Here is a 444,558-nt window from a genome sequence, read left to right on the forward strand (position 1 = left end):
ATTTAGAAGTTGATGATTCAAAAATATATAACCGCAGTGTACATCGCTCTGAATTATTGTATTTTACTGTATCAGGATACAATAATTATCTCATTTGCCCTATATTTTACTGTACGGTTTATTATATTCTTAGTAATTAGTAAACCAAAAATAAAAGCGAGAGAGCTTGTCGTTGTCGAGATATTCGACTTTAAAATATCGCATTTAATATGGTGTTTTGGTTACCTCAGTACCCTCAGACCTTATCACATGATCAAAAATTCTGCCGGATTTTTGGCGCACTAAACCTAATCGGGTAGCACGCTGATCTAAGGTCTGAGCACTGAAATTGCACTTTGCGTGCATTTTTCGATAGCTCCATACCAACTTGACCATTTTAACCAGGTAAGTCTTCGTATGATTGATATTGGCATATATAATGATTAATATTAATATTCTGTCATTAGTTTTCTAATTACTGGCTGTCATGTCTCGAAAACGCGTGTGCGAGTCACCCCCTAAGGCCCCTACGGCGACGCGTTCCCGACAGCCACCCAGGGAGGTATTCAACGAGCAGACCTATATTCCTGGATTGTCAGAACGGCAAAGAGTCGATATGATACTTAAGCATATGCATGAACAGCATCGTTGGACTCTCAAATCCTTCATATATCACCTAGTGATGGCACAGCCGGAAGAGAAAAATGCCCGGTCGGCCGCTTACCGGACACAGAAGCTATCTGAGGCAATATACGAACAGAAGGAAGTGGTCACTGAGTTGCACAAAATTCCTGAGACTGAAACCACTGAGTCCGTGAGAACGTCACAGCTGGTCGCTCACATTCGGTCCGAACTGTCTCAATTTGGCAATCCCGCCATCGGGCTCGCTCAATTTGATACAGAAGAGTCGGTGGATCAATTGGATATACCTGGGATTGCTTCACGTGTACAAGTTGCTGCTCCTCGTCTGTGGGCATTACTTGTCAGTATTATGGCACAGCAGCATCCTAGCGCTCGCGATACATCCAAGGATTTTCAAGGCAGCGTATTCATGATCTGTGTCATCTTGGCATCGGCCTTTGCTCCTCGAACGTGCAACAAGTTTCCAGTGTTGCTCGGCCTGCATTTACATTCCATGGGGGTGAAACGCCGTACTATTAATCTCCTCTATGGCTTGGGCGTTATTGCAAACTATATGACCATTATGCGCCGCCGTGACGAACTTGTCAATTTAGGAAAGGTTGCACAATAAACCTACCCTGTGTCGTTACGAAATCACCCTTGATTGCTAATAGGAGTACAGGGGCAACTCAAGGAAGCTGCCCAGTCTTCTCATGGCAATTTTATCATATGTTGGGACAATTTCGACTACAATCAAAACGTCCGGCATCAAACCCTTCGGGAGCAGTCTCGACATATTTCTGCTACCACTGGCAAGCTCTGCATTGGTCAGTCCATTCCAGCCGGAGGGTTACGGAGATCAATGCTCCATCCAGATATCCCACTCAGTCGTCATGGGATTTATGATGCCCCAGGCCCAGATGATCAAGATGGTGTCATTCGACAATGTCAAATTCATTTTATCGCAGAGGCAATTCGTGAAACCCATCGGGAGGCAGTGGAGGCACTTTTCATGGATCAGCCGCCTAAGCAAACTGGATCAATGAAACCTCGAATTCAACTAGTTGATTGGCCAGAGTTCCCAGCAGTTGAGCGTCTTCTCCCTCGCAAAACTCCCAATTATGGTCTTGGTCCTATTACGGAGAATGAAGGAACCATTGACGGCACATATGCAGTCATTCGCAACATCTTTGTTGATCAACTTGGGTACAATCCAGACACAGATTTTGATGGATCATTGCGACTCGTATATGGGGATCAAAAGACAGTCTCTTTGATTCAGGTTGTCAAGAAGGAGCAGGCGGAAGCCACATTGCCGTATGATAGATGCAATTGGCTGCTTCCTATCCCTGGTCTCTTCCACTGGCGAACCAACTACATGGACATGATCCATGAGCTCTACTCTGGCACGGAGGCAGCCGCAGATGAAACAACTCTACACCACAACAAGAATTTTCTAGGCTGTGTGCAGGGCCACAAAAGTCCATTTCACCACAAGGAGGAAGTGGCTACACGTGCTTTTGACGCCCGTGTGACTGCTAAATTCTACCTGCTGCTGAGATCTTTTGCAAATGAGAAGGATAAAGATATTCAACTATCAACTGACGAGGAGATTAATCATTACATCAAAAATATGACACGCGCGTCCTTTCACCGCATCATCGAGAATATCCGAGACGAGTTGTTTACTATGGCGGAGCAGCAGTCTGAAAATATGGCAAAACTGTTCCCAGATCGTCCAATCGACTTCCCATTCTCCACGCATGCGAAAGTTCTTCAACAGATCGCCATCTACAAGATAATGAAGAAGGCCATCAAATATGCTGACATTGGGATCCTTCGGCGTATATTTGCGCTGTGCTGTTTCCTTTTCCACGGCTCAAAGAAGTCTAAATATGCCTTTCTCTCCTTGTACATGACATGGCTCACACAGACTCCGGCTGCAAGCCCAGAGCTCCAAAAGGCTATATTGGCTAATGGGCTGGTCAACATTCGCGGCGCAGAGGATTCCTGGTTCGAGATAGACCGACTGAATGAGTTTTTCAACCTCCAGATGAAGTCCCTGATGACCACACGACGTACCTCTACCGTCGAAGTCACGCCCATGTTCCAACGAATGGCATTGACAGCCAGTTATTGTACAGAATTGAAGGCGAAGTTGGAGGCAGAATTTGGCGAGTATAGCAATGGAAGGCACCAGATTAAGGACGCCAGCATGGATGTCCGCAATCTTGCACATGAGATTGCTCAATCGGATTCTATCCAGAAGCATCTAAATGGTCGAGATTCTTGGTTTAAACCTCCGGATATCTTGTCTCGAGGATCTAGTGAAGCATTAGCTAAAGGGGTTGAGAAATTCAATCAACAGCGGCTTCATGGAGGGTGCCAGGGAGGAGAGGAGCCGAGCCACCTTACTTCAACACCTATTGCTGCTCTTGATAAATTTGTGACTATAGCAGATGATGAAGATGAAATCTGACATCTCACTTCTTGTTCACACCTTCCGGGCATCTTCGTGGACGCCTATTTCCTGATACCCCACTTAAGGCTCTGCGTTTGCGAACTGGAGTTGCCGAAGCAGGTGTCGAATCCATATAATCTTGGGACGGTATATCAGTATCAATCCACGGAGGCACAAAGATATTGTCAGAAGGTGTCGGTTGTCTGATACTGTCTGGCGTAGGTGCAGAAGACCATGTGAGATTACTGTATTCGCTGAATTGGCTAGGGTCGTCCAATATGCGCATCGTCTTTGCTGGTGTTTGCATTTTGACTGTTAACACTGCGTGGTGAACATATCTGTCCCAAGAATACGAAATTCTTAACCATGTATACTGACCAAGTTGTTCTGCAGGTGTTTGAGAACTACTCTCATGAGTGCAGTATGCCTTCCGCAGTTCTTCAAAGAGACTTTGATCGAACCGACCGCACCAGTGCCATAATCCTAGTCTGTCGAAGAGATCGTCTTTCGTCAATGTCTGATGGGCATACCGTGCCAGTTCAACTCGTTGGTCTTTGGTTAGGATATTGCAGGCATCTAGTATGAGCCCATCCTTGCGCAGAACTTCATGAGATTTACACCAGGCCCACTTCTCCAGGTCATCTGCAATCAGCTTTCGCTTTTTGGTGTAAGAAGGCCCTTTCTCACTGTATAGATAATACTGATCAAGGTCCTCTATAGTAAAGTCTGGGTTGCAATAGCTGCAACAGCGCTCCTTCCGAGTTGGGTTATCACCGTCCTTGGATTCCTCAAAGAAATCCAAGAATTCTTGCCGTATACAAGTGCTAGCATTGATGAGATTATACCAAAATGCTGGTAGTCTCTCCCGGCGTTCCTTGTCAGATGAACAGATTGCTGACTGTTCCTGCTCGGGAGTTTCTTCATCATGCAACTCCTCTGCAGAGCCTCTATTGAGCTCTTCAGTAACACCCATGGCACAAGTCTCCTGTCTTAATCCTTGGGCCTTGGACTGGCGTGCATACCTTTGAGCAGCGGCTTCATCACGGGGGCCAAATGCCCATTCGTCCACTAGCAAGATGGTTTCCCCATCCTGCCCATCTCGACTTCCTCGACCACCGCGCTGCCAAGGAACTGCTGGGTGGTGTCCCCGAGGGATCCCATATAGGACAACGCGTCGAATATCGGGAAGATTTACCCCTATCCCCAATGCTTCCGTCGCAAAGATAACCCGGACTGATGACTCCAAGGCCAAATGCCGAAATTCTGCAACAATTCTCTCCTTGTCATGCTGTGGCGTGTTGCGATGAAAGACCCGAATAGTAGACTGAGCCTGCTGAGATGTATACTGGTGCTTGTCACTCATTTCTAGCCATTCACGACATTTCATCAGTGCCGAAGATGTTTCATCTTTAGTGTCGAAGAACACAACAGTCTTGGGGATGTTTAAATGCGCAGTGTCGCGAGCAGCATGCAGAACCTCTCCTTGCTTGAATAGGAAACGTAAGGCGGAATATGCTCGACGTTTGTTCCTTGGTATCTTGCCCAAACGGAGAACCAGCTCTGGTCGGTTGATGGAGGTTCGCTGAACTTTGACATCTGATAAGAAACCACACCCATGCTTCACAGTCTCCAAAGTGGCTTGGTCCAACGTTGCTGAGCATGAAAACCAAGGAACTTTCCTTCCTAGCAATGCACGCAATTGATGCATTCGTGCATATTCTGTCCGGAAAGCACGACCCCAATGCGCAACCAAATGTGCCTCATCAACTGCAACAAGACGAAGGCGTTCACGGAACCGTGGATGGGTAGCCACAGCGTGAAATTTATCCCCAATTGCAAGTTCGGGACTAAGCAGAACATGGGTATATTTAGCTGCCTTTACTGCTTCGAGCAGCTCTGCAGATATGGTATCGACATTGAGGAAACAGGGTCTGCCTCCAAGATTTCTGATATACTCTGTTTGCTCAATACCAATCTGGTTCAGTGGGAGCACAATGAGTGTGATTGCCTTCTCAAGGAGAAGGGATACTGCTTGTAAGAGCATGCTCTTACCGAATGATGTCTTGGCTATAAGAATCATGTCTTTGCGGAGAAAAACAAGGTGGCGGAGTGCCTCTCGCTGACCATCCCATGGAGAAAATGTATAGATTCCTTCAATGGCCGCAATGATGGCAGCGTTCTGTTCCTTCTCCCCCTTCTCTTCGGCTTCTCGGATGATCTTTTGTGCCTTTACCACTGATGCTGAGTGATGTGTTGTATTGCCTGAATTCAACCATTTGTCCAACGATGCCTGCTCATGGCATGGTCCTGCAGTGCTAGAAGGGGACTTGCGACAGGCCCGTGCTTGGAAGGAAGGAGGCTTTCGTGCTTTTGGACGAGCCATTGGTGTATTCCTCCAATTTCCACTTAATTAGTGGTCAAAGCCAAGTATTAGCATGATTAGGACTAGAAAACTGTGCGATAAGGTGTTGTTTTGTCTGCTGGGAAAAAGGAGTAGTATGCGTTGGGTACAATTATTGTACCTTTAATTTTGGAAATTTGGAACAATTCCACCACGAGAAGATAGAGGGCCTCAATATCTAGAGGACATCGTCGCCCAATTTTTGATAACTGTATTTGCTGTCGAGAAAATGTAGAATAACCGATTTTCGTCGCGCAAAAATTCCGAAGTAATTTTGGTGGGGAAACCATAGAAAATATCGAGCTAGTGCTACAAGCGACAAATTCTGTGCTCAGACGGCCCCAAAAAAAGGCTGAGTCAGCTTGTCTAACCTATAATCAGCAGGCGGTAGATTGCAAAAGTTACCGCTTTTCGGGGCCGGCTGAGGTAACTGAGGTAAGGCGGGGTGGGAGGGAGTCTGCTATGGTAACTGTCTTCTGTTGTAATTCAAAGGAAGATTGCTTGTTTTTCTTCTGGACAGAAAACTTGAGGGTTTATATACACAGGCGACCTCCAGATTGATTTCCAATCAAAGCTGGTAATTCCGTGGGGTTAGGAATTGATTCCGTTACGATACGACATATCACAACATCTTCAAGCAAAAATCTCGCTCTATACAGGCCCACTCTAGGGACCCGGAGGGTAATCATTCTTATTTTCTTGAAATTACGGCTCCTGGATTCCCATGCCTAGGAATATCTCTCTTCGATTTGGGCAATCCCTCAGCGGATGGTTGAGAACAAAGCGAGCCACTCCCACAGGCGATGGTTCGCATGAGCCAACAGTACTCCTCCTTAGGCTGCGGAGGTACTTGACAAGGCCCCACTGCGGCGCTAAGCTGATTGCTGGACTGGTACCCCACCACACGGCTACAGTCCTCTCTGGGAACCCCCACCACAATCCAAAAATCTCAACGGCCCTGTGCCCGCATGCGAGATGATCGCTAGTGACATAAACTCGAGCTCTTCTACCAACTGTTCACTTCCTGGGATATGTGTAGGTAGATCAAGCGTTTTTCGGAGAAGCTCCAGTGCGTCAGAGCTTTCAATCTGGTTGACTTGACGAGATCTTCATGATTCTACCATCTTGAGTGCTACCTCTTTGCTCCGACTCAGGTCGATAGAGGGCTAGTTCATGACAGTCGTCGAATAGAGACGGAGGTACGGAAGCTAGAGATCCTGTGGATTGTGGAATGGAGCAGTATCGTTGAACTAGAGCTTATTCCCGATCTCGAAGGGCACGGCGCCTCCCTGACGGCTAATCACGTCCCAGGAAGCTTTCAGCGGTCCAAACAGAAGTCGTGGATCGGGGACTGCATTCAGCGTTTGTTTGGACTCGGTCGACAGCTGAACTTTGGCTTCAATTCTGGAGGGGTGCAAGCCTCGGCGAGTTCGGACAGCACAGGCACAGCTCAGCAGCAATTGGGGTTGGATGAGATGGGAGGATTCGATGTACGAGCTTGAGGCGTCCCAACGCGTCCCGATACTAACGACTCGCGGATTTTGCAAATGAGGATCTACTGTCCTGATGCTCCCAGGAGGCCCAGGAGTGATTTCCCCAACCAAGGCACATTCAGTCGCTGTTTGAATTCATGGCTTCTAGTTACTGAGGATTGCCAGGATCGCGCGATGGGTGCCGCCTAACATCACAAACGGCAAATCGGCGGCGACAGGCCTTATCAGGTGAAGCTCAAGTTTTACCGCTCAGGAAGTTTGGTACAATCTCCGTGGAACATAAAAGCATGTATTTAAGCAATAGTTGTAGCCTGTATATCGCCGTTGAGGCGAGGCGTCAGGGTAAATGAATCATCATCATCATCATGCGGTAAGGGGATCACTATGTGGAAAGATTCCAACACTGAGTGTCAGGATGTCGGATACGTGTATCATCTAGTATCGAGGGACGGCCAATTGATGCATGAGATGGATTAACGAGAGTGTGTCTGTGTGTTCCGATCTGTTGAAAATGATCCAGGGGCTATAAACTGCGTATTACATCACAGTTCTTCCGAGAATGACCCGAATTACCATACAATTACTATTGCAATGTGGGTGGATGCTGAATAACCAAGAGCAGTGGAGAATCCACAGTATTTTACCTCTCTCAGAGTTGACATTATCAAGGGAAAGTGGTCAAGGTAAATATATTACTGTTTACATTCCTCCCAATCTGTGGCTTCAATGAACTACACATTTGCAAGTACAGTGCTCAACTTTTCGCATGCCCCAGCCAGCTGATCCCGATATTCTCCTGACGGAACTCCTTGACGAATTGCAGAAGCGTCCGACTCCTCAGGTGGACGCTTGAGATTCTCTATCGTTAACTCGTCATTCAAAGCGTGAACAATATCGTCCAACCTGTCCTTTGGAAACTTTCGAGGTGGTGTAACTTGGGTTGGCTCAAGGTCGTCTTTGGTCTGCGTCGAGAAGATCTTTTGCCAGCCTCTGAATTGGATAGAGATACTCGTATTTATCAGAAATGGCTCACCGCCATGCTTAAGGGCAAGTCCCAAATTCCAGATTGCTCTGTGATCAATCTGTTCTGTAATTTTCGCTTCCGCTATTCTCCAGGCAATGCGCCTGTAAAGTCTGTCTTCGTCGTCTGGAATTCGTTCACCATGTACTTGCCATCGGTACATATAGGTCTGGCTGGTTGCCCTCTCGAATTCGCCGAGCTTGGCTGACATACCGCCGCCCCCGCCCTCTGGTGCTGCTTTCGCCCTTTTCTGAACGTCCTTGTATACGGGTCTGCCGAACCCAATTACGGGTCCATAGTGCTTTGTAACGTCGAGGCAGGAGGTATTCAGCTTCGTAGTGCCTCTAAAACGAAGCTCCAGCTTCGCCTCTTGGACTTCGATGTCGTTGGGCTGGCTGATTTGGAGCTCCGCAAGGAGGATCCATGCCGGGGTATTCCCCAACATGCCCCATCTCGATGATGATAAATAGCGGCAGTCGATTGTCACATTGTGAGCCTCTCTGTAACCGAGGGATTGATCCCGATTCTGATTAAGAACATGGTAGTAATCGGGGTATCTCCCAACCATATTGTGTAGTCAAGTGTTGCTATACAACTGATCAGACAAAGCTCAAGGAAGATGAGAGGAAGATTAGACAAAGAACAACGCAATAATACCAAGTATAGGTAGGAATGTGGTGATGTAAGTGGATAATTGGCTGGTCATAGATGGCGGCGTGGCAAATAATGATTTTACTGTTATCATGCCACCAACCATATTATCTGGAAGAAACCCATACAAACGTAGAACTCGAGAATACCATGGCTTTGATTGCGCAGACCACATAGAATTCAGGCTAGGCAAAGGTCTCAGGTCCGGTTGCGGAATACATCGTAGTTACATATCTGAGTGCTGACATCATCACTCGAGCTCACATGCGCAATCGGAAAACTCCCCATTTGCAGTGGTTTCCACCGGAGGTGGGATGACCTAGGAGCTTCTTTGAGCAGCTAGTAACAGGGACCTTGGACTCGTCAATTCACATAATACTGATGATGTTCAGCACCCGACCAACTTCGTCACATTCTGTGCAAGACTCTTGTCAAATCGAAACCTATAGCCATATACCTAGTTACAACATATGTGCTGGGGATCGCCCTCTTGGTTTGCAATTAGCTGCGCTCCTTTCTAGAATCACGGGAAAAAGAAGACTTCACCACTCATTCAGATGAACACGACACAGAAGGATTACCAAGCTTCTGATTCACAATGTACGTTTACCATACAGTCTACGATGGGCGAAACCAATACCATCCATTTGAAGGTGGAGGAAGACGTCCCTGCGGAGCTTGAAGCCTTTGTCCGTCTATCACACTTTGCACTTTTCGACCAGGCCAGAGAGTGGTTTGACGGGTGCCTCCGTGATCATTTGGCTGAGTTCCCTGTCGCACTTGAGTATGCGGATATGCTCCTACGGCAAGGTTCATACCGGGAGGTCGAGGTCCTCGATCTTCACAGTCCGGACACTGCAGGTCTTCCAGAGCACAATGACATAGACCGACTTTGGGGGCTGCTTGAACAGCTTGCCATCATGCATTTGCAAGGACCGACATCCGATGCCTTGGAAGACGCCATGGCATGCTTCGACTACCTACGTTACAGACGGGTAGGTGGGGATGCACGCCCGAGCGCTCTCGTGATACATATGCTGGAGGTGTACCTACAGATTGTTGTGGGTGCTCACGGGACCTCCATGTGGCCTGAGGGGAAAGAGCTATATACAAATCCTCCTTGGTGTCAGTCCGATTTACCGGCATGGAGGGGCTTTGGCGCGTGGTACGCTGACTTGAGGGAGTGTAACCATTTTTGGGAAGCACAGAGAATCTTGACTATCCTTCTGCCTGTCCTCCCATTTAAGGACGCGATCGATATGTTTATGAAGCCGGATCAGTTTGGGCTCGTGGTGGAGAACATCGACCAAGGATCCTTTGATGAAACTCTAGTTTTATCAGACTTGATGTCTGCCAACAACATCTGCAACTACGTTCTGGAGTATTCTGAAGGGCTCCTATCCCATGAACTCCCGCGAGAGCATCTATTCGAGCTTGCTGGAGCTTACTTGGAAAGTTCTCGGTCTTTGGCTGTTATCTTATCTTGCTTGAGCAAGACAGACAAGAATGAGGAGCTTCCGCCTGTCTTACAGGTTGAGATGTTGGAGAAAAGGCTCGGGCAACTCAAAGAAGGGCCACTATCAACTCAAATTCATTCCGACGAACTTCAGCCAAGGATGCCTACTTTTACCAAGGCAAGTAAGATCACTGCTGCGACCTCTCAGGTCGACTATACCCAGGGGACGCATGAGTCTAGGGCTCCAGAACCTTTGAGAACTCTTCATCCCGATCAAGCCAATCCCGCCTGGCTTCATGCTCTGCAACAATCCTTAGCCAGCCCCACTGCTGCCGCTCCTACGCGGTACACGTGTGCATCAGAAAACGTCATTCCCGGTAACCTCGGACATACCGGACCTATTGCTCTTCAAGTTGGCCTCGCACCCGTTATACCACGGTGGGCGAGGTCTCAAACGGTCAATTTTGCCGCACTAGCGAACGGGTATCCACGTTCGGAACTCGCTCTCCTCGCTGCAAACGCCCTACGAGACGCTGCAGAGGAGTGGAACCAGCTTGACCTAGGCGTAAAGTTCCAATGGGTGGAGAAGATACAGGATGCCTCATTCATCCTTTGCTATGGAGGAGACCGGGGTGAGGCACTCGCGCAGGCCTTCTTTCCCACTGAAAAGCAGCTGAGCACTCTTGACGTTTACTCGGCTTCATTCCGACCCGGCACAGTGCAGTATCTGAAAAATATATTCTTGCATGAGCTCGGCCACGTCTTGGGATTCAGACACGCTTTCGCGCCGAACTTTGATGTGGACGAAGAGACCATCGAGTTCGGACCGAGAAGTCCGACTTCGGTCATGGGCTATGAGTTCCCGCCACAGATCCAGGCTACTGACAGGGAAAGCGCGGTGGCCTTCTATAGTTTTCCTGGACCCTCCCTACGCGTGAAGGACAGCCAGGTGTCAATTAGGGATTATAGCGCAAGATAAGTGGACCCGTTCAGCGTAGAAAAGTTTTTATTCGTCTTGTTCTCACCTTGAGTTTATAATACTTATGTAAAGAATGTAACTTAATCTTAACCCATCTTTTTGCTCCTTAGTCGGAAGCAAGTGCCTTTATATACGATAGTCAGAACATCATCATTCACCTTACGCATAGACAGCACGTCAACGCTTTCTCGGACAGATATAATAGTGTGAGTAATTAAGACGACCGGCTCGTTTACAACGAGCATCTCAGCTAATAAAGTCAGGCGGTATGGGTGAAGCCAAAGTCGTAAATTCTACTGGACCTCCTTCTCTGAGATTAGGATCTTATTTATCTTGGGGTGTTCTGTGCTTGGATAGTGACCCGGACGCGGATGAATACTATGGCCCGACGGGACAATTTCAGATCCCGTGCCAAGTTGTCTGTCGATCTGATAGCGGCCAAATACCGCTAGTACGTTTCAGGATATGATTATTCAGCGTGTACGCGATCCACCCCCTATTTGTATGGTAAACACAAGGGATTTTAACTCTTTGTCAGGATGTCGGATACGTGTATCATCTAGTATCGAGGGACGGCCAATTGATGCATGAGATGGATTAACGAGAGTGTGTCTGTGTGTTCCGATCTGTTGAAAAATGATCCAGGGGCTATAAACTGCGTATTACATCACAGTTCTTCCGAGAATGACCCGAATTACCATACAATTACTATTGCAATGTGGGTGGATGCTGAATAACCAAGAGCAGTGGAGAATCCACAGTATTTTACCTCTCTCAGAGTTGACTTATTGTAGTGGGGAGACCCCCTCCCCCTACTACATGGGTGCCATCCAGACTATGTGACATAGCCGGCAGTATACAGTGGCCGGATAGCTAGTTCTAGAATACACCTTCTTACACCTCCCCGAGCTGACCCCTACATTTGGGCTTCTCGCTGTTTCCTGACGCTACGCGTGTGTTTTGTGGTGGTTTTTCTGTTGAATCGACCCGCACGTCTCAGCGCGTGCAGCCATCGAGCGTTCCCCTCTTCAATATCTAGCTCCTACTCCGAGAGTGACTTCTGCAAGTCGACACTGGAGTCACGTATATTTCTCTTAAGAGATTAATAATTAGTGAATCCGATCAGGTGTGGCCTGAGAATTGTCAGGAATTAAGGTATAGCCTCATGCACCTGGCAAACTTGGGTATGATATAGGTACCTGCGTGTGAATATATATATTACTGCCTCCTGTTTACGCCTAGCACAACAGACAGAACCCCGGTCAGTATAGGGAATGGCACGTGACTAGTCTGGGTTTTCGTCCGAGTTTCTATTGGCTGAGAGTATTTCATCTTTCCTGCCACCAATTTTCAATAATATGTAAAAAGAGAAATGGCTTTAGAGTCTGGCGGATGCGGGCTTTCTAATCATAGTAAAATAATCTCCATCCGTGCGTTGTGGTGTTGTGGTCACCTGCCACAATTTGCCTGTTGGAATCCGTTTTCGAAACCCCTTGTACAGCTTTATATGTGACCGTAGGCTTCTACAGTATCCAGTTTCGTAGCGGATAATCTGAAAACTGCTTATGGTGTTTGCCACGTTCTCATCTAGCTGATAGGAAAAGGTTAGTTAACCTAGGGTAGAGGAGGGGAATTAATTAACCCGGCTATAGCTGGTTTGTGGCAAGATAGAGTGACCTAGAGCTTCAGGAGCCTAGCCAGGAATACGTAAGGCCCAACATGACACCTTGTTTGACGATCCTTGCCCAAAAAGTCCGTATACTCAATCAAATTGCTAGTGAAAAGGGTTTCGGCAGAATATTACGTACATCGGCTTGAGAGTCATGATTAGGGGAATGGAGAGGCTTCCTGATGCTTCAATTTCCTGAGTCCTCTCCTTCTTCGGTGATATTAGAGAAACTGTAGAGCACCTTGGTACAATTTCATGGCTTCAACTTTTGTCTCAACAGATAAGAGGCTTCGACTTTTTTCTCAACATAAATCTTATCTGTCAGGTGGTAGTAGTACAAGCCAGGTCGCTTGATGTACAAATTTTTGTAACGCTCTTGAATGTGATGGGCTTGGGTAGGTTCGAACCGGTAATCGAAACATCAACAAATGAAACGGGACCCACGATCCGCGCCTCCTGGTTCCCAGTGCATTGGAGAGTAGCCGAAACTGCGTCCGACAGAATGCAAATAGGGACGCAACCAGTGTCTGTGGGAGAAATAGTTGCATCGATATCCACCATACCCGATTTCTTCTTGGGTACGCCTTGAACCGGGTTACCCGATTGGGTGAAGCATTGTTGATTACTGAGTGCAGTAGCAGAACCAGCAAAAGTAGCGGTTTCTCCAGCACCGCAATATTGACCAGTGATCAAAAGTTGGTTTGTGTCGGCATCGACACATGCCGATGGTCGCTTGACGGTGGCAGCCAGCGCAAGACCGCTGCTAGTGAGGTAAGAAAGAAGCGTAGAAACTTTCATAGTTTCAATGATCGAAGGAGTAGTGTCTCTCAAATTAAGTGACGGATGTGTAAAAATTGGGAATATGATTATATTAGGACAGTGCCTACTGGAAAGTTCTAGGGTAAGCTACAGCACCTTATATATCCAACATTGTTCTAGTCTCGCTATATGAGGTCAACTGGTGGCCAGGCCCAGCCCACCAAATACGGCGGCACTTGAAATGGGTCTAGCACTGTCTAGGCGTTGTCTAGCCGCTGTCTGGACGTTGTCTTGACGTGCTCTAGATGTGCTATAATAAGATGAGCACGCCTTCATAGGAGTACGACAAAACCCTTTGCTACCAAATTTTACTAACGTAGGGGTCCGCCACCAAACTCAATATCAGCCACCCAAAAGACATCGCAATTTTTGCATACTCAACAGGTTTTTTACCACCAGGACCACCAATTCCACGTGATATAGTATGGCGCTTGGGGTAGCCAGGTTGGCCGCGGATTACATTAGTAGTTTTTCGCAAAGTCAACCCTCTTCTTCACCCATCACCTTAACGGGAGCAAAGAAAGGCTCTGGTTCTAGACCCTTTTGTTGTATTTATACAAAAACGTAACCAAACATGTAAGTTACTTAAAATCCTTTTAGGTTTAGCGTATCATGTGATTAAGGTTTTAAAGTTTATCTCTGTTACTGGCATGAATGGCAATAACGGTCGCCACTTTAGGAGCCGGCCTTATAATTCGCTCCTCATATACTAACCTTTCGGCTAAGATTTCATTTCACTGATCAAAACATCACCAGCAATACATCGCTGATTAAAATGCAAGGCACACTTGGTCCTAATCTTTGTCTCTGTAGCTTGGCGTGACTGCGTGTTCATTTGCATATGCAGATATACATCGGGAAGTCGCTTAACAAGCAGATCTTGCATGGTCGAATCAGGTGGAAACGACAATGGTGAGTCGAATCCCTAAAATATCATCTTCCACGTTTGCTTTTTCAGTCTCAAGCGCCAAACTGTGGTTGCTGCTGGTCCAGAGAGTACTGAAGGGTCCTTGTTTGAGATTGAGACCACGAGTTCTTAGATCTTCTGTAGATACCTGCTTAGCTAGGTTGAAGATATCTAAAAAGAGTAATGACCTTAACGCACTAACCATTTAACTCTGAAATCACTAAGCAGTCGTTCATCAGGCATGACGACACTGACTGGCCGCCGTCGAACCCCCAAAGTCTTCTGGCATTGCATGAATGACCCAATTTTGAATGGTCTGCTGGATCGCGGCATCCTGAGATATCAGTATATACTGTAATGAGATCGAGGTCTAGACTGAGTTGGTATGTAATGATTCACCTCCGGTGTGCCATCTTAATATGGCAAATATGGCAGTAACGAATCCAAATGCACTTCCCTAGCCTCGGGTATATTATAAGAAGGGAATGTCGTCGTTCTTCTACCATGGATGCCACAATACTCTCCCATTGAATCAAGCAAAGGCAGCTCTCAAAAAGAAACATGGTACGGAGTAGTAAATCTGACACAGGTTGTAAGTCAGAATATTTCCAGATATTGGTGTGGCCGTCCTCTTTGAGATAGGACTCTCTTAGCTTCCGGTCTCAGTGCGCGTATGGGAAGGCCCCACAGAATACCATAGCATACCATTGCAGACCATTGCAGACCATTGCAGACCACAGCATTACGAATCCACTGTCCCAACAACCTGGCGAGGGCCGCTGCTCAGTGCGAGCTCACTGAGGGCGGCTACAGTACTGTATCATATCTTCAAATTTTCGTTTGTTTTTCTTTTAGAAAGCACCGTTATCGATAGTTACAACCATTCATCTCTGTTTCGGGTGCTTAGATACGAATGCCAAAACTGCATGCACAAAGCCAGTAGGGTTCTCTTCCGCAATGTAATGGCCAGAATCTTCTACCACCGCAACCTGAATATCACCACCATAAACCTCAGTCACCATATCCCGGGCCTCGGAAGCATGCCGACTTTCCGAAGTCTAATCCAAGTAAAAATGATCTTAAGTAAAATGTGCAATTGATCGCGAAGAACTAAATACATGTGCGTGAAGGACTGTCCTTATATATCTAGCCCTCCCTACTTCTGAGTGTATCTGAGTGTGACCCTTCGGGGTCGCTATCAGTGTCAGGTATACTCCGTTTACTTCCAGGAGTTCACTTCTCGAGTCACGGTCATGTGACTTGTCGTAATGCGGTTCAAGGTTACGCTGGCTTCCACGTAGCTTCACGTGACTTGTAGCTGTGCATGATTCCTGGAAATGGTTGGCTCTCGGTGGCCCATCTGTAAGCTGCGACCCCTCGTGTGGCAGGGTCCGTTACAGTCCCCTCTTCATATAGTAAGAATAATTTTGTCGCAGGAACACGTCCTGTCATCTTTTCCAAACTTTTTCCCTCTGAATTCAATCCAGATATGTTATTTCTCCTTGTACCCCAGAGCGAAGGAACTAAAATAAAACAAAGTCGCGCTGTCGGCAATATTAGAGAAACTATTCTCAGTACGAGACTTTTAACTTGAACTCACAATTAAGATTAACATTGACAAGTGACTGGGCCGCATCGGTATTGGGCTTCGTCGCAAGCCGGATGACCGGGCACTCTGCATTCTGGATCTGGCTTTGTAGGGCAGTCGCAAGGACCACAATCTTCATCACAACTTATAGTCTCTGTGGTGGATACTGGGTCCCCACAAGTAAAGAGGGCTCTCACACTTGCGACACAACCAGGGTTGTATCTCGGGTTACTTGAGTCTGGCGTGGGTTTAAAGGTGCAAGTGCAAATGCAATCTTTCGTGCAATGTTCCTCCTCGACGAGCGTGCAATCAGCCGCCATAGCAGTAGTAGCAGCTGCAAGGACAATCGCAATAGTATTGAATCGCATCTTCAATTGTGCCGGGGACAGCAGATCAAAGGTTAGGTTATAATTGAGAAGATTGTGAAGAGTCTTTTGGTTGAGATGTCTGTGAATAGGAAACTTTCCCACAAGAGAGAGTAAGAGGAGAAATGTTATGCCCCTTTATAGGAACGATATCATCAATAGCGTTGTCCCGTAAGGTATGATGCGATTATGACACAGTAGACTTCCACACGCATAGGATAGAGACATGCAGATTTTCTTAACTTCTATCAAGTCATGCTACATGGGAGGTGGAGGAATAAGATTCGGAAGGGTCTTGGTGCTGTACTATGGAATCAAACTGCTACTGGAGGTTAGAGAGTCTAGATTGGTCTCCGAGGAAGCGATCCAGCTCAGCTTAAATTCAATCAGCGAATCAAATTTATCGTCTGATGTAACCAGGTTTTCCCAACAGTGAAAGGTAAGTTGCCGCAGATGAAGGCGGTTGACTCTTCTATGGTACGAACTAACTTTATCTTTGAATCTAGTACTCCAGCACGTAAAGTGAAACTTGCTGATCTAGAATCTAGAAATGCAGTATGCCGTGTGATCTTAGCTGATCCTTAAATAACAAAGTTACAGTTAAAGTTGGCCGTTTAGCAGGTAATATCCGGTAGTAGTGACGTATTAATAGTTCACGGGCTGTCGGGGTCCTTGCCACACACAAATCCAACTGTGTGTTGGATTATGCAAACCACATAAATCTGGACCCCTTTCAGGTTATAATGGCAAGTTCTATTAATAGATAAAGGCGTACCATACAAGAATCCAACGCTAAAGAGAGAATAACGTAAGGGAAGAAGCAGAAAACCGAAATTCTGTGTTTCGGAACAAAGCTGTTCCATTCCGTACATGGCATACATGTAACGTAATCCACGGGCGAGCCGCGCACACAGGCGAGTCGCGCACCCCAAAACACATAGTAAATGCGATAAATTACAACTTCATATCTCACCAACAACAAGATATTCCAGAGCCTTGTTGAAGATGACTATTCCCAGGCGTATATATAGCATGCTAACGAGGTTGATAAATAAGTAGATGATGTACAAAATAGAGTTACCAAAAAATACATATTTTCATTGCACTGAATATGTATTTTTTGGTAACCTGATGTACTATTTATCAGGTGAGCTCCAGGCTAACACATATTAGCTGTACCACTAATAGGCATCTATAAACCAAAAATCAGATGGTATATTGGTTGAGATATGAAGTTGTAATTTGTCGCATTTACTACGTGTTTTGGGGTGCGCGACTCGCCCGTGTGCGCGGCTCGCCGTGGATTACGTTAGTTAACTAAGTTAACTAACTACAGTAGTTACCGTCAGCGTTCATTAGTAACTAGTGTAGTGGCGGATCCAGTGGCATTCAGTGGGATCCAGTGGGATCCGGTGGGATCCGGTGGGATCTGGTGACACCTTGACAGTTTTTTTTGGGTCTCTCGATTAGTTTGCACTGTTTGCCTTGAAGGATTTTAGCGGAAATCCCTGTCTTTTATGGAAAATGTCGGTACCGCTTTAGACCCAATCACCTGGACGAATCATAGATGCCTTGTCATCTGCATTGGTTATGTTCATTCTCTCACAAATTTGTATGCGACCGAGCACGACTAAAAACTCTTGGCTAAGTTACAACGATACAATCTGACCATCCCTTACAATACTGATTCTCCACTGATACCGACAGAAAATGTACAGTAGTTCAGACATTACCGAACACACACTACCCATTCTACTATTAACTGCCTATTCAAATTCATGGAGAGGATTCTATAAATCTGAGATTCTTACTTTGCCTGTCAATCACGTTAAGCTGAGGTATCCTGATAGCTGGCAGCTTTGCTGTTGGTGGTCTTGTTTTGTCTACTATATTCGCTCGTGCCTCGACCTGTCCGTGCCGACCGGACTGCCTTATGCTCCCCCTCTTTACTATTTATTTGGAACATGCTAGTTACACGCCCAGTACTGGCCGTACTACAATGGATGAGTCATCGTTATAATACAGTAATGCCCCATAAAATCACGTAGCATCGCTTGGTACGGAGTACGTACTTGTGACGGTCTGGCAAGATCGCATGCCTGCTCCCCCAGCGACTTTGAGCAGTGGCGACGTAAGGTGTCTGGAGCGCCAAGCTGATACGACGAGTGCTGCGATGAGCCCCTTCCTTGAGTTTGGAATTGACTGAAAGAATGTTTGCGGGTAGATGGACAATTGTTTGATTGGTGCACTGCATGTTGGGTAGTTTTCCCGCTTATCCCGTTTTTCTTTATCCCTCCTTCATTCTTTCCATGTGTGTCGCAGCCTTCGTCTACGCTCGCCAGTCATAATACAGAAGGCTGTGCTCATTCCATAGAGAGTTAATCCTCGTAGGTAAAGATGCTTCTCTATGTCCATGGCTAGAGTTACCTGTTGCGAGTTTCATTCGTTCTCATGCTCCATCGAAGGCCAGCTCTCCCAATAAGCTAACTCGGGTAATACAAGGATCGTGATTGCTTTTTAAAGATATCTCAGAGCTCGTACCACATCGACTACATATCTCTATCTGTGGAGCATAAACAATAAAATCATAACTCGCAATACGCTGTAACTCCTGGCGACTTTGGCAACCATACGCCGCGAGATGCGTTGACCCCGACCACAGTTGCAAGCATAAGGCGAGAGAAGAGCATGCTGTCCGATATTAAGAATCGAATAGTATTCGATAGTTACACATCGTGGGAGATATGCCACGTACATCCACTAGACATACTTTTTTATTTCCCTATCCTGGAACGACACGAATGGCCCAGTCTGGAGCTTTGAGCGAAGCGTCCCTAAGGCAACGGGAACATGTGACATGCTTCATAGTTTGGTGATTCATGGCTATCTGAACCAGCAACAGAAACCCCCCCCTTCTAACGACATTGATGAGTAATCTATGGCTAATGCAAATCAGGTTAGCTCATAGGATCTTTCATCCAATTGCCTTTGCGACGTATGATAGTCCGTCATATCTATTGGTCGATGTCCGCCCTGGTTCCGCCACATCTGTTCCAAAGCGGAAGGATTCAGGAAGGCATCAGCTCCGCGATTCGACTGACGCGCGACAGCATGGTTCGCATGCGCAACGCACCGAACCAGTGTTTATCTGATTCTGGTCTACGGTCCTGTGGATCTAGATCTGGCCATCTAAAACAAACTTCGAACTTGATCTAGAGTCAACGAGGTTTGGACATAATTGTTGGGTGGCTCCGTTATATTACGTTTCAGCATTAACCATGGATTAACTGTCATCTTTAAGTCAGCTTGAATTCAAGAGAACTAGACTGATCATCAAGGAGGGTTGTGATTTCCGCCTGTGGTTCTGAAATATGGTCTCGTTGAGAAATCAATCTAAACTCACAAGGTTTGAACATGGTCGTTGGGCGTATATTTAGTTTCAGTATTAACCTTGGGTTGACTATTATCGTTACTGTAGCCGGAAATGGGATGGTCATCCTGACCTAGAACCTTACCTGCGTAACATGCTAGCGCACAGTCACGTGCGCACCCAATTCTCCACGGCCGCCGGGCCCATGACAAGAAATACTTCAACCTGCTCATTGAGCAAACGGTGAGCAAGGGTGGGCACTAAACGCATCTGGAAAGGGGACGCGATTTCCGGCCACAAATTTACCGTCAGCGACATTACGTCCAAAGACCCGTTCTTGGCGGGTAGGTTAGGGTCGATTCGGGTCATTCCGAGGGTTAAATGCCGTACCATCATTAAGAGCTGGATCTAGACTCAACAAGCTTCGGATACGATCGATGGGCGGCTCCGTTACATTAAGTTTCAGCCCTAGTCTTGTATTGACAGTCGATCTTAAATCAACTTATGTTCACCAGAACTATAGACTAAGCTTGATCATCAAGGAGTGATGCCTGTGACCCGAATGTGGCGAGGAATATGGTCGAATCCTGAATATTTAAATACTGTCAAACATCCATGACTGCGACACTCTGTCCAGCGCCACTACGCCACTACTTATTCTGACATCCGGCCACTTACATCAGCTTCCGGTTATAAGTGACGTTAGCAGACAGTCCCAGAGATCTAGAATACCATGTGCTCCTCCTGATAAGTCCATAATCTCTTCTGGTGTAATAATTTCCTTGGGTTTCCGCTGTCTGACAATCTGAATAAGGCCTGTTGATATTTAGGACTTGATCTAGATTCCACATTACGTTCCCATGTCGTCAAGACGTTGGACCAAGACCGCAGCAGCATCATATAGAAGGGTAGCGAGTGGGCTCTTATGATGAATATAAAGGCTTGGCAGTTCTTGGTGTGCCCTTGCACTCTCATTCACACCTACTGAAAATAGACCAGAGTCACTGATATCTTGAAACTTCCCACACTCAACCATACTCCCAATCTAGCAAAATGAAGTTTTATTACCTCCTCGGTATGTCTTACATACACTGCTACTGTTAACGTAATCCACAACCGAGTCGGCACCACAACCGAGTCGGCACTTTCTCCGTCATCACTAGAATATTAAAGCATTTCAACCACCAACGCCATTAAATTAGACTATATAAAAGATAAAATAAATAGCTACTTACTAGGACAACTTCTTATGGTATGTCCAACAGTCCCGCAACTACTGCAGCGTGCTGGAGCTCGCTGGCGAGGCCTGGATGCCTGCTCCTCAACCTGCTCCTCAACATGCGTATCAAGCTGCTGGGGACGATTTTGACCTTCCTGTACAAATATAATAAGGTCATTACCTAGAGTAGCACGCCTCCTTGCCTTCTTTTTCATTTTCCGTTCATTCTCAGCCCGTAGAACCTTGATTTCTTGTTGAAGAAGTAGGTTCGTATTCATTGCCATCTGCGCGACCCTCTCAAGATGTTGAATATGAGACATTGGACTGCTAGAATGTTTCCTTTTTTGAATGCTTCTCTGCATTCTGCGGATCTTATGATCAAGCTGGCGAGGATTCTGAGGTGTTTGAAAAGCAGAGGAGATTGAACTTTCAACTTCAACAAGAGGTGGTGTTGGCGTACGAAGCTGGAAAGTAATCTTTTCAAGAACTCGGTCTTTATCAAGTGGCTTAAGACCAGCACCTGCAAAGACATTGCATATATTCCCTCGAGTAAAGACCCTCTCGCGCGCGGATGGATGTAGGTGGAGGAAGTCTTCCTTATCAATAGGGTTATTGCCGGCAGCCATCATCTCCTCAGTCAATTTCCCGTACGCGCGTTTAAGCGCCCAAAAACACCAACATCCAGTGGTTGAAGAAGATGAGAAGTATGGGGAGGCATGCAGAGGCAGATTATTGCATTCTCTTTGCAAAAATCATCAAATTCTGCAGTCAGATGACTAGAATGGCCATCAAGAATAAGCAATCTCTTCGCACCAGTTAAATGATGTTTTGATTGTGGTTCAAACATCTCTTTTAGCCAGCGAAGGCCAATCTCATCTGTCGTCCATCCATTCTGGCTTCTTGCGATAGCGTAGCCCTTATTGAAGAGAGCAGATTCTTGATACCAAGCAGCCTGGTGTTCTTTTGCTTTCAAGATGATCCACGGGGGTATACGGATCCCTTTCGAGCTCACGCATTCAATAATTGTGACCCATTCTCGATTCCCCTGGATAACTCTTCGAGGTCTTTCACTACGCTCCACCGCAGTGATGACCTTGGAGGTTGAACAGAGTCCCATTGCAAAGCCAGTTTCGTCAAAATTCCAGATGTCATCCTCATGGATACCATGTTCCTGAATAGCCTCATGCACAGTCTCAAACCACTGTTTTATAACCATCGGATTCTCCTGCTTTGCACGCTGGTATGTAATCCTCCGATTATATCGTGTACGTAGCGCTGGATGGCGTTTAACAAAGTTGTATGCCCAGTTAACACCAATGGTTGTGGTAGGATCCTGGGTACGCTCACGAAGTAAGATCTGCGCCATTCCACGCAGAAACTCAGGTCGAATCGATAAGCCTCGTTTATCTGCGTCTAGAAGGTGCTTGATCAAGATTTCTTCTTCATGAGCTGTTAATTTATGGCAATTGGCACGCGTTTCCGACCGTGATTTCATTCCCTTGAGCCGATCTTGAAGGGTTGACCTTGGTACGCCAAATACTCCAGCAGCTTTTGATTGATATTGGATTTGCTTGCTTTTGTACGCGTGTATGGCCATTTTCATTCGATTTTCTTGAGATAGAGGCATTCTGAATAGTGGTGGTGGAATAAAGTCGCGTTGAATAGTGCTTGATGGTGGTGCTAGGGAAAACTGCCCACTCGGTTGTGGTGCCGACTCGGTTGTGGATTACGTTACAAAGCTTACGAAGTTTACATTATATAGCACTGCTCTGCACAGCATATACAGCTGCTCAGACATGCACCCCTCCTGGAAAGACATGCTCATCATTTTTCACTAGTGCTAATGCCTGTCTCTCAAACTGTGGCCCTCCAAGGTCCGGATCACCAAGGGCAGTGCGTTGCAGAGAGTGTTGTACCGATGCTCTGAATAGCTGTGTGACTCCGCCTCACCAAGTACAAAAGTGCGCCGACAAATTCGCTGAATGCGACTAGGGTAACGACATTTACTCCCGTTGGTAATATGAACAGAGATAAGCATGATACGATGGGGATCCCTTCTTCGGGATATATGAATTATGCTATCAAGGATATTGAAAATTACAGGAGTTAGTGAAAAGTGCAGTAGTTTTTTTTGTTGTATACTATGCTATTTTCTGTGCTGAAATTGACCAGTATTTTATGATTGCGGATACCTGTGGCAGCTAGCTGATACAGTATGGCATTGTATGCAAGAATGGGGCTAATCTACCAAGGGGAACCAATCCAAAAAGATAGGATGAATTAATTGAAGAAAAGAAGAAAAGAGCGCATGCTGCGAGGACACGTTAGAGTGTCCTTGCTTACATGAGTAGGGTGAGGGGTTGAACCTCCCGATCTCGGAGTGTCGAGAATCCCTTAGTACAAATGAAGATATCACGACACAAACGGAACTAAACTATTTCGGGTGCTACCCCCACTATCCTCGACAAAATACAACAAAGCCAGTATTTTGGCGACATCTTAAGTTTTAGAGAAAATTTAACCCTCTATTCAGGACGTGACAAAAAAGTCATCCAAACGACTGCCGATCACCTCGCTGAGACTCGCTGAGATTTCCTATGGGGTTCCTCACACGGTCCATGTGCAAACCACGACGTTGAGTCCCCCACTGACAGTATAGAAGGCCTGGGAATTTAGTGTACTGTCTCATAGTCTGAAACTCATCCCAGAGGAAGACAGCCATCTCATCTAAGTAGGGACCGGGCTTCTCAGACAGGTGGCCGCAAGGGCTTCTTAAAATCGGTACTCTGTTCACTTCCAGATTATTAGGGTCTGAAGCGCATAGATGCTCCCAAATTGCCGTATGTCTCTGTGAATATTAATGGTCGTAAGCTTGCTACATTCAGCTTGTTTGGCCATCTGAGACGTGGTAAAGGACTGTTCTCTATCATATCACGGATGAGATAGAGCTTTGATACAGGGAGCCTTGCAGCCATGTCGTTTGGAACGATCTCGGCTCCTGTACTGTAACTTTAGAGGACAAGAGTGATAGGGGATCACGGCGGTAGCATGTGTATAGCAGTTTCGTGTAAAGTACATTTTTCGGGGTATCGCAGGTGTATTGTAAAATACAGGGACTCTTCTAGGAAGTCGTTTGAAAAGGTGGGGCGTGCCATCATAGCCTATCAGGACTTGCATATTTCGGATTTATTTTCCGGCAATTAAGTCTAAAGTGTGGAGGTATAACTGAATTCGAAAACTACTGTACAAGTCTGGGCCGGCGACGACTCTCACCTCCCCGTGGTGCCGGCTGGGAACCTGTGAATACCATGCCTGGATGGTATTTGCAGAGCTAAGAAGAGTCACCACCGGCCAGCACTGTCCGCTGGCTAGGGCCATGGCTAGAGCGAGAGCTCAGGGGTCAGGGGCCCTGACCCCACGCACAGGCGACAAGGGAACGATTTGAAAACCACCCGACACACGACCGCGAAACCGATCCTACAATCAGTGAACACTAGGGTCGTGGGATAGGACACCCTTGGGGTGCTCTCGGGCTGCTCTGCTGAAAGGAGGATATCGCTGGGTCTGAGGATACAGAAACGACAGAGTCAAACACAAAAACGCAAACAACACAGCACGACCCAGCATGCTTGAACCCACACAGAGAACGACGAGGTACTTTGGTTAGTAGGAGGGACAACACTGTGTTGCTTGGCTGTTCTGGGTACAGAGAGGATACAACTGGACGAACTCCTGCGAGACACGGTCGGCCTTGTTAGAGCGATCTTGCAAGGTAGCGCGAAACAGATTTGACAACCTGTGGGGCGCAGCATATAATGGAAGCGACGGAAGACTGGGTGGGCGGACTGCAGTTACGACACTTTCTATATGGCTCGAGAGGACGGACGCGCGTGTCGGTCTACTGAGAGAATAGGATACTGAAGATGGCCATCGAGGATGGAGTCTTTAGGGCTGCTATAGAAGTAGGCTTAAGGTGCAAACTGGTATTGACTTGCTGAACTGGCTGTGCCCCGTGAAGGATGCGGAAAAGGATCGAAGGTGACGCAAGGTGGAGGGTCTATGTAGGTAGACATGCTGCCACCTCTACAATGTATTATCTGGCTTGCTTAGCTTAGGAATACAAATCAGTACTTGACACCCGGCAGCTGTATGACCGATTATCGTGGAAAGAAGCGAGCGTGCTGGCTCAACTCCGAACCGGCATGGCAAGACTCAATGGATATCTTTATCGAATCAAAGTAGCAGACACGGACCAGTGTGCGTGTGGACAAGCGAGAGAGAACGTGGAGCACTTCCTCTTTCGATGTCAAAAGTGGACGGTGCACCGGACGGAACTACTACAATGTACCAACACTCACCGAGGAAATATATCCTTCTTCCTAGGTGGAAAGTCGCCTTCCGATGATCAGAAGTGGACGCCGAACTTAGAGGCGGTACGGGCCTCAATACGATTCGCCATCGCCACGGGCCGACTCGAGGCCACCTAACCATGCCGACGAACGTAAACCACCGCCCTTTCGCCAATCTAACTCACCAACCACCTCGTGCTACAGATGGTAGACGCGCTTCAACTGCCGAAGATAGGATGTTGAACACTTGACGAAGCGCCTTCAAGCCAGTCTATCGACGAAATTACTAACCCACGAGGACCTGCTACGACACTGACAGCTGAGATGACATATACTGAGAGTAACCAGACATGGGCTCCGAGGAGACAAGGCATATATATTTGGACATGTATTAGTAGATCAGTGGTAGTTGCCCTTTCGGCTTAGCCGCCGGGCGTTAATAAACTCTGTGTGTGTGTGCGTGTGTGTGTGTGTGTGTGTGTGTGTGTGTGTGTGTGTGTACAAGTGCGATGATTTAATTCACACTATACATGAGGATTGTCAGGAAAATGGTGATCGACACTGTATTGACTCAAACGGTACCTCTTGAGATTTCCGAAGATATGGTATTCAGTATGGGGATTACGCGTACTTTTCGCCACCCTTCGCAACCTCGGGAATGTAACCACCGAGTCACAGGTATTCTTGAGGGTATATTAACCCCCCTCAACCCCCAGCAGGTTCAGGGAACAAGAATCAACACTCTTTTGCATCTTTTGGTATTTTCCCCTTTTTGATTCCGTTGCCTTTCGCTGGCCAGTAAATCCAGTGTATTTCCCTAGCTATACAGGGAATTCCTGATAAGGATAAACCAGCTACTATGTTCGCACAGATTACTTCTCTGCTGCCTAGCGGAAATAGATATCCACTCTTACAGGTCTACAAATTTCTCCTTGACCGCTCGATCCCACTTCGAAAGGGTGTTTACTGTAGAGGAGCCGGCAAGAATGCTTAAGACGGTGCGGGCCACTGAAGGCGAGTTTGGATGCTTCGCTTCCCCCGACTTGTCTGTCGAGATCGCTCTTGAACACGAATGACGGCATAAGTAAACGCTTTCTCTTTGTTGATCGATGATGACTAGACCTCGGAACAGCCCATGCTTGGGTGAGTAGTAACAGTCCAAGGTCCATATCCAAGGGCCCATGGGCTTTTTTCATAAGCTACTGCCCAACCCGCCCAAGTACTGCATATTTTCCCAATTAGGATTAGAGTGTAGAAATCGTGGACCCATGGGAAGGAGGTCTGTCACGGATACACATGAAGCAAACACGATCAGCGGAGGATATACGGAGTGACGGACCCACATAGCTTATCTGGGTTCCGCTGAACGCGAGGAAGCTCCTTTCTTTTGCTTCCTCGCGCTACGTCTTGTATCTAGAGTCGACTATAGCTGTTCCTAATACTGATCCTCCATCTCGAGATGCTATCCACCTCTACGCATACGTGAGAACCTCACATGATTTCTATACCACCATGGATTATCCTAAAAGCCGAATCTCACCAAGCTGCTTAGTATCAGGAGCCTTATCTTTTTAATAAGGGATATGCCCTTTTTAAAAGCCAGAATGGCTGGACAACGGATGAAATTGGCTTTCGCTGCTAAAGGAGATGTTCGAACCATATTCTAAACGCCACCCAACTGGCGGAAAGTGTTTGCTTATATGATGATAATGATGGATTCATTTGCCCGACGTAGCTTGCTCTAAATATATGCTATGTGGGAGTGCTGTCAGGCCTGCTGACAGCTTGAAGGTGGTCGCCAGCCCATTGAACGATTGTTTCCATGGGTTGCAACGCAAGCCCCTGATTGGTCGCCCGAGAATGTATGCAAATATGACAAAATAGACAAAATAAACAAAGAAATCCAAACGAACGTCGCCTCCCCTCTACCCACTCTCCTTTCCACATCTACTTCATCCTCCACCGCCTTCATCTGCGCAGCCCTCTGGGCCGTCGGCTGCCGCTCCTGCGCTCGCTTGCGTCAAGGGAGTGCAGTGGACCTGGCACTGCACCCCTAACGGGCACCGTCCTTCTCCTTCCGTCACACTGTCCTGAGGGGTCATCCTTTTTCGTCGCCTTCTTCCGTGCCGAGAGCCAATGGGTCGACTGCTTGAAACTAGTTTAAGGGACCTGTCTGGACCATGAATTCGGCCACAATTATGCGAGCCTCTGGCCCCGTCAGGAGCTCGTCGCGTCGCAGAGCAACTCCGCGGTCGGACAGAGCGTTTCTCATCCAGTTGCGCCCGTCTTGGAGTAGCGGGCATTCAAGCAAGATATGATTGACCGTCTGGTTCCCCAGATCGCAACCACATCTCGCTGACTCGCGCCGATTGATGCGAGTCAAGTAGGCAGCAAGGCCAATTCGTCCAGTACGAAGCTGCATCAGAATGGACGCTGTCGCTTTCCGCAGGTCGGACCAGTATTCCAGGGTCTTCTTTGTTGGTCGTTCGACTAAGCGTTTCGTCGGTCGACCTGTTCTCTCTATAGACCATGACCTTTCCCACTCGATTTTTGCCTCGCGGCGAATGCGGCTTTTGGCTGCAGCTGCGAGGCCAATATAAAGATTGTTTGGGGTTTGGGGTCCTTCTGGATCCTGGGCCGCCTCCTTTGCGTGTCGGTCGGCACGTTCATTGCCGGCCACTCCTTGATGAGCAGGTATCCACCTGAGGTGGATTCGGAGGGAGATATACCATTGATCTAATGGTTAGTTTTAACTCAAAATTGTTTTAAAAATAGGTTATCGTATAAATCTATCGAGGAAATACGAATCAAATCCGCATTTTTGCTGGAGTTTACGGCATGAGTACCGACCTTTGACCCCTTGCTGTATAGCCGGCACTAGGCTCCGTCCAGTAGAAGCGTATATTATCATTATTAAGGGTCGGATACTTCATCATTCCTAAGCGCCCTAGAAAGGCGTATACGGAAGAGTGGCACTAGTCTTGGCGTCCTGCCTTGTTAGGACCGAAAGTATGTAGGAACGAGGGGTCCGATCCGCTTCCAATTTGACATTCAGGACATACTTCACTCGCATTCCGCATTACTAGGGAACTGCGCCCTAGTATCGAATCCCCTAAGGTTGAACTCTAGGAATCACAATTTTTTTTTCTAGCGATGCTAAGAACTTGGCTGCGGCAGTATCCATTGTATCCAGGGATATCCATATCCATATCCATATCCATATAGATATCCATGGATAATAACAGGACAAATACGCCAAGAATTCGTGATTTTCGTGTTTTAACGCGTGAAGATCGCGTTAATTAAAGGGTAGGACTCCAGGGACCCCCCCCTCTAGCTAGAGAGACCCCCCTTTTACTCCTCGGACTCCCCCAGGGCTAGGGGGACCCCCCCATGCCTGAATTATAAGACAGACATTCCTATTTCGGTTTAGCGTAAGGCAGTAAGGTATGTATCACATGATACATAACCCCTCAAAAAATTCTTGGAGGTTTTCTGCCAGATCTCTAGTCACATGACTAATTATTCTGCCGCTTTCTGCCATTCTGGTCTCTACAGCCTACCATTCTGGTTCAGCCAATCAGACGCCACCATTTCTCACTCGTACAAGTTGCTTAAATTCGTCAATCTACAGCTATCTAATGCATGATTCTTTGGCCGTGATTCAGGCGCTTGATGCATTAGACGCCTCAGATACGTCAGATATAGCTGCCTGGCTGCCACGGGCTCGGCCACGCCCACGAGGTCCTCCGTTTTTAGGCGGTGACGAGGTTGTGGAAGCGGTGTGAGGACAGTGAAGGCGGAGAAGGTGGGGGGGTCTCTCTAGTAAATTTTTGCCTAGGGATTTTTGCCTCACTGCCTTACGCTAAACCGAAATAGGAATGTCTGTCTTATAATTCAGGCATGGGGGGTCCCCCTAGCCCTGGGGGAGTCCGAGGAGTAAAGGGGGGGTCTCTCTAGCTAGAGGGGGGGGTCCCTGGAGTCCTACCCTAATTAAATTACACGTAAAATAACTCTTATAACTCTTGTTTTACTAAATTCTTATGAGTAATTTCGGTTTCTAGTGAGTAATTAATTAATAAGATAGCTATATTTACTATATAATTGATTAGAATATTTATATAGCCTAATTTTAATATTGTCTATTTTTTGGGGTTTGGGGGCGAAAATTGTATAGTACCCACCCACAGAAATACATATCTTTACCATATCATTTCAAAAAAAGTTCTAATTCAATAACCACCAGTCTAAATAGTCTATAATTTTAAATATAACCTATATACACAGTGTCCTATATTGTATAATATTTATACAAAAAGTACCAGAAACTGAATAAAATATAAGAGTAATACTAAGTAAAAACCAATACACCTATCCAAAATAGGCCTAGTAAATGGATAATTTATGGATATGCCGCAGCCTACTAAGAACCCTCTCTCCTTGGATAGGCACTGTCGGTATTTAACGTAGTTCCCAAGCGAGCCGGCCACCCAAGCGAGCCGGCCACCCCAAAACACGTAGTAAATGCGATAAATTACCACGACCTATCTGAACAAAAACGTCGATTTAGGATATCATATTTGGACATGATGGCCTAGATAGCGTCACCAGCCCACTGGCGTAATTTTGACATATAAAACTAATAGGAAGAGAGACATACTTATATTTATGTATAGAATACAAAGATTACAGTGTATTTTATTGTAACATTGTAAGGCGATCATCTAAAATATTTAAAACGAGGATATATTAATCCCTATGCTAAGTAAATACTATCTTGCAATATTAAAGTAAAGTTAGTCCATGGTTGTTGAGATATGTCGTGGTAATTTATCGCATTTACTATGTGTTTTGGGGTGGCCGGCTCGCTTGGGAACTACGTTAGGGTCTATGACTTCGCTTAGTCATATACAGGACTCCAAATGGGATGAAAGATAAGATGGTGAGAACAGATGCTATTGAGAGGAAACTGTCTGTCTGTCTCAGGAAGAATCTGTCTGTCTAACTAATCACGGGATCGTTCTCGTATAAATAGACCGAAATGGAAACAAACTGGATAAACATGGTGAGGAAGAAAGCGGGGTAAAGCAGGGAAAATCACTAATGAGAATTGAGAAGGTCGCCTTTCCTCTCATCCGGGGGCCGACCCGCCCCTCCGATGAATCTCGAGCCCTAGCTAATTGATCAGGTGAATTTGATCGCAGCTTTAGAAGTTAGGTGTTGAACCGGGTTAACTTCCAACACTATCGCTTATTTTGGTTAGTAATATAATCGGGTCGTCGAAATTACACCGTTCTTAGGACTTTCATTTTCACTAAACGGAGGCTGCTGTAAGATTAAAGGGAGGAGTTTTATTGGGGTTGCCTCACGTTGCCCACGCTGTCTCACGTGACATCTACACCGACATTACGGAGGACTCCTTCCTCCTTCAACTGCCTCTGAAGAGTCAGTTGCTTGCCTCTGGTGGTATCTTGTCGTCTCTCACGCAGTCAAGACTCGATTTTGTCCCTCCCACCTCCCCTTATAGAAACCAGCATTGCAATATACAGACACATTGCCTCCCTACGAGGGAGCGCGGACGGGCCTTCTTTGACGCTACAGTCTAATGCGTTTACGCATAAGACCGCAGCGACAGGTGACCCGTTACGGCCAATTGTACACGTTTCTGACCCTTCTTGACTGCGAGAGTTCACCAATAAATAAGAATTAGGATATACTATGATGTTCTTGATAGAATAAAACTCACTATCTCTTCCTAATTCGCACCTCGTATCTCTCACACTCGATAGCAATTTAATAAGGGGTTAGGAATGGAGGTTTAAAAACACTGAAGTCTCGAGTAGACCTCGCCAAAATCGCGGGTTGGGTTTCGACCCTTGACCCAAAACCCGCCAAGAAATCTGATTTGAATACAGGTAATATATACCATATTACACATATTTATATGCGTTACAGGTAGTATTACAACTGTCATTCCGTAATATACGGGCTGATGGGTTCTTGGTGGGTTCGCGGGTACCCGTAGGGTACCCAAAAAAGCAATATTGCGAGGTCTAGTCTCGAGATTCCCTTAGGACACGACGGCTACGCCAGGAGCACGCACGGGCGACCAATCAGACCCCACATGACTCGTTCTGATTGCCGGAACATTTTGCCGGAATTCGCGCGCATACAATAAACCCCTAACTTCCACATTATCGTTCGTGTAGAAAAAATGTGTGTTATTCACATTGTAGGAAACATATCCAAGCGTTTTATTTGTGATAACAAAACTTTAATGACCGTGAGCACACTATATATAATTCCCTCCGCTGAGAGGATAGGGCAAATTTTTTTTTGTACGACGAGCAGTACGACAGGTTCAAACCGATATTCTTATTCGCACCAAATTTTTTATCCGCCTTTGCAAAAATGCTTTTCGCTCTTCTTACCCTTGTGTGCTGTGCTTTTGTCACCGCTCTCCCCGGAGAACACGGTCCTGAAAAGTGGGGTGAGCCTAAGGGTGGGAATGGGAATGGGAATAAGATTATTAACGGTGGCGATGGTGGTGGGATTGATATTGGGATTGGGGGTGGGGGTGGTGGTGGTGGCGGTTGCGACCCAGTCGCTTGTGACATCAAGGTAGGATACGTCCATGGATGGCGTAAGAGGTTACATTAATACTAACATACTGATTCATTAAAGTGTCGAAAATTGGGTGACCAATCCGGTTACTGCGACGATAGTGATAGATCTACCGGTTTACTTGGACTTGATATCCTTGGACAAACTATGCCGTTAGTCTTTTTCTCCATCTTCTTGGGATTGTACAGCCACTAAAAGCTAATGTGAAATAGAGGCTGCATTTGTGTACCAACAACCACGACAGATTGTACTACAACTGCTACAGCCACGACCACGACCACGACCACGGCCACAACCACAACCACCGCTACTGCTTGCCCTACTGTCGCATGCTTCTGCTGCACCCAACAAACTCAACTGGGTAACGATTTCCTTACCGGTACATGCGACATTATTCCAAACTCTGGAACCTGCCCAGTGGGCAATCCACAAGGTAGACGCTGGAAAGTCTGCTGCGACGGTGCTGGAAATTGCGAGCAGCAACTCCAGTAGGCCAAGCACAATGTAGATGCTTCAAAGTCTGCTGCAACGGTGCTGGAAATTGCCAGCAGGAACCTTAACCGTATTGGACGTATTACTTTTCCCAAGTTTTGACTGTTCTAACTTCCGCTTGTTCCGTTCCCTTCATTCGGGTTTCTACCCCCAATTACTAATGACTTGAAGGCTTTATCCTCGCAAGTGATTAGTTAGTTTTTTATTTGTCGAGGGCCTTGTGCGTATTAAAATTTAATTATCAACTTCAGCAAAACGTCCTGTCTCTCCTGCTTGTTTTGTTATCTTGTCTTGTTATGTCTTCTGTAACGGGCTGAAGCCCAGGATATGGCCCGGGCTATGCCCGTGCGCCACGTAGACATCTTCAGGACCCACCAGTGGGCCTAACCGTTGGGCCCAAAGCCCGACCCCTAGGCCCACGCCGGCCCCGCGATGGGCCCCCGACAAAAGCCCATCTTGCATAATTATTATTATTATTATTATTATTATCTTGCATAAAAGTAGGGTCATGGCATTCATAAAGGCGCTTAATAATCTAAATAAAATACTGTATTTTACCTCTGTTCTGGTTCTTCCTATAAAAATGCTGCAAGTGATCACCTAAAAGTTGGAAAATTTAGGAAATCTTTCTGAAATTAAAACAAAGATCCCTCGTTCTTTATTATTTACCAAGGGGAAAAAATGAACTTCCTAGAGTTTTGGGCGCTTTTTGTTAGTGGGGGGACCAATCTTGCATTACGTAGAAGATATATTTTACATATGGACGCCCACTAATAACCTTCTACACAACAGACGTCCTTCTAACCCTGATTAGAGCCGAATTCCCTTTATTAAATTATTTCGCTTCATCTGCAGCCGACGGCCCAGAGGGCTGCGCAGATGAAGGCGGTGGGGGATGAAGTAGATCAGAGAATGAAGTCTGATTGTGGAAAGGAGAGTGGGTAGAGGGGAAGCGACGTTCGTTTTGGATTTCTTTTGTTTATTTTGTCTATTTTGTCATGCTTGCATACATTCTCGGGCGACCATTAAAGGGCTTGCGTTGCAACCCATGGAAACAATCGTTCAATGGGCTGGCGACCACCTTCAAGCTGTCGGCAGGCCTGACAGCACTCCCGCATAGCAGCATATATCAGAGCAAGCTACATCGGGCAAATGAATTCATCATCATCATCATCATGTGCGACCGAATTAAATCTATTATAACTATGACGATTTGAACGTAACGTAATCAGTAAGCGAGTGAGACATGTAAGCGAGTGAGACAGAAAACCAGCTACTACTATTTCAAACCAATTTATTAAACCACCAACGCCATTGATTTCAAATTTCTATCTATTAGACCTATCTGGGCATGTCTCTCTTCTATGTCCTGGGAGCCTGCATATCCCACATCCCCGCTGGCCCCGTGTACGTGGCTGCGAAGCTGACGATTCTGGTTCCGCGGGGGTAGTATTAGGAGCTTCATGAGCCTGGTTCATCGACTCCCTGGCTTCTTGGCCCGTGAAACCCTCCGTATGAGCTACGCGCTTAGCCGTTCTATTGCGTTTTTGCTTTTGTGTCTCGTTTTCAGTCCGTAAATCGCGGACTTCCTTTAGAAGGATTGCATTAGAATGCAATGATTGCTGATAGCCCTTGAGGAGCTGATCAATAGCTTTATTCGTAGGCGTCGGAGGGCTTTGCGAACGTTTCTTAAGCAGTGTCTTGATTGAAGAGCCCTGTCGATTCAATTGTTTGAGATTTGCTGGCGTTTTAGGGCTCCACGCGCTCGATTGGCTTCCTGGTCGACTGCCTAGGGGGGTAGGTGTCCGAAGTTGAACATCAAGCTTTGAAATGACCTGATTGGGATCATATGGTACTAAACCAGCTGCGGCGAATGCATTTTGAATAGTCTCTGGTTTAAAGGCTTCTTTGCGAGCTTGTGGGAATGCCGCGAGGAAATCAAGCTTGTCGATATGATTGAACCCCAACCGTGCTTTGCGTTCAATCAAACTCCCATATGCGCGTTTTAGAGGGGCAAAACAGCCTATATCCAAAGGCTGTAGTAGATGAGATGAATGCGGAGGCATGCAGATCGGAATAATATCGTTTTGCTCGCACAATCGACCAAAATGGGGGGTTAAATGACTGCCATGGCCATCGAGAACTAGTACTCGATATTTACCCCTAGTACGACTAGTAGTCGCAGGGATAAATAGCTTTTCTAGCCATCGAAGCCCAATTTCGTCTGTAGTCCAGCCATTCTCACTGATTTCGATTCTCTGATCGTCGGGTAGGTCATCAAACCATGCATATTGTTGGTACTTTGACGATTTGAAGATAATGCATGGTGGGAGTACAAAGCCCGTTGAATTCACACATTCAACCGATGTGACCCATTCGCGATTCCCTGGCTGTAGAACTGACCTCCGACCGTAGTAATCAGCTCCTGTGATCACTTTAGCAGTAGCTATAAGCCCCATTGCAAAGCCAGTTTCATCAAAATTATAGATATCCTCAGGTTGGATACCATTCTCGTCAATTGTGCGTCGTACAAGCTCAAAACATGGCTGAATAATACGAGGATCTTCGCATTTTGCCCTCTGGTGATTATACCGTCGAGAATATCGCGATTTGAGCTCTTCGTGGCGAGTGGTATAGTTGTAAACCCATTTAGTTCCAACAGTCTGACCACCACGCTCTGCTAACAGAATATTGGCCATATCCCTCACCATACTAGGTCGGGGAGCTGATCCACGCGTATCCATAGAAAGAATCCACTGTAGAAGCGATTGCTCTTCGTTAGGAGTCAATTTATATTTGTTGGCGCGGGTATCGGAGCGAAAGGTTTGGCCATTGTATCGACGATGAAGAGTTGCGTGAGGTACTTGGAATCGGCGCGCAGCCTCGCGAATTGTAGGAATTTCTTTATTCTGATAGGCTTGTATGGCGAGCTGGATCCTACCCTCCTGCTCGATAGAGTTTCGTGAATTTTGACTGCGAATTGGGGGCATGGTGGGTATTTGAAATGATCATGTTGACGCGTTGGGGCGCGATCGCGTTTCTGTCTCACTCGCTTACATGTCTCACTCGCTTACCGATTACGTTAATCTACGAACTAGAACTCATTAGGTTGGGGGGTAGAGCAGATATGATCACAGACAAACCCGACATAAAAGAGGGCCTATGTGTGACGATCTGGATGGAGGTGTTATGTTGGCCCTTGAACTTAGGCCCTGCGTCCTGGGTTGAAACTTTTTAAAGGTCTTCTTAGGCCGAATGGCTGGGAATGGTTTTGGGAATGGACTGGGAATGGGTCTTGGTGGGCTATTTGTGGACTATATATGGGTTATTATGGGCTTTGATGGGGCGCGTTGGGTCCGATCGAAGAAAAGCTTATGTTCTTTACAACGAGATGTGTCATAACGAGTATGTTGAGTGGTGGCTACAAACGGACTATGGAACAAAAAGCAAGATAAACTGGGACTCAAACCATCTCTCTGATATTTGGAAGTACTTTGATCAGGTTGCACATAGTGTAGATGGTGCACCAAAGGTTATGTGCAGACGATGCTGCCAGGTCCTTGAGCATCCTTATTCCAAAAGAAGGACCGCAAGGGAAGGGATACAGGCCACGGCTTATCAACAATGGCAAGGCATCTGAAGACTGCTAGCTGCTTACGATCGGATGGCCGGCAAACGGGAGAGATATCTAAGCTTCTACAAAAAGGGGTACGTGTTGAAATAATAATAAATTTAAGATATTAATATTAAATATTACATAACAGGATACTGCCTCGACCGATATTCCGTTCTCTCAACAAGGTTGTAAAGGAAAGATCTTATCCTTTCTTTCGATTAATCGCCTTCTATTCACCCTGATTGAGCACCCAACATTCATCAGCTTAATCAAAATGGCCCGGTCCGCAACATCCTGTCCTTCCGTCCCGTCTGCCATCACAGTTCGCCGCCGTGTAAAGACACTAGTACAGGATCGACAGCAAGACATCCTTCGAATGCTACCATCACAATCCAAGATTTCAATTGCACTTGATAGATGAGCATCACCACTTACCCAAGCTTTTATGGCTATTACTGGCTATTTTATTGATGCAGACTGGGTTTACCGGGAAGCTCTTCTTGGATTTAAGCCGCTCCGTGGTGCACATACTGGTTCGAATATGAGCAGTGTTCTTTTAGAGACACTTATAGAGCATAAGATTCAAGATCGAGTCTTCGGGCTAACAACTGATAACGCATCAAACAACAAGACACTTCAGCAAGTTTTATCTGATGATGTGAATCTTATCCGAACACCCTGTCTTGCTCATGTCATCCAGCTCATTCTGAATCAGCTTCTGGACTGTCTAAATGCAGTTCCGCTCAATGATAATGCGGAAACTAAATCGGCCAATTGGCAGTCGTCAGCAGCAAAGGCTACGCACGACACCAAAAATATGAGATTTCGTCTACTTTAAAGAAAGCCCGGTTTCTTGCGATTTACGTCAACGCAAGCCCTCAGCGTCGAGAGGCGTTTAACAATCTCCAACTAGATGAACCAAAGCTAGTTACAATCCAAGATGTTAGGACTCGGTGGAATTCGACCTTTCTGATGCTTCGCCGAGCCAAGCGACTTCGGCCTGTTTTTGCTCCCTTTCGCGCAGGTTATTATTGCGAAGAGATGCTGCTAAGTGATGAAGAATGGCGTCAAATTGACTATCTTCTTTGTATCACTGAGCCATTCTTTATACGACTGAGCTTTCAAAGACTCGCGATGTGACATCACATCTAGTTTTTAAGATTTACAGTGTGCTTTTTGACCATCTTGAAAAGTCTATAAGCCAGCTCCAGCGAAAGTGAGTTCTATGGAAGATGCAGATGTTAGAGCCCCTTAAGGCTGGTCGACGGAAGCTTGATGAATACTACTCGGAGACAAATAGTGCCCGTAGATATGTCTACGCGATCAGTACAATGCTTGCCCCAGACATCAAGTTCCAGTTCTTTTTAACTGATGACTGGGACAAAAAATGGCGGTATACTTACCGGAATTCCTTCCAAGAAGCTTTGGCTCCCTACCAGCAACGCCTAGCTGATGCCCAAGGTCCCTCTAATCTTCACACAACAACAAGACCAAGCTCAAGGCTGAGCAAGGTATTTAAAGGACACAAGCAACAAGCAAAACCAGTCGTGGATGAAATGACTCAGTATCTAGATAGTGGTATGTTGATAATCCTTTAATCTTTATTTGATACTAAGCTTTTACTAGATATAATTGATATGGAGCCTCTTCCTTCCTGGAGGGACAACCAAGCCCGTTTCCCTACGATTGCATTACTTGCACGAGATATTCTTTCAGATCCGGCAACAAGTGTAGGCGTTGAGAAATTTTTTAATACTGCCCGGGATCTCTGCCATTATCGTCGCGGTCGGATGAAGTCTGAGACAGTTGAAGAAACTATGATGCTTCTTTGTACGTCAAGATTCGACCTGGAACAGCAAGAGGCGGAGTATCTAAAGGAATATTCTACTCGCGATGAGATTGAAATGCGGAGGGAAGAGAAAGATGAGGGATTTAGTATCAGGCCAACAGTCGCTCCGAACACTCAGCTAAGATTTGAACACTCCGTTTCTACGCGCTGCAACAAGACTTATGTCGTATTGGCGCTTGGAGAAGTCAGCCATGTCACTACTAAGCGCCCAGAGGACGGTCAGGCTGAATGTGTTCTGCCCCTCTACACTGCATGACCATCGTCCCCGTTCGCTCAACCACAATCCCTCTCACTGGACATCCAAGCGTTGAGGGTCCATGAAAACCACGATATGTCCATCGATAGGCCAACATCCACCAAGGAAGGACTGTCTCTTTCCATTATGATCAAACCAGAAGACATATTTTTCTCGGAGAGCGAGCCAGGGCGATTTTGGATCCACAGAGAACCCACTCATATAAGCCGAATGCCACGTCTGGGTTTGGGACTAACTGAGATCAATCAAAATGAAAGGAACCGCTCGAATTCTACCACCAGACAAGGTTTCTGAGATCTCAGTTCATGAGACACTCGCTGATGTCCTTTTACCGGCGGTCGATTCAATGACTGTCGATGATGTTGGGCAACTTCCTTGAGACTTGACAGTCCCGGAGGAAGATAGCACGTCTTGGGTTGCCTCAATTCCTGTTTTACTTTTCCCATCACTTCACTATTGCCCTACAGACTATTTCTCTCAATTAAAGGAGCTTGTCGGCTTGGACCAGGTGTCAATCTCTTGTCATATGATGATAAGCAGGCTGCTTCCAAATTGAATCCTCTAAAATTGCCGCGTAGATTGCAAATGTTCTGGTAGGAGATAAATTTGCTAAGCAAGATTCCACAATACCTGAACATTGTGCCATTTGATAGCATTGTTCTGGAAGTCACAGAGTCCCGAGTTATTGGATTTATAACAAAATATATCCCGGACGTTACACTAGGGGATACTGGGACACTGGAGACTGCCAATCCAAAAAGGCCTTTTCGATTTGAATGGCTCAAGCAGTTCGCAAAGCTGGTCGACTTCCTCAACTTGAAATTAGGGATTGTGCACCAAAACATTGCACCACGCAACCTGCTTGTCGATCCCGAAACAGACAATATCCTTCTCTTTGATTTCGATTGGGCTGCCAATGGAACGGAAGACCTACTTGATGGCCGAGACGATGTTTCAAGTGTCTCATTTACTCTTCGCAACATAATAACATGGCACACATTTTAAAAAGTTTCCTCACTGGAAACGAAACATCGACATGGTTCAGAATATTGAGTGGCCCTGTCGCAGCGGGCTAGACGCCGACGTGTCGGTGTTCCGCGACTTCTTGAATAAATGAATAGCAAATTGAGCCGAAAATGGCATGGAACAGTATTTAAATGGGCCCAGGCGGCCTACGACGCCGTGTCGCCCAACCACTCCGGATTACAGCGTACCATATGCATGAACATGGTAGGACTGGTTAAATGAGTGAGCTAGCCAGTGAACAGTGAAAAAGACCATTCAAACTATCTGGGCTAGCTAGGCAGAAGGAAGGAAGAGAAGAAGGCCGAGTGGGTGGAGAAGCGAGTGGAGTGGGCGGTGGTGGGACCCATCGCCTGGACACACCACTGCCTGCCATTTTCTCAAGTAAGGACAAAGCAAGGAGGAGCTTGCTGGCAAACGGGCCCGTGATTGGGACGAATGTCCTATGGAAGGGAAATTACTTCCTTCGGGAAAGGCCGCTACAAGGTAGGCTGTTGAAAAAGACCGAAAATGGTGTATGATAGTTTACGGCTGAAAGACCCGAGCAGCTCGAATCCGACATACTCCGTCTTGGGATCGCCGAATGTGCAAATTCGGGTGTGAGTCAATGTTTTGCGACTCTTTTCCATAAAGCGTTATCTGATCTGCCGTGTTGATCTTGGTCCAAGCCACTGCTGCATTCCATACTCGCGCAATCTCCTGCTCATCAATTTCTGGATATGATTGCTTGCACCTCGTTACTACCACCATCCGCCGAAAAGCCTAGAAGGGGATCATTCGATTATTGTTTCTAGAACCCCATGAAAGTTTGAACACACGAAGCTTTGAAATCCTTGCTTTCCATATATGCAGTGTAACCTACTCTCTCACAGGTTCCCTATATAATTTGATCTCACACAGTGATTCGTCGAGCTTTGAGATACTCGTAATCAGACATGGAGTCACGAACACATCTCTCTATCAGGGTGCCAACGTCTTCTCCAAACTCGCCTCTCCATTTGGCTGCCTCCGCGGCGATGTCAATTGTTTCGGGGGCCTTGTCCTTGATGATGCCCGCAGAACTCTCAAGCGTCGAAAGCATAACACCCGCAGCCTGTTGATGCAGCTTTACTTCATCGGGATCAGCATTCGAGTTGTGGCAAGCCCAGTGAAGAGATTTCTTCTCGCTCTTGTCCGCCCACTCAAACTGCACGACACTTTTATCAAGTCCAGTCTGCTCGCAAAGTTGGAGAACGATTTCAGGATGGTGGATCAAATCGTGAGCATCGACCACGGGTGCAGAAACTGGCACATCCAGTTGCTCGAGGCACCAGTCATGGAGAAGTCGGGTCCAGTGGAAAGTCATGTTTGCGACCGATGCACCTTTCACGCCATCTTCGTCTATCACTCCTGATTCCCCAAGCTTCAACATGGCACGGTACATAGATGGCCACGCCAGTGCTGGGTGGCGAATGATGAAGACCATTTGCCATGAGCGGAGATATTCATCTGAGAACATGGTTTCGTTGGATCGCGAGTACTTTTTGGGTCCATACTTTTCAGGGGTGTTTACCCGAAATGCTTCGAAGAACTTATCGTCATGAAGGCCAGTGATGAACTTTCGTCGAGTAGCAGGGCTAAACATCCAATATGCGTGCTCTTTAGTGAACATCAATTGGTTGTTTTGTGCCGCGCGCGATGAATACTCTTCTAAGCTGTCGAGACACGCCTGACTGGAAGTCTTCACCGCATTTATGTCTTCAGCGGTCCATTGGTCCGCAGGCTTGTCCACGAGACTCCCATTTTGGGTGGATTCGATGAATGCGGGGTAGAAGAAGTAGCCTCCCTTGGGAGTGGTGTGCAAATTTGGCTGTTTCGGGATATTTACGATCCTGAGAAGAAGATTCGAGGCGGTGCGGGGCACTGAGATAAACAGCAGTCTGCGCCCGGCGGGAGTGCCGTTTGATTCGTTCGTAACAGTCATCGGAGCAAGAAGAAAAAATAGAAACTCTGGCTCAAATAAGCTTAACTGGGAGTGAGGCAATGAAAGTGAAGGGAAATGGCTACATTCTGGAGGCAGATGGCGTGATTAAATATTCGGTCCCCCGCCAAATATTTTATGCATTTTAGCTTGGAAAAAAGTATTCGCACAGCACACTGTGTCCTGCTATTGAGGCCGTTCTGTCCGGCGTCCTGTCAGATGTGCGATTGGAGCGCCTCGGAATACAACGGTCCACAATCTCCCGTCAATGTTGACGTGGTGGGGTGCGGGTGTTCATCTCCCGGAATTCAACTGGATTTTTCTACATAGATCTGCACACTTAATAACTCTTCTCGGAAGAATGACAGGCTAGGGCAGAATGTCCCTCGGAGATTTTAGACCTCCGATTGGAGGTCCAGCCACCCTTATTCCAAAACAGTCCATGTCGCATCCTTGTGTCTATGCAACTAAAACCACCATCGAGTCGCTTAGAGGTGCGAGGGAGGGGCTGCCCTGCAGCCAAGGTGGGGTCTAATTCAATGAGCATTCAGCTGGCCTCTCAAGTGACAAGCGTATAAGCTGCGGGCAAGACATCCCAGTCCGCAATCGTAAGATACCTACTGAATGAGGGGATTCACTCGATGGCTCGCTCACGAGAGAGTACTCGGATGGCAGAGAGGACACACACACACACACACACACAATCACTTCCTTCCTACACTACGCTCGTGTAGACCTGCCAGACTGCGCTACTGGCGAGGATGGAGGATGGAGGACGGAAACGGATGATCGAGAGTGGGGAAATTAAATGTGACTGAGCAGATGGTTTTGATTTTAGTCTGTGTGAGTCGGGAGCATATATTGTAGTGGGGAGGCCCCGTCCCCCTACTACATGGGTGCCATCCAGGTAGTTACTCAACATTAGTAAGCAGGAATTTCCAGATTATTCGTATTCGAAATTCAATTATTTTCGAATATTCGACTATTCGATATTCAAAATCCACCCCTACAATGTATACTTAATAGCTGCCAGCTGATGCTCACTAGAGGAGTCTCAGGCTACCTGACTTGTTAAGATATGTGATTGTCTGATTGAATCTTATTGATTGACTTGAGGAGTGATCTATTACAGGGGCCGGATGCCTCTTATATATCTGTTCCCAATCCCTGCCATAAGGTTCAGCCACCGTGATACTCAACATGACTCGACACAAAGTGCGGCTAGTTTGATACGTGGTAGGTTTATATGATTGGCCATGAGACACGACGCATAAGTGGTATGTCGTTGAATACAACATGCCGTACGCAGCTGCAACAGCATCGGTTCTTGCTACTGACACATGATGAAACCAGATGGCATATAATTGACCTCACAGCACCGTCGACCAGCAACCATCATGTTATAAACCCTGTGACACCATAGCTAGTTTTGGGGCCGCAACTCACTGATCGGCCACCAAGGGCCAACCATTCCTAGGAGCTATGCGTTAGCTCCAAGTCATGTGTGCATTCAGTTCGTCAGACAGAAAAGAGCGGAAAACGACTTCCTTCGAACCGTCGCAACTTATACTTATGTGGAAAAGTGGAGACAGTGCCCATATGAATTTCCAGTTTAGACGCTATGTAGCTTATTTTTTTGGGTGACAGCCCTAGCCCGAATTTGGTCAAGTATAAAGGCAATTTCAATCGATGGTCGAATTCAATAACGTAATCGGTAAGCGAGCGCCGCATGCAAGCGAACGCCACACCCAACCAAAAACGCGTCACTTCCGCGCACCTACTATATTCAACCACCCACAATGCCACCAAAACGTTCTGATTCGGTTAGAGAATCTCTTGAACAAGAGGGCAGGGTCCTATTAGCTATCGAAGCTATCAAAAAGCAACAAATCAGCTCTATTCGTGAAGCTGCACGTGTTTTGTGTGTTTCGGATTGAACGCTCCGCCGTCACTTTACAGGCCATCAAAATCGCGTCGATACGCGCGCCAATGGCCATAAATTATCCCAAATCGAAGAGGAATCTCTTAATCAATGGATTACCTCTATGTATTTACGTGGAGCAACGCCTAGGCTTAATTCCGTACGAGAGATGACGAACTCGCGAATCGCGGTTCATCAAATATATAGAGAATCGGTCAAAAAAGGGTATTTAACTATACCCAACGCAACCCAGAGCTTGATTCACGTTTCTGCGCAGACATGACTATCAGTGTGCTAAATGCGAGGATCCAGAGATTATCCGCGACTGGTTTAACTGCGTTCAGCGTGTTATTCTTCAATATGGTGTCCTATACGAGGATATCTTTAACTTCGACGACAGGTTCGCGATGGGTCTTACATCAAGTGCAAAAGTTATCACACGAGGTGAATACTATGGCAAAAGAGCAGTTCTACGGCCAGGGAATCGTGAGTGGATGACAGTGATCGAGTCGATCAACGCATCTGGGTGGACGCTTCCACCTTGTGTGATCAAGCGTTTTTTCCCCAAAAACATCAAAAGCCACAACCCAACTACATCGACAAGCATCCTCGATCAAAGCTTTACTAAAACAACGTTCAAAAAGCCCACTGAGTCCTTTAAATTAGCAGATCGACCAAGTTATCAAAGCCTGCGAGATCCAGATGCCTCGACAGCACTCCTGAGGTTAGAAATCCAAAAATTTCGCGCCGCAAATGAGAAACAGAAGCAAAAGCGCACTCAATCAACAAGTAGAATAGCTAATAAGGGTGACCTAACTGTCCAAGAGGCCCAAGAGCTGATTCAGCGGCCAAATCAGCCAAATCAGCCTATTCAACCACCGCCCGAGCAGCTAGTTCTGACCGCTCAGTCAGCTCCAGACCGCGCTACACGCAGCCAACCAAGATGCAGTGGGTGCAGAGAATATGTGCATAGGATCAATCAATGTAAAAATAGCTATATTTGAATATATCAAGGCGTTATGGTTGATAAAATAGTTATAATATAGTAGGGTAATGGTTAGATGCGGCGCTCGCTTACCGATTACGTTACACGCCCAATTAGGGTTGTGTTGGATTCCCTGTACTGATAGTACTGTCCTGTCAACCTGATACGCACTACTCATGCATTAGGATTAGGGTTAGACCTGTACCTGTATCAATAGAACCGGGTCCGAGACCCACAGATCCACACTCAATACAACCATCTTATACAAATGCTATACAAGAGGTTGATATATGAATAGTTGCCGGGGTTTGAAACGGCCGGTTCTTTTTTTTTTTTTTTTTTTTTTTTTTTGATAGGGTGCACATCATCCGCCTACCGTAATCCATCTCGCAGTAAGTAGGAGGGTTTCAGACTATGCAGGAATCAATCAATTAGTCACATTCCACTTCAGAAGAGAGGGTCAGTGCGCGAGTGTCGCATGACGGAGGGTGATTCTCACCTGGTCTCACCCCATTCTCTCCCTATTTATTGGGCACTCACCCTTCTCACCCCTGGTCGCGCGACGCTAAAGCGGCGCTCACTCTCCCCTCACCTGGGCGGCACCCACCCCCCTACTGGCCGCGCTTTAGCCACACGTCAAATACCAATGCATGCCAATCATTCCGTCTAACCCAGTGGAGAGACAGCTGATCGCCGCTTGACGGTCGCGCGGCTCAGGGTGAATGGAGGATGAGTGTCGTTTAGAGAGGGCAGTGCTTGTTGGTATCACTCGGGTCGCGCGATCACGTTCAGCATGGTCCAGGATATTGCCATTGGAATGGATTGAGATGATTCTGGTTGTCATCACGTGTGAGGGGTAGCATCTGGGCAGCTATTCATGACTGTCCGCGCCGTCCGCGAGGAATACTTGGACACATTCTCGGTGACTTGTACAATAGACGAAGCAGTTTTTATCGGTGTTATTGCTCCGAAGTTCAATAGAGCAAGCTTCAACCAAGTTTTTTCCTAGGCCGGGGTTCGAACCGAAGAATTCAAAGGCTAATGGAGTCCCACCTGTAATACGGTGGTTCGCTCCAAGTGACGACGCAATCCGGGCGGTTTCGGGCTCTCCAGGTACTCACTTGACTTCTGCTTTAATAGGGGTCCTGTTGAAAGTCCTGTTCAAAGCCCTGCAGCCAGCATTGGTCCCGCAAACTTACTATGAATTTATTGTTCTGTTGCGAGCCCTTGACATCCTCACTAGCCCAGCTGAACGATAAATTGATCTTCCTTAGGCCTGGAGGTGCTAACCTCAGAGGAACTCCAGATCACCTCATCGTTCTTCCAAATACTTCTTCCATTGCGCAGCTTCAAGCCGTAGTCCCAAATTGGCGAAATTTGACATTTTTTGAGTCCTCGTTGCCTCATCGCGGTCGCATATAACAATCAGGGAAACTATACTACTGACGTTGCATCCGGTGCGCAGTTCAATTATGCCTTACTTTTCTATTTTATTTGCAATCGTTCTCCAATTCATGTGTATTGAACGAGGTAATATGGCTGAAACTTGCCGCGTACATCTGCTCCGCTGGATGTTTGCATTCTTTATATTTTCTCAGAGGCCGTAATCATCGCGACGGATAATGCGTAGGCAAATCTACAATTTCGTTGAATTTGCTTAGAAACATTCCTGTGATAGCCGGATACGCTATTACCCTGGTAGATGTCTTCTTCCCGCTCCTTTTCTGGCGCCCCAAAGGATCCATGTAGAGTTTACCGCTCGTTGAGTTCTTCGTTCTAGCCCTTGTGCTGGGGTTGTCGTTAGCCTTTTCATTGAGCCTTCTGTCATCAAGGACCAGTCGATCGGAGAGCATTTTAAGGGTTATCTACATACGTCGTCTGTTATTCAATCTGAAGGGTGAGTGGGAGAGATTGTCAAAGATGTCAGGATGTCGGATACGTGTATCATCTAGTATCGAGGGACGGCCAATTGATGCATGAGATGGATTAACGAGAGTGTGTCTGTGTGTTCCGATCTGTTGAAAATGATCCAGGGGCTATAAACTGCGTATTACATCACAGTTCTTCCGAGAATGACCCGAATTACCATACAATTACTATTGCAATGTGGGTGGATGCTGAATAACCAAGAGCAGTGGAGAATCCACAGTATTTTACCTCTCTCAGAGTTGACAAAAGACCATATCCAACTGTTTACTGTGATCTATAGTCCCTAAACAGCTGTGGGTACTCTCGGTGCGACCGTAATGCCACACTTCCTCTTCCTTGGTAGCGCCGTAGTCCAGTCTGGACCGAAAGACTTCGATGTGTGATTGGGGTCCGTCAAGTCCACATTGCCTTTGGGAAGCAGTGAAGGGGAAATTGAGTATGGCCAGTCGATTCACGTCGTGACTGCATGACGTATTTAATAATCAATTCGGCCCTTTCACACTCCACATTGCTCTTTTTGTCAACAGAGTCATCCTCGTTGTGGCTGGTGCATCTCTCTATCTTCCCAGGTGGTGCTGATGCTGATGTCTTTGGAATCCTGTCGAGGATAGTGGGGCAGCACCCGAAATAGCTTAGTTCCGTTTGTGTCGTGATATCTTCATTTGTACTAAGGGATTCTCGACACTCCGAGATCGGGAGGTTCAACCCCTCACCCTACTCATGTAAGCAAGGACACCCTAACGTGTCCTCGCAGCATGCGCTCTTTTCTTCTTTTCTTCAATTAATTCATCCTATCTTTTTGGATTGGTTCCCCTTGGTAGATTTGCCCCATTCTTGCATACAATGCCATACTGTATCAGCTAGCTGCGACAAATCCGCAAGCTGCTTGTCTCCTCCATTTGTCCAGTTGCTGGTCATATGCTTGCTTTGGCCCCTGTTCTGTCCGGTATCTCTGCTGGCATTGTCTGCATTATGGCAGACCAAATGGTGAGCGAAGCCATGCTGAAATGGAGTATCACACCTTGGCTTCGGCGTCTTATCATATGTTCCATCACTTATTCCCAGTATAAGTATTGCGGCTTCTGTGGGCAAGAAGGGCTTGACAAGACTCTCGCTGCCGATCAGGTCGTTCTTAACGTCATCCTGTCATTGGCCTTAGCGCGCCCACCCCCCCTTAATCTGGTTTGCATGCCTCGATTATACATGACTGTCTTTGTCGAACAGACGAGTGAAGGTCACTATGGAGCGGAAGCTGGGCCCTCCGCTTTGCCGCAGTCCTTATGCTACTGACTGTGATGATGAGCGTGGCACTGCTTGCTTTGCTAGGGATAGGAAAAGCATCCTAATTCTGAAAGTTACTAGGTCATTCTTGCTTAGCATATCACGGCAATCACTACAAGGACGTATCGATTTGGACTTGCATCATGGGACCAATGAGTCTGCGCTTCGTAGCGAACCTTTGATATGGGATGCTGGCCATACCGTACCTTACGAGAGCCGCCAATCAAATCGGAAGGAATTGAATAATATTGCTCAACGGGTTAAACACGAAGTGGTGATTACAAACTCTTATGAGAAGATTATCAGATATTTTTGATACATCTGAGTTTCGAGGCAGATGATTTTAACTGAGTGTCAAAGGTCTGCTCGGACATGAGGCTATTCACAGTCTCTTCACTCGGTAGACACAAGCGCCGCTTGGATGTTCACTTCTCGTAGTATTTCTAGAAATAACAACTCTGTGCATTGCCGGAAGCAGATGAAATAAGTAAATGCCATCATCGTCAAAAGTTCAGATCTCATTATGTGACGGAAGCATGGGCATATTGCTCATATGACGAGATTGATCCTGTCAAGCCAAGAAGGGGTCTCGACCTACACACTTCTTAGGCGATTCGGACAAGTTAGCAAATTGTTGGTGCCATATTTGTATCTCCGCATGAGAAATCAGATCTTAATCGGACACTTGTGTCTGCACTACCGCATCCACTATTTTGATGACCAATACATGTAGAGGCGCCTTCTGCCGTTTAATTGATGCAGATTTTAAGTAGTGAAACTTTAATAAAGATTGCGTGCGAGTTACTACCATCCAAATAGGCATATGGAGAACGAAATGAATTTAGTTCAGCCTTTGTTAAGGGGTTCTATTCTACTGAAGCAGAGTAACAACAACCTACACGGCATATCGTACAGCACACAACTGACAAGAGAAACTTGATCACTGATCTAGAACACAATATGGTATTCCATCGAATGGGCTCCATGCCGTATGTATGGTTCTCAATATTAGAACTTCGTGAGCCAGCTATAAGTTGCAGGCCCAAAGTAAAATTTGGGAAAAATTGAGGCATGATTTCAGGGGCAGCCGAAACAACTGGGGGTTTTAAATCAGAGCTCCCAGCGCCACACAGGGAAGACCGAGTCCGATAAGATCGCCGTTCTGTTGAATATCAGTAAATGACTGAAGATAGGGTTTTCATAATACGTACCGCGCTGGAAGGCGAGTTCTGACAACAAGCGATGTTCTGTTGGCACTTCTTCTTGACCAAATCTTGGATCGGGATATTGATGATGATCGGAACTGCATCAAATTAGTACACATCAGATGAGCAGAAACAAAAGGTATCATACTTTGGACATCCAACTGGGAGCACTGATCAAAGAGACCAAGGCCGTCGGAGCCAGAGCCGCTAGCGATGAGGTTGCTAAGAACACCTCCGAGCATGCCCTTGTTAACGGTAGTGCTGTCGCCAGCATAAGTGGCCTTGTTGCAGCAGGATAGCTGGGCCTGGTCACCACACTTGGCCTGTGCCTGTTTGACAGTCATGTCGTCGGGGACAGGGAATCGGACGTGGGTGTTGCCCTTGTTGCCAACGCCATTGGCATTGCCAACACCCCCAGCGGATGGGCCGTCCGCGGGCAAGGCAGCGACGGAGGCAACGAAGGCCAAGCAGGTCACGAGAGAGAATTGCATTTTGCTGAAAAAATGGAAAATATAAATAAAAATATCCTTTTTCGGATTGGAACTTCTTGCGGAGTGTAACGAGCGTGCTGGATAGTAACGCTTAACGAGAGTGATACGCTGTGAAGAGAGGAGCTGGATCGTAAGAGAACAAGTACTTATATCTCGTCCTGGTGGCCCGTGACCACCTGCCAGGATGCCTTTGGAAGCCCGTTTACCCTGTAATGCAACCTCCTACGTTTCAATTTGATATTCAAAGAATCTGAAAAGTCAATCACTTCCTCCCTGAGCCCTCCTGGTATGGATATCCCTTGTACCGGACCTCCTTGGATGCGAATAAAGCAGTAGACCTGGCACTCCTGTGCCTTGCTAAGTGATTCTTCAGTCTCTGCAAGGCGTTCTCGTTCGGTCGTGACCGAACATTCCCCAGTAGAATTCCGCGGGTTACGACATTCCATCAGACCTAAATCCGAGTTCAGTGTTTGGAACCTAGGGGCTCCGAAAGGGACCAAAGGCATTTGGAGGGCTTGGCGGGTGGTAAATCGTGCAGCAAGGGATGACGACGGCTACCCAAATCAGCACCTCCGACCAGATAATGTCGCTTCCGAATGTCCTTCAATATTTCTTGCCCTTGGGCCATGAGTTAGCATAGAAATTTGAGAGTGTGAGATGTACGGGATGATGGTGAACGGGTGAGAAGAGGTGGTATTGGCTATCTGCTGCTATCTTAGAGAGAGAAGAGGAAGGAAGAGAGAGCGTAGGAAGAGAGAGAGGAGGTACAGAGTCAGGTGACTGTGGTGACTAAGTCAGTACCTGTCTCATTGGCCTCTGTCCTCAACCTGCTAGTGGGGTTTTCAGCGCACCGAGGCAATTCTGACCTGGTTCTGTTCCAAGCGATTGTTTAAGTGCCTTCAGTCCGCCGTTCTTATCAAGCAATCGTATGTCATGTTTCCAATAGCTATTTTGTGTTGCGGTCAAATAAAGCAAGCCTCTGCCCCTTATTGTGCCTGATAAAAATTCTGGCTTGGGAGGTGATGTCAATGCAAATGGCAATTCCTTGCTGTGCTGCGTTCGTTTGCAAAATTACTCGGCCTTATCACTCATTCGGTTAAATTGGAGGCAGTATTACATGCTCGGTGGACTCACCGATTCGCCACATCTACGTAGAGTTCATATCTACCAGAATTTGTTTCCTCTGCTAAATTCGATTTCCGTTCCCTTTCTAGCAACTAGTAACTTAAAAAACCTCTCATCACCGGCGCTTATCGCACCGAAGGGCAATAATGTAACAACAAGTTATAATGTAACAACAAGTTATAACTAGGCAAGCACCCACGCATTATATATTTGTAGATACACGTGTCAATGCATTCATATCATGGTGAAACAGTCCTGGTCATTCATACAGTCACATATATTCTGGACTTCCGCAGAGCCCACGAAAGCCCAGCCCAAAAATGGGGGCCCAAAGTCCGCTAAACACTGCAAACAGCCCGGTGTTCCGTGACTGTATAATTTGTGCAATTTCCAGCTGTAATATTGAGTATTCACTTGTCTCTGTATCGTCATTAAGTGGAACAGCTTTTAAACGCTCAAGAAGCTTGTTGAGACGGTGTTGGATAACATGAGCGAGACAAGGCGTTCGGATAATATGAACATCGTTAGGCAAAGCTGATTGGAGTGAGTCTCCTAATGTCTTATTGTTTGATGCATTGTCGGTAGTTAGTCTAAAGATTCGATCCTGGATCTGATAATGAACCAGTGTTTCTAGAAGAACACTGCTCAGATATGTACCAGTGTGTGGGCTATGAAGTGGCTTAAATCTGAGAAGAACTTCACGATAAACCTAATTAACGTCGATAAAGTAGCCAGTTATCACTATAAATACTTGCGAGAATGGGAAATCTAGTAATTAAGTGTAACTGAAATCTTTGAATCAACTAGTAGTAATCGAAGAACCTTATCTTGTCTTTCTTTAACGAATCTCGCTAGTCGATGATGGATTGTATTAGCAGAGGGAATAACTAGAGGTGTTAGGGCAGAGCGAGCATTATCGTTTAGACGTTAACTAGAAGGCCAGATGCTCAGTAAGATAAAATAGAAGCCGGTTAATAGTGATAGACTGTAAGATATCTGTTTCTCACTTTTCTTGCGAAAATAGACGATTAACAGAAGAAGGATTATTATCCTGGTAGAATTAGAGCTATTAATCTTTGTAGTATAATCACAAAATAAGAAATAGTATATCTTTGTTTTGAGGAATCTTAAGAGCTCATCCCTTTACGATTATTGCTTTTTAAATCTCAGATACGTGGTAGTCTTAAGATGTCTTAATGTAGTTGTTTTTCTATGTCGTCCCTCTTTCCTATCTTTCTTCTTAGGATAAGTATACTTAAAGAGCTAGTTGCACCTTTTATATATCACCTTTAGCGCACTATCTGACCTAGTTGTAGTGATTCTAGATATCTAAAAGATAGTTAGAATCCTATATAATCTTGCTTTTTGATCTATAGTCTATCTGTAGCCCCCAGTCTACCTATTCTATATAGTTTGTTATGGTATAGAGTACGTATACCTTTCTTTAATTAAGTCTAAATTAGTTAAGGAAAGGAGGAATCGTAAGGGGGATTACTATTCAGAGGAAAGAGGGATCGAAATCGAGTGTGTTCTAGCTAGTAAACAGTGTACTAAATGGATTTAAAGAAGCTAAATAATATAGAGGTTCACTAATATCTCTATTATAGAGATATTAGTAGGTCAGATTATTGACTCTGGGACATTTCACAGTAAGGAGTCTAGTGATATATAGAGAAGAGGGAGATTATAAGAGGAAATACCCTTAGTGATTATATTAATCTAGGAACTTTTAAAATAAGTTAAAAAATCAAAAGGAAGAAGATAAGTAGCTAAGAACTAAAGAGATCTAAGAAATTAGGTGGGTCAGGCCTAATAGATCCTAATAGGGCCTATAAAAGCCCACGACAGCCTATAAATAGCCCACGAAAACCCATAAATAGCCTATAGAAGCTTATAAAATCCTATAAATAGCCTGTTCTTAGCCCACTAGACACGAAAACCCCTTTAAAATATTTCACTCAGTCAGAGAAAGAGGCATATATGTCTATAATGATCAACTAAATCTTAATTAATTACTTGAATTTCTCTATATTAAAGATTAGAAAACTAGGATAGAGAAAATACACTTTTATTTAATATAGGCAAAGACATATTGACGTTAAAAAGGTAGTCTTTATTGTAGCCACACTTTTGTCTAAAATATGAATATAGTGATACATTAACTATCCAGGATATATTTTCGCAACTTCAATGCAATTCCTTCAACCATCAACCCAAAACCAACCTCAATAATAAAAAATTGACTTTTTCTATAGTAATTAATGCAAAACCAGACCAACTGACTCAGTCCAAATATGTATTTCAAAAGTTTCATTTGATTTGAAGATGGAATATAGAGAAATCCGCGGAGCTTTCAGAACGACAGCAGCGGAGGCACTAAACACAGAACTACACGTACCACCAATTGCGATCCATATGAACCGCCTTGTAAAAGAAACGACTTTACGGTTACGGACTGGACCAGTATTGGCTGTCCCACCAACAATGCTACGACGCCGACCGGTGGACGAGAGAGATTGGTCTGGGTGGACACCGATGGAGGCGCAAGCCTGGAAAACCAGCGGATGCCTTACGGCTTCCCCGGGAACTTTGGCGAGGGACTGGGAGAGTCGGAAGGCATTCGTCCAGGCACCATGGCAAGCGCCACCAGAAGTGTTCATCGAGGACAGAGAGATGGCAGTGAAAACTCACGACCACATTATACCCAAAGACCCGAGAGAAAGACCCTTGATTCTCTACACCGACGGGAGTGGGATCAAGGGAAAAATTGGAGCAGCAGTAGTCATTGATCTCGAGGATCACCACGGTCACAGCCAAATGGGCGGCGAAGACACGTCCACTGTATACGCTGCCGAGCTCCGTGCCATCGAAATGGCACTCAAATTAATCTTGGAGACCACGGAACCGTGGGCGGCACAGGCAAGAAACGGGTTTGTCATCTTTGCAGACAGCCAAGGGGCATTGAAGGCGCTCCGCCAACCACGTATGCCATCAGGACAGGTCTACCTGGAAGAATGCCTCCACCTGGTAAGGCAACACGCAGCCAATGGCCGTCAAATCCACCTCAGGTGGATACCTGCTCATCAAGGAGTGGCCGGCAATGAACGTGTCGACCGACACGCAAAGGAGGCGGCCCAGGAACCAGAAGGACCACAAAACCCGAACAATCGTTATATTCGCCTTGCAGCTGCAGCTAAAAGCCGCATTCGCCGCGAGGCAAAAATCGAGTGGGAAAGGTCATGGTCTATAGAGAGAACAGGTCGACCGACGAAACGCTTAGTCGAACGACCAACAAAGAAGACCCTGGAATACTGGTCCGACCTGCGGAAAGCGACAGCGTCCATTCTGATGCAGCTTCGTACTGGACGAATTGGCCTTGCTGCCTACTTGACTCGCATCAATCGGCGCGAGTCAGCGAGATGTGGTTGCAATCTGGGGAACCAGACCGTCGATCATATCTTGCTTGAATGCCCGCTACTCCAAGATGAGCGCAACTGGATGAGAAACGCTCTGTCCGACCGCGGAGTTGCTCTGCGACGCGACGAGCTCCTGACGGGGCCAGAGGCTCGCATAATTGTGGCCGAATTCATGGTCCAGACAGGTCTCTTAAACCAGTTTCAAGCAGTCGACCCATTGGCTCTCGGCACGGAAAAAGGCGACGAGAAAGGATGACCCCTCAGGACAGTGTGACGGAAGGAGAAGGATGGTGCCCGTTAGGAGTGCAGTGCCAGGTCCACTGTACTCCCTTGATGCAAGCGAGCGCAGGAGCGGCAGCCGACGGCCCAGAGGACTGCGCAGATGAAGGCGGTAGGGGATAAAGTAGATCAGAGAATGAAGTCTGATTGTGGAAAGGAGAGTGGGTAGAGGGGAAGCGACGTTCGCTTTGGATTTCTTTTGTTTATTTTGTCTATTTTGTCATGTTTGCATACATTCTCGGGCGACCAATCAGGGGCTTGCGTTGCAAGCCAGGGAAACAATCGTTCAGTGGGCTGGCGACCACCTTCAAGCTGTCGGCAGGCCTGACAGCACTCCCGCATAGCAGCATACATTTAGAGCAAGCTACATCGGACAAATGAATTCATCATCATCATCATCATCAAAGCACCGGTAATTACTATTACATTTGTTTTTTTTTTAAAGAACAACTACTGGAAAATTACTACCAAGTGTCCAAGTCATCAAAGATAGGGGCTTTAATAACCAGACATATCCTGTATGGACGGCGCTATCGTCAAAAGACGTTTCTAGCCAAAGTTCTTTCGACGATAGCTTTGGCCTGTGCTTCTGACCCTTGTTTGGCCTTGGCTCGTGCGCATGCCCAACAAGGGTTTGACATTTTTGTAGTGGGGCTTTGTGGAATGAGCAAGCCTTCAGCATTCCGGGAAGGACCGATGTTTACATTCCGGGAAGGATCGATGTTTACATTCCTGTTAGTAGCCTCCCAATATAATAATATATAAAGCAGCACCTAAGCACCGGTGTGCTAGCATCAGTAAATTTCGTTTATTTTTGACACACGCTGAATACAAGAGCAAATCATGCAGTTCTCCCTTGTCGCTTCTCTGGCCTTCGTTGCCTCCGTCGCTGCCTTGCCCCCGGTCGGCCCATCCGCTGGGGGTGTTGGCAATGCCAATGGCGTTGGCAACAAGGGCAACACCCACGTCCGATTCGATGTCCCCGATGACATGACTGTCAAACAGGCACAGGCCAAGTGTGGTGACCAGGCCCAGCTATCTTGCTGCAACAGGGCCACTTATGCTGGCGACAGCACTGCCGTTAACGGTGGCACACTGGGAGGTGTTCTTAGCAACCTCATCGCTAGCGGCTCTGGCTCCGATGGCCTTGGTATTTTCGATCAGTGCTCCTTCTTGGACGTACAAGGTACACTTGCATTCACCCTATCCCGACTTTGTGGCCATTCTAATAGATGCAGTCCCTATCCTCATTAATATCCCGATCCAAGATTTGGTCAAGAAGAAGTGCCAACAGAACATCGCTTGTTGTCAAAACTCGCCATCCAGCGCGGTACGTATTATGAAAGCCCTAACTTCAGTCATTTACTGACAATGAGCAGAACGGTGATCTTATTGGAGCCGGTCTACCCTGCGTGGCGCTGGGAGCTCTGCTCTAATGCAGGCAACGTGTTGTTCGCATCTGCTCATCCCAATTTTACTGCCCAACTTCATCTTCAAGGTTCTATGATCTTGTAATCGATCACAGAGCCTTCAATAATTATACCTAAATTTTAATATCACATAAGGTACCCACATAACAATACGTTCTTGTACCACTCCGGATTAGGTTTACCGTCTTCTGTTGCCCGACTGTCAGTAAGAAGGGCTTCGTAAGGAGCTCGGTCTCCGTGTAGCGTAGCATTGATTAACCCTTCTCCAGGAGTCACCGAAAAGGACATTCGTAAATCGATTGATCCATGCTTCAGAAGGACCACAACATGCAATCAGAAATCGAAAGTTCTTTAATATATGCACATTCTGCCACAGGTGAGGAGGCAGCCTGGGACGGGCTCCTTGCCACCTCAAGGCATCGCAAACGCTGAAGAATTTTGATGATACAGAGTGGACTTACGTTGCTCTGGATAGGGTTCGTAGATCATGAACTGATTTTCAATATTGGATATCTCGACTTTCATACGCACTGCTTAGGGAGGTAGTAATCAGTAACGCGATCGATTGTCAACGGCGAATATTTTCTCCCCCCGTGTCTTACTCTCGGGTTACGAGCATTCATACATCAATAATATAGCTTCGTAGAACAAGAAGGAATTAGTACATTAGAATCTGAGTGGCAAGAGCGCAACGGCTGTCATCTTGATCCATATTAAAATCAAAAGGTGTGTTGAAAGAGAATGGTGTAAAAATTGACACCCAACACAAAACTTTATTCGCCGTAGCAGAACGACATATATTTAAAGTATTATATAATTAACAACTCATGTTTTGCTATCTTCGGCACCGACGTCGCAGGAAAACAGCTGAGCCTGCTCAGCGCGCTTAAAAGTTGCGAACGGTCATTGTATGAAGATTTGGCTCATAGGCGCGGGAAATGCGCGACACAGGTACGAAGTGAGTCCAAGCGCGGTGACCAGGCTCAGCTGACTCCCGCATCAAGCATCAATTTGGGGATCTTCATTTCGGTCATGTGGTTACCTGGTATGTGAACTAGTAAGAGGAATAATAAATAGATCAGTATGCCAAATTCATCGTTGCGATTGATGGTAAATTGCGGATTTCATACCTAAATGGCTAGTGTTGCGGCATGTTCGAAATACGCAACACGAAATAGGGAACAGGGAAATTATCCGGCATGAACATCTTCAGAGATGCGATCGGACTAGTTATTGAAGAAGGGAACACTCGATGGCAGCACGCTGAGACGTGCGGGTCGATTCAGCAGAAAAACCACCACAAAATACACGCGTAGCTAACAGGGAATAGCGAGAAGCCCGAATGTAGGGGTCAGATCGGGGAGGTGTAGGAAGGTGCATAGAACTAGCTATCCGGCCACCGTATGCTGCCGGCTATGTCACATAGCATGGATGGTACCCATGTAGTAGGGGGAGGGAGTCTCCCCACTACATTATATAATTCTCCTCATCACAACGACAATGCAATATTCAGAAACCGGAGGCGCAAGGGATGATGGCTGCTGGCATTTTTCTTACGAAATAAACTCTAGGCTCACAGACCAGTCGAAGAAATGTTGTCTCTCCCTTCATTCACATCTCCTTACTCCTTTTGGCAGGGCCGTCGGTAGGTTTTCTAGTGAACAAAGGATGATATTCCAGGTTTGAGAGCGCGGCCCTTTGTCTTATCCGCTAAATCCTCTTTCTCTTCTTTCCTTCACCCCGTTGGTCTCTAACATGATCCATAGCCATGATATAAATTCCACCGTTCTTTTTTCTTTCCCTGAGCCCACCAGTATGATGCTCAATTGAATCAAAGGATTTCGCGGAGTTTCACATGCCACGTATTAATTTGCTCCTTGCCAGATTCTGATCGGGTCATCCATCGGTGAAGTGTCATCTCAGACATTCCACATTTTCAGACCCGTCTCATAGCAAATGAGTATTACCATAGTACTACAAGCGACTTGCACTTGCTGTATAGATTGTGCATAGTATATTTATAACTAAAGCAAAAAATAAAGATAAAAATAAATGAAATAAAATAAATGAAATAAAAAATTCCAACATCGGCGAATGATGGGAACTAAGGCAGGGAGGGACCTGAATTACTTTTCTGGTTCACAGATTGAACCACTATAGTCGGGACAGACTGTCATTAGCTTAGGCAGAAACGGTGGGGCATGTTAGGACGCAAATTTATTACGCTGCCTATGGGCGCGACCGACGAAATACCTCCACTATTGAAGCCCTTCTAGCAAAGAATATATCTGCTACTCTGTAATTTCTGTTTAATCACGTTCTTTTAAGAGCTATAAACGTCGCAAGTTCGGTCATTATCAGCTGATTGCCCAGAGACTGCCTGCCGTGAAGCAGCCAAAGATCCGTGCCTGCTCTGTCAACTGGAAGGGAGAGGATTAGGTGAGGAGAGCCGACCGTCTTAAAATATCGTCTCATCTGTCTGCCATATTGCCTTCGCAGAAAAGGATCGGATTCCTGATCGGTATCCTGCAGATCTAGCACTCACGAAGTGTAGATCGCAGCTTCATCCACACCGAGGAATATACAGTTGAATTCTCAATTTGCATTCATCTACACAGAGTCTCGTGTGTGTGTTCGTGAAGACAATTGTCGTTCTGTTAAGCAGGATGTTAGTGCGTCGTTTCAAAGTAAAGCTTAGACAATGACATTGTTGCTTTCGGCCTTGAATCAGCGGACATAATCTCATCATGTTCGGCAGAAATGCAGCTTCATTTGATTAAGATCAACGGATCTCGCATACCATTTGGGCGTGGAGAAGGCTACATGTTTCCCCTTTCGGTGTGTTCAGGATCACGCACAATGACTTCTCATTCTCATTCTCTTTTTCAATTCGTCCTAAATAGGCACATCATGAGTTCCCGCGATATTGGGTCTGAAGCTTCTTTTCGAGAAACGTAAAACTTAACGCCTCCAATTTCCACTATCAAGCTTAATGTGTTAGGCGGTCGCTCGGATCCTCAGTTGCATATCAGTCGGTGGCCAATTCGACATACGGATCACATGATAAAATTCAACTGTTGGAACAATGAAGAAGTGGATATATCCCACAACCAATGGGGTGGTAGAGGTCTGAATTGCTGTGAAGCCCCTGTTCTGGCAATTTATGGGGGCAAGCTGACTAACTTCAAAACAAGGCAATAAGGCATAAATCTAAACCCAATTAGGTCCTCCAGCACCTGGATTCCAACATCAACTTGATAAGATCACCTGATCTACACCCAATGGGGGTCAACAACCAGAGCATACTCTCTTCAACAAGATTAATATAAACATTATTGATTAAGTAATTAGTTTTACCCCTTATAAATTGTTAGCTCAGGGGTTGTAATCGAAATCAGACTTGTTCATCTACTTGCACTGGTAGCCATCACATACGCGGTCCACCAACTTCCAACTATATCTTAAAAAGACGGTCGGAACGTAGTGGGCGAACGCAAGGGTTGTTATACAAAGGAGCCTAGCGTTGGGAATCACGCCAAGGGTTAGTGACATGGAGTCAATTGATCGTAAAAGGAATGTTCTATCCGCGATGCTTCTGAAGTAGCCTAGTCACATGATAAGACCTTTTTAACGTCCACATTGCAGTGACCGGATTTCGGGTCGAAAAGCAGCGTGGGCCAATCAAATGAATGATATCTCTTTCGACGGCCTGAAAGATTGGCTTGATCTCTATGGAGGTAGAAAACGTGTACCCAGCGCGCTTGGGAAACTCGAGGCTTCTTCATTGAAGGGGAGGATCATACGCGACAATGTAACGCCAAACCACGCTTATGTTCTCAGAAGATCAGAAATCAGCTGCATGCAACTCCTTCCCTACCATTGAATGCAGTCCAATCCCGCTAATCTTTCCTGTCGCTGCGAATTCTCACGCAAGCAAAAGAAGATGATGGAACAGATTGTGTAAGATGACTGCCCGGAACTGTTCAGCTGACAAGACTACGGCTGGAGACGTTACCTTCGGACTTTGTATTCACCCAATTCTGGAGAACTTGTGCGACGCTTATTGGAAGCGTCTTGAGCAATACTACTCTCAAATGTGTCGGTTTCCTGAGCACAAAATCAGTCATAGCCGCTATCACTGTTCCTGCAGCTAGATGTCTAAGAAACTACCATCGCTACGAGCTCTACGGAGACACAGTACTGAAACGTTCAACATCTTCTTGGCTGTTTTTATCGAAGCCATACTGGAAAGAAGGACGCCTTTCCGCTGAAAGAGATGAGTATATTCGAAACAGCTATCTTGTAAGCGCTGCCAAGGGAACCGCAATCGGCATTTTCATTATCTTCGAAAACGCTTGCGGATGTGGCCGAGGCACTAATAGGTGCGGCTTATGAAGATGGTGGCCTACATAGAGCCGAAGTCTGTCTTCATAATTTCTTACCAACATTCTCGTTCTTTTGACCATGTTCATGTTATCTGGTTTTGGAGAGCCAATATAATGCCATGAAATGCCAGGTAAAATTATCAGTTAGCTGATAGGATAGGCTATACGTTCAATAAGCTGTCTCTCTTAGAAGAAACTGTGATACATCCTTCTTGCTGCACCTTGCATGACTGGAGAAGCTATCAAAGACTTGAATTTCTCGGCGATGCAGTTACTGATATGATAGTGATATCGGTCATTGCTGGGGAAAATTCCAAACGTTCGCCTGCCCATATGACAATGATAAAACAGACCGCCCTCAATACATTGTTGCTCGGTTTGTTTTGTCTGAAATTCTTTGCTTCTGTGGATTACTCTCGTACAGAAGCAGACAAGACGAAAAGGTGGAAACGCAGCCAGGATAAAGGATTTGTTTTTTTCAGAAATACTTCAAGCTGAAAGACGCATCCCTGATAAGTGACACCCCGGTGTGCTTTGAGAGGTTGGAAGGATGATATAAACGAATGCCTAAAATTATCCTCGGCATACCCATGGAGGGAGTTTGGAAGAAGGAATTTCCATGGAAGATTTCGTAGCTTGTCAATGCTGCACGGAAAGAATCGGGAATTACCAATCTTTGAGGCGGCTTCTGTAAAGAAATATTAATATCTCAAGGGCAAATGATGTCTAACATGCAATTGTCTTCGCTTTCTGCAGGTCATGACAATTGGGAATGTATGCTGTCGTAATAGGAAATACTCTTAACGTAGTAACGTGATCAAACCATGGCAATTTTGATATGCCTAAAAATATAGAATTATGGGCTAGGAACAAGACTCATGAGTATGTTTATTATATGTAATATCACCAAGACATTAGATTCCATGATTGTTCCAAGGACAGCCTTTGCTGATACTTCACGAGACCAAGAGGACTATGAACCAGTGTGTGGAATCCTGTGCGCGTGATTCCATGGGCAGTCGAAACGACTGGGCGTTTTACAGCAGAGCTCCCAGCGCCACGCAGGGAAGACCAAGCCCGATAAGATCGCCGTTCTGCTCATTGTCAGTAAATGACTGAAGTTAGGGTTTTCACAATACGTACCGCGCTGGATGGCGAGTTTTGACAACAAGCGATGTTCTGTTGGCACTTCTTCTTGACCAAATCTTGGATCGGGATATTGATGAGGATCGGAACTGCATCAAATTAGTATATATTTAGATCAGCATAAACAAGAAGTATCATACTTTGGAGATCCAACTGGGAGCACTGATCAAAGAGACCAAGGCCATCGGAGCCAGAGCCACTAGCGATGAGGTTGCTAAGAACACCTCCCAACATGCCGTCGTTAACGGCAGTGCTGTCGCCAGCATAAGTAGCCTTGTTGCAGCAAGATAGCTGGGCCTGGTCACCACACTTGGCCTGTGCCTGTTTGACAGTCATGTCGTCGGGGACAGGGAATCGGACGTGGGTGTTGCCCTTGTTGCCAACGCCATTGGCATTGCCAGCACCCCCAGCGGATGGGCCGACCGGGGGCAAGGCAGCGACGGAGGCAACGAATGCTAGAGAAGCGACAAGGGAGAACTGCATGGTGGCGGCGGTTCGGTCTCAAGCGGTCGGTCTTCCAATTCCTTGATTCTCTTGGCAATGAAGAGTTATGAATAATAGACTTTGAATCAGCATTGAACGAACACGCTTTTATATATCTATTCGGTGGTCCGTGAGCCTCACATTTTCTTTATTCGTAAGCTTGTTTGTTCCACTTTTTCCAAGAATGCGCCAGTGGAATGAGAAAGGGCGTTCCCCTTTATGGCATACCAGATATGGATCTACGTATTTCCCGAACCCCTTGTCGGCCACTAATGCAATAAGCTGTCGATCCTAATTGTTGCAGCATATTTCAAAGTTAGCAGTCCTTAGCAGCACAGGGGATGGTCTGCAGGTCGTGATTGGCATCGTGGCAGTCATCTGGGACGGCAATCCTTTCGCTTGCTCAAAGCATTCTTTGGCACGGTAGTTGCACGGTTCCTATCCCTGTTCGCCATATAGCGCTATTGTTATCATTCCTCTCGTGAAATTGTTCACATAAAACGTAGTTTTGGTATGAACTACCACGTGTTTCGTAATCTCCCATCTGCACTGGACCTCGGGTGAGGAATGTAACAGCCGCAAGCTTCAATAGGCAGTCAATCTTGTTCCGTTCACCTGTCGCTTCAGAGAAAACCCTTGCCTTTACACGAGAACATAATTCCAGAGTACTAGTTTCATCTGAATTTCCGGGATCCATGAGCATTACGCTGACGACATGCATTGGTTGACCTGGTCCTGGGCAGCCAAATGATCAAGTCACCTATTATCTTCCTAAGGTGACATTATGAAAGCAAAGGCAGGCGGCTCCCAAGGGTTTATATCAGTGGATTATATTGCTCATAATCGTTCCTGTACCGATCTATTTTCTTATGCTAATCAATGCTGGACACCGACTGACGAAGGCATACAAATCATGCGTCATCATATCTCCGGGACCCAACTAGTTACTTAAATTTACCATCCTCTGACCACAACATCTGAAACGATACGAATGTGCAGCTACTAGTTAGAACAGGTGCTAGCGACATTAAAAAGCCCTCGTTTTTGCCAATACACCACATTCTACATTCCAGATCAAAGCTTTCTATAGGAAGACGTCTCATTTTCGCCGTGTAGTAATCTTGCTGCTAGTATATATTGAGTGGGTTACCAGCTGGGCCGAAGACGCTTAGGCAAGCCATGTTGAAAGGGAGGATCTAAACCTTAGCACATAATGGGTAGTAGTTCTCAAACTCATGGTAGGTACGGCACTAAATTCAAAGCTGTCAAGGGTGAAATTCTAATTTCACCGATATTGCTTTCAGCATGGATGCTACGGACGATACGATAATACGATATCACCAAAGGGACGAAGTTCCTCAACTATCCAGGGTAATCTCGCTAACGGTAATAAGCTCCTAAGACCCCCCTTGACTCTGGCTAGGCCCCTGTTTTGTAGAGTAACTGTGTGCAGGTTCCAAGGACCCAAGCGTTTTAGATGGAGGCAAGGTGGCCAATAATCTACTTTCTGGTCTGGCTAAAAGGGGTCAGTGCGTCAGACACCGATTCTCACACTGTCTCACCCTGTCCTCACCCTGTCTGTTGAAATATCCCGGTTACTGGGATAATCATGGGGGGCTGGGATCACGTGCATGCCTATATACCTGTTCACCAGTCTACTTGTATCTTACAATCAATTCCACTCAACAACATGAACACTGTAGCATCACTTATAAATCAACACCGCCCATGGGTGTGCTGACTAAGACACAACCCAACCCGTGGGTCGGGTTTTCGTGGGCGGGTTTTGGCGAGGCCTAGCGCTCACCCTATTCTCACCCGGGCACACCCACCCGACTATTGACCGTATACTAGCCACACGCCGGCGGGTTAGTAGTATGGTGGGTGACCACATGCGAGTCCCTGCTGCTGTATGTTTTGTTTTGTGCTGTTTTGTCGTGGGTTCCTTTTTTTCTAAACTTTTGGTTACAAGGGGAGATTTTGCTGAACCGCAGCTGTGCTGTGATCCAGAAATCCCTTTCTTCCATTTCCTCCTTTCTCTACACACCTCTCCCTTTTCCTAGCCATCCCCTCAAATTCCTCCTCTTAGACTTTGGGAACATACAACCACCATAGCGGCCTATATGGAGCACTTCGCGGTGGTAAGTAGACCTCCCCCATGTTCTGATGTAACTTTTTTCTCATATCTCGTCTAGGACCCTGATTCCTACTCTTCCTACTCCTTTGGCAACTGGCGGAAGCACTGACCCGCAGGACTTTCAGTCTTGAATAGTCTGTGGCAACATCCTCAATATCCCTCGGTATCCACATATCCTCTGCAAATTGCGGATATGGTATATCACCCGATATCCTTAACCTTCAATTTTGTGGATACGTCATTCCACCCAACCTCCACTGGATATTTGAGGATATCCAGTGGATATGAAGCAGGCCAAATATGCGCAGCTTCGTGGCTTTTTGAGCGTGCATTTGTTACGCGCTACTGACTGGGCGCGGTGAACCTTTGTGTTCCTAGGTGAAAATTAAGTATCTGTAACTCCAAGCATGTCCGCACCGTACCGTTGCGATGCTACGCCTTATACGGACTTGGGTCTCTAGGATGCTTGCAGAGGTGCGGCTATCGAGTGCGCCAAGTAGGTCAGTCCGAAGAGCTTGGCTACTTGTAGGATGTTTGGCTGGGCCGAACAGTGTAGATGAATCAAAGGTATATCCAAGAAACAAAGTGTGATTGATCGCGAAGAATTAAATATATATCTGTAAAAGAGTGTCTTTATATATTGTAGTGGGGAGACCCCCTCCCCCTACTACATGGGTGCCATCCATGTTACGTGACATAGCCGGCAGTATACAGTGGCCGGATAGCTAGTTCTAGAATACACCTTCTTACACCTCCCCGACCTGACCCCTACATTTGGGGTTCTCGCTATTTCCTGATTGCTACGCGTGTGTTGTGTGGTGGTTTTTCTGCTGAATCGACACGCACGTCTCAGCGCGTGCGGCCATCGAGCGTTCCCCTCTTCAATATCTAGTCCTCCCTGATGGTATTCGTGGTAGATGGTATAGTGGTAGATGAGGCTTGGCATGATCTATCCATTGATCGTTATACCCATCTATCAGTGTTGGCTCTTGGTGGCTCGTCAGTAGGCTGCAACCCCTCGTGTTGCAGGGTCCGTAACAGCATTATTTTTGCAGATTTCCTTTGTATTTGCATCGGACAGTCTTCATGTCATCATTTCAGTCACAAGTGACATGTTATCCGTAATACCTAGCAAGTTCATCGCTGCCTAAACTCATTCGCATTTCCCCCTCGCACGTGGTTATACGGTCTTGTTTATCCTCTAGTTGGGTGCTATTCTTCCCCGAAGTATGGGTGAAACCGAATACAAGAAAATTCGTTTCTGTTTGTACAGCTTTTTTCTTGGTACAAATAAAGAACTCATATCCGTAAAGGAGAGGGCGGTTGCGATATTTCCCAGCGTCCATAGGTGCAGGGGGGGGGTGGGGGACTATTAGAAAATACATCATTTGTATTTCGACAAAAGATTTACTAGAAAGTATCCAAAGTTCGTCGCCATCAACATCCCCCATTATCAAGAACGAGCATCGCAAAATTTCTATGTAAAGGCGTTTCCCGATAGCTAATACGCATATAAATTTTTTCCTTGAAGAGATATCGCCGATTTGCAATTAAATGTGGCCATTGTCGGCCCAGCACTCAGATTGACCCTGAGCTAGGTTCTGATCCGGATCTTCCCTCGAATTTGCAGCTCTACGAAAAGTCTGATCGAGGCTGAGCATTTTTGCTCGATCCAGATCCACTATGGTCGGATTCTCGCGTCCTACAGCTTTGTGCAATACCTAGGCCCTCGATCAACAAGGACATCTATGAATATACCCCAGCACATTAACCCGTTCTGTGTACACTTGTATTCGCCGGTATCTCGTGATCAGCTATTACATCAGTTGATGCTTGGCGATTTTGTTCTGAAGGGCGCGTGCGTAATTCCTCCAGGTTCTAAATTTGGGTTGTGGGCCAATCCCTTGGCGTGTCCACCGAGTGGAGTCGCCGACGAAATCCCGCAAGCCCCGTCACTCAACCAGGCTTCAGCGTTGCAGACCGGGCATGGCGCTTTCTTGAAATTGAATTCATCAGTGAATCCTGCTCCACTGCAAATTGCCTTTGAGCCGCAGGGTACAGGGTCTCGTTGCAGTCCACGGATGCAGGTTCTTTGGCTCAAGAAACGATGGGCATAAACAAAGCCTAGTACCTTGTCCATACTACCTGGGCAGGGTATGAAAGCAAACACGTAATTACGGTCAAATAAACGCACAGCACTGATTAAACCAAATAAGAACTTAGTTTTATATACCACGAGTAGAGTCCAGCTTTTAAATACACGAAACATAAAACATCAAACAATGAGGGGATTAACATGATCACCAAGCCTCTAAACTCGCTTGCCCTCAAAGCCTTCAGCGGGCCAGCCCTGAAGAGTATCCCCATCCTCCACATGGTCACCGGACAGAACAAGAGTATGTTCCAAGAGGCAGGCATCCTGGCCCATCGAAGCACCGGACATCAGACGCGATCCAGCGCGCATGATACTTCGGTCGCCAACCTTCAAGGTGTGCAGCTCGAACTCGCCTCGGGAGTTCAAGTGGCAGACCAAACTGCAGTCGTCGACCGCAACGCGCTCACCAAGGGTGAGAAGGTCAGGCTCAGTGAAGTAGACGTTGGGCGTGCCGTTGGCGTGGATCGCGCAATCCTTTCCAATGTCGGCACCAAGGAGGCGGTAGTACCAGCTGAGGTAGGCTGAGCCGGTGATCATGGGCAGAAGACCAGCACCTCCATAGCAGTCCTTGATGATAGTCTCGCAGGAAAGCAGAAATTGCCAGCGCTGGTTGTAGCTGCTCTTGTCCCAGTGGAATTGGCCTTCCTTGCGACGGCCCATGACCATCCACTTGACGCCAATGACGACTCCAAGCGCGATGAATGACTGAACGCAGCTGATTCCGGATAGAATGGATGCGAGCACACCGTACAAAACGAAAGGGCGCCAGGGACCCTGCGTAAATCCGATGGCATCGCTGTGAGTCATCGCAGCACGGAGAGACAGAAGGGAGAACACGACAGTGAGAAGCCAGTAGATCGTAACAACCACAACAGAGAGAACCGAGTAGATGACGATCTGCCAAATGCGGAGAACATAATAGTTGGCCTCGTGACGATAGAACGCGCGACCGAAAGGCTTGCAGGTATCCTTCTCCGTGACTTGGGAGAACATGGCATTCTTGTCGCCAATGGGGGACTTCTTCTCGAAGTCTTTCTCTTCAAAACGCTTCTCGTCGTCACTGCCAGCGTTGGTGCTGCTACTACTGCTTCCGACGACAGTGGGAGCGGTCGAGGTGGGGATCGAAGAAGAAGTTGGGAATTGCACCGCATCACCACCCTTGCTACCAGTCCAGATGGTGTTGGATGGGTAATCGCCATTGCGACGAAGCAGAGCTCCAGAGCCGATCATGGCTTCGCGACCGATGGTGACACCAGGGAGGGCGACGATACGGTCACCTACCATAGTTCCATCACCGATCACAACACGGTCGCGACCATAGCCATCCGAAGTGATGATGCTCGAGCGAGAGCCAAAGACGACATCGTTGCCAACCTCGATCAGATCAAAATCGGGGAGTGCAGGACCGACACTGGGCCAGTAAATCCGCTTGCCGACCTTGCCGCCTAGAAGACGGATGGCCATCGACACAAGTTCGTAGTGACGACCAACCAGACGGGTGAGCTCGTGGATATCTCCATGGGGGAGAATCTCGGCCAAGACCGCCGTTCGCACCTTCTGAAGAGTAGTCTGCTTGGAAGCCGGACCTGGCTTTGGCTTGCCACAGATGATGTCCAAAAGCGTCTTGATGATCAGAACAGAAATGAACAGGACAATCGGACCGCCAATCGCACGGCAGATACGAGCAGCGATATGCAAACCAATTCGCTGACCGCTGGTATACCACTCGAGTGTCGCGAAAAACATGTCAGCGGACGGAGTGGGGAATTGACGGACCATCGGCACCAGACCACCCATCCAGGTGAGACGAGCAGCAACCCAGACCAGAATTCGGATGGGCTCGACAATAAGGAGGCTCCAGATCCAGTGTGGCTTGGGGATGCGCGAAGTGATCAAGTCACGGTTTGACTCATCGGCGTCCTGAAGCTCCCAGCTGGACGAGTTGGGCCCGATGCAGGTGTTCTCCGGAATGTCGGCACCGGGGGCGACGATGGATTTCAGACCAACAGACGAGTTCTTTCCAATCCGAATGCGCTTCAGGAGCATCGACGTGTTGCGCTCCACGGCGAACGGGCGGCATTGACAAGTATCCAGGATGACATCGTCACCAATCTCGATCAAATCGTACTCACCGAGCTTGGCGGATGGGGGCAGAGAGACATTCTTGCCAATCCTAGCACCGAGAAGTCGATAGAACAGCACACGAGACCAGTTGTAGTGGTTAAAGATACCCTTTCCGCACACCTGCAATGCTTTCTGGGTCAACCACCAGCGCGTATGGTATGGGCCCCACATGGGGAAAATGCCTTCCTTGTAGCGACCGATCACAAGCCATTTGAAGATGATACCGCAGAACGGAGACACAATATGGCTACTAATACGGGCCGACAGGACAGCCAGAACAATCAAGACCAGGCGACCGATCAACACATCACGAATGGGGAATCGGATCGAGCATTCCGCCATCACGTACGCAAAGATCAGCCATTGGAACGCCCGCTTCATGGGGAAGAAGAACGTGATCGGGAACAGGTGGAAAAACAGCACGATGGGGTTTGTGCTGCTATATGTCTTCTCGCAGCCAGGCAGCTCGACCTCCCCCTCGTCGCCCTTGGCAGCCTTCACTTTCAGGGCTGCATCGATCTGATGCTCCACCTCGCCGACAGAACTGTGATGGAAGAGAATATCTCCAGCCAGGAATATGCCAAATTCACGACGGAGCTGAGATACCAAACGGCCCGCGCTGAGACTATCACCGCCCACGGCGAAAAAGTCAGTTGACGACGAGATCTCCTCGGGTGCACAAGACAAGGCACCGGCGAAAGTCTCCCGCACGCAGCGCTGAGTAGGTGTCAGATCGCCATCCGAGTTGAGCGCCTTAATAGCTTCGTCAATGGCAGTCTGGTCGGGCTTCCCGTAGAAGTCCAGGGGCATGGAATCCCTGAGAGCAAAGATACGACTGGGAATCAGATACCCGTCCAGCTGGGTGTAGAGGTCGCTGGGGGCCGGTTGGTAGTCATCAGGTCTCTGTTCGAACAGCACCGCTTGCGCGAACCCATCGCGGGGGTTCCGTTGGACATGTACCTGGGACTTGTTTGTCATGCCTGACACGGTGGAGCGGATAATGTTGTCATCGATTTGGCAAGCGTTCTTCGAGATGGAAGCACTGAGCGGCGTGCCGTTGGGCGGGCAGATCGCCTCGTAATGACGATCGGCCAACGGTGTAGTGGGAGTCAGGGTCTCCAAGGACAGACGCTGAGCCAGCTTGATACGCTGGATCTTGTTGTTGGACTTGGGGACGCGATCCATGTAGACCACCAGGGCGGGCCACTTGGGCTGGTGGATGATCGGCTGTAGGGCTTCATGCAGCTGGCGGATATCCGGCCGGGTGGTTCCAGGGGGAGTGACAATCACGACACCGACGACCTCCTGCAAGACCTCGTCGGGGACCGAGAAGGCCAGAGTCTCGATGACACGGCCGTAGATAGGGGAGTCGGGGTTCTTGGCGGTGGTGAGCAGGGCATCTTCGACTTCTACTGGAGAAATAATTTCACCGCCGCGGTTGATGACTTCCTTGCTGCGTCCCGTGATGTACAGGTAGTTGTCCGCATCCAGATAGCCCAGATCACCGGTGTCAAACCAGCCCGACTCATTGAAGGCACTCTTGTCGATCCGGCCATCGGGGGTCAGATATCCCTCGAAGGCGGGCGAGCCACGAACACAGATATGTCCCAGCATCTCGAAGCGCGGGACAGGCTTGCCAGACTCGCTGAGGATGGCCACATCAGGTCCGACAATCCGACCAGATGTGCCGTGGCGATCGAGCGAGTAGTCCTTGGGCGGCGCAGCAATCGGCATGCATTCGGTCATACCATAACTGGGGAGAATGACACAGTGGAAAGTATCACGGAGTTGCATGGCAAGCGACGGTGGAAGACCGGCGCCAGCGTTGCAAATGAACTTGATGGCACTCTGCTTGATGGCGTCCGGTCGGTGCTGGGCTTCGCCAAGGATCATCTGGTGCATGGTGGGTGTGGCATAGTACCAGGTCGGGGTCATATGGGGGCTTTGGACTGCATCCCAGAACATGCTGGGGTCGAACGAAGGGCAGCAGATCGTGGCACCGCCAGCAAGAATAGGGGGAGAAAATACTGCGAATGATACCACCACTGCATCTTGTTAGCGTCCGTTGAGGATGACTCTGGGACAAGGAACCTACACATGGTTGAGCGGCATCATGTTGAGACATGTATCGTCCTCGGCAAGCTCGACAGACTCGATAGTGGCCATGGTACCAGCGATCAGATTGTAGCTCGTGATGGGAACGAGCTTTTTGTTTCCGCTAGTACCACTGGTAAAGAGAATGATGGCGATGTCATCCCCAGTGTTGGGAGGGATCTCGGATGAGCGAGAGGCATGTCGTGAAGAAACCACTCGGAATGTCAAGTCTTCGAGGTGTTCAATGCCAAATACAGGACGGCTGCCATCATCGAGCTTCAGCTTTTCCAAATCAGCATCCAGGGCCACGACTGCATCAGCCTGGACTTGCTCAATGTCCATGTGGAGTTGCTCTGGCACTGTGTTGGATGCCATTGGCACCATGGTGTACCGGCTGGCGAAGGCGAGCACTGCGACGGCCATCAACGGGCCGTTGGGCAGAATGACCGCAATACGCGGCTTGCCATGGCGAGAGTATCCAACTGGCAGGTTGAAGCCTTTCACAAATTGGCGAAGGGCATTATGTGTGATATTCCTTCCGGTGTTGGCATCGATGAAGCCGGCCCGAGAGTCAGTCCCGAGCAGCTCGCCGATGTCCGGTGTGGCGACTTTTACCTTGGCACGAAGAGCACCAATTGTGTCATCATCTGATACCTTCAATGCCTCTGGGAGAGCCTTATAAATGTCTTGGAAAGCGAGAACGAGTTGTCGGATAGGCCAGGGACCGTAATGTGATGATAGCAGCTCAGAGAGGTGGCGGGGCGAGTCCGGGTTTGATGCTTCACTGCGGAGGCGCAGAAGCTGTTCCGCAACACTTGAAAGAGAAAAGTCAGAGTTAGATTCAATAGTGTAAGCTAGTGGGAAAAGCCTTTGAAGAAAAAGGGGAGAGAGGGCCAGCATGGAAAGGAGCACCACAGAAGAACAAGAGGACCTGGACATATCAGCACTTACGGACTGCTTGTCAATCCCGCCATGGTGTCTGACTTGGGAATTGGCTCGACCTTTCGCCAGAAAAAGACACCAATTGCTTCTTGAGAAAAATCCCGATTCGAAAAGAGGCGTCCCGTCAGAACTTATAGCGTTGCCGCTGGAGCTCGCCGGTCCACCAGCATTGGGAAATTCACATCACAGACCCAATTGCGAATCTACTTCCTCCATACGAGGATCAACTGGGTCAAGGCCCATAGTGCCTTAGTGGGGACCCATCCAGGATCCTTCTCTTCAGCCTTGACCTGGTCCCGTAAAATTCCCTTGCTGGTCGAGTCTTGATACAACAACGTGGAGCGGAGACCCAGTGGAGAACCATAGATCATTCAGCTTGGCTCGATCTTCAGCTGTGGTGCTAGGCACCAGTCAACGCAAAGTTTATACAGGTCGTATATTATCTCAGCGCTGGCCGCGAGGAAAATCCTGAAACAGCGATAAGCATTGTTCGGACGACTCCTGCTGTCGCGAGTCGAATGAGGCTTTTTTTTCTTATGCACGTTGCGATGCTTTGGTCCTCTCCATTGGGCTTCAGAGTTCCTTAGCCGAGTTGGGTAGATACGCCGAATTGCGAATGGGGAGAGATGAGCTTCGCCACGCCACCTCCACCCTTTTCAATGTGAAAAGGCCTATGGGGGGATCCCACACTCTACACCTCGTAATATGTATACACGATACGCCGTCAAAAGGCCCATTGGGGGGATCCCACACTCTACACCTCGTATATGTATACTCTATACGCCTTTGCCATTGATTTTTCTTTGTCTAAACGCTTCCTCGGCGATATAATGTATTGCCTATCGTCTGATATCCGCAGTGCATTGTGATCTCGGCCCTTCCGGCTATCGTCACATGGGTATGGTTCTTCTATACTCGCCCAGTCTGTTCGGATCGACAGTGATCGGCGGGACCCACGAAGGCTGCAACGGAAACTCTTGGCATTTCCATTATTGGTATCCGTACCTGTTTCGTACCAGTCCTCCTTTATAGTCGGCCCCGCTGGTAAAGTCCGGGAAATCCCCCCGTCGATCATCGAACGCCTTGGCGGCGTCCAAGGTATCAGCGGCTGCCTATTCCCTTCTGCACCCACGGCCGCACCCTCCAATCACCTCTGCTAGCACGCCAGGCTGTCCATGATTCTCTTAACCCCAAAAACACGCGCCCCGCCGATCGTCAGGGCCGGGCTTGGCGGCTTGGCTGAGCTTCATCCCTCGGGGTCGGCTGCAGACGCCGAGGGATCGTATCACATACACCACCCGCGCGGAATTATCATTATCAACCAGGCCCTTGCCCGCACACATTGCGTGCTCGCATGCTCCCGTGGCGGATGTCGTAACCTCGAGGCACCCGAATGATATTCAGGGTGCAGACAACTCTCGGAAAATGAACCCACCGTGGCCGGCCGAACGCCTACGTCTGCACCGGCGGACCCCGAGATCCGCTTCGGATTCAATAGCTTTATACCTAACCCCCGATCAGGACTACACCGGGGCACCCTGTTGGCAGCCTCAACCTCCTGGGAGGCTGGACAGGAGATGCAGGCCGATGGACGAATGCTACAGTGAGTCGTGTTATCAGATCCGGCATGCCACTATGGCAAATGAGCTCGGAGCCTCAACTAGTCGGGTGTGGTAGCGGTGCGTGGCCAGCCCGTGGGCATGATCTCAGGTCGAACGATTTTAGCGAGAGATCTTCAAGTGTGCGCGACGGGTGTGGAAGGATCGGCGTCATAACACCATGCGGATCTGATCATCCATCTTATCAGATGGTGTGCAGCATGGCCCAAGGTGGGCGAACCACCAAAAAAGTCTGTCGGCAAATCACATTTTTTACTTCATCCACCGCCGTTACTCACCGGCGTCTCCAAGACAATGAATGGGAATGAATAGTATGATCTCATTCTCCCGCAATCTCTCTCCGCTTCGCTTATAGAGCTGGGGCAGATTGGGCCAAGACGCGCAACCTGCGGACCCGAAAGAATGGCCCAGGGAAGCCCGGCCGTTCTTCGATGCCAGTCGCTGTGGCCAATTGTCAGCCACCCGTCCCACTAAACGTCAAACCGAAAATAGTTACTATGAACGAAGGATGCGGTAGACGGAGGCTACGTGCATTAAGCTAATTTTCGTCGAATTAAAGCCCTATCGCCTTAGCCGCCCAGGACCAGATGGAGACCAGTGCGATTACGAGACGAATCGACCAGGGCCGTTTGCCCCTCTTCAGTCAGGACCTTGCAGCGTGCATTCAGGCAGCAGTCAGAGAGACACTGTGCATTCTTATCGCTTTGTGATTGATTACGACACTGCCGTTCTCTCCCCCCAAAGATCTTGATCAGATCATCCTCGTTGCTACATCCCGAAATCTACGTTGCCCTCGTTGCCATATATTCTACATCTTCTATTCCGCATCGTCTCGAATCTATGACTAATGCAAACTAGGATTTGCCGAGGCCATGATACTCTCCTCTGGATGCTGCACATTGTCGGCTCGCAGTAATACACTAGCTGAAAGGGGATGTCTGCAGATTTAAATGTGAGAATTGACAGATACGTTTCACGACAGGATAGCACGCTATCAAGTTGCTGCCAGCGGCCAAGCACTGCTCGGACCATTTGAAACACAAACCCAAGAGGCAGGCCCCTCTGTAAAGCTTATCCAAACTGACTGGTGCTTCCTATCTAGGCAATCTCCCTGCTTTAAGGTACTTCAGCCCTGGTAAACTTTACTATACGTGGTTATTTGGGGTGGAACCAGCCACCCACTCGCTCTGTCCTGTGGATTATCCTCTCCCGTCCTATCCTCTCAGTCTAGACGTTCCCGAGCTCATATGGAGCCTATGCGTATTCTCATCCAACTGATCACCACCAATCTATGATGGTGAGTTCAGCCAAGAAACTTGCGCGATGTTTTCTCATGTCGGTCACGTATCCACCACAAGATTGCTCCGGTTAGTTCCATGACCAAATACCACCCTGAGGCACGTCGCTGCGATGAGACTCCCGTATGGTTGTGATAAGTCTTCCAAGCACCCGCGGGGCTGGGCATACGTAGCCAAATGTGGAATCAACCGCATTCGTGGAAGCGTAGCCGATATGCTTATCGCAGGTGTACCTCGGACGGGATCACATAATATCGAGTTGTCAACAACCCTTACGGAGCTCGGCGCCATCCTGTCGTGCTTGCGCGGGCAATTACTTCCATTTTCCTCGGGTATTGCGTTTCCTGCTTCCCGAGGGCAACTCCCAAGGTTACCGCGTGGCGAACTCTGATATCTATGTGAAGACGCCCCCGGTCGTGGATGTTATCAGAATAGTAAGTGGAGTGTCGGCCGCTTCACCTGAAGGAGATTAGTCCTCGGTACCAGTCTTTCTCGACCACCTTTGTCCAAGCAATCAAAGTCAAAGTGCACAACAGTGGTTGTGGCCGCCGAGAGCACACGAGGAGTCGCATAACTCAATCCCAGGAAATGATCTTCACAAAATGCCCCTGTCAGTTCGCTCCGTGTCGGCCGGTCAGGGTCCCTTATCAGAGAAGGGAACGATCGCCTGCCAGGGCGGGCGAGCTAGGGGTTCAGGGATGCGAATGCCAAAAGCACGTAGATCATGTCGGTCCTACCTACTGGAATGGTCCGGCCGCCAGAGGAAGGGGTTGTGGCGGCTTGCCTGGATCCGAGAAACCCCCAGAACCCTGGTTGCGCAATCAGATCGTGCAGGCGTCACTCCAGAGAAGTCAGCCAGCGTGAACGGGGAAACGACTCCAACAGAAGTGGCCAGACCGGCGGAGTGCGCAGAAAGGGTGGGGCGGATGGATTGGCAACGATCGACAAGGAGGAGGCTTTCGGCGCCGGCGGAAGCATTCGGTTAAGGATAAGGCCCGAGGAACAGCCCGGCGCGCCCACGCTGTGCCTCTCCGGCCCTAGCGTCTTTCTGGAACCGCCGCCACATGCACAATTGAGTTCACTGCCCTATGAACCTGACGGAGGGTACCTAAGATACTCTGACCCTCCAGAGCTCGCCTTAGGGCTTGCTTCCTTGTTTTCCAGCGGGTCCAGCGCGTGGCCCGCATCCATTGGGTGTCGTTTGGCTCGGGGGTAACCTATCGGGCGACCGGCATCTGAACGTGGCAACGAATACCGTCTTCTCCATCCTCCACCCTCCTGTGAAGATGGTTCGGAGCGTGAACCGGAAGAATTGTGCAAAATCATTTTTTTCAGCAATCGACCAGCATCCAGCTGGCCATCTACGGTTGATCATGGTGCTCAGCCACCCAGTCTTTTAGCCAGTTTCAGCATTTGGAGAGGACAATTCAGGATTCCACTCGAAGACCATCAAGAGACGCACTGATGCAGGCGCAGACTGAGCTGAGGAGCTATTACCAACAGTTCGACTGGCCTTTATTGCGAGGCTTTCCCGACACGCCTGCGATATTATTCTGCGCCCGTCCTCGTGGGTATCGCTGATTAGAAGGGGCGCTGGGGAGCCGCTACGGTGTTTCAAAAATTAAAGGTTGAGGTATCGTGGCCAGCGCACGTTTCAGGATGAATCCTGTCTCTGCAGAATATTCTCGATGAACCCAGTCGCACTTTATCTTGGTTTTCTGGCACCGGCTAAACTCAATACCTTAGTTACAGACAGAGGCTTGCCTCATTTTTGAGATGATCAGCTCATTGACAGATTGTCAACCAGAATTTTCATTTTTTCTAGAAGGCAGGTCAGCATGGTCTCCCGCCAGGGGCCGCACTGGTTTCACGGACTTGCACTAAATCCAGCCTAGCACGCCGCTCCAACCTTGTTGCAGCGTTTTGTTCAGAGCCATGTTCCCATCACTCATTTCATTTTATCTTTTGGGGTTTTCTGAATGTTCCTTTTCTACCCCAGTAACAGTTTCCGACTCATCATCCCTGTTTCAATGCAGGTTTTTCGAGTTCATTTTTCCACAATGTCATTTTTTCGCATACAGGTCATCTGATCCTCATATCGCACAAGCGCGAGATTGGCCATGCTACAGAAGAATATGAATCATTTTGTAGTCACTTTCCGTATCTGATCACCTTGATCCGCCACAGAATCTGCTTGTATCAGGTAGGTACTAATACCCCGTCACTGGAAGATGTTAACGGCGAGCATGTGATGACGTCACCACTTGCAGTTCATCGCAATGCACGCCCGTAGGCATCTGAGCTTTCGCAAGCATGTATTGAAATCAGTTTTGAAAACCGAAGATCACATTTGAGGCACTGGAGCTCACCTAGTCATCTTGCGACAAGGCGACGGGTCCGTCTGCCTGGTTGCCCCTTGCCCAGGGCGCTCGGGTCATCTCAACTATGAACCACCTGCCCCAAAAACGTGAGAACCTGGAATCGATCAGCCTCGTCACGCAGATTCTTTGTTTCACTATTGTTTCGCCGCTTATTATTCTACGGCTGTTTGCAAAGTTCAAGTTGCATCACCCCTTCGGTGTAGAGGATGGTAAGTGACCCGTGCGACAAGGTGCAGCGATATATTTCTTCGACATCAACCAAAAGCTTTGAGCATGACTAATCAATGAGAATTTGATATTTGATGTGACAGCATCATGTTATTTGGCATGGGTTAGTATTAACAAGAAGACATGTTGCTTTGCTTGATGATCTAATAAATGTGATTTACCAGATTCTCTTCGTCGGGCATTCTATCTGCGCGCTTTTCTGTACGGAACCCCACTATGACCCACCAAGGCATGGGAATTAGAATCGTATTTCCTGACTGGCCATTAAACACAGACACCTTCACAGCCGGCAATGTTAATTCATACAGCACGGGCGATGAGATCAAGTTCAAAGTATGCTCATGACTATGCTAGTGTGCCTAGGGAAACGCATGCTAACGATTAAGATATTTTACATTGCGACCATGTTTTACGTTCCAATGGTTCTCTTGGTCAAGACATCCCTTATTTATACACTCATACGACTATGGAGCCCTTATCGGGCCAAGGTTGTCTCTCTCTACATCTTCTTGACTATTCTTTGCGGCTATTACACCATCATCTTTCTCGTCAAAGTCTTCACCTGCAACCCGATCCACTTGTTCTGGCAAACCGACAACCACGATGGGACATGTCTTAACCGGGCCGCGATCATCATCGCCGACTCTGTGATCAGCGTCGTCACTGATTTGGCGATCCTGATATTCCCCATTGCTCTGACTTGGACTTTGCACATGCCAGTGTCTAAGAAGGTGCACGTGATTGCTATTCTGGGAGCTGGCAGTTCTGCGATTGCTTTCAGTATTTATCGCTTGATTCTGGTAATTCGCGATAAAGATACTTCTCATCACGTTCAACTTTTCATGAGAGTCTTACTTTCAGAGTATGTGCTATTCTTGCGATCTCTGCTCTCCCTTCCATTCTTACCGTTCCAATCTCACACTTTTTAGTAATGCGGAGGGTGGTCTAGGACTTATATGCACATGTATTCCCGCAGTCAGTAAACTATCCAGCGAGATGAGCGGAAGATACAAGCGCAAACACCGGAAATGTGGCTTACCAAATTGCCTGTGGACATGCTCTCGTCCCGCTCGAGATCATGATGAAGAAGGCGTGGATGCGTTGACATAGAGTTTTGTTATGATCTTTAGGTATTATTCTTCCAGCATTTTCCTCATCAAATAGACCAATTAATCTCATCAATCGAGTAATGTGATCTCTGCGAATAATATACTGTGACATGGTATAAAACTTGGTCTTAAATTTCTTGTTCGATTTCACCATGACGATCTGCATCGGACCCAGACTTTCCGCCGCGCTTCCAGGACCGATGTTGTAGGAGGTTATAAGAAAAGAAGCCACCTGAGTAGGCCACCAAAATCTAGTGAAATATGTGCTGGAAGGATACAATGGATTCGAAGGATTATATAAGATGCAAACGCCGTTTAAGGGCCACTCTCCGGCTCTTCAAGGATGGTTGCGAACTTGTTGAGGACTTGCTTCAGCGCCGGTCGCCGAATTGGTTTACTACAGACATTAGCAACTCATTCAGTCAGATCATGGACTTTTACTGCTTACCTGATGAACATGTCCATGCCCGAGTCCATGCAGTCCTTGATATTGCTCTCTTCTGCAAAGGCACTCAATGCCACAATAGGCGCAGAGTAACCCATCTCACGAATGAGTCGAGTGCTCTGAAGACCATCTAAATTCGGCATCTAAGAATTTGTCAACCTCAGTCTGAAAGTTCATCATGTAACAATGTGGACGTACCTGTATGTCCATGAAAATGAGGTCGAAGACACTTCCTTTCTCCATGTTCGACTTTACGGTATCAAACGCTTCTTGACCGTCTTTGACCATGGTCACATCGTATACTTCTTCAAGCGCCAGCATCCTACAAACTTCAGTCTCGAATCCATCTTCAATAAATACTTATACTCACCGGCGGACAACTTCTTGGTTGACTGTATTGTCTTCAGCCACCAGCACCCGAACCTTTTTCGAACTCTCTTCCTGCTTCACCTCGGCTTGACTCGCTCTCGGTAGCTTGGATGCTGATGAAATGGGGCTTGTTGGTACAGTCGGGGTGAAGAATGGCTGGCTCAGACCAACCAATCTTGGCTGGATATCAGACTTGTCAAACCCAGGAGCTGCAGGTTCATTTTTAAATGAACCGTGGTTGGACGCTGTGCGAACAGTATTCGAGAACTCATCCAGTGAAAGTACACTGGGTGTGCGTGATACAGGCGCACTGGAGCTGTGGAAGCTTGGGGAAAGCTCTTTCACAAATTTCAGCGGGATACGAAGTGTGAATGTAGACCCTCGTCCCTCTTCACTGTCAAGAAGAATGACGCCATTCATAATGCGGGACAACTGCGAGCAGATGCTCAGACCAAGACCAGTACCTCCGTACTTGCGGTTCAGTCCCAGATCCCCTTGAACAAAAGGATCAAAGATACGTCGGTGGAGGTGAGCTGGGATACCTGGTCCATTGTCCTCCACGTCGAAGTGAAACACCAGCGATCGTAAATTCGACTGGTCGAGCGAATTCCGGTCCGTGGTGAAGTTTTCCACCGGATCTTCGGGATTATTGACTTGCGAGCTCGGTCGTTGGAAGGTCGATGATGAAGAGCCATGAATATCCGTGCCGAGGAAATCTCCAGTACACCGAATGCGGACATCCACCCTGCCTCTTTCTGGTGTAAACTTGAGACTGTTGCTGACCAGATTGATCAGAACCTGCAAAAGGCGGTGTTGGTCTCCCAAAAGCACCATATCCATGAGTTGCCCCGGAGGAGCCAACTCTGTGCCTCGCTCCTGGCACATGGAATACCAGCCTGATTGGCTTTTTCCACTCGCAATGCATTTCACACTGAAATCAATATCCTTCTCGTGCACCTGATTCTGAAAGATAATCGCCAGCTGCGATCTGATGTCAGAGAGCTTGAACTCCTTTTCTTCCAACTGAATAGCTTGCTCGATCTGATTCTTGCTGAACGTCAAAAGATCATTCAACAAGTGGAGGAGCAGGTCGCCGGATTGGTAGACCACTCGCAGGGACTTTTTAATTCGTGAAAGATCGTCTTCCCCCATGCAGACAGCACACATTCCGAGGATGCCATTCAGAGGGGTCTTCAGCTCGTGAGAAATGTTGGCGATGAACAGGGTCTTGCTTTCATTGGCAGTCTCCGCCGCCAGCTTTGCCTTCTCCAACTCTCGAGTTCGCTCAGATACTCGCTCCTCGAGGCGATTATATTGAATCGTGAGCTCGTCCGACATTTCGTTGAATGTTTTTGTCAGTTCCGTCAGCTCATCCGTCACACAGTGCCGTCGCTCTTTGACCCGGCCGGGGGTCTGGAAAAAATGTGACCTGTTCCGAGGCGTGATATTGTAGGTGCTGTTGAGTCTTTCGAAGGGGCTTCGAAGCCGTTTCACCCAGAGGGAAGTAGGGCCCTTTTCATTTTGGTCTCCAGTGGAATCCATTCCATCGGTAGGAGCCACAATGCCCTGGTGATCTCCCGGGCTGTGAGGGTCTTCGCGAGGAGGGGTTTGCGGCATGACTGATTTCTGCGCGGCCTCTCTGAGTCTCCGAATTGGAGCAACTGCCCAGTGCGTGAGGATCGGCACCATCACGATGATCGCACCCGCAGTTCCGAATACACAGGCGAGGATAATTTTGCGTAGACGGCTCACCGGAGCGAAAGCTTCAGCGTGGGTTTCCTCAACTATCAAGATCCATTGTACCAATGAGCTCTGAGGGCGAACCGCACCGACGGCGACGCTGGCTCCTGCTTCATTCGTGGTAGAGAGCCGACTGGTCGATGTGTTCTCGTTGTGATATGTCTCGCGCATTATCTCCAAAGCAATCGGATACCGTAACAACGGGAAAGAGGTGTTAGTCGAGACGCCACTATGCCGGCTTTTTTGCCCTGGAAGGGGTGTGGGCTCGAACACATAATGCACCGCCGCTTCGGAGAGCGCAGCCAAATCTGCGCCGGAGGTCGCAGTTGCTGGCTGAGCTGTCGATGCAAAGGTGTTTTCAGGTCTTGCTGGTCCAAGTAACAGCGCCTGTCCTGAATTCCCCAGCCCATCGCGGGAACTGATGACACTCTGTACATTTGTCGCGCTGGCAACAATCCTAGAGTCCAGTTAGCCTGTGTAATGAACACTTTCACAGAGCTTCCAACCCCAAAGACTACACGCACGTTATGAATCCAAGAAGATCGGTATCGGATGTGTTGTTGACAATGGGCAATGTCAACGAGACGAGGGAGAACGAATCGTTAATCTTCAGTGGGCCCAAAAGCAGGGAAGAGCCTAGTCCCAGTACATAGTCCGGAAATGCGCGGGCGGTCACGTCTCCGTCGCTTGAATTGGAATAAGTCAAGTTTGGATACAGCGTCAGTGGAAACCCGTTCTCCTGTGAGCCCAGTTTGACTGCGCTGCCGTTGGGATAGTTGTAGGGCAGGTTGATGTCTGGCACTGTATCACTCGTCACGTTCAGCAGACGTTCGCTCCCATTACCATCCTTTGAATACAGGATCGCCTGGTACAAGCTCAGGTAGCCTCGGCTCCCGAGTGCCGACTGAATATCCGTGTTGGCATAGAACCAGTTATTGGAGGTTCGGTTGCCTTGATTGTACCGACGGAGGGCCGATTGCACAAGAAGCCGCGTCGATATCGTCTTGCATGTTGTCTCGATGAGATCGAGATTCGACGCGATCTGACTGGCCTTGATCGTCGCGACGAGCTCGAGACCCTGGGATCTGTACGATCGAGTGAGAAAGCGACCAACGGCCCAGCACGACGAGTCACGTACCCTACTCCAACCACGAAGTTATATGTGGTGATCCACTATGACCACTATCAGCTCTGAAGCCCCGTTGGATGTCAATTGTTGCTGATGTCTTACTGTTGCGATCGCCAGCACCGCAATCCCCATCACCGTCGTCACCAGCACCAGCAGCGCAAGCTGCACAGCGATAGGAATGCGCATCCGACCGCGTTTGTGTCCACACAATTCATGAGGGTCATGTCGCCGCGTCTTTTTACCAGGACCTGAATGCCGCAATTGTCGAACTGGGGGATGGTGGGCTGAAGCGGTGCGAAACACTTCAAGAAGAGACGTGCCAGAAATTGCGAGAAGTAACCCGCCGGGGTCAGGTGCCGGTGGTACAGGGGCGAGGCCAGACAGCCCCTGCTTGAGACATGTGCCAGTAACATCCGGGGGGCGACGGGGCAGAGATTCTAGACGGGGCTAGATCCGACTTTCGATGCCGCCAGACGCCATCTCGGCTGCCGCTAAACTGGTCACACTAGCCGACCGTCGTTAATAGTTAACTACGCACATTCACCATGAAGTACATTAAAGTGACAGGCGTGCTACGAGGAACTGATATGACATGGTCTCACAAAAAAATAAACAATTAGGGCAATGTGCTCTAACTAAATTGACATCTCGAATTTGCTATCGCGAGGCGCAAAGAGACAAAACGGGAAGCCGCTAACCGAATCTAGTTAGGTGTATTCTTTGATGCCTCAGGCATCAAGCTCCCGTTTGGGCATCAGAGCATCGACAGGTCTACAGCAGCTGCCTGGGGGACAGACTCCATAGTAAGTGTGCGTGATTAAAATCATGTATAACTACCGAAACGAAGATGGAACACATCGGTTTCATCGCTGGTCTGCTCAATCCCCAAAACTTCCCCAGGCTCTTTTCTCTTAGAGTAACTATAGGGTCAGTCTTGGGCTGTTCTCCCGGTCTCGACATGTAAGATGATTATTTTTCCGACCCCATCTCGCAATATTGGGGATACAAGGTTCCAATTATTTCGTCGCGTATTCTCTTCGCCAGCCCGTGCAGCGGGTCGCCCTTGTATTCATCCACGAAGCTGGTGCACACGGTGTTAACCGGGGGATCGGGCGGCCCATATTCTCCAGCAAGAATCATGCCATTCTCTTGCATCACTCCAATTTCTTTCAGCAGATCTTGCATGTCTCGAAATAACGGCCAGGCGGGGAGCAATCGCATTTCAATCCAGTTCAAGCCGGTCAATCGGCACCCCGGAATCACGCCCAGGGTTGCATGGATAATGGCCGCGGTTCGAGACGGTTTGTTCAAGACTTCAGCTTTCGATATTTCCCCGTGCGCCTTTTCCTGTAGAGTCCGACCAATTCTAGTGGCAACAATTTCGGCAAGTGATGAATAGATCAACACCGCCAGAAAGCCCAGCTGCAGGTCACTGCGCATATTGACCATACAGGCGCAGGAAGCGATGCCCGACAACGTTCCCGTGAGGACCCAAAGCCAATGCAGACACTCCTTCTTCCAGGATGGCTTGTATTCCCAAGTTGATCGGGCCCACCGTTCCAGAGTCTCCTGGTATCCTTTGAAGATGACGGTGCCACCTTCCTCGCGCTCGTAGACCGCATACTTCCAGGTTTTGTCCTTTTTGATTTTTGGCTCATGTGTGTCAACCATAGCAAACAGCGATATTAAGACCGATGCGAGCCAATGGCAGATATAAATGACGAACAAAGTGAAGCCCCAGATATCGGCTGTCAGAACACTGAATACCATGCCGACCAACAACATGGACCCATTGATCAGGGAGAGCAGATCTAAAGACCATTTGCCAAACCGCCACCAGAAGCCGCCAATTCGTAGTTGGACTTCACTTTTCCTCTGCTCATCTGATTTGTCGTCTCCATCGACCAGAACGATGGCAAAGTCATGGGCTGGGTTCTCAGACGTGCGAAAGGCGACAACATCATTCAGCCAGAAGTTGTTCTGGTTCAACGGCAGCTGACTGAAGACGTTTCCCGACACGTCCGATCGTACCGCCAGAGGAGTCGTATCCTTTGCGCATGTCTTGATTGCCGGGTGGATATGTTTGAAGGTGGCGGTGAGGTGCTCAACCAGCATTTGCATCGGCGGCAGCGTCCCTCCCAGCATTGTGAAGTGGGGCCACAGGAAAAGACTGCGGCCATAGTGTGTATACAGTCGGACGGCGCTCTTGTCCGCGCGCGGGTTCCCGAGAACCGCGGCGACACCGAGTGGGTCGAAAGTGACTGTGTCGTCGTCGGTTTTGAGCTGTGCCCCTGCATCCTTCAGCGGTGTTGGGAATCTCGCTTGGACGCCGTCCACCAGCATCAAAAGATTGAGAGCGGAGGAGACCCATGAGGACTTGAGGCTATACATGGCTTGGGTGCGCAGCATGCGAGCTCAGCGCCGGAGGACGGAGCAGCTGGAGGGGTTGGCATCGATTCGATCCCATCGTCAGCAGAAGGCTAGGCGATTGTTTAGGGGCGGCAGCGCTAACAAGGCGGCCTTGCTATTTTCGGTATAGCGTGACGACACGTCGGGCTTTATTTGCGGTGAGATCGGGTCGCATCACGACGGATGAGAAATGAAACGAAAGATGAAAGGCACAATTTTTCGCGGTGCATTTGTTGATTACATTAGCGTAGATTCATTGATGCGAGATTCCCGCCCAGCTACTACCGTAGGGCAACTCGATACTCAGTACAAAGATAGCCAAAGAAAAAAGCATCACAAACCACCCGAAGCCGATCAAAGTAGGCATATCAACTTATTCAACGTCGCCCTGCTTAGGGTGCGATGTTGGTAGCCAGTCATAAAAATCTGTTTTTGATAAAGTTGTGGAATTCGGGAAGAGATCCGTGGTTGGAGCCACAATCAGATCCGCCGGTTAAATATGGAAGCTTCCCCGCATTCCCCGCTCAGCACGCCTCGATCAATCTCGCAAGATAAACCAAGTGCAATTCACACTGCAGCGACTCTCATCCTTAGTTGAATTTACTAGGGAGGGATCAGTCTAGTTTTCATGAAAATTGGTCTAGTACTACATACTCCTGTGGGAAACCAACATAAAGTCTGGTCGCAACGACCTATTCCTGCCAGTTTGTTTTCATCCAAGATGCCAGGCCCTGGTCAAACCGAGGTCCGATCCCGGTTCGGCGAACTCTGCGAGAGGAGCGCATTTCAATATCTTCTTACCCCACTTCGTAGCTGTGTTAAAGTAGGAACACTCCTCTGGGCCATCCTTTTCACAAATCCTCTACCGTTTGAGCTGTTACCAATTCTCTCCTAAAACTCGACGTGGAAACTTGGCTCCATAATGATTTTCAAGTCATTGAATCCAGATATCTCCGGTACGGGAGCAAATTCATGTACATATTCAAGGGGTGAAAGACTAACATAATGGTCACTCCGCAGTCCCGGAGGACTTGACACTGTGGGATTGGCTTTTCGAGTCATCCACATCTCCACTCCGTGGTCACGCTCCGTCCAAACTCGCCGGATTCACGAATGCCGCGACAAAAGAGCGGGTGAGGTACGACGAGGTGAAAAGCCACGCTACCCATATCTCGACTGCCTTGGTCCATAAATTCGGGTTATCTGCGGGGGACACGGTCGCCCTTTTCAGTCCAAACTCAGTATGGTATCCCATTGCCATGTTTGCGACCAATCGAATCGGTGAGCTTCCTCTCCTTGGCTCTTCAATAACATTCGTTATGGTTGACAGATTATGAAGGCGGAGTCATTTCGGGCGCATCGCCTGCATATAATGTCGAAGAGATGACATATGCGCTCAAGACCGCACAGGCAAAAGTTCTCATGACCGCAACTTCATCGCTGCCCGTCGCTGTTCCGGCCGCACAGAATGCAGGAATCTCAAAGGACCGCATAATCCTTCTGGAGGGACAAGCTGAGGGGTTTTCGACGATCAAAGATCTTCTTCGTCTGGGAAGGGAGGCTGGCACCAACCAGGTCGCCCCCTTCCGAATTCCTGTCGGCAAGACGAATAAAGATGTTTGTGGATTTCTGAGTTTCAGCAGTGGAACTACTGGTCTGCCCAAGGCTGTCAGTTATCAGGTATTCTGTCTCTTCGAGGCCAAAGACTAACCTGCTCCAGGTCATGATTGCTCATTCCAACGTGATCGCCCAATCACTTCAAGTCGCGCAAATCACATCTGAGGACCATACTAAAGTCTTGGCCGTTCTTCCACTTTTCCACAGTCAGACTTCTACAGCCTATTATACCAGTACTTGCTTGAACTCCTGCTAACCATCACAATCAGTCACCGGTCTCGTGCATCAGATGCATTTACCCGTCTTCCGCAACGCAGAAGTCTACATGCTTCCCGCATTCTCCATGAAGAGCATGCTCAGCACGATCGTCGAGTATCGAATCACCGAGATCCTTCTCGTACCTCCCATCCTGATCCGCCTCCTCCGTGACCCGATCGTGCAGAACTACGATCTGTCCCATGTACAGAAATTCTCTTCGGGCGCAGCACCATTATCGGCAGAGGTCATCCAAGCACTGAGTCGTCGTTTCCCTCGGACAGGCTTTAAACAGGGCTACGGCATGACCGAGTCATGCAGCTGCATCACTGCTCATCCTTTAGATAAAGCCACTTATGAATACGCCCATCGCGTCGGAACCATCGTCGCAAACACCGAGGTAAAGATCATCGACCCTGACACGGGCAAAGAACTCGGCTCCAACGAACAAGGAGAAATCCTCGCACGGGGCCCTCAAGTCGTGATGGGATATTTGAACAACGAAAAGGCCACGCGAGAAGCCTTCGACGCAGACAATTGGCTTCACACAGGAGACGTCGGGTTCATCGACGACGAAGGCTTCATCACCATCACGGACCGAATCAAAGAAATGATCAAAGTCAAGGGCATCGCCGTCGCCCCCGCCGAGCTCGAAGACCTTTTACTCGGGCACCCCATGGTGGAGGATGTGGCCGTGGGTGCAATTTCGGATGATTATACCGGCCAACGTCCGAAGGCGTACGTAGTGCTGAAGCCCAGCGCCCGACAGGGAAAGAGCAAGTCTCAGGTGTTGCCGTTGTTGGACGAGATCATTGAATATGTGCGTCAGAATAAGGTCCGTCACAAGTGGGTGACGGAAGTCGAAATGTTGGAGGAAATTCCCAAGAGTGCCAGCGGGAAAATACTCCGTCGGACGCTGCGCGAGCTGGAGAAGACGCCCCGCACCGAAGAGCGCTTCATCGCGACGCGTGAGGAAGTGCGCTCAAAGCTATAAATTTATGCCGTCGTGCCTACATTATTGTAGACAATGGTAATGGAATTTTTTTTTTCTTCAGCTAAACCCGATTCGTCAACTTTTCATGTTTGTTTCGCTGTTACGTATAGGTACGCAGTTTGATAACTTTTGATATGACGTCATGTGGATGGTCTAAGTAGCGACTACTCTGCAAAATACATTCATGGATGAAGTACAGCTCGGTCACTTTGAGAAGATGATAATACAATAATTGAATGTAGGATGCTCGGTTCATTGAACATATGCAAGGTATTCAGGTATTCTATAAATACATCCAACCGTGGACGGCGTAACTCGGAACTCCAGGCCCAAGACATAATGCTGATCGCGAAACTCATGCAATCGAAATCAAAGTGGCGTAACAATATAAACAGGCCACGTCTATACACAAAGGAAACTCAAACAAGAGCACAAAACCCTGCTTATGCGACCTCGGCATGCTGGTGACCACCCTGCTCCTTGCGGTTATACAGATTCTCATCCCCAGTCCATTCCTGGCGAGCGGGGAGCTCATAGGAGCTGCTCTTCCAGGGAGCGACCTTGTTGACGTACATCCAGTCGAGCTCCTCCAAGGTGCGGCCCTTACCCTCGATGACGAAGAAGTAGACGACCAGCACGGCCAGGAACAGGCAGCCCGCAAAGACATAACCGTAGGCAAAGTCGATCGAGTTGGTGATGAAGGTGGTGAAGAAACTGATCAGGAAGTTCCAGAGCCAGTTGGAGGCGGTGGCCAGAGCCATGCCCTTGGCACGGTACTTGGAGGGGAACAGCTCGGCGGCGATGGCCCAGATCATGGGGCCCCAGGTCATGGCGTAGGCGGCAATGAACAGACAGGCGACGACGATCATGCCCTTGCCGACATTGGGGGTGTTCTCGGGGGTGTTGATGTCGAGCATGAAGTGACCCAGCGACGAGAAGATCATGAACATGACGAACATCCAGCAGGCACCGAAGATCAGGGACTTGCGGCGACCGAAGTTCTCGACGATGTAGAGACCACCGAAGGTAGTGCCAAAGTTGACAGCACCCAGAATGACCTGGGTGATGAAGCTGTCGGAGATACCGGCACCCTGGAAGATGGTGGTACCGTAGTAGAAGAAGTAGTTGGCGCCAGTGAGCTGCTGGAGCGACTGCAGAACCATACCGAGGACAAGGCGGTAGAACATTCGGGGGGCGGTGATGAATTCACTCCACTTCTGACTCTGGGACTCGGCCTCGAACTGCTCGCGGATCTCATCCATCTCCTCGATGATGCGGTTGTGGTTCTCGGGGATACCATACAATTTGGCCAGGGTGCGCTGGGCACTCTCGGCCTTGCCGTGACGGAACTCGAAACGCGGGCTCTCGGGGAAGAAGACCATACCACCACCGAGGACCAGAGCGAACAGGAAGGTCAGACCCAGGGTGATGCGCCATTGGGCGGTGCCGTCGAGGGTGTGGGTACCCAGGTTGATGCAGTAGGCGAGGAAGATACCAAGGGTGACGAACAGCTGGTAGCAACTGATCATGGCACCACGGATATGACGAGGCGCGCTCTCACCCTGGTACATGGGCACCAGCAGCGAGCAGCCACCGACACCAAGACCAGTGACCCAACGACCGACAACCATCTGCCACCAGTGACCATCCGGAGAGGAAATCTGCACAATCAGACCAATGTTCAAGACCATACACCAGACGGTGATGGACCACTTGCGGCCGAGATAATCGGCGACGGGGGCGCCAGCGAGGGCACCGACCAGGGTACCAATGGAGAGCAGACCGACGATAAGTCCGGAACGAGTGTTGCTGAAGGCATATTCGCCCTTGTTGTTCAGCTGGCCATAGCGTTCCAGATAGTTCGACATCTCCTGGAAACCGGAGATCTGACCCGTATCATAACCGAACAACAGACCACCCATGGAAACGAATAGGGCCATGATGAGGGAACGCATGGTGATGCGCGGGATAGGGGTGTCGACGCCGGCGGGCTGGATGGGCTTCTGGACGGGGCTGTTCTGGTAGGAGGAGTCTGTGCTGGGCTGCAGCACGCCCTGAGCAGGGGTGATGGACTCCCCATGGTGGGAGGTGGACTCAATTCCCATGATGGAAAAGGGGGGGGGGGGGTTTGTCTCTGATGGTATGTATCGAGACAGGAAGTTGAGTATATACCAAAAGATCAATGGATGTGTATTCAATCGATCCGAGAAGCCCTGCAGGTAATAGAAAAGAAGGTCAGGGAGGGGAAATGCTCATGGGAAAAAGAAAAAAGAAAAGCAGCCTGGGGAGGGAGCAGCAGGGCCTTTTAATAATGGGGGGTGCCCGGAGAGGAAAACTCAACGTCCGTCATTTCGGCCACCCTTCTGCCCACAATGCCGCCCCGGGGGACACGGAGTGGAGACGTGGAGAGGCCACCACGCGCTGTGACGGCTCTGCCACGAGTGCCGGTTGCCTTGCCTCGCGGGACTCGCTGTTACGCCCGCCAAATGCCCGATGGGCCACGAAAAAGGCCGAGGCCGACTCGCACGGTCCCGAAACCCACCGGCTGTCGGCGGGCAGCCAGCCAGAAGGAGTTCCAGTGGACGATCGGAAGTGGTTCGCCAGTGAGACGGTTAGCCGAGAGCCCCGGCCGGTTGCGTTGGCGAGGGGAAGGATCGGGATGAAAGCGTGGCGAAACTCGGCGTCGGCACGGTGGCGTCACGGCATCTCTGGGGATCGCATGGCTTGGCTCGGCTCCCGACCCGAGCGGAGGCCGATTGAGATGCATCACAGTTGTGATAATCCCATCATCAGCGCAGCTGACCAGCAGAAGCACCGTTCACACGCCCTCAGGAGGACGGTATACTATGTCGTAGTACAGGGATATACTCGGGTAAGTAGTGGGCCATGCGACCGGGGCATCCCCATACCTCCAGGCCCTCCGGATGTTCGCCCACAACTCATTCCCGATGAGTCTCTCGGTGTGTCGCACCGCCCCAGACTGGCTATGCACCACCACGAAATCGAGGGGAAATGCGGAGTCTGGAGAACGTCACTTGGCAGCCAGGGTCTTGCATCATGCAAGATATCTTGCCCATCATGTCTGACGGAGCAGTGCCCGTCCTGAATATGTGCTGTGCGATGCCATGCCAAGATGTTTACTCCTCCCTAGATAGTACTAACCCGAAAGCAACATCATACTGTGTACCTTTGGGTAGATAATAGTGCACACCGTATCTTAGGCCTTACTAAGACCTGGGTGTACCTCAGCATACCCCCGTACTCAATCTTCCAGCAAGCTATGTTACGGCATCTGCCCGAACCCAGGCATGTCTGTGGCGCCGCCACAGCCGGACGGGCGCTTTGTACAGGTACGTCACTGAAGATTCTGCGCGCAAATAATAAAGATCGCCCCCCACCCGCGTGTCTGGCCATCCCGGCAACGGTGATAGGTGGTTGGCATTTCGCAGTTCCCTTTCGAGAAGGTCTTAAAATTATTCCCACTGCGTTCACTAGTGTGGCCATTATTAATCGCTCCCACCCCCATCGCGGAGCGGACGGCCAGGGTCGATTGGCACACATTTGCAGAGGGGCCATCAGAGTTTTCCCAGTGGAGACCCCCTGATGCACTTCTCCGTCTGGAGTAACTGGGTGCCTGCCAGTGAGGGCGAGGGATGAAATAAAATGTGGGCGTGGAGGGGACAGACCGGCAGTCAGCAATTGCCTGTGTCGTCGAGATGTCTGCCCAACGGATTAGTCATACCGGAGAAGTCCTTTGCCTGCGGAGCACTTAGTAACAGCAACTCACCAACAGAACGACTCCATTACTTTAGTAGTCGGCACAGACGAGCGCAGACACTCGGTTCACCCGATCTCAAGCGACTCCCGATCACGCCGAGAAGAATTCCTGCGCAGCACACTCGGCCTGAGATCCCGCCGCCATTATTGGCGGACGGCGCCTTCGCTACCAGCGATGGTTGCGATCTGGCTGATCTGACTGATCGGGCCGGACAAGCCACCTTTCGTCTGGTACATCGTCTAGGCGAGAGCTGGCCGGATGCAGTCAAATCGACCGAGTTTGGCCATGGCCATGGCCGTGACCATGGCAGACGTCGGGGACGCGTCTCGAATCATATAGAAGACGCGGCTACCACATCACGAACACTTTGCAGTAGAGAGCCGCCCTCATCGGAGCTCGCTCGATGTACCAGGAAATACTAACAGCCGGGATTTCGCTCCGACGTGGATGGAATGGAGTCTGGCTTGTTTTTCCCCCGGCTCACCACACCACGGCCACGCAGCCTTGTCAATTCGAGCGAGCGGGGCCTCCATCGCGAATTCCCCCGGTCGCCCCGTCCATCCACCACATGGCCGGAGGGCGGCCACGCCGTCGACCTCGCTAGGCAGAAGCAGTATGGCTCCATTCATTTAAACTATCTTCACGCTGGGAGCAAGCCACCCGCCAGGCGGTTCCCCCCTGCCTCCGCAATTAATCCGGCGCGCGCCTCCGGGCATTCCCACCTCTATGCCCCAAACAACACGGAGCATCACGACACCTATACTACTTGTCCTATGGCGCTCCGTTGCCAGCTCTGACCCCGGACATGCACGGCTACTGCCGCAAATTAGTCACCAAATGCATAACGGAGTCGTGTCCGCCATTGGCAATCGAATAGACGCCGATGCGGGAAGTAGCGTAGTCATAAATGGGAGGATATTCGCACCGTAATACTCGCCAGGTGCCGATCGACAAGCAGCACCCGCCATGAAGTCCCTCGCCATCTTTCTCCTGGCCAGTCTGGCTTCCGCAGCCGTGGCCCCCTACGGTCAATGTGGAGGCAGGGGTTATTCCGGTGACACAAGCTGCCAGTCGGGATGGGTCTGCCAGTATCAAAATTCCTACTATAGTCAATGTGTCGCGGGGTCTGGCACGACATCAACAACTACAACGGCCACGACGACTAGTAGCAGTACCACGACATCCAAGACTTCGACGACATTGGCCACTACGACCAAGACGACCACCACCTCCGTAGCAACATCCACCGTCTTCCCGGGCACCAGTGGACTCAACTTCACCATCGATGGAAAGGCTGGCTACTTCGCCGGTTCCAACTCCTACTGGATCGGTTTCTTGACCAACAATGACGATGTCGACCTAGTCCTGGACCACATGAACGAATCGGGCCTCCGCATCCTCCGCGTTTGGGGCTTCAACGACGTCAACACCGTCCCGTCCTCCGGCACAGTCTACTACCAGCTTCTCCAGAACGGTGTCGCGACCATCAACACCGGCGCCGACGGTCTACAGCGCCTCGACTACGTCGTCGCCTCCGCCGAAAAGCACAACGTGAAGCTGATCATCAACTTTGTCAACAACTGGTCCGACTATGGCGGCATGGCGGCCTACGTCACGGCTTTCGGCGGCTCCCAGACTAGTTGGTATACCAACGAGGCCGCTCAGGCCGCCTATCGCACGTACATAAAGACGGTTATTGCGCGCTACAGTAGTTCCTCGGCGATCTTTGCCTGGGAGCTGGCGAATGAGCCGCGCTGCAACGGCTGCAACCCGTCGGTGATCTACGACTGGGTCAAGTCGACGAGCGCGTATATCAAATCGCTGGATTCGAAGCACCTAGTTTGTATCGGCGATGGTCTGTTTCCGATTCTCATCACTCAAATGTACATTCTACTAACAACATCTAGAGGGATTCGGCCTCGACACACTCTCTGACGGCAGCTACCCCTACACCTACGGCGAGGGCCTGAACTTCACCATGAACCTAGCCATCGACGACATTGACTTCGGGACCTTCCACCTTTACCCCTCCAGCTGTAAGTTTTCTATCTGCTCTCACCTCCGTCGCCACCGCTAACCCATTCTTACACAGGGGGAACCACCAACGACTGGGGCAACGGCTGGGTCGAATCCCACGGCGCCGCCTGCGCTGCCGCGGGCAAGCCGTGCCTTTTCGAAGAATACGGAGTCACATCTGACCATTGCGCCGTCGAAGCACCCTGGCAGGCCACCGCGCTGAATACCAAGGGCGTGTCGGCTGATTTGTACTGGCAGTACGGGGATACCCTGAGTTATGGGCAGTCGCCAGATGATGGAAATACGTTTTACTATGGCACGGATGAGTTCACGTGTCTGGTGACTGATCATGTTGCTGCTATTGGTTATCTTGAAACAAGTGTCCACATCTCGTATGGACAATAGAATGATAATACAGTGTAGTCTGGGTAAATGTGCCAGGGCATCCGAGCATATTCTGTACAGATGGATATGTACCACGTGGCATTATCACAATTAGATTGATTCCATCTCACGTTGATTCATCCAAAATAAGTTATATATACCTCATCCAAAGCCATTGTAATTTATCGGGCAAAATTGCAAAATTAACCGATGCATTGTAGTCTGGGTGTACTGACTAGGGGATGTGCCATGTCGTAAACGCACTACGTGACGAGGCGTCGTTCGTATTGCCAGATTGAGAAAAGGACAAAACAACTTGAACTTAAGCCTCACATCAGACCATGTATCGATGCCTGCGATCGGCTGCATCACAAACACTAAACAGCCCCCCAAGCGAGGTGGCCGAAAAGTACAATGACCAGCCAGTCCGATTCATCTCAGCATCAAGCCCCACCGACATCCAGCTCCTCATGAACCAGACACACCTACCAGGCCTAAACAGCGCAGAATTACGAACACTGCGCAAGAAACAAATGCGACTCCAAAATTCAGTCGCACTCACCCAAGAAAGCGCCTGTGAAAATGGCCTCCAAGCGGTACACAGCCTCGCATCAACCCTGATCTTCGCCCAAGAAGAAGCCGGCACAGCAGTCTGTATCCACACGAAAGGCTGGATCCTCACTTGCGCGCATTGCTTCGGCGAAACAGTCGAAGAGTGGACAAGCCAGCGACAGAAATGGCTCCTGTACTACACCGGGAAAGCAGTCCAAGTCGAATGTCACGCACGCCTGGGACGCACGACGCGATCTCGCGCTGGCAAAGATCATCCGCCTCGAGGCCAACTATGCACCAGCAGACGACAAGACAACCCCAATCTTCACTTCCACCCCGCTGGCAACATCCCAAACCTCCACCACCCCCATTTTCTGCATCGCCAACCAGGTGCCGACGACCTGGAATCCGCCTCACGACGCAAAACCGCCTACGATCTCATCGAGGTGTCAGCGGGCCGACTCCGGGGCCAGATTCCCAGTGCCGATCCACACGACAACTCGGAGATCGGGGTCCTGAAACACAACGCCTGGACCTACTGGGGCCATTCGGGGGCGCCACTTTTGCGGGCGTCGGATGGGAATTTGCTTGGTTTGCATTCTTCGTGGGATGATGCTACGAGTATGAGGCATGGGGTGCCGCTGGTTGCAATTCGGGCGTTTTTGGAATACCTTCCACGCGACGACATGAAGTATGAAGTGCCGGGAGGATCCGGGGGTTGCATGATTGATGCTCCCCGAGTTGTCTCCGTAGGAACAGGTAGTACGCTGAGAGAACGCGAGATTATCGTAATTGACAGCTCGAACTGAGGCATGAGTAAAGTGAGCAATTGGTATCACATATAATAAGAAAAGGTATCTAAATATGCTTATGTACATCTAAACAGAAATCCGCGTGAGCTACCTCAAGCTACGACCCTGGCGGGACATTCGGGCTTCGGTGGCGCATCTGGTGACGGTGCACGGGTCGGGTTCGGGTCGGATCCAGTGGTGCGTGGGAGTAGTCGCCTGGGAGAGATCGAGTCGCAAGGTCCTAGGTAATGGGGAGAGCGCTGTGGAGATTTTTTTCAGGGCCGGGTCCGTGAGTCCGTAAAGATGGTGCCGTGGGATGTGGAAAAATATGGTGCAAGGGTGCTGATATGGCGCATTGGTGGTGCGTGGGAGCGATCGTCGGTTGGGGCGGTGGTGCGGTGGTAAAGGGCGAGGTAAATAGATGACAGGTGCAAATCGGTCAGTGGGCGTTATCATGGGCTCTTCACCTTGTCGACTTCTTCGGTTGCATCGGGGGCAGAGTCAGACAGGGAATGGTTGTCCACGGCATCCGTGGGGGGACCGCGGTAGTTGGCGTAACCCCAGACAATGTACCAGACGGCCGCGATGCAGACAAAGCCGAAGAACACCACGGAGGCATAGTTCATGCTATCCAAAGTTACCTCCTTCAAGGTCGGCATGCAGAACAGCGGGATGGCGAGAAGACTCCAGGCTGAGGGTGGCGGTTAGCAAACAAGGAACCTGAGGATAAACGAAGGCACCTACCGAGGGCGAATACGTTGGCAATCAGGCCAATCACTCCATAGTTGACGCTGCCGTTCTTGATATCCTCGCGACGACGGAAGACCAGCGAGACCGCGATGGGGCAGGCGTAACTCATGGTGAGGAAGATGACACCCACACCGGAGAAGGCATTGTAGGCGGCCTCGGAACCGAAGTAGATGGCACCGAGACAGATCTCGACGATCATGCCCAGAACCAATGAGTTGAAGGGAATATCCAGCTTCTTGTTGACGATCTTCCACCAGCCGGAACCAGGGATACCTCCATCACGAGCAAAGGCCCAGGTGCAGCGGGAGGTGGCCGTCACGCAGCCGACACCACAGATGATACCCAGCACCAGCAGGGGGATCATCAGGCAGAACGCACCGGCATTGTTCCCAATGGCATGCTTGAAAATGACGGGGGTGGGCTGATCGGAATTGACGAGGATGCTAATTTCCGGCATGACGAAGCAGAGCGGGATCAGGAAGAGCAGACCTGCGAGGAAGTTGATGACGATGGTGCCCACCATGGCCTTGGGGACCATGATGGCGGGCTCGCGGACCTCCTCGCACAGACTGATGATCATGCCGGTGGCCGAGGTGGCATACGCCGCCTGCAGCAGGCCGATGAAGAAGGACCAGCCGGCGGGCCAGCCGGCGTTGGGCTGGAAGCTGCCAAAGACCCAGGAGGCATTGTTGCGGCCTTCCTTGGCGATGGCCAGCAGGCAGACAACAATGCAAATCATACCGGCAATGGTCCAGAAGATCGCGAAGGTCTGCACCGTTGCAGTTAGCATGGAGCTTCATGCGGATAATTGGGAATGGAATAAACTCACCTCCAGATGTGGCAGCCACTTGTTGCCAAACGCCGAGATGGCATGGGTCAGGAGAGTGATGGCAAGGAAGATCAGGAAGGTCTGCCAGGCCTCAAAGTTCTCGACCAGGCCGTTTCCGTCGGCACCATCAAAGATGTTCAGACATCCAATGAACAGCAGAGTGGTTCCAAAGTTGACGGCCAGGGTGATGGTGATGTTGCCGGCCACATAGGACCAGCCGCAGATCCACGAGGCGACGCGACGACACCATAGCGGCGAGAGCACAAAGGTCTGATAGTAGACACCGCCGGCCGTGGGGTAGACGGAGGTGATCTCAGCGAGGGAGATGGCGACACAGAGAATGAGGAAGGAGACGACGACCCAGCCCCAGACGATGTTGGCGGGGCCACCGGCGGCGAGAGGATAGTAGAGGGTGGTGGAGAGACCGTAGGGGACAGAAGAGAGGATGAAGCACATGAACGTAACCTGCCAGACGGAGCGATTGCGGGCGAGCTCCGGGACGTATCCCATATCTTCGAGGGTACGGTCCGCATTGCCTGTATCCGCGCCACCGGTCTCCGCGCGAGCGACGGAGACTTTCGATGAGCGGCGCATTGCCTCCTCGATAGCCATTGTTAAGTGTGTATGTGATTTAGCGGAGGGCGGGGGGGGGGAGCATGCGGTAGGGGTAGAGATCGAGCTGTCGAGCAGAGAGCACCAAAATAAATAGAAAGAAAGGTTTTCATCCCGTCGAGGACGAAGTAGAAAGCAACCCAAAAAAAAAAAAAAGAGAAAAAAGCCACTGGCCCGAAGAAGCAGGTGGGGAGATCGTACCTTGGGCTTGCACCGCCTAACCTCCAATGGGAATGGCCTGTAGCAACATTCCTGTGAACTCGACGAATCATCGCGGTATGAGGTGACCCACTCTGGCCCTTCAAGAAACGGGTGGTGACGGGCCAATCAGCATGAAGCACAATTGGGTTTCATCTCCGTCGCAGAAAAGCCTGTTTCGGTTGGTGCCTGCTGGATTAGGCATTCACTCACGATTAGGGGGACTACCTTAAGAGTACTAGTAGTATCTAGGCTGGGTTAGTGTCTCAATGTCTTGGATGCTATCGTTTATCTCATTTCTGTATGAACTGACTGATCGGACATTATTATGCACCCGGTGATGTCAATGCGCCACCGAAGTCCCGCGGGTTCGCCGTATTGCCCGAGGTACGCAGATGCCTAGATGCACAAATAGCTCTGTTGCGAGCGTGAAGTCTTAACTACGCGAGGTTGCAACCAAGGATGCCGCCACCATCTCCATCCCCATTTGATTCCACCGTGGGCCCGCTGCCAGGCGGCCATTCCGCAAAATACCGAAGATTCTCCCGGTGGGGCGCAGATAGCAAGTCAGAATCCGGATTGCCAGCAGCGCGCGGCGTCGAAACGGCACACGCGACGAATAGAGCAGCTGTCTGGCCGATCCGTCGCGTGTCGATGGGGCCATCCAGCAGATATGGATCTAGCAGCCTCGTCTTACCGGGCACAGTTAATTTGACGAGGAGAAATCAATAGCCACTTTCAGTGCTTGGTGCTGCGCAGCCGTCTGGAAGGTGCTGTACGCTGTGACGCCTTCGCTGCAGGGGTAGTCTATAATCCGAACAGTCAGTCTATACATGTCCTCAGGATACTGCCGAAGCGGTAGGGCGCCTGACTGTGCGTGACCAACTTGCCAATCTCCAGCTCCCCCGACTCCATCAGCCTCAACAACCGCGGCGTCGTCGTCGCGTTCACCAGCGCCATGTGGATACCTACGAGCGGTTAGCCTCGCAGGTCGACCAGAAGACATAGGGGCTGCAAAACTCACTGATATTACGATCCCACAGTCGGTCCAGGTGCAAGTCCACTTTCGTCCCGTGCACGCCCACGTTTGCAATCCGTCCGCCCACCGCGACCAGCTCCTGGCACAGATCAAATGTCGCCGGAATCCCGACCGCTTCGATCACCGAGTCGAATCCCTGACCCTCCGTCAGGGCCAGCAGCCGCGCCCGCGCGTCCGCCACCCCCGAGTTGACCGTCGCGTGGGCCCCGAGCTGCCGGGCCGTCTCGAGGCGCGCCTCGTCCAGATCCACCATCACCACCAGCGACGGCGTGTACAGCCGCGCCGTCAGCAGCGCCGCCATGCCCACCGGGCCCGCGCCCACAATCACCACCGAGCCGCCGGGCTGGACGTTCGCGCTGAGCACGCCACACTCAAGACCTGTGGGGAAGGCATCGGAGACTGCCACGGCGGCCCGCGAGTCGATCGAGGCAGCGAGCGGGTGCAGCGAGAGGGTGGCATGAGGCACGCGTACATATTCCGCCTGGGTGCCGTCGACATGATGGCCCAGCACCCATCCGCCCGTCTCGCAGTGCGCGGAGATGCCCCGGCGACAGAACTTGCAGGCGCCGCACGCCGTCATGCACGAGATGAGCACCCGGTCGCCGACCCGGAGACTATGGACTGACTCGCCCAGCTCTTCGACCACGCCCACCCCTTCGTGTCCGAGGATCAGGCCCGGTTTGGCCGTCGGGACGTCACCCTTGAGGATGTGCAGGTCCGTCCCGCAGATGGAGGCGTGCAGCAGCCGGACCACGGCGTCGGTGGGCGCTTGAATGACCGGCCGAGGACGATCCAAAACTTCAATCATACCTGGGCCGGTATAGACGAGGGCTTTCATGGTGACAGGGGCAATGGAGTGGGGTTACAGTCTAATCGTAGTGTAGTTGTAGATGGCGCAGGTTTGACTACCATGTAAGACGTGGAAGCACCCCCTTATATACCTGGTCTTGTCATGGGACTCGTATCGAGGGCAAAAGACAGTCCTGTACTCGTTGCAAGCTGTGCAACGGGGTGGCGTGCGGGGGTGGAGAGATCGGATCCGCATCAGGTGGAGCCCGGCCACCTCGTCAATAGGCTATTCTAGCGTCAGGGACCTACAACTGTGACCTGAGCAGATTCTATCCTAATCCAGGTAGGCTGTCCGAAATATGCTTGTCAAATTTCTGTAGATCTGATGGATATTACCCTATTGCATGTGTCGAGATTCTTGCTACGGAACTATACAAAGCGATACAGTGCATAGATATATGATTCTGACAGAACGTCACAGTCTGGCAGAGACGAGAAGAAATGTGCTCACTACGAGGCTGAAATGAGTTTCATGATGCCCAGAGTCCGCCGACGAAAGCAGGATGACGACCTGATTGGGACGCGGCTCTGCGGTCCCTGGATCGCCGTCACAGACTACCTCGACTAGGCCTAGTATAGTCCGTATGGTTGCACCTCTTGAGAGCTTGCCCTTTTCATACGAGCAGAAGAGCGAGTCGAGACTAGTACAGATCTGAGATCACTCTTACTATGTCTTTTTCATTTGAAGTGAACGGCCGCCGTCCTCATCACCCAGGACATTGACCCCAACCGCTCCCGTTCTTCTTTCTTCCTTCACACAACTCTCCCACTCAACTTGAGTCTCACCACGTCATCCAAACACCATGCCAGTCAAATCAGCCATCGGCTACCTCCATGACCGGGTGGGCCACTTCAATCTCAAGGCCCACTCCCAAAGGCTCGAAGGCTGGCTCGCAGCCATGGCCGAGCAGCGCCGAATCGAAGCACAAACCACCTGGATCAAAAAGTACGAGCAGGAAACCCGAAACGGCCGCCGCATCGTTCAACGCGAGATGAACGTTAGCGCCGAGCTCTTTCACCTCGACACCGATGAAGAGACCAAGACCAAAGCGGGGACGATGGCACGCCAACACAAGATCGCCGAGCTTAACTGGAAATTGAAAGTCCTGGCTGACGACTTCATCCAACACACCAAGCGACTCGACACGCTCAAAAAGGAAAGACCCCGAGGCTCGATGGTCCGCGAGTACCTCAAAAAGCAAAAGAGCAAGCAGCCCCAGCCGCAGGCGCTGTGGAAACTCGAGCGATACCTCTGCCAGCTGCGAGGTGGCTGCTGCACGCGTGATTGCGGCTGCTGCGAGCTGTCGTGGCGGACGATTCGTGATCATAGTAAACGCATTCATTACCTGCACTGCAGGGGACAGTCTTGTGCATGCTGTGCGCGAAACCGTATGTCCCCGGAGATGTCATTGGAAGACGATGCTGCTGAGGATGTACAGGAACCGGCCGCTTCGGAGTCACTGGGCCTTGACGAGGTCGAGGTTGCCGAGTTCCACTCGGGAGAATGCATACTTGCTCTTGCCCAGGGGATGATTATGTACTAGTAGCGTGGATCAAGGGGATACGCATCGATGTTTTAGATTTTGACCCTTTTTGTTACTTGTTACAGGATAGCAGCATGTAAGAATACTGGATTTGCTTCTTTTGATAAATTGCACTTTGTATTTCTATGGTTGAATGGACATTTCTTTGATTGCCGAGTATGTTCGGTCATCCATGAGTTATTATCAATATATTAGTAGTGCTTGGGATAACAACCGGCAAGCTCGCTGGCACTGTCTTGCGCCCACCCTCCTGAGCGGTAATGAGATTTACCTCCTGGTGCATATCCCCGTAGCTTTAAGACAGATGATGGAATAGCTGAGGATGTCTCTCCCAAGAAAGTCATAGTTATAGATACTCACCAGGCTCCCCCCCCCCGGCTAGCAGTACCGTCCACGAACAATGTAAGTACTAAATACCTGAAACATGTCTTGGAGGTAGCGAAGGGGTATCCGGGGGCTCGTTTGGCCGTATACGCCCTCTCTCAGTGATGTGAGCTTCGCGTTCATCGATAATATCGATAATAGGAGAACACTCGGGGCTTCAGTCATGAAATCTGTGGATTTCGGCTGTGGCGACATGATGATCATGCTCAGAATGCCTTGAATTGTGGCTTGCAAACTTTTTTCATCGGTAGTTGTACTCTTGAACAAAGGATTTTCTAGTGACACTATGACTGAGACCGTGCCGTCGACTTTGATATGATGACAGTCAGCATCGACGGCGAGTCATGCAATGAAAGTGAGAGACATTTCGATGTAGTATACCATGCTTCATTATCGTAGAAATGATCTAATGGCAAGAAAAACCTATAAGTATCAGGTGTGTCTCTTAAACATCTTCAGGCACTCACACCCTCAACATCCTCCAACAGCTTCCATCACTCGATCCATCCAAGATGAAGTTAACATCCACCTCAGCTTTGCTATTTTTGATCACGGCGGCAATTGCAGCCCCCGCGCCTGTCAACGAACTTGTGGGTTTCATAGAAAATATTGCTGTTATAAGAGTACCTCGTTGACATGTTCGTAGGTTGAAAAAGATTGCAAACCGGGCGGACAGCTCTGCTCGAGCCACGCTGGTTGCTGTTCAGCCCGATGCATGGATCTGGGACCCGACACTCAGCGACAATGCGCGTATCAGCCTGGAAGAACGGGTTATATACCCAAGGTAGCCGCGGAACCTGGCAAATACTTGGCTGATTTGGGCATTTAATTTGGGGTGCTTTAATTCTTCTGTTGACAATTCAGACTGATTTCTGAGGCTTAGACCGGGACTGTCAGCAGAGAATCATCACATAAAGCACGTGAATGTAGTTGGCTTTCTCGCAATTCAGAACCCTCGAATCGAAGTGCGTATCTCTGGCCTGGGCCAGTCCATTCCATATCCGCACTAGCGTAGGGAACACTTCCTATTTGGGAATCGCCTGGACGCCTCGACCTCGTGTAGCTTCCCACCACAGCCTCTGATTGGCCCGACTGAATGTCGAAGTTGGCCCTGACTTGCATTGGGGCTAGCGTGATGCTCGCCTCCCGCTACGACAGCCAAACCCTCCCATCGCTTCGATCCCTGCATCCTCACTGCCAGCTGATAAGGGGAAAAGAATTGCTAGAGGCCGTCGCTTATCATGTCGGCTAGCAAGGCACTCTTAAGCCTGGGCATCGCCTGTGCCGGTCCGGCCACCGGTCCGGTGTGCTGACAGCTCTAACAGCAGCCAGGCTCTGGTATGGTGTATAGGGCTCGGGTATTCCGTCGCTTAACGCTGTGGCCAGATGCATCATTCCGGTCTGCCGGCAACTGCCGGTGTGGCTGGTTGTGAATGCTCGGAAAAAGTTGGCTGGCACGAGACTGAAGAGTATCTTGTTCATGCATGCAGGGTGCTGGGAAGGCCAGGCTCAGCATGGTTGATGAGAATAGTGAAAAGAAGAGTAGCCATCGTGAATCGACAATGGTGCGCTTGTGCTCATAATGTGCTAAACCGGTGAAATCGGCCAGTGAGGAACTCAAACATTGCATTTTCATGCAGTCGCATGTTGTGTCACAGGGCGGAATAATCAATGGCCTCAAATTAGCGAGTAAGAAAACCACTATCTCGATATTACCCCGGACTCTTTAGCGTGCTTGGATTCGGCTAGCTTATCACAGACCCCTCGCAGCTGGCGCATCGCACGGGATGCGGAGGGGGTTTCGAGAATCATTCAAGAATGTTCGTATTTCCATCCACGGCCAGCCTCAAGTGTTGAGTTTCAGCGCTCTCTGAAATACCACTCGCAGACTTGTATTTCGGCGACAGAAAGCTCCTTTCCAGAATTTCCCATTCGCATCTTCAACCTTTTTTTCTGTCATAAATCATTTTTGCATGGGCACGACCACACGATAGACAATGGCCGCAATCGAACCAGGACCACCGCCGGCGAGCGGATATGGTGAGCAGCCCATGACGGAAAAGGGCAGAGCGGTGCGAAATCTGGTCGAAGCCGATTTGCTCGATGATCGCTATGCGACTACCCAGCGTGGTCTGAAGAACCGACATGTGCAGCTGATGGCGCTGGGTGGCACGATTGGAACGGGTGAGGTTCAACCCACAACCACAAACAGACCCAATTCTGATCGATTATAGGTCTTTTCGTGTCTTCTGGTCAGTCGTTGGCCACGGGTGGCCCTGCATCTCTCTTGCTGGGATACCTTTTCATCTCCGCCATGGTGTATGCGCTCGTCACGGCCATCGCTGAGATCGGCGCCTACCTGCCTGTTCATGGCGGCACCATGAGTTACCACGGATTCAGATATGTCTCGCGCAGTCTCGGATTTGCCATGGGGTATCTCTACTGGTACTCACTGGGCATTCTCGTGCCCTACGAGATCACCGCCGCCGGCCTGGTCATCGGGTATTGGGATACCAACAGCACCATCAACATTGCCGTATGGATCACCATCATGATGGTCGTGATTATCGCGTTGAACTTCCTTCCTGTACGCTTCTACGGCGAGACCGAGTTTTGGTTCTCCGGTATCAAGATCATCACACTCATTGGCTTGCTGATGGTTTCCTTCATCCTCTTCTGGGGCGGCGGTCCGAATCGCCAGCGACTCGGGTTCCACTATTGGAAAGACCCCGGCTCATTCAACACGCATATCGTGGACGGAGACACTGGTCGCTTTGTCGGTCTGCTCAAGTGCACGGTCTCCAGTGCTATTGCTTTCATTTTCGCACCTGAGCTGATCATCATCAGCGGAGGCGAGATGGAAAATCCTCGTCGCAATGTGCCACGCGCCGCACGACGCTACATCTATCGTCTCATCTTCTTCTATATCTTCGGAGTACTCGCCATCGGCGTCATCTGTCCGTCTAACGCGGCTCGACTGACCAAGGGCGACGGTACGGTCAACTCCTCCCCGTTTGTGGTGGGCATCCAAAACGCCGGCATCCCAGTCTTGGACCACATCGTCAACGCCGCCGTGCTGACTTCAGCCTGGTCGGCAGGAAACTCTTTCCTGTACATGTCGTCGCGCTCACTGTACTCTCTGGCCATGTCGGGCAATGCGCCGAGTGTTTTCAAGTCATGTAACCGCTGGGGCGTGCCCTACTACGCGGTCGCTGTGTCGGCCTGCTTCTCATGCCTGGCCTATCTGTCGGTCGGCAACTCCAGCTCCATCGTGTTCAACTGGTTCGTCAACTTCACCAACACTTCCGGTTTCATCTCGTGGATTTGCTGTGTGGTGGTATATTTCCGCTTCCGCAAGGCCGTCCAGACACAGGGGATCGAGCAGCCGTACAAGTCCAAGATCCAGCCATACGGCGCGATCTTTGGAATCTTCGGTGCAACGCTGATGGCTCTGATCAACGGGTTCACCGTGTTCTTCCCGTCGCAGTGGTCAGTCAGCAACTTCTTTACCGCGTACATCGGTATTCCGGCGTTCCTCATGTTGTATTTCGGCCACCGGGCGCTATACTGGAACGACCCATGGGCTTGGCGACCAGAGGAGGTCGACATGCACACCGGACTGCAGGAGATCGTCGAAGCCGAGATGCCCGAAAGATCGCGCGGGCCGTGGTGGAAATTCTGGTAAAGTCATGTGGGACGCGATAGGGCAAGGGATTCCTGTGTGTTGTTTGTTATGTCATTGTGGCGATATCAGCCCTGGAGCTTCCAAGCTTCCAGGCGGCTACGCAGTCAGCGATCAAATCAGATCGAATAAAATCGAATAAAATCCCGCTCTGATGCCTGTGTCCGGGGCCGCGTTGGCTATTGATATGATATATTGAACCTCCACACCTTCCTAAGGGTTCATTCATTCGCAGTCCGCAGATCTTATCGAATCCTCCGCACTCACCCGCACTCATCCGCACCTGATAATCCTCGTAGCTCGACAAATTACCGACGCAATGTCGCTGAGGCTTGCTTATAAATTCGACATGCGCCGTGAACCGTGTCTTTCTCGGGTTCTGCGATTCGGACTCTTCGGCAGACGATATACTACTAGTACTGCACGCTTGGGCCCCAATTTTAAGCATAAAACCGTCCGAATTAGGCTACCCCAGCCGGAACACCCTCGCCGAGCAACCATGTCCGCCACGATGACCGTCACGATGCCGATCGCCCGACCGTTGCAGCCACCGGTCGGCTCGGATATTGACTTTGGCGCTCAGATTGACAATATTGATCTGGAGACGCTGACTGGTGAGTGCTGTTGATGCGATGCATGGCGGCAATGATGCTGATCAGATCCACAATAGATGAACAATTCGCCGCCATTCGCAAGACACTATACGAGAAACACGTCGTGGTGTTCAAGAATCAGCACAAACTCACCCCGAAAGCACAATATGAGCTCACGAAGCGCTTCGACCCAGTCTCCGAGAACTATGGCCACGGGAAAACCATCGACGCAAAACGCAGCATCCTGCATCCCGACCTGAAAACCGTCCCTCATCAACCTCAGGTGCAGATCATTGGAAACGGCTTCGTGCCTTCATACGAAGGGCTGAAGAATGTGCAGCTGAGACATCCCCACCACCGAACATTCCACAAAGACCACATCCCCGACGAGCAAGACTATGATTTCACCCGGTTCTACCGGTGGCACATCGATGCTGCATTGTACGATCTGTACCCACCACAGGTGACTACTCTGCTGGCCGTCAATGTGCCCAAAGGCCGTCGCCAGACACTTTTGTACGATGACGGTAGCAACGAGACCATGGATGTGCCCCTTGGAACCACCGCCTTCGTGAGTGGACAGCGAATGTATGAGCTGCTCTCGCCCGAAGACCAGGAGTTTGTGCGCACGAGCAAGATTGAATATGCTCCTCACCCGTAAGTTCTTCCCAGTATCAAAGTCTGCCAATCAAATCAGTATTAACCCTCTGCAGGTATATCTGGATGAGTCCCGCACGCTCTCGATCCACCGGGCTCGGCATGCACTCAGAAGGCCTCGAACTACCAGATTCCGAGCTGCCCGAGATCGACCAAAAGAAGATTATGGTCTTCCCAATGTGCTGGAAGAACCCAGAATCGGGGAAACTCGCCCTGCAGATCCACCCCTCTGCCGTACGCAAGATCCACTGTGCCGACGGGACAGTGATTGACGACTTGGAGCGTGTGCGTGATATTGTGTATAAGCTGCAGCGACCGGCCATCAGCCCTCAATATGTGTATCCACATGACTGGGAAGATGGCGACCTGGTCTTGTTTAATAACCGAGGCGTGTTGCATTCTGTGGTTGGCGCATTCAAGCCGGACGAGGTGCGCTTGTTCCGACAGTGTAACTTGGCTGCATCGGAGCCGCCTGTTGGGCCTTGATCTTCTTTATCAGAAAATAGCAATGTGCGAGCCGTCGCTGATAGCACCGGAATGTCATAAACGAATGCTTATGATACCTTTGCAATAATGATATTAAAGATTATAAGTCCAGTATATGCCTTGGGTAGCACGAAACTATAGTACAGGATTTCATCGGACGATGAAAAATCCATTGACAGCAACCTGTCGTTCCCGCCATTCGTCCATCACCGAACGCACTCCCAGTTTATGCAATGGGACTTGTTCCACCCATTTCTGTCCCTTGGCTCGGATAGTCGCGTACCCCTCCATGGTTCGGTCGACCCAGCCTAGGTTTTGCTTTTGCAACTCAAGGGGACTGAGTGTCTCAGGGGACCATGCCGGGTGCATCAATGTATTTTGCACGACGTCGGCATCGTAAGCATCAGCTAGAATGGCTGCTTCTGTAGCTGCAGCTTGAGCATCTGCGAGTTCCTGACTGTTGGTACCCCGGGGATGGGGCACTTCCGCTCGGAGAAAGCCCATGACACGAACTTGACTTTTGGTCGTTTGTAATGGTACCTCATCTAGCAAACGCAGTGTGACCACGTGCTTGGAGACCTGGGCCATATCGACTCGGGACGCTTGCAAGGGATCCAGTGAGCGCACGGCGAGAATCATGGGAGTCCAGGAGGTCGGTGATGAACTTTTGCTAGTGTTCATGTCGAACCGTGCCCAGCCAAAAAAGTATCCGCGTAACTGCTCGGAAACCCAGTCTGGAGTTCTGATGAGCGTGATTTTTGGTGTTTCTGTGGGGCTGCTAAAAGGCGTGGAATGACCAAACTGACAACGAGCTTTAAAAGTCATTGGAAATGGATCCTGAGGGCCCTCCTCAACAGGAGAACCACTGTGACCAGTAATCGGAGAAGGACATCCATCGACAGCGAAACCTTGACCCGGCGGAGCGGTCGAGGTAAAAAGTCCTGCCACGCGAGTCTCAACTCCACTCGCCGAATACACCTTTTGCACGGCAGCCTTCTTTACCCAAGATGGTTTATATGGATTCACCCGGGTCGCCACGGCCGCAGCTGCAGGATTCGCCACCGTCCTGGCCGCCGTTTGCGCATACAGACTGACCACCATGGCACCCACCTCCAACGGCAACGTGCTGAGACTCGCACCGCGGAGGGAGTGAGGATTCGCGGAGGTCGAAAGAACACGGAAGACGGGACTATTAGCCAGCGTCTTCTTTTTTGCGCCCTGACACAAGACGAGTTGGAAATACCCATCTCCTGCCTCTGCTGGGATACGCACGACGGCGGTTTCACGCAGTTCATGCTTATCGCGCGGACGCGGGGGCGCCTTCTTGTAGAACTTTTTGATATCGCGCTGCCAAGCGCGTTCATCGTCGGGGTTCACGGATTCCGCTCGCAATGGCATGACGGGCGTGACATCGAGCCAGCTGTCATTAAGTCGGAATAAGGCTTTGGTCCTCATGCCCGTCTTGCCAGACCAGCCCTTGCTCTGCAGCCATAAGGTGCGATCTTCGGGCAAAGGGCTGTCGGAGAAGATGGAGACCGCGACGGAGGTGGCATTACCACGGTAAAAGACGAGGCCATGCGAGTGACGCAAGATAGTAAAATGCCTGTTCGATTCTGTTGGATGGTTTATCAATCCACCCAGGAAGTGCCGAGCTTCCCCATATGCCTTCTGGACAGGGGTGGGAGGTGGCTGCGGAGACACCGGCGCAGATGACGATGCAGCACCCGCGGTCCGGGGCCTCGGAATTGGTTCCGGCCGACTTGGAGGTTTCTGCGGCGAAGGGCCATACAGATCCGTGTAGGATGGGGGCCGTGACAGTGGTGGCGGCACTAGAGCTAGGGAGCTCGCAGCCGCATGGAACGGGGGATCGACAGCAGCCCGCAGGTTGGGGTTGGAGACAGGCTTGCGTGGGATGCGAAAGGCATCGGACGGCCCACCAGGGCTCAGCATAGCCGAATCCATGTCGACATGACTCGACGGAGAATGATCCAACAGTACCCAGTTCTATCAGGAGGCCGTTGGCACGCGACGTTGGTTTGTTATGGCGACCGCTGGTAGCTTGGCGGTTGGCACGGCGGCCTGAGGCAGTAACAGACACCTGAGGCTTGGCGGGCAACCAACCAACTATGCCCTCAGGTACAACTCAGAACAATACGGAAATGACCTGGGGCTAAAGGGGGCAATGGAAGTGGAATTTTAATACATTAATGGTATCATGTCTATGTGTCATCAATCATTAAGCCGCTTTTCGCGGTTGTATACTCGCACGGTCCTATTACCGCGGTCTCTGGGCTGTCACATAGTCACTGTTGAACTCCAGTCAGTTTGGCAGAATGTAGAACGCGAGAGTGAGAGAGGCACTCACATTCTAGTATATACGTGTGCTTTGTTTGATCGCAGCTCTGCGCGTAATTGCGCGAGAAAGACCTGCACCTCGGCCGAGGTCCAGTTGCCAAAGCGGGTGAACAGCGCCAGGGAGTAGCTTTCGATGGCGCCATCGGCCAGCTGGGCGCGAAAATACCGCCCAATTTCCTTCAACTTGGGGTCTTTCGGCCAGGTTCCCACGGGGACACGCGAGCCAGTGACCTGTATATCCTCAAAGGCGGCATCTTGTAACAGACTCCTAATACGTGGCCCCAGGTCCCAGACTCGTCCTTGGATGGCGGTTATACGATGGAATTCGCTCTAGAATGACACCCGATTTAATACATCATCGATGAAATTGGGTCCATGGAGCCTTTCGGGTAAAAACTCACCTCCCATGTACGCAAGTGGCTATCAGCTGGCCAGGAGTCGTCATCGCATTCCAGATGCGGGTTGCATTCAGTTATTTCGATGCGCCCACCGGGTTTGAGATGACTAAAAGCCGTTTAGTAGTGAATCTCATATAGCGGAAACATGTCCAGTTGCTGCCTTGCACGTACTCATAGCACTGACGGAGAAATAAGGGCCAGTCGTCGATACTACCGGCCAGACTTCGCACGTGAATAAAGTCGAACGAGCCCTCCGCAAAGCTCCAGTCGGGCTGATTGATGTCTTCGATCACAAATCGCAGATTGGGCGGAACCCTTCAACCTCCGTCAATATGGCCAGTCCACTTGGATTGGGAGAAGTTAGGCTTACCAGCCAGGCTGAATGGGTGACAGATCCACTCCGATCACCTCTGCGGCAGGAAATTGGTCCGCCACTGTTCGAAGTTAGCCACACTGCGGGTGATCAAGGGAGGAGGGGGGGGGGGGGGGGGGTTTGCCCGACGGCTGGATTGTACCTTCGATTGCCCAGATCCCAGTCCCCGTCCCGATGTCGAGCACCCTGATTGGATTGTCGAGTTCTGTCTGGCAGAGTTCTCCGTTCAGAGTTAGACGGAAGACATGGTGGAGCACATCCATCCGGTCTATTGAGGCACTTGTTAGCATTCTCTTCAACTCATCCAGGCTGACCGTCTTGTCTGTATGATCATACCTTGCTCACGCTCGTCATTGGGAAGCACCTATCTTGTCAGCGGGCCTGCCACATCGTCCCTGGATAACCACATACATAAGATCCGGACCGGTACGCATGATAAGTCCGTCCATTCTCATACACGTAAGAGTACACCGATTCCGTCAGCGAGGTGAGATCGCTTCGGATACTCTCGTAGTCACTCAAGGACTATTTCAGATGTGAGCCGGGGTAACCCTTGAGTAGGGCATGCGGTGTACTCACATTGACATCGGAATCGACCTGAATATTGGATGTAGCGGCGGGGTCGGTCATGATGTTTGCCACAGCACACGAAACCGGCAGCGGAGAGCAAAGTCTGGCAGAGCTGGCACTCGCGGGGGAAGTATTCTAGAAGAACGCGAGTGCCCCTCCCGTCCCAGAAACCAAAAGAAAAACAAGAGGGGAAAGTCCGCGATGCCGACCCAGACGGTCGGGATGGAGAGCTGCTCCACCAGACCCAGCGTGTCGGGACTGCCCGGCCCTTTGGGAGAGTTGGCGGTTCTGGAAGCGGATGAGGTTGAGGTGCAGCGTGGGTCAATACGAATGTCCATCACCGCCTGAACCTCATTCACATTCCCTCCCGTCTTCTGCACTCGGCCATGACCACGCAGATCTCAATGTCCACCACAACTCCTTCTATTTTGGGCTTGAGAAATGTCCGGGACCTCCCCACTCGCTTCTGCAAGGCTAAAGCACAAATGGGCGGTCTGCGTCCACGTCGGGAAAGGCAAGCGTCCGCCACGAACCCACGACAGTGGTGCCGGTGGAGTCGCCCTTGGGAAAGCTCGCGATCCGCGCAAAGACTCCGTCTTAGTGTCGCAGGTATGCAGCCAGGGTTTCGGCTGGTCAGCGGGGAGGACGACTCCTCGTACCGCGTTGCTGGGAAGCTATCTGCAGGTGATGTATCACCTTGCCCTGCAAATCCCGGGGCTTTTTTTTTGCGGATCCGATCTGAGATGCTCGTCGATGCGTAAGCTCTTCCGCTACGTGCGTTACACTTCCCAAAGACCATGCCGACGGCCCTTTCTTCCTCTACAGAAGTGGTCCCTCCACTCTCTTGCGGCCCCAGTTGCTACCATGATTGCCCTGCAAACCCGGGCAAAATGCCAGATCAGCGTTGGACCAAACCCCTCCTACCCAACCCGACGGTAGCCAATGCGGCGACGCGAAGCAGGGATGCGCGGTGGGGATTGCGATGGGGTCCCGGCCCAACTCGCCTTCGTCGGCCCAAGTCTGGGTGGGCTGAGGCTGAGAGCGCAAGAAGGTTGGGGGCGATCAAACAGGCGGACGGAGCACCCAGGTGCGATCGACCGACCCGAAGGTACGTACCTGATTCCTCGTGCTCGTGACACTCTAATCCTACTGTAGGAAGAGTATCTACACAATGGCCAGCGTGGGTGTGCTGGGTCCTTGCGGATCATCCGAGTCGGGCCTTACCACGTCAACCAGTCTCCTGCATAACCCGAGGGAAGGGGTCGTCGACTCCACCACGACATGGCGTGTCTCGTCTGATCTCACCATCCCAGCAATGCAGTTTGCTTTTTACTCGAAAGGGCCAGAGGGCCCGAGGGTGTGGATTCTCATCTGCACTCAAAAGACCGCAATGGCATGAAGCAGATTGGTATCGGAGAAGCGCTTGGCCGTACCTAGAGTACACTTGCTGAGAGCATTACATTGGATAGCACTGAGCTGCCGATCCGAGACATCTGTAAATTGTCTTGTGGTCTTTTCTCCACGATATCTGCCTAACCTCCAGCGTGCCAACCGTTCAACAGCTTCAGAGACGCCCTCTCGCTCGTTGTGCGAGACGCAGATATTCATGAACTCGACCATCTCCGCCGCTGGTGGAGGGGTCAGCTCGTATCTCTACTTGCAGACCAGGGGAAGAGACTTACGCGTGATGCGAACATTATTCTCGTCGTCCTCGCGGCGACCATTCAGCCGGGTATAATGCAGCACCAGGTCAACTCGCGGGCGCCGTGCAGACTGATACAGCTCCAATCGCGCGGGGATCTCCCGCGCCAAAGTGCCGAGAGGGAGCAGGGTCGCGATGCTGACAGCGTCTTCAATCGCCATCGCGCCACCTTGACCCATATCTGCAAGGAACGTTAGTATCCGACCAACGCGGCCACTCGGTGAGGCGAGTTACATGGCTGAAACGGGTGTGCAGCGTCGCCCAGCAGCGCTGCATGTCCCTGGACCCAGGTGGCGAGGGGATCCATGTCGTACAGATCCCAGACCTTGAGTGTTTGATCGGCGTGGCCCACGATCCGCTCGACTGCGGGCGCAAAGCCCGAGAACCCCTGGATTATCGCCTGCTGGTCGCCGACGGTTTGCCAGTCTGAGACACGTGTCAGTTGGGAAGCTGTATACCCGTGCTTGATGTCGTGTCCGACTCACTGTCTTCGCCCGCGCCGGCCTTTCCCTCGCTAGAAGGAATGAAGGCACACAGGTTGAAAATGGTATTGTTCGAGCAGGGGTATGCCACGAGCCGCCGGTCTTTTGCACTCCACTCCAGAAACAATCCTGGGTCGGTCACATACGCCTGCGTGGCCTCATCTTTCTTCAACTCGTCCATCGACAGAAGCCAGCGGAAGCAGGACATGCCTACCGGATACGGCGACACCCCGGGCGCGATGACCGGCCGAACTTGGGACTAATCAGCTGTTAGAGAGTCTCATGCCCAACTCGCACGTAGCATATCTGCAAATACATACATGAAGGCCATCTGCGCCAAGTAGAAGATCAGCCTGGAACACGCGACCATCTTCCAGCGTCACAGACGGGCGAGGTGTGTCCAAGTCGATCTCGGAGATTTTGCATTTCAGGTGTAGCTCCGCCGTCTCGAGCGCGCGGAGCTTAAGGCTATTGTGCAGCTCGACTCGGTGGATCAAATACCATTCCTATTTCCGATGAGTATCACTCTGACTCAAAGTCTTGGACAAACGTACCGCTTGCCAATGCTGGCGAATCTCGGCGAAATCTTGCTTGAACTTCAGATTGCCGTCAAAGTCGTACCGATGAATCTAGCCGGCTGATCAGTCGCATCTCTGTTTCTATGTTGGGAGATCACACATACCTCTTCAAGAAGAGTGCCTCCAAATTCCTCGGGGTTGACACCCATCCATCGCAACAATGCGGTGCAGTTCGGCGGCAGGTGAATGGCCGCCCCGGTTTCTCTGAGAAAACTCGACTTCTCTAAGACCTGTGTGGTGATATCAATTATCGTGCCTCACAATCTGTGTGGATCTTGAATGCCTGCACTTACCACAACACGATAACCCTGCTTTCCCAGCGCAATCGCCGCCGAAAGACCGGCTATGCCGGCACCAATGATCAACACATCCAACACCTGGCTCTTTTCAGTCATGTTGAATTAATCTGAAGAATGAAAGCACACAGAATTGGCCGCGACAACAAACCTTCTTCATATACGAACTCCTCTTTTATAGATCTGCATCCTCCATGTGGCCTCGCCTCGGACGTTCAAAAAGAGACAATTCCGAAACTATGACCGACCGGGGTGGATTCTGTCATCGACCCATCTCTCCTTATGATTGGTCTGTTCTTCGTCGGTCAATATCAGCGACAAAATCATTTTCCGTAAAACCGCTGACAGCAGCAGTGGGTCGATCTTCATTCAATTGACAGCGCAGGGAATGGAATTGGAGGAGGCGGTGCCGAACTTCCGTCGGAATTGCGAACGACGAGACGACATACACGAAACACTATTTTGTGGTGAAAACCCTAACCCTCAACACGGATTCCGAATGAAGACTCCAATCTCTTCATTCATAATATGCGCATTCGTTGCATCCGCCAGCTTCCCGCCTTGTAAGAAATCTCTTCCATTATCGTCCGCGGAAGAGAACCCGAACTCCACTTGGCTTTACTTTCTCAACGACTACAGTAGAGGAACCTCTACGTCCTGATTTGAGTCCATTTCTTATATTAGCGCGCAAGTTATCATTAACGGTTGAGGGGCGGAAAAATTTGTAAGTTGTCGAGGTCGATCACTGGAGGTATTTTCGGCGTGACAGTTCTTGGCCCTCACGGAACACTTAAAGTCTTTAAGGCATGCTCTACGACAAAGCAAGAAACCGCAATACCTAGCTTCCTGTATATCAGCAATGAGGTACTTTTTAAATTGCTAATCACACACCATGACTTTGACAGACTTCATCGGCCCAACTGAAGTTCAAAACAGGCGACGCTCCGGATCCCGCAGAAGAATCTGACCTAGAGGAGTCTATAGGCGAGTTGAGAAATGGAGGCAAACAACATTCGACAAGATAGGTATATTTTGAGAGCTTCGCGATGCTTACTCGACTAGTGTGTTCACAATCTCACCACGTGTCGTTCTCCTGCTCTCCGCGCGACTGTCGAACACATTCAGGCCCCCCGCCGAGCACCGCCACGATTGTATAAATACGACTCGATTTCTCACATTGGATTGTCGACAGCACGTTCTGACTCGGGGAGATAATCATCTCATTTGGAAGGGATTTCCTCTGCACATAAAATTCGGCATATTACATCCTCCGCCATGGACCATGTTACTCAGTTTCTCGCGCAAAATACGCATATCCACCATGCGACCCCACAGTCGCAAGATTACGAAGACCTTCGGGAACAATTTATTATTCAGGAAACGCGAAGGCCAGCCATAATTATACGACCTCGCTCGATTGAAGACATTTCAGCACTGATTTCGCTCTTCAAGGCCCACGATCTCCCGTTCGGCGTGCGTGGGGGCGGGCACGACATGTTTGGGCGGACGCAGGTACAGGATGGTATCACCCTCGACATGCGCGACATCTCTCATGTCCACGTGGATAAGGAGTCCCAGACCGTCAGAATCGGCGGCGGGGTAATCAACATGGATTTGCACCGAGAGCTGCAAAAGCACAATGTGACAACGCCCCACGGCGTCACGCCGACCGTGGGGTTCACTGGGTGGGCGATTCACGGCGGATACGGGCTTCTGAGTTCACATTATGGCGTCGGCGCCGATAATATTGTGGGCGCTCGAGTCGTTGATGCACAGGGGCAGGTTCGTGATGCGGATGAGACGATGCTGACAGCGATTCGCGGGGGAGGAGGGTCGGTGGCGGTGGTTTACGAGCTCACTGTCAAGGTTTACCCATCTGACAAGGTCAGCTTCTTGTTTACCTGCACATGTTTTGTTTCACAATCCTATCTGACACGAGCAGATCCTCGCCGGATTCTACATCTACCAGTCGGATGACTTGGCTGCCACTATCCGTTTATACAACGAGAACTATCGCAAGCTCAAAGAAAATGATATCCCGCAAGCTTTGAGCATCTATCAAGCTGTGATGAATGGGCCCCAGGGCTTGGCTTTTGTCAGCTATCTAGTCTGGTCTTCCTCCGATCTTGAAGAAGGCCAGAAATGGGCCGAAAAGGTCGCAGCTTTGGCTCCCGTCACTGTCAACAATGTCGTTCCGACCACATTTCTGGAATTCAACGAACTGGCTGCCTCTTTTATTGAGAAGAAGACATGGGGTACAATCTTCTGCCCAGGGTTCTACGACTTGACTCCCGAGGTTGTCAACGTCATCGGCACCCACACTGAAAATCGGCCCAATAAGCCTGGTTTGGTCTTTGGAATACATGAACTCCGACGAGAGGCACCAAGAGAGAACAAGAACTCTGTTTTCAATGCTCGAGACCCGCACTTCTTGGTTGAGATTATTCCGATGGTCTCCGCGGAGGAAGGATGGGAGGAGTTGCTCGCATGGGGCCAACAGTTCTACGATGATCTGATGAAGACTGACCCGGCCAATATTCTTAGCACGCCATACCTTCCGTTGACCTCCAATGAAAGACTGACTTCCGAAGCTGTATTTGGAGATCGGCTTGAGGTCCTAAAGAAGGCGAAAGAACTGTATGACCCGCAAAATCTGTTCAAGCACACGATCGTGCAGCCTTGAATGGACCAGACAAATTGAGATGAGAGAGGACTTAGTCATCTGAGAACAAGTAGTTAACTAGTTATACTAGAAGCCAAATATGGCCAATTATAATTATATTCAACCCCTTTGTCTACCCCACCTCTATCGAGGAAAAATAACCAACGCCATCCCAAAGGCCGCGAGGCCGCAAGTCTAGACTATATACAGGTTGTCGGAAATACCAGATTTACTGGTATGACACGGTAAACTCGGTGTCACTCTCAATTTCGACATGGGCCAGAACCTTGCCGCCCTGCTGAATATCGAGGATGGTACCATCATTGACACCGTACTGGCTATCATCGGCCTCGGCCTGGGCACCAGTGAAAGAGATCTCGCCAAAGTTGGCCAGGGGCACAATTTGGGCGCCGCTGTTGAAATCCTCGACGATCCACTCGGCATTCTGTCCACCAAGGGTAGCGGAATTCGAAGGGGCCGAGAGGGTCTTGGTCACGCTCTTGCCGGAAGACTTGTTCTCAATGATGGCCACACCCTTGCTGGGGGAAGAGGACTCGACTTTGGCCACGATCACGTCGCCGGCAGAGAGGTCGATCTGGAAGTCCTCGGCCGGGTTGGGGTACCACTCAAACCAAGCACCGTAGGACTTCTCGCCGCCAGTGATGTAGGCATCGATACCGGTCTGGAGTATTGCCTTGGTGTAGGTGTCGCCATCGATACCGACCCAGGCCGAGGCAGCTTGCGTATCGCCGGAGTTATCAGTGGCCGTGGGATCGGGGACAGTGAAAGTTGCGGAAACAGCACTGTAAGTGCCGCTCGCAGGAGGCATCTCGCGGACGACACCGGCCCAGTTCTTGCTGTATTGCACGTTGGCCGAGTCGGATCCTTCCTTGAGCAGGATCCCGTCTTCCTCGGTGTTGTTGAACTTGTGAGCGGGATTCGACTGGCGGTTCAAGACTCCACGAGCCATTAGACGCTCCTCCAGACCGGGACGGGATGCTGCGAGAGCACTGCCTGCCAGCAGGGTGGTGGAGATAGTAGCAATGGTGAGCTTCATGATGGATAGCAAAGTGAGGGAGTGAGTTTCGGAAGAGGAAGAGACCGTAATGAGGAAGGAGGTGGCGGAGCAGTTCGATTATCGCCAGGACATAAGGCTGGGCCAACGAGTCTTATATCTTACCCCAGCGTAGTCCCATGAGAGTTGCATGCGGCACGCGAACCGCATGTGGAAGTAGAACTCGTGCTGCGGGTTCCATCACAACCTTGGAAGAATAAAGAAACGGCGCAAAACCCACCTGGATGCGGGGCGTGGACAGCAAGCCGCAGAACAGGGCAGTGTCAAGCCTGGAAGTGAGACTGATTCGCCTGTTCTTTTTTCCAGACTATGCTGATCTTCTGCCTTTTGCGCTGGGTGGCCGTCGTCGATGGGTCATGGGCGGTGCCAGCATGTTTGTCGGCGATCATCAGATGAGAAATCAGCAGATAGGCGGCTTGCGTGTTGGGATGACAGATACATTCCTGTCGGGATCTGGAAGTCTCATCTGGTTGACAGCGGCGCCACGACGGATCGGACGATGATCGACGGGCAGCCAGGCTCCGATCCGGAGATCTCAGCACCGTGAACATTAAAATGCAGTTCTATGTAGTCGGAACCATTGTTGTCACTGTCTTTTCCCTCGGATGTGGATCGGTGGGTTAGCCGACTCCATCTGGGGTAAGCGACCTCCATTCGGCAATGTTTATGAGGCAGTATAGCATGGTATCAGACGCGTGGTGCAAGACGTGAATATTGATCACGAGGCTACCAGACTCCGTTCGCGTTCCTGAATTTCTAGATTCAGATTAAGCCCTCATTTTGTTGGTTATGAGAGTAGATGACGTCGTATGACAGTATTGTTTAACCGCGAAGCCGTGTACTATAGAATCCTCGTTAAGTCGCATCTCACAGCAGCTAGAAGGGGGTTAGCACCACTCCCTTGACGGTAGATCAAAGCCTGGCAGACGAAAAACGCAGATCTCACGCAACTTGTGGGCATCAGCTCGTCACCCAAGCAGAAATGGACGGATTGTCCGGTGCGCATTCCAATCGCCACACTACGACGCCTTGACATTCCAAACACCTCCGAACGCCAACCCCATTGGCTCATCGCTAGAACACGTGTGACGAATGCGGTCAAGTATGTAGATCCATCTTGGTTCTTTAGAAACGGCGTGTCTCGGTTTCGATTCCTTGGCCAGCCGGAACAGAACACTGAGAGCGACTGTCCACGATTCCGGGATACTGATTATCGTGCAGTGATGCAAGTCTTCTTGGCATCGGCAGATAGTTTGAATTTTTCCGATGTTCTGTAAGCCAGATCGAAGCGAGATAGACTTCGGATCGCCTCCTCGTAGTACTGATTCATTGAACCGGCGATCAAAGGAAACGTCGGTGCTGACCTTGAATCTCAGTTCGTCATAAGAGGGCGGCCATGACCTGGGTGGCGCTCGATCAGAGCCAGGCTTGAGGTCAACAGGCAAAGAATCTGGTCGCAGGCATTTCAAGTGTTCGATTGCCGGGGGTGTATTCTGGATGATCATCGCGATGCCGCGACATCGCAACATGTCAGCGACGACTGGCCCTGCGCGTTCGGTTTCCACCTCGTCCTATTCAGCTCGATGTGAATTATTATTGTAAAGAAAACGCTCACAATTGGGGTCATGACAAAAAAAGGCTGAACGTAAATATACAAATCCGTAAGAAGCAAGCTGGGTACCTGCGGCGGCGCTTGATGCGACATCACATAGGGAGTCTGCGCATTTCCTCAACAGACCAATACTTGCGCATATTATCCGCCTTCAGTGTCTGAACCTCCTCATCTAAATGCTGCCACAGCACTTTGCCGAACCCCTCCATCAACCGCTTCACTTCTTCGCGACGCATATCCTCTTCACCAGTGCGACAGCTATCCAAGTATGCCTCGAGCTTTTCGAGACCCGCATGAATCTGCTTGTGCTGCTTGAGTAGATCCAGTTCTTTCCGAAACTCGGGCATTTTCTTAGCCAGCACGGGGAAAATATGTTGTTCCTCGATGGAGTGGTGGAAGTCGAGCTGGGAACAGAATTGCAGGCCCATCATGATCATCTGGCGGGCTGAAAGGCCGGCTGGCCGCTTGCCAGTGCCACTGCAAGCACCCCACAGTTGATTCCATGTCAACCGAAAATGGTTATGCTGAGCTAGAGTCAGCTAAATTCCTTGCGCCAGGTTGTGGGGTACTGATAAGAAAGGAAACTCACGAAGCCCTCCATCTGCTCAGACATACGATTGTATGTACGGAACTCACTCGCGGTGAGGGGGGGGCAGAGGCTCGCCCAGGTTCTTCGAGTTCGGAGACTTGTTTTTGCCAGCCATGGGGAAAGAATTTCTGGAGGATGTAGAGTACAAGCGGATGGGAGCCCGAAATGCTAAGGGGGAGGCGAGTCTTCGTAGGCCGCGCATGAGACGGCAGTTGGATCCGTGCCACTGCCGAGGATCGCTAGAACAATCGAAAGAGCACCGCACTGATGCAAGATTGGAGCGGGTATGCGTGGGGGAATTAAATGCAAAAAAGAATCGTTTATTGTGAACGAGGACGCGAAATCCGGGGTGCTGAGAAAGCAGAGATTTCTGATTCGGCGGGGTGGGACTGATTTGAAAGCATTTGCAATCAGCGCCATCAAATGCTAGTGCGAATGGGCGTAGTAAAAGAACAAACACGGAGATACATTATTGTACGTTTTAATCGGGACCTCGCATTTGGGGATTGCTCTTTCCATTTGCCAAGTACATTGTTCTGACCGGAAAGTGCAAGGTCTGACAATAAGCGTAAGGGTTGCTGTCCACGGGTGATCAAGATATATCTTCATCAGTAACCCACGCCCAACTTTATTATTATTTAGTCTTTCGAACAGGAAGATGCGACAAGGGTATATTGAAAGGTCATTTTAATTCAATTGTGAAAGAGTGTATACTTCTGATTCAATTCATGCTGCTTCGGTGCTACATTGTAATAATGATTTACGGTATGTCCCAGATCTTCAATGGATGTATGCCACCTCGGACGAACCGTAGGACACAAATCTAGTACTCACTGGTCAGAGACGTATCTCCATTTCAATTTCAGCACTTCTTCGGCACAACCGCGGCCATGAAAGGGCCGGATCGCAATTTGACATCCGTGCTAGCCCTGCGGGAGGGACGCAATCCTATTCGAGCAATCCATTTGGGGGACGAAGGTCAGTGGACGGGACGGGTGAAGAAAGTTGTAAATTATTATCAATACACATCGTGGCTGCGGTGGCGGCGCGTGGCAACGGGGGAATAATAAAACAAAGCCACCGGATGGGGAATCGAATATTAGCAGTTAAAAAGTCGTAACGCCGTAGATGTACAGGGCCAGGAGCCGATCAGAGTTCGTTCCGAATGGCGGACGCGGACGAGGCAGGCGGCCGGAAGTTGCCGCTCATGACTTCTTGGAAGGCGAGGTCGAACCGGGCACCCATCATCCAGGCAAAGAACATCATGGTACCGGCAACGAAGAGGACGATGCAGCCCATCAGTGCCATCATGAAATAGATATCGCTCTTGTTCTCGGCATCTTCCCTCTGGCGCTGGAGCTGTTCCTCGGAGAGAACGCCCTTGACCTTGCGGTTGGCTTCCTCAGCATTCTGGGTCGGGAAGATAGTCTCGATGAATTTTTCGATCTGTGCGGATTATTAGTAAGAGTGTATTTGAAGGACGAAGAAACGTGTCCAAATCATACCTGGCCACAGACAATGCTGATTTTGAGGAAATTGGGGTCCTTGGGGGTGTTCTTCTTGTGGATCTTGCGGGTCAGGTCGCGGAAGCGATCGCAAAGAACACGAAGATTCTGGGTTGAGGCGAACATCAGATCACAGGCATCGCCCTTGGTGATCTTGATGTTGCGCTCGAAAATGTCGTAGTTGCGGAAGCACAGCTCCAGCGTGGCAATGGCCATGGCCTGGGGGATGGCACAGAAGTTGAACACACTCTGCTCCCGGAGACCAGCCAGGTAGAAAAGGCACTCCTCGGCATGCTCCAGAGCATTGAGGATCATCTCGGAGTTGCAGTTGAGGGCAGCCTCCTTGTGCTCCGGCTTGAAGAGGTCCTCAAAGTCAGCCACATGCTTGGACCAGATCTCCTTGGGCCAGAAGCGACGGTTATCATCAAAGTCCTCTCGGATGTCTCGGATGATGTTGGTCTTCTGTAGGAAAAGACCCATTGACTTGTGAAGGTGGGGGCGCTGGATCAAGGCCGGATTGGCCAACTCGGCCTCAACAAACAGGCGGGTCAGACCCTCGCCGACCAGACCGGCAACGTAGAAGCAGTACAGGTCGTATTCCTCAACCGTCTTCACGCTGGCATCGGACTCCTCAGCCTTTCGGCAGTAGTCAGCCATACCGTTGCCCATCTTGTCGGTGATGTCCTTGATGATGGCCTGGTAGGCCGGCTTCATGTTCATGAACTCGGTGATGACACAGGGGAACTGAACCAGCAGCTCTCGGTCCTTCTCCTCCTTCCTGTTTCCAGTGAAGTTCCATCCATCCTTGGTCAAGATATCCTTGAATCCGCGAAGCAGTGGCTCCTTGGTCGCGAGCGGGATGGAGGTGTCGTCCTCGATGGTGTCCAGACCACGGAGGACGAGGTAGAAGACGCAGACGGGCAGCAAAAGCTCCGAGTGCAGCTCCTTGATGACAGCGCTGAAGCTTCGGCTCGTCAGGTCCAGGAACTTGAAACAGTCCTTCTGAGTCTGAGTCTCATTCGCGGGGTTGCGCTCATGAGGCGGGTTGTGCCAGACTTTCCTATGCGAGGGACCGATTAGCTTTAGTTCGTCTGTCGAAACCTCGCCACGTGGACACGCCTACCATTGGATAATGGACCTCAATTGGAGAGGGTGGAAGCTGTAGTAGATGGCATTGCCAACGAAACCCATGTTGGGCAGGGGACACGAGGTGTCCTGGGGAAGAAGAAGAAGAAGAAAAAAGAGGAGAGAAAAATGGGGAAGAGAAAGCGAGAAGAGAAGAGAAGAAGAAAGAAGGAAAAGGGGCGGGAGAGTCTTCGGCACGTGATGTGCTGACCGCCCAGCGCGGATGGCGGGGACTTTCGGGCAAAAAATAGCTGCCTTCTTGTTTTTAGACAGCTGACGTTCCTGTCACCTTCAAGTTGCTATCTCTGACTTTTTTTCCTCTTTCCTTTCCTGCTTCCGTTCTGTTGGATAACACAGCATATCTTCGCGCGCCACCATGGTCGCGGACACCACCTACTACGACGCCCTTGGCGTCCCGCCGACGGCTACCGAGCTTGAGATCAAGAAGGCGTACCGCAAGCTTGCGATCGTCACACACCCCGGTAAGGCCGCGGAAGCTCCGTTTGATTTAGACTAATTTCTCTGACATCTGTTTTCTCTATAGACAAGAATCCTGGCGATGAGACCGCCCACGAGCGATTCCAGGCGGTATGAGCACCCTACCACGTGCAAACATCCTCATTCATGATTCTGACATCATCTAGATCGGCGAAGCGTACCAGATTCTGAGCAATGAAGAGCTCCGCAAGCGATATGACAAGTTTGGCAAGGAGGAGGCTTTGCCCAGCGGCGGCTTCGGTAAGTCTGAGTCCCCTAGATGAAGGCAACACCACCTCCCCCCCCCCCTCTTCCCCCACACCAGAAGGAGTCCTCCCGGAAGCAGTTCCCCAAGTGGAAGGGTCGCCGGAAGAAGGACTACCCCGGGGACTATATGGCCATCAATCCCAATGAGCCCTTCTGGTGAGAAAGTGAGAACTTGTGATGAGAAAGTTAGCTAACATAAATACTCTTCAATTAAAGAGGACCCCTCTGAGTTCTTCAGCATGATCTTCGGTGGCGAGGCTTTTGTAGACCTTATTGGAGAGATTTCCCTCATGAAAGACCTGACTGCAACTATGGATATCACAATGGAGCAGATGGAGGAGGAGGAGCTGGCCCAGTCAGCCGAGGAGAAGCTCCACATTCACGACGAGGAGGTGAAGGCTGCTGGTGGCGAACACACTCACAAGGGTAGCGATCACGCCCCTCAGGCTCACGATGAGAAGGCCACCGCAACCGAGTCCACTACCGCCGCCGCTGCGGCCGAGAAGGCCTCGGAGGCAGGTTCTGGCACCAGCACCCCGCGCCGGAACTGGGGCCAGCAGGCCTTGATGGACAAGTCCGAAGAAGAGGCTCGTATGGAGGCAGCTGGTCTGTCCCAGGAGGAGAAGGAGCTGCGAAAGAAGGAGAAGAAGAAGGGTCTGTCCAAGGAGCAGCAGGAGCGCCTCGCTGCATTCGAAGAAGAGCGAAGAAAGGCCCGCGAGGAGCGAGTCAACACCCTTGCCAACAAGCTGGTGGATCGCCTCAGTGTATGGACCGAGACGGACAAGAACCGCGATGTCACCCACGCCTTTGAGGAGAAGATCCGCCTCGAGGTCGAGAACCTCAAGATGGAGTCGTTCGGCCTGGAGATCCTGCACGCCGTAGGAGCCACCTATGTGCAGAAGGGTACTTCATTCCTCAAGTCGCAGAAGTTCCTGGGTATCTCCGGGTTCTTCTCCCGCCTCAAGGACAAGGGCACCTTGGCGAAGGAGACCTGGACCACCATCTCCACTGCCATCGATGCACAAATGACGATGGAGGAGATGGCCAAGCTGGAAGAGCGTGGTGGTGAGGACTGGACAGACGAGAAGAAGGCCGAGTATGAGAAGAAGGTCACCGGCAAGATATTGGCCGCAGCCTGGCGAGGCAGCAAGTTCGAGATCCAGAGCGTGTTGCGCGAGGTCTGCGACCAGATTCTGGGCGACAAGAGCATCCGCCTGGAGAAGCGCGTGGAGCGTGCTCACGCACTGGTCCTGGCCGGTAACATCTACGCCAAGGTATGTATTTGCCTCGCTTTCCACATTCTAACATCATATACTAATCTATTTTGCACAGGCCGAGCGTGATCCCGAAGAAGAGGGCGACTACATGGCCTTTGAGCAGCTGATGGCCGAGGCCATGACCAAGAAGGGCAAGGACGAGAAGAAGAAAAAGAAGGAGAAGAAGCACGGCCACGAGGACGAGCCCGAGGGTGAGCACCCTGCCGTTTAATGCTTCTTTATCTTTTTGTTCCAGCCAGTTCTTTGAACATATCCCTTCCCACCTTTTTTTTATCATATTTCGGGTTGGAGTTAATACCACTCCTCATCCCAGTCTAGTGTTTACAGCGACGCGCCGGCGGTGCGCAGAGTTATAGTTACGATATAGATTGCCCTAACTACCTGGGGGCCACGCCGGAATGCAGAGATACCTCCACTCCATGTTGGACGTTACGCAGAGGGCAACAGTATATTCAAGCCAAATCACGAGTAGTCACAATCAAAAGCACACAAATGGCACCGACGGGGAATAGATTATCGGCACAACAAGATATTCAGAACAAACGGGGTATCCAACACAATTCAGATTTCATCTGCAACCCATTACACATTACCATTCTCATTTACCAAATGAACTTGTCATCGCCCCCATCCAAATTGCCGTTTTTACTTTGGCCGCATCGAAGTTAGGGAGCGTTTGTTAACGATGCCCCATCTGGTGATCATGGACGCTGCTCCCCCCATCGAGCTCCGCGCTGGTAACCGCCGACGGCGACGAGGTACTAAGAGATTGGCTGGGTGGCTGGTTATGCAGAGCCTCAGCATCACGCGTGGAGAGCTCGGAGGGGGCCGCAACAGGGGTCGTACTCATCGGCACTTGCTGCACGGGCGCCAGACCCGGATCCTGCGGCGCCGCGCGCTCCTTGCGCATGGATTGATGGCCAGCCCAGTCGGAGAAGAGGACTCCGACGACGGCGAGGATGCCGAGGATGAAGAGGGCGAGGTAGATGAGCCTGCACGATAGCCGTGGTTAGTTATCAATCAAGTCAACAGGCTACTGCGAGATGGCTGAGATGAGAGCGGACGAACCAGTTCAACACGGCAAATGCGATGAGGGCGTTATAGTAGTCGCTAGTATAGGCAGCGCCGTTGATGAGAGACGCGAGATCGGCGAAACAGGCCAGCCAGAAGACGGATGTGACAAAGTAAACGACGAGGAAGCCGATGCCGAGGATCGTGTTCAACTTCTTGGTTACCAGACCCTTACGGCCGTAGTGCCATGGCAGGACAGCCGCCGCGACCGTGAAGAGGATCGTCCAGATGGCCGTGAAGAGCAAAAAAGCCAGGATCCCGGGCACACTGGCGTTAACCGTTTTGTAGGTATAGCCCTCGTAGGGATCATAGGAGTAAGAGCGCGATTTGCCGCCCCAGAAGGTGGTGACATAGGCACTCAGGCCCAGTTCGACGATGGCAAAGACGAGGCCAGTGCCCAGGAGGGAGTAGAGGGCGATATGGAGGGCCAGCATGGTGATGGCGCAGCTGGCGTGGTAATCGCAGTCGCAATCACAGTACTAAGGTGGCGGGGTAGAGGGTTTGAGACAGATGATCACAACGACGGTCCAAAGGCGCAAGAAATAGACAATTCGACGATTCGCCAGGGCGCCAGGGGGGTTCCCTTGCGCTCTTTATTGCATCCTCCACGTGCATCGTATACCTCAGGATACCGCCGGTGGATACATCAAGCGGCTCTCCAGGATCGGCCCTAGCTCAGCGCGTTGGCCCCTTAGGCATCTTCATCGCCAACCAGACCAGCCGCACTTGGCTCCTTTTGGCTCGCAAAGGGTTCACGAGAGTGGGTTTATGGCGCCACCGAGAAAAAGCGTGCCAATGGTTGGCGCTGGATACGAGCACCACGTCGCGATGGCGCTCGCCCTGGGCCAAATCGGTGTAAGACAAGCGAGTCGTGTTTCGGGCCGGGCGTGTTCGGCGAGCTGAGCTTGTTTCCTCTTTGAGCCCTGCAGAACCGGCACAGTCATCTTGTTGAAGAGGAAGAGGAGACATGAGGTTTAGATATCGGGATCTCCTATCTCTCAGGGTAGACCACCCATCATCCCAGATGTGACCAGTCGAGTCCAGTACCCCTGGCAGCAGACCTCGTATCTCCATCGCATCGTCCCTGCACCACATAGGTGTGTAAGCCGGGGGATCGTATTAATACGAGCTGCGGAGCCCTGGCAGAAGCTGCGATTCATTCGACTATCCAGCCGCCCCTCGCATATCGGTGGCGCGAGCTCGGCGCCACTGAATTGGCTATTTATACGGGCACCGACCCTGCGTTGCTGCGAGTGGCATCCCGATGGGCAGGGTGTTTGCCATATTTGCGAGGTCTGGGGTTCGGGAAATTCGTGACGAGCTGGACCTGGACACACTGGAGGCTGTTGAGGGGCTGCTTATGGATCTCGTGTTGCGATCGACAGCGCGGTTGCTGCTTCGGGTATCGCCAGCCTGTGCTGTCCAAATCGGGGCGAGGCCATTACTGGATTTGGAAGTGTAGACTGAGGGAGACTGAGGGAGACATCGGGCGAGACAGAAGTAGTCGTGGACCGGGCCGGAGGATTATCACCGGCCCTGACGAACACAATGCCGACAATTAACCTATTTACCGCAATAGCAGGGTGGGAGTTGTAGTACTTGTATAGTCGGGGTCTGCTCGGCCTCGGCAGTCAACCGTCCTCCGACATTTCTTCTCTCCCCTCAACCCCTCAACCCGCACTACCTTATATTAAATTACAAGGTACACACTGCCAGTGGCAACCGCGGCAATTCGACACAGAATTGCCGAGCGACCACCGCAATGAGGTCATGCAGGTTCTCGACCGATATCTCGCAGCTTCGGGGCGAAATTAACCATGCAACGGTGTTGCCCGCTAACCCATTCCATGTCCAACATGGAAAAAGCAAGGATAAAGGCGAAAGATAACGGAGATAACCAGATCCATACCTGTGGCACTTGATCCGAACTGCTGTTTCAGTCCCTTCCAGTGCAAAACTTCTCTTCAACTCGACAGGAAAGGTAATACGTCGCGTGATGGCCTTCCTCTCTCTCATTAAGCAGGCTAAGCATTTCTCCACCGGGGCACATTGCGCCCGCCAGGACGCCGTGGGTGCCTCCGATGCCCCTGAGATATCCCCGGATCAGCAGTGGGGCTTGCCTTATAGCACCCAAGGGCCGGCCAGTCGCCGGCAATCGCAATCCCCAGCGTTACAACGGTGCACAGCATGCGGAAAACAGAGGCTCCTGCCGCCCTATCCAGGAATCCATAGGGCTGATCCTCCCCTCACTTGCCGCGGGTGCGGAGGACTGCCGTGCAGTATATAGCCATGCCTGCATGGCATCTTTTGACTCTAAGCAATAATTTTGATTGTATCGTGCAGCCTCCACACGATGGCAGCCCTTCCATCAATTGCCCTTGCGCTACTCGCTCTAGCGGGCGGCAATGCCGCCATGGCTCTGTCGAGTGCCAGCCCCAGTTCATTCATGCCCGCCGGGCCCACAGGCACCTCTTATCCATCGGGCTTTGACATGAAGAAGAGTTGGGGCAATCTCAGTCCCTACGACGACGCGGACCATTTCGGTGTGGATAAAGGATTCCCCACGGAATGCGAGCTCTCCCAGGTCCATGTGCTACATCGCCATGCGCAGCGATACCCCACCACCTGGGAGACCGATGGCGGGGGCATGGAAGCCTTTGCCTACAAAGTAGGAAACTACTCGAAGAAGAACCCGGATAAGAAAATCGGATCGGGGCCGCTGACGTTCCTCAATGGCTGGGAGTATATGCTGGGCGAACAGACCCTGCTTCCCACCGGCGCGGCCACCGAGGCGACCTCGGGAGCGCTGTTTTGGAGCGAGTATGGTCGACTGCTGTATCGTGCTGGCAAGGGAGAGGCGATCTATGACCCATCGATGAACACTTTCCCTAATGGGACATCCCGTCCAAAGCCCAGTTTCCGCACGACCTCTTATCCTCGTATTCTGGAGAGTGCACGCTGGTGGCTGAGTATGTGATGTTGAGCCCTGACCACGAGAAATTTGCATGACTGACTGGACTTAGGCGGCTTCTTCGGCAATGTCGGCGCAAACAGCTCGTACTCTTCGTACGACCTGGTGATCATCCCCGAAGAGGACAACTTTAACAACACCCTGTCGTCGACATCGACCTGCACCAATGGCTCATTGGCGGGGTAAGTGCAGCACTGCAGCACTAAATCGGAAAAATATTACAGAGAGACTAACAAGCAATAGTGATGTTTCCGTTGAGAAGTTTGCCCCCATCGTTACCAAGAACGCTTTGAACCGACTCAAAGAGTTCCTCCCGAGCGACTTTAACCTAACAACTCTGGACATTGTCTCCATGATGAACATGTGCCCTTACGAATACGCCACCCTCGGCCGGTCCTCCTTCTGCGCCCTCTTCACCGAACAAGAATGGAAAGATTTTGAATACATTACCGACCTCACCTTCTACGGTAACAACGGCTTTGGCGCAGCAAGCGGCCGCGCCCAGGGCATCGGCTATGTCCAAGAACTCGCAGCTCGTTTGCAATCCCGTCTCATCAACAGCAGCGACAGCAGCATCAACTACACATACGACGACAACACAAAGGATTTTCCCCTACACCAGCCCATGTACATGGACATGTCTCACGACGACATCATCGTCTCGGTCCTCACCGCTCTGGGCATGCAATACTTCAACTATGGACCCCACGGCCTTCCCGATTCAGTGCCACATGCGATTCCGCACAACTTTGACTTGAAGAAGATCACGCCATTCGGCGCACGACTGTTCTCCGAAATCTGGACTTGTCCCAAGGACGCTAAGCTGGACAACCTCCAGGAGATGATGTACAAGAACCCGGATTTGTCGTCGGACTCCAACACCACGGATTACATTCGCTTCGTGCTGAACAACGCACCCGTTTCGACCATGGGGATGGAGGCCTGTACGGGTGCCGTTAATGGATTCTGTCCTCTCAAGGATTTCGTCAAATCTGTGCCGAAACTGTCCGAGGAGGCGATGTACCAGGAGGCCTGCTTTGGCGATTATAACATTACTACTCAGGTTGGGAATGGTCAACCGATTCAATCTTAAGGCTTTGGTAGTATAGTGTAATTCCCTTCTTCATAATAGCCACATATCCCAATTCTACTTTTTAGTTCCCAGGGTCACGCTTAGAACCCAATCTTACTTTTCATCATTTCCATTTCAATAAATCGAGCCAGCCCTATAGTAGAGTGCTCTTTTCGATGCGGTGTATCATGAGCTACAAGAACGAGATTACAAGTAGTAACTACATCAAGTAACAGCACCACCAATCGAAATCGACCTGAGAAGTGTCGAGCAGACAACAACTCAGTTGTTTTGCTCTCTTTTCCTTGCCTCAGAGCGTTCCATATAGCGCCGCCACTGTCACAATTTAGCTCTCGCACAACACGACTCGTGGGATCTGAACTCACCGCAGGGTTGAAGAAATAAACCGGGATGCCCAACAGAAAAATGCCCGCACAGACACCAGCCAAGATTCCCATCGCAGCCGGATAACTATACCGCTCCACCATCGGATTCAACCCATAGCTGATCCCAAAAGAGATGATGTTCTTAGTTCCAACCACCGCCACAAGAGCCGGACCAGGATTCTTCTCCCAAGCCTCTGCAGCAAAGGCAGTAGACAGGATGAGCACCGAAACAAACGCAACCTGAAGCAGCGTCCATCCCATATATGGTCCACCCCAGGTAGATCCGGTGGTGGTAAAACCATACAGCAGCAGCGAGACAACAGTCAGGATCCCGGGGACGATAAGCAAAAGCAGACGGTGCTCGGGGGTATGAACACCACCAGATCGCTTGGCCATCCGCAGGATAAACCAGTCACCAAAGACACCCGCGTACAACATTCCTCCAAAGCCACCAAAGACACCACCAAGGTTAATCAGTCCGACATTCTTTGCGGGCCAGCCGTAGTTCTGTAGAACCGTGTCGTACGTCAAAGACATACCAACACTGGACCCTAGTACAACCGACGACAAAAGAGTGGCATACAGAATACCCGGCGAGCTAAATGCCTCGAACATACGAAACCACGCCATGAGAACAATCCGAAAAGGCTTCTCCGACGGTTTATCCCAAGGCCGGAGCATCTGACGATAGGTCTTCTTGCGCCGAGCCACATCCGGAATCTCAGAGTCACCATCCGTCTCGCGGGCATGCAAATACGTCTGAGCCTCCTCGCCGGAGAGCACGCGAGTGACGCCAAACTGATCCGTGACAACGACCTGACCGTTCAGAACTTGCGCACGACGCTGGTACTTCGTTTCGAAACAGCCGAAGATCACGATGAAAAGTCCGACGCCGACGGCAATCACGTACACCCAGTAGAACCAGCGCCAACCTAGTGCGTCGGCTTCGTAGGAGGACGCTAGGTTGAGACAGCTGGTCACGACATTCTGGGTTGCCCAGTAGACGCCGTAGATGAGGCCACGTTGGTGGACGAAGGTTACCTCTGAAAGCATCAGGGGCAGCAACTGGGACAGGAGTTATTAATTGCGCAGAAACTCAGAAGGAACGGGATACTCACAGACTCAGTGGCGCCAGTAGCCAGTCCCTGCAGGATTCGTAGACCGAGATGCTGCTCAAAAGTTTGCGACAAGGCACAGCCAATAGTCGCAGCGAGAAGAACCACAATTGAACTGATGGTTGCAGGACGACGACCGTAGACAAGGCCCAGCGGAAGAATAACATAGTTTCCTGACAGAAAAGTGTTAGCTTTGAATTTTCTCCATCCAAAAACGTAATGCACATACCAACACCAACAAACAATGACGGAAACGTCCCGAGCCAAACCACCTCGGTCGAAGTATGGCCCTGGGGAATATACATCGCGAAGAAGACGTTGAGAATTGCACCCAGACCTCCAACTACGGAAAGCGACATGATAGCTGTGCAACTCAATCAGCACGACTCCAACACACGAACACATCGATGTAAGGGATGTAAGGAGGTAAGAACACTCACAAAACCAACAACAACTAAAAATAACCCCCATCTTCTCCCACCTCGTATAATTCAACGGATCATTCGGATCCGCACTGGGCACAGGAAGCCGCTGAATCCCACCCTCCGCATCAACAAGCACTTCCCCATGACATGGCCCAGCACTCCCCGGGTCAACATCCTCAACAAACTCAATCCTCACCTTCTGATCGATAGAAGTCATGGATGCCAAAGCAGGGCTAAACAGCGAAGACACTACAGAAGGGTACTGGAAGATGTAGCGACTCCGGCGAAAAAAGTCTCCAACTAGGTGACCGGGGTGATGTTATATGGGCCTCAGCTACACGCCCATTGCGCGGGGATAGGTGGTCTCGGCACGGCTGGACAGAGCCATGGATGAAATAGGGACGATGCGGATTGGTGAATTTCTTTGTCGGTGCTGGGGTCGGCAGTGTTGACCCGGGGGGGGGGGGAGGGTGTTGAAGATTGCCGTGGCTCTCCCCCGTTTCGGCGTGACCTCGTGGGGATGCGAAGTCCCCCACATGCCGACGCTAGCGGGCATGACACGCGAGATCGAGATCGGAGGCTTACTCAAGGCATCAATTCAGAAATCTCTCGAATCTTGCGCTGGATTCCCAGTTTAGGCAGTGGAATAATTGAACATACCATATTGCACATTTCTTTAAAACTATTTCGTAACAATACGTAGAGGAATCCTAGATCACATCGCCTCCCTATCTATCCAGGGCCTGCCAACACCCGCTATATTACAACACACCATGAACCATGACTATGGAAGATTCCCCAGCTCCTCAATCAAAGAGCACAAATTCTGAATCATCGGCGGCAAAATATCATCCGGCAACGGCAACGGACAATTCCCCTCAAATACCTGCCTAGCAACAGCCATAACCGAACGAGGCTTACATAGCTCACAAAAAACCTTTGTATCACCCTCATTCGCACCACGAGGATGCAACATCGTCAAACCGGGCCTCCCAATCCCATGCCCCACAAAAGCCTTGACGGCGTGATCCTCAGGCCCATCCAGCGCAACAGCAGGTGCCGGCTCAGCATCACTAAGCGGCGTCTGAATTTCCAACCTTCTATTCTCGCCGCACTGGAGTAGTCCGTAGACCCATAAGACCAGGGCAGCATGGTAAATTGACAGGGAGTCGAAGCCACGGAATTGGTACGCCACGACCGCACGTGCTGCGCGAAGGACCTGTCCGGCATGCCAGAGGGCGGTGCGCGCTTCTTTTGTCTGGCTCCAATCTCGGAGGGCTGGATATGCGCGTCGGGCGTCGAGCTCGCCTAGTTTGCCGACGAAGCGCTGGATGCCGTCTATGTCGATGTGGAGGTACATCATGACGAATTCGTTGAGGAGAGTTGTGACTGCTGGTGCGTTTGGAGAGTCTTCTTTGATGCTTTTTAGAGTCGTGTATCTACCTCTTCTGTTAGCAGATGCAATACGATAAGGGGGAGTAGAAAGACTTGCAGATCTTCCTGTCTGCTCTGTAGCCACAACCGCATCGTAGCCTTTGGTGCATTTTGACAGCCTTGCGAGAGCAGCATCTGTTGGCGAAATTCCCAGGTCTGCACAGCTAGCCCCTGCAAAAGTGCCCTTCTCGCTACTTCGGCGTCAAGCTCGGGCGGGATGTGGTTGATGAGGGATGGGTCGGAGAGGAGATCACGCAGATTCAGGACGGATACCGCTGTGATGCGGTATCGACTGGTCCAAATATCCCTCCATGCCGCTGCTGTTGAGGCGAGCCATAAGTCTCGAGCAGCAGGGAAAGGGAGCGTGAGTTCTGTATAGGAGGTGATGGCAGGACGGTTCATGGATGTGGCGACTTCTACGTCGTGGCCGAAGAGGTGGTAAACGAGTCTAGCCCGTCAATATCAAGAGATACCGAGCCGAATGAGATGGCGAAGTATACCTTTTCAATGACTCCTGTCGTACCCAGCTGTACCATGCCCGCTGCAACGATACATCATCGTCCCCGAATGAGAAGGGTGTAATAGCTGAATGGGTTGAACGGTCGAACGCGGCCGAGCGTCGAAGAGCCTATATGCGTTAAAAATGCGCCTGATGTTTTAGATGTCTCACATACAGTGCAAAGCGGTTGAAGATAGCTCTCTGCGATTTGCATATTCCGCGTATAGCCACAAAACACGCCAATATCTAGCCACATCATCGAAGCTTGCAGGTACTGCAAATCCCGCAAGACACTGTTATCGTCCTCGACCTATGTCTGGTATCAGTAACTCGTTTCCAGTGGTTTGGAATAGATGTACCGACAAGCTGCGCCAGACCAACTCTCGTAATCTCTTGCAGAATAATCCCCGTCTTGCTGATAGAAGGCAGTCCACAACAGACACACCCTGCGGCCAGTAAAGCAGTCAACAGTTCAGGTCGTAATTGCTGGTAATCTGGATCATAAAAGGTGTATGGATGTATCCACGCATCCGTTTCTGTGCGCTTTCCAATCCCGACTTTGATCAGGGTGTCGAGGTATCCCGCTGACGGGAAGGCCGCGACTGACAGCCTCGATCCTCCTATCCGAATCACCAACTTGAAGATATCATCGCGCGCTAATGATGATAGACTTCCAGGGATCTTGAGAGATTCTAGTCGGTCTTGGTGTTTGATCGGGATGCTGTCGCTGTCGCGAAGTGGGATTCGCCTTTCTTCACTAAAGGCATGTTCATTCTTTTCGGGGACCCATAGCCTACTATTCTTAGAGACCTGATCGAAACCTCCACAAGAGGAGTATACATACCACAGTGATCGCTGAAAAGCCGCCGCCCTTCTACTCGCTGACTCTTGATCATCCAGCAAAGATTGCTGACTATTCTCAAACCCCGGAAATGGTGCCGATATATCCAGAATCCGATCCAGATCCGGAATAAAATCAGTCCCAAAAATATCCTGCTCAGCGAGGGTAAAATCAGTATCCTGCATGAAATCAAATACTCGCGGCTGCTGCGTTCCCGGCACAGACTCCTCCGCCCCCAGATTTGGGAGCATGACCTGCTCGAAAAATGCGGGGAAACTATTAAGATTCGAGTAGATATCGATGTCTCGCTGTGAGATGAACGGGTCGAGATCTAGATCGTTCTGTGATGCCATACTCGACTCGAAGACTTCATGGCTGCTCCCCGAGTACGAGGCCGAGGCTGGTGGGACGCTGAATTCCGAGGGGCCGGAATCGGGCGTTGCGGCGAAATTGGGAAGAGTTGGTGGATTTATTGATCCTTGACCGGTTGTATTTGGTTGAGGTGAGTATGACTGTAGCGAGATTGTGTATGCTGTGCGGTCTCTCAGTCGCCGTGAGCTTTTCGATACGCGGGCGACGCATTGGACTTGTTTTGTCTGGCATCGCTACGGACAGCATTAGCCGCAAGTATACATGTAGTAGTCGTCTCAATTTGATTCCTACCTTGCACGGTCGTTGATTATCACAGCTCACCTTCGCGTTCGCGCATGACTCGCAAGCCTCGGCCGCGCGCTCCCTCGCCGGCCGATGCGTCGTCTTACCTTCGCTAGCTTCTCGCTCGTGAACCGCCTGGTGTCGCCGCAGAACATCGCTAGAAATCCGTCAGCGCCATGCTTCCAACGTTGTTCCAGCCCAAATCCCACCGTCGATTAAATCCGCGCTGACAGATCGGACACTGAAACACGCGCTGGTTGCGATCTGCGTTCCTAGTCAACACTGCTCCCGAACGCCGTGAGCTGCGACTTACGAGACTCCAAGTGCCGCGCGAGGTGATCGGGCCGCTCATAGGCCTTGTCGCAGTGCGAACAGCGATGATGCGTGATCTTGCGCGACGACCGGCGCGGGGTGGAAGAACTGGCCAGCATGGCGGGCGCGAGTTGAAACGCCCGGTTTTGGGTGGGTATTGATAATTTATGGCTGTTTCCTCTCCTATGTAGGACTAGTCCACGACTAGACGTAGCGCAGGCCATCGGGAGACGGCGTGCAATGCGGGCCACTCAGCCGCGGGCATTTGCAAGCATAGCCCAGTGCCACACACGAGTAGTGCAGTGGGTCGACCACATTTTGCGGGGTTGGAGATATAGCCAGAAGTGTGGAGAGAAGAAAAGTTGGGATGGCATTCAGCGGGTTTGCAGCCGATCGGCAATCAATCGGCAATTCGCCGACAACCACCTTATCTATACTACGAAGGTACCACCTCAGTATTCTACACTACCTAGGTATTAATGTAGCTGTTTCTGGATGTTAATTCATGAGATATCTTCTTTTTCTACAATTCAATGACCTATGCAAATGCAGATACTTGCTGCTTCCATGCCCGCGCCCCCCGGTACATGCAGTTGTAGTCCATAAACTCGTCCGGTTTCCTGCATTTCATTCAAGTTAGTCGTGCAATTCTTGATCCAAGCACTCTTTTGGCTCACTTACATGGTCACCTTTCTGCTGTCATTCTCCGCAGTGGCCGGCCTGGCAGCCTGACGACTATACGCCTGGATCAGACTGGCTCGGGAGAATCGTGCTTGGAAGACATCCTAGGTGTGTTAGCCAACATCTCCTAGCGCTGTAATAGAAACATACTTCGAGGGTTCGAGCAATCTCCTCGGGGCTAGGTGCCTCGGTGACTCCCTCGAAGAACGAGCCTAATGCCTCGGCATCTTCTACTGCTTGGCTGGCGCCCTGTCCCTGCGTGGGCAACATGGCATGCGCGGCGTCTCCAATGAGAATGACACGTCCATGATGCCATCGTTCAAGAGGATCCTGTATTACATGATGTCAGGAGTGATCTCATAGGACACCTCTTGGAATAAGAAACAAACCAAATCCCGCAATTGCCAAAGACCAAGACTCGCAGAATGCCTAGAAGAGATTAGACGAGTCCGCTTATGGAAAGAAGGGGATGCCCACTTGAAAATACTAGTCACCCACGATGGATACTCCTTGAAAGTGGTCAGCATCTTTGCCAGGCCCCCCTCCGACACCCACGATTGTTTTGCATTGGGGTCCTCGTTCATTTGCTCTGAATTGGATCTTAGCATGCAGAAATTGTTGTCTTGAGGACAAACAGCTCACCATCCGGTACCAGCGCCACAATCCCATAGACCTCGCCCTCTCGCCCGGGGCCCATGACCAGTCGACAGTCGTGTGCTACCATCATGGACGTGAAGGGGTCGCGAGGGTTGATTTTGGAGCAGAACTCGGGTTCTTCCTTTTCTAAGACATCGGTGGGGATCTGCAATGGATCAGTTTACCACGGTTTAGTTTTTGAATGGACGTAAACGTACCATAAGGCGATATGCTGCGAGTCTCATTAGTACTGTTGATTAAAGTAGAATGTGCATGCTGGAAGTGTTCACTCACCAGAATGCCCTGACGGCATAGCCGATGGCTCATTGTGAAGAATGTGCTTGCGGAGAACGCTATGTCTGCCTTTTTTTTCAGCCCAACTGCGATAATCCAAGCTGCTTTTCATACATACATCCCATCTGCTCCAATAATCAAGTCGCCCTTCACCACCTCGCCCCCATCCAACATCACCGTCCCCTCCAGCGGATCACAGTCCACCACCTTCGACGCCGTTCGCACGCATACCGGATTTCCCGCGCGATCAGGCGAAACAGCTGCCTTCTTCAACATGTCATGTAGATCTCGCCGATGGAAGCACAGCCGGTCCGCACCGTACTCGGTCTTGGTCAGCAGTGGCAGCGATTTGACGAGGTGGCCCTCGGTGTTGTAGATGCGGAAGCCCTCGTCGACAATGGCCCGCGCCTCGCCATGCAGCTCCTTCTTCAGTGCCCACGTCGTCTCGACAATCCGCGATGCATTCGGTTGCAGTGAAATAAGGGCCCCAATTTCCTTGTTGAGACGAGATTGCTCCAGCACGATGATGCTGCGGTTTGGCGCTCGCAGGGCAATCGCCGCGGTAAGGCCAGCGATGCCACCTCCAACGATCACAATGCGAAACGGCATGTCAACGATAAACAATGCCTTCTCACTACTCGCATCAACTCGGATATTTCGGTCACTTTTTGGTATTTTTCTATCTCCATTTCCATCTGTCCCCACGTGATCAGTCCACCGGCCGAGCATCGCCCACCCGCCCACTTGCCGACCACAATGGAGTCATCCCAACAAGCCACCAGTCCGGTCCAGTCAAACCGGTAATGCGACTCGCGAGTGGCGACCGACGGTGGGCATTCCCTCGGGAAATGTTGTGGTGCGACTCCGATACAAAGACGACATAAAAACGTCGTCAATGCACTGGGCTATACGACTGAGCACAAGCTCTACAGCAAATTGAGCGAGAAGGTCATCAACAATAACAATCGTTACAAGACAAAATGTCTACCACTACCACTGTCACGCAAGCCACTACAACGAACCCGAACCTGCACGGATTTGGTCGCATGCGCGTCGACGGCACTGATCAACAATACGGTGATTTCCGCGACCAACTCACGCGCGATGGATATGCGGTAGTCAAGGGGGCCATTCCGCGCGAGAAGGCGTTGGAATACGCGGACCAGATGTACTCCTGGCTGGAGAACTTGTAGGCTATTCGACATCTCCCAAGTCATGTCCGGGCTAACAAGTAGGTAGCAACCTCGGCTTCGACCGCAATGACCCGTCCACGGTTCACAAGGACAAGCTTCCCTTGATCAACGAAAAGGGCATGTGTCTGCACTACGGTCTGCCGCACGAGAAGTTTGTGTGGGACATTCGCAGCGAGCCGGGCGTGATTGGGGCCTTTGAGAAGATCTACGATGACGAGGACCTGATCGTTTCCTTTGATGCCATCAACTTCCAGTTCCCCAAGTACGTTCCATACACCCACCACTCCACATCTCAACCACTCACAAATATCTAGTCGCACCGACATCGCCCCCAACAAACCCTGGCCACACCAAGACCAAGATCCCGAGAAACACGGTTTCCGCTGCATGCAAGGTCTCGTCAACCTCCTCCCGAACGGGCCCTCAGACGGTGGCCTCATCGTCTGTCCAGGCGGCCACCTCCTCTCGGAACAATTTCACCGCGAAATGGCAGATGAAGAACGCATTCCGGCCTGGACACCAGAATGGTACGGCTACACCGAGCGCGGTATGAAATGGCTCGCCGACCACGGGTGCACATGGAAGAAGATCTGCGCCGAGCCAGGCGACCTGCTACTGTGGGATTCGCGCACGCCGCACTACAACCTCAGCCCGAAGAATGAACAGGCGCGCTTCGCCATCTATACGTGCTACATGCCTGTGGCAGATGCGACGCAGGCGGACCTGGTGCGGAAGAAGGATGCGTTTGATCGGCGGGTTGGGACGACGCATTGGCCGAATGCGAAGCATACGGGGTCGAATGTGGCGCAGCGAGATGGAGTGGAGGATCCGCATAATCGCGATCGTCCGGTGACGGAGCCGGTGTTGAGTGAGCGGGCGTTCAAGTTGACGGGGATTCCGTATATTCAGGATCAGACGGCGGTTGTGAAGACTGTGACTGCTTGAGTGGGATAACTAGGATGCTGCTTAACCTGGATTTGTTGCGGTGGTTTGGGACTGTTTAGTGCTGTACAAGAATGGACTTCTATGTAGATTCATTCAATTTGATAAAGAATTCTGAAGTTGTGATGGTGCCTAGGCACTAGGGGCATCTTTTCACCATACGGTGCTGAAAATAGTTATATAAAGTTGCGCGATATTCAGCATATCTCACCCCAGGTATTTTGAATCTAGTCACCGAGCTGATGCAGCATCCAGTGTCATTTATGAGGTGAAGCTGGTTTCATGTTAACTTGTTTGTGCTGAAATCATAGTTTGGGTCGAAGTATATTTTGGGTCGAATAAGTTGGTGATTATCCGCCCTAGGAACATGCGACGACTCAAGTACCCGAGAATCCAGACTAAATCAATTCTGACAATTCAAATTAGCATACTAGATGCATTGATATCCTACTCTTGAGTACCCTCGATAGTGGTAGTCGAGTGACCTCACTGACATGTGAAGTGGGCTGGCCAACGAGCGCGCCAACAAATAATCTGATGTCGATCGCCCCGCTGATCCCTCACCTCCCCGCATGTCTCTGCAACTCCCGAGCTTCCACGCTGACAATATCATCGTACGATGCCGGAGGGGCTCAATTCCGACCAACTGCCCGAGTATGTCAGCCTTATGCAGGCACAACACCCGCATTCTGCACTGAGGACCGCTCGATCGCATCGTCATTCGCGCACGCGGTGAGCATTCAGGCCTGACCTCGGCTATGCGAACGCTCACGCCACTCTTTATTTCTACGACGTGGCGCTTCCGATGCATGTCGCCGAATAGAATGTGCCGTATTTGCAGAGTTATCGCTGATGATCGACGGCTTACCCGTTATGCACAGCAGGGTTGGGGATACGATGAATACAATGCTGCCCCGCGTTCTGCACTCCTCGGTCCGCGCCTCTGGGCTGCGTTAAGCAGCTGGTGATTCGGAGTTCGCAGATCCGTCCGACAGAAGCCCGTCTACTAATATTCTAGTTGGAACGCAGTAAATCACACGGGAGTGTATATAAGATAGGCTAGTCTCATCTCTATTCTGCTCGAATCAAAACGGCACTGTTGATCATCAGATCGTTTCATACTTCTCAGCATGGCGGCCGTCATGTCAAGTTTCACGAGCACAATGCTCAACACACTATTAAATACTTCCCTCCAGGAAGGCATACTCTACGGCCTTCTCGGGATAGCAGCATACCTCTTCCTAGCCTCCTCCCTCCGATTCCGACGGCGAGAAGGCCTCTATCAGAAATACCCCTACACAACCCGTGCATCGATGGCAACCATGTCCCACCACGATGCATGGGCCATTCAGAAAACAATCCTTCAAATGGAATTTCCCTTCATCGTACTCAAATCCCTCCAATTCGCGCTCTTCCGCGTAAGCCCTTCCTGTTTCACACTCCCTCCCCATTTGACGCTAATATCCATTAAAAAAAGACATACGGCATCCCCACAATCTCAACACTCCTCCTACAGACGTCCCAATTCTCCTCCAGCACTACTTCCTTCAAACGCTACGCCGACACAGGCGCCCTAATCGGCGAATTCATGGCCTTCGACCCGCACTCGACCCGCGCACAAACAGCAATCGCCCGCACAAAATTCCTACACAAAGGCTACCGCGCCAGCGGCAAGATCCTCGAGGACGACATGCTCTACACACTCAGCCTCTTCGCAACAGAACCAATCCGCTTCGCCTCGCTGTACGAGTGGCGCGAGATGACGGAGATGGAACGTGCGGCCGTGGGCACGTACTGGAAGAGCCTCGGTGATGCCCTCGATATCAGCTATGAGAAACTTCCGTCGGGGAAGACGGGGTTCCGCGATGGAATTCATTGGCTTGAGGAGATTAGCGAATGGAGTTATTATTATGAGGTGCGGCATATGAAGCCTCACCCGCGGAATAAGGAGATTGCTGATAAGACGATTGATGTGCTGGTTTATAATCTGCCGGGGTTTATGAGGCCGCTCGGAGTATATTTTGTTTCTTTTTTGATGGATGAGAGGTTGCGGGATGCAATGATGTATGCATACATTTCACCTAAAAAAAGTCGGAACTAACTTCTATGGCAGGATGAAACCCCCACCAGCATTCTTCAGCCTGCTCTTCGCATCCGCGTTTAAAATCCGTCAACTCGCCCTTCGTTATGTGGCGCTTCCACGACCGAATTTCCTCCGGCTTGATGTCTTCACTGAAGAGCCGAACCAGCATGGGCGGAACTTCGTGTTATTCTACGAAGGTGCGCCCTTCTACGTCCAACCCACTATTTGGAACCGCTGGGGCCCAGTCGCGTGGTTTAAATGGTCGCTTGGACAGCCATTGCCAGGTGATGAGGGCGACAAGTATTATCCGCAGGGCTATCGCACTGCCGATCTGGGGCCGAAGTACTTTGAAGGCAAGGGACGCAAGGAGGTGGAAGCTATTACAGCCTCGCTGCGGCAGCAACGCATGGGGCAATGTCCTTTTCCATGAGCTCAGGTTCAATAAATGACGTGATGCAAGTGATAACTATGTGTAGTTAGAAGTACTACGATGACGAAATGAAATGGTTCACGTGTTCCAAATGATTGCATGACGATCGTGGTATACTACCGTATCGGAAATATCATGAATGTATATAACAGGGTAGATTGTACAGCGGGTATCTATCACAGGATCGGGTGGAAAGAAGTGGCCGAATACTCTGATATAAGAAAAGATGAGATGGTCAGGTATAGAATGCACCTCCAGAGCATCAAACACAAAGAAAGAAAACCAGCCAGGGTATAGTGGTACTCAACCGAAAGAAAGTCTAGATATCAAGCGCACATAAATAAATAGCAAAGGTAAATGAAAGGGTATTGGGTATTGGGCAAGTGATACAACGAGGGGAAAGAATTAGAAGGTTAATCGCTCCCGCCGGGGGACGATGGCAGAGGGAGTGTAGCGGGGTCGGGGTCATAGAAGGTCTCGAAGGAGGTGTCGTTAGAAGGGAAGACGGCTGAGAACTCGGTCGATGGGCTGAGTAGCGCGCGGCCACTCTCGCCGATCTCGCCCAGTTCTTCAGGTGAGAGAACCCGCCCGCCCAGCTCGACATCTTGGACATGGACGCTATACTCGAGGGCTCGTTGGCCTTCTTTGATAAGCTCTTCCGTCCATCCAAGACACCGCTTGAGACTTTGATTCATCTTCTGGCTGTCGACCAGGAGTTCCTGGTGCTTGGCAAGGTCGAGCATGAACTTCTTCTCGTCATGAGCACGGTGCTTCGCATCATGTTCTGCGAGAGAGTCTGGGTCCATGACATTTTCATCTGCGACGGAGTCCTCATCGCTGAAATCGGACGTGTCATCCTGAGAACGGATGGAGGAAAATTCGCTAGTGCCCTCGTCTATTTCACTCGTGGTGGACAAGGCGGTGCCAGAGAACGAGCGCGTGGAGGGCGCCATGGAAAGACGGCCGGAGCGGCTGAGACGGCGGTATCTCCGCAGCTCCGCATTCTGTCTGCGCATCTCCCGTTCGAGGGTACGATTGATAGCGAGCAGAGAGGAGTTGCTAATTTCGAGATCCATGATCTTGCGCTCCGTCCGGGCATTCAGTACCTCACCACCAGGACTTTCTGATTTGCCCGGGCTCATGGGCATGGATAAGTGTGGGTTGTTCGGACTCATCGACATGGGAACATGTGGATCATTCGATACCGAAGAACAATTGCTGAAAACGCGGGGCCGCAAGGTGGGGATTTGGTCAGACATTGTAGGTGGGTTGGTTTCGGAATTGAAACTGCTGGACACTATGATAGGACTAGCCTTGAGTCCATCATGAGTGCCGTGAGTTGACGAGTCTATACTGGACGACTTTCTATGTCGTGGGAGCGCAAGGGAAGGGGAGTGTAATTGATCGGGGATGTTGTTTGGTGGGGAGCCAAAACGGTGCAGAACATTTTCAATCCCGGTTTCAACATGGGGACTGAATTGGACCTGCTTTTCTGGCAGCGGCGGAGAGGTGGTATCCGACGGTCTGGGGGATCGCAGCCGTGGTGATGGCGACGCCATAGGTCTCGCTGGGGGTGCGGGACGGGGAAGACTCCCTGGACCCCCTGAGCGGCGTTGTGCAGACGACACCGTACTATGGGTGTCCTCTGCGGGAGACGGTTTTTCTTGGTTGCCATTTGCGTAAATAAAGCTGGCGGCGGGAGACATCTTCCCACTGCCGGGTTTGGAGCGGGACGTATCGACCTCGGAGGAGGTTGTGGAACGCGCATCGGAGGCGTGAAAGAACCTGGGACCCCCGGCAGCCATGTCCGTGAAAGTGTTTGGCCGAGAGGCTTGCTGGCCCTCTGCCGTGAGAGTCTTTGCTCTCAAACTCCTTGACTGCTCGGGCTTCACCCCGCGAGCCGGGCTCCGTTCCGTGCGGCGAGGGGCTGCGAGCCCAAGGCCAACCGTCGGTTGCGCATACGGGGTTTGTGGCGACGGAGCGGTGGAGGAATTAGTCGGGGAGGGAAAGGTAGCATCGCGGCGAGTGGTACGTGAACCCGATCGCGGGGTGACGTTGGCACTGAGGAACGCTGGAGGGAGGGCGGGGGAGTCGTGATTGTCTTTGGAGGGGGTGGAATAGGTCTGGTCGGGCTGAGCAAGACGACGAGGCGGGTGCCCGGGACTCGGACTGGCGAGCTTCGGCGTCAGCGGCGCCTTGTTGGTGCGATGGAATGCTGCGGAGAGCGTGGGCGTGAACGGTTTGGCGAGATGGCCATTGTTTTGTTTATCGGAGGTCATGATGCATATGCAGCGGGCATGGCGAGGCTCGGGCCAGCGGGCATGGCGGCAGAGCGACGAGAAGTGAGCAGGAGGTGACGATCTAGAAGAAGTCTCGATTTCCGAGAATCACAGACTCAAGAGGCGAAGACTCGGTGTGGCCTGACGAGTGGAGAGGAAGGGGAGTTGCGAAAGCGAAAACATCCCGCCCCGAAGGGGTTTAGGGCGCCCCTTCACCGCAACGCGAGGAATGACTGCATCCAATGTACCCAGCGACTATTTAAACGTATAAATAATTTAGAGTAGGGAGGAAGTACTCTAAAGATCATTTATAGATCATGCTGCATTCTGAGCCCGTTGATCTACTCCCTAAACTGGATTCAGCTCATCTATGCGTATTGTTTTGTTCCTGCAGTGCTTGCTCCACATGCGACAGCCCCCGACGGATCAACAGCGGATCATGTAGAAGACGGTGAAGAATGTATAGTGCAGTCCAGCGAAGGGAGGCAATTTCCCCAAGGTAAAGTAGAAGCGGCCATGGACATGGAAATTCATTGTAGATTCTTGATATACATCTAAATACCTTAATACAAGGCAGCCATTTCTTCTTATCGGAAGAACAATCGCTTCTGTCGCGGATCCACGTCAGTGCTTGTGGCTGCATTGGGCGTCTTTCGCTTGCGACTGGTAGACATCGAAGAAGATGACTCCTCTTGTGGTGACTCCTGGGCGATTTCGCGGATTGTCTGGCGCGAGAGACAAAAGTCCACATGAACGTTGAACACCCGATCATCTGCAGCCTGCGGACGACCACAGATGGGACACTCCCACTGCGCAGGTGGTTCGACCACAGGAACATCTTCGGCGCTGTTTGACTCTGCGATCTCGGGGCTGGCAGCTTCCTGGCTCAGCTGTTCTAACTCATTCATCTCGTCTTGCACCTCCTGCCGGGCCGCCGATTCAAAAGCCTCCTCCGCATCGATTTCGTGTTCATTGTTGCGTTCCGGGGTCTCCGTAAGGGTGGATGGCTTTGGCTGAGCAGTAAACCCGAAAAAGTTCAGCCCCGTCTTTTTGGTGCTCACCAAATTCGAGCAACGTAGACCAAGCAATCGCAGCTTCATCCCAGGGATCTCCTTTTCCAACTTGACCAGCATAGGCAGCGCATATGTATAGATATCCTTGGCCTGAGAGACCGCCCGTGGGGGTGCCGTCTGGCGGGTCAACACTTCAAACGTGTGTAGTTTCACCTTAAGACACAATGTACGACTTTTAAATTGGGTCCGGGCCAGATCCTTCTCCATCTCCTCCGCCGCCCAGCGGAGCTTGGATCGCAGCTCTTCATTGTCGCCAATCTCGTGGAAGGTGGTCTCGGTACTCACGCTCTTCCGCTCATGAGTCCCAACCGGCTCGATCTTGGTTCGGCCCAAGCCAAGGTAGCACTGGCCCAAGAACTGGAATGCCTTCTCCCCGAACAGTTTGGTCAGAAACGCGCGGTAAGGGTAGATATCACCACAGGTCTTGATCCCAATTGATTCGAGCTCGCGCTCGAATACGCGGCCGATCCCATTGACCTTGCGGACCGGAAGATCACGCATGAACTCCATGACCGCAGTCCGCTCGTTAGACACGCGGAACTGGCCGTTCGGTTTGTTTTTGTTAGAACAGATCTTGGCAATCTTCGCATTTGGGGCGATTCCCGCTGACACCGATATATTGGTGTTTTCCAGGACCTCCGCACGCAAACGTTGGACGGCTTCTTCCGGGTCCATCTGGTTCTCATTGCAATACGCAGTGATGTTCAAATATGCTTCATCACAACTGGCACTTTCAAAAAGAGGATCGTACTGTGCCAGAATGGCTCGGATCTCCGTAGCTTTGGCCGTATACTTGTCGTAGTTGGAAGGGATGAGGACTAATTGCGGGCAGAGCTTTTTGGCCACAAACGAAGCCATGCCACTGCGTACGCCAAACTTCCGTGCCAAATAGTTGCAAGTCGTCAACACACCTTTGCCCACAGCCATGGGAACCGTCTTGAGTTCCGGGCGATCGAGCTCCTCAACGGCAGCGAAGAATGCATCGCAGTCCACATGGACCACGAACTGAGTCAGATCGCGCGTCAATTCGAGCTCTGCAAGATACTCGTCGGCACGCCGGAGGTCATGACTCAAGTCTAGTTTCTCTAGACGCGCTTTTTCTTTGCCAAGTCGCTCGATCTTGATCGTCTGGTTTCGATCGCGCTCCTGCTCATGATTGAAGAATTTGGATCCCTTAGAGGCATTGTAGATAATCTCTGACACCTAGACAAAGGATTTAGCGAGAATTTCCCATGTTCCTGCGGGCGATTCGCACCTTCTGCTGATCAACAGCATCCTGGCCCGCTTTGGTTAAAGAGGGACCCAGCAGCTGATACTTCAGCGTGTCATCCTCGCTCGGCTCTGCGTGGCCGTCTCCTTCGCCCGCCATCGGCCATCAATTCGTGTGAGCGCAGCAGATGAAGTGGAAAATCACAGCACCTCCCGAAGACTCCAGCAAGGAAGAGTCATCTGAAGTAAGAGCGATAGGCAGAACCGGGCAGATGCGGTCACGTGCTCACGCGTCGGGCCTTCACGTGCGCGGGCGGCACCGCTCGAATTCCGCAACGCCGCGACAGCGATGTGGACTCTCGAAGCGACGGGCGACTTCCTGAACGGTTAGTTGGGCTATTGGCGGTCTTCTTGATGGGAAATTATCGCTGACAAGTCGCAGGAAAGCGCGTGTGGCTGCGACCCGGCAAAAGGTATCTCTTCGGGCGAGCTAACGAGAGCGGCGGTACGTTTCCCAATTCATCAGAGAACGCCCAATGTTCGCAAAGAACTGACAGCCCTAGTTTGCCATGGCAGCGCGAGCCGATCAATCTCGCGGCAGCATATGTCCATCGAGGTGGCCTGCGTGAAATCTCACGATGGAGTATGGTCACCTTCCTCAATGCCCGCTACGTTCCACGGCTGACCATTCTTATAGACTCGAACACACGTCCGCACTCAGATTACCATCACCGACCTCGGATCTTCTAAAGGAACATTTGTGGATGGAGAAAGGATCACAGGAGAGCGCATTCTGGAGGGGCCGGAACACAGCATTGTCCTCGCAAAGGCGACGCATACTCTTCGCCTGAAATGGGAACCTGTGGTGCTCACGTTCTCATTCTCCTCAAAGGAGATGCGGGCAAATGACCCTCTCGCCAAAGTTCGTGCTCGTCTAGAAGAGCTGGATATCAAGACCATCATCCCATATCTGGTCGACCAGACCACGCATGTGGTACAAAGCAAACGAAATACGGCCAAGGGTCTTCAAGCGTTGATCAATGGCAAACACATCGTCAAGAACTCATTCCTCGACGCCATCGAATACGCCACAACCCCGACAGATCTCGGAACCCAGCAAGAGATCTCGCCGCTGGAATCTGACTTTGACGCTGCCTGGCCAGATCCGGCAGAACACCTGCCCCCGCCTGGGAATGAGCCGACCAGTCGTTCTGCCTCTGCTTTCGCTCCGAATTCGGACCGCATCAATGTCTTCGATAAATACACATTTGTCTTTGGGGATGCCAGCCAATTCGAAAACTTGCAGCCGGCAATCAACAATGGTCATGGGAAAGCCCTTTATTATGAGATCAAGGATGGTGAGACAACAGCAGCCGACATTGTGCAATTCATGAAAAAGGCCGGAGGCAGCCAGGGTGTGGGGGCCGAGCGAACTGGCCCAGGCGGTGTTGTGTTGGTGCGGTTCCGGTCTAAAGGCGATTACGAGAATTGGTCGGTTAAATTGGGAAACGAAGTAGCTCTCGCGATCGACCAGCGGTCCATCGAGCAGAGAGAGTTTCTGGATGCCATTTTGAACAACGATGCCAAACCACTATGCCGCCCACTGCCTCGCGAAGAAGTTTCCAGCCAGGTCTCCCCGACTCCAACGCCTGCAGTTGAACTACCACAACCAGCAGCTGTCTCAGAGGAGCCTTCTCCGTCTTTGACGCCCCACGAGCAGACTCAGCCGGCTCCATCACGAGCCAAGTCGTCTCGCGAGCGGAAGTACGTGAGCAAGATGAAAACCTTTGACGATGGTTTTGATATGGAGTCCATTCCTGTTTATGAGCCAGGGATGGATGAACCGGAGCAAAGTCAATCCATGGGACTTGATCCTATTGAACAACCCCAGCCCAACCAGACACTCCCTACTGTGGAGGAAGAAGAAGGAGGAGAAGGAGCGGAAGATGACGCCGTGTCTGATCTGCTTCCTGGGGCACAGGCCATGAAACGCCGGCGAGCTGCTCAGGGAGATGACGAGGCACGTACTGCTTCTAAGCGCGTGAAGACAGAAGTGGCTCCCAAACCTCGACGTCGCAAGATGGACGTCCTAGAAGAGGCACGCAAACATCGCGAAGAAGAGGAAAAACAGCACGAGGAGGAGCTACATCCATCACAGAATGTCGACATTGAAAAGCTTCGAAACCTTGCCATTGTTGAAGAGATGGATATCCCCGTCCGACAACCTCCAGTCCGGGAAAATGACCAGTCAAACCGATGGGATGAGCAATGGAATGGCCGCAAAAACTTTAAACGATTTCGCCGCAAAGGCGAGCCACGCCATGCTCGACAACGGGTACAAAGTGTGATTGTCCCTTTGGAGGAGGTCACCCGCAAGGACTACGGAATCGGCGACCACTATTGGAGCAGCAGCAGCAAACCATCTGAAAGGGAACAGCCCAGCCAGACATTAAAGCCATCAGCTTCTAGTCGTGATGAACTAGCGACGTCACAGTCTCAACTATCCGTGCCAGAGGCGTCTACGCCGAATCCCACGCCTGGCACTCAAAGCACACTCTCTCGCAGTCGCAGTCAGAAACGACCTCGCGAAGTGGCGGACGCAGAGAGTGAAGAAGAAGGTCGCTTCCGGTTCCGACGCAAGCGCTAGTATTTTTATCTTTCGTGTAACATTGTTGTATTATTAAATATCTTGCATATTGCTTATAGCGTGTCTCGAGCATTCAATGGATACCCTCATCAACACCCGATTCCAATCTTAGACCACAAGCGTCGATCTATCGTTATATCGTTCTAAAAAAGGTTCTCGATTCACCTCGCGATTTACAGCTGAGAGAAGTACCATGCATCAACCTTGTCACTTTACAGTATTCGGCGCATCATTCCTCTGTTCGAAAGGCTGTATATCAGGTGATGAGCTGGGGTGATAGAGCTAGGGCCCAAATGACGCATCCACTGCGGATGCAGCACTCAGCCGCAAACTATCAGTATCGAATTTGACAATATCGTCTCCCCGATCCATCTCAGCCACGCTCGGTATGATGCCAGGGAAAAATGAGCCGGATTCTAGACCTGATTTGAGATTCGAATTCGAGACCGATTTTCAGACCCCCTGCATCGAGACGGTGCCTACCTACCATGGATCGAACCCTACTTCGCGCCGGCCCCTGGTCGCCAGGTCAGAACGCTGGAAACGAGAAGGGAGGGCAGGTGGAGGTGCATTCTCAACGGTTTGGAGGGAGGATTGCGTCGAAGGCTCGAGTCTTCAGGTTCGAGCAGTGAAGCGGGCAGATCGAGACCAGAGGCCCGTACGAGCGGATCATTTTCAATCAGGAATTGGAGGTCATCGCGAAGTTCTCGCATGCGAAGGTTTGTGATGCAAGACAACTGACATGACTGGTTTTTGCATATTCAACATTTCTTGCTGATGTCAAAAGTACGAGCACTGCTTTGTCAAATCGTTTGGCTTAACTTCCAACATGAGACCAACATCACGATCATTGGTACTGACAGCTCTCGATTTAGTATGGTAAGAGCTATTAATCGCTAATTCTTAACAAGGTAGACGTCCTTGGCAAGTCATCGGCATCGGACTCGCGGGATCATATATGTTATTCTCTAGCTGCAAAGTCTTTAGTTCTGGCTCTGAGAAGCTTTGACCATCTCAATCTCAATTTGGAAGGAATTGGTACCTGTTCCAGTGACAGTGGCCCCATCGCATTACACCTGGGCCACTCGCTACTTTGTGCTCCACTGGGCCGACTCGATGCCCAGCAGAGACACTTATTTGGCAAAGTCTCTTTGCAGGAAATTCTTCATTCATTACGAGAAATGGGTGCACTGCAATTCACCAGACAGAGAGTTGAGCGCAAGAATTCAATTATAAGAATATTGTTCGAAATTATCGATTACTGTTGGTGATATAGAGGCTCCATGTCAGAATCAGTCTTCCCAGTGAACCTTCCTTGCCATGGCGATCGGATCCCCATTAAGCCCACCATCCTGGATGATGATGCCGAGGATCCAAATATTGACGGCAAAGAAAAACAAAGAAGCAAGGAACAGGCCCGGCACAAACGAGGAGAGGCCGAGGAATTCCAGATTGAAGCCCTGCCACAGCCAAAGGGCCTGTCCAACAACCCAGAGAATGGCAGCCAAGATGCCAAGCTTCGGCCTGCCCATCAGAGAAGAGGAGGGTAGATAAAATGGCAAGAGGATGAGGTACCATAGGAAATACTGTTGTTGAAGTCAGTGACATGTTGAAACAAAGAGATTGAATTAACTTACCTGGCTAGTGCACACTTTGTTGAATGTCACAAAGGCAAAAGTCTGCGCCAGCATGGTCGTCGCCAAGTTCTTCTTCGCAAGAACCAAGGGCAACGCAACCACGGAAAGCAGTAGCTGAGGCAGAAAGGCGAGTGCCTCAAAGTGATACCCGGTTTGCCCGGCCGAGGTGAGGTAAAGAAGAGTGCTGTAGGGCGAGAAATTGTGTCGATGGTCGATGCGCGTGAGATGGTGGAAGAAAGTGTGGTGTAGGAACGGCATACCATATTGGAGGTACATGATCCCATTTAGGGCAACAAAGGTAGCCAAAGCCGAGAGGGTGACTCGGACTCGAGAATGCGTCACGAACTCCATCGCCCTCGTAAATAGATCGGGCTGGCCAGCCGGAGGTGCACCGTCGCGCTGTGCGTCCCACCACCAGATGATGGAAGCGCCGTAAATAAAGGGGTAGATCTTGAAATGCACCGCAAGACCCAGGATCGCGCCAGCTAAGATGGCCTTTCTGGTCAAGGTAGCCCACAAGAGTGCAGCAACGAGAACGCCCAACAAACCCTCCGCACTGCCGCGGGTACTGATATTGGCGACCATGGGATTCCACAGCCAGACCGCGGCGACATATCGCAGTGCTTTAGCAGTCGACAGGCGGTAGACACGTCGAAGAAGCTGGAGTACCAGCCATCCGGCCACAACGTCGGCGGCGGCAAAGAGAACCTTGCCAAAGGCGAAAGCGAGAGTAGACCAAGGTTTTGGACCGTCCCAGGCCGTGGGAAGAAGCATCCATGCTAGGAGGGGGGTGTACCGATACGTATCCCGCGCATAGGGCGGCTCACCCTTTGCAACGTAGCGGGACGCATCAGTGAAGACCATGTAGTCAATATCGGTGTATTTTACCGCGGAGTTGGCATCCTGCCAGCCGCCGTAGACTAGGAAGACAACACGGAGGAGAATAGCGCCGACGAAGACGCGGGGGATCGTAAAGATCCTATAAGGCGCCATCGTGGATGCGAAACAAATGAAATATACCGAGGATAAAAGTTGAAGGGGGTAGACCCTAGGTAGAATAGCGAGTACAGGCCGATGGCGACATGCGATCTGCCAGTGCTGCCGGCGCCTCCCTTGTGTCGCGGCGATGGAAGCCGGCGGGATTGCTCGAGCGCAGGGATTCAGTCAAAGCAAAGGCGTCCCGGTTGCAAAAGCAGTTCAACTCAGTCCAAATGAAGGGCGTCCCAATTCGCCGCGTTGTCCATGTCACGCCTTCAATTGCGTTGCGGTGTTTACAGATTTCACAAGCACACGATTCGCCCGTTGCCGGTGATGAGTCAGCAGCCATCGAATCCCGAAACGGAAGGTGCTGTCGCTGCTGCAAGAAATTTGGTGCTGTTTTAAAAATTTCATCATTCGTGCCCTAAGGTGGTTTTATAATTTATGTACATCAAGAAGTGGATGCAGGAAAGATACATTGTGTATATAGCGCGGAAAGAGTCAATCCGATCAAGAAGAATATGCTGCGCTGAACAATTCCCATCTCACCCTCGCACCACCGATCGCCGATCCGACCAGTCAATAACCCCACGGGGCAAATAATATGACAATAAAGTTCTGATAGAATAAAATCAATAGTAAAGCGGCGCATTTGTGAAGTACGAGTCCGGCATTGGCTCGAAATACGGCTGTGTACCGAACTTTGGCCCTTTCTCATGGTCCGGCGTGAGCAGTGCCATGGCTTCGCTCCGAGTATCAAGGTCTGATAACCCCGGCCAGACATTGGTGTTATCACTCCAGCTGAGGTATTCCCACAAGTACTGGCCGCTGTCATCCATGAAAGGGGTGGCAAGTGGATCGGCGACGCCGCTCTCGCCAAACATCGCCATGCGCGCTGGCTCAGGTGGAGAGAACATCGAGCTCATCTCCCGACTGACCGGATAGAGGTTGCCCGGCAGGGAGCCAGACGCACTGCTCGCTGAAGCAAGATCCTGACCGCGTTTGCTGGCTTCGTAAATGCGAGAGACAGCATCGAGTGATCGCTTCGCGGTATGTCCAAAAGCCTGCATCCGAGCAAGGGTCGTCATGGCGGTTTCAACCTGTGCCTGACAAGACTCGATTGTGGCGCGATGATCATCAGCAGTGGGATCATTGAGGAAGAGGCCGACCAGCGGCACTAGAGAGGCCTGGAAGGTCCACCAGACAGCATTCCATCCGCAAAGCTGGTTAAGCTGTGCGGTGGCAGCAATGTTTTGGATTGAGAGCTCGGCAACTTCGCGGCATTTCTGGATAGCGGTGCGCTCTTCGGCGCGGAGGGCAATATATGGTACTCGACGCATCGCGTAGCTGAGTAGTGTTGGGCGATAGAGAAGCATGCGTTGGTTGTAGTAGCGCCAACGCATCACGGTTCGAACGGTACAAACAGATTCGGTGCAAGGTTCGTGGTCTTTCAAAACTGGTGGAAGATTCTCCCACCATTCTTGTAGTTGTGCATCGGCATGGGACATCTCCTGGTGTTTGACAAGAGGAGCAGCAGCCAGCGATTCCTGGACTTGAGTTGCGATCTTGGCGAAACGAATGTTTTCCACGAGAGGTAGAATCTCAAGAATATTTTCCTTCATGTTCGTTAGCTCAGCCATGTTGATGTGGTTTTGATTCATACCTTGTCTCTGCAGTTCGGTGGCTTCACGGTGATGTTCGGTCCAAAGCGGCCCATACTGGGTCGTCCAAGGGTCATACCTCCCCAAGTGTCCATCACAAAGAGTGACCACCATACGCGTCGCTTGAGGTCCATCGAGGCAAATTTGGATGGGCTGGGTGTCTGACGGCTCTCTGCAAACTCCTTGTGTAGACCCAGCCCAGCTGCCATGCGCAGGGCAGCACCCATAAGAGAATATGCGAGATTTGGTTGACTTATATAGTGACAGTACCAACCCCCAATCAGCCCCAGCGCCTGAATGGTTTCAATGTGAGAGCTGCCCAAAGAGCTCAGACTTAAATGGCCTTTGCAACGAAGGAAGTATGTTTGATGTGTAGGGTCGTCGGGCGTTGAGGCCGCTACACAGCCGAGGGCGAGCACAATGTTGAGTAGTGCGAGCCAATGATCGTCTTTACGACGACCAGACATATATGTTTCGCGGAAGTGTTGCTCATCGATCAATGGTGCGAAGGCGTGGAAGTACAGAAAATATGCATCAAGCATTTGCATTTCGGTAGGAGGTATCGACGGTTGAGGTGGGGTGACAGGCTGTTGATGTTGCCACACCTGCTGGATGTCATATTCCAGGCAAGTTTGGCCACGGGTTGGCGTTCGGGCAAAGTATGCCGCGCAGCCTGGATCCAGCCAGACTATGACTTTGAGGACGGCCTGAATGGAGGAGACTCCCAGGTAGGATGACGGCTGCCGGGCAGAGAGTGAAAGCGCATTCACATCATCAGATACACCCTCCACTAGATCGCTTGAACTAGTGTGGCGGCTATCGTCCAGCTCTTCTGGCATGCTTTGGAGAGATTCAAGGTTGTCGTCTTCGTTTGAGAGGGGGAGAGACGTGCGCCTCTGCTGAAACGGAAGTGGCGGGTGATTCGGGATGTGGTGCAGATGTGGTTTGGTTGGAAGGCATCGGCACAACGGACGAACAGGTCCCTGTCAACTCGAGCAACTTCTCTCGAGATAAATTGACCAGGGACTCGGGAGCAAGGTCAGGGAACAGCTTGCTTAGCACACTGCGATATTCATCGAGCGTGGTCGACAATTTCTCGACGTGTCTTTGGTAACTATGGAGTTATCATCCCGAGATCGCAAAAAAGGGTATTGCTACACTCACCTTCGTGATGGTCGAGGGTCCGAGTAATGACACTGGTCGGATTTCTTATACCATCGGCAGGCTTCGCATGGCTTCTCGCCGTCGCACTTGATCTTACGATGTCGACATGATGTACAGGCACGAAGCGTTGTTACTCGGCGACCGACAGACTCGCGTCGCTCAGTAGGTCGGTTTCGGGCAGGCGAGGCTGCTGTGGGATTCTCGAACCCCTCGAAGGTGTGGAACATGGTTGCGACAGATCACCCAAAATCAGCGATTTGAGTCACATAATTCAAGGATTCTGTTGTCAAAGAAGGGCAATCTGATGAATGTAAATCGTACGATCGAGCAATATAAAAGGCTGCTATGAAGATATCGAATGTTGCCAAGTCAAAACCCGAGTGCTGATACAGGTGGAGTGTGCAATGACGTCTCGTTGATCATGAAAAAAGGTCGCAGATCATGTCGTTACAGCAGTTATCGGTGGTATGAATGAGAGGGTCGGGGGAGAGTAATAAGAAAAGAAGAGGGCTGCCGGAAGAAGCCAGCGGGTCTCAGGGCAGCTAAAACCAAAAGGAATTAGTCCTGGAGAATAGCCTGATCCGTCTAAACCCCAACATCCCCGCATTTCCAAGGAACACATCTCGTTCGCGAGACCGGGGTTCCCAAGCCTCGCTTATGGTGTGTCGTGCATGAGCTTTGTATTGTCACTGCGCATAAAATGACGCATTTAATATCCCCAGGCACCCGGCAGGTGATGTGCGCAATTCCCAGCGCTAAAAGGGATCAACTGCGGACGAACTTTTGCATGGACAACCTCCACAAGAGACATATATGGTGTTTGATAGGGACCACCGCGTCATCGCCGTTGTGCTAAGACATAACCGGCGACCAGAATCGTGACGGCAATCTGGGGGCAAATCCGGAGGGCAGCGATGTTCCAGGAACTTAGAGATACATCCATCACCCACATCACTACATACGACTGGTGCTGACGGCCCGTGCCAGGCTGACCGGGGTCAGGGGATCGAAGCAAATTACGGGGTGCCGCATGCTCTCGCAAACGCCACAAAGCCGGCATTCGCACGCCGGATGTTATGCCACGATTTTTCCACGAGGGGCGCAATTTTCCCGGGAATTCTTGGGTACAAACTCGGTCCTGAGAGGAGTACTGCAGAGTGGGAACGAACCCTGCAGGGAGGACGATCGTCTGGGGAAGACGGTGCGAAAAACCTGCTGGTTCAGCGCCTGTTCGGGAGCCCACTCCATTGCCCAGATATCTTCCTTTTGTCCGATCACAGCAAGGCTCATTGTATGTTATCTACCATTCCTAATCTCAAGCACGGGCGTCAAGACATGCTAGGCATGCGTAGCATAGCATCGAACAACGGGCCGGGCCTCATGAAACTTGAGCCACCACAAGAAGAGCATCTAATCAAGCGGTATGAACAAGTCACTCTGGACAAGCGGGGCAGGACGTGCCACCTTATTTCCACTTGATTATGGTCACCGAGAAGGGGTGCACACCGAAGCCGAGACCTTGTCGGGCGCGATGCCTCTTTCGAGTCAAGGGCCCGAGCTGGACTGTAGATGCAACGGTAATCACTCAGCCCCCTTCTAATGCCGGCCAGCACGGCAGTGGAAATTGTATCCGGCCAGACTATGCAGAGTAGTGGAGAGAGTGAAAACGGAAAGACGGGAACTGCTCAAGACCCGATATCCGTCCTTCTCTCCACTGACTGCTGGGCATGGGTTGTGCATGATTCCATGATGGAAGTCACCAGCCAAATGCCAAGAGTGGAGCGTGTGTGTCCTTTCCAAGGCTACCGCAGACCTTTCCCGGAGTCCGGGGTTTGGTCTGGCCATTGGCTCGGTTAGGAACTGGCTGAATTAGCGTCAAGACTAGCGGCTTTGGTGGATTCGGCGGCTGTCGTCGATGCGAATGTCCAGATTTGCAGAAGGCTTCCATTCAGTTTAAGCAAAGCAGCGGGCAGAGCAGAGTCTATGCCGGTGAGAGAAGGGGGTTGAAAGTTGACTGTGACTGGAGTGTCTGCTGTTGGCTGGAGGTGTCCGCATATTGCAGAGTACCAGCAGCTGGGCGGGGTCAGGTCCGTGTCGAAAAGAGTAAAGCCTAGAATTCGCTGGCCTAGTGAGCGAAAGGCGCTCAGACGCTTGACGTTATTTCACTATGAAGACGGGGTAAAAGTAAGGGAGGAGAGCGCAACAATGTGAACAACCCTAAGAAGTCGCGGTCACTGTTGCTGCTCAGCACTGTTTATGCCATAATATTCAGGCCTCAATTTTGCCTTGTCGCCTGAATCAGATGACATGAAGTCACGCATTCGGGACCTCCGCGCCCAAACAGGAAGGCCCGTGGGGAAACGCTTATCGATAAGCAGCTGGTGCATTCGTCACGCAGCCAGAAGTTGCAATTTAAAAAGCTCCTTGTCCGACTTTCTGTGGGAAAAAGTCTCAAGCATCGTTTAAAATGGTTCTCAGTCGTCACTCTTTATCTGCAGGGTGGTCCTTCCGCGACCGCGATTCTGAAGAATGGCTACCCGTCCAGGCAGTCCCATCCGTGGTGCAACAGGATCTCATCGACAACAAAAAGTATGAACCCCACAGCTACAATTTCGAGCGCGTCTCACAATGCGGTGGCTACACAGGCTGAAAGACCCATTTATTGGACTCAACGAGATTGACGCCAACTGGGCAAACGAGAAATCCTGGGTCTACCGCAACACTTTCCAGAGACCAAGTGTCCCAGCAGGATCCACTATTGACCTAGTATTCGATGGCTTGGACACCTATGCCACCGTCAAACTTGATGGTACGACGATTTTGCTGAGTGATAACATGTTTCTGGCTCATCGTGTCAATGTGACCGAGGCACTGGCTGCCGAGGGCGAACATACACTCGAGATTGAATTCGACTGTGCTCTGATGAAGGCCCGTGAGATACGGAACCAGCACCCTAACCACAAATGGGTCGGGTTCAATGGAGATACATCCCGCTTGGCGTCTCGAAAGGCTCAATATCACTGGGGCTGGGACTGGGGCCCAGTCCTGATGACCGCTGGCATTTGGCGTCCAGTCCAGCTGGAGGTATACACTGCACGAATCGCTGATCTCTGGCCGCAGATCCAACTTGAAGCGGATCACCAGACAGCCGAAGTTTCGGTGTCTGTCACTATTGAGGCTCCTGCAGATGTCGATTATACCGCACGGTTCAACTTGAGCGTTAGCGGTACTGAAATCGCAAGTCAAGATATTCCGGTATCCCATGATCACAAAGCGAACGGTACTTTCTGCGTGAACCGACCTGAGCTTTGGTGGCCTCATGGATATGGAAAGCAGTCACTCTACCAGGTATCAGTATCGCTACTACGCGATGCAGATAGTCTAGACCAGAAGTCCAAGAAATTCGGCGTTCGGACAGCCGAGGTCATTCAACAGCCAGACAAGCACGGAAAATCATTCTTCTTTCGTGTTAACGGCATGGACATTTTCTGCGGCGGATCCTGCTGGATTCCAGCGGATAGTCTGCTTACCAACATTACTCCGAGCAGATATCGAGAATGGATCGAGCTGATGGTCGCAGGCCGACAAAATATGATTCGGTAAGAACGTCATGAGATACATGATATACAACATCTGCTGATCTTTTTCAGGGTCTGGGGTGGTGGTATTTATGAAGACGATGTCTTCTATGAATCTTGCGACGAGCTGGGTGTTATGGTATGGCAAGATTTCATGTTTGGCTGTGGAAACTACCCAACCTGGCCTGAGATTCTTGAGTCCATTCGCAAGGAGACAGTCTACAATGTTCAGCGCCTGAGACATCATCCGTCCATCGTGGTCTGGGTTGGGAATAATGAGGACTACCAAGTGCAGGAGTCTGAGGGATTAACCTACAATTATGAGGACAAAGACCCCGAGAGCTGGTTGAGAACTGATTTCCCAGCAAGATTTATTTATGAGAAGCTGCTACCAGAGGTTGTAAAGGAGCATTGCCCCGGCACATTCTATCATCCTGGCAGTCCCTGGGGTGACGGCAAGCTCTCGTTTGACCCGACAGTTGGTGATATGCATCAGTGGAATGGTAAGTGGTGCATTGTCTCAAATCAAGTTACAAATCGTCTGACTCTCTTCAGTCTGGCATGGTACCCAGGAAAAGTACCAGATCTTCGACACCCTCGGAGGCCGCTTCAACAGCGAGTTTGGCATGGAAGCCTTCCCGCACAAATCGACGATCGAATATTTCGTTCAGGATAAGAAAGACCTGTTCCCTCAGTCCCATGTGATCGATTTCCATAACAAAGCAGACGGTCATGAGAGAAGGCTGGCGACTTACCTAGTGGAGAATATCCGCACGCAAACAGATGATCTCGATGTATGATGTCGCATCCAGCTTCCAAAGTTGAAGATCCCACGGCTGATATATGCAGACATACATCTACCATACGCAAGTGGTTCAAGCGGAGACGATGATGTTTGGATACCGAGGTTGGCGCCGACAGTGGGGTGATGAACGACACTGTGGTGGTGCCCTCCTTTGGCAACTCAACGATTGTTGGCCGGGTATCTCCTGGGCTATCGCCGACTACTTCCTGAAGCCAAAGCCAGCGTACTACGCAGTGAAGCGGATTCTCAATCCCATCGCAGTTGGCGTCAGGCGCGAACACCATGACTGGAGTATTGCGCACGCGCAGCCTCCCAAGGCCAGCAAGTATGAGCTCTGGGTCGTCAGCAACAAACCACACGTCGTCCGTGGTTGTGTCGAGCTGCGATTTGTGTCCGTCGATACTGGCCGCGATATTCGACCTCCTATCGTTCACAATGATATTTCCATCAACGCAAATGGAACAACCAATGTCATCACCGATGGTGTCCTCGATCACATCGCAGAACCCCAGCAACACGTCCTGGCTGCACGACTGTGGGTCGACAGCAAAATTGTCGCGCGCGATGTTGACTGGCCCCAGCCTTTCAAGTATCTTGATCTCTCTAACAGAGGCCTCCAAGTTGAGCAAGAGCGCACTGAGACCGGGCCGTCGCGTATTGTCATCCGAGCGCACAAACCCATTAAGTGCCTGGTATTTGAAGAGCTAGCAGGAGTTAGACTGAGTGACAATGCTATAGATATCGTCCCTGGCGATGAGCAGGTGGTTACACTGGAGGGAAGCTGGAGCAAAATGTCTTATCGCTGTCTTGGCCAGACTAGCTCTGAGTCTATACAGTCCTCGCTGTAGATCCGCGAAGAGCACCGGACTCAGAATCATATTGAAAATATGCAGATACTCTAAAATTCTGAATTTCACTTTTCTTGGATCTTTTCAATTTTCAATTAGGTCTTTGGTGGCCTCCCGGGTATAGATCCTGCTGATCCATACTTATCCGAGGATCTCACGACTTGCCGCTTCGACGGCAACAAAACTCGGCAGTCTCTCCCGCCATCCAACATCGTCCGCCAACATGTTTCTATATTCACCAACGCCCGAAATATTGACACTACTACCTATATTCTCGCGCACACAACAAAATGCGAGCAGATATTCCACGCACCCAAAGAGCCGCTGTCGTGCAAAATCCCGGCAAAGACTACCGTATAGTCCTCCGCGATGACATCCCCGTTCCCGAGCCGGGACCAGGCGAGATATTGATCAAGCTGGAATGCACCGGACTTTGGTATTTCTCTTTCATTTCATAGTCTGGCGCAGACACTAACTCAGTAACACAGTCACTCCGAAGTCCGCGCTGTCTTGGCCTGGGGCACATACAACCCCATAATCGGACACGAAGGCGTGGGAAAAGTCGCTAAGGTCGGACCCGATGTAACGAACACATCGCTTGGTCAACGCGTAGGCCTTAAATGGCTCTACAATGCTTGTAAAACCTGCTCCGTCTGTCGACGTGGGTTTGCCCACCACTGTCCTAAACAGCTTAACACAAGTCGGCACGTTCCGGGGACTTTGCAACAATATGCCATCGCCGATGCACGCTTCATCACTCCGATCCCAGATGGATTGTCTTCCAACATTGCTGCGCCGCTTCTCTGTGCCGGTCTCACGATGTTAGGTGCATTGGCCCATCTAGACGATGAACTCTCGTCTGGAAACTGGATCGTGATATCTGGCGCAGGTGGAGGCCTCGGACATGTCGGTGTACAAATCGCAGCGAGGATCAAGAAGTATCGCGTTATTGCAATTGACAGTGGAGAACAGAAGAAAATGATCAGTCTCTCATCCGGCGCTGAAGACTTCATCGACTTCAAGACAGAAGATGTCTCTGCACGAGTCTCGAAAATCACCGGTGAAGGTGCCCATGCAACTATCGTTGTCCCTGGTACTAGGGAGGCATTTGCGACTGCACCTTCCATTGTTCGAAACATGGGTTTCATTGTTTGTGTCGGACTGCCGCCTAATGAGATGGATATTCCGCTTTCCATGACAGTTTGCGCTGCGCGAGGTGAGATTCGCCCTTCCAAATCTGTCCTTGACGACCAGCATGCTAATAATTTCAAGGCCTCACAATAAAAGGATCATCTGTTGGAACGGAGAAACAAATGGCTGAGCTGTTACAATATGCCGTGGATGGAGTCATTACCCCTTCGATCGAGGTGTTCAAGTTGGGGGAAGCACCGGGTTTGATCCAGGGCTTGATCAAGGACGATATTAATGGGCGGGCTGTTATTGAAATCCCTCACACTGATGACTGTAATTTAAATGTCGACATTGGTTTACAGTGTCCATAGCTCCGCCGCGATTGTGCATATCGAAATTGGAACCAACCTCAACTTCAAGGAATCAGGTCGCAGGCCACCTCAATTGTCAATATTCATAAATTATGTCCCGTAGCCCTCTCAAAAGATCAAATTTCTCTTCGGATACTTTCATGTCTGTCGCTGTTGCCGCCTTCAAATCAGAAACTAACGTAATTCACAAGCGAGCCCACTTCAACTAAAAATGCGTTCCGACGCGTACCTACCCTCTTCAACCACCCACCATGCCACCACCACCACCACCACCACCACCACCACCACCTGGTCAATCAAGCCAAGATTCGACTAATCGCGAGGGCAAACTCTTACTAGCCATCCAGACTATTCAGAATGACCAATTCAGATCAATACATGCTGCTGCAAAGCTATCTAATATCTCATACACTACACTATGCGCTCGCTACACTGGACGAACCTCAGTACTCCACACGTGCTAATAGTCATAAATTGACTAGATTTAAAAAATATTCACCTGTACAGTGGGTTCTTGTGATGCAGCTCCTAGGCTCTCTACTGTGAGAGATATGGCCAATATTCTACTTGCCGACCGTGGATACACACTCCTCACCACGGACTGTTGGGATCAATTGGGTAACTAAGAATATCAAACGCCGAGAATAACTACAATCCCGTTTTTCAAAGCGTTATGGCTATCGACGAGCTAAGAATGAGGACCCAAAGACCTTACGTGAATGGTTTATAACGATTAAATCCGTCATTAAGAAGAACGGCATCAAATCAGATAGAATATATAATTTCGGTGAGACTAGATTTGCGATAGGTCTTATATCAGCACAAAAAGGCGATTACTCGAGCTGAGTATTATGGTCGTCAGGCAATTCAATAGCCTAGAAATCGTGAATAGGTGACTATTATTGTCAATCAGGGCGGCTGGTTTTGCTCTCCCACTATACATAATCTTTAATGCCAGAAACCACATCACTAGTTAGCTTAATAGGCTTTTAAAAGATTAGTTAGCGAATTAAAGTCTCTCCAAATGGCTGGACTTCAGGTGAAATTAGCATCAGATGTCATCCCATTCACATTAGATCGGATGAAATGAAAATATTGCCTTCTGATTTTTGATGGCCATGGTAGCCATCTCACGCCTCAATTCGACCGAATATGTGCTGAAAACTCAAGATTACGTTACGTTAACTACATAGTTGGTGCCTCAGGCTGCTAATGTGAGCGTTCTTATCGCTTATCGCCAAATTCCAACTTGTCGCAGGGATTCCGTTCGAACTCCCCGCACGAATCGGAGCTCTCACCTCTTCACCTCCGACTTCATGGGCACCAAACGATCCTGGGAAGGCCAGCCAGTGGGACTGCATGTCAAGTCAGAAATGAATACCTCAGAGTCGGCCAATTCGATCCTGTCGATCTTCGAGAACTTCCGCAGTGAGCTCGACGAGCATCACGACCGCCGCGAGCGCATCATCAAGACCAGTCGCGACATTACCGCGCTGAGCAAGAAAATGTACGTTGCTTGACTCTCACTTCACCTTCGATGACCGCACATGTTAACGCCACTTTCCCAGCATCTTCGCGCTCCAACGCGTACGCGCCACCAATGCCCCCATCCCTCCCAAGATCGCGAAGGAAAACCAAACCCGTCTCGAACAAATCACCACCCTCTTCACGAATATCGTCCCCGATCTTCAGGGAATCAATGCCTGGCGCTACCGCTCAATCAGCAGCGGTATCCAAGAATACATCGAAGCCATCGCCTTCGAGCACTACCTCCGCACGCAAACCCTCATCACCCACGGAGAAGTATGTGCCCGAGTCCCCACCGGCATCCTGGTTACGGAAGAAGATTATCTGCTCGGTCTTTTTGACCTGACAGGCGAAATGATGCGATTTGCCGTCTTGGCTCTCAGCTCCGGTAATGCCAGCACCTCAACATCCACAGAAACACAGACTGCAGAGACGACGAAGCAATTGCCTCATCTCTCCGCTTCACAGGCTGGAATAGTGTTCGATCTGCGAGCTATGCGTGCTAGTTTTGAGGAGTTGACTGTACCCAGGAAACACAACATGCTTCGGGACTTACTGAAGAAGGTCGAGGTGATGCAGAATAGCGTGGAAAAGGTCGAACGAGCGGCATATGGTATTCTGGTGCGTGGTAGTGAACGACCAAGCGGGTGGACTCCGGATCTTTCTGTCCCTGTTGAGGTCGGAGTTGAATGAAGGAGCGCATCGACTTTGTCAGTGATCCACGCGAGGGCTATGCGTCTCCTTTCCAAATGTTCTCAAAATATCGACCTGGGAGTACATCTCATATGACCGAATTACGACCTCAATGATTTTCTTTGCTTATTCTAGGGTAGCTCCAGCAGGGTAACATATCTAGCCAAGCTGTATTTGTGTTCCTAGTCAGAAGGCTTGACCAGTACTGCAGTTCTTCGAAAATCCATTTTTCCTACTGGGACAACCATCGATCCTTATTCTGGGTGGACCAACAACTTTTCAATATCTGAGTCGGGGATTTATTTCGCTTGTGTCAGATTGCGTATCAAAAAAAATCAAAGTACCACCCTAGTTCTTGATTTGCCCTTGGCTCTCAAACAGCACACCAGATATTCACGTTTCTCTTGACAACATGTTGTAAATCAGTGTAGCTCGTTCACTCGGCATACCCCAAAGCGATGCGACACCATTAGTCTAATAAGAACCGACCTTCCTCGCTCAAGTGAGCAACAAATCCCCGCTGGGCTGAATCTTCCATGCAATCACACTGCTCCCAGAATTTCCGCAACTTCATCGAAATTCTGATCACACTCACACAGCTATTCAATTCCCATGGACTCCGCAGGTTCTGAGGGAAATGACGTGGTCTTGTTCTTGTCTCGTGCGAATGTCTCTCCGGCTCGAATGCTGTCCATCCATTTCGGTGGTCGACTGTAGAAATAGCAGACCAAGCCAATCTGCGCACACTTGCTTGCAGGGGCGCTTACCAACGCAGTGGGCATCGATGGAGCTTCCCAGACAAGGCACGCATGGTTTTATCTTTGGCCCTATCATGCCATGCAACGTGATCGAGAAAAGGGGTGGCGGAGAGGTACTCAGACTCGGTCAATATTGGAGGGGTGGCTTGTAGAAGCGAAGAAGGACTGAGAGCGGCACTGAAAGGGTTGCAACTATTTAAAGGTCAAACTCACGGCATGAGTGTGCCGAGAGACGTCCACGCCTGCACCCCTTCTCCAAAAAGGTCCCTACAAAATCAAAAGCAACTAGTATACATCCGTATTTACATTGACTATCCGCCTTATTTTTTTAGTGAAGGGAAATAATACTTCTCAAAAATGAATGATAGTCAGGCGTATGATGTTGTGGAGTGAACTTACAGATGCTGCATTGGTTGGGTGTTGTGATGTCCGGAGCCCAATCGTTCACTGCGTTAGCAAGTACTGGTAACCAAAGGCCCATTTCACGCACTAGTTTTTGCCTATCCTGTACCTGTCAACGTCTCTTTTTTATCGTCTCTGTTGAAGTATTTTTATCGGCATGACAATGAAAATATAGAGGGCATTAGTCTACCAGACTATATCGTATTACACGAGTGACGTGGGATATGGTGGCCGGCAAGTGGGGTGGCTGGTCGGCCTGATGGATGAAGCGTCCAATCGCCTCTCGGCCTTTTCAACGGCCATGAAGGGACCCTCGCGTCACGTGATGGGTTAGACATTGAAATTAATGATTATGAGTGACTCGGTAATTTTAAGGCCAATAAGTAGTAATACCGGAGTCCTTTATTTTGAAGGCCTGCATTGTCTCGAGTGACAATGGAGGTATCCAGTTGCGGTTTCCCAAGGATTGTGAAGCATAGAAATTGTTACCGCAACTGTCAGAAATATATATGAGCAACATCAGTGTGATTCCTTTGACCCCTCTCAGGACGTCTACGCGATCGAAAGTTACTAAAAAAATTCGACGAGACACAAACTCTTAGGGATTCCTGCATAGGATGTATATCTAGGCTATAAATAGTAGATACCGACCAAAAGATTATCTTCCGACCATTCATTGTGGTAATTTATGAACGTACGCTTTGGAGGCTTTGTGCCATTCTGTAACACGTTCTTATAATCGAGAATTGAAATACGTTACATCAACTGGGCTTGTGGTTTAGTGGTATAATACCCCCTTAGCATGGGGGTGGTCCGGGGTTCGATTCCCCGCGAGTCCATTTTTTGTAAATTACAGATTCTCCCAGTGGGGCGCTGGCCTTACCTCCTTTTTGCCGGGCCGCCTACTTCAGCATCACAGTTAAAACTTAGCTACTCCAGGCAAGATTATTGCTACGGAATGCTTCCATGGCAAGCAAGGCGCAGTCGAGTTATGCTGGAATCTCCCACGCTACGAGAGCAACGCGCCACATCAACATGATCCATTCCTTGCCTGTCAGACGAACTGCTGCACTTCACAGGTACTCGACCAACACCGAAAAAGCCCCCGTATCTCATACAATGGAAGCCGAAAGGGAATGGAATACTGGCATAGGCCATGTGCAAGCAAGTAGAATCCGGCTGTCGCAGACATTAAACCTAATACACCAGCGAGTCAATTCCGACTTGCTATGTGCGTACATGAATTGAGCAGTGCAATTGAAATTGAAGATGTAACACAGCTCCAAGGCTGCATAGACCACGATGTCCGGAATACGTCCTTTAGAATGTCAGAATGGCCGACAGCAGGGTCAGAGAGGGGCATACTGAAGTTGGGAGCGCGGCGAGCAGGAAAATCAAATTAAGAAACCACCAAACTAGACGTATTATCAGCAAAACAGCTGAATGTTACAATGCTTTTGCCTTATATCAGCTGGGTTGGTTCCTCATATGCCCTTATCCAGCTGCTGTTTTGCCACCATAAGCATCGACAACACCCCTGTACGGCATTAGCATGACCCCATAGCCGCCATAGTGGAAGCCTGATTCCCGCTATTAGTTTTCATCTTGAGTCATGAATGGATAGTTAGCTCACCGAATGCCAGGAGCACGGTATACCCGAAAGTAATACCCTTCACCATTTCCCATTGCGCCGATATAAGAAGGCAACACCAGCGAGGAAACAAAGGTTTGCAACGCATAACGTCTGATTTGAAACACCGCGGAAACCCATCATATAGAGGGAGAGGGTCATCAGAGTTGTCGCAAAACCGCCGAACCCTAAAGGACTCTGGGAGTCATTGTCAATATGGCCGTATTTGCCTTAGCGATGAGACCCACGTAGTGTTTGGGGATTTGATTACCGGATTGGCTAAGTGACCGTTAGCCATCGAAGAAAAGGTCATGGAAATTAGATTCGAAGAGAACAAAGTTGTCGCTGGGCGTGACACAAAACCTCTGATTTGAAAGACATTTCTCAAGTACCTCTCTCTTGATATACACATATTCCAATAAGCGAAGAAAAAGCATTATTCTTTAGATTTTATTTTGCGGTAGCGAATCTATACGAGTGACGCGTAGCGCGGATCTCAGGAAGTGAGCACCACTCTCGACAACTTCCCATACCGGCGATGGTAGCTTACCAACCACAATCCCCCGTATGTTCAATTTCCAACTGACCTGAAGTTTTTCTAAGAGTTAGTGCACCTGCCAAGGAGATCTCGCAATGAGATTTGTTTTGTCGTCCAAAGCTCATCATGGGATACTGTAACGTCCCGCTTGGCAAACCACGCATGTATTCTCCCTTGGGGGCCAAAATGCCCAAAATCTCAATTATGGGAAACGTATTTGCCTCCTACGATGATCTGTACCGGGTATCAGTTTATCGCAGAAAGGGCGACAATCATCCTACTGTCGGGAAGCAGGTAATCGGACTGTTTACGAACGCCAGAGAGAATTTCTTGAGGTAGGAAAAGGCCTTGGTAATCTTGAGTCCTTGGCGAGGTAGCATGCTGGAAATTTCGGCTACTCACTGCGACTAACTAGTGCCGATATCAGAGAGACAACAGACAATTCCATGCAAAAGGGGGGTCAATTTCCATGGTTTTGATAGCACATTTCCCTGTCCTGGTTGGGCTGCTGTGGATTATGCGAGAAGTGATATGGTGCGAATCATGATTGAGAACAACTTCAATCTGAATCCAAGCAAAACTATTCTCGGGTGGGGATGTCCGCTCTATACTGCCGTTGAGAAGGATCGTCTGGACATAGTGAAACGGCTCGTTGCTGCAAAAGCTGATGTAAACTTTGTGATGGCTGTTCTGTTGAATCTCGCCGTCAAAAACGGGAAGCTGGAGACGATAAACTTTCTGATTCACCAAAATGTCGACCTTTGCGGTGAGATTTGCAGAAGCTTGTCATTCATTCTTTCCGAATATATGATGCAGATAAGAAAGACAGTAATATGGGAATGTTTCCTGATAAGAATACACTGGATCATTTACAGAAGCAGCTCTTGTTGGGAATGTTGAAGATGCCAAGTTACTACTTGATAGTCGCGCAGTTATTAATGCTCAGAACCCAAATTACTGGGAAAGCTGCTTTGGTGGATGCCTGCGAGAAAGGTCATTTTGAGATCATCTGCTTGCTCATTGAGAGGGGAGCAAATGTTCATTTGCAAAGCATTAAGAAGAGATGGGAAGCTTCCTGCATAGATATCCCTGGGTCCATTGGTTTTGGGGCAGAAAGGTTCTCTTGAGCAAGGCGGCTGCAACAACGTCATGAAGAAATTTTTTCATGGCTTGAAGAAAGAGTTAAACGTACTGCAACGCCGCACCTGTAAGGATGACGACCTTGAATAAAAGGCCTTCTACCTACACTCATTGAAGCATTTAGGTCCGCAGCCGAAGCAGACGTAGACACGATCTTCACCCGCAGTGGAGCGGCTCCACCCAGCGGACCCCGGAGATTGTGATAAGACCGGAGCAACGTGGGGAAAATACGACAGTCCTACGCAGTTCTACGTACAGACTCATACTGGGCTGCGAAGGGGCTAAAGATGAACAGATGTCAGTTGTGGAGAGCGTTTAGGCACTGAGCGTCACGGTGACATCACCACCAGCGAGCGACGAAAAACATTCAACGCAGACCAAAAAAATAAAGAAAACGAAAGAACGAGCTGCCCAACGCCCATTGATCATCGAGGACTCGTGAGGGTGTCCGATAAAAGTAGTCGAACCAAAACCCAGCCTCTGAACGAAAGAAAAGTCCCTGGTAAGAAGGAAAGACGGCAAAAATTGGCTGCGGTGAAAGGTGAAACCATCACATGCGGGGTAATCACGCAGTCGGCGATCGCGGATCCTCGTCTTCCTCGAGAATGCCCTGTGAAATGAGCTCCTCGGGGTCTGGTCGGTTTTGGATCTTGTGCTCCAGGTTGTCAGCCAGCATGTGCTTCTCGAGTTCACGGGCGTGCGCTTGGAGGGCCGGGGCGGCGTTCGTGGCGGGGAGGATGTTGCCTTTGTATAGTCAGTTATCCTGTCGCAGCTATCCCAGCGATGGGAAATATAATAAAAGAGAAAATAATCGAGCATGTACGTAACGGAGGATAGAAAGGCAAATGGGACATACGTTCAACAAGCTCACCGCGGTCAGGTCGCTTCTCGAGGTTCTTCTTCAGGCTGTCTTGGGCGCGCTGGCGATCGAGTTCCTGGCGAGCGGACTGCAGGGCACTGTATTCATGTCGCATGGTCAATAAGCGAAAGTAGAACTCAACCTGAGAGGCCTATGGTCAACTCACGGAGCGACATTCGTGTCAAGCAGGATATGGCGGTCCTTGAGATCCTGCATGTCGGGGCGTGTTTGGAGGTGCTTCTCCAGCGAGTTGCGGCGCTCATGGAAGACGGCGCTCAGGGGAGTCTCGTCGATGTTAGTCATTTTGGCGATGATTGATAATTCTCTGGTAAGTTGAATAAAGGTGAAGAGTAAGTGTTGGGAGGAGTGGAAGAAAGAAGGTACAGAGAGGAAGTGGCAGTCAAATGATGGTCGTCCCACGGGCGAGTCACGCGGGGAAGCGAAGTATACGGCGGTACATTGGCAGGCACACACACTACAACAACAACAACAACAACTACTACTACTACTACTACTACTACAAACTACGAGAACAGGCTGAGTCTACCCTACGAAGCAATACAAAGGATGGTAAGAATAAAGGAGCAGAGATAGCAGAGTAGATTGTAAAAATCCACTACGTACAGCCCAGGCTTAGAAACCAAGGGCGACCGATACCGATTCGCAAGGAAAGGCTAGGGTTCAACAGGCAAAGGCAGCGCGTGAGAACACGCCCAGAAAAATCACCATAAGATACACCACAAGCTCGCTGATGCAGATGCCCACGAGGCACCAGGTCATCGCGGTCCGACCATGCGGTCTGGAAAAGCTTCATGCCGGGCGAAGGGGATTTGGGGGATGGAAGAGAAACACGGCTTTCGCGACAGGGAGTCCCCGAGTTTCTCTCGATGAGAGATGTCCTGCACAAGGAAAGAAGACATTACCCGTTCCGTTCCAGCCCTGGATGCAATGAGTTCCACAATTAAAAAGAATGCTCGGTCCGCCGAGGGCCTTGACATCTGGTCACGATTCCAGAATGTCCAAGGGTTCTCAGTAGACCCGCTTTCGTCCTTCAAGGAACCCACAGCTTGCCACGACCACGTCCGTTACCACGAGCACCACCACGGCCAGCGCCGCCGCGACGATTGTTGGGACGACGCGAGGCGCTCGCGTTGTTGCGCGCAGCACCCTGCTGGGTACTCAGGTCAACAGTCGGGGTCTTGTTCGGACCGCCCAACGATCGGCTGAACGAGTTCGGGTCGATGGGCTGCGTGGGGACGTCGATCGGGGCCTCGGTGGGCGCGGGCACGGTCTTCGGAGCGGCCTTGGGCGCCGTCTTGCGAGAGGAACCGGCCCGAGCTCCACGGGAGGAGCCCTTGCCCCGGCCGCGAGGAGCACCACGGGGCACAAAGACCAGTTCATCCTCGTCGCTGTCGTCCTCGTAGGAAAGCAGAGTCTTGGGTTCGGCAGGTTGGGCCTGAGTCTTCTCAACGTATTTGCATCTGTTCTTGTACTCGCGCTCCTCGTATTGAATGGCGGTGCGCAGCTGAAGGATGTTCTTGACGCCGATTCCGAATTTCTGAGCCCATACCTGCGTCGCACGATCGTTCGTAACCAGAATGCAGCTCTTGGCGGTGTTCTCGGCATCGGGGCCGCTGTGCAGACGCCACAGCAGAGCACTCAGCAACGGGCGCAGGACGGGCGGGGCCATGGGGATGATGGTTCCGGAACCAGTGCGCTGGTGTCTGGCCTGGAGCTGCTCGGACTTGTCGGGGATACCGTTCTCATGCTGAGCACACTCCGGGCTGGTGCGCGAACTGCGGGAGGAGGTGCGCGAACCGGGTCCACTGGGCGACCCCACGGAGTCGATGGATGCAGTCTCGGTCTCCTTCTTGAAGTTCAATTTGCTCAGGAGCATCTGCGACAAGTCCTCGGGAGCCGTGGGGCCATTGTTCTCCTGGGTCTGGGGCGCGGAAAAGGATGCATCGCCGTTGTCAAGCGGCTCGGGCTCAGGCTCGGGCTCCTCCTCGAACTCGGGCAGAAAGAACTTCTCCGCATCTTCCCAGCGCTCGTACTGTTCCATCGGGCCCTGAAGGGTTACACGGTCGGCAGTAATGTGGTCTTTTCCGGAGGTAACGCGGTCAAGGAAGCGAACGGCCTCGCGGGCATTGATGGCGACTTGGGATCCGGCCCGCTTCAAGGCGTGGAGACGTTCGAGGGCTAGAAGAAACAGCAGTCAGCCACATTTGCACACCCTCCAAGGACCCTATGGGAGACTGCGGTAATAGCGACCGGAGTCCACGGAGCGTGGAGGGGATCTCTTACTGTAAAGAGGGACAATGAGATCGATGGCGCCGTTGGTGGTCCATTTCTTGATCTCGCTGATGTTCGTGGTCAACGCTGTCTCGTCCACTGCACAGTGAAAGACCTTGCGTTCGGTCGACATAATGGCGAAGGAGCGACGGCTTCGGTTGGGGAGTAGAGGGCCAGGGTGCCCTATACCGGGGAGGTTGAAGAGTTGACAGTCGCAACTGGTCATGGTGGGTTCGGAGTCAGCAGGGAGGAGGTTGTGGTGGGATGTGGGGGCAGAGCGGGCGGCCAGTTAAAGGCTGTCGGCGCTGCGCGAGGGCAATCACTCACGATACAGTGACTGGAGGATCATCTGCCGCATCTTTCTCACGGGCAACACAAAGCAGGGGTGGGCGTGCGATGTCCAGCAGAAAACGAGAGGATGAGGACGATGCAGCTGACTAAGCGGGGTCGGCGGCGGCAACGCGGAAAGAGACAGACAAGAACAATCTAAGCAAACCACGCACTGAGATAAATGAGATGAGATCAGTTCGTGTAAAAGAGGAGTATCATAGCTGCTGGGATGCCTGGGAATCTAAGAGCTAATCAAAATGTAGAATCAAAACAAGTGCCTCCAGGTGCCCGCCATGGGGTATAATATACACCATGCCCGTTCCCTCTACGCCTTCTTCACCTTCTTGATAAGCCCATCGGACTCCTTCACACGCGAAGCCCATTCACTAGATACAGTCAGCAAAGAACAGTCAAGATCGTAAACGAAGGGGAATACTGACGTCCAACTGCCATCATAGACCCGACGCAGGTTCGGGTCTCCATATTCCGCTTCGCCTAGCGCGGTCTCAATGATCGACGCTGTGACACCCGTGCCACAAGAGCTGATAATTGACTGGTCGGGATCCACCTGGCGGCCCTCAAAGACCTTCCGGAGGTCCTCGGCAGGAAGATACGTCTTCGTTTCGGGGTCGAGCAGTTCATTGAACGGCAGGCTCCGAGAGCCCGGCAAGTGGCCGGATGACAGACCTGGTCGCGGTTCAGGGTCGGTGCCAGCCCAGCGTCCATAGCTGCGGGCATCCAGGATTTCTACTTCCTCAGCGCCCTCCTTACCATAGTCCATGGCCAGCTCCTTCATCTCGCGGAAGGAGATCACCAACTTCGAGTCGTAGGTAGGGACAGGGTATTTGCTCTTCTCGACCGGTGCGGGCTCGCCGCTCTCAGTCGGAAGACCCTGCTGAACCCAGAGACGGTAGTTGTTCAGGATGTGAACATTGGGGTGGCCGAAGACACGCAGGGTCCAGCCCACGCGGGGAGCGGAGAAGATCCCTAACTCCGCGGTGTCGTAGACCACCACCTCATCATCGCGACGAATACCCAACTCGCTCATGGCCTCAGCAAATGTCTCACAGGTGGGAAGCATGTGAGGGTAAGGGGAGTCATTGTCCTTGACACCATCGAGGTCGAAGAAGCGGGCTTGGGGGATGCGAGATTGTCGGAAAGAGTCAATTCCTTTGCGACCCTCGGGATCATTGGGCATAAACCAAGCCGCACACAGTGGGATCACTCGGGGAGAGGTCGAGATCTTGGTCGGAGGGTTCTTCTTCAGCGCTTCGTTGAGCTGGGTAGGGGTAACCAGGTATGAGGAGAAGGAGACGTTGCGCTGCAACTGGCGACCGGCAAAGGCCGAGACGGGGGCAGACATGGCTGTGCGGAGGGTGCGTGCGGGCTGCACGGAGCGAAATGCCATGGAAGCCATGTCTCAAGGCGGGCGAGGGCTTTTTGAAGGGCAGTCTGCAGGAGACGTCGGTGATGTGTGGAGGTGCGGAGAAGCTCATGTGATAAACACGATAACCACGCTTATCAGCACGCCTTCCAATGTTTTCTCCCTCCACTTCGGCCGTCCAAAGCACCCCGCTGTCCCCGCCACACGGAATATCCTACAGTCTGTCTGAACTGAGGGGACACGATGAGGGTCAACATCAAGAAGTGGAATGCTGTCGCCACCTGGCACTGGGACATCCCCGAAGACGAGGTGTGCGGCATCTGTCGCGTCCAGTTCGACGGCACCTGTCCGACCTGCAAATTCCCTGGCGATGACTGCCCTCTGCGTACGACTCGTTCCACTTAGACGACTAATTGACAAATGCTGACCGGTAACGCAGTCAACGGAAAATGCGGCCACTCGTTCCATATGGTGAGACCCGAAACCCCTTCCCCCCACGCGTTTATGAGATCTACTGACGAACTCGGCGGCCAGCATTGTCTTATGACCTGGATCCAGCAAGAGTCATCTAAAGGACTGTGTCCGATGTGCCGACAAAGTATGTCACTCTATCAACCCGAGATCGTGACCGGGAAATTCAACTAATGGCCCTAGAATTTGAATGGAAAAAAAAGGATAAAAAGCATAAACATTGACGCGGATCGTCCATTATTACATGCATGCTTCGCGCGGCGTTCAATGAGCTCAAGGATACCCCTGCTTCTTATCTTTCTGTATTATTTTGCTTGATGCTTATCTCTTGGCGCGTTTGGTATTGCCTGAAGAAATTTGGGCTAAGGTTGTTCGGATGAACAGCCGATCCGAGATCCATCTGATGTTGCTCTTCACGAAACTGTCCCATTATTGTATCTCGATTCAATGGCGATTGATAATTGATAGACAAAACTCCATGGTGCCCTTCATTGTTCAATCAGTTTGCATTAGTATGTGCGACGGGTAGTAAGGCACTTCACAATCTTGAAGTACTCCATCTCGGAGTGTTTTGACTGTGGTGCTAGTGTTTCGTACGCGGATAATGTCGCTCTCCGCCGGAAGCGGCGGAGAGCGACATGTTGGATATAAATTTGAAACGGCGCCTTAACCAAGGAGCGCAAAAATTCAAAGGACACTGCTTAAAACAAGACCTTTCGAGGCCATCCCTTGCATATTATATACTTGATGGCATCACTGTTGATTGCTGGGGTCGCGCCGAGTCGAAATCTGGATTGGGAAGTATTGCCAGCATCTTTCCCCCACAAGCTGTGGCGAACAGCCGCGCTTTCGCTGCACCGCGCAAAGTTGTCTCGAAATGGGAAAGTCGCAAAGTCCGGGGAATTGCAAGTTCGCGTCAGACACTTCCATATTTGGCCCATTTGTCCTAAAGATCGGGTATTGCGCGTTGGGCAACCTCACTTGACTCCATGCAATCGACTTCCCCATGCAGAAGAGCTCTCGCAGGTGTTGCCAAACAGATCAGTCCAAAGAAGGAGTTATCTGAAGTACATGCCCTTGTTCTTCGCGACTGGGCATTCATAGATACACATGAGAGGGGGCCTATCGATCCATATCTGGGATAGCAGCCCCTAGGGGCGCCTTCAACATGCGATACAACACTCCCCGCGAGAAAAATCCTTCAACACAATTCCGGCCGAGAGTCTGGGGGCTTAACCCAGCACGATTCGGTCAATTTTATTCCGATCATCAAGCGCGTTGCCAATGCATCAAATCGGAATTTCACGGCGCAGTGCCTCGGTATGCCGGTTCGATAGCCATGCGACATGAATGAAGGTCCGCTGGTGGCGAGGGGAGGCTGAAACCCTCGTGGAAACTAGGTGCGCAGATCCCTACCTTTCTAGTACTGGCACGAACCCTCTGGCGGAGATACCGAATCGGGCAGTATTCCCAACTGCCGCCAAAGTGGACTCTGGACTGACCTCATCCGGAGTTCAACCCCGCGCTGCTGGTCTGTACAGTCCCAATCCTCTGCCATGCAGAAGCTCTCCAAGAAGTTGGAGAAGTGGGGCACCAAGACATGGACGGCATCCTAACGTTTTTTATTTGCGAGTGAAGCTCGGTATGTTGGCCGTCTTACGCATAGCGTGGACGTTGCATGGTGCAGCACCGTGCTCTTAATGAATCAACTGGGGAAATCTCTCAATAAGGAAGCCTGCTCAGCCTTGGCTGGCTCACCCCATCTCAGTTTATCTGACTCCGGCCTCCTTTAAACGATGGAACTCCGCATCGAAGCCGAGGTCCTATCTTCCAACTACAAGACTTGTCGTCGACATCCTAACACCTCAGACTCCTGATCCCGTTAAGTCCGAGCTCTTAATTCTATCATGTCCTTTCACGCCAAGCTCTCCCACGATGGTTATATCTATACCAAGCACGACGGTCTGGTCCAGGGTCTTCGTACCTACGGTGTGATTCAGCCTGAGACCAAGATCCGTGACGCCGATGCCGGGAAAGTCTGGGACGCCGTCATCATTGGTGGTGGATATACTGGCCTGATTGCTGCCCGTGATCTGGTCAAGGCCGGTATGTTGATTAAAATATAGCCCAAGAAAGGCGAGATGAGCCGTGCGAAGTGAACGATCCTAACTCGATCGTACTGTAGGCAAGGAGACCCTCCTCCTCGAAGCCCGCGACCGTATCGGAGGTCGTACCTGGTCTGCCGAAGTCGATGGTACGACATACGAGATGGGAGGCACCTGGGTCTCACATGTTCACGGTCGACTCTTTGCGGAGATGCAGCGTTACGGTCTCAAGGACGACGTTCAGATGACCCGGACCGATGGCGGTGGCTGCTCTTACTTCACTCTCGATACTGGCACCGGCTCGCGAAAGCTCTCTCTCGAAGACGCTGGTGCCATGACCCAGCGCGCCTGGAAGCTGTTCATGAACTACGACGGCCTCGACGGTCGAAAGCTCTGCCCCCTGCCCTACTCCACCCTTGGAAACTCCCGTGTCTCCTTCGAGGAGGTCCAGGCCGTTGACCAGATGTCCTGCCGAGATCGCATCAACCAAATCAAAGACCAGCTTTCCGCTGATGAACTTGCCCTACTCGAGTCTCTTGTCCCTCACATGTGCGCCGGGACCGTCGAGGATGTCGGCTATCTTGAGATGCTGCGCGCACAGGCTCTCCAGGGTTTCTGCCCGGAAACTTTCGAGGAGGTCTGGACTCTCTACAAGATCCGCGAGGGTCAATCCGCCCTTGCTCGACGCATCTTCGATGATGCCGTTCGCCTCGGTCTGCAATACTCCTTCAATTCTCCTATCAAGTCGATTATTGACCGTCATGGCGTTGTCTCCCTCGGTACAACCACCGATAAGTCTTTTCGCGCCCGCCGTGTCGTGAACACGATTCCTCTCACAGTTCTACATACAATCCACTTCGACCCCCCCTCTCTCCTCTTCGCCAGGAGGCCATGCGAATTGGCCACCTCAACCACCTTACCAAGGTTCACGCCGAAGTTGAGGGCGATCTGCGCGGTCTCCGCGGTTGCACTTGGCCCGGTGACCTCCTGTATGTCTACGGAGATGGCTTCTGTGCTGGAAACAAGTCCACTCGTATCATCTCGTTTGCTGGTGACAACCGAGGGAAGCTCGATCCTCTTAAGGAGCCCGAGCGCCTAGAGATTGCCCTGCAACGCTTCCACCCGATGAAGATCAAAAAGGTGCTCTTTCACGACTGGCTGTCTGACCCCTATTCCCAGTCTGGCCCTGCGTGGTACCGCACTGGCTACCTCACCAAGTATCTGGCTGAGCTGCAGAAGCGACACGGCAATGTTCTGATGGCCAACTCAGACTGGGCTTCGGGCTGGCGTGCGTTCATTGAGGGTGCTATGGAACAGGGTGCCCTTGCTGCGGATACTGTAATGAACGAGATTGGCATTCTCGGTGCGAACCCATCCAGCGATCCTGAGCGTGATGCGCGTCTTTAAATTGTGTATTAATTTTAATCTGTTCGAGATTATGGCACCAAGTTAAACGGGGCTTCTTGTAGAAAATCGTTTTACTGCTATAGGTATTACTAGGTATCCATGCAACCATAGGACAGTAAATTACCGAAAAGTCAGTCCAATAATGATGTTCAAGTTGTGATGTACATAATGTATGTTCATCACATGACGGCCAATTCCAGATTGTTTGTGTCCTTCGTTTTGTGCCCAGAGAATAATGATGTTTATATTGGTACAACCATCAATCAAAATATCTGTTGTTGTTCTGGCAGGGATGTATGAGAATAGACTTTCAAATATGTGATACTGCATGCTTCTACCCCTCCTCCCTCTCCAAAAGGAAAAGGAAAATTGAAGTGACGGGGAGATGATATCATTCTACTCAACTTCGCACTCTCCTATGTACAGGAAGATAAATAAGGCTGACCTAGTAAATCTTGAGGTTCCGTCAAAATACTGCTTGAGTTTCTTAGTTGTATAGACCACCGTTGGCGCAGAGGACAGAGCCGGTTGTCCATTTTGCATCCTCCGTGCACAAGAAGGCAACCAGAGGGGCAATGTCATCTACCTCGGCGACACGAGGGGCGGCTGGTGTAGATTCGATCATGGGCTGCATATCCTTGAGGAACTGCTCGTCACTCTGGAACCATTGGTCTGCAAGCTAGTCAGTCATCGGAAACCTCAGAATTTAGAATGTAATTGCTCACCAGTAGCAACGGGTCCAGGGTTGACGCAATTAACAGTCACGCCGTGAGAGTGGCCCAGCTCCTTAGCCCAGACACGAGCTAGCGCTTCATTGGCAGCCTTAGTGGGCCCATACACGGTGTGGCCAGCAAAACCGAGGCGGGCGGCCGCGGAGGAGACGAAGACGATGCGACCACCACGGGGGAGATAGGAGAGAGCAGCCTGAGTGAGGAAGATAGGGCCGCGGACGTTGCAGTCGAAGTGCGAGCTGTACATATCCACCTTGAGGTCCTTCAGGTCGGCCTCTTCACCAAGAGCGGCGCTAATTCTTTTGTCAACAAATTGCGCTATCCTTGTTTGGACCACAAGGGCGACTCACTTATGAATAAGTATATCAATCTTTCCGTCCTTGCTGATCTTCGTGGCGGCATCGATGAGACGCGGGATCCCTTCAAGGTTCATCACACTCGCCTGGAAGACGATGGCCTTCACGCCCAGTTGCTCAATCTTCTGAACAATCTCCTCTGCGCGATTCTTACTACCCTCGGAGACATAGTTGACGACAACGTTGGCGCCGCGCTTGGCGAGCCGGAGGGCGATTGCGGCACCGATAACCCTAACCATCATTAGTCGCCAGCTTTGTTAAAATTTTTGATTCTAGGTTGTTCCTGTGCATACCGGGAAGATCCAGTAACAATGGCAGTCTTTCCCTCAAGAGAAACACCGGAGAAGTCCGGCATATTGGCGGGATTCGGTTTTGATCCGGACGAAAGCCAATGGAATAAGGCAAAATGAAACGATGTCCATCTCGAAAATTACAGCGACAATGAATATATAGGTTCGGACAAGGTTGAATGACTTCATTGCCCCTCTATATGCCCCTACTAACACACAGCTGGTGTGGTTGACTTTCATACCGGATGGGGAACATCACCGCTTCAGGAAGATCTCCCAGCTCTGGATCTACGCCACCCCTCATCATCAACCCGACATCCAGTCGATTTTGGTCCGAAGTACGGGGTCGACAAATGGACGTTTGTAAGCGACCGAGAGAAGACCGACGTATGAAAAAAATTCTCAAGAAGGCCAAGGGCGCCGGCTAATGTCTAGACTCAACTACTCTGTGGAACCGCTTGAGTGCCAACGCGCTGTCGTAGGCACCGTCGCGCTGTAACTCAGAATCATGAAGTGTCAGGAGAGCATCAGAGGCGCATATCCAGATTATGGGGCTTGTCGGTCTTTTGATGAATATCGCGATCCACGCCCTGATTTCCTATCTGCGGCCATCGGTTGCTGTTTCTGCAGGATGTCTTGTCAGTGGAGTCGCGCCCCTGCTTCTAGCCACACTCTGTCGTCTTGATGGTCCTGGATATTGGCGTGGTATATCAGGCCATGGCCCTTAATCGGCATCGCACGATCCAATCTAATCTGTCATATACTAGAGTAGTGGGTCTCACTGGGCGCGGATCTGATATACACCATTGCGAGCTTGGTGATGACAGCAGCATTTCCAAAACAGACGCAGGCTTTGGCTGGCGGTGTCTTCAACATGCTTGCTTAGATTGTTCAAAGTGTCGGAATTGCGACTTCTGCGATCATTGCGGGTCAGAGCACAACTGTGTCAAAGCGGGTCAGCTCTAAGGAAGAACTTCTGCTCGGTTACCAAGGCGGGTGGTGTTATAATTGTGCTTTGAGCTTTGTCTCTGTTGCAGTCAGCTTTTGTGGGCTAAGGAGCCTTGGGGATCTCGAAATCAAAAGAGATTAAAGGAATGAGTTTAGTTAACTACTTGCGTTCGCGATATTCTGCCTTAGGCACCGCGGCGAAATCGTCGTCGGAGCGCTACTGCGTTTTTTTTGGGGGGGAGGCGTAAGGGGCAACTTGTATTGTCACGAGCGAAGCGCACTAGGGAAGTGAGAAACAAATTATCCCATTTCCATTCGATCGCACTACTTAAGCTCCATTTTCTGTTGTTCGAGAGCAGTAACCCAATCTCACGCCTGTTGTATCACGTGCGATATTCGGCCCGATAAGGATGTACTCACGTGCCGATAAGAGCTTCGCACGAGGAGAGGCAGTCATCCCAACGTCTCCACACCCACGATGCAGTGGAGATGTCGGCTCACCCGTCCCATGCGTTTTCTCCCTCCGGGGACACATCCAAGGCTCACGCCAGATCGCCTCCGACCCATCCCGACCTTTCCTCCCGAATTAGCGATCCTTCCATCAAAGAAACCGAGCCGTCTGTAGAGACGGAGCAACCACCAACCATCTCGCCGAGCTATGATCCTGCAAGGAACGAACAAGGATGCCCGACATCAGGCACAGATAATGTCGAACCGGATGAAAACATTTCAGAGCAATCGTTTCAGCCTTTCTTCACCATCCTCGCGGATGCCCATAGCCCCGTAATTCATCACCCAACGGTGCACTATATATTCTCCGATGACGACACCGATATAATCAAGGAAGCCGGGTTTCGCAGTCTTCACATGCAGAGAATCACTATACCCTCAATAGAAAAAGACAGTGAGCTCGAAGATGATCACGAGGGTTCGACCGAGCATGACCCGGAAGAAGAGGAGAAACCCGCTCTTCCACCTGCGATTCCTGGCGTCCGAACCCACTACCTCCTCCTCGACGTCAAACCCTTCGCAACTGCCGTCGAAAGGAACACTAGTGCAGTCCAAAATATGAGCACCTTCCCATCAGTACCAAGTGCGAGCCCTTCGAACCCGGTATCTGCCTTGCCGAAACCCGACCAACCCGCTGGGCTCCATACTCGAGCTCAATACCGTGTGAACTCCGCAAAGAGCTTCTCTCCAACTTGGCAAATTCTCAATGCAGAGCTTGTTCCTGCGCCAACATTCGACTATCAGGATAACAGCGATGCACAGTCTCATGGAATGATGCTGAATATTCGTGGGACATCCGGCGCTCCACAGGAACAGCGGAACAAGGAAGAGGGACTAGAGGATTTGATGGATAGGTTTGAAAGCCAGATGGCAGAGCTACAGGCCGTGATCGATTTGGCGAAGGTGGAGGAGAACCCGAGAGATGGACAGGCTGATGAAATCCCAGCTATGACCACGGCTGCAGAAAATAACTGAGCCTTAGGAAGGGCCAGGGCTTTTATCAGCTTAGATATTTCTCCATGCTAACATTATCTTATATGTTGACGTTCATACGGTAATAATTTTGGCGCATTTAACAAGCACGGCGTTTGGCGAAGTCTGATTGGAACGAATTCTGGCTTTTTTGGTCTCATCTATCTCCACTATCTCTAGTCCAGAAAATCTACAATGTTTTTTTTGAAGATCAATTGTTCCATATGAAGTTACACTGACATGTCATAAGTCCCAAGGGAATGTTCGCCCCAGTGGCTGGGAAAATTCACGTCTAGGAAATTCTGGAAATAGATGCTGAATGAGCCCTCCTTCAACGACAATAAATCATTACTCTCAAAGAAATGATCCAAATCGGAGGAAGGATCTTCTGCCGACAATGTCTCGTCCCGGATATCGATGTTGGCCTGAGTGGTGTCGACGTTTTCCAGATTGAGAGAGTCGGCTACTGGACCGCCAAAAGTATTGGGCATGTCCAAGTTTTCACTGGCTGGTAACAGAGAATTAGCAATTTCAACCGCTGCCTCATTGTTGACTTCTGATGTATTTGGTCGTTCATGGTGTGTTCGACGGTGGCTGCTATCCAATGCATGCTTGCCTAAGCGCATCATCACTGCTGCTGACCACCATATTTCGCCAAGTGAGCCAATGCGCTGATGAAAAATTGTCAAATTTTCCCTTGCCAATAGCTGGTGACTTGGTAGCTTGGAAGTCTGCGATTGTCTGTACGCAATCGAAAAAGCCAGCGAAAGGGTATAGGCAGAAACGGATAGGGGTAACAAATCCCGAATTTCCTTTCTGCGACAAAGTGCCGCAATAGACAGAATCGATTGACGCTGGTGAATGATAGACGTTCGTGAGTTCTTTCGACTTTGCAGTTCATTTGAATAGGTTGAAAGAATAATGATCGCATGATGGTATAGCTCGAGGGAATCTTTTTTTTTTTTTGTCAGCTAGTAACCGAACAAAGCTCCGGATCTTGCATACCTAAAATTCCAGGTTCTGTGTCGTATGACATAGAGCTCTCCACAATATCTTCAAATGGAGAAAGATCGGGACACTGATCAACATCCACATCCGGCGTTGGTCGAAAAGAGTCAATAACATGACCAAGTTGATCCGCTAGCAGCAGCCAAATGCGAAATGGGGGTTTGAACAGGGAAAGAACATCCGTCACTTTCTGGCCATGATCCCGATCATGAATCAAGACCGGTCTCCCATTCATGGCCGAATTCCATCTATCGAGGCTCCACAGGCACCAGAACAGCGATTTTGCTTTCATGGAAGATTCGCCATCCGGTCTTCGTAAGTGCAAGCCAATTGTCTGTGCATGATGAACAGCTTGAGACAAGCTTAATGAGCTGTCCTCTGACCCATTCGGGCCCCATTCGTGCAATGACAGCAATATCAGGATCTGGATAGTTGTGATCCTATTTCCCGCTTCTCTGCCGGGCATATTGCGCAGGATATCTTTGTAAATCCTTTGAGCGAATGTCTTGACCTGCAGAGGCTCCGCTCCTGGGCCCAAGAATAAGAAAGATACCGCGTCGCGATCCTTTGCTGCGGCAAGACATATAGACTGGAGAAGAAAAGGGGAGATTGTGCCATTTATGAACTGGGAGCGTGTCTCGTCTTCGTCAAGGAATGGTAAAACAGGATGGATACGACGGAAGTAGATCGCAAGCAATCCGTTTTGACATGCTCGTGGGGGTAGGAGAGCGCGATCACGATAGGACTGTTTATTCTGCTGACACATATGCGCTTCTTCTGATGGATGTTGACTTTGCTCTTCATACAGCCAAGCTCCAACATCTCCTCTTTTTCTAACTTGGCCTTTGAGTAGTCTCGCTTGAGGATCGTCCATCAAGGCGACCAGAGGATTTGAGTCGCACGCAAATCGAGGAGGCTCATGACTTTCGCATGCGTCTGCAACATTTTGGGTCGATTCTTCGCCGAATCCCTGCGATTCAGACAAGTGCCGACTTTCATCTCTAGCTTCGGCCTGGTCGGGGAGGGCAATCAATGGTGCAGAGCCTTCAACGTCCTTTGTATCGGAGTGACTGCCGTGCAAACACCGTTTCTGGAGCTAAAGGTTAGCTCATTGTCCGGGCAGATTGATGATATTCAGAGCACTGGATTATACCTTTTTGTGGCGGCATGTTGTACACGCTCGTCGGGGTCTTTTCACATTAGGATCATAGCTCCCGACCAGAAATGTCAGTTCCATTGTGGTATGACTCGTACAATAATCACAGAAAGATACAGCTTGACCTGTGTACTCGTCCGTCACAGAAATCACGACGATGGTGAGTTTAGAGCTAATTTTATCACCTGACAGCCACGCGGCGGAGGCGTGACGAAAAAGGCAATCGCCGCCGCGCGGGCCTTCCTATGTGGATGCCGTCCCAGAATGGAAGTAATCCCAGCGGGCTTAAGTCTTGGCGCTCGGTGCACAGCGTTCAGAAGTACCGCGTAGCTAAGGTAGGGCTGAATGCTGTGCTCATCTGATCTACTAGCACGAAAAGCCAGAAGCTCATATCTGCTGTTAGCTAATGCACTACTATCTAGTCTGAGGGTCGATTTAGCACACTTCTCAGAAGAAAGCAGAGCATGGCTTGGATTGCAATGATGAGTCGTAAGATCGCACATCATTGACAAGAAATATTCAAGCTCGTTGGATACATAAAATCTTTTATTGTTTTGAGCCAAGCACGGCCCAGAGATATCTCCTGTGTCACTTGATGAGAAATTTTTAGTGACGTTGGTTTCCGCCCCAGATTAGGAAGGTCTCCGCCAACCACAATAGACCCCCGCGATATAAAAGCAGACTCGGGTTACTGACCCTTGGGAGAATTAATCTATATATCTACTGCTATCTGATTGCAAAAATGTTCTCGCGCAATGCGGAAGCTTATGACTTGCGGTGAGTCGAATGGGTCCACCATGAACTCAAGTTGCATTGGACGTACACTAATGCGCAACCTTGTCTAGGCTTGATCAGGCATGCGTATTCATACAGGATGATTCAACTTGCGTTAAAGGAAAATTTCACATCTATCTACCACGCTCCGCCTCTCTCAAAGACATTCGAGTGAAGCTGATCGGTTCCATGAATCTGTAAGATGCCAGACAAGGCTCCCACAATGTACATCCATTGCTGACACGACTACGACTAGGCCACGGGATGACTCACTCTTCGAGAAGACTCGTGAAATTCTCACATTGCTATCGGACCATGCACTAGGCTCATCGAAGACACTGAACTCATTTCAACTGTCGGCGGGAAACTACGAATTCCCCTTCAGCATCCCATTACCAAGCGCCATGACAGATACTGTTACAGGCCCAAAGCACATGTACCAGATGTACTACGTGCAGGCCACTATTGAGCGTCGTTTCAGATACAACACCGTGGTATCCCAACCTATTCGAATTTATCACCCTCCCGTACTTGGTCAATTGATGCCTTCCGATCCTATGGTATGTCTTCCAGCCCCAGTACGAGGTTCAATCAGTGCCTAACAATGCATCATTCAGACTCTGGAAGGGCAAACAAAAACGGACATTCAATATTGCATTTCCATGCCAGATTTAAATGTTCCATTTGCAAGCAGCTTTACAGTCAATTGTTGGATCGCTCCTCTTTCAAAAAATTTGAAATTGCGCAATGTCTCCCTCGCCGTCATCGAGAAGCATTACCTTCGAGTAACGGCTACAGCTGCCGAATCTGTCATGCATAATGTCATGACGAGGAATTGGACACGTACCTCCACGATCTTTTCGGCTGAGCAGAAGTTCTCTGGGGTTACTGGTTCCCCAGATGATCTTTCGCCGGAGTGGAGCCTAGATTTGCCAGTGCATTTGCCCGACAGTTTCGATCTTGCCTCACAATCAGTCTCAACGAGCTCTATCAATATAATTCATGAGGTCGTGGTCCAAGCTGAATTTGAAAATACAGAGATACATGCAGTGGTAAAGGTAGGGAAAACTGCGTACTTTGTATATAGAACCATACAGCTGACTGGCATCCAGATGGACGCTAAGATACCTTTTTCGATATACATGACACCTGCTGTGATTGGTGAAGACGCAACAATTCATAATCAGAGCATTGAATGCTTTTCGAATATTGGCGAAACTCCTCCCCCCTACGGTGACCACAAAGCCGATGCGATACTCTTGGCGTGGGAGGGAAATCTGAGAAGACTCGGCTTGGAGACTTCGCCAAGTTTCAGCGACCAATGCTGCCAGCTAGAACTTGCAAATGCTTCTTCACAATACATTGGGAGCTCAGCTAGCATTGAACCACCTGCTTACGGTTCTTATCCTACTGCATAATCATTTTAAACATTTCGGCTTCAAGAGAGCTCAAAAGTTGGTTCAACGGCCATTTCAATGTCAAGCACAGAAGTAGCAATAGCATTGTAATATTACGATAGTAATCCTTAAACCACAAAACAGTTCAAAAGCCTGCAGCTTTCTCAGTCCCTAACTCCGTTCCCGGGAAGATCCAAAACGCATCTGGGTATCAAGATGTCACACGAATCGAAACAAAGTAAACAGAGGTGAATGCAGGGGTACTCCATCTAATGCGACCCGTTTCGGTGGGTTCTGCGGCCAGCGATACCAGATGGAGGCACGTTCTCTCGGCCCTCCATCATACCGGCCATCTTTTTGGAAAGCATTTTGTGGGGAAGCTTACTCTCTACGGTGGTGTTCGTAGAGTTGGAGGTTGAGCGACGCTTCTTGAGAGGCGGCTCGAATTCATCCTTTTCGGGCGTGTCATCAAGCTCCATAGAGGCATCCTGGGCGGGGGTCTGCGGCTTGCCGGGGTTCGCTTCCTCTTCATCACACTCGGCTGGTCTGGCGACGTTTACATCGACTTCCCTAAGGCCAGTGTTGGAAGCGGTCCCGGACGACGAAGGATGATGATTTCCTACCTCTTCCGCGGCATCGCTATACACATAGGAACGCTTGGACGGGGATGCAGTTGGGGAGCGGATGACGGAGTTTGGATGGATGTCTTCATTAAAAGGAAGCGCGGTGAATTGCTTCGAAGTTCGGTGCCGAGAGCGAAGACCATCGTGGGATTCGGTTCGGGGTAAAGTAGAAGGGTATTCGTAATGTCGCTTTTGAGGAGTCACACCGGTCGGCACGTACTCTTTCAGTGGATTGCCTTGCACACTGTCTCGCAGCTCGTTAAGCGGCTGTCGAACCTCTTGTTGCAGTGGCGCGGTTGAATGCTGCAGGTTCTCGGTATGCATATCCGCGTCTTCCTGAAGCTGTTCAACCCGCTCAGTGAGACCATTGAGCTGGTCATCCACAGCCAAGTGAGACTCTCGGACATTGCTGGACATGGCATTCAGACTGCCCAGCTGTACCTCATGGAAGCGGCCGTTTTGAGACCGAGCCTTTGCAACGAAGTCATCAAGGGCTTCCATTTGTGTGCTCATGTCGCTCATTTGGGCATTCACAATGCGAACAGTCTCCTGATGCACGGATTCGGTAGCCCGTTGAATAGAGGCATTTCGTTGATCGAAATTCTGTTTGGGTTAGTGGGTTAAAAATCGAAATGAAGATCTGGAGATTCTTACTTCCCAATCGCTCTGCATCTTGGCCTTCATATCATCCCGAGATGCAGCGACATCCTTGGCAAACTGTTCCTCCTTGAAAATCCATTCATCGACGTGTCTGTCGTGTTGCACTGTCGCCTGCTCGAGAGAGTCGCCGGAGGTGGAGAGATCCGTTCGCACGGTATCGAACTTGCCCTTCAGGCGGTTGGCTTGGCGTTGGCTGGACTCATCCAGAAGATTTCGAATTTGGGACATGAGGGTTTCGCGTTCAGCTTGAGCACTTGCATGCTCCTCTTCAAGAACCTGTGCAAGATTGGATGAAGCCTTGCGGTTGGCCTCGATCGACTGACGGTTGGCTTCTTGCAGCTCTAGACGGAGCTTATTGATTTCGGATTTTTGTTGCTCGATGTGAGAGGTCATGTTTTCGAACATGCCCTTGAGATCCTTTCCGAGAACACTGTAGGATGAATGCAGCTGGGAATAAAACTCGCCAAATTCGCCGATGACCTCCTTTGAGATCCGGGCAGCGGCAGCAGACAATCCATTCAGACCTTCGCCCACTTTGGTCTTCACATCCTCGCGAAGAACCTTGATTTCTTCCAAAACCTCATTCATCTCGTCGTGTGCACTGGAAGTTTGGCTCTTCGCCTGGGCCTCGACTTTATCGAAAGAGTCACCAAGCTGCTGGAACTTCGAGCGAGTGGACTCGACAGTGTTCAACTCGCTATCAACAAATTGGTGGATTCGAGTCGACATGCTGTCCAGAAGCTTAGCATGCTGTGACTGGAAATTCTCCATGCGAGCATCGATTTGCTGGGTTACACTAGAGACTTCTCCGGTCGATTCCTGCCAGGTTTTGCGGTTGTCGGTTTCCAGAATTTCTTTGCGGTCCAATTTCGCGTGGAGGCCGTTGACATCTGCAACAGTGTGATCCAGTGTTGTCAGAATGTCAGCGCCAATTTCGCGAAGCTTGGCTTCGGTGTCCTGGTGAGCCTTGCGCACAGCCGTCTCTTCGTCCAATCTCTCCGATGTGTTCTTCAGCGTCAACTCCGTCTCCGCCAGATCAGACCTGGTGTTGTTAAGTTTCCCCAAGGTCTTTTCGTTGTCCTGCTTGAGGGTGTTGAAGTTACTTGTGAGAGTGAACAGCTCCTGGACCTTGTGGCGAAGGCTGGATTCCATAGACTCAATTTTGGCGCGTTGTTCCTCGTTGACGATCCTTCGGGATTCGCTCTCCATGGTCATCTCTTCATGTGCCTCCGGCGTCATGTAAACACCGTTGCGGTGGCGGGTGGCGATGAGTTCACTCTTAAGCCGCTCGATTTCCATTCCGATTTCCCGGAGGAGTTTGTTTTTTGAAATGATGGAATTGATCTGAGGTTTGTTGCGAATGTTCTTCGCACGGAAGGCATAATCCAATGTTGAGATCGTTTCCTCCAAGTTGCTCCGTGAAGGCGACACCGTCGCAATAATGCATGTCTTGGTACGACCGCCCAGCGAGTCTTGCAACAGACGTGTCAACTTCGATTCACGATATGGAATGTGGGAGCCCTTGTCCACCAGGGCGTTGATGACCCGGCCCAGTGTCAGCAAACTCTTGTTTATCAAGCCAGCCTCAGTTGCTCTCTTGTTTTCTGCACCACTTCGCCCAATGTTCTCACTTCCAGCCAGATCCACAAGGTTGAGTTTGCCGGAGCTGACGTATTCTTCACCCGAGTCGGTGGTACGGTTAGTCAGGACCGTGATGGTGAATATGGTGTGACTGCGGGAACTGAGATCATTGCACTTGGTCGCGGCAACTTGACGCTTGTGACTTCCAAGCTGCAAGAGTTTAATGCCGCTTGAAGCAGAATCGATGTAAGTTTCCTCCATACCCTGGACAATAGTCGCGGCATGGCCTTTCTTTTCGTTCTCGAAAATCTTCAACTTGGCGTTGTCTTCGGCGGATAGGAGATCGCGAAGTTCTTCGTTGTACAATTCGATGAAAGAGCATTTGACTGTACTTTCTGTGTCTTCGAGTTTGTGGAATAGGGAGTAAAGCGTGCGGGGGATGATGCCTGCATCATCGGACAAAATACCGAGGGTGTCGGTCATGTCGCCTGACATGGTATACGTTTTTCCTGTTCCTGTCTGTCCATACGCGAAAATCGTGCAGTTAAATCCGGCCAGCATCTTGAGATTATGTTAGAGCATTGCCATTGCGAAGCCAGTATATAGAATCAGGAGACAAACCTCGTGAACGATAGGGAGAACTGTATCTTCAAAAATTCGTGTTTGGTCGGCCGCCGGCGAAAACACCTTGTCGAATGCATACGTCTTGTTGGAAAGGGCATTTGGACCCATCGAAAGGTCCACCGTTTTACCATTCACGCCTTCTGGGGTGGACAGGACAACGCCGCTGTTCTCCTTGACTTCGCGCTGGTTGCGACCGCGGCAACGCACCACCACATGGATGCTGGTATCTTCGTTGATTTCACGTTCATAATCTCTCTCTTTGCGCTTCCCCATGGGAGCGGAAGCAGAAGCAGACGATTGTTCAGGGGTGGGTTTCGAGTATCGGGTCGCAGGAGTCGGCGCGGCCTTCGTTGACACCGCAGGTGACGCCTGCGCCCGGTCTGGCACCGTGGAACCCGCTCGGCGTGTAGGCTGTCGCAAATTAGACCTTCTCGCGGGAATCGCGGAGGCGGGCCGAGCTGGGCCGGCCATGGTGATGCGAATTGCAGAGGTTGAATCGCAATGGGGTGGGGATGTGTATGGGTTAAGGGGGAAGTCGATCCGTGCATACAAAAAGTGCTGGCGGATCGTTTGGGCAAAACATAAACAAAGCGCACGTGACGGGTCACACTCCCCTCTCATGTGATCACATGACCCCGCGTCATCGGCCCCCTCTTTCATGTTCCTCGAGTCTCCTCTCCGCGACCTCCATCGGTGCTCTCGATCTTCTCGATACTCTTGTCGGATGGGGACACACAGAATAGACACTCTGGCAAAATGACTGCCAGTTTGGCACCGGTTCACATCTACCCGGGCAAGGGCCTGGGCTTCATAAGTATGCCCTCGGATGATCTGCACGCGGGGAATCTACTCAGCTCATACATTCACGCAGCTCTCGGTTCTTCACTGCACAACGTTTTGACTCGAGTCAAGTCCCACCCTCAGACCTATCCCGCGATCGATCTGGCTTACTCGTCTTCGGACCCCCTGCGCAACCCTGTCGTTCTGAAGCTACCTGCAAACGGACTTCGCCTCCGCTTCGATGGGCCGGACCAGCGTCTGCGCCTGATCGAAGTAGTAGATTTTTCCCGGGTGAATTTGGTGTACAAGAACCAAGATGTCATGAAAGGTGCCAAGTCAGCGGAGCAGCCGACATCCTCCCAGGGACCCAGCTTCCGACATGTCTACAACCGTCTCTTCGGACCATCGTACCCGGGAGAATATATACCTCGATCAGACCAGTCTCCATATGGCACCTACGTACTCTCTTATCCCGGCGTTGCTTTCTCCTTCCCACTCCAGCACTCAGCTTGGTCCGACCATTGCGATTTCGTAGCACTTCTTTCTTCGTCAGCAGCACAACCAGCTACCTCGATGGCCATCTTCCAAGGGTCCTCGTGGCCCGAGGTCCGCGCGAAGCTGTTCACCCAACAGCCGCAATACCCACGCGCTTCTGCAGTGGTCAGCAAAACGCGAGAATCGTTTGCCGATGAGGTCGAAGAATTCCGTATTCTTGGGGCTGGAAGATTGGAAGTGTCGCGTCGAACCAGTCCGCCGGTCTCTATCATACTTGGAGAAACCACGCCACAGGACTTGATCGCCGAATTTGGCCCGCCAGATGCCATCTACCGTAAACACGACCGACGCATATCAATCCATCGCGCCACCGGCGCCGTTGGCGGAGACACCCTGAACCCAAGTCTATCGCCACGAGGAGGTATTGAAATTGCCGATACTGATCATTCATCTAGCAACAGTGTCACTGATGACTCGGACGAGGAGACATTGGGCGGACAAGTCAGCGATCCAGCCTCGGTGCCGGCCGAGAGTTTCTTCAACTATTTCCACCATGGCTTTGACGCATTCATATCGCATCCATCTACACCGGGCCCGGCGTTCCCCGGCTCAGGATTGCCTGACCCGACAGGCCCGTCCGCGTCCTTGTCGTCGCAGTTGACTGTGACCAAGATCATCCTCCATGGAAATGTCCCAGGATCATACCCATTCAACCGCCACCGTCGCAGTCGCTGGTCAATTCATCTGGACCAATCTAGCGAAGAGCTAAATGCCGAGTCGCACTTCGATGAGGTTTCTGAGCGACTCCGCGGCGTGTGGAAAGGATCATATCCTAACTCGAAGGAGGGGCGCGCCATGCAAAGACCGATGGTGTTGAACCGCGGCTGGGGTGATAGTCCTGAAAGCAGCGTTGAATTTCTTGGGGGCTGGGAAGAAACCACTGCCAAAGGACAACGATCTGGGTCTGATGGGCATGATGGCGGGCTGGGCAATACAGAACTCTTCGGATTCCCGGGACTTCTGTTTGAAGTCCTCAAGAACGGTGCGGTTAGCTGCCTGACGGTCTATTGAGGCGACACTCTTAGCCCTCCATCACTTATTTTATTATGCGACACGACCTGACGACTGGGTTCTACTTTTGGCGATTTGTAAACATTCGCAATGCATGTAATATTTGTATTTAGATTTCATTTCTTACGTCATATTTGGCATGCTAAATTGCGTAAATTTTGTTACCGTCGGTAATCCCGCCCGAGCTCCGCTGCTCTCCCGCGATCGTCGAATTTCGCATTTGAACTTCACACCTCGAACATCCGAGAGGATATGCAGGGAGAATGCAACCACCAGGGCGATCGCTCCCTCGATCCTGGACGTCGACTCTGAAACTTCCCAAGTCGAATTTTCCTCCGCGAGTGTCGCCGGCCGACCGGACAAAATACCTGAAACGATGTACCGATGACCTGTACGCCTGGCAGCGCCGCGAACGAGCGGCCGCAAAGCCTTTCATCCTCCACGATGGCCCACCCTACGCGAACGGCGAATTGCATATCGGGCACGCATTGAACAAGATTCTCAAGGACATCATCAATCGCATACAATTGGGACGAGGAAAGCAAGTGCGATATGTGCCGGGGTGGGATTGTCATGGATTGCCAATCGAGCTCAAAGCTCTACAGGGGCTGCGTGATGCAGGCATAGTGGACAAGTCGGTCAACCCTGCTGTCATTCGCAAGTCAGCGAGACAGCTTGCGCGACAGACTGTCAAGGAGCAGATGAAAGGATTCAAAGGGTTTGGCGTGATGGCAGACTGGGAGAACTACTGGAAGACAATGGACCGAGATTTCGAGATGCGACAACTGGGGATCTTTCGGGAAATGGTAGACCACGGGCTCATCTACCGCAAGTTCAAACCGGTTTATTGGTCGCCATCGACGGGCACCGCGCTCGCGGAGGCAGAACTGGAATACAAGGACGATCATGTGTCGACTGCAGCTTTGATCAAATTCCCACTTGCGAGTGTTCCGGAGCACATCACCAAGAACCCATCACTTGACTCAAACGAGATTAGCGCCGTCATTTGGACCACCACGCCCTGGACCCTGCCTGCAAATGCCGCCATCGCAGTCAGCGAGTCGCTCGAGTATGCCATTGTCCAATCAGAGAAGCATGGCTATCTGCTCATCGCCCAGTCTCGGTTCGAATATCTGCAGAGTATGCTCAGGGAGAATTTGTCTATCATCGTCCCGTCTATTCTCGGTTCAGAGCTGGCCGAGAAAGCCACGTATCGCCCCCTGTTCAAGAGCCCAGATGCCGAGGCGCAGCCCATTATCGGCGCGGACTTCGTGACTGCCGACTCGGGATCCGGATTGGTTCATTGCGCTCCTGGCCATGGTATGGAAGATTACGAGGCCTGCCTAGCACGTGGTATCGAGGTGTTCGCGCCGGTCAATGACGAAGGCCGATTCACAGAGAAAGCCATGCCACACGACCCGACGCGTTTAACCGGAAAGGTCGTGCTGGGCGAAGGTAACGAAGCTGTTCTGGAATACGCTAAGACGCGGAATCAGCTACTTGCGCAGCACAAGTACGAGCACAAGTACCCCTACGACTGGCGTTCCAAGCGGCCCATCATTGTGCGGGCGACGGAGCAATGGTTCGCCGATGTTGCCGACATTCGCAAAAACGCACTGAAGTCGCTGGAAGATGTTCGGTTCGTCCCGGAAACAGGAAAATCCAGATTGGACAATTTCGTTAAGAACCGAAGCGAATGGTGCATATCGCGGCAACGCGCCTGGGGTGTTCCTATTCCTGCCCTGTATCACCGCACTACGGGCGAGGCTGTCCTCACCAAGGACAGTGTCTCTCACATCATGAACACCATCCAAGAACGAGGCGTTGACGCTTGGTGGACTGACAGCGCTGATGATATCGCCTGGGTTCCTCCATGCCTACAGGATGACTCTGCTGGCTATCGACGTGGAACCGACACTATGGACGTCTGGTTTGACAGTGGTACCAGTTGGGCGGAAATTGATGTGCCCACCGAAGGACGAACCCACCCGGCGGATGTGTATCTGGAGGGATCCGATCAGCATCGTGGCTGGTTTCAATCGGGCCTTCTCACCTACACTGCGCACCAGCTCGCCAGCGGCACGAACGATACCCGGGCTCCTTTCCGTAACCTAATTACACATGGATTCACTCTTGACGAAGATGGTCGCAAGATGAGCAAGTCTATTGGAAACACCATTCCCCCTCAGACAATCATGGATGGCACGTTGCTACCCCCGTTAAAGCCGCGGAAGAGCAAGGGCAAGAAGCAACCTGAAAACCAAGAACCAACCTACGACGCTCTGGGCCCTGATGCACTCCGTCTCTGGGCTGCTGGAAGCGACTACACGCACGACGTGGTGGTCGGAAAGCAGGTGCTTCAAGGCGTGCATACCAGTCTGCATAAGTTCCGAGTGACCTTTAAGCTGCTCCTGGGCGCGCTCAGCGATTTCCAACCGGAAAATGTCGTGCCTTACGACCAGCTGCAACAAGTGGACCGAATTGCACTCAAGCATCTTTCCGACATGGTCCTCGCCTCGGAAAAGTCCTACGATAACTTCGAGTTCTACAAAGCCGTCAACACAATGAACCGCTGGGCAAACCTCGAATTCTCCTCTTTCTACATGGAAGCCATCAAAGACCGTCTATACACACTAGGCGAGAACAGCAATAGCCGTCGTGCAGCCCAAACAGCTCTCTTCTACATCTACGCCTATCTGCAACAGGTTCTGGCACCTATCACCCCTCTCCTCGTGGAAGAGACATGGGAGCACACCCCGGAAGCAATCAAGTTGCACAACGGCCACCCCTTACAGCGCATCGGCACCAGCCCAACAACGGAATGGCAGAATCCCGCCCTGGACACGAACTACCAAGAAATCGTCGCAGTGCACTCAGTTATCAAAAACTTGCAGGAACAAGCTCGCGGCAAGAAGCAGCTCGGCTCTTCCCTGCAGTCCTTCGTGCACCTCTCTCTCCCAGGCGCAACCACCTCCGTCTTCCACCAGTACCTCTCCGAGCTACCCGATCTCTTCGTCGTGTCATCAGTGACCCTCGGCGTGCCAGGAGAATCTATTCCGAACGAGATTGCGCAAGCCGAGTGGCAATATGCGAGCGAGTGCGAGCTGCCCAATGGCCAGAAGGGACTGGTGCATGTGTACGCGCCCCTGGCCTCTAAATGCCCGCGTTGCTGGCGATATGCTGTGCCTGAGACCGAGGCGATTGACGAAATTTGTGGTCGGTGCGAGTCGGTCGTGGCGGAGCTGGAGGCGTAACGTAGCAGGCGTTTGTAATTATATTGCATGTACCATAAAACCGCCCTTCTCTTCTACGGTGTAATCTACTTGATCTCCTATTCAATTGTTCGCTCTCAATTTCTTTGTTATTTGTGGAATAGATGTTCCATATCAGCTGAGGTACATAAACTTCAATGTTAAAGCAGGGATCCATTGACAATCTGGCATATCTCGTGATTCGTAGCGCAATGATCGATCCTGATGATCTGAAAGAAAGAAAAAAAAAAAAAAAAAAAAAAAAAACCGAAAAAGCCTGAATCTCATACGCCGAAACATCCCCCGTGATGAAGATTGATCGTAAACTGTGTTTCTCGAGGCCGGACTTGAAGTTGTTGTTGACCTAAAGTAGTCTGTCGCGCTTAGGCACCCTCCTCAGGGAGATGGATCGCACCCTCATTACCGACGCCGTTGGACCAGAAGCCGCCAATGTGGACAGTACTAGAGAAAAAAGTCAGTAGTTGACAAACACAGTTAAAAGAATGGCAACTTACATTCCCGGGGAGCTGTCATGGGCCAGCAGAAGCCAGTAACCAATCAAACCCTGGGTGAAGATATCCTGGACGGCGAAGATAACCGTCTCGGTGTCGACACTTAACTTCAGAGCCAGAGGGCCGGCGGCCAGAGCACTAAGGAAATAATCAGTATATGACATCAACAGAACTCGAGGGGATGCATACATTGGGAACAAGGCAAAGACAGTCAAAGTCGAGCCAGCCAGAGCACCGAAGAAACGGCGAGTTTGGGCATCCTTGTTCAGACTGGCGCGGTGGGCATGGAAACCACCGTGGTGAAGAACAGTCAGGTAAGCCACACAGCTGACAACCAGCCAGACCCAGCGAACCTTGGTGTGGCCGGCATAGGTACCCAGCAAACCCGAGGCAAGCATAACCCAGTTGGCGACGATCGAGGAGACCAGATTCGCTCCGGGCACACCGCTAACCAAAGCAAAGTTGGTGAGAATGAGCGGGGTGCTCAGGGCCCAGTTCAGATAGCGCAGCCACAGAACCTGACGGAAGTACTCGTCCTCGGTGTTGGGGACATGCTTGTGGTGGTTGACAATGTTCTGGAAGACATAGTCGCTGCCTTGGCCGGTGGACAGGGCGAGGTAGGTAATGAACGAGATGGTGGTGATGAACGCGGAGAGCGTGTGGAAGATGCGCTTGGACTTGTCATAAAAGTGTAGAGTTAGCGGGCGATCCTCAAAGCTATTGGGGGGGTGGGGATGCGGAAGTCTTACCAGAGGGGCACGAGCGGCGAGCGTGTAGAAGACCAGCGAGGTCAGGCCCATCAACACAGTGACGACCCTGTTCAATGATTAGCACGAGCCAGAAAATCAAACATGGGGAGAAGTAATTTACCAAAGAGTCCGCTTGCCGGTCGTCTGGAGCTCCTGGAAGATGGGCTCGCCAGGAATGACGGTGGGAATGGGGTCGATGGAGTTAGCAGGCGGCCACGAGGGCAGCGTGCCGGTGGGAAATTCGTCGGGGTTAGGAAGCATCATGATGGTGGAGTTGACGAAGTGTGGATGTTAGGAAGGAGATGACGACGAGGAGACGCTGGCAGTAATAAGGAGAGCAATAAGGAGAGCGAAGGCGGAGGTGAAATCAAGATTTGGGCGGGAGCTACTTCCCGGACTTGCGTCATCGCCACTGCCTGCTGCACGGGGGTCAACAAAGCCCCTACTTGGTGGTACACCTTCAGCTGTCCCTGCTTAGCCACATTAGCGAGGGGAGGCCAGACGGTTACACAACAGGCTGACGAGCGCAGATGTAGATCAATAGATTCCTGCAGGACCCTCACCAGTGCCTATAAAACAAAAAAAAAAAAAGGCGAATCGGGATCGACGGGATCGACAATCCGGGGAAGCTCCAGAACCGCCACTACCCCCACGCACCGTATACGCTTCACTGCCAGAGAGTACCTTGGGATATCTCATCCAGGGTATTCGGATGTGGGCATTCGAGATAGGTGTGAGGTCTCGTATCTTCCTAGTCTGGATTGATATCTCGCAGCAAAAAGAACAGCCTCCAGGACAGTTGATTCGGAAACGATGGAATTTACACAAGAAATATTTGAGTGATGACGGAGCAGAACATTACCTAGGTATGCATTAATGTATGCAAGCCCCTACCTAGATAGATAGATTAAGCTCGCCGACCGACAAATATTGTGTTGGTTCAGTCAGACTGCCTAACACCGCAGAGCCTCAGCGCCGGCACAGGTCAACCGGGACATGTCGAAGCACAATCTAGCCCAGAGAACCGCCTTTGAAAGATGCTTTCAGGAACACATCTATCATCCCACCAGTCCTTTACTAGCTACCCTATCCGTGATTCCTCCGATAAGGTAGCCAAATATGATTTTAAGCACATGTATTACACTTTTAGGAAAAACGCAAAATGGTGGGGCCTTATGCGATTTAATCCTACGTGATGCCCGGGGCGGTTGGTTCACTTTGCACACCCTATCCTACAAACAGTAGTATGGAAAATGGGAACGATGAAATATACGTGCCAGGAAGAGTAGAGTTTGCACAAGGCACTAGTCGAGCCTTTGTTTGACTGGTGGATGGCCAGCCGCTTCAGTCAGTTCCGTACGAACAATTTCCCTGGGTACGTCAGCCCACGCCTCGTTTAGTGGTGGATGAAAGAGCCGCAAGCGAGGAAGAGCGAGAGTGAACGCTTAGTAAGCAAGCCGTGATGGAAAGAGCGGATGTGTTGCGGGATCTCCATTTATGAATTGGCCCGTTGGGGCTTCGGGTGGAAGCCCACCGATCATCCTGATCATCGACGGCCACCGACTCGAATAATGTCTGGGATTTCTGCGAGATCCCGTCCTCGTGGGGCTCGCGATCACTTGAGACAATAAGAGGGGTAGGCTGAGCTGGTGATGCAATCAGTAGTTGACTCGAAAATGTGTTCTGATGATCCGTAAAATAGCACGGGTATCAACACATCATACTACTCGCGAGGTAGTAGCTACCTCTCACCGACCGTCGGAACGGTGTAAACCCTGAAGTTGTACTATACGAGCAGCGCCATTGACGTCTTTGCGGCTTCTGAAGGCGCTATTCGAAAGGGACCAGATAGTGACGGGAGCTTGGCGTGCCGAATGCGGCTGGAAAATAACAAAAGTACGTGCCAGAAGTACTACCAGATGTACCGTACTAGTACAAAGTTCGCGAGACCAGCCCAGCCCGTTGCTGGTTGGCAAGACTAGGGTCTTCCAGCCATTTCCTTCGCCAAAATTTGTATCGAGCACACCTAGTACTGCCAATTGTGGTTGTTGTTTCCCATCCAGCGACTTCGATACACAGGTGGACTTCATCAGCGAGATAGAACACCTCTCAGACCGTCGAGATCAACCACGCCTGGACATCATGAATGTGAAGAGTCCAAAATCCCCTCTACATGATGTTGACCTCGAGCCAAGCTCCATTGCGGCCTGGGAATCCGGGGGCATTCGGCCGTGCGATCGATCGATCTCATTATCGAGAGCCGACTCCAGTCCCATTGGACTGACCGAGCAATGAAGCCGGCCGAGATCTGTTTCGGAGGCACGGCTAGCATCTCATCATGGGCCCGGAGTGAATCTAGAACGAGTCGTGCAGGGCTCGACAGGAGATGGCAGGTCCATGACTCTCCATGGGGGCCGGGATTTGGGTGGATGCGCTCGGGTCGCATCGAGTGGGACGCATGCATCCACTGGGAAGTCGATGGCGACCCAGCCCGGCAGAAATAGCCGGCCAAAGCGTTGCATTCTCGTTGGTTGCATTGCCACAACCTGGGGGCGCCATCAAATTGACGTATGCGTGCACAAGGGACTGTCAGGATCGCCCGCGAGGCGTTCAATGCAGGGGCTATCGTGGCCTGACTGCCGAGCTCGGACCCCCTTTAATTTACATATGAATCTACTGTACATCCATGGGGGCTGTGGGAGACGAGCCACCGTCGGAGACGAGCCACCGTCATCAACCCGCTCAACTATGCAAACCCCGCGGATAGCCTTGGAAACGAGATAGACCGTCGCGACCAACGCATGTGGCAGAGCGCTTCTGCTATGAATGGTCGGAATTGAATATCAATCCAATATAGCCCCACGATCGGGGAGAATTTTCCGCGTACTGTAGGATGATCTTTCGAGAGACCCCTGTATTCCAGGAAATCATGACCTCATCGGGGTGGGGAACAGCTGAGGACAAGGTGACTGTACCGATCTCCATTGGCACTGGGCTCCAACTTTCTTACCAGGGTATAAAATGTACCAACCCCGATGGGCGCGCGACACTTGCGTCACCCAGCTAGTACCGTCGCAAAAGAGGCTGCCACTTCGATCATTTGTATGATCTTGAAATTACAAAAGATTGAGAGTGTCCTGGTACCTTACAAGGATTTCTTTCATTTTTTCTTGCCAAAATATTATCGCTGTCTGATTGAGCAACAATCGGAATCACGAAACTCCTTATCATCAAAGGGCACGAGAAACAACTTGCATTCAGTGTATCCTGTGTGTGTGGGAGCAAGTCACAATCCGACTTGAGTTCCTCTCCAGCACCGTGAGTCGAACATACTGCAGTGAGAGTCGTCTCCAACGCCGAATTAAATTCTCGATGTTCTGTCGCCGGTAAGGTCGGACTTTTTTTCATAATGAACCGTCGGAACGAAATGGTTGACGCGAAGTTGCCCTTGCGATACAGAGCGAGCTCTCGAAAGCCAGATACGGAACTTGTCAGTCATTTCCAAAACACTTTTGGCAAAACATTTTTCCACGGCAACGATGATAAACCCCACAACACGTTGGAAAAAAACATGAACTCTACATTAGAAAGGTATGAGGTCATTCTGAATACCGGTTTGAATCGAAATCTCATAAAATCAAATAGTGCACGCAAGAGCCAAGGAGATAATTTCTCGGGACTTGGAAACCCTTACTCTTTTTACCAAGACACACAACCAGACATGACGCGCACATCGCAATCAGTGCAGTTGCTACCGCCTCAAAGTAATGATTTTGACCTCTTCTCCACCGGATCGGGGTCAGTCGCGCCGGGGACACTCTACAAACAGCCTGGACTGTACCCCCCTCCCCAACAAGCCTTTCTCCCAAGGGAGACATCCACTCCAACATCAACTGGTCCGGGGGCAACCAGCCTGCCACCCACTTCAACCAACCATATGCCGAAAACATCCACCCATCGCAATTATGGAACACGCCGGACCCCTTTTTCGCCAGTACAGGATATCCGCCAAATCATTTCACGCATCGCGACTCGGGATACGAGGCGATGGACGAGTCCCAGGATCCCCTATACCCAAGTGAACTTCCAACCTATACCGGATATCCAGATTCCATGGAGCCAGACTCTGCAGACTCTGGGGCCAGAGATTCGGGCTCTGAATCCTACACCCTAGGCGAGAAGTAAGTTTGCCACTGGCTCGCAAATTGCGGCGCGCGCTAACATGTTCGATTCAGATTTCGCTACCATACAACGCTTCGCACCTCTACAGCTACGGTCGACAACCCTAGCGATGCGCCCGTGACATATCTGAATAAAGGCCAGGTGTACTATATCCAGGTCGCCGATTCGACGCCACCCAGGGCGCAGTTTGAGCCTACCCAATATCGGACATGGATTCGCATTACTTTCGATCGAGAGGAGCAGCGATCCGACCCAACTGCATACTGGCGAATGTGGAAAGAGGGCCGGGGTTCGACTGAATCGCAGAACCGTGAAGACAAAATGGTGGCTGTTGAATTCGCGGGCCAGAAAAACCATCAGGTGAAGATCGGAGAGTCATCGCTGGACGGATTTTGTGTGACATGGACTGTCCAACCCGGAAACAATATCCATCGATGCACCATCCCCGTTCGATTCAACTTCCTATCCACAGACTTTACCCACTCCAAGGGAGTCAAGGGAATGTCAGTGCGACTCTGTTCCAAAACGGAACAGCTCAATTTCCTGCAAGACCGCGAATCAGAGATATGTTTCTGTAAAGTCAAACTCTTCCGAGACCACGGAGCTGAGCGGAAACTGGCAAATGATGCGACTATCACTCGCAAAAAGATTGAAAGACTGAAAAAGATGCTCGAGAAGTCAGAGGGCCCAGAGCCACAAAATAAGCGGAAGCGCAGCAGCATAGAAACGCAGAGTCGACTGAATCACGAAAGTGGTTGGACGGGAGGCATCTTTGATAGCCCGCCTCCAACACCATTCCACGACAAACAGCAGAGGAAACTGACTGCGCTACTGAAATCTCTGTCTTCCTCTCGCCCTGAAAGTGTATTCGGGATCCGTGGCGACAGCATAGACGATCCCGAATTGAATCCAATCCGCCAAGATGAAATCACCTCTCACAAGCCCGATGCCTCTCAGTTCAAGGCCCCATCCCAAGATGGTAGCTCTTCATCACGCCCAAAATCCAGACTTTCTACTCCCGAGAATGCCTCCAGTCTATCGGATGAAGTCAATGAAGCACTCCTGGCCGCATCAAAGAAATCAAGTCCGCGACGGAGTGTTTCTATGCCAGGTAAGGGCCTTCTACCTTTAAAACATGACGAGATAATGAACTAATCAAATTTATCACAGTGGCGTGCTTCTTCATAATTCTCGCTGGAAGCGAACCTTCTCTCAGCCAGCACTATCGCGCAATTTACCCTCGCGAGCGAACAGCCCAAGAGCTGGTGAAGTGGATCTGCGAAAAGTACCTTGTAGATCCGACAACTATTGCCCGTGTTCTTTACACCAACAATGCCGGACTCGAAATCATAGTCGACGACGACTTTGTCCAGGAGATGGCCGAAGGCCAGAGCATGGTTGTTGAGATTGGTCCTCCGTCCGGGGCGGAGACCACGTCAAACACCATGCAGGTGATTCGCTTGAAGTATTAAGTTTGATACCCGGGATAGGCAGTCTAAGGTGTTTTAGATCGGTGTTAATACCCCGGGAAAGGAAATTTTGTCTTTTCGGTGTCGATATTCCCGGAGTCGGAAATTTGCAAGGGTTTGCAAACACGACCGAAAATTGTACTTGTTATGACGCTACGCGTACACGATGAAGATGCGAACACGATGTATGATAACAGTTATTTTGTTACATGATATAATTTCTTTTGATATAATTTCTTTAAATTCCTTTGACATTGGATCAAGTCTCCCGAATTCGCGAGAAGATTAAATTCGATTTTCAGATGGCCCGACGAAGCAAAAGCCTCTTCAATGATGGCCTGTGCCGCAAAAGGAATTACACAAAATAATACAACATTTTATTTACTCCCTGCTTGCCTGACTTTATTTTGACCCATGATGCTCCGCGTGTTCTTTTCCAGCGGCCGCTTGAGCATTCTCGCGCCCACGATTCCACAAGAAAATGGCAGCCAAAGCTCCACCGCCAGCGGTCCACAGCATCCTATACGGGAGAAGTATTAGCCTAGATTTTTTTCCAACGAATGCATTTACAGCGAAGGATGACAATACCATTTAGGCGTGCCCTGGGGATCCGCCTTATCGCCAGTAGTAGACACACCCCTACGCTGAGCGGCAGGGGGGTTGGAGTCTGCAGTCTAGCGGCGCCGGCACGAATAGGCTTTGCGCCCGCAACGCGAGCGGCCGAATGGCGAATAAAGGTCATTATGTTGAGTATCCCGGTGTAATCGAAAAGACCGATTTTTTTTCATCAGTTCGAAGGGGAGTGTCACAAGATCTTAAGTATGCGATTTCATGATTACGTCATACATAGGGGACATGATTATCATGCAATTCATCCCTGCACTTTTAGGTTCGAGAATCAAGACAGAAGTTGATGACTCAGGTAGCTAAAATCCTGATCTGCGTGTCTGCAGACATTCGAACAGCTTTCCTGGTTGGAGTGGACCCGCCAATCAGAGACGAATGACTTGGATCATGACAGCATCCCGATCGATCGGGCGTGCGAGTCCTTGGTTTTTATTCTGGTCAAAACAAAGCTACCTAAGTTTAGCGGAGCTTATTTACCTCCTTTGCTCACTTGTTTGTTGCCCAATATACCGCATTACCTAATATTTAGCTCCATCGGCGATTCAAATGGTTGCTGCAGGCGCAATCGGCGATTCAAACATATCACGTGACTTGACCAATCACAGTGCGCTTTGTCGACCCCATAGTTCTCGTGGGGAAATCACGAAGAGGCCACTGCTACTGATTTCAACAATGAATATTGTTTCCGAAGGAAGACTCCGACGGGAGACTGGACCAGGAACTACTAATAGCAATGACCATTTTTTTCAGTGTACAATATGCTACGACCCTTGCCTACGCAACCCTGCATGATAATACCTTCGGGGAATGAAACAATCGCCGTCTGTCTGGGGGACCATGCGACACTCCGCAATAACGTCCGTAGCCCCCAGATTTTTCATTTCTGTTTACATCTGCGCGAGACCTCAGTGCAGAAAAGCGCAGTGTTCGGCGCATACCGATATTAGTAGATGTGTGTCAGCTTTTGACCTTCCTGCGCTCATTACCGAAGGCGGCTCCGGCAACAACACTTCACCTACAGCCAAACTGAACACAACACCATGCGGGCCACTTATTTCCTCGGGGCGCGACTTCGTCCGAATCCGAGCTTGTTCTTCATCCAGGGCAGACGGTCGACGTCGCGCTTATCATGCGAGGCCGTGTCCCCATTTGAGTCGACCTACTCGAACTGCAAGGTCCAACTCCCTCGATCCAGCATACAGGTTGGGGCGACAAGGAAACACAGCACCAAATCGACAAACCCATCTACAGAAATGGAAAACAGCCACGGCCAGCAAACAAAAAAGCTAGTTCCTGGCCTCATCGCGGCTCTGGCCGGCTCGGCAGCAGTGTTTACATGGATTGAAAACAACCCCGATTCACTCTCAGAGGCTCCACCGAAACTCAAAAACACCCAACATGATACCTTAAAAGCGACTGGCAAATTTTTCAAGCTCGAAGAGATCCGCCAACATGGCCCAGACTCAGATCGACCCTGGATCATGAGGGGAAACAAGGTCTACGACATTACAGACTGGATCGAGAGTCACCCCGGAGGCAAAGTGATTCTACGAGCAGCCGGATCAGCAGTTGAGCCGTATTGGGACATCTTCACAATCCACAAGAAAACAGACGTGTACCAGATTCTGGAGCAATACCTGATCGGACATGTGGATCCTGACGACCTTGTTGATGGGCAGGTCCCAAAGGGCTCGATAGAGGATCCATTCTCAGGCGATCCCATTCGCGACTCTAGTCTCGTTGTCCTAACTGACCGACCTTGCAACGCTGAGTCCCCAATGTCTGGACTGACGTCCTTCATAACGAGCACAGCTTTATTCTACGTCCGACATCATTTCTGGGTCCCTCAGATCGCCAAAGAGTCGTACAAAATGACGATTGATATTGGCGATGGATCCGACGAGAAGACCTATACACTCCGTGATCTGCAGACAAAGTTCCCGCAACATACTATTACTGCAACCCTGCAATGCTCTGGAAATCGACGTGCGCATATGAACGAGGGTTCGGGTCGTGATGCGAGTGGCCTCAAATGGGGCGCTGGCGCCATCAGCAATGCCGAATGGCGTGGTCCTCTTTTGCGCGATGTTCTTGCAGACGCTGGATTCGATGTTGATTCACCACCGGGTGACCTGCAACACGTTGAGTTCTACGGCGAAGACACGTACAGCACTTCCGTGCCTATAGACAAAGTCCTCGATCCCCGCCAAGACGTGCTCCTTGCCTGCGAGATGAACGGAGAAACCCTCACAGGCGATCATGGATACCCAGTCCGAGCGCTGGTGCCTGGAAATACCGCAGCGCGCAGCGTTAAATGGGTCAACCGCATTTCCCTCTTAGAAGACGAGAGTCAGTCACAATGGCAACAGCGCGACTACAAGGGCTTCGGGCCAAATGAAACGCGAGATACGATCGACTGGGACAGTGCACCATGCATTCAAGATACACCCGTGCAGTCAGCGATCACAACCATCCGACCGGATCAGAACAATGACCGCTCAGACTCGATGGTGGTGGAAGGTTATGCCTTTTCTGGAGGTGGACGGAAGATTGTCCGAGTCGACGTCAGCATCGACAATGGGAAGACCTGGACACAAGCGAAGATCGAACCGCACAAACATCTAGGGCATAAGACCTGGAGCTGGTCATTATGGACTCATCGGTGCCGACGCCCACCAGCTGATAGCTGTGTTATCGTCAAGGCCGTCGACGAGGCATACAATTCTCAGCCGGATTCATTTGGGCCAATTTGGAATTTCCGAGGAGTTTTGGCGAATGCGTGGCATCGGGTTCGGATTGACAAGCTGTTTCAAAGCGACACAGATTGAGAGGGCACATATTGAAATTTGCGATTAGCGTTCCTGATATGCATTGGAGACCACCAAGCTAGTACTTCTCCATTCAACTTTTTTTGGCTTCTATGAATCCAACCATACATTCCATTGAGGCTATCACTAGACTCATATTTGTCCTTTATGACCTCTACTCCAAAAAAAAAAAAAAAAAAAAAAAAATCTATCCTAATGAATAACCCCTGCTGTAAGAGGCGAAAGATACTACATTTATGTAGTATAGCCACCCACAATCTATGTCTCGCCCCACAAATCCGGCGGGGCGGTGCGCCCCAAAAGCTTCCCCACAGCTCCGCTCTGTTTCTAGAAGGAAGCCGCAAAGTTACGCAAAGCTGGATTTCGACCTAAGCACCAGCTTCCTAACTAATTATATTCTACCAGAAATCTCCTGTTTCACATCAACAGGCCAGCCTTCATTCTTTCTTCTGCTTGTTGACGCCTATCACTTCAATCGACACCTATCTTCGCTGCAGGGGGTCCACGCGCAGATCGCAATGATGAAAAAGTCGGTCGCTGCGAGCTTTTTGACTCTGTTATCAGTGACTTCTTCTTTGGAGCTCGCTTTGATCCATACTTTGCCAACCTGACATGGCAAGCTCCGCGCACACTTCCAACTGGAGCAATTTGACCGTCGAGTCCGAAACAGAATCCTTCGTTGGTCTTCTCAACAACACTTACCCAACTGTCCGCCAGTTTTTGCGCGTTCCTTTCGAACAGGCCAGACCTATTTCTCGTATTTGCAACCACCCCATTAGCACTGTGCTTCCAGCTAACGTACAACACGCTGTAACCCCCTGCCGTCGAGCTCCGCTGGATGCACCCGGTTTACCCCTAGAAATCCAAGAAGAGAATTAACTCGACGTACTTTGGCCCATATAAGTGCAAAATACCTTCGTGGAAGTTCCTTTTCCCACTCGCAGCCTACCCTCAGTTTGTTGATGGATCTGCCACTCTTTGCAACGAATACCAGCTTCCCAACACCATCGTCAACCTCGGAGAACCTTCTCACGCTGTCACCGTCGCCTGGGCCACTGCCGAGGACTGTCTTTTTCTCACCATTTGGACTCCAGCTGATGCCAATAAACAGTCTAAGCTACCCGTGGCTCTTTTTGTCACTGGAGGTGGTGGTGTCACAGGCGGCATCAATGTTCCTTTCCTAGCAGTGATGGCTGGCATATACATGAGAGTCCCTTTCTCGAAAATCCATGAACTTTCGGGCCTGTAAACTCCAATGTTCTTACCTATGTCACCTCGCAGATGCGATATTACCGAATCTCAAGCCGGACGTGACGACCGACTTCAGCGGGAGAGTGGTCGATTTATACAAGAGCATCATCGACTTTCAGGTTCAAAGCGTGATCGGATAGTTCTTCATAGCGGAACTAGAGAATACTTCCGAAGTGTTGTCAAATATGACAACTGGAGTGACATGCTGAGCGCCACTCAGAAGAGCGAAGGTGATTTGGATACGAAGCTAAGGCAGAATATCTTAATTTCAGCTGCTCAGTAACTTGATCAACTAGCTGAAAAGACGACCAAGTAACGCAAGCATCTGCTTGATATCTTCTGCGAGATGCAAAAGCTTGTCAAAACATTCCGGGGATCAAAAAGACACCATGTCTCCGTTGCCCAGCACTTGTATGACGCCGAGAGTCGTCGCTGCCGTGATCTATTGAAAGCAACAGTTCCCATCCTTGATAAAAAGCGTATTGAGCAAGACAAACATCCTCGATCATCGGTTTTTGGTGGTCGCCAGACACCAGTCGGCTAGCATCTGCGTCCATCATGCGTACCAGTGATACCAGTGTGTCCGACGTCATGATACTCAAGGTATGGGATTTGTTAGCGGGATGATTTACGGTGGCACTTGATAATGTCGTCACATTTATCTGGTCTCCTGGTAGCCAACAGCTTGCTGTAATGTACCAGGATTTGCTCGTAATTCGAAACATTGATACAGGCCAGAGCACAATTCTTCCAGTTGAATATTTTGGTCTCTATCTTTTCCCATTTTACTTATTGGGACTTTCTCAAGGCTGCCCGACTGAGAAACCTACTGGCACTTTGGGATGTTAACTTGATGGCGTGGTCCAACGATGGGCAGTATATAGCCTTGGTCTGTCCGGACTTGACGGTTGAGGTCTGGAGTATTACGTGCCGGCTATGTACACAAACACTTTGCTCGCATGCTCCCCCGAGGGACGATTTCTCATTTTCGGTCCAGGCCTACACAGGTGGTCGCCTGATCTAGGGATGGCAGTGCGCTCGCGGTAGCCACTGTGGGCAAAATTCAGATTTGGAACCCAGCCACAGGACAATGCAAGCTGAGCATTGATGACTCGCAGTCTCGCAAATGCCTCAAATCATAACGTGGTTCGGCGACGCAAATTATCTGGCTTTAGCAGCGGTGAATTATGTCAAGATATGGACTTCGGCGGGAGTGCTTGTGGCAATGTTTGACGTCCAGCACTCGAGCGAAATTTGTCCAATCAACGATATCCGATTCCTAGACCCGGAACAGCGCTGTTTGAAGATTGTTTGCTGAAGTTCCGCGGCATGTCACTATACTGTACCAACTGATTTTCCCGATCCTCAACCCCTCTCAGGTCTGTTGCAAGTCACCAATATAGTTATACCTATCAGCATCGAGGCAGCTGGATCACCTGTAATGAGAAAAAGATCGTCAAGGTTGCTCCGGGTAGTCGAGCCTTAACACAAACAATATTGTGATTCTTCATGGCAAGGCAAAAGTCGCAATAAGCTCTAGTCCTACTCAGTTTGGATATTTATGGTTTCTTTTCTATATCATCTTTGGTGAGAGCTGAAAATTGAATTTACAAGAAAAATTGAACGGAAACCACGGGTTTCGTTTATTAAGTGACCAGCCTCTTCTAAACAAGATTCTCAAGACGAAGCTTCAAGGCCTGCATCTCACCCGTAAGAACTGCTTCAACAAGCCAGAAAGCATCTGAGTCATATCATGATAGAGCTCTTGCCTCTTAGTCTCAAACGCATTGAAGATATTCCTAGCCGATCTGACCGAGATTTGGTCCTCGCCCTTGGACAGACTGTTCCAAAACTCATCAACAAATTCCTGCAGCGGCATCCCAATAAGATGGCCGTCCTTCAAGTCAGGCTGGTGCTTAGCGTCGTGCAGCTCAGTCTGTATAGCCGGGGGATAGATCTCCAGGACCTTAACATTTCCGGGGCCATCCTGAACCTGGGTGCGAAGGGCTAGAATGAAGTGGTGCAGAGCAGCCTTGGAAGCACCATAGTTCGGGCAGCGCATCATCGGAACAAGTGCCATTTGCGAAGTAGTGAATGCGATAGCGGTTTGGTTCTGTTGTTGCTGGAGGTGGGAAGGAATGCCTTGGTGAGGCGTACAGCAGAGGTATAGTTAGTGATCAACTCCTGGTCGAAGATGTCGAGGTCGACACTCCGGTTTGGAAAAGTCGAAGGGTCTCTGGATGCCAGAGTTGAGGAAAATGCAATCAAGGTCGGGGTTCTCTGAGATGATCTCAGAAGAAAATTGGGGGATCTATCTGTTGTGAGTGCGCTGTATCCCATGATCCGGGGTCGATGACCTCACTTGCTCGAGATTCATGACATTGAAAGCCTTCGCATAAACCTTGTCGCTCCCGTGTTGCTGAACAATCTCATGGAGGTTCTCCTTTCTTCTTCCCGAGATAATGAGCTTCGAAGCCATTCTGCACGACCTTTTCGGCAAGAGCTTTGCCAATGCCAGAGGTGGCGCCAATGACGAGGACCTTCTTGTAGCCAAATGCCATTCGGAAAGATGGTGGTTTTGGAGGAAAGGAGGGTGTAAATTGTGAGATGAGTGCAGATGTAGTTTCTTTCTCGGGCCCGAACTGACCAGCTTATAGACTAGAGGAACTGAAAAGGCCTGATGGCGACCGAGGTTTGATGCTTTTGTCATGCACGCTTCCGTCCTGTTCCCTGCGGAGACTAAACCCTAAATAAATATAAATAAACCAAGTTGATTGGCTGCCGCTATTAGCTTACCCACTCCCGAGGGTCCAACGCCACCGGTGGAGGTTAAACCCGATACAGTTGCACTACAGTTTTCATTTTGGTCATCTATGAATGATCACTATTTGGATGTTCGATGGATTTCTGCCGAAGTGCGTCAACTAAAAGAAGTTTGCGACCAAAGTTCCATCTGACTTGAAACCGCCTGGTGGCTGGCCCAACTAAGCCGAGCTGGCAAAGGTAGAGCTAACAATGTTGACCCGATATATAAAGCCCACAAACAAACACAAGTCAGGAATGGGATTGAGATTGATCGGTAGATACAACAGTACACTAATGGGGTTTGCTCCACAAAACGACCTTCAGGATTTCCGGGGTTAAGCGTATAACAGGTGGTGGAAGAGCCTGCTTTATAGAAAAGCCGGGCGGGTGATGATTGGTTCATCGGGGCAAAAGCTTGGACGTGTTAGCATAGTGTGGCATACATTGTAGCATCACGAGGTGTGCGTGCTCGTAGTTTTGTCGTCTAAGATCAAAATAACCAGATTTGATAAAGTCGTTGACGTCCCAAGCAGGGAGTATGTTGACAGTGGCAGAAAGTACCGACTTTTGCGCAAATTTACGGCCATTGAGATTAGAAAACCTACGAACTCCTACAAAGAGACTTCGAAATTGGCTGGTAGATGGCTGACTTCGCTATTTTTGTTATCCCATCCCGATAAATACATCCAATGGACACCCAGAGTCCGAGGGGGAATCAACCCGCAAGCCACTTTTCGTCATCCAGCTCAGATAGAGAAAAGGGTAAAGAAACTCGGAACTAAATCATGCATCGTCGCAAATCCCACTCTAGTACTTCTTGCCCTGGCGAAGGACATCACCGAACTCCTCCAGAGGGCTCCGGATGAGCTTGGTGTCCTTCCAGAGGTTGGGGGTGAGGAAACCGTAGGTGTTGACGACGGCGACGAAGGTGGCCTTGAGGGTGTTCTCGAGGGTCTTGGTGGAGCCGGAAGAGGAGGTGTAGGCGTCCTCGACACCAGCGAGCTGAAGGAGACGCTTGACAGCGGGGGAGGCAACAAGGCCAGTACCGCGGGGAGCGGGGATAAGCTATAGGTTAGGGTATTAGCGCCTGTTTTTGTTTTGCAGGAATCGCTTGAGTCGGAGTCTGCTCAGGCTGAAGGTGTACATACACGGACGGAGACGGAACCACACTTGCCGCTCTGCTTGACGGGCAGAGAGTGGGGTTCACCAAGGTTGGAACCCCAGTAACCGCGACGGACGGGCAGGACGGCGAGCTTAGCGATGGTGATGGCGGCACGAATGGCAGTGGCGACTTCCTTGGAGGTCTTGATACCGAGACCGATGTGGCCCTCGGAGTCACCGATGAGGACGATGGCCTTGAAGCGGGTACGCTGACCGGCACGGGTCTGCTTCTGGACGGGCTTGATCTGTAGGTTGGAAATTCGCGTTAGCCCTGATCCATCGCAATTGAGCTCCGACTTCGTTTCCCAATTTCCATGAAATTCAAACCTGCGCATCGCAGTTTTTTTGGTATCAACTGCGCATGCGCAGGCGTGTCCTCCATTGGTCTCGAGTGTCGGATTTCGGCGGGTGTTTTCGTTGTCGTACCTTCATAACCTCATCCTTCAGCTTGGGCAGGAAGAAGTCAACAATCTGGTACTCCTTGATGGGCAGAGAGTGCAGGTAGATCTGCTCCATGCTGGTGATCTTGCCGGCCTTGACGAGACGGCCGAGCTTGGTGACGGGCTGCCACTCCTTCTCCTCCTGCTTTCCACCACGGCGGCCACGGCCACGGCCACGACCGCGACGGTCACCACCACGGTCGCCGCGCGAGCCAAAACCTCCACGTCCACGGGGAGCAGCGTCAGCCATTTTGGATGTATATAGGGCGACGAAAGCGAATTTGTCGATGAGGTCGAATGGGTCGTCGGGGACTGCGTAGCGGTGTTGGCGTCAAAATTTCGGGCAGAGGTGGGCTAAGCGAGGGTCCGCCCGCTGTCTGCCCTAGCCCTAACTCCCAATGCGGAAGGGCCGTGCGGAGGCCGTTCATGCCTGAGCCGTCGGGTGTCTGCCGCACGCCCCAGGTGTCGATCAGGTGTCGATCGTTTGTCAGGGCAATCACCTGACTTTGAGTCCAGGGTAATCTGGTTTTGCAGATGACGCATCAGTGCCGGTATTGATAATAGTCCATTTACTTTTACATTTCAAAAGTGTAGGAGGATGGACCTAAAAAAATAATAACTTCTTCCGTCATTTGTTACGTTTTTTGCTCGAGTGTTGTAGTATATAAATCTCTTCAGCTGAATCGACGTAATAGTCGGTACGCCCAAAAGAGAATCCCGTGGCGGCTGCGTTTCCCCCTTGGGAAACCCCCATCTCCGCAATTTAAAGATGCGGGCCCGCCTCTGCCCTGTTCAACCCCAGTGACTCTGGCTACTTCCCCTCCTTCACTTTTCTGTCGTTCGTTGCGTGTTTGCCGCCTCGAATTCCACTCCTTTCACCATGTTACGCTGGTTCGTTACTCCCCGAGGGAAACTCTACCCCCGAAAACAAAGAAAAAAAAGGCTGATCGCAATCCAGGTACCAGAGCAAGTTGGCCAGGCGGCCCATCCTCACTGCGAGCGTCACCAGTGCCGTACGATCTCCCACCTCTGCAATTCAATCCGACCCTCATTGACAATTGATCTCTATTAGGTGCTGTTTGGCAGCGGTGATGTCCTTGCCCAGCAGGCCGTCGATCGTCGCGGTCTCCAGAAGCACGACTTTGCCCGCACCGGGCGCATGGCTCTCTATGGTGGAGGTATGTTACTCTGGTCCGGTTATATCGCATTGAAATATTAATACAAGTCTCTTTTCAGCTGTCTTCGGTCCCGTCGCCACTGCCTGGTTCGGCATCCTCCAGCGTCACGTCGTCCTCAAGAACAACTTCAGTACCACCGTCGCCCGCGTGGGTTGCGACCAATTCCTCTTCGCACCTGTACAGTTGACTTGCTTCCTTTCCTCGATGGCAATTATGGAGGGTGTTTCCCCGGCGGAGAAGTGGATACACTCCTTCTGGCCTGCGTACAAGGCCAATATGTTGGTCTGGCCGTGGGTTCAGGGCGCCAACTTTGCCTTTGTGCCTTTGGAGCTACGGGTTCTGGTGGTCAATGTGGTCAGCTTGGGTAAGTTCAAACTCTTTCATAACCAGATACAACTGGCAGGCACCAACAGAAGGTGTCTGGTGCCTGACTACGCTGTCCAAAGCTAACGCGGACAGGCTGGAACTGCTTCCTGAGCATGATGAACAGCGGCAAGTAGTAAATATACCCAGTCACATTCTGCATGGCGCTTCATCTGCGATTTGTCCATTTTCATAGAGGGTTTTTGGTCGCAGGTCTGTACTTTATGGGTTGATTATATATATTTTCCGGTTTGTTAGAGTTTTGCTTTTGCAGCAGACTTTTTTTTCTTGTTTTTGGCAGGGTCACGAATGATTGTAAAAATTGATAGTCAATGTGAATACTCAGATTTATTCAATACCGCCTTGATCTGAGCCTTTAGTAAAGCATAGAATCTTCGTTGCTGTTCTAGATGTATATCGACGCTAGTGCGCAGTTAGGCGTTAAGGCCGACCTAAAAAGGCAAGGCAGTTTTTGCGTTGCCGCATCGCCAACACGAATCTCCCGCCGACTCCTCCTTTCCTCACCCTCACCCTCACCCTCACCTTACTCTGCCTGGAGCAGAATCTCGTGCCGACTCGACTAAAGCTCCGACGAGTCCTCCCTTCGACTCTTTGTGCGCACCGACGGCGCCTTCCCGGGCCGAAAATCTTCCCCTCCGAGCACGCCGCCTTTCCAACCTCACCCTTCCACCTTCACCTCCACCCCTCAATCCAACCACAATGGCTGCCGTGGCAGAGAACGGTCACGCGGTGACCGACGAGAATGCCGCCCCCGCGGTCGCCTCCTCCACTGAGGAGATCACCGTTTTCCACGACCCCGAGAACTTCAACGTCAAACACCCGCTCATGCACGAGTGGACGCTGTGGTTTACCAAGCCTCCCAGCGGCAAGGTGAGTCGCGACCGAGACTTGGTCAGCGAGGCCGATTCTAATCCAGGCAAACGCAGGGCGACAACTGGAACGACCTGTTGAAGGAGGTTGTCACATTCAGCTCCGTCGAAGAATTCTGGGGCATCTACGTATGGCAACACCCATCCCCCATCCCTTTAAGTCGGAGACATCATGCTAACCACCTCCCTCGATCTACAGAACAACATCTGCCCTACTTCCGAGCTCGGCCTCAAGGCTGACTACCACCTGTTCAAGAAGGGCGTACGACCGGAGTGGGAAGACCCGCAGAACAAGCACGGTGGCAAGTGGTCGTACCAGTTCAAGGACAAGCGCTCAGTTCCCATCGACGACCTCTGGCTGCACGCACAGCTGGCCGCGATTGGCGAGACCCTCGAGGGCGACGAAGACAACGAGGTCATGGGCGTGGTGGTCAACGTGCGCAAGGGCTTCTACCGTGTCGGTCTGTGGACTCGCACTGTCGGCAAGAGCATTCCCGGTGACAAGAGCACCCGCACACCCGCGCAGGGCAAGGACGTTCTCGAGGCGATCGGCCGGCGGTTCAAGGATGTCCTCCGTCTCAAGGAGGCCGATGTGGTGGAATTCTCGGGCCACACCGACAGCGCGCACAGTGGTAGCACCCGTGCCAAGGCCAAGTACACAGTCTAGAGAAACGCAGATGGCAGGTGGTGAATAGCGGATGGTGGAAGTTTTGCTGTGCACTCGGTGGACGGATAGATGGAGAGGGGGGCGTCCACGGGTGTTCTCATGATGGCTGGAGAGAAAAGTCGATGATTCCCAGTTTTTACCCTGCTGCAAAGTTATGTGCAGCGATGACTTGCTTGCGACATGTACCCTACCCTTAACAACGCATTTTATGAGGCATGTCGTCTGACCTGTCCGTATCGTGTGATATACAAGTAATTAAATGTAAATGTCCGGTAAGGCTGAGCACTGCCTAGCAGAAATCGTAGAAACCACACTACACTGCTAGCAATCAACACTCAAGTCACAGACCACATGTAATCAGAAGGCTTATGATAGACCCTTGGATGTAATAGTGCACTCGATGATCTTCTCCTGTGGGCCTGGTAGTCAAGATATATTTAGGTCCGCGCTACCCACACGTCAAATCCCAAGACTGCAAGCATATCAAATCCACGAACAGTTCAACGAAAACCAAGAAAAAATGATGGCAAATCCATAATACAATCTCCCAGTCTGCGCTATGCAGCCATTCAGCGTCTTTCACACTGTAATCGGCCAATCCCAATGCAGCAAAGGTTAAACAAGCCTCTGCCGAACGTTGCAAGTATCCACAACAACAGCAGCAGCACTGCGAACATCGACGATTATTCCCAGCACCTGTGAGGTACAAACACAGCAGCATTTAACAGGATTCTCGATGAACTCGATACTTGCTCCAACACGTGCACAAATGCAAACAACCAGCCACATCGTCGCACTGCCGCTCCCGATTCACAGTGCGGCATTATATCCGAGCCTTCGATCCACGGCTCGCCGGTGATACAGAAATCTCAGCTCAGCTGCAGTGTCAGCATGATTCATCGGAACTCGCGTTGCACTATGCCAACGGTCTATTACGGCTGTGGACCCTCGTTTAAGTGTCGGTAGTCAGCACGGTCATGGCTGATCAACTGGGGATAACCGTCGATATTTCAGTCTGTTGCTCATTTCCTTCTTGCCTTCTTCTATTACTTGAGTAAAAACACTGAAAATCGAAGGATACAATCAGAATTGACCCGACAGTACACAGCTGCACCCACGAAATGGACTGGTCCCCCTTCCTCACCAACACCTGGGCCCGCATCGCCCTAACAATCCTCTCCTCCCTCCTCCTCCTAGTATACTGGTACATTCGAATACCAAGCGACATGCCAAAAAACATCCCCAGCGTACCAATCTACATCTCAATAATGGGGCTCTGGAGCGACATGGGCCAAACGGACATCTACGACAAATGGCTGCGGGAACCACTCGAAAAGCACGGCGCAGTAACCTACTGGGCCGCAGGACGCTGGAACGTCCTCGCCACACGACCACGGTATCTTGTCGACATGTTCCGGCATGAAGACGTATATGCGAAAGCAGGCAGCCAGAAGAAGATTCCTTGGAGCGTGATTGCCAGTCTTGTGGGCGGGAACATCATCAATTCGCACGGGGAGTTGTGGAAGCTTTTCACGTCGATTATGAAGCCCGGGCTACAGAGGAGGATTACGGATTCGATGCCGTTGCTGTTGAAGTCACGGCTGTTTGTGGATTGTATCTTGGCAGAGCAGGGGAGGTTGGGGGAGAGCGGTGTTTTGGTGAATCCGTTTATTCAGCGGTGGGCGTTGAGTTGTATGGGGTTGAATTTTATGAATGTTGATCTGGAGGTGCCTCTTCTTCCCTTTGGATACGCACAGTAACGGGACAGCAAGCTAATTCAGACCTGATTTGATGTGCCAGTCCCTCGAAAAACCAAACCAACGCCTCGAACAACTCCAAACCCTCATCAAAAAAACCCTCTTCGAACCGCTCTTCTTCAACTTCCCCGATCTAGACCGCTACCCCACGATCTTCCGGCGGCGCAAAGTCGCCTTCTCAATAATGCAAGAATTTGGAGATCTACTAGTCGCCACGGTCCGCGCACGCCCGCGAAACGAAGACAAAGACGGATCCCAAGTAGTGGACGCACTAGATGCCGCACTCAACTCAGGCCTAATAACCGAAGAGCAATACCGAGCAAATCTAAAAGTTACCTTCCTCACAGCGCACGAGAACGCCCAACAGCTCCTCAACTCCGCATTCTGGGTGCTCGGATCCAACACGTCAATCCAGGATAAGCTCCGGGCTGAGATACTCGCTACGAAAACTACCAATCCCACCTCGGACGAAGTCAATGCCCTACCGTACTTGTATGCCGTCATCGTCGAGCTCCTCCGCCTCTACCCGCCCGTCTCGCAGCTAGTCAATCGTGTAACGATGTCCAAGACTGTGCTGGGCGGGGACATTGTCATTCCGAATCATACGTGGGTGGGATGGAATGCGTTCGGGGTACAGACAGATCCGGCAATCTGGGGCGCTGATGCAAGGGAGTTTAGACCTGAGCGGTGGGGGGAGTGATGTCAAAACGATTCACGGTAGGGTGCGGAGTAAGACGGTGGCGTGCCATTTTATTGCGTTTAATGCGCATTCGAGGAAGTGTTTGGGGCAGGGATTTGCGGTGTTGCAGATGAAGATTTTGCTGTTTGAGATGGTGAGACGCGTGCAGTGGGTGATTGATCCGGAGTATGAATTGAAGTTGACGTCGGTAAGTCCAGCTGGTGGAGAGGGATATACTTTTCACTCGGCTAATATTTGTTAGGGGGGAATTATGGCGCCTTTGAACCTTCGGGCGATTGTGACAGAGCGGGAGGCTGAGCCGAGAGCGACGACAGCAACGACTCCAGTTACGGTTATGGAAACGGCGGCAATTACAGGTACAGCTGGCGATAGTGAGAAGGTTTTTCCGTTGGTCGTTGTCAACTAATAGACAGTGGGTCGGAATTTTCGAGACGTATATTGAGATATCGGTGGCGTGGAATCAACAATGTCTACGATTCGAGTCAGGTGGCAACCACTTGACTCGACACCACCAACACCACGAAAGTTGCAAATTGAATTCAGGCCGGCAGGTATAGCCGATAGCAAGTAGCACAGAACCAAAGTTGACAAAAGCATGTCCTCGGTCCAATCCGCGATAAATCTATAACGCAGCTTCGCACCATAAGCCTAACTCTATATCTTCAAAGAATAAGCAAAGTCTGGTCCTCAGCAGAACTAAATTCCACAATCACTACTATCATACCAAGCTTCCAGCATCACATTACTACACTGAGAAGTAGCACCAACCACTGAACAATGAACCCAACCATCAAACAACACCACTTCGCAATTCTAATCTTCGACGGCGCCGACATGCTCGACTTCAACGGGACCAATGAAGATCTTGAGTCACGCCAACAACGTCAGCCTGAGTGACCCCTTCAAAATAACCACGATAGCTCGCACCCGCACCGTGCAAACCGGCAGCGCCACCAAACTAACCGTCGACCTCCTCATCCCCGCCTCGTCTCTATCCCAACCTACGACATCCTCCTCATCCCCGGCACCGCCCCAAGCCTAGTTCACGCCCTAGTGGAAGCGGACAAGCCCGAAAAAGAGCTAATCCGCACCTTCGCAAGCGCCAGTAGCCCCAAACCACGCATCCTCTTCTCAATCTGTACAGGGTCCTTCCTCCTCGGCGCCGCAGGGATTCTAGCCGGGACGACGGTGACGACGCACCAGCACGCGCTGGACGTTCTACGGTCAATCTGCGCGGCTCACGGCACTGGCTTATATGAGAAGACGCGGGTTGTCCGCCGACGCTTCGTGGATGGGGGCTTCGTCCGCGGGACGCGGGTGCAGGTGATTACGGCGGGGGGAATTAGTTCTGGCCTGGAGGCGACATTCTACATTATTTGTTTGCTTTTGGGTGCTGAGCGGGCGTCGTGGGTGTCGCGGGAGATGGAGTATGGGTGGAAGGAGTCGGAGGATGGGGTTTGGCCGGCGAAGTTGGTTGTTGGGGGCGGCGGTATTGTCGGCGAGATAGAAAGGCGTGTACCTGACCTACCGTAGTGTATACAGTCTGGGACTGCTAGTAGAGTACGAAGTATACATGAGTCAGAATCCATTTATTCATTGAGTACTTTCGGAGTCCGGAGCCGCCTCCGTCGGCAATCTTCCGAGCCATCTCCGAGCCCTAAACGCGGAAGCCTCCACTTCGCTTACTGTTGGGTCGGTGAGTGGTGAGCCAGTTGGGAAGTGAATCTCCGTGGTCCACTGGGTTGTGAGTGGTCGGCGATGTCGCCATTTCACCAGTGTTGCTGGGAGTAATAAAGCGAGGTTGACGGAGGAGGGAGTGTACAGTAGGAGCTGGCGATATCGGCTTGCGTCTAATGTTTTGGGTATTTAGATCCGACCCTCAGTTTATGTCCGACGAGAAAGGGCGGAAATAGGTGTGGTATATGTGGGACTATTTGTTTATGAGAGAGTTATGATCAGGAAGAATATTTACTTATAAGTATGTATTAGTCGCCAAGCCCGACGCAACCTTAAAAGCTGTTACGCGAATGCGAGTGTGCCTATTACTGAGGCACACTTGGGCAGTGCTAGGCATAACCTATGTAAGCTCACTGATGCCAAGTTGCCAATGCGGCCTCTGCCACTGCCAATCTCTGCCCAGGCTGCGGGCGGCTGGGCGACGCGAAGGGCGCGGGATCTCGTTGGTCTGCGGCGAGCGAAGTCGGAGCGATAAGCATTGCCAACACGCCAGACAGGCCTACTTTATGGCGGGCGTCCCTCCACGCAGATCGGGCAGATCTTTCTTTTGACTTCGTATGCAACGCAGCCATACAAACCTGGCTCCCACCACTTCTTTCACCACCACCTCACACACATTTTCAAGTCATGCTTGCTGGACTCGGACCATCTACACTAATGACCAATACTCACGACAGCCAGAAACGCTTATCATGCTTGGCGTCGGCGACTCCACCACCTTCCTAACGGTTACGAGAGAGAAATTACCCCGGATATTAACAGCGAAGGCTATCGCCGGCTCCTCCAGGCCTTCCAAGTCATCTCGGGCTCGCTTGCCTCCAACCATGCGATCCCCGCAACCACGATCGCGACTCCGGGGTAGCATTGCCCTGCATCTGAAAGTCAAGGCTCCGCGACGACGACATGATTCGTGCCCGGGCGGGTTTCGCGGGGAGCCCCAACGTTGCACCGGCGATGAACCAACGGGAGGACAATGAGACCGAAAGATGGGGAACCGGGGAAGCAGACCACATGTATTACAGCACCTTGGGTCATCGTGTGCTGCACGATCAATTGGGAGGTGTGTTGAGATGCAAGAGCACCTCCCGAATGCGGCAGGCAGCTCTCGGGACGAAGCGCGGTCATCTGACCTCCACCTCCAGTCAACACTGTACACTACAGGTACCGGTACACCACTCTGCACTACGCCTACGCCGTACACCGTGTACCAGCACGCCTCCCACTTGAGCAAGTCCACGCCCGATCAAACCCCAGTTGCCTTCGGGTTCGCCGCCGGGGCGGAGTCCGGCGGCTGCACTCCGAGTGCATGCAAGAATGTGGCAAGGAAATTGCGGCAGCCGCAGCCGCACACGGAACTGATCCAGGAACTGGCCACAGCTACCAGACCTGACCTCTGGGTAAGGCTACAGTCTCACCGGCCTTCTCCGAGTGTCCGCAACCGCGAAATCACAAATATTACGGCTCACCGGCTGCTGGACTGATAAGGCAAGCGTGGGCCCATGTCTTCAAGAACTCCCCTCCAGCCCGGTGATTGCTCAACCACACAATCCCAGCCGGCTCCACGCTGCTTGACATCTGAGCAATGCTGAACAGTGCGCCGACTATCCGTCCGTCCTTCGCTTGCAGATAGGCCGGGCCCCCTGCTGGGGTTACATCCGTGGGCAACTCCGCGAAACTGCCGATCGCATCCACGGGTGCAGTAGTGCGCCGCGAACAATTGGTTATCTGCATGCCAGACATGGCGAGGACTGGTCGCGCGGTGTTTTTGGGTCGGGTGGGACGAGACTAAAAATTTCCACTTCCCACGCGATAAGCCTCCCCACTGCCTCGGGTGAAAATTGCTACATATAGCCGCTGTATACGCCCCAGATTCCCCCCCCGAGAGGATTCTGCTTTTTCACCACTGTCACCATGGCGGATCACGAGGTTCAGGCTGCTCCGTATGTTTTCGTTATTCTCTTGTCGCCACAAGAGGTAGTATCCAAAGATACAATGGCCGATCTAGTACTGACATTGACATCTCGGGTAGTCCCACCTACTCCAGCAATGAGGTCCAGCAGATCGTCGTGACCGACGACAAGGCCGCCCTCGACTTCAAGGATGGCGCTCCCACCCCCGATGGCGAGGAGCCTAACGACGACGAGAAGCGCTCCCTGCGCCATGTCGCCGAAAACCTGCCCGTCTCCGCCTGGCTGGTCGCCATTGTCGAGCTGTGCGAGCGTTTCACCTACTACGGCATGTCCGGTCTCTTCCAGAACTATGTCCAACACCCGCTCGACGGCAGCCAGGGCCGCGGTGCCCTGGGCATGGGTCATCAGGGTGCCACCGGTCTCACCACCTTCTTCCAGTTCTGGTGCTACGTGACCCCCATCCTGGGTGCCATCGTCGCTGATCAGTACCTCGGCAAGTACAAGACCATTGTGTGGTTCTGCGGTATTTACCTGATCGGTCTGCTCATCCTCGTCTGCACCTCCATTCCGACTGCTCTCGAGCACGGCGCCGGTCTGGGCGGTTTCATTGTCGCGATTCTCATCATTGGTTTGGGCACTGGTGGCATCAAGTCCAACGTCGCCCCCCTGATCGCCGATCAGTACAAGCGCAAGAAGATGGCCCTCAACACTCTCAAGTCTGGCGAGCGTGTCATCATTGACCCGTCCCTGACCATCCAGCGCATCTACATGATCTTCTACGGCTGTATCAACGTCGGTTCGCTCTCCCTGCTGGCCACCCCGTACATGGAGAAGTTCATCGGCTTCTGGTCGGGCTACCTTCTGTGCCTGTGCATGTTCGCCATGGGTACGCTGGTCCTCCTGCTGGGCCGCAAGTTCTACGTCGTGCGCCCGCCGCAGGGCTCCATCATCACCGACGCCTTCAAGGCACTGGGCATGATGATTGTCAACCGCAACATGGACGCGCCCAAGCCCAGCTGGCAGCTGGAGCACCGCGGCTCGCAGGCCACCCTCCCCTGGGATGACCACTTCATCGACGAGCTGAAGCGTGCTCTCGTCGCCTGCCGCGTGTTCGCCTTCTACCCCATCTACTGGGTCGTCTACGGCCAGTTCTCCAGCAACTTTGTCACTCAGGCCGGCCAGATGGAGGGCCATGGTATCCCCAACGACCTGATGCAGAACTTCGACCCCATCTCCATCATTGTCTTCATCCCGCTGCTGGAGACCCTGGTCTACCCCCTGATGCGCCGCCTGAAGATCCCATTCCGCCCCATCACCCGTATCTCCCTCGGATTCGTCGTCGCCTCGCTGGCCATGATGTACGCCGCCATCGTGCAGCACCTCATCTACTCCGCCGGACCCTGCTACGGCCATCCCCTCTGCGACGCCAGCAAAGTCGACGGCACCGCCCAGGGCAACAACATCCACATCGCCATCCAGACCCCGGCCTACATGTTCATCGGTATTTCCGAGATTTTCGCCTCGGTCTCGGGTCTAGAGTACGCCTACACCAAGGCTCCCCCTCGATGAAGTCCTTCGTTCAATCTATGTACCTCCTGACCAACGCCTTCGGCTCCGCCCTCGCCGAGGCTCTTACTCCTGCCGCCTTCGACCCCGCCGTCATGTGGATGTTCGTCGGCCTGGCCTGTGCCTCGTTCGCGGCTGGTATCATCTTCTGGCTTGTCTTCCACCACCTCAACGCGCAGGAAGATGACATGAACGCTCTGGATGCGGACGACGATGCTATTCCTGCGCCGCGGGAAGAGCGTCGCAACTCGAAGGAGTAAATCCTAGTCTTCACTGTTATTGTTGATTATTGTGACGGATACGATCTGAGTAGACCTCAATAGATCATTTGCATATATTTTGTCCGGTGGCGTGCATGCATTCTGCTGTGCAGGTAATGAGATATGAATGTAATCTCTAGTATATAAATACAGCATAATTTTGACCATATAATACCTTAAGATACCTAGGAATCTAGACCGGAGAGTAAATTTACACTAGTGTAGATGTAAATAATGGAGATTTCAAGCATCGATCAGTCTTGTCAAAGCTTGGCGATCTGCAGTCCCACCTGCCACGCAGCTATACATACAGGAGATGGTCTGTGATGAAATGCCCCCTCATCCATGCTTACCTAGTATGGCTATTGCGATGGAAATCAACCCAGGTTGGTGTATTCAACTGCTATTCAAATATTGAAATTTTCGACCTCGATTTTTTTAGGGTAGTGCCTTGCGCCAAGAAGCCGTGCCTTAGAAGTCTCGGCGTTTCATCGATAGACCAGTCGTTGTCTTCTCGCGATCGCGATTGCAGTAATCGCCATACTCAGGCACTTCGTGCTGACTGAACTAGGCGTCATCATGAATATTGGCAGATGTAGTGGAGCGGTTAAATATAGATGCTGCGCAGCCCCGCGAGATACGCATCCTGGGGCTTGTGATTGGTTGTTGTGCTGCATTTGCCACATTGCATGTCTTTTCCATCTCAGTATACAGTGATTGGTGTCGAATAGTCTCTATAATAATGTAAATGTAGTATGCTTTGTAGAGTAGATTTTATTTGGTTAGATTTTATCGGTGTTCCTTAGTAGCTTCCTTGGTTATTAGGGTATAGCTAAGCTACACCTAAGTACTGCTGGTAAATACGGTCGGGATTAAGCTCAAGTCATCCGACATTATGACGTGCAGACTCGAATCCATCCTTCGCATCACAGTCAGGCTATGATATACCTGATTTAAAGTCGGTAGCAACCCTAGAAATACTGTAATACACGCCACACTGCTGCATAGCTGGATGTACTGTGCCTGCGCACGTCCAACGCCGATCCGAGCCTCCTCAGAATAGCAACATCAGCCACACTGGAAAGGGGTCCACAGAAAATTCAATTACACCCCTGACATCGACTTTATTCATCTCCTTCATCTTATTCTTCGGTTCGCTCCTTAATTTATTAAACTTCTTATCTAATTTTCTCTCTCGAATTGTTAGGGTGTCACTGGAAGACGGCAGCGCTTAGCAACGTGACCCTGATAATCTTAATCGGACCGAGTGCCTGCCGCCAACCTCCACTTCTCCCGTCTCACTCTCCCTTCATCCTTTCACCCTTGTTCCACCCCCCATCAGCATCATGAGTGTACGTGACCTCCATTTTTTGCGGCAGAATTTCAATCGCTGACACTGACTCTTGACAGTACCAAAGTCTCGGGGATAACCAGGGCGGCTACGGCCAGTACAACCCCTATGGGGGCCAGCAGCAGAACCCCTACGCCCAGCAGCAGGACTACGGATACGGCAGCGGCTACGGGCAAACCGGCGATGTCGAGCAGGGCAATGGCGGATACGGTGCGTTCTCTATATGCTAATCGCGATAGGCGATTTCGACGATACGCGCAGTACTAATGACTCCCAGAAATGTCCAACATGCAGCAATCAGGAGGCCCAACAGCAATTCTCAACAAGTGCAAAGAAATGAACGACGCGATCAATGAGCTCCGCACCAAGCGCGAAGGCCAACTGGTGTCCGCGCAGAACGCCCTCCTCGACAGCGCGACCGGCAAGGAGGACCAAGCGGCGCGCCAGAGCGTCGACTACATTGAAGACGAGATCAACACGGCGCTGCGGTACCTGCGCGACCAGTTCAAGCGGATCAAGGAGACGCCCGGCTCGGGCGACCCCCGCGTCTCGGGACAGGTCGAGAACGTCAACCGGAACCTCCGTCGCGAGATCGAGCAGTACCAGCGCACGCAGTCGGATTTCCGCAAGCGCCTAGAGGAGCAAGTGCGCCGTCGGTATGAGATTGCCAACCCCGAGGCGACGCCGGAGGAGCTGGAGCAGGGTGTGCAGAATGTGCTGGCTGGACAGGAGCAGGCCTTTATGGTAGGTACCAGGACTCTCAAAGAAGAAAAAGTGATTGCTGACTTGCCCGACTGAACAGACCCCCGGTACTCGCTCCCGCCAGGCCAACGATGCCCGCCAGGCCACCATGCAGCGATCCGCCGCGATCCGCAAGATCGAGCAGGACATGATCCAACTCGGCCAGCTGTACCAGGAAGTTGCCGAGCTGGTGCACCAGCAGGAGCCGGCCGTCACACAGATCGAGCAGGGCGCTGAAGACACCCACCGCAACGTGCAGCAGGCCAACACCAAGCTGGACAATGCGATCGTCAGCGCCCGCAACGCCCGCCGGTGGAAGTGGTATGCTCTGATCATCGTCAGTAAGTAACCTCCCCCTCCTCCCCGTTTCCGTCGTTTTCCAGCCACTAATCTCGCTCAACTAGTCATCATCATCGCCATCATCGTCGGCGTCGCCGTCGGTGTCACGCAAGCCAACAAGAGCGCCTCCGGGAAATAATCGCGTCCGCCCGTCATGTTTTCTTTCGCTCCCCGTTCCTACCCTTCGTTTCTATACCACCCTCTCGCATGTCATTTGTAAAAGCAATGCTGATCGGCTCTTCCCCCCGGATGATTTGCTCCCCACGGTCCGAGCTTGCCTCGTCTGGGCTGGGCTGCCTGGCTGTGCGGGATGTACATACTAGATTGTTTCTTGCGGCCATTGGCGATAATCTATGTAATACCGTTTTTCCTGCCGACTTGAAACCAGCAGATGTAGACAAAAGACACTCAACCAAGAGGATTAAATGTAGATGTATGCATGGGTATCCATTCGCTCTGAACAACCTCGTCCAAATTTCCTCCCACCCCGGAAAATCACTTGACAAGTGTTTATTGAGCAGCCTTCTCCCTTTCCTTCTCCCTCGCCTCCTCAGCCGGCGTCTTAGTCCGCAACTGTAAAGCATGAATCCCACCCTCACGCGCCATCTCCTCCTTCAAAAGTGCATAAACCATCCGATGACGCGCGGGCTGCATCTTCTTCTCGAATTCGGCGGATGTAATCGTCACACTAAACCACACAATACAGATTAGACCTTAAACCAGACGGGAGTACCCCAAGAAACAAGAGAGGTGTGGTGGTGACTCACTGAAAATGCGTCTCCTTCGACGTCGACCCCTCCATCGCAGCGTGGTGCGCGTGTTTATGCGAATCATTTCGGATGATCAGCGTCGTCGGCGTGAATGCGTGCGCAATCTATCAAGCCACCCCCGAATTAATCCAGTCCTTGAAATCAGAGTGCCGGTGCTGAGTACGGCTTACCTTGTCACGCATAAGGTCCTCCATCGGAGTCAGAGAAGCCATGCTGGAGAATGGACGGCGCGGAATGAAGCGCGGGAGGATCGAGCGGAGCATTTGACCGTCAACGTCAACACCGGACCACGAGGAGTCGTAGCAGTAGTGAGATGCTGGGTAGATGTTGGCGAGGCGCGGAGGTTGGGCGGAGAAATCAAATTGGCGGCTGCGATTTCCGCGGACCGCATGATGTCAACTTCCGCGACAATGCCAAACAGCCACCGCCCCTAATTGAAAGGACGAGGGAAAGTCTCTACATCGCAGCGACACCCAATTGAGTACAATGTCGCTATTCGCGCGTCTCCCGCGCGTCCTCCGCGCAAAACCTCGCCTTCTCTCCAACGGAGGTACAGCTACCGGCCCAGCTCCGCGACACCTCTCCACTCTCCCCAATATCCCAATCTTCCAGGCACTAAAGGACCACGATCCTGAAAGTCTCTCCGTAATCCACAGTCTGAGCCAGCGGAGCTTTACGTACGGGAACCTGGTCGGCGACGTCTTGCGCGCGCGGGAGGATCTGCGTCGGAAGGCGGGTGGGATTGCTGGCGAGCGGGTTGCTTTTTTGGCGGAGAATGGGTATGATTATGTTGGTGCGTCTCCCCCGATTATAACCCAATTATGTCTTGTTTGGGAATACTTATTCTGTGTAGTGACGATGCTAGCCATCTTCGCCAGCGAGGCTATCGCGCTTCCGCTGTCGCCGGCTTTCCCGACGGGTGAGCTGCAGTATATCATGGATAACTCGTCGGCGAAGGTTCTGCTGTCGACGGAGAAGTATGCCGAGAAGGCAGATCAGCTTATTTTCTCCGGGTTGCAACGGCAGCCGGTGTTTGATGTTCGGTCGAAGGTGAAGGAGGGCGCTGGGTATGAGAAGATTAAACTGGAGGAGGCGAAGGAGTCGTTGTCTGGGATGATGCTTTATACATCCGGCACGACCAATCGACCAGTAAGATTTTCATCAAAGTCGTAAGTATTTGAAGGGGAAAACGGGGCTGATTCTAGTAGAAAGGCGTCCTCATCCCCGAATCCGCACTGGCAGCACAAGCCAGATCCCTCCTGCAAGCATGGAAATATACACCAAACGACCGACTCCTCCACCTCCTCCCACTGCACCACATCCACGGTGTCGTCAACGCAATCGTCACGCCGATCTTCTCCGGCTCCTCGATCGAATTCATGTACCCTTTCAACACAGATGCTGTCTGGAACCGACTCGCGGCGCCATTCCTTCCAAACAACGAGTGCAAAAAGTCAAAGATCACCTTCCTAACCGCCGTGCCTACAGTTTACAACCGTCTCATGGCCTCATTCCCCTCCCTGTCCCCAGAAATACAAAAAGCTGGACAAGAAGGTATCTCCCCCGCAAACCTCCGACTGAATATCTCCGGCTCCGCAGCCCTCCCAACCCCGACGAAGAGTAAATGGTCCACTCTAAGCAAAGGCAACGTCCTCCTCGAACGCTTCGGCATGACTGAGGTCGGAATGGCGATTAGCTGTGGCCTCGATACTGCAGACCGCGTCGACGGAAGCGTAGGCTGGCCTCTACCAGGCGTGGAAGCACGACTAGTCGACACGGAGACGAACGAGGTTATCCCAGAAACAACCGAAAAAGACACCGCGGGCCGCAATGTCGAAGGCGAGATACAGTTGAGGGGTGATACGATCTTCCACTCATACTGGGCGAACGAGAAAGCGACGTCTGAGAGTTTCGTTCCAGACGCAGAAGGTGGAAAACCCTGGTTCAAGACCGGGGACGTCGCGTCCCGTCGACTCGTTCAAGGCGCTGGCTCCGGAAAGAGCGGGGAGTGGGCGACGGGCCCTATGTATTTTATTTCTGGACGGAAGAGTGTCGATATCATCAAGACAGGTGGGGAGAAGATTAGTGCATTGGAGGTGGAGAGGGAGTTACTATCTCTGTGAGTCCCCATATCCCATATTTTATCTCTAAAAAAAAAAAGAACTATACTGATGAAGCAGCCCGCAAATCACCGAAGCAGCCGTCCTCGCCCTCCCTAGCGAAAAATGGGGCCACAAGGTCGCGGCCGTGGTGGTGCTGCACCCTGATGCCGCGAGCAGTGGACGCAATGGGAAGACTTGGGGCGTGATGGATATGCGGCGGGCGTTGAAGGATCGGTTAGCGGGATATAAGATTCCGTCTGAGATGAGGGTTTTGGAGACTATTCCGCGGAATGCGATGGGGAAGGGTGAGTCTTTCATCATTTCTTTTTTTTGTGATTCATTATTGGGTGGTGCTAATGATGGTATAGTTAATAAAAAGGCGCTGGTGAAGGAGGTTTTTGGGGTTTAGATTGGGTGGCGTGAGTACACCCTAATGTTCCCATATTTCTTCTTGTATTTTTATGCTACTGAAGTTATAGAGTATCTCAAATAAACTAATAGTTTTTGTTTGGATGTTTGTTTTGCTGGTTGTCTAGTGAGTAAGGTGTTTGTTGTTTCCTTGGGGTGAGAGGCGTATACTTCGGGCGGTCCTCGCAAGCAGGCTGCTCCTTCCTGCTGGACCTCACTTGCTCCCTCTTTCCTCTGCATTTCTCCCGACCCTCCCTTTTCGTTGTCCCTGCCCCCTCCCACCTCCTCCATCCTATTCTTCTCGACGGTCAGTATTTCAGCCTTCTGCAGCGTTTGCATCTGTCCACCGTTACCACACTGCATCGCCAGCATGGACACCTTGGTTGCCGACGACTTCACCAACACATGTCTCGGAGTCATCAGATTCGCAGACACCTTCCGCGAGCTCGCCGCAACCTGCCAAAAGATCAGATACAACGATCCACCCCCAAGCCTGATACTGAGTACGTAGACGATGCATCATTCTCTTGTCCCACCGGCGATGCCAATGAGGTGAAGCTATGGATCCCACCCAGCGGAGCCCGCCTCTCAGACCAGGTCGTCTTCGCCATAATCCAAGCCGACATCCCAGGCCCCATCCGCGCCAGAAAATGGTCTTACGAATTCGACTCTGAGGGCAACATCCGCAGAGAACGCGTCCCTTCCGGCCCCGCGCCCATTTGCTGGGGAAACCGCGTGCCCTACTTCCCCGTTTATGGCGGCTACTATATCCTGGGCGGAGACTATGTCGCGAAGCGCTGCTGGCTGTTGAACGCCAGCCCGCCTGTTCCAGGCCTTCCATACCCCAAGCAAATCATCGCCGGACCTGTTGTCGCCTCACCTGAAGCTATTCCTCCCGAGCACTATCGGGACCTTCTGCGCGAACAACTGCACAGCTTCGCGCCGGATAAACTGGATGTATTCCCGGGTTCATTCCTCGAGCAGAGCCAGCGAAGCTTTACGATCTACGTCGCGGACCATACCCGATTTTCTGTTGTGTTCTTGGACGACAATTATTTCGGTTTTGTGATGCCTGCCAAAATCCCCGGCTACAATACTCGTGTTGATCCCGAGGGGACGACCTATGCGGATGCAAATTACATCTATCCGATGGCGAGATGGGCTCAGAGGGCGAAGGATGAGTATGTGAATCCGAGTAAGGATGAATTCTGTCTTCCGCATGGAATTCAGCGGTACAAGCTCTTTCGAGGGTTTGATGGAGCAACTTGGGGACGGGCTATCTAGTCAGTGGATGAGCTTGGTCATATCTTGAAGGTCTGGATCGTGTTTGGAGATCTATGTGGGGCTGGTTTACTTCCCCCAAGTCCTGTGGTGACATATTGTAAATCTTCTTGTTACCATTCAATCGGACAATTGAGTTAACCCAGTGAAATTCCTGCTTAGATTCATACGCGTAGCATCGAATATCAAGAGATTGAATTAATGGTTGTAGAGAGGTAGTGATGGGTGTGGTAGTGATCGTAGCGAAATGGAGGTATGTAGGACAATGACGAGCAAATGTTGACTCTGGTGGGCATTACAGTCGAGTGTTCAACCAGAGAACTTACCAAGTCGGTTGAGAGTAGATTCATAATATACAAGACTACCAGTAGAAATGTAGTCAACCAGGACCAGTGGATCCCAAGATAATATACAGCAATATACAAAACACAAGATCAAGCCCACTCACCCGTCCTCTCAAAAGCCCTAACAAACCTCTTCGCCTCCATCGAAACCTCCAACGTCGCCATATCAACAGCCGTAAGCCTTGCCTCAACAACCCCAAAAACATCCATGTGCTCCTTCCCAGGACAATCCTCAGGAACCGTAAGCGTACAGCTCACGCCAAGATTCGTAATAACAGCAGAATATTTCGTGACATTCTCTCCGGGCGTGAGGGCTAGTTTCTTCGTGCGCAGCAAGACAGGGAAGGAAGACGGCAGCTCACATTCGCCGAAGTAGAATGCGCGGAAGAGCAGCATGCATGCCCAGTGCTGGTTTGCGAAGGTCGAGATCTCGCGCAGGCGTGTGGTTATTTGTTGGGCGTGGACTATGTAGTCGTTTATTTCGAATTGGGTGTATGGGAGTGGGGAGGGTGGGTTCGGTACTGGGTTTTCTTCTAGGATTTCGGATGGAGCGATGTCGTCTTCGACTGGGACTTGTTTTTGTGTTTCTGTCTGTGTGGGTGTCTCGTCGGGTTCTGGATTTTCTTCCAGAATCTTGGACGTGGCAATGTCGCCTACGACCGGGATCTGTGCCTGTGTCTCGTCGGGTTCAAGTTCAGACAATTCAGTCGGGATATCAGTCGCGGCGAATTTTCTCCCGTTTTCAGCCTCAAAGCGCAAAGCCGCTTCAATCTGATAATGTGCGATGACATCGGTGAAGCGTCGAAGTGGACTCGTACACTTGACATAGGCGTCCAAACCCAGAATATGATGCTGAACAGGAGCAGACATGGAAAGAGCCTTCGGCAGAGCAGAATGATAAAACGCCTGCCCACCGAACTGGGCGATATTCTCGTTCGTGACGCGCGTGTATTCGGGGTCATACCAAGTCCCATCGAAGACGGTAGGAATGCCTCTGTCCGCGCAGAAGCGGCCGGCAATATGGCCAGCCAGGTTCATGAGGAGGGAGATAAGGTAGTTTTTTGATTCGTCGCGGACTTCATGGGGGTTGGAGTCCTGCATGCCGAGGCTGATGATGGGGTCGCCGACGAAATACCGTCCTTCCGTTACTTGCATCTCATAGGGCTTGACTGGTTGAGTGCCGAATTGGAGAGAGACGGAGGGGTTTGGACGAGATTGGGGTAGGTCCATTGCGCCGTTTTTCTGGCGCTGTGTGCGGAATCCTTGCATTAGCTTACGGAGGATTGTGAAGGATTCCTTGTCTTCGGGAGTGAGGGTGTTGCGGAAGGTTGCGTCGGAGGGAGGAGGGGTGATGGAGGAGGAGTCGCCGACAATGAGAGCTTTAGAGGATTTCTCTGCATTTGGGTTTAGGAATTCGCGCACGGTACGGTGCGTGATGCTGATGACGTTGTGGACGGTCCCGTTGACGACTTCCGTGTCTAGAATCTCGCCCTGGAGGTTCATCTTGGCGCTGAATGTCAATGTCGGTCGTCCGGCCGACAGGCTGAAATGGCCTTGTGTCAGGGCCGAGGGCAGGATGGGATATGTTCGTTCCGGGACGTATGTGGTAGCGACGCGCGATGAGGCATATTCGATAATTGGATGATCGGGATCCAAGAAGGCTGTCGGGTTGGCGACGTGAATGCGCACCCAGAAGGTATCGTCTGAGTTAGGGATTCGTTCCACCGAGACACCATCATCGATTTCTTGTGCTGTCACATCATCTACACAGTAGACCGGGAGGTCACCCCAGTCTTTTCGAAGGTGTTGCATCGAATCTGTGAGGGAGAGATCCTGACAGGACTCTTCGATTTCTTCCCACTTCATGTCCTCGAGAAGGGACATCCCATGACCGGGCAATAACAGACTCTGGTCCAAGACACCCAAATTCTCCCACGGAGAGATCACTCCCAATTCCTGCAGGAAAAGACGAGTAGATGCTTCACTCAGTCCGAGAGTGTTGTACATGCCCGTCGCGCGCATGATATGCGAGGCGGCCGATCTCAACGTCCCTGACGGCATGATCACCGATGGAATGACATAGTACTGCATGAACTCGAGGATTGTCTGATCAGTTGCAGTGAACCTTTCAGTCAAAACTTCGCGATATATCATCGACTTGCCATCCTCTGCCGGTTTGAATTGCTGAGAGGAAGGTCCGACACTAGACATGATAGTCGGCGAGCGAACCTTTCGACTGAGGCGGATCATCCGCTGCGCCTTTTGGATAAAGGTGTACATTGGATGATCTTTTGCGCCCACGGTCGGCTTTCCCATGACACTGCGGATGCACATCTCCTGGTGGTCGCGGACCCAGGCCGACACCTGATCGACGACTTTGGAAATTCTCTTCGGCTGGATCAGATATGTCCGGCTGAAATAAGAGGGGATATCCCTTTCCATCTTGAAGGGAAATCGTCGCACAGCTTGATGCACCGCAAAGAGATTCATCGCATTCAGCTCCGACTCCTCAATACCCAAAAGCTTCATTGTCAACTCGTCGATACTCAAACGAAGGAATTCCGCCTCGTCCGCCACCAATTCGTAAGCATTATCCAGAAATCTTGAATGGTCGCGATAAAAATCGGCCATATGCTCACTGAAATTGTTCATCATCGTAATCAGCGGCGCACCAAGCGGCCGCGGCAGTCCACCCTCAGGAACAATCTGCAGCTCCGACTTGGGCTGAGAAATTTCATCTGGGAAGTAAGGAATGATTGGCTCAAGCAGCTCCGGCGGCGCAAACCCCTTCATAACAAAGTCAATTTCACGATTACTGCAGATCCTCCAATTTCCTCTCGCAGTATAGAACTGTTTCTGCTTATTGACGGACCGGACATAGATCGCAAGACCAAAGACACCATCCGCGTACAGACGAGCCACCAAATCTCCCGGTTCAAGGTGCTGACCCTCTGATTCCTCGGATGTATCAAAGTCCTCTTCTTGTCTGAGATTCGAGCTGGTCCAGAGCGAATCAGCATGGTCTCGGCCGTTGAGCATTGTTCCAATGGAAGTTTCGATTGCTTCAGCGCTCATTTTATTGCCGGCGTCTTGGATCGGATCGAGGACGAGCGGGTTGGTCTCGAGCCATTTATGGAGGTATTCTCGGATATCACGATAGGTTTCGAGTTCGGCTTGCGAAATACCAGAAGTGTTGGACTTGGAGGCTTCTTCGGCCGTTTGCTACGGCACATTAGATATATTCATTATGGTATATACAGGAATGTGTAATTACCTCAGTGACAGTCTCATTAGTGTCGACAGGCTCCAGTGTATCTGTTGGAATTGCTCTCAATGATCGCGTGGTTGATAGCGGGCGTTTGACAAAGCCCGCCGTCTTTCCAGCAGGTAGGGGCCGCCATGGTAGACGCCCTTGACTGCCACAATGCAAGCAGACTGGTCGCACATTGGCGACTTTCTGCACGAGGCCAATCCTCGATCGAAGCATGGTTGACGCTGCGAAATTGTCATGGTCGATCGCGAAACTTGTTATTTTGCCTGAACATGCACTTCACCGCCCGATGAAAGCAGGCGGTCTCGATACAGTCTCATAATATCACGTGACTCATGCCAGGGCTTCACGTTTGTCTCGTTTGCATGTTGGTATAAACGAGAACGAGACGCCGTTTCAGTTCCACTCCAGCGATTGACCGATCGTCCTCGAAAATCAGACATGCCCCAACATTGCTGTCATATCTAAGCGAGCACTGATTATTGTGAACTATCTCATTGCACCCTCCACTCTGCCACGTCGACCCACGATGCCCGATGCACGATGCAACTGCAACCTGCCACGCCATCACGGGAGGAGACATGCCCGGCCACTTTCTTCCGTGGAGGGCAGTGGCGGGCGCCATCTGCCGCAGTTCGTCCGCTTGGACCGGCTCGGCTCTTGCGTCGCAGGATCGAGCAGGGATTCGGCGGGCTAACTGACTCGCGCGGCGCCATTCGGAGAGACACCCGATTGCCAAGTCGAATTCGTTATGCCTCAGCCCCTGTTTTTGTAATCTATAGAACGCCATCACAACCTATACACAGTAGTTTCAAATTCCTATCTATTTCCTCTGTCTTCGTTGTAAGTGTCTGTTGGACTGTTCTATATATGGCAGCGAGGCAAGGCCGCCAATGTGTGATTGCCAATTAAATGGCCTCACGTCTTCCCCCACACGTTAAAACACCACTACCATCCCCTCTCAGCTTCTCCCCCGGTTCCGGATCCCACACTGCAGAAGAACAACCTCTCGTATTCCGCGTATTCGCTACTGGGCCTCTCGCACATCTGCATAACTGCAGTGTGCTCTTGCCGAGCCGCTATCCTCGGCATATCCGAAGCCCATGTGAACGTTTTATCATCCCACATTGATCGCCCGGCTCCCCAGCAAACACAACAGCTAGCGCGAGCCACGTCGATCGTGCACAAGAGCGAATGCCCAAAAACTTGCCAAATAGTGACTATCCCTGCTGCAATTGTTTAAGCGAGGCCGGCCCGAGCTCGATTGCGGAGCAGAGCGGGCATGCTGCCAAATCCAGGAACCGTCCAGGGGGTCCACCGAGCTTACCATTGCCCAGCAGGAATTTGACATGGATGGAAAGGGTCTTATCAAATTCACTGGTGGGCGATCACAAAAGTACGACAACGGTTTTTGCGGTGTCGGCGATGGCAACTTCTGAATTTCAAAGTTGGGTCAGTCCCTCGGCTTAAAGACTATGACTCTCTCGACTATATCATGGCTGGACAAGCAGATACCCTCCTCGGGCTCAAAGCCGGCGAATTTTTATTTTGTCTAGCGAGATGCCAATTCCCCTGTCTCGCCAGCAGTGGTGGTCACTGGGTTCAGGCTAAAGAATCCGACTCCAGGCCAGGCTATGGTTGGCTTGCGCCTCAGGATGCATCGCTGGCTGGAAAAGGAACAAACTATTGACGCCACCTATCAGGGAGGCTGTCCTTGTCTGCAATCGGAATCTGCAGATGACTCCACTGAGGCGCACCTGCATCAATGCATGGCATCACGTTTGACTGGTGTAATGCAAAGTATACCTCGATCGACACAGATGCCTTCTTGGCTACGGTCTCATACCTCCGATCAGCTCTGGACGTCAGCAAACTTCTCCGAACCCCCGCCCGAGGCTTCAAAAGCAAAGCCTGACGCCCCTGCCATGTGCGTCTCCACAAGATGCAAGCGAGATGGAATATTCAGATTATCGCGTCCGCCATTCGTGGCTCTTCCCGGGTAGAAGAGCCCTAGATGCTCACTACCATATTAGGAACTGCGTCAAGGAGTTCGGTTCACCCAGAAGGTTGTGATACCCACTTCCGGCCCCCGCAGTCTGTTTTTATTCTTCAAGCGAACTCCATCGTCGGCTCCACAATGCTCTGAAGGGGTGTAATCTGTGGCTTGGTGGATATGCCCCGAGCCCTGGAAGATTTCCATATCGACTCCAGAAAGGTCTTCTATATATACCAGTGTACGATTCGCTTACATTGATATCTCTATGCTCTTGCATACCAACTTAATCCACTCCTGGTGTTGCTCTTTGCGTCCGCGAAACTTCTTTGGATTTAACGGTGCCCTGTATCATTGACTGTTTGCTTCGTCCCAATTCTTTGTACCATCCAGTCAAGATGATCTCCAGCCTCGGCTGGCGCGCCCTGGCGCTCTCGCTGGCAGCCCTCCCCCTCGCCCACGCCGATATCTGCTCAACCCTTGAAGATGCCGGCATCGATGTCGAATACCCGATCTCGATCAACTATAACACCGACCTTACGAAGTACTGGTCCGCGGCATGCGGAGATCTCAAGCCGACATGCATCGCCGCCCCGTCGAGCGCGTCCGAAATGTCACACATTATCACGCAATTACACGACGTCGACACACTATTCGCGGTCAAGTCAGGAGGACATATGCCCAACAACGGATTCGCCAGTATCCAGGATGGACTGTTGATTTCGACCAAGAATCTGGATCAGGTGTTTTATCATCCAGAAGACCAGACTGCCGTTATCGGACCGGGTCTGTCGTGGGAGGAGGCGCAAAAGGGCCTGGATGATGCCGTCGGCGGACGTGCTGTGGTGGGAGGTAGACTCGGAGGCGTTGGGATCGGAGGATATATGCTCGGATGTATGTGCTGCGTGGTAGCGTCGATGAAAGTTTGTAACTCAATTGCTAACTTAAACAGGTGGTATGAGTTTCCTAAGTACTCAGTATGGCTGGGCCGCCAACAACGTGAAGAATTTTGAAGTTGTGCTTGCCAATGGCACGATTGTCAATGCCAACGCGGACGAAAATACAGGTGGGACACCCCTACCTCTGATCAGAATCGAAAGAGTCGCTAACTCTATCAGATCTCTTTGCGTCGCTCAAGGGTGGTGGTAACAATTTTGGTGTTGTTACTGCGTACACCATGCAGACACACCCTCAAGAGCACAAGGTCTGGGGTGGGAACTATGTCTTCACTGCCGACAAGACGCCGCAGGTGCTCTCGGCCTTGCGCAACTTTGTTGACGAATACCCCGACGACAAGGCCGCTATCATCCTGACTTCGGAGCACGGCGCCGTCATTGATTTCTGGATCATGTTCCTCTTCTACGATGGACCCGAGCCGCCTGCGGGAGTCTTTGATGAATTCACTGCTATTGACCACACCTCGACTACAAAGACCTGGGATACCTACTATGACCTGCTCAAAAACAACGATTTCTTCATTCTGCAGTAAGTGTCGCGCACTATCATCTACAAAGAGGATGCTAATCACTGTCCCAGCGGCCAACGCTACACGATCGCCACCGAAACCACACCCGTACCCAACAAGACGGTCGGATCCAGCGTGCTGCAGGAGTACTATGACCACTGGTACAACGTCACTAAGGATGTCCTTTCAGTGACCGGAGTCCTGGGATCGATTGCCTTCCAGCCAGTCCCCAAGACATTTTCTCAGAAGGCCAAGGACCGTGGCGGTGTAAGTTTCACCTTGAAAGCCCGATAAAAAAAAAAAACGACAACAAAGCTGACCAAGAAGGATCTGCTCAACGTCCCCACCGACCAAAACTACATCTTCATTGAGCTAGACTTCTCCTACGCGCTCTCCGTCGACGACGACAAGATCGATCAAGCCAACCAGAAGCTCTACCAGGGCATGGGCAACCTCGTGCAGAAGAACATCGACCAGGGTCGACTTCCAGACGTCTACAGACCACTTTTCATGAACGACGCCTACTACCGCCAGGACTACTGGGGACGAATCGACCCAGCCTCAAAGAAAGAGGCGCTGCAGACCCGTCTGAGGTACGACCCTGACGGCTTCTTCCAGAAGCGGACGAGCGGCGGCTGGCGACTGGAGTAGACTCAAAGAAGTCGAGATGAAATGATGTATATTCTCGGACTCATATGATAATACTTGTTTATAATACCATCTACACCCCAACGAGGAATGATATTCAAGCCATCGACCCTGAACGACCAATCGATCATCACCATATACCCCCTCCAATCACATTTCACCGGAGGAAATAACCCCAACCGCCAGAGGCGAAGTCCCTGAAACAAGATCGCTCTCGCATGCATCAATCTGATCCTAGTCCGTACCTCATTCATTTGTGTAGCCGCGTGCATCAGAACTGCAGGTACAGTCGCGACGAGTGGTTGCGATGCGCCCGCGGGGATAAGGATAAGCGCCGCAGTGGAGACACTCTTCGCGCCGGACGAATCCGCATGCACCGCATCTATATTTGCGATCGCGCAAATGTCAGCCACAGGAATACCAAAGCTCGCACGGCCAAAGCTCGCACAGCTCAGCTGTCATTTATGCAGATCGCCCGGTCGGGAGTTCGAGCTCAGAGCTCGCGCATTGGATCAGGATACTGGGCCGGACAGTGGAACAGCGCTTAGAGTCCAGAAAATAACCTTCACGCCTCATGCAGGCTGCTCACGATTCCGGAGAAGGGTCCAGACTCCCTCGTGTTCCGAATGCTGCTAATTTTATCGATCTAGATCGCTTTCGTGCTGATCACACGGGGGCTGGGGATGGCCTTCTTTGATGACTATATAAGTCGTCTCGAATGTCTTTGGACTGCCTACTAGTTTCCACTCTTCATTCCATCCTTAACTCTCTACGGTCCAATTTCCCTTTGTTAGTTTCATATCTCAGAACTAGACTCGTTTCCACTCTTTCTTAGCGATTTGTGCCTTACGTTTTGCAGTATATATCTGCTTTCTTCCTCGATCTGCTACTACTCGACAGTGCATTCATTTAGTTGACGATCTTTCTTTCGACGACACAACGTTCGTACTTACACATACGTTCATTTCGAAATCCTCAAAATGGGTCGCTACGGAGCCCTCGGCGCAACCTTCCAAATCGCGCGCCTCTTCCAGGCCTGCTCGCTCATCGCGATCATCGGCATGACTGCCAAGTTCATTTCCTCTATTGTTTCGCAGAATGCGACCCCGCCTAATATCCTGATTGCGACAATTACAGTGGTACGTATACAACACACTTCTAACAAGGGAAGGAATCCGCGAATCGCCACGAACAGTACTAACCACACTGAAAACAGACAACCATCGCCGTCATCTACTGCATAATCTCCGCAATCCTCTTCATCGACGACATCCTCCCCTTCCTGCCCAGCGCAATCGCCGACTTCCTCGTTCTCATCGCCCTAATCGTCGTCGCAGTCGTCATGGGTAAACCCCTCTCCTACCTGAAGTGCTCAACATTGGCCGAGCTGGGCTACAAGGACGCGACAGTTTATGCATTCTCGTCGAAGCTGTCGAGCTACATCGCAACGATCAGCGGGAGGATTGATTACTCGTCATGGATCGGAGCTTCGAAGGCGATTTGTCTTGAGACGAAGGCTATTTGGGGGTTGAGCATTGCTTTGTGGTGAGTACATTTTCCTCCTGCTGGATTTGAGAACGAATCTGACGATTGTGATGTGGTAGTATTCTTTTTTTTTCTCGTCTATCTGCAGCGCTTGCTTGTGGCGGCAGAAGAAGGCTATTATTGCTGCGGACAAGTAATTATGCTCGTTTCACATTGGCTTGTCGCTCCATCGTGGGCTTAATATGAGAATTATCTGCGTGGGATGAGCGGTTGTAATGAAAGACATAGAGGGAATATGTTATGAGGAGGACAGATTGCTTCAAGTTTTTGCTTTTTCGTCTGGTGGCGATGAACTACTTTGATAATGAAGTTTTTGCTTCCAGAGAATCGAATTATATATGACAATAAGAACAATGGCTCCTGGAACACTCGTGGAAGACTATATTTAGTGTACTTGACCTGATTACCCCGGACAAACTCCCATTTTCCCTCCTATCAATTTGTGCATTGTTCCTTTTTGGTCGCTCGCAGCTTGATGGCGAAGATATATGACACGATTTCTTGGCACTTCCAAGGTTCTAGCACATAGTGTACGATGCACTACATAAATGCAGTACAGTAACACGGAAGAGAGCATGATGGCAAACAGTAATCCTAATGTTGCTTTCTTGATGATGGAAACTGATTCTTCCAAAGATGAGTGGGGCTGGGCGCCGATGTACTGGAATAGCGAGATAGGGAATGTCTGGGCTGTCCGTGAAGACGGGCGAGATCTTGCTGTGAATGATGTCGCAATGATGTGCCATTTTGCGAGGCGCAAACTACAGCGTATGTTTGCAGACGTGATGGAATCGGGCTCGAACTTAGTGAGTAGGCAGAGGGTTTTGGATTTCATTACTCGGTCATCGGCTATCTGGTCGATCATCCGATATTCTAGAACTTCTTCATCGATAGCCGAGCTGCGTAACGACCTGTCTGTTATCGAAGCTTTCGAGGTCTAGGTTCTGAAGATAGCTCAGGAAGGCCGCGATGGAGCCGTTGAAGAAATGTAGCGACAGGTCTAGGCGTATGCCGTTTTGTAGCGCCTCGATCGCGGTGGTGGTGGCCAGCACGCGCTCGACGTACCAGAGAGGGTCGGGCTGGGCTGGGCACACAAGACCTCCAGCAGCAGCTACGCATAAGCGGCTCGTTCGGACCTTCTTCGTCCCCTTTATGACAGCGTTCAGATACTTGGACAGCCGGTCCACGCGGGAGGCTAAATATTTGGGACAGTTGGGTTACCTGAGCATCGATAGGGTTAGTGGGTTCGATCCCGACTCCACCAGTAGAAATGGAAGCAAAGATGGAAATGGAAGTGGAAATGGGAGTGATAATGATGGCAGAGGGTGAGGGCGGCAAAGGAACAAAAATCGGAGAGCCGCAACAGCCATGTAACCTCCCTCCAGGCAGTGAATAACACAGCAGCGAATCCGTGCAGGTGAATAAACCAGACAAAGAGCCAGCCTCCGCCTTCTTCCCCAAATACAGCGGTCTGGGCTGGGAAATGCTGGCATCGCGGATTTCGTCCCCCATCTCCCTTCCCCTCCTCTACTTCTGCTCGTCCCTATCCCTACCTTCCCAGCCTGGCGTTTGTGAAACAGCCAACAAAATGCAAAGAGCTTCATCATCGCAACCCCAGTGGAGTTCTTGCGGGAGCTGCTTCGGCGAGTGGACACTGTCCCCACACCAGCTCCTGCCCGGGGTTCGCCGCTCGGTGGTATTCGCCACTCGGTGGTTGAATACGTTAGCAAAAGCTGTTGTGTCCCTAGCAATTCCCAGAAAATGCGATTAAAACACGTAAAAATGCGAGGGCAGCAGCAGCACAAGTAACAGGCGTCTATTGTACTCTTTGCGGGAGCTGTCAGCGCTGCCTTGGATGACGGAGTACAATACGAAATTGTCAGCTTGGGACCATCACAGAACCAGACCACATCGAGCACTTCACATTGTTCGAGACCATACACAGACCTAGACCAAGCCACGCAAGGATACAATGACACGAAACTAATGACCATGTTGTAGAATCGTCAATGTATCCCATGTATTTTTCTGGAAGAGCCGAGATAAAAGCGGTTACGTGGCAATCATCCATATGGATACAGTGAATTCATCTCATATTTGCTCCCAAGGTCCCCTAAAAGGATGAGATGAGAAGGGTCAGTCACGTACCACTATCGGACAATTTTACTGCCGGGTTATCGGAATTTTTTATCCTAGAGAAATCAAGTCAAATATGGACCAGACTTTCTTAATAGAATATCTAGGTAGTGCTCAAACAATCTATCCATAGATGTTATCAGGGCAGCAACCGGCGCTCCAGGGGAAAGGAAGAAAGTGGCCCGGGTATGGGGCTTGGCATACTCATGGACAGCTCACGCGGGAACGTATTGAGAGCCCTTGCGTGGTGGAGCGAGGAGAGGAGGCGCTTCTAGATCAATATCCTACAAGTTAATGAACTAGTCACTTCGGGCTAAATTTACAGCAAATTCTCGTCCAACAACCCGGGGACCGAGAGGCCAAAATCAAGTTATCCCTCCAGAGTATTAAATGCCATCAGCCAAAGTCTGGGAAACGACAGTTTCTCTTTATCGAAGACGTCAGAACTGCATGTCCAATAAATGACCTCCCGATTTCCTGAGCAGCGCTCACCAGAACGGGAATCGAAATTTCGAAAACAGGCACAAATAGCAAATATAAGAGCATTTACAGTGCAAGGCACAGGGCTGAGGCTGAATCCGTCTCGTCCAAGGACTCAGACAGTGGAGACAGCGACTAGCAGACCATTGGACAATTCGCAAATACACTACGCTAGGCCCCGAATCTGTTGGTAAGCGCTAATCCAAAAACACAACTAGGGGCATCCCCCCTGTACACAAAGCGGATTTGATTGGACATTGCATTGTCACACCCGTGCTGCTTCATCTTACTCGAGTTAGCAATCGCTTCGCTCCTTGGTCATACATCGCAATCACGCCTGGCTTGAAGAGCCCAACATTTTTCAAAACGTGTAGAAAATTCCCCTCCACCGACTTGTCCTTGCCTTGGACGCTCTCTACGTGATAATCGACATGGTCGTGATGCGATACTCGGTGTTCTGGGCTCTACTTCTTCTCGTCCACTCTACCTGGACAACACAGTGCTTTGCGCCAAATGGAACAATTGCAGACTCAAGGTTCATACCATGTATTGAGATCCCGGGTGTTCATTCTATGTGCTGCAGATTGAATGATACGGATCCAGACACCTGTCAATCAAATGGGCTCTGCTACTGGTCGTCACCGGCCAAGTACTATCGCAACTATTGCACGGACGAGAAATGGGATAGCCCGAACTGCTTGCAAAAGACAATTTGTGTCGAAGCTGTAAGACAGAAATTCTGGTCCTGAGATCAATCAACAGACAAAGGCTGATATGCACTCATTCGATCAAGGCTGGGGGGAACTCAGGCGGGGGCTCCCAGGTCACCCTTTGCCCTGGGAATAATGGCACCACGTACTGCTGTGGCAGTACAACCGACTGTTGCACGAACGAAGACGTTTTTACCTTGGATCCCACTCTAGTCCGGTTGGCGTCTGACACAACTGCCACATCTACCACCCCAAGCACGCCTACTTCCACAAGTGTGTCCATCGCCGCCACAAGCACATATATAACCAGCCCGACGACCTCAGCCTCAAAAAGCGACGACACGCGCCCAACAAACCACATCGCGATCGGAGTTGGTGTTGGTGTCTCGGTGGGAGTCTTCGCCGCAGTTACAATGCTGGGAGCCGGATTTTGGTGGGGCAAACGACAGGCAAGAGCGAGGTACCGGTCGTTTGAGCAAAATGGCCCACATGTACCGATGACACTTCAGGCAGACTCGGGTGCTGCCCATGAGATTGGTACTTCTGCTCAGCCGAAGGGGCCCTTTGAGTTATCGAATCCGCGATGAGGTCTAAATAAGCTGGGGGTATACCGTGGAAGAACGAACAATAGGCAATTGTCGGTGACCTGTTTAGGTCTCTCGACATACTCGATCATGGCCTGAATTTGAGGTTCCTCGAAATTCTCGTCTGAAACATGCATTATCCACGTGTCTATATAACAGATGTGCCGTGTGGACTTTATTGCCATCAGAATTCAACAAAGAAATATATTTTACAGCAGAGTAGGGCCATTGTTCGAGTCTAAACTGGTTGACGTGCTGAAAGCAGACCGCATTTTGCTCTTTGTCTCTACCCGACGCTGTCAATAAATAGCTGATACTCGAGGCTTTGTTTTTCTTCGACTCTGACACCGTAATAATAACTTAACGTGAGGCAGCAGCTGGGGGTTAGAAGACTCGGCGCCATTGAAGATTCCACTATAAAGAGGCAGAAGCACCCAGTCCTTCTCAGTCCATCACCAAGCTCATCACAGCAAACTCTGATATCTCACCCACTGCATCACCATCCAATAAATAGACCATCATCTCAAAACGAAACTTTCGAGACCAACAATCAAAATGGCCAAACGTCAAAGCTACATCTGTAAGTACACCGACTGCACCAACCAGCGAGAGCGAGGCGGCTACTGCGCCAAGCACTGGAAAAAACTGAACGACGGCAAACCGATGTTCCCCTGCGCCTTCCCCGACTGCGAAAAGGAAAAACGAAAGGACAAGTACTGCATCAAACACTGGAACCACATGAACCCGGGTAAACTCCACCGCCCCTGCAAAGAGTTAGTTTGCAAGCGAAACGTAGCGAAGGAAGGACTTTGCTGCAAGCACTGGAAGGAAGCTCACCCCGACCGCGAATTTCGAGCCCGTCGTCAATGCAAGGGACTCCACAAAGGATGCGCTAACATTGCAGTGAGGAACGGACTTTGCGCCGTACACTGGAGACATTTGAACGGTAGGCCGTGGCGGGCTTGCAAGGAGGCTGGATGCAACCAGTATGCACAAAGAGGCGGACGTTGCTTACTCCATGCGCGGGATAGGGGTGCTAGGGCTCGTGTTCCTGCTCGGCATATTCAGTGTGTTGAGCGCGGTTGCAGTCGGTATTGTGTTGCTGGAGAGGATCAGTGTAAGTTCCACTGGCATGAGTTGTATACCCGTCTTGGAGAGGAAATCGGGTACTGCACGGTTGATGGGTGTTTGCGGGATCCAGTAAAGAATAGTTTTTGCCAGCATCATTTGATGATTAACCTCTAGTCTGAGATGTAGGGGGCTGGGAAGGAATTTGACAGAGGAGGAATCGCATCCAGAACCGACATATGTTTGGCAGACCACGACAAATGTTTCGATATTGTACGCAACAGAAAAAGAATGAGCAAGCGAAGGTCAAACGGTCAAAAAGAGATTTATAGCGATGGAAGAGGACTATAATTTTGGATCTTTGAAATAGAAATAGGTGAATGAAGATTACGTCTGGGTTTTTAAGGTATACATTGCTTTGACCGTAGTCATGTGTAGTTCAGATCATATCGCTGCTCCTTGTGATAATCAACTTCCCCAATCGCGCGATGCTTATTCAACATGTGTCCATGATCATTCACGAGCTCCGGCATTCTGGATGGGGTGCTTTCCAGGAGTCGTATGAGGAACCCCTACCTCCATGCCAGCGCGGTCCGTGGCAGAACTGGCAGCCTCCCTGGCCTTACAATTTTGAATGGAACAATTTCCAAGGCAGCAGGAAGATCTTCAGCTGCGAATTCTGCCACCCGAATTGTGTTGCAGGATATGATCCCAAAGTTTTGAAGTGGATCACAGATGCGTATTTTGCTATCCTCTTATCCCGACTTCACAATTTGCGATCTGTTACGGGCCGTTCGAAAGAAACAGATTCATTCGGTGCCTACAGGACGAGAATCTCGAAGATGAAGAAGGAAGGAGAAAGAAAGAACGTCGGCCAGAAAAAGAGGGCTTAAGTCCCCAGCAAACGCGCACCAGCAAACGCGTGGTGCAAACGACCCAAAATTATGCCTCAGGCATCCTTCCACGAGATGAGGCTATTCCCAGGTTCAATCCGTCACACGATCATTGAGATTTGATTACGCTTTTGCGTAGCAATCGTGCTTCCCTAGCATGATGATATACCACGTGGTGCTTTTCCCAAAAACTCTCTCAAACACAATTTACAGGTTTGAGAGATCATCGCTTGTCGAATTTGGCGTAAATGTCCCACTCCTCTGTATGGCCATTGCCCTCTCATCTATGATTGTGAGACCGTTTACGTTCAACAAGGGGGAGTTATGACCCCAGATTGCAAGGCCAAGAAGTTCCACGGCTGGTTCCATCTGCCCTCACTCAAGTCTCTCGAGATATGGCCAAGTGATCTTACGGGACCTGGGAAGTGGTAAGGAAAAATGAATTTGGCCCAGCTGGCTAATCTTGGAAGGCTAGTATCGGTAGAGGCTTTCATCAATGGACATGATCTCAAAGATCATCTTCCCCTGCTTTCGCCTCTCAAATTCCTGCACGTCGGTCTCACCAAGCCTCTGCATTGGGTACCGGCGATGATTTGCATCATCTACGTGATAGTAGAGGGAATGCTCTTTTGGAAGGGCTATTGAGCGCGAACACTACACTATAGCACCTTTCCATTGGAGCCGAGCTCCGGCCACCGTCTTTCTCTGATCAATGGGAACCAACGGTCTCCGCGAATTTCGGCAACTCTTGCTTCCTTTTCCGCGGGTTTCTGAAACACGTCAGGATTTGGGTAATGCCGACGACACGGCGCTCCAGAAGCTGTGTGCACAGGAAGAGATGAGGACTCATATCTATTCAGCGGTGAAAAATGTCGTTAGCTTCAATGCCGATGATGCGGCGACGATCAGATATCTCCAAGACGCGGATCGTCGGGATGATGTATTTATTATCTTTCTCGCATGACGATGCGCTATTAGATATTGTTGATTTCTTCCCCGCCGGTGCGAATGGTAACATGCAAATGGGGTGGGTTGAGAAAAGCAAATTTGTCTTCCGTGATTTCATTGAATCTGATACTCCGGTTAATTCATTAGAAACACAAGGTGGGAAACAAAAAGAGGCATAATATCCTGCGCTGCGTGGAGCTTACGGATCAGATGATTCATCTTTCACGATGTACCATATGAATTAAAAATAGATTGTACCATAAAGTCACAGATTCGACACTCCATAGACAAAGAAGCCACTCACCACCCCAAAATCCCCGCACCATTTCGAAGTTCAAGGTTCCCCTCTTCAAGCTTCTTACAGAAGCGCCCGACATCGGTTTCCATGCTGCGAACATGGAGATGCTCTTTCAAACCCTAACCACATGATACAAGTAAATAACACGTTCTGTACATACCAGTAATAATACCAATTCCTTTTTATAGATTGTAACACAGATACTAAGGCCTAAAATTAGAAGCCTGGAGTTTCTGGAGGGTTCTAAACAAACGTAACAAACACTGCAAACAAAGCAACATCTGAACTTGCAAAGTGTCAACTTCTCCCTTCTGCATCTTGCTGTGGCTTTACTGCAGCGCTTGATGCTTCCTGGGGGTCCATCTGGGGTCGAGGTGATAGGCAAGTCTCAACAGCAAGGTTTACTTTCGGGATCTCCACCATTGCTTATCATCATGCTGCGGCTTCAAATCTTATTGGATACCAGAGATGACTGGCTAACGTCTTACAACATTGCTCAGGTCACACCACTCCGCAGATATCCACGATGACCAATAATCTTTTTGATGACGATGCCTATCAAACCCAGATGGTCGACCGCTGGGACGGAAATTCAGATTATGCCCCCACACCTGGTAATTTCGCTCGCACGCCCGCCACCGTGTACTCTCTTAGCCCTGCCCCTGAGTGTGCCACGGACCAACTGCAGCCTGATTATCTTGACTTTCTCCCGTTGGCTGAATGGGAAGAAGGTGGCGAATATGACGAGCTGCCACCGAGATATGTCTCGTACACAATTGCCTGGAGGCTTATACTCAACCGCAAAACGGTAGGCAAAGTAACTGAGGAAGACCTGGTTATAGCTCCTGGCGATTACTGGGGAAAGAGTTTACAAACAAACGTTGAAAACATGCTGCAAACAAAAAAGAAGCGTCACCAGCGAGTTCGATCAGAAGGCACGGCTATTACAGTCAAAGTGAACGAACGGTCGCAAGCAAAACTGGAAAAGTTTTGTAGTTCTACTAACATAAACTGGACCCCAGTGGAGAAGCAACTACGTAAATGGAGCAATCTACTTCGTATGGGCAAGAAGCTCACGATCGAGATCGCCTTCACTTATAGGGAGGATGATGATGGCCATTCCATGCCTCCGCCAAGAAAATCCGAAAAGAGAGGACGTGTATCTGCAACTAGCAGAATGTTAGCTGAACGTGAGGCGAACATTGTGGCGGAGGAAGAGGTCACTGGACAACCTTCGACCTGGGAACGCGTATACGAGCTCATGCGATGTAATGTCCGCTCGTGTCCGCACAAGTCTGATTGGTGCTGGGAGTGTTGTAATTCAGAGGAAGATTGCTTGTATTCCTTCTGGACAGAAAACTTGAGGGTTTATATACACATGCGACCTCCAGATTGATTTCCAATCAACGCTGGTAATTCCGTGAGGTTAGGAATTGATTCCGTTACGATACGACATATCACAACAGGGAGGACCCGAAGGACAAGAAACACTACAAACTCAGGACCCCGCATCTAGAACGGCTTATCGACTATGTCGATGAGGGTGGCATCCTAGATGGTCATGACGATATTCCCGGTGATATTCGTCGAGACCTAATCCTGGAAAGCCAGACAGGAAGAAGTTCGAAAAAAGTTGATGTGCCAACAACGGGAGTACCATATCCTCCAACAATAGTCAATGTTTTACCAGCACAAAACGGGAGTGCGCCCGTGATTACTTCATCTCTACCCAGGCCCTTATCTGAGGAGCGGCTGATGATTGCCGGGCCTCGTGAAACAGCTGTGAGAGAATACTGCAAATGGCCGGAGTCACGTGCCACTGAGGAGGCGTATAAAGCTGATTTCCGCAACATTTGCCAGGTGATTTTGGAGAATCATCTAGATCTTGAACTGATCCTCGAGGATCCAGACTCTGGCTTCTTCGTTCAGCGCGAGATTCGAATTGGGACTGCTCGTCGCTTCCTACGTGACATAAACGCATGGGCCACTGCGAAGAATTCAAACGGATCACTTGACCAGACCGCTGAACTATCTCCCAGCGGTGCCCAATTGACTTGACGGCTATGTTTTCTTTGTCCTGCCCCGGGTGTGGCTGGTTCCCATGAGATTCACTGACGTTTTCATGTTTCTGCGAGGCGAAGGCATTATTTTGCACATTAACTTTGAGCTTGTTACAGTTTGTTCTCAGATTATTGGCTTTTTAGATTATTTCTCTCTTAGGTTATTGGGTCAGTAGAGTGATGTTCGAATTCAGTTATACCTCCAAAGAGTCATTGTACAGTGGCGTCTCATTAGTATTTGCACCCCAGTACATCCCGCCCCTGACCGCTCTTTTGTACCGCCTGCCTATTACTATCATACGCGCGGTAGTGCGCGCTGCGCGCAGCGTGCAGTAACATACCAATTATCAAGCTTATCACCCTTTTCCACTATCCTTTTTGCTTATATCTGCTAGGATATACTGCTTCCTAGTATGCCACGCGGCCCTGAGCTCCCTCCCTACGTCCGGGAGCGAATATGCGAGCTGAAACGATCCGCAAAATGGGGTGCTAAACGTATCCAGAAACACTTTTGAAGTTCTACCGGCAGAAAAAAGTGGGCCTCGGGCCTGCCGAAGTACTGGGGTGCAAATACTTATGAGATGTGACTGTATACACTGTATTACCGTTTGCTTCCAAACGGAGTCAATACCGCAACTGAAAGCCTTCTTCTATCACGTGATGAAGCCTAACTGCGATTAGACACGTTTCCGAGAATCAACCGTTATTATGGAAGGCGGTCGGGGACAGGCGACAATTCGATTTTCAAGACCATCAATTTTTCCACTTATACTAGCTAGCCCTTTCCATTTTCCATTGCCGCCGACATATATGAAATATGCTCAGAGACAATATAGTTCGTCCCGAAACTGGTGCCACCACTTCTACTCTTTCACCGTTTTTCGGACTTCGATTACTAACCTTAGCTAGTCCCCATTGGGAATTTTACCGTGTATCCTCGGCATGCTGGCCTGTATTGTTTCTTACACACCTTACATACTGCTATGGTGGGATTGTTTTTCGCTTGTACTTTATTACATCCATCACCTATTTCACACCACCTCAAAAGAGATAAACCGAAAATGTTTGCCTATTGGGTTTCCGAAAGTTGACTGATATTTTACACCATATTGCCATGGCCCCACTCTACTGGAGGCAGACAAGCACAGCTCGCTGATCATGACATGACGATCGACTACCGAACCCGAACCCGAATCGAAGGCTCCAATGAAACCCGCTAATCACTTTTGGGGACGCAAAGCAGGCATACCAATTTTTTATCAACAGTTACGTATCCATGACGGTGCAGCATGATTCAAGATTTTGGGATGCATCTGCGATAGTCCAGGCAGAAAGGTTTACCATGCGAGCGGACAGGGCTCAACTCGCTTTGATTTGAATTCCTGTGTTCATGAAAGAGTGAAGTGGGAACTTCGGGCCTCGTGCCTCGATTTGGAATTCCTTTAATACGAGTACGCAGTGGGTCAAGTTGGAAGCATTCAATCCGGGTGTTAATTGGACAGTCCCAGCCTCCTACATCAGTCACTTGCCAGGCAACAAAGAGACATTCTGGAATATTTAAATTCGTTTGCGACGGGCTGGTGCGAAAAAATTCCAGATATCTTCCTGCGTGTGAAAGGAATACTCTACGAAAATGGCTGGCCCGAACCACACCATATCCCCCGTCGAAAGCTCAGATCTTGCCTTTCTATCGAAATTCATACACTCCGCAAAGCTTTCTCTAAGCATCAATCGTCTTCTGTATCAGCCGTGGCCCAATGATCCTGTCCAGGAAAAGCAGTACACAGGAGCTGTCGAAGGTGCATTTGCGGACTCCTCGATGGAATGTTTCAAGGCGACTGATGGTGACTCAAATGCGATCATCGGCTACATTGTCCTGGCGAGGAAGACGGCAACCAAAGGAGACTCAATGGCCCCTGCCCAGTCCGCAGACAATGGGCACAATGTCCCGGAGGGAATGAACCCTGGTGTCCTTGCAGAAGTATCTGCGGCGAACATAGCCATAAGCAAGGCAACGGAAAATATTGACCGTTATGGTAGGGCTTCCATGCAGCGGGTTTGAATGGTGTCTTTGCTAATACCAGAAATTGTGTCTAGAATTGGTCTACTTGTGCGTCGAGCCATCATACCAACGACAAGGTGTAGGCTCCAGCTTACTCCAGCTTGGATTTGACCGAGCTAGAGCAGAGGCCATTCCACTTGCTACCGCTGCGGAGGCACCTGCATATGGCTTTTTCGATAAACTTGGGTTCAAAGAAACAAGGCACGTAGATATTGATCTACGAAAATACGCACCAGAAAATAGCGGATTTGGGATCTTCCGGCTTACTGGTATTATTTGGAAGCCATGAATTTGGTATCAACCAACAGAGAAACGGCCCATGGTGTTATATCAGCAATGATAGTACAACAAGATGACTTGGATGGAGATAACCTGTCGATACGAGGTGGTACAGTATTTTACCACTAGATATTGGACGATTCAGCGGCCACCCAATTCTCCATATTTTTGGTATGACAAACCGGATCAACTCGGATACTCATGTACAAACTTTAGCCCCTGAAGCCTAGAGACACTTCAACAGTAGTCTCTAAGATAGTTCTTCAATCAATCAATCATATTTATTGGTTCCCTCAGTATTATTCCATGTCAACTCTGAGAGAGGTAAAATACTGTGGATTCTCCACTGCTCTTGGTTATTCAGCATCCACCCACATTGCAATAGTAATTGTATGGTAATTCGGGTCATTCTCGGAAGAACTGTGATGTAATACGCAGTTTATAGCCCCTGGATCATTTTCAACAGATCGGAATACACAGACACACTCTCGTTAATCCATCTCATGCATCAATTGGCCGTCCCTCGATACTAGATGATACACGTATCCGACATCCTGACACAATGCACTTACACAAACAGAGATCCAATGAGTACGATAATGCGAGAAACAAAGACATTGCCGATGACGTCGATCGAACAATCGAGTCTCAAGATACCAACAAGTTTCTCTTCAGCCAGGCTACCTCCTCAATTCGGTAGCCCTGTCCCGTCAGGTCATTTTCGTCCATGATTTTCTCAATAGCCTCCGAGTTACCATTTTTCAGGTCGAAATCCTCGGTCGGAGTACGGTGCACGACTACTCCAAACCGCAGTTTCATCAGCTTCGTGTTGTTTCTCAATTCGTTTAGCCATTTAGTGTTTTTGCGGGCCACATCGGCTGATGTTTGATCCTTAAATCGGATAACATAACCTGACTTAGTGGTTCCGATCCCAGCCACCTGGGCGTCTTGCGTTGGTGGGGCGTTCAATAGCGCCGTGCGGATATGGGTGTTAGCCGCGTCCGTAGGGGGATAACGGCCGAAGGTGTTTCCGTCGCTGCTTTCATTGTCACTTGGGTCCACGGAGGGTCGCTGGGTGCTGGTTCGGATGCAGTTCCGGTCTTTATCGGTACGTTGGTGGATTGGGTGGGGGGAACCACTATTGCCGCTGGCCGCTACTGCCGCCCAAAGTTCGAGACCGAGGGGCTACAGACGTGGCCTCGTTTTGCGTTCTCAACGCTTTGATTTCCTCGTGGAGCTTTTAATTCTGTTCGTGGAGAAGATTCTGATCGTGTTTGACTTCCTGTAACTCGGCTTTGGCCGATTCGATGAGTGTGGTGTGATGATGGATGATGTCTTTCAGCACGTCGATCAGCTTCCACACCTCCCGGGTGGTGACCCGGCCCATGCCCTCTTCGAGAATCTGGCGAGGTCACTCTCCTCTGCCACTTCCCATGTCCAAGTGACAGTCTAGTGTTACTCGGTACCAGACATTGCAAATAGTGACTTAAATTAGCTTGCTTACCTGGAGGCTACTCATGAACCTGCTTATCGCTCTACTCAGCCTGTCAGCCACAGCTCTCTTTACTATACGCTCTGTGACACCCCTTCGTAGAAGCTAACTCACAATGATGTTACTAGACTCCGCAGTGGCATCTTCTGCCTTGGGGGGATGACTTATACTCCTTTCAACAATGATGATACTTACCGAACTGAACAGCCTGATCTCTGGGAACGGACTCCCTCATATGCCCCCACTACCGGTTACTTTGACCGCCAATAGACGCCATCAGTAACCTGCCCTTCATCCTATGCCGAGGACATAGTGAATATTTACTCTCCTTGTACCAATATCCGTCTGACTAACTGAGTTTTCATCCAGCGGTTGTATGTGAAAATATGAGTGCATGGGATGAACAATCTCCAGACTGTATTCACTACCAGATCGAGTGGAGGGTTAAATTGAACAATCGAGTTGTAGTGAAGGATACGGAACAACACATGACTCTGCTACCCAGCTCTTATTGGGAATAGATCAAGGAGAACGCCGGGAGAATTCTATGACAGAAGATAGCTCGCAGCCGGCGGGTCAGACTAAATGATACTGCCCTAGTATTATTTGTAAATGAACTTACCTAAGGAGATCTTACTAAATGCATATGCATGACCTGATTAGGGAGTAAGAACCTGACATTGCGCAAGATTTTCCGATTGGTGATAAGTATCATAGAATTCGGCCATTAATCCATCGCAGGAAATATATCCGTACCTGAAATAATTAATTGTGACCCTCCCACATAGGACCTAGTGTCAAATCTAGTGTTGAGTTTCAGCAGTCTTCAATGCCGCTGAGGCTCCGATGGCTATCTTGCCATCCCCCCTGAGACGCACTAAGCCTTATATGGTAACGCGGACAATTGGGAAGCGTGTAAAGCACGCTTCCATTCAGGGGTTACTTAAGACATCTTCAATCTTCAATATCACTCAATTGCTGGCATGCACACATCGCTCCTCCTAGATCCTATCCTTCATCTCGACATTTAGCACGTACGACGTCCCATTTTGGAAGAGCAAATCACGAATGAAAAAGTCTCTGATTGACTACGTCTAGGATTACCCAACAATTTAAGGGTAGAAACTAACTAATAATCGACGAGTACAAAACGGAAAAGCACGGTGAGGCTTAAGAGCTTTGTATGTGACCCATAGGAATTCCAATCCTTGATACCTAGTTATGTAGCATCCCATCCACCTTCCTCCTTCCTACTTAGCCCAAACATCATCTTGCACTAACAAGCAACCAGGCCACGGATTCGCGACAGAGTATTTAGCACTATTGTGAGGCGTCGATTAATTCCATTCTTTATTAGAGAAGTTAAGGGAATACTTACACTGCACCAGCCGGGGAGAGTAGTAGTAGGTAACTGCGAAGAATTTCAGTCAGCAACTCCCGTGCAATGGTCACGGTAATTTTTGGTGACTATCACTTACGGAGCAGCAGCCGCGCTATAGGCAAAATCACGAAGTTAGCACTAATGATACTCATAAGCATCTGTGACTCAGCTACTTACATTGTAACAGTCATCCCACATGATACAGAGACCTTGGGTATTCAAGTTGTCTAAGGCAGACTGCTGACCCTCCGTAAGCTGAGCCATGTCAACCTTCTCAGTAGAAGCCTGAGCGGCCATGGTAGCTCCAAGGAGGGAGGCAACGATCACGAAAATACGGGTCTGCATTTTGGCACAGAATGAAAATCAGACGAATGGGTGAGGAAAGACGAGTTTTTAAAATGGCGAGATTTAACGAAAAGGCTTTGGTTCACGAATATCAAACACTGAGTGGGAGATTTATCGTTCTATTTGTGGCTGGATTGTAGCCTTTGTAATTAGTTTATTATGAAGCAGGCAGAAATTCTAGAGGTTGAACCAAATTCCTCACCATACCACAAGATGCCACAAGATGCCAATCATAATCGAGTTACTATTGTGCTTCAGGCCATGATTTTCCTTGGCGACATAAATTTTACATTCCGTACTACGTGCCGTCCTCGGAGCGTGGAAGGTTGCAGCGTACCTCTCACAGGGAATGCCACGAAGCAATATTTCTTGGTAAAATACGTTTCTACCGTCTATTCGCGGTTATGGATTTGAAAAATGAGCTGCATAAGGAATCTCCCGACGCTACATTGTTTTAGAAATTTTACAAAGTGAGCAAAGTGTCATAGAGACATCTTCTTAGAAAAGATCAGAAACAACCCTATTACATTCTTCCTTATCTCGAAGCCCAACAACCTTTATTTCGTCCACTTTGGGGACGGTTACAGTAGCAGCAACCCTACAGTCCAAATAGAGAAATAACTCAGCCCCTTCATGGTCGCATTTGCAGTCCAATCCGGTGTGTATTTGTGGTGAGAAGTGATGGCGAGATTCTCCGGGGGGTGCTGAATTGTCAAGCAGTTAAATACCTGATACGATCAGCGAGCGATATTAGCACATCTGGTCTATTTCCCACAGTGCTGGAAAAGCTGCTCAATATAATCTCAAAGATGAACGCATCAGTTGAGTCTTGAATACTCGAGACAAAACAATGCCATCTTGGGGATATGCAGGCAGTATCTGATATCATTGATCACTATGGAATTTGGACACTTGAACAAGTGCGGTACCGAGTGGGGACCAACCCGTTCGCCTAAAGCCTGTCCTTTTATCACATCCAGATGCATCCACATAAACAAGGTGGTAAGACTGGAACTCTAAGATAAAATAAAGGTATTCATCACGGTCTAGGTTGCACTCTCGGGTCTTGACCCGGGCAGTCTTTTTTGACCAGCCTTTGGAAGCAAGGGCGCGACTGATTCTCGATTTCGTTGCTTGAAGTGCGAATTTGTCACACAGAAAATCGCCATCTCGTCGAGGTACAAGGTGGGTTTTTCGGGCAGATGATCGCACAAAGCCTCGAGCATGACTAGAGTGATGCTATGGGGGCGTCCACCTTTATTAGGCGGTGCTTTAACGCTGCCAAACATCCGTATATTGGAAGAGATTTTCAGGATGCTACTCCTGTTGCAGCCCGAGACTGGCCATCTGCGATAGATAGTTCTCCACTGTGCGTAATTAGATGTCCCGGCATTGGGCAAATCAATGATTCCAAAGGATATCTGTCCAGCGGCTCAGACGTACAGTACATTCCGAAACTGGCGCGACCACCTCCACTCTTCGAATGACTTTTTGGCACGCTGCAAAGATGCACTAGACTACATAGGGAATTCTTCCGGAGGGCCCCTGTAAGTTGCTGTGTATTTCTTCGTCCGTAAATTATTCAGTTGTTTCAAACATATATTCGCTAGTCAATTCTATACAACTGGCACCTCCATACCCCTCCTCTGAAACAGCCTTCCTCGGGAGGCACACTGAACAAGCAATCACAAGTGGTCCAACCAAAAATGGCTCCAAACCTAGCTGCTTCCACGCATGAGCTAATCTACGATATGATCCACAGTGGCGAACTATCTATAACTGAGATGGCACGGGCAGCTGGCTGCCACAGGAGTTCCATCCTGAGGATTTCCTCTAACATACGGATGGTAGGCAGCGTAGGAGTGGAAGACCGAGACACGACCGCGACCATCCTCTGGACAGCAGGTCAGCGTTACAGGCAATCCAGAATGAGAAAAGGAAGTCAGGGCGACGGATTGTTCACGCAATCCACCAAGCCACTACCGAGGTCCAAGCCGCAGATATTGCCCTGCGCCTTCTGTGGGTGCCGGGGTATTGTGACGACCCCGGCAATGACGCCGCGGATCGAACAGCGAAGGAAGCCGCCAAACCGGGTAAATCGCACCCATTCCGGCCGCTGCTGACGAGGGAAAGGGCGTTTATACGTAGCACTATCATCGCTCAGTGGGAGCAGGAGTGGAGATGGTCATTGTCCGAGGTCGATTGCGTACGCTGCATACCCGGCCGAACGACCTTTCTCCTTATAGACAGGGCCGCTGAAAAGAGATAATTTGATTTCATCACTCCCAGGCAATAGCAAAGGAAACAGGGAAATACCAGACATCGGTGCTTTCTGTAGAACGTCCAGGTATCATTGGACTGCGCCAACCGCGCATATGTCATACTCATACCTCGAAAATCTCACAAAAATTCATTCTTACTTCTTATATCCATTGCCACTGCTCCCACTTGCACGCTAACGTCATGTTGGTGCTCCCCAAGCGTTCATCTGCCGCTCATGTTGACAACCCTTTCTTTTCGGCGTGAACTCTGCAACCGGATCCACCGCCATGGCTTTTTCTTTTCTCCTTGCTCCCGGTAGACATCGGGAAACTAGTACTTCCATCCTTCAGGGAATCGAATATGGAAAGGCTCGGGGCTTGGGGTAATTTATAGAGAGGAACTAGGTGTAGTGCTTCGATTCGTATCCGTAGTACTGCCCGAAGTATTTCCATCCAATTAGACGCGGACTTGCTTGCCATCGTCGATGACACCCGTATTTGTTTCTTCCTCCGAGCCTTTTCCTGCTTGTTTCGCCGACAGCCCGCTGTCTCGGAGAGTCCGTTCTCCATGGCCGGCGGGCAGGCGTCTCTAACTCAAGGCAGTCAGGATTCTCGCCTCGGATGACGGATTCTGGTTGATCTGCGTTGTCTCTTAAAGTGGCCGGCTCGGGGTAGGCTGGGAGTCCATTGGGGGCCCTGGGAGCTGGTTTAGTTCAGCCTAGTCATTATTTCACTAGGACCAGCGTGTCCTACCTCTCTGGCTTGACCTCCGTCTAGGTTCCGAGTGCGTGAGTGGCCTACTCACAGCGTGAGTCTGAACCGCTTCTTGATGGGCACTTCACACTCCCTGTCTCCTTGCCCAGCTAGCAAAGGTATGTCTTTGAGCTCCAGACGACTGGGGTATTGAAGGCTCCAACTGTGGACGCGATATGCTGAATAGGATTGAAAGGGGATTATCTTGTGCTTTCTGCTCTGTAATCCGGAAGAAGAGCACAGGAAAAAAAGGGGCGTGTTTAATAATCGATTCCTGGGGGAACCGCATCCAGCGGCTCGATTCAAGCAGGTGATTCGCCGCCGATGTTTGCTTGGAGTCGTTGTTGATTTGCACTTCAGACCCCTGCACAGCGGGCATCTTACATAGAGGCAATAACTCGAAACAGAAAGGTGTGAGAAATGTGCATCCGGTTCACAGGTCAGAGAGGGATGTAAGGTTGGGTGGAAGGATCGCCTTGCGGCGAATCTCGAGAGTCGGCGGGTCACCTGGTTAAGCTCGGCGCCCTTGCAAGTGACGCCTGCTGCTGCAAGGCCGAGGATGCGATTGAGCTAGCCTGTTAAGTAGGAGGTATCTGGAGAACCTTTGTCGTGAGGCTCGGAGTAAGAGCATTGTAGATCTGGGGTTTGGAGGATTCGAAGCTCAATTGATAAAGGGTCTGTACAACCTCCAACATTCAACATACACATCGACATCAACACAACGAGTAGCCAACCACCCATCCATCTCATTTAACCCCATCCCAAACCTTCTATACCCTATTTACCCCGAACTAACCGGCGGAATAATAGCAACCTCGCTCCCCACCTCAATAACCCTCTCCCCCTCTGCATCTCCACCCTTTTCTTCAGCGGGAGTTACATCAACATACTCACCATCAAGACTAACCCCACAACTCCCAAGGACCTTTTCCTCAATCCCCGGATACCGACTCTCGAGTTCAGAGAATAAAAGTGACAGCTTCAGTGGCGCCGGGAGCGTCTCTGTGTTTTTGCCCGTATAGCTGCTTGCGGAGGCGAAGTAGTGGATTGTGAATGTTTGGGTGGCCATTTTTTGATTATGACCGCTTTCTCCGGTAGATGATTATCGAAGAAATTTGTGAAGAGTGTGGTTTTTGTGAGTTGGAGGTGTCTGATGTGGGAGATGTGTTGATGAGGAAGTTGGGTGAGGTGAGGATATCAGCGGGGAGCTCCGCGGGTGGACTTGCCTTATCGGCTTATCGCGGCGTCGAATTTAGGCCCGACAACAATATTTCCAGGTGTCAACGTTACCTACAAGCAAGTACTAGTAATAGAATACGATCTAGAGTTAAAAAGCCAATCAGATATCTATTAATATTAGATCTACCAATCTAATCAAACAGCCCCTAGGCAGCTGGTATACTATACTAGTCCCAACCCAACCACAGTCGAAGACTCACTCCTTCGACTCCTTCGCCAACTCCCTAAACGCACCAACAAGATCCGACTTGAGATCCTCCCAATTCTCCAATCCAACACTAATCCTCAGCAAGCGTCGATCAACAGTCATATCCGACAGCGTGCGCCACTCAATAAGTGTCTCAACACCCCCAGACTAGTCGCATGCTGAAAGAAGTGCAATTTACTCGGCAAATAGCGCGCAGCTCGCTCAGTCTTCATTGTAATGGAAAACACGGGTCCGAATCCATTCGGCATCTGCTTCTTCAGCCAGTCACCCTCCGTCTGTTGGATAGAAGCGTGGTACACTTCTTCCAGAACAGATTGTACCGCTGCTTCGACGCTGTCCGGACTGGGATTAGGCGTGTGCAGGGCAGTATGCAGCCAAGAAACCAGATTTGACGCATTGGCACTTTGTCTCTGCACGCGCACTTCCAACGTACGCAGACTCCGCACCCCAAGCCAGGACTCCATATTCCCCATAACACTGCCCAGAAAAACACGATCTTTATAAAGCTGCTCATACCACTCTCTGTTCCTAGTAACCAGAACCCCAGAAAGCAAATCACTGTGACCACCAAAATACTTCGTGCCAGAATGCATAACAACATCCGCGCCAAAATCAAACGGCTGCTGCAGACCGGGTGGAGCGAACGTGCTATCGACGATGAGGACGGCGCCGCGGGCGTGTGCTTTCTCCGCGAAGTGGGCTATGTCGAAGGCGGTTCCTTTGGGGTTGACAGGTGTTTCGAGGAGGATTACGTCTCCCTTTTGCAGGGCGGATGCGGCGCAGTCCAAGGGGAGTTTTTTCAGGCCAGTTGTGCGAGTGAAGAGGGCGATGACGCCGTGGCAGCCGTGGTAGCCTTCGCCGACGGAGATGTGGCGTGGATTTAGGAGGGTGAGGGCTGCGTGCAGCGCGGAGAGGCCGGATGAGTAGGCGATCGTTTGGCCGGCGCAGAGGGAGGAGAGGATTGTTTCGAAGCGGGTTGGGTTTGGGGCTGAGAGGCGGGAGTAGATGTGGGAGGTTGGGTCTGGAGTTCCAGACTGGTATTTACGGTTAGAATTAGACTGATGGGTATAAAAAAGACTAGAGCTTACGTTGGCAATGTCGGCGGCCGGGACTAGGGCGGCCGGGTCATTTGGATAGCGGAAGGTGGTGGCCACATGCATTGGGGGAGCGACATCGGAGACGAGGTTCAGCACGTCGTCCGCGTGCAGCGAGCGGGTGGAGGTGCCGCTAGACATGGTTATGCTATGTTCTTGAAAGTGTATGCACAGGAAAAGGCGCGGGTTAAGAGAAGTTGCAGGTTATCTGTACAGCCGGAGGGGCAGGAGGGGGTGGTCACTTGGTCACGTGGTGTGGGGAAGGCCCACCGCGGTAGTTGGGATGCGCCGCGGCAGATGAGACAGAGTAAGGGACAATATGGATGAGGAATCGGCAAGAGCTTCATCGACGCAGTGATCCCATGCGGGATGGTTCACGGACCGAGCCAGGTAGGGCCACCTTGAAGTTGGTGCGGTCTGCAAGAAATTTAGCGCGGATCTATAGTTTATGAAAGGGGCAAAACACACCAGCCTCCGAATCAAACGTAATAGCAATATCGTCATGTTCGATCGGATATTCAGGCATATCCAGACACACAAAGTCGGCGCCCGGTTCTTCGGGCTTCCGCGGTAGAGCGAATTTGGCGTCAACAATGCGAATGCCGAATTTGCCAGACCGGCCAAACGACTCGATATGATCGGCAGCCTTGAGGACAAAGTTCATGCAGGAGCCGTGGTGGAAGTCCGCGAAGAAGGCGAGCAGTTGGACCACCTTTTCTTGTCGCACGATCTGGACGCGGGCGAGATTGGCCTCCCATTTCTTGTAGATGGGGACCACCGAGCGGCGGCGAGAGATGGTGAAAGAAGACGCGGTACTATAGGAAAGGTCAGCGAGAGCTCAAGACAGGGAGAAAAAAAAAAAAAAAAAAAAAAAAAAGGAACAAACCCACCCATCATAGATAACCGAAAAACCAGTCACTGCTTCTTCAAAGGCATGTAGAGCTAAACGCATGTCAGCAAAACCTTCTGATTAGATCCATTGGTTATCCATTTGAAACACACCTTGCATAGAGGCAAAGTCCAGCCGACGAACCATCGGCTTGGCAGTAATCTTCTGAAGGAATTCAGCCACTTGCTCCGGCATCTCCGGGCGAACGAGATTGTCCGCCAGCGAAACCGTCAGATCCTGCTGCGCGGGACGGTACAAGCTCATGCCCGTCTTGCTCTTGACATCCAGCCCGATCTTCAGCTCTCCAGGGCCTGCAAACGTAAGTTAGCAATGATTAGACGCACAAAATGAAAACACTTACCCAAGTTAATACGGTCCGTAACAGAGCCCCATTCAGTAGCGATAAACGCTCTGAGATGTTCAGACAGGATGGTCGGTCCATAGCCATGCTCCACATACGCGTTGTCCTGATCAATCACCAAGACATTGCCGGCGGGGAATTGGAGATGATTAATGGCGGCCTGGCCACTTCCTTCGCCGGGTTGCTCAATGGTGTAGGACCGGATAGGGAACTCGGGCGTCTTGGCCTCGCCCTCGCGGGGCGCCATACCCAACAACACCGAGTGCATTCTCGTACGTTCTTCCGCTTCGTGGAAAGTCATCAACATGGATCGCTGGCGTCCTTCTTCGGTAACCTTGAGCAAAAGCGCGGCAGCGCCGTCTTCTCCTCGCAGCAGTCCGAACACGACAGGCCATCCCTGACCCAGCATATGCTGAACACTGCTCAGCGTCTTCACCTTGGGGCTTGTGAGGATAGCCAGTCGGAAACCACGGTGGGCATTGCGCGTTCCCGTTCCTTCTGTCACCTTGACAGAACGCTCAAACAGGCGGATCCGACATCGCTCCAATGGCTCTGAGGGAAATGCCTTGTGGGCGCCCGAGTCCATGTACTGGAACACCTTCAGAGTATTCTCAAATACAACCGTCTCGCCCGGTTCCGGCGAAAGACTAGCCTCGGATTTCTTCGTGTACTTGACGATGTTCCAAAGCGTTTTGAAATCTTCTTCCTTGAACATGACATTCAACTCGAACCCGCGAGGCAGTTTCACCCGCATCGAGTGGGTGCGAACTTGCCAATCCACGTCCTCCCAGGTGGGACCTTGCTTGCGGTCGGACTGGATCATGACATTCACCAGTTGGCTCTGACTCGTAATCGCGGCATGCACGTACCAATCAGATCGATCTCGGATGATCGTCAAGGCGCAGGGCATGGCGTACTGCTCGCCCTCATCATCGCTGGAACTGACGCATGCCTGGACGAAAAGGCTGCCGTAGCTGAAGTACCGAGGAGTATCTCCAAGTGGCATCATGTGGAAGAGGCTTGGGGCCTTGCCAGGCTTATCGGCAAGCATGGATCGCGTGGCATTGCCAGAAAGCACAGCCGAAACATCAGGGGCAAAGAACGGGTATCGGAGCCAGATGCTCGTATCGAGTTGGCTGGGGGAGTTCTCGTCGGCGAGAATCACAGAAATAATATTATTGCGCTTGATAGACATAGAAAGGGAACGGAGGTGGTTCATGGTGGTCTGGTGCAGAGTGAGAGCTTCCGCCAAATCTTTATTGTTTGTGGTGTTAGCCACGGCCAGGAGGCCATCGATGCCCAGATTCGGACCGTACTGCGCCAGTTCGTAATGGGCCGGGATGATGTTCTCATTGATCCACAGGGACTTTCCGAGGTCGATGACGGCTTGCTTCGCATAGCTGGGCGGCAGAGTGGCTCGCGAGCGGGCAAAAGTTTCCAGCCGAGTTTTTCCCCGCAAGAACCACCACACACCTGCGCGGATCCATTCCATCAGAGATGTCTCCATCAAGGGCTTGACGCTCTCAGCCGCCAACCTCAGGAGACTGTCGTAGCGAGCAATGTAATCCTTGAATTCCGTAAACGACGTATCACCCACCTGGTTGGCTACATTGCGCAGAGAAGATTTGGGGGGATTGGGACTGCGCGAGGGTTCTCGGCTCGCTTGCGGCGATGTCAACTGGTCAACTGCGGGCGTCCCATGTGCAGGCGGCTTGGGAGGTGGCGGCGAGACCTTCGAGGGGCTTCCTGGGGTGAGGCCGGCCGGCACGCGAGAGTCAACCGGGCTCAAATTGGCGGGGTTGCGGTGGACAGCTGGGCTCGAGGGGTGACGAATCGATTGGACAATGGACTTGAGAGAGGGCGCATGAGGAGAGGTTACGGACATGGGAGGGGTTTCGTAGTGCGACGTCGATTCCTGGGGGCTGAACGCCGAGGCGGGCATTTCAGGAGGCGATTCGGGGCTCGACAGTTCATCGTCCTCGTACTCGTCCGCTGGCGACGCCACATCGTCTTCGTAATGCTTGTGCAAGGCCCGAGCTTCTTCGGCCTGCATCTTGTCTCGCACGCGCTCCGCAAACGAGTGCGAGTCGGGCGATCCGCGGAAGGACAACCGCGAGCCCGGCTTGTTGGCCAGGCCAAGCGTACTCAGCAAATCCGCCTCCTGGACATTCTGCGATGGCGGTGGTCGTGAATTCGGGCTTCCTCCCGAGGCCGGGGAGGGCGTGCGTCCGCGCCGACGGTCATCACCTTCGCCCAGCGAGGTGTTGACGCGGAGGGTGGGTAGCGGGGAGCGTGACGGAGCCCGTCGCGGAGGGTTGGCGGCCTGTCGCTCGAGGGCTCGTTTGCGAGCGTAGGAGATCTCGATGGTTGGCGCTTCAGACTCATCACCACCTTCGCCAATCAATTCGGGCGCTCGGTCGGAGAAGCCCACGCGGAGGCCCTTGTTTTTGCGGCGACGGGTGGTGGGTTTGCGGGCGGGTTCAGCAGGGAGCGGGCGAGGGGGCTGGGACGAGAGGTCGTCGAAATTGAAGGCGGCAAAGTCATCGGTCGGGGGTGGAGGGAGCGACGGGGGTAGTGAGGTCGAGCTGGAGCTGGCGAGATCGTGCGTGGCAGGCGCACGGGGGCCTGCGAGGTGGGCGAGTTGGGGCGGCGGATAGTCTCTCGGGGTGGTGGCCGGGTCGGTCTTGGGCGCAAGGCCATCGGGGCGCGAGGTCGCGAGGAAGTCTTCGATCTGTTTGTCGGGGGTGGAGCGATTGGACTTGTCCTTGGAGAAGAGCTTCTCGCGCCAGTGGGGTTTCTTTGTGGGCTTGGGCTGCTCAGCAGCCAGGAAGGCGAAAGGGTCATCGGTAGGCATGTCGGAGCAGCAGACCCGTGCTGAACATGGCAGTCCTAGAGTGTAGACGTGCAGTGCAGTGTGTGGATGAGAAACACGGAAGCCAGTCCGTGGTTCAAACCCCTCCCCCGGTGAGCACGAGCGAGGATCGTCAGGAGGACCTGGGGCAGTGCGAAGGCGGGGGGTTGCGAAGGGAAGGGGATGAAAGGAAGGGAGGGGCGCAGATGGTGATCAGGAACCGCTCAGTCCAGCATCCCCTGGTGGAGAGAGATCGGCAATCACTACTACAAGTAGGACTCGCACTGGAGGAGGCTAGGACGACTACCGAGATTGTTCAAGTATTTTAGCGGTTCTACATTTGTGGTTATTCCTTAGTGTAGTACCCAGTACACTGAGTACGTGTTGTTGTCCCTACTTACTACACGGTGTAGTACTCTTGAGTTCCTGAAGTATGGGAGTGGCTACACTGTACGGGAGGCAAGTACATTCTAAGGGGACTCGTAAGGGATTGCACGCCCGACCAGCCAGTCGCGCCTGATATCGCATCAACAATGGACTCGGGAGGATTGTGGATGCGGATTGCAGATTGCGGATTGCGGATTGCGGATGGTGGGCCTGAGTATGTAGTCTCTACACTACCATACCATGTAGGATGTAGTATATACCCTAAGTGAGTAGTATCTGTCTCGCTCTATATATAACTCTCATACTTTTTGCAAACAACGTTTAATGCTATCACCATAAGTCAGCCACATTTGCAACTTGAATATCCACACGACTCCCTACTCGATCGACGTCTCATCGTGAAACTCGCCTAAACCGCATCGAGCGACGCCAGAGGGGCGGCGGGTCCGCTGACGAGGCGTGGAGTCGTTCGAGTCAGTGCGTTTCCATGTTTTCTTCGTTATATCTGGAATACCCATATCGACTGGGTCACTGAGGAGTGTTTCTCTACAGTCTACATTTACATACTACAGTCGTGTATCGGCTTCCCCCTTTGGTCCTCCCGAGGCATGCGGAATCTGCGGCACCGCGTTGGGGCGCTTTGATTTCCAGCAAATGGCGGCATCTGGTTGGGTTACCGCCAGAACGGGGTTGCTTGAGACAGACTAATTTAAGAACCATTCTGGAACCCTTTTCCTGAAATAGACCCCTTGCAGGACGTGAACACGGTCGTGTGGCCCATTTTAGTGAACACGAGAGTTCGACAATTTGGCCGTGTACGCCAATATATCAGTGCTCATCTGCACTGGCCACATCCACACCTGTCCATGCGTCCCATACACTCAGGGTATACACTATAATGCTTCCGCAAGCTTATTTCAGGTAGGGCAAAATTATTTTCCCTTCGATTCGCGTATTCGAAATTTGTTCAACTCCTGCTCATTAATGCCTGCTCCATTCAATGTTGCCTCTTTAGCTTACCTTAAACTGCTGTCCGAGCGTATAAAATCTCCGATGGTCGCTCATCATACCATAGTACGACCTTTACTCACATTACCAGTAGTAGTACCTGGGGTATTTAGTATCATACCTAGCCATTTAATATGTGCGGGTACTCCTCGAAACGCCTACCACTCTCATCCCAACCGGGTCATCCACACTCTGAGATACTTGTGCCACACTGGCGCATGGTATCTACAACATCCGGCTAGATGCACCGTTGACAACCCCAGGTCTCAGGCCGAGGATCATCTCCCCGCAGGTTCGAGCATAATGCCTGAGGTATATGTCAGCAGCGCAATCAACATGCAACACAATAATCAATTCCATCCCAATACTACCTATAAGCTCATAGCACGCAGAAATATACCCACCATGCCCCAAACGATCGCCAACACAGCCCACCAAAATCCTCCAAACAAACCTCGCCTCCAACCCCACTCTCTCCCTCCCCGAAACAATAAAAACCCGCCTCCCATCAGTCCATTTCACGCCAGAAGACAGCACGCCCTCAATTCCGACGCCCGCCAAACTCTCCGAATCCTCCGCTCTCTGGGGGCTTCTGGGTACATTCTCCGCCGTCATAGCGGAAGGGCGCTACAGCATCCCAGAACAAAATGTTATCGTCGACGTCCACAGCGCAACGCTCTTCCCGATGTCAGCTTTACTCGCAAAAATTGAAGGGAAGGGCGTTTGGGATGCCGAGGTCAAAGGGCGAATGCTGTATCTTGATCTAGGCGGGATTCGGGAGCCGTATCGTAGTTTGGCGAGTAATATGTATGATCCTCATCCATGCCAATCTACCATGACCTCGCAAACAATGCGGAATTACACTCAGACCACATTCGGAAAATTACTGACTCGGTGATGCAGATACAAAACAAAAGACAACCGCTTCTTCCACCTCCACGGCAGCCTCAACACAACCAACACACTGCACATGCTCTCCCTCCCGCAACACAGACCAGACCTCACAACCGCCAACTCGATCAAAGAAATCTATCGCACCGCCGTAGCCGAGCACACAGCCGCCAGGCTCGACACCGAAGCAAACGACTTCTGGCGCCAGCCTGGCACAATCTGCTACACGCAAGAATAATTCCGAACTCAGATCCCACACGGGCATGCCTCGTGGTCAGAGCCATTATATCACATCCACAACATCCACGCATCCCTACCAGCACAGGCATGGCCAAGCACACCTCCTCCAACAAAATCAGGAACAGGACAACACAAACCCCTCTCAGGAATAAAAATTCTCGACCTAACCCGCGTAATCGCCGGCCCAACGATCTCGAAAATTCTCTCCCTACTCGGCGCAGACGTCCTCCTCAGCTCATCCCGTAACATACCCGAAGCAACAGTATTGATGTACGACACGCAAATCGGCAAGCGGGACGCAGAGCTCGACCTGAAGAGCGTGGAGAGGAAGCTTGCGTTCTGCGCGCTGTTCGGAGACGCGGATGTCGTACTTGATGGGTTTCGACCTGGTGCGCTGGAGAGGCTGGGTTTTGGATTCGGTTTCGTGCAAAGTCTTGCGGTCAGACGGGGGAAAGGGGTTGTTTATGCACGGGAGAATACGTATGGGTGAGTTGGGAAGTGGTCGAGGAGGTGTGGGTATCAGCAGATTAGTGATTGTGTGAGTATATCTAGAGTGGCTGTCTTCTGTCATTTTGTATGTCTGGTGCTGGCGGGTAAGGTGAAGGGAGTGAGTTGGGCGCAGGGGAAGTTCCTTGGACTCGATGAACCGGTTGTGCCGTTGTTACCGAATTCGGATTACCAGTGAGTCTCCCCTTCACCACTACCCTCTGCAAGTAGCAAGTGAAGGCTGATAAACCAGAACGGGGATCGTGGGCGCCATCGCCATCACACACGCGTTGTACCGGCGAGCTCACGAGGGTGGCTCGTACAACGTCGACACCTCACTCAACCAATTCAACAACTGGTACCTAGACCTGGGTCTACAAGATCCCGACACCGCAGCCACGATTAAAGCGAAAGATCCAGACTTCATGGTCTGACATGATACCGACCTCTTCACGATGGTGACTGCGACGATGGATTGTCTGCGGAAGAGCCATGGGGACGAGAAGGAGAGGTGGGTGAGTTTTTGGATTGGGCGAATATTGTGCAATTTGCACCCAGCAGGTGTGAAGATGATCAACGAAAGCTACAGTACGGGTTTGATTATGGGTCTCATAGGCCCGGATCTGACCAGGCCCGGTGGCTTAACTGAACCGGCTGGTCTGTTCGGATCTCAAGAATTTGGACGGCGATCTGGCTGGACATTTTCTGCTAGTTTGTTCCGGCTGTCGCGAGCGCCCGTAAGACGGGGTCCTTGGCGAGGTGATAGGCAGCGCCAATGGGCGCGGGTTCTCCGAGACATAGAATAATGTCCATCGTCATTGAGACCCTTTCAGCAGGGCTCGTTCGAGAATAGATACTACGAGGTAGTGTGGGCACTGAGACTGGTATTGTCATTGGCAACAATGCGGAGGCTGCAGGGTAGATGCAGATACCTGCAGATAGTACATACTGGTAACAGCACAAGGCTGGCGGAACATGCTCAACCGTAGTTCAGGCATCCGACGAGTCGGTGTGGTCTCCGGCAGCTCGATTAGGACCTGGCGCCTGCCGCATGGTGCAATTGGCCCACAGAGTGGAAAAAGGCACTCAGCCACAAGTTAGCAGCTGCCCACCGCCACTGAGACATCGTGTCCACGACCATCACGGCCCCGAAGGGTGTGTATCAACAATCATGCATGCTGATAGCCGGCCATGAGAACCTATCCCCGGTAAAGAATCAGCAATATCCCCGCCGTTGGAGTCCTGATCGACAGGTGTTCGGCGCTGTGGAGGATGCTGGTGCCTTTTTGCGCAGGCGATCAGCATCCCGAGTGAGACAAGCGCTGGAGCACATCGCGCTGAACCGGGTCGACTGAAACATCGGTAGTTTGAATGTTCAGCTTTCCCCAGTTCATGACGGGGGTTCGGAACAGGGTCTGCAGTGGTCGCGGCAGTAGGAGCTTGAACTGAGATTCCCCAGATTCGCCATGATGCGAGGGGGAGTATAAGGCTGACGGATCGACGGGGCTGAGCAGGGTGAAGGTCTGTAAAATTCAGGCAGCTGCTATTTTAAGTGAAGGATGTGAGAGCCGCGACTGCCGTGTAGCCTAGCAGCAGCAAATAGAAGGGGACGCCCTAAGGAGACCCTAAAGAGTGTAGGAACGAAGAAGGAAAGAGGGAAAACACCAAACTGAGCAAAGGCTTGGCGCCACCGGCCAGACCCAACAAGGCGCAGCAGCTCTTGTCCTTCTCTTCACTCCCACTTATTCGACTATTCTTATTCACCTTACCTTCACCACTGGCAGGTAGCAGGTGCGTGCTATTCCGAGAGTTCCCTGCCCGACCGCGCGCTAAGTCTCTAGCCCCTCTGCAGACTTACGTACTCTGCGTAACTCGTGTTCCCGATCCTCCCCTCTCATCGCCGTCTCCTCCCCCAAAACAACACCCCCCGTCTCACCACTGCCCCCTTCGAGTCCGGCCCTCGATCCTGGGTCTGAAGGTCGTCACGCCAGACCGGCTTCCCCGATTGCCCAAACAACGTGGATTCGACCACCAACACCGGGGGTTGACCTCCCCTAGGAGGTCATCCCGGATGCCCGAGACTGACATGTGTCACGACTCGACGCGCCGGCGAGACGGAGAGGATGATGTCGAGCACGCTGCCGCCGATGCGACCGATGCGACCCGGAGTTTACGTCGTAGGGCTCTGGTGATGCCCCTGGGACAGACGGCCAGACAACGGCGGTTCCGGCTGCAGCCTGGCCCTGGCGCGGGTGTCGCCAGCGGCGTCTGGTGGATGGCACTCCTGTGCCTGGTGATGACATGGATCTCGCCTGCAGCCGCTGCCCTGCTGGATTTTGACAATTGCCTGGACAAGTCCATCCTCGAGTCGTACCCCCTGCAGCTCCAATTCGTGCCCCTCGACGTTGGCGTGACCTTCGACCTCTCCGACCCCCTCCACCCGCTGAATGTGACGGTCTATGGGAATGTTTCTGGCACAGCAGACGGATCTTCTTACAACTATGACCCGAACGATCCCCAGTGGACCAACTCCTCGTCGACATACGGAAAGATTGTGGATTTGAGCAAGTCGAACAACAAGTACAGCACGTTGTTGACGGCCTTTGACGTGCTGAGCTATACCCCGTGGAGCAATCCCTCGCGATTCTGCTCGTCTCTGACCCAGGGAGACTGCCCGTTAGGGCCTGTTTTCAATGGTAACGTGTAAGTTGACTTCTAGCGATCCCGGCAAGTCAACCGGATCGTCCCCTTTGGCTGACATTTTGCTTCTTGTGGTGCAGGAGCGATTTACGTACATTGCATTCATTTTCCGTGGAACATGATATGGTTTCTACCTACCGTTTTTCTACAATCACCCCAACCTTCACCATTCGCTCGGGCGACTCCTCTGCGGCCGAGCTGGGCTGCATCTCCGTGCCGATCACCCCGGATTTTGGCGCACCCCTCAAAAATGCTCTCGCATATATTCCGTTGGTCATCTTAGTGCTGGTGGGTTTGACTACCATCCTCGCGGCCATGTATAGTCCTTGGGGGACTACCGATGTCTTTCGATGGACCAGCAATTACGGCCGCGACGAGGATGTCCTCCGACTGGTCACCCCGGGCTTCGCGGACTGCTTGCAGTATCTACAATACGTGGTATTGACTGGAGCCCTTTCGCTAGACTACCCGGGCTTTTTCCAGCCGGCTGTCAGTCACGGCTCGTGGTCAGTTCTCATGTTCAACCAGAGCTTCGTCAACCCCGGCGGCAACAATCCTATTCAGGATGGCGTGTATGCCGTGAATGGGACGTACGGTCTCGACCGCATGAACCAATTGGTGGGCATGACGTCTAAGCAGGATATTTGGCCTGGTATGATGGTGTGGCTGTTGGTTATTCTGGGCTGTGTCACTTTGGTGATTCAACTGGGCTTTGCCCTGCGATGGCTTCACCGTGAACTCGCCAATACCTCCGAGCAGGATCTCCGCGCGAAAAACATGCCCTTCACCGTCGGCAATGTCATTCGCATTGTCTTCAACTTCCTTCTTCTCCCCATCATCTCACTCTCCTTCTTCCAACTGGTCACCGCTTCGGGCTCACCGGCATACAGCGTCGCCTTGGCAGCCATTGTGGTCGTCGTGTTGCTCTGCTTCTCGATTTGGATGGTCCGCGTGATAATTTCCACCCGCCCCAAGTCTCATCTCTTCGACGACCTTCCCACAGTCCTGCTGTACGGACCGCTGTACAATACCTACTGCGATGACGCCGCCGCGTTTGCCACGGTCCCCATTTTCCTGAACTTTGCCCGTGGCATTGCCATTGGAGCTTTGCAACCATCTGGTATTGCGCAAGTGGTTCTGCTCGCTATTTGCGAGGTAGTCTCTGTGCTGACGCTGGTGGCATTCCGCCCATTCCCGTCTCCAACCCATATGAACCTGTATCACTGCCTCTTCTCGTTTGTGCGGTTCCTCACGATTATTCTCAGTGTGGTCTTTGTACCATCTCTGACGATCTCGCGGGCTGCACGAGGCTGGATTGGCTATTTGATTCTTGTCTTGCATGCGTTAGTTTTGATCTTTGGATTCTTCTTGAATGCTCTGCAGACCTTGATCGAGGTTTTGGCCAGACTTGCTGGTGCTGGCGGAGCCACTCGTGGTGGCCTGTCCAAGGTATTTGGCATGCGCCAGCTGTCTAGGCGCGAGGCTCGCGGTGGTATTGCACGCCAAAGTATGGGCTCCGAAGCCGCCATGCTTGCAAATGTCGATGGGCGTATGTCTTCTCAGTGGGAAGGCTCTCGTCCACGCAGTCTGTCTGGTAGCTCCGGAATGCTGTTGAATCGGGCGACTGCAAGTGAGGGACGCGCCAGTGCTATCCTAGACTATGCCAGCTCCCAGGGTGGTGGCTCACACAGTCGCGCACCGAGCGGTAATCTATACGCGAATTCTCCAACTGCGTATACGGGAGCCGGTGGCTCGCCAAGTAGTAGTACGTTCATGGCCGCACACCCTCGTGATCCCTACTACCGGCCTCCTCGACCCGGAGCAGTTCGACGAGACACACAGCCAGGAGCCAATGACCGCAGCAAGAGAAGCTCCAGAACCTTTTTGAAGCCCAGTCGATCTGGTGGTGCTGATGATGATCTTGGAGATGGACCCCCTATGTCTGGTCGAGGTACACCCGTTCCTGCATACCTACCTGCTCCTAAAGATGATATGGAACTGGAGGACCCGCGACAACGGAAGGATTATGCAGTGCGAGAGGTGGACTTCTATTACCGTGTCCGCGGACCTCCTCTCTCCCACACAGGCACTCGCAAGTTGAAGACTGGCCCTGCAGACCCGACTGGCCCAGTTTCCTCCGCCACCGGCTGGTTCCGCAATTTCTTCCAGGGCAAGACCAAGGACAAGGGCAAGGGTTTCGAGGTTGTGCGGAGTGCCCGTGCTCCTCCCCCGGCCTCTTCCCTGTCGAAGACTATCACGAGGAACCATACCAAGACGACCCCGAGTATCCCACGGCCGGCGGCCACTCACGCAACATCTCTGGCGGCGACGAAACATCGTACCGAGACTCGGAAGGTGACAACACGCCCACTAAAACTCGAAGCGACGCTCGTGCCCCTGTTTTGCCGCAGGTCAACTCAGTCGGCAGCATCGAACTGCCAAGCCGTGTTGGATCCCGCCGAACCCAAGCACTATCCGAGGAAGGCGGCGACGGCGCGAATGACCTGCCAACTGTCTCAGAAGCCCACTCTCCGCCACGAGGCGCTCCCGACTCTGAACACCTCCGCGCAGATACACCCGGCACAGCCCGTCTTCCATTCAGCGGCAGCAGCTCTCCATCTCGCGAACGCGGCCACTCCGTCGCATCGACCTCCAACTCCATGGCCTCCAGCCACAAAACCGCCCGCGAGGGTTCTCGACGAGACCGACCTTCCAGCATGGGCTACGTGGCACAATACCGCACAAGGGACAACATACACGAAGCAAGTCCCGACGAGCCTTCTTTCAGCGGAAGCCAAGCGGAATTAGTCGACGAGCAACTCCATGGAGAACATCACTGATTCCTTCGAAAAACACCTCACATTTCTCCATCTCTCCCAACCACCCCACCTCCTACCCGAATCTGTATGCTAAAAAGCGTGAACGCTACGAATCTCCTTTGCTTCAAAATTGCCGGCGTTCATCGTTAGGAATATGCTTGTGTGCACTTAATGGACAGTGCTTAATCTTCCTCCCCTACCATGATATGGGTATGGTTCCCCGGTTTCCTTCCCGGGATTGAGTGTTTCCCTTCTCATTTGTTTTAGTTATCACCCATGCAGTCCACGGGCTGGGTTTGCTTGTAACATGATCATGGCAGCGTGAATACGATTGCTTCTGTTGTACCTTTCCTACCAGTAAATTGTAACTACTGTCTCCTACAGTAGTATCATGGCGTATCCAGTAATGACGGCAGCCGAGCACGGCTATCCGGCGTAAGGCTCTAGTAGACAGCCTCGCGCTAGATGTTCTAAGTGGGGAGCCGACGCGTTCGGTATAACTGGGCTAATAGATTAGCCTCCGAGTCCGACTGATATAGTAAGCGATATTCAAGCTGTTCATGCTAGAGCTGACCATACCAGAACTTACCTTAATACCCAAACCGTTGCTACCATGACTATGAGGTACGTCCTCGACTTCATTCATCTCCTCCTACTCAGGTCAGCATTAATTTAGATATTATGAAAATACAGCGACCCAACAACCTTCCTCCTAAACCAAGCATCCATCTACACCACCAAAACAATCCTATCATTCGCGCTGTTTTACTTCTCCCCGATAATTTCGCTCCCGCGCACTGGACCTTCTCAACCGATACAGAAGGACTTTCAACCGATACATAAACCCGTTCTGCATCGGCGTGGCCGTCACCACGTACCTAGTCAAACTCTATCATTCCTACGAGTCGGAGAATCTGAGTATGATAGTCCATGTTCGGGCTACAATGGTAATGAGGTACGTCCATAGTGCGCAGTAACTTTCCCCATTCATAAGGCAGACCTTGATGATTAACTGTCGGTATTTGCGGCAACCCAACCACCTTCCGCCCAGCCGAAATGTACATCGCCCTCCTCACATCAATCCCCACACTAGTAGTCCTCTGCTTCTGGCCCTCACTCCGAGAAAGAGCACTGGGTGTAATGCATCATACGAGGTATGGAGTATTTTTAGGCGGTATATCAATCTGATTTGTATTTGGATTACGCTTGTTACGTATATCTTTGTTTATCAAGCCGGGATCAAGCCGGGGAGTACTTCTTCACGAAATGAGGGGTTGGTGGGGATATCCGTTGGCGCTGAGGACGGATCGAAGGTTTACTATGCCGAACAGGATTAGTTGGATAATCTTGCTGAGAGTCTTGCGCGGCTGTCTGGTGAGAAGGGTTAGGTTAGGGTTGTTGCATTTAGTATGGAGGTTCATGGGTTAATTAGGTCTTTTGAGGGCGGGAATTGATTGGATGGTTGGTTGTATTAGAGAATTCTGAGGCAATGCTGTTCTAGCTAAATTTTTTCCTCTTCGTATTAAATAGCATGATAAAATAATTATTTTTGACTTCGCATTCACGGTGCAACTGTGAAGTGTTGTGCCGTTGATTGACCGTGGAAAAGAGCATCACAACATATGGCATGTGATAGATATCCATAGGTATCAGAGATATATATTCATGATCAAGATACTCTCACATCTTTGTGTGATTTAAGACCAATTACTGAATAGAGAAGTCTGTGTTGACTTTATATATTGAAAAATCTAAATGACCCTAGCTTTTCAGAAAACCGGTCTCTTATCATATCCTGTATAACAGTATGTCCACTGGCACAGTTAAGCTCAAGTGGCGACGTCAGTGGGGCTGGCCAGTTCTGCCCGTCCACACCGCCCATACCGCTGCTTGCGCCTTATCAGTGGGGCCCACGAGACTCCTTTGCCAAACAAACCGCGCTCCCTGTATCTCAACCCTTGAGTTGTGCTCAGAGAGCCAGGGACCGGTGACGGCGCAGTGCGCAGAAGCGTTTTATATTTACCAGCAATATTCATATCCCATCAGAATCCGGCAGTGCGGCACTTTCAGACATCACGAGACCATCCGTCCTACACCGAAATCTATCCTTCCCCGATCGCCACTGCCTGTATTGCATAAACCGCAGAGATTGCCCTATCGAATCGTTCACATCTCCTCTGGAACACCTCGACGGCTTCTTCCAGTTCCTCCGATTAAACAACGAACATCCCATGACGAACACTGTTGTCAACGGCTGAGAGTGATCTCGCAACCCGGTCAACTCCTTACCTAAACATTCGAGTTCCCTGGGATTGACACTCAACATGTCCCTTCCAAGTACCGCCTCATCCTCGGAGGCCGAGACCAGCTCTGCGCCCGAGCAGGCCGATTTGCGGGCAAACACCGAGCGTCGTGCGAATAACGATCGCGCCGAAACGGCTGCAGCGCAGATCATCCTTGATTCAGACGACGATGACTCTCTCGAACCTCCAGGCGTGTTTCGATCCCACTTTGGACAAGCGGCGGGCCGCGATACAGTCTCCAGACAAACATTGCCTCACCGAGGTCTCCCGGCAGTACGCGCCCCTCGTAGCAGCGGCGGTCTGTCCGTAAGGACCGGGGCAACCTATGAAACGGCGATAGACATTACCTCTTCTTCCCCGGAATTCGATGATGATGTTAATGACGCGCGTGAACATCATGATGTGCCTCGATCTCCCGCTTCGTTGTCTAGAAGACATTCACAAAGATCGAGTTACGTAGGGGACGAATATCCTGTCCCAAGAAGACCCCCATTCTCCGCAAGCGCACTTGACGCAGACAGAGCTGAAAGGTACTGGCCGAGTGATCTAGGTCGGTCGAATTCCTCATCGTCAGGCAGGCGACACCTTAGTCTTGGGGAACGTGGTGGTTACCGATTCCCCGATGTGGACACATCAAACGAAGGGAGAGGTGTTATTATGGATGGTGAACCGCAACCACACAGAAGACCATCATCCATATTCATGCCGTATCATTCACACGAAACGGTGGATGACCTTCAAAACATGCAGAGATCGCCTGTTACCACCAGAAGGGTTCCCGGCGAACACACATTGCGATACTCCATGGGCGCGCCCGGTCCACCTCGACATCCAAGTTTCGAGATACACGATCCAGCTGTGCAAACAAGGTCGTTCTCATCTCGACATTCCATGGGCGAGTCTTCGAGCTTCTCCCGCCACGGCTCCCATCAACTATATTCAAGTATGAGCATGCCCCGGTGGCACGCAGGTACCGATGAACTCAATCGAACACGCAGGGATAGGGTCTCACTCCCCGCTCCAGGCGAGACATCACAAAGCAGGACTCTTGATGAGATCTTTCCAGAGGTCAATCTGCCTAGGTGGCAACCTGATTCGGAAGTGTCAAGCTGCCCGATATGCGGAACGGTCTTCAGTTTCTGGCATCGGAAGCACCATTGCAGGAAGTGCGGGCGAGTCGTCTGTGCCTCCTGCTCACCCCATCGGATCACCATCCCCAGACAATACATTGTTCGGCCCCCGGAATCCTCGGACACGCCTCCACCTGGATTATCCCCCTCTTCGTCCTCCAATGTGGTTGATCTCACGACGGATGACACAGTCACCTCAAACCCCGTCATGAACCCAGCCTTGGGTGGCGGAGAAGAAGTCCGTCTGTGTAATCCCTGTGTACCAGATCCCAATCCGAACCCTCTCGGCTATGAATCTATTCGCCCACATGGTCATCGTTCGACTCATTCGCTTTCGTCCACGATTGGAAGCATGTGGACGGTAAGTCGCCAGTCGATCAGATCTCCCTTGTCCATACTAACCAATACATCCAACAGCCTGAAACGCGTGGCTCAAGACAGAGCCGCCGTACCGTGGGTGCCAATGACCGACCTTCTGCCTTCAGCCAAGAGACGCTACGAAGTCCTTTTAATCAAACATCGACTCGAGACACCCATCAACCCAGGAGCCAACACCCCGCATTTAACCCACCACGACAAGTCCAGCGCCCGTCTGCAGTATCCGAACGAGATCTGTGTCCAATTTGCGGCAATCGATTCCCCCCTTACCGACGAGTATCCCGTCGAGTCTCGTGAGGCTCACATACGCCAATGCATTGAAGGCTATGGAGCAGGTCGAGGATCCCCAGCTAGCCAGAGCCAGGGCGAAGGCTCAGCACGACAAGCCCTGCCATCACCGCCCATCGCGCGAATGCTACAATTCACAGCGACGGAGAAGGATTGTCTCGGGGAAGATGGTGCAGTTGCCGAATGCACGATCTGCATGGAAGACTACGAGGTTGGGCAGGTCCTGGCCCGGTTGGAGTGCCTGTGCAAGTTCCACAAGGATTGCATCATCGATTGGTTTGAGAGGAAGGCTGAGTGCCCGGTACACAAGGTCTCCTAGCTCTAGAAGAACTGAAGTAGACGTTTCTTCGAATTTACCTAGGGTGGTAATTTACTGTTCCATTTAAGTACACATCTATCAGCGCTGGTGGCTTTGTCTTTTTTTCGTTTTCAGCATGTTGCGCTTAATGAATCATGAATCAATGAATACTCCACCTTTATCAAAATTCGCATCGTACACTAGAGTAGTTTTGGTGTCAAATTGCCCCACAATGCCTTGAGAAGCAATCGCATCGCTGTACCCGGGATAGTCACGTGATGCATGACTGATGGGGATTCCTCCTACGAGCTCCATGCTGCTTCTTCGACATCTCGGTAGTCTCTTGCTGGAGCACCCTGATCAAACTGCGCGGTCGACGCCTTTTGAAACTGGACCCTGACCTCGACCACTGTTCACAAAATTACAACCCGCAGTCACTCAGACTGTCGCCCTGAATACCTTGAACTGCCCCATCGGTGATCGGTGCTTGCATTCCCCGTCCTCCGAGTGTTCTCCGTGAGGCGCAAAACAATCCTCGTGGGAGCGGGCCATCATCCACCCCAGCTGTCAGGAGGACCCTGCTACCCACATTCTTCAAAAGCAAATGCACGAGCAGCAGCTCAATTCACGAGCTAATCTGAGCTGCTATTTCCCTTCAGCGTGCGCTCCACAGGCCGATCAACCGGGCCCCGCCGGAGACTCCGCAACGCGCTGAAGCTCGGTCGAGTCCTCCTCCAACGGACCGGTATAACAAACGCCGTCCCGACAGAGCAAATAGCCATGGATTCCGACTACCCGGAGCCCCCGTCGCAATGCAGAGCCGACTCGCACGGCCGCAATGCGCCACCAGAGGATCGGCCCGCCTTTGGCATGTCTCACGCAGCTGAAACGTCTGCCGAACCAGATGACCTTAAGCGCCCCCGCGCCTGTGAGCCCTGTCGCCAGTTGAAAGTCCGCTGCGACCCAGACCCGACGCACCCCGATGGGTCCTGCAAGCGCTGTGCCAAGGCAGGTCGTACATGTATCACGACGGCGCCGACCAGAAAACGCCAAAAGAAGACCGATAGTCGGGTCACTGAACTGGAGCGGAAGATCGATTTCCTGACGGCGACTCTACAGGCGTCACACAGCAATGCTTTTATGGGACCGCCAGGAAATACGCACTCACGTGAGGAGCCCGCTTCTAGTCGTCGTTGGTTGCGCGATGATACGAACCCCAACGAAAACAAGCGCACCCATGATGGATATCTTGCTTCGCAATATGGTCGACCGAATAGCCCATCCGCAGAGCGGATTTCCAAGCCCGCTGATTCAAAACATTGGCGTGGGCCATTCGGCGGCGAAGTTGCACCCCCGAGGGAGGTGGGAAATCAGTTTGTGGATGTGATTGATAGAGGTCTCGTCGATGTCCAGTCTGCCAATGCCGCTTTTGAGCGGTACGCCACTCGAATGGCACCGGAAATGCCATTCGTGATGCTCCCCGCCGGGAACGGTTATGGGAGATGTGCGTCGCGAGAAGCCGGCGCTGTTTCTTGCCATCGTGGCGGTTGCTATCGGGCCGTTCAAGAAAGATTTGCATCTTACCCTTCTGAATGAGATATACCAAATGATCGCCGATCGGATGGTCGTCAAAGGCGAGAAGTGCTTGGAGCTGGTACAAGCATTGATGGTTTGCTCTATCTGGTACGTCCCGCCAGATAATTTTGAAGAGTTGAAGTTCTACCAGCTGGTTCACTTCGCCGTTATTCTGTGTATGGATATTGGGTTGAACCGTCGGTCGAGCAGTGAACTTAAGCCGTTCGCAAAGATTCGAGAGACACTGATAAAGAAGCCAGCTGGTGATCTGAACGGCCCGGAGGCGAGGCGGACGTGGTTGGGTTGCTATTACATGTCGGTTCAAGTCTCAACGGCATTGAGACGAACGCAGCTTCTGAGGTGGTCACCTTACATGGACGAATGTATCGAAGTGCTGCAAACACATCCTGATGCGTTGCCCACCGACAGGAAAGCAGTCTGGTGGGCCAAACTGGGGTTCATCATGGAAGACTCTAGCGTACAGCTGCTCACCGAAGATTCTGAGTCGATTGCATCCTTCTCGGATAGCAAGGTTCGGTACACCATCCGAGGATTTTCGAATCAGCTGGCGCAATGGAGGAGAGAGATCCCCGACGATGTATACACAGGTATGTTTCGATGATATCGCATGAGTTTACATTTACTAATTTCTCAGACACCTTGGCTCACACATATCATGTGCTCAATCTGTTCATTCATGAAACCGCCATGAGCGTTGATTGCAAGAACACCACCATACCAAGCTCTCCCTCGAACGACAAGTTACCGACATCAGCAATCGCCCCTCTCATCGACGCCCTTACCACCTCCATCAGTTCGATCCATCAAGCCTTCGACATCATAATGAATGTCGACCCAGAGCGACTTACATGCCTGCCCACAGTAACACTAGCACGGACATCATACCCGTTCGTCAGTCTGGTCAAAATCTACTCCCTGCTCACCGCTCCCGACACCCGCATTGGCCAAGTAATCGATATGCAAAGCCTCAAGCTGGAATACTACCTCGACCGGGTGATCGAACACTACCGCAAAGCAGCCTCGCTAGACGGCGGTCGCGCCGCAGCAAAATTCGGCAACATATTAACAATGTTACGCAACTGGTTCGCCAAGAAAAAGGAAAACGGCCCTGCCTTGCGAGAAATCTTCGGAGCCGAGACTCCTGCAGATTCACCTGCAGACGCCAGAAAGGTAGGTATCCCTTGTATCTGCCTACTAAGCGGAAATTCCAACTCACTTACCACCAGATGAACCACGGAGCGACGCCCCTTCAACTACTCAGCGAAGTAGCCTCATCTGGCGCATCAGGTGAACCAAACTGTCCACCCTCAACCTCATTCTCCCACCGACCCAGCCAATCCTACACCCCATCAACCCTAACACCAGGCCTACCGCCAAGCCAATCACCAAACCCAACAACCAGATACGACTCGCTCGGCACGAAGCCAGAACCAAGCTGGCCAACCCCGACCTCATTCTCGCCCTCCATTCAAAACCAAGTCACATCCATGAGTCCCGCAGGCGCCGACGACCCCAGCCGGACCTTCTACCAACCCTACGGCCCTAGCCAGGCATACCCAAATGTACCAGCCAGCACAACGGGGTACCCCGATATGTCGATGGGTATGTCTATAGCGCAGCCTATGGGCATGCCAGGTAATGAAATTGGGATGGATGCTACGTTTGACCCGGATAATCTGTTTGCGTTGGGGACTATGATGGATGAAGGGTTGCTTACGTTCCCGTTGTCGTTTGACTCTAATTTTCAGTTTTAATTTCAACCTGGGTAGGTGGTGATGTCGGATTTATTATTGGTGTACGATTCGCCTTTTTCTCTTCTCTGATTTATTTTGTGTCCTTGGAACTAGTACATGAATGAAATAATGGGAGTTAGAATGTGTCATTATTGTAAAATATGCATGTGTTTGGCCTTTGATAGCACACTTACAACGCCCTTTTTCTCCCTGCGTCATTTACGACCACGCATCAACGCCTTTCACCCCTCCGTGGTTGCGGTTGCGTTTGTTTTTGATAACTCAAAGCAAAGGAGATAACCAATTGCTTTAAATGCCTTGGTCTGGGTTGGAAGCTTTCTCATCTTTCTCATCTGCCTAAGAGAATTTTCAACCCATACAATTCTTTTACCCTTCTGTCCCTGAGCTTGATTATTTTCTGTGTTCAAGGTCGAAGCGAACGACAGGCGACCCGACATTCCTCTCTCAAACCCGGTCTACCTCACCATGTCATTGCCGTCGATGAAATCCGAAAACACGCCCGAGCCCTCAACATCTCCCGACGCGGCAAGGAAAATTCAATCAACTTGGTGCAGTGCATCCGTGATGAAGCCGATAGCATAGAGTTCAAACCATTCAGAGTTACAGGAGAGCACAAAGTCGCGTTGGAAGCCATCTTGGAGCTGCTTTGTCAACCAAACCAAGACACGAGCACACTCCCAAAGGCATCTTGGACAGGCTCTAGCATATTGCTGGACGCATCAGCCCAGTGAAAGACCCTGTCAAAGAAGATGAGATCCAGAAACAGAAAAGCTCGTGTTACGGTGAAGAATTCTTGGCAGCATCGTCAAGAACTGTCGAGCACATCTACCTGGACCGAAGTATCCGGAAACCATCAAAGCACACTTTTGACTTGTTATCGCGCGATACACTAGTTGCATCCCAATTTTAAATAAATGGGCCGAGAAAAGACGCCTGGAAACCACATCCGGACAGAGAAAAGCCCTCGACTCGCAGCATGAGAGCACACTGAGGAGTTTGTACTGACTCGGGATTGTGCAGCTTAAATCGAATCCTCTCGGAAAGCCGAAGCCGAGTGTACCTTGCGGGAGACAATTGCTGGTCGACAAGTGAATGGGAACAACCACAGCGAGACATTAGACGCATGTCATGCCTTGCTCATTTTATGAACCAGCAGGCGAGGAAAGCCGAAGCAGAAATTATCTTTCAAAAACTTGTCGATGCCCAGCTCAAGAGCCGTGGCCTCTGTCATCGTGATACGCTATCAACGCTGGAAGACCTCGGACAGTCAGTTTCACCAGAGAAATACGCACTGGCTGAGCACCCCTTTCGACTGGCTTTGCACGGACGAGTGTAATGTCCCATTCTAGGACTTGATGTCGAGAGCATACGGTCTTTGAAGTGCTCACTTGCGTATTCGTGACACTTACAGAGAAAATACGAAAAGGTTGAGCGTTTATGGAGTAGAATCATCAAATTCGAGAAAATATATGAGCCTTCCGATAGAAATCGGTATGCTCAAGATTATTCAAAAAGGCTCGGAGAAGCACTACATGTGCTGGGGAGATATCACGATGAAGTACCCGTCAGAAAAGACATATTGGAAGATTGGGGACGTGAAGTTGAATTTGACCATCCGAAGACACTAGCTCGCAAGAGGGATTATGATCTAGCTCTTGCTCGAGTTGGCCAGAACGAAGAGGCTCTCGCCGTATTCGAGGAAGTGCTGAGATGGAGAGGGGACAAATTTCCGAAAGGCCATCGGCTGATTCCGCAGAATCTGAAGGATGTCAAGAAGTACCAGCCTAGAAGCATAAGGCAGAAAAGACCTTGAATAATTCTGTACTTGGGTGAAATATTTTCATGTTTTGCCGTACAATGTCCTTTTCACGCTAACCGCCAGGAATTCCTATTTTGGGCCTGGCGCGTATGCACCTCAGCCACCCTGAAGGACTCGCCTTTTTGATAATCCTGGCAGAGGCTCAGCCCCAGATGGGACCCCGCACTGTTCCTTCCACTGGAATCTTCCCAGATCCTGAGTCAAAATTTTGCCAACTCCGATGCCGCCAAGTTGGGAGTAGCGTAAAGCACCTCAATGTGCATTTATGAGGCCTCCAGGCTGGCAACGGACCCCTGCGCATCAACTTCGCGGGGCGGCTAATCGATTTCGCCCCCATTTTCTCGTTGACGAGACTTTTACCACCTTAGCCGAGATAGAAGACACCTAGACCACCCTCCCTGGTTATACTCGGACGCCGGCTCGAACATATAGCAGCTAAAATGAGTTCTGGTGCTTCCGATCTCGTATTGGGCACCAAGCTGCGCGTCGAATTCGACTCTGACGTGACACATCGCATTACATTCCGGCAGAGCAGCACTGTGAGAAGAGAAGAGCGCAAAGATGCCTGGAAGAAAGAGAAAAAGCTGGGATCTGGGTCCTACGGCAGTGTCTGGCTCCATCGCTGCATGGCAAGTGACTGTGCAGCCAAGGTAGAGGCCGTCAAGATGATGCGGAAACAGCACCTCTCTGCGCAGAGGATCGATTTCTACAAGGAGCTTGAAGCAATTGCCAAGTTTTCCCTGCCTGAGGTTTGTATCGGACCCCCTCTGTAAGGCTGAGCTAACTCGATGCAGTATCGTGGTCTCTTTGTGGAGTATCGCGGGTGGTACGAAAGCGACGAGAAAGTCTTCATCGCTATGGAGTACATCGAACATGGAGACCTCTCTCATCTCATAATGCCATTGCTCGAGGACGATGCGCGAGAGATCACTTTTCAGATTGCAGAAGCACTCGAGCATCTCCACAAAGATAAGTTTGTTCATCGGGACCTCAAGCCAGCGGTCAGTAAAAATATTCTACTTCCATATCTTTCGCGGGGCAGTGGGGAACCTAACAAAAACGATAGAATGTCTTCGTTGTACAGACAGGGCCGCAATGGTGGGTCAAGATCGGCGACTTCGGCTTCAGTAAGCGCATCAAAGAAGGCAGCAGCCTTCGCTCCTTCGTCGGAACAAGACTCTACGCTGCACCGGAAATACTTTCGAGCTATAGTCTGGACCTTGACGACTCGAGTGGGTCGTTCAACTACTCCGAAAAAGTCGATATTTGGTCTCTGGGTGTGATGGCTTTCCAAATGGTGTTTAACACCTTTCCATTCATGCAACCAACCTTATTGCCCAAGTACATTCGGGGCGAGCCGCTACCATTTCCAGAACAGGCGGTGGATATTGTTGGCCCAGAGTGTCGCCAGTTCATAGTGGCTGCGATGGCTCCCAGAGCTACAGATCGATTATCTGCTACTGAGTGCCTGGAGAGCGAATGGCTAAAGCAGGGTAAAGTGGGGACTCTGGATCTGGACGCATTAGAGGGAGCATTGTCAGATCTCCAGCCAGGTGGAGCGCATCTTGCTGTACCAGATACCACATTTCAAGGTTCAGATCCGGAGGTACCGTCTATTCCACCATCGCCTAGGCCGTCGAAGTCACCAGTTCATGAACAAAAGGCGACGACTTCGCCTCCTGCAAATGCTCTTGCCACGGACTCGAATGTACAGCCGACTTCAGTTGACTACAAAAAGGTGGAACCGAAGCCGATACTTACACCTGCAAATGGTCGAACAACCGGCTCAAATATGCAGACGAGTCCATTTGGCCCCGCAAGAGTGGGACCGAAGTCAACAGTTTCACCTCCTCCAAATAGCCGAGAAATGGGATCAGATGAACATTCGAATCGAGACGGGACCAAAAAGATTGATCAGAAGCCAACCGGAGGACGTCAAAAACAAGATTCCGTTCCTGACTACCTGAGCAGGTTCAAAGACAAGTCAGGTAATTTGAGAGTTCTCGACTGCAATGGTCTGTTCGACCTTGCAAAACAACAATTTGAAGAAAATGAATATGGCGCGTCTGAATACACATTCAAGAAGATCTATCCCAAGCTGAAAGAAGAACTGGGAGAAAAGCACGAAAGAGTTCTCAAGATCCAGTACTATCTTGGCCGGATATTGATCAAGCAAGGTCGAACTTCTCTTGCAAAAAGCCTGCTCCTGGACACATGGGAGAAACAAAGAAAGTTCTTGGGATCAGGTGCTCAAGATACGATGAATACCGTGATCTACCTGGAGCAAGCACTCCGAGCAGAGAGAAGCCTTTCAAAACTGGTGGACCTTTTCCGCAAGCATTCGAAAGATCTCGAAAAAGTCCGTGGGCCAGAACACCAGATGACCTACCTTGCTCGATACTCCCTTGCCAGGGCACTTTTGTTTCAAAGAAAACGTCTCCTAGAGGCCGAGAAAATATTTCGAGAAACATACGATGGTCAAAAGAAGCTTCTCGGGCCGAAACATCCAGACACGCTCCAGTCGTTCAATGGCGTTGGCGAGGCGCTTTTTGAGCAACAGAAGTACGAAGCAGCGAGTAGGACGCTTCGCTCAGTGGCAGAGCAACGCCTAGAGGTTCTGGGTGCGGAGAATCTCAGTTACCTGTGGTCAATGAAGCTTCTTGGTCTTGCCCTCTACTCAAACAAGAATTACAAAGAGGCCGAGGTTGTTCAGAAAGAGGTCTACGACATTTTGTCAAAGAATAATGCTGCTGGGGAATCTTCAGGCACCGTGGTGTCACCCAAGATCAAAAACAAGATGATGATAACTGCTGATCTGATAAGCACCTTGAAAGCCCAAGGGAAAGCAAAAGAGGCCGGAGCTTTATAGCAACAACTTAACATGAACCGAATCATAGCTAGAACGCCAGTCGAGCTGATCAACCAATAGATCAAGTCGGTCATTGCAGGGTGTGATGTATGAGAGGAACAAAAAGTTTTCAGTTGTTCCTTTGTTCTGTCATTTCAAAGTTATGGTCAAACTATAGGGGTATATAAGTATATAATTGATTCATCTTGAATTTCCCCGCCATGTATGAAGAATTCTCTGTTCAACATACGCCCATGGCCATCCATTTTCTCTTTCCGTGCGCCGAAGTAGGTCAAACAGGAGATTTTGCGCGAGGGGTTCGTCTATCCACGAGCTGCCTGTAGTTTAAAAAGGAATGTTAGCAAGTGTCCCTCAAAAATCAAGGGAGAAGAAATCGTACAAGCACACAATGCATGGCATGCCATAATCCGCAATGATGGTTCATCATCTGCAGATAGTGCAATGCCGAAAAGATAATTGAGATTGTCAGAGATTTGTTGCTGTGAAAAAGTCAATAATTGGCCCCCAATCCTCAGATCACGTGCACTCACCTTAATCCTCACGCGCTGCTCATGCGAGTTGTCATATACTTCCGTCTCCCGAATCAACATCAGAGCCTTGGCGAGACACAGATGTTGCATCGCAGTGGCTGCCAAGGAAAATCAAATTAGCCCAACCCCACACGATAGCCGACGGCATCCACAATGCATAAGCACATCAACAAAAGCAGATCAACTCACAATGCCAAAGACTCGTGTACAAAACAACGGGAAACGGCTTCCCTCTCGCATAATCCCGCGGTGAGATATGCAACGGAACAAAGGTATCAGGCCGGCCATGCTCCCATTCCAGGATGCGCAGCTTGAGGGCATTCTCGCCCACAGGACCCAAATGACCTCCGTAGTTCCGGCCCGAGACGTTATAACAGAAATCAATCGTCTCGGCAAGGATCCAGATCGCCCGGTTAACCCAGTCGCCGTCGCTAAGGACCGGCTTGGCGACCCACCAGCGGCGAAGCCGGTCGTCAAAGGGTGCGAACGTTAGCCGAAGACATTTTTGGTACGTAAGTGCGAACTGGATGTCTTGGATTACGAAGACCCAGAAGGAGGCCGATGCGAGGCCGCCCGAGATAGCGCAGTCCACATGGGAACTGATGTAGACGGATCCCGCGAGGAGGTGGCGCTGCGGGTCGTTGGATGGTGTGTGGGCTAGGGGGTGCGGGTTAGCCGGGGAGATGACGCTCATCGGAGGTTATGTGGGGAGTTTGCGTGAGCTTGACGTACATGAGATTTGTTCAAAGAAGCGTAGGATGACGGTGGAGCTGAGAAGGATGTCGATACCGATGTCGAAGTCGTGTTTGTCGAGCACCGGGAGCATAATGGAGACGCAGCGTTCATGATAACTGTCTGCGACTTCGGGAGAGACAGTGTTTGCTGTACGGGAAAGATGGCATGCTGATACTGCAATGCATGCGTAGAGAAGTAGTGGGTATTGGCTGGCCAGGTTGGCCACATCCGAAGAAAACCGGTGTTCGGGATCCCCGGCATCAAGCTAGAGAGATATTAGTTTAGTGATATGAAAATTGAAGGAAGAAAGAAAAAGCTCACCCATGGTGCTAGATGCCGTTGGTAATGCCGGAGTAGGTAGGCCTCGTTGATACTAGCCAGTCTTGGCTGCACCACAGGCGTATGTGTCGAAAGAGGCGAGTTGGCAGAAGTCGACCGCGAGCCACGAGAATCTGCGACATAAAGAGGCACGGAATTGTTCGGCCCCGGCACAGAAGGGTCCATGCTAGACGACGGAGAGGAACGAGCCTCCGACGGTGACCTTGAGCCCGATTTAGGTTCTGTCACGGATACCACATGGTACTCTGCGGCGGTCTGATCGGTTTCATCTTTGAATGAATCTGCATGGCCAAAGTTAGAATTTTTGATCGTTTCATCTGCCGATGACAGGGGCGCAGGGATTGACAAATATTTGCTTCTGGCGTACATTCAGAGGACGTTTCGACCCAGACCTGATCATCTGGGAACGCTAGATCGCTCTCCCCGTACCTCGGGGGGCCCTTTCCACGTAGGGATGGATTCTGGCCGTGGCGAAAAGAGACCTCTTCAGATTTGCCGGGAGCCGGCACGCATTCACGGCCAGATCGCTGGCACCGCAGACATTTCGTTCCTGATTTGTCACCTAGATCTCGCTGTTAGACAGACACCATCACCGCTGGAGACTTTTCATGGATCATACATTTCAAATGGCGCAGCCGACAGGTGAGGCTGGAAAGGACGGTCAGACTTTTGCGTCGTCGTTGGCACCCAGGTTCAAACTCACCATCCCCTCATTACGCAGCGACGGTGGCAGGGAGACACGAAGGGGGAAAGCTTCCAGAATGGGAAACATAACTCGGTATCCCAGGCCCGAGACCACTAGATAAATAAGGCCACGCGAAACGGCCAGGCCACGATCCTGGCTACCTCGATGGAGCACTGCTAATCAATATCTCAGGCGGAGAGAGTGGGGAGCCCGAAATGGCATTGGTAGATCATGGCGAGTTTGCGTGAATTTGTTGGGGTACCGACCAGACAACGCCCGAGCAGTTGGAGATTAGCTTGAGCCAGAAGGGTGTATCCTCATTCCTGAGTTTCCCTCGGTCTGGCGCAGAGTGGGCGTATTGTTTTGGTCTTACTGGGTCGGGCGGGTTTCAAGAGCCAGGTCAGCTTCATGCGAATTGGCTCTGATAGAAAAAAGTGCCCGCCCGGCAAGGCACAGCGGTGGCCCGGCTTTCATGAGCATTGCAACGCTCCCCACCCGCCCAGCGTTTTGACAGTCTCCTGCTTATTGTGGTTGGTACAGGCGCCCCCACGCAGCCGCAACAAAGTTTTGCTTTCCCCCGATCAGGACCGATCGTTGCCCGAACAAGCAAGATCTTGGGATGAGGGCGTGGCCGAGACACCGCGCCGGGCATCGGCAACCCGGCAAGGTGAAAACAAGCGAGTCAAAAACACGGTGAAGATATTTCAACAGGAAATGCCGTGGCCGAGACCGTCTTTCTTTTCTTTTCTTTTTCTTTTTTTTTTCTACAGAGTATGTACAGATCGAGGGAGCCCCTATTTCGTATTTCGTATTTTGTTTCGTTTTTTTGTGTGTGGACAGATTCCCGGCGGCAATTATTTTAGCGGAATGCAGCGACACACCAATCACGGAGCAGCGGGACAGCTCACGGTCTCCAGCATGTCGTCGGAGATTTTGGTAGTGGTCGATTTTTCCGAGTTCACCTGTCACCGGCTTCCGTAAGCATGGAGAAGGACTCTTGTCAGGTCTTCCAAGGGGTATGAGGTAAGAGCCGCGGAAACGTTTCTACAAGCTTTGGGGGGGCAGCCTGTAGCATAGCTAGGGGCGAAAAGCTGTCACCCACTTGATCCGGACTTTGAGCTCCCCTTTTTTTACCGAATTATCTGGTTCAGGGGCCGCGTCCACATCTGCCAGCCATGGTGCCGGGACCATGTCGAACGTATGACAACCGTCAATGGCCATGTGGGAGGAGTTTGGTGGAGGAAACTCTAACTCCGCCCGAGATGCATCCCGTGGATATCGCTGCTCCTCTCCAGTCAGGAATTTGCAGACCCTCTTCCTCTTTCTCGATATACTGGGATCATTGGGTCGGCGATGCCGGGATCGACTCCGGTGCCTGACAAATCCCGCAGAGTGGCACAGAAAGCACCGAGTGGGGCGAGTCCTACAAGGCAATTCGGCACTGTCCGCGATTTGCTTCAGGTTTCATTTCGTTGGACCCGTGGATGGCGTACTCCGGACCCGTCGAACCCTGTCGATCGTTGGGCTCGAGGGCGTACGAAGCCGATGCTGTGATTCGATGGGCAGTGCTGATGGCTGGGCACCAGGGGCCGCTAGACGTCCAACGATGCTGTGACGCGTCTGCAGCCCACAAAGTTAAATGAGCGGCTCCGGAGGTATAACCAGACTGGTGTGCGTTCGTCCGTGAAGGATGTGGAGAGGGCGAAATGCCGAGTGATTCAACTGCCTCTTTCAGAGGATATGCCGGACGTAACCAGAAGAGGTATCTCTTGTGAGTTTGAGGGGTTGGAGGGCCGGTGACTCGATACTATCGATACACGTTGGAAGTATATCCAACCTAGAACGCCAACGAGCTGCAGCATTCACCGGGAGGACCTACCTTCTATCAGAGTATCGACAGAGGTTGAACTAGACTCCAAATAGTGCCAGATGTACTGATGGTAGAAAAGCTTTGGGTATCGTAGCACGTGCCTTGAGGCAGTTATGCTTATCCTTATCGCATGCGGCCGCCATGCCAGATTGGTGATGCGATATTTACAACTCAAACAAGGCACGGGCGGGGAGTCACCTGACTCCCCCGGATTCCTGACATCATCACGACTTCGCGCCTTAGGGTAAACCCAGCGCACCGCACGAGACACGATGTCTCTCAACCGCATCTCGTTCCTAGAGGGCTGGGAGCGCAATCCGGCCGCCTTTCTACGGGGACGAGCGGAGGACTCTGGGTCCACGGGCCCCGCATCCGACGAGGAATCGTACGTTGATCAAGACCTGCCAGAGACGCTCTCCTCCTCCTTCCCCTCGACGTATAGCAGACTCAATTTCAACCCATATGCCGGCCCCGCCTGGAGCGAGCGCGGCGACGATGGCGATGATCCCTCGCTGGCCAGTCTTTCCCCTACGACAACGCGGGAAAGTCGAGCGGAGCGGGGGTGGACACCGGGGCCCGTGGCAGTGCCCGCTCGCAGGGAGCCTTGGTGGTCGGAGACCACCGGCGCTTTCGAAGTGAGCCCCGCTAAGCGTATCGGTATGCCGAAGCTCTTTGCCAAAAGTACATGAGCCTAGAGCCGAAGCCGTGCTAACTTGCAGTCATGTAGTCCAGGTGTGTTTGGCCGTGGTCTATTGCTTTCTTGCTGCTGGTATCGTATTTGGATTTGCGGCGCTGAAGCCAGTCCTCATCCGTGAGAATGTGTATCGAAAATTTTGCTCCCAGGCGGAGCTGGAGGCCAATGTGCCTGTCTGTGATGGGCAAGAAATTCGGTAAGTCCAAATTACTGGGAGTTGGCTGGGCCCTAACTGACAAGGCTTGAAAGATTGAACTTGATGTTCACAATTGCAGCCGTGGCTACCAACGTCTCGGCACTTCCTGTCGGAACAATCCTCGACTCTTGGGGTCCCCGCGTCAGTGGGGTGATTGGCAGTTTCTGTCTAGCCATTGGGTCTCTTCTCTTCGCGTTTGCACATAAGCTGTCCTTCGATGGATACATCCCGGGCTACCTTCTTCTATCACTGGGCGGGCCCTTCATCTTCATCGCATCATTCCAGCTATCGAATACATTCCCTAAACGGTCAGGACTGATACTCTCAACCTTGACCGGGGCTTTCGATGCGTCGAGCGCGTTCTTCCTAATTTTCCGACTCTTGAATGAGCATACGCAAGGGTATATCACAGCCCAGAAATTCTTCCTCTTCTACCTGGTCGTTCCAGTCTTCATCACTGTGATTCAATTCACCGTCATGCCAGCAACATCCTACAAGACAACTGGGGAACTCGTCCAACACGCAGAAACGCAAATGACCGAAGAACGAAACGACCGCATCGACACGACCATTCAGGACTATGATGAAGGCGAGCGCCAGCGCCAGAAGCGTCGTGCCCAGCGTCAGGAGATTGTCCTTCAAATCCAGGACCTGCTAGACGATGGCACAGCGTCGATTCTCTCAGCAGAGACCATGGACGATCCATTCTTCCCCAGAAACGTATCCAGCCCTGGTAACGGTCTGTCCCCGCATCGTATTCCATCGCGGCCGGCAAGTCCCAAGCCCTTACCGCTGCCGCCGAATGCATCAAATACGCATAGAAGCGGAGTCTGGGGCGTTCTTCACGGGCAGAGCGCCATCTACCAGCTGCAAACGCCCTGGTTCATACTCATTACTCTCTTCACTGTTCTGATGATGCTTCGAATCAACTACTTCGTCGCCTCTCTGCGTGCACAATACACCTACCTGCTAGCCTCGCCCGAGAAAGCGCGCGCCATAAACTCCATGTTCGACATTCTTCTTCCTGTGGGTGGACTGCTCTCTATTCCCTTTATCGGCACCTTCCTGGATACACTGCGCACGCGCACCGTACTGGCAATCCTCGTCTCCACCGCCACGGTGATCGGTATCCTTGGCTGTATCCCGCACAGTCTTGGTGCAGCTTACGCGAACATCATCCTCTTTGTCTTGTATAGACCGTTCTACTACACGGCTGTGTCGGATTACGCAGCCAAGGTATTTGGATTCCAGACCTTCGGCAAGGTCTACGGACTCATCATCTGTCTTGCGGGAATGGGTAATTTCGCACAGGCTGGTCTGGATGCACTTACCCTGAAGGTATTCGACGGAGACCCGGTCCCGGTCAATTCCGGATTGACTGTCATGGTTGCCGTGGTGGGCGGCGCACTGGTTGCATTCGTCAGCTGGAAGACGACTGTTCTCCTGCGTGCTGGTCAGGGTGCTGTGGAAACCAGCCACCCCCAGACCACCCAGGATGTCATCACTCGTGACTGGGAGCGCGAGCCGCTACTGGCGCGATCTGGCAGTATTGAAGGTGGTGGACAGCGGGCGTATGGCGTATAGTGTGCCATTTTTGTCATGTATGGGACGCTATGTCTGGCTAAGCTCCCTGGGTATCACGGTATCACTCTAAATACAGGTCGTTCCTCTGGTTCTTCTCAATGCATATGACGTAGGTTATAAGGGTATATCTCCGCTCATGCTGAAGTTGCACGCTCCACGTTCATCCATGTCAGGCCTCTGCCTCACTGATCAAATCCGCAACCACTTTTTCCGATAATCTCCAGTCCCCGTCCTCTCCGCGCGTAATGCCATTCAGTAGCCGCCGCGCATCCTCTCCAATCAGACTCGTATCGGCCCCATGCAATAATAGTGTCCCAATAACCTTCACGTGTCGTTGGTTCGAATGCCGCTTCGAATGTTGTATGATTTTGCGAAGTGCTTTAATCGCGATCCCCAGCGGCGTCAGGCCCGTGCGCTGCATCACGTCCACCTTAGCACCGTGTTGAAGGAGGATGGTCGTGACCGAGACCCAGCCTTCCAGCGCCGCATGCATGAGCGGTGTTCGGAGGACAAGATCGCGCGCTTCAATATGTGCGCCGTGGTCCAGCAAGATATGTACCGTGCTATCCTGGCCGCGCGACGCGGCCAACGACAATGCCGTGCGACCCTTGTAATCTCTGTGCTCGGCCTCGGCCCCCTGCTGCAGCAACAGCTTGATCATGCTCCCATCCGTCGTCTTGAACGTATTGCACGCACTGAGCAGCGGCGTCCGGTCCATGAGATCAACCTCTTCGATATTCGCGCCATTTTCCAGCAGCAGCCGCGCGCCATCGACAAAATCACAGAAGGCAGCGATATTCAGCACGGGCGTCGAGTCGTACGCGTCACTGCTGATGTTCAGATCCGCGCCATGCTGCAGAAGAAGGTGCATAGCTGCAAAGGACGACTCGATCGTCGCCACGAACGCATTTTTCGGCGAGGGAATATCCACACACAGTCGCAGCGCATTATCACCGACGATATTGACGGCATTGACATCGGCGCCCCGTTCCAACAATTTCGAGACCGCGCGATAGCGGTGCTCGTACACGGCATACAGTAACGGGGTCATGCCGCGGCGGTCCTTGTGGTTGACATTGGCATCACGCTCGAGGATCAGGCGCAGCGAAAGATCGCTGCCGGCGGCGGCATAGAACAAGGCGGTGCGGCCGAAAGCGTCCTCCTGCTCGACGTCGGCGCCCTTCTCCAGCAAGACCTTGACGATATCATCCTCGCGGCTCTTGACGGCGAGGTGCAGGGGCAGGGCGCGCAGGGCGGTTTCGGGCTCGAGGTCGAGCTCGACGTCGAAATGGGCGGGGGATCTCTGGGTCAGCCGGGGGCGCTTGCGCTGGGCGCGATCACGGTCGGGCGTGGCTAGCTCGCTCTCGTCTTCGGAAGCCAGGCGCTTCAGAGTCTCCACCATTGCAGGCTCCCCGCGAAGCTCTTCATAGGCGTTTTCCCATGAAGGTGGTGTCGCGAAGTCGGTGGCTGGCAGTGATTTCGGCCCCACCGCGTTTGAATGTCTCGCGGGGATGCACGGATTCTCTTTTTGCCGAGCTTTGCAGTCCCGGTGGTTTCTGGGCCGAAGGCAGCAGAGCAACATAGTGCATACGTTCATGAATTCAATACGGTTGAATATATATTATTGCGTATTATGATCTCCATAGAGCGGATTATATAGCAGAATATATTATGTCTGGGATAGTCAGCTGATCCCTGTGCAGATCGCGTGAACACTGCATCAGCATAACGGAGGCACCTGACATTACCCTAACACTATAGCAACACTGAATATTTGATGAAGTGGATAGAACGAGTGCAGTTGGTTGGTGGCGGCGGAGTGCTGGACTTTGTAGAGATGACTATTATTGTGCTGTGGCGCATTTAGATGTTAAAGGTGTATATAATCGAGTACTGCCCATAACGAATATCCGGTAACATCATGTTGGAAAGGAGTTTCGTACACACCGATAGAGTAGTCGAAGAAAGGATAATGTTTAATGAGTGGAGATTCTATATTGATATACGTCAAAGGAGATGGTTATATCGTACATGTCAGTGTCTAGCCAGCGTCAACCCCATGGCTAGACTACCTCGGCTGAAAAGGCCAAGTCTTCCTCGCTGCTTCGGGACTTATATCCTTGCCCACCGTCTAAACAAAGTCATCGTACAGCTCTTGATTCGCCGCAAGAGTCCCGTTCAAGCAGTGGCTCGGAATATCCCCAGCATCATTTGTACCAAGCTTCTCCTGAACAAGCTCGGCCAAATCGATACTCATATGCAGCTTCACATACTGCTGCCCACTCCTCGCAATCCTCTCCTCCGAAAAAGAAAGAGGGCACTCTCCAGAACGTCCAAGCCCGTACAATTCCAATTCAAAGCAAGCAAACGCTCCCGGAGTCCCGCAAAGGAGCCATAATGTGTCAAATCGCAACAGTCATAGAGACGCCACGGCTTGCGGTCGATGTCATAGCACTGCTGCATATTCGGTATAGCCCGAGCACTGTTCAACTCTCAATAAATGGATACATTTGATTGCATCATCGTCTCCTTCGCTTTTGCTTTCTCCTCAGGACTGAGCTCCTTGATGTTCTCCGGGAGGCTGTAAATGTGATTACCCAGGGTGTATTCAGCGGATACTTGGTGGAAAGATGCAAACTTGGGCTGTAGCATACAGGGCCCAAATTGGAGTCTCGCCAGTGGATGATTCCTTCGATTCTTGCCGGATCGTCGGCTGAGACATAGATGTTGAAGAGACTAGGTTATGGCTGCTCCATTACTTACCGGCGCCGTCTACCTGTCCGACAGCATCGTAAGTAGAACAGCTTGACACGATGGCAGTTTGCGTGCTATCCGCGACGAGTTTGGGGTAGTAGTGGATCAAATTCTGTGTGAAGGGATCGAATGCAAATGCGAGAATGACAGCTAGGCTACCTGGAACGGCGAAGTGTCTGGTTGGTGAGCATCTGGTAAACCCCATAGCTCATAAAATCAGAAGAATAGAGGGAGCATACCTCGCGCGTAGATTCCAAATCAGTTCAGCACTGCCACAAATTTCACGACTGGTTGAATCAAACGTCTGGAGCTCAGATATCGGTCGCGACTTTTGCGTGTACCAGACCCATTTCAGCTGTTCCAGTCCCTCGCTGACGGAAAACAGGACACAGGCTTTGGCGATGGTGCTCAGCCAGGAGATGACCGAATTTAGCGATACTAATTTCCAGACCGGTTGGGGTTGGGGGCTGTAGTTGGCCAAGACCGCGACGATTGCGATTAGCAATATGGTAGAGAGGATCATGGCGAGCATCTCCCAAATGAATACTTTGTACAAGAGCTTCCATATCGAGAGTGATTCTCGGAGTTTCGGCTCGTCGATTCTGCTTGCGTCAGATTCGACGAAAGGCAGCCCTGTTGGGTCGGGATGCGGCTCAACTTGGGGGGTCAGGGAAGATCGCGAGGATGTATTTGCGCTTTGGTCTTCTGACTGAAAGTTGTGCCGGGTGGAAGAGGTGGAAGAAAGTAGAGACTCTGTCTGTGATAGTTTCAATCTATCTTCCCTTCGCTCTTGAGACATATTGGCGACAGAAAAGCGGTGGTAAACAACTGGAGCAACGAGAACACTGTCCTCGAATTTTCAAGGTCAGGATCCGAAGGGCTTTTCGCCCCCAGAGGGAGCCGCCATTAAAGTGCGACCGCAGTATGCAGTTCATCCAGGCTGCGGGAGGCGATGCTTTGAATAGAGGGGACAGCATATTTTGTCAGCCTCGTCACTTTCAGGATTTGGGTAGATACGAGATGGGTGCAGGGATCGTATTGGAGAACACGAGTTTGGCTTGAATGCAATGCAACCAAAATTTCATGCGGGCGCAACGCCGCGCCTCTTCCCTATTGAACTATACCCATTGGGACGAAAATAGCAACTAGTGTAGGTGCATCATAAGTAGACAGACATTTCAGAGTACCTACACTCAAAGTAAAAGTCATCAACGGAAGGGTATAGCGGCCAAAGCCGATTTTCCTTTTTTTGGCCCGCGTTATGCCCTGTTTTAGATTTATGACTGATCTAACACTGGCAGGTGAAAGGCTATTAGAAATACAACAATATGTTACATCTATCACACCAATTGGAGATTCGTCGACCGTACAAGAGGAGTGGCAATCTTACTAGTCCTGGAGGTACCTTATACCTGAGGTAGGTCACTGTTCAGATGACTTTCTAGTTGATCATTTAAAAGACTGCTTGGACCACTGCTTCGATGACTGTTATGTAGGGCGGTAAGATTGAGGTGTAAATCACTATCCCAAGCGTCAATACTGACTGTAATTGAAAAGTTAGCTCTGGCCGCAATACCCTCCCGAAGCCATCTATATTCTTAGCAATTGGTTGGCATTAGTTGTCTTGTGCCACCTCAATTCCGGAGCAATATTTACGAGACCTATTTATGCAAGCTTTCTGAATAATGGGTCAAGTATAGAACTTGGCAAAGTATCCATAAACTTCGCCTCGGCAGCTTTGGAAAATCTGGGGCTTCCCCACCCGCCGATCCATCGGAATTCAATCGCCGATGCAGACTCGGCACATCTCCGGAATTGTGATCTTGCACCCCAATGTCACCTACGATTGAATCTAGCCTGTAGCTAGTTACTATCACCACATAGTACTAGCAGTGAGGTCGAAGTGGATCTAAATCAGTCTGACTTTGCCTGCTCGATCATCGATCATTGTGCCCCGCTCCTCCGCAACTCCCCGCAACTCACCGCAGCTGGACAGCTTCTTACATTTCCAACACACGACAGTCATGCGGTGAAAGACTCTATGCATGATGCCGCCAAAGTCTGCACCCAGAAGACGGCATGCCACGATGGCATGCGTCCCGTGCCGGGAGAGCAAAGTCAAGGTGATTCGAACCGTCGCCACATTTTCGCGTCTTTTACTGATGACAGTACCAGTGCGATGGTGTCGAGCCAACATGTTCCAACTGCAGGAGCAAGAGCCGACATTGCAGCTATCAAGCCATAGACAAGAGAAAGTATGCACCTGCGTTTCAGCGCGACCAAGCAGTTTCGCCGTCCCTCCACATCATGACAAAACCTGACACGTCTCGACAGGCTTCCTCTTCGTATCGCCATCGACCTGTTGATCAATAGAGTCGACCAACTTTGCGACTTCATCAGTGATAACGGCCTGAAAGCTCCGCCCATTCCACAGGACCAGGATGCAACACTTAGACAGATCCTCGACGCTCTCGGACCGGCTAAATCTACAAGCGCCGAGGAACAGCCTACGGTTGGAGAGAAACATGCATTATCACCGCTGGCCAGCGAGTCAATTCTGGATACCGCAGCGGTGGAGAAGGTGATGGGGCCACCGCCGATCCCAGCGAATGCACCTGTTCCCAAAACTCCATCTGTCGCATCGCCCAATGTCGAAATTCGAGAGAATGCCACCCTCCAGAGCCCGTCTTTACAGTCCGTCACTGCTAGCAACGCTCCACAGAGACCAGAAGGCTCAGATAGAGACTTCCGAGGCTCCTCTGCAGATACCCCAGACAGTATCCTGAGTAACTGGGATCTAGACCTGGCATACGGAGGCACTGCAGCGTCCGCTCCCACTGACTTACAACAGCTTATTGAGTCCACGTCCCAGCCCGATGCACTTGGCATTGATCTGGAGAGGATATCAAATATAATATCAACAGAGAGCGACGATGGATCCACTCTAGTCGAAGATCCCAGCACCACTTCTGATATTGAAGGGCTGATCGACGAACTCTCTGACCGCGTCGGCACACTTCGAATCGGACGAGGTGGAAAAACTCACTTCTTTGGACCGACGTCTACATTCAATCTCAAGGACATGCCTCACTCTGACAACTTCGATTCACATCGCAGAGTCCATGGCTACAGTTTCCATAATCCTGACCGAGTGGACGCGGACAAAGAAGTCCCTCCTGCGCTAGAGGAGCACCTTATCAATCTATATTTCAGCTGGCAAGACCCGTCTTTCCATGTTGTCGACCGGACAATGTATGAAGAAGCCAAGGAGAAGTGGTTCTCAATGGAAGATACATCCTTTTACTCAGAGGCACTCCGAAATGCAATGTAAGTGGACATATCTCGGACAGTGTCGATAGAATCATCTCTAACAAGACACCAGGTGTGCAATCGGCAGCGCCTTCGAGACCCGCTTCCACCCAACTTTCGTGACTTTCCCGAAAACACTAGTCGACTTCTTTGGCGATCGAGCGAGGTCCCTCCTTGAGAGTGAACTGGACTGTCCCAGTGTAGCCACCGTCCAAGCGATGGTGATACTGAGTAGCCATGAGATTGGCAACGGGATGGATTCTCGAGGTTGGCTCTATAGTGGTAAGTCCACATTCAACCCCACAGGCTGGGCACCCGCTGATTATTTTAGGTATGGCAATACGACTTGCTTTTGATCTAGCCTTGCACATTGACATGTCCGCCCATGTATGCAATGGTGTCATTTCGGCAGCCGATGCAGATCTCCGGAGAACTGTTTTCTGGGCCGCCTATATCGTTGATCAGTCAGTATCATTTTTTCTTAGGGTATTATGATCTATCTAACACTCTGCAGTCAACTCGGATTTCATCTGGGCCGGCCGTTTCGCACAAACATGGACGATGTCACAGTAGGCAAGCCCATACCAAGCAGCATTACATCTTACAATTGGATTTTATACGAATCCCCAGCATCACTGGACCATACCTCCGACGGGATAGACTGCACCAAACTTGTGAGCCAGCAACTCGTGTCTCTTTGCGAGATCATGGCTCCATGTGGATATGTGCTGTGGGTCTACTTCCCAAAACCTCCTCATTGGCCATGGACGTTAACTTGATTCATATATTGTAGATACACGACATCCAAAATCGACAAGACCTCCATGCAAGAATTCAATGAAAGAATCGTCGCCGAGCTCTGCCGATGGAAAGCCAAACTCCCGCCATCCATCCAGATCGACATAAACGACCACATAACACCTTACCTCCCGCACGTCCTCCTACTCCAGTAAGTGCGACCTACCACGATGCATGTCTGAGCTGGCCACTAACTCCGATTGTATCTAGCATGCAATACCACCAAAACATAATCTACGCCCACCGCCCGTGGATGTCAAAAAGCTACCTCCAACCCCAACCCCCAAGAGGACCAGGCTATCTACACGCGCGACAAATGTGCATCCAATCCGCAATAGCAATCGCCAAGATCCTAGCTCTCTACGAAACGCGCTACACACTGCGACGTATAAACGTAAAGGCCGTCTCGATAACCTCATCCGCCGTCCTCCTCCTGCTCTTCGCTGCCGTCTCCAAATACCCCTCACACTCGCAGCCGCAAATCGCCGCGCACCTCGGTACCTGTTTCCGAGCGCTTGATGAATTCGCTCTCTCCTGGATGAACGCGCGACGCGCGAAGGATTTGCTCGTTACGCTTCAGCATCAGTGGGAATTGCGGACGCATTCTGGGAAGATAATTCGAAAGGCGGAGGGGTCGTGGCCGCCGAGTAAGAGGTCTCGGCTATCTGGGGCGCCGATGAGTGGTGTCAATCAGGGGCCGGTATTTAATTCTAGAGGGGAGGTCAGTGCGGACTTGTTGGCTGATGCGGAGTTGGACTGGATGGTTATGACGGATGGTGATCTGCTGTCTGAGACTTGTGATCGGGATCTTTTTGGGTGGGATCCTAGTTCTGTGATTTTTGAGAGGGATCACGGACCTAGTAGTGGATGAGCTATAGTAAATTAGAATAGAACGAATTTATATTGAGGTACTTGATTACTGCAATGTATCTTAGACTGAGAACACTTCCCAAATTGATAAAAAACCGAGAATGCACGGGGCTTTAGAAGGGCAGCATTTGGAAGGTGCCACCGCTAGTCACAAGATAGCCGCAAAAACACCAACAAAACATGGACTGAACCAAATCCACCACATCAGGACCAAAACACGCATTTTCAAACATCGACGAAAATAAACATAATCCTGAGTCTTCAAAGAGAAGAACACATCGAATAAAGTTCGCAAAACGCAAGTAAAAAACAAGCAAGTTCAGATTAACGATGGGTTATATTTAATATGGAATGATAGAATTAATCCTTACCCAGGATAGCTCAGTGATTAAGCACTATCATACAACTACCAACTTACCATTAGCATAGATCCTCTCCGCCATTGCAGCCCGACAGGCGGAGTGCGTGGTTGAGGGGCCAGGTGGGATGGCGCAAGCCGCGCCTGATGGCTTGGAGAGGTGGGATTCCCTACTTAACCCACAGGGGTGGGGACTGGTAATCAAGTACTCCCTTCCAGTGGTTGTTCTAGAGTTTCAGTTTTCAGTGGCATGGGCTTGCTGTGGGGTTGGCTTGAACTTCTTTTTTATTTTGGATTCTGGGTGGATGTTGCGTACTTTAAAATTGTACCTGATGTCTGGGGAACAGTGCCACAATCTGTAGCATGATATTTCAACATGGCGTAATACGGTCCAGTAATTAGCTAGAAAGGTGGCGACGGCGACGTCGTGAGTTCAATTTCGGCTGAGATATGGCAATTTCTGAAAAGCATTGAATATTGAGGCTTTTTAGGTGTGGCTTTGGGATTCTGGAGGTGGGAAGATGATCGGGAAAAATCAGTTGCTTCTTTATGCTATACTTGACCTTGATATCTTATACTATCTTGGTTGTTGTTCTGGGAAGTGCATGTTTAAACTATACTGCAATCATTCTGACGAAGATTTCCACTACAAACACACTGCACTCCGGAACCTCAAACAATGAGCTAGGTTCAAAAATCGTTTTCAATTGACCTCATTCCTCATCACCCATAACATCATGATATACCGAAACCCACAAGCAACAAAGAAATACTAGAAATGAAACAACCAACGCAGTTATCTCCCCAAATCTGTATGTAGTTTAATCAACAAAGAGCGATGCGCTTACCACCATAGTAGTAGAGAGTATCAAAACGCTAATGCAAAACCCAACACCACTAAAATCAAATCAAATCATTCCCTTATATTAAGTACTTACCACCAAACTCAAATCATAACTCATCAAAAATTCATCAATCATAAAACGTCCTCCTCCCAGGACCAGGACCAGGCGCAGGCGCATACAAATCACCCTCGACCAGACTAGGAATATACCTCTTCGCCGCCGCACTCCGTGAAGGACTAGTCCACCTCGCTGCACGATTAGGCCCCACATTACTGAACGACCTCGGCCGATCAGATCCACTTCCTCCGCTATTAGGTCGGCTACCGCTACTCCCGGCACTATGACTCCCGCGGCGGTCGTCTGGTTCGAGATTATACCGGTGACGAGGCTGGACGCGCGGGTGCGGGGAGGGAATGGGTTGGGTGTATTGTGGTGGATCGGGGGCTGGTGCCGGGACGTGGTCGAAGATCCATTCGCGGAATTTGACGCCTGGGCCGCGCGATCGGGAACGGTCTCGATCGTCGCGGCGGGCTTTGGCGGCTGCTTCGGAGTGCGTCATGCGTGGTGGGGGTGATTTTACGGGGCGGGAGTCGTAGCTTCGGTGAGGGGCGGTTGGGGAGAAGTCGCGGGTGGGTTTGCGGGTGTAGGCGTCGTGGGAATGTCGGCGGGCACGGGTGTGTGGAGGTGGTGAGAGGTTGTGTCGGGGTCGGAATTTATGTTTGGGGGTTGGAGGTGAGATATCTTCTGCTGGTTCTGATTCTGCGATGTCCGGGAAGACGGGTTCTTCGGCGCCGGGACTCAATGGGTGTCCGTACCAAGTGGCGCGATCTCGACCTCGTGAGCGTGGGGGACGGTCTGGTCGGGATGGAGATTGGCCGCGGGGTGTTGACATGCCAGAGCGTCCGCCATCAGGACGGGGCACGAATGACGGGTCTAATCTGTCTGACCTGCGCGAACTGGAGGAGTGATGATCGCCGCTCAGACGGCGGTGGTGATGACGTCGACGGCTCGAGCGATCTGAATCATACCGGCCATGCCGATGTGACGACGAACGACGGGGCGGATGTGAGAAATAGTCTTCTTCATCGGGTAATGATTCCTTCCCACTAAAGTGATAATGATAGGCGCCAAAGTTGGGTGGCGAAGCGCGGTTGGCCTGTCTCTTCACAAAGTCGTATTCCAGCTTGCGACAGACGCCCTCATGCCACTGCAGCATTTCCGGGTCCGGTTCTGAAGGAAATGCATCACGGGGAATCTCCTTGGGAAAGACATCGCCTTTTGCATCAATAATATCCCACTGACTAACCGCGTTCTGCAGGTACCGCGAGTGCTCATCGGGGTCCATCAACAGCTGTATCGTCTGCCATCGCACGAAGCCGAGCGGGAGCAGCGAGGGGACTGAGGGTGGCTCATAGGGGTTCGTCGAGGGCTGGAGACTGTGGAAACAGCCGACGGACTGGTAGATGAAGGAGAGGGCCTGGGCTTTTGTCTCGAGGAAGAGCGAGTCGTAGTTCCCACCGACCTTGCGATAGAAAGCAGCTAGGCGATCGGGGGTAAGATCGGCAGTTCCGTTGTTATCGAAGGAGGGCTAAACGAGTCGTTGTTAGCACGTAGTCCTCTGTGGTACTATACCCTACGTAGGGTAAGGTACCGCGAACCGTGGTCCGATCCGGGGCCGCTGTCAAAGAATGGGCGTACCATCAGCTGGGCAATCCCCAAACACAACTGCTCCAGCAGGGGCGCGGGGCTCTTGTCGGGATTGATGAGGGTGCCCCAGGAGTTCGCCGCGGAAGACATGGCGTGGACGGAGTAACATGCAGAGGGAGAGTCTGGGGGCGCAGAGTAAAGGCACAGCGCACTGCGATCATCCCCAGGCAGCGAGGGGCGGTCAGGCACACACATGGACCCACTGCGGGGGACAGCGATCGAGGGTGGAATTGGCAATATGCGAGTGGAAAATTGATGAGTGAGCCAATCTGGAAGAGTATACGTAGTGTGAGTAGATATAGAGGTGGAATGGTGTGAAGAAAAGGAGAGAAGGAAAGTGCACGCGGCCATGTGGGATGACTGCGCCAGCTGCTGTCATCACAACTGGATGTACACATACAAGATGTAGTACTCGAGTTCGATCGGCATGCAGCACGCAGGTCACCTGCCATCGATGATTCTACGTTACTTCGATCATTCAGATGAGACTACCCTTGGGTAATAATGATATCATTAACATTGTACCCTATTTACCGTCAGGAAGTTCTATGGGCAAACTCGGCTCCACTACACCCCGATTCGCCCCATACCCAAAACAAGCCAAATGTACCTTATCATCAGCTCTGACTCATCTCATACCATCCTCAGGTAGTTATTGTATAAGAGTATTATACACTTCCCACCATCAAGCCGTCCATAACGAAAAATTCGGCCACGAATACACCGCATCCGCCACCCCAACCGGTACCCCCGAAGGGTCCAAGGGCCCAAAGTCCACATCCGGCTGCGCCAAAAAGTCTTCCATACTCTGGTCCAAAAATACCATTTCATCCGCCAGTGTGCCCGACGCTGCGGTTTCGGGCAGGTCCAGCCCCGCCTCACTGAGCCGCGGCCCCGGTAGGAACGAGGGGGCGTCGGCGGGCACTGGGTCAGTGAGAGAAGTGTTGGGTATGGAAGGCCGGTTCGGCGAATCAAGAGACTGCCGGACACATTCGAGATTATCATAGAACTCGGTCGCGGCCAGGTTCCCGTGGTCGCGCATCGCGCGGAGAATTTCATAGCCTGTTTCGAAGAGAGCGAAGTCGGTTTGATTTTCTGCGTAGATCTGGCTGGAGATGACCATGATAAGCGCGCAGGAGAAGAGGTAGTGCGCGTAGAAGTACCCGTAGATCGGTAGGGAGCCGTTCGTCCATTCTTCCACTATGAGTGAGTGCGTGTGTCGTGCAGCATGGATGCAGGCGTCGCCGAGGGTTTTTAGTGTCTGCTCGTTCGGATTCGCAGAGCCTCCATCCGGAATTTCCTGGTTGCGCGATTGGATGAGTGTATACAGCAAGATCGGTCGTGTTGCCAACATGATACACTGATATCCGTTAGAAAGCAGGGCATGGGCTCGACCGTTGGAGAGGGCTCACCTGGTTGAATTGCAGATGTAGCGAGGCCACGTGTTTGGGGACGTATCCATCGCGGTTGAGTCGGAGATGCGACGGCAGGGCCTGCGACCATTCTTTCAGCGCGATGAGGAGTTTCTGCTCCCGTTGGAGGAATGAGTCTGGCTGGCGCTTCCGACTGTATATTTTCTCAATGGCCTGCCCCGTGATTCTGGCGAGCTGAATACTCGCGACGAGGAACTGCGTATCGGAGAATTGCTCTAAGTTGGGATCGCTGGGGACCTCCGATGGCATCTCGACGTGGATATCGTCGTCTGCAATCTGGATCGGCCATCCGGTCTTGGACCCGTACATGCGGTCGTAGACGTAGATTGCCCACCAAAGGCGTATCCGGTGTTGGCGGACGATGGGATCGGGGCAGTTGCATTCGGGGATATCGTGATTCAACCCGAGCGTCAGCCCAAGACGCATTGCATCGCCGACCAGCAGGAATGCCGAATGGCGACGGTTCAAGAAATAGCAATATAGTGACTATCCCAGAATGTCAGTGTGAAAAATCACCACAACAAGACGTAAGTGTCTCACCAAAAGCAAAAGCGCCTCAACATGCGTCAAACTCGGCCGTTCAGGCAAAATCGGAATCAGGGTCATAGCGTTAACATAGAACTTCGCACCGGGAATCCCACCCTCAAGGCTCGAATGCGAGCGCGCAGAATAAACCTCACCAAGCGCAAAAAGCGCAAAAAACTTCATCTTAAGCACGGGGTCATCGAAATGTCCCCGGGCATAAACATCCTCCAATTCCTGAATCGTCGCCTTCCGCAGAAAAAGATGATAAACCCGACTAACCTGGTTAATGACAATCTGCACAAGTAGTCTTGCCTGAGGAAGACCCGGCCATTCTAAGTCCGGATCCCGGATTTTGTACAGCGTTGCTTCGGGCGTGTACTGCGTCCGCGGCATGTGCGAGGTTGCCTTGCTTTGTGTTAACACTTGACGCAGGCGCGTCGCGAAGGCTGTGCAGGCTGCTTCGCCGATGTGGACTGGTGGGGCGGAGTGGTCGTAGGGTTGAAACCAGCCGCGTTCGCTGAGCATGGGGTTTTGCACATGGGCGTCGTGAATATCTATCCCGAGTAAGCAACTCCGCAATGTTGTATCCGCGCTGGACGACTTACCTTCAGCTTGGGTACGAACCGGTGAATCCACGCCTGGAAAACCGGGAGATTGAGAGAGCTGCTCACGCAACTTTTCATTCTCTGCTGCCAGTTGATCCAGGTAACTACTCCCTCCAATGGCTCGGTCAGCTGTGCCCTGACGCTATGCTAAACAGTGACAGCTGGAGTAAGGTACCCACCTCTCATGCACCTTAATCTGACGATCCCGATTAACATACGTACAACCGGCCGCAAGACCCATCCCCCGACACTTAGAGCACGGCTGTCCGCCCGAGCACTTAATCTTGTGGGTGTGACATCGTCGGCAGCTACCTAGATCAGTGATGTGCCGCAGCACACAGTGGAGGTAGGGACATACGCGATGGATTTCTTGTTCTTGCGCTTGACGACCGAGTCCGCCGGTTTGGAGGTTGGCATTTTCGCCGAACGATTCAGTAGCCGACTCGTACTGTAGGAATGCTGGAGGGATGTAGGAGTGGCCGACTTTTGCGGCGGCGGGCCGTCGGGGAAATTAGACTTTGCCGAGTGGCGACGGTTCCGGCGGTGCCGTCGCGATTTTATACATCGTCATAGCCACGATGCTATCTGTCTGGTGGAAAGGTAAAGGACACTCGCACTTTTATTTAAAACGGAATTACAGCGCTAGTTTCCGAATCTGACAGCCTAATGTGCCAAGCTTTCGACATGAGACTCTAAATCGCCGCTAGTGAGGCTCCGGCGACGGTCAAATTTGAATTAAATAATTCGCAGAAAGATAAATTCTGCCTTGCAAGAGCTAGCAGGAAGTAATACATCGTGAAATTGTTTGAGAGCAACTTTGTTGCCTTGGCGTAACGAAGAAAGGTGGCCATCTCATTGCACCACCGCCGGCGGCCTGCCATTTCGCCGAAAGACTGCGGCTCGTCGCCGAAATGCACCTACTACTTAAAACTGTAACCCGCCAGGATGATATACTACTAGTAGAGTAGGTTTTGCAAGTGACCAATCTACTATTATGAAGCAAAGCCCCGTGGATATCGTCATACGCAACCCATCGGGGTCGGCCTACTTCAAGACAAATGACCTCATCGAGGGAGAAGTCATTTTCACACCTCAACATGCGACCCGAGTTGAGAACATCAACATCAGCATGCAAGGTGTTAATTTCCACTCATTCTAATGACCACTGATTTACGTAGTCGGCCTAACACTGCTACAGGTGACATGATGGTCGAAACCGAAAACATCGAAAACCACATCCCCCTCTCAAACAATGCCCTCGTCCGAAAATTCCTCCGCATCGACTTCCCGCTGGAACAACACCTCTCCGAAGCAACACTGCAACCAGGAAAAACATACACCATCCCCTTCAGCTTCATAACCCCCTCACACATCCCGGTGCAAATGTGCCAGCACCCCTGCGCCAACGCCACCCTCTACAACGAACACCTCCAACTCCCGCCCAGCCTCGGCCGCAGTCCATACTACAAGAGCACACACGACATGACACCGAACGAGGCATCCATATCCTACAGCATCAATTTCGCAGTCCTGAGGAAATACGCCAAATGCTCGACTTTAAAACAACTCCACGAATCAATCTACCCAATCTACATCTTCCCAACCCACTCTGAAACAGCACCTTTATTCATCTCTCCGATGAACAAGTATTACAAACTGCGCACCGCGAAAACACTTAGAAAAGGCGTCCTCCGCTCGAACCTGGGTTCCTTAATACTCGCCACAGCTCAACCACCAGCAATCGAGCTGTCCACCCCGCAACCGCGACAACACGCAGGAACAACACTCCGATTACATCTCCGCTTCGAGCCAAAGACTGCAGAACAGCCCCCACCCCGCATGGTCTCGAGCGACATCAAGCTGAAAGTAATGACTTTCTTCGGCATGGAGACTTGGCGGGATTATCCTGACCAAACGGGGCCTGCCACGTGGGGTCCCAGACAGGCGTATTGGTCTGAGGGTATGCCGCTTTGTTCGGAGAAGTATGTCCTCGACTGGAAGCTGCAGAAGTCTGAAAGAAATACCGGAGAGGGACTGTTCTATTTTGCAAGTCTTGATATTGCGGTTGCATTACCGGAGTCGCGGGTTTACCCGCCTACTTTTCATTCTTGCTTTTTGTCGAGGACGTATGCTTTCAAAATGGCCTTGTCGTATCGGGATCATGAGAAGGCGAAGGGATGTTCATCTGCTTGTTTGGTTGTTCCTGTTCAGATTTGTGTTTTGTGAGGACGGCGTTGGTGGAGATGGTTTTGATACCCTGTTTCTTTATGTGTTTACTAAGGACGACCTGCTACTTCAATATCAAAATGAATGAGAATCTAAATGTTCAAAAGAGATATTGGATCAGGTGGCCTCAGCTCGGTCTATTTACTTCCTCATTCATTGACACTACGTACCGCCGGCAATCGCATCCCTTGCAGCCACCACCTTCCTTCGGCATCACCAGTCTCCAAACGAGCTTCTGCCACGATCTCTTCTACAAGCAACATTACCCTGTTACTCCCTTGGAATCGTTACCGATCCACCCTATCCCAGCAATACACAATGTTGACCATCCTAGCATCGCCACCCAACCCGTCTCACTATCAACCACCAGCATTCCACAAATGACTTCACAACCGCCCATTGACTCGGCCCCAACCACCATACGCACAACACCCCTACATTCCAGATCGGCATACCAAAGCCAACAGTAGGATTACCCACCCAAATCGACTTCGTTGATTGGACCGCCGGTGATTCGCAACAACCCCGGAAGCCCCAAATAGCCCGGATCGCATTATCGCGAGGGGTCGGCCACATATCCGAACCGGGCCAGATGGCTGCCTCGTCCAGTTTCTGCATGGCTGGTGCTGGATTCCTGCCGCGTATCTGTGCGTCGGTCTTATCTTAAGTCTGCGACTCCCCCGACTGCTGCCCAGGATCTAATCTTCGGCCTACACCACACCACACACCACACTACCCTGCTTGGTTACCATCCTCACTTCCCTCCTTGTAGGATCGACCACTATATTCTTCCATTCAGACTGCTCAACTCAGCTGCACATTCTCCAAGCCACAAGAATCATCTCCTGATTCCTAGCAAGGGGTGTCAACACCTTGCAACATCAAACCACGACCACACCAAAAGAAACAAAACAGAATGGCCCTCGTACGCGACCCTTACTTCTGGAAACGCTTCTCAACAGCCGTCCATCAAGACGACGAAGCAAAAACCGCCAGCCAACTAAACCTCGAACAAGCAACTGAGAAGTGAGCACCCTTCACCCAACCCTATCCAGAACAGTCAACTAACATCGTTTCACTAGACAACCCGACTCCTGGCTCGAGCGCGAACGCCAAAAACGGCGGCGATCGCTGATCTGCGGCTTTATTATTTTCTTCTGCATCGTCCTGCTTGTCACGGGCGGTGTGATTGTTTGGTGGCTTAGCAAGCATAATTGGTTGCAGTCGCCGGAGCCATGAACTCCACAAGGAAAATCTAAAGAGGGAAATGATTTGTTTGGGCTTTTGAGCGGTTTGCATAGCGTTGGTGTTTAATGGATCTGGAAATATACCCGCCGCGCCTCCAGGGCGGCATTGAGTTTTGTGTGGATTGGATGTGAGATTTGATTACCAGGGTTTATATATAACTGTAAAAAGCATACGATTATTTTAACTTTTAAAAAGACGGTCTGTGCCTTCCATTTTGGCATTGCTCGGGGTATTCAGTAGCTTTGACTGTCCACTGTTTTTCACTTGGCAGTGCAATTCGTCTCAATGCTCCTGTGGGTCCAAAATATATTTAAGACTACATTTAGTGTACAATCTGAAAGTTCTATCTCTAGGAAAAGTAAACTAGTGTAATCTCTCGGGTCATTAATCAATCCGAACTTTAGGTGAGTATCTCGCCGCAAACACTTTGAAGCCTCAGGTATTTTCGTCTATCCAACTATTGTTATTATCTCATGCTATGCAGGTCCAAGGTCGAGACGGTCCGCCGGGGATCTAAAATAAGGTATGCAACATCAATCGCCAACTGAACATCAGACCATCTCGAGGTATCAGCATATATGTATGACATTCAAATTCGGACCTACTGCTATTCCTTGCTACTACGACCTGCATGCCGACATAACCGACGGCGGACAAAACACCGCCGCGGCCAGCCTGAGGCAGCCGCGACCAAATGGAGGGCCTCGGGCTTATCGCATTCCCCACACCGACTTCCCCGCACGCCCTCTTAAAGACAGAGCAACTGCCGCCTTCCTCGCTTTCTGAACACACCACCACCATGCTGCCCCCGTTCGACTACTTCACATACCGCCGCCTACGGTACGGTTGCCAACCCCGCAAATCCATCCGGTTTACCACTGACTCAGACAGGAACCAAAAGCAAGCGGAGCGCGCCGTCCGCTTCTCCTCGCTGCCCTTCGTTTACAGACAAGCCATCAACGCAGCCGACAAGAAGATAATCGACCAGCGGATCGAGGAGCTCGTCCAAGATGTCCAGACCAAGAGTGTCTCGGCCCTAGATGTGCTCCACACGTACGGAAAGGTCGCTGTGCGAGCCCAGGAACGGACCAACTGCATTACGGAGCTGTTGCTTCCTGAGGCGGAGTCCTGGTTGAAGGTGGATATCAACTTGAAGGGCCCTCTTGCTGGAATCCCTGTCTCGCTGAAGGATTCTGTTCATGTGAAGGGCTTTGATTCTACCCTTGGGTACTCGGCGCTAGCGAACCAGCCTGCTGCGGAGGATGGGCCGATGACACGATTGCTCAAAGATGCCGGTAAGAACAAACAGATGCGCTTACTCCATGAATTAAAGGTTACTAAAATGAGATAGGAGCTGTTCCATATGCAAAGACCGCACTGCCCATCACATTGCTTTCTTTTGAGTCGGCAAACGGACTGTGGGGCCATTGTCTGAACCCCCATGTTCCTGGATACTCCCCCGGTGGCTCGACAGGTGGTGAGGGCGCACTCCTAGCCCAGGGTGGCCGTATCGGTATTGGCTCGGATGTCGCTGGCTCAGTGCGTGTGCCTGCTGCATGGAGTGGCATCTACTCACTCCGTTGCAGTACCGGTCGCTGGCCCAAGGCCGGCGTGAGCACCAGCATGCCAGGCCAGGAAGGCATTCCCAGTGTTTTCAGCCCTATGGCTCGCACATTGAACGATCTCACCTACTTTACCCAGGCTATCATTGGCATGCAGCCCTGGAAATATGACCACTCAGTGCACCCCATTTCGTGGCGCAGAGATCTCGAGACGGAAGCGCAGAACAAGCCCCTTCGCATCGGTGTGATGAGCAACGACGGTATGTCCACCGAATTACACACCACAACATTGAAATACTGATCAGTTCAGGCGTCGTCCCTCCCACCCCAGCCATTGAACGAGCCCTCGAAACCACCATCTCCGCCCTAACCTCAGCCGGCCACACCGTTTCAGAAATTACCTTCCCACCAACCGCCGACCCCCTAACCGGCCTGAATCTCGCCTCACAACTCCTCAACTCCGACGGCTGCCACCACTTCGAGTCCAAACTGCACAGCTTCGAACCCTCCGACCCAGGCGCGAACCAACTAAGCCGAATCGCACACCTCCCTCGCGCTCTGCGCTACCTCTACTACCTCTACGTGCGATACATCAAACGCGACACCGTCCTCGCAACCCTAATCCGCAACTTCGGCCCCAAAACCTCCGCCCAGCTCTGGACCCTAACCGCGCAGCGCGAATCCTTCCGCGCAACCTGGCACAAATGGTGGGACGCAGAACCCCAACAATACGACTTCATCCTGTGTCCCGCAAACGCAACACCCGCCCTCCCGCACAAAGCCATGCACGACGCCGTCTCCTCGTGCGGCTACACCTTCCTCTGGAACTTGCTCGATTACTCCGCTGGCGTCATTCCCGTCGGCCATGTCAACGCTGTCCGTGATGCGCTCGCCGCACCGTATAGGACAGCTCTGAAGAGGCTGGGTGCGGATAATTCGGTCGCTCGCGGCGCGTGGAAGCATTATGACTCGGCTAAGATGGCGGGTCTGCCGACTGCTGTGCAGATTGTTGGACGCAGGTGGCAGGAGGAACAGGTGCTTGGCTACATGGCTGTTGTTGAGAAGGCGTTGGAGGAGTTTGTGGACCCGAAGAGTGGGGAGGGTGGGAAGTATACTTTGCTGGACATTGATTAGATTGATTGCAGTGGAAGGATTCTGCGTGAAGTAGTTATGGATAAGCGACTAAATGAAATTACGATTCCCGGATTCATCTTTCAATCGATGCTTCAAACGTTTCTATGCTGGTATATTTCGTTCAAATTCCCTCTAGCCTTACAGTTACCATGTGACGAGTTTGGTCATTCACATATACTTCTCCATCCATCGATGAACTCCATCGCTGAACTCCACCCACACAATGCTATCAAAGCCATACAGGTTCGTAGCCGACGATGACAGGTTGTCATCGCGCTAATGACTAGCGATGCAACATCACGGGCAAGTTCTCTCTCGCGTGAAGACAGATCCGTCAATTACGGAAATATTGATGGATCCTGCCCTCTGGTGCTGCGTAGGAACCAATGTCGCTCGCATAACATCTTGTCCCTCTTAGGCATCCTGGACACCCGGATTTCTCCATCGACAGAGCCGTCGACCGCCCCGATTTCTCTGTTGCTGACGTTCCATGTGTGCCAACTTAGGCGGTTCTTCAGAAGTACCGGAGCAGGGTCTTGGCATTCGTAACCAGGGCCAGACAAAGTCTCTGTTCCTCTGTCAGGTTCATGGGATATGAACTTTCCACATCTTGGATTGCACGGCGAGGGTATGAAGCTGGTGTGTGCGCTTCGAGTTGTTCCATGATTGGCGTTAGAACCGGAAGGTGTTGTGTAGGCCGTGAATAGCCGCGTGGCTGGCGTTGGAGGTTTAGGTCATATTAGTACGTGTTTCTGGAAAGTGTGGGCGGTATTCGCTCGGAAGTAGGTCATTAATTATTGTGAAGCTTGGGTTTTCAGATTGCGCATTTGCTCCCATAGCTCCCCCATATTTCGCTGCATCATTCGAACTTGACAGGCAATTCAAAAGGTCGTTTCAGTGTCTCACAATTCAAAGTCGAACAGAGACGTACACCTTTCCATAGATGCCATCTGAAGCATTTGAGCGCGCAGTGTCCACATCCATGGAGGGCCACGAGATGATACGCATGTTATCCTTGATGCTAGTTTCTGGACACTCTCCTGCCGGAAGGCATTGACGCAAGCAATGACGCGTCTCACGTTGGCGTCAGTTAGAGAAGTAGTGGACGGCCATTTCGAATGGATTTAAGGGCCGACGTTGAGGTTTTGCGACGGTGCCTCTTAGGAGAAAACAAATCGAATCTTGATTTTGAAATGATTTGGAGTGCTTTGACTCAGCGGAACACTTGATCATGTTGATCACGTTGCGCTGCCCGGTCCTTTTTTTTCCGGTTTGGATTCAAATCCCCCCTTCGGATGTCGAGCATCAGATTCAGATTTAGTGGCAAATCCGAAGCCTGCAGGTTGAGAGTCAGGGCTGGAGTTCGATTCACAGAGAGATCAGGGTGTCAGGGTGAGCGGGTTGTGAGAACGAAGCTTGAAATTCGAAAATGGGAAATGCAATGGATTCTGGCCTTTGTCTTCCATCATTGGAAGCGATGTAAAGCTGGATCTCGAGTGATATCTGGATGACGGGGGTTGAAGCGAGGGGGTGGAGGTTCTCTCTGACATTCTCACACAAAGCTCCCCTAAAATACCACGTGGATAGTCCTTGGGGTCCTCATTGTCTTTGAAGCTTCAGGGCTGCATGTGCAAGTAGAAAGCTGGTTCTCATGCGACGGGGTGACGAAGGACTTGCAGATTACTAGGTGGTCAGCACCATGACGTTGTTCTGAAATGTCTCCCAGGGTTGGAAAATTAGAAACCGCAATATTGGCAATCATTTGTCCCATCGATGCGGCCATCCAATGGCCGTTTACCACTCGACAGGACAGAGGTTGGACTCCGCGATGAGAAGGCCACACATTTCATTGTCTCCAAATCAGCACAAGGCCCATGAGGCAGTGGGAGGAGACACTCCAAGTTGCCCAGCGACCAAATAATAAAGCCGCATATCTTCAGGAATTCCCTTCCAGCATCCGCAGGCATTCGGTGGTGCATAATTAATTGTGGTCTTCAATCTGCATATCGTATTGATGGCATCATCCGTCAATCATGCTCGTCTTCGAGTCTGACAGGGATAGCGACTGAGACCAGTGTGAATGAACATTTTTGACAAATCAGTTAATCGAACCTCCATCTCATCTGTTGGCCGCAGTCCGTTCTGTCTAGACAGACATGTTGTGCCTGGCGCTGGATGTCTGGAGGAAGATTATTTTCGGACAGGATTGCCTGTCCCAGAAAGACAAAGAGTTCCTGAATCAGGGTGACCCATCCATCATGAGCAGTCTCCTCTTCGGCGACTCCAATAGTTGATTGAAATCTTCCCAGCCGGTATGGACGGGCCAAAAAAAAAGTATCGACTGTGATGTCGCCTCTCCAAGCTCCAAATTGGCCGAGCCCCGATTGACAGTAGACAGTTTTGCGAATCCCCGATCGGCGACAAAAATGGCCCTTGCATACGACACCGGTAGTCATCGTATTTCTGTTCAAACAAAGGGTCCTGGAGAGTAAAAGCACATGTCTGCCAATCCAATGCCAACAGCTGAGCTGAGACTGAAATCGTCCAGAGTAGCCAAGGACCAGGAAAGATTATTCATAATTCAGGCAGAAATATACGTCTGACTCGAGTAAAGCAGAAAGGATGTCTTGTCATGATAATCGCATTGAAATATAATTACGAGATAGGTGGATATATAGCAAAGAGGCAGTGAAGGTATCTTCGTTAGCAGGTGAGAGAATCTCCATTCAGTCCGCGCGATTGTTAGTTGCCACAGCTAGTTTTAGCAGTTGGCGAGATTAGTATAGTCATCTCCGTAATTGGTAGGTTCCGCCCTTGCGAGAGAGGCTCATTCCACCCCGCAAAATATCATATTAACAAAGAAATTATAACCTCTTCGAGCTAGACCTCCCAGCTCGACCTTCCCACGTGCATGTCGTGGGAGAGAGGGAGGTCACTCCCCAGTGTGACACCCCACATGCAAGTGCTGCACCGATCCTCAGCCGTGTAACTCGACTGGACGCACGACAAGGAACGCAGGGTCAGAAGCCGGTTCGCGGCTGCAGCGAACAGATTTGTCGTATGCTCGCAGTGAAGATAATGCAGTCGATCGACCTGTTGGGGCAGTCTCCACTGAGGGAGATCAGCGGTGTCATTGCTGTCAGCCGTGAAGAGCAGTACAGCCCAGACCATTGAGAATTGCTGGCCGTCGTCGATTAGCTGGAGATAAAGAGTTTTTTGAAGCATGTCTCGTAGTCTAGAATTTGGTGCAGCGCATCCTGGCCTGCTGCTGAGGCGAGACATGAGCCCCTATTAGCGGCTGCCTTAGCGCTCCTGAGTGGAGTCTGCAACGAATTGCGCGACACTGGCATTTGGTGCCTCGGATCGCAGGCCGCGTTGGGGCGTGCATCGGAGCAGCCCTCGAGGATGGCCTAATGCGACGCTAACGGGGGTTTGCAAAGGTTATGCGCCGGTGAGGGCGACAGAAAGACGACAGAATGTAAGATAGATCTGCGCGGGTCACGGGGTCCTGCCGACTTTCGACGGCTCGCATCGCCCCTTCTCTTGTCCTCATTACTCCCCCCTTTCGCCTCCGGGCGCGTCTCGTTCTATTTTCTGTCTGCTCGTGCTTGACTCTATCCCTGCTCGATCTCGTCTCGCGCAGGATGCAGATCCGTGTCTACTACACATATCGCCGGGGTTAGAGGCATCGCGGGATATGGCGTCCAAGAAGAAACAAGGCGGCATCCGCAAGAGGGACGGCATTCATTTCGTGAATGCGCGTCCGGCCTCTGAGACGGAGCGATTGAGAGCGCACCGGCTCGTACGAGCGCATGTGGGGAGATGGATTTCCGATCAGACGAAAGGGTCTAAAGACCGCGCGGATGCCGAGGCTGCGACAACAACCTCAACCGTGGAGGCGAAGCAGCCGACTAGTTCGACTGGTGCGCGCGCTCGAAAGTCTTCATCTACCTCGGGAGATTGCTCTGGCAGCGATGCGGGGGTCGGTCCGTCGAGCTGGACTCTCGTCTCGCGTCCCTCGCCTCAGACTCGCTATGTCACCGTGGGCCCCCACCGGCACCCGCACGCGCTGAACGCGCGACCGTCCGAATGGCAGTCTGTCGCCTTTCCGCCATCCCAAGCCAGCGACAGCAGTGATAGCAGCGATGATGCTCAAACACCAAGCTTGTCGAAACAGCCAGTGGCATTTGTGCCCTGGTATGAGGTGTCGCGCATTGAGCCGCAGATCTCGGGCTACTTTAACCCCTTCGGGACATATCCGACAAGCTTCCCGCCGGACGTGGTGGACATGAGCGAAACATACCGTGCGTTTTGAAACTGACGAAAAACAAAGACTCAAGCTAACTCTATCCCAGTATCAACGGTGATCTGGCCCGGGCTCGTACCCAGATCTGGCCGCCTTAAAAAGGCAGGCGAGTCCTGGCTTCCACTGTCACTATCCGACCCAGCGCTCTTCACGGCATTCATGTATGGGTCTCTCTGCCACCAGCGGGTGCAATGGCTCAACCAGAAAATCCCCAGCTCCAAATTCGGGGCAAAGGAGCAACGTGTCTTGCAACTCTGCGAGATGGAAGCGATCAAATTGATCAACCAAGCAATGAACGATCCCTCGCGACGGGTCAGCGATGCAGTCTTGCTAAGTGTTATTTGCATGGCGCACCACCAGGCTGGTGATGATACATTCAAGAGGTGCCTTCCAACCCCATTTAGAGCTCCCCTGCAGAACCTGCAATGGCTGAGCGTCTACGGGTGTCTCCCGCCCAACATGATTCATATCCAGGGCCTTGTCCAGCTAATCATCATGCGCGGTGGGCTCCAAAACATTAAAACCAACGGACTAGCAGCAACAATCAGCTTGTATGTAGCCCACTGCAGCCCATTGCATTCAACAAACCCCACATTGAATCACTAACCCCTTCCAGCTCGGCCTTGTTCACTGCCAGCGTCCTCTGCGTGAAACCGGGCTTCGAATTCTGGCCCGTCGACGAGTCCCGTTACGGAATCACCCTTCAAGCCCTACTCGGCTTCAGTCATTCCGACGTGACCCGTGGCTTCGGCAGGCTCCTCACTATCGGCGTCATTCCCGAAATGGCAGAAGCCTTCACAGCCGTCCGAACGTATATCAACATCGTCAAAATCGGTCTCGAGAGGGGCTACGATGTTTCCTTAATTACAGACCAGCGAAACCTAACCCAGCACACCCTCTTCTCCCTCCTGCCCGCCCCCGAACTCTCACATTTATTCACCGATCTCACCCAGGCAACAACCTATGAGGCATGCCGCCTAGCATCGTGGATCTTCGCTGTCGGCGTGATCTTCCCGATTCCGGCCCAGAGTACCCCGCTTGGCCGACTAGCCAAGGAGCTCCAGGGTGTTCTTCGTGCACCCACCGCGTCGTCTTTATGGTCCTCGCCACATTCGCGCATTCCACTGATATGGATTTTGATGTTGGGCGGTATTGCCGCAACCGCCATGCCAGAGCGACCTTGGTTCGTTTCAGTACTTGGAAAAACACTGCAGAGGAGTGGTATATCCTCCTGGATAGGCATGAGGCGGGTCCTGGACATGATGCTTTGGTATGATCTGGCCTGTGATGAGTCTGCCGAGGCTCTCTATCGTGATGCGAGCATTCTACCCGAATCATATACTGCGTAATATTTCCCGCGTCTTCGATCTAGCTTTGAAAACATGTGGGGAATCTGTATCCACAGGACCCGTGTCTTTATAGTAAAACTCTGAAATATACAAACAATCTACAAGTCCAAACAAAAAACTTCCAGTAGCTGGACCACCCCTTGCCAACATGACACAAAGTTGAAAGTGAGGCGAAGTGACGTACCCTCAAATTTTCACTTAATCCCTCATCCCATCTTCACTCTCACCAAGCCCGTCCGTCATCTCCACCGCCGAACTCATCTTGACCTGATTCATCCACAGCCTAACTTTTCTACCCATCTCCCTCAAACCCCTTTGTCCCTTTTCAACCATCCACCTTCCCTCTTTCCCAACTCCTCCGTCCCTTCCTTCCCCTCTCCTCTATCTCAACCACCCACCCCCTACATCTCTTACATCCATCGGTACTTTGCCACCAACGACCGAGCCTTGAAGTGGCGGGAGTCATCCTACTTTTGCATGCCTTGGAGAGACAGCCTTTTAATGTCCATGTTCCGGGGGGGGGGGAGAGAGAGTCCTTTGACCTCTAGCCCTTGGTAAGTCACCCACCCCCACTTCCATGATCCAGCTAATAACTCCTAGTGGCTGTGTTCCAGCTGGAAACCGCCCATACCAAGTGGTGATAGGAAACGGCAAGATCCTGGATGTGCGCTTTTGTGGAAATCTGCGGAGTCATGCTCTTTTTCGATATTCTGAAGCGACGCATTTCTTCAGTGATTTTAAGGTCAAGACCTCACACAGGGTTCACGTTTGGTCTCGAGAGAAAGCCCCATTTGCGAAGGTTACACCGATTTTCGACATGGTGAAGGTCACTGACCCAGGGTTTTGGGGACTTCAAGACCGACGATTGAAGGTTCTACGCAGACCTCGTGTGGGAGTTCGAGAGAACAGCAAACCGTGAACAGAGACCGCAGCAAAACATACCGTCGGTGGGGACGTTTCGGTCCAGCTCCCATAATCGACATCGCACTAATATGGCAATGGAGTCTTGGGAAAGACCACGTTACTGGGAGTGTGTTCCATCGAGTGTGACCAGCTGGATATCAGCTCCCAGGGAAATCATCGAGATACTACCAGACAAGATGTAGTTTGGAGAATGCCTAAATAGTCGCCCTGTTTTGGCGTTGGCAAAGGAGTGATCGAGTTACGAAAGGCGGAAGCCTTCAAAGACGGTCCTAAAGGTGGACAACGACCCAACAAACAACGCATGCTTCGGGAACAGTGAGATCAAACTATTTTTTCTCGAGGTTTCCATGAAAGAGGATGCCGGAGGCTTGCATATTCGGCATGACATCTCGCTCTCTGTCCGGTAGGACACAGAGGAGAGAATTACGCCCACGCTGTTGCTTGGCTCACTCCATTAAGTGGGGTGGGAAGATCTGAAAGTATCATGATGCCATATGCGAATGCCCGGAAGGGAAGCCCCCAAGGTGTTCGTCCTTCAATTACGGCAGAAACGAACGATTACGAGCACATCTAATGAGACATGGACTCACCGTTGGTTCCGGGTCACAGAAACGCGGATAACAGATCCTATCTGAATTTTTCCTGCCTGAAATATGAATCGGATGTTAAGAATACTCGCCAGATACTTTGATCCAACATGGACTGGAGGGGATGGCGTGTGCGGCTCGAGCAAGCAAGACTTGCAGGTACAAGGTCCAACAAACTTATGCTGGCGCATTCGTCAGTTAACCTTAAGCACGTCAATTTGGGCTTTTGCGAGTGCCTGGCCCTCATATACCTTTTTGCCCTTCCCGATGAATGCAGAATGGGCGTGACAATGACATAATACATCCCAGGGGCGAAGCTCCGGGTGTCGCGCACGATGGTCTGGCTCGAAAAACAAAGTCCTACCGGCAAAGGTGGCTTCGCCAGAAAAGAAAAATGCGAATTGGTCAGGTATATCGAGTTAAAGAATAACATCCATTTGGTGATTGTAGGGGGAGGAGGGAATTTCGTGGATCGACAATACTCTGCGTCTGCGTCCTGGATGACCAGCACATATTTTCGAAGTGGCGCCCAGCAATTTCCTGACCACGAACACCTTTAAATGGTCTCTCGTTGGTTAGCCCTCCACACGCCGCCTTCGATGCGCCTTGCCTACATGATAAATCCAGGTGATACTTCAGGAGTCGTCAAAAGCGCCATCGAATTGGGTTTTACGAAACAGTCAAAATGAACGACGCGCAATTGGCTTTCTAGTTTCGTGGAGGACATATGCCTCTATCGGCTCGAGTCACGGATTGGATCTTTGGAGGGTCACCTCTGGCTTCCTTGGGAATGTCGTTGGGCCCGGCAGATATCATGGAGTCCATGCAGCGAGGATCCAAAAAGGCAGAGAATGCATAAATACTTCCTCTACAGCTGACGTGGCATCAAGGGTCTTCCAAGGCTGGACGATGAGGATTGATGCATCTAGGGCCTCGGTCGTGAATATAAAGCGTCAGGATAGAAAGGCGTGAAGGCATTGAGTGCAAGCATTAGAGAAAACCCCGATGTTGTGCTTGGCCACGGAGAGATCAAAAGTCCATGAGGGCCTGTCCTTTGTCCTTTGGCCTTTCGAAGGTAATAAATCTTGCATCCACTACGCAAGCCAACTCGAACGATTCTGGACCCGAGGACATCAAAAAGTCAAAAAAAGCGGCGCACATTTCCCCCTAAGGTTGGCTTTTATATACGGCCCATATGGGAAGACGTGCGAGACTGATTTACGTACCCTATGATTTCGGACGATTATTCGAAACTGGTTTACGGAAGCAGCGAATTCCGTCACCGGGTTAAGAAAGTCTAGAAGCAGCCAGACTTTTCAACCTCCAAGGGAGTAATGATCACAAGAGTCAACAAAGCGCTCCAAGGGACTAGAGCGAACTCAATATCACGCAGCATGACGCCTCCAATTCGTTCCTCCCAGGACGAAAATGTACGAATTGAAACAGACATTGCTTGAGGACCAAAAGGAAAGTATTTTCCTTACACACGTGGGGCAGTGAACCCACTAAGGCCTGGCTCGTTGTCGCGTAAACCTGGAAAAGAACGCGCCTGAGTACTCCGAACAATTGGAGGTGCATCAAGGGCGACTCACTGCCTGTTTGCCCTCGCTTGGATAATGTGACTCGACGAGCTCATCCAAACGTGCATGACTTGGCGGCAGCGAACATACTAGCTTCGCTGTTTGCTAGCGAGCTGTACAAGCCTGGGAAAGTTGTGTGGGAACCTTTTCCTTCGTTTCTTTCGAAGAGTTCAAGCCACCGAAGCTGACAAACCACTCGTGGGAATTGAAGACACTGAATGCAAATGGGTTTGCGCCTCTCACTATTGAATAATTTGAAGAATGCTCTGCCAGGCATCTGTGGAGCCAACATGGGATATGACTTATCCTATGCCTGCACACCGCAGTCACCAACTCAGAGGAGTCTCAGCCTAGCAAGCTGTGCTGGAAGACGATCGCGGAATACCATTAATCTAGCCATTAAGCGGGAGGAGACGGCGTCCCCAAAGCCAACTGCGAAACGTGCCGAAGGGTCTCTAGAGGCCAAGATGCCCTAGAACTTCGGGTTGCCCTTCCGCCCCCCCCTCTCCCTCAGGAACACGACAGATTGCTATGGCCACCCATGACGCAATGGGTCCAAAGAAAAAGGAGTTATGGGACTTTGCTAAGAAAATGAATACCATTTCCTATCTGGTGTCGAGATCTTATTCCGAGACTGCTATAGGCACGCCGAGATGTTCTAAATTTCGACAAGCGTCTGTTGAAAATGCGCTTGGAACCAATTCCTGGAGGACGAAATCATTCACTCCACGAATTTTGGGTCGCATTGGGGTCATGTTCCCATTTCAAGGGTCAACTGGCCACTTGTTCCAAAAGCCTAAAACTTGTCAATGATCTGGTTGCGTCCCCCCAGAGATACAAAGAAGAAGATTTGCCATCGCTGACGACGTCAACCGAAGGATCCAGTTTCAACCCCACACCCTTTTTTCCATATGGGAACAATTGTCTTATTACAGATGCACGTTTGTTCGCTCTGCGCGTCTTCCAATATTTGCCCAACACAGGAAGCACCGCACGCTCTCCCGTGAGATGCAAATGAAACACGCAATCTATTTTCTGGACTTCAAAATTAAAATCGGGTTATATCGCCTCGCGATCATTGAATGAAATTATTACCACATGAGGCCGAGTGTACACGGTGGTGGAGGCCTAATTTTGAGATTAATTAGCTCTTATGGAGGAGAAGCAAGGAGTGATGTTTCCCATGAATTCTCTCGACCAAGGGGAGGGGTTGCTCTGCGTTAACACATGCACTGAATTAGATTAAGTCCCACAAATGCTCGTCTCCACTTCAAAGCCTCCATCTCACCCTCTGCTTACGAGGCTTCTTCTGCATAACGACTTTCCGAACGAGTTGCAAGCCAAATGAAATTGAAATAGCAAAACCGGAGGACCGAAGATCTATCTGGTCGTCCGTGTGTCACGACTAGAAGTCCTCCGAGGTTCTGGACAACTCAGGCTTTCGACGCAATTCTTGCCCTTGCTTTGCCTTGTTGTTGCTGGAGCGGACTGGAACCACTGAAGGTACATGGGTTCGCAGATATCATCCAATGCATGCCGGTGACGAGGGTCGGTGGGCTATTTATGCCAAAAGCAAAAGACCTCATGGCGGAAGGGAAGTGGACTACGAAGTTGAGCTACGTGGTGGTGAGGACTAAATGTGTCTGTGGCACTAAGACGACTACAAATGAAGTACCCTGAACACCTACACTGGCACCTTCCAGGAGGTGTTGTCTGAGCTGATCAAGAGGGCTTGCTTTATGATACTATGTCGCAGATGCTGCATACTTTCCTCTGGCAGCTGGCGTTGGCCGGCATAATGCGGAAATCCGATATTCCTGCTCTCTTGTTCTGATGCTACGACACCGAGTTCAACACCCCGTGAAAGGGTGGCCTTGCAGTAGACCTGAGCAGTCCAAGCGCTCTCTCACAATGTATTACACAGGTATGAGCAAGGCCCGGCCCAAGGAAACCGAAATGATAAAAGACTTCACATGGAAGGGTTTTTCAAAGTTGCTGGATCGCACTCGAATAGCCAACTATATCGAGGATTCGACTTCAAGGATACGATAATATTCCTTGTCACATGCGCACACTGTATCTTTCATAAACGACTCTCTTGATTTCCGTGCCGGATTGCCCAGGAAATTCACTCATCGCGCTTGGAAGGCACACCAAAAGATTCCGGCAAGCTATTGACCAAGGAAGCGAGGAGGATCAATTCTGGCTGATGTCCGGATTGACACAGACCGTCCCTATAGGTGAAATACGATCGCATGATTTTGATTCCGATGGACCTGCTCGCTCTATGAGCCAAAGTGTCGTCAGAGCTCCATCGTTTCGTCCACAGCCCACCACTCCTACCCAATTATCGTGAGAATGACGAATTTTTCCGTTGTGGTCCAATCCAGATTCTACCTCAGCTGAATACAAGTCCAAATTGATGGCAAACTCCTACGAGGCTAACTCCGCGGGCTTGTTTTGGCTATTGACGAGCTTTGGATATACCCGCAGTCAAAAACCATTCTCGACACCCGATGGACATACATGTATCAAGTCGCCATCGCAGTTACCCTCCTCGCTGTTTGCAGCTGGAATTTCAAGCGTGATAGCTTGTAGTTGGAAGAGGAGTTTATGGAGTCTACGCGTTTAGATCCTTTTAGAAATAGACGAACATTGACCGACCACATGGTGCAGTCGAAGGAAGGTAAAAATGGTGAACAGTGCCGCAAGATCTACAGCTCCCCGCATCACGGCGAGCTAAACAGTATGTGGCGACATGAACGGTTCCACTTTTAATATCTTGTGGAAATAACCGTGAACCTTGCAGTTGATGACGCATATCCATCAAATCATCTCTCGACACGCATTTTTTACATTTCAGGCTCGAGGACCGCATCGTAAATGTCACCAAATTTCTGCATAAGCAGCCAGATTCGGGAATCATCACATTTCCTCTCCTATCTACTGACAATACATGGCTAGGATGTACCAGAGAAAAGTTCTAGTCAGTACATTTCTTAGAACAAAAGGGCTCAGTAATTTCAGAGCGTATGATATTTCACAATGTGATCGGAGCTTATATCCGATTCAATAAGATTCATGGCAGATCATCACAGTGACGTCATGAACGAATCCCGATTCTCAGGAGCCTCAAGTTCCACCACTTCTTCCATACTGTCCGCATGCATTCTCGAGAATATTTTTAAAAAATACCAATAATACTCTATAATTTATGCACGCTCTTCAGGGTCACGAGATCTTGGCACATTTATCATGTTTATATCGGTATAGTTAACCGCGGTTAATTCGCGGTTATGAACTTTTGTTCCCTCCCTAAATTCACCGCAGTTCTGCGGCCACGAGATCTCATGGCCATACTCGCACCGAAGCGGCCATGGTGCGGAGAGATTATGGTTAACCGCGGTTATGCCGCAGCCCAAACATCTTTTCATGGACAGTAAATATTGAAAATTTCTTGCTTTGTCTAGACATAAAAAATAACCGAAAACCCGTCCCAGCCTTCCCTCTCCGTTCATCCACTGTTTGTCTCGCCAACTTTGTTATACTTGGACTTCAGTTGATTCAACAGCAATATAGAAAGTCCTTCAAGGGTGCCTGCCTGGTTAATATCCTTTAGCGAGATTTCAACCTTCATTATCCGTCGAGTCCAATTCTTCAATTCAATGGCCGTCAGGGAGTCAACAGTGATTGCTGCCATCTGCTCATCGTCAAGCTCCTTACCCGGTAGTACGTAGTCCGCGACGGTCCGGCGCACCACACTTCTCATGTCATTTGTGTATTCCGCATCATCAAGCTTATCTGGAGCCAGGTCCACTTGAGCCAGAAGAGCACGAAGATGATCGTGTTTTGCCTGGCGTTGGACTGCAACTGCAGACTGAAGGTTTGCGTACAGGGAGAATCTGGCGTCGTGGCCCCACAAGGGCCGTGTCATAGTGTCAGAGATAGGCCCCCTATGACCCATCCCTACGACAAGGTTGCCAGATTTTGTGTTGCACGGAGAGTCCTTAATGGCCACTTGGAAGCCTTGTAAGACTTCCTTCTCGTAGAGAAGAGGGACTCTCCCCAAGTTCGCATTCTGGAGGTAATCTGGACGCCGACTGATCACTCCAATGTCCACAACAGCACCCAGATTCAGCACTGAAGCAGCCAGCCCCCGTTGCCGCCGGTATTGCACGAATGAATTCATGAATGCATTGGCGGCGACGTAATTGGCTTGAGTCAAGGACCCTGAAATCCCTACTAGCGAGCTAAACAGGATGAAGAAATCTAGGGCGGTACCTTCAGTGGCGTTGTGAAGATTCCAAGTCCCAGTCACTTTGGGCAATAGCGCTGCTGACCAGTCATTGTATGACATGTTCTGGAATGAGACGTCCTTCAATAAAGATTAGAATCTAAAATTGCAAAGTCGACAACGGGTTAGGCATTACTTACCTTTAAATGGATTGCCATTTGCACAACTCCAGCGAGACGTTTAGTGCATTGAGACACTGCTCTTTCGACATCTATCATGCTGGTGACAGTACCAGTAACGCAAATCACTTTACAGCTCTGGGCCTCAAGTTCACGTATAAACTTCTCATCATCATCTGATTGACCTGCTGATCGGGAGAGATAGACCAGCTCCCGCGCACCATGCTCCACCAACCACGTGGAGATAGCGCGCCCAATACCGCCCAACCCTCCAACAAGCAGATAAGATGCGTCCGAAGGCAGATGTGGTGCTTGTTTAATTGCCGGGCAGGGAAGAGAAGCTGGATTCGACGGCATCTGGATTACGATTTTACCCATGTGGGTGCCGGCCTGCATGTAGCGCATAGCATCTTCAATACGGTCTGCATCAAATACTTGAATGGGGCGAATCGGCTGAATAACACCCTTCCTGAGGTATTCAAACAGTGTGTCTTGGACACTAAGTTTGGCGTCAGCACTCATTGTGTTCTCGTAAGGCAGACGAATTCACTAACCGATCCCGGAGCTCTAGGTTATGCGTAAGGAGATGCAACATGTCCACGCCAACAAAGGTACGATTGGCAAGGAATGGGCCCATTTCGAGGGCTCCATGTGTCATGAAGTCGCGTTTTCCAATCTCGATCATTTTTCCAAAAGGTGCGACGCATTCCCATGACGCATGCAAGAGTTTCCCAGCCAATGAGTTCAGGACAATGTCCACCCCCGTCCATTGGTTGCTTTCATAAGAGCAGGTACAAAGGAGCTGTCCCGTGAGTGAAGTATCCTTTCCCTGGGGATACCAAATGTCTGGGAAAGATATTGGGCCTTTTCCTCATTACCAACTGTCGTGTATATCTAGAATCTCAAGTCAGAACTAAAGTTAATATAACAACAAGGACAGAAACAGCGATACTCACCTCAGCACCAATCGCTTGACAGAGATTGATCGCTGCTAAGCCAATCCCACCTGTACCCGAGTGAATAAGCACAGACTTCCGCCCGTACTATGTTAGCCCATATCCTTACGAAGGGAAACCACCATCTAAGGCTTACCTGTCCCTTCTGTAGATTTCCTACATAGAGGAACGAGTAGAGGACTGTTGTGTAAACAGACCAAAATGTCACCACGTCTTCGGCAGCCATATAATCCGGATACTTGAGGCAACTCGACTGATGCAATATCGTTCTTGTTGCTAGGAAGCCAAAGCCCGCCAGGCAGACTTTGTCGCCAGGTTTGAACTCTGCCACGTTGGTGCCAACACGGCGGACGGTGGCCGCCGCCTCGATACCAAACTGGCCTGGGTTTCCCACTAGGCCCATGGCAATCATCAAATCCTGATTAACGATTCAGCACATCTGACCCCAATATAATTTAGGAAATAAGAGTCGAAGGGCCGGTCCATACCATGAAATTCAATCCAACGAATTGAATGTCTACCTCTACTTCTTCAGAATCCAACTGAGACTTGAGGTTTTTAGGCGCCCATTGGAGGGTCTCCAGGCGACCAAAAGACACAATATCCAGACTCCGGGGCGTATCAGGTGGCAAGGTAATGGCGAGTTGCTCAGATATTGGAGTCCAATGATCTCGGATAGTATGAACCACGCCATCATGCAAGATAAACTCGTACTCAGTATGTGGTGGCGAGGCTTGTCTGGCAGACTGAACCTTTTCGTAGACATCAAATAAAGATGCAACTGCCCTTGAATCCCAGGTGTCGACCTCCAGGGTACAGATGTCCAGGGGCAACTCAAGTCGCAGGGCGCGGGCCAGTCCTTGGATCATACCGGAATGCGGCTCATCACACACCACGCGTGAGCCTTTAGTAACCCACATAATAAGCGAGTCTTTGTTTTCAACAAAGAATCGCCGAAGAGAAGTGAAAGAGTCTTCTGTGGTATCTCCCAAGAATGGCACTGGTATGTCCAACAAAGACACTACACGCTCGTGTCGCTCTCCTGCCTGGTCCAAGGTGATCCAGTTCACTGTGTACCCGCGAGATTGAAAATGCTTCTCAACTTCAATAGGCCACTTTGCTGTTCGGTCGTCGGCCAGGAGCGATATTTGCTTTGTAAAAGTTATTTCAACAGCAGGCCTAGCAATCATGCTGGCTACCGACCGACAGGGAGGCTCAGCATCGTACACCACCGCATCTATGCCACCAAAGCCAGCGGCACGCAACTCTTTATCCCACCTTTCCGGTGTGACAAAAGGCTGGTTTGGACGGTCGTCTTCTTCACCAAGCCACCAACCAGGAAGGGTGCCCTAGTCAGTGATGTCAGCAACGTAGATGTGTTATAACAGATCTCAAGCCTCACCATGATATAAGAAGTGGTTGGAAGGTCTATGAAATTAGATTAGTAAGTAGCTCTTATTTTACCTCATGCAATTATTACCTACCTGGATTGATCTCATGAAACAACAGTCGGCCGTTGGACCGCAAAAGCTTTCGTACTTGTTCCAATGTTTTCTTTAGATTTGAGGTAGCGTGGAGAACCTAATACACGACTGATCAGTATCGATGAGTGAAAATAATAGTGAGATCACTCACGTTGGATGCAATGATCAAATCAAAGCTGTGAGGTTCAAACCCCTGTGCCACTGGATCTCGACTGATGTCCAAAGTGCGGTATTCTATCTTCTCTTCGTGTTTGAAAACTTCCTTTGCTTTGGCCATGAAACCCGGGGATATGTCAGTGAAAAAATATTGAGAATACATGCGCACTCCACCAGAGGACTTCAGACACGGGAGGGCTTTCTTGGTTCCAGAGCCAGAACCAGCGCCAATCTCCAAGACCCGCAAGGTAGGGTTCGAGTGGCAGAGCAATGACAAGAAATTGCTCCAGCTGATCCGCTCATCTTGGGCACTGTGATAGACTTCCCACCGGTCGTTCTGCATCAAAGCTTCCAAGGGAGATTTTTTCCCCTCATAAAATCTATGCTCTGCGAGAAAATATCGCTCAGCAAGGATCGAATGATATCAGAAAAGTGCGTAGGATCTGCGTCCTCTTGTATATATTGCTCCAACATCTCTATTCGGCGGATGGGGTCTATGCAAATCCATTGGGGTAAGACCGAGCTGAAGGCTTGCTGGGCTTGGTTATTTTTGACGTCTGATTCCAGGGCGCGGTGGAATTTTTGAAGTTTCAAAACAAGAAGAGTCTTTGTTTCGGTAGCTTCTGACCAGTCAAATAGGGACTTGAAGAGCTCATGATTTCCTGAATTGATTTTGGCCGACTCGGCAAGAATCCAGGCCTTCCATTTCATGAGGTGTGGCTGGTCCGAGTGGACATCCTTGAGGCGGGTCGCCATTGCAAGAATGTAATGAAAGCATATCAAACCACCTGCCTTCAAGTGGTCGTCTAATTCATCATCTGCTGGGGGCTGGGGCAGCAGAGTGCAGGCAGGGACTAAGTCAATATCAGGCTTCAGGTCCATTCGCGATGCGAGGCGAACGGCAGCTACGCCAGAATTCTCTGGCATCTCCGCGCCAAACAAAAAGCCGCCCTTCATGGAAAAGGCTGTTTGGTCATTAATCACGCCAATGGCGTCACCTAACTGGCCCCCACGCATGCCTGGTCGAGTCTGAACACGTACTGTCATATTCTGTGCCCCTCTGCCCACGTAGATGCTCTCGATCATTGCCGGTATGTACATCCGAGTGAGCCGAGAGGGAACTCCAGATGACACTGCAATACCCATGAGCTGCAAGCACTGATCGATGGCAGAAGGGTGCTGTAGGTATCGGCTGGCATGCAACTCCCGAGTATCAGTCACAGTAGCTACAGCAGTGGTGCTGCTGGGATCAGCCGTAATATCCTGAAGCCCTTGAAACCGTGGCCCATATGCCAGACCATGCCTCTTAACCGTCTGATACCATCTTTTAGAGTCGAGGGATCGAGGAAAGGGATGTATAGGCTTGGCCTCGTCAAGATAATCTGCCCCCGCTCGGACCTGACCCTGGCAATGTGTTGTCCATAACGTTCCATCGTAGGCCATGATCGTGAATCCGTACCAATCAGAGCCCACCCCATCAGCCAATTCGATGGGTTTTAAGTTTGTGATCAGCTCGGTTGAATGATCATCAACTAAGATCAAGGGAGCCTTGAAATGGACATTTCGGAGAGAATACCCTGTCATTTCAGGGTGCAATTGCTGGACCGCTTCTCCAGCCATGGTAATATATCCAGCTCCAGGGAAAGTGACTTCGTCTCGTAAGGTATGTTCAGAAAGCCATGTAACGTTATCAAGATGGAGCATGTTCCGCCAAGACGGCTCGAGATCAGTCGACTCCACGATGCGGGAGCCCAGAAGCTCATGATGGGACAACGGCCTGGACCTCCAGTCGCGCAATACTCGCACTTCTTTCAAGTGGCGACTATCGTGCTGCCATGGATACCTTGGCAGGTCTTTCAGGACCACCCCCGACCCAACGACAGCTGATATGTTGACCGAGATGCCAGCGCTAAAAGCGTGGCCCACTGTAGAAAGTAACTGTGATCGAGCATCATGGTCATCACGTACAAGAGTGGGGATGTAGAACGGCGCCTTTTTCGTTGAAGTGGACTGAAAGATTTGCCCCAGAGGCCCTGCGAGAGCTGAGTGTGGGCCTATCTCCAAAAACACTTGACTCTGCTTCCCTGTGTTGCACAGGGACTCCACTGCTCCTGAAAATAGAACAGGTGATTCCAAGTTCTGCCTCCAGTAGGCAGCGTTCAGTTGGCGTGGGTTGACAATAGTCTCACCTGTGACACTTGAAGAAAAAGGGATCATGTATGAGCTGGGTTTAATGTATTGAGAAATCGCCTCCTCGTAGAGTGGACCTAGAGCGGACATATGATCTAGATAGGGACCAGTCAGACCTAGAGAAACTGGTAAGATTCCATTTAGACTCACATGAATGATAGGCAATTGAGACACGGAGACGCCTGGTAAAGGTATCGGGGTTCTGGTCTTTGATACTCTCAAGTACCTCGTCCAGGACGTCTTTGTCACCAGAGAGCGTGACGCTTCGCGGGCTGTTCTCGCAAGCCAAGACGACTCCGTCTTTCAGAAAAGGGACAGCATCTTCGCGACTCATCGCTACAGCTGCCATTGCCCCCGTTCCTTCTTGAGACTTTGCCAGTCTCCCCCGATAGTAGGCAATGATAATCGCACATTGGGCAGTGATAGCGCCAGCGGCGTAAGCTGCGGCAATCTCACCACTGGAGTGCCCAACGACGGCGTGTGGCTCAATCCCCCATTCCCGTAGGATGTTGACGAGACCAACCTGTAGAGCAGTACACAGGGGTTGGGCCAATTCGGCCTCATTGATCCGCGATGACTCCTGGTCCCGCGCGAGCTCCGCTATTTTGAGATAATTAGAGTCATTCTTACTGGGAGAGAAAGTGATATCCTGCCTTTTAAATTCCAATTAGGGGGCTGCTCCAGCTCTTGGAGTGCCTGGTCCATTTCTTCGATCGATTGTGTAAAGCTGAGCCCAGATCTCAGAAGGGTTCTGCCCATGCCCGCCCACTGCGCTCCCTGTCCAGTGAACACAAAATTGACGCGTGGAGCCGTAGAGCTTGGCGTAGAACTTTTAAAGGTCGAGGCGTCAAGAGGCGTATGAGGATGGGCCACGGTGAAAGTTCGATGCGACAGATGATCACGACGTACTCCAAGGGTGTATGCAAGGTCATGGAGAGAAGAGGGTTGATTGTTGGCATATTGGGTCAGGTCGCGGACACGCTTTTTCAAGGCGTCCGGGCTATGTGCCGTGATTAACAATAGCTGCGAGTCACCAGAAGACGTTGCCGATGGAGGATCCAAGCCGACAGAGGCACAGGAATCCAGAACGACGTGGGCATTTGAGCCTCCAATACCAAAGCTGTTGATACTGACTCTCTCAGAACGACCTTTTGGCCAAGGTATGGCCTCTACTGGTACCTCTAATTTAGCCTCTTCAAACGGTATTTTGGGGTTAGGAGTATCAAAGTGGATGTTGGGAGGAATGATTCGATGCTCAAGCGCCATGACCGCTTTGATCACGCTAGTCAGACCCGAAGCCCCCTCAGAGTGTCCGACATTCGGTTTCACCTAATACAATTATCTTTCTGTTCATGCACGACAATGTTATTATATCTTACCGCTCCGATAGTAACACCGGCGCCTTGAAAAAGCTTGGCGACAACAGACGCCTCTACGGGATCTCCTGTCCTCGTTCCTGTTCCATGGAACTCAAAAATGCAGTTTCGTGGATGTCCTTGATCCCGGCATCTCGATAAGCCTTCCGAATCAGTCTTTCCTGTGAGGTGGGACACGGATGGGTAATGGTCTCAGTTCTGCCATCGTTGTTGGTGGAGGTAGCTCGGATCACCGCACGAATTGGGTCATTGTCCCGTAAGGCGTCACTCAGGCGCTTGATGTAGATAGCATTGATTGCTTCACCGCGGCCGTAACCATCGGCTTCGGTGTCGAAAGTCCGACAAATACCGCTAGGTGAGAGGACCATATTGGTGTTCATAACGGTTGTCATCGTCGGAGTCCAGATCAGATTCGTCCCGGCGACGATAGCGCCCGAGCAATCTCCGGCTTGCAAAGACCGACACGCTTCGTGCAAGCTCACCAGGGAGGCCGAGCATCCAGTCTGGATAGTCATACTGCATTCCCAGTCAGACGGTTGTGACAATCAATTTAAGGACACGTACCTAGGACCACAGAGTTCGAACTCATAGGATACCCTGTTAGACAGACCGAAGCCTCCAGTACAAATGGGGTGCGATCGGTCTACTGGCTCGCCCGTTTTCAAGGCCACTTCGAGCCAATCTTCTCCAAACACCCCCACGTAGCAGCCAATACGGCTTCCACGCCAATTTTGTGCACCAGCGTTTTCTAGACATTCCCAGACGACTTCGAGGAGAAGACGTTGCTGCGGATCCATGTGAACCGCTTCTTGCGTGGGTATAGAAAAGAAAGTAGCATCAAAGCAAGCGGGGTCTTCCTGCAAATAATAGCCAGTAACCGGAGCCTTTGAAGGATCGAAGAAAGCCTCGACGTTGTAGCGGGTAGAAGGAACAGGGCCATGCCCATCTCGCTTATCGATTAGCATATCCCAGAATTCTTCGCTTGAGTAAACACCTCCAGGCAGCCGCAAGCCAACACCCACAATGGCAATTGGCTCCTTGGAAGAAGCATCGCCATCTCGACAAATGGAAGTGAGCTCGGGTAGGTGAGGCATTGTTGAGATTTCTTGGAATGGAGGCCGGAGATATAGAGTGGTGTGAATCAACGGCCAAGCAAGCGTAGATTGAAGGACATAATAACTTGCTATAAAGCATGCTCTGCTATCCTAAATACTCTTACGGGAACACCAGCTGCACTGGGCGATCACAAAATGGAATACGTAGCAAGGAGGTGATAGCGTGCCAGTTCTGCATGGTACAGTAGCACGAGGTATGGATCGTTATTGAAGCTTTTCAGCCCGTACCTTGTGCAGGACTACAAGACAGGCAAGTTTGACGTATCAGAAGCAACCGACGTGCAAGCCCAACAACTCAACTTGGGAATCAACATACGGCGGGAGTCTGGTAAAATCGTGACAAGATCTGCAATGACAAGCTGACCGCTTGTTTGCTTTTCCCTTCATCTTGGCATGGATGAATATCGGCATTTTGCTACATGCTTTCCAGGTTTTGTTAACCGTCGTAATATGATTCATCGAAAAGGTAATAGTTGCACTGACCTCCAACACTTCACTCTCTTCCCAGTTGTGGATGCGAAGGATTCCTTGAACTTGAGTTGATGGTTGGAAATTGTGACAACCCACACCAACCCCGGGAAAATTTGAGTCGACTGCATTTCCTCTGGCAAAGTTCAGAATATTCAGTGATACAACAAACTTGCATTTTTTCTAGAGAAAAGTCCGCCTTTAGCATATTTCTTACAGCGAGAAAATGGATGTTATCTCATAATGTAAGAAGGGGTGGTCCGGGGACTTTGGGAACGGCTGGAGCGAAGATTTTGACCCCGTTTGCAGTACGAGGCTATTGTAATGGGGGATTCCCATTCAAAAAGGAATTATTCTGTATTTGGACTAAGGCAGTGTAACGATCAGAAAAGATGAAGCCCAAAAGCTTGGATTATGGCCGCCTGATTCGTGGAGATTTCGAGAGTTCCGGCGCTATTGCTGTTACGTCCACCACCCAAAGCGTTTATCCCTATCGCTGTATTGGTTACAGATAGCAACAACGGAGCCACGATAATTCTAGAAATGTTAGCCTTAGCAAGGAGCAAGAGAACAGGAACTGGGGCTCGTACATTTCGCTGACAGAATATCCTGCTCTCACAACATCAAAAAGCTCGCGGCATTGATGGATGTATTGACCCATGCGCTTCGGGAGATCCTGATCCCACAGCTGGCTGCTTGTAAGCTACTCATTGATTTTCTTGCACCGTGTCTCTGAGACCCATGGAAGCCTCCTGACAAAAGAGGCGAGCGAGGTCGCCACTGAGTTTGCCTTGGCACAGTCCAAGAAAGGCTGTACACGCTCAGAATGATCAGATGTGGCTCTGATAAAGTTATCATCACACTTGGCCTCGAGACCTTGGAAGAGCTCGTCAAAGAAATCCGGAGCAATTTGCTTGTCTTCCATAATACCAGTGGATTCGGAACCGTCATTGATAAGAGGCTCGATGACAGCTGACTTCGCATAGAGATCCCAGTGCGACATGACAGGTTCACATCCAGCGTCACAAGAAAGGACTTGCTCGTGTTGGATAACAGTGCCGGGGATGTCGCTAGAGTTCTCATCAAGCCGATGCAATAGGTTCCAAGGACAGCGGCCACAATTGGAGAGAAGCCCAAGCACGTTGCGGCTGCCCAACCCCCCCAAATATTGCTTATTTTCCCAATTTGGATGCATAAAAAGATGACTAATCTCAATAAATAACGGTAAAATAAGGCTGTTCTGGTCAGAACAAGTATGACTTCCATCTTCGCCATGATAAATAAAGGAAATATTTAATTATACTACCGTATCCAAAGAAACTAAATCTCTAGGCGTAGACAAATAAATCTCTACTCGATTTCGCTCTGAGAAATGATAGTACTACTGAGGTATAGTGAAGTTTCGAGCTCCACACCCAGAGAGCCACGTCGTCTGCAAAGCGCAGATCAAGGAGACAAGGTCTATGCTTCAAGTGTCGCACAAGAAGGTCTATGCTTCAAGCGTCGCACAAGAAGATCTATGCTTCAAGCGTCGCACAAGAAGGACTATGCTTCAAGCGTCACACAAGAAGATCTATGCTTCAAGTGTCGCACAAGAAGATCTATGCTTCAAGTGTCGCACAAGAAGATCCGCACAAGAAGATCCGCACTCCCCTAGGGCTCATAGCGGACATATTACGAGTTCGAGGTCGACAATCAAAGTCAAGGCATAGGGAGATCCACAAGGTTTCACTGCTGCATCCCGCGTCCACATTGTACACATAGCGCCACTCGCCACCACTGGCCCCATAATACCCAGTGCGCTCCTATCTCTCACACCTTTCATGGTATATATTTGCAAAGGACAATCCGCCTCGTGAACCAAGAAAAGGCACCCGAATGCCTAGACTATCTGCTCATAAATGGCTCCATCCGATGCAGTCCCATTTTCCGCCAAGGAATGTGTCTATTGGCTATCTCTATGTGGCTTCGCTCTTGTGCTCTATGTCGGGGTCGTTGCTCCGTACCGACTATTCCTAAGCCCTCTGGCTAAATTCCCCGGTCCTCGTCTAGCTGCTGCTACGAGCCTCTACGAAATCTACTTTCAAATCGTCAAGGACGGCAAATTCACCTGGCATATAAATGACTTGCACGATAAATATGGTCCTGTGGTCAGGATAAAGCCTAATGAGGTGCATATCAAAGACCCCGAGTATTACAACACTCTCTATGCTGGGCCAGGCAAGCACCGCAACAAGGACTCCGGTTTTAGTTTTATCACCTACCCCCAATCTCTCTTCTCCACCAATGGCTATGAGCTTCATCGTATGCGACGAAGGGTTCTGGGGCATTTCTTCAAAAAGAAAGCTGTTTTGGAGATGGAACCGCTTATCCAGGCGAATGTCCATGCCCTATGCCGGCATTTCTCAAACGGGCTCCAGAATCAGAAACCCCTAGAGCTGCATACCGCCTACGAATGCTTCGCTAGTGACACCCTTTCGCAATATGCCTTCGGCCAGCAACATGGCTTCCACTACCTTGATCAGCCCACCTTGTCAATAACCTGGAAGAGCAGAATCACTTCAATGTTCAGCCTTTGCCGGCTTGTGCGATACTTCCCAGCCTTGAGCGCCATTGCACGCCTTTCCAAACCCATTGCCACTTTAGCTAGTCCCTCGTACAAGCACGTACATGAATTTGAGCAGGTAAGCTGTTTCAGTCCTGACGATTATTTCATGATAAATGACTGTGAATTTAGGATGTGAGGCAGCAAGTGCGAAACGTGATCAAAGAGCACAAGAAAACCACCAGCAACAGGCCCGCCGCCTTACCCATTGAGAGACTCGGGTCGATTAAGCTCCCAACACCCATATATTACGCAGTCCTCGCCGATCCCACCATACCGGATAGCGAGAAAAAGTCCGCACGGCTGGAAGACGATGCCTTGTTTCTTATGATGGCCGGTACCGATGCTCCAGCTCAAACGCTCGCGATTACCATGTTCCATATTCTCAATACTCCTTCGGTTTACCAGAAGATCAAAGCAGAGCTTTTCTCTGCTATTCCGGATATTACTACCGCGCCCTCTTTCGCCCTCTTGAATAGTCTTCCATATCTGGTATGTCGTTCCTACACACCTGGTTGCTGGCCAATAGAATAACAGGAGTCTAGAGCGCTACCATTCGAGAAGGGCTTCGACTGTCTTCAGTCGTAACTACCCGTCTTCCACGAATAGCCCCGGATGAGGTTCTACAATATCAACGGTGGCAGATTCCAGCTGGGGTACGCAGAAACTTTCATTTCTTATACATAATGCTAAATTTCTATAGACTCCAGTGAGCATGTCAACCTACTTCATCCTCCGCGACCCAACGATCTTCCCCGAGCCTACGAAGTTTATACCAGAACGCTGGCTGCTAGATACTGAGGACCTAAAGCGGCTACAGCGGTATCTTCTGCCCGCGTCGAAGGGTACACTCGGTTGCCTCGGACAGAAGTAAGGCCTGTTCCCCAGAGAAAAGTCCTCATTGTTGTATCTAACTGTGAGATGCAGTCTGAACTGGGCGTGGATGAATATTGTGATTGGTACGCTTTTGAGGAGGTTCGACCTTGTTCTCTATGACACCACCGAGAGAAACGTGGAGATGACAAAAGACAACTTCATTGGACAGACGGAAGACGGTATGAATACAGTCCAGGTGAATGTTTTAGAGCAATACACTCAGTGATTGCAAAGCAAGTAACCTGGTGGATGATATGTATTGAAGAGGGGAACGCTCGATGGCAGCACGCGCTGAGACGTGCGGGTCGATTCAGCAGAAAAACCACCAAAAAACACACGCGTAGCAATCAGGAAACAGCGAGAAGCCCAAATGTAGGGGTCAGGTCGGGGGAGGTGTAAGAAGGTGTATTCTAGAACTAGCTATCCGGCCACTGTATACTGCCGGCTATGTCACATAGTCTGGATGGCACCCATGTAGTAGGGGGAGGGGGTCTCCCCACTACAATATAGATTCTCAAAGTTTCTAAGGTCGTCAATAATTGATTTTATTGCTTATCCTAAACCAAGTTCCAGGTAAATATTTTTTTCCTTTTTCCTCAACAGCGAGAATACATTGCCTTTTCAAAGCCGTATATGGCGGGCCGTTCGTCAGGGCGCAACCTAGCAGTAGAACCAAACCAAACCTACAACTGACCGCTATCCTCCGTCAGGGGCCCTGGAAGATGAATTTAATTATGAGTGAAGAGCACGCAATGGTAAATTGAGCCACATAAAGTATACGGTTATTGTTCAGGAAAAATCGCTGATTCTCCCGCAAAAGGCCTGCGTGAGTATATGACGAACAGAGAGAGGGGTCAAATACCACTAGGACACTTCGGGATAGGCTTATTCATCGTTCGCCGAATTTCCCTTAATGTGGTTACACAACACGCCACAGTTCGATAAGGGAGACCCCTGAGATCGCTCAACTGATCTTAACAACCTTCAATCAATCATCTGATTCTATTTGGATATCTTCAGTACTAGCCAGTACATCAACTCCTCATCCTGACAGTATATAACAATTGGCTATAGTAAATTTCTATTACCCGTGAAGTCCGTGGGGGTGATTCTATTTGTACTTGGGCTGGCAAATTTATATCCATAACACTCCACTTACTCCAACCACCTATCTGTCCAATGGCACCACCTTAGCCTTGAATACGACACATATTACTAGTAAAATAGTCAAAATTGAATGTGCAAAAAGCAAGTGCAGCCGGTTTTAAGGAGAAATTCAATCATTTATCTGTGCTTTCTAACCGAGGCGACCTATCATATGCACTAAACATAAGAGCGTTTTGGCGTAGAGGACCCCCTCCTGGGTATCTAGGGACAAGGTCGTGGCAGGATCTCGATGAATTGATTGCGGAGTTTCGCTATAGCTACAAAGTCGGTCAGTTCCTGTGACGAAGATTCGACACAACACGACGCATATTTGTGAAGGGCTACGGCCGAATTGATTCAATTGAGCGGCGCCAACATGCTGTTTATCTGAAGCTTAGAGAAGTTTAGAAATAGGCGGTGGCAAGCGGTGACTAAATATCCTGGGGAGTTGATAGATCACATCGCACAGGCTTGGCCTGGGCAATAGATCGGGACCTGACCCGTTACATGGTGAATGACTTCCGGGGACCCGAATTGACCTGCTTCGAGAAATCCAAGAGTGGACAAAGTCACCACAGGGAAATACATATTCTGGTGGAATGGCATGGCAGGGACAGGGAAATCAACGATATCCCGAGCAGTTGCAAACCATCTAAGCTTCTCGGGGCAAGCTCTTTCGAGAGAGGTGAAGAGGACCGAGGAACTGCAAAAAAGCTTTTTCCCAACATTGATCGAGCAAGTGGTCATCGGTATGGGGCTATTCTCCGGCTCTTGCCACAAGTTCAAATGCAATTAGGCTGGGCTTTGTAGAGATCGTCAACTTTGACGAGACAGGCTTCGCGATAGGCCTCACTGCAACCGCAAAAGTCATCACTCGTGCGGAATACTACGGTAAGAGATCGATGCTACAGCCATGGAATCGTGAATGGGTGACTGCAATCGAGTCAATCTGTGCCGAAGGTAGGCTCTCCCGCCATATATCATCTTCAAGGGCAAATTCTTCATCGAATCGGGGTTTGATGACCTTCAGGACGGCTGGAAAATCGATAAAAGCGCAAATGGATGGACTACAGTTGATATTAGCTTTTATTGGCTAAAGAATCACTTTATTCCACACATTTATGGCCGGTCAAAGGGTAAATATCGGCTACTTATCCTTGTTGTGACACCAGGCACTTGCTGCGCAGGAATAAAGCCGCAACATCGGAAATAATTCCTGCTCTATGTATGAGGAGAGCCAAGTTGATTGAAAATCAACTTGAACTTCACGTTGTATATATACCCCCATGTATTCCCTCAAGAAGATGAATCAAGCTTCCTTCGCATTACAACAATCCTTGATGGCCATGTCAGTCATTTGACGGCTCAATTCCACCATATTTGCAAGGAGCTTGATACTATACCGATTTGTATGCCTGCGCATTCATAGCAATTGCTTCTGACCGCCTCAGATGCCGTAAAATCTCTCTCTGCGCACGCCAAAACGGCTCTTTTTGTGGACTTTCCATCGGCGCGCACACGTACTCTCGTGGAGAACATGTACCATTGGATGAAAACTTTTATCAACACGATATTGTAAGCAGTAGTCCCTTCCTCAAGCCCATAGGTATCGTGAAAAGGGGTTCCGCTAGAATCAAGAAACCTACATTGCTAACACGTGGAAAAAATAGAAATATTGTGGCCGCTTACTCGATCCAAAGATTGAGGTACCTCCTATAAAGGTGTTTCATGGGTGTCCTATGACGCGAGTGCTTTGAAATCGGCAGAGCTGGCCCAGCTTCTGTGGTTATAGACTGCTAGTCGGTTGTATTGCATTGTGTCTGTCTTTTTTTTTTGGAGTATTGGGGTCGAAAAGTATTGATAAATGAGGATTGTTAGCGGTGGTTCATGAGCTGGGATCTGGAATGAATGGTATGACAAGATTGAGCGGTGAACAGGCTCTATTTGTCTCTGGGGAAAGCAAAGAGCTGAGTTTGATCTCCGGTATCTTCGTGCAAGGCTGCATCTTCCTCGATGTTGGTATGTGGATGCAAACTCGTGGTTGGCTGGGCATACTTTCTGTGGGGCTGACCGGGCGTTTGTCTGGTCTGCACTGTTTGTTGGTGTTTCTACTGGTGCATTGGTGTGTCCCCAAGATTGCATGTTCAACGATGGCACGGTGCCGGAAAGAAAAGAATATCTTCTGTCTATATGCTCCTCTATTTCCTCAAGTCCTGCGTCTGTTAATGAAAGTTCGCGTTAGACGAAGTTCAAAGATTAATAGTGGTTACGATTGAGGCTCTGCGGCAGTTTCTGCCCGAGCCTGTAAGTCACCGCCTTCTCGAGTCCTCTTTGCCGATCATGTTGCTGCACATGTCTCCCTATCTGAACTGCCCTTGTTCACCCACTCACGTCTTGCGCCAGAAGCTGTCTTTTTAAGACACCCATCGCGCGAAACTACCTGGTCAGGACTCATGATATATCCCAGGAAGTCTCGCGATTTAGCCTCAACTATCAGTCTGGACTATTCTGCCAGAAATGTTGAATAGTACGAGCAAAATGCTCAATTTGCTTCAACTCAAGCTTTAAAGCGCGGGCGGGCGGTGGAAACACATCCGCTCTGCTCTAGTTAGTTACCTCATTGGCAACCCTTGCAGTTGAGTCATGCCTCGATTCGTGACTGATTTTCATGATTCACATGCACGTCCCAGTCCCCCGGCCGGTTCTTCGCAGCTCTCGAGACTGTTATGGTGACAAATGAGGCTCAACGAAACTTAAACTTTTGCCATCCTTCCTATTTTAAGCCAGGATGCCACATCCGGCGCTAGTGTCAGCGCGGGGATGAGAAGATCGGCAAGGGATGGCATATGTACGGGTTCCCGTAGAACCCGTAACAACAAATGGCCAGTGGACCACTCTGTCGCGTGGTGATTCGTGAGTCTGGGGGTGCGGGCGTCTCCCTTCCACCACTATCCCTTGAAACACCACCTCCCCCTTCACAGCGATCCCCCCTGTGGAAGTGTGGAGCCCGTTCCCCGGGCCCAGACCCCGCTCTGGCACCATTCACTCACAACTTCGTTAGTCTTTAATGACCAGATCAGGAAGCATCTTGTGATTTTGGGGCTGGCCCACCTTGGTCGATCAGTGGGGTTTCCCAGACCCTCGTGGTTGGCCCGGATCTGCTTCATGCAGCGAAAGTACATGTGCATGCCGAGTCGCGCTGCGGTGCGCGTGGTATGTGATGAAGCTGTTTTCCTGTTTGGACTGGATAGCTCATGGCCAAATTAGTCAGTTACCCATGCAAACAATGGATGGGAGCTATTGTCCTGGAGACCACCTGCCAGAGATTCTAGAATCTGTCGAGCATGATGAGCACTGGAACATTCATGGATTAAACTCCGCTGGTAGTTGTTTCAGGCAGGTGTCACTCGAACGTAGGATAATAGTGTCGCATGTTTCAAAATTCCTCAAAACGCATGCGAAGATCGTGGCTCTCCCACCAAAGGGGGCATTGGGTTCCAGCAGAGGTACCCTGGAATATGCTAATGCTTAAGCCACGCCCGGCCCGGAACGTTGGCGGGGAAATACATACCCACGCGGCGATGGATCTGCGGGTACTGCATTTCGAGCCTACTAGCTCCACCTTTTGTTGATGGACCAGTCTAGGGCAAATAAGGGAACCCATGATGATGGATGATCCGCGGGCGTTCAGCCTCGACCACCTACACGGGACTTGCTTCCCCGGTTCCGCTGTCCCCAGCCCTTGACTCCTCCCATCCGATTTGTCGAGGTGTCGATCGTGCCAAAGCCGGCTCGAACGGGCTAGACTGATTGTGCATTCTTCTGCAATAGGAATTGATCGGGTGTATTTTGCAGCTTGAAATTGAATAATGCCTTTAATCGTAGGGCCTCTGGCCTGTTTTGTCTTTCGTAGGTAATATTGTTTATTTAAAACCCCCGTTTCATAGAATACGGAATTTCTTTTCCCTCTAAACCTCCAGGTTCTCCTATTCCCTCCACGTTCATCATTCAGGGCGTCCACTCGACCATTCATTCTCACTGCCAGTCCAACGGTCGGCAGCCATGGCAGGCTCCTCGCACAACATCTGCCCAAACAGTCTAGCTCTACAGTCAGATGACAATGCCTGGGAATCTGGCTACGCAGACGTTCCCTGGTCCAACCCATCTCACTACTCCACCTCCTCCGGGATTGCGGTCGCACACCACTGGGACCCACGAGATACCCAAGTGATTACGAATATGCCTCCTGCCGCAAAATCCCCCAGTTCCAACTCCATGATAACCCCTCCCATGACCCAGTACCACACGAGCTGCCTACCCTGGTCGATCGCCAGCCCCTGCAACTACATCCTGCCCGATGCGCAGAACACGACCCGAGTTTCGAATCCTGCTTTAGGTACCCCGATGACCAACACCTCGTCCCTGCACTCCTCTCCGGAGGAGTCCCCCGACTCCACGACCTGCGAACATACATGCGAACACGGACTTACGCCACATCCAAAACGCCAAGCCCTTGGTGTCGAGTACGTTTAGCCTCCATTTCTTCAAACATTCAACATGGCAGTGTCTTACATACCTCACAGTCCGAACCACTTCGGTCGATACAAATGCCGATGGGAGGGATGCCGATACACTGGGTCATTCTCACGAGAGAATTGCCTCTGGCGACACATCAAGTCCTTCCATGTTTCTCCCGAAGAGTACCGATGCCCTGCGCAGAACTGCAAGAAGACATTCGGTCGGAAAGACAAATTTGAGAGTCACTGGCGACTGTATCATATTACCCACGGTAAGGGCGAGCCATGCTCTTGCCACTCTTGATTGCCTTCCACTTTTCGCAACTTCTCTTCTCTTCTTCCTTTCCACATCTCTTTACCGTTTCACGGCTTGGGGCCTTTTCCTTGTCTTGCACCCATTGATTGGGCTGCCACGATTATGAAAACCTAGAAATATCTACGATTACATCATTTCTTTGTCTCCTCGTTGCTTTCAGCATGGTGTTTGAGGGGCTAATGGCTAAAGGGTTCATGAAGGTCTTCATTGTATTATGTCGCATCTGCTTTCTGACGATAGAGGATCCGACATAGGTAGTAATGTCACACGATCAACACTAACAATTTCATTCACGCCACGTAGCCGAAAAAGACGCCACTTTAAGAGACTACAATCAAGGTTAACAAATGTGCGTTGTTAATCATGACAGTAGGTTTGCAAACCCATGTTCATTTGTTATAGTTAGCCAGTGTAGTGTTGCTTGAGTCATGTCGATATATATTTCTGCAGAAGGTGTGGAGCTGGCCGAGTGGGTCATTGTTCACCTGCAAGCAAGAATGGAAGTTGGAAGGCGGTGGAACCGCATATGTGATAGCAACCAGTGGATGAACAAGTCTGATTTCGAGTACAACTCCTGAGCTAACAATTTATAAGGGGTAAAACAAATTAATAATGATGATGTTTATCCAGAACCACCCACTAATATCCTGTTGAAGTTGAGGATGCCCTGGTAGTGATAGTGACAAACTGAGAAGGTGGTCAAATACCACTAGGACCCTTCGGGATTGGCTTATTCATCGTTCACCCAATTTCCACCTAGTATGGTGTCATAACACGCCATAGTTCAACTATAAAGACCCCTGAGATCGCTCAACCGATCGGGGGACCTACAATCAATCATCTTATTCTGTTTGGACATCTTCAGTACTAGCCAGTACATCGATTCCTCATCCTGACAGTTATGAGCCCGGACTGCCTGACTGTATGAGAGAGATATATCACCTACCTGCTCTGTATCTCGCAGTCAACGAATCCCCGAAGCACCTAACACGGTCGGATACCCCTGAACGCTTAGCCACCCCTTGTGAGCTCTTACGTTCAGCACACAGCGAGATCCGCACCGACAAACATCCTTCGGAAACGTTATATGAGGAGAATTCGAGTGTCTGAGCTATATCTTTTGCGAAGATGTCTGATATCGCGAGGGAAGATCTGATGCAGGTCCCGCTTGACCAAAAGCTTCAGTCGGAAGCGCAGTGGAGGGTCTGGATAGGCCATATCAAGTCAGCGGCTGTTGCAGAAGATGTATGGGATTACCTTGATCCTGAGAAGACGGACGAGGAGGTCCTACAAGTGCCCGAGGCTCAGGAAGAGCCCTCACTACCCCGGGATAACCGCCAACGAGAGAGAGATATTATGGAGCTAGATGATGCTGAGCTGAAGAGATACACGTTCGCTGTTCAAGCGTACGATCGTCGTAATCAGCGCCGGCAGAGGTTGTTAAAGACTATGTCACGATTGAATGGCCTTATCACCCGCTCGCTAGCCACAGAACATCACTATCTCATTGTGGGAGAGGACTCACCGCGGAAGAAGCTACTGAAGCTATCTGAAACGTTCAAACCAAAACCTCAGAATCGACAGCAACAACTTCGCCGTGCTTGGAGAGAGATGATCAAACAAAAGCCTTCAGGTGATACAAACCACTGGTTAACTCAGTGGGTTAGCCTATTCGAAGAGGGCAAGATCGCGGGCATACCTGACTGCTCACTTGGAGATCACTTCGCGATACGAGACTTTCTTGACGCTATACAACCAATTGATGATGGCTGGTGCATAACCTGGCGCGAAAAGCTTGCAGATAAGGATAAATCTGTCACATTTGATGAAGTTATAGCTAGCTATCGCAGCCGCCGTGGAGATCTTACAGTCTCTGGAGGACGGAAGCAGCCCAAGATAGCTCTAGCTTCACTGAATGGTGAACCTGAGGCTAAGCCTGCAGAAAAGGCCTATCGCAAGAAATGTCCGTGTGGTAACGCACATCCTCAGCATCACTACTCAAAATGCTTCTATCTTGACGAATCACTTCGACCAGATGGATGGAAGCCAAGAGAGGGAACTGTTCAACGCATTCCTGAATACATAAAGCAGATGAGTCCTCAAGATCAGGAGAAAATCGCCAAAATACAGCAGAAAAACGCTAAATCAGCTCACCTTGCTGGTTCGGCTCAGCCAGAGAATCCGTCCTTAGCGTTCTTCGCTAATGATACTCGAGCTATCGCAGCGTCAGCAGTGGACGATGAGCTTCTCAAAGACAGCTGGATTCTTGATACCGGAGCCACCTGTCATATCTGCAACGACCGCCGACAGTTCTTGACCTATACGCCGCGAAATAGCACCGTTAAAACCGGTCAAACAGTGACGCCGATGATAGGCTATGGGCAGGTCAGGATCACTGGGAGACACCCTCGTACAGGCGCTACAGTGCCTATTACCCTGGATAACGTGTGGTACTCGCCTGGCTTCCACACAAGCTTGATCTCACTCTCTGTGATCGAAGACAAAGGATTCTGCTTCAAATCTGCTGAAAGAGCGATCTTTAAAGGCGAAGAGGCTGTTCTTGAGATAGGGAGATATCATGGTCTCTACACAGTCATATATGATCCGAATCACCGAGCAGCATTTTCGGTACGGCATTCGGAGAAGCCCCATCTCTCAGTAGCCTCAGCGCGGCGCTGGCATCGTCGGTTAGGCCACGCCTTTGACCAGAAGATTGAAAAGCTACCAGAGATGGTTGATGGAGTCAAAATCGATGGGATCTGCGAAGATAACCGTCATGACAACCCTGAGAGATGTGAAGTCTGTCAGCTAACCAAGGCCAAACGTCAGATCTCTCGCAGGACTACTGGAACACCGTACGGCAAGTATGGGCGTATCCACTTTGATCTTGTCCAGATCGACCCAGGTTATAATGGAGATCGCTGGATGACGCACTTCTACCTCGAGGGCGTACGCCTCCATGCAGCCTATACTCATGAGAAGAAGAACGGCTGTCAAGACGCGGTTAGTCAATTTGTGGCCCTAGCCAAGAAGCAGTGGAATCTTCCGATCCATGCCTTTCGATACGATAACGAACGCTCTGCGGGTCGTACAGTAGAGGATTTCCTGTCAAATGAAGGCTTTATCATTGAACACAGTGTCGTGGGTACCCCGGAACAGAATGGCTTCGCGGAGCGATCTGGGGGGTGGTAATCACCATGGCTCGTGCTCTTATATCCGATGCAGGCCTTCCGAAGAATCTATGGCCAGAAGCTGTTAGAGCCGCGATATGGATCATCAACAGATCGCCCACGAAGTTGCCAGACGGCCGGTGGATAGTCCCTTACCAAGAGGCATTCCTTAATCAGCCACAACAACGTGTTAACCTCGCGAATCTGAGGATTTTCGGCTGCCGAGCATATGTGAGGAAGCAAGTTATTCCGAACGCAGCAAAGATGGAACCACGCGCCGAAATAGGCTATCTCGTTGGCTATGAAGCCTCGAATATCTGGAGGGTGTGGTTTCCACGCAGAGGAGCCGTACGATCAGTGCGAGATGTTGTTTTTGATGAGAATGTGTTCTTTAACACTCAAGAGCTAGAAAAGGAGCCTGTCAGCGATATCTTGGAATCCATGCCATTCGTTATCGACGACAACGAGGATTCTGACCAGGTTATTTCTGGACCAAGTCTGGATATACCTCAGCCAGAGAAATCAGCCACTCCAAAGCTAGTGGAGCCTCAACAGATGATATCACCGTCACCCACGCCATCCATTCAGCCTATACAGGCCTCGATGCCTCGCATACCACCAGAATCAATCCCAGGTGCCTTTCCGGAACCACCAACTCGTGATTCTCAAGATCAACTCACTGAACAACTTCAGAGAGAGCTCTCAGCCGCTACACCTACACAAGGGACTCGCATTGCGCCTAGAGACATCGTGGGAGATATCTCGACTCGGAACATTCTGTCAGGCTCACGTAAACGAACATCAAGAGATATCAGCAATTTAGCCTTCTCGGCAGACGAGGATGCTGAAGAGGGTATACTCGCAGCCTTTGCAACTGGCCTCAACGGATCTCACTCACACACGAGACCTCACCGTGATGATCTTCCCCCTGAACCCCGGAACTGGCGAGAGATGATAAATCACCCGTTCAACGAAGGTTTCCTAGCAGCCGCCGGCCTTGAGGTAAAAACTATCGAACGAAAAGGCACCTTTGATGTCATACAGCGTCCAAATGACCGCAGCGTGCAGGTGCTTCCGTTGAAATGGGTATTCAACTATAAATTCGATAGCGATGGATATCTCGCGAAGCTGAAGGCGAGAATCTGTGTGCGAGGAGATCTCCAGAAGCTCTCTACAGAAGAGAAATATTCAGCTACCCTCGCTTCCCGTACGGCCCGCACCGTTCTTGCCCTAGTCGCTGCATTTGACCTTGAAACACGCCAATTTGATGCCGTCAACGCCTTTCTCAATAGCTCACTGGATGACACAGTGATAACCGAGATGCCAGAGGGATTCAGACAGTCTGGACATTGCTGGAAGCTCTTAAGAGCTCTCTACGGCTTACGGAAATCTCCGAGGCTCTGGCAGCGCGAGGCCTCAAAGGTCTTGACTCAGCTAGGTCTCACTGTCGTTCAAGAAGATCTTTGTCTCTTCGCATCGGACGGCATTATCATATTCTTCTATGTGGATGATATAATCATTGTCAATCACCCATCTCAGCGCCAGCGTGCGGCAGACATTAGAGAAAAGCTCAATGTAACATGGGAATTGAGAGACATAGGCGAAGCTGAGTGGTTCCTAGGGATTCGTATCGTCCGTGACAGACAACAGATGGCCCTCTGGCTCTGTCAGGACTCATACATCTCCTCTATGGCCAGCAGATATCACCTTACCACATACCGCCGCTTCGATACACCCTTACCACCAGCTACATTGAAGCCGTACGCTGGGCAGGCCACAAAGGAACAGATTCATGAGTACCAGGAAAAGGTAGGCTCCACTCAGTATGCCACTACCATCACACGGCCAGATGCAGCCAAAGCAACTTCCGCGTTAGCTCAATTCCTCACGAACCCGGGACCGGAGCATCTCGAAGCGATCAACCGTGTGATATCCTACCTATACCACACCCGTTTTCTTGCCCTTACCTACCGGCCACGCCGATCTGAGGACAACGAAGCCGTCACTCTCTTTAGTGATGCCTCGTTCGCTGATAATCCTGACCGGAAGAGCTCGGAGGGATACATATGCATCATTTTCGGAGGACCAGTTGACTGGAGAGCTAGCAAACAGCGTACAGTGACTACCAGTACTACCGAAGCGGAGCTACTGGCGATCTCTGAGACTGCAAGGAATATTAGCATGTGGAAACGTCTCTTTGAATCTATTCGCTTTGATCCAAAGCACGAGCTCGCTATCAGATGTGATAACCAGCAGACGATCCGGCTTCTCACCAAGGAAGCTCCTCAGCTGCGCACGAAGCTACGTCACGTTGATGTACACAACCACTGGCTCCGTCAGGAGGTCCAGGCAGGCAGAATTCTCATCAGATGGAGCGAAACAAAGGACATGGCTGCGGATGGGCTCACCAAGCTACTGCCGCGTCAAAAGCACGCAGAATTCGTTCAATTGATGGGCATGGAGGATATCGGAAACCTGCTCGATTAGCAGAGGATTTTTGGAGATTGTGCGAACGCTGAGGGGGTGTGACAAACTGAGAAGGTGGTCAAATACCACTAGGACCCTTCGGGATTGGCTTATTCATCGTTCACCCAATTTCCACCTAGTATGGTGTCATAACACGCCATAGTTCAACTATAAAGACCCCTGAGATCGCTCAACCGATCGGGGGACCTACAATCAATCATCTTATTCTGTTTGGACATCTTCAGTACTAGCCAGTACATCGATTCCTCATCCTGACAGATAGTATTCAGGGGATGTCGATCAGGTTGTATTGTTGATCATGTGACCCATGAGTCGAATTGGCCACCGACTATGGATTGCGGCCCGGGGATTCAGGCACTAAAGCTTGGCGCCGAGCTATTAGGGGAAGCGGGACTCACTTCCTTAAAAGTTGATTCTTCAGGTTTCTTTCACCAGAGGAAGTGATTTTGGGACTTTTGTGATCGCATGATCACAATAATAGCATACGAATCTAGCGATTCAAGGCATCTCCAAATATCGACCATGTTGGAGATGGATGGCGTGCACAGAAACTCGTGGCGGTTTACGTAACTAGCCTAGTCTGACTCGCACGGGTGGGTCCGTGAAGATTTCTGCGTCTACGGTTGATATCATGGCATCGCGTTTCTCGCTTAGGGTGGCCAAGTTCTTGGCGGAAAATTGCGATTACTCACAAGAGTGTTGAGAAGAAGATATTCGTATGTTTGTCGATTGTGAAGTCAAGAGTGAAGAGGAGATATTAGCTGCATAGAAATCGAAATGTAAGGTCGGATCGGATCTAGGCCGATAATTTTAAATTTGCTCTCATGGGTTGGGGTTGTCAAAAAGGAAGGTCCCGCTGTCGCGGCTGCTTAATGCTGAGCACGCCATCGCCCCTCGCGATTTTTTTGCCGGGTTTCCTGGCCGTCGGGTTCTATGGCTCACGCCGGCCTCTACCCTTAACTTCTCCTGTCTTTCTTCTTCTTTCTCTATACTCATCAACAAGGGAAGTAATAATGGGTTCAACAGCTCCTGAGCAAGAAGTCGGGGATGTGGCAGCGGAGTCCGTCGAGACTCAGGTCTCTGTGCCTGGTCGTCTGAAGTCTGTGTTTCGGTCAATTCCCTTTCAGATCGCCATTGCTAGCGGTGTGTCATTCACTGCTCCCGGCATGTGGGATGCTTTGAACAACCTTGGTGCTGGTGGTGCCGCAGAGCCGTATGCTGTCTCTGGAGCCAACGCTCTGGTGTATGGTCTGTTTGCTGTTGTCTGCGTGATGGCTGGAGCGATTAATAACCGCATTGGTCTTCGATATGGCTTGGCGTTGGGGGCTATCGGTTACCCCATCTATGGTGGTGGTCTTTATGCCAACAGTTATACCACCACGACATGGCTGATGTTCTTTGGAAGTACCCTGTGTGGTATCTCCGCTGGTTTCTTCTGGGCTGCCGAGGCAGCTATTATAATCGGTTATCCCAGCCCGAAAGACCGTGCTTTCTATCTTGGTATGTGCTCGCAAAGGACACTATGCCAATGCCAAGGACTAACGATCTTTCAGCTATCTGGCAAACCGCAAAGGCTGCTGGCCCTATTGTGGGTGGCGCAATAAATCTTGGCCTCAACGCGGAGAACTCGTCCAAGGGTACCGTCAGCGCCGGAACGTACATCGTTTTCATCGTCATCATGTGCCTCGGTCTCCCCATCGCCCTTTTGCTCAGCCCTGCCGAGAAGGTCCAGCGCAAGGATCAATCCCTGGTTGTGGTCCACAAGCAGCCCACCTGGGGCGCTGAGTTCAAGGCCGCCCTGTCCTTGTTCAAGACTCGTCGTGTTCTCCTGCTTCTGCCGTCATTCTTCATCAGCTACTTCTACAACGGCTTCATGAGCACCTGGGTTACTGACTACTTCACCGTCCGCGCCCGCGCCTTCAACTCATTCTTCACCAACTTCGCCGGTGTCGCGTCTTCCTTCCTTATCGCCGCACTCCTCGATCGCCAGTCCATTTTCATCAAGACCCGTGCCCGCATTGCGTTCACCTCGATCGTCGTCATTCTGACCGGCACCTGGATCTGGGCCTCGATCCTCCAGAACGAGTTCTACAGCATGCCCGAAGCCCCTCTGTTCGACTGGTTCAAGGGCGGTTTCGGTAAGTCCTACGCCCTGGTCTTCTTCTGGCAATTCGGAGGCCAGGCATTCCAGCAGTTCCTCTACTGGCTCGTTGGACAGTACAGCACCGATATCTCCTCGCTTTCCTACCACACCGGTATTTTGCGAGGAATGGAGGCTCTGGGCCAGACCGTCGCTTGGGCCATGCAGTCGGAGGGCAATGCCAACCACTTTGTCAGCATTGGCTTGAATTTTGGCATCACTCTTCTTTGCATTTTCCCCACGTGGCTGGTTCTGTCTGACCTGGAACACAGCCACGAGGTCACTGTCACTGCTGAGGACTTGCAGAAGGATGGCGACGCCAAGCCGGTATAATTCATGCACACAGCAAGACTTGGGCACTTCAACAAGTGTCGTTGAACAGAAGAGGGATTTAACATCCTTCTGCATTATATTGCACAATTGTATTTTAGAGCCTTAGACCTTTTCAACATATACCCCAGTCTATAATGATAATTCAAACAACTCTCGCAGGCGAGTTTTCGAAACATGGTCCTCTTTGTTTTGAAAATCGTATATACTAAGACTTGCGGTCCGATATTGTCCCGATCAATCTGTACTTTATGCAGAAAGCAGTATTCTTGGCATATGAGAGAATCACTGAAATAATGAAGGATCATGTGAGAGAAACACAAGATTCCTTTGCCATCGACACGAGGCCCCTGGAGGTTCCTGTGATATCGATGGATTCATTTTCTTATTAGTGGAAGTCTTGCTTGTGTAAATTCCGAGATACAAATTGACGAAATCCTTAGGATATCTTATTCAAAACGTACTGTGCTCTTATCTACTAATGAAGCAGAACTCTACAATTGGGGTCACTTGAGTAGATAATTCAATTGGAAATCGCTTTGATCATGAACGCAACAGCTCCCCGAGCCGGCTGCCACCCAGTGTCTTAGATGTTGGTTAGTCCAAGACTCTGGGTGGGCAGCAAGCTCGGGGAGCCTGAGCAAACAAGAGCTTCGCTTCTGTAGTCAGCGCGTCGATCAAGTAGTTGCGGCATCCGCAAACCTTGCATGGCATTGTGACTTAGTCATGAGTAGAACATGTGTTTGATGCATCAAGCTGACATCATGAAGTAGCATACACTCTGGTACAGGTGCCTCCCATGAGAATCGTTTCGATCGTTAGACATGGATTCGGTCATGAGGATCGGCTCGACTGGGGGCTGGGGTTGAAAGATTCTGTGGTGCGCACACGTACTCAAGCGTAAGTGTTGCATGAGATCATGGTTGAACCGTGGAGTGTGAATGTCTGTGAACCTGGTCAGCAGAAGGCACGAAGGAACTGGCAGAGGGAAAAATCAAACCAAATGTTTCACAGGAAGGTCATCAAATAATCAAGCAAGTGCCCTGGGTTGGCACAAGACCAGACATGTGTGGGCAGTTTTGGGGGTTCGTGACTGGAGAACTGTCTGAGGAGTATATAGCAAGTGAGTTCACACGAAGGAAGCAGTAAATGAACCAGCACCCGGATAGAGATATTGCCATATGTTTTGCTACGATATTCCGAACGCGCTCCGCTGCACGACAGATTCACAGAATAAATTCTTAGTGTGAACACTGGGGCATGAGGTTCTGCTTTTATGTAGTCACAAAGATTTAGAGCGAACCAAATGTCCTGACCTGGTTGAACCATGAAAACGCTAACAATTCCAGGCTGTATCTGTGTTGCTACTATTGCTATTACTACTATTATGACAGGAAGGGACAGGTGGCCATGGCCGATTTGCGCACACTTTCTGTCTAGCATCATGTCCGGCGGCGGATAATCCGCGTCCCTTTTCCAGACACAAATACGATATATGCGAGATAGACCACAGCGACGACTCCTACGACCACGCTATACGCGACGACTGCTCCTGTTGGTGCATCCTTCGAGCCGACACCTGCCAAACGAAACCCCAGACCACCGTTGATAACCCCTAGAGCCAGAAGGATTCGACCGAGCCAGCGATGCGCGTACGCAAATACCCCTTTTTCTCCCATCTTAAGGAAGTGCCGATGTTGCAAATAGCCCATGACAGGTTGAAAAAGGACGAGCAGCGAAACGGTCACTATGCCAATGATTGGGTGGTATTCCTCAACCTCGTGCAGCTTTTGTGCCATGGAAATACCGATTCCCATGCCGGCGATAGCCAGGCACAACGTGAAGAGTTGGAGGAAGGCATGCACTTGGACAATCATCGATGATGGGACTACATGAAGCAACAGGGCGAAGGATGGGAAAAGGATGGCAAATGCGACTATCATTATGACAGCGTGCGCAATCCTCAGATTATTGACCGAGTCTGGGTTGAATGTCGAGGCAGAACCACTAGAACTCGGAATCGTACCGTTGAGTGTCGCGAATGGATTTTCGGAACTTCCACCAGTTGCTTGTTGAAGATTGATGGATGCAACACCAGAGTTGTCATGCTTAACTATAGACACAGAAGGACTGTCGGATTCGATCCAGCTTCCACTCTTCACGGCCCAGACCCATGAACTCGAAGAACTGGTCGGATTGATGCTTCCACCGGACCACGATATGCAGCTGTCACACCGAACGTTTGCTGTCATCACCCCATTGTTGACGCCACTCCCGTCGAGGACTGTCAGCTTTGCCTCGGAATTGTATGTTGGCATGACATGTTGGAGTCCCAGTCGCGGAGAGACTGTGATATTTGTGCCATCACTGGAGGCATAGACGACGAAGATATTCGCTCCAAGCATTTGGCTACCCTGTCCCCAGGCAAACCACTCCAGCTCATGGGTAGACTTCAACTGGAAGAAGATTGGTCCTGAGCCTGAGGAGGCAGTATGCGACGGAATATTGACGTCGAAAGAGATGCCACTATAGCCCGGAGGGGAGAATTCTTGGATTTGAGCAAGGACTGTGGCGGACAACAGCCAAAAGTATGGCAACGGTTGCATGATGGCTAAAATGGATATTATCGTGCCGGAGCCATCGATGAGACGACCGGCCGCTTAAGAGTTAATTTAACTGTCCTAAACTGACCTTACCACAAAGCACGAATACGAGAACGACAGCGGCTTTGTGGATGACAACATGGTGGCTTAGAGGCAGATCAGGGTCCAAGTTTAATCGGATTACACACTTGCTCGATACGACATTTGGTACAAACCTTGGTCGGCTCTTGTCCACGCGATGCGTGGCGGCCACGGTTCTTCTGCAGTGACGGCCGGCGGGAGCCAATCAAGACGAGTTTAATTTGGGCCTTTCCGCATTGAGGGGGTCTACCCATACCTTATTGGACTAGCGCGTTGCTTCGCCTCCACATAAGCACCACAAGCAATTCCAAATTTGCACGGGTCAAAAGACGACCTGTCATGTCTCGGCGTTGCTGGGCTGGGGTTTTTAGGCCGATCTAGAGCTCCACTGGGAATGTTATTGTAAAAGTCAAAGCCCAAAGCTCGATCGCAAGTTTCGTGATCATGTTTCCAGGCCAATCGGAATGCCAAGACCTTTTCCTCAATCTGGGAACGAGGTGCTCCAGCCACGAGTCCTCGAATCATTCAGAAAGAGGTGTTGCGCTTGTACCGTATTCGGGATATGCGCTGGTGGCTATTCCTAACCTTAGCTTGGAATAGTGTGCAAAGCTTGCTATCCCCGCACCTGCAAGACCCAGGAAGAGAAAAGCATTGAGCTGCCCGGTCTTTGTGCCAAGTATAAATGCAGTGGTTTGTTCTGATCATGAGAATAATCTATCCACCTTATTCTGCAAAGTCTGGTCCGAAAGTTCGAGTACTCAACTATGATGATGGCCAAGAGATGCCTTTGCATCTTTCTATTTTTGACTCTCCATGTTGTGGATGCTCAGTATGGAAGCCGGGATGATGCGACCACAACTTCCAGCACATCGACAATGACTAGCTCGAGTACAGCGGCATTAGTATCGAGCAATATACACAAAGTCGATGTCGGGGAGGACGGACTGACCTTTGACCCGGACACCCTCCATGTATCTCCCGGAGGAAAGGTAGAGTTCCATTTTTACCCTGGCAATCACTCGGTCGCCCAGGCCGCTTTCGACAACCCGTGTCATCCAATGAGCACTAGCAGCTTTTTCAGTGGTTTCCATGCCCCTACGCACGACGAATCAGTAAGTTCATTGAGACTTGGTCTGGTTTGAGTAGATTTTGATCGTCTTTCTAGTCTACCGTCTTCACTCTCACCGTGAACGACACCGACCCAATCTGGTTCTACTGTGGGCAGGTCGGTCATTGCCAAGCCGGCATGGTCGGGGTTATCAATCCATCGTGAGTGAATTTCTGGATCAAGCTCTGCTATACGATGCTTAACCACTATATGCCTGACAGAGGCGCAAACACCCTTGATTCGTTCAAAAACGCGGCCTCGAATGCGGACGGCATAACTGTCCCCTCGGCTGTTCAAGGCGGTGTCCTCGGGAAAAATGACGAGACCGAATCATCCACTTCGTCTGGCGCTAGCACGGGGACTGCAAGCAGTACGGAAACCGAATCGTCCACTTCGTCTGGCGCTAGCACGGGGACTGCAAGCAGTACGGAAAGTCCTAGTCCAAGTGCCGCAAATGCCGGAGCAAAATCGCATTCTGTGATTGATATGAGTTGTGTCTTGGTTCTTAGTTTCTTAATGGGTCTATTGCTCATGTAGGAAAACGCTCTCATGCAACCTGATCTGTGGGTTGGTGGGTTGTCTTCACGCGGGATTTATTATTTCGATGGAGCTCCTATGTCTGCTCCTTGGCAAATATTTTCCATGAATGGCCGATCACCGACCAATTTATTGTGTTACTTAAAAGATCTTACCTGCCTTGACGTTAAGTAAAGCGTGTCTTACACTCGTTTGTAAAGGTCATGTGATTTCCCATTCATCTCTCACTTTCAAGTTGATAGCTAACTAGTCTTTTTCTCTTCACTTTCCTTTCGCTTACTTCCCACACCCAACCAACTCCGTGACAACCCCTACCATCATATTTCACCAAGTACCTCATCTGCAACGTCATGTCTGCGATTGTTAGTTGGCAACGATCTTTCCCTGCAACTTGAACACACAGGGGAACCCCGACTCATGGTTGGCTGCCCATCGCCTCACTTCTCACTAGATCCCTTTGCCAGCCTACACATAACTACACATGCGCAATCCCGCACCAATGCAGCAATCCTCCCCATATCTCCTCGGGCACCTCATACTGACCGTCCTGTGCTCTTTTCCGAGTAGACTACAGACATGGATCGAGGCAACAATATGGAGATCGGGCGGCATAGGCTGGAACCCAATTTCGATAAATACCACCTCTGGGTCGAAAGCCTGAAGGCTATTTCAGTTTCGACGACCTCAATCTTTGGCCAGTTGTTACCGACGGGATCCGCCAGTCCGCGACCCCCGAGCACCCTTCCATTGCGGAAATAACAGCACGTGCTATCAGAGATAACCACCTTCGAAGCCGGCGGACCTTACACCGGCAATCTACGATGACTACATCACTCTCAACGTCTCGCCTTTCAATCATACCTTCAAATCCTGGGAATGCCTAAACAATATCGATATCATAGTCATTTACCCAACTGTGTAGGAAACCGTTTTTGTTCAGATTTATCGTTTTCGTTCAGCTTCTCAAGCCTTCACCCAGAACCAAGATATGTACAGCCGGTCCCAGCGCGCGTCCTAATTTGGACGCTAGGTGAGGCCTGATTCCAATTCCCGGATACATTATCAAGGACACGAATTCAAAGAGCTCTTGGTGGTATTCCAGTGTGTGTCATCACATTTCAAGCGTTGCTCGACAAAAGTTTGGGTATTTTGTCGACTATGAAGACAGCCAGATACCACAACTTCGCTGACAAAGCTTTGCGTTTACACAACACCCAAAAGATTCCTTCTTAGAAGAAATGTTAAGCATTCCCTCTCCTTTCGGCGCCCGTCTCTGTCGCTCATCGAAGTATACGAGCCTCTCCAGATGCGTTGGTTAGCCGTCCGCTTTTGCAGTTCATAATGTCAGGAAACGGTGCGTAGCAACATCACTACGGGGGTAGCTTCCTGCCAGGAGTGATGGACCTTTTGCCTCCTCTGCGGACGGCAGTCAGTTACCATAGTTTTAGTATTGCATCGGTAGGTTAATATTCCACTAATTGCTAACTTGCTAGTATGCGTAGCCCAACTTGCTCCTTTCTGTTATCTTCTTCTGCTTCTGCTCTCCTCCATTCTCGAGGCACTTGCATCCCGTCAAGGTAGTCTTAACACATATGCCTACATTGGGTATCTCAGATCTTCATATATCGTCAAGGGAGCCAGCACATATCCCGATGCGGATGCTCTTGATCCGCTCTGTCTAGGCTCTCTTTTCAACACAGACTCGCGTGACCTCAACGGAGAAACAGGAAATTCATGATGACTCTGGAAGCGGAGACAACGCTCATTTCTGCAGATAAGAGAATAAAAAATTGCCTTCGAGATGGTTTATTGGAATGCTGCGTTTCTAATAAGAAAGGACGGGTGTAATGTGATCTCGTCTCTCTCGTCCACCAAATCCACTTTTCATGAGGTAAATGGGGAGCACTACTTGCTCGGCTCTAAGACAGCGGTAATCTCTTGTAAGCAAAGAATATATTTTTACCAGATCTTTCCCTTATCGTGGTCTATAGAGGGAAGTGCATGCGGGGGCGGGTCCGCCCACACCACTGAGCAGCATTTGCGCGGCGGGCGAGGCCAGCCCGGTAGTCGGAACTCAGCACGCGCCGGCGCGGCAGCTTCCGCTCTCCAACGTGCATAAAGAGGGGAAGGTTACCTGATAAGCGGAAAATTACCTCACACAATCAATCTCTTCCTTGCACTACCCAAACACGACAAAATGGACTTCTCAATGTACCATTTCGCCGGTGGAAACCGCTCTACGCAGGAAGTACAGGCTGCGATAGATGACTACCTCGATGGCCTGGCGCAGCCACTCCGTGAGCTAAATCAAAGAGTCGGTACCTCACAAACTCTGATGACCCGAATCCAAGTCACTGACATGCAATCACAGATTCACCAAAACCCCGAACTGGCTTACGAGGAGCACTACGCTCACAATCTTATCTGTGAATTTCTCGAGGAGCGCGGATTCCCTGTCCAGCGCCATGCGTACGGCCTGGCAACTGCCTTTGAGGCCAAAGTTGGAGACCCCCAGAGCCTGCGCTGCATCAACTTTAACGCCGAGTACGATGCACTGCCCGAGATCGGCCACGCCTGTGGTCACAATCTGATTGCAACGTCCAGCGTCGCTGCCTTTATTGCACTGGCTTTCACCATTCGCAAATTCGCTCTCCCTGGCCAGGCTCAGCTGCTCGGTACCCCTGCTGAAGAAGATGGTGGCGGCAAAGTCGACCTGATCAATGCAGGCGCTTACAAGGACGTAAGCATGTCCTTGATGATGTGCGTCTCCATCTTTCTCCTACTAATTGCAGTTTCAGACTAACGTATAAAGGCATCCTATGTCGGAGGAAGAATTCGAAAGCCAGAAAGTCAAGGGAATCGGTGGCCGATCCACAATTGCCTGCTTTGACCTCGTCGCATCCTACCACGGTACCAGCGCCCACGCAGCCGCCAACCCTTGGGAAGGCGTCAACGCCCTCGACGCCCTTGTCCTGGCCTACAACGGGATCTCCATGCTCCGCCAACAGATTCGTCCCGACGAGCGAATTCACGGCGCTATTATGCAAGCCCCAAAAGTCACCAACGCGATCCCCCAGTACACACGCACCAAGTACACGATCCGTAGTCGCACCGAAACCAGGGCCCGAGAGCTGGGAGAACGTGTTCGCAATTGCTTGGATGGCAGCGCGAAGGCCACAGGCTGCAAGGTGGAGATTGAAGAGACCCAGATGTACTCCAACCTGATTGTCGTCCCGCCCCTCTGCGATATTTACAAGTCGTTCATGGGTGATATGGGTGTCGAAGTCGATTCTTACGACAATGAGCTTATGCCGGGCTCTACAGATCAGGGTAATGTCTCTCACCAAGTTCCCGCGCTCCACGCTCTTGTTGGTATTCCGGTCACTGATGGAGCACATAACCACACTCGGCAGTTTACCGATGCTGCGGGCTCGGATGAAGCACACCGTCGATCGATCATTTCTGCGAAGGCCATGGCGATGACGGCCTGGGTCTTGCTCACGGATCGTGTGCAATTCCATGCTGTTCAACAGTCCTTTCGCGAGGTTAAGCCGAAGACCGAATGATTGATTTCCTGCGCTAATGGTCGATGACAGGGAATTTCGTAGTTATTCGACAGCGATTTTCGATGTATTTGAAGACAAGCTAGCAACAATAAGAACACATTTTACCTGTCGATCTAGCCTCTTATCGGATAGCGGGCTTCGTGACATGGCACTCCGGCGTCTGTTGCCAGTGATACTAACCAAAAGCCTCGAAACACTGAACTTGACTGAACCAGAGGTTAAGCACCAGATTGTCTTGGCATAAGCCTCCCCCTACCCCTAATTTGGGTTTAGTCCAAGGATCGTGGGCCAGTCATGCCAGCTCCACCGCCGATCTCGACCCACAACCATGTGTGCAATCGACGCCATGAACAGATCGGAATATCACGACTATCAGTAGCCAGAACTTGCTCCGTGTATCCTGGAAGACTGCACGATGTCGAGTTTTGAATGCCGCGGTAAATTTCTCCGATTAAATTCCAGAGGACCTTGAGAGTCAATGATGTCATTCGTGTTAGGTTCTGGACGCCACTGTATATATTAAGCTCGACCGCTCTGTTTATATAATAGGGTATGACTAAGTCTATTTAGGAATATCTTTACTGAGATATTTAGGGTCACAATCAGTGACAAAATCAGTATAGTTAGTCCAATGGCATTTAGCGTAGTATGCTACTTGTCCTACCATTGATCAATCACGGATATTGAGTGAACGGGCATGGAGGCACCATGAGTTAATAGTTAATGATCTCAAGACAACTGGAAGCTAGGATATTTATAGGGGGCGAGAATTTTTCAATTGTCAAGGGACAGGTTAGGTCGGATCTGTCAGCTGTTGGCGATGCCCCTGAGCGCTTTGAGCGATGTAAGCAGGATGGGTTAAATTAACCTGATCGTAGGACACAGGTCGCGTATGTTCGGACCAAGATTCCATTTATTTCTTTTTTCCACTGAAATAATGTTTATATGAAGGGGTTCCTCGTGAAAGAACGTGGAAAAATATAACGGCGACCACCTGAGCAGGACCGTCGATAACATATTAGTGATCAGCCGTCCAACCTTCCAGCTAGCCAGTCATAAACAAAGTCACAAAAATTATTTCATAGTGCTGTGAGCGTATTTAATTGTGAGTGTGATTGAAGATAGCGTGGTTAACATTCAGCTATTACGCATAGTATTTAGGGATGAATCCACAGAATACTGTGACAACAGCCCTATATAGCAGGCCATGGCTGCCCCTCACGAGATAGATAATGTACAGCACATTTGGCAGCAAAAAGGCTTCACGAGTTGGTGGAAAACAATGGGAAGCGCTCTTGGCAAAGGAACCTGAAATCGATGGCAGAACAAAGATGAGTTCGTTGGCGGTCACAAGGGCTGAGGAATCTAAGGTGAACGTAAATGGAACTTTCAGACATTATTTTTCAAGATGAGCGTGAGTGGCGTAGTGGTTAAGGGTGTCACATACCTTCCATGATACTGCATTAAAGCGAGCGTTCGTCCATCGGGAAGAGTGACCTGGAGTCTGGCCAGCTACAGGTACCTCCTACTGGTGCCAAAAACTCAAGGGACGCCTTGGGGTTTTATAGCCTACTCCAGCTCGGCTGGCAGGTGAATTTTTTGTTCCCGAAGCAAAATGATATTACCTTTTTCGGCCGCTCCTTTTAATAGAGCTGTCTATTTCATTTTTTATTAAACTTCTGCGGCGCGAATCGCTGAGAAAAAATGAAGATTGTCGAGGACCATTGCAGATCGATGCCCCAGGTACCTGGAGCCTGCCCTCAAGGAGGTACCGTGTGAAATCGTGAGGCCTCGCGTACAATCCAGCGGCCTGCCATTTTTATTTTCCTTTTTTTTGCCCTCAGCGACCACCGTTCATCAACAGCCATCGCTGGCCATCTCAGAAGTGAACTTGTGCATCTAGAATAAGTTCCTCCATCGTTCAAGACCATTTTGGACGTGATCACCGTATCCGCCCTTCATCAACTCCACCGTTCGACCGCGCATCGAGCGTAGCTTCCTCCGTCATTGTGTACCCCTACTACTACGCTCCATAAACTCACCAGCTCTATGGTCGGAGCTGGTACAAAGCATTGTACCTTCTTCCACTAACCTCGCAGTTGTCTGAGATTGAACGAGCTAACCTTCGCGTCATTTTTTTACCCAGACGACACAAAATTGCAGCCTACATGCATCCCTCTACGATATCCCGACTGCTCCACGATCAACAACCTGTCCTTCACCCACAACAACACCCCCCCCCCCCCCAACCACGACCAGTGATCGGGCGCGTTTCATCTTCTTTGATTGACATTCGCATCCTACAGCCAAATGACGGACCTCCGCCTGAGACCACCGTCGTGCACGGCAAAAAAACGCGACCAGAGACAATGAACATCCGCGCTGGAGCCACCAGCTACACCTCGCAGCATGACTCCCATGTGAAAAACCGACCCAGGTCTGCGGCCTCAACAACCTGCTCAATGAACCGAACGCACTGGACTACCACAGGTCGATCGAACGCGACTCGGGCACCACCTAGTTTGGAAACGATACCTTCGGAACCCCCAAAACCGCCAAAAGAGGCCAGCCTACAGCATGTTACACCTACGAAAGCCTGGACAACATCTGGGGTGAGATATCGACCCACCGTACGCGTCCTTGGGTGCTGCTCTCGCTGAGAAACGCCGTCACGCCTCGCAGCACACCGCTGTCCTCAACTCTTCGTATCGCGGTGGAAGCAATGACCTGCCGAGCAAACTATCGAATACAATCGTGGGCGGAAACTCGCGTCGCCAGCTACGGACCATGTGCCTTTATTCGATGTGGGGTCGTTTTTAAGCTTGGGTGGAGAAACCATGGCGCTCCAGGGATATTGGCCAGGGCACCAATCACGGACGCACGCATATGCAGAAGATCGGGCTCGTTGCGGATGTGGATAAACAACACACGGAAATCATTGGGCTCTCATTGGACTGGGCGAAAGCGAGATCGAATGCCAAGATGTGTTTTTCCAGTGTCATGGCGTGCCGGGTTCCACGGAAACAGACGCCAGACAGCGCGCATAATATGCCTATGGCATCTGCATTTCCCGCACACTTTTACGTTCATCATTGGGAAATCTACCATTGCCCGCCTGACAGAGAACAGCCCCCACCATCATGTCTTCCAACGCGCTACCCAGCCTGTCATCTATCTTACCCGAAGAGTCCATGTCCTCTACCTCTTCTTCAGGCACATCACCCGATGACTCTCACACCGTGCTATTCGAAATAGCCTCCAACGGACGCGTCCGAGTTCCCGGAATGACTGAAGTTTCTACGCCGCAAAACGAATGCCACTGAACGGCGATCAACGCTGGGATGTACCAGTCTTGGGAAATACACGGAAATGAGCTCAACAGAAATCGTCCGACGACTCGACCTCTCAAAACACCAAGGTGCGAAGCCACTGAAAACCAACCGAGCAACGCCGACACGGCGAAAACACCCGGGAAAGCCCTTAAAGCTCTCTCCAAATATCATCGACCGCGTGATCGAATACATCGAAACAAGTCCAGAAAATGCGGCCAAGTCCTATTCCGATGCTCTGGCAGGCTAGGAGTTGCCCGTTGGGGGCAGACTCTTCAGAAAATGCTCAAGTCCCGAGGTGTCACTACACGGCCCACGGCAGAACACCCACATTCTTTGAAAAAGGGCGAAAGCCTCATTCATCGATCTAAGGATGCGTGCCAGTGGGCGCGATTAGATTGCGCAGGACTGTGACATCACTGAGCATTTCTCGCAGTGGGTATCTTATCGAAAAGCTTCATCCGAGGGTTGTCAGTGTCCAACTCAAGTTCAACCACCTTCGCCCTCCATGTCGGTATGTATGTCGTACATGAGACATCTTTCACCGTCGCCGTACCGATACCTTTCTTAAACATGGCGCTAACCGGTTTTTATTAGAATGATCCCCGGGCCAGAACAACTTTTTACAAAACACCAGTCCAGTCTTGCTCTCCCCGGTCGGCCATTACGATCTACAACCAATGCCAACCCTTAAATTGTCCTGTCCCCAGCATGAACATTAATTGTCAGCTTGTCAGTCAAAACTCGCGCTACTGATTGTTGCCCTGATATCTTCTGTGGGCAGTTTCCTGCCTTGTTGCCCGTCTCCACTATGATGGCACTGAGTGGGTTGATCTACAAACACCATTTTAACATGCCCATCGCCAAGGGATGGCCTCGTTTATTGGCCTCGGCGACAGGATACATCAAATCAAAGGTTACCATCAGCGCTAAGCTTTAGGCCTCGGTGCTACCCAGGAGACAGGCGCGTCGCTACCATGACGCTTTGGTTGTCCACGATTCTGCTTCTCCCTGGCAGCCTGGCAAAAGCTGTGCCGTCTCCGACGGACAGCCAGTTCCCTACGCCGGAGTCAGTTCGTCAGGTTCTGGCCGTGCATCACAATAATCTCTGCTCTAAGAATAACGGCACGTCGGTACCACTCTCGCACCGGTACGCGAAATTGACATGACGCCGACGACGCAGAATAAACCAACCACCAATGAAGAAGGCGAGAATTGATTTGTACATAATGCTTAAATAATCCGATAACCTAACAACCCGAAACTCCACATATGCGAACCCAATCGCTCAACCAGATCCCACTGAGGCCAGCCCGGCTGCCCCGACACCCGTCATCAAACCTCCTTGACAGCTTGCTCTATCTTCGCCCAGGCTCTCGGCAGCAGGGTGCCCATGAGCCAGTAATTTCCTGCATGGTCTTGACCGAGCATGACAAAGATGTTATAGCCGACGTAGCCGGGCCCGACCCCCTCGTTGTAATAGTTCACCATCGTCCCCAAGGGGTTATTCCTCGCTTTGTCCGGTTCACCTTGTCTCACAACTGCGGGCCCGAACTCCGCCATCGTCATGATCTTAGCCTTGAGCAAGTTGTTGAAGATGATCGGCACTGAATTTGATTCTCCGAAGAGCAGCCGTGGCTCCCGGCCTGCGTCCTTGTCGTGGAAGATTTGTCGGAGTAGAGCCATGGCTTGGGTTTCAGTTGCTTGCTCCGTAAAGTGCTGTCGATGTTGCAAGGCTATCGATCCAACCGACTCCGAGCCGACCTTGCCAGAGAGAAAGGTATATGTGCCCAGTACGATGTTCTGAATAAACACACCCGCCGACTGAGCGAGAAGTGGGAGCCGAAAACGTCCATTCATCAGGTTCAAAACCGTCACGGGGCGTTGACTCGGTTCTGACGCGGCAAAGGATTTGGTAATCCATGCTGTGAGAATGTCGCTATCACTCACAAACGGTGCTTTCTCCAGATCACAGGTAGCCTCCAGAACCTCATGCAACGTTTTGACCTTCAACCGAGCGAACGCATCCTTCGGTATAAAAATAACACGCCGCTCTCTTTTCGAGTTCCAGAACTTATCCCATAGAAACCGAAGCATGAAGATGAACAGTCCAGATCCCTCGAGTCGTTTCCTCTCAGCGGCCAACTCTTCAAGCGAATCATCAGCGCCCGTAATCAGCGGATGTCGACAGATATCCTCTCGTGCGCCCAGAACATTAGGAACTTCATCTTCCCGACCGGCGAGAACAGATGACCATCCTTTGAGCAATGCCTGGCCTCCCATCGCGTCCATCAAAAGATGTGGCCAAGCCATTGCAACCAGGGTCGCGTCAATGAACGACGTCACATGCATGGAGATCATGGGCTCATTTTGCCGAATCATGTCTTCGAAACTGGGGAAATTCGGTCTCGCAACGAAAGGTCGCGTCGCATCGGTGACGTGGTGAACAGATGGCGTGTCTGTCTCTCTGGGCAATTGGCTCGCGACCGGATGATCGCCCAACCGACAATCATGGCTTTGGTGAGTGAAGAACACTGATTTGTGATCCAGGCCCGGGGAATGAGGGACGTGGATTTCGAGTTTCCCACCCTCCTACGATCATTCATTAGCCTCGTCGCGATTTTTACGTAAGGTCGTGTGTTCTTACCTTCCACCGCAGCCGTCCACCCAACTTCCTCCAGTCCTCAATCCGCAACAACTTAGACAGCGACTCATTCAACTTCTCCGTATCCAGCACATCATTGAAGCGCATCAACCAATTAACAAAGCACTGATTCGCCTTGCTATCGTCCAGCGAATGCAGCGGATAGACATCATCAGCTTCGAACACCTGCATATTGGAGAGACCGACGCCGACACTGTGTTAGTTGTAGATGCACTGTCAAAGAAACGGGGAAGTTCTCGCAAATGCGGAGACAGGGAGCCCAGATCATTTTGAAGCAGCGCACATTGCAAGAACTGGGGAACGCCATTATTGAGTGCAGCCCGGATTTTAGGGCAGAGCGCGTCCCCGCAGAAACCCTGAACAGACTCGAAGTTCGAAGGGGTGGTGATCGGCGCATCAAGTTAAGATCGCGTGCATTGGTGGGACAGGGGCTGTTGAACCGCGGTTTGGCTGGCGACGAAACTCTGTGAAATGTGGGATCGGCTCTGTCGTCATACCTGATCGAGTGAACGCCCTTGCGTCTGCTGTGATGGCCGACGACTAATGAGTATTGCTTTTTTGTGGTGAGAGTGATTTGTCACCTGCCCATAAGTTGAGAAGTGAGGCAGTATCTAAATATCCGACCGTTTCGGGCGCTGAGACGAGTTTCAAGGGTTACACGTGTTTCGGTAGTGGCGACGCAAAAATGAGGCAGCATTCTTTGGTTCAAGGTCGTGTCCCGGGAGCCCGCGAGACCATAAGCAAAATCAATATAGGAGGGGACAAGGTGCGCCCCGTATTTCATCGTGAATCTGGGGGCGGGTCCTGGGGTGAAACCGAGGAGCGAGAAATCGCGGGGTCATTGGATGTCCTCCCCGACAAACCCCAAGAGAAAAACTCGTCCCAGAAGCTGCGAAATCCAGCACTCTAATATTATCCAGAATTCAGAGCTAGAACGGCCTCTTACTGCTCGCAATGATGGCACCGCGCCGCCAAGATGGGAGACCATCACGTGATTTCCTGGCCCTGTAGTTATCTGTTTGACAGATTTGCCTGTTATTCTGCGTGAGGCCGCAATACTGGATCCATAGTGTCTTGGCGCTTATCCTAGTTTCCTACTCACTTTCTCTCTTCAGTATGCATATGTACGTGATTCCTGATGTCAGAAAACATCACCCTCTTGCCGAGTACCATTTCCCTTGTTACATCAAATCGGGTTGAATGAGGCTCATGGCTTCCATTTTCTGCATATATTATAGCTTCGACAAAAGGCAAGCGCCGAATGTGATCACAGAAACACAACCACCAGCCCCCAGTCAGTTCACATCCTAAGTTCATCAGTTTCCTTCGGCTCATTGACTGATACTAAGACTGTTTAGTTAGCTTTAGCCGGTAGTCTCAGCCTACCAACCGCTCCAAGTCAACCATATACTCCAAGTCAGTTAACTGCTCCGCGTCAAACATATGCTCCGCGTCAAACATATGGTTCAAGCCAACCAACTCCTCCACGTCAACTAACTGCACCACGTCAACCAATTGCTCCAATTAGACCTCGCCACGACCCTGATATTGGGTCCCTCCTACCGACTCGCGACCCGGACCTGGACGGTTCCGGTTTCGAGCCTTACGACCCGGACCGACCCTCAGGGTCATAAAATCTCGTCAGGGTCACCCTGACTACGACCCTGACTACCCTGAATTGCATAATTCTTTTACGCCTTTCCTGATTAGGATGAATAAATTCGCTGACACATCATTATATATTACTGTTTCTTATACCTGTTCTGTATGTCTAACTATGATTCCATCAATTTTCATCCATCCCCTATGTAATTCTTTGTATTAAGTCTTTTGAATACGTCTTCTGGCTTGGTAATACTAAACTTGCCCTCTTTTCTACCTAAGAGGAATTGTTGTGGTGTGTTTTATAGAAAGTTGGTGAAATTGGTGTGTAAGGATGCGGAAATATATTCGAATGTATGAGATAGTTGCACTACATTCCGCAGAACTTAAACACTATCCTAACTCCTGCGGTGATGGTCTTGAAAACCTAGGTCAGTGACCTAGGAAGGACCGTGGCTATCGCAATGAAAGGGAAATCCTATGGGAATCCTATCCTATGCCATAATATTCGGGTGGGATTCAGGATAGGAAATTCCCTCCCACGGTCAGTCTGACTACCCTGAGGGTCACCCTGACTATCCTGAGGGTCACCCTGACTACCCTGAGGGTCACCCTGACTACCCTGGAAGGTCAACCAATTAGCTTGAGGATTTGAATAAAAAGCGGGGTTTAGATGTGATCTATCAAGCAAAAAATCAGATAATGCAGAATCAGCATGTACCTCTACCCCTAAGTCCTTTCGCCTAACACCAAAGAAAAATCTCAGTAAGTCCTTCCTTCTTATACACAGCTTCATCATGTCTCAGTCATCTGATATATTCCACTCCTCTATACATGATGCGCCACCTTCGGATTTCCTTGAATACGTTGCTAATTCTACACCACCTCAGCCTTTCTCCCCCGTCCCCTCCGGAAGCCAACAGACCGTCTACGAGCCTCTGAAAGCCCCCGAATGCCTTAAACGCGTTTGCCCGGACCGGATCAGAACATACATTCTATATTCTCCAGAAATGAGTGATGAATTTGTGACTTGGTGGCTTCAGACCGACTTTGGGAGGAAGAAACGGATGACTTGGGATGGGAAACGCGCAAAGTGCTGGGAATACTTTGACCAGGTCGCCTTAGACAGAAATGGGAAACCAGGAGTTATGTGCCCGCAATGTCAGAAGGTTCTTGATCACCCTGGTTGGGCTCATAGCGGAACAACTTCAATGAACAAGCACTATAATGGGGTGACTTGTCGGAAAGCTGCCCTAGCCAAAAGGCAGAAGCCAAATATCAAGCTGGCATTAGAGCATGCTGTATGTTCAGCACCCTATTATCGGCTTTATTTTACTAACTTACTTCTACGCCTAGGCCCAGAATTCACCCGTACGAGCATTCGATACGCGTATTTGGCAGCAGAAGCTTGCGAAGCTTCTTACTGTGTCACATCTTCCGTTCCTTTTCCTTGAACACCCTGAGTTCCGTGATCTTATCTCTTACGCCCGGCTTGCACCATCAATGCCAGATATCCCATCCGCTAAAGCTATGCGCCGGCAGCTTCGAGAGCTAGTCCGTGAGAACCAAAAGATTATCCTTCAGACACTTCCTTCTGGTGCTAAGCTATCACTTGCCCTTGATTGCTGGACATCTCCATTTAAACAGGCTTTTATGGCTATCACTGGTTACTTCATTGACAAAGACTGGGAGTACCGTGAGATATTACTTGGATTTCAGCCCATACATGGTGCTCATTCTGGTGCAAATCTGAGTGAGGTGGTTTTCGACTTGCTACAAGAGCATCAGATCACGAATCGAGTGCTTTCGGTGACTACCGACAACACTTCAAACAACAAAACTCTTATGGAGAGTGTCAACGAGGCGATTGAAGGTCTACAATCCTCGAGCGACGTCGCTCTCATTCGGGTACCATGTATTGCACATGTGATCCAGATTAGCCTAAAAAGTCTTCTTGGGAAGATGAAGGCTATTCCAAAAAATGACAGGGCTGAGCAAACATGGTCTGATGATCGGGTAGAAGCTCTGCGGGCGACGCAGCAGGAAAGAGGGATTGTTGACACTCTAAGCAAGGTAAGACGTCTTACTTAATTCCGATTCATAATCTAATTTGTTCCTTAGGTCCGAAACCTTGCGATTTATATTAATGCAAGTCCTCAGCGCCAGGAGTCATTCTACAACCTGCAGGCAAGAGAGAAAAAGCTAGTTCCAATCCAGGACGTTACTCCTCGATGGAACTCTACATTCTTAATGCTCGCACGCGCGAAGAAGCTCCAGCAGGCCTTCGATGCTTTCTGCTCCCAGTATGACCAAGGGCACTTTTCCTTGAGCCAGGAGCAGTGGCGGCAGGTTGATTATCTCCTTTGTATTCTTGAGCCTTTTCACCGATTCACAACGCTTTTGTGCAGAACAAAGAATGTCACTATCCATCGGGTTTTCAAGGTCTACAAGAAGCTATCTGATCATCTTGAAAAGTCGATTAACCAGCTTCGACGGAAGAAGGTTGCTTGGAAGCAGGTGATGCTTATATCCCTCGAAGCAGCAAAACTCAAGCTCTCAGCCTACTACAGAGACACCGACAAGATTGACAGTCATCTCTACGCAGTTGGCGCAATCCTTTCTCCACAGGATAAACTCAAGTTCTTCTCGACTCCCGACTGGGATCCAGACCCAGGATCTGGGGTCGACTACCGAGCAGCCTATCGCCAGAGCCTTGAGTCCTTCCTCGAGAAGTACTCTGAGAGTTTTGCCGAGGACCATCAAAGGTTAGGTGGTCCGACTATAAGTTCGATACCGGATGAATTTGATTTAGCTTGTGCTCTAGATGAGTCGCAGCAGTCTCAAATTTCACAGCCAGCACAGTCAGATGAGCTTACAAGGTATCTTGATAGCAGTAAGTATTTCTTGATCTCTATTTGAGCAATTACTGACTTGTCCTTTAGATATAGTCACAAATGCCCAGCCTCTGACCTGGTGGAGAGATCATCAAGATAAGTTCCCTACGATGGCAAGGCTTGCTCGCGATGTGCTCTCTATCCCAGCTAGTGGTGCAGGGGTAGAGCGGCTTTTTAACTCTGCACGAGATATCTGTCATTATCGTCGAGGCTCTCTTCAACCTCAAACAATCTCAGATCTTATGATGTATATGTGTACATCACGGTTTGAGATTCATGAAGAGGAGCGAATAATGCTTTCTGAATATCTTTCGGCTCAGGAGATACAGGCTGCAAAGGAAGAGAGAACACAGCAGCAACTCGCTGTTGATCCAATTAGCGACAATGAAGAGGATGAAGCGTCTACGACACAGCTCCGAGCCAGGTCCCAGCCCCGAGCTATCTCGAAGACCCGACCAACCTCGCAGGCTGCCCAGGGTCCGTCCGCAAAAGCACTCGGCAAAAGACGTATAAGCAATATAGCTGACTATGTGAGAGGTGATGAGGAGGAAGACGATGGTCAAGAGTCGGAAGCAATACCCCTGCCGGAGATACAGCACCGAGTGTCAGGCAGAGTCCGTAAGCGTTCAAGGTTGCTAGATGGGTATGAAACGTCTAATATGTAATTCGAGATTCGGGCAGTCTTTTCGGTTGATTCATTAGTTTGATTTGTTTTGATTTAATTCATTCTACATTGCCAAATTAGGAAACTTCTCCTCTAAGTACTGTAAGTGAGATACTCAAAAATACAGACAAAATCTGCATAACTTATGCTCCGCGTGACTTGGCAATGTTTGCCTTGTTTGACGACCCTGAGGGTAGGTTCTCGACCCTGAGGGTAGGTTCGCGACTTTTATGGCCCTAGCCTGACCCCATTTCAGGGTCTAACCTTACGACCCTAAAACCTGCGTGGTCCGGGTCGCGGTCCGGGTCGTCAGGGTCACCCTCGGGTCGTGGCGAGGTCTAGCTCCAATTCCGGAGACAGATGCAGGTCGCAGTCCCGGACAGTCATTGGGAGCAGTGGTATACAGGAGTTATTTGGATAACCCAGTGCAGCCGAAGATAACAACGCGTCCGGGCTTCGCAAATGATCGAGATAGACGTCAGTTAGTGAGAGACAGACTGGCCATCGATAGGGGAAAAATCAAGAACAACATCTTCCGATCCAGGAGAAGAAAACTATTACACCTAGAATATGAGGGCCTGTGGAATTGACGCCGAGAATGACCACTTTTGACGCCAGAAACGGCTGCCTTTCCACCCGTAACTTTGGATGTCCAGCCGCCGCTTGACCGCCCACATCCCTAGAACACCACTAGTTAGTGAAGAGGGGAACGCTCGATGGCAGCACGCGCTGAGACGTGCGGGTTTATTCAGCAGAATAAACCACCACAAAACACACGCGTAGCAATCAGGAAATAGCGAGAACCCCATGTGTAGGGGTCAGGTCGGGGAGGTGTAAGAAGGTGTACTCTAGAACTAGCTATCCGGCCACCGTATACTGCCGGCTATGTCACATAGTCTGGATGGCACCCATGTAGTAGGGGAGGGGGTCTCCCCACTACATTAGTTATTCTGCACCCGCCCAGAACTGTTAGTCATCCTCCAGTCCTGATGTTGGCGCTTGACTTCAACAGTTGTTCCTGTCGATCGGAGAGACTGATATTACAATCAGGAGCAGGATGATTCAGCAGATACCCAATCTCTTAACTACCTATTTTGTATAGTAATCGGGGTATTCTCGGAAATAACAGCGCTGTAGCACACTAAACACCCCTGAATAGATCGCATTCTGAACGGGAGCCGACAGATAGTTCTTCAATCAATCAATCGATCGCTGGGATGGTTCAATTGGCCCTCATGAGTACTAGTCGATACTGATATCCTGAAGTCCGACAGTTCCCCTTGTTTCCACTGGTGACCAAAACGACGCCAAAAATTGCTCCCCTCCCTTTTTGCCCAGCCCCGTCGAGTGCCTATAAGGTGTTTGGTCTTCCCTCTCATCAGGTGTCATTGCACCCTCCCGCTCTCGCTCCTCATCCCTATTGCCCTCGGCCTAAGTCAACCTTGGCGTTTCCTACACCAAAATTTTGCATCCTGGCCTTGGTATCTGACCTTTCCCATAGCACCTGCGCCCGTACCTCCGGCTCAGGCTGATGAGCACTAGTACTGGGCCGATCCTATTCTTTGCGAGGAAACTCGAGCCAGACTAGAACATTTTCGCAGCCTTGGATGGCTCCCTCTAAACTTCAAGCTAAAGACGTTAGAAGATATCGCCGTCGTCGAATGTTATTAGCGGAAAGTGAGTATTCGCTTGGTCGGGAAAAATCTTATGATAGGGAATAACATACGAGACTAGATATTGTATTCAATCGAATGAGGACTACGTGGACTATCTTCTATTGGAGGATTAAGCGACCTATATGAACTTTTTCGACTGGATGTTCAAAACGTCCCGAGAGAAAGTGCTTCGGTCGTATGACGAATACTGGCGCCGCCTTTGTCAATACTTTGAGCTCTTCGCCCGTCGCCGCGTTAATGACGACGTCTATAGTCAGATGCGACGAGTAAGGGTGCTTCCTAGTTCTCGTAAGTAGAAAGCTAATTAGAGTATAGTTTCTTAATGGTGTATTCCCCGCCGAGCGTAGAATCGCCCGACGAACGAAGGAGAAGAATACTCTAGATGTGGATATATTTTGTGTGATCTATCGCTATTATTAGGTCTATGTGAAATTTTTTCGCTATAGAAGTATGATCGTATAATTCTCCACGGTCCAGCTCTGGTCCGCAATTACCAGGACTCGACCTGGCGTCATACTCTCACAGAATACCTCACTGCCTGACTCGTCTTTGGGCAAACGCAAACGGGTTCATACTTTCCAAAGTGATATTCCCAAACACGTTTCCCTGAAAGATCTTCCGGACTCTGTCTGCTATCGTGATATCTGTTGTGATATGTCGTATCGTAACGGAATCAATTCCTAACCTCACGGAATTACCAGCTCTGATTGGAAATCAATCTGGAGGTTGCATGTGTATAAACCCTCAAGTTTTCTGTCCAGAAGAAATAAGCAATCTTCCTTTGAATTACAACAGGTTATGAGCCCGGGTGCTAACTTCTCGGGTGTCGTCTCCACTCACTCTGAGAACCACTGCATACTATAACTTGTTGAAGCTATATTTACCCCGCACTTCAGGCACAGCCACGATGCTTGCACATCTAACCGAGTCTCCCGACCGAAATGTCGCGGTTATTGAACCTTTAACAGGGAGTGATAATTATGCAACTTGGAAACATCTTATGACCTCCTACTTAAAGGCAAGACAAGTCTGGGATGTCGTGTCCGGAGATCTCCAACGCCCTAACTGCCTTTTTAAATACGCAAAACCGATTACGGCCGAGATTGTTCCACTGGTTGATGAACGCCTTATTGGAGCCCCAAGACAGAAGGCCATCGAAGCTCGTCTAGAAGCTGAAGTCCAGGCTTTTGAGCGACATCAGGAATGGTCCAAACGTGAGGCTGAAGCCTATCACACAATCTTTCGATATCTTTCCGTCGAAATCAGTGTTCATGTTGCAGGGCTAGAAAGATTAAACTACGCAGCTATGTAAATGGTACCTGCCGCAACATTCACCTTGAAAGCCCTAAAGGAATCCATCACCTTCCGGATAGGTGTCAACAGCCCATCTGGTATATTTGACGAGACTGGCTTCGCAATGGGATTAATTGCTACCGCAAAGTTGTTACGAGGTCTAAACACTACGATAAGACAAAATATCCAATAAACAACGGAGCAGGCTCGAAGCCTGTAAGGCCGTTTATTGCATGTTTTCAAGGGGTCTAAAGTGGATCCTCTTCTAAAGGTGGCAGATGAATATTCTTACCATCGCCCTTGCTGATTTTTATGGACCCCAAATCAATATCGTGTAGGAGGCGCATCTAAAGTGGAACCCCGGTATATCTGTTAGCTTATGTACACTCTCTTCCATAGCGTTGAACAGGTATTGTCTATAAATGTAAGGGTGGCAATCAACGAGTAAAGCGTTTACTTACATTAATAGCACATTGACCATATCTGAATTTTGGATTCACCGATTTGTTGTAAACATTGGCACCACAGATTCCGCAAAAAAAGATCTGTATAGTATGCGAACCAAACCGATATTCCTATATCAAATTGTTGGTTGATCTTAGCGATTGTCTGGGTATGCTAAATATTATAGAGAATAATATTGAATAGGCAGGTATAATAGCTGATTCATACCTTCAGCGAGTTTGTCCCTTGGTGAATTTCTATATCATCCACGAACGTAAGCAGACTACCTGCAATGTGACAGTAGCTACCTAATATGGTTTTTAGCCTGGCAGCCAATTGCATGATATAACTAATTCGTAGGGCAGGGGAAAATAAGCTTGTTGGGGGCATTATGCATGCGTGTACATACAGTTGCAGGAGACTACTGTCAATTGCGACAGCGGAGACGGTAGTTTTGCAGAGAAACACACAGCCTTGCAATGGCAACTTCCCTTGTAGGAGACTTCTGTAAAATGATCCATAGAACGCTGTTTCTCGGGAACTTTGGATGTAGGCGTCTAAATCTCAATTTCTGCGTAGTAGCTCTCTCCTCTTTCTGTCGTACTAGATTTGTACTAGAACAAGATCTGGATTATAGAGTCAGACTTGAGAGCTGGGTGTGAGAAGTGCCCAGGGGAAAATAAATTGTGAAGAACATGACTTGATTTAAGCCATATTTGAGAACCTAATTATAGCTGTTGAGCCAAAATCGTTGAGAGTGTTGGGCACCGCCCGTTGAGATAAACGGGATTCGGCTTGATTAACTAGTTAAAGTTCGCTCGGAATGATCACTCATCACTCCGATTATGTAAGGTCTGAACCGTGGGAGGATCAACCTAGAAGAGACTTCTGTTGGATCCCCTGTACTGATGGTATTGTCCTGTCACCCTGGTACGCACTACTCATGCATTAGGGTTAGACCTGTGTCTATTGTAGTGGGGAGACCCCCTCCTCTACTACATGGGTGCCATCCAGACTATGTGACATAGCCGGCAGTATACGGTGGCCGGATAGCTAGTTCTAGAATACACCTTCTTACACCTCCCCGACCTGACCCCTACATTTGGGTTTCTCGCTATTTCATGACAGCTACGCGCCTGTTCTGTGGTGGTTTTCCTGCTGAATCGACCCGCACGACTCAGCGCGTACTGCCATCGAGCGTTCCCTCTTCACTATATAACCGGGTCCGAGACCCACAGATCCACACACAATACAACTATCATACACATGCTACAAGAACTTCAGTGCATTTTGTAGCAGCTTTAGATTGGAGAATATTATGTTATTTCCTTACTTTATGCTTTTGTTGGATCATTTGGCCCATCTCAAATTCAGCAATAATAGAACTCCACTTACATTCCCGCCAGTTTGGATAAGAAAAGTACCGATGTGAAGCCGTTGGGTAATCGGATAGGCCACTTCGTGCTGAATATGTTTTATAAGAGGGATACTGTACCAATGTATTTCCCGTCCGAGGCTACGGGTTGCTTAAGTGAGCGTCGGATTTTCCCGTAATAGATAACTGAGTGTAGCACAAAACCTTTTATCTAATCATGTCAAAATTGAAGAAGAGGGTTGCCTCGAGAGTTGTACTATTCGAGCACGAATTTCAGTCTTGGGGGCAATCGACAGGACTGCGAGCCTATTTCAGACCATAGCAAGCGAACATTAGGCTTTCTGTATCTAGTTTAAGCTCGTGTTACTAAGACTATGCAGCGAATAGGTCCGCCGTTTACACGGAAGAAGATCTCGTATTGGCCCCAAGTGCCTACTGATGATTGTTCCTGGAAGAAAAACTACAAAATTTCCTTCGAGAGAAACTCACCCGCAACAAGAGGGTGAGGGGCAATGATACAGCGATTGTTGTGGCAGTCAATGATCGTTGAGAGGATCTGACCGAGCTTTTCAACAAGACCGAGATTGTTTGGACCTCTATCGAAAAACGGTTGCGGATGTGATCCAGTCACTTCTGCCGCGTAAAGAGACTCACTCTTAAAGCCTGTTTTAACTACGTAGAGGATTGTGCCCTTCTGTCTGCTGGGCGGAAAGGAGAGAAGAGAGGTAAATCTTCCGTCACCAAGAGAATGCTAGATGATCGAAATGCCCAGATCGACACCGAAGAAACTGCATGCGGCCAGCATTCAATTCGGTGCCGAGTTTATGACTTGAATGCTTGCAGCTATTATTTACAGCTTATCTAGATCCGGATTAGAGTACACTCGGGTACGGGCCGAGGAACAAAGCCCGAGTGTCCATAGGGTAATCTGCTTTCAAAAGTCGAACTTGGTTTACCGAACGCAACCTGCTTATTTCATACGTACCAGTGAAAAAGGAAGTTGTGCTAACGTATGCCGAAGATTACCCAGATTCTGATAGCTACTCAAGAGGTTTAATTTTCTCTCTAAAGACCCATGCTACCATTGATCCTCTGAACATCCTCATTTCCCATTTCGTCCACCCATTTATCCTTTCGATGATAGTAGATTTCTGTTGCTAATTTCGCACAATTAAGTCGGTGCTCTTCATCGAGTGTTCCCGACTTCACCGCGATGACTTCTTTATCATCGTTTGATCGTGATGTGAATGGCGTACCGCAATCAGGACAGAACTCGCGCAATACCTGCCCGCCCTTATTGCTGCAATCCGAATACAACTTGGGTGACCCCTTGATGTACTTTAAACTAGATTGCGGTACGATGATATTGGCGGAAAAGCTGGAGCCGGTATAGCGTTTGCAATTGGTGCAGTGACAAATAATCACCTGGCAACATTGTCAGTAAGCGAATGGAATTTTCTGATTGAGTAATTGGAGATAAAGCATACTTTAGGGAATGACTCTGACGTGGGCAAAATAATATGGTATGCTATGCTCTTGCAGAGGCAGGCGCCAGTCAAGCAATTCTCAGCCATTGTGGATTGTGGGAGTCGTAGCTAGCTCTGTTGGTTCAGAACTTCAGTGTGTCTCTCGAAGAGGTTAATGCTGAATGTAAATGATGGAAGGCGAAATATGATCGTTTACTGCCAGATTACTAGAAAGTTCTAGACACACAAGAGACTTTACTAGCACGATACCGAGGCTATTTTTATCCTAACGATTAATACTGTACTGGGACACCGCCAAGAACAGGAGTGATTGTACAGTAAACTCGATAGCTAGAGTGGACTTCAAAGTGGAGTTCGAGAATTGATTTGGGCCTGTAGATAAATCTGATCACGACGACTGCTGTGAATCGGAAGGAATACAGCGGGAATTAGAGCTTAACGAAAAGGAACAGCAATGAAACAGCAAAGCCAAGAGGCTATGGGAATAGTATAGAAAAGAAAACGCCGACGTCAGGTTGTGATACCGGGCCTATTCAAGCCGCAATGGACGATGGTCTTAGTTTGGTCCACAAGACTGTGAGAATCTAAGGGCGCTTCCTGTAATTTACCTTGTCTATCAAAGATCCCTCGACAGACGCTTGGCGGGCGGAAAAGTTCCCCAATATGTACTAGTGCGAGATAGGTGGGGGAGATAAAGAGGGACAGAATAGAGGTAAACTGATTTCGAATATTACTGTATCAGTTCCTTGAAGTAGCCGTGACACTCACAATAGAAACGAAAATTTTGAATCATCAAGAGGATCTCCTGGTGGACCATCCCATTCCCAGCCATCTCGGGGACCACAAGAATAAGGCCGTTACGGATGTGTACGTCACAGAACACAGTAACTAATCTGTCGGACTTTCGGATATCGGTATCGACTAGTACTCGTGAGGGGCCAATTGAACCATCCCAGCGATCAATTGATTGATTGAAGCACTATCTGTCGGCTCCTTTCAGGATGCCATCTATTCAGGGGTTTTTAGTGTGTTACAGCGCTGCTTTTCCGAGAATACCCGATTAACATACAAAACAGGTAGGAGATTGGGTATCTGATGAATCATCCTGCTCCTGATTGTCATATCAGTCTCTCTGATCGACATAATCTTTTTGTAACTAGCATAACTAGCCTCCTAGAGGACTTACGAGTCTTAGTAGTATCGCCTAGCCAATACCCGTAGATTTTGTGGCAGCTCTTTGCCCTTGGGCAGTTCCATAAAAGTTCCCCTCCCTCTCTAAAGTCAATATGTAAGCCCTATTTTAGCTGTAAATCCATAGTCGTTGAACGGGCCTCGCAAATTTTGATCGACCTTGCAAAGATATCTGCCTTTGCTGGTCATTCTTTTCGACTGCTTTCACTACGAGTGAAGGTATTTCAAAATATACAAGAGGTTTTTTTCTGGGCGTCTTTATAAAGTATAGAGCTCTTGCACATAACTGAACAAACTGATGGAATGGCGTGATACAGTACTATATTTAGGTTGCTAATTCTTGCTTCACAATTAATGCTTCGACCAGGAACCTGAGGATATCTCTATTTTTCAGGCAAGTATTTGCTCCCTGGGAGTCTGCTGTGCGATCAGTGCAGGATGTACCAATAAGCACTTATGATTAGTTGACATACAGGACCTCGAGTAGAGATCCCAGGAGCAGAAAGGATCAGATAATTGCTAATGCCGAGGCCTTGTCCCACCTAACCGCCCCCTCGAGTGATCATATATCAAAGAACCACAACAAGAAAGGACCACTATGTGATTGGCTCTTGTTTATAATAATATTGCCTCGTTGATAGGCTCAAAATGTGGAGGAAATTGTTCAACTATATTCCGGAATATTCAAAGAGACAATTTGCCCCTCTCCATTCTACCAATCTGTTCACTCACTTGAGCATGATTCTCGAACAGAATCTTAGTTTTCTATGGATTTGGAAGAACGAGCCTTGTCGAATGCTGCTGCAACGGCAGTAGAAAGCGAGCCGTATAATCAACAGAGCCACAGAAGGCAGTCAGGTAACATACTCCCCCCTCGCCCTTCTCTTACAGATTATTCCATGAATGTTGCAGATCTCCCGAAGGCCCCTCACTGGATCTTGATCTGACCGTTCGCTAGCCACTCAAAAATAACCTCAATTACACTAGCCAGCTATCTCAATTTCCTGATAGTTGCTCTGTGGCCACTTTGTGGCCACCTCCGCGGATGACCCAAGAGTTTCTGAGTCGCCAACTAATCCGGCAGAAGCGGATGATCAAAGCCAAAGCCCATTTAACGTGAGAAAGAGGACTGCCAAAAATTTGTGTGGCTCACGAAAGCAACGTAAATATTCCAAATTCTCCTCCCCAATCTCAAATAATGTACGACCGGCGGCACAAGAAAAGCATAAAGGAAGAGCTCAAAGAATCAGTATAAGACTTATCTGTGACGCGGTTCAATATCTCGAAACGGTTTCTACCCATATCAATGCCTCGGATGGAATTGCTGTCGAGGGCTGGGCATCGTTGCAACTCACAGCACAGTTGCTACAACATAGATACGACGATTTTATCGCAAATGACGCCAAAGAAATCGATATTGTGACTCATTATGCTCCTGAGCAACCGCAATCGGAGTATAAGTGCAGGAACTATGAAGCTGGCTACTGTAGAACGCGTAAAATAACAAGGCTCCTTGAAAGGGCTCCAAAAAAGTCGCTATTAGCGATTATAACGACTGGAATAGTACTACAACCTCTATATATCTTAGTGCAACCACCTCTTTGTACGGCAGGAAACAATTAGCAGATCTGAAGGTACATACACCGGCCATCATGGTGCATTCATTTGGGCTCCACCTATTACTGTAAGCCAAGTGTTCAGGTCGCGGGGCTGTTGAGCAAGGAAGTCTTGGGAGAACCGAGGTGTTCGATGACGGTGGGACATAGTTGAAAATAAGCTATGTATTTTCCTATTCCATCCAATGGAAACTGAGTTCCTAACCAATTGTCCCGCTAACATCTAATTTCGTCTTCGGAGGGCGCTAGCAATGATCTCAGCGATCAGTTCATGATATTGCATCCCGTTATTACGAGCGATGCAAGTAAATAGGGAAAGGTCGTCTCGTAGGCCGAACGACGGGTTCACATAATTTGAATTAAACCTGGGACCAAAGTATATAGCAGAGTGCACGGTCAAAATGTGCATATTTTGGGGGCATACTGATCTCACTTCTATAACGTTTGGAACTGAATTCTGCTTTTCAGGGTTCAAACGTACATCAACACGAGCCCCCGTCCAGACAACCTAGTATTTGGTATGCGGATAGAGCAACATCGGCGACTTCTTTTATCAAAGGATCGGCCACGTCCGCATGAATATGTCCCATGTCCTGGCCAGGTCCCCGACCAGCTTTTGAGTTCACTGAAGAGGACGATTCGTTTTCTTGTCCCTCCTGGTTTTACCATGTTACTTCCAAGACGCTCAAGACTGTAGCGGAGCTGTTGGTTCCAAGGATAGCCACTGTGAACTCTCGCCCGTCGAGAAACTCTTCTAGCATAGTTTGCTGGCTTTCAAATTGGCATCTTAAACTTTCGATAGTTGCCTCAAGATCTTCTTGTTTGTATAATTTGTTCGAGGGTACAATCCCGTTCGAGGTGGATGCAACAACTGGTTTGGCAAAGAGAGGATAGGAAAGTCCTTTGCCCAGGGAGCTCTAATCTACCTTGTGTCCATAATTTGGAACCAGGGCAAAGGGACTCGTTGGTATTTGGTAATACTGAAGCATCATCTACAGACATTCAGCTGGGAATGCAAAAGAGAAAAGGCGTGAAGCTTGGATGCAGAATGGTCTCTCACCTTAGTCTTCGCCTTGTCAATACAGATTGAAAGCGTGGCGGCATCGGAAAAAGTAATGCCAACTCCATAAGCTTCAAGTAGCGCGGGCACTTGGGATTCACGTGCAGAGCCACGAACGCCTTCGCTAAAATTGAACACCAAGTCCCAATTCATCTCCTCGCCAGCTGCCAGACGACCAACGAGGTGTCTAATGCCGGGGAGATGGAAAACACGGTCCGAGCTTGCAAATAGCATTATCGATAGAATTTATTGTCACGTCATCGGCCAAACCAGCACATTCGGCCTCCGAGTAGCCGCGTTCAAGATAATAGGGCTTGGGGTCATAAACGAATGCAACATTGAGTTTGGTGACTTTCGAATCTTCCATGCTGTCCTCTAGTATCCACATGTAGCTACCAGTAACAGATACTGGTTTGGTCTAAGTAGATATGTGTGTCATATAAATGTTGAGCCCAAACAGTTCTTGGTTGGCTGGATGGCTGGTAAGTCCCCATGTTCATAGCTCAGGGTCCAGATGACGTCACCGCTACCACATCCATAACGTCTAAAATATGAGCATCGAACATGCTTTTGTTCTTAATTGACGATAGCGGATATACGTCACCGCTACCTCATCTAGAACATCTAGAATGTGAGGATCGAACATGCTTTTTCTTCTTATTCCATGATGGCGTACATATGTATGATGCCTTTCCATAGGCCTTGTAAAGGTCACGAAGGACACGACCTGTCTTGTCTCCGAGAATGTGGTGCGCCACCTCCTATGTCGACCTGTTGATTGTCGGTGCTGGCCCAGCAGGTCTTGCCGCAGCGTCCTGGGCAGCTCGGTACAACATGTCGACGCAAATAATTGACCAGAAAAGCGGTCGGAAAAATTCTGGTCACGCAGATGGCCTACAAAGCCGGACTCTCGAAATCTTAGAAAGCTTTGGGATTGTCGACCCAATCTTGAAACTAGGCGTCCCTGAAGTCGATATGTGCTATTGGGTCCGTTCCACGCACTAAATGAAACCCACAATATGACCTAATCACAGAAGTGCAGGTAATGAATCCTGAGACGGGGAAAATTGAACGCAATGGGAGAGATGCTGCAGAGACTGGGCGCATGTCCAGATTCGGACAAATCTTGCTTAACCAGGGATCCGTTGAACAAAATTTCATTGACCATTTACGCGCAAAAAGCAACATTCGTGTTGAATGGAATAGGAGAGCTGTGTCACTGGACTTGACGGCATCTGGCGATGATCAAGAAACATTTCCAGTAGCCGTAGGAGTGGCTTGTCTTGACGAGCACGGTATGTACTGCAGTTATTGAAAGTTGCGCCTTGCCCGACGGACAGACAATAATTCTCCGAGTCCAAGGCAATCCACAACCCGTCGAAGCGTCGCAGATGATCCACGCACGTTATCTAATTGCATGCGACGGTGCCCACAGCTGGGTCAGACACAAGCTCAATGTTTCGGCTGATGGCCCAGATAAGGACACAGACTGGGGTGTTCTTGACATAGTACCTATCACCAATTTTCGTATGGTTCATCCTCACCCCGTCTTTGGCATTGCTATGACAAGCAATTGACATTTTCGTAGCCGATATTCGTCAAGCCTGTTCAGTCCAGTCAGGGCCATATGGAAGCATTATGATGGTACCACGGGAGAACAAGCTAACGCGTTTCTACATCCGACTCCAACACGGATTGAGAGAAGACAACTCGTCGTATTCCAAGGATCCCCCAAGGGCTTTAGTAGAAATGGCCAAGAAGGCGATGTGGCCGTATGATCTTGCTTACAAACGCTGTGACTGGTGTTCATATTATACAGTAAGTACAATTGAACATTTAGTCTCACGGGCTTTTCTAATTGGGGTAACAAATGTAGACTTCCCGACGCGTCGTTCAAGACTTCAGACCTCACAAACGGTAAACAAAAGCCCATCGTGAACAAAGGGCATTGACTAATTTCTTAAAGTATTTTCCTTGCCGGTGACGCAGCTCATACCCACTCCCTAAAAGGTGGACAGGGCATGAACGTCTCGATTCAGGACACTTACAACCTCGTTTGGAAATTGGGAGCAGTCCTTACCGAGGGTGCGCATCCTGATATTCTAGAGACCTATGACTCTGAACGCCGGTGTGTTGCCACGAAGCTGATGGACCTGGATGCGAATCTTGTGAGAGCATTTGAGGACCAAAACAGTGGCAAAAGTGGCGGAGCACATGAGGTCCGCGACAGATACGCTGGTTTTATGGCAGGGGTGGACGTAACTTACAGCCCTAGCGTCTTAGTCGCTGACGGAGTTGTCAATGGTAATTCAGCTCTGGCACATAAAGTCAAGTTGGGTATGCGTCTGGCTTCGGAGAGAGTCACCTACCATTGCGATGGCACCTCTGTTCATTTGGCACAAAGACTGCCTAGTGATGGATCGTGGAAGCTCTTGGTTTTTCCGGCTGACTTGGAGAAACCAGATGGAATGAAGGCCTTAAAAGTCTTCGCTGATTATTTCTCTGACAACTCGCATCTAGCACACCGGAGCAAAGATGCAGAGGCTATCGGTCCTCTTATTGATGTACTTCTCATACATTCAGGTCCGAGGAACACAGACAGGTTATTGGACTTACCACGGATCTTTCATCCATTCGATGAGGTAATGGGCTGGGATTACTGGAAAGTCTTCGCGGATGTGGATGGGCAGGCGTACTCAGGCTATGGTATTGATGGGAGTGGTGGCGGTTGTCTCATTCTATGCCGTCCTGACCAACACGTCGCCTGGGTTGGCGCATTGGATGATGTGGTCGGGCTTGATAATTTCTTCTCTTTTTTCTCCTAGGTTAATAGGGCTGTCTACTTTATCGAAAGATATCCTCAAAATGTTCTCTTAAAATCATCAAGTAAACAAACAGTCGGCAAATGATATGTCATCTATGTACTCCTTTATCCGCAACCTCTCATTCAAGAATGTGTCCGGCCGAATCATACTGAAGGGATTCAGCTTCTGCTGACAATCAACAGAAACCTGTTCAATTTACCTCGTGTTGAAGTGACAAAGTCACATAATTAATTTTAAAGCCTCTTCCTCTGTTTACCTTCCGTCAAATCAAGCTAAAATGGGATGAGCGGAATTATCAGATTACTGATCTTAATGGTGAAGACTGGATGAGGGTGCTGTTGAGATACCTTGGGTCCAATGTTCCGTTACTCGGCGGTTACAACGCTAAGATCTCAGCTGAGCTCAGAATTACAAACAATTTGTTAGAGACCGTGCTGGAAACTATGAGCGACCACGATACCCTGGGACGTAAATTCATTACGATAGGGCCAGCTACACAAGATTGTTTTGGGATGACTAATTATCCATTTCATTTCATCCAACACCGAAGAGATGACCTTGCATTGAATTCCATTATGAATGCCCGTCACCCTTCAGATGTTTCGCTGTTGGGAGGACTGCAAGGTTAGGAAAGCTATCACAGTCCCAAAGCAAAGGACAAAAATTACTTCGATTTTCGACCCCAAAATAATATTTTCCCAGTGGTTACTACCGAAGATGACTGCAGATGACAGGCACTTGGCACCGGGTCTGGAGCTAAGCCATGTATTTCAGCATTGCAGGCCTCAAAAGCGGGGCATGTTTGCCAAGCCTCTTGAGAACATCAACTTGCCATCGGGAAGATCATGACTTCTCTCAAGAAATGTCTTCTACCGTATGATGATTTTCCGGGCAACTGGTGGCGTGCATGCAGCTGTGTAGTATACATGCTTACCCACAAGTTTGGTCAAAAGATCCGAACAGACCTGTCAATCGACAAGGCCAAGCTCTAGTCATCTTCTTGGCCTGGATCAACCTGCGAGGGTAAAATAAGCTGCCAAGAAGTACCGCAGCCGTTCCCATCTCTTATTCCCTTTTGAGTCTGGCTGAATCTGAATGTTGCATATCGTAAGCATGTTGGTCATTTTTATCGGCTCCTCCGAAATCGTATTCAGCGGTCAGGATTGAGGTGGCTTATGCATACATGGGTTGACTCTCGAAAGATATGGGGCATTGAATCTATACAGCAGAGTGAGATATTGTCCCATGCGAAAGAATGAGCGATAAAACCCGATGTGGCTTTACCCCTGAGCGACAACATCGCCCATATAAATAGTTTGAATTCGCCGATATTTCGCAGCTCATTGCAGTGAATTGGTCTTTTTCCAGTACTCCATTTGATAATTCTCTCAATGATTCTCTTCAAAGCCTGTCCGACCTTTCTTCTGGTGGGATTCCTACTGCATTTGGCCTCATCTCGGGAGCCACTCGTCGATAAGAATGGGAGGTACGTTGCCCTATTCGCTCATTTCCAACCCGCGATACTTACTGGCTATTCGAAATCAGATTTGGCTTTGTCGATAATATCCAGACTATAAGTGTCAATGGGTCGACTGGAAAGTGAGGAGCACAATATTGATAGCTTATGATTTAGATTTAACGGCCTGCAGCTATGCTCCTCTGAGCCTGGTCCGTCGTGACTCGCAAGATCATCGATGGAAGCTATGCCGTAATAAATGCGGCCCAGGGAGTTCTAGAATCTCCCGGAAGAGATCTATCATAAATTTGTCAACAAACTATTTTCGGCGATTGTGGAACAGATTTACGAAAAGAGTTCTCCCCGACATCAACGATGGCAGTACCTACCTCCTCGGCAGATTCGCGCAGGGAGGTATTTCACTAGTTTACAACAGTGAAACTTCAGGCAACTCGGCAATATTCGAGCAACTTGGCGATATCCCGCTCTCTATCGGACTCACGGACCTCTGCGGTTGTACGGCCGTGGTGATCGCATCCAGGCGAGCGGTTTGGTATGCCCATTTTTTGTGAGTTTCCTGTTATTACAGCCTTATCAGGAGTTCGATATGCTAAGATCTTGGAAGTGAAAACATTTCTTTCAGCCCAGAGCTAGATGAAGAGACTGAACTGAATGAAGAAGGTCAAGACGAATGGCAGATATTCGAAGAAACCGCTCTTCAGTTCATGAGATCAGGGTTCGATAGCTGGAGTGAGCAGAGATACCCTGGTCTGGAAGATGTGGCCCGATTCTTTCAACTGGAATCCTCTCCACAGATCTTTATCATATCACCTCAGCAGGAAGCCGAACCTGCAATTGATATGGATGACAACGGCCCCGGCGACGAGCCTGACCCAACGCAATACCGCCCTGGGCTCATTTATGATATCAAGGTCGATATTCTCAGAGATTCCATGCTACACGTCCTCGGCGATGCTAGAATCCCCGTGACAGTGTTCACTTATCAGGCTCTAAATCAGTTTTCAACAATCGAGTCCAATATTCTAGACAACACAGGACGAGGGAAATCTCTATTTGAATACGATCCGAACCTCGATGGCCGTCGCAACTGGAGGGGCTCTCGACTCATCGTCGAAGGGTATGACTGGTGGGTCACGACTGACACTGGTAATGGCGTTCCGATCAATCAAGGGATCGTTTATCGCGACTGGTGGAGGCCGAATGATGTTCCATGGCTCGGTGAAAATAGGATACTTGCTACCTTGAGCCCAGGTGCTCCGTACTTGCTCCCATGCGGCGAGCAATATTACGACGACGTTGAAGTACGTACACAGCACCCCCTGTTTCATTCTGGCACTACTAACTGTTCTGACTGTCAGTACACCTGCTACGAGAATAGCACACTCTGTCCTATTTTGGATAGTCATCCGACTCTTCTCTGCGGCTCTCAGTGCTACGACGAGTCATTGTATGCCTGCTATGATGCCAAGCTTTGCCCCATTCTGGATGGCGAGACAACTTTCCCATGTGGGGAAGACTGCTATCTTCCTGCAGAGTATAGGTATGCATTTTCAAACACGCTACACACAATATGGCTAGCTAACAGTCAGGAAGTTGTGTGTCATCTAAGCTGGTTCAAGTCCACGCCAACACCAAACCTGATCAATCGGGTGTTGTTATTCCCACCCGGACAAGCCGCAGCTCCCACAGCTCTGCAAGTATCACGACCAACACAAATTCAGATAGCCCCGATCAGTCAGGTAGCAGGGTCCCTACACCAAGCCCTGACATACAAGGGTCAGAGGTCATTCTTGACGGGACAACATATACCATCGGCCCACAGTCGACCACGGTCACAGCAGATGGGCACGTAATCACGCTTGGCCCTGGTGGTATTGTGATCGGAACCTCGACAGTCACAATCCCACCTTCTCAGAGAAGACCGACGACGATCACTGCAGATGGGGTTGCTATCACCTTTGCTCCCCACCAGACTGTTTCCCCAACCACTAGCTCTACTTCAACCTCAATTCCATCGAGCAATCTCCCGACCTCGCGGGACCCAGCGACCACAACACCCCCAGTACCGGGGCCGACCTCGAATCCACTCACACCCAGCTCCACGACGATTCCGATTACCACGCCCATCCTGATCCCCTCGAGTACTGTGGTCACAATCACTGCATCTGATGGCTCTCTGACAGCGGAGGTTACATTTACACCCACCACATTTACCGAATACACTCTCCTTCCCGGCACGATCACTGTCACGACATCTGTGAATGGCATTGCCACGGCAATCGTGGTTGGACCGGGCGGGATCGCATGGAACCCCATCGCCACGACTACGATTACCAGTGGTTTTCCCCCTGTTCCATTTCCCACCATCCCACCAAGTCCGCAGTCTGCCAGTCCTCTTCCATCACGAACTTCCACCAACACTGACCCATTCCCCTCATCCATCTTTCCTGTTCCGTCAGTCATCACTACCGTCGTGACATCTGATATACCGGTAGAGGGTCCCGTAGTTACTACGATCACCGGTACTACAGACTCAAGTGGTATCATTGTCCCGATCACCACCCTTTCCACGGCAGCAGCAATCGCCTCTGCGAAGGCCATTATTTCAGACCTGAGCACTCTTTCTGGAGCTCTGGTCGCCTTCTCCTCGAATACTGCCAATGCCGCAAAGGCGACCTCAGTCTCAGAAGCTAGAGAAAAGGCCAAGTCCGGTACGTCCATATCTCCTTATCTCCATTTCCTATGCACCTAAAAGCTGACAGATTCCACAAGACACACACAACTTCGGCATTGACCTCGGTATTTCTCTCCCTGGTCTTTGCTTCATCTTCTGCGGGTCGGCAAAGGGAATCAGTTCTTCCCTCGACACGGTTAGAGATGTTGTTGACCAGATCATCAAAGGCACAGTCAACGCCGACTCTCTGACCGGACCTCTTACAAATTTGAACAGTGGCATTAACGACCTATGGAATGATGTGAAAGAGGCCGAGAACTCGAAAGGTTCCACAACCAACCCGATTTCGGGTGTCACGTCCACTTCCTGTAGTACGCAAACACCTCTTACCAACTGTGTTGTATTTTGCTCTACTGGACACCCCTCGGGGGATTTGGCTACGACATCTTGCTTCTCGACCACATGCAGCTTCACCATGGCTTGCGACACTGCTGCTACAACTTCGACGTCTTTCGAGCTTGACAAGTGCCCCTTGACCACCCCGTCTCCCGGAGGCATGTCCGTATATTCTTATCCGGGGTTTAAATTCCAAACGGTCAAGCCTGCATGGACGGAATCAACGACCACAACCGAGTCCACGACGACTGAATCCACGACCACTCAGCCCACAACCACTCAATCGACAACCACTCAGCCCACAACCGCTCAGTCCACAACCACTCAGTCCACGACTACCGAGACTACAACCAGTCATTCTACAACGACTCAGTCTACTACCACAACCGCTACCACAACACAGACCCCCGCCCCGACTCCGGATATGGTTGACAACTGCAACGCCATTACCAACGTGCGCCCAAGTGAGCCGATCTCCTGCGCCGATTTTGCAGTTAAGTTCTCGATTACCGTAGAGCAGCTCCTGGCTTGGAATCCAGTACTGGGAACAACCGACGTGGATAAATGCGACTTTGCAGTCGGCTGGGCAAATGGACGACAGAACTTCTGCATTGGTGTGAATGAGCTTACAACAACAAGCGCATCGCCCCCAGGGCCCACTGGTATAACCAAATGTAATACCTACGAGGACTGCCCTCCCTGTCGAGACGGATACTGGCGCTGCTGTCTTTCAGGCTGCCACGGGCATCTGGTGCCGGAGTCGAATACTTGCGGTTGTATCAAAGATGGAGAGAGTGTTGGTGCGGTCTGTGGATGCATGTAAAAAACCTGCGGTTGATCGGTTGCTGGGGGGAGGAATTGTGTGTTGTAAAGAAGAGAATTAATAAGACCTCGTGTGACTACTTCTACTTTACCGCACTAGATCGTACATCATATGTCACCTTCAAATGCTACCTAGTGTAGTGGGGAGACCCCCTCCCCCTACTACATGGGTGCCATCCAGACTATGTGACATAGCCGGCTGTATACGGTGGCCGGATAGCTAGTTCTAGAATACACCTTCTTACACCTCCCCGACCTGACCCCTACATTTGGGGTTCTCTCTATTTCCTGATTGCTACGCGTGTGTTTTGTGGTGGTTTTTCTGCTGAATCGACCCGCACGTCTCAGCGCGTGCTGCCATCGAGCGTTCCCCTCTTCACTAGGTAGGACACTTACCTGGTTACCTTACAATCGCCATACACCTACCCAGTGACTTACACAATAATATGTCCGCCGAGAGTTCCATCTTCGCGAGTCGGCGCCTCGGACAAAAGGATTACGAGGAGATGGGACCGAGCTGCTATACTGATAGAAGTACATAGAAATTGGCTTATTCAGACAGTTTGCGAACTTTGATGTGATTAAAACTGAGTTTAACGAACAATACTAGCGGGCCTTTTCCAGCTATACCTAAAATAAGGAGCTGTTGCATTCTCGCGGCAAATACGTTCCAAAGTTGTCCGGAAATAACCTCTTCTTCCCGACCTGAAGAGATAAATGCACCTTCTGATCTCCTGGTTAAATTTTTGGCCAAACTTGCCGACGCATTGACGCGTCCACGGCCACATACCTTTCGGCTTAGTGCCGATCCGATTGGACGCCAACTACCTGCCGACGTACTTATTGTTCTTTGCTTGATACAGTGTGCTTGGGTCTTCATCTTGCATTTCTGTTCGTCGATGCTTGAGCCGTTTTAAATACGCACGGTGTCGAGAATTGCCGTAGGTGCTTGCATGAGCGAGTCCCCGCGTCGTGCCATGCGACCAGTGCCGATACCGCATTAGGCAAGGCAGGGATTGTGTGGCGCATATTCGGCATTTAATGAGCCGAGATCGAGGGCATTGTTATGGTTTTTCTCGCTCATCATTAGCGCGAAGCTAATGACCCCGCGCTCTCGGAATTGCCGAGTCGGAAATCTGGGGTCTCCGGCTCATCCTCGGGGCAATAATCATCATCTTATATGAGGAGGGCCAATCCCTCGAACACGCTGCGTTCAATTGATCGATTCATCTTCCCCCAGGGGCTTGTCTACTCGAGCCCCCTCCGACATGGCTAAGACGAACGAGGACTCCATCGGCGAAAACTGGGTGGAACAGACGCCAGCCACCCACGCAAATGCCAACGAAGTCCACGGACGCGCCATCCAGCAACAGGAACATAACCGCACATACTGGCAAACACTGAACAAAGATCCCTGGCTGTTGTTTTGGATTGGCTTGATGCTGTGGACCCTTATCGTCCGTGGGTTCGAGAATCAGTCTGCCGGAGCAGTGATCAGCATCACCGAATTCAAGCGCCAGTTTGGCAAGGTTGACTCAAACGGAAACTACTTCATCGAAACACAATGGCAGTCGGCTCTCAGTGGCGGAGCTAACGCTGCTGCGATCCTCGGTGCCTGGGCTTCGTCCTATATTGCCGATATTTACGGCAGCAAGCCTGTTCTTCTTGTCGGGTGCTTGATTAATGTCGCCTCGGTCGGAGTGGAATTTGCGACAACATCTATCGGCATGTTCTTTGGCGGCAAGATGATAAATTTCGTTGCGATTGGAATCTTTCAAAACATCTGCACTGCCTATGTGGCTGATATCTCGCCCCTAGCCATCCGTGCGTCTGTGATCGGATTTTGCAATCTTTCTCAGTGCATCGGACCTTTTGTCTCGGCCATCATCACATACTACAGCTCTAGTTGGAGCACAGCCTGGTCATGGAAGGCTCTGATCTGCGCACAATGGGGCTTCGCTGCGATCGCTCTTGTCGGTCAAATCTTCATGCCTGAGTCGCCGGTGTACCTTGTTCGCCGTGGCAAGATTGAGGCTGCGCGCAAGGAGCTTGGTCGTCTGTACTCCGACCCTAGTGACGCAGAGGGCCATTTGGCACGTATTCAGCTCACCCTGGAAGAGGCAGAGACCCGGCGCAGCTCTTCCTATCTTGAATGCTTCCGTGGGACCAATTTGCGACGTACGATTATCGCTGTTCTCGTCTTCTTGGCAGAGCCCATGGCTGGTCTGGGTTTCGTGCAAAACTATGGCTCGCTGATGTACCAGTATCTCGGCATTGGCGATCGTCAATCCTTCTTGCTTCAGATCGGCGCGCAGATTCTGTCAATTTCTGGAGCCACATTTTCTTTCCTGATTGGCGATTTCTGGGGCCGACGACCTATGTTTCTCTGGGGTTGCATTTGTTTGACGATACTGCTGATCTGCATGGGTATCGCAGGCTCTGTCAATGGAACTGCTGGTATGTTAACTCCTAATTATAGTCTTTGGAACTCAGGCTAATCTCATGCTAGCTGTCACTGCCGCTGTCGGATTCTACACGATGTATAATTTCTTTTTCAACATCGGCGTGGGGTCAAATGTCTATGCCATCGCAGGTGAGGTGCCGACTTCCGTTCTTCGTACCAAAACGTTAGCGCTTTCCATGATTGTTTCGAGCGCAGTCAACACCATGTGGTCTTTTGTCGCTCCATACATCTTCAATCCCGGGTACGGTAACCTGAAAGCAAAGATTGGGTTTGTCTTCGGAGGCTTCATGGCCTTCTTCATCCTGGGTGCATTTTATCTTGTTCCCGAAACCCGCATGCGTACTTATGAAGAGCTTGATGAACTCTTCATCAACAAGGTACCATCGCGCCAGTTTAAGAAATATGTCACGGTGGCTGAGCGACGTGCCGCTGAGGCTTATGCCACGGAGCACAAGATCCCGGAAACCGAGGAGGCATAAGGTCATGGCATTTGGCCCTTTTCCCCTTTTTTTTGTATAAACTTGCTGTGCCTGTAGTCATCTACTATGTCCATGCCGGGGTGGCTATGCGGTTAGTTTATCAATATCAAAAAATGAGGTATTATTCCACTCACCAAGTAAATGAATGAGATAAGGCAATTACCTCCCTCTTCCTTCACAATTTCTGCGGGAGATCAAATTTCAATCTGAGCCAGCAATTGCAGTCGTAAGATCAAACCGAAGAGCAAGAGTCTCGGAAGGACCCGTCGAAGAGACGATTTGAGCAATCCGACGTGTGTCATGGAACGCTCCCTACACAAGATAACCCACGACCTTACCAATGCGAGATCCAAGGATTGTGTTGTATTCCGGAGTAGCGCATTCCCATTGACGTCGCGTCTCATCCGGCCAAGGAAAACCTCGCTGATTTGTGTACAGGAACCTTTGAGCAAGCTGCCTCGTTTCCCGGTTAATTATCAGGTTCACACACAAAAACGTACCTCAGCAATTCATGGGGGAAGTCATACAGATAAATCCATTCGACAAGCTCAGACAGAAATGGACAAGGGACATTTGGGCTCTCCGTTGCATTTTCTTAATGAATGTGACGCCCTCGGCCGTCTGCGTAATGCAAAAAATTAGCTGCTACCGTAAACATGGCCTAGGTCATCCTGGGCAGGCGTCTGTCAGAACAACATAGTGTGCATAAGCGCGCATTCACGCCCGTGGGCGTAAAGGACCTCGTACTGCACCATGAGTCCCGGCATCGCAGGCCTTTGGGATCGACGTATAAATCCTTTATACTTGGACCCATACTTGGACAAAATTTGAGTCAATTATTGCAATGAAGGGAGCCCATAAAGTTTCGGTGAGCGCAATATCCCCTCCACTAGTGAGTTATGGGTCCCGCCTGGGACGAGCGGCTCAAAGAAGCCGACCTCCTGACCAACAGACCCGATATGCTCGACGCTTAGCCTCGCAGTAGACCTCAAATTACCTCACCAGACGTATTCTTGGTCGCTATATCTCAACCACACGATTATAACATGTCTGCATTCCCTTCGGTATCACATCCTGGACGCTGGTACAGCCTGCCTTTAGCTTCACCAACGATAAATTTTTTTCATATTTTTCTTCGCTCCCAAATTCCTCCCAACGCTCAGTTCTTTCGGCTCCTCAGTTCGCTTCACTTTCAACTCACTCCGTACACTTCTCAGCCCGTTCTGATTGCTCAGTCTGAAACCCTCTTCCTCAACCCTCTGCTCCCGTTTCGATTCCGTTGATTCACTCAGTTCGTCCCGTTCACTCAGTTCGAGCCGCGATGCTAAGCATCGTACACGAAACCCGAATATAATTCGAAAGCGTGCCTTGGTTGCGTTACCCTCTGTGGGCTTTTTTTGGTCGTCAGAAATTCTCGACTAAACTTTAACAGCCAGCAATAAACTACAGGGCTTGGAAGATGCAATCACAACAACGCAATCAGCAATCAACAGTACACTGTGTTGACAGTAAGGGGAAAGTGAGGTGATTTTAAATGTATCTTCTGTGACATTTGATCTTCAAAGAAGGTTTGACAAAAGCTTGTGCCCTGTCTAGCACCTAGTGACGTTCCTTGCATCCTTTCCGAATATATGTTTCTCGGATCAAATCCCCCTCGTGCTGATAGACCTCCCATTCGCCAATGCCATAGAGAATCGGAGCACACTTGGTTGCTCGACCACCACCGCCAACGACGATGTTCGCAGGCCGATACTCCGAGTTCGACTGCAGTCGATGGATCGCCGAGGAGTGAACTTTCGCGTTCGATGGGATTTCCCGAGCTTTCCCACGGTGAACCGGGAAGTGAACCAGTTTTGTGGAGCCGTCCGGGAGGGTAGTCTGACGACGTATGGGCAGGTATTCCATGATCCGCCAGGCCATGACAGAGAGAGGTGATACGCCCTCGCCAAAATCGATGCGATCGTGCAGCAGGCCTTCCGTACTGGATTGTCGAAGCGCGGCCTTGAAGCGGCTGCTAGACGAAGGGTCTTCTTCCCAGTTTTCCAGACACTTGAACTCGTGCAACGTTTTCTGTTCAAATTCGATACCAGCTCGCTGTGCCTCCTGGACCATCCATACAAGTGGAACGTGGCTTAGCTGCGATTCTTCGTCTTTTGCCTTTTGAAACCCACCACCAATGTCGGCGTGGCCACCTGGGAACCAAATTTCTTGAACGTCTTGGTACTCCTCATCGTCCTTCTGTTCCTTTCCTGGTCCTGAATTCGGATTCGAAACGTCTGTACCTGCGTTCGTACCGTCGGCATGATTCGTAATCCCAGGAACGACCAGTGGCTGGGTTTGGACAGGATCGAGCTGCTCTCTGTACGGTCCTGTTGTTGTTCGACCTTGCATGGTCGGGTCTGATTCCAGAGGTAAACCCAGGAGAACAGGCTGGAATTTGACTCTCCGTTCGTCGATACTGACTGCGTGTCGAATCACTCGAGCACTTGGCATGGTGTCATTATTGATCTCGAAGTCCGCAATGCTGTTAACAGTGTCGAATAAACCCAGAAATTTGACTCTGTTCACAGGCCGACACAGGGTTTCGCGGCAGTCTTTCAAAAACTTCCTTGCCTTGTTTCTCTTCTCGCTGCCCTCGTATCGAGTCAACTTCCACTGCGAGAACGATTCCCAAATGAATGGTATCATCTCCTCGTTGTCCGGGCCAAGCAATCCAGCATGATCGAGCATTTCCGCGAGAAAGCGGGCCGTGTAGGCGCCGCGTGAAAAGCCAAAAATGTAGATGTTCCCATCCCCGCGGTAGTGCTTCATGAGAAATCGATAGCCACCCAAGACATGCTGGTCGAATGATTCTCCCAGTGCTTGACTGATGGTCTTGCTTTTGCCAAGATGACCGCTCTTCTTCAGGGTAGTGGCTGCCAGGGAACCGGGTGTGATCTCGGTACCGATTCCCGCTGCGAAGTGTTAGACATTGTCATTCAAATTGAATTTGAATTGATTTTGGTCGAGTTCATACGTTGATAATAAACCACTGCTCGAATATTAGACGGGGGACTTTCCTGAAGGCGAATGGGGCCATCTTCAACCCGCACAACTCACATTGCTCATCGGTTCGTTGCAACATGCGACAGATCTTCAAGATATTTGTCTCCGTGCCATCGGCACGAAACGTGTTGCCCGTTCCATCGAAACATAGAACGAGTTGTTTTGGCTTGGGATGCGGTGTGTCTCCCATCGTGGTAAAATGAAAATTAGAGGCGCATGTGCGACCTCAGCGAGCAATGCGATTGCTCTATTTATCTGCATGCACTGACCGTCGCGGTTCGTGTCCACCATGTCAATCATGACAGTTTCGGGTTAGCTTAGATTGGCTTTCAGCTCCATGAATTGGCTAGCCTGCCTCTCCCAAGACTTCGTCTAGCCTGTCGTTGCATTTCATTTGAAAACGAGGCTAATCTGTGGGGCAGCTGAATAGCCCGTGTGACGTCTATCGATGGTAGTGGGTGGAGTGACTTTTCTTCACCCCTTGACTCCTTTTCGCCCCACCGTTCATGCAAATTGTTCCCCTGCCGAGTTGAACTTCGCGGGACGGACGAGGCGCGATGTCGCTTCTCCCCCTCCATATGTATATATCCTCGCGGGTGTGCATGCAGGAAAGAATCCAAATAGGTGATGATAATGTATCATTTTTCTTGGTAGATGGAAGAAGCTATCCGACAGTAGAATTGTATTCATCGTTTCATCACGTGATTGGGGCCGGTAGCATGAACGAATACCTATCCTTCGATAATGGTCAACCGTTTTGGCTGTGACTCTCAAGCAAAGTATGGCACCCCAGCTACATGCATAACGAAATCCTCCCACGACTGCAAATGCCTGCTAATGGCAGTTTTTCGGGATCCTGGACGTGCCAACTCTAATACGCAAATTCTTCTGACAACTGAATTCTGAGCACACTTCGTTCATCGACTATCCGAATCGTCAGGCCGTCGTCAAAAGCGGGTGGGTGTCGTGGGGGCTCAGTACGATCTTTTCATCCTGTGAGAGACTAAAGGATTCCGTGCCGTCAAGTGAAAGCAGCAGATGGAAGCGATGGTGGCCAGTGCATTCGCTGGGCGCATCGTTCGTTTTCCGTGGACACTCGAGCATACCGATGCCATCGCAGGTGCGAAACGGATGATTTTGGTAGGCTTGTGTCTGTCGTCGGGCCAAGGGATAACCAACGCGTTCTCTGTCGTTGAAGTAGTAGGTTCCATCAGAGCAGGTAAATAATATGTCCAGATGGGCCTCTCTTTGCTTGTCGCTTTCACCCCAACGTGGAGCCAAATGGATCCGAGGGTTTGCCGGGACGGCCCTTCGCCGCCTCCCGCGCATCACGAAGCGAAAACATCATGACCGCTGGAGCATGCTAGACAACCGAGATATTAGGTCACGACTGTGTACAGTCCTGTACCACTGAGCCAAGTTAGATTCCAGAGACGAGAATGGGGGCCGTGAAAACTTATGGATAGCGAAGCCACAAAGAGAAATAGCTAAAGTAGCTTCAAGGCCGGGCGTGGATGTCTGCTGACTAATAGTTACCTGATCTTGATCACAATTTGGCATTCCTCGACGCGGCCTCCACCTCATCAACGGGGCAGCGATTAACTCGGTGATCATGGTGTGCACAGATTAATGCCACCTGGGTCCCCCAGCTCTTGCTTCTTTTTGCACATAAAAATATGAAAATGGGCTAGTATTATGCTTCTCAATGAATGGAACTGATGGCACTTCAGATTTAGTGGCGGTCAGTCTGAGCGCTCACAGCCATTCGATCCCCCATCACCCCCCAGAAAATATACGCTAATGCCCACTACCCATTTATCGAACCTTGACATTGCTCTTCGGTTTCGTCGGTGCATCCGTCCTGCTGATGTATGGCACCTTCCCCGAGCTCGGACCGAGTCAGCGTCCGAAGCCCTTCTTATTTCACCCGGTCATTGAGAACCCTGAACGAAGAATCAAGGCGGATCACTTCATATTTGCGGATGACCGCTACCCTTTTCCGCCTCGATATCGTTTCGTCAAGGATCTGGTGTGCTTGTTGGTGGTAGGCTTGGATTTCGGGGTCAAATAGTGTGTTGCCCATCGTGAGAAGCAGGGCAGCTGCAAAAGCTATTTCAAGGTCAAAGGACAGAAAGACCTCTCTATGAAAGAGAAGCTAATACTTTCTCTGAATGAAACTGTTCATCGTAGTTTGTCTCCTCGTGGTCTTGGCGTATACTTACTAAACAGTATAGTTAACGTAATCCACAAGCGAGTGAAACACCCCACCAGAAATCGCGTATTCCTTCCTACCTACCTTCTTCAGCTACCAACCATGCCACCAAATCGCTCGCGATCCTCACAGGATTCGATACAGCAAGAGGGCAGAATCCTACTAGCCCTCCAGGATGTCAAAAATGGCCGACTCAAATCGATTCGCGCAGCTGCTAGGCTATATGGCGTATCCTATGCAACCTTATCCCGGCGGGCGAAGGGGATAACCTCACGCGTCGACATACGCGCAAATTCGCATAAATTAACCCAATTAGAAGAGGATTCGCTTGTTGAATGGATATTCTCTATGGATTCGCGTGGAGCAGCGCCTAGGCCCGCTACTGTACGAGAAATGGCCAATATCCTTCTTGCAGCGCGTGGCTCGACCCCCCTTTTGACCGTCGGTCAGTCTTGGGTATCAAACTTCGTTAAACGTCATGAGGAACTTCGTACACGCTTTTCGAGACGCTACGATTATCAAAGTGCCCTAAACGAAAACCCAAAATCGTTACGAGAGTGGTTTACTACTATACAACGCGAGATTAATGAGAATGGGATTCAACCAGAGGATATCTACAATTTTGATGAGACTGGATGCGCGATGGGCCTTATATCAGCGCAAAACGTAATTACTCGAGCTGAATACTACGGTCGGCCATCAGTTTTACAACCAGGAAATCGCGAATGGGTCACAGTAATCGAAGGAATTTGCGCTAATGGTTTTTCGCTACCTCCATGCGTGATATTCAAGGGCCAGATTTACAAGGAATCCTGGTTCGATAACTTACCGAAAGATTGGCGATTCGAGGTCTCAAATAACGGGTGGACTACTGACGAAATTGGCCTTCGCTGGCTACAAAAACTGTTTATTCCATCAACAAATTCGCACATACGAGGGAAATATCGGCTATTGATCCTTGACGGCCACGGGAGCCATCTTACACCTCAATTCGATCAAATCTGCAAAGAAAACAATATTATACCACTTTGTATGCCTGCACATTCCTCACATCTACTACAACCGCTTGATGTTGGATGTTTTGCTGTGCTTAAACGCGCGTACGGCCGCTTCGTGAGCGATCTAGCACCCGTTGGATACAACTATATCGATAAACTCGATTTTCTCGAAAATTACCCTCGGGCGCGTGCGGAGGCCTTTCAATCACACATTATTCAAAGTAGCTTCGCAGCTGCAGGTCTTATTCCAATTAACCCAGAACGTGTGCTTTCGAAGCTTAATATCTCACTCCGAACGCCTACACCACCGAGTAGTCGACCAAGCAGCAGATCAAAGCTCATTAGGCCCAAAGACGCCTAAAACTGCCATTCAACTAAATAAGCAAGCTTCGATACTTAAAAGAACTACTTAGGCAACGGTCAAATAGCCCTCCGACCCCGTCAAAAATTATACTAGATCGGATTATCAAAAGCCACTATCAATCGCTACATAACACAGCGCTACTAGCGCAAGAAGTCACGAATCTACGTGCAGCGAATGAGAAAAAACGCCAGAAACGCACACGATCGAATCGGCAGATACCACATGAAGGAGGTCTTTCGGTTGAAGAGGGCCTACAGCTCGCTCAGCAGCTAAACCAGCCAGTTGAATGTGACGGGGTTGTGTCACATACGCAGGGCGATCTGCCTAATCAGCTAGACCAGCCAGCCAAAAGGGCTTCGCCCAGGTGTAGTGGGTGTAGAGAGATTGGACACAAGATCAATTCATGTAATAATCACTATATTTAAATTAGGTTGAACGGCCTCTATTTTAAAAATTCGGCATTGGTACGGTGTTTCACTCGCTTGTGGATTACGTTACGTAATCCACGGTCGAGCTGACAATACGGTCGAGCTGACAACTTTGCCCGACTCGGCTTTTCTAATTGGAGGCCTTCCAACCAAAACGCATAAATTTGTTTAAATATAGCGATTATTACATGAATTTATCTTGTGTCCAATCTCTCTACACCCACTACACCTGGGCGAAGCCCTTTTGGCTGGCTGATCGGGCTGGATAGGCAGATCGTTCTGCGCATGCGATACTGCCTTTTCACCTTCTACTTGCTGATTTTGCTGCTGAGCCAGCTGTAAGCCCTCTTTAACCGTTAGGCCCCCTTTATGTACTATTTGCCGATTAGATCGAGTGCGTTTCTGGCGTTTTTTCTCATTCGCTGCACGTAGATTCGTGACTTCTTGCGCTAGTAGCGCTGTGTTATGTAGCGATTGATAGTGGCTTTTGATAATCCGATCTAGTATAATTTTTGACGGGGTCGGAGGGCTATTTGACCGTTGCCTAAGTAGTTCTTTTAAGTATCGAAGCTTGCTTATTTAGTTGAATGGCAGTTTTAGGCGTCTTTGGGCCTAATGAGCTTTGATCTGCTGCTTGGTCGACTACTCGGTGGTGTAGGCGTTCGGAGTGAGATATTAAGCTTCGAAAGCACACGTTCTGGGTTAATTGGAATAAGACCTGCAGCTGCGAAGCTACTTTGAATAATGTGTGATTGAAAGGCCTCCGCACGCGCCCGAGGGTAATCTTCGAGAAAATCGAGTTTATCGATATAGTTGTACCGACCCGGGCAAGATCGCTTACGAAGCGACAGTGCGCGCGTTTAAGCACAGCAAAACATCCAACACCAAGCGGTTGTAGTAGATGCGAGGAATGCGATGGAATACAGAGCGGTATGATATCGTTTTCTGCGCAGATTCGATTGAATTGAGGTGTAAGATGGCTACCGTGGTCATCAAGAATTAATAACCGATATCTACCTCGGACACGCGAATTCGTTGATGGAATAAATAGCTTTTGCAGCCAGCGAAGGCCGATCTCATCGGTAGTCCAGCCGTTCTTCGAAACTTCAATTCGCCAATCTCCTGGGAGATTATCGAACCAGCTCTCGATATAGGCCTCGTTTTTAAATATTACGCATGGCGGCAGCGAATAGCCGTCAGCGCAGATTGCTTCGATCGCAGTAACCCATTCGCGATTTCCTGGCTGTAAAATCGATCTCCTACCGTAGTATTCTGCTCGGGTAACCACCTTCTGCGCTGATATAAGGCCCATCGCGAATCCGGTCTCGTCAAAGTTATACATTAAGCACGCTTTGGACCTTCGCAAACAACTCACGTAGGGACTTCGGGTCTTCGTTTAGAGTACGTTGATAATCGTATCGTCTTGAGAAGCGCGTACGGAGCTCGTCACGGCGATTTATAAAGGTTGATGCCCAATTCACGCCAACGGTCAAGGGAGTAGTTGATCCACGCGCCGCAAGAAGAATATTTGCTTTTTCTCGCACAGTAGCGGGCCTAGGCGCTGCTCCGCGCGAATCCATAGAGAAGATCCATTTGACAAGCGAATCCTCTTCTAATTGGGTCAATTTATAGCCGTTTGTGCGTGTGTCAATGCGTGAGGATACGCCAAGTGCGCGATTTCTTAGCGTTGAGCGGGGTATACCGTATAGCGTTGCAGCCGCGTTTAACGATCGATATTGGCCATTTTTAATCCCTTGGAGGGCTAATATGATCTTACCCTCTTTTTCAAGGGAGTTTCGAGATGATTGAGAGCGTTTTGGTGGCATGGTGGGCAGTTGAAGAAGGTAGGTTGGCGGAAACGCGCGCGTTCGGGCAAAGTTGTCAGCTCGGCCGTGTTGTCAGCTCGACCGTGGATTACGTTAGTAAAAGCTGCTGTGTCTGTATCAATTCCCCGTGATAATGCATGGGAATCGCCTAGTTAGCTAGGAATGCCCTCTGATAAACATGGGAGAAGCGTTAGTTTAGTTTGCATTTTTTCCCCCATATAAATTGCTAGCTAGGAGATTTTATCCAATTCAGCCTTGTTTACCTTCTCATTCACTACCATACATATTCATACACCGCCTTCCCGACACAGTGACATCCGCTCACTTGAAAATTCACTCAGCATGAAACCTATGCCAATAACCAAATCAGTGTTAGAAAACACGGTATGTCGTTTCGTGCTGTATCCGGGGGTCGACCAACCTCCCGAGGGTCGGGAACAAGGGATTCATAAGTCACGACACATAGTGTTCTGATCGAAAATCTTTTCGCGTCGAATTGAATCTAAATTTTCACCGTCATACCTTAACTTGAACATCACATTTGTGAACAGAGTAATAAAGGAAAGCCCGCACGACCCCATGCATACTTTCTGTCATAATCGGCAAGTCACGTGTTCTTGAAGACAGATTGATGTCTACTCGATCTAAACATGTTCCACGAGCAAAAAGCCCACAAAATCTTCGATCGGGGACATTGTCACACTAGCACCAGTAACGCAGATTTGATGAGCGACTGACGTGACGCGTGTCATTATTCCGCTTTAGTGTCATGTAGAATTTTGGATATCTGACAAACTGAGGGAGTGGTCAAATAGTTAGTTACCACTGTGATATTTGGCACAGAATACGCGGTATGGTCTGGTACTGACAACCCTGGTTAGGTCAGTCAGTACAGTGTGGAACAGGCTTACTAAGTTCCATTCGGAATACTGAATCTCCGATTCAGTACGCTAGTGTATATAAGACCGTATGCCCCAGATAGTTTTCAGAACCAGACAATCCCTTCTGTTGAGTTATCACATCTGGTAGCATGTCCTACTAGGCCTGCCTCCTACGGCAGGCCCAGTGGTGTGTTGGCCGGCGGGCAACTGCTCGTTCTGATGAGCTTCGGCCAAAGCTCTTCGGAATATGCGAGCTTTGTTTACTCGCCATCAACTTCGGTCTACGTGCCCAAGTTCGATCAAGGGCCTGAACAGGAGACTGAGGGTGCCAGATAAGGAGCAGGAATGAGAATACTCTTCCACAGTTGGACTACCATGAGATGTGGGAGCACCATTTACCCCGGAATAAGGACAGTCAACTCCTCCCGTGACGCTCGGTACACATCGAGGACGTCATGAAATCTTATTTCGAGCGGGGAAACGCCTCAGGAAGCCGCTAGGAGCGAGCAAGGCTAGTGGAAGCGTGTGTTTTGTCCCTCATTCTGAAGCCTATGACGACCTCTTGTGGAAAGAACGGCAAGTCGACACTGTTCTTGAACGCCCATTGGTAGGCGTTGGCTACTGAGATGCGGACTCAGTGAATACGAGAGGACCCCCTCAGTTGAAATCTCCTTGTCAACATGAAGTGGAAGTGCTATTTCGAGGGCATAAATAGTGCCTCGGAATCGGCTGAGAAAGAGTGTCTATGAGAACAACTCATAGTGACCATCCAGTCGGAAAGAACCATCCTATACTGAATTTTATCTTATGTCTTCAATTTTGTTCTGCGTTTCTTTGATACTGCTTCTTCAATCTTTTATTCTGTTGATCGTTCTTATACAATCCCTATGTCCAATCAAGGAGACCTTATGGAATCGGGCGAAACCACGGGTCCTACCCAGGGGACGATACCGGAGACCATTGGTACCCCAGGGGCCGTTCCGAACCCCCAATTGTCACGAGCCATATCACCTGGGACAATGCAAGCTCTGCATGCACTCCCAGCAGACATGGCGGAAGCCCAGTACGTTCAGTGGCTATCCGCTACAAACCCGACAGCCCAGGCCCAAACCATCAAGGCCTTGGCGTGGGGGATCCAGGAAGGTCAGCGCCGACAGGAGGAACAACAAAGAGCTACCGAAGCGGCAGCCAACGTTCCGAGTAACTCCTCAGGATCAGCCATCCGTGGAACAGCTAGCACAGCTGGACTCCTTCCTGGGAGAGCAGATTGGGAGACTCGGAAGGCACTCCTCAAGGACCTAGTGGGAATCCCTGAGTACTTTGGGCAATTCAAGGACGATGCGGCGCGCAAATGGATACTCGCGTGTGAGCGCCACTTCCAGGATGTGGAAGGGCTTACCGAAGTCGAGATCTCAGATACTCAGAAAATTATTGCAGCCAAATCGAATCTCCGGAAAGCTGCCGAAGACCGATGGCGGGTCATGTACGGAAGAAAATCAATTCAAGGCATGCAATGGGAAGAGTTCAAAACTTGGGTTGAAGAGCAATTCAGTGAATACCTCAGTCCGGAAAAGAGGTATGCCAAATACCGAAGGATGACCCAGGGGAACCAAACTCCTTTTCATAAGTATGCAGCCGACCTACGCCAAGCGGCAGACGATTTGGAATTCAGAAATATGTCCGAAGACCTGATGATAGCGGATCTGATTCATGGTGCCAAGGCAGATCTCCAGGTCCGGTGGCATGCTCTACCAAAGCATCCTACCGAATGGAACGCCGTTGTGAAAGCCTTTGTGGGCCTGGAAGAGGGAGCTACTAGAGGACATGCTGTATCAATAACAGGTGACCCTATGGACCTCTCATACATGCAAGGTGCACCGCTAGGATCCACTCCAGGGAGGAAGAAAGAATTCAAACAGACATCAGAGAAGAAGGGTGAGCAGTCAAAGCCCAGGATTCCAAGAGGCCGTTGTTTCAATTGCGGCCTGTCTGGACATTACAAAAGAGACTGCCAAACCTCAAGGAGGAAAACGCAGAACACAATGACATCGCCGTCGGGAAAAGTGAGTGGTCGGTAAATGTGGAGGCATTGATCGACCAAATGGACAAAGCCTCTAGACAGAAGCCTCTGGAAGTACAGGACCTTCTGGATCCTGAGTACTCATCAGATTCAGAAACTGCAATTTCGGATTCTGATTCAGAGACTGTAGTGTCGGAACGAGAGCTTTTGGACGCGAGCCTCAACGTTATAGGAGACTCGCTGATCTATTTCGCAGGGACGGTAAGACAGGGAACAGCTAGACCAAGCGCTGTTAAGATACTCCTTGATTCAGGAGCCTCCCACACCTTTGTGTCACAAAGGTTAGTGCGGAGAATGAGGGGAGAGATTCAGTATCAGAAAGGTGGGAGATCGCTTTCGGTACGATTACCGGACGGCGGACAGATCCCCACCCATGGATCCTTTACAGTCCTTGTAAGGATTGGAGGATGGTTCGGAAGGATCAATGTCTGGGTTCTTGATATCCCAGAACATGATATGATCCTAGGCAGAGACTTCCTTCGGAAATACGACCCGCGGCTAAGTTGGCGTACTTCGCAAATGCGGATTCGAGATGACCAAGGAAGGGAACATACGGTGCTGCCGCTGCAGGGCAGCCCGGTTGTCACGAAGGGCATAGCTTCGTTCGACCTGCTTACAGGAAAGCAAGTGAGACGCGCTCTGAGGAAGCGCATTACTCAGGCCTATCTTTTTCTTGTGCAGCCTACACAAGATGAGGCTGAGGGTTCGGAATTCAAGCTGGTCGTTCCGCACCATGACGACTCGAGAGTTAGGGAGATTCTTCTGAAGCATCAGAAGGTCTTTCCGGAAGAATTGCCGAAGGAGCTACCGCCAGAACGTGACCACGCGCATGAGGTGGATACAGGGGACGCCAACCCTGTGAATATTAATGCATATCCGCTTTCCGTGGAGAAATTGGATGAGTTGGGCCGCCAAATTGAGGATCTGATTCAGAAGGGCCTGATCCAACCGTCCGCAAGTCCATGGGGGTTCCCAGTCGTTTTTGTTCGGAAACCGGACAATAAATGGAGGATGTGTATTGATTACCGAGCACTGAACGAGGTCACTTTGAAGAATGGTTATCCCTTACCGAGGGTTCAAGAACTCCTTGATATCATCGGTAAGGCTAAATTCTTGTCAAAGATTGACCTGGCGTCGGGATATTGGCAGGTTCGTATGGAAGAATCCGCCATTCCGAAGACAGCTTTCAACACAGTCTGGGGGAAATTCGAATGGCTCGCCATGCCATTCGGGCTGTGCAATGCACCCGCCACATTCCAGACTTTGATGAATCAAACCTTACAGCCACTTCTCGGAAAGTGTGTGGTTGTGTATCTGGACGACATCCTAATCTTTTCTGAATCAATGAATGACCATTACCGACATCTTGACCAGGTCCTACAGCTATTGGAACAGCAACAATTATATGCACGACCGCAAAAGTGCATATTTGCTACCCAGCAACTAGAGTTCTGTGGTCATATCGTCGGAAATGGAACAGTTCGTACCCAACCAGAAAAGATCAAAGTCATCCAGGAATGGCCACGGCCAAGGAATGTGCACGAAGTTCGACAGTTCCTTGGTCTCGCCACATATTATCGACGGTTTATCCGAAGCTTCGCACGAATTGCAGCACCGCTACATGAGCTTCTAAAAGAAGCTGATGCTCAGCTTCGGGTAAAAAGATTTCGTCCTGTCAGATGGAACACCGCAGCAGGATTGGCTTTTCGGAATCTTAAGGAAGCCATGGTTACTGCACCGGTTCTGATGCAGCCAGACCGACTCAAACCCTTCATTATCGAGACCGATGCATCAGAATGGGCTATCGGTTTCGTACTGTATCAAGAAGGCGAGGATCAAAAGTTGCATCCAGTAGCATTTGACGGTCGAAAATTGAGTACCGCAGAACTGAATTATCCGGTCCATGAAAAGGAGCTGCTTGCAATCAAGGAAGCACTCCGACTGTGGGATCGATACATCGAGAACGGAACCACCACAAGAATCATCACAGACCATGCCAGCCTGCAATACCTCCAGACAACTAAAACATATAGCAAGCGACTGGCTAGATGGGTGGATGAATTTCAGCAGTATGACCTTAAGATTCAGTACCGAAAGGGGTCAGAAGCTGTGGTTCCAGATGCAATCAGTCGGCGGCCGGATTTCGTCGAAGACACACCAGCCAATATAGCTCAAGATCGCCCTGACTGGGTGGCTCAGTTAAACACTCTTACAGTAGGGGATTTTTCAGAACAAGACTGGCTCAAAGCCACTGAGGAATTCTTGCGTTCTGGACACCTCCCTACCAACAAGAAGCTGAGCCGATACGTCAGAAAATTTGCACCACACCTCGGCTACAGAACAGTGAAATTACCGATGAGAGCTGATGCAGACACTAACCGTCAACTGGTTTTCACACATGCTGACGGGGTGGTGGCACCATATCTTGAAATGCCCCTCCGAGAGGATTTCGTGCGCAGAATGCACGAGGAATTTGGACACTTGGGATATCCTGGTCTTCAGGGAGTAACACGGCCCCGCGCCTGGTGGCCGACAATACGAACTGACATCCAGGAAACTGTTAAGAGATGTCCAAACTGTCAGGTTGCCCAGGGATTAAACGAATCCCTGGAAAGAGAGACTGCACAGCACCTTGTGAAGGAAGGAATCCGTCCGTTTGAAAGGTGGGGGATCGATCTTGTGGGTCGCTTACCGAAGACTCCGAACGGTAACCAATGGATCATCACCGCCATTGATTACGCTACTGGTTGGACTGTGGCTCGTGCTGTACCGGATGCCACGGAAGAAACCATTGGCCAGTTCTTACACGAGGATATCTTCATTCAATACGGTGCACCACGGGAAATAATTACCGACAATGGCCGGAACCTGATTGCTAAAGCAGTGGAATATTACATCAAACTTTTGAAAGCCAAGCACCGGACCACCACCCCGTATCACCCCAGAACGAACGGGAAAGTTGAAAACTTCAACGGGATACTGGGCCGGATGCTGACAAAATACCTAATGGGTAAACCAACCCGACTGTGGGATGAATACCTACCGCAAGCTCTTTTTGCCGCAAGGGTTCATGAACATAGTGTGCTCGGTGTGAGCCCGTACTATCTGGTGTACGGAGAACATCCAAGGATTCCGAGTGACGAGAATTCGGAATGGGACGACTCAGTAGGACCTTTCCAAGATTGGGAAGATCGAGTCCGTCTGATAAATCATGCGCGGTCTAAAGCAAATGAGCTTCTGTTAAATCGAGCTATCAAAACCCAGAGAATTAGGGATGAAGCTGTGACCAAAACGAGTTTCAAACCAGGACAATGGGTATTGCTTCGGAATGAGTATCGACAGAAGCTGGATTGCCGCTGGTACGGCCCCTACCAGATCTTGAAGGCGCATCCATTGGGCACATATGCGCTGGCCGAACCAGGAGGAAGGGTCTTGAGGAATTTGATCAACGGAGCGAGGCTTATCGAAGCGCAAGTTGATAATCCAGATAGGCTGTGGACATCGTCACTAGCAAAGCGGGCTATTCAAAAAGCGGGCTACACGCTACACAAACCACAGGAAATTCGCAAGATCCTAGACAGCGAGGAGCCTACACCCCCCTCATACTCAGAACTCTCCACCATCACCAGAGCTGAGTGGGAAGCACGTGAACGTTCAGGGGAACATTCAGTTTCAGTGGGGGAGGATGAGGCTATCACGGAACGTGTCATTTCGAAGAAACGAATGAAGCAGCAACGTACCGTGAGGGCTGTCAAATCTTCCGCAGCAAAAGGCCCTGCTGCAAGTAAAGAAGATACAGAAGGAGCGGAAACTCGTAAAACTAGGGCTGCTAGAAAGGTTACCGAACGACAATTGAATACTGAATTGGATTCATTTCAATACAGTACATCTGGCCGACGCCAGGAGGGCAGGAGCGCTCTGAAGATACTGAAACCCATCCGGAAATCCACGCGCCAAAGGAAGCTAACCAAAGACCGAAACCCTGACTTGATCCAGTATTAAGAAGAGACAGATTCAACCATGTCCACTACGACTCTTAGTTCTGCTCTCTCTCTGATCCCGAAAGACCACTACCTTGCCATGAGCTCTGAGTAGGTGGCTTCTGGGTTAGAAGTTGGATCCGACGTCCAATTCGGTATGCAGCCCATGTCGCTCGTTGGCGAACTGAAGTGCGCGGATGCTCCTGAATATTGGAACGGACTCGAACACGACGAGAACCCCTAGTTAAGCCATGGGAATGGCCTCCCGGAGTGGAACTAGCTCCATATCCTCGGAAAACACCAGAACGGGATTGACCATTGTGGCCTTGAGTAACAGGGGCAGTAGGCTGTTCCAAATGCCGGATCACTGTGCCAGAACGAGGTGGAGCGGTCTTGGCCAAAGCTTTGGTACGACCTCGTCGCTGAACCGTTGAAGGAGCAGAGCCTGTAGCTGCAAGGGATTCAGAATTCTCGTACGCCCTTATCCAGAGAGGACGCATGGTACGGAAGCTGCATTTGGCTCCTCCATCCAGAAAGGCACAACACAGACAACTACCCTGGAACATCAGAGTGTTGCTGTCATCTATCGCCACACGGCAGCTCTCAAAGGAACCTTTTCCAGAGGAACAGTAGCTACACTCCTCACCCAGAGGTGCAAGCTGTCCGAAACGCTGCGCCATTGCTGCTCGGCGCTGTTGAGAGCGGTTGCAGTTTTTGAACTGTGGAATACCATCCACCACCCTCCAATCCACGTTCCGAGGTTGCTCAGGCAGCTTCCTAATTACCGCTCGGTCTGCATCGGTAGTGAATGATGAAAGAAGGGGATTTCCTCTTATATCAATGCACCACTCTGCTAGTTTGGTTGTTGGAAGACCGGAATATTGGAAAAACGGAACCTGGCTTTGAAAACGCAGACGCCAACGAGGAACTGGAGAAGATGTTTCAATATTCTCCTCCTCAGGAACCGTCCGTTCTTCTTCTTCTTCTTCTTCCTCGTCTTCTTCCTCTTCCTCCTCTTCCTCTGCTTCTTCCTGGTGAGAGGGCAGCGTTCAGTCACGTAGGGAGCGAGGATCCCCAGAAACCGAATCTCCGCTCTGAGAACCGGCCATGATGGCGGGTTCTGGCGACCACAAGCATTCCAGTCGCTCACGGGCCGCTGACACAGCAGCTTCCTCCAGGCTGTCCGAAGCCGCTCGGGCAGCTGAGGGACTGACGATGGTGATGAGTGGTTGAATGTTTACAGACGGAGACAGAAGAGCCTTTTCACTCCTTATAAGGCTAACGTCCCTTACCCACTGATTTTCCATAACACATTCCTTGATACCGTCTTTGATTCGGTGACCAAACGTTCTTTGATCTCTTTGAATCACTACTGAAAGGATTATCCTTCAATAGGTGGATATGGAGATGATACTGGTACCGAACAAGGACGTGGAGTACCGAATCCCTGCTCTTCCCTGAACTAATTTCGGTACTCTTTGTTTGACATGCTTACTCCGGTTCTGATTACTACCCAATTGCTATCTGAGTTCCTCCCGTCTTTGATCTCGAGGGCGAGCTCGAATCTAGTGGGGGAGGATGTGATATTTGGCACAGAATACGCGGTATGGTCTGGTACTGACAACCCTGGTTAGGTCAGTCAGTACAGTGTGGAACAGGCTTACTAAGTTCCATTCGGAATACTGAATCTCCGATTCAGTACGCTAGTGTATATAAGACCGTATGCCCCAGATAGTTTTCAGAACCAGACAATCCCTTCTGTTGAGTTATCACACCACTAGGACCCTTTGGGATAGGCTTATTCATCGTTCACCCAATTTCCACCTAGTATGGTGCCATAACACACCATAGTTCGATTATAGAGACCCCTGAAATCCCTCAGCCGATCTCAACAATCTTCAATCAATCACCTGATTCTATTGGAAATGTTCAGTACTAGCCAGTACATCAATTTCCCATACTGACAATTTCACATTTTTGAGTATTGGGACAACACGAGGAGGCAAAATATATTTTCGATTTACTATCTTCAATCAGATTCTTCGAAATTCTCACAAGTAGATTCGCAGCTACTCCTGAACTACCTAGGCAGATGTAAAGCACCCAAAAAGAGACCGTGAATGCCGTTTTCATTGCTTCGTGGCACTGAATCGCATAGCTCTGGTAGCGGGGATCCCACGGAGGAACTCCATCAAAGCTCATAGCCCCCAAGCCGCCCCATCAGCAGAGCCCGCCAAGCTACGAAGCAGCTGTAACGTATCCACCGGATATTGACTAGCCATAAACAAATATAAATCACCTAACTATCAATTCGACGAACAAAAACAGGTCGTTCGGGTGTGTGGACTTGACCAAGTCACGTTACCAGTAATAGTTGTCGCAACCCAGGGTGTAGTGGATATATGCTTCAATCAATGGAGTCGCAAGAAGAGTCTGAATTGCTGTGTAGCCCCTATCCGGCAATTTATGGGGAAGCTGACTAATACGAAACAATCGGCAATTTAGATAATCCACCTCCGAGCTAACTATGGATTCCAACAATAGTTAAAGATTTTTACACACGTGATCTGTTTAAACCTGTTGTGGTGAATTTTTGTGGCCCAAAATGCAAACGTTTCCCGAAACCAGAATTTTTCTAGAATATCTCTGTCAGATTGACCTTCCTTCTACGGCTTGTTGACCTTTGATCTGCTTGTTATGGAATTAGCGTGAGCAATCTCACGGCGGATAGATCCATGTTATCATTTGCCACTATTTTCAGCCTCCGCGAGATTACGTTTGTGGCAAATCTTTTCTGGAAGAGTCCAGATTCTCTGGAACGAAGACGACAAGTTATTTGGAGAATTGCATGGAGCCGAGATCTTTCCTGCAGGTAGCATGGCTTGCCCAACGTCTCACTCTGCACCGCCTACAAGCAACACCTGCTGAATGATCGTAAACACGCAGCCGCGTAAAGGCAAACATGCCTTAATGGGACACGTAGCTGATGATCGGAGAACCCTTTAACCCTTCAACTCTGCTGCGACGTCACTCGTCTCCGAAAGCAACTTCATGCAGACAAGTGTCGGTGGGATGCCCGAATCAAACACGAGCCGCCTCACCTTAACGCACAGCCTGAAGGTCCAGTTTTGTCGGAGTGTACCGGACACAGTAAACCACGCATCGATCGCTATTCAACGGATTTTGAAGTGGATCTCCGAGGATCTACCGACCAGACGATCTCTCGGTCAACCGAACGGGGAAACCAGAGCAGTGAGATGATATTCAACCACATCCACCACAACAAAACAATCATTAGAATTAACTTCAAAAACGCCAAAAAGCCGTATTTACACATCGGGAAGTACTTCCATCAAAGAAAACTGCAAAAAGCCCATTTCCTAATCGAACCGAACGACCCCGATCGAGCGCCTCGGCTTGCCGGTCGGTCGGCGGTGGGGCCGAGCCCGAAGGCATGCCGAAAAGCTCGGCGAAAGCAGGATCGGGAGCTCATCGGTCTTTCTTCGCATTTACCGCAACTTTTTCACCAAATCAACGCGTCGCGGTAGTTGTCCGAAAGTGGCCTGCTTTCTTCGCTTCGCCGGTGGCGTCTGTGCATCGGACTGCAATTCGCCCAACATTATCGTGGTCCACAGGTCTCATGCGACAAAGGCCTCGTCGTTTGGTTCCTCGTATCGGCCGACTACCAAATCGGGAAAAATAGCATCAATGATGACGGACGAGACCATGAATTTTGATGAAGTTGTTTGAAGCACTGTCTTGTTTCCCTGGCTTTAGGTTCGAGATAGAGATTCAACTTCTCAGAGTTCGAAATCATGCAAGAGCAAAGAAGACAAAAGGAAAAAGGGTTGGTTGCCGACGTGGGATGCAGGTCTCCGTGTAGTCTTAGGGCCTCCACCCGGAAAAAGTCAAATTGGTCAAATGATACGCCCGGGAACACGTTGGAGCATAATGGAGTAGAACCAGACTAACCCCCACGCCCCATGGACAGGACCCGGTTCTCCATATTTGCAAACCCGGAGTCTTGCGGATGACGGCACTACCCCTGGCCAGAGAGAATTTATATGCCGCCCGTTCCCAGGTACCTCGTTCTTTTTCTCCAGAGTCTTTCTCCCCTTCACCACGTGCATATACTGGGTTGTATAGGGTCACCACCACATCACATCCACCATGAAGTCAAAGCAACAACAACCCATCTCCTCCTCTCATAACGAGAACATCCCCGGAGAGGCTGTCGTTACTCCGGAGGAGGAGCCCTACCACAAGAGCTGGATTGTGGGAGGAAAATACCGCGACCATTTACGGGAGGAACACACCGAGAAGATCGCGAGCCAGTTATTGCAGGAAGTCGAGTTTGACCTTCCCTTGACCATCACCAAGCCACATGAACACGACGGCCAAGATTACATTGTGCTGGAGTTTGCTGTGGGCGATAAGGAGAATCCTTTCAACTGGGATGGAAAGTTCAAGGCATTCATCAGTGTCCTGCTGTGCTGCATGACCCTCTTCATCGGTCTTGCCACCACTGCCTACAGTTCCGGAATCTCACGCATGACTGAAGAGTTTGGTGTCTCATCTGAGCTGGGCCAGTTGGGTCTTTTCTGCTTCAACTTCACCTGTGCTCTTGCACCTCTCTTTCTGGCTCCGTTCTGTGAGTTGGCCGGCCGCCGCATCGTCTACGTCGGAGCTTATGTCTGCTTCTCTCTGATGTTCATTGGTCTCGCCCTAGGAAAAAACATCGCCACTATCCTTGTCTGCCGCTGCTTGCTCGGTCTGTTTGGCTGCGTCGGCACCATCTTGGTCGGTGGTACCTTCGGGGATATGTATACCCCGGCTCACCGTGCGATCCCGATGGCATCCTTTTCTTTTATTGCCATCTTCGGTACCGTCGCGGCCCCCATCTACGCCGGTTTCATTGACCAGGCTCTGGGCTGGCGCTGGCTCGAGGGTATTCAGGGTCTGGCCAACATCCCCCTTGGGGTCTTGATCGTCATCTTCCTTTGCGAGACCCGCGGTGGTGTTGCCCTGAGCAAGCGTGCTAAGCTGCTCCGCAAGAACACCGGTGACGAGCGCTTTGTGACCGACAACGAGCTCGAGGCCCCCGGTATCAAGCAGATGCTGCACAACTCCTCCGTCAAGGCCATCCGCATGCTTTTCACCGAGCCCGTCGTGTTCGCCTTCGGTCTGTGGATCTCCTTTGCCTGGTTCCTGACCTTCCTCTTCCTTTCCGTCATCCCCATCACCTACCAGGAGAAGCGCGGCTGGAACGAGGGTGTCTCCGGTCTCCCCTACATCGCTCTCTGCGTCGGCACCACCATCGGGTTCGGCATGAACTTCTTCCAGATCCGCAAGTACGCCAGCATCGTTGCGGACCCCGACCGCAAGACCAAACCCGAAGACCGTCTGTACGGAGCTTTGTGTGGCGCTGTCTGGCTGCCCGTCGGCCTGTTCATCTACAGCTTCACCCAATACAAGCAATTGTTCTGGTTCGGCCCCATCGTCGGTTTGGCTCTGATCGGTATCGGAATTTTTTTCATCTTCGAGTCCTGCTATTCTTATACCTCGGACTGCTATGGCGAGAACTCGTCATCCGCGATCGCCGGCCAGGGTTTCATGCGTAATACTCTGGGAGCCGTGTCGCCTCTGTTCGCGTCGCAGTTCTTCCACAACCTGGGTAGCCAGTACGCTGGTCTGCTGCTGGCGTTGATCGCCACTCTGTTGACCTTCATCCCGTTCGTGCTGTACAAGTATGGCCCTGCTTTGCGTGCGCGCTCGAAGCTGGCCAGCGCTGTTGTCAACAGCAGTACCGAGTAAAGTGTGGAGCGGGAACGAAAGAGTGGAGGAATGATGCGAAATGAAGTTTTGGAAATACGTCCCATGGATGTCGTATATACATCGTACATAGCATAGCGAGGTTGATCCTCGACGGCGTTGACGCCTGCATTTACACGTGACGAATCAAAGCACTGCCAATTTGAAATCTGCCGCTTTTGCTTAGTAAGCACGTCGTCGTCGAAGATGGTCTGTCAACACGTGACTCTCGCTGGTCGGGGATTCATTTATCGTACCAACCCCGAAAGCGGTGAGCTGTAATATTGCCATATCTTGAGCGGCTGCCCGAAATTTTTCTCCCTCACAAACTCCAGGCAGTGATCCTTGCGTGAGCCATTTCTCAAAGATCTGGTTCCTAAACTTCCTTCCGTCATCCACCCGATCAATCTTTAACCATGGCTGAAGACGCTAACGCCGGTAAGTCTCCCCACGTCGGAAATCTCGCTCTCGTCCTACGGCCATTGACTTACGCAATCGACGCGATATAGCCTGGCCCATTGCCGACGAGACTCTCACCCAGTCTCTCCTGGACCTCATCCAGCAGGCCACCCACTACCGCCAGATCAAGAAGGGCGCCAACGAGAGCACCAAGACTCTCAACCGCGGTACTAGCGAGGTGAGCAAAATCGAGTGACGCTCGAGCCCAAAGGAATGCTAACCAGTGTCCAGTTGATCGTTCTCGCGGCCGACACCACTCCTCTGCCCATCATTCTGCACCTGCCTCTCCTGTGCGAGGACAAGAACGTCCCCTACGTCTACGTCCCCAGTAAGATGGCTCTCGGTCGTGCCACCGGTGTTTCCCGCGCCGTCATCGCCTGCTCGATCACCACCAACGAGGCCAGTGATCTGACCGCTCAGATCCGCAACATCAAGAACCAGGTCGAGCGTCTGATGATCTAAGGGAAGTTGCGCCTCTTGTTCGCAGATGGGAAGGATTGCTCGATGCGGAGATGGAACGATTCGGAGGTATTAGGACAGACGGTAATCATAATCCTCTTCCATAATCGGATGAGGGTGGTGTAATGACGTGCTTGCTCCTGATCCTCGAAGTTTTGCTGTGAAGTCTTTAGCTAGCATCTTTTCAGCTAGGTCCATTCAGATCCTTTTGAGAAAACTGTGCTTCGGCAGTAAGAAAAATGTAGCCGGCTGGGTTTGCCGAGATCGTAAGTGTATACGTAACTGCGCCGCTAGTTTCCGCTTATGAATAGCTTTGTTTGGCCACCTCACTGCAGATCTTGAACTGCAGCTGCCATGACTCGTGGAGATGAGTCTAAACTGGGGAAGGTCTGCCCTCTTAGCCGATGGATGACCCGCATCACGGGACCAGGCGTGGGATGCATCGGGTACCGCCAACGGATAGCAGAGATTCAGCTTTCCCAACGAGAGATCATCACGACTAACAAGCTTGTGGCAGATCTCATGACCGCCCAGTGCGAATAGCGCGAAATGTCTCAATAAGCCCTTGTCGTCCAATCTACTCGGCGAAATTGACCAAGCATCTCAACCCAGTCAAGTGCAGTGGACCGTCCATCAACTGCCGACAAGAACCAACCACTCCGCGCCACCATCCTCCAAGAAAAGGGAAAGATAGGGTTAGCGCCTGCAAAAACGCTTGAACCTCAAGGAACTCTCAACCGAACCCAAAGCCGACCGACTCAGTCTAAGTTATCTACAGGCCGAACATTGAAGCAATAGAGCCAGCCCAGCGCGTCAGAGTGAGCTCTAAACCGCCGATCAATCAACTCCAGACACTCCTCTTTCACCCTTCAATCTCAATTCTCCGACAGGGGCAGCTGCCAATGTGGGGCTAACCGAACGTCAAGCACGCTTTACGCAGTTCAATAAAACTCTCCCACTCGCACTCCATACATCGTTGCGGATGCTCTTGCCAGCCAGCGGGGCTCCATGTGGGACAGTGCGTGTAGGGCAAAACGGTTCATCGGGAAGAACATAATTCGAGGCGAGGAAGCGGGCTATCCGTACACAATGCCGGCCTAGCGTGCAGAATGGTCCGACTGAAGTCTGCCAGAGCAGACGTCTGGGCCGAGACACGGTTTGAGATATAATCAGACGGTTCGGTTCAGCCTTGTCATGACCCTCTCCAAGATATAAGCTCTCCGTCGCCGTGTATTCTTTCTTTTAGCCGTCCTTTCTTTCCTGTATTTTTTCTCTGTTTTAGTCATTCATTCCGTGCCCGACATCCGCGATGTTTGTCTCTCCTCTCCTCGCAATCGGCCTGGCGCCATTGCTCGCATCCGCCGCTCCCTCCTGGTCTGTCGGTCCAACCACCGATTACGCCACCAAGGCGGGCAACAAAATCTGCAATGTCCTCAACTACGACGGTGTCGCCGATAACTCCACCGATATCGGTCCCGCCATCAGCTCCGCCTGGGATGACTGCAAGTCCGACGGCGTTGTCTACATCCCTTCCGGCGACTATGCGCTCGAGTCCTGGGTTACCCTAAGTGGGGGCAAGAGCACTGCTATCCGGATGGATGGTACCATCTACCGGACTGGCTCCGATGGAGGTAACATGATCTTCATCGAGCATACCTCTGACTTTGAGCTGTTCAGTTCGAACTCCGAGGGTGCTGTTCAGGGCTTTGGATATGAGTTCCACAAGGATGGTTCTTTGAGTGGTCCTCGTATCCTGCGTCTGTATGAGGTGACTGATTTCTCGGTGCACGATCTGATCCTGGTCGATGCGCCCGCTTTCCATTTTTCACTAGATACCTGCTCCAACGGTGAGGTTTACAACATGGCTATTCGGGGTGGTGACTCTGGTGGTCTTGATGGTATTGACGTGTGGTCTGATGAGATGTGGATTCATGATGTGTGCTTCCTTTACTACCGATTGTGAGGAAAACGATACTAACTATGACTAGGTCGAGGTCACCAACAAGGACGAGTGCGTCACTGTTAAGGTAAGCATTATAGGATCATGCCGCATCCATACACCCTTCTAACTCGCCATAGAGTCCCTCCAAGAGCATCCTGGTTGAAAACATCTACTGCAACTGGAGCGGTGGCTGCGCCATGGGCTCCCTCTCCACTGACGTCGACATCAGCGACATCACCTACCGCAACATCTACACCTGGTCCTCAAACCAGATGTACATGATCAAGAGCAACGGCGGCAGCGGCACCGTCTCCGGCCTGGTCCTGGAGAACTTCATCGGTAAGCCTGACCACAACCCACACATGAAATTCAATCACTAACTCTCCAGGCTACGGTAACGCCTACTCCCTCGACATCGACCAAGCCTGGAGCAGCATGTCCATGACCGATGGAGACGGCGTACAACTGGAGAACATCACCATCAGTAACTGGAAGGGCACCGAAGCCGACGGCGCCCAGCGTGGTCCCATCAAGGTGAACTGCGCGTCCGGCGCCCCCTGCAAGGACATCACCATCAAGGACTTTGAGATGTGGACCGAGGAGGGCGACTACCAGACCTACATCTGCAACAGCGCCTACGGTTCCGGCGCTTGTCTGCAGGATGGCGATGACTACACTGAGTACTCGACCACCGTGACAGTCACCTCTGTCCCGACCGGATACTCGGCCGCTACCATGGCTGGAGACCTGTCTACTGCCTTTGGTACGGACTCGGTAATTCCCATTCCTACCATCCCCACTTCGTTTTACCCTGGTGCGACTCCATACAGTGTTTTGGCTGTGCAGGCGTCGAGCTCTGCTTAAGCACCTGTGAGTGGAATGGGTGGATACAGTGACATTGTGGTGGTCCGGATGTTGAGTATGCACATCCTGGTGAAATTTTATGTATATGTTCTGGTGCTGCGAATGGATTGCTTTGGGGAAACTTTCTTCACCTTGTAGATGCCACATTGTTTAATAATGGTTGTACCATTTAAGTCCGAAAATGCATTCCCCAGCATTTCATACTGTTGTCTTTGCCAGATCAGGTGTTCTCTTATCAATGTAATGTTTAGTATCATGTGACTTCTCAATCAAGGCAAGGCCTTCGCCGCTGATCTCCGCGAGCAACTGAGGTCCCCATTTGCCCCATTGAATAACCACAACATTATTGCAACTCCTTCACGAAGATGAAAACTAACCGGTCGATCACGCCATGCCACGCGCCAATCGAGCACGCGGAATCCGCAGGCCTCCACCGCCATAAACTTTGCGGGGCAACCGGGCCTTCCTGATTCGCGCCTGTTGATGAGGATTCCAGCGATTCTCGCGCAAGGGATTCAACGTTGCACTCAGCTGTGCAGCGCAGCTGGCGCCCGAAGACACTATCGACACGAAGGTAGCTCTATAAAGAGCGCATTTCAATCAACATGTCGAGCTCATTCAAATACCACTCCCTACGCAGCTCCAGCCCTGACGCCATGGAGGCAACAGACTCCACCTCCACCTCCGCCCCCAAATCGCCAAATCCCGAATCCCTTCCTATCGCCGAGCAGCTCCAGCCCGCAACGGATGATGACCTCGACGCGACCTACCGCGCCAAAGCGGACGTGCTGAACCGTGCGATCCAGGAGATCGGCATGGGCCGGTACCAGTGGCAGCTTTTTGTGGTGATCGGGTTCGGCTGGGCGAGCGATAATCTCTGGCCGATCGTGACGTCGCTTGTCCTCACGCCGTTGACATATGAGTTTGGAGTCGCGAAGCCGCCGCTTCTCACATTGGCGCAGAATATTGGGCTGTTGATCGGGGCTGTGTTTTGGGGCTTTGGGTGTGATATTTTCGGTCGGCGGTGGGCGTTTAATCTCACCATCGGCATCACGGCCGTGTTTGGGTTGGTCGCGGCTGGATCGCCAAATTTTGGGGCTGCTTGTGGCTTTGCGGCGCTATGGTCTCTTGGTGTTGGAGGTAATCTGCCTGTGGATTCGGCTATATTCCTGGAGTTCTTGCCAGGCTCGCATCAGTATCTCTTGACGATTTTGTCGATTGACTGGGCGTTTGCGCAGTTGTTGGGTAATCTAATTGCTTGGCCTCTACTGGGAAACATGACCTGCGGATCGGAGGAAAGATGCACCAGAGATGGGAACATGGGATGGCGGTATTTCCTCATCGCTATGGGCGGACTAGCCATGCTGATGTTCATCTCGCGATTTGTCTTCTTCACCATATACGAATCGCCAAAATACCTAATGGGCAAAGGCCGGAATCAAGAAGCAGTGCAAGTCGTGCACGAGGTAGCGCGACGAAACGGCAAAACCTCGACCCTGACTCCAGACGACCTAGACCGACTCGACGAAAGCCAGTCGCACGGCTACACCGCAGCGAATATCGTCCGACAACGGCTCGAGAAGCTGAAATTGGGCCATATCCGCGCATTGTTCGACACGCCTAAACGAGCCTTCTCCACCACCCTGATCATCCTTGTCTGGGCCTTTATCGGTCTCGGATTCCCACTATACAACGCCTTCCTTCCCTACATCCAGCAAGCGCGTGGCGCAGAGTTCGGCGACGGATCAACCTACATCACCTACCGCAATTCGCTTATTATCGCGACGATGGGTATCCCCGGTTGTCTCCTCGGCGGACTACTGGTCGAACTACCCAATTTTGGAAGAAAGGGTGCACTGTCACTTTCAACTGCATTGACGGGCGCATTCCTCCTCGCCTCAACCACAGCAACAACCTCAAATTCTCTGCTAGGCTGGAACTGCGCATTCAACTTCATGAGCAGTCTCATGTACGCCGTGTTGTATGCCTACACTCCCGAAATCTTCCTAACAAAAGACCGCGGAACAGGCAACGCCCTAACGGCCTCCGCGAACCGAGTCTTCGGCATCATGGCACCCATCATCGCCATGTTCGCGAACCTGGAGACCGCCGCACCGGTATATGTGAGCGGCGCCCTCTTCATCGCAGCCGGTGTTTTGGTCGTCTTCATGCCTTACGAGTCACGGGGAAAAGCGAGTCTGTGAAGATCCTGTACTGTACAAAGATACTACATTAGAGACCAACTACAAAAGCAGACATATCTCTAAACAAAAATAGAAAGCATCCAGCTTCGCTGAGATAATCCTGATTGGAGTATTCAGATCGCGCATGGACCGTGGCACACCTGCGCCGCTGCCCCACCGTTAATATAAAACACTTCGAATAAACCTGGCCGATCCACTCAAACAAGTATGGGGTTGCAAATGATGTCATGCCGCGAAACAGGCGTCAGCGAAACATTGAGTACACCCAGCATACTACTCAAGCCTTCTAGGACGACGTTATACCCTATCGCAACGATCAATCTATCAAAGTTAAAGCACAAACACAGACCAACGAGCCCTCGAATCCTTCCCACTGGCGTGTGGCTAAGGCGAAAATCCACCCAATCGCAGCTCGATTAGCCGAGCAATCCCTGATAATGAGATCAAGAGCTGTGGAAACCCACCGTGTCACTACGTCAGGAGATGTCTAATTGGCTGGTGGATGTGGTGTCTGGCATGATAGGCTTATGCGGGGATTTGATTTGACGTGACGCGCGTGGTTGTGGCAGATTGGCATTTGCATATGACAGTGTGGCGCGGTTGTACGTATTATATCATACCTGATCCAGGACTTGGGAGGTATATAAGGGTGTTGGGATGGAGGGGCTTTGGTTTCTCACAATATCGCATACTGCTTCATTAAAACTACAGCCTCAATACTTTCAGCTCAATACTCCTTGACAGCTACAAACTCGATTAGAGTCAAAAATGTCCCAAGATAACAACAACAGTTCGTGCCTCCCATCCTTGCTTCTTACCATCACTAACCACCCTTCAACACTATAGACGGCGGCCTCCTTGGGGGACTCACCGACACACTCGGCAAGACAGTCGGCGGCGTAACCAACACCGCTGGCGGCGTGGTCGGCGGATTGGGTAACACACTCGGCGGCGCAACCGAAGGCCTCGGAAAGACCGTTTCCGGTGCCACCGAGGGTCTGGGAAATACGACTAAGGGTGTCGGGCAGGGAGTGCAGGATGGGGTGCAGAGTGTTGGTGGGAAGGACCAGACTGCTGAGAACCCGCTTGGGTTGAACCGGTAGATGCTGGGTTTGAAGCCGGAGGGCTTGTAGCTTTGATGTTGTCTTCGTTTTTCCCCTTGTATATTTACGACTCATGGAATGATTATCTTATTCTTTTCCTCTATGTATGTCTTAATGAATACAGCCAATAAATAGCTCTGTGATTGATGCTGCTATGTCTTCAACTAGTTCCAGCTGCAAAAAAAGTCTTCTCTGAAACCCTAAACCTAGTGTATTTATCCGTCATCTATATTTATCTTATGTCACCAGGCTCCAAGCATAATATACACGGAGCATCCCACTCTAGCTCCCAATCTATTTCCGACACCATTTCCGAAGTAGCCACCCAATACTCCCAATCCACAATATAACCCAGGCAAATAAGCAGATTAGCCAAGATGATCAATAATCATGATATGTTGATATCATTTTTTAGACTCTGAGTCGTAGACAATACTTTTCTTCGACACGTTATAATGGTATAAGCCACACGCAATCACCTCCTTGGATATAACAGATATCAGTTTGATCAAGAAGTCAGAGCTGTGGCATTATCACTAAGGGAAATAACTTACAGCCAAGCTGCGTTAGAAGTCTCCCTGATTTCGTCTCGCTCTTCTGGAGGAAGGAATCCCTGCATAAACAATGAAGAACCCTGGACAACTTTGGGAGCCAGGTACCCGTTCCATCAAAATGTACTCTAGGTACCCACCAGGGATCTGGTCATTTTCGCCTCACTTTCCGGACATATGAGCATAGAGTTTTGGCGTGCATGAACATGTTGCAATCCTCAGCAACTCCAAAGCTGCGATCTCTTACTTCAAGTAATAGCTTCGATCCGGTGCTGCTGCTTATTGGGCCCGAGATTCCAGAGATTCGAACTTTGTTGTGCCTCTAAAGCACCACCTAGGTATGAGACATTTGAAAAGCCCAGGAGGGGGTGTCTTACGAGACAATGGGGGTGTGGCTCTATTAGGATTACTCTTCTACGCTCCCATAGTGAAGCCATGGCGGCAATCACACGTATAATAGTGTCAATTATGAATGCACAGTCAACAAGTCCTTAAGTAGGTATACTTGATATAGTAATCATAATATCCCTAACGCGATAACTTCAACAACACTCTACTGCTGTGGGCTATAACAGAATATCCAAACTCGTCCCACTCCAAAAAAACCCCCCAAAATTTGCCACCAATAAGAGCGCATCTATCATTGACTTACACTTCATAATTGAGCATCAAAACGAAGTAACCATTGTATACGTTATGGTGATATATTCGAGTCACCCCCATCCGGTGATAGAGAACCAATTTCGTGATAAATGAAGATTCATCACATGTGATGCCTAGTGTAAGAGCTTTCCCTGAGCGGCTAAGTGGCGTCACAGCTAAATGGAGAGCAGAAACGGAGTGTTCGCCTCTATTTCAGATTATACTGTCAGTAAGATCTATCACAAAGTGGTCTATCGTGTCTATCAAAGCAAGAACACAGGTTAGGAGAGAGGGGATAACCACAGCTCTAGAGACACGACCATCAAATAGCCCAACCAGACGTGGATTACCCATAACAGCTCTTCTTGAAAACAAACTCGAAAATCCAGACAGGGATGAAACTAATAATCCAGGGAGTCAAGTATACCTCTACTCAAATAACCAACCTGCGTTCCGACCTGAGAGACTAAGCGACGGACAATAGTCTGTATATAATATTTGTTATTCGCATTGGATTTGGAGTTGACGTCCTTAAAATGGGCAGCGACGCTCACCCTCTCTAGACATCATTATCCGGTACCTTTTTTTCCCCAATAGCTCAGAAAAACAAGGTAACAAGGGTTTTACAAACAAGATGACTGTTAGGCCTATCACTGGTGCAGATGTTGTCTATGGTAGATTTCCGGACCTCGTTCTGGGAAGGAAAAAGCCCAATTCGGTCACAACCCAAAAGGATCGTCTCGCAGCTTGGAAAATTGGGAAAGCTTCGAGACAGATGTTTGGATAACTCTAGATATTTCGACAATCATCTTCAAGACACGCAACTTGGGGTTGTCTCTCGCCATGGCAACTTGGCCCTGGAAAGAGAGTTAAAAACGGTGCGGAAATAATCAATCCATCGTTAGAAGATTTGTGCAGAAACTGGGTCATCCCATGAATGGCTATCTTTCAGGAATGCCTCGAGCAACATATCAGCTTTGGCGATTTTAAGATATATGACCAGCAGAACCTATCAAGTACCTGGAATAAGGCTCCTGACCTCGCCATCCTTGACAAAATGGATGGTCTTTCTTTTTTTGGCGAGACCAAAACTCGTTAAGGATGCACAGTATAAATGTGGAAGACGCCGGAGGTGACGATGAAAATTTTTTGGAATTTTGTCTAGGTGTATATGTTCATTCAATCAGTAGTTCACAAGTGTCGTGAACGCCAATCTGCATGGGAATTTCTAGGTCAGATAATTCAATACATGCACGGCTGAAATTGAAGTATGGGCTCCTCATAAAATATAATGAGACCATCTTTCTCAAGCAAGAGAAGTACCCTCACGAGGACCGGTTGATGGTGTGGTATTTCTCTGGGATTAAGCACGATGCATTTGGAGGCGAAAGTGTTGGGATACCCCGGAGTTCCCGGCATTACAATTCGGGTCATGGAATAGTCCACTTTCGAGAAGGTCTCCTTTGATTTTTTTCAACTTGCCTTTGAACAGCCCGCTACGGATATCACAGAGCCACTTGAAAGACGCATAGCACCCAAAGCAGCAAAGAGAAGATATCGGCTACTACGGGAAGAGCAAAAGCAATAACCAAACGAGGATGAATTCTTGGGTACGGGCTTTACCAATATGAAGATCAACGAGAATGAATAAATCTTCAACTTCAGAAAGACTACAATCACAGAATGACCACAAGATGAAAGATCATGGACAGTAATTGTTGGTATCACCAGCTAGGTACTGTGTACACAGTTAAGTGGACAGTGTGTATGCTCCAAATCAAAAGTCAATTGATTCCTGTTGATAGATGTAGATGCTCAGTCTAGTTGGAAAACACCCCTAGATCCCACACGCCGGCCTTCGGCGGTCACAACACCGGGGCCACAGCCCAGCGCAAGAATGCGTACACCAAGCAAGGGATGTTATCAATCGGTCGCTAGCAGTGGGTCTCAGCCAGTTTGTCCTGACAGGAGAATATATCCCGACAGCAATGTTAGATCGAAGTCTTTGGTGGAACATCTCTCTCATCTAACATGTGGCACCGTGATCGGAAGACGAAGATGAACGCCAATCGTCAGACCGAGTCCAGCATGCTACCAAATGTATACTCCCATGTTCTGATACGCGTGGACTGGAACGATGGGAGCACAGTATGCCGACCGCTCCTCATTCGATGATTTGGAAATGGAAGAGACGAAGGAATTGACAACGGAAACTGTTTGTGTTTTTGTTCGTTTGCAATGTTTTCTTCAGGAATTGCCAATTCGTCTGAGATTTTCTGCTGTTCTGATTTATCCGAGCTTGTTATGTTGTTTGGATGTATTGTCGCAATTGCACTAGTATATTTTTATTCCCTCGTCCAAAGCCGAAAGCGGCGAAGTAAAATACGTCCCGAAAATGTGGAGAATCCCGACGACGGGAACCCGATGCGTATCTCCATTGCGTGCCGAAGCAGCCGAGGCATCTCGTAATCTCGGCCGACAACACTTCGAGTCATACTACGCAAGGATTTCAACAATTTTCCAGGCAGTCTCGCTCACTTTCTCCCGCACTTTCAATGCACAAGATTCCCACTGATTTTTGCCAGAACGGACCCTTCCGCGGCATTTGATCGTGATGGCTGATACGCTGCGACAGGGCGCAGAGTCGCCACACGAGTCCAGCCCAGCGTCATCTTCGCCCATTCAAAGGCCATGCATCGCGAAACACGACCATGGGTGGAGGAGAGTCGTTCTCAACTTTACACCATCGTGAGTGTGTCCGCCACGTTTCTCTCGGATAGTTATCTTGACTTCTCTCAGCTGGTTCTCCGTCACAATGGGGACGGGTATCGTCTCGATTCTACTCTATAACCTTCCCTACAATGGAATATGGCTCTATTGGATCTCAGTGGTTATATTCGCACTGAACGTTCTCTTCTTCGCACTGGGATTTATTATCAGCATTCTGCGATACACATTGTATCCTGAGGTCTTCAAGGTGATGATCACACATCCGGTTCAGTCTATGTTTATGGGGGCCTTTCCGATGGGCCTTGCGACGATCATCAATATGTTTTGCTTCGTCTGTGTCCCGCACTGGGGCGATTGGGCGCGGTATTTTGCGTGGGGTCTTTGGATCTTCGACGCGGTAATTTCCGTGATGACGGCCTTGTCGCTGCCTTTTGTCTTGTAAGATCATATCTGTTACTCTTTTCAAGATTCTTAATTGTTTTGACACGTTGTTAACTGAAATTAAGGATGGCCAAAGGAAGTGAAACGCACCTGTCCTCCATGACAGCGGTATGGCTTCTGCCCATCGTCAGCTCTATCGTTGCAGCCTCATCAGGGGCAGTCGTCGCGGGAATACTTCCCAATGATCAGTACGCCCTGTGGACGCTGATCACCAGTTATGTTCTATGGGGAATGGGTCTACCCCTTGCGTTGATGGTGATGGTGATTTATCTGATGCGGTTGACACTCCACAAGTTGCCACCAAAGGCCGTGATCGTGAGTGTCTTTCTTCCGCTGGGCCCACTGGGACAGGGTGGATATGGGTGAGCATCTCCCGATGCATAGCGCTATCTCTTTATCATTTCTAATAATTTCTACAGTGCAATGAAGCTAGGACAAGGAGCCCAACTGATCTTCCCCAAGACAAATACGCTTGAGCAATCTTCCGGCCCAATATTTTACACACTGGGTTTTCTGATCGCGCTGATCTTATGGTCGTTCGGGCTTGTCTGGCTGTTTTTCGCAACCGCCTCGATCGCTCGATCGAAGAATTTCCCGTTTAATATTGGCTGGTGGGGCTTTACATTCCCGCTAGGGGTATTTGCGGCGAGCACAGTGCAAATGGGGAGTGAGCTGCCTTCTAAATTTTTCAATATTCTAGGAACCGTCAGTACCTCTCAGAAACATCCGGACGAATCAAAACTGACAGGCTGCAGGTTATTTCATTATTTGTGGTTGTGCTTTGGGGTATTGTCAGCTTGGGCACACTGCGCGGGGTTGTTTCTGGAAAGCTGTTCCATGCGCCGTGCCTGGCAGATCTTCGGATGGAAGAAGAGAAGGATATGAACAAAGCGGCGTAAATATTTATTTCAAGATAAACTCTTTCATCTCATCCGCTTGGACACTGTACTAGCAGTACGTCCTGTTACTGAAGTATGGCCTAATTTAGATGGCTGTCACCCCAGACCCGCTCACGTGATGTGGAGACTGAATTTATTTTTTTAATTTTTTTTTCTTCCCATCGAGAGATCCAGCCCAGCGTCATCCACTTTGGTCTCTTGTGCCGCTTCGTGTGTCCCTCCCATCAGGGCCCCTGTCTGCCCCGTCGGACTGCCCTTCTTTTCCCCCAGCCCGCTCCCCCTCGCCTTCGTGTTTTCCCTCCTCCCCCTGAATCGCCCGTCGTGTGCGCCGCTGCTGATTTTCCAATTTGCACTGACGGCCGCCCCCGGCGCCCGTAGCCGCTAATCCTGTTTGGGCGGTATTCCCCGATCGGGTATCCGTTGTTGCCTTACTGCCTTTCTGCCGCCTCGCCTGGCTGCCTTGTTGCCTTATTGCCTTTCTGCCTAACCGCCTGAGGCGGTGCGGAACAACAAAACACGCGGCGCGCCCCAGCCGTCGCAAGTGTGTCGCTCGTTGGCGATTGTCGCGCGACGACGGCCCCATTTTGGCAGTTCTCGCGGATCAGTCCTCACGGGGACGTTCAGTCGACCCAGCTCATTGGAAAGAGTGGTGATCGCATGGATCGCATACATTAATTCGAGAAAATATCGAGTGATCTTCGATTTGCCGCTTACGGCAGACCTCAAAGGAACACATCACCAAAGATGATGGGATACGGGGGTCAACCCTTTCATCCCCAGCAATCGCAGCAGCAACAGCAACAGCAACAACAACAGCCACATCAGCCTCAGCAGGCCCACCAATCGTCCCAAGCGCAGCATCCGCTGGGTCCCCAGCGTCCGCAGCATGGCCCATCTCCATCGCTAGGCACGACGCCAAATCTGTCGCAGCATGGCAGCCCTTATACTGGGAACAAACCCTTGTTCCGGGGGCAGCCGCAGCAGAACTTTACTGCCGCACAATCGCCGGATATGCGCAAGATGGCCCCGACGTCGGGCCCACTCGCGGGGTATCCGCCCACGACCAGCTTCACGCAATTCCCGGGGCATTTTACCCCGCATGGTTCGCCGGATATGATGGGTCGAAGCCAAGATCCGATGGCCTTGCAAAACCTGCAGAACATGCAGCGCGGGTATAGTCTGGCACATCTTCGCCAGCCGCCAGGAATGAGCCCTTCAGCCATGCCACATGGTCAAGGCATGAATGTCTCATCTCCGCAGCAGCCATTGAATCGGCTACCTCATTCAGGTGTGCAGCAGCGAGAGAGCCATTCATCCGCGAGTCCCTCGATGGCAAGCCCTTCTATGTTTGCTGTCAACCAACAACGACAATCACATTCGCAACCGCAATCTCCGCAGCAGACCCAACAGCATTTACAGCAGAGGCAGCAACAATATCAGCAGCAGCAGAAGCAAATGCATCAGCAACAACAACAAATGTTGGAGCAGCAGCAGGCTCAGCAGCGACTCGAGCAACAGCAACGCCTTGAACATCAACAGCGGATTGAACAGCAACAGCAACGAATTGAGCAACAACAACGCGCTGAGAAGGCTCGTGCTGAGCAACAGCGCCTGGAACAGCAACGTGCTGAGCAGAAACGCCTAGAACAACAACGAGTTGAACAGCAGCAGCAAATGATAGAGCAGCAGCGATTGGAGCAACAACGGCTGGAACAACAACGGTTGGAGCAGCAGCGGTTAGAGCAGCAACGATTGGAACAGCAACGGCTAGAACAGCAGCGTCTAGAACAGCAACGGTTGGAACAGCAGCGACAGGAGCAAGAGCGTTTGGAGCAGCAAAAGCAGCTGGAACAGAAGAAGCTGGAGCAGCAGCGTCTTGAACAAAAACGTGCGGAACAGCAACGCCTGGAACAGCAGCGTTTGGAACAGCAAAAGCAACATCTGGAGCAACAGAGGCTTCAGAAACTGCAACAACAGCAAGCTCAACATTCATTCCACCAGACTTCGTTTCAGCACCACCCGCAGACCCAATTCAATCACTACCAGCCAGCTCAGACCCAAAATCACTTCCAGCAGCACCAGCAACAGCAGCCACAGCAACAACCTCAGTTCACTCAGCCTCCCCAACAGCCTCGCCAACATCAGTTTACCCCAACGCAATTTCACCATTACCAGCCACCTTCCCAGTCATCGCAGCCACCGGCGGAGCAGCCTACAATAAGGCCTTTCATGCCACCGCCCAGCCAACCTCCACCCAATCAACCACCTGTTGCGAATTCCAATGTCCATTCGGATGCGAAGGTCAAGGTCGAGCCAAGAAGCCCTGCTCCAAAGAAGAAGTCAAAACCGCGCGCGTCTGGAGTAAGCAAAGCCCAAGCCGCATATCAGCATTCCTTCCAAGCAGTGCCTCCTGTCCCTGCACCTGCTCCGGCATCCACTCCTGCCCCTGCTTCATCTCTGCCGGCGCCGATTCCTCCGGCCAATGCAACCCCGACAAAACAGCCAAATGGTCACCACCAGTTCTCTGCGGTTTCGAGTACGAACTCCGGAACAACAGAGACTCCAACGCCTCGCCGCAAACGAGGGCGTCCGCGCAAGGAAGAAGTTGCTGCTAGAGCCGCCGCCGCCGCCGCGCATGCCGCCGCCACTGGCCAGCCTATCCCAACATCACATCCCGGCCAAGTCTCATTCGGGCCGAATATGACACCCAGTGCGCCAATTCCCGGCACAAGTACCGCCCAAACTCCCATCATCGGTCCGGACGGAACTCCTTTGCCTTTGAAGCGGAAGCGTGGGCGGCCTCGCAAGGCTGATCAGATTGCTTGGGCTCAGGCTACAGGTCAACCGTTGCCACCACCGAAGCCAAAGAAGCCAGCTGTTCGCAAGCCTGGTACAGGTCGGCCTCGGGGAAGACCTCGGAAAGCCGATGTGGCTGCTGCTGCTGCCGCGGCTGCGGCTGCAGGCAACACGGATCAGCAACCTGGGTCTACGATATCACAGCCGACTCAAAATCCAGATGCAAATGCGGCCCCGAAGCGCCCAGCGCCAGCAGAGGATGAATCACGGAAACGTCCTTGCCCGACTCCGTCATATCCCCAAACAGGCCAACAGCATATGTCAATGATGCAAGGTCAGCAAACGATGCAAGTTCAGCCGCAGCAACCGCAGCAACCGCAGCAGCACCAACAGCTTCAACAACAACAACATCAACAGCAGCGCCAATCAAATCCTCCACAAGGCCGCCAATCAATAACCCCTCAAAGCCAGCCGCATATGCATCCAGGTCTATCGTCGCACTCGAGTTTGTCATTCATCTCCCCACAAGCTCCGAACATGTCGCTCCCGCAGCAAGGACAATATCTGCCACCGCAACCGGGCCAAGAACGCCTGGCCCCGAGTCCACACATGCAGCAGCAACAACAAGCTCAGCACCGACAATCGCATCAGCAGGGACTGCCGCAACCAGGCCAGCCTCTCATGCCACAAACGCAAATGCACCAACCGCCTGCTCAGCGACCTACACCCTCTCAGCAATACATGCAAATGCCACCAATGCACAGCCTGCAACAACAACAACAACAACAACAACAACCCTTCCGCACACACACACCCGCCCAGCAACCTCAAAAACCACCACAAAACCGGCCCCAAGGGCCGCCGCAACCGCAGTCACACCCCCAGGCCCTATCTCAATCCCCGGCCCCACCGCGCCCTGCACCCCAATACCAACACCAACACACCTTCCAGGTCCAGCTCCAACCCCAGCCGACCTAGAAGTATTTTCTGTCTAGGTATATTGCCACCGGTACCTCATTCGATACCCAAACCGTGCGAACGATCCTGTCCATATATCTTCCTTGACGTTGTTTCGGCGTTCTCGCTCTGCTTTGTTTTCCACTGCATCGATTCCCGGAAACTCTCCCAATATTCCCAAACTGCTTTATATCCGCATATCTACATCGCATGTCCACCTTTCATCGGCGGCCTCGTCGAGGTACATCCAGCGGCGTTTTGCGTGTCTTTTGTCGGTATGATGTTTGATCTTCTTGTTTTGGGTGTGATACATATATTTAATGCAGTAGTACATATTAATAATTAAGGCTTATACCTGCATATCTTCTTGTTCTTTTCGTTCCTTCTGTCTCAGCTTGTGGTCCTCGAACACTCTGTTCTGGCATTGCTTGAAGGAACAAGGGCGTATCTGCTAACTCACTGATACACTCTGTCCAGCTCGGGTCATGGTATGAGCAAATCAACACTTATGATTGCTCGGCCACCCTGCGTAGTGTACCGACCTCTGCCAGCAACAGTCCCGCACTAATGCAACCCCATACGGTGCAATTTCCAGGTCGTCGGAACACATGTGATTCGTCCAACGTCAGCCTTGTCAACAGCTCGGTATTAACCCAGTGCAACTATCGTTGAGTGTGACTTGGAAGTCGTCAGTCTGATCAACATCCATCACCAGAATCAGCTGGCAGGACCATCAGTCTCCGAGAAGTAACGGATTTGCTGGCATCCCACGCTAATGCACGGCGGCTACGCTAAATCAAAAGCGAGAAGAAAGTCCCTGTGTGTTTTGACCAAGAGCAGTGCCGAGCGGATGATGTATACAGGGTAATTCTATCAAGTCAATCATTCTTCTTGAAGTGCACTGCGTCATGCTGCCCTAAAACGCCGAGCAGCTGAAAAATGAATATCTTACCAGATCAATTACGCACAAAATAAAAGCAAACACAATCTCACAGAATCTCTGAAGCATGAGGTATTAATCCACTCAATTGCGGTGAGCCACAGTGGGCAATGGGAAAGGCCCGCTTCACTATGGGACCCAACTTCTCGATCCAGGTACGATTTCCATCTGCCTGAATGCCTTAACGCAGAATTGGGGCATATGATGGTTATCTTTAACCATTTCTGGCCTGGTAGCCGAGCGGGATCCCCGCAACAGGCAAATGATCGCAAGGACAGTAGAGCGGTGGAGTTCCTCGATATGCCCACATAGAAAAGCTTCGAAAGCTGTGACTTTTGAGGTGGCCTATCAGTGAAAGCTGGGGGAGGGGGTATATTATTACTCGATATGGCTACCGCTCATCGGAAGGTGTGGGTTGTGAGGTCACAGGTCCTCGTTCCTCTATTTTCAGCGAAGGTAGGCAGATGAGTCGAATCTTTTGAATCCTAATTACCAGGTCAAACGTGTGGCTTATCATGGTCTTCTCGGCTACTTCGGCTTGAGTCAATGAGGAGTGATCAAATGGTTCTTGGTTTTTCGGTTATGTGGGGTAACCAACATACTACAAGTTATCTACCGGCCCCTTTCTTCCCAATTTCATTTACAACAGACCGGATCTCATTGATGCCCGTTCTACTGTGAGTGTCACATCGAATGAAGGATTCTTTCATCTCAGCACTTTCTACGCTCTCCTGCCGACTTCTTGATACATCCCCAACGCAGCCCGTATCCTCGTCTATTGCAGCAATTGATGGTAGATGTTCGATCTCATGCTGAACTAACGCTGAAAAGTTCACATTTACCCAACAATTCCGCCCAGACGCAATACCGCATACACAAGCGTATCTTCAGACCGAACCGTCGATAAATTCACGTAACGCGCCAACCAACAGGAGAGATGGATCACGACTCTGTATTCGAATCACGACCCTTGCCCCAAGCAGAAGAAAAAGTCATCAAGCCCCAAGACCTTCATCTCAAGAACGGAAAGCCCCCTTGCGACTACGACGCCGCGACCATGGCAGAAACGGGCTCTCTCATGACTAACAATCTCGGCGATCAAATTGTTCTGAGCAACGAAGATACCATCAACTACCGAACATGCAGTTGGCAGATGGTAATTACTTTGATACAATCGCAGTAATGAGTGAGTTTCAACTAATGTGAAGTTTAGACAGCCGCTTTGCTCTTCTCTGAGTATATCTGTATAGCTATCATGTCATTTCCATGGTCCTACTCGGTACTCGGTCTCATCCCGGGCCTTTTGTGTACCGTGGTTATCGCAATGATTGTCCTGTACACTTCATTAACTATCTGGTATGCTGCCTTTTTTTTAGGATCTCTCAGCTCTTTCTAATTCTACCAGGCGATTCTGCCTGAGACACCCCGAAGTTCGAGACGTCTGCGACATAAGCAAGATCCTCTTTTTCGACTCAGATATTGTCTGGTACATCGCCGCAGCCATGTTCCTCCTGAACAACACCTTCATCCAAGCACTACACTGCCTCGTCGGGGCCGAGTATCTAAACACTGTCGCAGGCCAACCATTCTGCACAGTAGCACTCGCCATGATAACAGCAATCATCTCATTCATCTGCTCTCTCCCCCGCACATTCAGCACCTTATCAAAAATAGGCACATTCTCCGCCATCGCCACCTTCCTCTCAATATTACTATCGATAATCTTCGCCGGTATCCAAGACCACCCCTATGGCTGGACTGAAGAAAAAGGCGACCCGATGATCCTCAACTTCCCAGCACCTGGCACAACATTCGTGCAAGGCCTCAGCGCATTCCTGAATATAAGCTTCACATTCATCGGCCAGATCACACTACCCAGCTTCATCTCCGAAATGAAAGAGCCGCACGATTTTTGGAAGTCTCTCGCAGCGGTGACAGTTGCGGAAATAATCCTCTTCACCATCGTTGGGGCCCTTGTTTACGTTTTCGTCGGAAATCAGTACATCACTTCGCCAGCCTTCGGCTCACTGGGCAACGACGTCTTCATGAAAGTCTCGTTTTCATTCATGGTTCCGACACTTATCTTCCTCGGTGTTCTATATGCATCTGTCTCCGCTCGGTTCATTTTCTTCCGCATGTTCGAGGGGACTCGGCACAAGACTAATCATACTGTTTTTGGGTGGGCCTGTTGGTCGGGTATTCTGCTCTTCCTTTGGATTGTGGCTTGGGTGATTGCGGAGGTGATTCCGTTCTTCACGAATTTGCTTTCCATTATGAGTGCTATCTTCGGGTCCTATTTTGGATTTATTCTATGGGGGTGGGCCTGGATTCGGATGCTGTATTCGGATCATCCTAATCTCACGAAGAAGCAGGGTCTTCGGCATTGGGTGGAGCTGCTCTTCAACGGCATTATTATTTTGATTGGGCTTTTCTTCCTTGGGCCTGGGACATATGTAAGTTTCACGAACGTCAGATCTTGTTTCGATCCACATTGCTGACCAATCTCTTTCTTTTAGGCATCCGTGCAATCGGTACTCGACAGTTACAAGGAAGGTGGTTTTGACTCAGCGTTCTCGTGTGCGAGTAATGGCCTCCACTGATTGTCGTGACGGATCAGCTACTGATATTACTTTGTGTCTATTGCTACTATACAGCAGCTACATGCGTTACGCATTCACTAAAACTAACATCAAAAATATTTGATTCTTCATCGTAAAAGTAGCATCACTATATGCACGGAAAATTCTAATCCAATATGAACAGCAGAATGAAATCACCACCAATCTATCTTCACTCCTTGTTAAAGCAAGGTAACCAAGCATCCAAAGCCTTACTGAAAAGAGTAACACCCTGATACATAGGCGAGCTCTTATTACTCATGCTTCCCTTCTGATCATCAAAGTCAGAAACATGAACCTGACCAGGGTACACCCAGCCAAACGCAGTACCCTCCTCAGGAGCAGTATGGCACTTGGGCACATCTTGAACAATCTTGCGCTCAGGGGACCCGTAGTTTGTATCCTGGCTGGCGACAGAGAATCCTCTCCAGGGGTCATATTGACCATTGGTGAACATGACATGGGTTGGGTTCATCTTCCAGCCCCCGTACTTGTTGATTTTGGAGACGTCAGGCTCACCGTGGAAGATCTTCGGGTTGAACTCGAGACCGTCAACGATCTCCGTTGTGCGCTCAGCGGTCCAGTTGGAGTACCGGCTAACAATGGAAATATTGGCAGGGTTTGAGCCCTGGAAATCACCCAGCGCAGTTGCGACAATCCAATACCAGGCCTGGGTATCCGCGTTGGGGTCGACTTGAACCTTCTTGGTTGTCCCATCGTCGGCGCCGGCGCTGGAGCTCTCTTGTTTAAGCATTGCTAGGTACACCTCATACTGATAGCGACGGGTTCCATAGATCAGGGCTTCCAGGGCAACGGACGGGCTATAGACTTCGGCAATTCCATCTGGGTGGAGCTTTCCAGTGCCAGGGTTGCTCAGAATCTTTTCCTCGCGGTTGGTGTGGTTGAAGGCTCTGGCAGATGGATCGTAGCGTTCCATATGACGGCAGACAATATCCACAGTTCCAGCAGGTCCTTCGTACTGGAAAGCAGTCGACTCACTAGCACCAAAGCCAGCCTGCAAGAGGCTGGCGAGGCGACTGCGCTGATAGGTGGTAGCCTCCGAGATGTCATATGAAGAGTTCAGACCTTGCGTAGTTGCTTCGGCGACGTAGAGCAGTTTCTGTAGCTCCACAAAGGCCTTCTTGCCGTACTTGCCGTCCATTATATCATCGGCGTGGTTGATGGCCGCGATCCAGTCGCTTCGACAAGGCTCTGATATCGACCGCTCGATGGTATTGTAGTAGGCAGATCCATCCAGACGGCTCTCAACGGGAGCAGATGAGGCCCACGAGGCGTAGAAAGTCTTCGGGTTACGCTGACGGACGAAGGCAGCACGGGACCCGGGGTAGGAGCCACCGATGAAGATCCATGGGGTATGTTCAGCAGTGAGAGGGTAGTCGATGTGAGAAAGGCGGAAGTGGTGGGCGAAGTAGACGGCGTCTTCGAGGGCTTGGTCGATCGTGAGGTATTCGTAGCTGTCGGGGGCATTCACCGGCTGATGGGTGCAGTCATCGCCAGCTTGGTAGCAACCCCAGGGATCGGTGATTGATCCGTTGTTCATGGCAAGAGGGAACGGAAGACTTGTACCGAAGTACCTGTGCTCCCATGCAATCGCGATACCGTGGTATTTCCTCGTCAGTTGCATAACAGAGGACTGGCCGTAGGTTTCGGCAATTGTGGAGGCCGCGCTTTCAGGGTCAAGTCCTGACTCTCCCGCGTCGTAGAGGAAGACAGGACCTCCGTGTTCATAGTATGTATCGTTGACATAGTACCGGTTAGGGAAGGTGCGGTGGTCCGATTTATTGAAATGGTCGATGGGCATGCGGATGTACCGCGGGACGGAAGCGCTGATGGAGCCGGAGGACTTTTTGGATAGACGCGAGGCATCGACTCCAATGGCCGTGGTCAGGAGGGCGAGTGTAGAAAGAAAAGAAAATGCACCTCGCATTGTGATCGGAGATGAGGCAACTGTGCTCTACCAACAATGACAATGCATTGGGAATTCTCCGCTTTATACCGTTAGGCTGCCCTACGAGATCTCGAGAGGTGAATATAGCTGATAATTACTGTGGGGACGTGATCGTCGCCACTAACGTGGTACAGCCTTGTTCAGTCTCAAGTGCGAGGCCTAGCCTCTGCTCTGATTTGCCAACGCCCGGGCTATTTTCAGCCAGTCTGGCTTGCGGCTGCTTCTGCCCCATATGCTCCCATCATTTCTCCAAGCAGCTATCCCAGCCTTGTTGCTCCTTGAAGATCTTTCGACAGGAACGGAAATATTATAAACTAGCTGAGCAGGAGGAATAGGGGTCGAAGGGACAATCTTGGGTAAGCTTTGCTATGGCAGTTGCCTAATCGTGAGGCATGTTGCAATTCTTTAATATACTTCATTCTATATTGACCTGATGGTGCAAAACTCTGAGTAGCGTAGCATCCGTTGAAAGTCCACCGTGAGCACAGACGGTCTCCGTTTAGGCATAAACATAGTGCTTGCCCTGCCCAGATTTACTGAGGATATGCATACACGAGAAACAACTCATCGGACATGAGTTTCGCAGGTCCTTCCTCTCAGAGCCTCAGCCTTGCGCTCGCACACACTTCCACAAAAAGGCGTGCGAAGAAATCCCGGCAGCAGTGGCACTTGACCGTCGCAGTTCTTCGATTCATGTCTATAAGTCCATTTCCATTCTGGTTCGAAGGCACGTGTACTTGGTTCCGAGGCGATTGATTATTATTCATCGTTCGCGCTCCGGTCCATTCAGGGTTCATTCAGTATCCATGGCAGAGTTTGGGGTTAGACGTGGCCCCCACACGGCCGGTGGAGCCTATTTGGGGGGCTTAGCAAAGGGTTCGAATGATGGTCCCCATGGATGCTCAAAAAATATTCTCATTTTGTTTCCAATATATTACTGTGGATACTACCCTCGCTGCCTAGCGCAGGGAGTCGGGATCAATGTGCTTGTTTTGAAGCAGCCGGGATGGAATGGTTGCTAGACATCATTCATTCCGAACCGTGAGCCGGTAAATAGACACAGAAAATGCCGATACATCCATCCCTTGGCATATTTTGCTAGTCAAAGAAGCAATTCTATCTTATCACTAAAGCCATGACGTTTTGCTGCATTTCTTTGTGCCATTTTTAGCAGCCATCACCCGGGTGCTCCCCCATAACACACCCTGCAGGCACTAACCCGCAAACATAGCTGGGTAAGCCCACCCGATCTCCGGTCTCCCCTATGCTGAATAAGGTATCGAGTACACAGCCTCAAAATCCACTTCTAATTGATAAAAAAGCGAGTGCAAATAAGCACATTACCAAAGTTTAGACTTGACCGCGATCGAAAACAAACAGCGCCCGACAAAAATACGAGTCGAACACAGCCCCCACAGAGCTGAACAATGCCGCCCCAAAAACCACCTCACACCTCACACCACGGTATTACCGGGGTTGAACTTAGTTCTTCGGCAATCTACCCTGACAGAGCTACAGTTTACGTGCATGAAACTGGGGGCTTAATGTCTGCGAATGAGCTTGGTAGTAGATTCGCCGTTCGGGCATCCTGGTTGGAATGAAACTTAAGTTGATCCCGGATGTCAGGGACTTGAAACAAGATGTCAGCTGTCAAATGTTTCATGTTTATATGGGTTGATTTGAAGCGTACTCTATTCGACGTTTGCTATTTTTCGGAACAACAAGTTGGTATATTTTGTTGAGGTTCCAGGATAAGGCACCGAATTGATGCCTCATTCCCAACCTCTGCCGGCATGCCTGTCCAGGGAAACCGGAGGCACTGAGCTTGATATACGCTTCAAGCTCTCTTGCCACCATTATATTCTACATTCGGGAGATCTTCATGGAAGAACCCCGATCGAGACCGATTATGAGGGATTTACTACTCAGGGGCTTGCCGCCCGTTCAGGGATAAATACCCCCGGAAGTCAAGTTCAAGTTCTGTCAATTCCATCAAGGTCCATAGTCTAGCAGGCCCTTATTCAATATTTAGTGCTTCGTCGTAGACTATCTCAACATATTTTACAACACTAGATGAATTGAGATAAAAGTAGATACACTTGTTCCGAATATATATATCATCGCATCACAAAAGCATAAAAAATTGTCTAGCACAAAGCCTAGTATCAACATATCACATCAGGGCAAAAGGCAAAGTTAAAATCGATGATTCTCAATCTAAAGCAACACCGAAGCACCATCTACCAAATCCATATAGACAACCTAAAGAACTGAAACCCCGGTACCCAAACCAAGCACACATTAAACGCAACGCTAATCATGTTCAGCCATTTATGTATCACATCACATCTCGTGAACATAACTAATAAGTACAATGATTGTAGGTGCCATCCGACAACCCAACAATCCACCAACACCAACACAACATCAACGCAGGCGACCCTAATCAAAATAACACGGCTCCCCACCCACCCCCTCAAAATCCACCAACTCATCCAAACCCCCCATCCGATCCTCCTCATTACCGGGCCCACCAACAAGCGTCTCCGCACTCGGCCAATCCTCAAGATCAAGAATGAGACCGGGCGCAATCTTTCGAATAACACTATCACACAACAAAAACGCCCTGCGGGCAGCCGGATCCAAGGATGCCATGGCATGGATCCAAGAAAGCGCCTTCCGGACCTCTGCAATAGCGATGTTCAAATCCGCCGCGAGAAGCGGGAGGGTAGGTTTTAGATCCAGGGGTACGTCCTTCTGTGTTGAGGAGAGGCGTGCAATGCTGGGGTTTTGCGGGGGCGAGGCGAAGGAGCAGTATGATAGGCCCAGGAGGAGGGCGGTTGTAGCCTGCATCAGGAAATGGAGGACGCTCCACCAGGGCGTCATGTGGACTAGCCAGGATTCATCTGGTTCCTTTGGAAGGACTGAGATGAGCGAGCAGGCAGCCTGTAGACAGGTTGTCGCGAGTTCGGTGCGAAATTTTGCATGGCGTGAAGGCTCGGCGGGCGTCGTACCCGGGGAGGGAGAGCCCGAGGGTATGGAATGGGTTTGTGTCAGACAAGGTCTGGAGAGGGTAATTCGGGCGGAGTAGTAGTTCATTGCGAGACAGACGCGTTCGCGGGCATAGGGGATAGATTCATCGTCCAGGTTTGGAATGATCTGCCAGGGCCCCGCATCGGGCGGGTTGAATTGGTAGCTGGGGTGAATCTTGGATCGCCAGCGATCCATGCGTGAGCCGTACTTTTGCAATCTGTATTCAGTTTGGCTGGTTCCTTCGCGAAGGCCCTCGATGCTGTAAATTTTGTTCAGGACGGCTTGGGCGATGAGGGTCAAATCAACCAGGTGGAAGAAGAAGAGGGCGGGACAAGGTTCGTGCGTTTTTATCCAGGTGGTTTTTTTCTTCCGCTCCATGTGTGATTCAAAGAGCGTGGGGCGAAGCTGACTTTCGCGAAATTTGGAATTTTGCAATAGGTCCTGGATCTCTGGGTCGTCAAAGGATTCCTCTTCTACGGGGAGTGGAGGTGGTACTGAGCAGAGGCTTTCGCCTACGCCCGATGCCCGGCCGTGCATTGATGTGAGCAGGTGTTCGAGAATGTATATGGACCACCAGAGTCGACTGCGGGCTTCTTTCGAGCCATCGTGGAGGCGGTAATCTGTGTGGCGCAGGTTGATTCCGAGGGAAAGCGCGGAGCGCAGCGCCATACTCGAGAATTTCGAGGCCCTGGTTTCGTCAATATTGTTGATCACAGTTGATCACAAGATCATGATAATACACATACCGGTTGATCTGCCCCAGATAAAGCAGGTAAAGAGACACGAGGAACTCAAGTTGGATTTGCTGCAAGTCGGTATGCTCAAATAGCACATTCTCATCGAAAACCAGCTTCCGAACTCGAGTCAAGAAAATCAAATCGTTATGCTGGGAACTCTTCGCCGGATTCGCAAGTCGACAGTGACGGCATCCAATGGCAAAAACCATATTGAGAATTCCCAGCCATTTTCGCGGTGGCTTTGACGACATCTCCACGAATTGTCGATACTGCGCCGTGAAGGTCTGTCGTCGGATAGCCGGAAATGACGGGTGGATATGCGTAAAGAATCGTTGGAAGTATTCGTCGGCCACCACACGCGGTGGCACAGCAAAGGCATCAGATTCGTCAAGGTGCGGTATTTGCAGGTCGTCCAGATGATAGTTCATCATCGCGATGGGAATGTCACGCGTCAATTTCCGAGTGGCTCTAGGCGTCCCAAGCGGTACAGGCGTAATGGGGGAGAGTGTTGACGAGATCGATTCGCGTTCCACATTATCTTCCAATCGTTGCATCCAGACAACCTCCGAGTTCTTGCCGTAAAATCCAGCCGCGCGGGCATTCTCGTCTCGGTTCAGATCCTCGTCCACCTTGTCAAGATCTTGGAGCGAGCCGACCGAGGAATCCGAGTTTGTTGCATCTTCTCCTGGGGACTTGCCATCTTGAGACTGCTCATACTGTTTACAATGGTCAAATTTACCGATCAAAAAAACGTTGTGGTGGTGTCGTCGAGTTGCGGGAATGCAAGGTTGGGTTCATATTGTCGTCACTTACTCTTAGCGCTTTTCGGATCCTGCGCGCTGTTGGTTCGTCCGAGTCCCCCTCGAGGGAGCGTAGCAGGTGTTCATATCGATGGACCTTTTTCGTCATGGACGCGAGTTCTTTCTTATCTCTTACGCGCTTGGCATCGCCATATATGCATTCGCTGTTGTTGTAAGCGCATGGGCCACAGGGCGTTTCGCCATCGCATTTGATTTTGCGTTGTCGGCAGGGCTCGCATGCCTTTGCTGAGCGCCGACGGCCGCGATGGGTGCTTGGCGGAGCCAGGCGAGGGATCGCGATCTTGTTGGCGCGCGGATTGGAAAGGTCAATTTGACCCTGGGCTGGCACTGTTGACGCGGCGGCGGGGTCAGGCTGTCGAATATTGGGGTTCATCGGCTTAGACGGCGAAATGGGATGAGCGCCAGTATGAGAAGGTTCCAAATGGGTGTTTTGTAGTACAGATGCGCCGGGGCTTAAAGGCGAGAAAGTCATGTCTGCAATGCTCGGGTCAGTTGGGGGACTTTGGTGTCCCCCACTGTCCCGGCGGTTGATCATTGAGGTAAATGAACAGGGTGGCGGTATAAACCGGTATTTCACACTGATGATCGAATTTCGTTGGAAAGAGTAACTTGAAATCGGAGGCGATTTGATCGCGTGCGTCAGTCATTCATCGCGAATTTGGTTGACAATGGAGCGAACGAAGAACTTCTTCGTTCGGGGTTGGGATGCTCGCATAATTATTTTCAAGTCGGTCCACGGTGCCATCTTTCGGTGACCCTCTTAATTTTTCAGCATGATGCCCCTCGACCGCGGGGATGTTGCTATAGCTCCCGAGACGGCTTGCTGGGTCGAGTGGGTCGAAGGTCGAAATAAGAATGATGAGAGGCCAGAATGAGCAGTGCCAGCGGACGAGAGGGACCAGCAGCTGTTTGATGTCAACGACGGATATAATAGGCGAGTCTGACTGGCCAATGCAAGCTCACTCACCCTCGCCTGCGTCCTAGACGGGATTTCAGCGGCCACACAACCGGTTTGGAGCAGCAGCCAGGTGACCATATGATATCATATGGCGGTTTTTCCCTCCTACGCACGCGCGTGGCGACTCCGCCAAAAGTGTGCACAGGGGTCAAGAGTGTACCCTCAGGTAATATGGGATCTGCACCACATGCGCCACTCATCCCAGCTGCAGCAAATCAGCAGGCTAGCACGGGGCTGGCCGATGCCTTTCGGGCAAGACATCGTCCTTGCCAAGACTGAGACTCTCATATCGATCGAGCATATCTGACAAGCTCAGACCGGGGTAGTCCTGGAGGCTCTGGCCCTCACTAATTCTGTGGTACTTGCCGTCTCGGTTAAGCTTCTCCAGGCCTTCCGCGTAGTCGTTGAAGCGCGCGTGTCCCCGATTCGTCGGCGTTTCGTCGAATAGATCCTTGAGCTCGTCAGGCACCGACTGTAGATCTCGGATGCGCTCGCCCTGGGCCTTGGCCCGTACAGACTGCCGGAAGATATGGAAGAGGTTTCGACCTAGCACTGAGCGGCTGGCAATGATGGAGAAGGCACTGGCGAGCGAGAGGAAGTCCTGATCGAGAACATCGAACGATTCCTGCTCCATCATGGTGAAGAGGGCCAAGTTGACGGCGTAGAGGGCGAAGGGGTGAGCGCGGCTCATTCCGTACTCGCGACGGTGTAGACGTGCGAGGGATGCGATGCCCCGGGCTGCAGTCGATGTTACTTGCCAGGCATTGTACTTGATAGCGGGCGACTGGCGTGGGCTTTCGGGGGTCTTGGGGACGTCGGTCGAGATGTCTTCGGAGATGCAGCTGAAGAGGTTGACGACGAGGGTGTTGTAGCGCATTCTAGCAAGTCAGCATTACATGACCGCAGCACCATAAAATACTGGAGGAATGTAGACAAGGGAGGTGCTGAACGAGGCGAGACTCACAGAAGCAAGACCAGGTGCGGCGGCATGTCCTCGTCGAACTCTCCCGGCAGTAACTTCCTCCACCGCATCAACCGCTCATACAAATCCTCCCGGCTCAACCTTTGCCCAACACGCTCCGCCGAAAACATACTGCGCGAGATATCCCGGGCAATCGTGGAGAGATTACACGCCTCCTCAAAGTACAAGCTGATTTCAGACGGGCGACACTCGCGATGAGAGGGATAAGGCCTCCAAACATCCTGATCCAGATGAACGTCTCGCTCAACACGGTGCAGATTGACCTGGGAAATAAGACAGGGGCGCAGAAAGCCGGTATGAACCATTCTGTGCTGGTTAGTCGCTGAAACACTTTTTACGGAGGGGACAAAAACCACCCACGTATCGATATTAAACAGCCCCCACGCCGTCCTCCGACAAGAAGCATCCATATCTCGCGAAAGCTGTTCACTGGTCATGCGTGGACCATTATGCCCGACTAGTCCGAGCGTCTCGCCCATTGATATCGCCTCGTGCAGCATGATATACCCCAGATCATCATCACGGGACATGGCATACCGCTCATACATCAGCAGTGTACCTTGCAGTGTTGCTAGGCTAGGTCTTGAGGGGACTTCCTCTTTCAGCCGCTCAGCCTCGGCTAGGAATTCACTTCCTTTTGAGGAGATGTCACCTGGGACGAGATATGCCTCGGAGAACTCGGAGAAATACTAACGAGTCGAGTCAGTCGATCCCATCCATCTATCCAGCAGGAAGAGACAATCATTCAACATCTCCAAGTCCATATATCAATCGACACAAGGAATACTCACACAGGCATTACTCAAAAGTGCATTTACCAAAAACGCACTACAAAACTCACTTCCCCCACCAGGAGCCACCATACACTTCAAAAACACATCACGATCTAAAAACGCATGAAACGGATAATCCCAGGTAAAATAAAGCGAGACCAGATGAGAAACCAGATCATCATCATCTGTGACACTCGTCCACGGCTTCGCGGGAACTTTGATGGGCGCCTCATCGCAAAGGTAATTCAGGTCCATCACTTTACTCCGGAAGGGCGGGTCATTCCCTTCCACATTGATGATTTCCTTCATATCTTCCAACTTGGAGATTGTTGCTTGAACCTTTTCTTTCGCAGGATCTTCTGGGGCAGACGCCGCAAGTCCAAGTCCAAATGCTGAGCTGGAGGCCGATACAGCAGACACCGACCCAGACGCAGCAGACTCCGACGCAACCCGACTCAACGACGCAAGCGCTTCATTAATATACTCTCTCACATCCTCGGCACTCGCATTCCCGCGAATAAGCTCAAGAAGTCTCAAGCCCGCAGCGGGATCCGCCTCGCGCACCAGGGTAAATAGATCATGTAGAAGATCGCGGTGGTAAGAAAGTTCATCAGCGGTACGTTTCGCAGCAACCCTTCTCCTCTGGTCGAGCGATTCATCGAAGATGCACGCCCGGTGGAAAGTAATGCAATTAGTGCAAGGGGACGTGCCTGAGCACTTTCGTTTCGATTTCTTGCACGCCAGACAGGCTGTTGAGACACGTTTTTTCCATGGGCCTGCGGCTGAGTGTTCGTCGGGGACTATGGTCGAGTTGGAGGCTTCTGCTTGGTGCTTGCACAGCGATTGTTCTTGCCCCGGGCTGTGGCTGCTGGATGTTGGCGAGGGGCCTGGAGCGAGGTTGCGCTGGTCGGGCATTTCACTTGGAGGATCAATAAGACACTTTTCAAAGGAGGACAATGCTGTGTGGAGGTATAGATGTCCAAAAAATGGAAGGTAGAGGAACTGACCTTCAGAGGATCAGCGGTGGCTAACGCATGCAGGGCACGCTCAGTTGTCGCCATGAATGTCGCCATGTATGACGACGGGGGCGACAGCGTGGAAAGGAATCCGATGTATCCAGTATGAGGCGACGTGATTACTTAGAGGCATTATTGAAACAAGATATTTGTACTCTTGTCAGGGTATTTCGGACATGGTCAGATAACATTTGACCAGGTGTGTACCTTAGGGTAGCCCAAAAGCCAGGTAAGGCCTGAGAAGCCAAGAAGAAAACGGGTAAAGATCAGCATAACCAAGGTTAAAAATGTTCGTGAATCTAGGAACTAAATCGCAGTTCTAGTCAGCAAAGTACCAGGCAAAAACAGGATACACCCGGGTTGTCGTCCAAGCAGTGGGGCCACTAGCAAATGAGCCTAGAAAAAAACCTCACGTTCTCCTACCCTGCCACTAGCTACAATTGGAGCTAGCGCAGTAAACAACCTAGTCGCAAGCCAAAATGACGTTCGACAATGTAATTCAGGACGCAAACCCACCAATCCGAAGCTCGGATTTTTGTATTCGCCGCTGTGGGGGAAGTGGAGGCGAAGCTCCAAAAGAATCTTCGCATCACATCAGTTCAGGCCAGGAAATAGAAAATAAAAATTGAATTACAGGGTAAATACCAATTATTTGTATCATACAGCAATTCACCACCCCCCGAAGGTATCCTGCCCTAGCTATTACAAAAAATAGGTGTCGGATCTGATATCACGTTCAGCCTTGCGGCAGCCTGATTGCCAGAATTATTCTCAGAGCAATCATGGCCGACAACGGATGTCCCGAACAAACGCTTGCCCAGTACTTGCAATTTAGTAGTACTACAGTACTAGTTGGTACACTACTCCAATTTCCGTTGCAGTATATCACCTCGCTCACTTCCGATAAAGGTACTTCTGCGAGGTGTTTTCCAAGCAGCGGTGAAAAGAGCTCGGCCCAGCGAAGTAAACACACGACGAAAAAGGCATACCTCCTAGCAAGACATAAAGCCTTTCCATATATATCAGTTTTTCCAATTCTAATTAGGAAGCTCACACTCACCATATCTTCCTTATCCGCTACATATCGCGCCCTCGTCCTAGACCGCCGCGAAACCGGCATCACCCTCAAAACGCTCCCAACACCACACCCAGAACTCGGCAGCGCTATAGTCCGGATAGCCACAGCAGGAATCCTTCCCTACCACCGCGCAACCTGCGATGGCACCCACCCAATGCCCTTCCTCTCCCAGTCCCACTAGTTTGCAGCTTCAGCGCAATCGGCCACATCGCCGCCATCAGAGCGAACGCAACAAACCTACAACGCGACCAACTTACATCGATACCGTGACCCGCGCACGCGATGACCCGGACTCTTTCTTCGGAGGGATCAAGCGAAGGGAGCAAGAAACTTATGCGGGATATCTGGTGGGATGGAACGTTCGCGGAGTATGCGAAGGTTCCATTGGTGAATTGTATCCCGCTCGACGAAGCGAGACTCGACAAAGAAATGGGGTATTCACTGCAAGATCTGGCGTATATGGCTTTTCCCCTTGTGCCGTATGGTGGGCTTAGGGATGTTTGTCTTGAGGCGCGGGATACGATTGTTATTTGTCCAGCTACGGGTTTTATGGGAGTTTGGGTGTACAGGTTGCGACTGCGATGGGCGCGAGGGTTATTGCCTTAGGACGGAACAGCGAACCTGGCGAGGTTGAAAGAGGAAGTGAGGAGCAGGTCGTCCGGAGCGAGAATCGAGACGGTTCAGATTACAGGTGATGAAAACGCGGATGTCGATGCTATTAAGTCCCATGGCACCATTAAAGCAGTGCTGAATATGACGCCGACAGAGGCGGCGATGTCTACGCCCACGCGAAGCGCGATTATGGCGTTGCGTCGGGGTGAGAGGGTTAGTTTGATAGGGTCTACGAAGAATATTTCTGCTTCGGAGATGTTGATTAATAATATCACGTTGAAAAGGTGATTTTCCCTGCATGAGTTTAGTATCCCTTGGAAATTTACTGGTTCTGTCTGAAGAGGAAAAATGGTGTATGAGCGAAATACCGTGTTGTAATTTGTCAAGATGCTGCAGACCGGGTTATCTCATCCTGGCCAGCATTTTGTGGATACGAGGGTTTTCCAGCTGGTAGATTGGAAGAAGGGTTTTGATACAGGGTCAGAGCATAATAGTATTGGGAGGTGTGTAGCCTTTGCGCCTTGATTCACTTTCAAATTTATCTAGAGATAAGGCATGTCACATGAAGTTTCAACTGTGGTGTGCTCGTAGAAGTGCAGCGGTTATACTCTAGTGTAAGTATGGGCGCAGCTTACCTGTAATAGTGACTGACATTGCAAGATACTACTATGTTCCAACAGAGAGGGTTGGCGCACTGTATGTTTATGGGTTCGCCGAGTGCGTACCCACTAATAAAATGCTAAACACCTGGTGCATGCAACTTATCGCAGCTATCTAAATCAACTTCGAACCTAACGCAGCTCGGAAAATACTATCAAGAGGTAAAAGGAGTATGCTATTCGGCTAGTACTTTTGAAAGAAAAGCTGGGAACAGCAAGAAAAGAAACAAAGACGCTGGATTATTGTAATGTAGCACCGGCACAACATCTGCATACTCCATAATTCCATCGAATGCACCTCCCAAACAAACAAGGAAAATTATCCGTTATCCGGGTCCGCTCCGCACAGCGACTGCGAACTTCCCGATGTCAAAAATCTAGTGCTCCAGAATACGGAGGCTACCCTGCACAACGCAGTTCTCCAGCACCGAACCGGGAGGAACATCGATGGTGCTGCCTTCGGTCGCGACGATAATGACCGTACCCTTCAGGGTGACGTTGCGGCCCAGGTTCACGGCACCGGTGATGGTCAGGTGGTCCAGCTCGACGATGCGGGGGATGCTGGCAATGCGCTTCTGGAAGTCGGAGACCTTCTTGAAGTCGGAGCCCAGCTTGATGACGGGGACGCCGCCAAACCGGTTGGGGTCCATGACGAGCTGGCCGTGCTCCAGACGGTACAGGTCGGACTTGACGACCATCAGGTCGGAGCAGGTCTTGACAGGCAGGAAACGGCGACGGGGCACGTTAACACCGTGGGCGTTCTTGAAGTGGCGGATGGCAGCACCGACGGCGGTCTCCAGCTGATAGATTGCCTGGTCAGCCTCACCCTTCTTATCGGCGGGGATGGACTTTTCGTTGGCGATGATCTCCATCTCAAGCTCGTTCTCCTCGACGACGCGCTTGATGGCCTGGACGTTCATCCAGATGTTGTTGGTGTTGAAGTACTTGAACTTCTTGATGGACTTGAACTCGTTGACGTGCTCCTTGGGGACCTGGGCGATCTCCAACAGGCGGACCTTGCCGTCCTGGTCGATGATGGTACCACCCTTGACATCGGCCTTGGTCTTGTCGGTCAATTCCATGATGTACTCGGCCTTGGAGTCGACCATGTGCTGCAGGATGCGCAGATCCACGACGGCACCCAGGTTGTCGGCGTTTGACAGGAAGATGTACTCGATACCGCGCTCGATCAGCTTGTCCAGAGTACCGGAGTTGTACAGGGATTCGAACACGTCACCGTGACCAGGGGGGTACCAGTCCTGGAGGGGAGAGTCGAAGCTCTTGGGGGCGGGCAGGAGGGAGTCCTTGATGATGCGGGGGTAGCGGGACTGGTTGAAGGTGATGATGTCGACGTTGTGGCCCTCGTACTTCTTAATTATGGACTGGGTGTCCTGGTCGGTGTTGAAAGAGTTCATGAGGACGAAGGGGACGTTGACGTTGAAAGTGCGGTTCAGGTGCTCGATCTGGCGCACAGACAGATCGAGGAAGGACATGCCCTCGCGGACCTCAATGACGGACTTGGGGCCAACGCAACCCATGGAGGTACCGAGACCACCGTTGAGCTTGACGACGGCGAGCTTGTTGAGGAACTCGACAGAGGCGTCGGCACCGAGCTCGTCGTAGCCAACAACCTGGGAAGGCTGGGGTGGGGCGATGCGGTCCCAGTTGACGGCGTTACCCTTGGCCTTGTCATTGAGGAAACGACGGAAGAGAGCAAAGAAGTTGTCCATCTCAGCCTCGAAGCGCTTCTTCTCGTTAGGGTCGGTGACGGTGTCGGAGAGGGCGTTCAGAGCATTGCGCATCTGGGAAGCGGCGACGCTAGTGGAGGCATTTTCAAAGGCCTGGTTGGAGACGGTATGCGTAAGCATTGTGAAGGAATAAAATAAAGCAGATAATTGGTACAAGTAGAAGAGAATGTAGCAGCCGATCAACACAAGCAGTCGGACCGAGTAGAGCAGTAAAGCAGGGCAAAGCAGAGTCAAGCAGAGCAGAAGCATCTCGGCGGGGGCGACGGGAGCTTCCCCTTGAAAGTTCAGGCAGGTGCCGTCATCCACGTTGCCGGCAGGAGCTCCAGTCTGGGTCTGCGCCCCGAAGGCTGCCTGCCTTACTCGACGATTTGTGGTTCGTGCTCGGTTTTCTTGCGTCCGCGGCGAGTATGCTAGATAGAAGGGGTGCTTACCATGTGCGATTGGGACTTCCCGTGGTGCTTGCCCGAGAAGCCGGACTCATCGTTCGCGGGAGTGCGCAAGTGGGCAGGCAGAGCCTTAGCAGCCATTGTGAATGATAGAGGGGGATGAAAGAAGAGTGTAAAGCTGCGGTCGGTCAGTTGGAGAAGCAGGAAAAAAAAAGCGGGTGAGAGGAAACGTGGCTATCTTAAAGCACCGGGCGACCTTGGACAAGGAGGGGTCGCAGTCGCCACGGCGTGTCGATCATCTGGCCAATCTGGATGTCGACAAGCTGCCGTCATTGCCAACAAACGTTGGCAAGCAGCGGACTGGGGGATACATGGGGGTAGAGACATGGATTGGGGCGTAGAATGTGCATGATGACACACAGACATGAATTGACAGCAACAGAATCAAGCTGGAGTGACTTACCGGTACTGACTGCAGTGGTGTCGAGGAGGAAGAGAGGAGCAGCAGGTTGGAAAGGGAGGTGGGGGAGTCCCGTGATATTTATTCCTGACCGAGTTTCTCCTTTCCTCCTAGAATACCCTAATGTCCTCTCCTTGCTTCTCTCCGTTCACAATGCTCGTGAGTCGTGTTTACTATTATTATCGTCCGCATCCAGCTCTATTTGACGCCTTCCGCAACCGGCATCTCCACCATTCCAGCTACAGAGGTACACAATAACAGAACCACCACCACCACAACACTACATCAACACTACAAACCCCCGAGAAAAGGGGTGAACACTCTCCCGTGGGGTCCTCCTTTCCATGCGAGTTCCAGAATGGCCTTGACCAGCAACTCCAGAACCCCTTTTCTCGTTCCACCCAGTGGGGGCAACGCCCGGGCCCACGCGTCGCGGCCGATCTGAGGCACTCGTGGGATGTCGAACGTGCCTTGACACATCTAAAGTCCGGAGTAGTCAAGCCCGGTACTCCTACGACACCACTACTGTGGTACCTCCTACAGAACGCCTTCGGGTACTCAGTCAGTCACTCGTCCTGGATTAACATCCCAGTACCAACCGACCAAGTCCTCCGACCGACCAGTCCAACCACCACCCACCCAACCCCATGACGAATCTGCCACGGGAAGATTGCAATATCAAATCGCACAGACAGCGCACGGAACACACCCCTCGGTCATGCAGAAATCCGCAAAGTCAGGGCCAGACCAGCCCGGAACAAGGTGGAGCGCGGCGCAAATTAGCCTCCACCGAACCAAAATAGTCAAGCACGAAAAATCGTAGGCCCTACCCGGCGCCATCGCCCCTAGTCTCCATTTCCCGATCGTTTAGGGGCTCCGTCGCCTTGGTCGGGCCAGAGCTTCCGTCTTAGCTGCCCTGCCCTTGAGACATGACGCAGCCGGACCACGGGCGTTTGGGATATATTTTCCGAGCTCCTGAATCTGCCCTCTGCAAATGCAAATGCACACCGCAAATCATTGCACGGATGCAGATAGCCCTTTCACAGTCCTGATGGCGAGCGTCAGTCGGTACTTGAGCCGTTGGATGCACTTTGTTGTCAATTGGGCTGCCTCCGTACTCTTCTACTCACAACCTCGTACATCAGAGGTGGTTGTACCGCCTGCGACGGGCTTTTGCCTCTTCCTCGTACCCACCATTAGTATATTCCTGCAAGCACAGTCAACTCAGTCACCGAAACCGCTGCAGGTATACTGCAGGTAAGCTCTTTCGCCACCACCTTGGTAAGCGCGGAGCCACAGTTGGGACCTTTGAACCCTGCGGGAGCAACTGCTCAACCGGACGACGTACTGTCCTGCCTAAGGGAATTTTCAAACTTCTCATGGACATCACTAGTAAGTAAAATTAGCTGCGAGTCTCAGAATAGAAATACACATCCTACTAGGTTCCTCCCCAGCTTTCGGGACCCTCCGAGACATAAACTCGGCGGTCCGGAAACAGCCCGAGGAATGCCACTTGTTCGCGGTGGCGCATCGGTCTCAGATAGTGATAACACTAGCTCTACCTGTCAACCAACCAACCCTGGATGGTATGGACGAAATTGAATGTCTCATTCATTCCACTTACCCTACCTTAAAATCAGTGGTGGCTTTAGTCTCAACTATTTATTCGGCGACAGAAATAGGGATTGTTGTCTTATCCTGTCTTGGTGACGGAGTCTATTGTTAAAAATATATTCTCGAGTTCCGAGGCTCAGGTCAAGTTTTGTGGCTGGAGACACCAGTGAGACTTGATCTGAAACTTTTTTTTTTCCTTTGAAATATATTCACTCGAATCTGTTTTTCAGAGCACCAGAGAATTACTGTGGTACACCTCCCATGTCTCCGTGCTGGTTACCACTCAAAGACAAGATGCGATCCAACCAGATCCTAGGACTTCAGTACAAAGAAAGGCGCATAAAGCTCAAGAGTAAAAAGTACAACTTTTCAACACAATCAGAGCCCCGAGTACTCTTAGCATCGCTTAAAAAGCTGGGAAGGGTGGCGGGTGATTCACCACTGTATCCTCCAGAATACCATTAGAAGGCACGAAACCTAACATAAAAATGTAGAAGCCTGTCAACATGGGAATTGAACTGAGCGACCCTGAAAGGAATCAGTACATTTGTAGAGCATTCCAATTAATAGCCAGCCAAGAACGGACAACCTAGCAGCACATTACCAACCCAGTTCAACGTAGAGCCTCAAAATGACCTAGAGTAAAGCCTACTAAACCTCCATGACACTCAGACAGACTTACACCAAGATATACCTTAATTTGAAACAAACATCATCCATCCCTAAGCACAAACACTCAAGCTTACCTTGTGTGTAATGTACTCCGACTTACCCTACCTCTATAGAACCCAATCCTCACTGCCCAAACACGTCAACATCAAGTACTATTCAACCAAACACTACCTCTCGATCCCTCCATTCCCCGAATCAAACCCTGGAGACCGAGTTTCGATTTACTCCGTCCCCTCCGACTCTTGACCCTGACACTACCCTGACTCTTCCATTTAGCATGCCAATAGTCTGCTGATAATTCACTCTATACAGTACCCTGGCAGTAGTGGATTGATGGGTCACGTGCGTCCGAGGGGT

The 444,558-nt window shown here is 50.6% G+C and overlaps 140 protein-coding genes across 140 annotated transcripts; 81 read left to right on the forward strand and 59 right to left on the reverse strand.

Moving 5' to 3' along the window:
* Window positions 1–466: 466 nt before the first annotated feature.
* Window positions 467–1,231, forward strand: N7532_002199 (uncharacterized protein; the record flags this gene model as incomplete). The annotated part of the gene is made up of 1 exon (XM_056614693.1): window positions 467–1,231. The coding sequence occupies one exon, from the start codon at window positions 467–469 to the stop codon at window positions 1,229–1,231; it is 765 nt and encodes a 254-aa protein (XP_056477665.1).
* Window positions 1,232–1,462: 231 nt separating this feature from the next.
* On the forward strand, window positions 1,463–3,079 carry N7532_002200 (uncharacterized protein; the record flags this gene model as incomplete). Its single annotated transcript, XM_056614694.1, has 1 exon — window positions 1,463–3,079. The coding sequence occupies one exon, from the start codon at window positions 1,463–1,465 to the stop codon at window positions 3,077–3,079; it is 1,617 nt and encodes a 538-aa protein (XP_056477666.1).
* Window positions 3,080–3,083: 4 nt separating this feature from the next.
* On the reverse strand, window positions 3,084–5,444 carry N7532_002201 (uncharacterized protein; the record flags this gene model as incomplete). The annotated part of the gene is made up of 1 exon (XM_056614695.1): window positions 3,084–5,444. The coding sequence occupies one exon, from the start codon at window positions 5,442–5,444 to the stop codon at window positions 3,084–3,086; it is 2,361 nt and encodes a 786-aa protein (XP_056477667.1).
* Window positions 5,445–7,686: 2,242 nt separating this feature from the next.
* Window positions 7,687–8,544, reverse strand: N7532_002202 (uncharacterized protein; the record flags this gene model as incomplete). Its single annotated transcript, XM_056614696.1, has 1 exon — window positions 7,687–8,544. One exon carries the CDS (start codon window positions 8,542–8,544, stop codon window positions 7,687–7,689), a length of 858 nt encoding a protein of 285 aa, XP_056477668.1.
* Window positions 8,545–9,250: 706 nt separating this feature from the next.
* Window positions 9,251–11,062, forward strand: N7532_002203 (uncharacterized protein; the record flags this gene model as incomplete). The annotated part of the gene is made up of 1 exon (XM_056614697.1): window positions 9,251–11,062. The coding sequence occupies one exon, from the start codon at window positions 9,251–9,253 to the stop codon at window positions 11,060–11,062; it is 1,812 nt and encodes a 603-aa protein (XP_056477669.1).
* A 1,990-nt stretch (window positions 11,063–13,052) lies between these two features.
* On the reverse strand, window positions 13,053–13,529 carry N7532_002204 (uncharacterized protein; the record flags this gene model as incomplete). The annotated part of the gene is made up of 1 exon (XM_056614698.1): window positions 13,053–13,529. The coding sequence occupies one exon, from the start codon at window positions 13,527–13,529 to the stop codon at window positions 13,053–13,055; it is 477 nt and encodes a 158-aa protein (XP_056477670.1).
* An 18,230-nt stretch (window positions 13,530–31,759) lies between these two features.
* On the forward strand, window positions 31,760–32,337 carry N7532_002205 (uncharacterized protein; the record flags this gene model as incomplete). The annotated part of the gene is made up of 3 exons (XM_056614699.1): window positions 31,760–31,969; window positions 32,033–32,124; window positions 32,238–32,337. The coding sequence occupies 3 exons, from the start codon at window positions 31,760–31,762 to the stop codon at window positions 32,335–32,337; spliced, it is 402 nt and encodes a 133-aa protein (XP_056477671.1).
* A 6,433-nt stretch (window positions 32,338–38,770) lies between these two features.
* On the forward strand, window positions 38,771–39,190 carry N7532_002206 (uncharacterized protein; the record flags this gene model as incomplete). The annotated part of the gene is made up of 2 exons (XM_056614700.1): window positions 38,771–38,778; window positions 38,839–39,190. The coding sequence occupies 2 exons, from the start codon at window positions 38,771–38,773 to the stop codon at window positions 39,188–39,190; spliced, it is 360 nt and encodes a 119-aa protein (XP_056477672.1).
* A 910-nt stretch (window positions 39,191–40,100) lies between these two features.
* Window positions 40,101–41,171, reverse strand: N7532_002207 (uncharacterized protein; the record flags this gene model as incomplete). Its single annotated transcript, XM_056614701.1, has 1 exon — window positions 40,101–41,171. One exon carries the CDS (start codon window positions 41,169–41,171, stop codon window positions 40,101–40,103), a length of 1,071 nt encoding a protein of 356 aa, XP_056477673.1.
* Window positions 41,172–45,546: 4,375 nt separating this feature from the next.
* Window positions 45,547–45,823, forward strand: N7532_002208 (Manganese transporter p.t1.c1; the record flags this gene model as incomplete). The annotated part of the gene is made up of 2 exons (XM_056614702.1): window positions 45,547–45,677; window positions 45,736–45,823. The coding sequence occupies 2 exons, from the start codon at window positions 45,547–45,549 to the stop codon at window positions 45,821–45,823; spliced, it is 219 nt and encodes a 72-aa protein (XP_056477674.1).
* A 2,566-nt stretch (window positions 45,824–48,389) lies between these two features.
* On the reverse strand, window positions 48,390–48,980 carry N7532_002209 (hydrophobin family protein; the record flags this gene model as incomplete). Its single annotated transcript, XM_056614703.1, has 3 exons — window positions 48,390–48,446; window positions 48,496–48,587; window positions 48,638–48,980. 3 exons carry the CDS (start codon window positions 48,978–48,980, stop codon window positions 48,390–48,392), a joined length of 492 nt encoding a protein of 163 aa, XP_056477675.1.
* A 5,663-nt stretch (window positions 48,981–54,643) lies between these two features.
* Window positions 54,644–55,236, forward strand: N7532_002210 (hydrophobin family protein; the record flags this gene model as incomplete). The annotated part of the gene is made up of 3 exons (XM_056614704.1): window positions 54,644–54,986; window positions 55,039–55,130; window positions 55,180–55,236. 3 exons carry the CDS (start codon window positions 54,644–54,646, stop codon window positions 55,234–55,236), a joined length of 492 nt encoding a protein of 163 aa, XP_056477676.1.
* A 5,416-nt stretch (window positions 55,237–60,652) lies between these two features.
* N7532_002211 (hydrophobin family protein) lies at window positions 60,653–61,244 on the reverse strand (the record flags this gene model as incomplete). The annotated part of the gene is made up of 3 exons (XM_056614705.1): window positions 60,653–60,709; window positions 60,759–60,850; window positions 60,902–61,244. 3 exons carry the CDS (start codon window positions 61,242–61,244, stop codon window positions 60,653–60,655), a joined length of 492 nt encoding a protein of 163 aa, XP_056477677.1.
* A 4,448-nt stretch (window positions 61,245–65,692) lies between these two features.
* On the reverse strand, window positions 65,693–70,728 carry N7532_002212 (non-ribosomal peptide synthetase; the record flags this gene model as incomplete). Its single annotated transcript, XM_056614706.1, has 4 exons — window positions 65,693–69,609; window positions 69,689–69,705; window positions 69,756–70,568; window positions 70,706–70,728. 4 exons carry the CDS (start codon window positions 70,726–70,728, stop codon window positions 65,693–65,695), a joined length of 4,770 nt encoding a protein of 1,589 aa, XP_056477678.1.
* A 5,330-nt stretch (window positions 70,729–76,058) lies between these two features.
* N7532_002213 (uncharacterized protein) lies at window positions 76,059–77,332 on the forward strand (the record flags this gene model as incomplete). The annotated part of the gene is made up of 4 exons (XM_056614707.1): window positions 76,059–76,203; window positions 76,509–76,555; window positions 76,609–77,084; window positions 77,152–77,332. 4 exons carry the CDS (start codon window positions 76,059–76,061, stop codon window positions 77,330–77,332), a joined length of 849 nt encoding a protein of 282 aa, XP_056477679.1.
* Window positions 77,333–77,646: 314 nt separating this feature from the next.
* tcsB (putative sensor histidine kinase/response regulator TcsB/Sln1) lies at window positions 77,647–81,200 on the reverse strand (the record flags this gene model as incomplete). The annotated part of the gene is made up of 7 exons (XM_056614708.1): window positions 77,647–77,728; window positions 77,780–77,919; window positions 77,975–78,098; window positions 78,147–80,342; window positions 80,410–80,970; window positions 81,024–81,058; window positions 81,117–81,200. The coding sequence occupies 7 exons, from the start codon at window positions 81,198–81,200 to the stop codon at window positions 77,647–77,649; spliced, it is 3,222 nt and encodes a 1,073-aa protein (XP_056477680.1).
* A 783-nt stretch (window positions 81,201–81,983) lies between these two features.
* On the reverse strand, window positions 81,984–83,423 carry N7532_002215 (uncharacterized protein; the record flags this gene model as incomplete). The annotated part of the gene is made up of 1 exon (XM_056614709.1): window positions 81,984–83,423. The coding sequence occupies one exon, from the start codon at window positions 83,421–83,423 to the stop codon at window positions 81,984–81,986; it is 1,440 nt and encodes a 479-aa protein (XP_056477681.1).
* Window positions 83,424–84,345: 922 nt separating this feature from the next.
* N7532_002216 (acyl--CoA ligase) lies at window positions 84,346–86,289 on the forward strand (the record flags this gene model as incomplete). The annotated part of the gene is made up of 5 exons (XM_056614710.1): window positions 84,346–84,379; window positions 84,444–84,704; window positions 84,754–85,091; window positions 85,144–85,246; window positions 85,310–86,289. 5 exons carry the CDS (start codon window positions 84,346–84,348, stop codon window positions 86,287–86,289), a joined length of 1,716 nt encoding a protein of 571 aa, XP_056477682.1.
* Window positions 86,290–86,732: 443 nt separating this feature from the next.
* Window positions 86,733–88,394, reverse strand: N7532_002217 (sugar porter family MFS transporter; the record flags this gene model as incomplete). Its single annotated transcript, XM_056614711.1, has 1 exon — window positions 86,733–88,394. One exon carries the CDS (start codon window positions 88,392–88,394, stop codon window positions 86,733–86,735), a length of 1,662 nt encoding a protein of 553 aa, XP_056477683.1.
* A 206-nt stretch (window positions 88,395–88,600) lies between these two features.
* Window positions 88,601–89,395, forward strand: N7532_002218 (uncharacterized protein; the record flags this gene model as incomplete). The annotated part of the gene is made up of 1 exon (XM_056614712.1): window positions 88,601–89,395. One exon carries the CDS (start codon window positions 88,601–88,603, stop codon window positions 89,393–89,395), a length of 795 nt encoding a protein of 264 aa, XP_056477684.1.
* Window positions 89,396–91,033: 1,638 nt separating this feature from the next.
* Window positions 91,034–92,488, forward strand: N7532_002219 (uncharacterized protein; the record flags this gene model as incomplete). Its single annotated transcript, XM_056614713.1, has 3 exons — window positions 91,034–91,922; window positions 91,975–92,103; window positions 92,160–92,488. The coding sequence occupies 3 exons, from the start codon at window positions 91,034–91,036 to the stop codon at window positions 92,486–92,488; spliced, it is 1,347 nt and encodes a 448-aa protein (XP_056477685.1).
* Window positions 92,489–92,808: 320 nt separating this feature from the next.
* On the forward strand, window positions 92,809–93,828 carry N7532_002220 (S1 family peptidase; the record flags this gene model as incomplete). Its single annotated transcript, XM_056614714.1, has 1 exon — window positions 92,809–93,828. One exon carries the CDS (start codon window positions 92,809–92,811, stop codon window positions 93,826–93,828), a length of 1,020 nt encoding a protein of 339 aa, XP_056477686.1.
* Window positions 93,829–94,262: 434 nt separating this feature from the next.
* Window positions 94,263–96,001, reverse strand: N7532_002221 (uncharacterized protein; the record flags this gene model as incomplete). Its single annotated transcript, XM_056614715.1, has 3 exons — window positions 94,263–94,501; window positions 94,555–95,329; window positions 95,390–96,001. The coding sequence occupies 3 exons, from the start codon at window positions 95,999–96,001 to the stop codon at window positions 94,263–94,265; spliced, it is 1,626 nt and encodes a 541-aa protein (XP_056477687.1).
* A 904-nt stretch (window positions 96,002–96,905) lies between these two features.
* N7532_002222 (zinc-dependent alcohol dehydrogenase family protein) lies at window positions 96,906–98,076 on the reverse strand (the record flags this gene model as incomplete). The annotated part of the gene is made up of 3 exons (XM_056614716.1): window positions 96,906–97,006; window positions 97,072–97,167; window positions 97,224–98,076. The coding sequence occupies 3 exons, from the start codon at window positions 98,074–98,076 to the stop codon at window positions 96,906–96,908; spliced, it is 1,050 nt and encodes a 349-aa protein (XP_056477688.1).
* An 814-nt stretch (window positions 98,077–98,890) lies between these two features.
* On the forward strand, window positions 98,891–99,631 carry N7532_002223 (uncharacterized protein; the record flags this gene model as incomplete). The annotated part of the gene is made up of 1 exon (XM_056614717.1): window positions 98,891–99,631. One exon carries the CDS (start codon window positions 98,891–98,893, stop codon window positions 99,629–99,631), a length of 741 nt encoding a protein of 246 aa, XP_056477689.1.
* Window positions 99,632–101,256: 1,625 nt separating this feature from the next.
* N7532_002224 (uncharacterized protein) lies at window positions 101,257–101,537 on the forward strand (the record flags this gene model as incomplete). Its single annotated transcript, XM_056614718.1, has 2 exons — window positions 101,257–101,319; window positions 101,367–101,537. 2 exons carry the CDS (start codon window positions 101,257–101,259, stop codon window positions 101,535–101,537), a joined length of 234 nt encoding a protein of 77 aa, XP_056477690.1.
* A 475-nt stretch (window positions 101,538–102,012) lies between these two features.
* Window positions 102,013–103,700, forward strand: N7532_002225 (proline permease PrnB; the record flags this gene model as incomplete). The annotated part of the gene is made up of 2 exons (XM_056614719.1): window positions 102,013–102,199; window positions 102,250–103,700. The coding sequence occupies 2 exons, from the start codon at window positions 102,013–102,015 to the stop codon at window positions 103,698–103,700; spliced, it is 1,638 nt and encodes a 545-aa protein (XP_056477691.1).
* Window positions 103,701–104,196: 496 nt separating this feature from the next.
* On the forward strand, window positions 104,197–105,433 carry N7532_002226 (TauD/TfdA family dioxygenase; the record flags this gene model as incomplete). The annotated part of the gene is made up of 3 exons (XM_056614720.1): window positions 104,197–104,311; window positions 104,368–104,947; window positions 105,004–105,433. 3 exons carry the CDS (start codon window positions 104,197–104,199, stop codon window positions 105,431–105,433), a joined length of 1,125 nt encoding a protein of 374 aa, XP_056477692.1.
* Window positions 105,434–105,583: 150 nt separating this feature from the next.
* On the reverse strand, window positions 105,584–107,395 carry N7532_002227 (LipA and NB-ARC domain protein; the record flags this gene model as incomplete). Its single annotated transcript, XM_056614721.1, has 1 exon — window positions 105,584–107,395. One exon carries the CDS (start codon window positions 107,393–107,395, stop codon window positions 105,584–105,586), a length of 1,812 nt encoding a protein of 603 aa, XP_056477693.1.
* Window positions 107,396–107,708: 313 nt separating this feature from the next.
* Window positions 107,709–109,189, reverse strand: N7532_002228 (class I SAM-dependent methyltransferase; the record flags this gene model as incomplete). The annotated part of the gene is made up of 9 exons (XM_056614722.1): window positions 107,709–107,739; window positions 107,799–108,118; window positions 108,190–108,292; window positions 108,358–108,501; window positions 108,557–108,620; window positions 108,702–108,827; window positions 108,896–108,923; window positions 108,971–109,084; window positions 109,139–109,189. 9 exons carry the CDS (start codon window positions 109,187–109,189, stop codon window positions 107,709–107,711), a joined length of 981 nt encoding a protein of 326 aa, XP_056477694.1.
* A 1,494-nt stretch (window positions 109,190–110,683) lies between these two features.
* N7532_002229 (uncharacterized protein) lies at window positions 110,684–112,286 on the reverse strand (the record flags this gene model as incomplete). The annotated part of the gene is made up of 8 exons (XM_056614723.1): window positions 110,684–110,757; window positions 110,812–111,012; window positions 111,066–111,257; window positions 111,317–111,572; window positions 111,634–111,819; window positions 111,868–111,942; window positions 111,996–112,121; window positions 112,185–112,286. Coding segments are annotated over 8 exons (1,212 nt in total), but the record flags the coding sequence as incomplete, so codon positions are not given.
* Window positions 112,287–113,462: 1,176 nt separating this feature from the next.
* On the forward strand, window positions 113,463–114,870 carry N7532_002230 (FAD-binding oxidoreductase; the record flags this gene model as incomplete). The annotated part of the gene is made up of 2 exons (XM_056614724.1): window positions 113,463–114,071; window positions 114,130–114,870. The coding sequence occupies 2 exons, from the start codon at window positions 113,463–113,465 to the stop codon at window positions 114,868–114,870; spliced, it is 1,350 nt and encodes a 449-aa protein (XP_056477696.1).
* A 208-nt stretch (window positions 114,871–115,078) lies between these two features.
* N7532_002231 (A4/G1 family peptidase) lies at window positions 115,079–115,906 on the reverse strand (the record flags this gene model as incomplete). Its single annotated transcript, XM_056614725.1, has 1 exon — window positions 115,079–115,906. The coding sequence occupies one exon, from the start codon at window positions 115,904–115,906 to the stop codon at window positions 115,079–115,081; it is 828 nt and encodes a 275-aa protein (XP_056477697.1).
* Window positions 115,907–117,628: 1,722 nt separating this feature from the next.
* N7532_002232 (hemerythrin domain-containing protein) lies at window positions 117,629–118,149 on the reverse strand (the record flags this gene model as incomplete). The annotated part of the gene is made up of 2 exons (XM_056614726.1): window positions 117,629–118,060; window positions 118,126–118,149. 2 exons carry the CDS (start codon window positions 118,147–118,149, stop codon window positions 117,629–117,631), a joined length of 456 nt encoding a protein of 151 aa, XP_056477698.1.
* Window positions 118,150–119,274: 1,125 nt separating this feature from the next.
* Window positions 119,275–120,821, reverse strand: erg9 (bifunctional farnesyl-diphosphate farnesyltransferase/squalene synthase; the record flags this gene model as incomplete). The annotated part of the gene is made up of 3 exons (XM_056614727.1): window positions 119,275–119,571; window positions 119,631–120,690; window positions 120,754–120,821. The coding sequence occupies 3 exons, from the start codon at window positions 120,819–120,821 to the stop codon at window positions 119,275–119,277; spliced, it is 1,425 nt and encodes a 474-aa protein (XP_056477699.1).
* A 310-nt stretch (window positions 120,822–121,131) lies between these two features.
* On the forward strand, window positions 121,132–122,987 carry N7532_002234 (DnaJ domain protein; the record flags this gene model as incomplete). The annotated part of the gene is made up of 5 exons (XM_056614728.1): window positions 121,132–121,237; window positions 121,300–121,343; window positions 121,400–121,493; window positions 121,716–122,773; window positions 122,832–122,987. The coding sequence occupies 5 exons, from the start codon at window positions 121,132–121,134 to the stop codon at window positions 122,985–122,987; spliced, it is 1,458 nt and encodes a 485-aa protein (XP_056477700.1).
* A 468-nt stretch (window positions 122,988–123,455) lies between these two features.
* On the reverse strand, window positions 123,456–124,281 carry N7532_002235 (MARVEL domain-containing protein; the record flags this gene model as incomplete). Its single annotated transcript, XM_056614729.1, has 2 exons — window positions 123,456–123,768; window positions 123,845–124,281. 2 exons carry the CDS (start codon window positions 124,279–124,281, stop codon window positions 123,456–123,458), a joined length of 750 nt encoding a protein of 249 aa, XP_056477701.1.
* Window positions 124,282–126,200: 1,919 nt separating this feature from the next.
* On the forward strand, window positions 126,201–127,911 carry N7532_002236 (histidine phosphatase family protein; the record flags this gene model as incomplete). The annotated part of the gene is made up of 3 exons (XM_056614730.1): window positions 126,201–126,816; window positions 126,871–127,000; window positions 127,062–127,911. The coding sequence occupies 3 exons, from the start codon at window positions 126,201–126,203 to the stop codon at window positions 127,909–127,911; spliced, it is 1,596 nt and encodes a 531-aa protein (XP_056477702.1).
* Window positions 127,912–128,276: 365 nt separating this feature from the next.
* N7532_002237 (uncharacterized protein) lies at window positions 128,277–130,033 on the reverse strand (the record flags this gene model as incomplete). The annotated part of the gene is made up of 4 exons (XM_056614731.1): window positions 128,277–129,341; window positions 129,395–129,564; window positions 129,621–129,755; window positions 129,832–130,033. Coding segments are annotated over 4 exons (1,572 nt in total), but the record flags the coding sequence as incomplete, so codon positions are not given.
* A 567-nt stretch (window positions 130,034–130,600) lies between these two features.
* Window positions 130,601–135,776, reverse strand: N7532_002238 (uncharacterized protein; the record flags this gene model as incomplete). Its single annotated transcript, XM_056614732.1, is given in 17 exon segments — window positions 130,601–131,349; window positions 131,367–131,698; window positions 131,751–131,878; window positions 131,925–132,059; window positions 132,113–132,542; window positions 132,594–133,195; window positions 133,254–133,401; window positions 133,454–133,508; window positions 133,558–133,633; window positions 134,113–134,176; window positions 134,238–134,341; window positions 134,388–134,567; window positions 134,627–134,826; window positions 134,880–135,039; window positions 135,092–135,123; window positions 135,168–135,226; window positions 135,286–135,776. 17 exon segments carry the CDS (start codon window positions 135,774–135,776, stop codon window positions 130,601–130,603), a joined length of 3,945 nt encoding a protein of 1,314 aa, XP_056477704.1.
* A 371-nt stretch (window positions 135,777–136,147) lies between these two features.
* N7532_002239 (uncharacterized protein) lies at window positions 136,148–137,305 on the forward strand (the record flags this gene model as incomplete). Its single annotated transcript, XM_056614733.1, has 3 exons — window positions 136,148–136,356; window positions 136,407–136,622; window positions 136,675–137,305. The coding sequence occupies 3 exons, from the start codon at window positions 136,148–136,150 to the stop codon at window positions 137,303–137,305; spliced, it is 1,056 nt and encodes a 351-aa protein (XP_056477705.1).
* A 1,127-nt stretch (window positions 137,306–138,432) lies between these two features.
* N7532_002240 (uncharacterized protein) lies at window positions 138,433–139,815 on the forward strand (the record flags this gene model as incomplete). The annotated part of the gene is made up of 3 exons (XM_056614734.1): window positions 138,433–138,720; window positions 138,780–139,366; window positions 139,416–139,815. The coding sequence occupies 3 exons, from the start codon at window positions 138,433–138,435 to the stop codon at window positions 139,813–139,815; spliced, it is 1,275 nt and encodes a 424-aa protein (XP_056477706.1).
* A 413-nt stretch (window positions 139,816–140,228) lies between these two features.
* On the reverse strand, window positions 140,229–142,094 carry N7532_002241 (uncharacterized protein; the record flags this gene model as incomplete). Its single annotated transcript, XM_056614735.1, has 1 exon — window positions 140,229–142,094. One exon carries the CDS (start codon window positions 142,092–142,094, stop codon window positions 140,229–140,231), a length of 1,866 nt encoding a protein of 621 aa, XP_056477707.1.
* A 587-nt stretch (window positions 142,095–142,681) lies between these two features.
* N7532_002242 (Y-family DNA polymerase) lies at window positions 142,682–144,536 on the reverse strand (the record flags this gene model as incomplete). Its single annotated transcript, XM_056614736.1, has 2 exons — window positions 142,682–144,370; window positions 144,423–144,536. The coding sequence occupies 2 exons, from the start codon at window positions 144,534–144,536 to the stop codon at window positions 142,682–142,684; spliced, it is 1,803 nt and encodes a 600-aa protein (XP_056477708.1).
* Window positions 144,537–144,725: 189 nt separating this feature from the next.
* On the forward strand, window positions 144,726–147,023 carry N7532_002243 (DNA damage response protein RcaA; the record flags this gene model as incomplete). The annotated part of the gene is made up of 3 exons (XM_056614737.1): window positions 144,726–144,762; window positions 144,940–145,019; window positions 145,074–147,023. 3 exons carry the CDS (start codon window positions 144,726–144,728, stop codon window positions 147,021–147,023), a joined length of 2,067 nt encoding a protein of 688 aa, XP_056477709.1.
* Window positions 147,024–148,315: 1,292 nt separating this feature from the next.
* N7532_002244 (glycosylphosphatidylinositol-alpha 1,4 mannosyltransferase I) lies at window positions 148,316–149,653 on the reverse strand (the record flags this gene model as incomplete). The annotated part of the gene is made up of 2 exons (XM_056614738.1): window positions 148,316–148,609; window positions 148,661–149,653. The coding sequence occupies 2 exons, from the start codon at window positions 149,651–149,653 to the stop codon at window positions 148,316–148,318; spliced, it is 1,287 nt and encodes a 428-aa protein (XP_056477710.1).
* Window positions 149,654–150,270: 617 nt separating this feature from the next.
* N7532_002245 (uncharacterized protein) lies at window positions 150,271–152,690 on the reverse strand (the record flags this gene model as incomplete). Its single annotated transcript, XM_056614739.1, has 4 exons — window positions 150,271–151,254; window positions 151,302–152,164; window positions 152,277–152,413; window positions 152,464–152,690. The coding sequence occupies 4 exons, from the start codon at window positions 152,688–152,690 to the stop codon at window positions 150,271–150,273; spliced, it is 2,211 nt and encodes a 736-aa protein (XP_056477711.1).
* Window positions 152,691–154,930: 2,240 nt separating this feature from the next.
* Window positions 154,931–157,694, forward strand: N7532_002246 (beta-mannosidase; the record flags this gene model as incomplete). The annotated part of the gene is made up of 5 exons (XM_056614740.1): window positions 154,931–155,052; window positions 155,109–156,062; window positions 156,114–156,544; window positions 156,597–156,835; window positions 156,891–157,694. 5 exons carry the CDS (start codon window positions 154,931–154,933, stop codon window positions 157,692–157,694), a joined length of 2,550 nt encoding a protein of 849 aa, XP_056477712.1.
* Window positions 157,695–157,984: 290 nt separating this feature from the next.
* On the forward strand, window positions 157,985–159,196 carry N7532_002247 (zinc-dependent alcohol dehydrogenase; the record flags this gene model as incomplete). Its single annotated transcript, XM_056614741.1, has 3 exons — window positions 157,985–158,130; window positions 158,183–158,910; window positions 158,967–159,196. 3 exons carry the CDS (start codon window positions 157,985–157,987, stop codon window positions 159,194–159,196), a joined length of 1,104 nt encoding a protein of 367 aa, XP_056477713.1.
* A 1,316-nt stretch (window positions 159,197–160,512) lies between these two features.
* Window positions 160,513–161,416, forward strand: N7532_002248 (translin family protein; the record flags this gene model as incomplete). Its single annotated transcript, XM_056614742.1, has 2 exons — window positions 160,513–160,703; window positions 160,765–161,416. 2 exons carry the CDS (start codon window positions 160,513–160,515, stop codon window positions 161,414–161,416), a joined length of 843 nt encoding a protein of 280 aa, XP_056477714.1.
* A 599-nt stretch (window positions 161,417–162,015) lies between these two features.
* Window positions 162,016–162,584, reverse strand: N7532_002249 (uncharacterized protein; the record flags this gene model as incomplete). The annotated part of the gene is made up of 4 exons (XM_056614743.1): window positions 162,016–162,127; window positions 162,184–162,339; window positions 162,388–162,441; window positions 162,574–162,584. 4 exons carry the CDS (start codon window positions 162,582–162,584, stop codon window positions 162,016–162,018), a joined length of 333 nt encoding a protein of 110 aa, XP_056477715.1.
* A 1,486-nt stretch (window positions 162,585–164,070) lies between these two features.
* Window positions 164,071–164,394, reverse strand: N7532_002250 (uncharacterized protein; the record flags this gene model as incomplete). The annotated part of the gene is made up of 2 exons (XM_056614744.1): window positions 164,210–164,394; window positions 164,071–164,156 (listed from the first exon to the last, which is right to left on the reverse strand). The coding sequence occupies exons 1-2, from the start codon at window positions 164,313–164,315 to the stop codon at window positions 164,071–164,073; spliced, it is 192 nt and encodes a 63-aa protein (XP_056477716.1). The 5' UTR covers window positions 164,316–164,394.
* Window positions 164,395–166,449: 2,055 nt separating this feature from the next.
* On the reverse strand, window positions 166,450–167,046 carry N7532_002251 (RPEL repeat-containing protein; the record flags this gene model as incomplete). The annotated part of the gene is made up of 3 exons (XM_056614745.1): window positions 166,450–166,628; window positions 166,741–166,841; window positions 166,910–167,046. 3 exons carry the CDS (start codon window positions 167,044–167,046, stop codon window positions 166,450–166,452), a joined length of 417 nt encoding a protein of 138 aa, XP_056477717.1.
* Window positions 167,047–167,794: 748 nt separating this feature from the next.
* On the reverse strand, window positions 167,795–169,261 carry N7532_002252 (uncharacterized protein; the record flags this gene model as incomplete). Its single annotated transcript, XM_056614746.1, has 2 exons — window positions 167,795–168,942; window positions 169,048–169,261. The coding sequence occupies 2 exons, from the start codon at window positions 169,259–169,261 to the stop codon at window positions 167,795–167,797; spliced, it is 1,362 nt and encodes a 453-aa protein (XP_056477718.1).
* A 429-nt stretch (window positions 169,262–169,690) lies between these two features.
* Window positions 169,691–170,782, reverse strand: N7532_002253 (sulfurtransferase; the record flags this gene model as incomplete). Its single annotated transcript, XM_056614747.1, has 2 exons — window positions 169,691–169,751; window positions 169,806–170,782. The coding sequence occupies 2 exons, from the start codon at window positions 170,780–170,782 to the stop codon at window positions 169,691–169,693; spliced, it is 1,038 nt and encodes a 345-aa protein (XP_056477719.1).
* A 210-nt stretch (window positions 170,783–170,992) lies between these two features.
* On the forward strand, window positions 170,993–171,394 carry N7532_002254 (anaphase promoting complex subunit 11; the record flags this gene model as incomplete). The annotated part of the gene is made up of 2 exons (XM_056614748.1): window positions 170,993–171,134; window positions 171,189–171,394. The coding sequence occupies 2 exons, from the start codon at window positions 170,993–170,995 to the stop codon at window positions 171,392–171,394; spliced, it is 348 nt and encodes a 115-aa protein (XP_056477720.1).
* Window positions 171,395–173,127: 1,733 nt separating this feature from the next.
* Window positions 173,128–174,732, forward strand: N7532_002255 (flavin monoamine oxidase family protein; the record flags this gene model as incomplete). The annotated part of the gene is made up of 3 exons (XM_056614749.1): window positions 173,128–173,326; window positions 173,406–174,120; window positions 174,165–174,732. 3 exons carry the CDS (start codon window positions 173,128–173,130, stop codon window positions 174,730–174,732), a joined length of 1,482 nt encoding a protein of 493 aa, XP_056477721.1.
* Window positions 174,733–175,219: 487 nt separating this feature from the next.
* On the reverse strand, window positions 175,220–176,174 carry N7532_002256 (SDR family NAD(P)-dependent oxidoreductase; the record flags this gene model as incomplete). Its single annotated transcript, XM_056614750.1, has 4 exons — window positions 175,220–175,404; window positions 175,458–175,756; window positions 175,814–176,050; window positions 176,113–176,174. 4 exons carry the CDS (start codon window positions 176,172–176,174, stop codon window positions 175,220–175,222), a joined length of 783 nt encoding a protein of 260 aa, XP_056477722.1.
* A 1,372-nt stretch (window positions 176,175–177,546) lies between these two features.
* N7532_002257 (uncharacterized protein) lies at window positions 177,547–178,542 on the forward strand (the record flags this gene model as incomplete). Its single annotated transcript, XM_056614751.1, has 1 exon — window positions 177,547–178,542. The coding sequence occupies one exon, from the start codon at window positions 177,547–177,549 to the stop codon at window positions 178,540–178,542; it is 996 nt and encodes a 331-aa protein (XP_056477723.1).
* A 227-nt stretch (window positions 178,543–178,769) lies between these two features.
* On the reverse strand, window positions 178,770–180,784 carry N7532_002258 (uncharacterized protein; the record flags this gene model as incomplete). Its single annotated transcript, XM_056614752.1, has 3 exons — window positions 178,770–179,491; window positions 179,545–180,637; window positions 180,701–180,784. 3 exons carry the CDS (start codon window positions 180,782–180,784, stop codon window positions 178,770–178,772), a joined length of 1,899 nt encoding a protein of 632 aa, XP_056477724.1.
* Window positions 180,785–181,445: 661 nt separating this feature from the next.
* On the forward strand, window positions 181,446–182,895 carry N7532_002259 (uncharacterized protein; the record flags this gene model as incomplete). Its single annotated transcript, XM_056614753.1, has 5 exons — window positions 181,446–181,480; window positions 181,549–181,674; window positions 181,734–182,037; window positions 182,095–182,535; window positions 182,590–182,895. 5 exons carry the CDS (start codon window positions 181,446–181,448, stop codon window positions 182,893–182,895), a joined length of 1,212 nt encoding a protein of 403 aa, XP_056477725.1.
* Window positions 182,896–183,143: 248 nt separating this feature from the next.
* N7532_002260 (putative kinesin family protein (BimC)) lies at window positions 183,144–186,833 on the reverse strand (the record flags this gene model as incomplete). The annotated part of the gene is made up of 3 exons (XM_056614754.1): window positions 183,144–184,100; window positions 184,152–186,299; window positions 186,360–186,833. The coding sequence occupies 3 exons, from the start codon at window positions 186,831–186,833 to the stop codon at window positions 183,144–183,146; spliced, it is 3,579 nt and encodes a 1,192-aa protein (XP_056477726.1).
* Window positions 186,834–187,118: 285 nt separating this feature from the next.
* Window positions 187,119–188,708, forward strand: N7532_002261 (UPF0183 domain protein; the record flags this gene model as incomplete). Its single annotated transcript, XM_056614755.1, has 1 exon — window positions 187,119–188,708. One exon carries the CDS (start codon window positions 187,119–187,121, stop codon window positions 188,706–188,708), a length of 1,590 nt encoding a protein of 529 aa, XP_056477727.1.
* Window positions 188,709–188,971: 263 nt separating this feature from the next.
* Window positions 188,972–191,962, forward strand: N7532_002262 (isoleucine--tRNA ligase ISM1; the record flags this gene model as incomplete). The annotated part of the gene is made up of 1 exon (XM_056614756.1): window positions 188,972–191,962. One exon carries the CDS (start codon window positions 188,972–188,974, stop codon window positions 191,960–191,962), a length of 2,991 nt encoding a protein of 996 aa, XP_056477728.1.
* A 380-nt stretch (window positions 191,963–192,342) lies between these two features.
* N7532_002263 (opsin family protein) lies at window positions 192,343–193,484 on the reverse strand (the record flags this gene model as incomplete). The annotated part of the gene is made up of 5 exons (XM_056614757.1): window positions 192,343–192,421; window positions 192,475–192,609; window positions 192,661–193,148; window positions 193,221–193,287; window positions 193,342–193,484. The coding sequence occupies 5 exons, from the start codon at window positions 193,482–193,484 to the stop codon at window positions 192,343–192,345; spliced, it is 912 nt and encodes a 303-aa protein (XP_056477729.1).
* Window positions 193,485–196,941: 3,457 nt separating this feature from the next.
* N7532_002264 (CP2 transcription factor) lies at window positions 196,942–198,874 on the forward strand (the record flags this gene model as incomplete). The annotated part of the gene is made up of 4 exons (XM_056614758.1): window positions 196,942–197,018; window positions 197,078–197,401; window positions 197,456–198,513; window positions 198,573–198,874. 4 exons carry the CDS (start codon window positions 196,942–196,944, stop codon window positions 198,872–198,874), a joined length of 1,761 nt encoding a protein of 586 aa, XP_056477730.1.
* A 1,877-nt stretch (window positions 198,875–200,751) lies between these two features.
* N7532_002265 (uncharacterized protein) lies at window positions 200,752–202,326 on the forward strand (the record flags this gene model as incomplete). Its single annotated transcript, XM_056614759.1, has 1 exon — window positions 200,752–202,326. The coding sequence occupies one exon, from the start codon at window positions 200,752–200,754 to the stop codon at window positions 202,324–202,326; it is 1,575 nt and encodes a 524-aa protein (XP_056477731.1).
* A 2,941-nt stretch (window positions 202,327–205,267) lies between these two features.
* Window positions 205,268–206,056, reverse strand: N7532_002266 (putative short-chain dehydrogenase/oxidoreductase; the record flags this gene model as incomplete). The annotated part of the gene is made up of 3 exons (XM_056614760.1): window positions 205,268–205,719; window positions 205,786–205,888; window positions 205,940–206,056. 3 exons carry the CDS (start codon window positions 206,054–206,056, stop codon window positions 205,268–205,270), a joined length of 672 nt encoding a protein of 223 aa, XP_056477732.1.
* A 1,133-nt stretch (window positions 206,057–207,189) lies between these two features.
* On the reverse strand, window positions 207,190–208,233 carry N7532_002267 (40S ribosomal protein uS5; the record flags this gene model as incomplete). The annotated part of the gene is made up of 3 exons (XM_056614761.1): window positions 207,190–207,447; window positions 207,531–207,788; window positions 207,970–208,233. 3 exons carry the CDS (start codon window positions 208,231–208,233, stop codon window positions 207,190–207,192), a joined length of 780 nt encoding a protein of 259 aa, XP_056477733.1.
* Window positions 208,234–208,863: 630 nt separating this feature from the next.
* On the forward strand, window positions 208,864–211,081 carry N7532_002268 (Eukaryotic translation initiation factor 4E-1; the record flags this gene model as incomplete). Its single annotated transcript, XM_056614762.1, has 7 exons — window positions 208,864–208,874; window positions 208,942–208,996; window positions 209,056–209,161; window positions 209,220–209,525; window positions 210,087–210,415; window positions 210,472–210,543; window positions 210,614–211,081. 7 exons carry the CDS (start codon window positions 208,864–208,866, stop codon window positions 211,079–211,081), a joined length of 1,347 nt encoding a protein of 448 aa, XP_056477734.1.
* Window positions 211,082–212,202: 1,121 nt separating this feature from the next.
* Window positions 212,203–213,944, forward strand: xanG (cytochrome P450 monooxygenase xanG; the record flags this gene model as incomplete). The annotated part of the gene is given in 4 exon segments (XM_056614763.1): window positions 212,203–212,808; window positions 212,882–213,469; window positions 213,480–213,725; window positions 213,780–213,944. 4 exon segments carry the CDS (start codon window positions 212,203–212,205, stop codon window positions 213,942–213,944), a joined length of 1,605 nt encoding a protein of 534 aa, XP_056477735.1.
* A 371-nt stretch (window positions 213,945–214,315) lies between these two features.
* N7532_002270 (ThiJ/PfpI family protein) lies at window positions 214,316–215,071 on the forward strand (the record flags this gene model as incomplete). The annotated part of the gene is made up of 2 exons (XM_056614764.1): window positions 214,316–214,431; window positions 214,459–215,071. 2 exons carry the CDS (start codon window positions 214,316–214,318, stop codon window positions 215,069–215,071), a joined length of 729 nt encoding a protein of 242 aa, XP_056477736.1.
* Window positions 215,072–216,345: 1,274 nt separating this feature from the next.
* N7532_002271 (uncharacterized protein) lies at window positions 216,346–216,756 on the forward strand (the record flags this gene model as incomplete). Its single annotated transcript, XM_056614765.1, has 1 exon — window positions 216,346–216,756. One exon carries the CDS (start codon window positions 216,346–216,348, stop codon window positions 216,754–216,756), a length of 411 nt encoding a protein of 136 aa, XP_056477737.1.
* A 430-nt stretch (window positions 216,757–217,186) lies between these two features.
* N7532_002272 (peptide MFS transporter) lies at window positions 217,187–219,011 on the forward strand (the record flags this gene model as incomplete). Its single annotated transcript, XM_056614766.1, has 3 exons — window positions 217,187–217,215; window positions 217,305–218,686; window positions 218,740–219,011. The coding sequence occupies 3 exons, from the start codon at window positions 217,187–217,189 to the stop codon at window positions 219,009–219,011; spliced, it is 1,683 nt and encodes a 560-aa protein (XP_056477738.1).
* Window positions 219,012–220,357: 1,346 nt separating this feature from the next.
* Window positions 220,358–221,452, forward strand: N7532_002273 (syntaxin; the record flags this gene model as incomplete). Its single annotated transcript, XM_056614767.1, has 4 exons — window positions 220,358–220,363; window positions 220,422–220,572; window positions 220,640–221,106; window positions 221,165–221,452. The coding sequence occupies 4 exons, from the start codon at window positions 220,358–220,360 to the stop codon at window positions 221,450–221,452; spliced, it is 912 nt and encodes a 303-aa protein (XP_056477739.1).
* Window positions 221,453–221,952: 500 nt separating this feature from the next.
* On the reverse strand, window positions 221,953–222,475 carry N7532_002274 (BolA family protein; the record flags this gene model as incomplete). Its single annotated transcript, XM_056614768.1, has 3 exons — window positions 221,953–222,130; window positions 222,210–222,316; window positions 222,383–222,475. 3 exons carry the CDS (start codon window positions 222,473–222,475, stop codon window positions 221,953–221,955), a joined length of 378 nt encoding a protein of 125 aa, XP_056477740.1.
* A 223-nt stretch (window positions 222,476–222,698) lies between these two features.
* Window positions 222,699–224,723, forward strand: N7532_002275 (acyl-CoA synthetase; the record flags this gene model as incomplete). The annotated part of the gene is made up of 5 exons (XM_056614769.1): window positions 222,699–223,005; window positions 223,066–223,361; window positions 223,421–224,331; window positions 224,393–224,619; window positions 224,683–224,723. The coding sequence occupies 5 exons, from the start codon at window positions 222,699–222,701 to the stop codon at window positions 224,721–224,723; spliced, it is 1,782 nt and encodes a 593-aa protein (XP_056477741.1).
* A 404-nt stretch (window positions 224,724–225,127) lies between these two features.
* On the forward strand, window positions 225,128–226,006 carry N7532_002276 (uncharacterized protein; the record flags this gene model as incomplete). Its single annotated transcript, XM_056614770.1, has 1 exon — window positions 225,128–226,006. One exon carries the CDS (start codon window positions 225,128–225,130, stop codon window positions 226,004–226,006), a length of 879 nt encoding a protein of 292 aa, XP_056477742.1.
* A 431-nt stretch (window positions 226,007–226,437) lies between these two features.
* Window positions 226,438–229,834, reverse strand: N7532_002277 (exoribonuclease II; the record flags this gene model as incomplete). Its single annotated transcript, XM_056614771.1, has 2 exons — window positions 226,438–229,569; window positions 229,622–229,834. 2 exons carry the CDS (start codon window positions 229,832–229,834, stop codon window positions 226,438–226,440), a joined length of 3,345 nt encoding a protein of 1,114 aa, XP_056477743.1.
* A 2,175-nt stretch (window positions 229,835–232,009) lies between these two features.
* Window positions 232,010–233,727, forward strand: N7532_002278 (FAD-binding oxidoreductase; the record flags this gene model as incomplete). The annotated part of the gene is made up of 5 exons (XM_056614772.1): window positions 232,010–232,505; window positions 232,564–232,677; window positions 232,730–233,096; window positions 233,148–233,343; window positions 233,404–233,727. The coding sequence occupies 5 exons, from the start codon at window positions 232,010–232,012 to the stop codon at window positions 233,725–233,727; spliced, it is 1,497 nt and encodes a 498-aa protein (XP_056477744.1).
* A 977-nt stretch (window positions 233,728–234,704) lies between these two features.
* On the forward strand, window positions 234,705–235,406 carry N7532_002279 (uncharacterized protein; the record flags this gene model as incomplete). Its single annotated transcript, XM_056614773.1, has 3 exons — window positions 234,705–234,863; window positions 234,941–235,269; window positions 235,358–235,406. The coding sequence occupies 3 exons, from the start codon at window positions 234,705–234,707 to the stop codon at window positions 235,404–235,406; spliced, it is 537 nt and encodes a 178-aa protein (XP_056477745.1).
* A 411-nt stretch (window positions 235,407–235,817) lies between these two features.
* Window positions 235,818–236,210, forward strand: N7532_002280 (Mitochondrial chaperone BCS1; the record flags this gene model as incomplete). Its single annotated transcript, XM_056614774.1, has 2 exons — window positions 235,818–236,037; window positions 236,164–236,210. 2 exons carry the CDS (start codon window positions 235,818–235,820, stop codon window positions 236,208–236,210), a joined length of 267 nt encoding a protein of 88 aa, XP_056477746.1.
* Window positions 236,211–238,316: 2,106 nt separating this feature from the next.
* On the forward strand, window positions 238,317–239,182 carry N7532_002281 (uncharacterized protein; the record flags this gene model as incomplete). The annotated part of the gene is made up of 2 exons (XM_056614775.1): window positions 238,317–238,610; window positions 238,679–239,182. 2 exons carry the CDS (start codon window positions 238,317–238,319, stop codon window positions 239,180–239,182), a joined length of 798 nt encoding a protein of 265 aa, XP_056477747.1.
* Window positions 239,183–239,734: 552 nt separating this feature from the next.
* Window positions 239,735–240,086, forward strand: N7532_002282 (uncharacterized protein; the record flags this gene model as incomplete). Its single annotated transcript, XM_056614776.1, is given in 2 exon segments — window positions 239,735–239,956; window positions 239,976–240,086. 2 exon segments carry the CDS (start codon window positions 239,735–239,737, stop codon window positions 240,084–240,086), a joined length of 333 nt encoding a protein of 110 aa, XP_056477748.1.
* A 2,826-nt stretch (window positions 240,087–242,912) lies between these two features.
* N7532_002283 (uncharacterized protein) lies at window positions 242,913–244,444 on the forward strand (the record flags this gene model as incomplete). The annotated part of the gene is made up of 2 exons (XM_056614777.1): window positions 242,913–243,635; window positions 243,929–244,444. The coding sequence occupies 2 exons, from the start codon at window positions 242,913–242,915 to the stop codon at window positions 244,442–244,444; spliced, it is 1,239 nt and encodes a 412-aa protein (XP_056477749.1).
* A 1,635-nt stretch (window positions 244,445–246,079) lies between these two features.
* N7532_002284 (GNAT family N-acetyltransferase) lies at window positions 246,080–246,797 on the forward strand (the record flags this gene model as incomplete). Its single annotated transcript, XM_056614778.1, has 2 exons — window positions 246,080–246,482; window positions 246,544–246,797. 2 exons carry the CDS (start codon window positions 246,080–246,082, stop codon window positions 246,795–246,797), a joined length of 657 nt encoding a protein of 218 aa, XP_056477750.1.
* Window positions 246,798–248,438: 1,641 nt separating this feature from the next.
* N7532_002285 (uncharacterized protein) lies at window positions 248,439–248,800 on the forward strand (the record flags this gene model as incomplete). Its single annotated transcript, XM_056614779.1, has 2 exons — window positions 248,439–248,529; window positions 248,649–248,800. The coding sequence occupies 2 exons, from the start codon at window positions 248,439–248,441 to the stop codon at window positions 248,798–248,800; spliced, it is 243 nt and encodes an 80-aa protein (XP_056477751.1).
* Window positions 248,801–249,593: 793 nt separating this feature from the next.
* Window positions 249,594–250,005, reverse strand: N7532_002286 (uncharacterized protein; the record flags this gene model as incomplete). Its single annotated transcript, XM_056614780.1, has 4 exons — window positions 249,594–249,599; window positions 249,658–249,690; window positions 249,758–249,772; window positions 249,838–250,005. The coding sequence occupies 4 exons, from the start codon at window positions 250,003–250,005 to the stop codon at window positions 249,594–249,596; spliced, it is 222 nt and encodes a 73-aa protein (XP_056477752.1).
* A 3,795-nt stretch (window positions 250,006–253,800) lies between these two features.
* N7532_002287 (MoaD/ThiS family protein) lies at window positions 253,801–254,088 on the reverse strand (the record flags this gene model as incomplete). Its single annotated transcript, XM_056614781.1, has 1 exon — window positions 253,801–254,088. The coding sequence occupies one exon, from the start codon at window positions 254,086–254,088 to the stop codon at window positions 253,801–253,803; it is 288 nt and encodes a 95-aa protein (XP_056477753.1).
* A 366-nt stretch (window positions 254,089–254,454) lies between these two features.
* Window positions 254,455–255,701, reverse strand: N7532_002288 (cystathionine gamma-synthase; the record flags this gene model as incomplete). The annotated part of the gene is made up of 3 exons (XM_056614782.1): window positions 254,455–254,536; window positions 254,605–255,500; window positions 255,555–255,701. The coding sequence occupies 3 exons, from the start codon at window positions 255,699–255,701 to the stop codon at window positions 254,455–254,457; spliced, it is 1,125 nt and encodes a 374-aa protein (XP_056477754.1).
* Window positions 255,702–255,903: 202 nt separating this feature from the next.
* Window positions 255,904–259,664, reverse strand: N7532_002289 (uncharacterized protein; the record flags this gene model as incomplete). Its single annotated transcript, XM_056614783.1, has 5 exons — window positions 255,904–255,977; window positions 256,029–256,375; window positions 256,451–256,502; window positions 256,563–256,760; window positions 256,811–259,664. The coding sequence occupies 5 exons, from the start codon at window positions 259,662–259,664 to the stop codon at window positions 255,904–255,906; spliced, it is 3,525 nt and encodes a 1,174-aa protein (XP_056477755.1).
* A 1,695-nt stretch (window positions 259,665–261,359) lies between these two features.
* On the forward strand, window positions 261,360–262,185 carry N7532_002290 (uncharacterized protein; the record flags this gene model as incomplete). Its single annotated transcript, XM_056614784.1, has 3 exons — window positions 261,360–261,368; window positions 261,442–261,863; window positions 261,960–262,185. 3 exons carry the CDS (start codon window positions 261,360–261,362, stop codon window positions 262,183–262,185), a joined length of 657 nt encoding a protein of 218 aa, XP_056477756.1.
* A 270-nt stretch (window positions 262,186–262,455) lies between these two features.
* On the forward strand, window positions 262,456–263,107 carry N7532_002291 (uncharacterized protein; the record flags this gene model as incomplete). Its single annotated transcript, XM_056614785.1, has 3 exons — window positions 262,456–262,673; window positions 262,740–262,868; window positions 262,927–263,107. The coding sequence occupies 3 exons, from the start codon at window positions 262,456–262,458 to the stop codon at window positions 263,105–263,107; spliced, it is 528 nt and encodes a 175-aa protein (XP_056477757.1).
* A 1,637-nt stretch (window positions 263,108–264,744) lies between these two features.
* N7532_002292 (uncharacterized protein) lies at window positions 264,745–268,181 on the forward strand (the record flags this gene model as incomplete). The annotated part of the gene is made up of 2 exons (XM_056614786.1): window positions 264,745–265,376; window positions 265,454–268,181. 2 exons carry the CDS (start codon window positions 264,745–264,747, stop codon window positions 268,179–268,181), a joined length of 3,360 nt encoding a protein of 1,119 aa, XP_056477758.1.
* Window positions 268,182–270,516: 2,335 nt separating this feature from the next.
* N7532_002293 (phosphatidylinositol-3-phosphate-binding ubiquitin-protein ligase) lies at window positions 270,517–272,610 on the forward strand (the record flags this gene model as incomplete). The annotated part of the gene is made up of 1 exon (XM_056614787.1): window positions 270,517–272,610. One exon carries the CDS (start codon window positions 270,517–270,519, stop codon window positions 272,608–272,610), a length of 2,094 nt encoding a protein of 697 aa, XP_056477759.1.
* Window positions 272,611–273,369: 759 nt separating this feature from the next.
* On the forward strand, window positions 273,370–275,939 carry N7532_002294 (putative C6 transcription factor (War1); the record flags this gene model as incomplete). Its single annotated transcript, XM_056614788.1, has 4 exons — window positions 273,370–274,093; window positions 274,161–274,772; window positions 274,820–275,355; window positions 275,412–275,939. 4 exons carry the CDS (start codon window positions 273,370–273,372, stop codon window positions 275,937–275,939), a joined length of 2,400 nt encoding a protein of 799 aa, XP_056477760.1.
* A 2,259-nt stretch (window positions 275,940–278,198) lies between these two features.
* N7532_002295 (serine/threonine-protein kinase) lies at window positions 278,199–280,627 on the forward strand (the record flags this gene model as incomplete). The annotated part of the gene is made up of 3 exons (XM_056614789.1): window positions 278,199–278,507; window positions 278,553–278,759; window positions 278,825–280,627. 3 exons carry the CDS (start codon window positions 278,199–278,201, stop codon window positions 280,625–280,627), a joined length of 2,319 nt encoding a protein of 772 aa, XP_056477761.1.
* Window positions 280,628–280,807: 180 nt separating this feature from the next.
* Window positions 280,808–283,003, reverse strand: N7532_002296 (uncharacterized protein; the record flags this gene model as incomplete). The annotated part of the gene is given in 9 exon segments (XM_056614790.1): window positions 280,808–280,944; window positions 281,007–281,106; window positions 281,158–281,255; window positions 281,347–281,680; window positions 281,699–281,814; window positions 281,890–282,157; window positions 282,214–282,512; window positions 282,599–282,758; window positions 282,935–283,003. 9 exon segments carry the CDS (start codon window positions 283,001–283,003, stop codon window positions 280,808–280,810), a joined length of 1,581 nt encoding a protein of 526 aa, XP_056477762.1.
* A 2,055-nt stretch (window positions 283,004–285,058) lies between these two features.
* On the forward strand, window positions 285,059–287,260 carry N7532_002297 (putative MFS transporter Fmp42; the record flags this gene model as incomplete). The annotated part of the gene is made up of 3 exons (XM_056614791.1): window positions 285,059–285,443; window positions 285,514–285,676; window positions 285,730–287,260. 3 exons carry the CDS (start codon window positions 285,059–285,061, stop codon window positions 287,258–287,260), a joined length of 2,079 nt encoding a protein of 692 aa, XP_056477763.1.
* Window positions 287,261–287,429: 169 nt separating this feature from the next.
* N7532_002298 (ankyrin repeat domain-containing protein) lies at window positions 287,430–288,842 on the reverse strand (the record flags this gene model as incomplete). Its single annotated transcript, XM_056614792.1, has 1 exon — window positions 287,430–288,842. The coding sequence occupies one exon, from the start codon at window positions 288,840–288,842 to the stop codon at window positions 287,430–287,432; it is 1,413 nt and encodes a 470-aa protein (XP_056477764.1).
* Window positions 288,843–290,222: 1,380 nt separating this feature from the next.
* On the reverse strand, window positions 290,223–290,813 carry N7532_002299 (DUF3176 domain-containing protein; the record flags this gene model as incomplete). Its single annotated transcript, XM_056614793.1, has 1 exon — window positions 290,223–290,813. The coding sequence occupies one exon, from the start codon at window positions 290,811–290,813 to the stop codon at window positions 290,223–290,225; it is 591 nt and encodes a 196-aa protein (XP_056477765.1).
* Window positions 290,814–292,271: 1,458 nt separating this feature from the next.
* N7532_002300 (fungal specific transcription factor domain-containing protein) lies at window positions 292,272–294,992 on the forward strand (the record flags this gene model as incomplete). The annotated part of the gene is made up of 7 exons (XM_056614794.1): window positions 292,272–292,300; window positions 292,349–293,341; window positions 293,397–293,605; window positions 293,655–293,787; window positions 293,838–294,053; window positions 294,117–294,272; window positions 294,332–294,992. 7 exons carry the CDS (start codon window positions 292,272–292,274, stop codon window positions 294,990–294,992), a joined length of 2,397 nt encoding a protein of 798 aa, XP_056477766.1.
* Window positions 294,993–296,321: 1,329 nt separating this feature from the next.
* On the reverse strand, window positions 296,322–297,991 carry N7532_002301 (uncharacterized protein; the record flags this gene model as incomplete). Its single annotated transcript, XM_056614795.1, has 2 exons — window positions 296,322–297,782; window positions 297,893–297,991. The coding sequence occupies 2 exons, from the start codon at window positions 297,989–297,991 to the stop codon at window positions 296,322–296,324; spliced, it is 1,560 nt and encodes a 519-aa protein (XP_056477767.1).
* Window positions 297,992–298,586: 595 nt separating this feature from the next.
* On the reverse strand, window positions 298,587–300,881 carry N7532_002302 (Zn(II)2Cys6 transcription factor; the record flags this gene model as incomplete). The annotated part of the gene is made up of 6 exons (XM_056614796.1): window positions 298,587–299,261; window positions 299,314–299,820; window positions 299,875–300,413; window positions 300,465–300,575; window positions 300,687–300,772; window positions 300,823–300,881. 6 exons carry the CDS (start codon window positions 300,879–300,881, stop codon window positions 298,587–298,589), a joined length of 1,977 nt encoding a protein of 658 aa, XP_056477768.1.
* A 789-nt stretch (window positions 300,882–301,670) lies between these two features.
* Window positions 301,671–302,690, forward strand: N7532_002303 (uncharacterized protein; the record flags this gene model as incomplete). The annotated part of the gene is made up of 1 exon (XM_056614797.1): window positions 301,671–302,690. The coding sequence occupies one exon, from the start codon at window positions 301,671–301,673 to the stop codon at window positions 302,688–302,690; it is 1,020 nt and encodes a 339-aa protein (XP_056477769.1).
* Window positions 302,691–303,606: 916 nt separating this feature from the next.
* Window positions 303,607–303,929, forward strand: N7532_002304 (uncharacterized protein; the record flags this gene model as incomplete). Its single annotated transcript, XM_056614798.1, has 2 exons — window positions 303,607–303,716; window positions 303,773–303,929. 2 exons carry the CDS (start codon window positions 303,607–303,609, stop codon window positions 303,927–303,929), a joined length of 267 nt encoding a protein of 88 aa, XP_056477770.1.
* Window positions 303,930–304,737: 808 nt separating this feature from the next.
* N7532_002305 (putative acetamidase) lies at window positions 304,738–306,634 on the forward strand (the record flags this gene model as incomplete). Its single annotated transcript, XM_056614799.1, is given in 4 exon segments — window positions 304,738–304,778; window positions 304,830–305,271; window positions 305,286–305,760; window positions 305,811–306,634. 4 exon segments carry the CDS (start codon window positions 304,738–304,740, stop codon window positions 306,632–306,634), a joined length of 1,782 nt encoding a protein of 593 aa, XP_056477771.1.
* A 3,697-nt stretch (window positions 306,635–310,331) lies between these two features.
* Window positions 310,332–312,289, forward strand: N7532_002306 (uncharacterized protein; the record flags this gene model as incomplete). The annotated part of the gene is made up of 3 exons (XM_056614800.1): window positions 310,332–310,938; window positions 310,990–311,491; window positions 311,557–312,289. 3 exons carry the CDS (start codon window positions 310,332–310,334, stop codon window positions 312,287–312,289), a joined length of 1,842 nt encoding a protein of 613 aa, XP_056477772.1.
* Window positions 312,290–318,894: 6,605 nt separating this feature from the next.
* Window positions 318,895–327,049, reverse strand: N7532_002307 (type I polyketide synthase; the record flags this gene model as incomplete). The annotated part of the gene is made up of 14 exons (XM_056614801.1): window positions 318,895–319,755; window positions 319,815–320,292; window positions 320,348–320,622; window positions 320,750–320,836; window positions 320,886–321,167; window positions 321,238–322,098; window positions 322,152–322,177; window positions 322,234–322,330; window positions 322,385–322,769; window positions 322,862–324,674; window positions 324,730–325,159; window positions 325,210–325,861; window positions 326,016–326,471; window positions 326,520–327,049. The coding sequence occupies 14 exons, from the start codon at window positions 327,047–327,049 to the stop codon at window positions 318,895–318,897; spliced, it is 7,233 nt and encodes a 2,410-aa protein (XP_056477773.1).
* A 1,192-nt stretch (window positions 327,050–328,241) lies between these two features.
* Window positions 328,242–328,541, reverse strand: N7532_002308 (uncharacterized protein; the record flags this gene model as incomplete). Its single annotated transcript, XM_056614802.1, has 1 exon — window positions 328,242–328,541. One exon carries the CDS (start codon window positions 328,539–328,541, stop codon window positions 328,242–328,244), a length of 300 nt encoding a protein of 99 aa, XP_056477774.1.
* Window positions 328,542–329,439: 898 nt separating this feature from the next.
* On the forward strand, window positions 329,440–331,761 carry N7532_002309 (cytochrome P450; the record flags this gene model as incomplete). The annotated part of the gene is made up of 6 exons (XM_056614803.1): window positions 329,440–330,222; window positions 330,276–330,635; window positions 330,689–330,799; window positions 330,847–331,013; window positions 331,071–331,198; window positions 331,730–331,761. 6 exons carry the CDS (start codon window positions 329,440–329,442, stop codon window positions 331,759–331,761), a joined length of 1,581 nt encoding a protein of 526 aa, XP_056477775.1.
* A 4,466-nt stretch (window positions 331,762–336,227) lies between these two features.
* N7532_002310 (uncharacterized protein) lies at window positions 336,228–336,698 on the forward strand (the record flags this gene model as incomplete). Its single annotated transcript, XM_056614804.1, has 1 exon — window positions 336,228–336,698. The coding sequence occupies one exon, from the start codon at window positions 336,228–336,230 to the stop codon at window positions 336,696–336,698; it is 471 nt and encodes a 156-aa protein (XP_056477776.1).
* Window positions 336,699–343,668: 6,970 nt separating this feature from the next.
* On the forward strand, window positions 343,669–345,128 carry N7532_002311 (uncharacterized protein; the record flags this gene model as incomplete). Its single annotated transcript, XM_056614805.1, has 2 exons — window positions 343,669–344,155; window positions 344,209–345,128. The coding sequence occupies 2 exons, from the start codon at window positions 343,669–343,671 to the stop codon at window positions 345,126–345,128; spliced, it is 1,407 nt and encodes a 468-aa protein (XP_056477777.1).
* Window positions 345,129–346,567: 1,439 nt separating this feature from the next.
* N7532_002312 (cytochrome and DOMON domain-containing protein) lies at window positions 346,568–347,731 on the reverse strand (the record flags this gene model as incomplete). The annotated part of the gene is made up of 1 exon (XM_056614806.1): window positions 346,568–347,731. The coding sequence occupies one exon, from the start codon at window positions 347,729–347,731 to the stop codon at window positions 346,568–346,570; it is 1,164 nt and encodes a 387-aa protein (XP_056477778.1).
* Window positions 347,732–348,684: 953 nt separating this feature from the next.
* On the forward strand, window positions 348,685–349,454 carry N7532_002313 (cupredoxin domain-containing protein; the record flags this gene model as incomplete). Its single annotated transcript, XM_056614807.1, has 3 exons — window positions 348,685–348,921; window positions 348,975–349,078; window positions 349,139–349,454. The coding sequence occupies 3 exons, from the start codon at window positions 348,685–348,687 to the stop codon at window positions 349,452–349,454; spliced, it is 657 nt and encodes a 218-aa protein (XP_056477779.1).
* Window positions 349,455–350,795: 1,341 nt separating this feature from the next.
* On the forward strand, window positions 350,796–351,192 carry N7532_002314 (uncharacterized protein; the record flags this gene model as incomplete). Its single annotated transcript, XM_056614808.1, has 2 exons — window positions 350,796–350,808; window positions 350,948–351,192. 2 exons carry the CDS (start codon window positions 350,796–350,798, stop codon window positions 351,190–351,192), a joined length of 258 nt encoding a protein of 85 aa, XP_056477780.1.
* A 459-nt stretch (window positions 351,193–351,651) lies between these two features.
* On the forward strand, window positions 351,652–353,020 carry N7532_002315 (M20 family metallopeptidase; the record flags this gene model as incomplete). The annotated part of the gene is made up of 3 exons (XM_056614809.1): window positions 351,652–351,751; window positions 351,806–352,214; window positions 352,267–353,020. The coding sequence occupies 3 exons, from the start codon at window positions 351,652–351,654 to the stop codon at window positions 353,018–353,020; spliced, it is 1,263 nt and encodes a 420-aa protein (XP_056477781.1).
* A 4,664-nt stretch (window positions 353,021–357,684) lies between these two features.
* On the reverse strand, window positions 357,685–359,185 carry N7532_002316 (uncharacterized protein; the record flags this gene model as incomplete). Its single annotated transcript, XM_056614810.1, has 2 exons — window positions 357,685–358,941; window positions 358,997–359,185. The coding sequence occupies 2 exons, from the start codon at window positions 359,183–359,185 to the stop codon at window positions 357,685–357,687; spliced, it is 1,446 nt and encodes a 481-aa protein (XP_056477782.1).
* Window positions 359,186–366,757: 7,572 nt separating this feature from the next.
* N7532_002317 (DUF4219 domain-containing protein) lies at window positions 366,758–367,162 on the forward strand (the record flags this gene model as incomplete). Its single annotated transcript, XM_056614811.1, has 1 exon — window positions 366,758–367,162. The coding sequence occupies one exon, from the start codon at window positions 366,758–366,760 to the stop codon at window positions 367,160–367,162; it is 405 nt and encodes a 134-aa protein (XP_056477783.1).
* A 229-nt stretch (window positions 367,163–367,391) lies between these two features.
* N7532_002318 (uncharacterized protein) lies at window positions 367,392–367,977 on the reverse strand (the record flags this gene model as incomplete). The annotated part of the gene is made up of 3 exons (XM_056614812.1): window positions 367,392–367,490; window positions 367,605–367,718; window positions 367,816–367,977. 3 exons carry the CDS (start codon window positions 367,975–367,977, stop codon window positions 367,392–367,394), a joined length of 375 nt encoding a protein of 124 aa, XP_056477784.1.
* Window positions 367,978–370,027: 2,050 nt separating this feature from the next.
* Window positions 370,028–370,536, reverse strand: N7532_002319 (GFA family protein; the record flags this gene model as incomplete). The annotated part of the gene is made up of 2 exons (XM_056614813.1): window positions 370,028–370,387; window positions 370,450–370,536. 2 exons carry the CDS (start codon window positions 370,534–370,536, stop codon window positions 370,028–370,030), a joined length of 447 nt encoding a protein of 148 aa, XP_056477785.1.
* Window positions 370,537–375,060: 4,524 nt separating this feature from the next.
* Window positions 375,061–377,141, forward strand: N7532_002320 (Monooxygenase FAD-binding; the record flags this gene model as incomplete). The annotated part of the gene is made up of 6 exons (XM_056614814.1): window positions 375,061–375,303; window positions 375,359–375,611; window positions 375,679–375,843; window positions 375,905–376,134; window positions 376,193–376,233; window positions 376,283–377,141. 6 exons carry the CDS (start codon window positions 375,061–375,063, stop codon window positions 377,139–377,141), a joined length of 1,791 nt encoding a protein of 596 aa, XP_056477786.1.
* A 1,391-nt stretch (window positions 377,142–378,532) lies between these two features.
* Window positions 378,533–382,511, forward strand: N7532_002321 (uncharacterized protein; the record flags this gene model as incomplete). The annotated part of the gene is made up of 7 exons (XM_056614815.1): window positions 378,533–378,627; window positions 378,687–378,740; window positions 378,791–379,150; window positions 379,223–379,919; window positions 379,977–380,158; window positions 380,212–381,329; window positions 381,391–382,511. The coding sequence occupies 7 exons, from the start codon at window positions 378,533–378,535 to the stop codon at window positions 382,509–382,511; spliced, it is 3,627 nt and encodes a 1,208-aa protein (XP_056477787.1).
* A 1,267-nt stretch (window positions 382,512–383,778) lies between these two features.
* On the forward strand, window positions 383,779–385,453 carry N7532_002322 (uncharacterized protein; the record flags this gene model as incomplete). The annotated part of the gene is made up of 2 exons (XM_056614816.1): window positions 383,779–384,967; window positions 385,020–385,453. 2 exons carry the CDS (start codon window positions 383,779–383,781, stop codon window positions 385,451–385,453), a joined length of 1,623 nt encoding a protein of 540 aa, XP_056477788.1.
* Window positions 385,454–387,052: 1,599 nt separating this feature from the next.
* On the reverse strand, window positions 387,053–388,688 carry N7532_002323 (T6SS phospholipase effector Tle1-like catalytic domain-containing protein; the record flags this gene model as incomplete). Its single annotated transcript, XM_056614817.1, has 2 exons — window positions 387,053–388,407; window positions 388,553–388,688. The coding sequence occupies 2 exons, from the start codon at window positions 388,686–388,688 to the stop codon at window positions 387,053–387,055; spliced, it is 1,491 nt and encodes a 496-aa protein (XP_056477789.1).
* A 7,406-nt stretch (window positions 388,689–396,094) lies between these two features.
* On the forward strand, window positions 396,095–397,285 carry N7532_002324 (C2HC-type zinc finger protein; the record flags this gene model as incomplete). The annotated part of the gene is made up of 1 exon (XM_056614818.1): window positions 396,095–397,285. The coding sequence occupies one exon, from the start codon at window positions 396,095–396,097 to the stop codon at window positions 397,283–397,285; it is 1,191 nt and encodes a 396-aa protein (XP_056477790.1).
* A 4,038-nt stretch (window positions 397,286–401,323) lies between these two features.
* On the reverse strand, window positions 401,324–402,574 carry N7532_002325 (DUF3716 domain-containing protein; the record flags this gene model as incomplete). Its single annotated transcript, XM_056614819.1, has 2 exons — window positions 401,324–402,298; window positions 402,560–402,574. The coding sequence occupies 2 exons, from the start codon at window positions 402,572–402,574 to the stop codon at window positions 401,324–401,326; spliced, it is 990 nt and encodes a 329-aa protein (XP_056477791.1).
* Window positions 402,575–405,437: 2,863 nt separating this feature from the next.
* Window positions 405,438–407,081, forward strand: N7532_002326 (uncharacterized protein; the record flags this gene model as incomplete). The annotated part of the gene is made up of 1 exon (XM_056614820.1): window positions 405,438–407,081. One exon carries the CDS (start codon window positions 405,438–405,440, stop codon window positions 407,079–407,081), a length of 1,644 nt encoding a protein of 547 aa, XP_056477792.1.
* Window positions 407,082–407,494: 413 nt separating this feature from the next.
* On the forward strand, window positions 407,495–407,999 carry N7532_002327 (uncharacterized protein; the record flags this gene model as incomplete). The annotated part of the gene is made up of 3 exons (XM_056614821.1): window positions 407,495–407,516; window positions 407,588–407,715; window positions 407,769–407,999. The coding sequence occupies 3 exons, from the start codon at window positions 407,495–407,497 to the stop codon at window positions 407,997–407,999; spliced, it is 381 nt and encodes a 126-aa protein (XP_056477793.1).
* A 1,306-nt stretch (window positions 408,000–409,305) lies between these two features.
* rhgB (putative extracellular rhamnogalacturonase) lies at window positions 409,306–410,802 on the forward strand (the record flags this gene model as incomplete). The annotated part of the gene is made up of 4 exons (XM_056614822.1): window positions 409,306–409,932; window positions 409,985–410,023; window positions 410,076–410,277; window positions 410,327–410,802. The coding sequence occupies 4 exons, from the start codon at window positions 409,306–409,308 to the stop codon at window positions 410,800–410,802; spliced, it is 1,344 nt and encodes a 447-aa protein (XP_056477794.1).
* Window positions 410,803–411,407: 605 nt separating this feature from the next.
* Window positions 411,408–413,006, forward strand: N7532_002329 (putative sugar transporter; the record flags this gene model as incomplete). Its single annotated transcript, XM_056614823.1, has 1 exon — window positions 411,408–413,006. The coding sequence occupies one exon, from the start codon at window positions 411,408–411,410 to the stop codon at window positions 413,004–413,006; it is 1,599 nt and encodes a 532-aa protein (XP_056477795.1).
* A 768-nt stretch (window positions 413,007–413,774) lies between these two features.
* Window positions 413,775–414,109, forward strand: N7532_002330 (uncharacterized protein; the record flags this gene model as incomplete). Its single annotated transcript, XM_056614824.1, has 2 exons — window positions 413,775–413,796; window positions 413,853–414,109. 2 exons carry the CDS (start codon window positions 413,775–413,777, stop codon window positions 414,107–414,109), a joined length of 279 nt encoding a protein of 92 aa, XP_056477796.1.
* A 3,807-nt stretch (window positions 414,110–417,916) lies between these two features.
* On the forward strand, window positions 417,917–419,372 carry N7532_002331 (TDT family transporter; the record flags this gene model as incomplete). The annotated part of the gene is made up of 5 exons (XM_056614825.1): window positions 417,917–418,050; window positions 418,102–418,470; window positions 418,539–418,835; window positions 418,893–419,178; window positions 419,229–419,372. 5 exons carry the CDS (start codon window positions 417,917–417,919, stop codon window positions 419,370–419,372), a joined length of 1,230 nt encoding a protein of 409 aa, XP_056477797.1.
* A 744-nt stretch (window positions 419,373–420,116) lies between these two features.
* N7532_002332 (uncharacterized protein) lies at window positions 420,117–423,146 on the forward strand (the record flags this gene model as incomplete). The annotated part of the gene is made up of 1 exon (XM_056614826.1): window positions 420,117–423,146. One exon carries the CDS (start codon window positions 420,117–420,119, stop codon window positions 423,144–423,146), a length of 3,030 nt encoding a protein of 1,009 aa, XP_056477798.1.
* Window positions 423,147–425,002: 1,856 nt separating this feature from the next.
* Window positions 425,003–426,665, forward strand: N7532_002333 (uncharacterized protein; the record flags this gene model as incomplete). Its single annotated transcript, XM_056614827.1, has 4 exons — window positions 425,003–425,221; window positions 425,279–425,421; window positions 425,471–426,518; window positions 426,582–426,665. The coding sequence occupies 4 exons, from the start codon at window positions 425,003–425,005 to the stop codon at window positions 426,663–426,665; spliced, it is 1,494 nt and encodes a 497-aa protein (XP_056477799.1).
* A 190-nt stretch (window positions 426,666–426,855) lies between these two features.
* Window positions 426,856–428,631, reverse strand: N7532_002334 (uncharacterized protein; the record flags this gene model as incomplete). The annotated part of the gene is made up of 1 exon (XM_056614828.1): window positions 426,856–428,631. The coding sequence occupies one exon, from the start codon at window positions 428,629–428,631 to the stop codon at window positions 426,856–426,858; it is 1,776 nt and encodes a 591-aa protein (XP_056477800.1).
* Window positions 428,632–431,124: 2,493 nt separating this feature from the next.
* N7532_002335 (Zn(II)2Cys6 transcription factor) lies at window positions 431,125–433,778 on the reverse strand (the record flags this gene model as incomplete). The annotated part of the gene is made up of 3 exons (XM_056614829.1): window positions 431,125–432,373; window positions 432,432–433,122; window positions 433,175–433,778. Coding segments are annotated over 3 exons (2,544 nt in total), but the record flags the coding sequence as incomplete, so codon positions are not given.
* A 646-nt stretch (window positions 433,779–434,424) lies between these two features.
* N7532_002336 (uncharacterized protein) lies at window positions 434,425–437,029 on the reverse strand (the record flags this gene model as incomplete). The annotated part of the gene is made up of 5 exons (XM_056614830.1): window positions 434,425–435,079; window positions 435,166–435,489; window positions 435,544–435,872; window positions 435,975–436,895; window positions 436,964–437,029. The coding sequence occupies 5 exons, from the start codon at window positions 437,027–437,029 to the stop codon at window positions 434,425–434,427; spliced, it is 2,295 nt and encodes a 764-aa protein (XP_056477802.1).
* Window positions 437,030–438,332: 1,303 nt separating this feature from the next.
* On the forward strand, window positions 438,333–438,871 carry N7532_002337 (putative isopropanol dehydrogenase; the record flags this gene model as incomplete). Its single annotated transcript, XM_056614831.1, has 3 exons — window positions 438,333–438,529; window positions 438,589–438,741; window positions 438,796–438,871. 3 exons carry the CDS (start codon window positions 438,333–438,335, stop codon window positions 438,869–438,871), a joined length of 426 nt encoding a protein of 141 aa, XP_056477803.1.
* An 827-nt stretch (window positions 438,872–439,698) lies between these two features.
* ugp1 (UTP glucose-1-phosphate uridylyltransferase) lies at window positions 439,699–441,596 on the reverse strand (the record flags this gene model as incomplete). The annotated part of the gene is made up of 2 exons (XM_056614832.1): window positions 439,699–441,420; window positions 441,501–441,596. The coding sequence occupies 2 exons, from the start codon at window positions 441,594–441,596 to the stop codon at window positions 439,699–439,701; spliced, it is 1,818 nt and encodes a 605-aa protein (XP_056477804.1).
* Between the last annotated feature and the right edge of the window lie 2,962 nt (window positions 441,597–444,558).

The sequence above is a fragment of the Penicillium argentinense genome (assembly GCF_028826775.1).
Source record: "Penicillium argentinense strain IBT 30761 chromosome Unknown utg000003l_segment0_segment0, whole genome shotgun sequence".
Classification (NCBI taxonomy): domain Eukaryota; kingdom Fungi; phylum Ascomycota; class Eurotiomycetes; order Eurotiales; family Aspergillaceae; genus Penicillium; species Penicillium argentinense.